Source organism: Typopeltis vanoorti, chromosome 9, assembly GCF_054136105.1.
Source record: "Typopeltis vanoorti isolate ZY-2024b chromosome 9, IOZ_Tvanoo_1.0, whole genome shotgun sequence".
NCBI lineage: Eukaryota > Metazoa > Arthropoda > Arachnida > Uropygi > Thelyphonidae > Typopeltis > Typopeltis vanoorti.
The window spans coordinates 142,517,018-143,093,733 of NC_143557.1; the positions used below are offsets into that span (position 1 = coordinate 142,517,018).

At 37.5% G+C, this 576,716-nt stretch overlaps 3 protein-coding genes across 3 annotated transcripts; 1 reads left to right on the plus strand and 2 right to left on the minus strand.

Moving 5' to 3' along the window:
- The first annotated feature begins 5,109 nt into the window (after positions 1-5,109).
- LOC150103642 (forkhead box protein F1-like) lies at positions 5,110-112,498 on the plus strand. The gene is made up of 3 exons (XM_090397714.1): positions 5,110-5,577; positions 37,031-38,315; positions 112,105-112,498. Exons 2-3 carry the CDS (start codon positions 37,238-37,240, stop codon positions 112,287-112,289), a joined length of 1,263 nt encoding a protein of 420 aa, XP_090253840.1. The 5' UTR covers positions 5,110-5,577; positions 37,031-37,237; the 3' UTR covers positions 112,290-112,498.
- A 31,370-nt stretch (positions 112,499-143,868) lies between these two features.
- Positions 143,869-394,581, minus strand: LOC150103643 (uncharacterized). Its single transcript, XM_090398357.1, has 4 exons — positions 394,512-394,581; positions 273,012-273,176; positions 201,530-201,782; positions 143,869-151,577 (listed from the first exon to the last, which is right to left on the minus strand). Exons 1-4 carry the CDS (start codon positions 394,512-394,514, stop codon positions 150,463-150,465), a joined length of 1,536 nt encoding a protein of 511 aa, XP_090254483.1. The 5' UTR covers positions 394,515-394,581; the 3' UTR covers positions 143,869-150,462.
- A 33,555-nt stretch (positions 394,582-428,136) lies between these two features.
- Gmd (GDP-mannose 4,6 dehydratase) lies at positions 428,137-561,637 on the minus strand. The gene is made up of 10 exons (XM_090397715.1): positions 561,442-561,637; positions 559,298-559,430; positions 547,281-547,390; positions 516,591-516,783; positions 511,896-512,000; positions 506,307-506,434; positions 499,195-499,313; positions 463,933-464,029; positions 446,511-446,579; positions 428,137-428,902 (listed from the first exon to the last, which is right to left on the minus strand). The coding sequence occupies exons 1-10, from the start codon at positions 561,508-561,510 to the stop codon at positions 428,840-428,842; spliced, it is 1,086 nt and encodes a 361-aa protein (XP_090253841.1). The 5' UTR covers positions 561,511-561,637; the 3' UTR covers positions 428,137-428,839.
- Positions 561,638-576,716: the final 15,079 nt, after the last annotated feature.

Here is a 576,716-nt window from a genome sequence, read left to right on the forward strand (position 1 = left end):
GGGGCTAAATCGTGACGATATGAGAGCATTGTAAGCATGGAATCAAGGCCTAGTCTTTAGCAATCTCTTGGATTGCCCGAGGGAACACAGTGAATTTTTTTAACCAGTTTTACGCTAAGTTTTATGTCTCGCTCGCATGACGATAGATGGCACCACAATACAAGCATGTTTGAAGTTTCACTTACTATGGTATTTTGCGTGTGTTTTCGTTACTGTTTACATTCCAATAAGAAGGAAACATGTCAATAAACAGACACAAATAAATAGCGCACAAGAGACCAGGTGACCTTCGTCATGTCGTGTGGTTCAAGAAAAACAAAGAAATATGAATGACTACAGGAAAGATTAAAAAAAAAAAAAAAAGAACACGAAGATGGGAACGGAAACTCACTAACATTGAGGTACATCAGGCAGAGAGAGAGAAAATAGTAAAAATTGCATGTTACACTGCTCTAACAGGACTGACATTTTAGTTTCTTTTTTATTTAATACGTTTCTGTTTATTTATTTTTACTCATTTATTTTTAAATGTTATTAAACTGAAACATTATGATACAGTTTTATTTTCGCAATTTCCTTCACAATATTTTCCCACTCAGATTTTTTGGGATTGTCCCGTCACCCCTTTAACGATTTTTTATTGAACTCAAAACTTCATTATGGAAACACACGCACTTAAGAATGCCCGAAATGCCGTTTGCATTAAAAAAAAAAAATCAGTTTAAAATAAGTAAAATTTGGAAAGGTCTTATGGATTTTCGGTTTCTATTTCCATCAGTCATTCATAACGCGCCCACTACTTAAATACGATTGGCATATTCGTGACGTAAGTGGGTACGTAACCACTGAGCTACAGATGGTTGGACTATTTCGTTTCTGGCGATGAAGCTTACTGGTGCCATGGGAACATTATGTCGCAATCCTCCTGAAACAGTAGCGAATTCTAAATTTTTTAATATATTATATTTTTTATTTTTATTAGTTATTATAAGGAGATCATCTAAACGTTGCGTAATTTTATGTCAACAGATGACGTCCTTTGTGAGCGCCATCTGTTGACATAAAATTAGGTCGAAAATCGGGTCGTCTAAGTGATGTCATTTACTGGAATCAATTCTTGCAACGCTCATCTGACGGAGGAGTGGCATCGCTTAGTGTCCGGTATTTCTTGGGAGTGTCGGAAGCTGCATTGCTCAACGTGCTCACAGAATTTCATGTTCTTAAAACTGCCCCCAGTTTTCTGTTAGCACCCAATGAATCATTTCTGGCTTTCTGATCGCTTCGTGGAATTCCGCAGCGGACAAGTCTTCTCAGAAACTCTTTCTGCTAAGGGCCCTGCCCTCATCTCCTGCTTCGTCCACCCGTCAGTATATCCTCATTGAGAAATGTTCTCTCCGATTCCTCCCCACCATCTTCCCGTAATATTCCCTGTAAGTCTACATTCCCGGGATGCTCGTCGTAGACTGGGACCACGTAAATGCAGTAGCGAAGAAAGAAAGCTAGCCGAGCTTTTTTTTTTTTTTTTATCCCACCAGAATGTGACACCGGAGAGATGCTAATCGATAATTAGTGCTAATCATCGAAGAAAATTGTTTCCATGTGTTTACTTGACGAATGGCCAGCGAGACATCACTTCTGGTAAAAGCAAACTGAATGGGATTTAGGCGTGGACAAATCTCTCTCTCTCTCTCTCTCTCTCTCTCTCTCTCTCTCTCTCTCTCTCTCTCTCTCTCTCTGAGGTTCTTGGTATTAGCTACTAGTAAAAGGCTGGAGGTATTAAATGAAGAGGATTCTCTCGTAACCAAAAAGATATGCAGTTTGTTTCCTTTCGAAACACACGCAGGCTGATGAGTAGAAATGGTTTGAATTTCCTCAATTCATTCCATCATTTCAATTCAAGTGATGTCGTGAAACGTGCAGTGGGCTTGCTTCGGTCTTGATAGCGAACGTACCACCCGCCGCAGATGTATTAATTCTGAACTTTAACCTGAATGGAGACGAGTGCGGCCTCATCAGCGAGGGGCTTTGACGTTTCCGTTTCGTGGAAGTACCGCCGTGTTTTGCCACAAATTCATCAGCGGCAGCATTTCTTTATCAACACCGAACCACAAACATCAAGTGAAGACCTTGGGAGTCTTTTTTTTTTTTTTTTTTGGAGGATTTCTCAAGTACGAGGATAAAGCTGCAGTAATTAAGACCACCGCAACGAAAAGGCTTTCTTCTCTGCCCTCGTAAGTCCGATTCACGGGGTTTGCAGCAAATACACATTCGGATTAGCCTTCATTTTGCAAGTTGACCCTTTCGTTGGTTGATCCGGTACATCTCGACAAGTGACGACAGCTCCGCTGTCTGGTTTACTTCTGTGGCTTGATGAATGGACAAATCTTTGACCACGTCCGTCATCCGTCACGTTTGCGAAGTCAAAACGAGATTCAGACTTGGAAAGATAGGCGGAGGTCAAGGGTTATCGGAGAGACACATGAAGACGCGTATCGTTTGGCTCTGCGGGTTCATTTCGTTTTGTCAGAAAGTGGAATTAACTGAAAACGAGGGAGGATAGGGGGGGGGTCTTCTTTTAACGATGTTCGCTCGTCATTCCACTGTAGCCAAAAGAGATTAAATGACCTGGCCTGCCGTTCGTCTTTCAGTCTACGGTGACTGAGGATAATTGGCGCAAGGGTATCGGAGAGGGGATGGTTAATCCTGTTTCAGGGAATTAAAGGGAACACGAATGGATTTAGATGCCGATCCGACCTCCCCCGAACATAAAAAACGATGGTCGGGTCTTTCGTACAATGACCAAGTAGATGGCGGTTTCTTCTTAAATTGTTTCGAAAGCTCTTAATCCGCATCAAAAAGACAATACAGCTTGAAAATATGGAGGAGGCACTGCAATTCTTACGTCGTCCTCAATACGTTTTTTTTTTTAATTGTCCATACACGCTGCGATTTTTCAGCGAAATAAGAAGAGTACATACGGGAATCTAAAGTTCCCTGTTTTCGGTGGGGATGACATTCGAGTAGCGAACAGCTGAATTTTAATCGACGACTGTGCACGAGATGTTGCTCGGGTTCAGTGGCTGGAGTTTCTGGTTTACCGTGGCGTGTCTTACATAAAAACTCTAAATGATAGCTTCGGCAATGAAAAGAAATGCTGTCGTCTCTGCTTTCCTTGTGCCTAGTAGATACCAGTGGTCTTCGTGGCTGTGCGGCAGCGGCGTAGCTAGAGCTTTTGCCGCCCGGGGCGATCCCTGAGTTTGCCACCCCTCTCAATACACACCAAAAATACTACGGAAAAAAGGCAAAACGACGTATAGGGAAATAAATTAAAACACCATGTTTATTTTTGAAGTAAAACTTTAATTTCAACATTCTAAAATGTTATTTTTCTTGCTTTTCTGTTAGCAAAATCGTCGGTGACATTGGCGAAGTCTATTTCATGATAGCGTAGGTAATTCTTAATCAAATTTTATTTAGGAAAACTCCTCTCACAACTAGCAACACTCACAGCAATTGTGAGGAAAATTCGCAGTAGGATTACAATATTTGGAACTGAGTTCTCGAGACTATTTTAGAATGAACTGCAAAAGTTCAAAAAGGTTCAAAGTGCCGCCCGGGGTGGATCGCCCCCTCCGTACCCCCCTAGCTACGCCATTGCTGTGCGGGTGGTGCGAGATGCTATAGGAAGTGTTCCATGCATATGTGATTACCCTTATTATTATTATTATTCTTGTTGTTATTATTAACGCTGGCCTGGTGGGTTGCGTATCCGTTCTCCAACGAAGAGGTTGCGGATTCGAATACCACTAGGGGCAAAAGGGTGTTTGCGGTTGTCTTACTAACTCTTTGTGAGAAGCCATCTGCGACCCCACCACTTCCTCTAGCAGATGGCTTCACTCCCAAAATGCAATGAGGTACGGGAGTGACCGTATGGCATCGAAATGACGTCACAAGTGAACAACTGACCTTTATTGACAGGGCAGGTCGGGAACGTGTGCTTCGAGATACCTGAAGCGTTACAGAACAGACACAGATCCGACGCTCTAACCTGTAATTCGTGGAGTTTAGTTGGGGTGGGAAGGATGTTGTGCCACAACTTCCACTGCATCTAGCCTGGAACACTTGTTCCCGTAGGGAAGATCTCACCGAACGCCGACTGTCGTTTGCAGGTATGCAGATGAGCTTGAGGATTGAGATGTTGATGCAGGTGCAAAGGACAAAGGTGAAATTAGTAGGGAGAAGCAAAAGTGAGATTTCAGAAGGCAAGATTTGAAAGGTGGGCTCTTGTTGTGATTCCTTGAAGTGTATTTGGAAATGCTATTCACACATAAGTGCACTTCAAGGAATCAGCAAGACTGAAGCCATCCTCAGAAGGTTCATTGCGTTGGACAGAGAGAGAGAAAGAAAGAGAAAAGAAGAAGAAGAAAGGTCATATGAAAATGAAACACTGCTCAAAGACACGATTGATGTTTTTATAAACAACAAACGCACGCAACTACATCGACTGGAAGGAGAAAGACTATTTAAAGATGGCAAGCACAAAACCAAACAAAAAAGCCAAGATGGGTTGCTTAAGACGGAAACAGGCGATTGTGACGATTTCTTCTTCCTTCGTTCTTTTTTTACTTTTTTTTATTCATTAAAAAAACTTTAAAAAATCACTTTGTTTGCTTTTCAAGGTCCCTGAATACAATGGTTCCTTTCTTTGCTTTAAAAAAAGTCCAAGGAAGATCAACGCAGGTTGGTGATGGCATTTGTTGTCGGTGACCCTTCTCCGAGGTCACCACTTGTCGAAGCATTTCGTGAAGATCGCAAGACGGCTTCATGACGTCACTTTTCACTCTTGAGATCTCTCTTGTCCTTTTTGATGCAAAGAAAGTTTCGCCCTTCCCGCCTGGGTCCGTACCCAGTTGCACGCATCTCTGCATGCAACCTCTCCGTTTCCATGACAACCGCAGCAAACAGAGCTCGGCGGGACGATCCTAGTAATTAGTATGCCGGGGTCGCGCTGTCATCGGTGTTGTTCCCAAAAAGTCCCGATCGTGTGTCGCTCGCCGCACCGTCGAAGACAGTCGGTGCTTACACAGTGACGCAACCCACCTCCGCCAGGCCCGAAAGAGTGTTGACGGGCGAAAAGCACTCCACTGCTGGACCGGGCAGGGAAGCCCTGTCAGTGCTCAGATGGATGCCTGCACACGCTGGTTCGCGTGTGGTCTCTAATCCCCCCGGTCAACAGCGTCGAGGGTATTTGGCCCGATTGCGCGCGTTACTAAACTAGCTCCCTCTCCTCACTCACACATTAAATCTCTTTTTTTTTTTTTCTCGTTCGTGCAGTGGATGAAAGTGTTTCTGTCATTTTTTTTTTCTTTTTTCCATTCCACCCACCCACCCACCTCGGTTGCGATGATAGGAGCTAACCCAGTCCGGAGGTGGCAACCGACTTGTGATTTATGTGTCCGTACAGCACGCCAACACAGCGCGGAAATAAGTTTTGCAAACTCCTGCGTCTAGCGGGACGGTTTGGGAAGTAGCCGAGGATTAAGCTCTCGAGAGACGAAGAACCTCCCAGAATTTGAGGTAAGAAAGAATCTTTGATTTCTTAATGACACTAAAAGCTCCCTGCGTTGCGTTTAATGCTGTAGCTGCGTGATGCTGTGCAGATTGAGCATGATGACCATTCTTGCAAATCCCCTCTCTCTCTCTCTCTCTCTCTCTCTCTCTCTCTCTCTCTCTCTCTCTATCTATCTATCTATCTATCCTGTCTTTTGTGCACCAGAAACAAACAGAACATTCATCAGCGTAAAGAGTTTCTTTAATCATCGATGGACATCAAAATTAAACGAATAATTTTGATATTTGACCACCAAATATTTTGAAGTACAAGCTACGAGGTCATTTTTGGAAGTCAGTTAAAAAAAAACTGACCCCACACGGAGATGGATTTCTTTAACAGGGGTGGGAAAGGCGAACTACTTTCTCTGATAATAGTTTCCCGCAGAAAATATGTCACAATGGCATTCTGCGACGTCATTTGAGCTATTCGATGAAGTTCTTCCCGATTTTTAATACAAAATTTCTAAATTGAAACGAACTGTCTTTTTTTGTCAATTATTGGAAGGAGTTCTTGACTCTTCGTAATCAGGTTTACGGTCCTAATTAGGTTTATGGAAGGAAACAAAATCAACCTCGATCAAATCTGGTAACAATACCATCTAATACAAGAGCAGAAACCAAAGCGATATATTTCGAACGGCATAAAAAAGATCCCCAAATGGAACTCAGTGCATCTCACACTCAAGTGTTGAGTGTTTAGCATAAAGTGAATTCGTTTCATTGATGAAACTCGTCACACACGCTACCATCCATCGAAGATAATTAGAATATGAAACAGCACGCGCCTCATTCACTTTGAGCACGCATTTGCCGTTTTCTAAAACGTCGAGCGCGGTGTTTCGCCCCAGATCTCACCCACTCGCAAAATGCATTTTATTTTAAACTGTTGCCACGTCGCTACAATCCAGAAAAGTGTTTTCCTCTTAAATCCACCCACGAACTGCGGTCCCGGGGGAGGGGGAAGGGGTGACAGGAAGAGTTATCAAATGCATCCATTCTGTTAGTCACAGATCTCTCTGAACTACTTGCTCTTCCGTGTGAAGTAGCGAGTTAAAAATAACTTTCTTGACCTAGCACGAGCTCCTCTTGTCTCCCTGATGTGGCAGAAGCGAAGAATCGCAGTAAAAGGAAATTTGCGCCGATGTTAAAAACGAGGCAGGCACAGCCTTCCGATTCAGCGGGCTCTTATCGCTGTAAGACCTTATCCGTTCCGATACGCATTTCACCACGCGAAAGTACTTTGACCTTTCGCGTCATTTAGCGAGCCCAAATCCACCGGGACTAAAATATTTTAAATTATTCTTTGAATTCTTTTGACTCGTAAAATACTCAGAAGTTGATTATGGATCGCTAGTGATAAGCGTTTTTCTAGGAGGGGGGGGAGCAGATTTTGATTCGCACCCTCCTGTTCAAACTCCAACAGATTCAAGAGGTCGCAAGTAGCGAACAATTTTCCATGCAGAACAGGATTGGAATCACACGATGCAGAATGCCGTCAGATTGTGTGTGTTATTATTTTCCATTCTAGGTCATCTGCTGTTCGCAAACTGCCACCGTATAATCAAGCGAAGTAACACCCGAGTCGATCCCTCCTTCCCTTTTTGAAAGATAACATTAGCAGAAACATTTCACCACATCGGTGGTGAAATGTTTCTGCTGACATTTAGCTGAAACGAGTCTTACGGTAGCATATTTTCCAGGTCGAATTCCAGGTTCAATTTCGTTGAATGCTCGACTCTACTCAGGAAGTGCAGTCAAACTATAACCCAGATAGTTAAGCAGTCGATTTGTTCAGGAACTGCGTGTGCAAACGTATTTTACTTGGGAATGTTTCCTCTCCTTGAAAGGTCAGGTTTTGGTTTTCAAAGTTGATTTTCCGTATTTAATTTTTCAGAAACAAGTTTTACAAATGAGCAAAATACTACAATTCATGTTCATTATTTTGTATGAGCATTTGCATATAACAGTGGTCAAAGTGAAAAATCACATTGATTTTCCGTTTTCTCTCTCTTGTTTCTTGATTCAAGGTATTTAAATTGTGACTTATTGGACCGACTTTGTTAATCTTTCTCTAAACTAAATATGAAATTATTCCAGTATTCTCTGTGTCTTTTCCACACTTCTCTTTTAGCGATGCCTTTCTTTCTATTATATTCATTACTATCTTCTATTGATCTTGTTGATAACTATTTCATGAAAGCGGCCATCTTCTAATCCTAGAAATATCGTCATCCCATTATCTACGAGCTCTTTCTAGATGTTTCCCCCCCCCCCCCTTAAGCTTTCAAATGTTTTAATATTTCACAAATGTTTCACCATTCTTATTCAACTGATTCGCATATTTCTAAATCTTCTGTGTTTTTTTTTTAATTATCTGTAGAAAAAGGTACCTTAAAATGGATTCTTTGAAGCTATTTTATTCTCAACCATCTCGGAGGAAGTCGAATTGGGGAAGCGCTAACAGGAAGTAGTCAATCTCCAATCCCTCGTGTCAATAAAAAATTGTTCATTTGTTATTATCCTGATCCTGTGACCTCCTATTTTTGAGAGGGTTGCAGCTGATTTACAATATCAGGGAGATATGAAGCAAGGTGGTTTCCCATTGCCTTCTTTGCCGTAATGACTATAGCCGTGTGTGTTCACGGGACCGGTTTGCCTGTTTTGAGGGGTGAAAAACTTAAACCCGAGTTACCGGGAGAAAATCCTCCACCTCCGGATGAGACCGGCTACCTCACCTTTAGTCGAAAGAGACCAGATAATAAAGGTTCCTCACGTCATGGACACGGGAATCGAACCCAGGTCTTTCCGACCAAAGGGCTTCGTATATATACTGACTGAGCCACGAAGGCTATAGTTTTTATTCTGTGGGCTGTTATTGATCTGTGTACTCTTGTTATCTATGTGTATTTATGACAACTTTGCGTGGAAAGAATGTGTTTGCAACCTTAAAATTATTATAAACTGCATACTCGATTAGCCTTCTTCCATTTCGATTATTTAAGCATTTTAGCATTCATCTCCCATCAGCACTAGACATTCAGACTTCTTTGCTATGTTCGTTCTTTCATCGCCTTCCACAAATGCATGTACTCCAGTCACATTCTGATACCCTCCTTGAAATTTAATACTGATTTGTATTGTTCGTTCATTCCAATGAATATCATTAACTACTTCCATTTTTTTCTTTTTTCTTTCTTTAATGGATCTTTAATATCCACAATTTCTATATAAATTACATCACCGAAATGAAGACGTGTGGCCCTTCCTTTATTAATATATTCTTTTTGAGCCTTTCTTGATATTACTGCAATTTTTTGTCCTTTTTTACTTAACAATTTATTGTGATCTTTTTCGTTGTACATTCCAGCCACCAATGCTAATTAGATTCTTATGTTCCCATTTCATGTTCTTATCCTTATTCGCATTAAAAAAAAAGGTGGGGGGGAATGGTCACTACAAAACCGTAAACCGTGCATTGATCAAAAGGATACACTGCGTTACACACACGCACGCACGCACACACTACCTGTCTACGACTTCATTTATAACCGAAGGAAATAATATACTTCTTTGCATTAAATGAAGTGAGAAATCCAGAGCAATAGAGATGCCCATTAGGCATGCTTTGAGTCGCAAGAGTGGTTCTTTTTTATCCTTTATTAAATCCACTCGTAGAGTCTATTTTTGCTAAAATAATTTATCCTCCAATCTGAAATATAGTTGAAAAGAAATACTAATTGGCGATATGAGCCAAATTCTTTATTAATATGCACTTAATTCCAAATTATGCGTCCTCCTCCTTCGCGATCCACGTACTGGACCAACAGTACAAATAATCCCTTTCTCGTGTTTCCATTTTTCTAAGAAACAGCTAATTCTTCGACAACTATCATCACTGCAGTTAGAGTGGACAAAAAAGGATTTTAACTTACAACCAAATGTACGATTGCTTAGTTAACAAATCATTTTTATATATTGTCACATTAAGTGACGCATCTTTTCTAGTCTACGACAACATGGCTAAATGTAAATAACTTAAAAACAACTTCGGTATTACTTAAGCTGGATTTTAAAAAAGACTGTATTAAAATCCATATTCCTATTGAGTTGTAATTCTCTTGCAATGTTTGTTAAGAGTTACTGGGCTAAGCATCGCATCATTCGTTCATTTTTTACCTAACTAATATTTAACTGATTTCTATTCCCGTCATCTTAACTTATAGTACACCGTTATTGTTATGATCTTCGTGTCTTAATTTTTATAGACTTTTGCGGGTACAGTGATTATCTGAAGAAAAAAGTTTACTTGTTTAACATTTCATGTAAGCCCTGCATTTGTCCTCTTTCAGCACTTTCGTGGATCCAAAAATCGGAACACGATATGAAAAGATGGCCCACTTTCCAAATTCTAGTTATGAACCTAACTCGCACTCCGTTGGTCTGTACTCGAGAATCCTAACATACTTTCTAAGCATCTTTTGTGGGGAAAAAAAGCATACAAATACACTTTTTTGTATTGACAACCCCCCCAAGTAAAAGTGACGCTTCTTTTCCATGGACGAGAAAGGAGCGAGCTGCCCACTTGATTCACGTGACTCAGTCTAACACTTACATCGCTTCGATTACAAACAAAGCGTTCTTTAATCTGCTCTCTGTTCAGCTTTCATAAATAGTAAGTAGATTTTAGTTAAATTTATCGCTTTAAAGTAGGTTTGAACATTTTAAAGTAGATTTTTTTCTACTTGCCTTTTGTAGATTTTTTCTGCTTTTTATGGGAGGAACAGCGAGCAGTCTTGCATTATCTGCGTAACTGGACTTTTAACGATGTCAGAGATAGACAAACCGACTCTTGATGTCATTTTCTAACATGCTGAGAAACTACTGAAAACCAGGCATCTTTCTCCTGTGTAGTCTGCAATATTTGCTTTATACTCTGCACTGGCTGGAAAAATACAGAAAACTTCTTACACTGTGGAGTCACACAAGCATTAAACACAAATGGATGTAGAAAACAGTTTCGCAAACATAAATGCTAGCTAACCGGTGAAATATATATATATATATATATACAGTATATATATATATATATTTTTTTTTTAATTAAGGAAAGCTGTAAATCTGTGTAGCTATTATTAACATCCGAAGAAAATACATATGAAAAAGAACTAGGAGGGTTAAAAAGAGTATGAATAAGAAAATGAAAAGAGAAGGCAGAGTAGACCTGAAAACAGGATATTGGATGGATAATGAGACCGGAACAGACCAAGATGGTCTACAACCGTAATTAGCGTTATGATGATGAATAAGAAAACGTAAAGCATGTTGATGTATTACTCTAATACACATTAATCGGAGGGATCGATTCTAGGGCTGTGCATGTCCTTATGCTACTTTTCCGTTCACTTTCAAATACGATCCACATTTTTGCTAATGATAGCAACTCCGCTCGTCTTACTCTTTTCACAAACCTTGCACTGCACAAATAAACAAAATTCAAGAATATTTATCACCGTCCCACTTAAATACGTCTCTCTCTCCGTACCATTCTCCAGTGGAAGAAGATGACCCAGTTAACTTTAATGCCACCAAAAACTCCGTCCTATCTTATTACTCGGAAAAAAGTAAAGAATTATATTCACACTTGTGCGTGCGTACGTGCGTGCGTGCGTGCGTGTGTGTGTGTGTACTTTGATAATTCCCAGATCTCTGAATACGATAATATTTCCCTTAGATTTAAATAACTTCAGCCTTTTGTATCAATGGCATATACTTAAGAGTATATGCCATTGAGTCTTAAGTATAATGTTTAATTTACCAGATATTTCGGTCTGAATATTATAGACCATCTTCAGTGGCTACATAGGAATAGTTTTAAAAAACAAAGTGGAATACGAACAATTGATCAGTCATACATAGAACGTGCCGCGTGATGTCATATGAATCGCTAAGTATTAAAAGAGTAAACATTTTAAAGTCATAATTAAAGATATTCAGAAATTCATGTAATAATCTTAAATAACATTAGACTAATATAGGAAATTTCTAAAAAGAAATTAATGTGTTATCCTGATTAAACTTTCCCAAATTTTTGATATAGATATACAGTCATTACGATTCAAGTTAGGACATTGAAGTAAGGCCTCCACACTTTCTTTAAATAAACGTTCAAGTGACATCTGTGTAGGAGGAGAGTCTTGGATCAAAGGATGTTGTGGCTTGTTTCTAATCCACGCTGAGCTAATCCAGATTTCTCGGGTTTGTTGTGTTGAATTGATGATTGATGCTCTTGAATTCTTTTTTCTATAGAACGTCCAGTTTGTAGGAAAGATTACAATTACAAGGAACTTGATACACACCAGGTAGAGACATGGTTAAGCGTTTATCTTTAGATGAAGGAAAATGGGTGAATAATTTGTTAATAGGTGTATAAGTGGCTGTTAAATCATATTTCTTCAGAATTCTTGAAATTGGTTCTGAAATCCCGAGAGCATCAATCATCAATCCATCATTCAAGAGCATCAATCATCAATTCAACACAACAAACCCGAGAAATCTGGATTAGCTCAGCGTGGATTAGAAACAAGCCACAACATCCTTTGGTCCAAGACTCTCCTCCTACACAGATGTCGCTTGAACGTTTATTTAAAGAAAGTGTGGAGGCCTTACTTCAACGTCCTACTTGAATCGTAATGACTGTATATCTGTAACAAAAATTTGGGAAAGTTTAATCAGGATAACACATTAATTTTTTTTCTTGTAAATTTCCTATATTAGTCTAATTTTATTTAAGATTATTACATGAATTTCTGAATATCTTTAATTATGACTTTAAAATGTTTACTCTTCTAATACTTAGCGATATGACATCACACGACGCGTTCTATGTATGAATGATCAATTGTTCGTATTCCACTTTTTTTTTTTTCTTTTTTTGTTTTTTTTAAACTATCCCTATGTAGCCACTGAAGATGGTCTGTAATATTCAGACCGAAATATTTGGCAAATTAAACATTATTCTTGTTTCTAACGTGTATATATTTCTAATCATTATGTCACAAGTATCGTTAAAAAAATCAAATCCTTAATTTTAATCAGTTAAAAATATACATTTCGAGTTGGTTCGGGGAAATATTAACCTGATTTTATTACCAAGACTGTATGTGATAGAAACACTTTTCTGGTATAACAAACACGAAAGTGCGTATGTTTACGAGGCGCCAATAAAACGTCAGAGTGATTCTTAGTTTATTATTGTCTAGGACACAAAACAGTGTTTGTCTTGATTTTCTTCTTTAAAAGCAATGAAAAATTCAATGGAAACAGCAAATTCAGCCTTTCTTGGTTTTTTTTTTTTTTTTTTTTTTTTTTTTGCGTATAAGGAGTGTGTTTTCAACTACACGGATTTTGAAATTGAGTCAGCTTCTAACCATTCCCTCTTCCCCATATCTGTCTTCATGACATTACTTTTCATCAAAATTTATTTTTTATATTTTTTGAATCTTCACGTGCAGGATAAGTTGATTTTTTGGTCGCCTAATCAATGCAATTATAATGAAAGTTTGCGAATGCACTGATTAGGCTTAGAATATATTTTATGTGTGATTCCCGCCCACGAAAACTTATAATAAACCTATAGTACATTTTGTATACCGAGGGTGGACTAAGTTTTTTTTTCTAATTTTTTGTATCAATTTTATATATTTTTTGAAATTTTTATTATTTATTTTTATTAGTCCGGAAATCCTGCTCTAGAAACCAAACATGGAACTTTTTCAAGCGACTTCAAGCTTCCACTAAGACGGGAGGTGATCTCACACCGGGCAATGAAATTTATCTTCCACCTAAAGACAAATGATCCCATGCCCACGGCGAGATTCGAATCTGAGACTTCTTGATTGGAGAGAACCGGTATGGCCGGCTGCTATATAATATTGCATATATACACACCCATGGAATTGGAGGAATACGATGCTCCCAAGTCTCAGTGCAACTGTGTCCGGGTGAAATGCATGCAAGAAGGGAACCGATGGACTTGGAAAGAGGCATTGTGATAGGATGCCATGTTGCAGGCGGGTCATTTGGGCAAATTATTAACAAACTGAGCCATCCTAGGCCAACAATCCGTGATACGATACTGAGATGGAAGTGCGGAGTCAACTGTAGGTGCTACCCGCAATGAACGACTCACCCAACGTGACCGCAGGGTGCTAGGAAGGAAAATACGTAAAAACTGCCATTCGTCGGCCGACACGTTCCATGCGGAGTTCCAGATATCGACTGGAACATGAATCTGCACAAAAACATTCAGAATCGAGGGATCACAAGATGGGTTTCCGTGGTGGGACCGTAATATGCAAGCCTTACATTACTCACACCAACATGCAGCGTCGTCTTCAGTGGTGCAAAGAGCTCGTGTACAGTGGGACGTGGAAACTTGGAAAGCTGTGTTATGAAGCGACGAATCACGTTAAACCCTCTACCGAGCAGGAGTGTGGTTGTGGTGGATGGTCAGCGAACCAGAGTGCGTAAGACCAACTATGAAATTCGGAGGTGTGACGGTGTGGTCCTGTTTTACCTGGCTTGGCCTCGGACCTCTGCGGTGTCACGAATATTGAAATCCGAGAGATATCCGAACATTCTGTGGAAAATGCAATGCTTCCTACTGTGAGCGCTGCTCTTTCAGCAAGACAATGCAGCGTGTCACAAGGCTGCTGCTGTTAACTGAGTGGTTTGTGGCCTTGAACGTCACCACATTTAACTCGCCTCAACAGAGCCTTGATCTCATCTGTGGGATGAAGCAGAGCGTCGGGTGAGGTCAAGGAACGTCCGCCACTACAACAATTCAGGACCTCATTACATACCTACAGTAAGAATGGTCCAAAATTCTAATTGATCGCTATCGCATGTGGAAAGTATGCCCGTAGGATTTTTGCAGTCATCGCAGCGAAAGGCAGTCCTACACCTTATGAAGGTGAGCGTTATGGCTGTCTGTTCCTCACATTATGATGTCCGTTATCTTCTTTCCAACTAGTATATATACCTCGATTAACGAAAAGGTTGCATCATCATCATCATCATGCCTATCAAGGATTTAGACCTAGCGTGACTTGTTCCGTCCTTAGAAGTCATCGTTGAATCGTTTAAGAGGACATCCTGGTTTTCTTTTTCCTAATATATTTAAGGCTTGTTTTGGTAATCTTTCTGTTTTCATTCTTTGAACGTGTTCCATCCATTCATGTTTATATTTTTTTGATTTTTTCTATTACTGATTCCTGGTTTCATTCTTTCATAATTTCTTCGTTTCGTTTGTGATTAAATCCAGTGGTGGCGAGCCTTTTTATGTGTGCGTGCCAAAAATTTACCAATCGAGTTGCTGACGTGCCAAGCAGTTTTAAATAGGGGAAAAATTAAGTGAAAATTAATCTAACTTAATTAATTTATTTATTTATAAATTTATAATATATCTATTTATTTATAATATTTTATAAATAATTATTTAGAATTTTATAAATATTTTATTTTGTTTATAATATATAAATTTATAAATAATATTATAAATTTATTTATATATAAATTTATAATATTATTCAGTATAAAATTGATTATTGTATTATTAAATTGATTTTAATTCGAAAGAAAAATGGTAGTGAGAAAAATATTTATGCATTGTAACTCACCACAGAAGTCAGTGGAGCAGGGGAAGCAGCAGAAGGATGTCAACTGTCAGCGAAACGCTTACCGTATTTACTCGAATATAACTTGCCTTCGCTTATAACTGGCACCCCTGATTTTACTTTACGAAAAAAGACATTAAAAAGTTTTGCATATACCTCGCACACGAAAAATGTTTGAACATATTCACTTCGAGGCAATAGTAACTCGCTCCCCGCGGTTAACAACACGCCCTCCCCAACAGCCATTATATACTGCAGATGCAAGAAAACAAGTAGTTTTATTGTATCCCTGAATAAGGTACAGAGCCTTTTGCAATCTGTGTAATATATTTCTCAACAAATAGTTCAATTACAGACAGCTGTAATAAAAACGGAGCTAACTAATGAATGACATGTCCTCCTCTCACAGAAACTATGCTGTATAGACTCAAGCAAAGCCATATGTTGCACTGGAAACACAGTATCTAACTAAAAACTATCGTCCAATTTTTCAATTACATGAAATAAGTGTTTGTTTTATTGCATTTGAAATTGTCGATGTCATTATGACGGATCACAAAGCTAACTTCAAATAAAATTTTACCACCCATTGAAATATGCCATATAATGGGTGTGTGAGTTAGTCTGCCACTATAAACAAGCAGCAATAAAATTCGACCCAAGGGTTGAAACTTTGCGTGAGTTGAGCCGGCCGGTAGTGAGAAGTTCTGTCGGAATGACCCCCCCCCCCCCTTGGTGAATGTCTTAAAAGTAAGGAATATATAGTGAATATTGTTATGACAGTTTCAGATGTTATGGAATTCGGTTGAAGAGAATTAGCATTTCAACTCAAGAATTGTCGGTTTACCTTTGTCTTTAGGTAGCACGATCTTTTGTTAATACCGCTCCAATCATATGCACATCTTCATAGTTGCTCTCTGGTGTAAAACAAAATTTTACTTGTACGTATTGTAACAATTGAAAAAAAAGGTGAATAATTTATAAGCGTATAAATGGATATCACCTGTAAATCGTTGACGTGCCAGCAAAATTCTCGGGCGTGCCACCTCTGGCAAGCGTGCCATAGGTTCGCCATCTAGGAAATAGAGTATACTTTGCAGTTTTTCTCATAAACTTCATTTCTGCTATTATTAATCTATGTTTGTCTTTTTGTTTTACTGTCCAGATTTTACTTCCATACATTAGGACTGGTAGGGCTAATGTGTTGTATACTTTTAGTCTGGTGTGTTTTTGAACTAGGTTTGGTTTAAATATAAAGTTAATTACACCTGTTATTTTTAAATATTTCGCAATTTTTAGGTTTGGATTTTTTTCATTTTCATAAGTGATCAGTTTTTGATTTTTCTGTTGATATTATTATTTCATAATCTTTGGCTATCTCATTTAGATCTAAAATAGCTTTCTGTAAGTTATCTTCAGAATTTGTAATTATTATTTGGTCGTCGGCAAAAAGGAGTGTTTAAGTTCAAAGTGGGAGAAAGTTTAATTCCTTGATGGAAATTTTTATTCCCTTTTATTATTATTTCATTTAGGTAAATGTTAAAAAGTGTTGTTGAGAGGGGGACATCCTTGTCGAACCCCTTGGTTTATCTCTCTCGTATATGATAGCTCATGACGAAGAGGATGCGTTCCACGAAATTACTTTGTTAAGCGAAACTTCCTCCTCAGAGGTAAAAATACTATGGCCATAATAAGGATACGTTCGTACGTAAAGAAAATGAAAGACCTTTTTGAAAAAAGAAAAGCTTTATTAAATAAAAAGTCAATATTACTTCCTTTTGTTTTTCTGGAAACTTATTCGCATCTTCAACATCTTCACTTGCAGCTTCTCCTGATAATTTTACACAATGAATTCTGGCCCGTTTTTTAAATTTCTCAAACCAACCACGATAAGTCGCAAAAATTTCCTCAATTTCTTCAGTTTGTTTAGATTTCAGGCGATTAAACAAAAATAATGCTTTTTCTCGAATCATCATTTGAGTTAAAGGCATATGACGTTGTGACATGTCATCTATCCATAACATTTTCTCCATTTTTTCTAAAATTGGAATCCTTAAGCGAGTTAATTTTGCTGCTGTAACATCTGTACAATTCTGAGCAGACTGTTTTATTTTTTCTGGTTGACTAAATATGGGTGTTAAAGTTGACTGCGCTAATCCTGCGGAATGTGCCACATCGGATTTTCTTTCAACACGGATTGTACGATATTTAATTTAGTTTCTAAAGAAATTGATTTGCTTTTCCTTGATTCTGACATTTTAACTAAATATTAATATTTACATAAGCTACAATAATGCTATCAGAGAACATTCGTCATTTATTGCAATGTACCACTGAAACACACACCGTACGAAGTGTAAGCAACGACTAAATTACGCGGATGACGCGCGAAATTGTTAAAACAGACACAGCTTGGGAGTACGTGAAGAGTCCGCCGTCGTTCGCCAATCGGATCATTGCCGGGCGTTGACCTCAAAATTTTAATATTTTTACGTAAAATGGGGCTTGAAATTTCGTTATATCGAGGCTTCGTTACCAGAGGTAATGTTAACCGAGGTATGGCTGTATACTACTGGAATTCTTCTGATCCGTTTACTGGAATGGATTTCTCTTCCTCGCACACGAGCCATGCGTTGGGCTCAATATCCGCTTGTAACCAATATACAGGGTGTTTCAAAAAGAATGTCCCGATTCGAAAATTGTATATCTCATCTCTGCAACCACGAACCACAAATGAATGCGACTTGTACCACGTGAACGGCCCAGAGTCTGATATGACGACCGCTAGTCTTTAGGCCTTACTTCATGCTTGGTAATTTATTTTGTAACTGTACCACATTTTCATTATTTGAAATCGGGTCATTCTCTTCGAAACACCCCCGTATATATTAAAATAAAGATGGTGTTCGTGCATCAAGCTGTGTTTAATATTCTCCAATAAACTGCAGCGCATATTAAATTACAGAGTAATTAAATCGCAAGTGTCTCGAAGGGAGGGAGGGAGGGAGGGATTAATACACATCTGCAAGCGTCGTTTGAATTTCCACTCGAATTCTTCTGAACCGCTTACTGAAATGGATTTCTCTTCCTTACACACGAGCCATGTGTTGGGCTCAATATTCACTTGTAACCGATATAGCTAAGTTACTGTCCCATTGCGATGAATTGATAAACACAAGTGGTTTCCTTTAAACGATGTATGGAATTCAATTTTATTCATACCAAATTTTTTATGCATTTTTTGCTATATTTTCGTATTGCTTTGACTGATCTCCCTTTCCTGTTTCACTCTTTTCACTTTTTTTTTTTTTTTTAAATTTTGTAACAGTATAATGTGAAGAAATATGTAACGCCAGAATGGGTGTTGTCTCGAGAAATCACATTATTGAAATTTATATAATTAACTAAAACTGTTTTGAAATATGAGAAAGATTTCGTTTATAAAATACTTGCTTAGTTGTTTTATGTGGTACCTGCTCAGTACTAAAAAAAAAAAAAAAAAAAAATCACAAAAGTGACAACAGTGGCGGCTCGTGGCTTGAAATCGTGGGGGTGCTGCAACTTTCGAAATATACATGCACACTGTAAGTACAGTGCATACGTGTTTGGATAAAATATCAAAATTTTGGTAAAAATTAAACAGGAAAATATATTGTTTATTATCGATAAAATTATACAGTTTGGTATAATTAAAAATTACTTTCAAAGTAAAATCCATTATCATAACCCCAGTAATGTTCTAAAATAAAAACTATAACAAATGTTATGTCTCTAATTGTAATGTCCAAATATTTAAAGAGACGGAGTAAACACGATAAGCACTACGAACACTCTACTACTGGCGCAAATTGCATTTAAACAACAGTGGAACTGTGCGACGGACAGTGCCGCATTACGCTAATAGCTCGCATCTCACTATGACGTGCATATGCTTGCGCGCGTAGCAATATGACACTGTGGTAAACCCAGTGCCGCTAGCGTCATTCGCCCTCCTGAGTGCTACAAGATGGATTTTTATTATTTTTTATACAAAATAAGAGAATTGTATAGGATTGGGGATGATAAAATTAAATATTACAAGCAAATTAATTGATAAATATATTTATTAATTAATAAATATATTTATATATCGAGAAAAATTGGGGGTGCTGCATTTCCGCTGTTCCTATGCACGAGCCTCCCCTGTTCCTTAACTTACTTCCAAGATTTAACACAACCTCCCCGTATAAAATACCGAAATGCAGCAGTGGAGAAGACTATTCTAAAAGAATTATCGGTCTGTTATGAGATTACAAATCCTCATGAAGAACTCACGATACCAAAGTGCACCCCGGATAGAGGCTCGGATGAGCCCAGAGGAATCTTGCCGTAGAAAACACGGACACTTTTTCAAGCCCCTTCAACAAGTAGGGTGGTCCTTTCATGCTGATAAACATAATCGACCACCCAAAAGACATTCATACACATCCAGGCGACAGCCGGATTAGAACCCACGACATCTGAGTTAGAGCGCAATGCCTCTACCATGCCAGCTAACTAGACCTGGCTTTTTTTTTTTTTTTTTTTTTTTTTGACTGCTACTCGACAGTGATATTTTAATTTTTTTTTTTTATATAATCCGAAAATTCTCCTCAAATATGAACATTTTTAAGCCACTTCAGGCCTCCAAATAAGCCGGAAGGAAATGAAACTCATCTCCTACCTAAAAGCATTTCCAAACAGTCAACGCTGCAAGATTTGACCCCCGCAGCAGGTCGGTTGGAGAGAAAGTACGCTAACCACTCGGCCGTATTTTTTTATTAAATGTAACCCTAGCTACTGAAAGGAAACAAATATAGAAATTATACAGAAGAAAAAAAAAACTTGCAGAAAAGGGTGAAAGGTGAAAAATGAATTTAACAAGAGGTGAGTCATTCACGGTTAGGTTAAAAAAGCAAAATAAACCGACTGTTCAACTTCGTGCTCTGCACCGAGACTATTATTTAACTGCCTCCGAGAGATTGATAACGAGCATGTTTTTATTGGAGTTTTGGCGATGTGGCGTTATGTGTAATTATTGAATTATATTATGTGTATGGCGATGTCGCACTTCGGTGTTGTGTGTAATTATTGAACTTACCAACAGCTATCTTCGCTGACATAACATTTTAATAAAAGTAGTCTGCCTACTTCGAACCCTCAGAGCGAAGGGAGTGCTGCCAACAATGAACAGCTGTACTGTATTTACTGCATCATGCCGACGTGAATTTGAATTTTTCGACCAGCTTTGAAACTTCATCAGATATCTATAGAAGCGTATTTGAAGGGAATTCGGTAATATAATTAGGGTGTCATGCTGGCTCACCCTAAATGTCTCGTTTTTTTTTTAAGACTTCGCTCAGAGCACTTTGTTTGTGTTGACTACATCATCTCGATCTGTTTGCTGCATTTATTTTTTATTTATTTATTTTTTTAATCACTGCGAGTACTTTTTTGAACTCTGACCTTTGTCGAGGAAACCTCAACTGGGCGGTCTACGTCTCTGTAAGTTTTATCTTTGATATCTTCCGAAAGTGGGTCATCTGACTCGTCCTGTCCGTGTAGGCCGTGAGAAGAGCTCGAAAATATGACGATGAAGAAATCACACCATGAAATGGGTTGGTCTAACCGCGCCGAAAGCAGCGTTTAAAACATCGGCATAAGCGTACAATTCACTTCAGATTGGGAAGAGAATTAAGAAGCAATCCCTTCCTAATGAAGACAACATTTTCTAGTCTCCAAATTTAAGCTCGATTCATTGTTAGGTTGTCTCTTATTCCAGTTTCTTCCTTAGGAAAACTGCATTGCATCCCTTTATTAATTCATTCAGTTTGTTTTGCGTTTTCGAAAGCAAAGACAAACGACAAAGGCGAGACGATGAAAGTGTAAAAGCAAAATGCTTATCTAAAGATAACGACGATCGTACGGATGAAGAGGACTGCTGAGGGGAGGCGATATGAGAAGACGCGAACCGTCCCACTGACTCAGAAAGGGTCACGCACAATCTGGAACGGAGGCAGCGGAAAAGATAAACAGAATGCTACACTTTCATAAACAATGGGAAGGAAACAAACACAGCAAACCAGATGGCTGAGGTTCTTTGGGGGACTGACGTCTTTGCAAGGGGTGAAACCATCTTCCCCGAAATCAGTCGGTTTGAATTTTGTCTTAAAAATAAACTGCCTCTTTCTTGATTGATCCACAATTGGATAAGCGATGGCGTGAGAACAAATATATTGCTTGGCATGGGGGATTCGTGACATTTCTCGGAAGAGATGTCTTTTGTGAAACTGGTCAAGTTCGGAAGGACGTTTTAATGATTTTAAGTGCTGAATCTGTATATGAGTAGAGATTTTTCTTCCATTGAGCAGTCTCTGACACAAAAAAAGCGTGTTGGATAATTAAATATTCAGTCACATTATTTCATAATCTCAGTGTGAAAATTTGCGTTGCAGTTAATTTTCAATCAGGATTCTGATATGATGTTCAAGATTTCAGTAAAAAGATTTTTCTGAAAGATCCGCAATCTCACTAGTTACAGAATCAGACTTGAACATTTCTTCCGTTTGTGAGGCAATAAATTTCTCTCTCTCTCTCTCTCTCTCTCTCTCTCTCTCTTTCTCCCTCCCTCTCTCTCTCTCTCTCTCTCTCTCTCTGAATCAGAACGAGGAAATTGACGCAAGATATCCGAAGCCATGTTTTCAGGAAATCAAAAGAAGATCCTACGTGGAATGAATGCACAGCTTCGAGGCGGCAAGTTGTTAATTCCGTAATGGGAATGCAATTTTATTTGCAGAGCCAAACCTTGTATATGTTGTCCAATCCAATTAAAATAAGTTGCGAATTTAAGAGTGTCATCACTTTTAAATCGCCACATATTTGTCGCCTTTTATGTTTGTGGCTTGCATTCATCCGAGAAGAAACGCATCCTATTACTTTCTTGCACTTATTCCATATAAACAGATGCCCTCCGGATGGATATTTCCAATGTGTGGAACTGGTTTGAGAATTAATTGGGGACAATCAATGCATAGTTTCCGGGAGAGCAGCGTGCGCAAGAAAGGAAGGGAGTTGCCGTATATGAATTACTGCCGAAGTAATGCCGGTTGTGAGATAATGTGCGCCAACTTCATGTGTTCTTCTATCCGGTTCGTCTGTTTTACTGATGAAAAGACTTAGTTTTCGGAAGGCAAAGACATCCACCTCTTTGAAACCAGCTAACTCACCATCAGATGAAAAATAAATAAACAAATAAAATTTTCTTCCCATCCCAGAAATAAGAATTTAAAAATTAATTTAAAATTCCTATCGGAATTTAAAATTAATTTTTAAACTTTTTAATTAATGTGCAAGTTACGTAAACGATTAACAGCAAACCCACCGATTTTTTCAATTATTGAAACTGTTTAAGGTTCAAACGCAACACTTTTAACTTATTTCGTTTAAATCAGCACTGCTCAAACCATGAAGATAAATCCCTAATCAGCTTGAGTAGAGCATTCGTTTTCCTTGCTGTAACATCCAGAACCATCACCTTTCACCGCTACGGTGATTGGGTAATATCTTAAAGTGTTATTTGTGTTTTTCCGTACTCTTGAATAATTCTGGTGGCGCCTGGGCGCTACGTTATTGTCTGATTATGATGTATGCAGATTCACGTGATAAATGAAAAGAGTTCTGTGGTATCCGAACTCCTTTTAAGGTCATCTACAGAGCCTCCTGAAAGAGTGGACTGGAATCTGAGGGTAATCGATCTCAATACCCCCTTCAAATAAGAGTAATGACGAACGGGGTTACACCAGAATGACGATTTGTCGTTACGTTTTGAAAAATGTCGTCGCAGTATTGAAATTTTAACTACACTTTGATGAGCAGATGTTAGCAGCTAAATGTAAGAAAGTTGAACCTTTGGAAATCGTATTTGTGCTGTTTGTGCTGTTTATACTTGTGGCGCAGACTAAGCCAAAGACCGAGTGTGACAGATGCGTGGCATCCCGCTCCTATAATTGGGGACGGAAATAAAGTTCAAAGCTAGAAGTTATTAAAATATACTAATATATACTAATATTTAATGTTTTAATATAATTAATGTAATAATACATTTAGTGCTCCTAAAAGTAGGATTCCTAATATTTAGGGATTCACAAATTTTAAAATGAGCCATTGATAATGATTAATCTAAAGAAGTTCGCACTTTAAAATTAAAAAAAAAAAAAAACAGTTATCCCATAAATCAGTAGTATTCCATGGTATTAATACTGGAATATGAAAGATATTTTCAAAAAGTAAGTTGAAACGAAATGTTATTTTATTCAAAAATTATAAATTACATCTCTGGTGCGCAGGAGTGTGGTTTTGATTATTTTGTCAAATACTTTTTCCAAGTAATCACCAATTTCCTGAAATCAAATGAAGATATTCCATGTAAGACATTTGTATCATGAATGGATGCAAATGTCTTGTGAATCGTTGTGAGAAAAGGGAAGAAAAGAGAAAAGAAGAATTCAGCAAGAAACTTACGTGGAGTGAGAATGCAAATCTAAAGCAGAAATCGGAGACGAAAATATCTGTGCTCAGTTCTGGTTATTAAGGACAAATTTTAAGATTTAGGATATTAATGGGATATTTATCTTGTCTTTAATCTTAAATTATCCTAAATATGATCTTAAATATAACCATATTATTTCATATTCCATATTATTATAGGGGATTTTTTCATATTTTCCGCCAATAAAAAATGAAATATAACTAAATGGTAGTAGAGTTATTCCCTTTTTATTTGGCAACTAATTTCAGGTAAGATTTCAGAAGAGGCCAAGAAAAAGTCGAGAAGGAAAAACTACACAACGTGGGTTCAGACGAAACAGACGTTCTGAGGATGAGATTTCCATTTTAAGACAGATAGTTGAAAAATCCCGTATTTAAGTTTTGTAGATCTAGTAAAAGCATACAACGTAGTGCCAAGAGAAAAGCTATTCAGAATGCTACAGTTATATAGTGTAAATGGGGCATCGTAGAAAGCAATACGTTTTGTCTCTATTTGAACTATAAGTCAGCAGTTAGAACTCTCCCTCCTCTTTTTTCATCACTTATGCGAACCATATGATGAAAGAGGGTAGCATTAAACCTATATCAGAATCGATTATATCTAAAAGCTCTTTGCTTTGTGCACATGATGTTGTATCCCTAAATACATCCCGTGCTCCTAAATACTCCACGATTATTATAACAGCTGTATCAAGTGTGTCATGAAAATTAGCGTTAACAATAAAAAAAAAAACCTATGATAATAAGCAGGAACATGGACAACTGCATCCTCAACAGAAAATCTCTAGAAAAAAGTGAAATATGTTTGTGATGATCGCAAATTAAATTTGGAGACAGACAATAGAATAAGCAAAACTAGTATGGTGGAGAGCCAAGTTGAATAAGTTTATTTGATATAAGAGAGCAATTAGCCAAAATACTAAACTAGCAATATATACTTTTTTTCCATTTAGTTACATAGTAAATTATAGAGTACTTGCCAAGAATTTATATTCTTATTTAATCTTTTACCAAGTGTAAGCAAACAAAGTATACCCGTGAGGTATCGTAACGATTCGGTTACTTGTATACAGAGGTTGTCGACGTCATATCAAATGTCTTAGTATCCCATAATGCAAAGCACACACCCCCGTTAGGACCTGTATATTGCTATGAAGAAACTACTACTGTAGTGAAGATACTTCACGCACAAACATTTTTGCTTACACTAGGGTAAAGGATTAACAAAAATATAATTGCTTGGCAAGTTTAATTTAGCAGCATGCAGGAAAGTGCAAGTCGAAACCAATTTTAACTTATCAACCTAAGCGTTGAGTTTGGTAGAATCACATTAAAAATGAATATTAGGAAAGAACTTGACATTGGTAGCATTTAAGAATGTGTGAACAGAGCTAATCTAAAATGGTATGGCTATTTAAATAGAATAGGTGAAGAAAGATTAGCAAAACAGGTATTTGCTGCTAAGATGGCAGGAAAGAGACCGACCCAGAGGAAGACCAAGGTCTAGGTAGACTGATTCAGTCAGAACTGCTTAGAAAGTAAGGAACATAAGATCTGCCAATACCGGATAGCTGACAAGTAATAGATTAATTTGGAGGAAAATTGTTCATAGGAGATTAATTGTAAGATAAACCTAATCATGTAGTGCTGTTCTAGCGTCCTGTACACCCCTTGTGGATATAATCAGGAAATTGGTGATGAGGATAAAATAATCAATTTTTAAAATAGAGTACCGACAATATATTTCATATTTCGAATTCTTGGTCACCTATGGGTCATGTATCTTGGGGCTGCAACCTTTAATTTACCAATATAATTAAAATAACGAATAGTTCCACTCATAAGGAAAAAAAAACTGGACACCTTTATGAAAGAAATTAATTATTTGTTCTTAAATAAACTTCATCCTTGAAATTTATGTACTTGATCATCGAATTCAGTTTGGTTAACTAAACGAATGGTTTAGCTTTCGGAAAACATTGTGAAGCCCTCAAGGGCTTCCCAATCTGACTTAAAACAAATCTGCCTTACATTCCAATATTCTTCATTGGAATTCAATCATTCCAATGAGGAATATAAAAAGATCATTGTTCAATATTACCGTTCTCAGACTATGGAGAGAGAGAGACACACACAAACATACATTATACGATCGAAATGGCAATGGGTAGGTCATATTGCAAGCAGTAACACTCAAAAATGGACAAAGTTGATATCAGAATGTATCCCAGGACGGAAAAAGAGCTACAGGAAGACCAAAGAGACAGAATGACAGATAGAACTCAAGATAGGACTGAATGAAGGAGTTTTGGGAGGTTTTCGTCCAGCAGTGAACAGAAAATGGCTGCTCCTGATGATGAACTAAACAAAAATTTTATTCCGAAAATTCGAATCTTCCGATCTTTTTATATTCCCATGATTTCTCAAATGCAGTATTTGTCTTAGAGTATGATTCTAACAACCACTATATAGCAAGAATCAAGTTTAATCTTCTCGAAGTTTTTTTTCTAGAATTTTTCTTAGCGGCTTCTCAGCTGTGCTTGCATAAATCTAATCTGAAACTCCGCAGGAAAATATTTTTGGAATTTTCCCATTTAATTTTATTTCCAGATGATTGGAATAGAGCTCTATAAGCTCTGTTTTCTCTCTCTCTCTCTCTCTCTCTCTAACACTGCTTCCCCATGACAAAGTCCAGGCGAACACTACTGTGCGGAATCACAGCAGCATCACTGTGATGACTTCGGACCCTATACCTGGCTGTTTTGTTGATTTATTTTATTGTTTGTTGATTTATTTTTGTTTCTCATGATGGCAATACGGCTCAAAAGGATTTGACTGTTTCAGAAGCCCTTATTGAATCTTAGACTATTGTGAACGTTCCCGGGCGCAAACAGACTTCCAGTAATGTTTTCAGCAAGGACGGAAGCAATAGAGTGTATTATAATCACCAGAGAACTACTTCAAAGAGAACAATAATAACTTTTAATTAAGTTAACTTTTTTTTGTTCTTCATGCAGTCAGAGAACTTTTGACTCGAGAACATTTCGTAAGCATATTTCAAGTCACATGACACCAACAAATTAAATCCGCATTGTTATTCCTCAACCCTAATGTCGTTAAGAAAATTATAAGGCAATTCACCTTTTAAGTATTATTTTAACGGATTTATTTTCATAGCAAATTAAAGAGTTTCGCAATCAACAGTACATAAGCCTTTTTTTTTTTTTTTGAAATTTTGTGTTGTTATAAATCTCTCCACAGAGCATCTATAAGATTCCCTGTGGGGAGACTTATATTAGACTTAATATATTGTTGTCCTCCTGGCGTTAGTTGCTTCTTCGGCCTTAATTTCAACCAACAGGACTTGACATTTGTCTGCTGGTTGTTGGAAATGGCTGTGTTTTCGAATTCCATGAGTGGTGCTAGGAACCATAGTATGGACTTTTCACCAGAAGGTGAGTTTAGCCAGTCTTATATGTAAATAACAGGATTTTGCTACTGGAAGTTTTTTTCCCTTGGCACTAGCCTCAACGCCTTTATTGCTTCAGCCACAATTAAAACTAAAAGTACATACACTGAGTTAGTTTTGCATTATGAACACCCCTCCCCACCCACGATTTACACATTTGACGCGATAACGAAATACCACGTGATATCAACGTCCATGCGGCTACTATAAATGGGCACACCAATCCTCTGTACTTAATCAGTAAACGCTTGCCAGTAATGCGGAAACGTGGCAACGTAAGCCAATTTGACTGCGGGCAGATAGTTGAGGCCTAGACGGTAGGTGCCAGCATTTCGGAGACAGCCGCACTTGTTGGTTGCTACTGTACCAGGGGTGTACTTAACCATGACCAGACATCCAGCAAAAGGGGTCACATTGGTCAGCCCCGCGTGGTTGATCCTAGAGGCGAACATCAGGTGTCACGACTGGTATCTCAGCAACGACGTGCAACAGTCACACAGCTCACCCACCAGTACAACAGCGGGGGAAGGGGGGGGATTGACCCATTTCACACGTACCATGTGCCGTACCTTGCTTTGACGGTGGCTCCACAGCCGAAGACCAACAAGGGTATCCATGATGACGGCCAGGCATTGCAATCAACACCAAACAGGGCCAAGGAACGTCGGTCATGAGCCCTCGACAGATGGAAGACGGTCCTCTGGGGGTGATGAATCCCATTTCCTGCTGCACCATGTTGATCGCTGGGTTCGCATTTGGCATAAACAGCATTGAGCCCTATGCCCTGGTTGCACAGTTGGGGTTCAACAGGCTCACGGAGGTGGTGTTATGGTCTGGGGAGCTTTTTCGTGGCACGCACTAAGTGTGTTGGTTATTATCTCACAAACACTGAATGGTGAACGCTACAGGTATATGTTAGCGGACCATCTCCATCCATATCTGCAGGAGGTCTACCCCGACCACACTGCTATCTTTGAACAGGACGCACCTTATCATCTGGCTCGTGCAACTACTGAGTGGTTGGAGGAACACGACAACGAATTCTCCACATTGCCTTGGTTCCCAAACTCCTCTGACTCTAACCCAATTGAACATGTGTAGGATATGCTTCAATGGGGTGTGAGAACTGCTGATCATCCACGGTATGTGTGAACTGACGGAGTTGCTTGCAGCTGACATAGGTCGAGTTATTGCTCATGGAGGATGTTCAACACCTTGTGGAATCTGTTCCTCGGCGTCTGCGAACGGTGATTGCACAGAGGTGGACTAATGCGTTTTTAGGTGGGTGCTCCTAATACAAAGCGAACTCAGTGTATAAAAACGTACAAATAAATAAATAAAAATAAATAACATAAAATAAGAACATGTAAGAGAGAAATTTGGCTTAGAGGTGACGCAAGGATTGGAGATAACTGTCAATCAAAAAAGTATAAAGAAACGTTTTGCAGGTTGAATTAAGGAGATTGAACAGAAAGGACTACATACAGTAAATGACGGAATAGACGAAGGATTTGGAGAAGAATTGAAGTTCAGAGGAACAAAATACAGCTGCTGGAATAATGACAAGGACGCATGCACGCCGCGACAAAGACATGGTTTATAGAATATGCGAATTTGGTCCTTGGGTAGCAGGAACATTCAAGGGAAACAAATTAGCGTAATATTAGGTGTGTGGAATGTTCATTGTGACTAGGACAGACTGACAGAATGTAAATGGAAGAAAATTGATATTACTGGGATAGAATCCAGTGGAAGGAGAATACAAGTAACAGATAGCTGCAATGGAGATTTTTCGCAGAGCCACAAACCTGTGATTCAATGGAGAATTGAAAAATGATAATAAGAATGATTAATTTCTTAAAATTAGATTGAAAACATCAGATAATCGCCACACCTCAATCCTCCCCAAAATAATAGAGAATATTATCAACAGTCAACTTCTCCACTACTTGTGGCCTACAAATTAATCAGCTACCACAATATGAATTCTGCCAATCTAAATCCACGGCTAGTTTCTTAGCCTACATTACTCACTACTGGACACGTGCCATGAAAAGGTTGGGAGAAACATACGCCCTAGCCAGTGACAATTCTAGGGATTTCGATAGTCTTTGACATCGAGGCCTAGTTAGCAAACTACCTTCCTTCGGTTTACCACCATCCTTTGTAATTAGATAGCTTTCTCTCTGGTCGTTCAATGCTTGTCATGGTGGACGGAGCTTTTCCACCTATACATAAATTACCGACTGTCATCATCAATATCTCTATTCACAGCCCCGCCGACCATGCCATACACAATTCTGCTTCTCTTTCGACCACCCAGGTCATTCCAAATAACCTGGTCACCTTCAATACCACTATAACGCACTCCTTACCATTAGTAATACATAAATCCCCAGACAGAATCAGATTTTTCTCTGCTTGGACTAATATTTACCTCCAGCCTCTGCAGGCATGAAGACATTGATTGTTTCCTCAGCAAAAAACAGGTTTTCTTTTCCGGTCAAAATGCTATTTCACACCCACACAGCTGCTTACCCTATACATATCCCAAATCCACCCATACTGCTCACACATTTGTGATGGTGCACCTGAAACCTTCGTAAATATTCGATCCTGTTCAGAGAGAGAGCAATTCGGTTCATTGATGATCTTTCCTTCACAGATTTACTTCATCCTCTATCTCACGGACGCTATTTTAGCTTAATTCTGATTTTCAAACCATTCACTAGAGTTCTAATAAGTCTCTTTTACAAATACTTCAACAGCCAGTGAGCCAGCAAACATCATTCCTCCTCTTTCTGTTTGGTCTGTTAAAACAGCAGCTGCCAGCATTCCTTTTCAATATAGCTGCAACAGATCGAATCAGCTTCTCTTCCTCATTTATTCCACCTACATTGTATTCTGGAACCGCCTTCCTCGTAATGCGTTTCGCAACAACTACAACTTCCAGCTCTTTGAGAAAAATGTCAATAGAAATTTTCTTTCTCAGTCTTTATCTGCATCACACACACGGTGCTGATGTGCTGTAGGTTCCTGTAGCTCTCGTGTGTGGGATAAACATAAAAGAATACGGACGTTGAATTAACTTATTGGTATGCAAACATTTATTCTCCATTCCACTTTAAATTCTCTTATGCCACATATCTAAGCCTTGGTTCTTTAAGAAGTATGCCAAGGCTGTAGAAGGGAAGAACCGAGCATATTGCAATTGGCTTTCATCAAAATCTCAATCTTCCTTTTCTGTTTATATGACAGCCCGAAATAGCTGCATGGAAACTATCAGTGCATCCAAAACTGATTTTGAAAGTGGCTAAAAGCAGTAAACCTGCATCATGTCCAAATTGCAGCCATACTTTCTGGTCTCTTGCCAAAGCTATTGGCCTTAACTTTTGTGTAAATGTGTTTCCACCTCTTTTGCACTTTGATAGTTCCAGTTGTCGTCCATAGAAAAAAATAATCTCCTGACTTCTTAGTTTTTGTGCACGGACCATCTTGCTAAATGTCCTCTCAATGCTCCATTTGATCGTTCTTGTTCGAAATGAATATCAAACCGTCTCTTGGTTCTGATGACATTTCTCCGATTATAATGAAGGTTCGTGATCCAAAGCTGACTCCCTCGTCATGTGTCTTCTTCTTTTATTTTCTCCTATTTCAGTGTTATCCAAACTGCCGCCTGAAAATTAGCGTACAAGAATGGTGACAAATATTTCCAATCTAACTAACACATGATCCACATTATAGATTCTTAGAAAAATGTTATGCAAAAGTTTTATGAAACTCAAGCGATTTCCCTTGATATCTCTAAGGCATTGACTGGGTTTGGCACCAAGGCCTGTTAAGTAAGCGCCCATCATACTTCTGACTTATTCAACTAGGATGCCAGCTTTTCTGTCTGGAGGCACATTACGCGTGATGGCAGACAGATCGTTTTCTTCAAAGTATGCAGATAATGCTGATGTTCTATGAACTTTATTCTTTGACCTATTCTCTTCATTCTGAGTATCAACGATAGTCTTTTGCTTTTGCCTGCAAATTCAATAAACAGTTATGCTAATAACAATAAACTGCACTCCAATGTCTCATTTGTAGCCTTGTACTACACAAAACACCAAAACTTCTGCAATCCTTAATTCTAATTTCCAAACCATTCACCAGAGTTCTGATAAGTCTATTAATTTCAATGCTAGTCTTGTTTCATTTCTTGCAAAAAAAAAAAAAAATCATTTTCTTAATTCTTACTTTCTAGAACAACACCCAAATCTCCAAACAAGAGAGCTTTTCTCTTCTTGGGATTATTCTAACCTCAGATATCGCTCCTAGTTAAAGATGTCACTCACTCGTAATCCAAATTAGGATTTCCGTTTCGTTCATACTACTGAATAACTCAGTATGAATATATGGGGCGGTGCTCGTAATTTAAAAATGCCCGAAATGACCCATCTCTCACTAATTCACTCTCCGCTGTTTTAATAAGACATTTAGCTTTTGCTGTTTGAATTTTCTACCAATATTTCCATGGACATCAGAATTGGCATCGATAAGTCCTCCACTATTTTCTAAATCTGTTAAAACGAGTACAGCAGTTATTCCACACAACAGGAACATTTTTTTCTTCATCTTTATTTATTCCTTCTCGTTCTGTCTTTTGGAACAGTTTCCCATTTTATATATTCCGTAAAGAGTACAATCTGCAGGTCTTCAAATCCAATGTTAACCAGTATCTTCTACCTCGCTCATTCACGGTGCTAACGATAGATTGAACAAGCTCTGTTGAATGGGTTTACCATTATAAGAAATCTAAACACGAAAATTAATTTTATGAATGCGAAACGTTTCTTATCGACGATACGAAACTCAGTTGACTATTTCACGGTAAATTGGCAGAATTCTCTAAAAGGAAGTGTTCAAAGGATGTGTCTGAATCTCTAACAAGTAACAATGCCGATATGCGAAGAAATCATAAAGGAAAGCATGCATTATTTTGTGGTTTTCACAAGGAGCGGAATTTTAGGATCCACAGTAAAAATATTTTTTTCTGAACATCATAAGCTAAAATATGAATTTTTTTAATGGAGTTACCGAATTTTTAAAACTTATCACCCACAGTGCACTACTTGTGTGTGAGCGATTTATCATAAAAGGAACTGCTTTGTAATTTTTTCCCCTCCAGACTTTGAGAAGTATTTTTTTAAATCTCTTCTCTAAATACGATGTGCACCATCTCGAGACCTTAAAGTTATTCTCTAAATACGATGTGCACCATCTCGAGACTTAAAGTTATTCTCTAAATACGATGTGCACCATCTCGAGACCTTAAAGGCGATGTCATGAAGACATCATAGATTTGAGTAATCCTTTGATGTGCGCTATTTGGGACATTCCATAAAGACGTTCTGTTTCGTGCTTGCAGTTTCATCTCGATTCCAAATGAAAACGGGTAAAAGGAACGAAGATGATAATAATATAGCAGTCCTCTGCCACTTTTTGAGATTTATAAAATACCACACGGATCTTTTCTTAGGTGAAAACTGAATTTTCAAAAACCATACTAAAATATTTTTGAAATTTAAAGTTATTCTCACATTTTTTATTATTTGATATTAGAAATAATATTTTAAACCACGAAGATATATTTTTTTCACTACACACAACTTCCTATTTATGTTGTTTTTTGTTGTTGTTGGACGTATTAAGCTGGCGTATTCGCTTTCATCGTTCCAACGCTTTCATTTCTTTTTGTTGTCAATCCAGCACACACACGAAAGTTTACAGCAATTTTTCAGTAATGTGGGGGGGGGGGGTGAGCTGAAGATTAAATAATCCACGAACCAAGCCGTAGAGACAAAATATGCTAAGTTTTACTCCTAAACTTCAGAAATGTCCAGAGTTCCACCAATAAATTAGATGTTAACGTAATTTCGTACGACATATCGTATAAGAGAAGAGGTGGGAATCACAAGACCCTTTGGACAGGATCTTGTAATTAATTGGGAGTGAGAATTAACATACTTTTCCATAACAACCTCTCGCTCTTTCTCCAATGATCAGTCTGATATGAGGAATATTTGAAGTAGAAATCCTCATTTTTCTGTCGTGTGTTTTATCGTCTTTCTCTATAAGTTACTTAGACACCTCAAAGATGAAAAATGTTCAGTAAAAATAAAATAACTAAACATCGCTAGGTTTATTTACTGATAGTCTCATATGCGAAACGTCCTGTGGGTCAACTGAAGAAAGTAAAGTACACGTAATGCATCCTCTTTATACGGTTTCATCAACATAAGCAATATTTTACAAAGATGATAAGCCAAACGGCTATTTTACCGGCTAATTTGTTTTACATCTCCCTCTTAATAAAGCAATATTTTAGTTGCTTTTTGTAGCTTGATATTAAATATCCAGCTAAAAGCCTCTATATTCTGAAAACATTTTCCATCTTCACTAGAAATTAACGAGAATGTTTCTCTAAGCTCACTGTTTAGAATGCATTTGATATTCTCTGTCTCTTTTCATGGTTTCCGTCTTTTAATTAACAGTTATTTAATTTGGTTAAAGAGCTTCAAACAACTTAGAGGATTTATTTTGTTTCTTTCTGGTCTCTCTTAATAATAATAATAATAACATGATTGAGACTTACAAACTGAAAGGGTCATACAGGATTTCAGTAGATGGAATTGTTCATTTTATGAAGGGTGGAGAAAGGACGTTGTGAATGAATGCTGTCAAGAAGGGGGGGGGGGGAGGGCGAGATTTTTTTTTCTCTCATAGAGTGGTGCGTGATTGGAATGTATTGCCATTGGGAGTTGTGTGTGCAATTGGTGTGACTGAATTCAAGAACAGATATGACAACTGGCGCGCATAGTTTAGCCTCCCTCGATGAGTTTCTGACTCCCTGGAGGTCTCTTAATAATAATAATAATAATAATAATAATAATAATAATAATAATAATAATAATCAACGGAAAAATCAAAAACTATGGCCTTTAAAGGAGAAGATCCAGCAAGAACTAAAATAGTAATAGATAACAAGATCTTAGAACAGGTGAATTCATTTAACTACCTAGGATGTATGATCACATATGAAAATGAAAAAGATATAAACATAAAAATTGCAAAATATTTAAAAATAACAGGTGTAATTAACTCTATATTTAAACCAAACCTAGTTCAAAAACAAACCAGGCTAAAAGTATACAATACATTAGCCCTACCGGTCTTAATGTATGGAAGCGAAATCTGGACAATAAAACAAAAAGACAAACAAAGATTAATAACAGCTGAAATGAAGTTTATGAGTAAAACTGCAAAGTATACCCTATTTGATCACAAAAGAAACGAAGATATTATGAAAGAATTAAACCAAGAACCAGTAATAGAAAAAATTAAAAAATATAAACATAAATGGATGGAACACGTTCAAAGAATGAAAACAGAAAGATTACCAAACAAGCCTTAAAGTACAAGCCATTAGGAAAAAGAAAACCAGGACGCCCTCTTAAACGATTCAACGATGACTTCTAACAGGCCATGCTAGGCCTAAATCCTTGATACGTATGATGATGATGATGATAATAATAATAATAATTTCAGAGGATGAAATCATTTGCAGATAGTGAATAATTCAATTTAATATCCCCTAAATCGACATTCAGCTTAACTTAACATCATTATCAGCTCTTTACAGGCCTCCTTCCTCTCTTCTCTTCACTTCCTAATGACGTCCTTGTAACAAGAAAGAAACACGTAGGAGCTAATAAATTCTATTATTCGTTACACCTATCAACTCCTATTAACTACATAATACGTTTTAATTAGTGTTAACCTTTCTTTTAGTCTCTTCTCAAATGCGGTTGCAAACATCTCGTCTGGGATTCAATCTTCTGATCGAGCATTATGAGTGCAGCCACTTTTCTATCTTCATATTTAAGCATTTCAAGTCGAATGGATTCAGTAGTATTTCCAAAATTCAGGTCTTCGATGCCTTTTTTTTTGCTAAAATATACTTATGACTGCATCCTTCTGTATTTTCTACCACTTTTTACAACTCTGTCGTGGTGATCCTCAGCAAACTCGTTTCACCAAGCAAGTGCGGTTACGAGGCAAACGTCTCCTTTGTAGTTGCTCGTGTGTGTTCTTCAGCCGGTTTGTCTGTTTGCCTTTGGTATGAGTGAGTTCAGCCGTTGCCACCAGTAATCACTCTGGACATCTTTATCTTTTGCGCGACTCTTTCCTCCATTTTTACTACCTGTTGTTCCTTTCGTAACATTTTTCTTCCGTATTCCATCCCAAACTCCCTTTTGTTTATTTATTTTCACAAATAACTTTCTTAGATGCTTTTCTATTCTACTGAAATACTAGCTTGGACATTCAATATTATTTATTCTTGTCTTGACTGCTTCTTCAATACCCCCAAAACCACCACTTTCCTGTCATTGTCGATCCATCTTTTTATCAGTATTTTCTTCAGATTTTAACACTAATTTTCAGAATCTTGTTTCTTATTTTCAAACCTTTCGCTAATAACAGCTGTACAATTAAGTCTTTACGATCCTGCAAGTCAGCGTTTATTTTTCTTCTTCTTCTATCGATATTTATCCTGTTCAGACTAACGGTGATCGATACACTTTTTGCTGCCGTTTAAAAGTCTGAGTTTTATTTCCTAATATAACATTTAACTTTTTAAAAAGATCCACCTCTCCCTTGTTTTTTAATGCCAGTTTTGTGTTTTAAAATCATAAAAGAAACTCCATCTCTTCGTTTTCGACCTTAAATGAGAAGATTGCGACGCAAGTAAGCTAAAATCCAATTGCTTAATGCAGTCAGCAAAATACGATTTGTTCCTTCGGATGTGCAATAAATGGCTGCAATGAAGTGATTTGATAAGTTGGGCTTCGTATAATAATGACTGAATTTCAGCCACGTCCGTTATGTTATAAGGCAACTTATTTCGTGACCCAACTGTTTATCGAAGACCTGAAATGATCTTCAATAAAACAATTCCATAAGCAGATTTGGTCTCCAGTTCACAAAATATGCAAACCACCACCCACAGTGCTAACGTGGGTTTACAAGCTGAATCTGGGTGACTTTGAAGCAACTGCTAATAGCTTCTTCTTCTTCTTCTCTCTCTCTCTCTCTCTCTCTCTCTCTCTTCTGATAAAACTTTATTTTTACTTTGCCAAAACCACGATTCTTTCAAAACTTCCTTCTGATAGCTCCTTTAGCGGCACCAAAGGATGTTTTGATGACTAAAATTCTAATTTGATTTGATACGTCAAAAGGGAGTTTTTTCTTCTTTTCAACGAGAAAGCTTGTCAAGACCGCCAATCACGCGCGGATAGTTGATATAGGCGGAGGGAGGGAAGAATGTTCGAGTTTCATTCTTCGACACGTTTCACGAAGATGGAGATGAAACGACTCTGAACATCAGAAACTAAATAGTTTGAAAGTCCCCCACATACACACTGGCACTCATCCGGGCACTTGGGACAGAATTTCGTCCTATTTTTAAATGAAATTAAGAGATTCTACAGGGACTATTTAGAAGCAAGTGAGTCCCATCTATAAATAAGGCGAGTCTTCCCACGTCAGATGTGCTTCGTTTCCCTCCAGTCTAATAGCTCATTCGACCCCTTAAGTAGTAATTGGGGGTGCACATCATTTAACCATCGTACATTTCTGCTAATGTTTCTCTCTTTCTTTGCAGTGACCTGATCAGTCTCTCCGCCTCCGCATCACCTCCTGCAACCGGGGTGGTCGTAGCCCATCCGGACAAGTACTTGCGAGTGCAACATGAGAGACGGTAGCGTGTCGGCACCTGGCCACTAGCCAACCTTCTCCGGTGAAGACGAGGGTCTTCTTTCGAGAACGTTCGCACCACATCGAAGAGAATCCATTGTGGGCGGACACAAACATGAAAATCGAGCCGCTGGGGTTTCCGTCAACAGAGGACGAAAAGACCGAAGTTGCACATGCAGAAACGTCGGCTATCGCATTCGCCGCACCATCCGACACCGGAGACCGCGTGAAGCCATCCCACGACACTAGCGTGAAGAGTGACGGGACAAAGAAATGGGGCAGCCGTCGGCAGGAGAAGCCTCCGTACTCATACATCTCGCTCATCTTCATGGCGATCCAAAGCTCTCCCGTGAAGCGGCTGACCCTGAACGAGATCTACCAGTTCCTGCAGACCCAGTTCCCTTTCTTCAGGGGCCCGTATCAAGGGTGGAAGAACTCAGTCCGCCACAATCTGTCCCTTAACGAGTGCTTCATCAAACTGCCCAAAGGACTCGGCCGACCTGGCAAAGGCCACTACTGGACTGTCGACCCAGCGTGCGAAGTGATGTTTAATGAAGGTTCTTTCCGACGTCGACCTCGGGGATTTCGGAGGAAGTACCAAATGCCGAAGCCTTACGCCTCTTATTATGGGACTTCCCTCGTAGGTCCGCATTACGACATGGTCCCTCAGCAGAGTCCGAACGTCACCTGCGGCACCGACGTTATTCCGTCCATCCCACCGTCCGGCGCCAGTCCTGTCGCCAGTGTGCCGCCATTCTTACCTGACTCTTCAGTTCTGTTGACCTCATCCGAGCCGCCTTCGTCGGTCTCGCGTTGGAGCTATAGTTACGGCGGCCAGGTCGGGTGTGGCGATACGACCATGGCGACAGCAGGTGTGAGCAACGGACATCCCTACATCTCCGACTGTACTCCGTGCGAAGGACGTTTCGCTGCGTCACACAATGCTAACGACTACGGAGGATTTGCCTGCAATCAAGCTGCACCGCTCTACTCTCCGCCTACCTCGGCGGGAGCCAACAGCATCGACACTTCCTCGTCTGTTCAAGGATGGGCGAACTTTTGCAGTAATCAGTACTATCGTCAGCAGTCGGTCAGTCCGGCCAGCAGTCCCGGCTCCGTACCCAGCCTTTCGCCTTCCACTGGGGAAATTGGTGCGTCCTTGATCGTAAACCACCTTGACCCAACCCTGACAGGTAAGCATTTTTTTTTCTTCTATTTTTGTGTACATTCCCACTGCAATTTGATCACTTCCCTTATTGCTTTCATACCGAATTGTTGGAGGCTTCCTTCTTCTGGTAGTGGGAGTCGAACTCGCTTTCCAAATAAATTTCAGCCCCCCCCCCCCGTCCCAGGACTAGAGCAAAGGAGATCATCTCATGTCAACGAAGCCTTTAAAGAAATGCGAATACTTTTAACGGCTGTCTTCCGTAAATTTAGATTGCAAGGAATAATAACGAAGTGCTAGCAACAGAACAATAACAGCATTAACTACCAATAAGCAAAAAATGCGATGAAATAGCAAGATGGCGTATGTTATAGCAAGATGAAACCAGCAAATGATAGCAAGATAAAAGCAGTAAAAGCAACATGACGAGGTCGGAAAGCGACTTGTGGCATTCCTTAGAAAGACCGAACTCATACATTTTTCTCACTTCCAGTTGACACAGAGTACTCCTTTCCCTTAGTACTTTCAGTATTACAAGTATTTGGCTTCCTGACTATCCCCCTCATTTACTGATGCTACTAGTTTTATTAGCAAGTCATCACGCACATTTTTCCTCCTGCAACATGATCCTCGAGTGTTCAAACCAGACGCCAGCAGCCTATCTGTGACGTAAGTTCTTGATATTTTAAAATCATTGCCTGAATTTTATGAAAATCGCATCCAATTCATTCGCTAAAATTTTGTGAATTTGTAGTATTTATCAGTATAGCGGGTTAACTAAGGCTTCAAAAGACATTTCAGGCTTCTGAACTGGTGATAATAAAATTCATCTACCGCCTACAGATTTTGACAAACAATCGTGTTATAAGGGGAAGAAGGGTGAACCTCGTAACATGTGGGCGGATGAGAAGCGCCACAGGGACAGCGAAAGATAATAATGCATCAATATTGCTAACTGTAAGAATTAGAACTAAAAGTGAGCGGAAGAACGATTTGCAAGGAGTTAGCGACCCCTTCAGCGTCGATTAACAAGCGCACGTCCGAATAAGCCCGAAATGAAACTGTTCGAAAACCAGCGATCCGCAAAGCCTTCAACTCCGAAAAGCGAAAGAATGTTACTCGTTCAATGTTGGACCGACATACACAATCCGTTTGTTTCATGGAGGGTCATCTGCACGCATTTCATCTTCAATGGAAACTCCCACTAATATAAATTACTTTGATGAACTCCTGCGCGTAAAATCAAATTTTCTCGTGAAATACTCGACGCAACTCGCATTTCCGATAAAACTGTAATGTAAAAATAGAATGCGAGGGAGAACACCCAGTGGCTCCAGTGGTCCCCCCGCAAGCATGCGTGTACGTTGCCCACAACTCTCGAAGCGAATATTAACATCAAAGTGCTAAGTAAACATTAAAACAGATACTTTGGATTTGCAAATTTATTCTTTTCTGTTTCGTTAAGTAGCTTCTTCTATCATTACGACAATGAACGAAAAAGGTTCAATTATTTTTACCACTCAACAGCGCAGAATTGGAAACTTCTCATAATAGGACCTAAAATAATAGTATTCGTCATATTGCTAACTGTTTGGCTAATTCAGGCCAGGTCTGGTAAAATTGCAAAGTACCTGCAAACTTCCACTTGTTCCACGTTATAGCCACCACTGGAAATTTAGTTTTGTTCGAAAAATAGTTTTGTTTACAAAAAAATAAAATAAAATGGTCGAACTCACTAAGACGGATGTGAAGTAATGTTGTTTCCATGGCAACAGTAGGTTCTGCTTACTTGTACCAGGTTGGACGTGGGTCAGCCAACCTACCATATATTTCATCCGTAAATCAGCTGTTTTCAAAGACTCCGCATTACAGCCCCACTCGAGTCAACAAAAATGTGAATCGAGAGCTCCACCTTAGGGCAGGTGAGGGAATGACTCGACGGAGAATATAAAAGGAAACGACCTGAAATCTTGTGAATTTTCAATCCTTTGGAACTGTAAAAAATAAAATAAAACATGGAGCGTATATATGGTAAGTGTGACAAAGCTCTATCATTACAACGCAAATGAACACGAAAAAAAAAAAAATCAGCAATCTTACAGTCCACTGGCTACGAAAATGTGTGAAAACTGTTGTGGTCCATTCCGGAAACCTCTGCACACAATCTAACGCGAGCAATTGTCTCGACACACACACGCACACCACTCAGCACCTCTTCGGTGGTACACATTTCTTTCTTTTTTAGTCTTTTCTTTTATAAAAGATAGCAATATTTTTTTCTCCAAAGTGGCTCTAATTTCATTACAGTAAATATCATTTATTAAAATAGAGTTGACTTGACAGAATTGCTCTACTTAGCAAATTATCAAAGAAATGGACCTCTAGTTCGAGTTCGACTTTATTTAACATATTGCCCACATGCCAAATGAGACGAATTTTATTAACCATTCGGAACCGACGATGCGATTTGGGTGGAAAAATCTGGACTAAAATCTCATCTGAGGCGAGAACTTTTAAGGCTTTTTTTTTCAGCTTAAAGTGAATTATTCCGGATTCATACGAAGGTCGATCCCCTCCTGGAAACTGATTCTTCATCCTAAAAAAAAAAAACCACAGACAAGACAACACACCCATTCAACAGAGACATTAGACTTGCCTCATAAGCATGCTTTGACCATAATTCCAAACAAACAAATCAATTTAAGACAAATAATGTATGACAGCTATCTTACAGTAGTCCTATTAGGGGGCCAGTAAAGACTCTTACAATAAAACATTTCGTTTTCTGAAATTGAATTTCATGTAATATTCAACTAAGCTTTGTCACTACGGTCTTATAAAATGACGGAGAGAAACAAAGTCAAAATTATGGAAGAAGACCTAAGGCTATGAGAGGAGCGTATTATGTCTGGTAATTGCGCGTGTGTTCTTCTGGCCTGTTGGTCTTTCTTGCGGGATTTTCCATAATTATATGAGACCTACTAACTTACCTTCGATTGGGAAGGTAAGTTAAAATTCTAACTAATTCTTCGTGTCCTTCTTGTCGGCATGATCTTTTCAACCAAATCTTTGTGACTCCGGTAACGAAATTGTAGTATTCCGATAATATATATATATATATTAAGGATACCAAGTAATTTTATAAACTTGGGTTTTTTTTACTCCTTCTCCCAAGTAAGCAAAACAGTTAAGTTTGCGCCTGAACGTAGTTCAAGTCTAAAGGTAGTGCAAGCAACTCGTTGTAAAGGAGGTAAAGCTCTGATCACTATTCTTAGTATTTCCCATAATGTAAAACACATCTCACTAAGAGATGTATACATTATGGGTGTGGGGGTTCACTACCCAGACCGGTTTCAACCTTTTTTGAGGTCTCCTCAGTGAGTAGCTAAGAATAGTGATCAGATCTTTACCCACCTTTACAACGAGTTGCCCTGGTGTTGCACTACCTTTAGACTTGAACTTTGTTTCAGGCGCAAACTTAATTGTTTGCATACTTGGTATTAGGAGTAAAAATAACCAAGCTTATAAAATTACTTGGTTATCCTAATATATATATTATATATATATATATATATATAAATGAGTACAAAGTAGAAATCATCTGAAATGGTTATATGTTATCGGTGAGGTACCGAAATTACTTGGTATCCTTAATATATATTATCCCCAAGGTAAAAAACTTTTCACATATATATATATATATATATATATATATGATTAGTACTATTTTTATTTTTTTTATTTTTATATGATTTTTATTTAATAAGGTCAAAGCACCTTATGGAAACTTGTTTCGGTAAAATACTTATAAGCTCTGTATTACTTAAATCTTGGTATTCCTAAGCCTGGCTCCCACTGATGAGACCTCAATAAAGGTTGAAACCGGTCTGGGTAGTGGCCCCTTGCCTTTAATGCATAGCATCATACATCTCCTCAAGGAGATTGGCTTTGGATTAAGGGTAAATATTAAGACTAGTGATCAGCGCTTATTCTACCTTTACCACGAGTTGCCTTGGCTTGCACTACTTTGCGGGTCAGCTAGACTTGCAATACGTGCAGGCGCAAACTTGACTTGTTTGTCTGTTTGCTTACTTGGGAAATATATATATATATATATATATATATATATATGTTAAAGATGCCAAGCTATTTAAACCTGGTATTACTTCATATATATATATATATATATGTGTGTGTGTGTGTGTGTGTGTGTGTGTGTGTGTGTGTGTGTGTGTGTGTGTGTGTGTGAAATTTTTTTACCTTGGGGATAACATATATATATATATATATATATATATATATATATATATATATATATATATATATATATATATATATAGCAATTTGTAGTATTAACTCGGTACTGCGATATGTTCATATTTATATATACTGACTATAACCGAGACTAGAATAACAATTAAATTTATTCAAAACGCAACATGTTTCATCGGATTGTCCAACTTCTTCAGCCGTGGGAACATAGAAAGCAAGTAAAGTAAACACTATGAGAAACATCGTATCACTATAAAACGACTATTATAAACTGGACAACAACCTCAAACCTTCATATATGCCGTGACTAGGTGGAGCGACGCATAGTCGAGTCTAAGGAAATTGTTATGGACCCTTATCACAAAAATAATAACCTCAGCTATAATCTACCGGACTCTTTCAGCTCTGCTATCCGATATTGGCACACGCGTGAAATCAGACGCACGCAGCTACTTAACAATAGAACTTCAACACGGACTGCAGCTACAGTTCAAAGCTAACTGATTTTATAATAGTTGTTTTATAGTGATACGATGTTTCTCATAGTGTTTACTTGCTTTCTATGTTCCCACGCCTGAAGAAGTCGGACAATCCGATGAAACATGTTGCGTTTTGAATAAATTTAATTGTTATTCTAGTCTCGGTTATAGTCAGTATATATAAATATGAATATATATAAATGAGTACAAAGTAGAAATCATCTGAAATGGTTATATGTTATTGGTGAGGTACCGAAATATACTTACGTATGCAAAAGCCAAGCTCCACTATCCGATATGGGAGAAATATGTGGTGCCGGTTCACTTAGCCCACAGTCGCGCAGTGCAAGAACTAACGTAAACTGCTTTGAAAACGGTCACCTCTTCTATCTATCAGTCTGCACACAATCACTTTCGCTGTGCAAATTTTAATCAAGTTTGATATTTAAGATTTTGACTGTTTAGTTTCAGCATTTTTAGTTTATGGTTTCAATTAGATAAATTAATCAGGATTTAAATTAAACAAGCAGGATTTTTTTTAAACAACCCAAAGAAGGTTGTAAACCTTCAGCCAATTTGTTTGCCCATGAGTAAACTCACGGGCAAACGAATTCCACGCGTTTTTACAGTTTGTGGTGAATGAACTACGTTATATCATTTTCATGAAAATGAATATACTAAAACCTGGTAAAATGTAGGCTCGTATTAAAATTTTAGTTTTTTTTTTTTTCTTGTCTCACAATTGTATAGTTTCAGACAATTTTTGATCTCTTTTTCAGTGTTTGCGGATTCATTCTTTTCCTTGAGAGTACTTGTTGAGTTAGGATACTGTAAAATGATAATCTACTTTGCCCGCGATATTTCCTTTTAAAGTTCGGTGAGGATGGTGGAATTGCTTGGACTACACGAAAATAAATTTGACTTTGCAATGTCTGAATTTTGTGGGTTCTAAAGCATATCTGCAGTTTACTCGCAAATCAGTTCGATTTTATACCGAACTATTGAGTACTCTGAAATAGCTGACGGTTTCAAAGTGCGGTGTGTACTTGCACAGCAATTAACTATTCTCAAGTCCATAGTTGGCGCTGGGCTGAAGAAGTGAACCCAAGTGGGCCTGAAATACCGATTGACAGGAGTGATACTCCCTGAGAAGACTGGTTTTCGCACGTTTGCCCTCAAAATCGATGTTTGAAGACGCAGGCAGCTACAAGTAATCCGATAATCGGTTCGACAACATGTAAAGAGAGAGAAATGCAGCTCACAATCCTTTATTGACAACAGCGAATGCCCAAGTGGTCAATTGATGTGAGCGCCGAGGCACGCAGATCTTCAGATCTTTGTGAGCAATGGCAATTGCTCCTGTAGAGCGAAGATACTCCAGCCGGATGAACGTGTATGGGTATGAGGGAATGCCTGGAAAATGCGCCTTACGTGAGTGCCTTTTCTCAACAATGATGAACGGCAGTGGCAATGATGCTTGGTTACTTCTTGTAGTGTTCATTGAGTACCCGGGTCGTAGTTCATGAAATCCCGATTCTATCGATGTTCTGAACAATGTGTATGTGTTCTTCATGAGGCAGTTTTATGGTGTCGATCTTCGCATCTTCCAATACTATAACTTTCTATTTCACAAAACGGGGATCATAAACAACTCGAAAATTAGAGCACACCCGCCTCTTCGTTAGTAGGCCTTACTCAACGCATTAAAAGAGGAATGGAGAAAAATATCACCAATTTTCTCCCACGCGGAAATGAGCAGAAAGTCTTCCACGATGCAAGGAAGCAGGTATTTACAAACGAAAAAATTGCTATGGGACATTTTCAGCTGAACTTTGAATATGTATATAGCATGATGTAAGTCAGAAAGCTCAAAATTCGTTTTCTAGTTTTGTGAATGTCTCCAGAAATGCAGAAAAGAGATCGTCTATCATAAGCGACTAGTACTGGATCTACTTCTGCTTTCTAGTTACTTACGAGTTGCTCAACTTCGGAAGAGTACTACAGTAGTGCATGAGGTTACCATTCTTGAGGATGCGATGTACTTCTTTTGAAGAGGGCCTTAAACATGACCTTATCAGTTCGTGTGCTTTTTTGAAATGAACAGCTGAATGGTTTATTCTGTGAAGATAAACCCTTCCATTTCCAACTTCAGCCACTGGACAATTATAGCCAGTGGCTATGGCCAATTATATGCTGACGCGAAACTTAAAACGACGCATTTCAATCTAAAGCTATCGGGAACTTGGCAGTTTAGACTTAATGCTGAGATGTTACGAGGAATTTGCATTCAATCATCACCTGACCTAAGAAATGAACGCGAATGCATTCTGGTAGCGTTTCAGCAATAGAAACAAAGAAACATCCATCCCACTCCATTCCAGTTTGGCTTAACTTAATTATTAAAAAAAATAAAATAAGTAAATAAAAATGAATCCTCTAAAGTTCTAAGAGGGAGTAGGTGGAGTTCTTTTAGTCCTAACTATTTTGGAAGTTCAGTAGCAATACCGATCCCCACCCTTTATTGTCACCGATGGCCGAGCCCAAGGTTATCAATGATTTCGTAAGCATCAGGAGAGACGGTACGATAGCCAGCTGCCTCCACCTCGTAGAGATAGAAGATCAAAGAATGTAAAATATTAAAGCTTACGGTGAATTACATTTTTTTTTTTTTTTTTAAATTTCATCTTCAACTTTTAACGAAATGAAATTCATGTTTCAATTTCCAGATCCAGTTGCATGGTATTAAAGTCCGGGTTACAAGAAGCTAATTTATGAGACTGGCTCCTCTTCCTTCTAGCCGTAAATATCAGACAGGTATTCTAAACGAATCACTTGGCTGCTCTGAAACCCTCCTGTGAGGTGAATGTGTTCCTGTCTATAGGTTGACTAGATTCGGTCAATTAGAGCTTGTTGCGAACAATTTATTTGTTGTACAGTCATTTCCGAAGATCGCACAATAAGTTGCTGCTACTATCGTTTATGCTACTAATTTTACGGTGTTTCCTTCCACGGCGGGGAAAGAATGAGTTCTACAGTGCCGGCAATTATTAAATTGCTGGCACTTATTACCACCTCATTATTAAATGCTTCTCTCATCTAAAGATGGTGTTCAACAACGCACTGGAATAAATTTATGCGAGTCACTCGAGGGATTTCTAATAAAAAAACATAAAAAAATAGATGTGTGTGTTCTTATCCCTTGTTATAACCTGACCTCACACGTTGCAAACGGACCACAGCCACGTGATTTAGTCACCAATCATTCCTCCCCACCCAAGATGACTGCACTGGTCTAGAGGTATGTTTCGTCTGGTGTCCATTCATTTATTCCGGCAAAATATCTTAATTCGTCGGCCTCCCATGTAGGACAGGTGTTGGCAGCCCCGAAGAATGAGGCGGGCTAGAAATACGCCAGTTTTGCATATTTCTGTTTTGGCATTGCTGCGGAATACCTGGCATAAGTTCGCACTCTAGAATTAGCCTCCTGTTCGTGCTTTTAGCAGAGCTCCATTGCTGCATGCAAAAGTTATAAAATGCTTACATCGCCTTCTTTGATATGAGGAGGGGGGGGGGACAAAAGAGACCGAACTGTGAAAGTAATCGGGCACCATTTCTTTGGTGTTACACTGAAAAGTAATAAGTAGCTATTTGACTTCACTTGCAACAATTCAGCCTTCTTTAAATGCAGGTAGCATGCATAGATCAATTAAAGCTCTTCCTCTCTCTCTCTCTCTTTCGCTCTCTCTTCCTGACCATATTGCTATAAACGATTTGCGTGTGGGATGTCAAGTTCGGCATCTCTAGCACAGTTTTGTCTACCCTATGCGCAGTGTGTGTGTGTGTGTGTGTGTGTGGAAGCCAACAGAGTGAATAACGTAGTTCAGTTCTTTTGCTTTACGGAGAATGTTTCTTGCCAAGGTTTATTTAGCAAAATGCAAGATTTTTAACCCCTTGGGGAACGTTAAGAAATTCGGGTAAAAAGCCAAGCAGAACGCACTTTATTTATTATGATGTGGCAGCAGGGAGGACACCCTAATTTTAAAGCTTTACACAACACGGAAACAAATCACACACACACACACACACACACACACACACACACACACACACACACACACACACACACACACACACACACACTTTTGCTATTTCTGCACGTCTAAAGTATTACTGGAGTTGTTTAATTAGTGTCTACGTTTGGTTTTACTGCAATTCTTACAAAGGGAAATTCTTATACACACATTTTGTATGTGTGTGGTTAGAAGCGGAAATTTTAGAGTTAGTACGGAGAAACAGAAAGGAAACAGTAGATTGTATGCGGTGAAAATATGTCGCAAGAAAAACTTGGTTTAATTCTTTAGTTGAGTGGGAACAGCAGAAATAATTGTAGTAAGAAAAAAATACAATCTCCTGCAGCAGCACAGTGATGTCAGAAACAGATTTTGAACTACTGATCGACGACAGGAGGTTAAATAGAATCCCAATTTCTGTCAATGCACAATTCTTGAAGGCAAGAGTTTGCGGACTGAAACAAAGTCTGAATCCAGAATGCGCATTATGTTTTAAGATTGATTTAAGGTACCGGTTGTGGTTGCGTGTTATGGTCTACTGCAAAGCAATGTGAGGTAGTGCCGCTTGATTTTCCTGTGATCTTGTGTTGATTGACCGAGATTCCTGGCGTACTATGTACATTCATTAATGGGAACGTTACTGCACAAGTGAGGAAGTCATTCAACATTACAATTTGGCTCGATGGAAAGAGAGAAGGATCAAGAATGATTAGGAGAGCACGAGAGTGAGATGTCTGCACAGCACGTCCTCTACTCAAAGAGCGTATCACGAAACAGTCCTGGAGAAGCTTATAAGACAGTAAGAGCAACTTTAATCGTTCGTGTGAGAGTTATAGCTGATAGTCCAGAGGCTCCATGCGCCGTTTAAACTCAGCTTTAAAGGGTAGAATCAGTAGAGCTCGTTATTGATGCCATTCACCGAATAATGTATGCGAAAATAACAATAATAACATTACTGTTAAAAGTGGTTAACCTCGCTGATTCTTATTATTCACATTACGCCCTGTTGTGACACGAAAGCATTAATGAAGAATAGCCCCGCCTTTCGTCGGATGTTTCAAACGCGTTGTAAATGCGTTCAAGACAACAATATGCATACATTTAAAGCACTGAAGAGTATTTTGAAGTAATAACATTTAATCAAAAATACTGTGAATGAAAAATAAAATAAATGCGTTGTGCAAAAATCAAAGCAAAAACAAAATAGAATTTCCAACACTCGAGTGATGTGAAGTAATAGGTTGCAGTTACCAGCATGCTATGAATTGGAAAATTTACGTTAATCAACACCCCATTAATCATTGGTTAGTTCAGATGAGCTGTCTGGGAATTAAACTGTTTATATTTTTGCAATAATTTCCTGATTTACAATTACAGTTCAGACAGAAAGCTCATGAGGAGAGTATATGTATGTTAATTGTGCTTGTTTTAAGACTATTTTTTTCTGTTTTTAGAAATTAAAACCCCTGCGACTTCGTATGATGACGACCGACCAACTTCCCTCAAGTCGAGAGGTTCTCGCAAATGTACGAGTCCTGCTCCGAATTCTTCCTTGCAGGTTTTTCCAACCTCATTTTCTGTACCACACGGCGTCACGTTAATAGTAAGAAGCGTGCTACCCGCAGTGTATATACATTTGTGCATTCTCAATAGGATGTGTTTTTTTTAAACACAGCCCAACCCACGAAGGGGGGGGGGGTATCATTAAATATCATTGGCGTAACATAAGACAATTCCTCCACTCAAGAGACCAAGCACTGGACGTTTTCAAGACATTAAGCAAGTTGGTGGTCTCTCAGTGTGCAACGAAACTGATCTACGACTTACAGACTCTCACAAGCATCTTCCGTCAATGCCATGCTCATGGCGGGATTCCAGCCATCGGCCTGTTGATTAGATGGTCAACCTACTCATCTCTTATATTTAACGTATTGCAGCACCAAAATAATAAATCATAAAAAGAGAGATATTTATGAACTGGCTTATGTTCGCTTGTTTTCAAATCGGCATCTTCAGTGCACAACTGCCTCTTGCAATATATGAGCGATATTGACCACACGCAAGGATTTAAATTGTAATGGACAAAAATACGCAAGTCCTAATTTGGCATCTGGTAATGTCGTATAAATGGAGGTTTCTTACGGTTGTTGGGATTAAAGTTAATCTTCAGGTGACTGTTTCCAAACTTTTTCGCAAATTATTGCACAAGTACTTATTGAAGTCTTTGCTTTAGTTGCACACTGAAAATATCTTCTCCAACGTGTGACGACTTCCACAAAACGAACTAGTTTTCCTTCCATCTTATCCTGGGTGAAGGATCCATGTACGAAGCATGGCCTGTCACTTTTGACTTGCCATCACGATTTCAGCAAATGCATTTCTTTCTTTCTCATCAGATGCGGATATTATGTTAACATAAAATCGCCGTTTCAAATCTTCAGTAAAAAAAATAGCATCCTTAAAAATTCCAACATCATGGTTAGGTTTGATATTACATCTTCATTTACTACTAAAAAGACTTTTTATTGAACAAAATTCCGAACATTTTGTTTTTTTATTCAAATTTACTGTGTTTAATTTACTGTCTTTTTCCCTTAATAGAAAGCCAACACAAACTAGAAAATACTTGCAGAAAAAATGCCCAACGGTATGGAATTCTCAAATTGCTAACGCATAGCTAGGGCTATTTGTCTAGTAATGCATCCCTTGCTACAGAATTCAACTATCTTGCCACACTTTTTTGGTCAGTGCTATAGCGCCTACAAAATAGATAAAATGCTACAACCCCTCCCCTATCTCCCACCTCTCCAAACACACAAAAAGCAAAGCAAGCATTCCATATATCCAGATAAATCTGTGAAAACACTGCCAAAGTACTAATAAAATATAACCTTCACATTCAAACCACGGATCAAATTAGCAAGTCTGATCCGCTCTCCTAAAGACAAACTCCAACCTCTCTCGATCACATCCTGGAGTATATGAAGTGTCCTGTGATTGTAACGTGGCCTGCTGTGGACAGACAGATCGGTTAACATCCGATTTGGAGAAAGTAAGAAATATATTCGCTACCATCTGGCAAGCCGTGCTTTGAACACCCTTCACACAGAAGGATACGAATATGCTGTATAGAAGTGGTTACAAGTAGGAGAGACTATTTTTAGAATATGAAAGAAACACTCGCCTAACATCAAGAAGGATGGTTGCATTCATCTGCCAAAAAAGTCGGAAGACACTCATCTTAAGATCAACGTCAATCCAATAATTGAAAAAAAAATGTCCATTAAAAATTCCTACATAATAGGACACCAAATTAGGACTTAGATGTTCTTTCAATTACAATTTGAATTTCCTTTACCCATCGTCGTTTTTGCATTGTAATAAAAACGACGATGTCATGTAAAAATGCTTTGCTGGTTTGACATCCAACGATAAATATCTTTTCTATAATGATTGTTTTGGTGTTGGAATATCGTAAAAAACAAAAGATGAATAACATTCAACACCTAAGCCTGTTCACAAGGCTGACTGACTCAACCGAATAAATGTGCGGATATGTCATTTTTTTATGCACTTCTTTCAAAAGATACAAAAAACATCCTACAGTTGACCAACGTTTGCACTATTTTTTTGGGGGATTTCACAGTATGCTAAAATACTACAATTATGAGTATAGTTTTGTGTTAGCTGATGTCATTAGTTTATTCTTACACATAAAGTGGCCTAATCATTATTCCTATAAAAACCATGTCACTTCATTTCATTTATTTCGTCTTGCTTAGTGAGTTAGCCCATTTCCTAAGGCTCAATGATTCTTCGAGATGATCCCACATCTTAACGATTCTTTGAGATGTCGGGCAGTTGGACGACTTGAAGCCAGACAAGTGCAGGCGAAGGTGGCATGTCGGCTTAACGTGGTGCCATAAACATATGCCTTGGGGCCTAGACAAACGAGGTACAGTTCTGACCTCTGTTGAGTCCCTTTTTTTCCTATAATCGCACTCAACGATGCTTGATAATGAGAAAACGAAGAATGCGGCATCATCTCTCCAACATCAGAGAAAGGGGCAGTTATGGTAAAAAAAAGTTTTATTGCTGAATAATGACCAGCGACCGCATCCCTATTCATATTGGTGATAGGGATACCGTAAGTGCCCGGAGAACAGTACCAAGAACAGATCCCAGAACCCTATACGACTTGTTAGGAAGGCGGTTTGTCAAGCTCAGATTTCGTTTTCATGCATGACAACGCCACTGCTCATAGTGCTCCAGTAGATGAGAAATAGCTTGAAACAAGATATCCAACGATTGCAGCGGCCAGCACGACCACCAGACTTTAATCCGGTGATCAACACGATCTTCACAGCCTCGGTCACTTTGTGAGTCTGCGCTGGTGGAAAAATGGAATTTGTGTTGCCACAGTATCTTATTGACATCTTTATATCGAACACGGTCCACCGCTTTCAGGTCTAATTATCTGTTGGGGGTCATACTCGACACTGATGTTATGTGACCCTGTTTTTGAGCATATTGTGTGGAGTCTGTAAAATTTATATATATTTTTTGGTAATTTTTATACATCCTTGTAATGTCCCATATACCTATCTGCCGATATTTCTCGGTGTCGTCTTGTTTCATTGTTATTTTATTATACACCATCATCATCATCAGTGGCTCTAACAGGCAATTAAGCGCTAACGACCTTCTAAGTATCCTCGGATTTCATAACCATAACTCCAGGTTAAGGTGGTTAGCCATATGCCTATAACTATTCTTCCACTCTAAATTGCGTGGGTTCTACTGGCCAGTTCGGGATGAAAATTCCGAGTTTTGAGAAGGAAAACATTGCCATCCCCATATGAGACTGGATAACTCACCTTCAATTGAAAAGTCCCGAAGAAAAGATTCTTCGCGTCCTAGGCGGAATGCGAATCCAAATCTTTTCAACCAAAGGGCTTCGTCTATACCGTGTTACGGAGGTTCACTCTATTAGACACTACCATACCAAATTTTTTCCTGCTTCATCGCAAACTGCACGATTTACGCCACATTTTCTAAGCGTACATCTTTGGTACATCTTTCGTACCAAATTCGGCATACTGGTCATAATGAAGCTTTACCGATTTCAGTACCGTGGTATATAGTGAATCATTGGAAGTCTTCTAGGCGTCTTCAGCTTTGTTGCCATTGCATGTGCACAATATTTCCCTCGTATATAACCATTCCACTCCCATCCTCTAAACATCTGAAAAAGGATGCTGAATTAGTCGCCTCTACTCAGCAATAACACGGTACTTATAGAAACTTCAAACTTTGGAGATTTCATATTTCTTGGCTAACGAATTATTATTTGGCTCTATGAAGCGCATCAGTGGGAAGGTTGTTGGAATGTGTCTGCTGCAAACTGTTGTTAACCTTTTACAAAATCAAGTGTTTTTTTTTTTTTAATAAAAATCATTTTATCATGAGTTTTAAGCTAATATATATAAAGAGATGTATCTCTGTATTGATCATACTTCAAAGTAATTAGTATAATTACTTTAAGGGAGAGAAGAAGCAGTGGAAAGTTTGTAAGTCGATTACAGCCAGCTAGAATATTCCTCCTCTATAAATTCAGTTTTGCATTACTTCGTTTTTTTCGCACAGTAGTTGCTTAGTAATTTACTTGGTAATTTGATGCTAAGTTCTAGCTAATTATTTCAAAATTAAAAATCCCTAAGTCTTCCCTAATATATATATATATATATATATATATATATATAAGTAAATTAGTACTCGATCTTCTACAACCCGTCCATCCCTTAGGACAGGTATTAGGGTTAGGGCGAATTAATACGACCCACATGCTTCTCCTCTACTGCATCACAAAGAGAAAGTATTCACAGGGCCAGTTTGCCTGTTTCAACACGAAACCCTCCACTTACGTGTGGGACCGGCTAATCACCATTTGACTGTAAAGACCTGATAAAGATTCCTCACATCACAGACGGGATTGGAATCGAACCCGGGTGTTTCCCAAGGGCTCGTCTATACCAACTGAGCTACGGAGACTTTAAATCAGTACCTGTAGTAACAGAGAATTTACTTTAGCTCAAAGAAGCTCAATCCATAAAGAGTTCGTATTTAAAAAAAAAAAAAAATTTAATTCATTTAGGATAATAGGTGAAATTATTTATTAAATTTTCAGATAGCTAAAATTTTTATCTTACCTATTTTTTCCTTCGTATGTTATGCTGTCATTCTAAATATTGTGCTGTATTGTGAAACATAGCTGAGCGCTTGCATCGAGTCGTGGGAACTTCATGATGTCGGGTCTATAAAAAAATATAAAAAGATTTAGAGATTAGGTTATACTCGGCGATTAAAGGAACTTTAAAATCTTTACGCAGCCAAGTTCAGACTCTCTATCTTTGGGAACTGATAAATGGAAGGTCGTCTCACCGGAAGAAATTCTGATTTCTTTTGGCATTTAGCAAAATTCCACAGCTCAGCAACATCAAGTGCAGAATACACACGAGTATACAAATAAGCATACAAATAAATACTAATTAGAATACGGCACCGCCTTTCTTTTAACATTCCGCAGCAATGAATGCAGTGATCTGCGACTATGACGAAAGAAGACCAGCTGTTGCCGGTTTTCAAAAAGTTTAGGTTAGAAAAAAAATAGTAAAACTCTACTCCTTTTGCAAAATGTAAAGGCTGAGATATACTTATTATTTAATTGTATGACTAAATTTTATGCTACATTTTAATACTTTTAATAATAATAATATATAAAATTTATAATTCTATATGACTTAGGTCCAGAAAACCATATTTTAGTTCGAACTATATATGTAAATTATGGCTCAAGGTACAATCTTGAAAGCTAACGACCTTTGTAATCCCGCAAAGATACTAACTTGCTCATTATTTCCAAACTAGAATGAATTTTCAGCCCCCGAAAATTCATTTGCAGTTTCTTTCATTTCAAATATATTAGCTATCATTATATGACAGTTACATGTATATATTAACTTGCTCATATTACGTTATAACGTAATTCCAGTTTTCGTTACTGTTGCGATGTGATAATATTAATAACCAATTCCTAATTCCTAAATGTTGAATTAATACCTTTTCTCTGATTAATGCGCATAAAAAATTCGTAGTTACTCGAGAATGTATTAAAATATTTAGAATATCTCAAATATATATATATATTTTAAATATCTAGCACTATTAAATGGACTAAATTCACTTTATTTAAATTACTTAAATAAAGAGCTAATAGGCTTCACTTCGGCGATGTAACACATACCTTTCGTCTGCTTGAACGTTGGCTGCCATACAGCGCCATCTAACTCTTACGTCTGTATTGCGATTTCTTGATTAAAAATATTACAATTTAGTTGTGTATTACAATAATTAGATTACTATAATTAGACAAAAATAAATAACATACTTCTATAGAAAATATGACTAATCCTTAATAGTTAACAACTGAAGTAATTGCATTTCCATTTACAATGTAAAAATTTAAAAAGCAATTATTTTCTGCTAAATATCTATAAACTTAACTTTTAGATATATAGCGTGCTTACATAAATATATTAAAAGAACCTTTAAAGTACATTGTTATGAAAATTCATATTTGGTAGGCAGTATATTTTGTAAACACCCTCCAGACGGATTATCTAATCAACATTAATTTCACAGGCAGTAAAATCAACTTTCTCTTTTTTTTTTCTACTACTGAAGAAGTAATTCGATACCAAGAAACGAAAGCTGTTGCTAATATAGTTTGCAGATGGCCCAAACAGACAGCCGATGAGATAACTGCCTGGTGTTTCTTACCGAGAAAATTGTACATAATGAGGACAGCCGTGATGTTTGCAAGACAGTTCGACTGCGGGAATTTAGAGTGAGCATGTCGTCCTAATTCACTTTCGCCACTTTAATCCACTATCAAATTGAGTCAGGAGTTTGTGAGGATTCGGTAATGATAGATACATCGACATGATCGAGACAGGAATAGCCTAGATCTGATCGCTGCTAATCTCACTAATTTTTCTTAATCCCTCTCTACTCTTCAGGTTGTCTTTCCTTATTCCTTATCTTTAATTCTTCGAATCCTTCCAGTTTATTCTCTCTCTCTCTTTCTCTGGCCAAACAATTTCATGACTCCTCTGAGAGCTGTAGTTTTACAAGTTTGGATTTGTGTTCTCATTCTACCTCGTTCGATATTTCTTATCAGGTTCCAACCAAGTAATTTGACTTTTTATAACACGAAATTCGATAACGATTTGGCCAGTTAATTCCATGTCTATAGTTTGCTATATCTGTCAATGTCGAGTGGTCGCTGGTATATTTTTTGTTGTTGTTTAGCAGAATTAAAAAGTCAGTGTTTCCTCGAATTGATATCCCTCTGTGTCCATACGAGGCGACTAACTGATGTTCAGTTGCAGGTTTTTTTTTCGATCCTGTTATATCAAAATAATTGCTCTACCTATTTCCAGAAAACAAGAAGCATTAGAAAGTAATGCGGCATGGAGACAGAGAGAGAGAGAGAGAGAGAGAGAGAGAGGATTTAGATGAAATTGTCTTTAGATTAAAAAAGCAACTGAAATTATGACGTGTTCATGCTCGACCGTTTGCATATTTTGGGGATGAGTCCCCCCTACCCCAACACACACACACAGACACGCGACCTCCGTATGCGACCGGCTAACTCATCTTCCGAAAATGACAGGGTCGAATTCTCCATGCTTGCTATGCTGGCTGCGAAAGCTCATTAATTGAGAAAGAAGTAATATTTATTTGTTAATAAATGCATGCATTTATAAGCATTCCATTCAGGCTTTTATTTTTGTAGACAGAAGACGTCTTGAGCTTGCGCGGCAATAATTGAACTTTGCGTTGTGTATCGAAGGCCGATGCTTGCTCGTCTAGTCAAAGCTACCTTGGCTTGCTCGGTTGTGTGAGCTTCCAGGTCCTCGCAGCAGCACTGTGATTTAATTCGCGTGCATAACCATTTCCGCTCCCTTCACGTCGTCTTAAACACAGACCATACGCAGTCAAAATAGCTCTAGCCAGTGAGCGTCAGCCTTTAGAAGTGTGCGTGCTGCTTGGGAAAATTAAGTTACAACCAACTTTTTATTACGATATTATTGACCAGTTCATAAAGAAGAACCGTAGAGTAGAATTTGTATTCAAATAGCTAAATTGAAAGGGACAGAATATCATTTGTAAAATAAATGTTGTATTTGTATGATTAAATATACATAAATGTCTAAATACAGTACGTAGTTTTAAATTGTCAGTAATTCATTATTCCGCTAATCAGACCTCAATCACACCTCTCACTCTCTGAATGATAACAAGAGCAAGCGTGAATTTCAAGACCAGCATTCGCCCCTGGAAATGACATTAGGCTATAAGGATTCTCCAAATCTGAGAAGATGACATCCGACTAAACATGGTGGGATGTAATCTTCTGAGAATTCAGTTTTCTCAACTCATACTCGTGGTTCCGTTCTGGAGCGATAGAGGTAACTGATAGATAAGTTAGACCGCACTGAGATATACGAATGTGCGTTGCATCAACCAGCTTGGTTGCATAATCGGAAACTGCATCTGTTGATAATATTATCAATAGACAAAGGAAAAAACGTGATAAAGGGACGGCAGAGTGGTAATATTCGCACTATCGCCTCCTGCATAAGTTGAAAGTCCAGATATCTCCTGGACGGACTGGAGACACCTCGCACAAACACCAAAGACAAAAAAAAAAAAAAGTGCGCCCTTATGAATCGAAGAGAGCTTCAATCTTGACTTAGCCTACGCGATACTCCAATTCCTATTATGGGCTGGTTATGTAATGAGCTCAAACAATAAGTCAGAAGCTACCAATAGAAGTATTTTGAGCTGTTGAAAAAAAGTCGGACAAAATCTTAGTTCCTTTATTTAATCATTTGCTAGCAAGAAATAGCTTCTCATCACGGTTGAACTTCAAAGATGTCCAAAGCTTATCAAAAATTTACTTTTTTACAGACTTCTCAACTTTCTGGAAAACAGGATGCGACACTCTGACACTGCCTCGTTAGTGGTTTGCAATGTTTCTTTCTTGCGGTCCCAAATAAACAAAAAATTATTTTGCGCAAAATGATTAGATATTTGTCTTGCGATGGCAATGTAAGACTTTGTATAAACTAAGGAAATGATTAGCCAGAATTTCTAAAACGGTGTGCCTGCCTCGATAGAACCCGAGGAGTGCCGTCAAATTTTGATATTAAAAAATATTCTAGTCCAAATGGCAGTGCAATTTTGTCTATTTATACAAGTATATTTGTATAAAAAGCTTTCGTCAGCCTAATATTTATGCAACGTTGTTTTATTTTATTGCAAATGCTAAACTAAAGAGCCACGAATATTCCTCTATGAATAAGGAAAATCTGTGCCTCTAAGCAAGCTCACATTTCAGATTGAAAAGAAAGTATTTGCATAATCTCTCTCAAACGTTTCATTTTTTTTTCATGTCTTACTATAAAAATATGTATTGTAATAGAACTTGAATATAGTCAATGTAGTGTAAACTGTAAAACACTATAAATTCACGAGAGTCTAAAATTAAAGACGTAGGTGTGCGGCGACAGAAAAATGCATTACCAAGAGTACCACAGTCGGAAAAAGTTTGAAACCACTAGATTAGACGATCATCAAAAAAGTACACTTCTTAATCGCATTTGTGTATAGCAATGTCTTCATTATCACAATAGTCCTATGCAAAGCACCCTTTGGCATTTGTACTTTAGACATAATCTTGTTTTCCCCCCGAAAATTTGACATCAAGCGGCCCAATTGAAATGTCAGTTTTAGTGGTTATTTTGAATAACAAATTTCAAGTTCCATCAGTTTGAAAGAATTATTATTATCATTTAGAAAACAGAATCTTGAATTTAAGTCTGGTTTATCAACAAAAATTACCGAAAATATGGCCAAATAAATATCAATCCGGGTTAGAAGCTTCTTACAATTGTCTAAGAACAAATAAATTTCCATTTTTTTGGAGGTTCTGTTCTTTTCGTTTAAAAAGAAATAACTGTTGCGATGTCTGTAACAAATTTGTGTTATTCAGAGACTCACCTGTTTGTGCATTGCTTGCGAGATATTTCGTGTTTGCCACAAGAATGTTTTCGATTGAAAACTAAATTAAAAAGATTTGGAGAATTTCAATCGTGATCATCCTAAATCAAATTTCAGTGCATTGGCTATTTAATGAAGGCCTTGCGACTGGAAGGAGGATATGACACTGCCATTGCATTGGGGTGTTGGGAGAATGGAGGTATCAAATTATAACACACATAACGCATGCTGGTCGTATTTGTTACTTCTGTGGTTAAGGAATTAGAAAAATTGGTAAGAGACCGCAAAGGGGTGTTCTTGTTTCAGCAATCTCGTTAATTTTATATAAAGTAACAAGAGTAGTTGATGAGGAAAATGCATAAACTATTATTTTATTTTTTTAGATTTTGCAAAGGCATTTGATGGATACAGTTGATGATGAGGAAAATGCATAAACTATTATTTTTTTTTTTTATTATTATTATTATTTTTTTTTTTAGATTTTGCAAAGGCATTTGATGGATACGGGGTGCTTAAGGGTCAAAGCTGTATAACTGAGAGGAGACCTCCACATAGCCTTTAAAGGAATGCGGAGAACCGACCAGGGCTTCTGACCTAATGTCCAATCCTCACCTTCTCGTGGTGCACCCTGTTGGGTATCTACTTGGATACTGAACGGACGAGGATGGACTGGCAATTTGGGATTTAGCCGACCAAATTGTATTCTTATTGGTTAAACCAAAATATAGAATGATGGTACAACATGGCAAAATTTCATGCCGGCTGGGGCGTCGCCCGGTTAAACAAGGCCCCCGTTGTTTTCGCCAGGGAACCACGGCCAACAGCGAAAAGTCAGCTACTGGAACAAATCTGAAAATAAATCCCAACTCAACATCACCAGAGTTAAAGATCGGTACTATCAACGTAAGAAGCCTGAATGGCAAAGAAATGGAACTAGCTGAGGAATTAGATAAGTACCAGATCGACATAATAGGGGTAAATGAAACAAAAAAGAACAAAACTGGCGAGATCTTTCTGAGCAATAATTACAAAATGTCATATTCAGGCAATGACAATCAAGGAAAAGAAGGAGCAGCCATAGTGTTCAACACAAAATACAAGGGTAATCTTTTTGAATGGCAGTTAGTCTCAAGTAGAGTAATGTGGGCAAATATGAGAATGGGGAACTGGACAATGAGACTTATTTGTGCCTATGGTCCCACAGAAGGTTCTACTAAGGTAGAAGTGGAGGAATTTTTTGACGCTTTAGAAAAAGCAACTGACACAATGAAAAAGGAAAAGTTGGTCCTTGTTGGGGATCTAAATAGCAGAGTAGGAAATGATTGTGAGACATACAAAAATATTTTGGGAAAATTTGGAGAAAAGAGCAAAGCTAATAATAATGGCAAATATCTGTTGGATTTCTGCTCAGGACATGGACTGATTATTACTAACACCATGTTCCAACATAAAAATGTGCACAAATTCACATGGAGAGAAGAGGCTAGGAATAAGAAAAGTCTCGTTGACTATGTTATTGTTGATAGTGATGTTTTCTCCCTGGTGCAGGACACCAGAGTGTACAGAGGATTTGAAATTGGAAGTGATCACTATTTAGTCTTCAGCAGGATAAAATTGAATTTCATATCGAAAAGAATAACATGTAAGAAATTTTAAAGCGAATAAAAGTTGAGCAGCTCTCAGATGTGAACTGTAGGCTAAAATACACAAAGATTATTGAAGAAAAAATGAAAGAGTTTGAGAACAGGAATCAAACCTTGGAGATTCAGTGGCAAACTCTGAAGAAAACATTGATTGATACTGCCAGAGAGGTATGTGGTGAGGTTATCTGTAAGGATAAAAAAATCAGAACTCCCTGGTGGACACAGGAAGTTAAAGAGGCAGTGAAGGAAAAGAAGAAAGCATATCAAAAGTTCCTGTCAAATAAGTCAGCTTGTGCTCTTAGAGAATATAGAAACAAATGCAAGAATGCTAAACACTGTGTAAAACTAGCTAAACAAAAGTCATGGGAGGACTTTGGCAAGAATATAGAAAATAAATATCAAGAAGGTGGCAAAATATTCTGGAGGTTGTTGAAGAAGCTTAGGAATGGAGGAAAGAGTGCTGTAAAAAGAGTTAGACATGATAAAGGTGATATTAAAACAGGAGAAAAAGATATACTTCAAGTATTGAGTATGTACTTCGAAAAATTGCTAAATGAAACAAGCAGTGATGACAGCACAGTGGTAAAAAACATTGACCAGGCATGCAGTCAGGAATACATATCCATACTTGAAGTAGAAAAAGCCATCAAAGGCTTGAAATGTGGAAAGGCAGCAGGAGTAGATGATATTCGACCAGAAATGCTGAAGTATGGTGGTATAAGAGTCTTACAGTGGCTGCACTGCATAGTTCAGAAAGCCTGGACAGAGGGACGAATTCCCGATGATTGGAGTAGAGCTCTCATAGTACCCATATATAAAAAGGGAAATAAAACTGCATGTGAGAATTACAGAGGTATTTCCCTACTGAGTGTTCCTGGCAAGATCTATGCAAGTATACTTGAGAAACGGTTGAGAAGAATTGTAGAAGAAAAGCTTGGTGAAGAACAAGCTGGATTCAGGCCAAATAGAGGCTGTCAGGATCAGATCTTCACTTTACGACAAATAGTCGAGAAAGCATGGGAATATAACAAAGATCTGTATTTAAGTTTTGTCGATCTGGAAAAGGCATATGACAAGGTGCCAAGAGAGACGCTATTCAATACGCTTCAGTTATATGGTGTCAATGGAGCATTATATCAAGCAATACTTAGTCTTTATTTGAGTTGTAAGTCAGCAGTTAGAATTGAAGGAAGTACAGGAAGATGGTTTAATGTTAAATCTGGTGTGAGACAAGGATGTACATTATCCCCTCTGTTATTCATTATCTATATGGATCACATTATGAAGGAATGTGGTATTAAACATGATATCAAAATTGGAGATGTTAATGTCAGCTCTTTGCTTTATGCGGATGATGTTATACTTCTAAATAAATCTGCTACAAGTCTGCAAGATTCTCTGACTAAATTGAATAGCTGTTGTAATAGATATGGTATGAAGGTCAGCAATACAAAGACAAAGACAATGAAAATAGGCAGAATCATTGAAAATGTCAACTGTGTTGTGAATGGAGAACCTGTGGAACAAGTAAAACATTTCAGCTATTTAGGCACGATTTTTACTGAAGATGGTAAATTAAATATAGAAATAGACAACAGAATCAGCAAAGCTGGTATGGTGGGAAGTCAATTGAATAAATTCATATGGAATTAGAGAGAAATCAGTCGGAACACTAAATTAGCTGTGTACAAGACAGCGTTCAAACCAGTTTTAACTTATGGATCTGAGAGCTAGGTCAGAAGTAAAACACTTGACCAAAGACTAGAGACCACAGATATGAGAGTCCTGAGAAAGATTATAGGCATGAACAGATGGCATCAATGGCAATATCATATTAAAAACGAGGATATTAGGAAAGAACTTGACATTGTCAGCATCCAGGAATGCGTTAGCAGAGCTAATCTTAGGTGGTATGGTCAGTTAAACAGAATGGGCGAGGAAAGATTAGCAAAACAAGTGTTCTCTGCCAGGTTGGCAGCAAAACGACCCAGAGGAAGACCAAGATATAGGTGGATTGATACGGTACAAAATGCTTTAGACGATAGAAATATAAGATCTGATAATGGTGGAGTCTTGACAAGTAACAGACTGATTTGGAGGAAAATTGTAGATAGGAAATTAATAATGATGTAATTTTTTTCATGTAGTACTATCATATCCTGTACACCCCTTGAGGGTACATGGCAGGAATTTGATGATGATGATGATGATGATGATGATTTGATGGATAGTACATGATAAACAGATATTTAAGCTGCAACGTATGGGTTTAGATATTAAGTTGGGGGTGGACTGGCAATTGGTTGTTGATAGATGTCAATGGGTTGTTTTTGATTGGGGCAATATCAGGGAAAAGGAAAGTTACCAATGGCGTTCCACATGGCTCTACGCTGGGACCACTCCTTTTCAACCTTTATATCAATGATATTGTCGCTGGAGTTTATAGAAATATTCAGTTATTAGGATGATAGGGAAGGTAATTGAGGGTAATGCTGATGTAGTGGCTCTTCAGGAGGATCTGAATAAGCTGGAAACGTGGGTAGATAAATGGGGATAACAGTTTAATGTTGCAAAATGTAAGGTTTGACTTTTGGGAACTGCATATTCTGTGTGAAGTATACTGGAGGACGGAAAAAGTACGGGATCTTAGTATTATGGTGGATCGAAATTTTAAATTTAAGGGACTTGCTGCAAAAGTAATAAAGTCATCTTAGTAGATTTCCCCAAGAGAAAGAAGAACGTTAAGAAAATTAAGATGACATTAATTCAGAAGTTTAAGAAGAACCTTAATCTGTAGACATAAAATAATTCCATCGTATTAAGTCCTCATCAGGCCACATGTGAACCAGATTTGAGCACAGGTGTAGTCCAGATGGGCCTGATGAGGACTTAATGCAAAGGAATCACTATCATTTTATGTCTGCTGATTAATGGGAGGGGATGAAGACACTTTAGAGAAAGTGCGGAGACGATTGATAAAACTGATTTGACGACTGGAGTGTTGAAGTTCGATTGAAGTCATGCAATCCACAGAGTCTGATGGATAGAAGGCGAAGGAGGATAAAGCTGAAACGTTAAACTACTGAGAGGTATTTATCGGATGGATACTAGAAAATTTTCAGACAGTGGAACAAAAGGAAGGGGTAAGAACTTGAAGCCATCTTAGAAATGGCTCAAGGGAATTGTGAATAAGAAGGAGAGAGTTTATTCTGTGGAGAGTGGTGGATGAATGGAATGCATTGCGTGATGGTACGAATGAATTTTAAGCTTCTCCATGAGAGTTATGTTGCAAGAAGGAGAAGAGAGTTTGTGGGAAAAGTGTGGACTTTTGTGTTCTACGAATATATGTAATTTTTTGTATTATATGTAATTATTATCTCTCCCTCGATGAGTCTTTGACTCCAGGAGAGTTACCGTAATAATAATAATAATAATAATAATAATAATAATAATAATAATTTCATTAAATTTGAACAGAAATTGGGAATTGAAAATCAGTTTGAATCGTTTTGTCAAATTTGGCGAATAAAAACGATCTGAAACCGAAAATAAATCTCGTGATCACCATCTTGCAACTCCCAAATTTTATTTTTCCCTAATCCAGACTGAAACTAAATCATTTTCGGCCCGTTTTCCCCCCTTTGTACCCTGAAAATGCGAATAACCCCCAAGGGGTTTCGATCTTTTTAATTTCCCGAACGAGAAGAAATTCTCCGCCAATCCTTCCTGAACGGAAGCAAATTCCGAAGCGAAACCCGCAGAATAAAACAAACGCGTTCCCATTAAAATAAAACCACGTCATTGTGGGGTATTTATAATTTCGGGTTCGCGTTTGTGCGCGCGCCAAATAATTGACGGCATCATCGTCGTCTCAGAATGACCCTTATCTCGCAGTCTTATCGCCGCCCTCTCAAGGAGATCGCGCGCATTTGCGAGCAGTCAGACAATAGTCGACATTCCCTCCCGTCATTATTTCTTTCTCCGATTGCTTGCCCGTCGGATCCGTGGAATAACTCCGACGCGCCGTTTTCAGAGACACCCTAAACCAGCCGCCCGCTGACTCTTCCGTCACACGGCTCCCTATAAAAACCGCTAATGGATCCCGAGATATATGAACCGCCGACATCAAAGGACACAACGACCGTAGATATTAATAGCAAGACACAGCCGAGGATGCCTTCTTTATGCATCGCTCCCTTCCACCCACCCGCCCCGTGTCCGATCCGACGATTTCGGAACGAACAAGAAATTATTTGCCCACGGAGGTCACATACATGCAAGAGGTCAGATTACCTTTCTGCCGGGAGACGGAAAGGGTATCACCTGTATGTCCCCTTGATGAATGACAGAAAATGTGAGGTATGCAGTAGGAGGGTCGGAAAGAGAGAAAGACGCAGCATATTTTGCCGATTCCTTTTAGTCCTCGGCGATTTGGAAAAATTAAATGTCCAGAAATAAAAATACGCAGAAGACAGATATTACTGAATAGCGCAATGACGTCATTTCCTGTTCTTATTAAGGAAGCGCCAGTGGCGGAAGGATTATATACTTCGAATGGAAATGGAACCGAAACCTGTGGTTCCGTTTACTTGAATCTCCCGATTCAAGTAAATGAACTTTCAAAATCAAACCTTTACACACACACACACACACACACACGCAAAAGAAAGGTTGACAATTTTTATACTTCCTAGTATTTGGAGTAATAAACTGAAAGGTGCTTTATAATTCGATGCCATAGATCTGTTGAGATTATTATTTCATTGGATATCGAGTATTTTCTCTAATAGTCATTCTTGTCCGAAATGTTTTTATTGTTCCCATAAATAATAAATAAATAGCGCTTAGTTTATCCGATTTTTAATTATAAGATTGGAGAGATTGGAGATGTGCAAAAGTTGCTATCGGAAGTCAGAAGTGCAAAAGAAAAACAAAACAAAACAAAATTCGGTGTTGAGGGTTATAGCGAAGAGAAGTACAGTTATTCAACTCAAAATAAGTGTTAGAATTGAAGAATGTGCAGAAGGTTAAAAGTTTTTAATCCGGGATTCGAATGCAGATTAAAGAGAATCCTTAAGAATATCGACCTTAGAAGCAGTTTCACGTAATTTCATGTGATAGATATTTTAGACTAGAATTTACCGACTGCGTAAATTCTACCCTTATTCTTGGTAAGCATACGGGATTTTAGTTGTCTTGTTTAAGGGCAGTTTCAAAATTGAACATCGCTGATTCCTTAAAATACACCGCGCCATCAATCTTTGAAGCCCTCAGAGTCGAACTCCTTTCTCCACGCATTACCATCGTAGTTATTATTTTGAAATCGAAAAGATATTTGTCAAGACTGGAGAAGGAGTTCAAATGAATAACATAATACATCAGAGATGCAACACGTGTTACAGCAATACAAGGGATAATAACAGCTAGTAAAAAGTAATACTACATAGATTACAAATATAATATTGTACAGTTACTTTTCAAGTGATAACAGAGACTAATAGGTTTAACAAAAACACTCAGGAACAAAGAACGCAAAAAGGAAATAGCTAAAATGTTTAATGTGTGTAACTAAGGGCCATAGTGGTTACTATGAAAATATAAATGCAGGCGATCCAGTCACTACAAATCAAATGACTGTATCTATGAGGGCTCACGTAACATACTGTACCTAGTCATAATATATTAGAATCCTAATTAGACATAATATATAACATTATATAAATCAAGTGGATATTAAATCCAGTATTATTTCAAAGCCGAATGCAGAAACTATGAAAATTTCGTACGAAATTTGACCTGAGAATTAAGCTTACCGGAATACACTCGCAGGCACGTACGAGTTGCTTAGCGCGGACTTTATAGGAGACATGATCGCTAGCTCAAGCGTCCATATATTCGCCTCCTATTGGTCCATTTTGATAAGGTTTCACTGCCCGGACAGCTGTTTCGAACTGGTTGGTTCTCCTCAGAGACCAGGCAGAAACTTTAAGAAGGCAAAAACTCTCGTTCAGTACTAAGGAACTCGAAGTGTTTGGAGAGGTGTGTTTTTCGTCAGCGAACTCTCGGTCGGCGCGTCAAGTATTTACTAAAATAAAGAGCCAAAAATGGCTTCATTTCGGCGATGCAAAATTATACAAATCGAGTGGACATTAAATCCAGCATTAATATCTACTTGATTTATACAATTTTGCATCGCCGAAATGAAGCCACTTTGATTCCCCCCCCCCCCTTGGGGACTACCAGCAAGTTCCTGCCTTTAATAACTCAAGTAACAATGTTATTAATGCTGTTGTTATTCTTGTATCACTGATTACGACATTCAAAATATTTATTCCGGAATTGTCATTTAACAGAAAGTTTGGGATTCAAACTTTTAGTGGTTTGTCGACCCCAGCTAGCCTTTGTCAGGGTATGATGCCTACTCCCCCACCCACCCCAAGTGATGGCATGGCAAGCCCGAAAAAGTTTTCTGTAAGCGACATTGTAGAATGAAGCAGCAAAGTCTGTGAAGCCTATTTATACGTAGCAGGAGTGCTAACACGTGTAAATATTGACATATCCGCAACTGTGTACGGACTGAAATAAATGAGAGGGTGGTGGGGGATGGAATGGCGTAGATAACCATGGTAACAATGTTTACATCACGCTACGCCGACACACGTAAACTTTTTTCTTCCTTCGAGCACGAGGTCCGTCCATCCAGTTTAGTTAGCTGCTCGAGTCGTCGTGACGCGTGCAAAGCGCCCTGACTTTTATTTATTCGCGGCCGCCCCCGCTCGGTTTCGAGCCTTTTCAAGCGTAGAGATGTTATTTATCCGCAGCACACTTTGTCAGCACTAAGTGGGTCACGTGGTGCGTTGAAGGATTATTACAGGCAGACGCACATTTTCTTCATCAACGAGGACTTCTCATTAACGACCGAATCGTGAGGGGAAACGAATTCGCAGGGGGAGCATTTCTCTGTTTTCACACCCACGACGAAACAAACATACATTACTTCCAATGAAATCCAAAGCCAGAGAGAGAGAGAATGAGATAATACGCATATCCTCTAATTGTCTCCTTCGTCTCTCCAAAACATTACGAAAAAAAGCAAATATTTCAGTTGAGTGTCTAACCATGAGCCGATATTATCATTTGCCTGCGCTTGTAATTGTCATAGCAACGCTGTTAGGTTTATTACACGCGAAATTGATCATATTAAAGGCTATATTTGTTCTAATGACAACAAAGCGTGTGTAATCATTATCAACCTGAATAGCCTTTTAATGAAAATCACGTACATTGACTAAAGTGTTTTAATGCACTTTCCTGTCTCCTTTTCTCCAGTTAAAAAACTACCTCATTTCACTGACACGTGTGTCTACAGCACGGCTCCATGCTTCAGCTGCAGCATTATGGTCAGACTGGCCATTCTGCTGAAGTTAGGTGCGAAGAACACCTAACCTCATCGCCTTAACACCAGATTAAATGCATCGTATTATAATCATTATAATCCTTTTACTCGCAGTCCTTATAAAGTAACAAAATTATTTGAAGAATCTTGTGAGGACTTGTGGAATTAATGATTTACTGATTTTGTTGTTTTGGCCTAAACAAGATTGTTTTATGATTGGAAAAATGCTACGTTAATAGCTTACCACGTCCAATATAGCGCTCATGATGCTGTCTCATCGGTTAAATTAATTCAGTATGGATTCAATTTAATTTGATTCAATAAGGATTAGTTTAATAGCTCTTTTCAACACTAAATTTAGGTAAAACTTCCTTCTTTCAACATTGCGCAGTCTCCTAATTGAATCTTTTGTTTTCATAAGGGAACTCTCTGCTGGTGCATAAGCTTCGAAGAAAATTGTCAAAAAGGATTCAACTGATATCGAAAAAAAAAATGTAAGCGAAATCCTTAATCATTAGACGAATGTCTTATACTAAACGCTCCCAGAGAGAGTCCGCGTCTTTTAAGTAGTGCAATATCAAGCAACTCCTATTGAGGATAATCTCGTGTGCTCTCTCTCAACGCCCCCTTTGTAAGTGTGTAATTACAAGATGCTTTTTGGAACAAAAACTCAATTCATGCTATAACATGAAAGGAACATCTAAAAGGATTTACATCTGAAGACCACTTAACCGGTCTCGTTCGGGAGCCATTTTTCATTAATTTATTGTCTGATTTTTATATATACACCCTCTGTCCAAAAAGAAACCGAACTTTTCCAAAATAGAAGAAACTAGTGGGGACACTTGTTCTTTCTTTTTGTTGTGGAAAGCGGCAACCTTCATTAGTGTTATGTCAACTGTTTATGATATTTGTTTCATTAGAAGCCGAGTTATAGTGCCAAGAGTGACAGTGTGTTTTGACGAACGGTCGGAAAATGAGTTTCAAACAGAGCTGCGATTGACGTTTTTGTTAAAATTAGTAAAAGTTTTACCGAAACACATCAAATGCTTCAAAAAGCATACGGTGATGAATGGTTATCCCGTACTCAAGTTTACGAGTGGTTTAAGCGATTTCAAAGGGGTCGAGAGACGCATGAGGACGACGAAAAGCCCAAAAACTGGACTGGGCGAAATTAACATCTAAAAAGTGCCTGATTTCATCAAAGAAAACCCGAAATCGTCCGTGAGATTGATTGAAGATGAATTGGGGATTCCAAAATCAACTGTGCACAACATTTTGACCGAGAGTTTGGGCCTTCGTAAATTGAATTCGCGATTTGTTTCCCGTAAGTTGACCGACGACCAAAAAATGTATGAAATGGAACACTGCAAACGATCTCATTAAAATCGCTCATAAGGACTCAAATTTCCTTGAAACGATCGTTACTGGTGACGAAACGTGGTGTTTTGAGTATGAGCCCGAAACAGAGTGCTGAGTGGAGACCACCAGAAGAGGGGCATCCGAAAAAAAGTCGCTTGGAGAAGTCAAAAGTAAAGACAATGCTGATTTGTTTCTACGATTCCAAGGGCATTATCCACAAAGAATTCGTTCCGCCTGGCCAAACGGTCAATGGTGAGTCTTATCTAGAGGTTTTGAAGCGATTGATAGCGAGAATTCGTAGCGTACGGCATGAATATCGTGACGACCGACAGTTCGTCAAAACACACTCTCACTATAATTCGAATTGTAATGAAACAAATGTCATAAACAGTTGACACAACGCTAATGAAGGGTGACGCTTTCGACAACAAAAAGGTACAACAGGTAGCGCCACTAGTTTCTTCTATTTTCGAAAAGTTCGGTTTCTTTTTGGACAGAGAGTGTATCCTTATCATGAAAAAAACTAAAAGGTGTATTACAGTCATTTTTATTATTTACGAATAAAAAAGGAAATTCTTAAATTTCTAATAAACGTGAATAATTTATTTTGATAAACAGAAATAAATATTTCAATTTTCCTTTATTTAATCTCATTTATTTTCGGTTATTCGTAAAATCTGCGGGAACTTTCAATACATTTTTCAGTACTATTACTGCTAAAAAAATTATTGAAAAGTAAAGCTTTTCCTTCCGAGTAAACCCAAAAGACTTAAAATCTCCCACAAACTAAACTATTGAAATAGATCTACAGAACAGTAATATTATTAATGACGTCACTGCTACACGTGAGTGGCAATAGAAGATTATAGTAAATGGGTGCGGCAAGCTGACGCATATTGGTAACAAAGTGATATTTATTGAAATTGTTTTTATAGTTGGTCTGGAGCATTTATGTTGAAGAATTTCAGGTGACATTGTGAAGGTATAATCGGTTCTTATGCCGAACGAAAGGGCGCTTTTTTTTGTGTCTCAAAGAATAATTGTTTTCTAGCAATCAAACACTTCTAAAATGTGGTTTCACAGACAGCAAGTGAAAAATCACAATCCTATCTCTGACTGCCTTACGATTAATCAGCTAAGTGGTTTGTAACAACGTTTCGCAGTTCTAGAGTGCTTAAGAAATGGCCCTTGAATTCCATAAATTATCTGAGGCGTTCAAACATGCATGAAAACTCTACACCATATTAACTGGCCCTGTAAAATTAAGGTCACTGTGTCACGTTGGTTCGGGTAAGATCGTGTTTCAGATCGCGATGCGCCATGTAAACTAGATACCGGCCGAATATGCAACACTGCACAAATAACAAAAACAAAAATAGAGGGCGCCTACATAGAAATGAAACAAATTTGACACCGCAATAACTCTTTTAAATTGACGAATGAAAAAAATAAAAGAATACCCACACAGATCTTAGTGGGTATGCTTGAGTTTCGTAACATCCGAGTGTATATTAGGGCAACAGTGTGGGGTTGGTAATGGTTCAACACTACAGACGGTGCACTTTGTTTAGCACTGATGTGATCTCTCATTTAAATGGACATCGTCCTGTAGTTCTGTGAAGTACGCGTTGCCTTTCGCACAATTCCACAGTATGAAAAGCAAGGTAAGAACAGGAGGTTCTCTGTGGGATAGAGAATCCATCCACACTCTGGCACTGTAAGCAAAAGGAAAGAAGACATCGCGAGATGAGAAGAATCCCTACTCTTGTTGGGATGTGAGGGTAGGTTTGGTAGTCCCCTAACTGCAGTACCACAAACAGCCGAGTCAGGTCAGTCACGCATGAAATGACAAATCGCAGATTTTTCCATAGAAGAATGGCCTGAAGTTATTCATAAGGTCATATCAGTCGTTAACCTTTGGACTATCTTTCGACCTCGTGAGAGATGTGAATTCTCCTTCCCCCAGATGCGAAAATCCTCTTTATTGACTTCGCCCACACAAACAGCATGACCCTGTTCATGTATTCTACTGGATTGTGGTTCACACCGTTCAGCAGCTGCATCGTATGCTTTCCCCCTTTTGTTTATGATCGTCAGATGTTATCTGCTGCGCTGGTTGAAGCTTAATATGCACAGCGCTGTGTGGATACTTGCACGGGAATTCGCAGTTCTTACTGGCATAAATCTCATTTGGGAAGCCGCTCGTGTGCATTTATTATCTTCGTTTCCACCGTTTCAAGGCCTTTGTTATTTCAGTCAAAACACAGAGCTAATTTCTTCAAATTTCTTCATCGACGCATGCTGTAAGTCTCTCTAGATTTGCGGAGTTGGTGCCTTGTCACACGTTGTAAGGAATTGTCGTTAGAGTAGATTTGGTGACTTCAAGTGAGCCATCCACATCATTTGTTGCAATATTAAACCATCCTGTATTATTATTATTACGTGACACCTCCAGGGAGTCCAAAGACTCATCGAGGGAGGGCACCTACTCTACATCTGTTTCCACCACTCAATCCATCACCAACTACAACGAACCGCAACTGCACCAACGCCATCTACCGCCGCTACTAGTTATTTCGCAGACAATCACAAAAATCCATGCGCACTGCGGGATTCGAACTCGCAGCCTTTTCGCTGGAGAGCGGATACGCTAACTAATCGGCCAATCAGGCTAGCATTTGATAATGTATACTATTCTATACTAGTCTTCCTACATTCCTAGTCGCGGTATTCATTATATTTTATTTCTATATTCCTTTTCTGTTTTCATTCTAGGGTTATTTTCAGAGTCTGACCGAATGTTCATCTTTAGTGACTTAAAAGGAAGGTAAAATTCTCCACTCCGAGTTACAGTCTGGCAATGGGCATCTCAAAGCCACTGGATTTGCATTACTGTGTGTGTGTGTGTGTGTGTGTGTGTGTGTGTTAAGATTTTGCCGGTTCATGAGTGTATGACAAAGAGTTTATAAGGTAGAGCACCGGAATAAGATGATAACATACATTCGTACATGTATTCAGTGTGATCAAAATTAAAGTATCCCTGTTTAAAGCCGTGTACAGAGCCATCCGGTGATGCACGTGCTGCGAAACTTTGCAGGAATATATCGTGCGACATCTGAGAAGATAACTACTTTTTTCCCTCAAAATTCACCACCAGGGGCGTTGTAAACACCAAATGCATTGAATTTGCATATCACGCAATTAGGCAGGTGCCAGGAGGGTTAAAAAGATGAGGACATTGGATTTTTTCCTTCGTTCTAGTTGTTAATACCGTCCACAGTGATGGCACTCGCCTTGCCTAAGCGTGCTTTGCTCGTGAAACTGTACTACCTAAATAATTGCAATGCTGTTGCTGCACTCCGCAAATTTCGTCGCCTGGACAAATGCGGACGAAGTCCACTATCTCCATGTGCTCTGCGACGAATGGATCATTGGAATAACAACACTGTTATTCATGGCCTGCCATTGTGGAGCAGGTCGTGAATAACAGTTTTGGTTCCTGCAGTGCACGTGCTGTATCAAGACACACGGATGCCTTACGCAACTGTCTGAAAATTTATACAAAAGATTCTACATTTCCACCCATTCAAGATAACCCTGACACAGGAGTTGCGCTCGCAAGACTTAGAAAGTCGACGGACATTCGCTTTAACATTCCTTGCTCGAGTGGAGTTCGATGCTGCGCGGCCGTGGATGATTTTGTGGGGCGTGAGGCTCACTCTCACCTGAACGAAGCTACGAATACCCACATTTGCCGGATATGGGCTACGCAAAACCCGCATGCAATCCAACCAAATTTCTTTGCATTCAACCAAAGTGACTGTCTTGTGCGGATTTATAAGCTTCGTTTATCATTGAACCATTCTTCTTCTTTGAGGACATTCGCCAATCGGGTCCTGTGACCTGCTCGGTTACTGCCGATATGATAAACAATATTGGCTTCTGAAGACTGCGTGGTTGGCGATAGAAAGTTAGCTGAACTATTCACCCGACTGAAACTGCGATTCTTGGGTAGACTTGAAACTTGGGTACTCACCAGCAAACAGAGCGAATCGAATCACTTTCTTTTGCCATGCACATTTCCAAAGAGAGTGAGGCTGTGGAATTCATTACACAATATTTTGGTGCACATTTTGCAGATGATAAGATGGAAACTCTTAGTGAATGACTGCAAATTCGCCGATGTACGATAGGAGGAGCTTGGAACCCTTTTCAGCCTCCTCGCTACCTCGGGTTAATCCGTTTTCCTCACTGTTTTTGAAGCTGATTTCAATGATAGCATTTCTAGCATAGGAAAGTCGGTTGAACTCTAAACTGTGTCTAATTTTCATGATTATAGACAACTGCAGTCATTTATTGTACTTCTATTTTTTTATTATTATTTTTACATATCGTTAGTGCCTTTGACGGGTTAAGGGTAACGTAATCCGGAAATTCCACTACAGACACCAAACATGGATATTTTTTTCATTCCATTTCGGATCTCCAGTAAACGAAGGGAGATCCGAACATCGGCGGATTCGAACCCGCGCCAGTTCGTTGGAGAGGTGATACGAATATAATTTGTGCGCAGTACTGCAGAAGAAGAAGAAACAATTTTAGCAACACACGCATCGTTATTAACGTGGGAAAAAAAATTCCCACGAATTTAAATTTCAGAAACAAGTCAAGTGCCTGCTTATGCTGAGTCGATGTTGCTCATCCAGTGGTGTTTCGTGAGAATACACCTTCTGTCCAAAAAAGAAACCGAACTTTTCTAAAATAGAAGAAACTATTGGCGTCACTTGTTGTATCTTTTTGTTATCGAAAGCGGCAACCTTCATTAGTGTTGAGTCAACTGTTTATGACATTTGTTTCATTAGAAGCCGAATTATAGTGCCAAGAGTGACAGTGTGTTTTGACGAACGGTCGGTCGTTACGATATTCAAGCCGTACGCGATGAATTCTCGCTATCAATCGCTTCAAAACTTCGAGATAAAACTCACCATTGACCGTTTGGCCAGGCGGAACGAATTCTTTGTGGATAATGCTCTTGGAATCATAGAAACAAATCAGCAATTTCTTTACTTTTGACTTCTCCAAGCGACTTTTTTTCGGATGCCCCTCTTCTGGTGGTCTCCACTCAGCTCTGGCGCTTTGTTTCGGGCTCATACTGAACACACCAAGTTTTGCCACCAGGAACGTTCGTTTCAAGGAAGTTTGAGTCCTTACGAGCGGTTTTAATGAGGTCCTTGTAGTGTTCAATTCGATACATTTTTGATCGTTGGTCAACTTATGGGAAACAAATCGCGAATTCAATTTACGGAGGCACAAACTCTAGGTCAAAATGTTGTGCACAGTTGATTTTGGAATTCCCAATTCATCTTCAATCAATCTCACGGACTATTTTTGGTTTTCTTTGATGAAATCAGGCACTTTTTAGATGTTAACTTCTCTCAGTCCAGTTTTTGGACGGCCTGACTTTTCGTCGTCCTCAAGCGTCTCACGACCACTTTGAAATCGCTCAAACCACTCGTAAACTTGAGTACGGGGATAAGCATTCATCATCGTATGCTTTTTGAAGCATTTGATGTGTTTCGGTAAAACCTTTACGAATTTTAACAAAAAGTCAATCGCAGCTCTGTTTGAAACTCATGTTCCGACCGTTCGTCAAAACACACTGTCATCTTGGCACTATAACTCGGCTTCTAATGAAACAAATGTCATAAACAGTTGACACAGCACTAGTGAAGGTTGACGCTTTCGACAACAAAAAGATACAACAGGTGGCGTCAGTAGTTTCTTCTATTTTCCAAAAGTTCGGTTTTCTTTTTTGGACAGAGGGCGTATATTAAAATATGGCTCAGCATCTCATCTTTCCTTTCGTGTTAGGCGCAATGGGCTACGAGGGCCATGTAATTGGACTTCATAGAAACTTAATTAATATTACGATAAGGACGGATCTGCATCGTCTGTACATTGCATGTATGGCAGTTTTGTTTTTTGACTTGGGAAATGAAAAACACACCCGAGTTTCAGACAAGATAAATCCTGACAATCTTCGTACGACACTGGCTAACTTTTGCGTGAAAATCACTTCATAATGATTTCTTGCATATTGGACAAGATTCGAACCCATATCTATTCAAATAAAGGGTATTGTTGTTTATTACCAGCAGAGTCTCCGAGACTTATCTCGGAAGTTCTGTGGCTTAGTATAATAATTAAATCTTAATGGGTTTTATTTTTTTAAATATTTTTATGTTTTTTTTTACTAAAATAAATAAAGTGCGAAAAGGCTTCAGTTCGGCGATTCAAACTTATATAAGCAGTGTCGAGATTAGATCCGGCATTATTTCAAAGCCGAAAGTAGAAACTATGAAAGAGAGTTTACGGGAATACACTCACCGGCATTCACGAGTTGCCTTAGTGTGAACTACTTAAAAGACATAGGCGCCGCCCAAGCGTCTACATAGTTTCTACATCGGGCTTTGAAATAATGCTGGATTTAATATCCACTTTTCTTAAAGGTTTTTTTTTTTTTTCTTATCTAAAATGTTACCTAGCCGTGAAGAAATAAAGGCATTTTTATTAGCATTTTAGATTTCCAAAGAGTGCACAAAATGCTTTTTTTTGGGGGGAGGGGGGGAGTTATATAATGTACTTCTGGATGTTCTCTGAAACATCAGGTGTTTTATATTTTTATACAAAATTGTAACGTAATTAAGTTATATTAAGCTTAGGAATAAAATATAAATTAAATTTTTAAAAAAATCATTCTAATAAAATAAAATATCCAAATTTTAAGTTCAGTGTTAATTAGTGCGACGATGCCTCTACGTAAAAGTGAAACAAGTGAACTCGTCTATCACTTTCTGTAAATAAAAAAATGGTGTGGCTTAATTCAAATTGCTTTGGATTTCGTTAACAACAATCTTCATTTAATAATAACATTCACGTAACAATTTTTATTCGCTTACAACAAATTATCTATTGTTTTTAAAGCATTTTTATACTTAAAGCGATATTTATGAACAGTTTTGAGCCAATTTATGAACTAATGAACGGGATACATTATTGTACGCTTCCTCAAATTATACAAAAAAAAAAAAAAAAAAAAAAAAAAAAACCATTAACTTAAAGTAAGGAATAATATCAGATAAATTTTGGTGTTTAACAAAAATTACTTTAAAAATTACTTTTAACTAAATTTTATTAAAAAGATCCCAAATAAAATTACACATTAAAATTGAAAATTAAAAATGACACGCTAAAATAGGATTAATTTTCGATATTACGCGTATGATGCTGTAAAATCCAATTTTTATTCATCTCTGTTCAGTGCGTTACTTTTGAACAATTTTGAGTAATAGCGTTTGTCTGAACGTCGCTGGCCATTCTTATTAAAACACGTGAAAATTGTATTTCCCACAAGATCCAAAGAAGCCATATTTATATAATTATGGCTTCTTTGCTCACAGAACTCCTTTATGCGCCTTGCTGGCTATTGGATCGTCACGTTTCCAAAATCATTTAAGATATAAAATGTTTTGCCATCGACCGCAATACCAGATTTCGTCCCAAAATATTCAGGCAGAGGGGTGCTAAGGAAACAGGCTTTCTGTTGCTTTTCTTCTTATTATTATTGTTCAGACACCCTCTGGAAATTTCGGCGGGTCACGAAGAGATTTCTGCGGATTTTAAATGAAAAAAATAAATAAATCCTCCTTGGCTCAGTTGGTTTAGACGAGTCCTGCGATTGGAAAGATTCAGGTTGAGATCCCCCATCTGTGACATGGGAACCTTTATCGGGTGTTTTCAATCAAAATGGTGAATTAACATGTCTCATACGGAGGTGGAGGAATTTTCTCTCAGGATTTTGGTCCCTCAAGCAGTCAGAAGAACACACGCAATATACAGCGATGATAAGGATTAACTACCCTGTTCCATCGGATTTGGTTTCTAATGCCTGTATGGTGAAGTGTGGATCTACGCGTGAGCGTAAATCAGGAGGAGAAGGAACATCCGGGACACTAAAAAACTACGAGGCCAGTGCATTATGCCTGTTAATTGCGAGTGTCCTTCTGGTTGGTTTGCGGGATAAAAATTCGCGTTCCCTGCCATCTCCATGAAGAGTCTTCTCGTCTGTAAGTCTGCGGAAGGAAGCAAGCCCATTAGAGATTTCATTTTGTAGTCACAGAATACGGAACTTTTTGTGGACTGTTTTTTAAGAAATAGACGGAGCTGGTCAGAGGTATTTGACCTGCTCTGTTTATTTATATGTGTATATATAAACAAAAAAAAAAGGGGGGGGAAAGAATCTCGGACTTAAAGACAATTCTGCGTACTCACTTTTGGGAATGAAAACGCAGATTTTTTTTTTCTTTTTCTTAAAATTAATTATATAACGTGAAGAGCAAAAAATTCACTTCGGGAATTTTTCTCTCCCATCAACTTAGACCAAAAAAAAAAAAAAGGATCAGAACAGAGCCTCTAAGTGCTGATGCGCGTGGCACGAAAAAATCACCTGTCTCGGTTGAAACACTCGCTACCGAGTTCAGAAATGCCACAACCATTCGTCCAGAGCTGAAGAACGTGGGTTTCCGTGGCCACCCAGCCTCACATCAGCAAGGGCAACGCCAAGCATTTGTTGGAGTGGTGTAAAGCTCGCCGCTAATGGTTTCTGGAGTAATTTTTAGAGTACTGAATCACGCTTCACTATTTGGCAGTCTGACGGTCGAGTCTGGGTTTGGTGGATGCCAATTACCCGAATGTGCTGTACCGACTGTGAACTTTGGTGGAGGAGGCATCATTGTCTGGGGATGTGTTCGTGGTTCGGGCCATTCCCTCTAGTTCTAGTGATAAAAAATCTTAAGCTGCTGCGTATGTTGACATTCCAGACAATTCTTTGTTTCCAACTTCACGACAACATTTCGGTGAAGGCCTTTTCCTGTCGCACAATTCTCCCATCCACAAAGCGTGCTCAGGAATGGTTTGACGAAATGGATCATGAAGAACTTGACTTGGCCCTGTCGAACACCTGTGGAATGAGCCGTCCCACATTAGGGACAACCTCAGTAATACGCTTCTGGAAAAATGGAATTCAATTCCCGCAGCAACGCACAAGAATGTATTGGAAAACCTTCCAAGAAGACTGAAGACTGTTATAGAGTGGACCAAGTCCATATTAATGCCTTTACACTAGAGTGAGGGTTGGGATCAGCAGGCGTCCGGACATTTTTGATCAGAGAGCGTAGTACAAGAATCATTATTACCGAATTTCGATCTGCTGTGACTTCGCTTCTAAGATAAATATCATCGACGTGTTTTTTATTCAACATCCATTAGGACATCACACGCTACGTTTGAAGGATTATATCCAAATAACGAAAGAAATAAAGTAAAGCATTCCCTTTCCACAAAAAAAACCATTTTAGGGTGTCCTTCCAACTGGTAACGGCTATTGGGGGCTTCAATTTTCCGTTTTGAACAAAGTTATTTGGCTGGGGATGTTGCTGGACGAATTTCATTGAAATCAATCTGGTATTTATCATCACTACATAAATAGTTATTAACTATCCAGGGTGACCACCTAGCAAAGATATTTAGTACCAACTTATGCAGGAAAGAGGTACTAGATCAGAAAGAAAAAATACTAAATTTGAATTTACTTTCGTTTCACTCTATTTAACGGGGGCTGGTCACATAGCCAGACTCAGGGATAACAGATGGACATATAGAATACTCAACTGGCAACCAAGAATAAAGAGAAAACCAGGAAGACCACCTACAAGATGGGAAGATCCACTAGTGAAATCTATGGGTATAACGTTGGAGGCATCTTTGTGACCTGCACTCATGGAGAAATCCTGAGTGAAACACGGGTCCATCAAGGTAATCAAGGTAATTCACTCTATTTAGGGCATTTTACGATATTAGTGCCTCATTATCGTAGATGAACTCAATGTAAAACCGCTAAATTAATACTTGTGCGACAAGCATGAAAAGAAAAAGTCAAACTCACCTCACTGTAGTCATCTATGAGTCCAAGAGCTGCAGTTGTCAATCTTCATAACAGAAGTCCCAATTGGAACTCTCGCACTTCACATGTGTATTCATTTATCATTTAATTTTTGTCTCATTTTGGTGTTTAAAATAATGTAACATCATTTTACATTAGTTACAGGGGTTTCAACTCACAAGAAAAACACTGGAAGTATTTATTCATTATTTTTAACAGATTTTGCTAAATTAATTAACTCGTCAGAAATAGTAAAGTCTGCAGCTGAAAAATGTTTCAGTTTTTCTTTTTGTCAAACGGAGTTCATTCCTCAAGGGAGTTTGCACTTCATTTCTTATTTTATTCTTATTTATTGTCACTGCTGAAAATATTCTTTCAGTTGCTGCTGATGAATGAGGGAGGCACAGCAGAGCTTTATATTATTAAATAAATATTAAACTCATACTTCTAACTCTCATGTCGTTGTCGTTATTATTATCCGGAAGGAAGAAAGTACTAGATCAGTTGGTGAACGTACTAGAACACTAAAAATTTATAAAAAGTACTAAATCTAGTACGAAAGTACTAATGGTGATCACACTGTAACTATCTTTAAAGAAGTTAGAATTCGATGCCGATATCCCCGTTCGTCACAATGCGAATTCAGAGATCTGCCGTTGCCCTTCGTGTCAGATAAAACTTTCCTTAATTCAGTAAACTCAGAAACACAATGGGGATATGAGACATTGAAATAAACAATGTTCAAAAACCAGTCCTTCGCCCCTTTAAGGACTAGCTTAAATCTTCCCCGTTATCTGTAGAGGACAGTGTAGGGATAAGGTGTTATTGAGCTATTAAAGCTCTGATCATGGCAAGAGGGTAACAGCAATAGTCGAGCCTCAGTTAGAACTTCATTGACTACAGCATTGCCATCCATTACCCTCCAAGGTCAAAAATCAGATTGAATGCACCACCCCATGAAGTAATTATCAATTTAAATTGTTTTATGTATTTTTATTTAAGGTAGGCTTTTAAAAAAATATTTTTTTTTAAAAAATTAATTTAAATATTAGGTATAAGTTTCTAAAATAAAGAATATTTCAAGGATACATATTATTATTATATATTTCTAAGTGTCTACACATACTAACATTTACCATATTCTCACTAGAGAGGACTTGAACTTCAGACAGACCATTCATTCATTGTATACAGAAAATGTTATGTACTGCGATAGTTGTTAGACAAGTCGCTTTTCAACCAGCTGCTATTAAAAAAATAAATAAGAGACAAAGAAAAAATATTACATTACATAATAACGGATCGTTTACAATCATTGTGCACAAAAAACTTTCCCTGCTGTAAGTTGACAATTTTGTAGAAGTACAGAAGTTTCATTTTCGGCCCAAACAATGTGCGAGAGCAGACGAAATGTCCTCTAGGAGAAGCGAAAATAAAATAAAAATATGACTCAAAGAAGTCTTAATTTCCTAGAGGTGGCGCGCTGATCATTTGATCTTAAAACTCCGAATTAAAGATATTAACTGCTGTCAGTAAGCCAAGTAAATTACGAGTGGCCAGTCGGGTTCTTTGTGAAGAAAAAAGGATTGAACCGCAATTAAATGAGTTTCCATTTACATAACGCAACGTATATTACTGCACTTTTTTATTTCATAGTAATAAAAAATATATGAAATAGCTATTATTTTATAATTCAAAAGAAGAATAAGTCCAATGAATGAAGAGAAAAATATTTCAATTAATTTCAACAAACAGATCATAACATTGAGGGTTAAAAAGTTTCACAGAATATGGATTCTCATTATGCACCCAAATAGGATAATATGCTGGCATTTACTAGTCTCCAACAAAGGTGAAAATATTGTCCAATCTGAAAATCGGCGCACGTATCTTCTTCTTCTTCTGCAGCTTTTCCCACTTAAGTAGGGTCTCTGTTTGTGGTGAGTCTCCTCCACAACTTCCTGTCTTGGGCTGTAGCGACATCCAAGTTCTTCATCCTCAAGTCCTCCTCCACCATCTCTCTCCATCTCTTCTTTGGCCGTCCGCACTTCCTCTTGCCCTGCACATCCATCGGCATGACCTTTCTTTCCACATACTCTTCCTCCCTCCTCATCACATGACCAAACCATCTCAACCTTGCCTCCTGTATCTTTGCTCCCAAGTTCGTAACTTTCACCGTTCCCCTCACATAGTCATTTCTCAGATGATCCTTTCTGGTCACACCGCACATCCACCTAAGTATTCTAATCTCCGCTACCTCCATCCTGCTGATGTTATTTTTCCACAGTTTCCAAAGCATACGTCATAGCTGGTCTCACTACTGTCCTGTAGATTTTGCCTTTTAGTTTGATCAGCACCCTCTTATCGCATAGCACTCCAGCTATCTGTCTCCAGTTCCTCCATCCTGCTTATATCCAGCATCCCACTTCCTTCTCAGCCTCACCATCTCCCTTCATTGTTGAACCTAAGTATCTAAAGTCACTAACCTTCCTGATGACATTCCTTCCAGCTCCAGATTTGTCTCCTGGCTGCCATCCACTTTGCAACACATGTACTCGGTCTTACTTCTGCACGGTCCCATACCTCTCTCCATCACAATATTAAACAGGAACGGACTTAATGCTGACCCTTGATGCAAGCCAACTGTCACTGGAAAACTTTCTGTCTCTCCCAGGCAGGTTTGAACTTTTGTCTTCACATTTCTGTACATCTCCTGCACCAACCTGATATATTTCTCCGGTACCTTCTTCTCCCTCAGACACCTCCAGACTTCTTGCCTTGGCACTCTATCATACGCTTTCTCCAGATCAATAAATACCAGATGTAGCTCCCGTTGCTTCTCTCGAAACTTTTCCATTATCTGTCGTACCCCAAAGATAGCATCTGTCGTCGATCGACCAGGCATGAAGCCAAATTGCTCTTTAGTCAATCCAAATTACTCTACCTCCTTCCTCAGTCTTCCATCAAGAATCCTCTCTAGTATTTTCATTGTGTGGGACATCAACTTTATTCCTCTGTAATTTTTACAGTCTTGTGCATCCCCTTTACTCTTGTAGATGGGAACAAGAGTACTTTTCCTCCATTCCTCGGGTATATTTTCCTGTTGGCAAACTTTTATTATCAGGTCCCACAGCAGGTCAACTCCCTCTTCCCCCAGTGCCTTCCATGCCTCCACTGGGATCCTGTCAGGGCCTGCCGATTTTCTATTCCTCATCTTCTTTACGGTTTCCTTCACTTCCACTCTACTAATGTTCTGTAGCACCCCTCATTAGGCTCCCATCTTCTCTGTGAGTCCTTGCATTTTCTTCATTCAAAAGTCCTGCAAAGTATATTCTCCATCTGTTTCTTATATCCACGTCCCTCCTTAATACCTTTCCTCCAGAGTCTTTGATCTTCCTCACATGTACGATGTCCTTCGGTGCCTTATTTCTACATTTTGCGAATCGATAAATCTTTCTCTGTCCTTCCTTTGTTTCTAATTGATCATAAAGGTCTTGATACGCCATGGCCTTCGCCTGTGCAACAACTCTTTTGGCTTCTCCCTTTTTCTTTCTGTCCTCTTCCACTCTTGACTCATCCCACTTCCACTTTGCCTTCCTCTTAGCCGTCACTGCATCTTGTACATTATTATTCCACCACCAACCCTCCTTCTGCTCTGTAATCTTTCCGGATGTTTCACCAAGCACCTCAATTGCACAGCTTAGAATTACTTTTGAATTATGTCTCCACCAGTCTTGTACACTTTCCAGTCCATCCGAAATCCTCTCTAACCCCTTCTCCCTAAAACGGTTCCTCACACTCTTCTTTTAAGTATCGAAAATCGGCGCACGTATAGAAAGTGCAATTTGAGCTTGATATGTTATAGCATGTGACGTTTGGCATAACGTCACTTGACGTCACGTCTTTACAAACAAATAGTTCGTGTTAATGTTTTTTCTTTTTCTTTATTTTATTTAATTTTCTTTATTTCTTTTTTTTCCCATGATTTTTTTACAAATGCAACTGTACAATTTTTCAACTACTATTTTACAACAAACTACTACATTCGGTTACAGCTAATTCGATTATACTCGTACAAAAAATAACAGAAGTGTGTTTGTTATAACAATCGTAGTATTAATAAAGAATAAATTACTGATTCTGAACGATTTCTTTAGCGGGCGTGATGGTCCACTTTTCGCTCTCCAAACTACGCAGTAGTTTGGAGAGCGAAATTCCAGCCAACAGTAGTGTTGGCTGGAATTTCACATTGATCACGGATGTTTTGCGACTGTCTTTAGATGCGAGATGAATTTTTACCTCCCGGTGTGAGACCACTACAACTTGCTTATTGGAGGCCAGAAGTGGCGTGAAAACGTTTCGTGTTTCGCTTCCAGTGTAGACTTATGCAAACCCAGAGTAATAATTCTAATATTCGAATTCACATAAAAATATTAAAAATACCGAAGAATGTTTTCTTATTTTTAATTTTGCCACATTTAAAACTGCATATTTTAAATCACTTTTAATAATAGTTCCTCGTCTAATCCAGATATTTGTCATTCAATGCCACGATGAAGTCATCTAAAACCAGTCGCACCCAACCAATAGAAATCAAGCGCGTGCCAAAATATTCAAACCCCTCCCAAAAGGACCTTCAGTAACAAAGTCAGTCTCATAATTGATCATCGACTTTTCGCCAACGTGATCTTGTTTTTCATACATACACAACTTAACTACACTGCTTGAAAAAAGTCAACGAACAAATAATCGTGGTGTCGATCTTATAAGCTGCAGGACCTCCTTTCGCTGCGATGACTGCAGCAATCCTATGGGACATACTTTTCACAAGAGCACGATAGCGATCAATGGGAATTTTGGATCATTCTTCCTCTATGCATGTAATGAGGTCCTGGACTGTTGTGGGGTGGACGTCCCTTGACCTGATCCGACGAGCCAGTTCACCCTACAGATGTTCAATAGGGATGAGATCAGGGTTCTGTGGAGGCTAGTCAACTGTGGTGACGTTCACATCCGCAAACCACGCAGTTGCAGAAGCAGCCTTATGGTGCATTGTCTTCCTGAAAGCGACAAAGGTCAGTTCCGTAGAAACGCCACAAAGTAGGAAGCACTGCATTGTCCAGAATGTTCAGAAACCTCTTGGAGTTATGTTCGTGGCACGACAAACAGAGGTCCAAAGCAGGTAAAACAGGACCATGCCATCATACCGCCACCTCCGAATTTCATAGTTGAGGTTACGCGCTCTGGTAAGCAGAGGCGGCTCGTGGCTTGAAATCGTGGGGGTGCCGCAACTTTCGAAATATACACACACACTGTAAGTACAGTGTATACGTGTTTGGATAAAATATCAAAATTATGGTAAAAATTAAACATGAAAAAATATTGTTTATTATCGATAAAATTATACAGTTTGGTAGAATTCAAAATTATTTAAAATAAAATCCATTATCATAACCCCAATAATGTTCTAAAATAAAAACTATAACAAAAGTTATGTCTTTAATTGTAATGTCCAAATATTTAAAGAGACGGAGTAAATACTACGAACACTCTACCACTGACACAAACTGCATATAAACAACAGTGGAACTGCGCAACAGACAGTGCCGCGTTACGCTAACAGCTCGCATCTCTGCGTGCTTGCGCGCGTAGCAATATGACACTGTGGTAAACACAGTGCTGCTAGCGCCCTCCTAAGTGCTACAAGATGGATTTCTATTATTTTTATACGAAATTGTAGAGGATTGTTGATAATAAAATTAAATATTACAAGCAAATATAAATAAATCAATAAATATATTTGTATATCGAAAAAAACTGGGGGTGCTGCAGTTCCGTGTATGGTATTACTCATTGTTGACCTGGGATGGCCCAATTTGTCACCAATTTGCCGAGCAGATCGGCCTTCAAAAATGGATCCTCTGACGTCTGTTCTTCCTCTGTCGCAGCCATGTCACCCGGACACAGTTGAACTAACTTGGGGAGCATCCCATTCCTCAAATTTATATCTGCTACGAACACGTGACTCGTTACATGACAGGATGATCTTTACCCATGGGAGGTGTCCCTTGATTTTTTTCAAGCAGTGTATTTATAAATATATAACCTAATAATAATATATCTGTAAAATTTTTTATTTTTATTCATTTTTAAATTACGTTTACTCTTTTGCATGTTTTTTACTGCACCCCTTGTTTCGCTCATTTCGTTTCTGTAAAGTTCCGCTGCGAATACTTCGCATCGTTTTTCCGTACATTTTCCGGTTCGTGGGACGGAATTCGCGCTGCAGCCGAATAAAACGCGAGCACCCTGTCAGCCTTTATATTATGGGTTGCTCACATTGTGTTAATGAGAACTTGGCGCGACCACTTCATTTTTGAAATGATTCCAATTTCCTCCTTCTTATGATCGGCTAATTCTAAGTCATCTTCTGTTTTAGACCAGCTCTGCGTTGCTTCTCCATTTAGCAACCAATCGAAGCTTTCACCATATAAGCGAGTCGAAGAAATATTTTGGTTCTATGAAACGGTGCCTCTGTTGCCTTTGGATGCAGGTCGTTGCTCAACAATGGAAAGAGCCCTCGAGTTGATCACGTGGGTATGAATCGTCTTCGTTGTTACTTGTTTCCATAAACACTTTTTTTTTTTACCATTTAAGAAATGAAAAGAAGCAAAGGATTGTGTACTTGGCTTGCAGTAGACGAACTGGTAAGTAGCCGTAAAGTGATTTGGAATAAAAATATCTCTTAAATCAGGCCACTGCAGACAACAAATAGCACGTGTATAGGATTTTTAATTTTTTTTAAAAATCTAGAAATGCGATCTTGCAAACAATGCATTTTGGGAAATTTCAAAGCGCAATTTAATCTTCTTTCTATTACCGAGTATCTTATTTAATCTTTTATTATTTTTTTAAGTCGCTCAATACCAAGCACACTCATTCCAAAAGCTCCCGTAATTCCAACTTTAGCTTGCGAGTTTGTCGTATGAAACATTTTATTCAATCTCTAATAATATTTTATTTTTACTAAGCATGGCAATAATTCAAGAGACAGAAAATTTAGTGCCGCGATGTTATTTCGCGACTTAGTAAGTTATAGCAATTGGTATTTGAATTTGTCACTTGGGTATGAATTTGTTTATTTGTTGCCCGCCTGGGGGGGGGGGGTCCAACCGCTAACGTGCTCGCTCTTCAACTAACCGTTTCGGGTTTAAGATAGATGCTCGACATCTGTCTGAACTTCAAGAATGGAGGCATTCAAGACGTTGGAGAAAAGCAACGACTACACTCCTCTCATGATCCTAATCCCTAAATGCTATTATTGTCTGTGTGTCAATTTCTCTGAGAGGCGGAGTTAGAAACCCGTATTTCTAAGAGAGAGAAAAAATCCATTTGCAGTTTTAGAAATTGATCAACACTCTAATTGAAAAGGGGAAAAAGCTCACATCAACTGGTAGCCTCAATAACGCTGTCCACTCCACTATCCAAACTATCTTCATGTATAAGAAGGGGCTGTGCGTATGCAGTTGTGAAATCTCGGGAAATTGATTTTCCACGCTGTGTAGAGTTTACTTAATACTTAATTGACCCTATTGAATATATATATATATATATATATAACTATCATTAAGATACTCGTCTGCGCGGTTAGCCTAGTGGCTTTCGATTCCCGTCGCCGACGCGATGTGAGGAGCTTAAGGATCTTTTTCAGCCACAGTCAAGGTCTTGGGCTGGACAGCAGGGTTTTCCTCCAGTTTATCTGGGGGTTTTCGTCCCGCAAGCAGGCAAACCCTGCTGTCCAGCCCCTTCTTATACATGAAGATAGTTTGGATAGTGGAGTGGACAGCGTTATTGAGGCTACCAGTTGATGTGAGCTTTTTCCCCTTTTCAATTAGAGTGTTGATCAATTTCTAAAACGGCAAATGGATTTTTTTTTCTCTCAGAAACACGGGTTTCTAACTCCGCCTCTCAGAGAACTTGGCACGCTCTTTCAGCCAGGAATAGAGAGATGACCATCCTATTCTCGTATTTCGGATTACGAAATCGAAGCATGCTTGGAAGGTTGTGGGCCTTAAAGGCGTGTTAAAGGCATTGGGATAGGGGATTAAGATACTCGCGATACTTTTCTACGCGTGTAGTCATTACTTCAAGAGTGTTAAGATACCCTAATTATAAAAGAGCACATCTTTCAATCAATTATACACATTTATATGCGTAATAGATTGAAAAGGTGTATTGTGCTACTTTATTTTTTTAAATTAGAGATATTTTAAATTCTAAAATCTTTTTATACACTTCATTATTATTAAATATTGTTTCTTTTACCATATATAGGTTTATTCTCATCCTATTGTTATTTAGATAAAAATTATAGTTTATCATCCGCAAAACAGCTGATAATCATGCTTAAGTGTGTTTCAAAATCCTCCTCTTGCAAAACAAATATAAAAAATAATGAATAGTAACATGAATTTAACAAAATGAACAATATTATTATTATTATTATTATTATTATTATTATTATTATTATTATTTAATTATTATTTTCCATAAAAAGGAAATACATTGCATTCAAGTTGTAGTTTAATATAATGAATAGTAACATGAATTTAACAAAATGAACAATATTATTATTATTATTATTATTTATTTATATTATTATTATTTCCGGTGCATTTAAGTTATTTATCTAATTATTGATATAAAAAAACGATCATCCATTTTTATCGGAACGCGCGCACAGTTTTCGCTCCTAAGGCAGAAGATAGATCTGCCATTGACACCCAACTATTTTTGATAGATCGAATTTGCCAGCACTCAAATTCTCACAACGTATGAGCCTCACAAGTCCTTATAATCCTTATAAGGACTGGCTTAAAGGGGCGAAGCAAGAATGCTTTTCATCTTCCCCGTTATCTGTAGAGGATGGATAAGATGTTATTGAGCTATTAAAGCTCTGGTCATGGCACGAGGGTAACAGCAATAGCCGAACCTCAGTTAGAACTTCAATGGCTACAGCATTGCCATCCATTACCCTCCAAGGGTATTAATCACCGCATCTCACGGTCGATTAACTCTGTCTGAGCCTCACAAGAGAATCAGTCTCGCTACTTTATACATGCAGCTCGTATAGCGTAGCAGTGGTGTAGAATCTAAATAACAATAAAAACCTAAAGTTTGATAAAAGAAAAAAAAATCATTTTATTGTATTTAAATAGCTGCCCGTTGGATTTTCATTCAACGTATATTCAAGAAACCGCCGCCAGCCCAAAATTGAACTGGTCGATTGGAAACCGCTTATTCGTGCGTCGTGTGAATTGTGTGGTTGGTAATAATCGTAGGCGAAATAAGAAGAATTAACCCGACCCATAGTTAATGAATTAACTATGGATTATTAATGAATTGTTTATTATTATTATTATTATTATTATTATTATTATTATTATTATTATTATTATTATTATTATTATTATTATTAACACCGAATAAGTAGTATAAATGAAAATATAAACAATCCAAGTGATAATAATAAATTAGCAAATTAATACTCCATATGTTATAAAAAATCGTACAGTTTTTTCCCCAAGTGGTAATACAGAGATTGATAGTAAAAGAAAAGACGAAGGAATAAAGAACAGAAAATGGAAATAGATTAGAGAGAACCGTACAATGTGTGTAACCAAAGGCCGCAGTCATACTGGTTACTATAAAAATACAAATGAAGACGATCCAGTCACCAAAAATTAAACGGCTGCATCAATGAGGGCACGCGAGTACATGCAGCTCGTATACATTTAGAGTAATTTTTATAACATGCGTTTAAAATCAACTTTATTTAGTCCCATGAAGTAGTCTCTCAATCTTTTTCTGAAAGTGTAGCCTGATGTTACAGACTATTTCATTAGCCTGTTTTCTGATGGCTGCTCGTTACTCAAACGATTTGTGAAATTTTTCTTTGTTTGCCTTGGAAACTACCAGCAAGTCCGGCCACAATGTAAACGTAGTTACGAAAAACTTACAACGTTTTTTCTTGCATACAATATACAACCACAGAGATGTAATTTCTGTAATGGCAAAATGTTACGAAGGCAAACAGGCCGCTAGTTGAATATGCGAAGAAATTAGAAGTGGCTATAGCGCTGATGATTATGTTTGGGATTATTATCAAGGGAAGGAGATTGTTGTAGTAATCTCCCCCCCCCCAAAAAAAAACAAAAAACAGGTGATACCATATTGCAGTGAGTAATTTACCCAGGAATAGTACAAGCATCTTAAGAATGTAGCATTTACAAATTTTTTAGCATAAAATATTCTGTTAATTACGAACCTCAACTTATTTGATAAAAATGCGATGTGGGAGTTCCATTTCAGATTGCTATCGATGGGGAGGCCCAAATGCTTGACTGATTTTGATTTTATTAAATTACAATTGCAATTTTGAATGTCAGCACAATCGTTTCAAGCCATTTTTAGTTATATCGCGATCTAGCTTATCTGTTAAGGTGAAATAATTGTGTTTAGTTTTTTATCGGTATAAATTTTAAGGCCCTTACATATCAGTGTTAATCCGGTTTTTCTAAATCCTCAAGAGTCGTATCGGTGTATTTTAATGTCATATCATCAGCTGACGATATCATTTTGCCAAAAAAAAAAAAAAAAGACTCGCACAGATCCTTTACATGTATTAAATATAGGATGGGTCCTAGCACCGAATCCTGTGGTATTTTATTTTTTTTTTGTGTGCTATTGAGGTCCCATTAACTGTAGGGAAGGCAAATTAACTACGATGTAATAATTTTTAATCACTGCTAGATATAAAAAAACTTTTTGTTAGCCCCCCCCCCCCTCTTCTCCCACTTCTAAAAAAATTTGCTGATAATGTCCAAACTCATCAGAGGAATTACTAAAGACTGGTTCAGATCCTATCTGAATAATAGAAAACAACATACCAGCTACGGCACATTCCATAGCGCAACAAACATAATAAAATACGGAGTTCCGCAAGGATCTGTACTAGGACCCATCCTATTTTTAATATATGTTAATGATTTATGTAAATACAAACTTTTTGGCAAAATGATATCCTTCGCGACGACACGACATTAATATACACCGAAACAACCCTTGAGGATCTAAAAATCGGATTAATAGTGATATGTTAAAAATAAATAAGTGGGTTAGCAATAATGGACTTAACAAGGATAAAACGAGATACTTCACGTTAACAGATAAGCTAGACCACGTTACGATATAACCATAAAATGGCACGAAAAGAAATGCAGCGATATCCACAATCGCAACTGTAGCTTAGTCCAAAAAAAAAAAAAAAAAAAAAAAAAATCAGTCAAGCATTTGGGCATCCATATCGATAGCAATATGAAGTGGAACTCCCACAGCACTTTCTTAACAAATAAGTTTAGGTTTATAATTAATAGAATGTATTATGTTAAAAAATTTGTAAATGCAGCATTCTTAAGACGCTCGTACTATTCCTGGGTAAATTCCTCACTGCAATATGGCATCACCTGTTGGGGTGGAGATTATTACAATGTTGGGGTGGAGATTATTACAACAATCTGCTTCCATTAATAAGAATACAAAACAGAATAATTAGGGCCAGAACCACTACTAACTTCGCACATTCAACCAACGATCTGTTTGTCATGCATAATATTCTGCCGCTACAAAATAATAATCGTATGATGATACACGGCCGTGCATCCCCTTTACGGGGAGGTACGCACCATCTCAGTCTCCCCAAATTTTATTCGGGCTCAGGAACAGCTGAAGAACCAGACCTATGGCTGGGTCAGTATTCCTGACTTTAATCCGTGTGTGTTCACTGGACCGGTTTGCGGGATGAAAAACCCCAGATAAACTGGCGGAAAAAACCCTGCTGTCCACGCCCAAGACCGGCTAACTTGGCTATGGCTGAGGAAAATCCTTAAGCTCCTCGCGTCGTCGACGGGAATCGAACCTAGGACACTCCTTCCCCAGGCATGTGGTTGCGAAGCGCACAGCCACTAGGAAAACCGCGCGGACTTGTTATTACAGAAACTCTGTCTCTATGGTTGTCTATTACTGTATATATGTGAAAAGCAACGCTGAAAGTTTCTTGGTATATAATGTAGACTACGGATTACGCTGCGGCCGGAACACGCTGGTAGTTCCCAAGGCAAACGAAGAAAATTTTTCATAAATCCTTCGAACGCCTAGCGACAAGCAGCTACAATAAACTCCCAAATGAAATCAAATCTCTAACCTCGGCTTATGCATTCAGAAAAAGATGGAGAGACTACGTCATGGGACTAAACAATGTTGACAGTTACTTTAAACGTATAGTACATAAGAGATCATTATAACTCGCATATCACGTCCGATTAAGGCACTAATATACTAACAAGTTCATTCACTTAAGAGACTAATAGATTAACATGGACATGAAATCAAACCGTGTAAGGTGAGCCCTCATAGATGCGGTCACTGGACTCGCAGTGACTGTTTCGAACTAATTAATTCCCTGGTAACCAGTATGGCTACGGCCCTTGGTTACACATAAATACACAACTAACTTACTTTATCATTAAAACCAGTAACTTATTATAAACTACGAAAACTCTCCGAAATGCATTCTACTCTATTTGTATATAAAAGGAAACATTTATCAACTGTAACAAAATAAATAGCCAAAAATAAGTGTAATATTACCAACAGGAAATGATAGCAATACTTGAATTGCGTTGTATAATATATTGTACACTGAATTGCATAATATAAATATCTTGTATACGTGATGCGAATGATAAACTGTTAATAAAATGGACAGATCCCGGAGGTGATAAGAGCGTTTTAACCACGGTGTTTTCTGATCGAAGATCGGGCCAGAGGATCGGCTGCTAAGTGGGAGGATGAAACCTTCTCCTTTGGGGAAGCGAGAAAGAATGCGATGTTTTGCCATAAATTCGAGAGCGACAAATGCGCTTCACAAAATTGACGTCGGCAACGCGTACTTGTGGCGTTGTCGCCGACATGTCACCGTCTGACAGGGTTTTTTGTGCGCTCGTGTCAGCCGGCTAAGGTTTCGGAAGCGGCCCTCTTCCTTCCTCTCCTTCCCCCGGAGCTAATTACCGGGCGGTGATATAGGAAGATTTTAATGAGGGCTTATGAAGAGCAAACCGAGGAAATTAAGGCCAAAAATACACCTCCGCGTCCTTTTGCCTAACATGGACTCATTGCTATGCATCCGGTCCGAGGTCAATTTACACACCCCCTTCTGCAAAACCAATGAACACTTTGTAAGGGCACGTACTTCACACACCTCACAAAAAGCCGACGGAGCGTTTGACCTTACAGACACACAGGTGACATCCAGGCAGGGTTCACAAAAAAGTTTATTGTTATTAATGAAAGTTTAGGTCGATTAGGGAATGGCGATGGGAGATCACTTTGGCCCAACAAGTGCTTATTCCCCTCCCTCCAAACTGACTTAAAGTACTGCAACTTAAAGAACCGGGGGGGGGGGGGATAATGATGAATTACCAAAATTGTTGATGAAACACACGAATCAATCCGTGAAGCTTAAGAAAAATACACGGAAGCTTGGAATAGGTTTCCGCAGCTCACAAAGTGCTCCAACAGAATACCGTGCAACGAGAGCGCACGAAAAGTCTAGAAACATTGAAAAAATGTCTTTTTTAAGCGATGTGTTAGCTACATTTTTAAATAAGACTTCAATTCTTTTGAAAGGGAAGAGTTTCTTCTGCCCAAATCAGAAACTCTGAAGCAAGTGCAAGATCGAAGGACTCCCTTGTATCGACGTTAATCTTCATACGCTCCGTCAAATACGAAGAAACAAAATATTTCATCTGCGAACGGATCTTGAGATCAAAGAAAGCACACTGCGTGCGCCTATTATTTGAAATCGCGACTAACACATTATTTTAAAAGAAATTTTCCCCGTGTTTGGAGGCTTTTCGGGACACCTTGTGATTCCCCAAAGTGTTCAAGAAGTTCCGAAAGTGTGCTTTTACTTTCATAGGAATCCGGTTTTCTATGAAATCGTGATTACTATTAAAAAACTGCAGACGGGCTTACTGAGCTTAAAAATGAAGATGAAGATCAAAGTATGCTGACGAAGATTTAAAAGTACCGATTTTACTCAAAAAGTACTAGTTCACCTCAAAATATTACCGATGAAGCTTAGAAAGTACAATTGAGCTCCAGACATTAACGATGTTCCAAAAGTACAGCTTAGGAAATACAGATAAGGCTCATAAAGTTCCGTTAATTCGATGCCACTGCATTGATTCTCGGAAAGTATCAATGCAGTAGTATCAAAGTATCAAAGAGCGTCCTTATAGTCCTTATAAGGACTGGCTTAAAGGGGCGAAGCAAGAATGCTTTTCATCTTCTCCGTTATCTGTAGAGGACAGTGTAGGGATAAGGTGTTATTGAGCTATTAATTAAAGCTCTGATCATGGCAGGAGGGTAACAGCAATAGCCGAGCCTCAGTTAGAACTTCATTGACTACAGCATTGCCATCCATTACCCTCCAAGAGTATTGGATTGAATGAATCAATCACCACATCTCAAGGTCCATCAAAGAGCGTATGAAGTATTAAAGAGTGTATAGAAGAAAGTACTATGCTACTCACGGGTGGCTCGTGCATAGGCACTGCGGAACTGCAGCACCCCCAGTTTTTCTCGATATATTTATTTATATTTGCTTGTAATATTTAATTTTATTATCAACAATCCCATACAATTCTCTTATTTTATATAAAAAATAATAAAAATCCATCTTGTAGCACTCAGGAGGGCGAACGACGTTAGCAGCACTGTGTTTACCACAGTGTCATATTGCTACGCGCGCAAGCATATGCACGTCATAGTGAGATGCGAGCTATTAGCGTAATGCGGCACTGTCTGTCGCGCAGTTCCACTGTTGTTTAAATGCAGTTTGCGCCAGGTAGTAGAGTGTTCGTAGTGCTTATCGTGTTTACTCCGTCTCTTTAAATATTTGGACATTACAATTAAAGACATAACATTTGTTATAGTTTTTATTTTAGAACATTATTGGGGTTATGATAATGGGTTTTATTTTTAAGTAATTTTGAATTATACCAAACTGTATAATTTTATCGATAATAAACAATATTTTTTCATATTTAATTTTTTTAATTTTTTACCAAAATTTTGATATTTTATCCAAACACGTATACACTGTACTTACAGTGTGTATGTATATTTCGAAAGTTGAAGCACCCCCCACGATTTCAAGCCACGAGCCGTCACTGATGCTACTCTTTGGTATGGTACTTCTGGGATAGAAATACTAATGAAGCTCAGTATATATATCAAGTATTTATTGAATTTAAAAGTATTTCTTAAACTGTAAAAGTACTGAATCAGTGCTAGAAGTGATTCACCATTTTTATCCAAAAATCTAGAACTGATTCAGTGCTAAAGTATGAAGCACTTTAAGATTTGTGGATTCAGGTTCACTGCTAATCAGGATCCACTTCCTCCAGTACACACACACACACACACACACAAATCCCACTTGATTTACAGTAATAAATTATAATGAATATTTGTACTTTCCGGATGCTTTTAAATCGCGGACTTACGGCCGTATCTCATCGGCTGATGAAACACGACGGGTCTAAAAGTAATAAAAATTAGGCAGCAGCTAAACAGCGCTGATGTATTTTGAAAAGCGGTGACGGATCGAAGGTTTTGACATTCAGATTCTCATAAGTAAATATTGCAGTCGTGAAAAATCCGATGTTTCCACTGATTCTCCATCTCCCTCGAGCACAGCATCCTCCCTCAGGTATTATCTGCGATCTTTCTTGCATCGCCCTTACTGTCGGTGCCCTGAGTCACATCGCATTTATTTTCTTCCCTCTGCCGGAAGTCTGACAACCGGAAGCATGGCCTAGTGTCTTTGGCCTATTTTTGGCAAGAGACCCGCAAGGTTTTTTTGGACGTAGTCAGTGTTACGAGGGGTGGCGAGTTGCTGATATCACATTTAGCTTACACGCAGATAACATCAACAGAACACCAAGCTACTTTAACGGCGAATCCTAAAAGCCATCCCAGTCCACTCCCCCTTACACACGCGATTAATGTTGGTAAGTAGTTGAGAGTTTATGCAGTCGCTTAATCTGGGGGTTTTGGTTAAGTAATCCGCAGAATTTTTGGTAAGTAATTGGCTGATAAAAGAGATGAGTTTGATGAAGGGATTCGTTGCTGGAAGGAGATATGAGAAGCAGGACAGTTGTTCATGAGCGGAGATTGACAGCCGGGTCTCAAGAAGAATAAGATGGAATTTAAAAAAAGTGCCAAATTGTTGGCGCTTCGTCTCCTAAAGTGAGATTCACCTGCGGCCAGCAAACTCAACACAATTTCTGATGGAAAGTGAAAATATGGAAATAAACGGGAGAGGGCGCTAGTTGAACACAAGAACGAAGTAACAACCATCTCTAAGTAGCGAGAGTTTACCAGTTGAAGGTGGCGGTTCATAAAAATCAAAACTCCTTTTTGCGTCAATAAATTGTCCTCACCACGTGGTTGGATTAGTGTGTCAAAATGACCTTTTTAGGATAGACGCGATTAACACGGTGAACCAACATTGTTCCTGCCGTAAATCACATTACCGGGATAAAAGTACACTCCGAAATAGGAGGAAGCTGACCCTTGGCAGAAATCCATTCCGGGAGTATCATTAAAAAAAAAAAAAAAGAAGTATACAAAGGCGCCGCCTAGCGGTAACATTACGATGAAAGTTCCTTACCCTTTGTGTCCAAAAGCAAACTGAACGATGCAAATATAAACATTACGATGTCTGTTTGTGTGCTTTTTTTCTTTTTTTGGCAGACGTCATAGCGAGAGGGGGGGGGATCATTTCTTTGGCTTACGAAGTCCCACAAAACATCTTACATTGCTCGCATGCCCTGCGTCTGCTTTTCTTTGCTTAATGTCTTCGAAACCGAGCTCGCATTGAAAAAGTGCGGGTTGATGTGAGTGGCATCTGTGTTATCCGTACCGGAAGGCCCGTCAAGACGCGCGTGGTATGTTAGCGTGCGATAGCGAGAGGGTGCATCAACTGTGACGAATCTCTTGCTGCAACTGTGGCGGGCGAAGAAATCTCACTCGATTTCCCCTCGGATAAATCAGCGTCTGATGATGGATTCCCCGTGGGAAGGTGGACACTCCCTCGCGGAATATTTGCGTGTGTTGTCTGGTGGCGGATTGTCACTTTTGGCACGAGCTGGCGTTTGAGCAAGAGAGAGAGAGAGAGAGAGAGAGAAGAGTCTTCGCTGCATGTGGCTGAAAGTGATACAGGGAGCGAAAAAACCTGCGGCCTGGATGGCGGCAAGGTAACGGAGCGAAGAACCGTTTCGCCATCACGAACCTCCCTGTTCTCCGCCCCTCCATTTAGCCACATGGCAGCGCTAATTTGCATTTCTCCCCCCCTCCCCACTCTTTCGGAGCAAACGCACTTTTTGCGCGCTTCCTGTAATGCAACCCCCTCCCTCTCTACCCACACGCACCGCAAAAAGAACGAAAATGCCAGCGGAGAAAGACGGAAGAGCAGCCTGTTGGCGGCACTTTCACGAATTCACAAAACGATGAAGGAATATCAAACTCTTTGCGCCACCCCCCCTTATGTTTATTTCTTTTCTTCCCTTTTCTTTCCTTTATATGTTTTTCCGTCTCTCACTCTTTCATGACTTTTCTTTTATTTTTCATGTTTCTTGATGTGTACATTTTCTTCTTTCTCCACTTTTCCTCCCTCTTCTCTCATCTCCTTAGTCTCCCCGCCCTCCTCTGTAGGTACGTGTGCAGCTCAGTTAGAACAAACTTTGGTTATAAAGACCGAAAATGATTTCAACTTTCCACACATCAATGACTTCTGCAATGTTAAACTAAACAGTAAAATAAATACTTTTGCAGATGATGCAGTACTCATGTTCTCTATGGACACAGCCGAACAAATGAAAACCATCGTGAATGCTGATCTTTTAAAAGTAACAAATTGGTTCCAGTCAAACAAACTCAGTCTGAATATCTCAAAAACTAAATACGAAACATTTTAACTTGCGAAATACAACTGGAAAAATGAACTTCACTCACAATTAAATTTGCACGATTGGAATTGCAGGACAAATTCAAATTGCAACTGCGAGAAAATAGAAAAAGTCAGCGTAATAACTTACTTGGGATTAAAAATTCTCAGTAATTTAAGCTGGAAACCGCATATCACCGATGATGTAAATAAAGTAAGGATTTTGTTAAACAGACTTTACTACCTAAAAAACGATTCTTAAATTTAAATACGCTAAAAATATTATAATCTGCCTGGATTCAAAGCGCATTACAATCTGGTATATTAAGTGGGGGGGGGGGGATCTATCGCACTACACTGAAACCTTTAGTTCATTACTTAATTCTGAGTCGAATTACTTTATTCGACTCAGAATAAAGTAATTAAAATCTTAACTAGAAACAAATACAAGGATGCCGCAATGTGTAATAAATACACCACACTAAACATGCGGCCCCTTAGATATTTATACGCGTATAGGGTACTATTATTCATCAAAAACGACAACGAATACGTAAATATCAAACGAGATACTTTCCACAGTAGACATAAGGGCCTAAAATATTTAGTTCCGAAAGCAAATAAAGAAGCAACACGCAAACATTATACTTATTTAGCGCCAAAGGTATTCAACACGATACCTTTAACAATAAGAAATGAAACAAACAAATACAAAACTCTAATCAAAGAGTATTTATTTTCCCACAGAAATGAGGAAGGTCTGTTCAAAATAATTGTATAAACGATTGGTTTTTAGCATATTTGTATTCAAAGATCCAGTCTCATGTGTAAAACGTAAACTTTAAATGCCTTTTAACTGCTTTGTTTTATTTTGTTCCTAATTAATTGTTATGCAACTTTTTCTGTATGATGAAATTTTATTTTATTTGCGATTTTATTATATAATTATATTATAATAATATGTATATTATATGAATGTACATATGTGTATTAATGATGATGTATTACTTAAATTTTCGTGACTTTATGCATATCGTAACCCGAATGAGCTGTTGCTCGTAGGTTACACATACGATTGTTCAACATTTTGTACTATTATAGAAAGCTTACAAATAAGTTTTACTAGTGTGTTAGTGTGTTAACTCGGATTCGATTCCCATCGTAGTAAGAAACACGTTTTAAAAGCCTTAACTTAAGGCGAATTGCCAGATCTTAAATGAAGGTGGAGGGCGAATTGTTATGCAACTTTTTCTGTATGATGAAATTTTATTTTATTTGCGATTTTATTATATAATTATATTATAATAATATGTATATTATATGAATGTACATATGTGTATTAATGATGATGTATTACTTAAATTTTCGTGACTTTATGCATATCGTAACCCGAATGAGCTGTTGCTCGTAGGTTACACATACGATTGTTCAACATTTTGTACTATTATAGAAAGCTTACAAATAAGTTTTACTAGTGTGTTAGTGTGTTAACTCGGATTCGATTCCCATCGTAGTAAGAAACACGTTTTAAAAGCCTTAACTTAAGGCGAATTGCCAGATCTTAAATGAAGGTGGAGGGCGAATTTTCTTTGATGATAATTCCACCTACAAAAGTTGCTTAACCCGCATTAGGGTGCAGCATTTCGACAAAAATTTCAGCCCTTTTAAGAAAGTTGTGGAACCGTACGAGATCCTCAAAACTGTACAATTTCGGAAACACAGAAGGAAGCTCGATCCAGAAGACAGCAATACAAGCAAACACAATCATTCACGACCCTTTGACTATTGATACGGTTTCAACTCCGTTAAGAGCTCAACCAAGAAGCTGAACATCGTCTATCAGACGCCGTCATAAACTCTGGACTGTTTCCAGTGATGTGCCGTTTGTTTGCCAATGTTTTTTGTATTTAAATTTTCGATGTTTAATTCTGCTACATAATTTGATAAATTCTTTGAACTACGCAACTACACGTATTTCTACACACTTCTGTTAAGTCACATCCGCCGATTTCGATTGACAAATCTCCATATTTAGTAAAATTCTTTGCTGTGATTATTATTACTAGTAGTAGTATTTATTCAGGAGCCATAAAAGGATGCTAACAGCGAGACCTTCTCCAATTAACCAAATTAACATTTATTTTTGAATATAAATGTATTTTATTCTTTTATTTATTGATGTTTTCATTACAACTGCTTCAGGCTGAGCTGTTGAGAGCACCGCTATGTTTTAAAGATTTTTTTAAAACATGAATGCCATACACGAAATGTTGTGAACATGCCATTCGTTAGCAGCAGCCTGAGCAGACTAAAGTTAAACCATCGAGAAACCCAAACCTGCAAATTTTAAGTGAGTTCAACCCTCGATTAAGCGGTGTGCTGGTCTTCCAACACACTGCTTATTCGAGTCAATTCAGAGACAATTCAAGTGAACAACATTTGAATTGCCGTAGTGTTCTTTAAGTCTTACATTCTTTCGTTTTGCTATTTTCGTTTCTAAAATTAATTTTCTAGATTTAATGAGGAGCGTATTTGTAGCTTATTATTGAGGCTTTCTGTCCATCAATATTTTGAAAACAATTCTTCAAAAATAGACCACACACGCACAGCGAAAAGTGCACGAAACCAATTCTAACGGGTTCCGAGTATTTGCAAAGTTATTTGCAGGTGTTGCGAAGATAAGCTAACATCAGATTTTTCTTCTTCTTCTTCTTCTGGAAGGATCAATTCATCCTAGATGGATCAACTTACCTTTCTGAGATGGCCAATCTTAGGCGAAGCTGGTGCTTATTTCTTTCTGCTGGTGACTCGCCGATGTCTTTTGTACCACCAATTGCAATCCATCCAACGAGACTCGTCACTCCTAACGTAAACTTAACCTCAACAACTGCCTTCTGTCACAGCTCTCGAAACTACACCCTAAAGGAGTCTTCGGCCATAACAGTGGCGGAAGAAACCTTTCATTGAATGTCATTTCTACCGCGCGTGCATCAGAACTGGTATTCCATGTCGAAGAATGCCAAACCTTGAATTCCCATCCCGTTTGTTCTACTTTGGTTCAAAATTTCCTTGCCAGACCACGTTGCATTCATTGGCTGTTTCTGCTACTCTCTAAACCCTAATCCACTCAGTCTGGCGCCTCTCTAACTATCTATCTATCTCTGAAGTTTCATTTTCTGTACGTCAAATACCAAACACTGAGAATAAATCCAGTAAAGCTTTCGACGTTCAGAACTCAAGTGGCTTCTCCAATTCCGCTGATTCAGCTGATAGGGAAGCCGAGGTGTTTGTCATCAGCAATGGCCTAACACAGACAATCCATCTACAAACCAGAATCCTCTCACAGTACCATTTACTTAGCCAGTTCTTCGAGTATACTCCAGATGTTGAATTCTGGGTTTCGCGTCCTTTAGTTATCATCGCCGTGTCAGATGAGATGACCTTTCTTCTCTTCCCCTTCTTGGGATGATCACTGTTTTTGTTCTTCTGACCCAGATACTTGCTGAAGAAATAATTTTTACTGAATTAAAGCTTTCAGACTCCATTCCAACCAAGCGCTCAAATCTTTTTCCAATAAGTGAGTCAAGGCAGTCTAAGGGGGAAAAATCAACATATCACAAGTGACCCAAGACCATAACTTCAACCTTTGTATCCAATCTACACTGCAGTTCACAACAGCTGTAAAAGATCCAACTTAAACTGCAGAAAACTTGCATCCTACTCAATGGAATCGAGTTGTTGGACTGCAAGTCTTCGGACTCCTTGGAGGTGTCACGAATAACATTAATAAGCATCTGCTGGTTGACATCCACATGCAATTTGTTCTTCTTCTTCTTCTTCGTCTGCACTACAGTCCCACGTAGGGCCTTGGCCTCCCATTTTTGGGTTTCATAACTCACAACGAGGCGGGGTCGTTACCCCCACGCTCAACCATGTGTAACTGTCTGCGAAGCGTGGTGTTCTTAAGACCGGTTTGCGGGAGGAAAAACCTCAGCTAAACTTAAACTGGAGAAAAAAAACCTGCATCCACGTCCAAGACCGGTTAACTTGGCTGTCTGAGAAAGATCCTTAGCTCTCACGTCAGCGACGAGAATCGACCGCAGGACACTCCTTTCCTAAGCCATTTAGCTTTGCATAAAAACTGAACTAATTTCTCAGCACCCTTTTTCATTCCATCGACTTCTGTTTTGTACACGAACCTACTTCCTTGCGCTATTCCCTCTAAAGACTACACCGTCCAGCTGTTTTCAAGAAATATATGAACAGATTTCTTCTTTAATACTTGTTCTACACAATATCCTCGTGTTTTGTGGTTGCTGGCTTGTGTGTGTGTGTGTGTGTGTGTGTGTGAGTGTCAAAAGTTACAACATGTGTAAACATGTTGTAACTTTTGACACTCGTTTTTTTTTTTTTATTACCAAACCCACATAAGCTATTCGATAGAGTTTTTTAAATAGCATAACTTTGTTGTGATATTTTTCGTTTTTCAAGTAGAGTCGTCGCAGTTTTTTTTTTTTTTTTTGCTTCGTGTTATAACTCTATTGCTGTTGGAAAAACGATTTCAAAAGTTGCAGTGTGATATCGTACGGAAAATGAAACTTTAAACACCTAATTAAAAATGATAAAATTATATAGAACAGAAAGGCAAATTATGTTAAAAATATTAACTATTTAAAACTATTGCTAATACTTTATAATTTTGAATAATATAAAAAGTTTTAAAAGTAAACCTTTTTATAAAATTAATATTATTTATATAAAATAATTGAATTATATAAATGACTGTATAGATATTAACCCCGTGTGGTGGCCGGGATAAGAATAGTCCGATGTAGCTCATGCATGTCGTAAGAGGCTACTAAAATGGGTATCCAGGGAGGTTAATGGATGGCAACGCTGTAGCTAATGAAGTTCTAACTGAGGCTCGGCTATTGCCGTTACCCACTTGCCATAATCAGAGCTTTATATAGCTCAATAACATCTTATCCCTACACTGTTCTCTACAGATAACGGAGAATATGAAAAGCATTCTTGCTTCGCCCCTTTAAGTCAGTCCTTTTAAGGACTTTAAGATGACTGCATAGCAGTGTTTCCCATGGTGCGCATACAACAGTCCTAAGGAGAGATCATACAGAAAATCGGAGCTACAGAAAAACTGTTATGAATCCAAAACGAAATGATTGTAATTAATACGAGGAATTGAGATCAGAAACCAGGGAAGGGATATCGGGTTCAATATTCGAAAGTTTAATACGAAGATTCATTGGCACGGAGGAGTCTAAACTCGCACTACGATGTTAAGAATGCAATACAGATACAACGCAAATAGATACTTTCTTTGAATGCTATTTCCCACAGAGCTTGAATTGCAGAATTAATGCTCGACCGGAACGATGCTAGTGTGGGTGTTCGTATGCGGTTTTCGGGAATTCATCGGAAGTCAACTCCACGAATGTTTCTTGCTCTGAATCTTCTTCTTCCCTCGCATCTGCTGTCCGGCACAGGAAAGTATTGACAAACCCCATTTTGTAAGCTTTTCCAGGTGTTCTTTCGTATTTTGCAACCAACTGATTTTAAGAACTTTTAAGGACGAGTAGAGTTGAAGCCCTGAAGGGATCAGAAGTAACCAAATTCACACACTGCTGTTCCAGGCGTTTAATAATCGCTCCTGTTTTATCTCCACAAGGAAAGGGGAAATAAATTCACCTTTCAAGGATAGACAGCGGTTGTTCAGATGATGAAGCCACTTCAGCACCAGAGCAAGAGCGAAGCTGTGAATATTTGTTTGGGAGTTAAGAACTTCCTCAACTCTCCACACTTAAAATACTCATCAATAATATTTTATTTAAAATACTTATGATTTAGGTTTTCTAGAAAAAGCAAGTAAGACTTATGGCTAAGATTTACGCTTTCATTTTGCCACCCTTAATTCTTGAAGTGTGTGTCAAAAGTGTCATTTAGGACGTGCAGAATCACCCCTACACTTGGTTACTTTGTTCTTCAATAGAGCAACGCAATAAGTTTTTATATAACGAAACTTGTGGTGAATTCATCACTGAAAAACACACGTACTAACCACAGTAATGACTTTTTAATTCGTAAATGTTTCACCCCAAGTATCTTGGGACATCATCAGTACAGGAGTTCAAACAATACCAGGAATAACATAAATGCTCCTGCAAATTGTCTTACTTTGGACAGACAGGTAGGTCTGTTCAGAAACACATCTCGGAACATCAAGACCACATTCGTCTTTTCAAACCACAGAAATCTTGTCTCTCCCAACACTGAGTTGAAAACCCAAACCATAGGATTCATTGGAGAAGTCGAAACTTTTACACAGATCTTTATATAAAGATAAACGTAATTTTTTTTTCAGTTATATTTAATTTACTTCTATAACACGTTACTGCACACGCATATTGAGATTCCATTGTAATCATGCGCCCTAACTGTATGTTATTCCAATTATTGTTTGAATTAACTGTACTGATGATGTCCTTTGATACTTGGGATGAAATATTTACGAATGAAATAATCATTACTGTGGTTAGTACGCGTGTTTTTTAGTGATAAAAGCAATGTGTTGTACGTTCGGTATTCTCGGAGAAGTGGCTCTTGGCATTTCCTTCCATTGCCGATTCGGTCGCAAAATTTCGCTGACGAGGTTTACGCGAAAGCCGGACTTCGAACCGGAGAACGTGCTGAGTTTCAGACACCTCGGGGGTGTTTATCTGCACCATTTCAAGGAATAACCGAGGTGTCTCTTTCATGGTCATCCATCACGACGTTCATCGCATGATAGAGTCACGTGATCTTCCCACTTTAGCGCAGAATTTGTCTTATCTCATTCCTTTCCCTTTCCGGCCCCTCCGTCTTCCCTCGCGAGCGGCGACGGGATGCATTATGGAGCAGGACAGTGTTTATCGCCATCTGTCGGGCAAAAGTAAACCGTCAAATACGGGACCACCCACAAAACCTTTACCTCGGCCCGCAGACAGAGGTGCCCATTGTGCGCGATGTAAACTACGATGTAGTGACCACCTCCCTCCGGCGTGGGGGAGGGGGGGGGTTGGGCATTAAAGTCGATCGTAACTCATGCCGTCAGGTCTGGAGATCGCCTGTCGACACTAAGAGAGATGACGGGAGGATGGATCCCGTTTGGATCGGTGGCTTCCGTCGGTCTAAGGTCAAATTGTTTAGCTACATTCGGTAGCTTGCGCGTGAGAGAGTGTGCCTCGTGACGGCTCGAGAAAGTGGGGAAATGCACGCGAATAAAAGCGGATTTATTTAGTATCGTGGCGCTCCAACCCCCCCCCCCCCCTGAGATTAATTCTCCGGGTGCACTGTGAAGATAAGAATACTCTTTGGTCAGTCATCATCTTAGATATTTCTGTAATGTTGTGGTATTGGGGAGGATGTTGCATCGTGCAAAAAACAAGCATGCTGAGGTAGAATCGTCAAAAACATTCCTCATACGAATTTAAGAGCAAAGAGGCTCAAAAAACTTTCACCAAAGTCAAATTTGTGAGCCACACAGCTTGTCAGCGACAATAATTTTTGGATGTATTGGAAGCAAAGGACCTTTCCGAACATTTTTTGTGGTAAAGCCATTTTCATCACCGTAGTAATGAAAATTTTCCGAAGACTTGCTTGCAGCTGCCTTTGATGCCTTTTTCGCACTTCTAGCAATCTCCCCATTAGTGGGCGAATCATAACGCGAATTAAGTATTTTGATCATTCTTATTTACGTCCGCATAACCACCAGTCCATGTTGCTCGGAGGTACCAATCAGACTAGCTTCTAATATTTACATTTCGTCACCAAGATGGACTATTGGGTGGTTGACATTGGGATCGACTTGATAGACAAAGTGACCTTTGAGTTCCAGTGGTCGATCTTCTTTTCCGTAGAAACCGAAATTGTGCCGTAGTGTCCTGATGCCCACCTAAACACTGATGGAATCTTTGAACTGGAGATTGATCACTTCCATATTGAACTACCCAGAATTCCGTTCGTCTTTGATCCCTTGGTGTCTTCCAATGCATTCTTCCTGGCGCCCTCATATTTCGGTCAAATGATGACAATGTTGATTGGGGGGGGGGGGGGCGAATGTCCTTTATGAAAATTAGTCCTTTACGAATTCACGAATGGATAAAGCACTCGTGTGGCGGCACAGGATGACCTCACCTACCTATCGAAATCCAACCGTTCTTCTCCGCTAACCATGGCAATGAACAGCTGCGCAGCTGACTCTCGGAGTATGCGTTCGCCTTGTCTATCAATCACGTGTGACGTTAGGAATATACGAGCTATGTTTCATTCGTATAAAAATTGGACTGCAAAATATGTCGTCAATCTAAATGCTCAGAATGGAGGGGATATCAACATTAAATCCTTATTCAGTGTTTTGGTGCGGAAAGGGAATGAAGTCCTCGGGATCGCATTTAAAATTCATGACGCACTTGAGAAAGAGCTCACTTGTCAAAGAGTTGGGACTTTCACAGCAACACGTTTCGCTCAAATTACCGCAAGAGATTCTTCATACCGGAAACAAAATCTGCATCTTTGGGACAATGAAAGAAAGCGCGGATACACTCCTGTTAGTGCACACTTTTTTATTCAGAATTCTCATATCTGATCCCGATCACTCTTCGTAACGAATCTATTAATTATCGTTGACTCGATCTTTTACAGGTTTAAGAGCTTCATATTAATGTCGCAGCAAAGAAACGAAAGCCATTGTCCACTGCATTATGGAGACGCCCCACTCCAAGGATGAGGACAGCCAGGATCATCGCATTTGGTGCACATATATGGATTTATTTTTCTTTAATCAGTTTAATTATTTTATTAATGAAGATTTCTTTTTTACTTAATTGTAACAAATATTTCCCATTTATTTATTATTATTATTTTTTTAAAATGAAGTTATTTTGCAAGTAATACTACGATGCCGGCCTGGTCGGCCGAGTGGTGAGCATATCCTACCAAGTTCGCGTCCCGAGTAAGCATGGGGTGTTTGTGATTATTTTTCATACACACAAACACACATTCGAGTTGAACAGAATCACTATGGTAGAATTAGATCCAACCGTCCCGCATCGAGACGAGTCCTTTGCCCATCAGTAGGATCACCATCATCACTTTTACAATTTCAACTCCTTATTGAAATGCGAAAAACTGCATAATAACATTAGCGAACGGTTTCAGGCTAAAGAGATAGGGAATAGTGATCTCGAATACTATGTATAACAGGGTCGAATTCTCCATGCTTGCTGCGCAAGCTCATTACTTGAGAAAGAAGTAATATTTATTTGTTAATAAATGCATGCATTTATAAGCATTCCATTTAGGCTTTTATTTTGTACACAGAAGACATCTTAAACTTGCACGGTAATAATTGAGCTTTGCGTTGTGTATCGAAAGCCGATGCTTGCTCCTCTACTCAATGCTAGTGTTGCCAATTTAGCTCTTTTGGAGCTAGATCTAGCTCTTTTTTTCTTCCCTAGCTCCAAAAGTTTTAATCTAGCACCTAGCTCCTTCAGAACTAGTTTCAGCTCTTTTTAGTTGTTTTTATAACTTACCGTTAAAGAAATTGTTTTAAAAATTTTCCAGATGTTCGCTTTTGATAAGAAATTGTATTATACGTTTGGTACGAGCATCGTACACGTTTCAAATGCATGATGACGTCAGTCAGTCACGTGGCCCAACAGTCACAGTCTGCCATTTTGTCGTTTTAAAATTGATAGCACCGCTTTAAGTTAGTCTTTGCACAGTGTTCTGGTTAGTAGTTACGATAGCGAGTGGGAAGGTTTCAAAGATTGATCGTAATTCGTTGCCGTAAAGAGTTGTATACCCTTCTTTAAGAATGAGCAAAGAGATAAAGCTTACAAGCAAAAATTTAGGAGGGAGTGGTTGCAAATGGGAATTTTTAGTAAGTGGTTGTGTGAAGTTTCTGGTGACGCTACAGAAGGCCACTGCAAGTTTTGCAGCTGTGATCTAGCTGCTAAATATTGTCAGCTTGTAAAGCATAGCGAAACTAAGAAACATCTTGCTGCAGTTCCATACAAGGCTGTTCCTATTACAAATATGCTTGTGAAAAAGTCTGATGAGACCGTGAGCTTTGAAGGTAGGTTAGCATTATTTCTTTGTTGTCACTTATCATTCATTCAACACTTGAGATCATCTAGTAGATCTTTGCAAAAATATCATCCCAGACAGTTAGATTATGCCAAAGATAAAAATGCACCGAACTAAGTGCTCTGCAATTGTAAAGAATATTCTAAGTGAGCATTTCGAAGAAGATCTAATTGCGGTCATTGGAGATGAAAATTTCAGCTTGCCAATAGACGAATCGAATGATATCACAGTGAATAAGATTTTAGGAATGGCCATCATTTATTATAGCAGGAAATTCAACAAAATTATGCATACATTTCTGAACATGGTGGTTCTAGAAAAGTGTGTGACGCTAGTGGTATTGTGGCTGCGCTGAAAAAAGAGCTCTTGACCAAGAAACTGGACATTAAAAATCTCATTGCCATCGGTACAGACAATGCCAGTGTTATGGTTGGTGTCAATAATGGCGTTTATGAACAACTGAAGACATATATTCCCTCCTTAATTTTAATTAGATGTGTATGCCATTCATTACAACTGGCAATGTCTCACACTTCTGCAGAATCTCTCCCAAGAAAATTAGAATTTTTAGTTGCCGAAACATAAGTGGTTTTCATATTCTTCAAGACAAGCAGCATACAAAGAGCTGTATCAAACTATCAACGAAAATGATGCTCCTCTGAAAATTGTAAGCAATTGTGCAACAAGGTGGCTCTCCATTGAGCCTGCAGTAGACAGAATTCTCATCCAGTGGTTGGAATTAAAAACTCACTTCGAAGTCGTGAGTGTGACTGAGAAATGTTACAAAGCTCAAATTTTGTGGGAGATGTACAGATATGAAAGGAATCTATTGTATCTTTTATTTTTGCATCCTGTTCTAGTTCAAGTTCAGGAAGTTAACAAAATTTTCACATCTAACAGTGCAGATAAGATGAGATTATTTGAAGACCTTTCTCGTTTGATTCGCTCTATTGTTAATATGTTAGTGCTACCATCATCCACAGTCGACCCTCCAGAGTCAGAGATTGATGACTATTTGGATCCCGGTCCAAATCTTGATTACAGATTTGAAAGAAAAATTTCAGTTGATGATACAAAAGAAACTAACGCAAAATGAACGAAATCTTAGAAATAGAGCAAGACAGTTTCTTTTTGGTCTCTTCAAACAGCTTAAGCAAAGGTTGCCTGAAAACTTGAATATTTTAAGAATGATGTTTTGTTTTTTTTGTTGACAATACCCTAAAACATATAAAAGAACCTGTTACTTCCATCTTAGAAATAATGCTGAAAACGGAAAAAGATGTTGCTGCTGCTGAATACCAGTACAATACTATCCACTTAAATAAATGGACAAATATAGAAAACACCGAGCTATTCTGGACTGAAGTACAAGAATATAAAGATGCATCTGAAATGAATCCATTTAAAGAAATTGCTTAGCGCGCAATAAATTTATTAATACTGCCAAATTCTAATGTGGAAATTGGACGAATCTTTAGTTCCATGAATGTAGTTAAAACTAAATTAAGAAACAAGATGGAACTGCCAATGCTGACAGCTATTTTGTCAGTCAAGTATGGCATCAGGCGTAACAGCAAGTGCTGTACAGACTATCATTTACCAGCATCTTCACTGAGTAATATTGGAACGATGGCCACGTATAATAAAGCTGAAAATCTAAGTGAAAACGTGGGTGAATTAAGCACAGAAGACCACATGGAAGATGTATTTAGCCACTTATATGCAAGTATCACTTCAACTTGAATAGAGTAAGTAACTTAAAAGTATCAGCTACTACTTTTAAAATTTTAGCTTCAAATTTTTATTTTTAACTCCTTTTTAGCTCTTTTTTTTTTAAGATTTAGCTGTTTTTAGTCATTTTCATTTGGCAACACTAGTCAAAGCTACCTTGGCTTGCTCGGTTGTACGAGCTTCCAGGTCCTCGCTGCAACCCTGTGATTTCATGCACGCGCATAGCCATTTCACATCATCTCACCCTGTTGCTTAAACACGGGCCATACGCAGTCAAAGTAGCTCTAGCCAGTGAGCTTCAGCCAGCCTTCACAAGTGTGCGTGTTGCTTGGGAAAATTAAGTTACGACCAACTTTTGATGACGATGTTATTGACTAGTTCATAAAGAAGAACCGGAAAGTAGAATTTGTATTCAAGTAGCTAAATTGAAAAAGATAGAATATCATTTGTAAAATAAATGATGTATTTGTATGATTAAATGTACATAAATTTCTAAATGTATAGTTTTAAATGGTCAGTAATTCATTATTCCGCTAATCGGACTTCAACCACACCTCTCACTCTCTGAATGATAACAAGAGCATTTCAAGACCAGCATTCGCCCCTGATGTATAAACAACTTCGGATTAAGACAGCACTCTTCTTGTCTTCGCAAAGTGGCTTAAGAAGTAACATCCCCAGTTTTGCAACAGGAATTCTAATAATATTCTGGGAAAATATTATCTGATTTGTGTCTTTCAGGGGCACGCGCAGATGTAACAATCAAAGCTGTGTGTGAAAAATATATGTATTAAGAGATCTCTTCTTCCGTCACTCGACAGTTTATATGTATTGGCTCATCCCACGCTGTGTAATGATTTTAAAAATCCTGACGTAAAAATATCTTTCTCCTTTAAAATTATTTTTTTTTTAAAGAATTATTAAATGTTTAGCCTCTAGAGCAGGGTTTCCAGATGACCTAAGCATTAACTCATCCACGGTGATCAACGCACTGCAGTTTTCAATCACATAAAAGGTTAATAAATCACAAACATCTACTCCGATGACGTTCAGAGGAAGCGCGGAAGGCAATTCGAACGTTGGACTAGGAAGTCACATACGCGTTCCTCACCGGAAGTAGCAAAAACGAGAAGAACGACGGAAATGGAACTCTTTAAATTTTGTGTTTTGTTTTCACGAGTTGGTCGGTCTCATACAGAGGGGAGAAGGTTTCAAGTTCGAAACAAACAAAGAATTTAACCCCAGAATTAAGTCGAATCAGAACACCGAGTGGAAGTTTGAAATGTCCCACTTGGAAGAAGACGCAAACAAATAGTAGAACAGGAGCCAAAAGTGATTCCGACAGCGCAACTGAGGACAACAGACTTTGAATGTGGTTTCATTGGTGGGAGATATTTTAATGCTCAGTTTTGCTGACTGTTGTATGGACGAAGGCAAATACAGAACGACTTTATTTATTTATTTTTCTTAAATTACACAAAACGCTTTGGCAGCAACTAATCGTTTCGAAAATATACTTAATACGTGTATTAATCAGTAAATAAGTCTATTTTATCCATTTTAATATCACTTAATCCATGTTAAAAGCATAGGTGTGTGAGAGACAGAGAGACGAGTAATCATGGAGATAACAATCTTAATTTCCTAGTCTGATGATTAACATGTTGAAGAGCATATTTGACAACCCTTTTTTGTTGTTTAACTGGAATTGCTAACGCAAACGTACATTAAAAGTTTTTCCCTGAGATTTTAATTAACTTTTATGATCATTGAAAAACGAAGATCGTTTTTTGATGTCCCTAATTATATCAAAGAATTCTTAAGGCGTTTTTTTACTAAGTGGCATTGTGAAAAAACCTCGCGGAAAACCTATGAAGATGCTCAAGTACTTATTTAGTCTTCCTTGCTTGGAGAAAAATAACATCTTCTTAAATCCCCTTAATTTGCATAAAAAAAAGTAGGCGCCCACGACAGTTGGATCCACAATAGGTGAACAAACTTTTTTTTTTTTTTTTTTAATGTTGGGTCCATATTCGAGAGGTTGGCTAGTCAACCTATAGTACTTTAGTACCGTGTATGGGTAGTGGGATGGGAAAGGAGGAACTTGTTGACATTCGATTTAAAAACATGTATATTCCTTGGGAAATACATCAGGGGGGAAGACTGCTCCACAGTACAGCAGTAGCAGGGATGAAGGAGGAGGAAAAGAAACTTGTTCTGTGGGTTTTGAGGTGTACTGTGAAGGGAGGTGGCCGTACGTGTTCCAATGGGTTTAGTACAGAGTGGGAGAATTATTGGTGCTGTTTCTGATGAGCATTTTCCATGAAAATATTAGTAGAATATACAAATTGCAGAGACTAAACGTCTATGTGAAAGTGGGGGAGTGAGTGGGTAAGAGGTGGATCATTTATCAGTCTAATTGCTCTCCTCTGTATTGAGTCAAGCATTTTGAGGCAGCTTTTAGGAGCCCCACTCCAAATGTGAGAACAGTATTCAATAGCTGGGCGGTTCTGCGATTTGTATAAGGTTAACAGCTGTTTAGAGGTGAAGTAACGTCTTGAGCGAAAGAGAGAGCCTAGATTTTTGGAAGCTGAGGATGCAACAGTTGTGATGTGTTTAATGCCAGGAGAGACCTGATGTCAAGGTAATTCCGAGAAGAGGCATTTCGTGTTGTCCGTGAATTTGAGTGTTATCAAAAACAATGGTGAAGGGATGTGAGAAATAAGACAGAACTAGGTGTTACTAGCGTTGAAGAAGTTGACGAGGTTATCTGAGCCCGTCGGAGGATGTCTTGGAGGTCCGAATTAAGGGAAGTTGTGGTTGATGTTCTGTGGGTTGAAGTGAGTTGTGTAGGGAACCTGCATGTTATGATCTAAAGTAGCACTTGCGATAAATTTAGAACTATGCCTGCATATCGTCTTTGCTACATTTCCTTAATCTTTACTCATCTAGTAAGGATTAAAGAAGAAGGAACTTATTGATATTTTCTTTGAACAGCTGAAAGTTGTTCATGAGAAAGAAGCTGTTCCATAGAATGGAAGAGAAGGTTCGGTCGGTCTGACCATCGATTGTAAAAGGATGTTAAGCAGCCGCTGCTTGTGTTGCAGCACAGTTAGTGGCAAGTGAAGGAATGATGGAAAACCAGTTTTTGTAGAGTAACGCCCACCTGTAGAAGAGATTGAAACAGAGTCCGTGAAACACTGGTCGAAGAGCGAGTCGGTGAGGTATCAGCTGACGCGATGCTTGACATTTTGAGCCGGAAAAGACTAGAAGTGAATGTCAGCCTGAGGACAGAGAGAGAGAGAGAGAATTTTTTTTTCGTAAAAGAGAAAGTGTAATAAGCCTTTTTTTCTAATGTTGTATTGGTTTAATTACAATTTTCAGTTTTATCGCACCAACAACAATTTGACTTTCAAGCTTTCAGACACCAATAACAGCTCGTGTTTCATCCTTCCTTCTAATTTTTAAGTTTCACTGCCATCTTAACACAGCATATGATCTCTTTTTTTTATTTGTTTCAGGGTCAACCACTTCATCGACCTGGACAGGAATGCGATATCAACCACCAAATTACGACCGCAAAACTTACCACAGTGTTCCTCCCAGCCGAAACTCCAATTTGGCTCCTTCCAACCCCGTGGACACCGGGATGAACTCCGTTTCTCAGTTCCTGCCTTCCTACCACGACACCAAATACATACTTTGATGTTGTTAAGTACAAGGCCATCAGAGGGCGCTGACAGTAGATGACTTTCCTTCTCCAAGTCCGATGTGATAATAACTCAAAATGAAAAGAAAAGAAATTCGAATGATAATTTCTTCAAAGTTCTTCCCAGATGCGAACAATCTTTGGTGAGCATCCCCAGAAGAAAAATTGTAAGAATTAAGTCAAATAAAACCTCTCTTCCTTTGTGATTGTTACTGATGTAGCTACACCGAGTCACTCGCTTTGATAACACAAAGACGTTTTTATTGGTGAGCGAGCATTTGGGATTCAAACATTTCACACAAAGATGAAAAAATATCAAAAAGTCGCAGGGGATGCAGCTATTTAGCCCCCGAGATTGACTTTTCACTTTCTTATATATATATTAGGATAGACGCTTTAGTTCGTTTGTTGTCAGACTTGATGTAGTTCCTCAATGTGCCGTCGACATCATCATTGAGATATTTAATGTCTCAGGTCGAGACCTCACCAGTAGCGGAGTCGTATTTCGGTCCACCTGCTGCTAGTAATCACGATGCGATAGCGAAACCCAACACTCCCATCCGAGGAATGTTCCTTCTCCCCCCCCCCCACTCTGAATATGTCATTTCGAGCAAGACTTCCCCTTCGTTCTGTTCTTGATTGCGCAGACTGGCGTAATTAATTGCTAACTAGACGGCGCAGTGTGTCCACATCACTCGTAATGGGATATTAAATGACGGCGCCGGGACGCGCGAGTTGCGCGTTCGTGTGGGCGGGGAGAGACTGGACGTTCGTCTTACCTCCCGGGAGAGCACAAAAGAACCACTATCGCTCGAAGGAGCTGTGAAAGACTTTTGTCTTCCTGTCTCGAGCAAAGCGTGACATTTTGCAAGCTTTAAAGGGTTCGGTGAAGGCACTTAAAGTGTTGCCTTCGTTATTAGCGAACTCTGGAGTGTTAGAACTATAATGGACGACCCCCTTTCCTCCCCCTCTCAGACGCACTCCTTGTTGTCTCCAGCTGGGCTGTGATTTTTTGCAGTCTTCTTCTTAGACAAACAGTGACTCAGAGCAAGGACAATGCGCGCGCACGCACACATACACACGTCTGCAGCCGCCAAAGGATTGTGTGTCAAGACACACACACACAGTCATTGTTTTTACTCGTAGCTAGAGGCAACGCTCACTTTGTTTCCATGGTAACCTAACAAAGAATGCGTGGAGGAGATCTTCGCTATGCTCCCTGTTCCTCTTCATCATCTCAACTACATTCTACAATCTAAAAAAAAAAAAAATCCGCTGCGTTGTCCCAGAGAATATATAGAGAAGAATGTAGCATTTATAATAGTGATCCTATCCCTTATGTTCCCCCCCCCCCGGTGACATTTCAGATCCTTGTTTTAAAACATCGTAAATTGAACTCTTTATCTTCCTAACCTTAAGTCGTTTGGAATTGCAACTGCTTGTAGAAAACGGTTACATTCTATATTTAGATACAGACTTAGTTTTAGATTGACAAAAACTTGTTGGAATTATTAATGTGTTCTATTTCATTAATGTATTCTACTCCGACGTCATCATTAATAAAATCCAACCTAATTTTTAATAGACAGAAATTAAAAAACAAAAACAAAAAAACACGTATTTTGTTGATTGCTATGCGTGGGCGTCCGCAGAGTGGAGCAAACGGGAAACCCCCCCCCCCGCCGGGATCTACCTGTTTAAAAAAAACCAAAAAAAAATAATTAAATAAAAATTTATTGATGTAATTATTTGTCTCCAAGCTTCCCCCCCCCTCGGAAAATATTCTGCGAGCGCTCATGTTGCTATGTCTCTTTTTCATTACAACTTCATTCTGATTTTTTCCTGGGGGGGGGAAGAAGAAGAGGACGCTGTTAAGATCTTCTCTGCATCCCCCACAACTTTACGACAAAAGCGTAATATTAAAAGCGAATTAGTTGTCTTAATATGCCCGTAAATACGGAATCGGTAAAGTTTTACAAGCTTCTATTTCTTCACTGCGACAGTTAAATTTCAACTCTCGCAAAAGATCCTCAAGGGTGAAAAAAAAAAAAAAAAGCTAACGCGTGCCTGTTTACAACTGGAGGTCTCGAACACTCTCGCCTTTTCATCTAATCTCGACCCAAGAATGAAGTTTTCACTCGGATCTTAATTGTCGTTTCTTCGTATATGTTCCAAATGACCATCTATTTTGGTTGACCTTATCCGAAGCTTTATTCAGCGTTCAAGATTCCCCCCCCCCTTAAAAAACAACATTTTGTTGTCTCTGAAGTTTACTTTTCGTTTCTCATATTGTAGCACCAGATTGATAAAAGGTAGGCCAAGCCTACACTAGATTAGAACTAGAACCGCTAGGATTAGTTGACATCACTGTCCAGATTATTATATAGAGGCAATTGGGCTCTAGAAGGGAAGTTCATACGCAAAAGATCACCCTAACAAACCTCCCTAAATGATCGCCCCTTAACAATCTGTCAATGAATGTGTTATGCAGACCTCAAATTGCTTTATTTTTCCATGTGGTTAAATTTCGACATCCTGACATTTTATTAGCCTCCAGGGATTGTTCTCTTACTGCATGCTTCTTTATATTTTCACTGTTTTCAATTATTATCGGGTATTTAACTTGCATTATTTGTTCTGGTATTTTCCCAGTTGGTTGTAATTCACATTTGATCAGTTCTTTTGCAATTACCGCTGTTTTCGATTTCTCTGTCGATATTTGCGCCTTAAACTGCTGCACATCTCTTGGAGTTTGAGTAAATGCTTTATTCAAATAAAGCATTTATTCAAAAAATTAAATAAATAAAACAATTAATTAAATAAAACAATTAAATAAAATAAAACAATTAAATAAATGCTTCGTGTAGCAGAAAGCTACACAAAGCGTCGGATTCCACTCCTTGATGATTTCGGTTCCTTTCTTTGCGATGATATTTGGGAGGAGCCCGCTTTGTAGTTTCCGGTGTAGGTCCACATGAGGTTGTGCTCCGGTGATTGATGGGTGCTATCTCTTTTGTGTTTAAGTAGAAGACGATGGCCTTGACGCAAATGAAATTGCACATTCTGTGTATCTTCTCCATTGCTTCAGATGGCAGAATCTGAGAGACATAATCGTTTTTTTTCCCATCTTCTTTCAGAGCGGGGTCAGATAATATGTGTTTCAAGGCACCTGCAAAAATAAAGAGACCACGATCCGATTCTTTAAGTTGGGATTGTGGAGCTTACTAGGAGCAGACTAGATATTGTGTCATGGTCTCCACTATTTGTCTCTATTTGGTCTTCGTTTCGTATGAGAGATCCTCTTGAAAAACGAGTCGCACGTGTAGGTTCATAGAGCAGGAAGAGGAAAATGAGATTGAACATACACGGGTGACGTTTGAACACTCCAACATACGGAAGTGGTATATCTTTAGGAAATTAAAGGTCTTGAGGCTTCAGATGACCCAAGTTGAAAGGCGGTTTGGAAGTTTCAAGAACTAATTCGGATTCGGATTCCATTGTAGATTCTGGTGAGGAGGCCTCCTCTGACTCTGTTCAGTTCCATGTTGGACAGGGAGGTATTGGCCAGCTATGGGACTCGTTATGTGTCTGTTTGAGAAAAATGCTTCTGTAAGCACTTCTGATTCTGTTGGTGTTGTAGGTGTGCGATGCACTTGGAAACTAAAAAGAAAGATGAGCGAATCAAATGCGTTTCTGCTAACGAGAACAAGGAATGGAATAGTTTATCTTCTGTGTTGGTGAGGGGCGGGGAATCAGTTCAGGGTTCAATCCTCCCTGTCGTGTGCGGACAGGTTTCAGTGCACAATCCGAAGCCGCAAAATTCTACGATTATTCGGTAACCTCATCTGCCAACTTCCGGGTCACTACGAAACGTTCTCGGTTCCAGTAGCACGTGCCTTGTATCTTCCCACAGCGACGGTAAATTAGGCGTGTCTTGCCTCCGCGTCGGCTGTGACACGAGATGTCACATTCCTTTCTAATGGTAGCGACATCTGCCGTCGTTAAGGTTAATTAATCAGCGGATGTACACAGCAGTGCTGGAGGCGAGTGATGCGGTTCCTTCCTCCCTCTCGATCACGCTTGATTTAAAGGGCACCACGCGAAGATTAAGGGGTTATAATTAGCTAGAGGGGAACGACGAACAGATGCTTTCTGTGAGGGTAAACAATGCAGGTCTGTTCCCCCACCCCCGCTAGTTCTGCGTTTCGAAAATCTTTTAAAATTGTCGTTCCGCGATACGTTTGAGAGCTTCCGTCTTCTTATTCGAGTTGCCACACCGGAAGCAACGTCACGCTGTACGCAATGACGTCGCCATCTTTCACAGTGCTAATTAGTTGTGGTACTGTAAACTGGCGTTTAAAAGAACAGACTCATTACCAATATCATTCATTTCGAAGCATTTCACCTTGACATCATAAGATGGCAGCACTGTACACTACCATGGCCAATGTTTGCAAAGTAAATTTTGTTTTGCCGAGAACAAGGCCAGAGTGAAACTTGATGAATTCAATGTTGGGTTTTCTGCCAAGAAGATGGATCGAAGTTATATTAGGGTTGCAAGCTTTGGATTTTGTCATTCCCGGACAGAGACCAGCGTAATAAGAGTTAAATTTCGTTAGCAATCCCTTAACAGACACCAAGGCCACACAAAGGGGCGGGAAAAGGAGGAGGCTGTTCTTTCTCTTTATAATAAATATGTAAACGTATTCTAACATCAGGCATTAAGGGAGATCAACATCGAAGAAGAGAGAGAAAACTGGATATAGGTAACTACGCAGACAAGAGAAGGGAACTTTTAATTGTGGCCAAGCCTTCGGAATGAGAATGACATTAAAATGAAGGATATTTGGGTCCATCAATGCTTTATATCCATATACGAGGGTGGTCTGAAAAGTTCTCGGCCTAACAATGAAAAAACGACTTTATAATTTCAAAATTAGGTTTATTATTTTTCAACATAATCTCCCTTAAGACTAATACATTTATTCCAGCGATGCTCCACTGCCATTATCCCGTCCCTGTAGTGGTCCTCAGTAAGATCTGCAAAATATCCCTCTACAGCTGCAATCAATCACCTCTTGATTCGAAGATAAACTCTGACCAGCGAGGAAGAGTTTTAGTTTTGGAAAGAGATAGAAGTCAGAAGGAGCCAAATCTGGGGAATAGGGTGGATGTTCCAACAATTCATAGTGCAGATCCCTTAATTTTCCCATCGCAAAACACCTTTATGAGCAGGTGCATTGTCCTGACGAAAGATGATTTTTTTCTTCTGCAAACCGGCTCTTTTCTCACAAATTTTTTCGTTAAGTCTGGTTAAAAGATCGGAATAATATTCCGCGCTTATTATTTTACCCTTTTCAAGATGATTAATAAATAAAGCCTTTAGCATCCAAAACACCGATGCCATGACCTTTCCTGCTGATGGAACCGACTTTGTCTTCTTTGGCGCTGAGGCAACCGGTTTCTGTCCACTGTTTTGACTGTTGTTTGGATTCTGGTGTGTGATGGTGAATCCAAGTCTCATCCATAGTAATAAATCGATGCACAAAATCAGTTTTATTCTTGTTAAAATGCTTCAAGTACTGTTCAGAGATGTTCATGCGAGTGCGTTTTTGATCTGCTGTGAGCAAGCGTGGCAACCGTCTTGCGCACAGCTTTTATATTTTGCATAAAGAATTGCAAATGAAAAAAGGTTTGCGTTCTTTTGAAATGCCTTATAGTCTCAGCAATTTCACACTTTGACTGCAGGTCATCCAATACCATATCATGCACTCAATCAATGATTTCTGGTGTTGTTACACTTTTTTGGACGTCCTTCACGTGGATCATCTCCAAGGCTGGTACGGCCAAGTTTAAAATAGACAGTCCATTTCTTAATTGTCGAAAACGAAGGAGAAGAGTGCCCGTAAACTTTTATGAACTTCGAATGAATTTCTTTTGGCGTTAAACCTTCCTTTACAAAGAATTTTATAACCGCACGATGCTCACTTTTATCCATTTCAAGGGACACAGACAACACTTTTGCTTCAGACGGCTGTATAAAACAAACTACTTGATAGAATGACTTGCAATTTCACATGGATGTTTATGACAGATGTACCAATTTCGAAAAAAAAAAACTTGCTGATAGTGCTGCCATCTGTGGTCGAGATCGAGAATGTTTCAGACCACCCTCGTATATAGATCGGATATATGAGGGAAAATTATATAAACGATTGGACACCTTTATTGAGAAAAAGTGTTACGTAAGAAACTTGCACTATTCGATACAGCAACTTCGTTTTTATTATTATTATTATTATTATTATTATTATTATTATTATTATTATTATTATTATTATTATTATTATTATTATTATTATTATTATTATTATTATTATTATTTTAAAGTAGTTTTTTAACTTTAAACGTAGTTTTAAAGTTAGGCCACGCAATTGACATCCCCCTAGAGCATAATGATATTCAAACCATAAATCGGTTTCCCAGGAAGAACAGAAAACAAGGCTCGCCACGACCCGCACCAGTCATAGTTCGTCTGACAAGCAAGGCTACAAGAGACAATCTCATAAAAGCCAGCAGACTGAAAAAACCAGTAGTCAAGGATTTAAATGCATCGCAAGACAATATGCCAATCTTTCTATCTGAGTATTTAACACCTTTCAATCAGAATCTTTTGTACCAAGCAAGAAAAGAAAAAACAGAAAAAAAGTATCAATTTTTATGGATCAAACACGGCAAAATATTCTTGAGAAAGTCACAGACTTCAAAGTCTATACAAATAAAAAGCTCGGAAGATATAGACAGGTTGCCAGAGTGAAACAAAAGACTCCAACTTAGTTCAATAAGAAGATCTCAACACAACAAAAATGAATGTGAACCATGAGATAGATGTAATTACACCAGAATACATTAGTCATTGTACTTTCGAATCTCTTGATGCATGGAAACAAAACACAGTACAAGCGAAATGTCTCTCTCAATCTTGCATATTAACATCAGAAGCATCCGAAAACATTGGTTATTATTACAGTCTTGTGTGAGGAATTACACTGATATTACTGATATATTGATTCTTACAGAAGTATCCATAACTAATGACGAAGCGACTGCTTTCCAAATTCCAGGCTTCCAACAACATAGATCATGCCGCCAAACAAAAAGAGGGGGTGGAATATTAATATTTATCAAACAAAAATTAATAGCAAAAGAAAAGGCCTATCAGTTTGAACATGCTGAAACCCTTTGCCTCGAAATCACTAATACCACTAACACACAGCATCCCATAATACTAAATGCTATTTACAGGCCACCAAACCAAAACATGATAAAATTCTTGAACGAACTCAATTGCTGGCTTTCAAGCCAAGAAATATGCTCAACCGAACACCCAATGATAATTGGCGACATAAATATAAATATTGCAAACGAAAACCAGAACAACACTGTACAATACCTAGACACACTATCAATGTATAATCTAATACCAACAATAACATCGTGTACTAGAGAAGAAATATTCGGAAATACTATCACTGCCTGCTGTCTAGATCATATAAACGTCCGAGCACCACCAAATAGTTACACTGCATCAGTCAAAAAGTGCAAAGTAGCAGACCATTACTTCACCGCTATAAACCTGCACACCAAGACAATATCCATGCAATGTCCCACAGAAGAAAAGTGACAGAAAACAATAATAGACGAAGAAATAGTCAACCACGAAATAAGAAAAACAAACTGGGAACACTTGACATCAGATTCAGCAGATATCTTATACAACAACATTCAACTCACACTGGAGGAAATATATAAGAAAGCTACAAAGAAAATCTGAATTCGTTCAAAAGCAACACAAAATCCTTGGATAACACAAAACTTAATCCTAGAAATACACAGAAAGGACACTTTATGGAAAGAATTAAAGCGATATCCAAATAACATAGCTTTAAAAACTGAATATAAGATAACAAGGAATCGCCTTACAACACAAATCAGAAATGCAAAAAGAAGCTACTACAGAGACAAACTAACCTCTGCACAAAACAACATGAAACAAACCTGGCATCTGATCAATGAGATGCTAGAGTTTGTTCCCAACCCCACTGCCTCCGAAACCATAAAACACAGCTTCATGAAAGACGCAAAACCTATCCAACAACTAGCAAATGACTTTAACCAATACTTTGCAGACTCCATCCTAGAACTACACAGAAATATTCCCCCAATCACAAAACGAGACCCTCCACTTGGACCACAATCAAAACAGGCATTATGGTTCCCAACCATAAAAAAAGCAGAACTTCTGTCTGCAATAAATCAAATCAAACCAAACAAAGGCCCAGGAATAGATGGTATAAGACCTAAAGATATAAAGCAACATGCGACTAGTTTAAGTCCTATCCTACTAAAACTAATAAATAAAATATTTAAAACAGGACAGATACCAAGTATGCTAAAGACAGCCATAATCACACCCATATACAAACATGGAAAAAGAAATTTAATCAGCAATTACAGATCCATAGCAACATTTCCAATTATCAATCAAATTATGGAGCGGATCATACTGAAGAAACTCACAGCATACACTGAGATCTTTCATATTATCCCCAAAACACAATATGGTTTTCAGAAAAATAAGGGAACAACATCTCTCTTGGAAGACTTTACAGACGTAATTAATACCGCCTTACACAAAAACAAAATTGCCATGGTAGTCTTTATTGATCTAACTAAAGCATTCGATACACTTACACATCAAACCTTGTTAGAAAAGCTGAGGCATGTTGGAATAGACGGGCCTCATCACAGGTGGTTTACAAACTACCTTCAAAATAGAAAGCATATGACACGTATTGGGTCAAACCGAAGCAGAGAGCTACCAGTAACTTGTGGAGTACCACAGGGAGCTGTATTCTCCCCAACTCTATTCAACATTCAACATTACACGCACGATATTAATCAGTTACCACTCAAAGGTAAGATATTCCAATACGCAGACGATACAGCAATAATATCCATCCATAATAACGCAAGCATAGCCCAAACAAATATGCAACATGACATAAATCTGATCATAGACTGGTTCTCAAAATACTCCATACACCTAAACTCAGAAAAGACAAAATTCATGATATTCAGAAATCCACTGACTCGACCAGTTGATAACAAATATATAACCATCTAACATCCACTTTCCAACATAAAAAAACACACAGAACAGCAAAATTACTAAAATCACTCAGGTTGAAACAATACGATACCTTGGAATTTACTTCGATGCAGATATGAACTGGAATAGCCATATAAACCATCTACATAACAAACTCCGAACAATAAGTGGCAAACTCTACAGGTTAAAAGATATAGTTCCCATACGCCTAAAAACACTAATATACAAAGCACTATGCCAAAATATACTAAGATACGCTATAACAACGTATGCTTTCTGTGCACCCTACAAATTAAATAGATTAATGTCGCTACAGTACAAAATGACAAAACTGATCTTTTGGGAAAAAAGAGAAAATCACGACCTTATAAACATTGCAATGTCAGAACACAAAATACTGACAGCAAAACATTTATGTCACTATGCAGCCTTGCTGAAACATTATTTCGATGCCAACTACAGGACAGTTAGAAATACATACCGTATAAAAAGACCTCAGACTACTAATTATATCACATATAAATACAATAATCACTACGGAAAGGCCACGCGAAACTTCTACATCCCAGACATGATAAACAAATTACCTTTTGAATACAGAAACCTTACAAACTACAATAGCCTGAAAAGAGCTCTAAGGACATACTACGAACAAGAAACACGCACCCAAAATACCATACAAACTCAATGAAACACAATTTATTCGGTCAGGCTTCCAGTTCAGCGATGCATCAATGCATTCCAAGTTATTGTGCGTGCATGCGTGTGTGTATGTGTGAGTGCGCGCGCGGGAATTTCTCAATCACAGATTTCGCAGCTACCCAACACAGCAAAAAAAAAAAAAAAAAAAATACATAATAACCAACTGGTGTCATCCTCAGATAAGCTTACATTTAAGCTTCGAGGATGAAAGGGAAAAAATAATTAGTTCTCATCCAAGATGTATTATATGTAACCAAACGCATGTAAAGTACGTATCACATGAAAACCAATGTATGTATTATATGTAAACCAATGTACATAATGTAAGTAACACATGTAAACAAATGTAAGTAATGTATCATATGTAATTAAATGTATGTAATGTATATAATAACTGTAGCAAATGTATGCAATGTAATAAAAAAAAATTCTTTTAAATGTAAAAAAAAAAAAAAGAAATTAATTCCCAACACAGCAAAAAAAAATGTGTAATGTATATAATAACTGTAACAAATGCATGCCATGCAATAAAAAAAAAAAAATTATTATTCCTTTGAAAGATCACTGCGCGTTCTCCGTGTATCGCCCTACACATGCCAAGACGATCCAGCATTGCTTTTCAAGAGATAATAATATTTGGTGCTGAATCTTTGAAGCCCTTCTTGTGCGATTCTTCAGGTCATCCACGTTTTGTGGTAATTCGTGCACCGTGTCATTCACGTAACCCTAGAGGAAAGATTTAAGGGGGAAGATTCAACAACTAGGCAAGCAAAGATATAAACTCGGTTTGTTTCAAACAAGGATTGAAAAAAGCATGTGAAGTGTGGGTTGCAACATGATAAAGCTACGGTTATTTCCACAGCTTCTGCTGTTGGAAGACAGCCAACCAGTGATATCTTCAGAGGAATGTTGCGCCCTCCTCCGTCATCCCAATCATACGCATGCAAAATGTTTATCGGCCCGCTGTGTTGCTTGGTGTCATGGCCTGTAGGAATAAACAGTCGGCTGAAGTGTCTTTCGCAGAATTTGACATACAGTTTTACAGAACATTCTACTCATGGTTAAAGTGTCACATCGACTTCGCATAAACGAATGTCAAACCCAATCAATTCGTTCCTCACATCGCACATGGTCAACCGGGATTCTTCCGTTCACAGATGCGATCCCAGTCTGCTGAAATTTATGATCCGCTTTAATATGCTGTTACAGGATTCTTTCCACTCTTCTTCCCAATGCTCGCCGAACACAAACAGCAGAATGTGTGGAACAAAACTTGAAGAACACAAGAGCACAATTCCTGTTCTCTCGCCATATTTCTTTGCAAAAAATCGACAGTGCAGTACAATGAGCAGAAACCGTTCTACTTCTTGCATATGCGCACAATAAAACTGTTTGAGTTCCCATTTCAAATTACGCACGTTTTATTTTCCTGCTGCTAATTGTTTTCTATCAAATAATTTATGAAGATTATACACTCTCTGTCCAAAAAGAAACCGAACTTTTAGAAAATAGAAGAAACTAGTGGCGCCACCTGTTGTATCTTTTTGTTGTCGAAAGCGGTAACCTTCATTAGTGTTGTGTCCACTTTATGACATTTGTTTCATTAGAAACCGAGTTATAGTGCCAGGAGTGACAGCGTGTTTCGACGAACGGTCGGAAAATGAGTTTCAAACAGAGAGCTGCGATTGACTTTTGTATTAAACTTGGTAAACGTTTTACGGAACCGCATCAAATGCTTCAAAAAGCATAAGGTGATGAATGCTTATCCCGTACTCAAGTTTACGAGTGGTTTAAGCGATTTCAAAGTAGTCGTGAGACGCTTGAGGACGACAAAAAGCCGAGTCGTCCAAAAACTGTACTGAGCGAAGTTAACGTCCAAAAAGTGCGTGATTTCATCAAAGAAAACCCGAAATCGTCCGTGAGATTGATTGAAGACGAATTGGGGATTCCAAAATCAACTATGCACGACATTTTGACAGAGAGTTTGGGCCTTCGTAAATTAAATTCGCGATTTGCTCCCCACAAGTTGACCGACGACCAAAAAAAATTAATGAGGTCCTTGCAGTGTTCGAATTGAACACTGCAAGGACCTCATTAAAACCGCTCGTAAGAACTCAAACTACCTTGAAACGATCGTTACTAGTGACGAAACGTAGTGTTTTCAGTATGAGCCCGAAACAAAGCGCCAGAGTGCTGAGTGGAGACCACCAGAAGAGGGGCATCCGAAAAAAAGTCGCTTGGAGAAGTCAAAAGTAAAGAAAATGCTGATTTGTTTCTACGATTCCAAGGGCATTATCCACAAAGAATTCGTTCCTCCTGGCCAAACAGTCAATGATGAGTTTTATCTCGAAGTTTTGAAGCAAGAATTCATCGCGTACGGCTTGAATATCGTCAAACAAGTAACATTGTGTCAAAACACAGTTACTTTTGGCCCTTCAGTTCGGCTTCTAATGAAACAAATGTCATAAACAGTTGACACAACACTAATGAAGTTGCCGCTTTCGACAACAAAAAGATGCAACAGGTGGCGCCACTAGCTTCTTCTATTTTCTAAAAGTTCGGTTTCTTTTTGGAAAGAGGGTGTATATATTATTATTATTATTATTTTCGTTACACCTCCAAGGAGTCCGAAGACTCATCGCGGGAGGACACCCACTGCACCACTCTCTAAGTTTCACTTTATAACTTTCTTTAAGGAGTAATTGTATCCTACTATTCAAAATTCAAAATAGATGTTCTCTCAAAAGTACTTCGTGACAGAGAAGTCACAAAATTCATATCATTTTACAATCATCTCCGAAATATTATTTTTTTTATTCATCTAATTAAAACATTGAGAACCTTTACATAATGTTCTGATATTAAATTGTATATTTCTAAAAAAACTGCCTAAAATATCTTGCGATGGAAGAAATTTGTAAAACACGGGATTTGCAAATTCAACGGTTTTTTTTTATTAATAAAGATTTTAACACAAGTGCGTTGTTAAAAGAATTTTAATAGAGAATATCCATTTTAATAGGGAATTTTTAGCAGTGGGATAAAATTACTTCTTCTCAGTTATAAACTGATTTAATTATTTTTTTTTTCTCTTCTCCCCCCCCCCCCCCCCTTCAGCTTTCTTGTTTGTATTTGATGCACCCATGCGATTCTGCAGGCAATGATGCTGTAAATTCGTTTTGCAATTCCCTAAAAAGTGTTCCGATCATCTGCAAGGATGCATGGTATTCATCGGGAAGTTTTGGTCTATTTTTTATTCTATTTCTATTTATCTATTTTAAGAAAAAAAAAGGAATAAAACAGACCATGACAAAAATCAGCCTAGAAAATTTGAAGCGATTTAATTAAAATAATGTTTGCCAATCCAGCCTTCATCCATGTTGGCAATACTGTATCACCAAGACAGACTTCACTTCCGAAGTACGTCACATGCAAGAGTACAACTTGTACTTCTTTGTGTAATTCAGTTATTTAAGTAAATATAAGAACTGCCATCGCCTTTTTCCTTATTCCCAAAAGGACTCTTTTACTAATAACTTTTCGTAAATTGGAAGAAAGCAATTATTCATCTCCTCCCATCATCTGCATTGAATGCATCATCTTGCCGAGATAGAAAGATGATATTCCCACCTCCTCCTCCTCCTACCACTGTAATTGTTATTTATTTATAGAAGTAAATATCGAAACGTAAGTGGATGACATAATGATAAAATCGTTATATAGTAATGTAATAACAATTCTGTTACTCCATAATAATTCTGTAATCATACTATTTATTTATCTTGTGGTTATCTGTGGGGCCCACGGACTATTTTTGGATTTGCAAAATGAAACATCCAATTTTTTTTTTTTTTTTCATGGAGGCAAACCTTACTTAACTGTACCAAAAACGAAACAATGGAATAGACGTGGGAGGGAGAGAGAGAAGGATCCATAAAAAAATCCCCCTAATTGAAATGGAATCGCACCAATAATTGTCTTCGTTCTACAGACCTGCCACGCCTTGATTCGTCTCCCTTAGGATTTCAAATCTGCAGTTTCTTTTGTTGAAATTCATGGATATAAAGCCAAGACTTATCACAATGTGTACGATAAAAACTACGCATTGTGATAACTACACACTTATCATAATGTGCAGTTCTTATAGTACAAAAAGTACTCGTATTTCCATCTCCATTGCATTTTAATAATTTCTACAACTTCATTTCTTTCATTCTTATCTCTGGTGATGTAGTTGAAATTGTAGAATGCATTTTGAAAAATTATGGAGACAACTACCGTGTTAGAGTAAAACTTTAGTTTAATATAAATCCCCCAAAATCAACACTCGACGTTTCAACCTTCATATCAAGGTCATCATCTGGAGCATACACAATATATACAGAGAAACAAGCTGCACTACAATCTACATGGTTTGCTAAACCGTTACTACGATTATTGGCCTGACCTAGTAAAGTTGATGTAGTAAAGTTTTTTTTCACCAGAGGTCAGGCCAATAATTGTAGTAACGATTGGTCAATGACTTTAGCAAACCATGTAGATTGTAGTGCAGCTTGTTTCTCTGTATCTATTGTGTAGGCTCCAGAAGATGACCTTTATATGAAGGTTGAAACGTCGAGTGTTGATTTTGATTTATATTAAATTAAAGTTTTACTCTAACACGGTGGTTGTCTCCATAATTTTTCAAAACGTATTCTACTTCAACTACATCACCAGAGATAAGCCGAAAATGTATGATACTTCGCCACTTCATCTGTAGATGGCGCTAGGATCTTGCTCACAACTAATTTCTTTTTCTATGTACAGTAATAAGCAGGACGATCGATGAAATTCATCTTGAACCTAAAAATATACAGAATGTGTTTAATCTTTAGGGTGCGCTTTATTCCCTTCTCCTATAAGCTGATTGCACCAAGGAAACTTTGGAAGACCATGGCCAAGGCAAATAACCCGAGGATTCTGCTCTGGAGAAAACTAAACATGGCTTTATTCCGCTTCGGGATGACACGATGCTGATAACGTCACACTGAACAATAGAAATCATCGAGCTTCGATTTCGTTCCCTCCCCCTCCCAAGTTTGTCGATTTAAGTATTATTTCAGCAAGTGACGAACTGGCGTTGGTTCTTTAGCAAATGATTCGGTTCTTGAGTTGCTGTTTTCCATTTTATTTTTAAATTTTAAATTCGTGAAGAACTTCAGATAATAAAGGAAGAGACAAAAGCTAAATTGAAGAAATGTTAAATAGTTCTTTAGTTGCAAAACACGAAAGGAGATCTTCAAAATATCCGAAGTAGTTCAATTTTTTCTTTTTTATTCTTAGTGAACAGTTCAAAAATTTCATACGTCTAGCGTGAAGAAAATTAATGTATTTAATACATATATACATATTAAATACCAAGGAATTAACCGAGGAATTAGTTTACACATGTGTTAGAGAAAGTCACTAAATCCTCAGCCTGGATACTTGACACATCAACACAAGCATAAATAAACTGTTACTGTTTGGATACTAATATTTTTTGAATTCATGTTCGATACTTAAAAAGGTTCCACTTGGTGTCAAATTCATTCCTGAAGTGTTCGCCTGTGATAAGGGTGTTGTTCTGTCTAGTGGAGTTAACAAGTGATTTAACAGCTTTAGTACAAGCTCCCCCCCCTCATCGCGAAATTTAATCGCTACCCTTGTTAAATATATAATGACCTCATTGCCAAAAAGCGTTACTAAAGATACCAGATGGCGCCACCAGTCTGGAGCACTTTAAAATCCAACAGTACAGTTATTAAATACTCTCAAACCAGTATCACTCATAAAGAAAATGGAATAACGTTTAGAAATAAATAGGGAAACAACATCCAAATAAGAATGCGATGGAACAGAATTGGTGGATCTGCCAGAAGCAGACTTTGTCGCATTCCTTTCTATGTCGCATTCCTTTCTTATTAAACAGTTTAATATTTACATATTATTGCATATCGTACAGTGTAGAGTGCTTCCCCCTGTGAGTCCTTGAACTCCATGGAAGTGTCGCGTAAAAATAATAACATCAATAAATGAATTATAATAGTAATATTGAGATTATTTGACGATATTGTGTTAAGAGAGAGAGAGCAGCCCAGTCGTGAAGCTACTTCACGTGCAAACTTTGTTTGCTTACACTTGGATAAAGAACTTAAATCTGAATATAATTTCTTGATAACTTTAGTAATAAGTTTTTTTTTTTTTTTTTATTTCTGCGTTACTTTAAAATTGGCTATCTTTTCTGGGTCTGATAACACACCCACTAAAAACTTAATGTTCGTCTTTGGTTGATTTGTTTGCTTCCCAGTGCGTAGGGCAGTTCTGCTCTGCGGTGGTTTTTTTTTTTTTTTTTTTTTGTCACCGAGTGGAGCGATGGCTCCACTCGGTGACAAAAAAAAAAAAAAATGACAAAAATAGCGATTCAGTCACCGAGTGGAGCCATCGCTCCACTCGGTGACTGAATCGCTACAGGACTTTCTGTCCTGTAGCGATTCAGGTCAAGAGTGACGAGTTCACTGTTGACTCTTTTATGGTCACCGAGTGATATTTAGTAATCAACAAAGTCACTTCGAGTTCTTGGAGAGGCAAACTCCGCATTTTAACTGTTTGAGAATAAGTTCCAGGGGCCCTATACAAAATAATCAATTGTATAACCTTTGAATGCTATCCGGAGAAGCTCCAAATCCCCCAATCCCTTTCATCACGCGTTCGTAATCAGGCTACTGTTGATATTGACTTTATATACACATTCAAAACTGTAAACAATTGTCGAATAATAACACAATAATGTAGGCATAATTACCGTAAAGGGAGAAAAGTCACAAAACAGAAAAATGTTCCTACAAACTAACCAATTGTATTTACCTTTGAATGTGATCCACTGGTCGAGTGTCCAGCAAGTCAGCAAACTTTCCTTTCGTTCAGCGTATTAATAGTATCGCATTGCAACTGATGGGAATTCTGTGTTTCTGTGGATTCGTTACAGACCTCTTTCTCTTCAGAAACTACACATTACAAACTGTCCTTACAAACTCGTTTTGTATTATCACTGTCATCCGAGCTATTTTTCCATTTAAAGAAGGTACTAATGTACTTATCCATAGTTGAAATACCATACTTACTTGCATCCCTGATTTTACTTTTCAAAAAAAAAAAAAAAAAAGTAAAATCAGGTAAAAGTAAAAGTTTCACATATACCTCATACATGAAAAAAAGCTTAAACATGTAGAGGCGATAGTAACTGCTCCCTTGGTAAACAACACACCCTCCCTAACAGCCACTATACTGCAGAGGCAAGAAAAACAAGTACTTTTATTATGTCAAAGAAGGTACCAGCAGTCTGTGTAATATATTTCTCAACAAATAGTGCAATTAGAGACAACTGGGATAAAAATGACACTAATTAATGAATCACATGTCCCCCTCATACAGAAACTATACCATATAGACTCAAGCAAAACCATATATTGCATCAGCAAACACAGTATCTAACTAAAAACTATTATTATTATGTGTGAGTTCACCTGCCAGAAGGCAGCAATAAAATTCAATCGAAGGTGTTAAAATTCGTAAACATGTTAAAACTAAGAAATATATATATATATATATATATATATATATATATATATATATATATATATATATATATATATATATATATATATATATATATATATATATATATATATATATATATATATATATTTCTTAGTTTTAACATGTTTTCTTAGGGCACGGAGAAAAATCACAAAACAGAAAAATGTTCCGGGGTTGGGAGTCAGTGAATAAAAAAGTTCCATGGCCGTGCCCCAGAGAGTCTGGATGAATTTAACCACTGAATGGAAGAGACTTCATGAGCAAACTGTTTGTTTACTGGATTAAACCAAGAATATAATTTCTAAGAAAGTTTAATTTTATTGTTTATATTATTTTTAAAAAGTTTAACTGATTTATAACATATATATCGCATAAGTAAGGACACTCAAAAGTCCTTTCTGGTAAAATTCTTGGCCACGCTTTACGGTTTTTGTTTCTCCAAAAGAACTCAGAATTATTAAGTACTTAAAAAGTAGCAAAAATCAAAAATCCCACTAGGACTTTTAGGTTGGGACAAATCTTCAGATCTCTCAATGAATTTTTAATAATCAGAAAAGACTCACTATTTTTTTATTATTATTCTAAATAGGGTACAGAATTATTCTTAATTTAGTTACAATGTGGAACAACCAAGCATTCCTGAAGGACCTAACACAACGGTTCGAATCTCAAATCTCAGGATTTTATCATCATAATCGAAATTGGGAATCAATTTAAGGTTCCCGTTCACACGTGTTTTGTATGATATGAAATGGATCTGGTTTCTGTTGATCATTGCGGGAGAATTCTGGAGAATTTTTGGGAAATGGGAATTGCTGAATATTTAATTATACTTGTAAGAAAAGTACAATAATTATCACATTTCACCATCAGTGACAGCCGGTCTTAGTTACAGAAACTCGGGGTTATTGTCTCTCGCAAAACAAGCAAATCGGCCCAAAGAATACACGTAGTTAACAGACATCTCCACACCAACCTTAATTACATTGTGATTCCGAACAAATTTAAACCAAAGATAACCTAACTAATCATCAGTGAAGATTCTCTAGCATCAAAGTTGACAGAAGTGAGTGTGCAAGAGCGGTATTTATTATTATTATTATTACTATTATTATTCAAGGGCACTCCATGGAGTCCGAAGACCCATCGCGGGAGGCCAGCATTAACCATCATATGCTATGGCCATCATATCTGTCCTTAAAGTCATTCACCAGCAAAGCACTCACAGACAACTCAGGCAATCCGTTCCACTAATTCGCTACTCTCCAATTAAAAAAAAAATCTTGTTAACCACACTTACAAAACCTCTTGTATTTCAAATTTATAAGTCTTTAAACAGTTTATATCTTTCTCTTCTGTTCCTATTGGCCAAATAGTTGGCTAGAGTAATTTTGACCTTTATTAAGTGAGTCTCCAGCGACGAATCCTGAATGTTATATTTAATTCTCATCATACATACCGTAAAATTATATTCGAATATAACGTAGACAAGGATGTAATTCGCAGTCCAGTATTTGAAAGAGTTATTTAGCCACCTTGCTGAGGGTTTATTTGCCCCTTTCCAAGGAGAGTATGAAAAATAGGAATAATAAAATATAAAATAATTAAATTAAATTAAAAAATAAATAAAATAAATAAACCCACTAACTCTTTTCATTCTCCTACAGGTAGTAAACGAAGCTGTTTTAGTTTTATCGAACTTTTTGGAGACTGAGTGGGCAGTTGAATCTTCACCCCTGTAATCAATTAGAGATAGCTGGCACAAGCCTGTCTCTCATTGTAAACGGTGAAGACATGACTGACAAGTGATGCCATCTCATGATCTCTTAATCCTAACATGATATATTATTTGCCTGCAATAGTATGAGTTCTACGATAGATTTTATTGAGTTTATGGGATGAAAATCCCAAGTTTTCTAGAGGGAAAATCCACTTTTCAGTACCAGCCAAATATTTTGCACACAGAAAACACGATTTTGTCATACTTTCGTTAATTTTTTCGGTCGGTCTTTATTATCCTTTCGGATCACCTGCTTTGGTTTTTCAGCCCTGCTTAACTTTTGCCACTTCTGCAGTTTTTCAATTTGGCGCTTTGTCCTATGAAGGATCAAACGCGTTGTTTTCGCGTTTTTACGCAAAAATGCTATACATTGAAGCACGTTGTGTGTATTTAAGTAATTTTCCTTACGTATAGAAATTTAACTTAGCGATTGATAGAGAACACAGCAATACATAGAATACGTGAATTTAAAGTTGTAACGACCATTATGCCGTTAGAGGGCGCTGAAATCGCAAAAATCTTGCAATTTTTTATTTTTCATATCATCCGATTAACTTCTTAATTGCACAGTTTGAATATTAGCACTGCTATAGAGTTACAGAAAAATCAACGTAAGTCATACAAGCAATTCCTCGCGAATAACACTCTGTAAACGGATGCTGTGCCATTGTAATCATATGCTGTTATTTTATGTATCTTTACTATTTTACACGTTTTTTCTATATATTTTCCTTTCTTACTCTGCCTATATTAGTAATATCTTTATATGCCGTTATTCTAATTTATTGTGCGCGCTTTCTCTCTCTGAATCTTTCTTCCTTACATTATTACGTACCATGTTTATCAACCCTTTTCACTACGAGTCTTATGCCTAAGATACTAGAAAATTAATTTAATTTAGACTGCGCCACTAATATCATTTAATTAGCATAAAACTCAATAATACGGCTGGCATATTTCTCTCTCTAATACAAATTCCTTCAATAAAACTTTACGCAAACAGTCGTGGTCGGCTATCTCACTTTTCTCGCTCACAAGTCTGTTTTTTATTTAGGAACAGTGCAGGTGTAAAAATAAACAATCAGGCAGCACTCCTTTAACAAAGAAAATCAAAACACATTTTATTTACATTACTATGAAATATACATGAATTAAACAACAGGGAGATTGCTTTCTCTTTTCATCTATAAAAATTCTTTAGCACAAATTAGAACCTTTTTACTTCAACATTAATTAATCTCTTTAACTCAAAAACGTATTTACTATCTGTTTACAATTTCAACTTATTAAACTGCTAGTTTACTTGCAAAGAGGTTATTTTTACAAATTTGATATCAATTTCCAACACACCAATTGCCTCCCTTAAGGACACTTCTTATCACTATTAAACAAAAATCTCAAACGTCCTTAAATAACAACTATAAGAGGGAATAATCAAAAGTGTTTAACTTACAATGGCTCTGTATTGCACATTCAGTCAAAAGTCTTTCACTAAAACTTCTATGGCAATTCTTTCATCTCAGATCTCGAGCTCCCTTCACAAAATTTAGCTTCAGCGGTATCACTTCGGGATGTTAGCGGGTTTTTGAACTGCGATCTGCGATACTCGAATAGCACTTACAAGAGGTTTCAGCATACGAGCAAATTCTCCTCCGGATCCTTACTTTGGGAACTTCTGCTACTAATCACCGATGACTGCAACTGCCACCGACTGGCTCTTCTCGGTAACAGCGCTTCACCTTTGCTCTTTAGGCACTTGGATCTCTGCTCTCCTCTTTGTAACTGGGGCCTTGCCTCTTCTCGTTATTTGCCGCCACTGCTCTGGTTCGGACTCCGCTTATAGTCTCAGCTCGCTTCCGCTCTGGTTCCAACTGCCTCTAGTTTCGACTTCTGATGACTCTCTCTTGACGTCTGGAAGAGGGAGCTCTGTCTGTGGCCTCTGGAAACCCTCTCTCTGGCCTAGAAGTCCTCTCTCTAGCGACATCTCGAACCGGGACGCTCTCTATGCTTGGCTCTCCCTTTTTATTAGGCCTCCTCTGAGACCTCGCAAGAAGTTTGTAACCCCCGTAGAATTCGGCATGCTTCCTTCATCTTAAGTTTCAAGTTCGGCCTGCTCTTTGTTCTCTTCTGTGCCTTTCCTTGATTGTAAGTTGCCGGCCATCGGAAAGTTGTTTGAACCTTTCTGACTGACTTCGGAGGTGTTTACGTGCAAAGCTTGTAAGCCTTTCACATACACACGAAATTTCATAAACAACCTTTCTTATGCCGCCAAGTAGACCTATTACATACATACAGCTCCGGTGGCAAAACATTACATTTGTTTTTAACACTCTAAAATATTCTTATTAAAGGAGTATATACAGTTAACTTCCAAAGAGTTATTTACAAATACAGGGTGTTCGGGATAAATTTGACAGTTTCGTAAGGAAAAAGAAAATCTTCTTTGTATCTATTAAATTTAATGAATTGACAAAAAAACATTACAGGCAGAGTTAATTACAATACTATCAACAAGATTTACTCAAAATAACCACCATTAGCATCGATCACAGCTTCAATTCTGCTTCGGAACCTCGAACAAGCTGATGCTACAGTCTCCCTGGGAAGGGCCGCAAAAACTGTTTTAATTTTATCCATTAACTGGGCTTTTGTATTACTGGAAGTGCGATTGGTGTCTTTTTCAACTGCGCCCCATACAAAATAATCCATGGGGTTAAGGTCTGGGAGTTTGGAGGCCAAACATTTGGACTGGTGAAGTCGTAGAAATTTTCAGACAACCATTTTTGACTTTTCCCAGAGGTGTGGCAAGGGGCCGAATCCTGCTGCCATACATACGGCCTACCATTGGCTACCCTTGTTATCCAGGGCTTGACTACAGTTAGCAACTCCACGAACAAAGCCCGAATTCCAATGCCAGGGTTCTTCAACACCTGTTCCTGCAGATTTGCGAGGAATTCTGCTGTACGAACGCAATCAGATCGTCTGCTAGGGATCTTTCTTCTTGCTACATCCTCGTAGTCACCATTGCAAGTCTCTAGTTCATGCCTGATTGTTTTTACTGTATTCAGGGAGCATTGGGCAGCAGTCGTAATATCCTTATTTTGATGGCGGGCACGAATCATCATGATACAAGTTATTCTCTTCCATGATTCAGGTGGGTTCCAGCTATCCATCCTTTCTGACATCTTGTATATGAATGAAGAAGGGTCCAAACTTTTAAATGAAGAGAAGTGTGTGTTAATACATGTAACTTACGGAAAAATATAATTAATTATAAATATGTCAAATTTACCCCGAACACCCTGTATATCTAATATCTAATACAAAATATACAGAGACGAACAAGTTATTTTTACATTCTCATGGGACTTGACCTCTGTAAAAAATCGATGTAAAGCGCTTTGGTATTTTTAAGCTACATCGAGATTTTACAGTAATAATAATATATGGGTACACCGGTCTGGCAATTCGTTAGTAGGGTACATGTAAGTTCGGTTCACTTAAACCTTGGTATTCCAGGTCGACCTACTCACTAATGAGACCTCAATAAAGGTAGAAACCGGTCTGGGTAGTGACCTCTTCTCATAATGTAAAACACTAATACATCTCCTAGGAGCTGCGTTTTACATTATGAAAAAATATTAAGGAGAGGGACGGAGCTTGCTCCACCTTTGCAACGAGTTTCCCTAGTGTTGTACCACCCAGGTGTTGACTTACGCTTGGAGTGGCCGACAGCTCTTCGGCATGAAACTCTTAGATTTCGATCTCCGAGTTTCGTATCCGGCTTTAAAATCCGGCTTTATTATCTTATCCCCTTAACCTGATATCCATTATGTTCTCTATTTCCACGGCCGCATGTTCACCATTAACCACAGTTTCCATCTTATCGTCGGTATTTGTTGCGTTCTCGTCACCTAACAGACCCTCATTTTTAAAACACTTAATACATATTATAATCTCTCCAATTTTAATTTCGTTCTACATATTCCTTAATTTTCTCGACGCATACACGGCACTGAATAATGTCCCGCAAATTAAAATCACCGGACAAAGTAGTCTTTGCCGTCATTGTTCGTCGCGTTGGTGAGATGCCGACAATCTGTATAGTGGAACTGTCACCTTATCCTTATATGTTATTATTACCTAGAGGGCATTCAACATTCACAGCATACACTGTTTCGAGAAGTCAACGGACACCCCATAAGCAAGGCACACCATGCCATGCAACAAGTCATGCATTTGTAGCCAGTATAGATTGTACTCCCAAAGTCTGTAGCTCAGTCGGTATAGACGAGGTGTTTCTGACCAAAGGGTCAGAAACACCTCGGCTCGATTCCCATCCATAAGGAACCTTTATCTGATCTCTTTCAACTAAAGGTGAGTTAGCTGGTCTCATATAGAAGTAGAGTTTTCACCAGGAAAAGTTGAGTTTTCACCAGGAAACTCGGGTTTTTCGTCTCCCACAGGACAGGCAAACCGGTTCCGTGAACACACACGCGGATTTACAGCAATGAATACTTACGATATTTGAATTTGAAAGAGATAGGGTCCTCAGTACATGTCGTTACGCCTGTAGTTAACCATGAGTCACATCATGGTATTCAACTTCCTAGATAGGAGATGGCACTTGAATGGGATACTCCCAAGTCAGTACAAGGCACGTGTCCGTATCATATGGCTACGAGAAGGAAACGGCAGGTGTTCGGCAGAGTCGTTGTTATAGGATGCAATGTGGCAGGCCTATCTTTTTGGCAAATTGTACCATCCGGGTCAACAATCAGTGATACGATACTGAAATGAAAGCGCAGGGAATCAACTGCAAGCGCAACCCGTAGTTGCACTTGACTCCCACACTCACAAAACCTGACCATAGAGTGCTAATATAAGAATAATTGGAGATTGGTGTCGAGGCTAGCTGGTGAACGGACGTGCTATCGGAGAGCTCCTGAGAGATTTGTGTTTTTGTTGATTTATTGGTGTTTTGGATTCAATTTAATGGACTTAAGTGTTTAATTTTGGTATATTATTGGAGCTTTATTAGCGTGGTTAGTGTACTAAAGTGTTTTATAACATAACCTAAGTCGGGAAGTCGCCGCTAGATGAATTCGTAATGTGTAGTGTTCGTGCAAGCTCCAGATAAGATAAGTATCATTTTCAGTTATCAATACAAATTACTTAATATTGTGTAGTTTTGTTTTGTTTGCCTTGCGTATTTTAGTGCGTCTATTTTTGGTGTGTTATAACGTATAATTTGACAAAACACGTTACAGATAAATATGGCACCTGTGCGAAGGAAAATGGCGGCCAGTAATGAAGGTTCGCCATCGTTATCAAAGAACGGTAGCATAAAAGAAATGAGTCAGTGTACTAGCTGTGAAATGTACGCTTTGCGGAGTGCGGTCGGAGTGTGGTTAGATGATAATAAAGGATTGAATGTGTGTAGAAAATGCGGAATTGAAGTGTATTTCGGATCGTCAGTGTGATATTTTTGTCAACCTTCAGAATGAAGGAAATAGGGATATGACAAGAAACGGCAAGGTTATACATGAAAATTGTGAGAGTGTGAATGTAGAAAGTGTGAATGATAGTAAAAATGGTTTCTCAGAGAACAAAAAAGATGAGATAGATGCATTGAGTGAGATTGCGTTGTTGAATAGTGCGATAGAAAGAGCAAAACAGCAGCTAGAGTGCATGAACAAAAGTAGACTGAATGAACCAACCAATAATAAAAGGTATGACAGGAAAAATAGACGTATGAATGTGAACATGAACAAAATGAAGGATAGAGTGCTGTATGGAGACTCGTTAGTACGAGGTGTGTTAGTAGAGGATTTGACAAAATCGTACCAACCTGGTGCGACCATAAAGGACGTAACTGCATCTATTAGAGAGCAAAAGGAAAGGGTGAAAGAAATGATTGTTGTGGCAGGTACGAATGATTTGAAAGGAGATAAAATGGAAATGATAGAAGACCTGAATGAATTGTTTGAGGTAGCAAAAGAAAAGAGTGAGAGAGTTGGAATGATTAGTCTTTTGCCACGGTATGACAGTGAAATGTTTAAAATGTTTAAAAGGAGGGCGATAATTGCAAATGACTTTATGCGTGGGTTATGTATGACAAGTGGTGTGGAATTTGTGGATGTGTGGAGTGAGTTTGATGGGCGAAAGGATCTATATAAGATGGATGGCTTGCATTTGAATGGTTATGGTGTAAGAAGACTTGAGAAAGTGTTGCTGAATGTAGTGGATGTGCAAATTCAAGGAAACTAGATTTGTTAGGGGGGGGGAGTAGAGATACAGTCCTTATGGAGGCAGTTGAATGTAAGAATGAATATAATATGCCAGAGCAAATAAGGACAACAAATCTGAGTGGGATAGTTAATATAAGGCATCAAGGTAGGGTTGGGGATAATGGGGGTCTTAAATTCATGTACACTAATACTAGGAGTATTAGGAACAAGAAGGAAGAGTTTTTGGCCATGGTTGGCACTTCCAGACCACAGGTTATAGGTATTAGTGAAACATGGCTGACTGTAGATGATATAACTAGTGGAATTGAATGTGATGGGTATAGTGTGTTCAGGAATGACAGAGAGAATAAAATGGGGGGAGGAGTATTGTTGATGATAGCTGATGAACTCCAGCCAAGGAGAATAGAAGTTGAATTGCAGGATAGAGAAAAGAGCACATTTGAGGCCATTTGGTGTGAGATTGTGGCTAGCAGAATTAAATATACAATTGGGTGCTGCTATAGACCAGGTGATGGAAAAGATGGTGGTGACAGTATGCACAAGCAAATAGAAGAAATGGGTGGAAGGAGGGTGATTATTATGGGAGATTTCAACTATGGTCGCATTGATTGGAGTGAGGAGAGGACACACGGGAGGAAGGAACTGGATTTTATGCAGTTATTAAGGGATAACTATCTGCGACAGCATGTAATGGAAAATACTAGGGGTCAGAGAGTGCTTGACCTAGTAATTACACCTGAGGATTTGGCTGTAACAAATATGACCACATTGCCACCAATCGGTGAGAGTGATCATAGGGTCTTAACTTGGGAGGTGGCTAAAGGTGTAGAATTTTCAATTAAGACAGGGTACATGTGGAACTATCGGGCTGGAAAGTATGACAAGCTTAGGAGTTTGATTGGTTCAGTGCCATGGCATGTACAACTGCAAGGACTAGAAGTTGATAGTGCATGGGAGGTAGTTAAGAAGTGCTTGCATGAAGCAATGGCTGACTGTATACCTAGAGTCCGAATAATAAATCAAGTAGGGGTTAAATGGATGAATAACACCATTAAGCTTGAACTGCAAAAAAAGAAACAATTGTGGAGGGAATTTAAGGAGAAAGGTGACCAGCAGGTGCAGGAACAGTATAAAGCTCAGGCCAGTAAGGTAACAAGGGTGGTAAGAAAAGAAAAAAAGGATTACGAAAGAACATTGGCCATGCAGGCTAAAGAGAATCCTAAACAGTTTTTTAGATATGTAGCAAGTAAAAGGAAAAATGTACATGGCAGATTGATTTTAAAGAATGCTGATGGTAGGGAGGTAACTGAATCAGTTGAGATAGTTGAGTTACTGAGTGAGCACTTTGCAAAAGTATATCATCCAGGTGGTGACATTGCAGAAACGAATAAACCAGTAGATTATACGGGAATTGAGGTTAATGAAGTGGAGGTGAGTAGTCTATTGCATAACCTCAATGTCAATACATCTGTAGGATTGGATGGTATACCAGCTCGTGTTGTACGAGAAGCAGCTAAAGAATTGTCAGTACCCTTGACCATTTTGTTTAATTTGAGTCTCGGGTCTGGGTTAGTCCCGAGCGGGTGGAAAGAGGGGAAAATAGTTCCACTGCATAAAGGTGGTTCCAGGACTGCTGTTGTGAATTACCGACCGATTAGCATATCAGGAATCATTGTCAAGGTCTTAGAGAAAATAGTCAAGAGGAAAATACAAGATTGGATAGAAGAAAATGGGATACTGTATCGGGGACAGCATGGTTTTGTGAAGGGTAGGTCATGCCTCAGTAACTTGCTCACGTATTATAACACAGTGACGGCTGAACTGGATAAGGGTAATGGGTTTACGGTGATTCTACTGGACCTTGCCAAGGCCTTTGACAGGATTCCACATGGAATTCTAATCAGTAAATTGCGGCATATGGGAATGGACATAGGGTTGGTGAGATGGATAGGAGGGTGGTTGACGGAGAGATATCAGAGAGTGGTTTACTCGGGAGTAGAGTCCACAAGACGGCCTGTGACTAGTGGTGTGCCACAAGGATCTGTTCTTGGACCACTGCTGTTTAATTTGTTCATAAATGATAAATTGCGGCATATGGGAATGGACATAGGGTTGGTGAGATGGATAGGAGGGTGGTTGACGGAGAGATATCAGAGAGTGGTTTACTCGGGAGTAGATCAGAGAGTGGTTTACTCGGGAGTAGAGTCCACAAGACGGCCTGTGACTAGTGGTGTGCCACAAGGATCTGTTCTTGGACCACTGCTGTTTAATTTGTTCATAAATGATATAGGAAATGATCTGAGAGGAACAGTTCATTTGTTTGCGGATGATGCGAAGTTGGGTAGGGCAATAGTGAATGCAGATGACGTCAAAATTTTGCAGGATGATTTGGTTAGATTGGAGGTCTGGGCTAAGGAGAATGGATGTCAGTTTAATGTGGCAAAATGTAAGGTTATGCATTTTGGGGTGAAAAGATTAGCGGCAGTTTACTGCATTGGTGGAACTGTGCTCCAGGAAATTGATGAGGCACGAGATTTAGGAGTGTTGGTAGATAAGGAATTGAAATTTAGGGGACACATTGCAAAAGTGACCAAAACAGCTCATCAAATCACTTGGTTGCTGAAGAATACGTTGACAAGCAGGTTATTGTTCCTCTGTATCGGGCCTTGATAAGACCCCATCTAGACTACTGTGCTCAGATTTGGTCACCTAGGTTTCTTCTTGATGGGGAGGAGGTGGAGAGGATCCAGAGGCGAGTGACCAAGATGATAGCAGGTCTGTGGAATGAACCGTATGAGAACAGGTTGAGGATTTGTGGGTTGCAAAAATTGGTTGATAGGCGGAGGAGGGGAGATATGATTGAGACATTCAAATTATTGGTTGATAGGCGGAGGAGGGGAGATATGATTGAGACATTCAAATTACTGAAGGGTTTCTATAAAATTAATTCAGAAGATATTTTTGAGAACAGGCTGGTTGTGGGAGGACTAGGGGACATCCATGGAAACTGGGCAAAAGTGTGGTTAGTAAAGGTGAGCTGGGTTCTTTACTTTTAGAGTAGTGAATGAGTGGAATGCGCTCCCTGAGTCTGTGGTGGATGCTGTGACAGTGAATGAGTTTAAGGCGAGGTATGATAGATACTGTATGAATGTCAAATAGTTGTGATGAATATGATTTGGGGCCTCCCTCGATGAGTCTAATGACTCCCTGGAGTTGCCCGTAATAATAGTAATAATAAAATGTAAAAACCATCATTCTCTGGCCACACGTTGCATTCAGAGTTCCGGCCATCTACTGGAACACAGATCTACACAAAAATATTCAGAACTGAGGCTCACAACACAGATTTCCATGGTAGGGCTGCAATATGTATGCAAGCTTCACTTTACCCGAACCGATATGCAGTGTCTTCAGTGGTGCAAAGAGCATGTACAGTAGGACATGAAAGCTTGGAAAGCTGTGTTAAAACGAGTAATGCTATATCCTCTACCGAGCAGATGGACAGGTGTGGAAGATGCCTGGCGAACGTCATATACAGACTACAGACAACTTATAAGATCAAAGCTAATTGCTCAGTGGGAGTTAACATGGCAAGAAGCACCAACAAACAAATTATATAACATTAAATTAAACACTGGCATTCTAGTCAATGTACAAAGAGAAGGTTGTCCTTGCTAGGCTCTGCATAGGTCACAGTCACCTTACGCATTCTCATTTACTGAGAGCTGATGACCCTCCCATATGTGAAAAATGCAACACACATCTCACTATTCATCATATTCTGGTAGATTGTCCAAACTTTACACGAGAGGGGAACGAAATTTTCACCTATCTACACTCATACATACACTCGGGGAAATGCTAGCAGACTCAGGCAAATTGTATGTTTTTAATTTTAGAAAGAATTAATTTGTACAAACACATTTGATCATAAATTTGTTTATATGTAAATACTTTTTTTTTTGCTTAACTTTTATACATACATATTATTCATTAGGTTAAATCTGACCAATAATGTATTACCGTACAGGCCTTGATCTTGTATCATCCCGCTGTAATTTTGTTAATATGTAAATACCATAATGCTAAACTTAAATTTTATGCATCAATTCTGTATAATAATTCCTTTCTGACTCTTTAAGTATTAGTATAATAATGTTTGTGTAATCTGTGGAAAGGGTACAAAGACGGATGACAAAAATGGTTTCAGGACTGTACAATTTTGGTTATGAGGATCAGCTGAGGGAATGTGGACTGCAGAGTTTGGTGGATAGAAGAAGGAGAGGTGATATGATTGAGACTTTTAAACTGTTGAGAGGTGGTTACAGGGTCGACACTGGGGAGTTCTTTCGCTTGGTTGAACAGTGGGAAGGAGTGATGACAAGAGGCCATCCCTGGAAGTTACGAAAGGAAACTGTGAGCAAGAGGGTGAGGAGTGGTTTCTTTGCATGGAGGGTGGTTGAACTGTGGAATGCATTGCCTGATGGAGTGGTGAGAGCGAGAACGGTCAATGAGTTTAAGGAGTGGTATGATAGACTTTGTGTTTCTTAGGGGGGGGGGGACCTCCCTTCGATGAGTCTTTCGACTCCATGGAGGCCTGAATAATAATAATAATAATCTTACTAGATGTAGACACTGCTTTCCTTGACTTGTTTTGTATATACATATGCTAGCCTATAGTTATCTATTTACATGTTAACCTAGTTATCTATTTATGTACTGCTGAAAACTCTGCAGTAATTTTGTTTATATGTAGATACTGCATCACTTAACATACATTTTGTGTATGCATCTTACCTATTTGTGTACTTTCTAGTAATTCTGTTTCTACTGCATTGCTAAATTTAATTTTCATCCATGCATATTGTATAATAATCCCTTTTCGCCTATTTTTGTATTGCCATAAAGGCATCTATTATAATTTTACATATATGTAGATACTGCATTCCTGGGTTAATGTTTCGTATTTTATGTATTAATTTATATTGTTAACTATTTTTGCACTACTGCGATAACCTCTGACCTTGTGTGTTGCTGTGCCCTCTGCAGCAGTTCTGTTTACCTAGAGGTGCTGCTTTGTGAAATTAGATTCTTGTAAACATATTGTTTACAATTTTCTGTAAATGCTAATGTTGTAACCTTTAGTATGGCACAGTATAACCTTTGTAGTTTTTGTGCCAAATAAACTATAAACCAACCAACTGTGCAACTGAAAATTGTTATCAATAATTTGTCCATCCTCTAAGTCCAATGAAACGTGTAGCAGCTATTCAACACTTAACCCCGAACCCATAGAAAAAATATCCTTCTCTGATTCATTCATATCTTCTATTGATAGGAGGGATTTCCAGAAGGAAACCTCTCCCATCTTGTTTCTGAAGTAACACAATCCATAGTACTTGAAATCAAATGTGAACATGTTCCTTTTTGTTCATTCATGTTATTAACATAATACAGGTTGACCAAACTGGAGTACTGACTCATCATTAAAAAAAAAAAAAAATCTCCATCCTTCTAGGTTCAAATGCTATGTATTTCTTACATACAGCTTTTTTTCTATCACGTTTTTTTTCTAGAACCCTCTTTTGACTCAATCTTGCTATTCTAATCACTGGTGCTGCTGCTCTTGTCAACTCCTATCCAGGCAAAATACACACTTCTGCTCAATCTCTCAGATAATCCTTACAAAACATCCTTATGATCTCCACATTTTCATCTTAATTTATAGCCACACTGTGTATATTGCCCATTTAGGAGCACTTCTTCTTTAGCATTCTATTCTTCAAATAGCTCATTAAATCTACATCTCTCTCTCTTCCTCGCTCTCACACACATTAGCTTTCCTTGCTCTCTTTTCAGCCTTCCCCTCATCTCTTTGTTTCTTACTACATTGCTTAAACCCTCTAATCTCTCCCTTCATCCTCTTCAACTGTCTTCATGCTTTCTGCTTCTTTTTCAGTGCTTTATTTCTCTCTTCACTCAATATTCAAATTAAATTAAACTGCCGAAATGATAAAAAGGCAACTAAAACTTCAAAAAATAATTTCACACATAAAATGAGGATATAATTTTATTATTTTCAACAGAGATTTTTACATTCCTCTATTTTATTCAATTACACTGATAAAGTTAACATTCAATGCTGACAATGAAACTGAACAATATTAGTAAGTTATCATAATAAACTATTGTTGATAACAAAAGCATGTCGTTATAAACTATTAGTGTATAATTTACTTTTTAATAGCTCAATATCTGCCATCTGACTCATCCCAAAACCATTCATCTGAGTGGTCATTTGATGATGAGCTTGCAGAGAGGCATGGATGAATTGAGCAATTAGCAGAGAGGAAGTGCTTGTGGTACATTCTGCATATTGAGTGGCTAGGTAAATAAGTGAACACAATTCATTTGTGAGTATTCATTTCCTTGGTAAAGCAATCTTAAAAAACAGTGCAATCAAAATCTTAATATGCTTATATCATATCACAATTTAAAATTGTGTTATAAGAGATTTTGGCAACATTAATCTTTTGTTGCATTGGATAAAAATAATTCCACATTAAAAAAAATTTAATGAATAATTCCTGTAATGCTTTTTTTCAAAGGAGTGGGCAAATTTTCTAGCCTGTGTCCGCTAAGAATTCAGTCTACTGTTGAGGAATAAAAGGCTTACAGGATTTATTTAATTAATTTTTTTTTTTTTTATTTACCTTCAATTTTTTACATAACTGGCAGATTTTTTTTTAACAGCTGGGATAAACACTTATTAACAACCCTGCCTGTGTTGCCTTCTTTGCTTTACCTTTCAGTGATATTTTAGAGATATTTATATTTATTAAGAATATGCAGATGTAAATAATATACTAAGTACACAAAAAACATCACTTAGGAGCAAATATTTTTCATAAAAATATCTGCAAATTTTAGTGAAAGTCAATATTTATCTGCTTGAACCATTTAGAGGATTTTTTTTTTTTTTGTTTACCTTCAATGTGTCACAAAAATTGGCAGATTTTTATTTATTTATTTTTTTTTTTTTTTTGTTGTTGGGACAAATACAAACTTATTAACTATGAGTACTTCAGATATTCAGAGTAAAAAAAAAAAAAAAAAAAAACAGTGCAAAAGTATTATTTTTGTATTTTAATATGATTAGCATCAAATCTGACTGCTACCAGATTTTATTATTATCATATCACACCTCCAGGGAGTCCAAAGACTCACCGAGGGAGGGCATCAACTCTACACCTCCTCGTCTCACTACTCCAGCAACCTTCATCATCTAACACCAACGCCATCTACCACCACCACCACCACCACTAGTGCTTTCACAGACAATCACAAAAATCCAGCCAAGGGCGGGATTCGAACCCTCAGCCAATCAGGCCAGAAAACATTTCTCTGAAAAATGCCCACTCACTTGCAAAGTGGAACAACAACAACATACTCTGTTTTTAAAATCATTACATTCAGAGTAGGAAAGAAATACATTGTGAGAGTATTCTCTTTTTTCCCTCTAACATGTTCATTCTAACATTAACATGTCAGAAGATGCTAATTAATAATATTAATATGCTGATTAGCACTGAATTTGAGTTATCAGAGATTTCTCTGAAAATATTTCCACCCACTTGACAAGTGGAACAACAACAACAACCTACTCTGTTTTTAAAATCATTACATTCAGAGTAGGAAAGAAATACATTGTGAGAGTATTCTCTTTTTTCCCCTCTAACATTAACATGTCAGAAGATGCTAATTAATAATCATTCAGCTAATTACTAATTCAGTGCTGATTAGCACTGAATTTGACTTATCAGAGATTTCTCGGAAAATATTTCCGCCCACTTGACAAGTGGAACAACAACAACAACCTACTCTGTTTTTAAAATTATTACATTCAGAGTAGGAAAGAAATACATTGTGAGAGTATTCTCTTTTTTCCCTCTAACATGTTCATTCTAACATTAACATGTCAGAAGATGCTAATTAATAATATTAATATGCTGATTAGCACTGAATTTGACTTATCAGAGATTTCTCTGAAAATCACCCACTTGCAATATGGAAAAACAACCTACTCTGTTTTTAAATCATAACATTCAGAGGAGGAAAGAATACATTGTGAGAGTATTCTTTTTTCCCTAACATGGCTAATATTTCTGATATTAGCCATGTTCTTACATCAGTAATATTCTAACACTTAATTAAATCGAACCACTTACAAATATTTCTCTGAAAATGTAATTATCCACGTGCAACTGGACAGAATATTCGCATTGTAGGTTTAATTAGCAATATGTATACAGGATAATAATTATTCATTAATAATTTAACATAAGATGTTCCCAAAAGGGTATTATGTCACTTTCTGAGAGAGTGACATAATATGGGGATATGCAGTTTGAAGAAAGATTTAACATCAGGTCATCCCAAAAGTAATGTTGTTTTTTATACTGTACTTGTTCAAATGTGGCTCAGTTCGCTTTATAAGTACTATTAAGTTGAGGTAGCTTCATTCTAAGGAATTTCACCTTGCAAGAACATCATACATAATATTATTATTATTCAGGCCTCCATAGAGTCAAGAGACTCAGACTTTCCTAGGCAGGACTAGGAAGTCTTTCCTAGGAAACACAAAATCTATCATACCACTCCTTGAACTTACTGACCATTCTTGCTCTAATCATTCTACAAGGCAATGCATTCCATGGATCAACCACCCTCCATGCAAAGAAACCACTCCTCACCCTTTTGCTCACAGCTTCCTTCATAACTTCCAGCATGGCAACTTATCATTGCTCCTTCCCTATGTTCCACAAAGTGAAAGAACTCTTCAGTGTCAACCCTGTAACTACCTCTCAACAGTTTAACATTCTCGATCATATCACCTCTCCTTCCATTCAGCAAACTCTGCGGTCCACATTCCCTCAGCCGATCCTCATAACTAACATTGTACAGTCCTGAAACCAATCCACCTCTGTACCTTTCCACAGTTAATTCATCTCCTTCAAATCCTGTGGACAAAATTTGAAAACAATAGTCTAAGTATGGTCTGATCAGGGTCTTATACAACAGAACGCTAACTCTTTTATCTCTGCAGGTCAGTGTCCTCAGTATTGCAGACATCCTCTGGGATACCTTCACCACCTTTGCAATATGTCCCCTAAATTTCAGGTTTTTATCAATCATCATCCTCAGATCTCTTGTCTCCCCTACTTTCTCCAGTACAGCTCCTCCAATCGAATATGCATCCTCCCATCGATGTATCCCAAACTTCAAGACTTTACATTTTGCTGCATTAAACTAACACCCATTCATTTTCTCATCTGTCTAGTCTAGTATATTGAAATCCTTTTGTAGGGATGCCACATCTGCACTATTATTAATAACCCTTCCTAGCTTCACATCAGCTGCAAACAATTGAATATCCCCTTCCAATCCATTGATCATTGATATAAAGGTTACACGAACAGGTCCCAGTACAGAGCCCTGTGGAACCCCACTTGTAACCTTCTGCCTCCTTGATATTGCCCCAGGATTAGCTGTCTGATAGGTATCAGACAGCCAATCCTGAATCCAGTTGACAAACCTGACATCTAAACTCACGTGCTGTAACTTATGTATCAACTTATCATGTTTCACCTTGTCAAATGCCTTTACAAAAGCCAAAATAATGACTTATATGCCTTTTCCTCAACTGCTCTTGTCACTTTATTATAAAAGGCAATCATATTACTAAAGCAAGAGCACCCCTTAACAAATCCATGTTCACTCCCACAGATAACATTACTCTCATCTGTCCAATGCTATATAAGGTTCCTCACTAATTTCTCCAAGATCTTAACAATCACTGATGAAACACAAACTGGCCTATAATTAGACACTTCCGGTCTGCTATCACCCTTATGCAATAGCACTATCTTACCTTCCTTCCTTTCCTTGGGTACCTTTCGCATAGCCAGACTTTCACTGAAAAGTCAGGTCAACAGAGCTCTCAGTTCTTTAACACATTCTCTCAAAACCCGTGGTGAAATATCATCCAGTGTACTCGTATTTGAAATACACTCTCCTCCTGTACTTCTAAACGTCGAACCTGCCCCATCCCTCCAGTATTAAAACCAATTTCTCCAGGATGAAATACTCCAATAAAGTGTTCATTGAACAACTCCACCATGTCCTCTGCATCAGCCACTCAAAGTTATTATTTAAATAATCCTTTATTATTATGGAGGTCACTGAAGAGCACATTAAGCACATCATAATTTATGAGTTCAAAAAAGATAATAATGCCACTAACACTAAAAAATGTGCAAGAAGTGTATGGCAATAAGAGTGAAAATGCCAGTGATGATGATTCCAAAAATTTCGACAAAGGGACTTTAGCTTGAAAACTCCCCTCGATGTGGGCACCCTTTCTAGAGAGACAGGGTGCCCACACCCAATAATGATATGTTGGAAGCCGCTATTGCAAGAAATGCCAATGCAACTGTTGAAGATTTAGCAAAAAATCTTAATTCATCATCATTGACGTTTTCAAGAACTTGGCAGAGTATCTAAGCTCGGCAAGTGGGTTTCTCACAAACTGACATAATTGAAGAGAGCATCAACTTCTGCACTTCTCTTCATTCTTGAGAGATTCAATCTCCATTTTTGAGTGGTGCAGTCACCAGTGATGAAAGTGGATCCTTTACAAGAATGTTAAGCACCAAAAGCAATTGGTGCATTCAGGGGATCAGGCTTAACCTAAACCATAACAAGACCTTCACTCTCAGAGGGTTTTGTTAAGCATTTTTGGGATATGGCTGGTATTATACACTTGGAACTCTTGCCACAAAACCAAACAATCACAGCTGAAGTATACTGTGAAGACCTCGATCAACTGAATGAAAAACTGAAAGAGGTATTCACTGGCCAATCGGAAGGGTGTTGTTTTTCACTGTGATAATGCAAGCTCATATAGCAAGAATTATCTCTACCAAGATTGAAAAACTCAGCTGGGAAACGCGTCCACTTCCTCCATATTCTCTTTATCTTGCACCTTGAGATTACCACTTACTTAAAAGTTTGCAACATTCCATTAATGAAAAACAATACGATACATTAGAGGCACATTGAAATTGAGCCTATGCGACTTCCTTGCCTCCAAACCTCATGAATTCCATAGAAATTGTATTACGAAGAAGCTTTCACAACATTGGAAGAGCATTATTAATTAAAATTAAGAATATATACTTGATTAAATTAGCAAGTGATTTATCTTTTATATCCTTTCAAATCTAAATGTTAAAAATGAGGAGGGGTCCTCTAGTAGGATGGAGGAGATTGAGACTTTTGTCTCGTCGATGGAGCGCCCTACGACAGGGTGCTCCATCGACGTCAAGGTGGCGATGAGCCTATAGCATAAGGCGAGCAATATAAAGCAGTGACGAAAGAATAATGAAATAATAATCAACCAACCTTGGTTGGTCGATTGGTGGAGCCTCTGCTATTAATGGCTCACGAAAAAAAGTTAAGCAAGTTTGAGCGCGGTTAGTAGTTGAAAGAGGTTCAATCGTTCAATGCTGTTGGCACACACTCTCCTTTGATGAGACTTTGGACTCCCTGGAGGTGTCACATAATAATAATAATAATAATGCCAGCCTGGTTGGCCGAATGGTTAGCATATCTGCTCTCCAGCCAAAAGGCTGCGGGTTCAAATCCTGCCATGGGAATGGATGTTCGTGATTGTCTGTGAAAATACTAGTGGTGGTGGTGGATAATAGATAGCATTGGTGTAGATGATGTGGTTGGTGGATGAGATTGAGTGGTGGAGGAGAGTTGTAGAGTGGGTGCCCTCCCTCGATGAGTCCTGGACTCCCTGGAGATGTCAAGTAATAATAATAATAAAAATGACCATTACTTTTTGGATGATTTGATATCATAATTCTGTATTAGTTAAATGAAAAAAAAAATTATACCTGTTACTTTCTTTAAAGTGACTGTAGCCATACCAATGTTTTCAAGTTAAACTGCATCCAGAAGTGACACTGCTGTATAAAAACAATGAATATATATATATAAAGCCTTAATAAATAATTATTTATCCTCAAAAGATGGCAGTTATAGTAATTATAAACCCTACAATATGAATGTTGCACAACATCAAAACTTAGCAGACATACCAGCCTAGCTGACGAGTGGTTAGCGTATCCGCTCCCCAGCCAAAAGGCTGCGGGTGTGAATCCTGCCGTGGGCATGGATGTTTGTGATTGTCTGGAAAAACTAGTGGTGGTGGTCGGCGGTAGATGCCGTTGGTGTAGTTGCAGTTGGTGGAGAGAGCTGTAGAGCAGTGCCCTCCCTCGATGAGTCTATGGACTCCCTGGAGGAATAATAATAATATACTATTTTCACTGGGAATTTGAGGTACTCAGCATAATCTGAGTACTTTCAGTATTATCACCAAGTTCATAAAGTTTGTCATTATATATGAGATGTATATTTTCACTTAAATTATTCGATGCAAGCAACCTGCCTCTAGCATTATCTGATGTGTGTGTGTGAACTGTATGTGATGCATCAGTACCGGTGTTACCAAATATATCCAAATCTGGATTATTAAAAAAGTAAACTAGTTTCTTGTAATTCACCATTATCACCTACATTTCATTGCATTTCTGTTTCATAAGCCTTCAGGGAAACTGAATTACCATTGCTACTACTGCAACCTAGAGATACGCTATCCAATGCATCTAAATTGGAATCCAACATATGAAAATCAGTTTCTTCTAATTCAATATCCAATGCATCTAAATTGGAATCCAACATATGAAAATCAGTTTCTTCTAATTCAATATCCAATGCATCTAAATTGAAATCAAACACATTAAAATCAGTTTCTTCTAATTCAATATCATCCATATTTGACGGCACTTGCTCTTCATCAGTAATCTGGAGTACAGAATTATCATTGTTACTACTGCAACCTAGAAATACGCTATCCAGTGCATCTAAATTGGGATCCGACATATCAAAATCAGTTTCTTCTAATTCACTGCCACCCACAATGGATGGCATTTGTGCTTCACAAGTAATCTGGGGTGAATTAGAAGTGCTCGTAGAGCAACCTGGAGATACATTGTTATCTAATTCATTGTTATCATCTATGTTAGATGGCATTTGGGTTACTGAATTATCGGAACTTCTAGTACTACCTAGAGATGTATTACCAAATGTATGGAAATCACGGTCACCAGATATAAGTAAACTGATGTCACCAAATGTATCTAAATTAGTTACAGCAAATTCATTACCATCACCAACATTTGATGGCATTCTAGTACTTCTAGTACTACCTAGAGATGTATTACCAAATGTATGTAAATCACGGTCACCAGATATAAGTAAACTGATGTCACCAAATGTATCTAAATTAGTTACAGCAAATTCATTACCATCACCTACATTTGATGACATTTGGGTTTCACAAGTAATTTGGGGTGCTGAATTATCAATGTTCCTAGAGCAAACTTGCGATACTATACCAGATATATCTAAATCGATGTTTGTTTCATCTGAACTTGAGTGGTTATCTGATTGAAAACATCCTAATTTCATGTCAGTTGTATTAGGATTATTGGCATTTGCTGTTTTATCCCTGTTTGAATGACGTGAATCATCACTGTCTGGATCACAAACAAAGCTGTCGAGGAGCCACAGTTGACTATCTTGCAGGCTAATATCGCTTCTCTCTCTCTCTCGCCTTTCTGTCACATTTAGTTCTGAAACAAAATAACACTATTTTACATATTTTGATATTTTTTTTATTATTAATAAAATACCAATCAATCTAACCTGTTCAGTTTTTAAACTGAACAGGTCAGATAGATTGGTAATGTAGATTATCTTGGAAATTAACAATAATAAATAAAATCTAAATTTTATGGCCACAGAATCACAAAACTCATCAGGAGCAGTCCATAACTATCATTATTTGTACTTTGCCAAATATTTCAATTTCCATTGTTGTTTAATTTGTATATAAATGATATAGGAAATGGCTTAAAGGGAGATATTCAGTTGTTTGCTGATGATGCAAAGTTGGGTAGTGCAATAAAAAATCAAGGCTGATATTGAAAGTTTGCAGGAGGATTTAAATAAGCTGGTAAAATGGGCAAAAGATAATGGATGTCAGTTCAATGTGGAAAAGTGTAAAGTCATGCATTTTGGGATTAAAAGATTACCAGCTGTGTACTACATTGATGGAAAGGTACTCAAAGAGATTGATGAGGGTAGGGACTTAGGGGTGTTGGTAGATAGGGAGATGAAGTTCAGAGGACACATTGCTAAGGTGTCCAAGATTGCACATAGGATTACTTGGTTGTTGAGGAACACACTGACATCCAGAGATAAAGAGGTTATTATTCCCCTTTATAAAGCGTTGATACTTCCACATTTGGATTACTGTGCTCAGGTCTGGTCACCTGGATTCCTTGGAGATGAGGAGGCTATGGAGAGGGTTCAGAGAAGAGTGACCAAGTTGGTGAGTGATGTAAAAAATGCCTCCCTACATTGATAGATTGAGAGCTTGTGGATTGCAGAGATTGGTTGATAGGCGAAGAAGAGGGGATATGATAGAAACATTTAAATTACTGAAAGGTTTTTATAGGATTGATGCAGGGGAAATGTTTCAGCTGTGTGATAATGATGGAAGAACAAGAGGTCATCCCTGGAAATTAAAGAAGAGAGTGGTTAACAAAGGTGTCAGAACAAGGTTTTTTGCCTGGAGGGTGGTGAATGAGTGGAATTCATTGCCTGGCTTAGTTGTGAGCTCTTCGTCTGTAAATGAATTCAAGAAGAGATATGACAGATATTGTTTTGCTAGTTTGGGTCTCCCGCGATAAGTCTACCGACTCCATGGAGATACCCGTAATAATAATAATAATAATAATAATATTTCATTTCATTTAACCAACAGTCTCAAAAAAAAACAAAAAAAAAACATATTTTTAAATGACATTTACATGTAATACCTTACCCCCCCCCCTCTTTATGAATATTCTCCTTTTTATTCACCCATTATCATTTCTCTACCGATCATGACTACAATTCCATATATATATATAACTTAAATGACTAAAAGCAGAGATAACAAAGGGACATTACAAGAGAATTGCTATAAATTAAGTTACAAAGGAAATGATGACATTTGAAGGCATTCTGGATACCGCAGTATTATTGAGGGCATGTTTATGTGGGTATATTGCATATGCCAAAGTGGGATGGCAGCTGAGGAGTAAAAATCAGAGAGGTTATACCTTGGTTAGTTATTAAGGGGAAACGGATTGAGGACAATTTCTATCAATTCAACAATTCTTCTCTTATGCCCATCATAGGATCTAAAAATGTTTTCTGATTTTTTCCACATCACTGGATGAGTGATAGACCCTTCTTCATTACGTTTAGCAAAAATAAGAAACTAACCAATTTAGAATAATCGTTTAAGAACCTAATTAAATCAGTATGCCTAAAGATAATTGGTATAAGTAAAACTTGGTTGTCTGAGGAGGATGTGATGTCGGAAATAGAAATGGAAGGATATAAAATTTTCCAGAAGGATAGAAAGGTGAAAAGAGGAGCGGAATGATTATTAATGATTACAGAGGAATTGTGCTTACAAAGTGTGGAAGTTGAAATTAACAGGCTAGTGTATCTGACAAGATGCTATTATAGGCCAGGGAATGTAGAGAATACTGATTGTGAAATGTTTAGGCAAATTGGTTGGGCATGTAAAAAGATGATGATGATCCTAATGGGAGACTGGAAGGAAAAGAGAGTGTATGGGAACAAGGAGAGTGAGTTTAAATTTATGAGAGATAAATATCTTAAGCAGCATGTGACCGAAGCAACTAGATGTTTTAATGTTTTGGATTAAAGCATCTAGTTCATAAGTTCCCAAAGTGGGCGGTACCGCCCCCCAGTGGGCGCCGAAGCCTTCTAGGGGAGCTATAGTGGGATCAGAAGCATTTGGGGGCATTCAGGCGGTTTAGGGGTCGGTGGCTCTTTATAGAAGAAATTAATAATATATATTTAAAAATTAATTATTTTCGTGATTTTGCGATTAGATAATCATTTAAAATTTAAATATTGCATTTTAATTTATCTTATGCCCGTCTTACATGATCATTTTTTTAAATCAATTTTCTATTTCAATTATTTAATCATTTGAAAATTTACCATGTCAGATAGAAATAGATGTCAATTTTCTGTGTCAATGAGAAAATAGAGCATGTATATATGTGTGTATAATAGGTTATGCTTACAGTAGCAAATTTATTTGTTATATTTCATTTCAAAATATATATAAAATATATAAAACCACTTTTCTGATTGATTTGTACAAAAATAAACCCAATTTTATATAATTTAATATTATGAGTAAAAATAATAATGGCAAGAAAGAAATAAAATCGTAATTTTAGTTAGCCTAGTTAGTACTAATTTATATTGCTAATTAGAGGGAAAAAAACAAAGCAAATATTATTCGAAACTCATTATACTGTTTTCTGTGGTTATGTTTTGTAGGTTTGTTGTTTATATCTTGTGTAATTATTTTATTTATTAATTATTATTTATAATTATTCGGACAATGTCGTGGTCGAACGAACAAAATGCGCTTGCATGCAAAATAAAAAATTGAACATGTCATACAGGATATTTTAACTGCTATTTTTTATATACTTAAAAAATTTATTCATTTTTTGCTATTGTAAAAATTGATCATGTCATACAGGCTTTAGTCTATTCACGCAGCAGACGTGTAGTATGTCGGTCAACTATTACGTAGGTAATTCACTCAATTCAGTATATTTTGAGGAATACGGGTGCTTGCAGTGACTTGTTCAAAGCACGAGTATGATGGTATTGCAAACAAGTCAATGCATGCAAGTCGATTCAGGCTAGATTTCAAATCTATAAATACCAGTGGTTTAGGAATAAGTTTCATTATTTTTTGTGTGCTTTGCCAACAATCATCAGTCGAAAGTGTGATAGATAAGTGGAGTCATACAAAGTGTAAATTAAATCTTTTATTTTGTGAATATTTTTGCAAATTTTATTACTTCATTATGTCTGAATATAAGAAGAAATGTCGACAGTACAGTATTGAGTATTTGAAATATGGTTTTATTCAGTCTCCTACGAACCAATTATTACCCATGTGCTTGATTTGACAAAAAGTGTTTTCAAATGAAGCAATGAAGCCTTCTAGGATTACAAGCTTCTTATAATATTTCATTATTAATCGCAAAAGCGGGACAACCACACACAATTGGTGAGGAATTAATCTTGCCGGCAGTAAAAGAAGTAATAAATACTGTGCTTCATAAGCCAGCATCAGATATCATCAGGAAAATTCCTTTGAGCAATAATTCAGTGCAAAGAAGAATCAATGAAATGGCTGAAGACGTTGAAAAATCATTGTGCGATTATTTGAAGACATGCCAATTTTCCAATCAACTCAATGAATCAACTCTCACAAATAATGAACCACTACTCATATCATACGTACGATTCATAAAAGAAGAAAAATTTTGTCAAGAATCATTATTTGCTAAAAACTTGGAAGTGGATACAAAGGGAGAATCTATGTTTAATATCATGAATAAGTTTTTTCAAGAGAAAGACATTCCCATTCGTAATATTTTGTCTGCTGCTACTGATGGTGCTCCAGCAATGACAGGGCGCCACAAGGGTTTCATAGCACATTTGAAACAAGCAGTACCAAATGTACTCGCTATACATTGTGTTCTTCATCGTCAACATTTGGTTGCGAAAAATTTAAGTGAACGCCTGCACACACCGCTCCATTACGTTATTAGAGTAGTCAACAAAATTAGAAGCAATTCATTGAGTGACAGATTGTTTAGCCAACTTTGTAGTGAAAACGATGAAGATTTCAATCATTTGCTGCTTCACACAGAAGTTTGCTGGCTTTCAAAAGGTATTTGTCAGAATCGATTTTACAATTTGTTTGATTCAGTACTAGAGTTCCTAGAAAACAGAGACGACGGATTGCAGGCCAACCTTACTACATCCAAAAATGACATCGCTTATTTGACAGACTTCTATAAAATATTTAATGAAGTCAATCTACAACTACAAGGTGATGAGTTGAATTTAATTAAAACAAAAAACGTTACTGCTGCTTTTAGGGAAACTTCTTCTGTTCGAGCAGAATATGGGCCGAGGGGCATATAGCTACTTTTCAAATTTATCAGCATTGTCTCTCAAAAAGGAAGATTTACTTACATACTGCCAACACTTGGAGGTTCTCCATGCTGATTTCAATGAGTGATTCAAGGATATTCTAAACATGAATATACCAAATTGGGTTCTAGATCCTTTCTCACATGTAAGCACAGCAGGATCATCAAATTTAGAAGTGGAACTCATAGAACTCGCAACAAATGAAGAACTAAAAATAAAATTCAAAATTGGATACCAAGAGTTCTGGCTTCAAAAATCAATACCGACACTGTACCCTGGATTATGGGAAATGGTGCAGAAATTTTTAATTGCATTTCCATCTTCTTATTTGGCTGAGCGTGGGCTTAGTGCTGTAGCGAATTTACTATCTAAGAAAAGGAACCGATTGCATATAATTGAGCGTGTCGATTTACGACTGTTTTTAACGAAAGTTGAACCCAATATTAACAAACTTTTAAAAATGCACCAGGCTCATCCTTCACATTAATTTGTTATTTTTTCTTTGTATTTTTACTTTGTAAATTCAAAATAAACCATCTAATACATTTGATGGTGTTTTAATTATTATAATAAGATTCTTACTAATGTAATGCAATTTCTTAATAGGTATTCCGAATTTTCATATTTAAACCATTGTATGAAACTTCACATTAATTTGTTATTTTTTCTTTGTATTTTTACTTTATAAGTTAGAAACAAACAACTTTGTAATATATTTAATGGTGTTTTAATTATTACAATAAGATTCTTACTAATGCAATGCAATCTCTTAATTGTATTCCACATTTTCATATTTAAACCATTGTATGAAACTGTGCATAATGTTATTTGAGCATACATTTTACAATCTTTACATATGGGCTACGTTTCACCAAAATAGGTATAGCAATAACTGTGTTCAAGATGAAGCACATATTGGCTACTTCTTTTTAAAAATTTAACGGCATAAGCAGTAATGTATCATCAGTTGCTATTAATGATACATTAATTGCGTCAAAAATATCACACGGCTTGAATGCAGAAAACTGTTATAATGGGGCATTACAAAATTTATGTCTTGCAAAGTGGGCAGTGGCCCAAAAAAGTTTGGGAACCTATGATCTAGTTGCATCAGTGCTTGCTTTAATGCTTCGGATTGCGCTTTGCAACCATATGCCTGGGGAAGGAGTGTCCTAAGTTCAATTCCCGTAGCTGATGTGAGGAGCTTAAGGATCTTCCTCAGCCATAACTAAGTTAGCCGGTCTTGGGTGTGGACAACAGGGGTTTTCCCCCAGTTTATCTGGGGTTTTTCATCCCGCAAGCAGGCAAATCGGCCCCGTGAACACAGATGGATCTACAGCCATAAATACTTACCCCCCCATGAGGGTTTCAACTCGCCCCAATAGGTACGGGGGAGAAAAAGGGAGGAAACTCCATACGAATAAATAAATAAATGTTTTGGATTTGCCAATCACTTCACAAGATGTAGTTGTTAATTAAGCGGGTTGGTGAGAGTGATCATGGAGTACTTGTTTGGGAAGTGGCAAAATAAGAAAAGGTTACTGCCAGAAGTTACTCCCATTGTGGTGAAAATACCAGTGGTGGTGGTGTTGGGTAGTAGATGGCATTAGTGTAGATGATGATAGTAGTAGTAATTGGTGGAGATAGAGAGTTGAAGTAGGTACCCGCCCTCGATGAGTCTTTGGACTCCAGATGTGTAATAATAGTAAAAATGGATATATGCAGAAGTACAAGGCGGACGATTAAGGGAAGCTCTGTAGTTAATTAGCATCAATACATTGGAATAGATGAACTGTGCAGAAAAGATAATGACAATGCATGAAAAATCATAAGGTAGTATCTGACACAAGGAATGTATAACTGCATTTCAAGGGTTAAGCAAGTAAATAGAGTAAGAGTGAAATGGATGAACAGAAATAAAGTGAGCTGTGTTAGAAAAGATTTGATCCCCAGTTATAAATTATTATTATTTGCCAATCACTAAGACATGGTTGACAGCAGAGGATATAATAACAGAAAAAGAAGTAACTGGGTACAGCATTTTTCGGCAGGATAGGAAGGGAAAGCATGATGGTGGAGTACTGCTTATGATAAGTGATGACCTATGTCCTCTAAGAGTGGAGACTTTGGATGGCAGTGACACTAATGATTTTGAAAGCATATGGTGTGAGGTAGAGGTGGGCATGACAGGATATTTAGTGGAGTGTTGCTACAGACCCAGGAGTACAGAGGGTGAGGATCAGGAAATGTTTAGACACTTGAGTTTGGCAAGTGCAAGAAGAATGATGGTTATGGGAGATTTTAACTACAGTAGTATAAATTGGGGAGAGGAAGATGTATGTAGCAATAAGGGAATGGAATTTCCAGAATTATTGAGTGACAACTATCTTAAGCAACATGTTACAGATGGAACAAGAGGCTCAAGAGTTTTGGATTTGGTTATAGCATCAGAAGAGTTGATAATAACCGAGATGACATCTCTCCCACCAGTTGGAGAGAGTGACCTTATGGTTTTGACTTGGAAAATGAATAGACATGCAGGAGTATCAAAGAGAAGGGAACGTATGTGGAATTATAAGGCAGGTGATTATAATAGTCTAAGACGTCAACTTGGGGAAGTTTCATGGAGGGAGGAATTGGAAAGTCGGGACATTAGTGCGTGGGAAATTATGAAAGAATATTTGTTAGCAGCAGTGGTAAATTGTATACCACGAATGAACAAGAGGACACAATTTGGAGTAAAGTGGATGACAAACAATATTAAACAGGAACTGCATGCGAAAAAGAGGCTGTGGAAGAGATATCAGGAGACAGGAGAAGAGAAGATGCATGAAGAGTATAAGACACAGGTCAGAAGAGTGACTAGTATTGTAAGGAAGACGAAACTGGAATATGAGAGGAGATTAGCCCTAAGATCCAAAGAAAATCCTAGGGAATTTTTTAGATATGCCCAGTAGGAGGAGAAATGACTGTAGAAGAATGATATTGTGGGATAAAAATGGGAAGAGAGTGACTGATGCAGCGGACATAGTAGAATTGTTCAATGAACACTTCATTGGAGTATTTCATCCTGGAGGAGTCAGTTTTAATGCTAGAGGGATAGGGCAGGTTCAAGGTTTAGAGGTACAGGAGGAGAGTGTGTTTCAAATACTGAGTGCTCTGGATGTCAGTAAAGCTGTGGGACTGTATGGTATTTCATCACGAGTTTTGAGAGAATGTGCTAGGGAACTGACAGTGCCATTGCATAAGGGCGGTAGCAGACTGGAAGTATCTAATTATAGACCAGTTTGTGTGTCATCAGTAGTTAGTAAGATCTTGGAGAAAGTAGTGAAGGACTGTATACAGCATTGGGCAGATGAGGGTAATGTTATCTGTGAAAGTCAACATGGATTTGTGAAAGGGCGCTCTTGTTTTAGCAATATTGAAGACTTTTATGATAAAGTTACAAGAGCATTAGATGAGGGAAAGGCATATACTGCCATTTTCTTAGACTTAGCAAAGGCATTTGACAGGGTGCCACATGATAAGCTGATATTTAAGTTGCAGCACATGGGTGTGGATGTCAGATTGGTCAACTGGATTCAGGATTGGCTGTCCGATAGGTATCAGAGAGTTGTGCATGGTGGGGCAGTTTCAAGGAAGCAGAGGATTACAAGTGGGGTCCCACAGGGCTCAGTACCGGGATCTTTATTGTTTAACCTTTATATCAATGACATTGCCAGTGGATTGCAAGGGGATATTCAGTTGTTTGCAGATGATGCAAAGCTGGGAAAAGATTATTAGTAATAGTGCAGATGTGGTAGCCTAGTAATGAGGATTTGAATAAGCTAGATAGATGGGCAAATGAATGGGGTCTTGGTTTAATGCAGCAAAATGTAAGGTCTTGAGGTTTGGGAACCATCGATGGGACACTTCATACTCTATGGGAGGAGTTATACCGGAGGAAGTAGGGAAGACAAGAGACCTGGGGTTGATGATTGATAGAAACCTGAAATTTAGGGGACATATTGCAAAGGTGGCGAAGGTAACACAGAAGATTGCTGCAATAATGAGAAGGACATGGACCTCCAGAGATAAAACAGTTATCATTCCGTTGTATAAGCTCCGGATCAGACCACATTTGGACTATTGTTCTCAGATTTGGTCCCCAGGATTTGAAGGGGATAAATTAACTGTGGAAAGGGTATAAAGGCGGATAACAAAGATGGTTTCAGGACTATACAATGATAGTTATGAGGATCGGCTGAGGGAATGTGGACTGCAAAGTTTGGTGGATAGAAGAAGGAGAGGTGATATGGTTGAGACTTTTAAACAGGGTTGATTTAAACTGGGGAGTTCTTTCGCTTGGGTGAACAGCAGGAAGGAGTGATGACAACAGGCCATCCGTGGAAGTTATGAAGGAAACTGTGAGCAAGAGGGCGAGGAGTGGTTTCTTTGCATGGAGGGTGGTTGAACCATGGAAGGCATTGCCTGATGGAGTGGTGAGAGCGAGAACGGTCAATGAGTTCAAGGAGTGGTATGATAGACTTTGTGTTTCTTAGGGGGGGGGGGACCTTCCCTCGATGAGTCTTGATAGACCTTGTGTTTCTTAGGAAGGACCTCCCACGATGAGTCTTTTGACTCCATGGAGGCCTGAATAATAATAATAATTATTATTACCCAAGAGACCCTATGGAGTCAAAGACTGATCTAGAAAGATGCCAAGAAATTATATTCTTGGTTTCATCCTATATCTAAGTGTAAGAACATAAGTTTTCAACATCTATCTCTAATCCAGTATTTTAGCAATAAGGTGTGACACCTTTTGAGTACTCGTATATGGAAATATACGAGTACTCAAAACTTCAACCTTGGTATCATTTCTGGGTCTGGCTCCTGTGATAAATCTCAATGTAGATTGAAACCAGTGTGGGTATTGGTCCTTCTCATAATGCATAGCATCATACATGTTAAGGATATGTGCATTGCATTATGGGATACTAAGGCAATTGATGTGATGTCATTAGCCTGTAATACAATTAGCCAGTTGTGAAGTTACTTCACACGCGAACTTTGTTTGCTTACATTTGGATAAAGAATGCAACCAAGAATATAATTTCCTGCCATCTTTAATTTATAGTATAACCAAGAGAAAAAACTTTCAATGATCACCAGTTAGTTGGTGATCAGATCCATGAAGAGTATAAAGTGAAGGCCAGGAAGGTAATGAGCATAGTAAATAAAAAAAAAACATTCAGTATGAGAGATTAGATGGTCAGGCCAAGTGAAAATTCAAGGGAATTTTCTGCTTATATGGCAAGCAAGAGAAAGAATAATTATGGCAGGTTGACACTGGTGAATAGTCATGACAACAGAGTGACCATTGCAAAGGATATAGTGGAATCATTGAGCGAGCAATGTATCATTGTACATCATACTGGTATAAATTATGCCATGCAAAATACAGGAGAAATGGAATATTAAGAGAATGGAAGTTAAAAATCAGAGATGTGTCAGGTGTTGATTGGGTTAGATGTTAATGAGACTGTGGAAATGGACGACATATCACCATGTATTCTTATGGAATGTGCACAACAGTTAGCTATGACCTTAACCTAGTTGTTCAATCTATCCTAATAGGACACATTCTACAGGACACTCACCTCTGAATCCTCTTCACTGCTTCCACATCCCCAAGAAAGTTCAGCACAGCAATCTAGATGTGGGCATATCAAGGCCTTATAAAGAGGAATAATAACTTTCTTATCTCTACTTGTTAATGTGTTCTTTAATAGCCAAGTAATCTTATGGGCTACGCTAGCAATATGTCCTCTAACTTCAACTCTCTGTCTACCACAACTCCTAAATCTCTAGTGTCATCTATATCCTGGAATATACAGTGCCATCAATGTGATAAATGGCTTGTAATCTATTTATCCTAGAGTGCATAACTTTACATTTCTCAACATTTAACTGAACCCATTAACTTTTGCCCGTACTGAAAGCCTATTTAAATCGTCCTGCAAGCTTTCCACATTGCCTTGATTAACTATTACTTGACCTAATTTTGCAATCATCAGCATCAGCAAACAACTGAAATAACCTTTCAGGTTATTTCCTATATCATTTATGTACAAATTAAACAGCAACAGTCCCAGCACTGAACCTTGTGTGGAACACCACTTGTCACTGGCTTTTGCATCGATTCTACCCCTCCATATACCACTTTTTGATATCTGTCCAGCAGGCACTCTCTTATCCACTTAACCAGTGTCATATCTATCCCCCATTTGTTCTAATTTTTGTAATAGTGTTCCATGTGGCATTCTGTTAAAAAGGCTTTACAAAATCATTGTGTAGCCATTTCCTTTATCCAACTTGGCTGTTACTCTATTATAAAAAAGTTAGTAAATTACTAATTCATGACTAACTCTTCACAAAACCATGTTGACCCTGATATGTATTATATTTTTATATACACATTCTTGCATTCTCTTTTTTACCAATTTTTCTAGTACTTTTACCACCATGCCTGAGATACTGATTGGTCTATAATTTGCTACTGTAGTCTTAGAACCTCCCTTATGCAAAGGATTAATTTTGAACTCTTTCCACTCCCTTGGAACTCTACCATAGCTGACACTTAAATCAAACAGTTTAGTCAAAGATGCTGCCACTTCTCTAGCTTCTTAGAACCTCCCTTATGCAAAGGATTAATTTTGACCTCCTTCCACTCCCTTGGAACTTTACCATAGCTGACACTTAAATTAAACAGTTTAGTCAAAGGCCTTGCCAGTTCTCTTGCACATTGCTGCAAAAACCTTGCTGATATCCCATCTAATCCCACAGCTCTATTTACATCGAAATTCTGCACTATTGTAAGGAAGGACGTCCAATTCATCCACCTCTGTTCCCATATTAGTGTCTGTCATGTAGGTTAAAGTAGTAACCTCACTAGGAAGATATATGTATGCTTGCAAAGTGGTCACTCAGTAAATCAACTATTTTATCCACTTTCGTCTCCTCGTGACCATCGTTACTCATTAAAGTTAATTTTCCATAGTCATGCTTCCTCTTACTTGCCACATAATGAAATAACTCTTTGGGATTTCCTTTGGCCTAACTTCTACCCGATTAACCCTCCTTACCTGAGGTATACAATTTAATACTGCTTCCTCTAGATGACCCTTAACTCTATCTCATTAATGGATGAAAGTGGTAGAATGGTAACTGCTGCAGAAGACATTGTTGAGGTATTCAGTAATCAATTTATAAGGATGTTTCATCCTGATCAGAGTGGAATCATGAGGAAATTAAGTGTAGAGGACATAGGAGGGGATGGCTTAATTCTGCGTGAGCAGAATGTATTTAAGGAAATAAATAATCTTCATATCAATAAGGTGATAGGATTTTATGACATATTACCATGCATCTTAAGAGAATGTTCCAGGGAATTGACATGCCTGTTTAATAAAAGTTTTACAACTGCACAGGTTCCAAGGGAGTGGAAGGAAGGTAAAATTGTTCCACTGCATAAAGTGGTGATAAGTCTGTGGCTTCAAATTATAGGCCGGTCTATATATCGTGAGTTGTGGTGAAGGTATTGGAGAAATTAGTGAGAAGTAGAATGCAGAAATGGGTTGATAAAAGCAGTATCCTCTGTGGTTATCAGCATTGGTTTGTAAAGGGGAGAGCATGTTTCACTAACTTACTTAAGTACCATAACAAGGTGACAAATGCCTTGGACATGGGAGATGCATTTCCAGTGGTATACTTAGATTTTGCAAAGGCTTTTGATAGACTGCCACATGACCAGCTCTTAAATAAATTGAAACAGATGGGATCGGATAACTGTATTCTGAGTTGGATCATTGACTAGCTGTCAGATAGGTATCAGAAAGTGGTATATGGGGATGTGGTATCCTGAAAGAGAAAGGTCAATAGTGGTGTGTCGCAGGGATCAGTTTTGGGGTAAATGTTGTTTAATTTGTATGTTAATGATATTGGGATGGGTTTAACTAGTGATATGCAGATGTTATGGCCTTACAACAGGACTTGAATAGATTACATGAATGGGCAGGTAAGTGGAACTATCAGTTCAATGTTGAAAAGTGTAATGTTTTGAGATTTGGTAAGCAGAGATGGGATGTAACGTTAAAGTTTCCCCACCAAGTATACACTTGGTGGGGAAACTTTAACGTTAGTAGAGGAGATGAGAGATCCAGGAGTGATGGTGGACAAGGACCTGAAATTCAGGGGCCACATTGCACAAGTTGTGAAGACATCATATCGGATAATGGCAATGATGTGGAGGCCCATGTCATGTGAAATAGAGAGGTTATGATGCCATTGTATAAGGCCTTGGCAGGCATCATATGGATTATTGTGCATAGATTTGGTCGCCGAGTTTTCAAGGTGACACAGATATGTTAGAAAGGGCCCAGAGAAGATTCACAAAGGTGGTCAGTGATCTTTAGAATGGGGAGTACGAGGACAGATTGAGAGAATGTAAGTTGTAGAGTCTCATGAATAGGAAGAAGAGGGGAGGGGGAATATGATTGAGATATAAGCTAATCAGAGGTTGTTATCGGGTTGACATGGAAGAGATTTCTCATACAATGGGAGAAGTGAGTAGAAAAAGAGGCCATTGCTGGAAACTGTATAAAGAGGATGTGAGCAGAGGAGCGAGGAGTAGGTTCTTTGCATAGAGAATGGTTGGGTGAGTGGCATGCATTGTCTGAGTGTGTTGTTGGTAGACACACTGAATCAGTTTAAAGCACGGCTGGATGAGCATTGTGTGCAGTAGTGTATACCTCCCACAATGAAGCTCTGACTCCATGGAGGTGAAATGTTAATAATAGTAATAATAATAATAATAAATAAAAACTTGATCCAGCAGGTGATATGGACCTTTATTACAGTATTACACCTCCACGTGGTACACTGGATGCATGAAGTAGTGAAGGCGATGTTCATTCTCCAGTGCATGGGTTTTATTTTGTTCTTCCCCCTCCCTTGTCTTCTCCGTGCACTGTGAGTGAGTGACAACCTTAAAGGGCATGTAAAACATTCATCGATCAAACCCTGCTCCATTTCAAGAACACAGTAGTAAACAGTACCGCAGGCTGGTTGCCTGCAGCAGATATATTATTATTATTATTATCTAACACCTCCAGGGAGTCCAAAGACTCATCGAGGGAGGGCATCTACTCTACGAGTTTCCGTCTGCACTAACCGCAACTACCTTCATCATCTACACCAGTGGTCGCCAAAGTGGTCGATATAACATTGTTAAGGGTCGATAGAAAAATATGACATCATCGTATGGGTAATATTTAATTCGGTTAACTTAGATTACCTCCATGCTGAATGACAATGCAATTAAGAGTGAATCGTGTGAACAGTGACATGAATAGGACCTGTAAGATGGAGCAATATCATGAAAATAGTTACGGAGGCCAATCAAGTAGGCCAAAATGACGTATTTACCAATAAATGGATGTCGGTGGTTCCCACCTGGTCGGCGCGTACATGGTTGAAGCTAGTTTCAGTCATGTTAATTCCATGGCGATTTAAGGCTGAAACTTACTAATTTTGAACTCAACATTTCTAATCTTGTCAAGAGTCACGAAGCACACCCTTCACATTGACAACGTTAGTAAATTGTATACTAAGTTAATAAAAGTCTTATTTTCATTATTTAAATGAAGGGGATATTAAATCACACATTATTTCAAAGCCGAATAAGAAACTCAGAGATCGGAATCAAATAGTTTCATGCCGAATGTGGGATTTAATATCCCCTTCATTTAAATAATGTTACATTGCCAAAGTGAAGCCCATTGGCTCTTTTATTTAAGTCTTATTTTCATATATATAAGGAAGATTGTATTATTGTTATTTTGTTATCTAAATTAAATTTTATATTTTACATATTATTTATCGCTCCTATCAAATATGTAATGTTAAGAAGGACGTCAAAAACAAAAACGTATCCGTTTGACGTTAAGCCAATATAATAATGTATACTATATTATACATACAATAAACACTGTAACTATAAAGTAAACAATCTAAAAACTCACATAAGCGTCTTTTTTGCTTGTCCTATTATAATTACATAATAGTAAAATAGAGGGGGGGGATCGATAAAAAGTCAAGAAACTCTTGAAGGGGGTCGATGGTCAAAGAAGTTTGGCGACCCCTGATCTACACCCCCAGACCACCATCACTAGTATTTTCACAGACAATCACAAACATCCATGCCCATGGCGGGATTCGAACCTGAGGCCTTTTGGATGGAGAGCGGATATCCTAACCTCTCGGCCAACCAGGCCGGCTATAAAGTACACAAACAAAAGCCTGTCGGTAATGAGTTAGGAAGCTTCCCAGTCAACTGGTGCATAATCCCACTGTCACTTCCTCTGCTAGGTTTTGTCTAACGAAGAATCTCAGACACTGCTGATACCACATTATAGCAAGTAAACTGATCACTCTGTATGGGTGTCATGTCCAAAATTCTCTTCTCACTGCATGTCCCTGCTCCATTTTTCATTTGTTTCCAAATCAAAACTGAAACTTCCAACAAACAATGATAATATCAATGTGATTAAAATACACCTTTCTCAAAAACTAATTCCAACAAAAATGAAATATTAAACAAAATATACAAAATCTCTACATCCACTTTACCAAAACTGTGACATAAATGTGTCATCTAGACAGAACGCAAACTTCAGCTACATTAACCACAATCCATCTGCACTATTCAAATTACACTATGCATGAATTATTGAAATTTTTGGAGGAAATTGTGATGATGTTCATTCCCCTTTTCTTCCAAATTTCAAGTCCACTTTCCAAAACTTGGTTTAACAAAATGTTTATTAAAGTAGCTGAAAAAAAAAAAGCATACTGTAGGAGGCCTGTAACAAGAACCCCAGATTCATGACATGTATTAACATATTATTATTAACATCTAACATACATGGAGTCAAAGAACTCATTGCAGGATGTCCATACTCTCTCATGCAAAAAGATAATCAAACATTGCCTTAAACGTGTGGACAGACTTATGTGTTCGTCGAACATGTTGTTTATTATTTTAACGGTATAATAGAACACAGAAACTAAGTAAATAATTAATTTATTGACTTGATGCTGATATTTCGCTGGTATTATAACCAGCATCTTCAGAGCACAAAAACACTGTTTGACACAATACGCGAGACTAAAACAACATGGTGTACTTAACCAAAATTGTAGCAGAAACACAAAGACTAGAGTCCTGATTTTGGCGCCCTCTATCTGAAAAAAAAAAAAAAAAAAAACCTAGCATGGCCTAGCAGACCATGCTCTGGATACCCCTGCACACAGGATCAACTGGAAAAACACAAAAGTACTACACAGAAACCCATATAAATCAGAGAGATTGTTCTTAGAGGCGACAGAAGCCCTAAAACACACTCCAAATCTCAACAAATATGGCTGTATTAACTTGCCGAAGATCTGGGAGACAGTCATATTAAGAAAAAACTCGCACTTTTCTAGGACTCTAGTAATATATGATAGCGTTTTTTTTTTTTTTTTTTTTTTTTTCAGATAGAGGGCGCCAAAATCAGGACTCTAGTCTTTGTGTTGCTGCTACAATTTTGGTTAAGTACACCATGTTGTTTTAGTCTCGCGTATTGTGACAAACAGTGTTTTTGTGCTCTGAAGATGCTGGTTATAATACCAGCGAAATATCAGCATCAAGTCAATAAATTAATTATTTACTTAGTTTCTGTGTTCTATTATACCGTTAAAATAATAAACAACATTGCCTTAAACATTCACAGTTTCCACACCCACCGCACTCTAAGGCAGTGCATTCCACTTCCCAATCACTCTCTGTGCAAATAACCTGCTTCTAGCTTACCTGCTCACATACCCTCCTTATACAGCTTCCAGGGATGGCCTCTTGTTCTATCCTTGTCTTTCTCTACTCTAAGAAAAATCTCCTCCACATTAATCTAGTAACAATCTCTCACCAAATTATGTCTCAATCATATACTCTCTTTTTCTTTTACTCACAAGGCTCTGCAACTTACATTCCCTCAATATTTTCTCATATCTGACATCCATCTGATATGGACACAGTAAACCTTCTCTGGACCCTCTCTAATACATTCTCATTCCCATGAACACCAGGCAACCAAATCTGCACACAGCAGTCCATATTATTATTATTATTATTATTATTTGTGACACCTCCAAGGAGTCCGAAGACTCATCGTGGGAGGACAACTACAACTGTCTCAACTACTACACCAAACCTCTACTACGAATCATCTCCATCAATGCCATCTACCGCCCACCTCCACCACTACCACAACTAGTATTTTTTGTCTGTAAATTGCGTGTGTTCTGAATTCTGACTAAATCCTTATACGAGGGAACCATAACTTCTTTGCTTATGTGAATGTCTTCCTCATTATTGCCATAACCATTGCTATGTTCTACAATCATAGCAATGTGACCCTTAAATTTCAAGTCTCTGTCCACCATCACTCCTAGGTCTCTTATCTCTTTAACCTCCTTCAAAATTTATTATTATTATTTCCCAAGACCTCATGGAGTCAAAGACTCATCTGGGAGGTCCTTTTATCTCTCTCTCTCTCTCTCTCTCTCTCTCTCACTCACACACACACACACACACACACACACACACACACACACACACACACACACACACACACACACACACCTCATCATACCGTGTCTTAAACACTCAAACTCCTTGCAGACACCACACTCTCAGGCAAGGCATTCCAATCATTCACAACTCTGCACGAAAAAAACCTGCCTCTCACTCTCCTACTCACACCCTCTTTATACAGTTTTCTGGGATGACCTCTGGTTCTACCCTGATCTCCCACTATTCTCTGTAGAACTTCTCCACCATTGATCTTATAACAACCCCTTACCAACTTGTAGGTCTCTATCATATCTCCCCTCTTCCTTCTCTCCACCAGACTCTGCAAATTACACCTTCTCAATCTTTCCTCATACTCAACATTTCAGAAACTACCTTAGTCAGTCACCTTTGGACCCTTTCCAACATCTCTTCATCCTTCTGAAAACCCGGTGACCAAATCTGGGCACAATAGTCAATGTGTGGCCTAATCAAAGCCTTATACAATGGAACAAGAATCTCCCTACTTCTACACGTCAGTGTCCTCCGCATCATTCCCAGAAGTCTTTGTGTTGTCTTTACAATTTTGGCGATGTGTCCCCTAAATTTTAGATCCTTATCCACTATCACCCCCAAATCTCTTATTTCCTCTACCTCCAACAATAATTTCCCTATTAATTGTATACTCTGAATCCCAACCTCATCTAACATATTTCAAGACCTCGCACTTTGCAACATTAAACTGATAACTTCTTTCACTTGTCCACAACATCTGCTCTACCTCTCATACTTATTCCGAACTTTGAATCACTGGCACACATCCCTAAATGTTTGCCAAAGATGTCCTCCATACGCAATCTACTGATACCCTGTGACCAATCAGCTATCCAACTCACTAGTCTGTTATCTAATCCCATGTGTTTTAATTTAGCAATCTGCTTGTCATGTGGTAGTCTATCAACTGCCTTAGAAAAAATTGAAGTATACAACTATATTGCATCCCTTTTATCCACTGAATTTGTCAACTTGTTATAATACGTAAGCAGATTGCTAAAGTATGATCCCCCCCCCTCTCCTACTAACAAACCCATGCTGACCATCAAAAAGAATGCTACTATTTTCAACCCATTTCTGAATCCTAGTCCTCATCAACTTCTGTAGCACGACAACAACTCCAGACACATGGATTGGCCTATAGTTTGTAGTCTCATTCTTATCCCTTCTCCTCACCCTTTGTGAAGTGGAACAATTTTTCCTGCCTTCCATTCCTTTGGAACATGCCTCATTGCAAGACTCATGTTAAACAGATGCAGTTAATTCCTGAAGTACTCCTTGAAGACACATGGAGATCTATTGTCAAGTCCTATTGCCTTGTTAACATCAAGTTTATTTAATTCAGCATATAAATTAAAGATGTGAGGAAATTATATTCTTGGTTGCATGTGAAGTAACTTCACATCAATTGCCTTAATATCATATAATGCAAAGCACATATCCTAACAAGCATGTATAATGCCATGCATTATACATGCTTGTTAGGATATGTGCTTTGCATTATATCCTAACAAAGGGCCACTATCCAGACCGGTTTTAACCTTTATTGAGGTCCATCAGTGGCAGCCAGACCCAGAAGTGATACCAAGGTTGAAGTAATGCAGAAGCCATATTTCCATATACAGGAGTCAGAAGGTGTCATAACTTATTACTAAAATACTCTGGATTAGAGATAGATGTTAAAAGTTTTTTTAAGAATATAATTTCTTGGCATCTTTAATTTATAGAATAAGCAAGTGAAAACACTTTTAACATCTATCTCTAATCCAGAGTATTTTAGTAATAAGGTGTGACACTTTCTGACTACTTGTATATGGAAATATGACTTCTGCATTACTTCAACCTTGGTATCACTTCTGGGTCTGGCTCCCACTGATGCGCTTTAGCAGGGAAGTGGCCGCTGCTGAGATATGAGCGGCTTTGCTCAGTGGCAGGTTTTTGTCTGTCTCTGAGTGGAGCCACCACTGAGGGCTCCTCTCTGTGGCAAGGTGGTCCTGTCACTGAGTGGAACCACTGTTAAGTAAAATGAGCCTTCTGGTTGCTCACCTGTGTTTTTGGAGACTTCCCTTCACTTATATAGCGAAATGGTCTGGGTAGTGGCCCATCCCATGATACATAGCATTATACATACCTGTGAGGATATGTGCTTTGCATTATGGGATACCAAGGCAGGTGATGAGAAGTCATTAGCCTCTATATACAAGTAGCCCAGTTGTGAAGTTACTTCACATGCAAACTTTGTCTGCTTACACTTGGATAAAGGATTAAACCAAGTATATAATTTCTTCTTCGTCTATGATCTCTTATGCTTTTAAGATTTTGCCAAAGAGATTTCCATGCCATCCTGTCCAAAGCTTGTTCTTTTACTTCTTTCCAGTTAATTCCCTTCTTTTCCAATTTTTCTTTAATTTCCTTTTGCCAACCTTTCCTGGGCCTGCCTATGTTTCTTTTCCCTATTTTCTGGCTTTCATATACAGTTTTTACTATTCTTCCTTCTTCCAGTCAATTAAGATGTCCGAACCACCTCATCACTTTGGACTTGTGTTATGAGTTGGTTCAGAGGTGCAACTTGAGGTGCTATCTCTTATAGTTTGATTTCTTATTCGGTCTAGTCCTGTTTTTTGTGCCACTTTCCTAAGATATTTCATTTCAATTGTTTGTAGTTTATTTGTGTTTCCTGTTGTTAAACACAAAGACTTGCCACTGCATGTTAATGTTGGTACAAACACTGAATGATACACTGCCATTTTGGTATTCTGGGTAACTTCTTTCTTATCTAGGAGTGGGCCTTTCATTGTTTTAGTTCTATAACTAAAGCAATGAAGGTATGTTAAGGAAAAAAAAAAAAAAAAAAAAAAGAATAGCTTTGTTCCCTGTTGTTAATTTCTGTGTCTAGTCTAGCATCTTCCTGTATATATGATCCCAAGTATTTATCATCATCAAATTCCTGACATGTACCCTCAAGGGGTGTACAGGATATGATAGTACAACATGAAAAATTTACATCATTACTAACTTCCTATCTACAATTTTCCTCCAAATTAGCCTGTTACTTGTCAAGGCTCCAACATTATCAGATCTTATATTTCTATCATCTAAGGTACCGTATCAATCCACCTATATCTTGGTCTTCCTCTGGGCCATTTTTCCTGCCAACCTGAGAGAGAACAATTGTTTTACTAATCTTTCCTCGCCCATTCTGTGTAAGTGACCATACCACTTGAGATTAGCTCTGCTAACGCATTCCTGGATGTTGACAGTGTCAAGATCTTTTCTAATATCCTTGCTTTTAATGTGATATTCCCATTGATGCCATCTGTTCATGCCCCTAATCTTTCTCAGGACTCTCATATCTGCGGACTTTAGTCTTTGATCAAGTGTTTTACTTCTGATCCAGCTCTCAGATCCATAAGTTAAAACTGGTTTGAACACTGTCTTGTATACAGCTAATCTAGTGTTCTGACTAATTTCTCTCTTATTCCATATGAATTTATTCAATTGACTTCCTACCATACCAGCTTTGTTGATTCTGTTGTCTATTTCCATACTTAATTTACCATCTTCACTAAAAATCGTGCATAAGTAGCTGAAATGTTTTACTTGTTCCACAGGTTCCCGTTCACAACACAGTTGACATTTTCAACAATTCAACAATTGTCTTCTTAATGCTGACCTTCATACCATACCTATTACAACAGTTATTCAATTTAGTCAGGGAATCTTGCAAACATGTAGCGGATTTATTTAGAAGTATAACATCGTCCGCATAAAGCAAAGAGCCAACATTAACATCTCCAATTCTGAAATTATGTTTAATACAACTTTCCTTCATAATGTGATCCATATAGATAATGAATAACAGAGGGGATAATGTACATCCTTGTCTCACACCAGATTTAACATTAAACCATCTTCCTGTACTTCCTTCAATTCTAACTGCTGACTTGCAACGCAAATAAAGACCAAGTATTGCTTGATATAATGCTCCATTGACACCATATAGAAGATGTAATTTGCAGAGTCTGGTGGAGAGGAGGAAGAGGGGAGATATGAGAGAGACCTACAAATTGGTAAGGGATTGTTATAAGATCAGTGGTGGAGAAGTTCTAGAGAGAATAGTGGGAGATCAGGCAAGAACCAGAAGTCATCCCTGGAAACTGTTTAAAGAGGGTGTGAGTAGGGGAGTGAGAGGCAGGTTTTTTTCGTGCAGAGTTGTGAATGATTAGAATACCTTGCCTGAGAGTGTGGTGTCTGCAAGGAGTTTGGAGTGTGTTTAAGACACGGTATGATGAGATGTGTGTGTGTGTGATAAAAGGACCTCCCAGATGAGTCTTTGATTCCATGAGGTCTTGGGGTAATAATAAAATAATAATAATAATAATATAACTGTAGCGTATTGAACAGCTTCTCTCTCGGCACCTTGCATATGCCTTTCCAGATCGGCAAAACTTAAATACAGATCTTTGTTATATTCCCATGCTTTCTCGACTAATTGTCGTAAAGTGAAGATCTGATCCTGACAGCCTCTATTTGGCCTGAATCCAGCTTGTTCTTCACCAAGATTTTCTTCCACAATTCTTGTCAACCGTTTCTCAAGTATACATGCATAGATCTTGCCAGGAACACTCAGTAGGGAAATACCTTTATATATGGGCACTATTTGAGCTCTACTCCAATCATCAGAAATTCATCCCTCTGTCCAGGCTTTCTGAACTATGTAGTGCAGCCACTTCAAGACTTTTATACCGCCATATTTCAGCATTTCCAGTCGAATATCATCTACTCCTGTTGCCTTTCCACATTTCAAGCCTTTGATGGCTTTTTCTACTTCAAGTATGGATATATATTCCTGACTGTATGCTGGTTGAGTGTTTTTTACCACTGTGCTATCTCTGCTTGTTTCATTTAGCAATTTTTCGAAGTAATTACTCCATACTTGAAGGATATCTTGTTCTCCTGTTTTCATATCACCTTTATTATGTGTAACTCCTTTTACAGCACTCTTTCCTCCATTTCTGAGCTTCTTCAACAACCTCCAGAATATCTTATGACCTTCTTGATATTTATTTTCTACGTTCTTGCCAAAGTCCTCCCATGAGTTTTGTTTAGCTAGTTTTACACAATGTTTCGCTTTCTTACATTTGTCTCTGTATTCTCTAAGAGCACAAGCTGACTTATTTGACAGGAACTTTTGGAATGCTTTCTTCTTCTCCTTCACTGCCTCTTTAACTTCCTGTGTCCACCATGGAGTTCTGATTTTTCTATCTTTGCAGACAACTTCACCACATGCCTCTCTGGCTGAATCAATCAGGGTTTTCTTCAAGGCTTGCCACTGAATCTCCAAGGTTTGTTTCCTGTTCTCAAACTCTTTCATTTTTTCTTCAATAATCTTTGTGTATTTTAATCTACAGTTCGCATCTGAGACTGCTCAACTTTCATTCGCTTTAAAACTTTCTTACATGTTATTCTTTTCAATATGAAATTCAATTTTATCCTGCTCAAGACTAAACAGTGATCACTTCCAATTTCAAATCCTCTTGTACACTCTGGTGTCCTGCACCAAGGAGAAAACATCACTATCAACAATAACATAGTCAATGAGACTTCTTATTCCTTGCTTCTTCTCTCCATGTGAATTTGTGCACAATTTTATGTTTGAACATGGTATTAGTAATAATCAGTCCATTTCCTGAGCAGAAATCCAACAGGTATTTGCCAATATTATTAGCTTTGCTCTTTTCTCCAAATTTTCCCAAAATATTTTTGTATGCCTGACAATCATTTCCTGCTCTACTATTTAGATCCCCCAACAAGGACCAACTTTTCCTTTTTCATTCTGTCAGTTGTTTTTTCTAAAGCATCAAAAAATTCCTCCACTTCTACCTTAGTAGAACCTTCTGTGGGACCGTAGGCACAAATAAGTCTCATTGTCCAATTCCCCATTGTGATATATGCCCACATCACTCTACTTGAGACTGCCTGCCATTCATGAAGATTAGCCTCATATTTTGTGTTGAATACTATAGTACTCCTTCTTTTCCTTGATTGTCATTTCCTGAATATAACATTTTGTATTTATTGCTCAGAAAGATCTCACCAGTTTTTGTCTTTTCAGTTTCAGTCACCCCTATTATGTCGATCTGGTACTTATCTAATGCCTCAGCTAGCTCCATTTCTTTGTCAATGAGGCTTTCTATGTTGATAGTACCGATCTTTAACTCTGATAATGTTGAGTTGGGATGTGCTTTCAGATTTGTTCCAATAGCTGACTTTTCGATGTTCGCCTTGGTTTCCTGGCAAAAACAACGGGGGCCTTGTTTAACTTGTTTAGATGGCATGAAATTTTGTCATATTGTACCATCATTTTGTATATTGGTTTATTTAAAGGAGTGAAATTGTTCCAGCTGATGGTTTTCTATTTTTATTGTTTTGATTGATTTCTAGATATGATCACTGTTTTAGCTTTATTTATATTTATGGTAATATTTCTTTTCTTGTCAGCATGGTTATCCTAGTGGCTGTGCGCTTCGCAACCATATGCCTGGGGAAGGAGTGTCCTAGGTTTGATTCCCGTTGGTGAAGTGAGGAGCTGAAGGATCAACCTCAGCCACAGCCAAGTTAGCTGGTCTTGGGAATGTAGGTAGGGTTTTTTCCCCAGTTTATCCTGGGGTTTGTCCTTCTGCAAAGCAGGCAAACCAGCCTTGAGAACTCAACACTACAGACAGAGATTTGAGGTTTGACATAGGTTGTGAACGGTTTGAGGTCCAATGATTAACAAACCCTCGACACCGCAAGGTAAAAGAGGGAACGGAAGATGAAATTTCTTTTTTTTGTTTCTTCATACCCAATCTTAATGTTGTACTGCAAATCTTCAGCTGTATTTGCTAGAATCATTACATCATCTGCAAAAGCCATGTGTGAAGAAATCCTGGTTTCTTTCAGTTTCCTGTATCTTAGATGGAACTTTTTTTGTTTTTGTTTGGCATGCCTTTAAAATTTCACTATCATCCATTACTATAATGAAAAGAAGAAGACTGATGATACAGCCTTGCCTCACTCCTACATTTGTTTCGAATTCTTTTGATCTATTATTACAGGTTCTTTCATAATTTCTATTACTTTTGTAGAGGCGTTGTTTGTATTGCTGCTATTAAGTTATCTCGTTTTTCTTCAATATTTGCCATATTAAGTGTCTGGGAACTTGGACAAAGGCCTTTTCGAAATCTATAAAACATGCATGTAGTTCTTTTCCATATGCCAATGTTTTTTCTGATATTTGTCTAGGACTGAAGATAAGATCATGTGTGCTTCTATTTTTTTGAAAGCCATACTACATTTCGTCTAATGTATCCTCTATTTCAGCGCTTCCAAAACTGTGGGCTGTGCCCCCCCCCCCCCCCCCTGGAGGATGTTAGTCTTGTTCGGGGGGGGGGAGGTGAAATAATGAAACCGAATTTAAAATTTTTAAGACTAAGTGTGCCATTATAAATGTTGTATGTAAGATGCTAGAAATGAAATATTTGCATTTGATTTTTGCAATATTTGGTGTATATGTTTTGTATTGAATATAAATATAACAAATATTATAATAATAATATTATTATTATTTCCCAAGACCTCATGGAGTCAAAGACTCATCTGGGAGGTCCTTTTATCACACACACACATCTCATCATACTGTGTCTTAAACACACTCCAAACTCCTTGCAGACACCACACTCTCAGGTAAGGCATTCTAATCATTCGCAACTCTGCCCGAAAAAACCCTGCCTCTCACTCCCCTACTCACACCCTGTTTACACAGTTTCCAGGGATAACCTCTGGTTCTCCCCTGATCTCCCACTATTCTCTGTAGAAATTCTCCACCACTGATCTTATAACAACCCCTTACCAACTTGTAGGTCTCTATAATATATGTCTGCAATACAAATTTTATTTTTCGATGGGGCCGTGAAATATTTTAATTTTTTCAAGGGGGCCTTTACACCCGAAAGGTTGGGAAGCATTGCTCTATTTGGTTCCTAAAATACAGGCATGCAATTTTCCTGGAACGTTTAAAAACGAAATCCCTCTATGGTTTTCACATTTACGATTAATCCTTTCTTAAATATACGGATTATTATTGCTACTTCCCAGTCTAGGGGAAAAATTTTCTTTTTCTATACAACATTGAATAGATGTCAAAAATTTTATGGCTTTTGTTCCTAAATTCTTTATCATTTCTAGTGTTATTTGGTCATGGCCTGCTCATTTGCCCAGTTTTATTTTATTTACTGCTGCTAAGAGTTCATTTGAATGAATTTCCTCACTTTCTTCTTCTATATTGCTTGCATATCTTGCTCTAACGGTTCTATTTTTTCCGTGTCCTGCATCTTCCAATAATTCTTGGAAGTGCTGTTTCCACCTTTCCATGATGTTTTCAGATTTTGTGAGTATCTTTCCATCCTTATTTTTGATAACTTTTATGGGGTATTCTTTCTCTGACCTCATTCATTATTATTATTATTATTATTATTCAGGCTTCCATGGAGTCAAAAGCCTCATCACGGGAGGTCCATTCTAAGAACCACAAGTCTATTAAGACTCATCGAATGAGGTCCCTCTTAGGAAACACAAAATCTATCATACCACTCCTTAAATGCATTGACTCTTCTCCCTCTCACCACCCTATCAGGCAATGCATTCTACGGATCAACCACCCTCCATGCAAAGAAACCACTCCTCACCCTTTTTCTCACAGTTTCCTTTCGTAACTTCCAGGGATGGCCGTTTGTCATGACTCCTTCCCACTGTTCAACCAAGCGAAAGAACTCTCTCGGTGTCAACCCTGTAACCACTCTCAACAGTTTAAAAGCCTCAATCACATCATCTCTCCTCCTTCTATCCACCAAACTTCCTCAGCCGATCCTCATAACATTGTACAGTCCTGACACCATCTTTGTTATCTGCCTTTGTACCCTTTCCACAGTTAATTTAACCCCTTCAAATCTTGGGGACCAGATCTGAGAACAATAGTCTAAGTGTGGTCTGATCAGAGTCTTATACAACGGAATGATAATCCTTTTATCTCTGAAGGTCAGTGTCCTTCTCATTATTGCAGCAATATTCAGTGTTACCTTCACTACTTTTGCAATATGTCCCCTAAATATCAGGTTTTTTTATCAATCATCATTCCCAGATCTCTTGTCTACCCTACTTCCTCCAGTTTATCGATGTATCCCAAACTTCAAGACCTTACATTTTGCTGCATTAAACCAACACCTATTCAAACAAAGTATTCATTTGCCAATCTATCTAGCTTATTCAAATTCTCTTGCAGGGCTACCACATCTGCACTATTACTAATAATCCTTCCCAGCTTCGCATCATCCGCAAACAACTGAATATCCCCTTGCAAGGTCATTGATATAAAGGTAAGACAATATAGGTCCCAGTACTGGGCCCTGTGGAACTCCACTTGTAACCTTCTGCCTGTTTGATATTGCTCCACCATACACAACTCTCTGATACCTATCGGACAGCCAATCCTCAATCCAGACCCATGAGCTACAACTTGAATATCAGCTTATCATATGGCACCCTGTCAAATGCCTTTGGTAAGTCTAGGTAAATGGTAGTATATGCCTTTCCATCATCTAATGTTCTTGTAACTTTATTATAAAAGGCTAGCATATTGCTAAAACAAGAGCACCCCTTCACAAATGCATGTTGACTCTCACAGATAACATTAGCCTCATCTGCCCAATGCTGTATATGGTCCCTCACTACTTTCTCCAAGATCTTAACAACTACTCATGAAACACAAACTGGCCTATAATTAAACACTTCCAGCCTGCCTACCACCCTTATGCAATGCACTATCTTTTCCTTCCATTCCACTGGGCACCTTTCCCGTAGCCAGGCTTTCATGGAAAAGCCAGGTCAAAGGCACTGTCAGTTCCCTAGCACAGCTTTACTGACACCCAGAGTACTCAGTATTTGGTACACACACTCTCCTCCTGCACTTCTAAACCTCGAACCTGCCCTATCCTTCTAGTATTCAAATTGACTCCTCCAGGATGAAATATTCCAATAAAGTGTTCATTGAACAATTCCACTATGTCTTCTGCATCAGTCACTCTATTCCCACTTTTATCCCACAATGTTATTCTTCCACAGTCATTTCTCCTCCTACTGGCCACACTGCTAAAAAATTCCCTTGGATCTAAGGGCCAATCTTTTCTCATATTCCAGTTTCGCCTTCCTACCATACTAGTCACTCTCCTGGCCTGTGTCTTATATTCTTCATACCTCTTCTCTTGACCTCTCTCCTTATCCCTTCCATAGCCTCTTTTTCGTATCTAGTTCCTGTTTAATATTGTTTGTCATACACTTTACTCCAAATTGTGTTCTCTTCTTCATTCGTGGTATACAATTTACCACTTCTGCTAACAAATATTCTTTCATAATTTCCCACGCACTAATGTCCCGACTTTCCAATTCCTCCCTCCATGAAACTTCCCCAAGTTGACGTCTTAGACTATTATAATCACCTGCCTTATAATTCCACATACGTTCCCTTCTCTTTGATACTCCTGCATGTCTATTCATTTTCCAAGTCAAAACCATAAGGTCACTCTCTCCAACTGGTGGGAGAGATGTCATCTCGGTTATTATCAACTCTTCTGATGCTATAACCAAATCCAAAACTCTTGAGCCTCTTGTTCCATCTGTAACATGTTGCTTAAGATATTTGTCACTCAATAATTCTGGAAATTCCATTCCCTTATTGCTACATGCATCTTCCTCTCCCCAATTTATACTACTGTAGTTAAAATCTCACATAACAGTCTAAACATTTCCTGATCCCCACCCTCTGTACTCCTGGGTCTGTAGCAACACCCCACTAAATATTCTGTCTTGCCCACCCCCACCTCACACCATATGCTTTCAAAATCATTAGTGTCACAGCCTTCCAAAGCCTCCACTCTTAGAAGACATAGGTCGTCACTTATCATAAGCAGTACTCCACCATCATCTTTTCCCTTTCCTATCCTGCCGAAAAATGCTGTACTCAGCAACTTCAATTCCTGTTATTAAATCCTCTTCTGTCAACCACATCTCGGTGATACCAATAATTTTTGGCAAGGCTGATGCTATTAGTGCCATCAATTCCACTCCCTTATTCTGAATACTTGTGGCATTAGTATAAAGCATAAAAATGCCATTGTTTCTATACTCAGCATTATACCCTCTAGACTCCACTTGGATCAACATTACCTGATGTCGTTTCTCCCTTCTCTCAAGTACCCATTCCCACAAGAGGCCATCCCTGCTACCATCCACACTGACTTGTTCAGAACAGTAATTTCTCCAGATGCCTACATCCTTCCTCATTCAAATGCAAGTGGTCTCTTGCATACAATTCCTTTCTGTTCTCAAATGCGCCCCAAGCATCCACATTTGCCAATTCTCTCTTCTGACACATTCTCGCTATTATGCCATTCAAAATCACCATTCTTCTGCTCAGCTCGTCACTATCATACCTAGGCAACACACACACTATACACTGTGTCTTCTTTCATACACCCTCAAGCAAGAATCTCATATCTCTCGCTACCCTACTTACATTACCACTCAAGTCATTTTTTCCTACCATCACAATCATCTCATTCATCCCCTTCACCTCTCTTAATTGCCATAGCCACATTCTCTATTGTTACTCCAGGCAAACAGTCCTCACGCATCCTATCTTGCACACCATGGATCATTGAGTCATCATACATTACACCTCTGACCATTCCCTCTCTCCTACTGTCTCCTCCTTCATGCCCATAACTCACTTCCACTTATCCTATTCTCTCCTCTTGTGTTATTCCCATAACTCTCTCTCATTCCCTCTCTTCTGCTATTCCCATTCTCTCCTCTTCTATCATTTCCATACATCTCTCTCATTCCATCTCCTCTACTGCTCTTATTCTCTCCTCTTCTAGCATTCTTTCTCTCCTATTGTTTCCATTCTCTCTTCTTCTAGCATTCTCATACCTCTCTCTCATTCCCTCTCTCCTACTGTTTCTATTCTCTCCTCTTCTATCATTCCCCAAATGCTCTCATCCCCTATCCTTCCCAAAACTCTCACTCTCTCCTACTCTGATTTGCCTTGCATTTATCTCTTCCATTCTCCTCATCTCATTCACAAGACATTCCACCTCCTCTTTCAGGCCATTTATCTCCCTCCGCAAGTCAGTCATTCTAAATTGAAATTCACTCTCCCAAACAAAACCATATCTGAAACTTTCACAGTCATTCCAGCCTTCCACACTGTCGACTATTATTTTTTCATCCATATTTTTTTCTTCATTCTCTCCTACACACTACTCGTCTTCTGATATTCATTTCCCATTCCTGGAGCAACTAGGTCAGTTATTGATATGTCTATTTCATTTATTTCCTCCCATTGCCTGCATTTCGTGCACACACACACTCCCTCCTCTCTCACTAGCCACATATCCAACTCCTAAGACGCATACTTGCCACAAGTACTCCATGCCACAAAGTCCTTTATTATATTACTTATAATGGAGTTCTTATATGGTGGAGGACTTGGTGACACACCATTTGCGACTGCAGCTGAATCTGCCATCATTTCTTACTGCCGAGGAACTACTAAAGTAACGGTTTTTTTTTTAAGTTTAAGATTGCTTTCTTTTCAGAAGGCGTAATATTACGTTTCAGTGGTTTTGCAGTAGAGAGGATGATTCTACATTTAAATCTTATGTCATTTGCTACTGTCTCTGAAAATGAAGAAAGACCCTTTTCAATATTACTTATAAAATCTATTTTTGGGATGTGATTAGGAGCTATTGAGAAGTTGAAACATTTTTTTAAATCTCTGATTCTTGTTTGGAAAGACTGTAGTCCGAAAGGTTGAAAATAACCTTATCATCTGGGAGACATTGTCATCATCATCATCATCATCAAAATCATATCCTATACCCCTCAAGGGGTGTATAGGATATGATAGTACTACATGAAAAATTTACATCATTAATAACTTCCTATCTACAATTTTCCTCAAAATCAGTCTATTACTTGTCAAGACTCCAATATTATCATTATTAGATCTTATATTTCTATCGTCTAAGGCACATTGTACTGTATCAATCCACCTATATCTTGGTTTTCCTCTGGGTCATTTTCCTGCAAACCTGGCAGAGAATCCTTGTTTTGCTGATCTGGCAGAGAATCCTTGTTTTGCTGATCTTTCCTTGCCCATTCTGTTTAAGTGACCATACCACCTGAGATTAGCACTGCTAATGCACTCCTGGATGCCGACAATGTCAAGTTCTTTCCTAATATCCCCATTTTTAATATGATATTGCCATTGATGCCATTTGTACATGCCTCTAATCTTTCTCAGGACTCTCATATCTGCTGTCTCTAGTCTTTGGTCAAGTGTTTTACTTCTGACCAAGCTCTCAGATCCATAAGTTAAAACTGGTTTAAACACTGTCTTGTATACAGCTAATCTAGTGTTCTGACTAATTTCTCTCTTATTTCATATGAATTTATTCAATTGACTTCCTACCATACCAGCTTTGTTGATTCTGTTGTCTATTTCCATATTTAATTTACCATTTTCACTAAAAATCGTGCCTAAGTAGCTGAAATGTTTTACTTGTTCCACAGGTTCCCCGGTCACAACACAGTTGACATTTTCAACAATTCTACCTATTTTCATTGTCTTTGTTTTTTTAATGCTGACCTTTATACCATATCTATTACAACAGTTATTCAATTTAGTCAGGGAATCTTGCAAACTTGTAGCGGATTTATTCAGAAGTATAACATCGTCCGCTTAAAGCAAAGAGCTGACATTAACATCTCCAATTCCACTTTCCTTCATAATGTGATCCATATAGATAATGAATAACAGAGGGAATAATATACATCCCTCTCTCACACCAGATTTAACATTAAACCATCTTCCTGTACATCCGTTAATTCTAACTGCCGACTTACAACTCAAATACAGACTAAGTATTGCCTGATATAATGCCCAATTGACACCATATAACTGTAGCATATTGAATAGCTTTTCTTTCTCTCTCTTGGCACCTTGTCATATGCCTTTTCCAGATTGAGAAAACTTAAATACAGATCTTAGTTATATTCCCATGCTTTCTCGACTATTTCTCGAAAAGTGAAGATCTGATCCTGACAACCTCTATTTGGCCTAAATCCAGCTTGTTCTTCACCAAGCTTTTCATCCACAATTCTTCTCAATAATTTCTCAAATATACTTGCATAGATCTTGCCAGGAACACTCAGTAGGGAAATACCTCTGTAATTCTATCATTCAGTTTTATTTCCCTTTTTATATATGGGCACTATTAGAGCTCTAATCCAATCATCGGGAATTCATCCCTCTGTCCAGGTTTTCTGAACTACGCAGTGCAGCAACTGTAAGACTTTTATACCACCATATTTCAGCATTTCTGGTCGAATATCATCTACTCCTACTGCCTTTCCACATTTCAAGCCTTTGATGGCTTTTACTACTTCAAGTATGGATATGTATTCCTGACTGCATGCCTGTTGAGTGTTTTTTACCACTTTGTTTCATTTAGCAATTTTTCGAAGTACATACTCAATAATTGAAGGATATCTTTTTCTCCTGTTTTAATATCACCTTTATCATGTCTAACTCTTTTTACAGCACTCTCTCCTCCATTCCTAAGCTTCTTCAACAACCTCCAGAATATTTTGCCACCTTCATGATATTTATTTTCTATATTCTTGCCAAAGTCCTCCCATGACTTTTGTTTAGCTAGTTTTACACAGTGTTTAGCATTCTTGCATTTGTCTCTATATTCTCTAAGAGCACAAGCTGACTTATTTGACAGGAACTTTTGGAATGCTTTCTTCTTTTCCTTCACTGCCTCTTTAACTTCCTGTGTCCACAATGGAGTCATGAGTTTTCTATCCTTGCTGACAACTTCACCACATGCCTCTCTGGCTGAATCAATCAGGGTTTTCTTCAAGGCTTGCCACTGAATCTCCAAGGTTTGTTTCCTGTTCTCAAACTCTTTCATTTTTTCTTCAATAATCTTTGTGTATGTTAGTCTACAGTTCACATCTGAGAGCTGCTCAACTTTTATTCGCTTTAAAACTTTCTTACATGTTATTCTTTTCAATATGAAATTCCATTTTATCCTGCTCAAGACTAAATAGTGATTGCTTCCAATTTCAAATCCTCTGTACACTCTGGTGTCCTGCACCAGGGAGAAAACATCACTATCAACAATAACATAGTCAATGAGACTTTTCTTATTCCATGCCTCTTCTCTCCATGTGAATGTGCACATTTTTATGTTGGAACATGGTGTTAGTAATAACCACGTCATGTCCTGAGCAGAAATTCAACAGGTATTTGCCATTATTCTTAGCTTTGCTCTTTTCTCCAAATTTTCCCAAAATATTTTTGTATGTCTCACAATCATTTCCCACTCTACTATTTAGATCCCCAACAAGGACCAACTTTTCATTTTTCATTGTGTCAGTTGCTTTTTCTAAAGCCTCAAAAAATTCCTCCACTTCTACCTTAGTAGAACCTTCTGTGGGACCATAGGCACAAATAAGTCTCATTGTCCAGTTCCCCATTCTCATATTTGCCCACATTACTCTACTTGAGACTGACTGCCATTCAAGAAGATTAGCCTCGTATTTTGTGTTGAATACTATGGCTACTCCTTCTTTTCCTTGATTGTCATTGCCTGAATATAACATTTTGTATTTATTGCTCAGAAAGATCTCACCAGTTTTGGTCTTTTTTGTTTCAGTCACCCCTATTATGTCGATCTGGTACTTATCTAATTCCTCAGCTAGCTCCATTTCTTTGCCATTCAGGCTTCTTACGTTGATAGTACCGATCTTTAACTCTGGTGATGTTGAGTTGGGGTTTGTTTTCAGATTTGTTCCAGTAGCTGACTTTTCGCTGTTCGTCCTGGTTCCCTGGTTAAAACAACGGGGGCCTTGTTTAACCGGGCGACGCCCCAGCCGGCATGAAATTTTGTGATGTTGTACCATAATTTTTTTTTTTGGTTTAACCAATAAGAATACAATTTGGTCAGCTAAATCCCAAACTGCCAGCCCATCCTCGTTCGTTCAATATCCAGGTAGATACTCAACAGGGTGCACCACGAAAAGGTGAAGATTGTGTAGCTATTGTGTATCATATGGTCAATTATATTCCAAGTAGTATTCTATGCTATTAGAAATATCATTGAAAAGGTGTAGGTATTGAAGGTGTATTTTGTTCAGTACGTATCTGACATATTGGATCCTTTCCTGAAGTAAGGCTAAGGAAGTTTTGTAGTAAATCCGTTTTGCTATTTTAGATTTTATGTGCTCTTTAACGATTAAGAACTTTGGAATGATAGAAAACACCTCAGGATTAGCCCATCATTTCTCAATTTTGAACCACTCCATTGATTGGGACAACAGCTCCATGCCATACATTATTATTATTTCGGGTATCTCCATGGAGTCAGTAGACTCATCGCAGGAGACCGAAACTAGCAAAATAATATCTGTCATATCTCTTCTTGAATTCACTTACAGACGAAGAACACACAACTAAGTCAGGCAATGAATTCCACTCATTCACCACCCTCCAGGCAAAAAACCTTGTTCTGACACCCTTGTTAACCACACTCTTCTTTAAAATACAGGAATGACCTCTTGTTCTTCCATCACTATCACACAGCTGAAACGTTTCCCCTGCATCAATCCTATAAAAACCTTTCAGTAATTTAAATGTTTCTATCATATTCCCTCTTCTCCACCTATCAACCAAACTCTGCAATCCACAAGCTCTCAATCTATCAATGTAGGGAGCATTTTTTACATCACTCACAAACTTGGTCACCCTTCTCTGAACCCTCTCCACAGCCTCCTCATCTCCAAGGAATCCAGGTGACCAGACTTGTGCATAGTAATCCAAATGTGGAAGTATCAACGCTTTATAAAGGGGAATAATAACTTCTTTATTTCTGGATGTCAGTGTGTTCCTCAACAACCAAGTAATCCTATGGGCAATCTTGGACACCTTAGCAATGTGTCCTCTGAACTTCATCTTCCTATCTACCAACACCCCTAAGTCCCTACCCTCATCAATCTCTTTGAGTACCTTTCCATCAATGTAGTACACAGCTGGTAATCTTTTAATCCCAAAATGCATGACTTTCCACTTTTCCACATTGAACTGACATCCATTATCTTTTGCCCATTCCACCAGCTTATTTAAATCATCCTGCAAACTTTCAACATCGGCTTGATTTTTTATTGTGCTACCCAACTTTGCATCATCAGCAAACAACTGAATAACTCCCTGTAAGCCATTGCATATATCATTTATATACAAATTAAACAACAATGACCCAAGCACAGAGCCCTGAGGCACACCACTGGTCACCTGCCTCAATCTGGATTTGGCTCCTCCAAACACCACCTTCTGGAATCGCTCCCTGAGCCATTCTCCTATCCATATCACCAATTTAGTATCCATTCCCATCTGCTCCAATTTGTGTAACAGTGTTCCATGGGGGTATCCTGTCAAAGGCCTTAGCAAAATCCAGAAGTACCACTGTGTAGCCAGTTCTTTTGTCCAACTCAGATGTCATTCTATTATGAAAAGTTAATAGATTGCTAAGGCAGGATCTACCTTTAACAAAACCATGTTGGCCTCTATAGAGTATCATATTCTGATCCACCCATTCTTGAATTTTGTCTTTAACCAACTTTTCCAATACTTTTACCAGTACTCCTGAGATGGTGATTGGTCTGTAATTAACTATCGCAATTTTAGAGCCACCGTTATGCAAAGGAACCACTTTGCCTAACTTCCACTCCCTAGGGACCATACGAGAGTTCAAACTTAAATTAAATATCCAAGTAAGAGGAGTTGACAATTTATTTGCACATTCATGCAACACCCGAGCTGATATTCCATCTAAGCCTACAGCAGTGTTTGCATTTAAATTTTGCAATATATTAAATACCTCTGATTTCTTAGCTTCAATTCTCACATTAGTTATTGCTAATGTGAGGTACAGAGATATCCTCACTTGGGTGATAGACTTTTGAAAAGTGATCACTCAGTAACTCGACTATTACATCTGATTTTGTCACCTCAATACCATCAGCACCCACTAAAGTTATCCTTCCGAAGTCATTCTTCCTTTTATTTGCCCCATAGCAGAAGAACTCTTTGGGATTACTCTTGATCTCTTTGGCTAATTCTCTTTCTCATATTCTGATTTAGCTTTTCTTAGTATGCTGGTAACCTTCATAGCTTGAACCTTGCACTGCTCATGGGTGTACTGATCACCTTTCTCCTTGTAAATTCTCCATGACATTTTCTTTTTTTGCAGATCAAGCTTGATACTACTGCACATCCATCTAATGTCTGCCTTGTTTGACTTCCTGACCATGGGGACACAATCTGATATTGCTTTCCTCAGATACCCTCTGATTTTATCCCATGCACTGCTAACATCTTTCCCCTGCAATATGTTCTGCCATGGGATGGCTGCAAGCTCACTCCGAAGCTTGTTATAATTGCTTAACCTGTAATTCTGTATATACCCCTTCTTAACAGATTTTGCAACCTCCCAAGTTAATACCACATGATCGCTTTCACCAATTGGAGGTAACGAGGACACCTTACTTATGCATATAACATCTGAAGCAATAACCAGGTCCAACATTCTCACATGTCCCTTTAGTTATGTGCTGTTTCAAGTAGTTATCTCGTAGAACATGTATGAATTCCATTTCCTTTTTGCTACGTGATATTTCCTCCTTCCAATTGATATCACCATGATTAAAATCCCCCATAATAATCACTTACCCTGCACTCATTGCACTAATTTGCTGATGCATGAATTCAATATCTCCCCCCCTGTACTCCCTGGCCTATAGCAGCATACAACTGCATATTTGGTTGCATTGTTCACTATTTTGCACCACACCGCCTCAAATGAAGTCTGATTCACATGTCTATCATCTTGATATACTACTTTCTTTGACTGCAACACATCAGCTATCATCAACAGTACTCCTCCCCCTGTTCTATTTTCTCTATCCTCCCTGAAAATACTGTACCCATCACATTCAATTCCAGTGACCACATCTTCTACTGACAGCCAAGTTTCAAAACCTACAACTTTTGGTGAGATTGCACTGACTAATGCCAAAAATTCTTCTCTCTTATTTAGAATGCTTCTTGCATTGGTATACAAAAACTGCAGATTCCCTCTAGATCTTGTACCAGCTTTATAACTGATACATGTCACTAATTTCAGTAGTCCCATGCCTATTTTTTCCCCTCTTTTCTGTAATTTATTCTGCAAATAAGTATACAATCAGTGCTAAAGTTTCTCTCTCTTACACTCAACCTTTTCAATATTAGTTTCCCTGCTCAATTACTTCGACTTGTTCAGAAAACAGTAACGTCTTCAATCGCTTATGTCCTTCCATGTTCAGATGCAGTCCATCTCTAGCATACAACTGTCTTTTTCCTTCAAACACACTCCAAACATTAACAAATTCCAGACCTCTTTTTTAGCACATTCTTGCAATCATATCATTCATTATCATCGCTCGTCTACTTAACTCGTAATTGTCAAAACGAGGCAGCACACACACTATCTTCCCATTGAAAATTTTCCTCTTTACAATATCTAGCAATGTTCTTAAATCTTTTCCTACCCAATTTATACCACCACTCAGGTCATTTGTACCTACCATAACTATTATCTTGTCTGCTTCATGCCCTCTCTTTATTGGTAAAGTCTGCCTCTTTCTATTGTCCCACAGCCAAGCACTCCTCATGCATATCACTCTCCATATCCTTAATTATAGAATCACCATATAACTTACCACTCTTAACTTCATTCAAGTCCACACAAGTGTCACTCATGGACTCATTTTCTACGTTATTCAGCACGACTAATTACACTTCCTTCTAGCAGTAGCCTTTCCAGGTGACTCACTCCAAAACCATTCCGATGCAGTCCATCACTCTTCTACAGTTCCATTTATCCTTCACACAGGGCTGGTTTTATCATTAGGTGATCCTAGGCAATCGCCTAGGCATGCTAAGCTCTACGATGGCTCAGGAACGCCTCACTGGTCTAGCAATAATATCTATAGAGCATGAAATTGCATCAACAATCAATATAGATGAATTAATTCAAAAATTTGCCAAAGCAAAAGCCCAAAAGATTAATTTTTCATAATTTTTGTATTTAAGATGTAATAATTTTCTTGCTATCCAGATATTAGGAGTAATCATATATGTATACAAATGTACTAGTTTGGATTAATAATTTTTTTAATGTTCATAATGATATTATTTTTATAAATATCCACATGTGTAGGTGTATGTGTGCTTGTGTGAGTATGACAAAATATATAGAGAGAGAAATTTGTATAGGGGATGCCTAAATTTTCTTTGCCTAGGGGCATCAGATACTCTCTGACCAGCCCTGCTCACACTTGTAAACTGCACTTCTTTCTCTTTGCACGTTTCTGGTAGCATTCCATTCAAGATCTTTGCTCTCCAATACAGCTCATCATTCTCATACTTGGACAACACACAAACCACTCTTCCTATCACATTGCCATGTTTCCCTCGACTCAATAATCTCCTGATATCCACTCTCATGTTCTCCCTATAATTCATTCCAACCACAACCACTAACTCCCTTATGTGCTCATATCCAGTGCCTCAACCACCCTGTTCATCCTCCTTACTGGAAAGAAGACCTTGTGAGCACTCTCCTCCAACCACACTTTTTATAATAGAATCTCCATATAATGCTATTCTAAAGTCATTTGCTACTTATTTTCCTCTGATATCTTTCATTTTATTCTTTCACACTCTTCCATTCATATTTATAATATGTCTAATCTAATTATGTGCATGTCTCATCTCATTTCTCATCTTAGTCATTTCATTATTCAATTCTTACATTCCAACAATTGTTCCTGCTATTACTCATCAGTCAAGCTGCAGTCGTGCCAAGTCGTACACCATCAGTTAGGCTCACTTCCAATTCCATATTTACTCTCACTTATCCTTTTCAATCATTTCAATATTCATTAGCACATTAATTTCTTGCACACTCCTATTCTTATGCTCATTCTTCTGGCTATCGTTCTCAATCTTGCACCCATCACTGCCTTTCTGGTATTCTTAATATTCTGTTAAAGACTTTCATTCAAATCACCACAGTCCATTAATATATTGCACTTTCTGCAAACCCTCACTTCTTTTTTTTTGATGTTTCTGGCTGGTATCTCCACTTGGGCCTGGCTCCCACTGAAGAGACCTCAATAAAGGTCGAAACTAGTCTGGGTAGTGGCCCTTCCCTTAATGCATAACATTAGACATATCCGCAAGGAGATGTGTTTTGCATTATGGGAGATACTGAGATAGGAGTGTTGGTAGCTTGCTCCACCTTTGCAAGGAGTCGCCCTGGTGTTGTACCACCTTACCCCAGTCCTGAAGATACTTTCGGGCGCAAACTTTGTTTGCTCACACTTGGATAAAGGATTAAACTAAATTTATTATAAAACCTCACTTCTTTTGTTTAATCTCTCAACAAACACATCTGCCACATTCATCCATGCATACCTGACAATGAACCATCTTAGTAAAATCTACACTACTCAACACAAGGATTTCCTTGCCATGAATCTGGTTGTTCTTACTGTTGTTTTTGCCTTCATTTGCTAACTAAATACATTTTCAAAGCAACCATCAGCAAATTGAAATAGGACTTCATAAAGGTCAACAGCAGAAATCTAACCTCCTGTTCAAATGAAAGTTTTGTCTTTGGTCACTTGGAAAGGTCATCAGATGCAACTTCTGCTAACCTGACCCTCCCCCCCTGCACCTCATTCACATGGTATCAATTGTTATTACATCACCTCAAGATAAAGTTGATCTGAAGATAAAGAATTCTTGCAATCTTTGTTAAGTAAGAATTTTTTATTAAGAATTCTTAATAAACATGAACTACCCTCCACATTCAGACCATGTGGCAAATTAGCAACCCTTATCCGCTCACCCAAGGATAGCATTCCCCCTCTATCACATCCAGGAGTCTACGAAGTACCCTGCTCATGTAATCAAGCCTACTACGGTCAAACAGGAAAAACTGTGAACATCCGCATCAGCGAACACAAAAGATACGTACGGCATTATCATTATGGCAAGTTGAGCCTAGCAGACCATGCTCTGGATACCCCTGCATACAGGATCAACTGGAAGAACACAAAAAGTACTGCAGAGAAGCTCTTACAAGTCGGAGAGATTGTTCTTAGAGGCAACAGAAGCCCTGAAACACACTCCAAATCTCAACAAATATGGCTGTATAAATTTGCCTAAAATCTGGGAGACACTCATCTTAAGAAAAAACTAGTACCGTTTTTTTTCTCTATTTAGGACTATAGTCTTATGTGATAGCTGCATTTTTTCCCCCCCAGATAGAGGGTGCCAAAATCAGGACTCATAGTCTTTGTGTTGCTGCTACAATTTTGTTTAACTAGTCCATTGATTACACCATGTTGTTATAGTTTCGCATATTCTGACAAACTGTGTTTTGTGCTCTGAAGATGCTGGTTATATCACCAGCGAAATATCAGCAATAAGTTAATAAATTAATTATTTACTTATTTTTCTGTGTTCTAATATATACAGTTAAGATATAAACAACATGTAGGACGAACACATAAGTCTGTCCACTCATCTTAAAGGTCCTTCTAATTCACACTATAAGAGGAATTATATAAAAGTATGTAACTTACAAAGGCTCTGTATTGCACATTCAGTCAAAAGTCTTTCACTAAAAGTTCTATGGCAATTCTTTCATCTCAGATTTCGAGCTTCTTCAAGAAATCTGGCATCAGCAGTGTCTCATCGGGAACATAGCGAGCTGTGGACTCGATGTTTGTAACCTCATCGGCAAAAGGTTATTCTCCCATGGCAAAAAGAAAAACTTCAGAGCAAAGGTACCTCAGGTAATTTGTCTCACGTTTTCTCCTCTGCTTGGGCTCGCCAAAAATGCCTGGATGACTACCTCCTTTTCCTGCCACCTCCACTAACTCGAACTGCTGCCTCTAAGAAACTGAAATTGTCAATCAGGATCCCTCTCTTTGGCGTTTGGAAACCTTCGCTTCTAAGGCATTTGGGACTTCTCCTTTCGGATTCTGAGCCCTCTCTCTGGCCTGGAAGCTCTGTCTCTGCAACTGCTGGAGGTCCTTTCTCTCTGATGGCAACTGGAACTGGGGCATCCTGTGCTTGGCTCTTTCTCTTTTATTATGACTTCTCTGAGACCTCACACAAAGTTTGTAACCACCAAAGAACTCGGCATGACTCTTTCATCTTCATTCAAGTTCGGCCTGCTTTCTGTTCTTCTCTGCTTTCTTTTGATTGTAAGTTGCCGGCCATCGGAAAGTTGTTCGACCCCATCTGACAGACTTTGGAGGTGTTTACGTGCAGAGCTTGTAAGTCTTTCTCATACACACAAAAAAAAGCACAAACAACCTTTCTTATGCCGTCATGTAGAGCTATTACATACAGTTCTGGCAGCAAAACATTGCCTTGTTTTTTAACACTCTGAAATATTCTTATTAAAGGAGTATATACAGTTAACTTCCAAATGGTTATTTACAAAAATATCTAGTACAAAATATACAGAGACATACAAGTTATTTTTACAACTTTCTCATGGCACTTGACGTATGTAAAACTTGATGTAAACCGATTTGTAACCTTCTGCCTCCTGACAACTGCTTAACCATACACAACTCTCTGATACCTATCGGACAGCCAATCCTGAATCCAGTTGATCAACCTGACATCCAGACACATGTGCTGCATCTTGAATATCAGCTTATCATGTGGAACCCTGTCAAATGCCTTTACTAAGTCTAGGAAAATGGCAGTATATGCCTTTCCTTCATCTAATGCTCTTGTAATTTATCATAAAAGACTAGCATATTGCTAAAACAAGAACGCCCCTTCACAAATCCATGTTGACTTTCACAGATAACATTACCCTCATCTGCCCAATGCTGTATATGGTCCTTCACTACTTTCTCCAAGATCTTACTAACTACTGATGACACACAAACTGGTCTATAATTAGATACTTCCAGTCTGCTACTACCCTTATGCAATGGCACCATCTTACCTTCCTTCCATTTCATGGGCACCTTTCCAGCAGCCAGACTTTCATTGAAAAGCCAGGTTAAAGGCACTGTCAGTTCCCTAGCACATTCTCTCAAAACTCATGGTGAAATACCATCCAGTCCCACAGCTTTACTGACATACAGAGTACTCAGTATTTGAAACACACTCTCCTCCTGTACCTCTAAACCTTGAACCTGCCCTATCCCTCTAGCATTAAAATTGACTCCTCCAGGATGAAATACTCCAATGAAGTGTTCATTGAACAATTCTACTATGTCCGCTGCATCAGTCACTCTCTTCCCATTTTTATTCCACAATATCATTCTTCCACAGTCATTTCTCCTCCTACTGGGCACATATCTAAAAAATTCCCTAGAATTTTCTTTGGATCTTAGGGCTAATCTCCTCACATATTAGAGTGTCGTCTTCCTTACCATACTAGTCACTCTTCTGCCTGTGTCTTATACTCTTCATGCATCTTCTCTTCCCCTGTATCCTTATATCTTTTCCACAGCCTCTTTTTCGCATGCAATTCCTGTTTAATATTGTTGTCATCCACTTTACTCCAAATTGTGTCCTCTTGTTCACTCGTTGTATACAACTTACCATTGCTGCTAATAAATATTCTTTCATAATTTCCCACGCACTAATGATATCCCAGCCTTCCAATTCCTCCCTCCATGAAGCTTCCCCAAGTTGACGTCTTAGACTATTATAATCACCTGCCTTATAATTCCACATACATTCCGTCGCTTTGATACTCCTGCATGTCTATTCATTTTCCAAGTCAAAACCATATGGTCACTCTCTCCAACTGGTGGGAGAGATGTCATCTCAGTTAATATCAACTCTTCTGATGCTATAACCAAATCCAAAATTCTTGAACCTATCTTATCTTCCTTCCATTCAATGGAAACCTTTCCCGCAGCCAGACTTTCATCGAAAAGCCAGGTCAAGGGCATTGTCATTTCCCTAGCACATTCTCTCAAAACTCGTGGTGAAATACCATTCCAGTCCCACAGCTTTACTGACATCCAGAGTACTCAGTATTTGGAACACACCCTCCTTCTGCACCTCTAAACCTCGAACCTGTCTTATCCCACCTAGATAGGACTTTAGTTTCACTCACTATTGTATTATATTTGTGTGTGTGTGTGTGTGTGTGTGTGTTGTTACAAAAAGTTTCCATTTCCATTCAATGGAAACCTTTCCCGCAGCCAAACTTTCATTGAAAAGCCAGGTCAAGGGCACTGTCATTTCCCTAGCACACTCTCTCAAAACTCGTGGTGAAATACCATTCCAGTCTCACAGCTTTACTGACATCCAGAGTACTCAGTATTTGGAACACACCCTCCTCCTGCACCTCTAAACCTCGAACCTACCCTATCCCACCTAGATAGGACTTTAGTTTCACTCACTATTGTATTATATTTGTGTGTGTGTTGTTACAAAAAGTTTTTTTGTAATCCCCGAAGATGTCTCTGTGACGGAGATGAAATATTGGAAGTGTTAAGATTGGTTTTAATCCTTTCTCGGTGCTAATAATATTCTATTAAACCTCCAACATAACCTCATGGAATTGTTTATTACCAATTTTCTTATGCTGGCTACATAATGTTTTTTTTTTTTATCTGTATCGCATGCTTAATTATCTTCAGTGATCCATTTTATATCTACCTTATTTAACCTTCTGACCCTTGGAATACATTTAGACATTGCTTATATTAGATAGTTCTTGAATATCCCCCAAGCTGCACTAATCTTTTTCCCAACTAACTCCTCATTACATACTACACCTGCAATCTGTCTCCTGAGATTCTCATAATTACCAGCCTTGTAGTTCCACATATACCCTTATCTCACAGAGGTCATCACACTGCTGGCAACCACCCATGTAATCACTTCATGGTCACTCTCACTTCAATTCTCGCATGCACTTTGTTACATACTGTCTGAGGTAGTTGTCCCTCAAAAACTCAAGAAACTCATTTTTTATTATTATTATTTGACACCTCCAGGGAGTTCAAAGACTCATCCAGGGAGGGCATCTGCTCCACAACTCTGTCTCCACCACTCAATTCACTAACTGACTGCAACTACACCAACCACCACCACTACTATTTCCACAGACAATCACAAACATCCATGCCCATAACAGGATTCGAACCTGCAGTCCTTTGGCTGGAGAGCAGATACACTAGCCACTCGGCCAACGAGGCTGGCAAAAAGTAGGACCCGTCCGGGATTTTTTTTTTACTTTCAGTGACTATCTCATCATCCCAGTGTAATCTAATCCTGTGGCCTCCTCTTTAAGAGGTTTGTGGCTGATGAACAGTCCGCTTCCATGCCTCTCTATCTCTTGCTTCTGTAAGATTCTTGCCCATCCAATCTTTGATGTTGTCTTTCCATTGCAGTCGGGGTCTTCCTCTTCCTCTCTTTCCCTCCACCATCCCCTGCAATACTATTCTGGGAAGCTCTCTCCAGAAGAACCCTCATCAAATGTCCTGCAAATGCTATTTTTCTTCTTTGGATACTAGCCCAATAGTCTCTTTTCATTTTGAATCTTAAGAACTTCTTCATTGCTCACTCTTTCAGTCCTGCTGATACGATCCATTTTTCTGAAGTACCACATTTCAAATGCATTCAATCAGTCACTCATCTCCTTATTGATCGTCCAGGACTCACATCCATATGTCCCTACGCTACAGATCATTGTCTTGAGGATTCTTACTTTCAACTGTTTGTTAAGAGTTCTGTTTCCTATCATCATCATCAAATTCCTGCTATGTACCCTCAAGGGGTGTACAGGATATGACAGTACTACATGAAAAAATTACATCATTACTAACTTCCTATCTACAATTTTCCTCCAAATCAGTCTGTTACTTGTCAAGACTCCAACATTATCAGATCTTATATTTCTATCATCTAAGGCACTTTGTACCGTATCAATCCACCTATATCTTGGTCTTCCTCTGGGTCGTTTTCCTGCCAACCTGGTAGAGAACACTTGTTTTGCTAATCTTTCCTCTCCCATTCTATTTAAGTGACCATACCACCTGAGATTAGCTCTGCTAACGCATTCCTGGATGCTGACAATGTCAAGTTCTTTCCTAATATCCTCATTTTTAATATGATATTGCCATTGATGCCATCTGTTCATGCATCTAATCTTTCTCAGGCCTCTCATATCTGCGGTCTCTAGTCTTCGGTCAAGTGTTTTACTTCTGACCCAGCTCTCAGATCCATAAGTTAAAACTGGTTTGAACACTATCTTGTATACAGCTAATTTAGTGTTCCGACTAATTTCTTTCTTATTCCATATGAATTTATTCAATTGACTTCCCACCATAACAGCTTTGCTGATTCTGTTGTCTATTTTTATATTTAATTTACCATCTTCAGTAAAAATTGTGCCTAAGTAGCTGAAATGTTTTACTTGTTCCACAGGTTCTCCATTCACAACACAGTTGACATTTTCAATGATTCTGCCTATTTTCATTGTCTTTGTCTTTTTATTGCTGACCTTCATACCATATCTATTACAACAGCAATTCAATTTAGTCAGAGAATCTTGCAGACTTGTAGCGGATTTATTTAGAAGTATAACATCATCCGCATAAAGCAAAGAGCTGACATTAACATCTCCAATTTTGATATCAGGTTTAATACCACTTTCCTTCATAATGTGATCCATATAGATAATGAATAACAGAGAAGATAATGTACATCCTTGTCTCACACCAGATTTAACATTAAACCATCTTCCTGTACTTCCTTCAATTCTAACGGCTGATTTACAACTCAAATAAAGACTAAGTATTGCTTGATATAATGCCCCATTGACACCATATAACTGTAGTATATTGAATAGCTTCTCTCTTGGCACCTTGTCATATGCCTTTTCCAAATCGACAAAACTTAAATACAGATCTTTGTTATATTCCCATGCTTTCTCGACTATTTGTCGTAAAGTGAAGAGCTGATCCTGATAGCCTCTATTTGGCCTGAATCCAGCTTGTTCTTCACCAAGCTTTTCTTCCACAATTCTTCTCAACCGTTTCTCAAGTATACTTGCATAGATCTTACCAGGAAGACTCAGTAGGGAAATACATCTGTAATTCTCACATTCAGTTTTATTTCCCTTTTTATATTTGGGTACTATTAGAGCTCTACTCTAATCATCGGGAATTCGTCCCTCTGTCCAGGCTTTCTGAACTATGCAGTGCAGCCACTGTAAGACTTTTATACCACCATACTTCAGCATTTCTGGTCGAATATCATCTACTCCTGCTGCCTTTCCACATTTCAAGCCTTTGATGGCTTTTTCTACTTCAAGTATGGATATGTATTCCTGACTGCATGCCTGGTCAGTGTTTTTTATCACTGTGCTGTCATCACTGCTTGTTTCATTTAGTAGTTTTTCAAAGTAATTACTCCATACTTCAAGGATATCTTTTTCTCCTGTTTTCATGTCACCTTTATCATCTCTAACTCCTTTTACAGCACTCTTTCCTCCATTCCTAAGCTTCTTCAACAACCTCCAGAATATTTTGCCACCTTCTTGATATTTATTTTCTATATTCTTGCCAAAGTCCTCCCATCCTAATATGTGGTATATTAGGAAAAATGCTGCTTTTGCTTTTTTAATTCTGTTCTTAATTTCATAATTAGATCTACTGTCTTCTGTTATCCAACTCCCAAGGTATTCAAAACTTTTTTACATTTTCTATCCTTCGTCCGTTCAAAGTGATTTCCATCCCATCATTTCCTTTCCTTGAAATCTTCATCACTTTGGTCTTCTGAATGTTTATTTTCATTTTATATCTCTCATTTCCAACCCTGTTCAGTCTGTTCAAAATTCTTTGCACGCCTTCCTCTGTTTCGCTCATAAGTCCAATGTCATCTGCATATCTTATATTAATTATCAGATGTCCGTTTATCTTTATTCCATCCTTCAGGTCTTCCAAGGCCTCCCTTATAGACATTATAGACATTAAAAAGCAGTGGAGACATCCCACACCCTTTCTTATGGAGATCCATTCAGTATCCTCTCCTGCAAATCTGACCCTGGCTTCTTGAGTTTTGTATATTTTGAACAAAATTCTCATAATATTTTTATCTATTCCTATTTTATGCAAAATATCAAATAAAACAGAGTGATTAACATTATCGAAAGCTTTTTCATAGTCCACAAAGCATAGATATAAATCTTTATTGCACTCGATCATTCTTTCCCCCAATATCTATAGGGTTGTGATAGCTTCCCTGGTTCCCCTGAAACCAAAGTGTGCTTCATTTAATTCCCTCTCTATCATTGGCTAATCAAGCTGATAGTTCTGTACTTGTTGCAATCCATTGTTCCTGTAGTCTTGGGAAAAGGAATAAAAATAGATCTTACGAAGTCTTTAGGTATTATATCCTCCTCCAGACTTCTATTAAAGATGATGGATAGAAGTTTTATTCCTTCCTTTCCCAATGCCTTCAGTAACTCTCCTTGAATATTATCCACTCCTGGAACTTTCCTATCCTTTATTCTTTTAATGGCTGCTTTGGTTTCCCATTCCTTAATTTCTGGGGCATCATCATTTTCTATCTGATCACATTCCAGATTATCTTTATCTCCATCAAGTTATGTAACATACTTCTTCCATCTTATCAGTTTTTCATTTTTTTTCCCAACAAAATCTTTCCTCTTTCACCCTTCAAAGCACTGCTTTTTATCCTTCTCTTCTTCTTCCCTGAAATCAAGCCTTCTTAGACCTTTCTCATATCCTTTGCTGTATCATTTTCCCCTATTTCCTTGCAGACCTGATTGAGCTAGTCTTCCTTTGCCTTTTTAGCCAGAAATTTTACTTTCTTATTGATCTCTTTATACCTGACTTGGGCTTCATCCCACTCTATATGGTCATAATTAAAATCTCGCATAATGATTACTCTTTTCTTATGTGCTGGGCTAATTTGGTTATTCATTTCACAGTCACTGCCATCCACATTACCAGGTCTATAACATCCAAACAAGTATTTCATTCTATTCACCTCTATCTCATGCCATACCGCCTCAAAACCACTGGCACTATTTCCCTCTCGCATCTCTACTTTTTATTGACATAACCCTTTCTCTATAATCAACAGCGCTTTCCTCCCCCTTTTACTCTTTCTATCCTCACAAAACACATCATACCCTTCCATCTCCATTCCTGTCAATATGTTGTCCTCATCCAATCATGTCTCACTTATTCCAACAATTTTTGGGTGAATAGACTCAATTAGTGTAACCATTTCATTTTTCTCGTTTCTTATACTTCTAGTATTTGTATACAAACACAGCAGCTTATTTCTGGATCTAAAGCTAGTTCCACTGATATCACTTATTTGATGTGGCTTCTCCATGCTTAACTCGAACCATTTCTTTTTCACCTTATTCAAACCTTCTTCACATCCAACTGTTTTCCCTTGATCCCAGGTTATCTTCCCTTTTTGTCTACATATGCATTCACATCCTCTTGGAGCATCTACCTTTCTCAAGCTGTGTTCCTCTGTCCACCCTGAGCCTCCCCCTTTCCCTGTCTGTCTTGCACACCTGTTCTCTCATTCTCTATACTCATGTCACTCACTTCTTCATTCATAACCATGTCTTCAATCTCTCCTGTCTTACTCTCTTGTTCTTCCACATGATCAGATTCATTCTCTGCACTCACTTCTCTTCTTTCCAACAGCAGTCTCTCCAAGAGACTCACACCGAACCTCAAATACAGTCCATTGCTCCTATACAGTTCACTTTGTCCTTCCAAACTCATTCTATACATTAACAAACTGCATTCCTTTCTTCTCACATTTCCGCTAACATATCATTCATAATCCTCGTCTCATCTCGCCACTGTCATATCTGGGCAACATGCATACTACCTTTCCTATCACACTATTCTCTTTTATCTGTCTGAACAATCTCCTATTATCCAATCTGATGTGTTTTTTTGTTTGCAGTTAAGTCATTTGTACCTATCACAACTACAAACTCTTTTGCTCTCTAACTTCTCATATCTAATGCTTAAATCACTCTATTCATTCTACCTCCAGTAAAACATACTTTGTACATCCTCTCATACAACATACCTTTAATAGTTGAATCACCAATACCAATACAATACCACTCATGGGTCTTTCATTACCTCTTTTATACCAACATTATTTGTTTTCACCATTTTCACTCTTCCATACATATCTCGAATTCTCTTAACTTCATTCTGCATCCATTTCATCTCTTGCCTGATCTTAACCAACTCAACTTTTGAATCTTGCGTCACATTTTTCCTCTCATTCATTCTCTTAATTTTGTTGTCAGCTATACACGCTAGGTTGCAGTCAACGCTGCTCACCACCTTATCTTTAACTGCACTTTGTTTTTTAACTTCCGCCACATTCTCATCACTTTCGTCTTTCTTACCATCGATTGTTAAGTTTTTCAGATCGCTTGTTCTCTTTTTCAAAACTTTTTTAACATTTTTTCATTGCTCTTATACACTGTCCTTTTCTATTGGATGAGCACTCATCCTCCTCACAGCATTCTCGCTACTAACACTTTCAGTTATCAACATACTAGCACTCATCAAATCTTCATTCAGCTCACACCTTGCACACACACATCCTCCTTCCATCCACCTTAAATATCCACAATTTATTTATCTATAATCAAACTAGTACATATAACACACCTCACATTTCACGAAATGACTGAAATTGAAGTTGAATTCCTTCATGGACAAAGCCGCCGCCATCTTTCCTTCGGTGGTTACTGTACTAAGCTCTAATTTCAAAGAATTCATAATCATAAGCAAAAAATCCCATACACTAATTACACTACAAGTGCATAACCTTCACAGCAACTCTTACTCATGAACACACACTTATATATTATTAATTATTTCAAAACACTTATCTGAAACAGGAGCCATCTTTACAGACCGCTTCTTCTCCCGCGGCAGTTATATTGCATTCTTCCAATTGCGCAACACCTCCATAGCGCAACTGGAAGAACGATGGTACATTGCACCCTTCGACTGGAATAGGCCTAAGTTTGATTCTCGTCGTGATGGGAGGAATTTTTATGTGGACTTTTTCAATCAAAGGTGAGTTAGCCGATCTCATATGGAGATAGCAAGGTTTTCCTCCCAGAAACTCAGGTTTTTCATCCCACATACAGACAAATAGGCCCTTCAGAACATATGCAATTTACAGACAAAAAATACTAGTTGTGGTGGTGAGAGTAGATGGTGTTGAATGGAGTAATTGGTAGTAGAGGTTCAGTGTAGTGATGGAGACAGTTGTATAGTAGGTGTCCTCCTGCGATGAGTGTTCGGACTCCTTGGAGGTGTTACGAATAATAATATTACATGATATTGTTATATTACACATATGGTCACATCTAAAAGCTTCTACTATGCCATTCAGAAATTCACATAAAGGAAGTGTTAAATTATCTTGCTTTATTCTACTCTTCAATAACAGAAACTTACTTGGCAAAGCAATAAGCTGGAATCGTCTGATATCATAATTTTCTGACTTGGACTTAATTTTTCTTGTTGGCAATTCTTTAGTAAATCTGCTATATTGTTTGATATCACAATTTTCTGACTTGGACTTAATTTTTCTTGTTGGCAATTTTTTAATAAATCTGCTCTTCTTTAATGCCATAAGAAATCTTTGCTTCAGGTGTGTGACTGAATTGTTATCTCTGCTATTCTGATGTCCGGAAAAGCGTTTCCAATCCTGAAAAAATAGCAACTGATGAAAGATGCTTCAACCAACAACATGGATCCTATTATAAATGTAAACACATGTAAATAAACCTGGAATTAAATAATGATCAAAACACACTGAGGCCTTTGTTTCTCTGCCAGCCAGAGTATGCATTAATCATTTAGCAAAAATGAATCATGTATTTGAAAGTTTATAATGTATTTATTCCTATTTCACTTAAATGAAAAGCATAGTAAAGTTGTAAACGATTATTTCAATCAAAAGTTAAATATATGGTTTAAATTGCTACTAATAAAAAAAAAATGTGATAACTTTTCCTTTCATTGAATCAGTAATAAAAATAAATAAATCCTGATGAACTATGCAAAGTCATATTGCAGGATAGATACTGCACAGTATCTACTGAACAAATAGAAATGAATATGAAGTCATGGGCAAGAGAATGGCAGGCAGACACCCTCTTGTTAGTGCCATTTATGAGGTAGAGAGAGATTGAGTAGTATATTGATGGCATCAGAGAGTAGTATATGATGGAATTATTATTATTATTATTCAGGCCTCCATGGAGTCAAAAGACTCATCGTGGGAGGTCCTTCCTAAGAACATAAAGTCTGTCAAGACTCATCGAGGGGAGGTTCCCCCCTAAGAAACACAAAGTCTATCATACCACTCCTTAAACTCAATGACCGTTCTCGCCCTCACCACTCTATCAGGTAATGCATTCCACGGCTCAACTACCCTCCATGAAAAGAAACCACTCCTCACCCTCTTGCTCACAGTTTCCTTTTGTAACTTCCAGGGATGGCCTTTTGTCATCACTCCTTCCTGCCGTTCAACCAAGTGAAAGAACTCCCCAGTGTCGACCCTGTAACTACCTCTCAACAGTTTAAAAGTCTCAATCATATCACCTCTCCTTCTTCTATCCGCCAAACTCTGCAGTCCACATTCCCTCAGCTGATTCTCATAACTATCCTTGTACATTCCTGAGACCATCTTTGTCATCTGTCTTTGTATCTTTTCCACAGTTAATTTATCCCCTTCAAATCCTGGGGACGAAATCTGAGAACAATAATCCAAGTGTGGTCTGATCAGAGACTTATACAACGGAATGATAACCCTCTTATCTCTGCAGGTTAGCGTCCTTCTCATAATTGCAGCAATCCTCTGTGTTACCTTCACCACCTTTGCAATATGTCCCCTAAACTTCAGGTTTCTATCAATTATCAACCCCAGATCTCTTGTCTCCGCAACTTCCTCCAGTATAACTCCTCCCATAGAGTATGCAGCATCCCATCGATGTTTCCCAAATCTCAAGACCTTACATTTTGCTGCATTAAACCGAGACCCCCATTCATTTGCCCATCTATCTAGCTTATTCAAATCCTCCTGCAGGGCTACCACATATGCACTATTACTAATAATCCTTCCCAGCTTCGCATCATCTGCAAACAACTGAATATCCCCTAGCAATCCACTGGCAATGTCATTGATATAAGGTTAAACGATATAGGTCCTAGTACTGAGCCCTGTGGGACCCCACTTGTTACCTTCTGTCCCCTTGAAACTGCTCCACCATACACAACTCTCTAATACCTATCGGAACAGCCAATCCTGAATCCAATTGACCAATCTGACATCCAGACCCACGTGTTGCAACTTAAATATCAGCTTATCATGTGGCACCCTGTCAAATACCTTTGCTAAGTCTAAGAAAATTGCAGTATATGCCTTTCCCCCAGCTAATGTTCTTGTAACTTTATTATAAAAGGCTAACATATTGCTAAAACAAGAGCGCCCTTTCACAAATCCATGTTGACTCTCACAGATAACATTACCCTCATCTGCCCAGTGCTGTATACAGTCCCTCACTACTTTCTCCAAGATCTTAACAACTACTGATGACACACAGACTGGTCTATAATTAGACACTTCCAGTCTGTTAACACCCTTATGCAATGGCACTATCTTACCTTCCTTCCATTCCCTGGGCACCTTTGCCGAAGCCAGACTTTCATTGAAAACCCAGGTTAAAGGCACTGTCAGTTCCCTAGCACATTCTCTCAAAACTCGTGGTGAAATACCATCCAGTCCAAAAGCTTTATTGACATCCAGAGTTCTCAGTATCTGAAACACACTCTCCTCGTGTACCTCTAAACCTTGAACCTGCCCTATCCCTATAGCATTAAAACTGACTCCTCCAGGATGAAATACTCGAATAAAGTGGTCATTGAACAATTCCACTATGTCCTCTGCATCAGTCACTCTATTCCCATTTTTATCCCACAATATCATTCTTCCACAGTCATTTCTCCTCCTACTGGCCACATAGCTAAAAAATTCCCTGGGATTTTCTTTGAATCTTAGGGCCAATCTCCTCTCATATTCCAGTTTTGCTTTCCTTACCACACTAGTCACTCTTATGGCCTGTGTCTTATATTCTTCACGCATCCTCTCTTCACCTGTCTCCTTATATCTCTTCCATAGCCTCTTTTTCACATGCAATTCCTGTTTAATATTGTTTGTCATCCACTTTACTCCAAATTGTGTCCTCTTCTTCACTCGTGTTATACAACTTACCATTGCTGCTAACAAATATTCTTTCACAATTTCCCATGCACTAACGATATCCCGGCCTTCCAATTCCTCCCTCCATGAAACTTCTCGAAGTTGACGTCTAAGACTATTATAATCACCTGCATTATAATTCCACATAAGTTCCCGTCTCTTTGATTGAACCCAAGAAAATGCAGCTGACCAGTGGAGTATCATACAGCTTGTGCTAGGCCTGTTGTTGTTTAATTTGTACATTAATGTTATTGGGAATGAATAATCGGGGGGTGGGGATATCCAGTTTTTATTCTATTTAATTTTTTTTATGTGGTTCTCTCACACAAATGGTTATTAGTAAAACCGATGTCTTTAGACTTCACAGAAATGCCTGTATAATAATAATATTAATGCACCTGCAATGCCTTTTTAGTCCTAACTTTTAGATATTGGGGGAATCATCTTACCCACACTAAAAATTGGACCCACAGTCACTGATGATTTTAGTGGCAAGAGTAGCTACCATATCATGATCCTAAACAGTAAAAACAGTCAGCTGACTGCATGTCAAGCCCTATAGTCAATTTTTCTAAGATGTGGGGTCTAAAATCTGAGCCCCAAGAGTAAAACCCTACTTGTCTGTAACCAGAATTCTACTGATTTTTGGAACCAGCTGAGGAATGGAAAAAAAACTTAGAAGTTCCTGTAGTCAGTGACAAGAATCTAAACTGCCAGCCTGGTTGGCCAAGTGGTTAGCATATCAGGTCTCCAACCAAAAGGCTACGGATTTGAATCCCACTGTGGGCATGGATGTTTGTGATTGTCTGTGGAAATACTAGTAGTGGTGGTGGGCGATAGATGATGTTGGTGTAGTTGCAGTTAGAATGAGCTGTAGAGTAGACAGAGTTGTAGAGTAGGTGCACTCCCTCAATGTGAGTCTTTGGACTCCCTGGAGGTGTCATAAAATAATAATAATAAACTTACAACACTGATCTCCTGGAAGTCTAGCATTATGGTTTAGAAATAGTGCCACAAGGCTAATTGGGCATTTTTGTTTGAAAAAAAAAAATGATAAAGACTGGTTAAATCACTGGAAAATGTTTATGTAAATTAGAAGCATGATGAAGGTAGATGTAAGAAAAACACAAGGGGGTGTTTTTCCTACAGCTATAAGGGGAAAAAATACAAGGTGCTAATTCAGAAGGTATGATTAAAAATTAATGGCAATCATTCCTGGAGTCATATAATGCAATGCACATATCCTTATGGACATGCATAATGCTCTGCATTATGGGAAGGGTCACTACCAAGATATTTATTGAGATCCCGTCAATGGGAACCAAACCCAGAAGTGATACCAAGGTTGAAGTAATGCAGAAGTCATATTTCCATATACAAATAGTCAAAAGGTGTCATACCTTATTACTAAAATACTCTGCATTACTTAAACCTTGGTATCACTTGGAAGGACCACTATGGGTAGTGGGTCCTTCCCATAATGCAAAGCCTTATGCATGTCGTAAAGATATGTGCATTGCATTAAGGGATACTAAGGCAACTGATGTGAAGTCATTAGCTTCTATATACAAATAGCCCGGTTGTGAAGTGACTTCACGCACAAACTTTGTTTGCTTACGCTTGGATAAAGGATTAAACCAAGAATATTCTTGGTTTAATCCTTTTAAACTTCTTGGCATCTTTAATTTATAGAATAACCAAGTGGAAAAACTTTCAACATCTATCTCTAATCCAGTTGTATACCACCAGTTAAACTTATCTCAATATCATTAATATACAAATTAACTTGCACAACTTACAGATATCTATCTGAAAGCCATTCACCTATCCAACTCATTAGTCTATCATCCAATCCCATCTGCTTCAGTGTAGTGAACCAACACTTGTGGTATGGCAATCTATCAAAAGCAACCTATATAACACTGTATACAGATTTTGCAAATAAGTATACCACTGTATGTGCATCTCCCTTGTCCAATGCATTCATCAACAAGTTATAATACATAAGCAAGTTTGTAATATAAAACCCCTCTCTTTAACAAACCCATGCTGACAAGCACAAATGATACTACTGTTATCAACCCACTTTTGTATCCTCTCACCAACCTCTTCAATACCTTAACTACAAATCCAGATATATGGATCAGCCTATAATTTGTTGCCTTAGTCTTATCACCACCTATGTGAAATCGAACAATTTTACCTTCCTCCCACTTCTTTGGGATTTGTGCTGTTTCAAGACTCCTTTGTTAAATAGGTAGACAAGGCTGATGGAACAGTCCTTTACAACACATAGTGATACGTCAACATCCTATTGCCTTATTGATATCTAGCTTATTTATCTCCTCATATACCCCTTGCTTGGTCACCATTAAGTCTTCTCTTATTTCATTTCCTACACTTGAGCTTCTGATTTCACATCGAGAATGAAACACTCTGATGAATGAGCTTCTCACTGAACACCTCGACTATGTCATCTGCAGCAGTCACTAATCTCCCACTTTCATCCCTTACAGCATTGTACCATAATCATTCTTCTTTCTACTTGCCACATATTGAAAAAACTCATGAGGGTTCATTTGGTAATTTCTGCTATATTGCACTTTTGCAGTCTTTATCAACTGAGTCACTCTCCTGGCCTGCTCTTAATACTCTTTGTGCAAGCGACTATTACTATTATTCATCTTGTGATATCTCCATCTTCTGCTTCCAGATTTCATGGTTAATTCCCTCATCCATTCATTTTACATCTACCTTTTTTTCAGCCTTTTGACCTTCAGAATACATTCACATATTGATGCCATTATATATTTCTTTGTCAGTTTCCAAGCAGCATTTATTTCCTTACTGCTCAACTCCTCATTCCATGCTATAGCTCCAAGCTGTCCCCTAAGCTTGTCATAATCACCAGCCTTGTAATTCCACATATATCCTTTCCTCATAAAAGTCTGCATATGGCTAGCCACAACCCAGGTGATCACTTCCTGTTTACTCTAACCAACTGAAGGAAGTGTGAAACCCTACACACAATTGCATCCTCTGATGAAATGATCAGATCTAAAACTCTCAATCCTCGTGTTTGCTCCTTTACGTGCCGCCTGCCCTTCCTATGTTCACTAACCCAAGTTGCTTATACATTTCTTCATCACCACCCTCCACATTACCTGACCTATAGCAATATCCAACTAAATCTGTCTTCCTATCAACCTCCACCTCAAATCCATTGCCAATATTTTCTACTTTCATGTTTACCTTCTTCTTAAGTAGCTTCTCCAATTTGGAGGTTTGCAATCATGGTACACCACAGTGTCTGTTCCTCTGCCATTCTTTTGATCTCATAATAGCTCTTGTTATCCATTCATTTCTTTACATCATCATCATCAACCCAAGAAGTTCTTGGTTCACCAGGAGATCTTCACTATATTTTTCTCTTCATTATTACCAGAGATGTTTTCTCTGCTGATCCTTTTAATATGTGTCCTGCCACATCGTACTTTCTATTTATAAGGACTTCCATGAGTGCTCTTTTGGTTTCCATTAACTTCAATATACCTCTCTGTTAGTTTTTTCCTCATTCCAAGAAATCTTCAGTGTTATCCTATAGTTCCACATCTCAAAGGCCTGCAATTTCCTGATTATTATTATTATTATGGTAGAAGAAGAGAGAATAGGAACAGTATAAGAGAAGGAATGAGGGAGAGTTATATGAATGACAGAAGAGGTGAGAATAGGATAAGTGAAAGAGAGGGAATGAGTGTCAGATATAGGAATGATAGAAGAGGAAAGAATAGAAACAGCATTCCCTCTGTTTCTGGAGAGATTGCTGTTCTGAACGAGTCAGTATGTCCCACTGGGGATGGTAGCAGGGGTGGCCTCTTGTGGGAATGGGTACTTGGGAGAAGGGGGACAACATCAGGTAATGCTGAGCCCAGTGGAGTCTAGAGGGGATAATGCTGGGTATAGAAACAATGGTATTTTTAGGCTTTATACTAATGCCACGAGTATTTGGAATAAGGGAGAGGGATTGGTGGCACTGATAGCATCAGCCTGGACAAAGATTATTGGGATCACCTAGATGTGGTTGATAGAAGAGGATATAATAACAGGAATAGAAGTTGCTGGGTACAGCATTTTTCGGCAGGATAGGAAGGGAAAGCGTGATGGTGGAGTACTGCTTATGATAAGTGACGATCTATGTCCTCTAAGAGTGGAGACTTTGGAAGGCTGTGAAACTAATGATTTTGAAAGCATATGGTGGGAGGTGGAGGTGGGCAAGACAGAATATTTAGTGGGGTGTTGCTACAGACCAAGGAGCACGGAGGTTGGGAACCAGCAGATGTTGAGACAGTTGAGCGTGGCAAATGCAAGAAGAATGATTGTTATGGGAAATTTTAACTACAGCAGTATAAATTGGGGAGAGGAAGATGCATGTAGCAATAAGGGAATGGAATTTCCAGAATTATTGAGGAACAAATGTCTTAGGCAACATGTAACAGAGGGAACAAGAGGTTCAAGAGTTTTGGATTTGGTAATAGCATCAGAAGAGTTGATAATAGCTGAGATGACATCTCTCCAACCAGTTGGAGAGAGTGACCATATGGTTTTGACTTGGAAAATGAATAGACATGCAGAAGTATCAAAGAGATGGGAACGTATGTGGAATTATAAAGCAGGTGATTATAATAGTCTTAGACTATTATAATCACCTGTCTTTAAGACTATTATAATCACTTCTGCAAGACTCTTGGAGAAGTTTTGTGGCGGGAGGAATTGGAAGGCCCAGATATCATTAGTGCCTGGGAAATTGTGAAGGAACCACGCTCTGCTAAGATTTTTTAAGGTCACTGAATCAGTCGATATAATGGAATTACTGACTGAGCACTTTGCAAGAGTATATTATCTGAAGGAATGAAGGAACCATGAGTTTATATGGGAATTGTGGTGAATGAAGTGGAGGTGAATAGTCTATTACAGAACCTTAATGTGAATATATCTGTGGGATTGGATGGTATACCAGCACGGGTCTTACGTGAAGCGGCTAAAGAACTGTCAGCGCCCTTGACCATATTGTTTAATCTGAGTCTCGGGTCTGGTTTAGTCCCAAAGGGGTGGAAAGAGGGGAAAATAGTTCCACTGCATATAGGAGGATCCAAGACTACTGTTGCAAATTATCGACCGATCAGCATATCAGGAGTCGTTGTCAAGGTCTTGGAGAAAGTAGTCAAGGGAAAAATACAGGAGTGGATTGATGAAAATGAGATATTGTATGGGGGACAGCATAGTTTTGTGAAGGGCAACCCATGCCTCAGTAACTTGCTCAGGTTTTATAACACAGTGATGGCTGAACTGGATAGGGTTAATGGGTTTGCAGTGATACTGCTGGACCTGGCTAAGGCCTTTCACAGGATACCACATAGAATTCTAATCCGTAAACTGCAACATATGGGAATGGATATAGGGTTGTTGAGATGGATAGGAGGGTGGTTGATGGAGAGATACCAGAGAGTAGTTTACTCAGGAGTAGGGTCCAAAAGATGGCCTGTGACTAGTGGTGTGCTGCAGGGTTCTGTTCTTGGACCACTGCTGTTTAATTTGTTCATTAACGATACAGGGAAGGAACTGAGAGGAATGGTTCATTTGTTCGCTGATGATGAAAAGTTGGGTAGGGCAATAGTGAATGCAGAAGATGTCAAAATTTTGCAGGATGATTTGGATAGATTGGATGTCTGGACTAAGGAGAATGGATGTCAATTTAATGTGGCAAAATGTAAGGTTATGCATTTTGGGGTGAAAAGATTAGCAGCAGTATATCAGATTGGTAGAACTGTACTCCAGGAAATTGATGAGGCAAGGGACTTGGGAGTGTTTGTGGATAGGGAGTCGAAGTTTAGGGGACACATTGCAAAAGTGGCTAAATCAGCTCATCAAATCACTTGGATGCTGAAGAATACTTTGACAAGCAGAGATAAGCAAGTTATTGTTCCTCTGTATTGAGCCTTGATAAGACCCCACTCAACTACTGTGTCCAGATCTGGTCACCTAGGTTTCTTCTTGATGGGGAGGAGGTTGAGAGGATCCAGAGGCGAGTGACCAAGATGATAGCAGGTCTATGGAATGAACCTTATGAAAACAGGTTGAAGATTGCTGGGTTGCAGAAATCGGTCAAATTGCTGAAAGGTTTCTATTGGATTAATTCAGAGGATATTTTTGAGAACAGGACTGGTGGTGGGAGGACTAGGGGACATTCATGGAAGCTGGGCAAGAGTGTGGTTAGTAAGCGTATTAGAGCTGGGTTTTTAATTTTAGAGTGATGAATGAGTGGAATAAGCTGTCAGAGTCTGGTGTGGGTGCTATGACAGTAAATGAGTTCAAGGCAAAGTATGATGGATACTGTGTGAATTGTCGAATAGTTGTGATGGACATGATGTTTAGGGCCTCCCTCAATGAGTCTAAGGACTCCTTGGAGTCGCCCGTGATAATAATAATAGTATTTGTTAGCAGCAATGGAAAGCAGTATTCTACGAGTGAAGAAGAGGACACAATTTGGAGTAAGTGGATGACAAATAAACAGGAACTGCACGTGAAAAAGAGGCTATGGAAGAGATATAAGGAGACAGGTGAAGTGAAGATGCATGAAGAATATAAGAAACATGCCAGGAGAGCGACTAGGAAGGCGAAACTGGAATATGAGAGGAGATTAGCCCTAAAATCTAAAGAAAATCCTAGGGAATTGTTTAGCTATGTGGCCAGTAGGAGGAGAAATGACTGTGGAAGAATGACATTGTGGGATAAAAATGGGAATAGAGTGACTGATGTAGAGGACATAGTGAAATTGTTCAATGAACACTTTATTGGAGTACTGGGGTGGGCTCTACCTCCCTGATGCCTACAGCGTCCCCCCCCCCCAGAGTTTCACACTGTCAGGGCGGGTCTCCTTGAATTCTGATGACTCGAAAGGGTCCCCCCCCCCCAAGTTCCGGACTGATATGCCGGTTCTCCTTGTATTCTGATGACTTTAATTTTGAAGACTGGAAAGGGGGTTCCACCCCGCTGGTGCCCAACCCCAACCCCCGAGTTCTGTACCGGTAGGCCGGTTCTTGAATCCTGATGACTCGAATTTTGAAGACTCGAAAGGGGGTTCCACCCACCCGGAGCCTACGGTACCCAACCCCCCGAGTTCCAAACTGGTAGGTCTGTTCTCCTTGAATTCTGATGACTCGGCACTCAGGGTAGCTGAGTTTCAAAACATTTCAAATAATAATGTGACAAAAACGTTACAAAAAAAGCTTATCATTTTATATTATAGAGTAGACTTCATCCTGGAGGAGTCAATTTGAATACTAGAGGGATAGGGCAGTTCCAGGTTTAAGAGGTGTAGGAGGAGAGTGTGTTACAAATACCGAGTACGCTGGAATGTCAGTAAAGCTGTGGGACTGGAATGGTATTTCACCACGAATTTTGAGAGACTGTGCTAAAGAACTGACCAGTGCCTTTGACCTGGCTTTTCGATGAAAGTCTGGCTGTGGGAAAGGTGCCCACTAAATGGAAGGAAGGTAAGATAGTGTCATTGCATAAGGGCAGTAGCAGACTGGAAGTGTTTAATTATAGGCCAGTTTGTGTGTCATCAGTAGTTAGTAAGATCTTGGAGACTGTATACAGCATTGGGCAGATGAGGGTAATGTTATCTGTGAGAGTCAACATGGATTTGTGAAGGGGTGCTCTTGTTTTAGCAATTTGCTAGCCTTTTATAATATAATAAAGTTACAAGAGCATTATTTGAGCATATACTGCCATTTTCCTAGACTTAGCAAAGACATTTGATGGAGTGCCACATGATAAGATGATATTCAAGTTGCAGCAGCTGTCCGTTAGGTATCAGAGAGTTGTGTATGGTGGAATATCAAAGAAGCAGAAGGTTACAAGTGGGGTTCCACAGGGCTCAGTACTTCGACCAATATTGTTTAACCTTTACATAATGGATTGCAAGGGGATATTCAGTTGTTTGCAGATGATGCGAAGCTGGGAAGGATTATTAGTAATAGTGCAGATGTGGTAGCCCTGCAAGAGGATTTGAATAAGCTAGATAGATGGTCAAATGAATGGGGTGTCGGTTTAATGCAGCAAAATGTAAGGTCTTGAGGTTTGGGACCCATTGATGGGATGCTGCATACTCTATGGGAGGAGTTAAACTAGAAGAAGTAAGGGAGACAGGAGATCTAGGGGTTGATGATTGATAGAAACCTGAAATTTAGGGGACATATTGCAAATGTAGTGAAGGTAACACAGAGGATTGCTGCAATAATGAGAGGGACACTTACCTGCAGAGATAAAAGGGTTATCATTCCATTGTAGAAGATCAGAACACACTTAGACTATTGTTCTCAGATCTGGTCCCTAGGATTTGAAGGGGATAAATTAACTGTGGAAAGGGTACAGAGGTGGATAACAAAGATGGTTTCAGGACTGAACAATGTTAGTTATGAGGATTGGCTGAGGGAGTGCGGACTGCAGAGTTTGGTGGATAGAAGAAGAAGAGGTGATGTGATTGAGACTTTTAAACTGTTGAGAGGTGGTTACAGGGTTGACACTGGGAGTTCTTTCGCTTGGTTGAACAGTGGGAAGGAGTCGTGACAAGGGACCATCCCTGGAAGTTATGAAAGGAAACTGAGAAAGAGGGTGAAGAGTGGTTTCTTTGAATGGAGGGTGGTTGAACCATGGAATGGATTGCCTGATGGAGTGGTGGGAGTGAGAACAGTCAATGCGTTTAAGGAGTGGTATGATAGACTTTGTGTTTCCTAGGGGGACCTTCCTCGATGAGTCTTGATAGACTTATGTTTCTTGGAAAGGACCTCTCATGATGAGTCTTTTGACTCCATGGAGGCCTGAATAATAATAATAATAATTACGTGACACCTCCAGGTAGTCCAAAGACTCATCGAGGGAGGGAACCTACTCTATAACTCTCTGCCGCCACCAACTACAACGAACCGCAACTACCATCATCTACCGCCCACCACCACCACCACCTCTACTAGTATTTTCACAGAAAATCACAAACATCCATACCCATGGTGGGATTCGAACCCACAGACTTTTGGCTGGAGAGTAGATACGCTAATCACTCAGCCAACCTGACTTGTTATGGATTTTGTATGTACACGTCCCACATCCATAATTCAATGTGAATCATAGATAAGATTTTATTATTCTTATTTGAGTCTGTTATTTATTTCAGAGGTTATTTGTAATTTATTATTCCAAAAAGTTTTGTTTGCCTTAGCTATTCTTGATTTTATTTCCATAATTGTTTTTCCATCTTCTGTGATCATTACTCTTAAATAATTATAAGCATTTACATTTTTAATGAATCCTGTTGATACTCTTAAATTTGTTATAATAATAATACTAATAATAAGCTAATGCCTTTTATTTCCTTATAGGGAATAGGCAAGGCCTTTTAACCCAATCTAGCTTTTGGAGTCTGAGTGAGCAGTTCAATCTCCACCAATAGCCAATCACAGATGACTATCAGTAATTATAGTCAGCCACCAATGAATAGGGTTAGTATATGCCAACATTTATGCAGACATGTCCGCATTTTGATAATGAAAATAATGTAAAGATGGCTCAGTTTCTGTTTGCAATTCCAGGTCACAATGCCAGTGTTGAAAGGCTCTTTTCATTAATACAAGCTCAGTGGACCAAGGAAAGAAATAGACTTACCATAGAATCTGTGAAAGAACTTGCTATAGTGAAATTTAATTACAGACATATTACATGTAAAAATATGTTCGACTATTTGTGTCAAAACAAAGAACTGCTAAAGAAAATTAGGTCTAGTGAAAAGTATGCATAGGCCGGAAAGAAATGTATGTAGTGTTTTGTATGTAGTGGCTAATTCTTTTTCATACTCGTTTCATAAGACTTATGATGACACTTAAAATCTCATATTTTTGTGTTCTAATAAGCATACTCATCACATCTAATTAATGAAAAGCTTACAAAGGCAAAGATTTCAAACATATGTATTTATTTTTGTGTTAGAAGTTTGTGTCCAGAACGAGTTGGTCAGGCGATGGGGTGTTAGCAATTTGGTATTTTAGAATATGGTAACCCTATGAAGAGACTGGCAAACAAGTGCTGCCATGTCTTGGTAACTAACCCTAACAAGATGTGTTACTGTCGGAAATAATGTGGGTTCTACAGTTGATTTTGTTGAGTTTAACCGGACGAAAAACCCAAGTTTCCAGGAGAAAAAATCCACTTGCTCATGCCAAAGATCGACTAACTCAGGAACCGGTCGAAGAAAAACTTAGAAAAAGTTCCTCCAGTGGGCAATGAGACTTGAACTATGAGTCTATCTTCGGGCAGCCTAGTGCAGAGGATGCAAGCACCACTTCCACTGAGCTACACAGGCCTTTTTTATGTTTATTTTTTGTCTTAAATTTGTCTTGCTGCTGTTTTTTGCTTATTACCATATACTTGGTTTTAGCTGTATTTAATACTAAGCCATAATTCTGACACTTTTTGATTAGTATTTCAACCATATTTTGCAATTATCTTCGATTTCGCTTTGAACACCAAATTATTATTATTATTATTGTTCAGGCCTCCATTGAGTCAAAAGACTCATCGTGGGAGGTCCTTCCTAAGAAACACAAAGTCCATCAAGACTCATCGAGGGGAGATCCCCTCCTAAGAAACACAATGTCTATCATAACCACTCCTTAGAACTCATTGACTGTTAAAATCATTATCAAATCTATTTTTTTTTTATTTTATTTAGATTATTATTATTATTATTAAAACAAGACCTCATGGAGTCAAAGACTCATCTAGGAGGCCCTTTTATCTCACACACATCTCATCATACCGGGTCTTAAACACATTCAAACTCCTTGCAGACACCACACTCTCAGGCAAGGCATTCCAATCATTCACAACTTTGCATGAAAAAAACCTGCCTCTCACTCCCCTACTCACACCCTCTTTATACAGTTTCCAGGTATGACCTCTGGTTCTCCCCTGATCTCCCACTATTCTCTGTAGAACTTCTCCACCATTGATCCTATAACAACCCCTTACCAACTTGTAGGTCTCTATCATATCTCCCCTCTTCCTTCTCTCCACTAGACTCTGCAAATTACATCTTTTCAATCTTTCCTCATACTCGACATTCCAGAGGTCAGAAACTACCTTAGTCAGTCGCCTTTGCACCCTTTCCAACATCTCTTCATCCTTCTGAAAACCAGGTGACCAAATCTGGGCACAATAGTCCATGTGTGGCCTAATCAAAGCCTTATACAATGGAACAAGAATCTCCCTACTTCTACATGTCAGTGTCTTCCTCATCATTCCCAGAAGTCTTTGTGTTGTCTTCACAATTTTGGAGATGTGTCCCCTAAATTTTAGATCCTTATCCACTATCACTCCCAGATCTCTTATTTCCTCTACTTCCAACAATATATTCTCACCAAGCATAAATTCTGCATCCCATCTTTGTTTTCCAAATTTTAAAACCTTACATTTTGCAACATTGAACTCGCATCCCCATTTGCTTGTCCAATCACTCAATTTATTCAAGTCTTCTTGCAAGGCCACAACATCTTCACTACTCTTTATGGTTCGTCCCAACTTTGCATCATCTGCAAACAACTGAATATCTCCATCCAAATCTTCGCCAATATCATTAATATACAAATTAAATAGTAATGGCCCTAAAACAGATCCCTGAGGCACTCCACTGTATGAGTATTTCTAAATGTGAACTTTATAACAACCCAGAAAAGATGCTGTATAAAATACATGAATTTGACCTCTGTGATCTCGTGTCATAATGTTTCCCTCGATGAGTCTTTTGACTCCATGGAGACACTGTTATAATAATAATAATTATTATTATTATCCTATGGTATTGTTATTATTATTATTCAGGCCTCCAAGGAGTCAAAAGACTCATCGAGGGAAAGATTATGAAACGAGATCACAGAGGTCAAATTCATGTATTTTATACAGCATCTTTTCTGGGTTGTTATAAAGTTCACATTTAGAAATACTCATACAATTTAGTAAATGCATTGGTGATGCTTCCTCGATGTTACAGATTTTGCAGATGGGGAAGACAACTTTTATGCCATTGCTAAACTTACAGTTGATGGTAGCTCCTGGTTTTTCTGCTGAATACCATTGGTGAGTCATATCCTGGAGAATCATTCTTTTTAAGTTTTCTTTTTGAGTAGTTTTAAAAAAGATCAATATCTGTGGTATCACTTGATATTGCAGCCATTTTTGCTACTTCATCTGCAGTTTCATTTCCCTTTAATCTCACATGGGATGGAATCCATTGGAAAATTATTTTGGAATCCTTATGTAGTTTTCAGATTTATGAATTTAGGGACACAAAACATACGTGTTGAAAAGATTATTTTACTGATTAATAATAAAATAATAACTTGACTTTTGACCCCTGTATTGAGGTCATCATCAGAAGGATACATGTGTATAAAAACCAAGCTACATGCTGTTGCACTCTATATAGGTATATTACATCTACGTTGTTAACTAATCTTTTTTCTTAGCCTGCCCTCTAGTGATAAAAAATAAAATAAAAGTAAAAAATGACTACAATGAACTCTGCCAAAGTCCTCACATACTAGGATTCTTCTGGAATTATACAGTTTATATTGTTATATTACGATTATCTGGATTTGAACAGTACAGGTAGCTATTGAATGTTCAGGGAAAAAAAAAAAAAAAAACTTCACCAAGTCTTCTTGTATTGAGATATTACTTGGTGGTTGCTGTGAAGGTTGCAGATGGGTCCTCCACATTCTTGGAATATTTAGACCATCATTTTTATTCAGATTCGGATCATGTTTGAGCATTTCACATGCTTCCTTGAATTTCTGCTCGAACCAGGTTTTGGTGCAGTGTAGGGACTTGGTACGTTTCCAATCAATTCTGTGGTATGTTTGGAGTGCGTGGTCAGAAAGGCCGATTTTTCCAAAATGGAGGTATTTTATGTGTCGTTTGTGTTCATCCTTCCTGATTGGGATGGTTCGCCATGTTTTCCCTATGTATGGTATGTTACATGTGCAATGTATTTTGTAAACCCCTGGGTGGGCTAGGTGTGGCAGGGGATCCTTGGAAGAACTGAGTAGGTGTCTTAATTTTGTCGAGGGTTTAAAGGTGGTTTTGATGTTGTATTTGTGTAGTGTTCTATCTATTTTTTCTGAAATGCCTCTAACATATGGTATAGCAATAGCATTCTTGAAATCGTTTTTGTTATTAGTGGTGAATGGTTTTTATACTGCATCCATTTTTTATAAAGGTATGTTTGATGGTCTCATATTCATGATTAAGAGCTTGTTCATTTGAACAAATAGTTTGAGCTCTGTGTTTAAGGGTGCTTATGACCCTAATGTTTTTGTGTTGGGTGGTGTTAAGGTTTTGTGTATGTACTGGCCTGTGTGTGTAGGTTTGCGGTAAACTGCGAAGGAGAGACAGCCTGAAGGAAGATGTGTGACAAGTGTGTCTAGGAACGGAAGAGAGTTGTTTTTTTCTATTTCAATGGTGAATTAGATGCGTTTGTGTTGTTTGTTCAGGTAGCTAAGGAATGTATCTAGTGCTCTGTGGCGTGGGGGCCAAATGGCGAAAATATCATCAATGTATCTGAGCTAAATTTTGGGATTTAGGCAACTATTCAAATATTCTTGTTCAAATGAACAAGCTCTTAACCATGAATATGAGACCATCAAACATACCTTTATAAAAAACGGATACAGTATAAAAACCATTCACAAGATCCTCCACAAAGATACCACTAATAACAAAAAAAGATTTCAAGAATGCTATTGCTATACCATATGTTAGAGGCATTTCAGAAAAAATAGACAGAACGCAACACAAATACAACATCAAACCACCTTTAAACCCCCGACAAAATTAAGATACCTACTCAGTTCTTCCAAGGATCCCCTGTCACACCTAGCTCACACAGGGGCTTACAAAATACATTGCACCTGTATCATACATAGGGGAAACAGGGCGAACCATCCCAATCAGGAAGGACGAACATAAACGACACATAAAATACCTCCATTTTGGAAAAAAACGGCCTTTCTGACCACACACTAAAAACATACCAAGTCCCTATACCGCACTAAAACCGGGTTCGAGCAGAAATTCAAGGAAGCATGTGAAATGTTCAAACATCAACTGAATCTGAATAAAAATAATGGTCTAACCATTCCAAGAATGTGGAGGACCCATCTGCAACCTTCACAGCAACCACCAAGTAATATCTCAATACAAGAAGACTTGGTGAAGTTTTTTTTTTTTTTTTCCTGAACATTCAATAGCTACCTGTACTGTTCAAATCCAGATAATCGTAATATAACAATATAAACTGTATAATTCCAAATCCTAGTATGTGAGGACTTTAGCAGAGTATATTGTAGTTTTTATTGGAAATTTTTTATTTTTATTTTTTTTTATCACTAGAGGGTAGGCTAAGAAAAAAGATTAGTTAACACCGTAGATGTAATTTACCTGTATAGAGTGCAACAGCATGTAGCTTGGTTCTTATACACATGTATCCTTCTGATGATGACCTCAATACAGGGTCGAAACATCAAGTTATTATTTTATTATTAATCAGTAAAATAATCTTTTCAGCATGTGTGTTTTGTGTCCCTAAATTCATAAATATGAATGCTGATCACCGTGTAACCTTAAAAGAAAGAGTCATCATAATCCATGGAGATATGACCCACAAGCAGTGCAGCCTCTACGGTAAGCTAAAGATATGTAGTTCCATGTTAATTAATCGACTAGCCTTTTTGAAATGATGTAGAGACGCAACTTAATACCCAACTGCATTAAACTAAAGAAGAAATTTACATCAGCTAAAGCGCTCCATATCTATCCCAGGCTAGAAAAAGCGTTGTTAAGAGAACAGATCCACGAGACACGAAAGAACTTAGCATCTACCCAAGCCAAAGTGTTACAACTGAAATTTGAGCTATCCAGTTATGTTAATCCAGAAATTTGGGATATTCTAGACAAGATCACAGACGACTCGGCCAAGCACCTATTACACAAAAACAAAGAACAATTAATAACAAAGTTCAAGCATTAAAACTACAGGAAAGCACAAGAAAATTACGACGCCTTAACGAAAGGAGCAGCCAATCACCCACAAACGTAGTTAGGAGCAACCAACCATCTGGTTATCAACCAATCGGATTACAACCTCACCCAAGGTGAACTCTCGCTACTGGAGAAAGGTTTAAATTATGCCATTGCTCCAAAGTCATTAAATAAACTAGATATAATATATCATATCGAGAGAGGTTTAAGATCCTTCCCTGCCAATTCAGCTGACAAGATATTGATGGAAACGGCCTGTTTACTAAATTCAACCAAAAAATTAAGCAGCAACCTAAACAAAGCAGAAAAATTGGCCCTCGAATCCCTAAAAAATAACGTAACATTATTATCGCAAAAGCAGATAAAGGGAATGCCACTGTTGTTCTAAATCGGACAACCTACATATAAAAAATGAACCACTTGGTATCGGACCACAACACCTACCAAATGGTAAATTACAACCCCACGCAATGCAACAAAAAGAAAACCACTGAACTACTTAAATCAGTTAACAAGTGACCAGAAGAAACAATTAAAAAATTAATACCGCAGTATGCCTGTGCGCCCAGAATTTATGGCCTGCCAAAAGTACACAAAACAGACACACCATTACATCCAATTATGGAAAGAATCGACAGCCCGAATTACTACTTAGCCAAAAAATTAGCGGCCACACTCAAGGAATTGGTTGGTCATTCTCCTTCCTACATAAAAAATACACAATTCATAAACAAAATTAAAAACATCACACTCAACGTCCAAGATCTATTAGTCAGCTTTGACATAACTTCTTTTTTACTAATGTCCCAATCAATGATACTATCTTGCTCCTACAGAACATATTTCCACGCCATTTCGGCCTTCTTTGCCCACGTACTCCACTCCGGATATTTCGCGTGGCAAAACAATTTTTACCTTCAAAAAGAGGGTACAGCCATGGGCTCACTACTCCCCCCCCAATAGCGAATTTTTATATGGAAGACTTTGAGCAACGAGCTCTAGAGTCGGCATGCCTAAAGCCCAAAATATGGCTCAGATACGTCGACGATATTTTCCCCGTTTGGCCCCACGGCCATGAAGCAGTAGATAGATTCCTTAGCCACCTGAACACAAACGCATCCAATTCACCATTGAAATAGAAAAAAAAAGAACTCTCTTCCATTCCTAGACACACGTCTTCCTTCAGGCTGTCTCTCCTTCTCAGTTTACCACAAACATATACACACAGGCCAGTACATACACAAAACTTCTTAACACCATCCAACACAAAAATTAGGAGTCATAACACCCTTAAGCACAGAGTTCAAACTATTTGTTCAAATGAACAAGCTCTTAACCATGAATATGAGACTATCAAACATACCTTTATAAAAAATGGATACAGTATAAAGACCATTCACAAGATCCTCCACAAAGATACCACTAATAACAAAAAAGATTTCAAGAATGCTATTGCTATACCATATGTTAGAGGCATTTCAGAAAAAATAGACAGAACACTACACAAATACAACATCAAAACAACCTTTAAACCCTCGACAAAATTAAGACACCTACTCAGTTCTTCCAAGGATCCCCTGCCACACCTAGCCTACCCAGGGGTTTACAAAATACATTGCACATGTAACATACCTTACATAGGGAAAACATGGCGAACTATCCCAATCAGGAAGGATGAACACAAACGACACATAAAATACCTCCATTTTGGAAAACCGGCCTTTCTAACCACGCACTCCAAACATACCACAGAATTGATTGGAAACGTACCAAGTCCCTACACTGCACCAAAACCTGGTTCTAGCAGAAATTCAAGGAAGCATGTGAAATGCTCAAATATGATCCGAATCTGAATAAAAATGATGGTCTAACCATTCCAAGACTGTGGATCCATCTGCAACCTTCATAGCAACCATAAAGAAATATCTGAACACAAGAAGACTTTGTGAAGTTTTTTTTTTCCCCTGAACATTCAATAGCAACCTGTACTGTACAAATCCAGAAGATAATCGTAATATAACAATATAAACTGTATAATTCCAGAAGAATCCCAGTACGTGAGGACTTTAGCAGAGTTTGTTGTAGTTTTTATTGGAAAATTTTTATTTTTTTTTTCACTAGAGGGTAGGATAAGAAAAAAGATTAGTTAACACCGTAGATGTAATTTACCTATATAGAGTGCAACAGCATGTAGCTTGGTTCTTATACACATGTATCCTTCTGATGATGACCTCAATACAGGGGTCGAAACGTCAAGTTATTATTTTATTATTAATCAGTAAAATATTTTTTTCAACACGTGTGTTTTGTGTCCCTAAATTCATAAATATGAATGCTGATCACTGTGTAACCTTAAAAGAAAGATCACTTATGTACTTTGTTTATGTTTTTTGCTGTCTTTAAGTATTTCTTGATGGCTAGTATAGCAGTTCTCAATAGCTTGAAGAGTTTCTAAGGAATCTGTTAAAAATATAACAATTCCTTTGGGTTTTGTTTAGCCGAATGTTGTAGTGCTGTGTTGATGGTTATTAATTCTGCATGGTATGAGTTCCATCCTGTACTGTTGGTTGTTTTTAGTTCTATATTTTGAGACCAATAGATGAGCATGCCACTCCTAGAATTACCATTTGGATTTTTGGAGCCATTTGTGTAGATTTTTATTCAGTCAGGTTCACATTCCATTATTTTGGAATGTGGACCTGACTGAATGATCTAAGTTTTAGTTTTCTAGGATTTTTTCTCATGATTTCCTATTTCAAAATTAATAACTATATTTTTCCTGTCTTGATTTGGAGGAAATGCTGGTTAGTTGGCTATTTTATTTTGACAATCCAAGGAAATTTTATTTTCCATGATTTCATGAATTATTGATTTTTTTCTTTATTGTGTTTGTTGGTTGCCATTTTTTAAAAAGTTCACTTGTTCTATGATGTGATGCACAAAGTTAACTCTTTTTTCTACAAATCTAGAAGAAACGAGATGTTGTGAGAGCAGGGGTAAATAATAGAGCATTGAGTAATGAAACTGGGAGAGTCATGCTGAATAGCATAGAAAATGAGCCCATGAGTGACACTTGTGTGGACTTGAATGAAGTTAAGAGTGGTAAGATATATGGTGATTCTATGATTAAGGGTATGGAGAGTGGTATACATGAGGAGTGCTTGGCTGGTGGGACAATAGAAAGAGTGGCTTTACCAATAAAGAGAGGGCATGAAGTAGACAAGATGATAGTTATGGTGGGTACAAATGACCTGAGTGATGGTATAAATCGGGTAGGAAAAGATTCAAGAACATTGTTAGATATTGTTGGATCTGGTTATTGGTTCAGAGGTTATATGCATAAGTAAGATGTCCTCGTTACCTCCAGTTGGTGAAAGCGATTATGTGGTATTGACTTGGGAGGTTGCAAAATCTGTGGATTTTTCTATTAAGAAGGGGTATGTATGGAACTACAGGTTAGGCAATTATAACAAGCTTCGGAGTGAGCTTGCAGCCATCCCATGGCTGAACATATTGCAAGGGAAAGATGTTAGCAGTGCTTGGGATAAAATCAGCGGGTATCTGAGGAAAGCAATATCAGATTGTGTCCCCATGGTTAGGAGGTCAAACAAGGCAGGCATTAGATGGATGAGCAGTAGTATCAAGCTTGAACTGCAAAAAAAGAAAATGTTATGGAGAATTTACAAGGAGAAAGGCGATCAGGACACCCATGAGCAGTACAAGGCTCAAGCTAGGAAGGTTACCAGCATACTAAGAAAAGCTAAATCAGATTATGAGAAGACCTTAGCCAAAGAGATCAAGGGTAATCCCAAAGAGTTCTTCCGCTATGTGGCAAGTAAGAGGAAGAATGACTTCGGAAGGATAACCTTAGTGGGTGCTGATGGTATTGAGGTGACAAAATCAGATGTAATAGTCGAGTTACTGAGTGATCACTTTTCAAAAGTCTATCACCCAAGTGAGGATATCTCTATACCTACAGCAATACCTAATGTGAGAATTGAAGCTAAAGAATCAGAGGTATTAAATATATTGCAAAACTTAAATGCAAACACTGCGGTAGGCTTAGATGGAATATCAGCTCGGGTGTTGCGTGCATGTGCAAATGAATTGTCAACCCCTCTCACCTGGATATTTAACTTAAGTTTGAACTCTGGTATGGTCCCTAGGGAGTGGAAGTTAGGCAAAGTGGTTCCTTTGCATAAGGGTGGCTCTAAAACTGCGGTATTGAATTACAGACCAATCACCATCTCAGGAAAGTGGTAAAAGTATTGGAAAAGTTGGTTAAAGACAAAATTCAAGAATGGGTGGAACAGGATATGATACTCTATAGAGGCCAACATGGTTTTGTTAAAGGTAGATCCTGCCTTAGCAATCTATTAACTATTCATAATAGAATAACATCTGAGTTGGACAAAGGAACTGGCAACACAGTGGTACTTCTGGATTTTGCTAAGGCTTTTGACAGGATACCCCATGGAACACTGTTACGCAAATTGGAGCAGATGGGAATGGATATTAAATTGGTGATATGGATAGGAGAATGGCTCAGGGAGAGATACCATAAGGTGGTGTATGGAGCAGCCAAATCCAGGGTGAGGCAAGTGACCAGTGGTGTGCCTCAGGGTTCTGTGCTTGGGCCAATGTTGTTTAATTTGTATATAAATGGTATAGGAAACGGCTTAAAGGGAGATATTCAGTTGTTTGCTGATGATGTAAAGTTGTGTAGTGCAATAAAAAATCAAGCTGATGTTGAAAGTTTGCAGGAGGATTTAAATAAGCTGGTAAATTGGGCAAAAGAAAATGGATGTCAGTTCAATGTGGAAAAGTCTAAAGTGATGCATTTTGGGATTAAAAGATTACCAGCTGTGTACTACATCGATGGAAAGGTACTCCAAGAGATTGATGAGGCTAGGGACTTAGGGGTATTGGTAGATAGGGAGATGAAGTTCAGAGGACACATTGCTAAGGTGTCCAAGATTGCACATAGGATTACTTGGTTGTTGAGGAACACACTGACATCCAGAGATAAAGAGGTTATTCCCCTTTATAAAGCGTTGATACTTCCACATTTGGATTACTGTGCTCAGGTCTGGTCACCTGGATTCCTTGCAGATGAGGAGGCTGTGGAGAGGGTTCAGAGAAGAGTGACCAAGTTGGTGAGTGATGTAAAAAATGCTCCCTACATTGATAGATTGAGAGCTTGTGGATTGCAGAGATTGGTTGATAGGCGAAGAAGAGGGGATATGATAGAAACATTCAAATTACTAAAAGGTTTTTATAGGATTGATGGAGGGGAAATGTTTCAGCTGTGTGATAGTGATGGAAGAACAAGAGGTCATCTCTGGAAATTAAAGAAGAGTGTGGTTAACAAAGGTGTCAGAACAAGGTTTTTTGCCTGGAGGGTGGTGAATGAGTGGAATTCATTGCCTGACTTAGTTGTGAGCTCTTCGTCTGTAAATGAATTCAAGAAGAGATATGACAGATATTGTTTTGCTAGTTTGGGTCTCCCGCGATGAGTCTACTGACTCCATGGAGATACTCGTAATAATAATAATAATAATAATTGTAAAGAGGAAAATTTTCAATGGGAAGATAGTGTGTGAGCTGCCTCGTGTTGACAATTACGAGTTAAGTAGACGAGCGATGATAATGAATGATATGATTGCAAGAATGTGCTAAAAAAGAGGTCTGGAATTTGTTGATGTTTGGAGTGTGTTTGAAGGAAAAAGACAGTTGTATGTTAGAGATGGACTGCATCTGAACATGGAAGGACATAAGCGATTGCAGAAGTTACTGTTTTCTGAACAAGTCGAAGTAATTGGGCAGTGAAACTAATATTGAAAAGGTTGAGTGTAAGAGAGAGAAACTTTAGCACAGATTGTATACTTATTTGCAGAATAAATTGCAGAAGAGAGGGGATAAAAATCAGCATGGGACTACTGAAATTAGTGACATATATCGATTATAAAGCCGGTACAAAATCTAGAGGGAATCTGCAATTTTTGTATACTAATGCAAGAAGCATTCTAAATAAGAGAGAAGAATTTTTGGCATTAGTCAGCGCAATCTCACCAAAAGTTGTAGGCATTAGTGAAGCTTGGCTGTCAGTAGAAGATGTGGTCACTGGAATTGAATGTGATGGGTACAGTATTTTCAGAGAGGATAGAGAAGATAGAAAAGGGGGAGGAGTACTGTTGATGATAGCTGATGTGTTGCAGCTAAAGAAAGTAGTATATCAAGATGATAGATATGTGAATGAGAGTTCATTTGAGGCAGTCTGGTGAGAAATAGCGACCAATGCAACCAAATATACAGTTGTATGCTGCTATAGGCCAGGGAGTACAGGGGGAGATATTGAATTCATGCATCAGCAAATTAGTGCAATGAGTGCAGGGTTAGTGATTATTATGGGGGATTTTAATTATGGTGATATCAATTGGAAGGAGGAAATATCATGTAGCAAAAAGGAAATGGAGTTCATACATCTTCTACGAGATAATTACTTGAAACAGTGCATAACTGAAGGGACATGTGGTGTGAGAATGTTGGACCTGGTTATTGGTTCAGAGGTTATATGCATAAGTAAGGTGTCCTCGTTACCTCCAATTGGTGAAAGCGATCATGTGGTATTGACTTCGGAGGTTGCAAAATGTGTGGATTTTTCTGTTAAGAAGGGGTATATACGGATTAGGCAATTATAACAAGCTTCGGAGTGAGCTTGCAGCCATCCCATAGCAGAACATATTTCAGGGGAAATATGTTAGCAGTGCATGGGATAAAATCAGAGGGTATCTGAGGAAAGCAATATCAGATTGTGTCCCCATGGTCAGGAAGTCAAACAAGGCAGACATTAGATGGATGAGCAGTAGTATCAGTCTTGATCTGCAAAAAAAGAAAATGCTATGGAGAATTTACAAGGAGAAAGGTGATCAGTACACCCATGAACAGTACAAGGTTCAAGCTAGGAAGGTTACCAGCATACTAAGAAAAGCTAAATCAGATTATGAGAAAGAGAATTAGCCAAAGAGATCAAGAGTAATCCCAAAGAGTACTTCTGCTATGGGGCAAGTAAAAGGAAGAATGACTTCGGAAGGATAACTTTAGTGGGTGCTGATGGTATTGAGGTGACAAAATCAGATGTAATAGTCGAGTTACTGAGTGATCACTTTTCAAAAGTCTATCACCCAAGTGAGGATATCTCTGTACCTCACATTAGCAATAACTAATGTAAGAATTGAAGCTAAGAAATCAGAGGTATTTAATATATTGCAAAATTTAAATGCAAACACTGCTGTAGGCTTAGATGGAATATCAGCTCGGGTGTTGCGTGAATGTGCAAATGAATTGTCAACCCCTCTTACTTGGATGTTTAATTTAAGTCTGAACTCTGGTATGGTCCCTAGGGAGTGGAAGTTAGGCAAAGTGGTAAAAGTATTGGAAAAGCTGGTTAAAGACAAAATTCAAGAATGGGTGAATCAGGATATGATACTCTATAGAGGACAACATGGTTTTGTTAAAGTAGATCCTGTCTTAGCAATCTATTAACTTTTCATAATAGAATGACATCTGAGTTGAAAAAAGGAACTGGCTACATAGTGGTACTTCTGGATTTTGCTAAGGCTTTTGACAGGATACCCCATGGAACACTGTTACGCAAATTGGAGCAGATGGGAATGGATACTAAATTGGTGATATGGATAGGAGAATGGCTCAGGGAGAGATACCAGATGGTGGTGTATGGAGGAGCCAAATCCAGGGTGAGGCAAGTGACCAGTGGTGTGCCTCAGGGCTCTCTGCTTGGTCCATTGTTGTTTAATTTGTATATAAATGATATAGGAAATGGCTTACAGGGAGTTATTCAGTTGTTTGCTGATGATGCAAAGTTGGGTAGCGCAATAAAAAATCAAGCCGATGTTGAAAGTTTGCAGAATGATTTAAATAAGCTGGTGGAATGGGCAAAAGATAATGGATGTCAGTTCACTGTGGAATAGTGTAAAGTCATGCATTTTGGGATTAAAAGATTACCAGCTGTGTACTACATTGATGGAACAGTACTCCAAGAGATTGATGAGGGTAGGGACTTAGGGGTGTTGGTAGATAGGGAGATGAAGTACAGAGGACACATTGTTAAGGTGTCCAAGATTGCACATAGGATTACTTGGTTGTTGAGGAACACACTGACATCCAGAGATAAAGCGGTTATTATTCTCCTTTATAAAGCATTGATACTTCCACATTTGGATTACTGTGCTCAGGTCTGGTCACCTGGATTCCTTGGAGATGAGGAGGCTGTGGAGAGGGTTCAGAGAAGGGTGACCAAGTTTGTGAGTGATGTAAAAAATGCTCCCTACATTGATAGATTGAGAGCTTGTGGATTGCAGAGTTTGGTTGATAGGTGGAGAAGAGGGAATATGATAGAAACATTTAAATTACTGAAAGGTTTTTATAGGATTGATGCAGGGGAAATGTTTCAGCTGTGTGATAGTGCTGGAAGAACAAGAGGTCATTCCTGTATTTTAAAGAAGAGTGTGGTTAACAAGGGTGTCAGAACAAGGTTTTTCCCTGTAGGGTGGTGAATGAGTGGAATTCATTGCCTGGCTTAGTTGTGAGCTCTTCGTCTGTAAATGAATTCAAGAAGAGATATGACAGATATTGTTTTGCTAGTTTGGGTGTCCTGCGATGAGTCTACTGACTCCATGGAGATACCTGTAATAATAATAATAATAATAATTTAGTAAGATCTTGTAACCTAATTTTTAAAGGAACAAGTTTGAATTTAAATTCTGCTATTTTTCCAAGAGTTATATTCCTTAGTCCACATATGATTCTAGCTGCATTTTTCTGAATTTTTATAACAGTATTGGCTCCCCACTCTTTACATGAGATACTTTTCATGATATTTAGTCTTCTTTTTGCTCTGACTGCAACACTGTTGATATGTTTGTTGAAGCTTGGTGATGGATAATCCACGCGGTTAGCCAAGTGGCTATGCGCTTTGCAACCATATGCCTGGGAAAGGAGTGTCCTAGGTTCAATTCCAGTCACCGAAGTGAGGAGTTTAAGGATCTTTCTGAGCCATATCTGGTCTTTGACGTAGACTGCAGGGTTTTTCGCCACAGTTTATCTGGGGTTTTTCCTCCCACAAGCAAGCATGCAAACCAGACCCCTGAATATGGAGTTATCTTATGCCTCTACAGACATAAGATAACTCCAAGAATAAGGAGTAATCAACCTATTCCGTTCTGAATGTCTACACAGTAAAAAGTGCAGGCCTACTCGTGAGTGAAAATTAGGATAGTGATGGATCCAAGTAACTCCAAGGTATGTGGATTTTTCATTAAATGTAATTAGTTGACTGGTTAGCTTAATCTTTGGTCTCCACTTTTTGAGGTGGTTATTAATGGTAAATACACAAATTTCTGATTTAGAAGGGTTAATTTTGATTGTTTGGTTTGCACAGTATGTAGATAAACTTTCAATGGCTTTGTTTAAGTGACCTTCTGCTGTTTCTAAGGTGAGAATAGGACCAAATCATCAATAAACACAGTTATCTTTGTTTCTTTATTTATATTTTTATCTAAGTCGTTTAAGTAAATGAAAAAGGAGTGGGCTAAAAATGCTGCCTTGAGGGAGTCCCTATCTTATTTTTATTTTCTTGGGAAAGCTATTATTTATTCTAACTTGAATTGTTCTATTTCTTAGAGAGTCATAAATCCAGTTTAGAACTTTCCCTTCTATTCGAATATGACAAAGTTTGGAAAAGAGTTTCTGCCTACACATCTTTGTGGAGACAGAAATTTTGCAAAAATACATATGCACAATTCATGAAATGTGGTCTTCCCTAGACATTCCATGAATTGTGTAAGAGGCTGTGCACAATTCATGAAATGGGCAAGAAACTCATGATTTGTGCATAACATATATACTGAAAAGTAGAGGGGATATTATACACCCTTGTCAAAGGCACTGCTAAAATCTATAAAAGCTGCAATGGTGGATTTGGCAGGTTTGGTCTGGACGTTATCTTGAATTGACTGGATTAAGTAGAAAAGTTGATCAGTTGTTGAGATTTCTTCTAAAGGCAGCCTGAAGATGTGGGAGTATGCTATTTTTGTTTAGATAGTAATTCAAATATTAGATAGCAAATCTAATATTGTTAATTCTAATATTTCTTTTTATTCCCATTTCAATTTCTTCAAATTCTTTCAATATCATTTTGCTGCATATGTTACATGCAGATCATGTAATTACACGATTCATGAAACACAACTTTTTTGTACATTCTGTGATTTATACAATACCCTTGTACAGTTCATAAAATATGTAGCATTTTGGACAATTCATGAAATGCGCAACACTTTTGTACATTCTGTGAATTATACTGTAAACTTCGATGCAGCGTAAATTTCCTTTTTTATTGCATCGACTTTTAAAAGGGGTCACATCAAAAAGAATTCAGAAAAAGTAAACTTGTAAAATTTTTATGTAAATAATACTAACAGCCCATATATTGAAACTCACAGGAATTAACATGCAAAATTGTATAAATAGAAGATGTATGAATATGTTAAGTTCACGGTACTGTAATTTTCTATGTAAGTAATACCTAAAGCCCATGAATAAAAACCCAGAGGAATTAACATGCTAAATAGAGTAAACAGAAGATGTCTTAAAATAGGAGTTCAAGGGCAATACTTTGGAATTCAGAAATGTATTGGATGTTAGTATTTTGTATAGAGGAAACCTATTGTATTCAAAGCCAGTCCGATACTGTCTTCAAGGTCAATAGCAAAAGAGAGCGGTATATATCAGAAGCGTCTCCACTATGCTGTAAAAGGATTAAACGTACTCTTCAGGGAGAGCTAGAAGTCTGTGCTTTCAAGAAGGTTAAGATTTGTGCATGAAAGTACAGGGGTCGCAGACCTTAGTTCAAGGTTTGCGCGGGAATATTTCGGGGTCCCAAACCTTTGCCCAGGGTCCTGCAGAGAACCAAATATAAGGATTATAGAAAAGAGATTGAGATCGACATTTGAGCATCGGCAGAGTTGACGCCAGCAGAAAAAGAGGAGGGAGTCGATCCATGGACTACGTCAAATCTGGATGAGGTCATGGAGGGAAAACCAGAGGCGAAAACTTACAGAGCGAATAGCAGCCCAGGACCAGGATGACTAAGCCTTTTATCGTCAGACTGCCACTACAGAGGAGAACACGGTATCCATGAAACCTCTAAAGTGAAAGCCCAAGCCCTGACATAGATAGTAATCCAGAATCTGTGAAGGAAGTACGAACAAGTGCACTATACTGATGAAGGAGTCATGTGAGTTCATTTTCGTTGTAAATTTTCTTATGTTGTGAAGGACTGTTTTGAGGGACTGATAATTTTATAGAATTACTATACATAGTAGAATGAAAATTTGTTTGCATAGAGAGAAGTTGTTTTAAAGTAACTCTGTCTATTGTAAGAGACTGTTTTAGAAGAAATGACAAGATTATAGAATTACTATATATAGTGTTATAAGAAGTAGTTTGCATAAAGAGAATTATATATATATTGAGTGAAGACTGGAATTTATGGTTATAGTTAATCAAGGTATGATAATTCCTAAATTGTGAATGGGCTGATAGTTATTTAATTTAATTGCTTAATTATTTGTGTCACTGGTATTTTGTTGCATGCTTAAGAAAATGCCCTAAAGAAAGTTTCCTCTAAGGTGTTTAACTTAGAGAGGAGTAACAAATAGCATTTCATTAGTATACAATTTGTATGATGTTTCTGCATAAATAAACATGTTTGTTTAATTTGCAAAGTGTGCCGCTTGATCTTTTATGCAATGCGCTGTTCTAAATAAACACGATCCTGTGAGCGGGGAGTTTATAAAATTAGGTACAAATTAAAGTTAAGAGTTAGCCACGACTGTGAATAAATATTGAGAATGGCCTTAGTATAGAAAGCGAACTTTACAGGAAGTATTGATATTTCTTATCCCGAAGAGACCTGTTGTGGCGCAGTCTTTAATCTAAATCTAGAGATCTCTGCTATAAGGAAGGAATACTGAAGGTAGAGCAAAAGAGATGAAAGTTAACAGAGTCTATGAAAGGAAAAGATAAAGTTAAAAGGATGATTAAATAAGTTTAATGAAAGAATAGAGATATAGAAGTAAGGTATAATAATATTAATATATATATAGAGAATAATAACCTAATATTAGAACAAATGCCAAAATAATAAAAAAAAAAATTAAAAAAAGTTTACAATGCTGCAGTCGACAGGATAAAATCCACAATAATTGAGATAAATAAGTGGATTGGAATAGTTTTACAAAAAGATCAGGCCAACAAAAGTGTATAATAAGTGCATAGATATTTAAAAAAATTTTGTAAAGCATGAATGTGGATAGCATGAATTCGGAAGCCATAAGTAGCAACACGATGGGTGATAGTTTTTCAGGACAATTAATCCTCACCTCATCATCCCACAATTCTCTGAAGAAGACCACGATGATGTGTTGCCTTCTTCAAGTTTGCTGAAGAATTAAGAAACATTGCCGATTGGTCGGACTTCCAACTTCTGATCATACTGCAAAATAAATTAGTTGGAAGGGCCAAGTTCTTGTATTCCTCTCCTACATTGCAAGATACCTTGGAATACAATAAATTCAAGGATACCCTGATATCCCAATTTTCCAAAGTTAGAAGTGCAGGTCCGAACCTGTGGAGATTACAGAAATTATTATTATAATTCAGGCCTCCATGGAGTCAAAAGACTCATCGTGGGAGGTCCTTCCTAAGAACATAGTCTGTCAAGACTCATCGAGGAGAAGCCCCCCCACCCAAGAAACAAAAAGTCTATCATACTACTCCTTAAACTCATTGACCGTTCTCGCTCTCACCACTCCATCAGGCAATGCATTCCACGGTTCAACCACTCCTTACCCTCTTGCTCACAGTTTCTTTTCGTAACTTCCAGGGATGGCCTCTTGTCATCACTCCTTCCCGCTGTTCAACCAAGCAAAAGAACTCCCTAGTGTCAACCCTGTAACCACCTTTCAACAGTTTAAAAGTCTCAATCATATCGCCTCTCCTTCTTGCAGCCACCAAACTCTGCAGTCCACATTCCCTCAGCCAATCCTCATAACTAAAATTGTACAGTCCTGAAACATCTTTGTCATCTGTCTTTGTACCCTTTCCACAGTTAAATTATCCCTTTCAAATCCTGGGTACTAAATCTGAGAACAATAGTCTAAGTGTGGTCTGATCAGAGACTTATACAACGGAATGATAACCCTTTTATCTCTGCAGGTCAGTGTCCTTCTCATAATTGCAGCAATCCTCTGTGTTACCTTCACCACCTTTGCAATATGTCCCTTAAATTTCAGGTTTCTATCAATCATCAACCCCAGATCTCTTGTCTCTCCTGCTTCCTCCAGTATAACTCCTCCCATAGAGTATGCAGCATCCCATCGATGTTTCCCAAATCTCAAGACCTTACATTTTGCTGCATTAAACGGACATCCCCATTCATTTGTCCTTCTATCTAGCTTATTCAAATCCTCTTGCAGGGCTACCACATCTGCACTATTAATAATAATCCTTCCCAGCTTCACATCATCTGCAAACAACTGAATATCCCCTTGCAATCCACTGGCAATGTCATTGATATAAAGGTTAAACAATATAGGTCCTAGTACTGAGCCCTGTGGGACCTCACTTCTAACCCTCTGCCTCCTTGAAACTGCTCCACCATACACAACTCTCTGATACCTATCAGACAGCCAATCCTGAATCCAGTTGACCAACCTGACATCCAGACCCATGTGCTGCAACTTAAATATCAGCTTATCATGTGGTACTCTGTCAAATGCCTTCGCTAAATCTAAGAAAATTGCAGTATATGCCATTCCCTCATCTAATGTTCTTGTAACTTTATTATAAAAGGCTAGCATATTGCTAAAACAAGAGTGCCCTTTCACAAATGCACTCAGGAAAGAAAGGAATCTATAACCGATTTTTAGAACAGACTGTTAACCTTAGCAAATAGCCTAAGCGTCTCAAATGATGACAGGAGCCAACTGGAACTGGGCGATTTTTCCCCAATTCAGATTAAGGATAAGGGAAGAATTCTGGGAAACATCATATAAAAATAAAATTAATAATTTAGACGAGTGCTACCTAGCAGTGAAAGAAAAAGGGGAAAGGCTAGGCGACCTTCATCACACATCTAGTGCCAGCCAGATACACACCATCACAAGAGAATCTGATTCAAAGAAAGATACAAAACGAGAAATGAATCCAGAGAATTCAAAGGGGAGGGCGAGGGAGCAACAGATAGAGAAATGAAGACAAAAGTAAAGTAATCACAGTGAACAAGATTGAAAATGACAGAGAGACCACATCAAGTATTGCAGGCTCCTTCAACAAGGAAGAGATACACTCTATAATCAGAAAAGAGGTAGAGAGGTTATACCAATCTGTGATGGATAAACTTGACTCTGTTTTCAAGCAATGGAAAGAAACCAGAGCAAAACCATCCATGGAAATCTCGAGTCACAATCGAATGAGTAACGAGGGAGCAAGCAGAGGGGAAGCACCCCAATGCTATAACTGCAACAAGTTTGGGCAAATTGTGAGGTATTGTTTCTGGAATAAAAGAAATTTTTATAGAAGTAAACATTTTGAATCAAATATGCTGGTTACTCGCCACCATCCCACAAGCAGATCTAGGAAAATAAGAGAATTTAAGGAACAACACACTAAACCCATGACTGTCATTCAAGGAAGAATAAGGCAGATACAGTGTGATGTTTTGTTAGATACTGGATCCCAAGCTTCGGTAATAACCAGATCACTATTCAAAAGATTAAGATCCAGAGTATCTAACTGTGTTACAAGGCTAAGGAGACCTGTTAAGCTAAGTGGAATCACAAATCCCACTATTTATGTGCCAAGAAAATTAAAGGTAAACCTGTGGTTGCCTGGTTTCGGGTTGAAAGTCTCACCTGAGCTGCTAATTCTCCTAGAGACCTCTCGACGTGGGGCTCGAATAATACTGGGAACCAACTTCTTAAAAAGACATGGGTTCTCATGTAATTTCAGCACCCAGGAAGTCTCCCTGATGGGGGTGAAGCAGGCTACTCGAAGGGAGGGTACTCAGAGATTTCGAACTGACAGAGCTAGTGAGGGTAGAATGATAAACAACCACAACTATAGAGGAAATAAACAAGCTGAGGTGAGTGGAAATGTAAATGGAAAGGAAGAAAATTATTCCTCAGTAGTTAGAGACATCCAACAAGATGATGCAGGAAAAACCTTTCACATCTCAAGTGTGAAGGTGGCAGTAAGTCAAGAGGAAGACAAGGAGCTTACAGGAAGTAAAGGTAAAGGCACAATTGAAATAAACTTTATAGAGAAGAAAAAGGGGAGCAATGACAGACGTCCTACACGTCCAGATCACATGCAGTTACGTACCCTAGCTTAACTGCAGAGAATTCAAAAGGCGAAAGAAGGTAATAGAAATGAGTACAATAATTTTGAAGGAAACAGAAAGGAAGAATGGTATAAAGTGAAAAATAAATGTCCAAGGAGTAAGTTAAGCACCAACTCGGACAAATGTGGGTCCCAACACATATTGCAACAGAAAGAGCCCACGTATCAGATTGAGTGCTTTCATAACTCACAAAAGGTTAATAAAACTGAGTATTTCCACTCCAGAGAGTAAGTAACACACAGCATACAGATAATGTAAAGAAAAAATTTATCATCCACATTCATAGCTGAGAAATATTTTGTGAAGGGGTGGGCTTTTGTAAAATTCGATGCAGCATAAATTTCCTTTTACGCTATACAAGTAGATACAGTAGAGGTTACAAAGGCACAAAGTATAATAATATTAATATATAGAGAACAATAACCTAATATTACAACAAGCGCCAAAATAAAAAAAAAATAAATAAAACAAACGTTTACAATACAATATCCTTTTAAAGTTCATAAAATGTGTAGCATTTTGGACAATTCATGAAATATGCACAATGATTTCTGCTTATTTCATGAATTTTGCTTATTTTTTTGGAACAAGGTGTTACGTCGCCGCTTCGTCACTTTTTAACTTTTATTCTTATGTTATATTATTCTATATGTATCATTTATCTCTCATGCATATCAGTTATTTCATTGCCGACAAATTTATATTTTTGTTTAGAACAACTGCGCCAGCCGGCAACTAAATTCTGATACTCAAATAAATAACGTTAAACAACAAAGGGATCACGTGATGTGCAGTCGTGGCTCCCCCCTTTTCTTTCTTACATAAATTGCTTCCCCCTTCACTCATACAGCTCCGAAAGTTTTATAAGTGGTAATTCAATCTCAGAGACAACAGACTCATGAACTTTGATATAAAGAAATACATTTATTATAAACACTTCCATAGATACACTTTAAGTAATAATTTCAATGCTAGAGAGTCTGAACTCCCCCTCCCCTCTTTAGGTTAAGATATCCAAAATTTCAATTCTTATGTTTAAATGAAACAATCCTATATCTCTGTTATATTATTATGTTCAGACTCGATTATTCCATACAGGGTTACTTAGTGCTCATTTTCTAAGCACAATTTTATATATAACTTTATACAAAGTATGTCAGACGCATTCTGTCTTGTATTTTAACATGAAAAAATATTCTAATTCGTGCTCAAGCTCTATCCCCCCACAACTTAATTAAAATTCAGGCTAATATCTAACATAATATCATATAGCTTCTTCCTGACAAACAGTTCAAAGGTTAGGTTCCTTTCTCAGCACAAGCTTAGAGTGGCACCAGCTTAATTGACACAGACAGATCAGTCCAAGCAGTCTTTTAGCCACTATGGGTAAGTTAATGTGTGGACCCCTTAAACCCTTGGCTCCTATTCCTTTTACGATTACAATTCTATAATGAGTATGAAACCATCTTGTTCTTTTCATGGGGTTTCCGTCACTTCCCTCCACGCTCTCACTTCTGGTATGCAAGATTTCCGTATTTTCTCACCACGTGTTTCTGTGGCATCAGCAACTTACTTCCACTATCTTCGAAGGTTGCCCTTCGCTGACTTCACGTTGGCATAGCTTACCAACTGCTCTTTACTGGAATTCTGACCTCATTCTTTGGTGGCTTTATTCGACTCGGTACAACAGCAACCTGGAGATTGTTGCTAGGCACCGGCGACAAGCTTCCGTAGCTATCCAGGATTGGATGGGAACACAGGAACAGAAAACGAGAGAGCGTTCGAGTCTCGCACCGCGCCTTATATTACAAATGTGAGCGCCCTCTCTCGGTGACTACGTCATACTCTTAGCCACGGCCAATTGGTCAAAGCAACTCCGAACTGTTTTGACATATATCTCTTAAGCACATTTAATAATAACAATTTTGGTCCTGAGACACAATTTCCCTTTGCTTATTTTACACAGACATTATCAATTCTAAATACAGATTTCCTAATGTCATTATGTTGAATTTTTTCTTGACAATTATTCATAAGACTATTACACTTTTTTTATATAATCTTTGTCAAGTAGCTTTATTTTATGACAAGACATTTCAGGCCTTTCCATGCCACTTTGCCTCTACTAACCATCACATTGAGTGGGATAAGAGCCTTATGCCATACATAGAAGATAACTACCATTCAAGAACCTTTAAAGAAGCAGCTACAGTCACCCATAAAACTGAAAACCTAAACAAGAATCAAGGTCTAATTTTACCAGAAATTTGGAAAACTTTTATCAGATCATTAAACATCAAAGAAATGAACTTTCATAACAATTACGTCATGAGCCATAATGAATAAATCACGTTAACGAGACAAGCACATTGTCATGCACAATACCAATTTTTTGTATGAATTAGAACCATCAGTTATAACCTAGTCTGTAGCCTTCATTTTAGCTTACTAGTTTGTATTCCCTGAGGATGTCAATAGAAAAATTGGCAAAACATGTAGGAGGATAAAATAAAGCTACTTGACAAAGATCATATAAAAAAAGTGTAATAGTCTTACAGATTTCCTAAGTTTACTTAATATTAACAATCTCAGTCGGTTTGATACACTTTTGAGTGAACATATATACAACATTCTCTTAGCTCTGTCTCTGGAGGCATAAGCATGTCCTTATCCTTAGGTCTAATCGTCACTGTGTATTGGGTTGGAAACAAGTTGGCTTACAAATAGTGAGTCAGCTCTTTTTCCGACACAACAAAGGGAATAATTCTAGAGGTAAACCCCTCCCACATGACATTTGAAGATAAAATCAAAAACAATATATAATGAATACTTCAAAATAAGATGTTTGGAAAATGATTATTATTATACAAATAAATATAATAAAAAAAGTTACTAGTTATCTGCATCGGGGAGGGAACCAGCAATTTCGAATTTAGAGAGGTGTGTGCACCATCTATGTCACTAATAAAGTATTATTGGAATCTAAATTTACTGATATCATTATGCGTAACTAACCTCTGTAATCTAGAAGATGTTCTAAAATATTCATTATTTGGAGTTTACGTCTTCATTTGGAAAATACATTAGTTATTCCTAAATGAAGCACAAACGAAACAAACCATACCAATAAGACTTCCTTTCCTAAGTATTATTTAATATCATCATTGATATTTAGATATCATTCTGTGATGTTTCGACTATATGTGAAAACATTCCTATCTCTAGTAATGACATTATTATAACAACACTGAGCTAATACTTACTATGTGACAGTAGGAACTTGGTAACGAAAATGTTATATACTGCAAGGAGAGTTGATGTTCTTATTCTGACCAGAAGATAGTGGCGATGTGTTGTATAACGATGCACAATTTTAAACCAGGAAAATTGTGGCGATGTGTTGTATACCAATGTGCAATTCATGAAATGTGTTCTTCCCTAGATATTTCATCAATTGTGTAAGAGGGATGCACAATTCATTAAATGGACAAGAAACTACACATTTCATGATTTGTGCATAACATATATAGTGAAAAGTAGAGGGGATATTACACACCGTTGCCTCACTCCTCTTCGGATATCTATTGTTTAATTATTAATTTTGTTTATAATTTGTGTATTCTGATTCTGGTATAATTCTATTATTATTCTGCGGTGTTTTGTATGATTATGAATGCCTATTAATATTTCTATTAACTTTTCATGGCAATGTCAAATGATTTTTGAAAGTCTATAAAACATAGATATATGTTATTATTATTATTTGGCCTCCATAGAGTCAAGAGATCAGTCGTGGGAGGTGCTTCCTAGGAATACAAAGCCTATCATACCACTCATTGATCGTTCTTGCTCTCACCACTCTATCAGGCAACGCATTCCATGGTTCAACCACCCTCAACAAACAAAAACCACTCCTCACAGCTTCGTTTTGTAACTTCCAGGGATGGTCCCTTGTTATCATTCCTTCTCACTGTTCCATCAAGCGAAAGAACTCCCCAGTGTCAACCCTATAACTACCTCCTAACAGTTTAAAAGTCTCAATCTTATCACCTCTCCTTCTTCTATCTAATAAATAAAACAGGGCAGGTTAGAGGTGCAGGAGGAGAGCATGTCTCAAATACAGAGTACTCTGGATGCAAGTAAAGCTGTGGGACTCGATGGTATTTCACCACGAGTTTTGAGAGAATGTGCTAAAGAACTGACAGCTCCTTTGCTTGGCTTTTCAATGAAAGTCTGGCTATGGGAAAGGTGCAAGGGAATGGAAGGAAGGTAAGATAGCGCCAATGCATAAGGGAGTAGCAGACTGGAAGTGTCTAATTATAGGCCAGTTTGTGTGTCATCAGTAGTTGTTAAGATCTTGGATAAATTAGTTAGCAGATGTGGGTAATGTTATCAGTCAGAGTCAACATGGATTCGTGAAGGTGGTGATCTTGTTTTAGTAATATGCTAGCCTTTTATAATAAAGTTACAAGAGCAGTACATGAAGGAAAGGCATATACTGCCATTTTCTTGGATTTACTGAAGGCATTTCACAGAGTGCCACATGATAAGCTGATCACATGGGTTTGGATGTCAGATTGGCCAACTGGATTCAGGATTGGCTGTCCGATAGGTATTAGAGAGTTGTGTATGGTGGAGCAGTTTCAAGGGGACAGAAGGTAACAAGTGGGGTCCCACAGGGCTCAGTACTAGGACCTATATTGTTTAACCTTTATATCAATGACATTGTCAGTGGATTGCAGGGGGATATTCAGTTGTTTCCCGATGATGCGAAGCTGGAAAGGGTCATTAGTAATAGTGTGCAGATGAGGTAGCCCTGTAAGAGGATTCGAATAAGCTAAACAGATGGGAAAATGAATGAAGGTGCAGCAAAATGTAAGATCTTGAGGTTTGGGACATATAGATGGGATGCTGCATACTGTATTGGAGGAGATATACTGGAGGAAGTATGGGAGACAACAGATCTGGGTTTGATGATTGGTAGAAACCTGAAATTCAGTGGCATATTGCAAAGGTGGTAAAAGTTACACAGAGGACTGCTGCAATAATGAGAAGGACGCTGACCTGCAGACATGAAAGAGTTATCATTCCGTTGTATAAGATCCTGATCATATCACACTTAGTTCTCAGATTTGGTCCCCAGGATTTGAAGGGGATAAATTAACTGTGTAAAAGGTACAAAGGCAGATAAAAACGAGTTTTTTCAGGATTGTACAATGTTAGTTATGAGGATCGGTTGAGGGAATGTGGATTGCAGAGTTTGGTGGACAGAAGAAGGAGAGGTGATATGATTGAGACTTTTAAACTGTTGAGAGGTGGTTACAGGGTTGACACTGGGGAGTTCATTCGCTTCGTTGAACAGCAGGAAGGAGTGTGACAAGGAGCCATCCTTGGAAGTTACGAAAGGAAACTGTGAGCAAGAGGGTGAGGAGTGGTTTCTTTGCATGGAGGGAGGATGAACCGTGAACTGCATTGCCTGATAGGGTGGTGAGAGCGAGAACGGGCAATGAGTTTTAGGAGTGGTATGATAGACTTTGTGTTTCCTAGGAGGGACCTCCCATGATGAGTCTCTATAGACTTGTGTTTCCCAGGAAGGCCTCCTGCGATGAGTCTTTTGACTCCTTGAAGGCCTAAATAATAATAATCTCATCTCATCTTCCTTTCCCTCTTTTTCCTTGTGGTGTTGAGAGTTCATTAATCATTGGACCTCAAACCGTTCATAGGATAAGGTGGTCAGCCGTACGCTCCAGTGTATCCTATGTCCATAGTGTTGAGTTCTCAAGGCCAGTTTGCTTGCTTTGTGGGATGAAAAACACCAGGATAAACTGGGGGAAAAACCCTACTGTCCATGCCCAAGACCGACTAACTTGGCTATGGCTGAAGAAGATCCTTCAGCTCCTCACGCCACAGAAGGGAATCGAACCTAGGACACTCCTTCCCCAGGCATATGGTTGTGAAGTGCACAGCCACTAGGTTAACCAAGCAGACAATAATAATAATAATAATAAATTCTGCAGTCCACATTCCCTCAGCTGATCCTCATAACCAACATAGAATAGTCCTGAAACCATCTTTGTTATCTGCTTCTGTACCCGTTCCACAGTTAATTTATCCTCTTTAAATCCTGGGGATGAAATCTGAAAACAGTAGTCCGAGTGAGGCCTGATCAGGGCTTTATACAATAGAATGACAACTCTTTTATCTCTGCAGGTTAGTGTCCTTCTATCAATTTTCAATCGTCACCCCCAGATATCTTGTCTCCCAAACTTCTTCCAGTACAGTTTCTTCAGTCGTGTATGCTGCCTCTCATCGATGCATCCCAAACTTCAAGACTTGATATTTTGCTGCATTAAACTGAAATCCCCATTTATTTGCCCATCGGTATAGTTAATTCAAATCCTCTTGCAGGGCTACCACATCTGCACTATTACTAATAACCCTTCCCAGCTTCACATCATTGGGAAACAACTGAATATCCCCTGCAATCCATTGACAATGTCATTGATATAAAGGTTAAACAATACAGGTCCCAGTACTGAGCCCTGCAGGACCCCAATTGTAACTTTGTGCTTCCTTGATTGTCCCACAATACACAACTCTCTGATAACTTTCAGGTAGCCAATCTTGAATCCAGATGATTAATATGACATCTGAGCTCCATGTCCTGCAACTTAAATACTCAAATATCAGCTTATCATGTAGCACCCTGTGAAACAACTTTGCAAAATATAAAAAAATGGAGTACATGTCGTTCCCTCATCAATTGCTAATGTCACGTTATTATTATTACTGTATAAAAGACAATCACGTTATAAAAGCAAAAGCGCACATTAACAAATCCATGGTGACTCTCACAGATAACATTACCCTCATCTGCCCAATGCTGTATATGGTCCATCACTAATTTCTCCAAGATCTTAACAACTACCGATGAAACACAAATTAGCCTATAATTAGACAATTATAGTCTGCTACTGCCCTTATGCAATGACACTATCTTACCTTCCTTCCATTCCTCAGATACCTTTCCCATACCCAGACTTTCAATGAAAATCGAGGTCAAAAGAGCTGTCAGTTCTTTAGAACATTCTCTCAAAACCCATGCTGAAATACCATCCAGTCCCACAGCTTTACTGGCATCCAAAGTACTCAGTATTTGGAACACAATCTCCTCTTGCACCCCAAACCAGCACTATCCCTCTAGTATTAAAACTTACTTCTCCAGGATGAAATACTCCAATAAAGTGCTCATTGAGCAACTCCACTATATCCTCTGCATCAGTTTCTATTCCCATTTTTATCCCACAATGTCATTCTTCCACAATCATATCTCCTCCTACTCCCATATAGCTAAAAAATTCCCTAGGATTTTCTTTGGATCTTATTGCTAACCTCTTATCATATTCCAGTTTTGTCTTCCTCACTATACTAGTCACTCTCCTGGCCTGAGTTTCATGGTTAGTGTATCCGTTCTCCAATCAAGAGACTGCGGGTTCAAATCCTGCCTTGGGCATGGATGTTTGTGATTGTCTGTGGAAATGCTAATGGTGGTGGTAGGCGGTAGATGGTGTTGGTGTAGTTGCAGTCAGTTGGTGGATTGTGAGTGGTGGAAGCAGAGTTGTAGAATGGATGCCCTCCCTCAATGAGTCTTTGGACTCCCTGGAGGTCACAAATAATAATCTGATCTCCATCTCTCTCATTATATCTCTTCCATAACATCTTTTTCACCTGCAGTTTCTGTTTGATGTTGTTTCTTATCCAGTTTACACCAAATTCTGTCCTCTTCTTCACTCGTGGAATACATCTTAATTTTGCTGCTAACAAATATTCCTTCACAATTTCCCAAGCACTAACGATATCCTGAATTTCAAATTCCATCCTCCATGGAATTGCAACTAATTGACATCTAAGACTCTTATAATCACCTGCCTTATAATTCCACATATGTTCCCTTTTCTATGATACTCCTGCATGTCTATTTGTCTTCCAAGTCTTGTTCCCTCTATTACATGTTGCCTAATACATATGTCCCTTAAGAATTCTAGAAATTCCATACCCTTATTACTATATGCATTTCCTCTTCCCAATTTCTGCTGCTGTAGTTAAAATCTCCCATAACAATCATTCTTCTTGCACTTACTGAGCAAAACTGTAAAAACATCTCCTCCTCACCCTATGCTCCTTGGCTTGTAGCAAAACCCCATTAAATATCCGGTCTTTCACATCTCTACCTAACATCATATGCTTTCAAAACCATCAGTGTCACTGCCTTCCAAAGTCTCCATTCTAGGAGGGCAAAAGTCACCACTTATCATAAGCAGTACTCCACCACCATGTTTTCCCTTCCTATCCTGCCAAAAAATGCTGTACCCTGCTACTTCTATTCCTGTTATTATATCATCTTCTGTCAGCCACGTCTCACAGATCCCAATAATCTTTGGTCAGGCTGATGCTAACAGTGCCACCAATTCATCTCCTTTATAGCAGATACTCCTGGCATTAGTATAAAGAATTGAAATGTCACTGCTTCTATACCTATCATTATTCCCCTCCAGATTCCAGTGGACTTAGTTTTACTTGATGTTATCCTCCTTCCCCCAAGCACCCATTCCCAACAGGAGGCGATCCCTGCCGCCATCCACCTTGGTAATTCTAGTTTCCCCTGCATTGACAGACTGACTCGTTCAGAAAACAGCAATCTCTCCAAATGCCTATGTTCTTCCTCATTCAAATGCAAGCAGTCTCTCTTTATGTTGGAGGTTTAATGGATTTTTTACAACACTCAAAAAGAATTAAAATAGAATTTAATACTTCCTATATTTCGTCCTAGTCACTAGGACATCTACGGGGATTACAAAAACAATTAATGTAACATGCACACAAAAACTTACAATACTAAGCACAACCACATGGGTGACACTAAAGTCCTATCTAGGTGGAGCGCCCTCTAAGGGCGGTAGTAGGTGGCCTGGAATGTAAGGTGGGACCTCTGGTGATGAGTGTTTCCCAAATCTTCGGAAGCTTAATGCAACCGTATTTGTTAAGATTTGGTTGGTTTCTGAGAGCTGCTGCTGCTTCTAAGAAAAGTCTCTCTTTCTTGAATTTGCTGTGGTGGAGCATGGTGGTTTTCTTCCAAGATACTCTGTGGGTGGTGTCCAAAACATGGTCAGCCAAGCCTGAATGGCCATAGTTGTGTTTAACGATGTACGACTTGTGTTCCTCCAGGCGGATGGATGCTGATCTGCCTGTCTGTCCAAAGTACGCCAGCTTACAGGAACAGGGTACTTTGTAAACTCCATTCGTAGAACGGATAAGGATAGCAAGTTTGCAGTAGGGCTTATATGCTGTGTGTAGGTTATACTTTTTTAGTATCTTGGCTATTTTTTCCGAAGTGCCACAGATGTAGGGTATGGTAATGGCATTTTTAAAATCTTGTTGACGAGAGGGACGGGGAATGGGGGAGGAATAGATTATTTTTTTGATACTGTGTTCGCTGTAGCCATTGGAGAGGAAAGTTCTGTGTATGTGGTTAAGCTCATTAGTGAGGGTGGTTCCACTGGAACAAAGATTGTGGGCTCTCTTGGTAAGGGTTTTAATGATGCCATATTGTTGTGAGGGGTGGTGGTGGGAGAGTTTGTGAATGTATCTGCCTGTGTGTGTGTGTGTGGGTTTTCTGTATACAGTGAAGGCAAGTGTATCATTAGGCAGGCGCGTGACTAAGGTGTCTAGGAAGGGTAAACAATTGTTCTTTTCCTTTTCCATAGTAAACTGGAATCTTGGATGTAGGCTATTGAGATGACCGAGGAAGGAGTCTAACGTGTCTGAGCCATGAGGCCAAATAGAGAACACATCATCTACATATCTTAGCCAGATAGAAGGTTTGAGTGGGGCTGAGTCTATGGCTCGTTTTTCGAAATCTTCCATATAGAAATTGGCAAGGGGGATGAGAGGGGGGGAACCCATGGCGGCTCCCTCTATCTGCTTGTAGATTTTTTTATTCCAAGAGAAATACCCAGAGTTGATGGCAAAGGAAAAGAGATCTAAGATGTCAGAGGGGGAAAACGTTTTCTAAGAGAGATAAAGTGTCAGTTAAGGGAATATTGGTAAACAAAGAGGAGATATCAAAGCTTACTAATATGTCTGTATTATTCAAGGTTAAATTTTCTGTGAGGGCTTTAAAGTGGGTCGAGTTTTTTATATAGGAAGCTGAATTTCCGGTGAGGGGGGGGACAGAGAGTTGGCCAGCTGTTTAGACAGTCTGTAACAAGGTGCATTGGTGGCATCTACTATAGGTCTGAGTGGGGAATTGGGTTTGTGGATTTTTGGTAAACCGTATATTCGGGGGGGGGGGGGGAACGGGAGCGGAAAGGTTTAAGTTTTTTCGTGACGTCAGGGGGCCAGGAGGTTACTTTTTTAAGTAATATTTTTAATTTCTTAACTTGTGTTTTTGTGGGGTTGTGTTCTAGCAGGATGTAGGTAGCGTGATCGCGGAGGATAATGTTCATTTTACAATTGTATTCGCTGGTATTAAGAACAACTGTGGCATTACCCTTATCCGCTCTGGTGATGACAAAACTTTTTTCTTTGCGTAGTTTCTGCTGAGCCATGCATTGGGCATAAGATAAGTTACTTTTTGGAGGCGAAGAATGAGTGAGGATGTTGGCTACGTCGAGTCTGATGTTGTTGGCTACCTCTGACGGTAAGCGACTGATCCCCCCATTCGAAGTTAACCATTACATCGAGAACGGGAGCGGAAAGGTTTAAGTTTTTTCGTGACGTCAGGGGGCCAGGAGGTTACTTTTTTAAGTAATATTTTTAATTTCTTAACTTGTGTTTTTGTGGGGTTGTGTTCTAGCAGGATGTAGGTAGCGTGATCGCGGAGGATAATGTTCATTTTACAATTGTATTCGCTGGTATTAAGAACAACTGTGGCATTACCCTTATCCGCTCTGGTGATGACAAAACTTTTTTCTTTGCGTAGTTTCTGCTGAGCCATGCATTGGGCATAAGATAAGTTACTTTTTGGAGGCGAAGAATGAGTGAGGATGTTGGCTACGTCGAGTCTGATGTTGTTGGCTACCTCTGACGGTAAGCGACTGATCCCCCCATTCGAAGTTAACCATTACATCGAGCACCGGCACTTCTTTCGGGGCGACGGCAAAATTACGGCCGAGGCAAAGGGCGCTGACGGCATCCTCGTTGAACCTTTTGGAAGAGAGGTTTATTACTGTCTGGAGCGGATGAATTTGTGGTTGTGGTTTGTCTTTAACCAGGTTGCTGTATTTCTTGACGTGTTTGTTTTTTATTTTTTATTATTTTTTTATTTTTTTGAAATTCTCTCTGTGCGGAAGTTTCCGAAATGTCAGAGAGAATCGACCAAAGTTCAGGGTTAAGAACGGTGGAGAGCTCTGAATGTAAGGAGCCAATGGCGCCGTTCATCACTGCGAGGGCGGCACGAGTAGAAGCGAATTGCTCGCGTAGTAATGCTAGGCTAGCACATTTATATATACGGAGTGCTTTTTTGGAATGGAAATTGGTCTTCATTTTAATACATTTCGGTATCACTCTTGTATCCCGACATCTTTTTAAAAAGGCCAGCCTATTTAGTTGTCTAGATAGTCGTAGTTTTGACTCACCTTATTGCTTGGACAAGCAGTCTCTCGCATACAGTTCCTTTCTGTCTTCAAATGTCCTCAAAGCATCCACATATTCCAATCATTTCCTCTGACACAATCTGGCTATTATGCTATTCATTATTACTGCTCTTCTGCTCAACTCGTCCTTATCATACTTGCTCTCTGTGTTTTCTTTTGTACAACTTCAAGCATGAATCTCAGATCTCTCGCTACCCAATTTGCACTACCTCTCAAGTCATTTGTGCCAACCATCACAAACATCTCATCCACCCTTTCACCCTGCTTAATTGCCATAGGCACACTTTCTATATATTATCATTTCTATTGATCTTTCAATAACGGTTTTTAATTCATATATTGCGTTAATTGCACTTTTTCCTGGTATGAAACTCTTTTGTTGATTACTTATGCAGCATTTAATTCTAGAAAACATTCTATTTTTATTATTTTCAATAGTATTTTTGAAGCATGGGATACGATATTAATTGTTCTAAATTCTTTACATTCGGTTGCATTATTCTTCTTTGGTATCAGAATGCAAATACATTTTATGAAATCTTCTAGTAGTATGCCTGTATCATATATATTCTGTATTATTTCTCTTAAAAAATCTCTTCCTTTCTCCAGCTCTTTCATTAATTCAGGTCATATTCCATCTCCTGTCATTTTGCCATTATGTAGTACTTTATTATTATTACTAACATTTGACCTCCATGGAGTCGGAGACTCATCGTGGGAGGTACACACTATTACACACAATACTCATCCAAACGTGCCTTAAACTTATTCAATGTGTCAACATTCACAACACACTCGGACAATGCATTACACTCACAAAGCACTCTCTATGCAAAGAACCTGCACCTCACTCCTCTGTTCACACCCTCCTTATATAGTTTCCATGGATTGCCTCTTGTTCTATCTCCCTCTCCCAATCTATGAAAATTCTTTTCCATGTGAACCTGATAACAACCTCTGACTAGCTTATATGTCTCAATCATATCCCCCCCCTTCCTCCTATTCATGAGGCTCTGCAACTTACATTCTCTTAATCTGTTCTCGTACTCCACATTTCAGAGACCACTGACCACCTTTGTGAATCTTCTCTGGACCATTTCCAACATATCCTCATCACAATGAAAACCCAATGACCAAATCTGTGCACAATAATCCATATGAGGCCTAATCATATGGATTATTATACAATAGCTTATACAAAAGCATGATAACCTTTCTATTTCTGCATATCAGGGTCCTCATCATTACCATTATCCAATGTGTTGTATTCACAACTTGTGTAATGTGAAACATGAATTTCAGGTCCTTGTCCACCATAGCTCCTAGATCTCTCATCTCCTCTACTTTCCTAATGTTTCCCTACTGAGTGTATACTTCGCATCCCATCTTTGCTTACCAAATCTTAAAACTTTACATTTTTTAACATTAAACTAATAGTTCCACTTACCTGCCCATTCATGCAATCTATTCAAGTCCTCCTGTAAGGCCATAACACCCACTTGACTCTGTATTGCTCTACCCAGTTTTGCATTATCTCCATATCACTAGTTAAACCCATCCCAATATCATTAACATACAAATTGAACAACAATGGTTTCAAAATTGACCCCTGCGACACACCACCAGTGATTTTTCTCTTTCAGGATACCACACCCCCATATACAACTTTCTGATACCTATCTGACAGCCAGTCTCTGATCCAACTCAGAAGTCTGTTATCCAATCCCATCTGTTTCAATTTATTTACTAGCTTGTCATGTGGCAGTTTATCAAAATCAAAATTTTGCAAAATCCAAGTACACCACTGGAAATGCATCTCCCATGTATTCCTGTAACCACCCTGTAACCACCTCTTATAGACATATAACCACCTCTTATATGTCTATAAGAGGTGGTTACAGGGTTGACACTGGCGAGTTCTTTCGCTTGGTTGAACAGTGGGAAGGAGTGATGACAAGGGGCCATCCCTGGAAGTTACGAAAGGAAACTGTGAGCAAGAGGGTGATCACTGGTGGTGTGTCGCAGGGGTCAATTTTGAAACCATTGTTGTTCACAGTTTCCTTTCGTAACTTCCAGGGATGGCCCCTTGTCATCACTCCTTCCCACTGTTCAACCAAGTGAAAGAACTCGCCAGTGTCAACCCTGTAACCACCTCTTATAGACACAGGTTCACCCATATAGACCTGAACCTGTGTTATTGCAAGACTTTTATTAAACAGGCATGACAATTCCCTGGAACATTCTCTTAAGATGCATGGTGATATATAATCAAATCCTATCACCTTCTTGACATCAAGTTTATTTATTTCTTCAAATGCCTCCTGCTCACTCACAATTAAGCTATCCTCTCCTATGTCCTCTACATTTAAGTTCCTCATGCATCCATCCTCATCAGGATGAAACACCTTTATAAATTGATCACTGAATACCTCAACAATGTCTTCTGCAGCAGCTACCACTTTCATCTATTAACATCATCTTATCATGATCATTCTTCCTTCTACTTGTCATGTATCTATTAAATCTCTACAGTTTTCTTCACCTGATTTGCCAATTTCTGCTCATACTGAACTTTTGTTTTCCTTACTAACTTAGTCACTCTCCTTGCTTGTTCTTTATTCTCTTCGTGAAATTGATTTGGCAGTACAAGATGAATAATGTTACCATTATTCATCTTGTACTGCCTCAAAAGTACCTTCTTCTTAAAGATTTCTTGTTTAAGACCCTCATTCATCCATTTTACACCTATTTTATTCAGCCTTTTGTCCCTCGGAATACATTCACACTTTGATGCTGTTATGTATTTCTTTGTCAGTTTCCAAGCAGCATTTATTTTCTTATGGCTCAACTCCTCGTTCCACACTATAGCTCCAAGTTGTCTCCTAAGCTTGTCATAATCACCAGCCTTATAATTCCACATATATCCTTTACTCACAAAAGCCTACATACTTTCACCAACTGGAAAGTGTGTTACCCTCTCACAATTACATCCTTTGATGAAATGATGAGATCTAGAACTCTTGATCCTCGCATCTCCTCACTTTATGTGCTGACTTGAGAGATAGTTATCTCTCAAGAACTCTAGAAATTCGTTTCACTTATTTGCAAATGCTATCTCTTCATTTCAATCTATACTGCCATAATTAAAATCATCCATAATAATTACCCTTCCTTTGTTCACTAATGGGGTGTTGAAGACCTCCAAATAGCCTTTAAAGGAATGTTGAGAACCAGGCAGGGCTTCTGACCTAATGTCCAATCCTCACCTTCTCGTGGTGCACCCTGTTAGGTATCTACCTGGATACTGAACAAACAAGGATAGGCTGGCAATTTGGGATTTAGACGGTCAAATTTAATTCTTATTGGCTTAAACCAAAATATAGAATAATGGCACAACACGACAGAATTTCATGCCTGCTGGGGCGTCGCCCGGTTCACCAAGGTCCCAGTTGGTTTGCCAGGGAACTAGGGCAAACAGCGAAAAGTCAGCTACTGGAACAAATTCTAAAATCAACCCAACTCAACATCACCAAAGTTCAAGATCAGTACTATCAGCAAAGAAGCCTGAATGGCAAAGAAATGGAGATAGCTGAGGAATTGGATAAGTACCAGATAGACATAATAGGAGTGACTGAAACAAAAAAGGCAAAAACTGATGAGATCTTTCTGACTTGTTCCAGTAGCTGACTGAGCAATAAATACAAAATGCTATATTCAGGCAATGAAAATTAAGGAAAAGGAGTAGCAATAGTATTCAACAGTAAAAATGAGGCTAATCTTCTTGAATGGCAGGCAGTCTCAAGTAGAGTGATGTGGGAAAAATGAGAATGGGAAACTGGACAATGAGACTTATTTATGCTATAGTCCCATAGAGGTTCTATTAAGGTAGAAGTGGAGGAATTTTTTAATGCTTTAGAAAAAGCAACTGACACAATGAAAAAGGAAAAGTTGGTCCTTGTTGGGGATCTAAATAGCAGAGTAGGAAATGACAGTCAGACATACAAAATTATTTTGGTAAAATTTGGAGAAAAGAGCAAAGCTAATAATAATGGCAAATACCTGTTGGATTTCTGCTCAGGACATGAACTGGTTATTACTAACACCATGTTCCAACATAAAAATGTGCACGAATTCACATGGAGAGAACAGGCAAGGAATAAGAAAAGTCTCACTGACCTTGTTATTGTTGATAGTGATGTTTTCTCCCTGGTGCAGGACACCAAAGTGTACAGAGGATTTGAAACTGGAAGTGATCACCATTTAGTCTTGAGCAGGATAAAATTGAATTTTATATTATTATTATGATTATTATTTAGGCCTCCAAGGAGTCAAAAGACTCATCAGGGGAAGTCCCTGCTAAGAAACATAAAGTCTATCATACCCACTTCTTAAACCCATTGACCATTCTCGCTCTCATCACTCTATCAGGCAATGCATTCCATGGATCAACCACCCTCCACGCAAAGAAACCACTTCTCACCCTCTTGCTCACAGTTTCCTTTCGTAACTTCCAGGGATGGTGGCACCTTGTCATCACTCCTTCCCACTGTTCAACCAAGCGAAAGAACTCGCCAGTGTCAACCCTGTAACCCCCTCTTAACAGTTTAAAAGTCTCAATCATATCACCTCTCCTTCTTCTATCCATCAAACTCTGCAGTCTACATTCCTTCAGACAATCCTCATAACTAACATTGCACAATCCTGAGACCATATATGTTATCTGGCTCTGTACCCTTTCCATAGTTAATTTATCCGCTTCAAATCCTGGGTACGAAATCTGAGAACAACAGTCTAAGTGTGGTCTGATCAGAGTTTTATACAAAGGGATATTGACTCTTTCATCTTTGTAGGTCAGCGTCCTTCTCAACATTGCAGCAATTCTTTGGGATACCTTCACCACCTTTGCAATATGTCCCCTGAATTTCAGGTTTCTATCAATCATCAACCCCAAATCTCTTGTCTCCCCTACTTCCTCCAGTATAGCTCCTCCGATAGAGTATGCAGCATCCCATACTATCTGTCCCAAACCTCAAGACCTTACATTTTGCTGCATTAATTCAACATTCCCATTCATTTGCCCATCTATCCAGCTTATTCAAATCCACCTGCAGGACTACCACATCTGCACCATTACTCATAACCCTTTCCTGGCTTCTCATCATCTGCAAACAACTGAACATCCCCCTGCAATCCACTGATAATGTCATTGATATAAAGGTTAAACTATAGGCCCAACTATTGAGCCCTGTAAAACCCCTCTTGTAACTCTCTGCCTCCTTGAAACTGCCCCAACATACACAACTCTCTAATACTTGGTGGGATGTTGTTATAGACCAGGTAATGTGGATGGTGGTGATAGTGAAATGTATAGTCAAATCAGCCATGCAAATAAGAAAATGGTGATCATTATGGATGATTTTAATTGTGGCAATATAGACTGGAATGATGAGATAGCAATTGGAAGTAAAAAAAATGAGTTTTTGAGGGATAACTACCTCAGACAGTATGTAACAGAGGGCACACGAGGATTAAGGGTCTTGGAATTGGTCATCTCATCAGAGGATGTAATTATAAATGAGGTGTCAAATCATCCACCAATTGGTGAGAGTGACCATGAGGTGATAACCTGGGTGGTTGCCAGCAGTGCGAGGACCTCTGTGAGAAAAGGGTATATGTGGAACTACAAGGGGGTGATTATGAAGAGCTCAGGAGACAGCTTGCGGGTGTAACGTGGAATGAGGAGTTAGCTGGAAAAGAGATCAATGCAGCTTGAGGGATTTTCAAAAACTATCTAGTAGATGCAATGTCTAAATGTATTCCAAGGGTGAGAAGTTTAAATAAGGTAGGTGTGAGATGGATGAATAAAGAGATAAAGCATGCGATACACAGAAAAAGGGCATTGTGGGGGCAACATAATAGAAGTGGAAATAACCAATTTCATGAGCTCTACAAAGACTAGGCAAGGAGAGTGACTTGGTTGGTGCGAGTAGCTATGTCGATTGAGTGCTCTTAGAGCAGGCATGTCAAACTCGTTTACCTCCAAGGGCCAAATTAAGAATTATACATCAAGCTGTGAGCCACAACAGAAAAAAAATATCGAAATAAAGAGAAAACAGATTTTTTAATATTAACGTTAGAGTATATGAGTGCAAAACACAACTATGTTACAAAAATACATATAAAATATGTATTTTTTTTTTCATTAACGAAATCTTCAATATTTGGTTGAATTTGTTGAGCTGTAGAAATCTTCTTTCAAATTCATTTTCTTATAATTTAATTCGATTGGCATTTTCTGAAAATCTGATTTCAGTGATTTTTGTAATATTGATTGATCATCATCATCATCATCATGTGTATCAAAGATTTAGGCCTAACATGGCCTGTTCCAGTCTTAGAAGTCATCGTTGAATCGTTTAAGAGGACGTCCTGGTTTTCTTTTTCCTATTGCCTATTCCCTTTTGAATATTATCAATCATTATTGATAACATTCAAAATGGGATAAATTTTCTTTTTGAATTTGTATTTGCCAAAGTAATAATTTCTGTTTGAAAATATTAATATTGTCAAATAACATGGTAACTACTTAATGTTTGCTTTGTAGCTTAAAATTAAGTTGACTAAGGTGACTTGTATTGTCAAAAGAAAAAGCCAGGTCCTTTATCCATTGATCTTTTGTAGTATTTCACATTCATAATTTTTTGATTCTAAAAAAATGGCAATTTCGTCCAGCAATTTGAAGTATAGCTTAAAAACTTTATGACTGGAAAGCCATCTAATTTCTTTACAATAAGGTAGATTGCTATATTCACTTTCTATATCTTCTAGAAAGTTACTAAACTGGCGATACGTGCATGAATATAATTTACAATTTTACTGACATTTTTCAGGACATGTCCAATTAAAACTTTACAGAATAGTGTTTGCTGATGAATAATGCAATGAAAATGCTGAAAATTATTATTACTTTATTCTTTGCATTTTTCTTTTAAATTTGTAACAACTCCTTTAACAACACTTGGCAGGAGCACCATCAGTTGCAAGACAAACTAGCTTTTTTTAATGCTAAATTGTATTCATTCAAAACTTCCATAAGGGTGTCAAAAATATCAACTCCAGTGGTTGTATCATGCATAGGAATAATTTCTACAAGTTCTTCATTTACTTTTAAGTTCATATCACATCCAAGAATAAAAATAGCCAGCTGAGCGATATCCCGTACATCTGTACTTTCGTCAATTGCAAGGGAATAGGTCTGAAATGTTGGAATTATTGATTTTAGTTGATTCCTTAAGTTCCCATAATTCTGCTAACAATGGTATTTTGAGATAAGCTTATATTTTTGAATTTTTTTAATTGATCAGGACACAACACTTCAACTGCTTTAATAATACATTTGCGAATAAAATCCCCTTCCATGAATGGTTCCGACTTGCTTGCAATTAAATGTGATAACAAATAACTGATTTTTACCGTAGCTCTATTATCTTCAATAGGCTTGGTAAATACACTTGGTTGATTTTGAAGTGAAACTTTAATTCTGACAATTTATCTTCAAAAAGTTTCGGAACATATTTGTCATAGTTTTCTTTATGATTAAGACTCTGATCAGACCACACTTGGACTATTGTTCTCAGATTTGGTCCCCACGATTTGAAGGGGATAAATTAACTGTGGAAAGGGTACAAAGGCAGATAACAAAGATGGTTTCAGGACTGTACAATGTTAGTTATGAGGATCGGCTGAGGGAATGTGGACTGCAGAATTTGGTGGATACAAGAAGGAGAGGTGATATGATTGAGTTTTAAACTGTTGAGAGGTGGTTACAGGGTTGACACTGGGGAGTTCTTTCACTTGGTTGAACAGCGGGAAGGAGTGATGACAAAAGGCCACCCCTGAAAGTTACAAAAGGAAACTGTGAGCAAGAAGGTGAGGAGTGGTTTCTTTGCATGGAGGGTGGTTGAACCATGGAATGCATTGCCTGATTGGAGTGGTGAGTGTGAGAACGGTCAATGAGTTTAAGGAGTAGTATGATAGACTTTGTGTTTCTTGGGAGGGGGACCTCCCCCTCAATGAATCTCGATAGACTTTGTGTGTTTCTTAGGAAGGGCCTCCCATGATGAGCCTTTTGACTACATGGAGGCCTGAATAATAATAATAATAATAATAATTTGTATCACAATGCCTTTTAATATTATATTCTTTGCAAACTGCAAGAGAGTTTCTACTTATCAAGCATAATTTTTTTTTCCCCTTGAATACAAAAATATTGTAACTCCCATTTTTCTTGAAAACTATGATGTTCTTCTTCAATTCATCATTTTTACTCATACTGGTTAAATGTTTCGATATTATTTTTATATAAATTCTTTATTAATTATAAAGAAAACACTACACTTTCTTATGACTTGAAAACTGCTAACGGCTAGCCTCTGATTGCTGTGGTCAGAGGATGTAGCTGCATACGTAAACTTGTTCGTTAAAATTCGATATTAATGCAGTGGTGTAACAAGATTTCTTAAAATGACAAATAGAACATTATTTCGTTTAGAAATTGCAGAGTAGTTGGCACATAAAATAATCTTAAGTGGAAATGTTAATATTTTAAATATGTTTATTTAATTCATGTTGTCAAAAGTTAAATAACCATATTGGTTACAAAGTTTGGTGGGCCGCATGCTACTTGTCGGCAGGCCTCATGTTTGACATGCCTGTCTTGGAGAATACAGAAACAATGTAAGAAAGCTAAACACTGTGTAAAACTAGCAAAGCAAAAGTCATGGGAGGACTTTGGTAAGAACATAGAAAATAAATATCAAGAAGGTGGCAAGATATTCTGGAGGTTGTTGAAGAAGCTCAAAAATGGAGGAGAGAGTGCTTTAAAAAGAATTAAAGATGATAAAGGTGACATGAAAACAGAAGAAAACTTATGGAGTAATTACTTCGAAAAATTGCTAAATGAAACAAAACAGTGATGACAGCACAGTGGTAAAAAACACTCAAAAGGCATGCAGTCAGGAATACATATGCATACTTGAAGTAGAAAAAGCCATTAAAAGCCTGAAATGTGAAAAGGCAGCAAGAGTAGATGATATTCGACTAGAAATACTCAAGTATGGAGGTTAAAAGTCGCACGGTGACTGCACTGCCAGGTTCATTCAGAAGGCGTGGACAGAGGGAGAAATTCCCGATGATTGGAGTAGAGCTTTCACAGTACCCATTTATAAAAAGGGAAATAAAACTGAATGTGAGAATTACAGAGGTATTTCTCTACTGAGTGTTCATGGTAAGAAATATGCAAGTATACTTGAGAAACGGTTGAGAAGGATTGTGGAAAAAAAGCTTGGAGAAGAACAAGCTGGATTCAGGCGAAATAAAGTCTGTCAGGATCAGATTTTCACTTTACGACAGATAGTTGAGAAATCATGAGAATATGACAAAGATCTATGTTTTAGTTTTCATCTGGAAAAGGCATATGACAAGGTGACAAGAGAGAGAAGCTGTTTAAAACGCTACAGTTATATGGTGTCAATGGGACATTATATCAATACATACTTAGTCTTTATTTAAGTAGTAAGTCAGCAGTTAGAATTGAAAGAAGTACAGGAAGGTGGTTTAATGTTAAATATGGTGTCAGACAAGGATGTACATTATCCCGTCTGTTATTTATTATCTATATGGATCACATTATGAAGGAAAGTGGTATTAAATCTGATATCAAAAATTAGAGATGTTAATCTCTGCTCTTTGCTTTATGCAGATGATGTTATACTTCTATATAAATCTGCAACAAGTCTGCAAGATTCCCTGACTAAAGTGAATAACTGTTCTAATAGATATGGTATGAAGGTCAGCATTAAAAAGACAAAGACAATGAAAACAGGCAGAAACATTGAAAATAACAAGTGCATTGTGAATATATTATTATTATTATTTAGGCCTCCATGGAGTCAAAAGACTCATCGTGGGAGGTCCTTCCTAAGAACATAAAGTCATTCGTGATCTGGCCGCACGGGCGACAAATGCTAAACACATTCCTCAGCCACCTGAACAAACAACACGAATGCATACAATTTACCATCGAAATCGAAAACCAAAATTCACTCCCGTTCCTAGACACACTAGTCACACGTCTTCCTTCAGGCAGTCTATCCTTCACGGTCTACCGAAAACCGACACACACTGGCCAATACATACATGCTAATTCATACCACCACCCATCACAAAAATATGGAGTCATTAACATCCTTAAAAACAGAGTCACAACTATTTGCTCTAACCAGCAAGCCCTGAAACAAGAACTAAAAATCATTAGTGACACATTCGTAAATAATGGCTATAACAAAAATACTGTTAATAAAATACTCTATAAAACTACAACAAAAACGAATCTAGATTACAGTAAAAGTAAAGATTGGATAGATGAAAATGGGATATTGTATGGGGGACAACATGGTTTTGTGAAGGGTAGATCATGCCTCAGTAACTTGCTCACGTTCTATAACACAGTGACGGCTGAACTGGATAGGGGGTAATTTACAGTGATACTACTGGACCTTGCCAAGGCCTTTGACAGGATACCACATGGAACCCTAATCAGTAAACTGGAGCAGATGGGTATAGATATAGAGTTGGTGAGATGGATAGGATGGTGGTTGATGGAGAGATACCAGAGAGTGGTTTATTCAGGAGTTGAGTCCAAAAGACGGCTTGTGACTAGTGGTGTGGCGCAGAGCTCTGTTCTTGGACCACTACTTTTCAATTTGTTCATCAATGATATAGGAAAGGATCTGATAGGAAGTGTTCACTTGTTTGCTGGTGATGCAAAGTTGGGTAGAGCAATTGTGAGTGCACAGGATGTCAAAATGATACAGGATGATTTGGATAGTTTGGAGGACTGGGCTAGGAAAAATGGATGTCAATTTATTGTGGCAAAGTGTAAGGTTATGTAATTTGGGGTGAAAAGAATAGCAGCAGTATATCGCATTGGTGGAACCGTACTCCAGGAGATTGATGAGGCCAGGGATTTGGGAGTGTTAGTGGATAGAGAGTTGAAGTTTAGGGGCCACATTGCAAAAGTGACTAAATCAGCTCATCAAATCACTTGGCTTCTGAAAAATACTTTAACATGCAGAGACAAACAAGTTGTTGTTCCTATGTATCGAGCCTTGATAAGACCCCATCTGGACTACTGTGCCCATGTTATGGGCACCAGGGTTTCTTCGTGATGGGGAGGAAGTGGAGAGGATCCAGAGACGAGTGACCAAGATGATAGAAGATCTGTGGAATGAACCTTATGAAAAGAGGTAGAAGATTTGTGGGTTGCAGAGATTGGACGATAGGCGAAGGAGGGGTGATATGATTGAGACATTCAAATTACTGAAGGGTTTCTACAAGATTGATCCAGAAGATATTTTTGAAAATATGACTGGTGGTGGAAGGACTAGGGGCAATGCATGGAAGCTGGGCAAGAGCATGGTTGACAAGGGTGTTAGAGCTAGGTTTTTTACTTGGAGAGTGGTGAATGAGTGGAATAAGCTTCCAGAGTCTGTTGTGGGTGCTACAACCATGAATGAGTTCAAGGCAAGGTATGATAGATACTGTATCAATGTCGAATAGTTGTTCTTGACATGATGTTAGGGCCTCCCTCGATGAGTCTGTCGACTCCTTGGAGTTGCCCGGAACAACAATAATAATAAAAACAAACCATAGCCATCCCATACATTAAAGGGTTATCAGAAAAAAATCAACAGAATCCTACAACATTATAACCTCATTGCCACCTTTAAACCACCCACTAAACTTAAAACCATATTCAACTCCTCTAAGGATCCTCTCCTCCCATTAGCACATCCTGGAGTCTATTGCATCCGCTGCACCTGTAACTTACCGTACATTGGTGAAATAGGGCGGACAATCCCTATATGCAAGAAAGAACACATTAGACACATTAAATATAACCATTATGGTGAAGCAGGCCTCTCAGACCACGCACTCAACACCTTACACCAGATCAACTGGAAAAGCACTTGCTCCTTACACCGCACAAAAACCTGGTACAAAAGGAAATTTAAGGAATCCTGTGAAATCCTGATAAACCACCCAAATATCAATAACAAAGATGGCATGAAAATTCCAAGGAACTGGATGGCACACATTCAGCCTACCTAATATGAAAGATCCAGCACAAGTCAGGACTCTAGCCAATCCTTAGCTAGTATTAGAAACCATTCCATACCAAATGGCTGGAATAATGTTAATATAAGTATATAGAAGACAACACTAATAATAGGACTCTAGCGTTGATGTGTAATTTTTTTTTTCCCTCACCAGAGGTCAGGCCAACAATTGCTATAGCGGTTGGTCAGTGTCTTTAACAAACCAGTTTGATTGTAGTCTAGCTTGTTTCCTGTGTATAGTTGTATGCTCCAGAAGATGACCTTGACATAAAGGTCGAAACATCGAATGTAGATTTTAGTTATATTAAACTAAAGTTTTTATTCAAACACAGTAGTTGTCTCCATAATTTTCAAAAGAGAAATTAGCCATAACACCAAATGAGCTGTATAAAAAAAAATATTCAAGTCAATTTTAACTTATGAATCTAAGAGCGGGGTCAGAAGTAAAAACACTTGACCAAAGACTAGAGACTGCAGATATGACAGTTGTGAGAAAGATTAGAGGCATGAATAGATGGTAACAATGGCAATATCGTATTAAAAACGAGGATATTAGGAAAGAACTTGACATTGTCAGCATTCAGGAATGTGTTAGCAGAGCCAATATCAGGTGGTATGGTCACTTAAACAGAATGGGAGAGGAAAGAATAACAAAAAAAGTGTTCTCTGCCAGGTTGGCAGGAAAAAGACATCCAGAGGAAGACAAAGATATAGATGGATTGATACAGTAAAAAGTGCCTTAAAAGATAGAAATATAAGATCTGATAATGTTAGTCTTGATGGGCAACAGACTGATTTGGAGGAAAATTGTAGATAGGAAGTTAGTAATGATGTAATTGCTCATGTAGTACTGTCACATCCTATACATCCCTTGAGGGTAGTATATATCAGGAATATGATGATGATGATTGTTCACTAAACAGTAGGAGAGACTGAATGAGAAAGGGGTATGGGAGTGCAAGAAGAGGAGAAAACGGAAACAGTAAGAGAGAGGGAATGAGAGAATGGTCTGGGAATGAAAGAAGAAAATTGAAACAATAGGAGAGAGGGAATGGTAAGAGGTATAATGTATGGGGACTCAATGATCCATGGTGTTCAAGATAGGATGCGTGAGAAGTGTTTCAGTGAGTTCCAGGAGGAATGACAGAAAGTGTGGCTTTCACAGTTAAGAGAGGTGAAAGGGTGGATGAGATGATTGAGATGGTGCGAAAAAATTACTTGAGTAGTGGTGTAAATAAGGCAGCGAGAGATATGAGCTTCTTGCTTGAGGTGGTATGAAAGAAGACACAGAGAGGAAAGAGTGTGTGTGTTGCCTAGGTATGATAATGACGAGCTGAGCAGAAGAGCAGTAATATTGAATGACATAATATCTAGAATGTGTGACAAGAGAGGACTGGAATATGTGGATGCTTGGAGTGCTTTTGAGGACAGAGAGGAATTGTATGCGAGAGACCGTTTACATTTGAATGAGGAAGACGTAGGCATCTGGAGAGATTGCTGTTCTGAAAAAGTCAGTGTGTCCCAGGAAGGATGGCAGCAGGAATGGCCTCTTGTGGGAATGGGTACTTGGGAGAAGGGGGACGACATCAGCTAACACTGAGCCTGGTGGAATCTCGAGGGGATAATGTGGGCATAAAAACAATGGCATTTATATGCTTTATACTAATGCCAGGAGTATCCGGAATAAAGGAGAGGAATTGGTGGCGCAGATAGCATGAGACTGGACAAAAATTATTGGGATCACTAAGTCGTGGTGGATAGAAGAGGATATAACGACAGGAATAGAAGTCGCTGGGTACAGTATTTTTCGGCAGGATAGGAAGGGAAAGCGTGGTGGTGGAGTACTGCTTATGATAAGTGACAACCTATGTCCTCTAAGAGTGGAGACTTTGGAAGGCAGTGGCACTAAGGATTTTGAAAGCATATCATGTAAGGTAGATGTGGGCAAGACAGGATATTTAGTGGGGTGTTGTTACAGAACCAGGAGTACAGAGGGTGGGGACCAGGAACTATTTAGACAGTTGAGTTTGGCAAGTGCAAGAAGAATGATTGTTATGGGAGATTTTAACTACAGTAGTATAAACCGGGGACAGGAAGATTCATGTAGCAATAATGGAATGGAATTTCTAGAATTCTTGAGGGACAAATGTCTTAGGCAACATGTAACAGAGGGAACAAGAGGATCAAGAGTTTTGGATTTGGTTATAGCATCAGAAGAGTTGATAATAACTCAGATGACATCTCTCCCACCAGTTGGAGAGAGTGACTATATGGTTTTGACTTGGAAAATGAATAGACATGTAGGAGTATCAAAGAGAAGGGAACGTATGTGGAATAATAAGGCAGGTGATTATAATAGTCTAAGACGTCAACTTGGGGGAAGTTTCATGGAGGGAGGAATTGGAAGGCTGGGATATCATTAGTGTGTGGGAAACTATGAAAGAATATTTGTTAGCAGCAATGGTAAGTTGTATACCACGAGTGAACAAAACAACACAATTTGGAGTAAAGTGGATGACAAACAATATTAAACAGGAATTGCATGCGAAAAAGAGGCTATGGAAGAGATATAAGGAGACAGGTGAAGTGAAGATGCATGAAGAGTATAAGACACAGGCCAGAAGAGTGACTAGTATGGTAAGGAAGACGAAACTAGAATATGAGAGGAGATTGGCCCTAAGATCCTAGAAAGAAAATCCTAGGGAATTTTTTAGATATGTGGCCAGTAGGAGGAGAAATGACTGTGGAAGAATGATACTGTGGGATAAAAATGGGAATAGAGTGAGTATGCAGAAAACATACTGGAATTGTTCAATGGACACTTTATTGGAGTATTTCATCCAGGGAGTCAGTTTTAATGCTATAGGCATTGGGCAGGTTCGAAGTTTAGAGGTACAGGAGGAGAGCGTGTTTCAAATACTGAGTACTCTGGATGTCAGTAAAGCTGTGGGACTGGATGGTATTTCACCAAGCATTTTGAGACAATGTGCTAGGGAACTGACAGTGCCTTTGACCTGGCTTTTCAATGAAAGTCTGAGTGCGGGAAAGGAGCCCATGGAATGGAAAGATAAGATAGTGCCATTGCATATGGGTGGTAGCAGACTTGAAGTGTGTAATTATAAGCCAGTTTGTGTGTCATCAGTAATTAGTAAGATCTTGGAGAAAGTAGTGAAGGACCGTATACAGCATTGGGCAGATGAGGGTAATGTTATCTGTGAAAGTCAACATGGATTTGTGAAGGGGCGTTCTTGTTTTAGCAATATGCTAGTCTTTTATGATAAATTACAAGAGCATTAGATGAGGGAAAGGCATATACTGTCATTTTCTTAGACTTAGCAAAGGCATTTGACAAGGTGCCACATGATAAGCTGATATTCAAGTTGCAGCACATGGGTCTAGATGTCAGATTGGTTATCTGGATTCAGGATTGGCTGTCCGATAGGTATCAGAGAGTTGTGTATGGTGGGGCAATTTCAAGGAAGCAGAGGGTTACAAGTGGGGTCCCACAGGGCTCAGTACTGGGACCTATATTGTTGATCCTTTATATCAATGACATTGTCAGTGGATTGCAAGGGGATATTCAGTTGTTTGCGGATGATACGAAGCTGGGAAGGATTATTAGTAATAGTGCAGATGCGGCAGCCCTGCAAGAGGATTTGATAAGCTAGATAGATGGGCAAATGAATGGGGGTCTCGGTTTAATGCAGGAAAATGTAAGGTCTTGAGGTTTGGGAACCATCGATGGGACACTGCATACTCTATGGGAGGAGTTATACTGGAGGAAGTAGGGGAGGCCAGAGATCTGGGGTTGATGATTGATAGAAACCTGTAATTTAGGGGACATGTTGCAAAGGTGGTGAGGGTAACACAGAGGATTGCTGCAATCATGTGGAGGACACTGACCTGCAGAGATAAAACAGTTATCATTCCGTTGTATGAGATCCTGATCAGACCACACTTGGACTATGCTTCTCAGATTTGGTCTCCAGGATTTGAAGGGTATAAATTAACTGTGGAAAGGGTACAAAGGCAGATAACAAAGATGGTTTCAGGACTGTACAATGATAGTTATGAGGATCGGCTGAGGGAATGTGGACTGCAAAGTTTGGTGGATAGAAGGAGGAGAGATGATATGATTGAGACTTTTAAACTGTTGATAGGCGGTTACAGGGATGACACTGGGGAGTTCTTTTGCTTGGTTGAACAGTGGGAAGGAGTGATGATAAGAGGCCATCCCTGGAAGATACGAAAGGAATCTGTGAGCAAGAGGGTGAGGAGTGGTTTCTTTGCATGGAGGGTGGTTGAACCATGAAATGCATTGCCTGATGGAGTGGTGAGAGCGAGAACGGTCAATGAGTTTAAGGAGTGGTATGATAGACTTTGTGTTTCTAAGGGCGAGGGGCTTCCCCTCGATGAGTCTTGATAGACTTTGTGTTTCTTAGAAAGGACCTGCCACGATTGACTCCATGGAGGCCTACATAATAATAATAATAATATACATTTCTTCATCACCACGCTCCACATTCCCAGGCCAACAGCAACATCCAACTAAATATGTCTTCCTCTTGACCTCCACATTACATCACACCGCCTTATAACCATTGCCACTATTTCCTGCTTTCATGTCTACCTTATTTAAAAGCCAGGTGAATGGGGTCATCAGTTTTCTGTCTTAGAACACATTCACAGTACTTGGTATTTGAAATAAATTCTCTGAATGTACTTCTAAATATTGAACACACATCCCTATAGTAAAAGCCTACTTTTCCACAGTGCTGGATTACCAGCATTGTGGAAAAGTAGGAATAGGAAAAGTGTGGGAAAGTGTGGAATAGGCAGATTAGGCATTGGACCCATGCTGTTTAGGGGCTCTGCAACAACGGATCAAAATAATATTGATTTGATCTTGGAAGAAAATTACAATGAAGCTTTCGTATGTTTCCAAAAGATAGAAAAAATGAATCAATTCAAAGAAACAAAACCTTTACATTAATGTTATCCCACTAGAGCACGAGCACGAGAAACTTCCAGAAATGAAGTTGTTTGTTTATAAAATTAAAAATTCCTTACTTTTTGTTTATTAATATTGTATAATATTGTTTAATAACATTAATAATTGTTAATGTTGTTTCGTGTAATAAAATTGGTTTATTAAAATTGTTGGTTGGTAAAATTAAAAACATATTAGGAGATAATTTGCGAGGGGGAGTCCTGAGATTTCTTCTGCCTTGGGCCTCCACAGGGTTTCACCCAACACTGATTTTCCAGGATCAAATACATTAATAAAACAATCAATAAAAAATAAATAACTTCATTATGTCATCTGAAATGGTCACCTGACTCCTATTTTCATCTAACCTCATACTTAAGAAATCACTTCTCTTGCACATAATGGAAGATGTCTTTCAGGAGCTTCCATTAATCCAATTTTGTCTTCCTCACTATGCTAGTCAATTTCCTGGCCTGAGACTTATATTCCTCATGCAACTGCCCTCCACCACTCTGAGCTTTATACTTATTCCATAACCTCTTTTTCATCTCAATTCCTGTTTGATTTCATCACTCATCCACTTTACACCATCTTTTCATCTAAGTCTGGTCTGGGTAGTGACCCTACCCTTAATATATAGCAGTATACATGTCTGCAAGGAGATGTGCTTTGCATTATGGAAGATACTGAGACAAGGAGTGATAAGAGCTTGGTCCACCTTAGCTTGGAGTAGCCTGGTGTTGCACCACCTTACCTCAGTCCTGAAGATATTTTCAGACGCAAACTTGGTTTGCTTACACTTGGATAAAGGATTAAACTAAATTTATTATAGTCTAACCAAGTGCAAAATAAACTTCCTACACCACAATGCATCTTTTCCACTTGAAGTATACAACTTGTCATTGTTGCCAATTTCTTCACTATCTCTAGAAGATCAGTGCTTCCCAAAGAAGATATTCTCCTCTTTAACACAAAAATTCAGTGGAAAACAGAGATCAAGTACCTTGGTGTAGTAATGGACAGTAAACTGACTTTCAACTCCCATATCAAGACTCTCTGTGCAAACACATCCAAAACCATAGCCCAGCTCTATCCGCTAATAAACAGAAACAGCAAACTGAGCACCAGAATCAAACTTCTCATATACGAACTGATGGTTCGTCCAATACTCACTTATGCCTCACCGGCCTGGAGCCATACTTCAAACTCAAATATCATTAAATTACAACGCATTCAGAACAAGTGTCTTAGAATGATCCTGGGCGCTCCATGGTTCATCCGAACTGTCCAACTGCACCGCGACACGGAGGTCCCCTATATTTACACCTTCATGCGGACTATAGCAACCAAATTCTTTTCAAAGGAAAGTGTGCATCCTAACAGACTGATCAAACTGGCCGCTGACTATGATGCAACGGACTATTCTAAGCAAAAAAGACCTAAAGCCATCCTAAACCCCCTCACTGAGGATTAATCTCCTAGCCCAATCAGGGCGAGCAATATAGCTCATAAACTCTTTCCACTCACAGTCTCTGTTAAGATAGCCGGGAATATGAAAAGCTTTTGCTTCACCCGTTAAGCCAGTAATGTTACTTGTTACTAATTTCTTCACTAGTTCAAATGCAATGGTGATATTTTTCTTTTACAGTTCTTCCATTCATGTAAATACCCAAAGCTAATTTCTAAGATTATTATAGTCACCTGCTTTGTAATTTTATATATAAATTCCTTTTTTCTTGATGGTTCTACATGTCTTTTCATTCACCAAGTCAAGAGCACATGGTCACTCTTGCCAAGTGGGGAGACAAGTATGACATCTAAGTCACAATCAGATCCCCTAATGCTTGGGTCAATTCCAAAACTTTTGAACATTGTGTTCCCTCTACTGCATATTGCCGAGGACAATGTGATCTCCATGAATTCCAGATATTTTGTTCCCTTGTGTTGTTTCCACTACTTAATTTATACTGCTGATTTAAATCTCCCATAAAGATCTCTCAATTTGCACATGCCAAACTTAACTACCTAAACATCTCTGCTCTTTGACTTCAGTTTTACTGGCCTATAGCAACATCCCACTAAACATCCAAGTTACTTGGTATCAATGTTACCAAGTGTGAGGTTCTAAAATTTGGTAGGGAATAACGGGATGTAAAGTATACACTTGGCAGGGAAATTGTTGAAAGTTTATTTTGCACTTGGTTAGACTATAATAAATTTAGTTTAATCCTTTATCCAAGTGTGAGCAAACAAAGTTTGCACCTGAAAATATCTTCAGGACTGAGGAAAGGTAGTACAACACCAAACACATCTCCTTGTGGATATGTGTAATGTTATGCATTAAAGGAAGGGCCACTACCCAGACCCAGAGGTGGAGTTACCAAGGCAGAAGGCAATAGAGAAGTGATCTTTACCTATAAGAGTTGCCAAAAGGTGTGCCACCTTATTATTAAATTACTCTGGATTTAGAGAAAGATGTTGAAAGTTTATTTTGCACTTGGTTAGACTATAATAAATTTAGTTTAATCCTTTATCCAAGTGTGAGCAAACAAAGTTTGCACCTGAAAATATCTTCAGGAGTGAGGAAAGGTAGTGCAACACCAGGCAACTCGGAGCAAAAGTGGACCAAGCTATCATCACTCCTATCTCAGTATCTCCCATAATGCAAAACAGATCTGCTTGCGAATATGTATAATGTTATGCATTAAAGGAAGGGCCACTACCCAGACCGGTTTGATCTTTATTGAGGTCTCGTCAGTGGGAGGGCAAAGATGTGGAGATACCAAGACAGAAGCAGTGGAGAGGTCATTTTTACCTATATCTTTCTCTAAATCCAGAGTAATTTAATAATGAGGAGGCACACCTTTTGGCAACTTCTATAGGTAAAGATGACCTCTCCATTGCTCTTGCCTTGGTATCTCCACCTCTGGGACTGTCTCCCACTGATGAGACCTCAATAAAGGACGAAACCAGTCTGGGTAGTGGCCCTTCCCTTAATGCATAACATTATACATATCCACAAGGAGATGTGTGTTACATTATGGGAGATACTGAGATAGGAGTGATGATAACTTGGTCCACCTTTGCTCCAAGTTGCCTGGTGTTGCACTACCTTTCCTCAGTCCTGAAGATATTTTCAGGTGCAAACTTTGTTTGCTCACACTTGGATAAAGGATTAAAGTAAATTTATTATATTCATGACTTATTTTTCACGGTATTAACAACACCACACAATTTTATCAAAGAGATGTTTTATTAACTGCTTATATTTTGCTGATTTTCAAGTCAGTATCATAAGAGCACAACACACTTGTACATGCGACAGTAAGCGAGTGAAACAATATAATTGCAAAAGACAAAAGATCTAAAGTCCTATTTTTGGCACCCTCTAACAAAAAAAAAAAAAAAAAAAAAAAAAAAAAGCTGTGCAGGAGTTTCTCTTAGGATAACTGTCTCCCAAATTTTTGACAAATGAATGCAACCATATTTGTTAAGGTTGGAAGAATTCTTCAAAGCCATTGCTGACTCAAAAAAAGAATCTTTCAGATCTATAACGACTCCTAAATAGCATATTCGTTTTCCTCCATCTAATCCTGTGTGAAGGAGTGTCCAAAGCGTGGTCTGCCAGTCCCGACTTACATTAGTAATAGTAGCAGATGCATCTTTCATGTTCTTCCAGGAAGATGTTAACTGATCTTCCTGTTTGCCCATAATAGGCCAAGTCACAGTCACAAGGAACTTCATACACTCCTGATTGTGCTAAAGGGTCAAGTTTATCCTTAGGCGAGCAGATCAGAGTTGTAAGCCTGACATGAGGTTTGAAAGTGGTGCGAAGGCCATGTTTCATCAATACTTTGGCTATCTTTTCTGATGTACCTCTGATATAGGAAAGAGAAATGGGCATGTTTTATTCTTGTGTATTAGGAGAGGGCAGAGAAATGGGTCTATGTAGTATTTTTTCTATTTTGTAGGGATTATAGCCGTTGGCTAAGAACGTATGGCGCAGATATTGGAGTTCTGTGGTCAGAGCTATATCGTTAGAACAAATGGCTCTGTGTGTAAGTGTTTTTAAAATGCCATACTTTTGGACTGGATGATGATGTGATTGTTCATGTGGAGGAAAAATTCTACAAACAGATTAATGGTACTTATATGCCCCCCCCCCCCAGCAAATTTTTACATGGAACACTTTGAAAACAAAGTACTTACCACAGCTACATACAAGCCACAAGTGTGGTTACACTATGTAGATGATGTGTTTGCCTTTCAGATGGACCACTATCTTTTTCTATTTACAGAAAGCCTACACACACACACACAGGAAGATACATCATCATCATCCAGTCCAACAGTATGGCATTTTAAAAACACTTACACACAGAGCCAGAGCCATTTGTTCTAACGATACAGCTCTGACCACAGAACTCCAATATCTGCGCCATATGTTCTTAGCCAACGGCTATAATCCCTACAAAATACAAAAAATACTACATAGGCCCATTATTCTGCCCTCTCCTAATACATAAGAATACAATGTGACCATTTCTATTCCCTATTGTAAAAATTCGATGTAGCTTAAAAATATCAAAGAACATTACATCGATTTTTTTACTTAGGTCACTAAGTAAAAAAATCGATGTAATTTTTTATTCTTTTATTTTCTGTTTAATGTTGTAAAAATGAGAATGTTGTAAAAATAACTTGCTTGTCTCTGTATATTTTGTACTAGATATTTTTTGTAAATAACTCTTTAGAAATTAACCGTATATACTCCTTTAATAAGAATATGTTAGAGTGTTAAAAATAAGGCAATGTTTTGCTGCCAGAGCTGTATGTAATAGATCTACATGGCGGCATAAGAAAGATTGTTTATGAAATTTTGTATGTATGTGAAAAGCTTATAAGCTCTGCACATAAACACCTCCGAAGTCAGTCAGAAAGGTTCAAACAACTTTCCGATGGCCGGCAACTTACAATCAACAGAAAGCGAAGGAGAACAGAAAGTGGGCCGAATTTGAAACTTAAGAAGAAAGAATCATGCCGATTTCTTCGGGGGTTACAAACTTCATGCGAGGTCTCAGAGAAGGATAATAAAAAGGAACAGAACCAAGTATAGAGAGTTTCCCAGATATAGAAGTAGCTAGAGAGAGTAGGCTGCCCAGTTCCAGTCACCAGAGAACTTCCGGTCGTCCAAGTATTTCGGCAATCCCAAGCCAGAGGAGAAAAGCCAATGTAAATTCCCGAAGCACAGAGTTGGTGGCAGTTTCAGTTCTTGGAAGAACTTCCAATCGCCAAGAAGAGAAAGGGATCCCATTTGAGAGTCAAAAGAGACCGTTGGCGGCAATTACAGTCATTGAAGGCAGCTGTTCAAGCTATTGGAAACGGCAGTTGTCCAGGCATTTTTGGCGAGCCAAAGCAGAGGAGAAAAGGCGATGTAAATCACCCGAAGCAACTTCGTTTGGAAGATTTTCTTTTTCGCTGTGGGAGCACAACCTTTTGCCGGTCACAGTCCACTATTTTCCCATTGAGATATATTACTGAAGCCAGACATTCCTGAGGAAGCTCAAGATCTGAGAATGAAAGAGATGCCATAAGACTATAGTGAAAGACTTTTAACTGAATGTGCGATACAGATCCCTTTTAAGTTATACACCTTTGTATTTATTCCCTCTTATAGTTGTTATAGAAGGACGTCTAAGATTTTTATTTAATAGTGATAAGAAGTGTCCTTAAGAGAATCAATTGGCATGTTGGAAGTTGATATCTAATTTGTAAAAAATAGCTCTGACGTCTTGTGAGTAAATTAAGAGTTTAATAAGTTGAATTTGTAAGCAGAGAGTTAATCAATTTTTGAGTTAAAGATATTAATTAATGTTGAAGTAAAAAAGTTCTAATTTGCTAAAGAATTTCTATAGATGTAAGCAGAGAGTTAATAAGTTTTGAGTTAAAGAGATTATTTAATGTTAAAGTAAAAAGGTTTTAATTTATGCTAAAGATTTTATAAATGGATAGAGAAAGCAATCTCCCTAATGTTTAAATTCATGTTTATTTCATAGTAATATAAATAAATTGTTTTGTTCTTTTTGTTAAAAGAGTGCTGCCTTTTTGTTTGTTTATTTTTACAACTGCACTGTTCCTAAATAAATCGGACTTGTGAGTGGGAAACTAAGTGAGATAGCCGAAGCGTAAAGTTAAGTAAAAGAATAGACCACGACTGTTTGTGTAAAGTTTTATTGAAGGAATTTGTGTTAGAGAGAGAAATCTGCCAGCCGTGTTATCGAGTTTTATGCTAATTAAATTATATTAGTGGCGCAGTCTAAATTAAATAAATTTTCTAGTATCTCAGGCATAAGACTTATAGTGCGAAAGGTAGATAAACATAGTACATAATAATATAAGCAAGAAAGATTCAGAGAGAGAAGGCACACACAGCTAAATTAGAATAATGGCATATAAAGGTATAGAGAAAAAATAAAGACAAATTAATAATAACAAGAAACAGCATATGATTACAATGCCGCAGCATTCATTTACACTATATCAGAGGTACATCAGAAAAGATAGCCAAAGTATTGATGAAACATAGCCTTCGCACCACTTTCAAACCTCATGTCAAGCTGGCAACTCTGATCTGCTCGGCTAAGGATAAACTTCATCCTTTAGTACACCCAAGAGTGTATGAAGTTCCTTGTGACTGTGAGTTGGCCTATTATGGGCAAACAGGAAGATTATTATTATTTTTTTATTATTATTTGACACCTCCAGGGAGTCCAAGGACTCATCGAGGGAGGGCACCTGCTCTACAGCTCTATCTCCACTATTCAACCCACCTACTGACCGGGTATTATAAATAATGCCCATATTAATCATTTAGTCCATAACATATATTCTCCCAACTCCCAAGTAAAAAAGCCATCACTGCCATTATCCTCTCTAGAAACTCTAGGTTCCCTGCTCTAACACTTCAGAAATTGAGATGAATGGAATCCTGAGACTGCATGTGCTACTACACTCCATCTATGACAGTTCTTATAATGTGCATCTAAAGGATTGTGGTCCAACAACAGACCACATCCTATTCCAGCTTCTCTTTTATATTAGGCTCAATGGCGTGTCATGGCTATTTCCTATTCCATCTTCCCTTTAGCATTAGTGACTTGCTTTCTTACAAACCTGATCATGCTTATTCTTGGCAAGAAATTATATTCTTGTTGAAAGTTTGTTCGGTTGGTTAAATTAAAGATGCCCAGAAATTATATTCTATGTTTAATACTTTATCCAATCAATAACTTCACATAAATTGCCGTAATATCCCATAATGCAGAGGTGTACTGTGAAGTCATTAGTCTCTACATACAAGTAGCTCAATCATGAAGATATTTCAAGCACATGCTTAGTTTTCTTACACTTGGATAAAGAATTAAACCAAAATTATGTCTTGGCATCTTTAATTTAGAGTATAACAAAGTGAAAAAACTTTCATCTAACTCTGATCCAGAGTATTCTAATAATAAGGGGCTACACCTTTTTTACTACTTGTATATGGGAAACATATGATTCTGCATTACTTCACTCTTGGAATCTCTTGTGGGTCGGGCTCCCACTGATGTCATTTTGCATGAATGTGGGCATTCTGTTTATATAGCTTTTATTGGAGCTGATTTGGTAGATGCTCTTCTCTGAGATATGAATGGCTCTGCTTGGTGGTAGGTAAGTCTGGTATCAGACAGGATACAAACCTAAGTCTTTTCAACCAAACAGCATTGTTGATAACCAAATGAACCATAGAGGCTCAGAAAGAGACAGAGTAACAGTTAGAGAGAGCGTCCAGCAAGTTATGATTCCATGGAAGTTTGTAATAATAATAATAATAATAATAAAATTTCATGAAGTCAGATGAGTCATACAATCTATATCTTAGCTCATTGCCCTATCATCCAAATCAAATTTCCAGATTCGAATAATAAGACATCAGTAGGAAGAATATGGGAAGAGTGATATCACTTCTCAAGAGAAGCTAAAATGAGAATGCGCTTCACTCTTATTTTAATCCTATTTGAAAGCTGATTAATACCGAAGGGAATGGAATGTGAATACATAAACTATTATTCATTAACTAAGATTACTTGGATGTAACTTTTGTGCCTGTATAGTGCAACTGGAAGAATTATGGAATGTGCACCTTTTGAACGAAAAAAAAAAAAAAAAAAAAAAAAAAAAAAAAAAAAAAAAAACTTGGGTTCCATTTTCATCACAAGCAATTAATTTTTATGAGATTTTTCAATTGAGTTAGCTGATCTCATGCAAAGGCAGCAGGATTTTTTTTTTTTTGTCAAGGAAACCCATGTTTCTGCTTCTGTGCAGCTTATACTAATAATAATTGTGAAGACAACACAAAGACTTCTGGGAAGGATGCGGAGGACATTGACATGTAGAAGTAGAGAGATTCTTGTTCCGTTGTATAAGGCTTTGATTAGGCCACACATGGACTATTGTGCCAAGATTTGGTCACCGGGTTTTCAGAAGGATGAAGAGATGTTGGAAAGGGTCCAAAGGCGACTGACTAAGGTAGTTTCTGACCTCTGGAATGTTGAGTATGAGGAAAGATTGAGAAGATGTAATTTGCAGAGTCTGGTGGAGAGGAGGAAGAGGGGAGATATGAGAGAGACCTACATATTGGTAAGGGGTTGTTATAAGATCAATGGTGGAGAAATTCTATAGAGAATAGTGGGAGATCAGAGGTCATCCCTGGAAACTGTATAAAGAGGGTGTGAGTAGGGGAGTGAGAGGCAGGTTTTTTTTGTGCAGAGTTGTGAATGATTGGAATGCCTTGCCTGAGAGTGTGGTGTCTGCAAGGAGCTTCAGTGTGTTTAAGACACAGTATGATGAGATGTGTGTGTGTGATAAATGGACCTCCCAGATGAGTCTTTGACTTGGGAAATAATAATAATAATAATAATAAATAATAAATATGTAATGCAAAAGGTAGACTGTTGTGTAGACAGTGGATAATGTAGTACTGTGCACAATAGAGTGGCCTCTACTGGTCTTGACATCTTTATGGAGGTGTCTTAGTAAAATAATAATAATTATATTTCTTGAAGAATGTAAGTAGAGCTAAATAAAAAGTATTTGTGAAGTAGTCAGTATTTTAACATTTTGATATTCTAAAAAGTAGTAAGAAATAAATGTGTTCAGACACCTCATTTCACTTACCACAAAAATTTTACAAAGACTTTGATTCCAGTTTCTGTTCCGTTTATTCATAACTTTCAAGTTGAAAACCATACATTTAGTATTTTCCAGGTACAGTATTCCAGGATAGCTCTTCTCAGACAGATGCCACAGTAAAAATTCCACCAGCTTGGATAGTTGGCCCATCTAAACAAAATGTACATGGTATAAGCACAATAAACAGTACCGATGATGATAAAAATGAAACATTTCAGATAAGATGTGGTGGCATTAGTAGAGCAAAAAGCAACTGTATCCAGTAAGAAATTTCAAAACAGAAATTCAACAATATTTCTATATTATAATTTGGGATTATAGAATTAATAATGGAATGGAATGGAATTTTTGAACAAGCACTTTATCAGCATATATCGTACTGGATATAAATTATCCAGTACAATATATAGAAGAGAGGCAAGTATTAGGAGAATTGGAAGTGAAAGAAACAGAGATGTATCAGTTGTTGGTTGGGTTAGATGTGAATGGATGACATATCACCACATATTATTATTATTATTATTATTATTATTAAACAAGACCTCATGGAGCCAAAGACTCATCTAGGAGGTCCTTTTATCTCGCACACATCTCATCATATCGCGTCTTAAACACATTCAAACTCCTTGCAGACACCACACTCTCAGGCAAGGCATTCCAATCACTCACAATTCTGCACGAAAAAAACCTGCCTCTCACTCCCCTACTCACACCCTCTTTATACAGTTTCCAGGGATGACCTCTGGTTCTCCCCTGATCTCCCACTATTCTCTGTAGAACTTCTCCACCATTGATCCTATAACAACCCCTTACCAACTTGTAGGTCTCTATCATATCTTCCCTCATCCTTCTCTCCACTAGATGCTGCAAATTACATCTTCTCAATCTGTCCTCATACTCAACATTCCAGAGGTCAGAAATTACCTTGGTCAGTCGCCTTTGGATCCTTTCCAACATCTCTTCATTTCTGAAAACCAGGTGACCAAATCTGGGCACAATAGTCCATGTGTGGCCTAATCAAAGCCTTATACAATGGAACAAGAATCTCCCTACTTCTACACATCAGTGTCCTCCACATCATTCCAAGAAGCCTTTGTGTTTTCTTCACAATTTTGGCAATGTGTGCCCTAAATTTTAGATCCTTATCCACTATCACCCCCAGATCTCTTATTTCCTCTACTTCCAACAATATATTCTCACCAAGCATAAATTCTGCATCCCATCTTTGTTTTCCAAATTTTAAAACCTTACATTTTGCAACATTGAACTCACATCCCCATTTGCTTGCCCAATCACTCAATTTATTCAAGTCTTCTTGCAAGGCCACTACTTCATCTTCACTACTCTTTATGGTTCTTCCCAAATTTGCATCATCTGCAAACAACTGAATATCTACATCCAAATCTTCGCCAATATCATTAATATACAAGTTAAATAGTAATGGCCCTAAAACAGATCCCTGAGGCACTCCACTAGTGACTTTCCTTTTCCTGGATATTGCACCCCCATACACAACTTGTTGATACCTATCAGATAGCCAGTCTCCAATCCAATGCACTAATCTAATATCCAACCCCATCTGCTCTAGTTTGACTGTCAACTTATCATGAGGTACTCTATCAAAAGCTTTTGCGAAATCCAAGTATATTACTGTGTATCCTTCTCCTCTGTCCAAGGAAGCAGTCACTTTATTGTAATAAGTAAGTAGATTACTAAAACATGACCTCCCTTTAGCAAATCCATGCTGTCCATCAAAGATTATACCACTGTTGTCAACCCAACTCTGGATCCTAGTTCTCACAAGCCTCTCCAACAACTTAACCACAACACCTGACACACAGATAGGCCTATAGTTTGATGCTTGAGTTCGATCACATCCTTTATGAAGTGGCACAATCTTGCCCTCCTTCCACTCTTTAGGGACTTGACCAAGTGCAAGACTCGTATTAAAAAAATATGTCAAGGCAGGTGTCAACTCTCTGGCAAATTCCTTCAGAATACGCGGTGATATATTATCAAGTCCCACAGCCTTATTTACATCTAGTTTACTCAACTCCCCAAACACCTCTTGCTCACTTACAGTCAGTTTCTCCTCCCCATCATCAACTGCTCTTAATCTCTCCATGAAGTCACATTCACAAGATTGAAAGATCTTTATGAACTGCTCATTAAGTATCTCCACCACACATTCTGCAACAGCTGTCTTTATACCATTTCCTCCAATCAATGTCATCCTTCCATAATCATTCTTTCTTTTGTTGGCTACATATCGAAAGAACTCCCTAGGATTTTTTTTGGCTTCATTAGCTAACTGCTGTTCATACCTCTCTTTAGCTACTCTCACCAACCAAGTCACCCTCCTTGCCTGGTCTTTGTAGACCTCATGAAATTGGTTACTTCCACTTCTCTTATGCTGCCTCCACAATGCCCTTTTTCTCTGTATTGCATGCTTAATCTCTTTATTCATCCATCTCACACCTACCTTATTTAACCTTCTCACCCATGGTATACATTTAGACGTTGCATCTACTAAATATTTTTTGAAAATCCCCCAAGCTGCATTGATCTCTTTTCCAGCTAATTCCTCATTCCATGCTACACCTGCAAGCTGTCTCCTGAGCTCTTCATAATCCTCCCCCCTTGTAGTTCCACATATACCCTTTTTTCACAGGGGTCCTTGCACTGCTGGCAACCACCCAAGTAATCACCTCATGGTCACTTTCACCAATTGGTGGATGATTTGATACCTCATTGATAATTACATCCTCCGATGAGATGACCAAATCCAAGACCTTTAATCCTCGTGTGCCCTCTGTTACATACTGTCTGAGGTAGTTATCCCTCAAAAACTCAAGAAACTCATTTTCTTTACTTCCAGTTGCTATCTCTTCATTCCAGTCTATATTGCCATAATTAAAATCACCCATAATGATCACCCTTTTCTTATTTGCTTGGCTTATTTGACTATACATTTCACTATCACCACCATCCACATTACCAGGTCTATAACAACATCCCACCAAGTATTTGATTCTATTCACCTCTATCTCACACCATACTGCCTCAAAACCACTGGCCCCATTTCCCTCTTGCATCTCTACCTTGTATGGACATAACTCTTTCTCTATCATCAATAGCACTCCCCCTCCCTTTTTACCCCTTCTATCCTCACGAAACACATCATACCTTTCCATCTCTATTCCTGTCAGGATGTCATCCTCATCTAACCATGTCTCACTTATTCCGACAATCTCTGGGTGCACAGACGCAATTATTGCAACCATTTCATCCTGATTAAGGAATGTGCACCACAGTTGGTTATGCCCTTGAACTGGTTATTTAATGAGTCTTGCAGTGGGTCGGGTTCTTAAGGAGTGGAAAGAGGACAAAATAGTACCACTCCACAAGCATGGTTCTAAGACAGAAGTCTCCAACTATACGCCAGTATGTATAACTGCAGTTGTGGTCAAGGTGTTGGAGAGATTGGTAAGGAATAGGATACAGAATTGAGTTGATGGACATGGCATTCTTTATGAAGGGCAGCATGGATTCGTAAAGGGTAGGTCCTGTTTCAGTAATTTACTTGCATTTTATGATAAGGTGACAAGTATGTTAGATAAGGGAGAATCATATACAGTGATATTCTTAGACTTTACAAAAGCGTTTGATAGATTACCACATGATAAGTTGGTGTACAAGCTGCAGTGGATGGGAATAGACAGATCAGAGATTGGCTCTCTGAATTATTATTATTATTATTCTGGGCAACTCCAAGGAGTCGACAGACTCATCGAGGGAGGCCCTAACATCATGTCAAGAACAACTATTCGACATTCACACAGTATCTATCATACCTCGCCTTGAATTCATTCACAGTCATAGCACCCACAACAGACTTTGGCAGCTTATTCTACTCATTCACCACTCTCCAAGTAAAAAACCTAGCTCTAACACTCCCTGCTAACCACATTCTTGCTCAGCTTCCATGTATGGCCCCTAGTCCTCCCACAACCAGTCCTATTCTCAAAAATATCTTCTGGATTATTAGGGATGGAAGGGGTGGTGAAGCGCAATACATAGCCTCTCCCACTCAAATGTCAACCTCACCTTCCCATGGTCCATCCTGTTCTAAAAGTACAAACAAGGCACTGCCGACCGAGTATGGGCGGTATAACCTTAACACCCTAACAGAGTAAATGCTGTTAGATCTGCCTGTCCAGAGGCGTTAGGTAGCAGCCCTACCACTGGACTTACCCAGCAACAGGTTAGTAACCTGCCCTGGGGAAATTCAAAATACTTTCAAGTTTCATGCAAAGAAAAGCCGGACGGACTGTCAGGGAAAAGACCACAACCCCGGAAACGGTAAACGAAATTGGAAAAAGGAACACATAATGAAGATTGCGACATGGAATGTGAGCAGCATTGCACACAAAGAAGAAGAACTTGATAAACAACTAAACCAAGCTAACATAAAGATATGTATAGTAACAGAAACAAAGAAAAAACAAAAAGGTACAAAAGAAACAAACAACTATATACAAATCTACAGTGGGGTAAAAAAAGAAGAAAGAGCAAAAGCAGGTATAATGATTATGGTACATAAATCCATAAAGAATAATATTGTATATTACAACTATTTGAATGAAAGACTAATAGAAATTAGACTCAAGACATTAAGAGGCCACATAATAATTGGTGCATATGCACCAGAAGAAGGAAAAGAAGAAGACAGTAATATATTTTATAAAGAATTACAGAATGCTATAGATAAAACAAACAAAACTGACTATTTACTACTAGCAGGAGATTTAAATGCCAGAATAGGAAACAAAAAATACAAAACAAACATAGGTAAATTTGGTGAAGATACATATAATCAAAATGGTTGCAGATTGCGCAATTTTGTCATTTATAATAATATGAGAATAATGAATTCAATGTTTAAACACAAGGAAATACATAAATATACTTGGTCAGCCAGAGGATACAAATCAGTAATTGACTACGTTATCACAAATTTTAAATTAGCAGAGTTAATTTTAGATGTAAGAGCATATCGAGGCTTTGTATTAAACTCTGATCATTATATGGTATCAGCAAAAATTCGTTTTAAACCAAAGTGGCTAAAAACACATAGAATTGAAAATTCTTACCAGCCAAGCTACAAAATTTCTTCATTATAGGATCCTCAAGTTAGACTACAATATCAAAAATGCACAAACTTAAAAACAGAAACCACACATGAATCAAGTGACATAGAAGATGAATGAGAAAATTTGAAACAAATTCTCACAAAAGCAGCAACAGAAACCTTAGGAAAGCACAAATGGATTAGAAAAAGAGGACAACGAGACTGGAACAAAGAAATAGAAAATACAGGGTGTTCAGGATAAATTTGACAGTTTCGTAAGGAAAAAGAAAATCTTCTTTGTATCTATTAAATTTAATGAATTGACAAAAAAACATTACAGGCAGAGTTAATTACAATACTATCAACAGGATTTACTCAAAATAACCACCATTAGCATCGATCACAGCTTCAATTCTGCTTCGGAACCTCGAACAAGCTGATGCTACAGTCTCCCTGGGAAGGGCCGCAAAAACTGTTTTAATTTTATCCATTAACTGGGCTTTTGTATTACTGGAAGTGCGATTGGTGTCTTTTTCAACTGCGCCCCATACAAAATAATCCATGGGGTTAAGGTCTGGGGAGTTTGGAGGCCAAACATTTGGACTGGTGAAGTCGTAGAAATTTTCAGACAACCATTTTTGACTTTTCCCAGAGGTGTGGCAAGGGGCCGAATCCTGCTGCCATACATACGGCCTACCATTGGCTACCCTTGTTATCCAGGGCTTGACTACAGTTAGCAACTCCACGAACAAAGCCCGAATTCCAATGCCAGGGTTCTTCAACACCTGTTCCTGCAGATTTGCGAGGAATTCTGCTGTACGAACGCAATCAGATCGTCTGCTAGGGATCTTTCTTCTTGCTACATCCTCGTAGTCACCATTGCAAGTCTCTAGTTCATGCCTGATTGTTTTTACTGTATTCAGGGAGCATTGGGCAGCAGTCGTAATATCCTTATTTTGATGGCGGGCACGAATCATCATGATACAAGTTATTCTCTTCCATGATTCAGGTGGGTTCCAGCTATCCATCCTTTCTGACATCTTGTATATGAATGAAGAAGGGTCCAAACTTTTAAATGAAGAGAAGTGTGTGTTAATACATGTAACTTACGGAAAAATATAATTAATTATAAATATGTCAAATTTATCCCGAACACCCTGTATAATAAAAACCAAAAAGGACAGGTACCAGAAATGGCTAAATTCCAAAACAATAGAAGCAGAAATAGAGTATAAAAGAAATAGTGCAATTGCAAAACGAGAAGGAAAAAACATAGAGAAAGATGGAACAATTTCGTAACAGAACTAGAAAAGGATTTATTTAAGCCACAACCCAAAACCTATAAAGTAATAAAATACATGAATAAAGAAATAAAAGAAAAGATAAAAATACAAACAATAGATTTAGAAAAATGGGTAACCTATTTCCAAAATCTCTGGACAGATGAGAACAATGAATTAAAATTTTATAAGACAAAGAATGACCTAATAGAAAATATCACAATATTAGAACTGAAAAATATAATAAAGAAGATGAAAAATAGGAAAACGCCAGGAGAAGACAATATAAATATACAAAAATGCAGGTGAAAAATTTAATGAAAGACTTTTGAAATTTTTTAATATGGTTTGGATGTCCGGAAAAACCCCTAATTCTTGAAAAAAGCACTGGTCATCCCAATCTATAAAGAAGGAAATAAAGACAATTGCAATAATTATAGGGGAATTAGCCTGCTGAATACAGGATATAAAATATATGCAGGAATATTAAAAGAGAAATTAAGCAGCATTGAAGAAAACAAATTACTAGAAGAACAAAATGGCTTCCGAAAAGGCTGATCCTGCATAGATCCAATTTTTACTTTAAAATTATTAATAGAAAAGAGAAGAGAATTTCAAAAAAAAAACACATGTGGCATTTATTGATTATGAAAAAGCATTTGACAAAATTAGTAAACAAAAATTGTTTAAAATATTAACCAATTTCAACATACCAAACCAACTTTTACGATCTATTCAAGAAATATATACAGGAAATAAAATAGCAGTTAAATTAGAACACACCTCAGAATGGAAAGATATATCAAGAGGAGTACGACAAGGATGTACCCTCTCAGACTCTGCTTTTCAATATATATATAAATGAAATATTAACAATCTGGAAACAGCATAACCCATTTGGTATACAAATGACCCCACAAATGAAGATTTGTGGGGTCATTTGTATACTGTCACATGTCACTACTATTTGCAGATGATCAAATAGTATTAGCTACATCAGAAAATGACTTACAAAGATCATTAAACTCATTAAATGATATCTCAAAGCAATATAATATGACAATATCCAAAGAAAAAACAAAAACAATGGCATTCAAAGGAGAAAACCCAATAAGAAGTAAAATAGTGATAGATAAAATAGTGATGATAAGTTGACAGTCAAACTAGAGCAGATGGGGTTGGATATTAGATTAGTGCATTGGATTGGAGACTGGCTATCTGATAGGTATCAACAAGTTGTGTATGGGGGTGCAATATCCAGGAAAAGGAAAGTCACTAGTGGAGTGCCTCAGGGATCTGTTTTAGGGCCATTACTATTTAACTTATATATTAATGATATTGGCGAAGATTTGGATGGAGATATTCAGTTGTTTGCAGATGATGCAAAGTTGGGACGAACCATAAAGAGTAGTGAAGATGTTGTGGCCTTGCAAGAAGACTTGAATAAATTGAGTGATTGGGCAAGCAAATGGGGATGTGAGTTCAATGTTGCAAAATGTAAGGTTTTAAAATTTGGAAAACAAAGATGGGATGCAGAATTTATGCTTGGTGAGAATATATTGTTGGAAGTAGAGGAAATAAGAGATCTAGGAGTGATAGTGGATAAGGATCTAAAATTTAGGGGACACATCGCCAAAATTGTGAAGACAACACAAAGACTTCTGGGAATGATGAGGAGGACATTGACGTGTAGAAGTAGGGAGATTCTTGTTCCATTGTATAAGGCTTTGATTAGGCCACACATGGACTATTGTGCCCAGATTTGGTCACCTGGTTTTCAAAAGGATGAAGAGATGTTGGAAAGGGTCCAAAGGCGACTGACTAAGGTAGTTTCTGACCTCTGGAATGTCGAGTATGAGGAAAGATTGAAAAGATGTAATTTGCAGAGTCTAGTGGAGAGAAGGAAGAGGGGAGATATGATAGAGACCTACAAGTTGGTAAGGGGTTGTTATAGGATCAATGGTGGAGAAGTTCTACAGAGAATAGTGGGAGATCAGGGGAGAACCAGAGGTCATCCCTGGAAACTGTATAAAGAGGGTGTGAGTAGGGGAGTGAGAGGCAGTTTTTTTTCGTGCAGAGTTGTGAATGATTGGAATGCCTTGCCTGAGAGTGTGGTGTCTGCAGGGCGTTTGAATGTGTTTAAGACCCAGTATGATGAGATGTGTGTGAGATAAAAGGACCTCCTAGATGAGTCTTTGACTCCATGAGGTCTTGTTTAATAATAATAATAATAATAATAATAATAAAATACTAGAACAAGTAAACACTTTCAGATACTTGGGATGTGATCTATCATATGAAGAAGAAAAAGACATAGACTAAAATATCAAAACAAACTTTGTCAAAGTAAATGGCATAATAAATAATATATTTAAGCCATCCCTAGTACAAAAACACACTAGAATCAGAATACATAATGTCTTGTCAAAACTAACTCTACTATACGGAAGCGAAACATGGACCATGAAAAGGAAAGATGAAAAACGAATTCAAACAGCAGAAATGAAGTTCCTCAGAAAAACAGCTGGATATACCAAGTGGGACCATAAAACAAATGAAGAAATCTTACAATCCCTAAAAATAAAACCAATTAATTACTACATAAGACAGTATAAACAAAAATGGCTAGAACATTTAAATCGAATGGACTACCAAAAATATTATACAGATACAAAATAAGTGGAAAAAGAAGAATCGAAAGACCAAGAAAGAGATGGCATGAGAACGGAACAGGCCACATGGCCTATATTCGATGTTAGGAAGAAGAAGAAAAAGATCTTCTGGATTAATCTTATAGAAACCATTCAGTAATTTGAATGTCTCAATCATATCACCCCTTTTCTGCCTATCGACCAATTTTTGCAACCCACAAATCTTCAACCTGTTCTCATAAAGTTCATTCCACAGATCTGTTATCATCTTGGTCACACGTCTTTGGATCCTCTCCACCTCCTCCCCATCAAGAAGAAACCCTGGCGCCCATATCTAGGCACAGTAGTCTAGATGGAGTCTTATCAAGGCTCGATACAGAGGAACAACAACTTGTTTGTCTCAGCATGTTAAAGTATTTTTCAGAAGACAAGTGATTTGATGAGCTGATTTAGTCACTTTTGCAATGTGCCCCCTAAACTTCAACTCTCTATCCACCAACACTCCCAAATCCCTGGCCTCATCAATCTCCTGGAGTACGGTTCCACCAATGCGATATACTGCTGCTATTCTTTTCACCCCTAAGTGCATAACCTTACACTTTGCCACAATAAATTGACATGCATATTTCCTAGCCCAGTCCTCCAAACTATCCAAATCATCCTGTATCATTTTGACATCCTGTGCACTCACAATTGCTCTACCCAACTTTGCATCATCAGCAAACAAGTGAACACTTCCTATCCGATCCTTTCCTATATAATTGATGAACAAATTGAAAAGTAGTGGTCCAAGAACAGAGCCCTGCGGCACACCACTAGTCACAAGCCGTCTTTTGGACTCAACTCCTGAATAAACCACTCTCTGGTATCTCTCCATCAACCACCCTCCTATCCATCTCACGAACCCTATATCCATCCCCATCTGCTCCAGTTTACTGATTAGAGTTCCATGTGGTATCCAGTTACATTCTAATGGACCATGCCAAGGTCCAGTAGAATCACTGTAAACCAATTACCCTTATCCAGTTCAGCCATCACTGTGTTATAAAACGTGAACAAGTTACTGAGGCATGATCTACCCTTCACAAAACCATGTTGTTCCCCATACGATATCCCATTTTCATCTATCCAATCCTGTATACTATCCTTGACTAATTTCTCCAAGACCTTGACACCGATTCCTGATATGCTAATCAGTCGGTAATTTACAACAGCAGTCTTGGAACCTCCTTTATGCAGTGAAACTATTTTCCCCTCTTTCCACCCCCTCGGGACTAACCCAGACCCGAGACTCAAATTAAACAAAATGGTCAAGGATACTGACAATTCTTTAGCCGCTTCACGTACAACACGAGCTGGTATACCATCCAATCCCACAAATGTATTGATATTGAGGTTATGCAATAGACTACTCACCTCCACTTCATTCACCGCAATTCTCGTATAATCTATTGGTTCATTCATTTCTGCAATGTCACCACCTAAATGATATATTCTTGCAAAGTGCTCACTCAGTAACTCAACTTTATCAACTGATTCAGTTACCTCTCTACCATCAGCATTCTTTAAAATCATTCTGCTATATACATTTTTTCTTTTACTTGCAACATATTGAAAAAAACTGTCTGGGATTCTCTTTAGCCTGCATGAACAATTTTCTTTCATAATCCGCTTTTGCTTTTCTTACCACCCTTGTTACCTTACTGGCCTGAGCTTTATACTGTTCCTGCACCTGCTTTTTTCTTTTTTTTTCTTTTTTCTTGTTTCTTTTTTTGCAGTTCAAGCTTAATGGTGTTATTCATCCATTTAACTCCTACTTGATTTATTATTCGGGCTCTAGGTATACAGTCAACCATTGCTTCATGCAAACACTTCTTAACTGCCTTCCATACACTATCAACTTCTAGCCCTTGCAGTTGTACAGGCCATGGCACTGAACCAATCAAACTCCTAAGCTTGTCATACTTACCAGCCCAGTAATTCCACATGTACCCTGTCTTAATTGTAAATTCCACACCTGTAGCCACCTTCCAAGTCAAGACCCTATGATCACTTTCACCAATTGGTGGCAATGTGGTCATATTTGTTACAGCCAAATCCTCAGATGCAATTACTAGGTCAAGCACTCTCTGACCCCTAGTATTTTCCATTACATGCTGTCGCAGACAGTTATCCCTTAATAACTGCATAAAATCAAATTCCTTCCTCCCGTGTGTCCTCTCCTCACTGCAATCAATGCGACCATAGTTGAAATCTCCCATAATAATTATCTTCTTTCCACTCATTTCTTCTAATTGCTTGTGCATACTATCTCCACCATCTTTTCCATTACCTTGTCTATAGCAGCACCCAATTGTATATTTTGTTCTGCTAGCCACAATCTCACACCAAATGGCCTCAAATGTGCTCATTTCTCTATTCTGCAATTCAACTTCTATTCTCCTTGGCTGCAGCTCATCAGCTATCATCAACAATACTCCCCCCCGCCCCATTTTATTCTCCCTGTCATTCCTGAACACACACACTATACCTATACCCACATGCAATCCCACTGGCTATATTATCTACAGTCAGTCATGTTTCACTAATGCCAATAACCTGTGGTCTGGAAGTGCCAACCATGGCCAAAAATTCTTCCTTCTTGTTCCTAATACTCCTAGCATTAGTGTACATGAATTTCGGACCCCCCATTAGCCCTATCCCTACCTTGATGCCTTATACTAACTATCCCATTCTGATTTGTTGTTCTTATTTGCTCGGGCATATTATACTCATTCATACACTCAAATGCCTCCCTAAGGTTTGCATATCTACCCCCCTCCCCTTAATAAATCTAGTTTCCCTGATCCACTTCATTCAACAACACTTTTTCAAGTCTCCTTATACCGAATCCATTCAAATGCAAGCCATCCATCTTATATAGATCCTTTCACCCATTGAACTCACTCCACACCACTCGTCATACATATGCATAAAGTCATTTGCAATTATGGCCTTCCTTTTAAACGCTTCACTGTCATACTGCGGCAAAAGACTAATCATCCTAACTCTCTCACTCTTTTCTTTTGCTACCTCAAACAATTCATTCAGGTCCTCTATCATTTCCATTTTATCTCCTTTCAAATCATTCGTACCTGCCACAACAATCATTTCTTTCACCCTTTCCTTTTGTTCTCTAATAGACTCAGTTACGTCCTTGATGGTCGCACCAGGTTGGTACGATTTTGTCAAATCCTCTACTAACACACCTCGTACTAACGAATCTCCATACAGCACTCTCCTTCATTTTGTTTACGTTCACACTCATACTCTTATTTTTCCTATCATACTTTTTATTATTGGCTGGTACACTCAGTAGACTTTTGTTCATACGCTCTAGCTGCCGCTTTGCTCTTTGTATCGCTCTGCTCAACAATGCGATCTCACTCATTGCATCTATCTGAATGATACCAGCAGGTTGTGTATGATGGAGCAATGTCTCAAAAAAGAAGGGTAACCGGTGGCATGCCCTAGGATTCTGTTCTTGGACCCTGCTGTTTAACTTGTTTGTAAATGATATATCATGTGACTGAGGATCTTCAGTTATTTAATGATGATGCAAAGTTGGAAAGAATTATAAGTAGTACTGCTGATGCTGGATCCCTTTAGGAAGATTTAAATACTTTTTACTTGGACAAAAGAGTGTGGTTGTAGTTTTAATATCAATACGTGCAAGGTGTTGCACTTTGGAGTGCAGAAATATCAGGCTGTATACTATATCGATGGTGCCACACTGCAGGAAGTGGATGAGATTAGAAATTTTGGAGTGATGGTTGACAATAGACTGAAGTTTAGAGGGCATATTCCTAGGGTTGCACATCGTAGTGCTGCTATGATAAGCACTCTAGCATGCAAGGATAAGGAAGTGGTTGTGCCATTGTATAAGGCACTGGTCAGACCACACTTGGACTACTGTGCTCAAATCTGGTCACCTGGTTTTCAATGTGAAGTGGAGACATTGGAGAGAGTTCAGACGAGTGACTAAGACCAAATCAGGAGTTTGGAATACTGGCTATGGAGAGAGGCTGAAGAGATGTGGATTTCAGAATTTGGTGGATAGGAGGAAGAGGGGTGATATGATAGAGACGTTTAAGATAATAAATAATAAAAAAAGAGTAGAAGGTGAGAGGGGAAGAACCAGAGGTCATTTCTGGAAGTTATGTAAAAAGTGTGGTGAAGAAGAGTGTGGGGAGTAGATTTTTTACATGGAAAATTGTCAGTGAATGGAATGCTTTACCAGAATGTGTTGTTAGTGCAAGGAGTGTTAAGGACTTTAAGATTCTATATGATAAATATGTTGTCAGTTGAATGAACAACCTCCCACGATGAGTCTTTTGACTCCTGGAGGGTGTAATAATAATAATAACAATTATTATAATTATTGATTAAGACCTCCATGGAGTCATGAAGCTGATCATAGGTAGGCTACACAATGTTTATCAAATCATTCAAGCTCATTTACTGTTTACTCTCTCACAAGCCTCTCAGATCAAAATACATAAATACATTCCAAGCACTTAACTCCCCCCCCCCCAACACACACATATATTGTAAAATAGAGTTGAATGACTTAAACCGAGAGTTAGGTAAAAAAGGAGGTTTAATAGCAAAACAAGACTAGTTTCGGCTTATAACAACCTTCATTAGGTGACATTATAAAAGAAAAGAAAAAACACTAAACACTGAAGGTTAAAAAACTATGAACAACATAGATAGTCTCTATTCATAATTAGCATGAAAACATTGTAGTTGTATTTAAAGCAGTTCTTTCGTTTGTTGCATTGTTGGAAGAGTGTGCTTGCAGCATCATGTGAACGCCAGTACATGATTACAGCTGAATGACCATCTGGGAGGTTGGAGCTCAAGTTCTTATTTAGATGTTCAGGGTTGAGAGTGATTTCTCTAGCTTCTACGAGAATCACACCTCTTAATAACGAATCTTGTACGGAGATTCGTTATTAAGAGGTGTGACAGTTGAGAGTTTGACGAAATTGTACCAACCAGGTGCTAACATAAAGGACATCAGCGAATCTATTCATGTGCAAAAACAGAGGGTGAAAGAAATGACAGGCGTGGCAGGAACAAATGATTTGAAAGAAGACAAAATGGAAATGATAAAGGATGTGAGGGAATTACTTGAGATAGCAAGAGAGAAGAGTGAGAGAGTTAGGATGGTGAGTATTTTACCGCGGTATGACAGTGAAGTGTTTAGAAGCAGGGCCATAATTGCCAATGACTTTATGCATGGGTTATGCATGGAGAGTGGTGTGGAATTTGTGGATATGTGGAGTGAGTTTGATGGGCGAAAAGATTTATATAAGATGGATGGGTTACGTTTGAATGGATTTGGTGTACGGAGGCTTGAAAAAGTGTTGATGAATGAAGTGGAAGTGGATGTACAGACTCAGGGAAACTAGATTTATTAAGGGGTGGGAGCAGATATACAGACTTTAGGGGAGGCAATTGAGTCTATGAATGAGTATAATATGCTCGAGCGAGTATGAAGGATAACAAATCAGAATGTAATAGTTAGTATAAGGCATCAAAGTAGGCTAATTCATGTACACTAATGCCAGGAGTATTAGGAATTATGTTGGTATTAGTGAAACATGGCTGACAGAAGATGATAAAGCTAGTGGGATTGAATGTGATGGGTATGGTGTGTTCAGGAGTGACAGGGAGAATAAAAAGGGAGGAGGAGTGTTATTGATGATAGCTGATGAGTTGCAGCCAAGGAGTATAGAAGTTGAACTGCAGGATAGAGAAAAGAGCATATTTGAGGCTATTTGGTGTGAGATAGAGTCTAGCAAAACAAAATATACAATTGGTTGCTGCTGTAGACCAGGTGATGGAATAGATGGTGGGGATAGTATGCATAGGTAAATAGAAGAAATGAGTGTAAGGAGGGTAATTACAATTATGGAAGGAGGAGAGGGCACATGGGAGGTAGGAATTGGATTTTATGCGGTTATTAAGGGACAACTATCTGCGACAGCATGTAGTTGAAAATACTAGGAGGCAGAGAGTGCTTCACCAAGTAATTGCATCTGAGAATGTGGCTGTAACGAATATGACCATGTTGCCACCAATCAGTGAGAGTGATCATAAGGTCATGACTTGGGAGGTGGCTAAAGGAGTGGAATTTACAATTAAGACAGGGTACATGTGGAATTACTGGGCTGGTAAGTATGACAAGCTTAGGAGTGTGCTTGGCTAAGTGCCATGGCATGTAAAACTGCAAGGGCTGGATGTTGATAGTGCATGGGAGGTGGTTAAGAAGTGTTTGCAGGAGGCAATGGTTGACTGTATAGTCCGAATAATAAATCAAGGAGGGGTTAAATGGATGAATAACACTATTAAGCTTGAGCTGCAAAAAAAGAAACAATTGTGGAGGGAATTTAAGGAGAAAGGTGACCACAGGTGCAGGAACAGTATAAAGCTCAGGCCAGTAAGGTAACAAGGGTGGTAAGAAAAGCAAAAGTGGATTATGAAAGAATATTGGCCATGCAGGCTAAAGAGAACCCCAAACAGTTTTTTCAATATGTTGCTGGTAAAAGGAAATGTTCATGGCAGAATGATTTTAAAAAATGCGGAGGGCAGGGAGGTAATCAAATCAGTCGATATAGTGGAATTACTGAGCGAGCACTTTTGCAAGAGGGAGTGATGTGGAAGAGCAGGAGAGTAAGACAGGAGAGATTGAAGGAGTGGAAATGAATGTGGAAGTGAGTGGTATGAGTATAGAAAATGAGAGAATGGGTGTGCAAGAGGAGCAGGGAAACGGCGAGGCTCAGGGTGGACAGGGATACACAGCGTGAGAAAGTTGGATGCTCCAAGAGGAGGTGAGAGAATGTGTAGGCAGGAAAGTAATGGGATGATCAGGGATCAAAAGGAAACAGATGGAATTGCAAAGGGTTCTAAAATGAAGAAGCAGAAAGGGAATTGGCCCCAGTCCAGCATGGAGAGATCACATCGAGTGAGTGGTATCAGTGGAACTAGCTGTAGATCCAGAAATGAGTTGTTGTGTTTGTATACCAATGCTAGAAGTATAAGAAACAAGGCGGATGAAATGGTTGCACTAATTGCGTCTGTGCACCCAGAGATTGTCGGAATAAGTGAGACATGGTTAGATGAGGATGACATCCTGACAGGAATAGAGATGGAAAGGTATGATGTGTTTCGTGAGGATAGAAGGGGTAAAAAGGGAGGGGGAGTGCTATTGATGATAGAGAAAGAGTTATGTCCATACAAGGTAGAGATGCAAGAGGGAAATGGGGCCAGTGGTTTTGAGGCAGTATGGTGTGAGATAGAGGTGAATAGAATCAAATACTTGGTGGGATGTTGTTATAGACCTGGTAATGTGGATGGTGGTGATAGTGAAATGTATAGTCAAATAAGCCAAGCAAATAAGAAAAGGGTGATCATTATGGGTGATTTTAATTATGGCAATATAGACTGGAATGAAGAGATAGCAACTGGAAGTAAAGAAAATGAGTTTCTTGAGTTTTTGAGGGATAACTACCTCAGACAGTATGTAACAGAGGGCACAAGAGGATTAAGGGTCTTGGATTTGGTCATCTCATCGGAGGATGTAATTATCAATGAGGTATCAAATCATCCACCAATTGGTGAAAGTGACCATGAGGTGATTACTTGGGTGGTTGCCAGCAGTGCAAGGACCCCTGTGAAAAAAGGGTATATGTGGAACTACAAGGGGGGTGATTATGAAGAGCTCAGGAGACAGCTTGCGGGTGTAGCATGAAATGAGGAGTTAGCTGGAAAAGAGATCAATGCAGCTTGGGGGATTTTCAAAAAATATTTAGTGGATGCAATGTCTAAATGTATACCACGGGTGAGAAGGTTAAATAAGTTAGGTGTGAGATGGATGAATAAAGAGATTAAGCATGCAATACAGAGAAAAAGGACATTGTGGAGGCAGCATAAGAGAAGTGGAAGTAACCAATTTCATGAGTTCTACAAAGACCATGCAAGGAGAGTGACTTGGTTGGTGAGAGTAGCTAAAGAGAGGTATGAACAGCAGTTAGCTAATGAAGCTAAAAAGAATCCTAGGGAGTTCTTTCGATATGTAGCCAGCAAAAGAAAGAATGATTATGGAAGGATGACATTGATTGGAGGAAATGGTATAAAGACAGCTGTTGCAGAATGTGTGGTGGAGATACTTAATGAGCAGTTCATAAAGATCTTTCAATCTTGTGAATGTGACTTCATGGAGAGATTAAGAGCAGTTGATGATGGGGAGGAGAGACTGACTGTAAGTGAGCAAGAGGTGTTTGGGGAGTTGAGTAAACTAGATGTAAATAAGGCTGTGGGACTTGATAATATATCACCGCGTATTCTGAAGGAATGTGCCAGAGTGTTGACACCTGCCTTGACATATTTTTTTAATACGAGTCTTGCACTTGGTCAAGTCCCTAAAGAGTGGAAGGAGGGCAAGATTGTGCCACTTCATAAAGGAGGTGATCGAACTCAAGCATCAAACTATAGGCCTATCTGTGTAAGGTGTTGTGGTTAAGTTGTTGGAGAAGCTTGTGAGAACTAGGATCCAGAGTTGGGTTGACAACAATGGTATAATCTTTGATGGACAGCATGGATTTGCTAAAGGGAGGTCGTGTTTTAGTAATCTACTTACTTATTACAATAAAGTGACTGCTTCCTTGGACAGAGGAGAAGGATACACAGTAATATACTTGGATTTTGCAAAAGCTTTTGATAGAGTACCTCATGATAAGTTGACAGTCAAACTAGAGCAGATGGGGTTGGATATTAGATTAGTGCATTGGATTGGAGACTGGCTATCTGATAGGTATCAACAAGTTGTGTATGGGGGTGCAATATCCAGGAAAAGGAAAGTCACTAGTGGAGTGCCTCAGGGATCTGTTTTAGGGCCATTACTATTTAACTTGTATATTAATGATATTGGCGAAAATTTGGATGGAGATATTCAGTTGTTTGCAGATGATGCAAAGTTGGGACGAACCATAAAGAGTAGTGAAGATGTTGTGGCCTTGCAAGAAGACTTGAATAAATTGAGTGATTGGGCAAGCAAAAGGGGATGCGAGTTCAATGTTGCAAAATGTAAGGTTTTAAAATTTGGAAAACAAAGATGGGATGCAGAATTTATGCTTGGTGAGAATATATTGTTGGAAGTAGAGGAAATAAGAGATCTGGGAGTGATAGTGGATAAGGATCTAAAATTTAGGGAACACATCGCCAAAATTGTGAAGACAACACAAAGACTTCTGGGAATGATGAGGAAGACACTGACGTGTAGAAGTAGGGAGATTCTTGTTCCATTGTATAAGGCTTTGATTAGGCCACACATGGACTATTGTGCCCAGATTTGGTCACCTGGTTTTCAGAAGGATGAAGAGATGTTGGAAAGGGTGCAAAGGCGACTGACTAAGGTAGTTTCTGACCTCTGGAATGTCAAGTATGAGGAAAGATTGAAAAGATGTAATTTGCAGAGTCTAGTGGAGAGAAGGAAGAGGGGAGATATGATAGAGACCTACAAGTTGATCAGGGGTTGTTATAGGATCAATGGTGGAGAAGTTCTACATAGAATAGTGGGAGATCAGGGGAGAACCAGAGGTCATACCTGGAAACTGTATAAAGAGGGTGTGAGTAGGGGAGTGAAAGGCAGGTTTTTTTCATGCAGAGTTGTGAATGATTGGCATGCCTTGCCTGAGAGTGTGGTGTCTGCAAGGAGTTTGAATGTGTTTAAGACCCGGTATGATGAGATGTGTGTGAGATAAAATTACCTCCTAGATGAGTCTTTGACTCCATGAGGTCTTGTTTTAATAATAATAATAATAATAATAATAATAATATATCATCCAGGTGGTGGCATTGCAGGAATGGAAGAACCAACAGCTTATACTGGAAATGTGATGAACGAAGTGGAGGTAAATAGTCTATATTACAGAACCTCAATGTCAATACATCTGTGGGATTGGATGGTATACCAGCTCGTGTCATACGTCAAGCGGCTGAAGAATTGTCAGTGACCTTGACCATTTTGTTTAATTTGAGCCTCGGGTCTGGGTCTGTCTCAAGGGGGTGGAAAGAGGGGAAAATAGTTCCGCTGCATAAAGGTGGTTCCAAGGCTGCTGTTGAAAATTACCGGCCAATCAGCATAACAGGAATCATTATCAATGTCTTGGAGAAAATAGTCATGAGGAAAATACAAGATTGGATAGATGAAAATGGGATACTGTATCGGGGACAGCATGGTTTTGTGAAGGGTAGGTCATGCCTCAGTAACTTGCTCACGTTTTATAATACAGTGACGGCTGAACTAGATAAGGGTAATGGGTTTACAGTGATTCTACTGCACCTTGCAAAGGCCTTTGACAGGATAACACATGGAATTCTAATCAGTAAAATGAGCATATGGGGATGGATAGGAGGGTGGTTGACGGAGAGATATCAGGGAGTGGTTTATTCAGGAGTAGAGTCCACAAGATGGCCCATGACTAGTGGTGTGCCACAAGTATCTGTTCTTGGACCACTGTTGTTTAATTTGTTCATTAATGATATAAGAAAGGATCTGAGAAGAACAGTTCATTTTTTGCGGATGATGCAAAGTTGGGTAGGGCAATAGTGAATGCAGATGATGTCAAAATTTTGCAGGATGATTTGGATAGATTGGTGGTCTGGGCTAAGGAGAATGGATGTCAATTTAATGTGGCAAAATGTAAGGTTACACATTTTTGGTGAAAAGATTAGCAGCAGTTTACTACATTGGTGGAACTGTACTCCAGGAAATTGATGAGGCACGAGATTTAGGAGTGTTGGTGGATAAGGAGTTGAAGTTTAGGGGGTACATTGCAAAAGTGGCCAAATCAGCTCATCAAATCACTTGGTTGCTGAAGAATACGTTGACAAGCATGTAATTGTTCTTCTGTATCGAGCCTTGATAAGACCCCATCTCGACCACTGTGCCAAGATTTGGTCACCTAGTTTTCTTCTTGATGGGGAGGAGGTTGAAATGATCCAGAGGCGAGTTACAAAGATGATAGCAGGTCTGTGGAATGAACCTTATGAGAACAAGTTGAGTATTTGTGGGTTGCAAAAATTGATTGATAGGTGGAGGGGAGATATGATTGAGACATTCAAATTACTGAAGGGTTTCTATAAAATTAATTCAGAAGATATTTTTGAGAACAGGGCTGGTTGTGAGAGGACTAGGGGACATCCATGGAAGCTGGGAAAAAGTGTGGTTAATAAGGGTGTTAGAGCTGGTGAATGAGTGGAATGGGCTGCCAGAGTCTGTGGTGGATGCTGTGACAGTGAATGAGTTTAAGACGAGGTATGATTGATACTGTATGAATGTCGAATAGTTGTGATGAACATGATTTGGGGCCTCCCATGATGAGAGTTGCAAGTAATAATAATAATAATAATAATAATAATAATAATAATAATAATATATATATTTTAAAAAAACTACTTCTCACTCTCTTATACTCCCTTGGGTAACTGAAGGATATAGTCCTTTCTTTTATCAAATGAAAAATCTTTTCAATCATCCATAAATACTCCTAAACAGCTTAAATGTCCCAAATGTATCATCCATTCATGTTCTATCCATGAACACTGCAGATTACATATTCAATTTATCCTCATAATCATTATTCCACACTCTTAATATCAATTTTGTTATCAGCATTTATACCACTCTTCAAAAGTTTTTCATGCCATTCAAATCTTGATGACCAAATCTAAGCACAGTAATCCGGATGTGGTCTAATCAGGACCTTATGCAATAGAACAACCCATTGTAATCTCTCCTGATCAATGTTCTTCTCAGCATTAACACGATCATAGGCAGGATTGTTGCAATACTGATTAGTCTTCACCTTTGTTGCATGTTCCCTGAACTTCGGATGTGCATCCATCCACCATGACCACAAGATATATATTTCTTGGTATATCTAATCCACATATAAAAGGCCACAAGACTCTTCTATTCCTCCTGTGGGCAAACAAGAGGAATAGAAAAATTACACTAAGTTCTTTGGCGATGCAGAAACTATAGTCGAAATGTGGTTATGCCAGGAAAGATCAAAGGCACAGCTAAGTCCAAGTAGAGAGATCTGATCGTGTTTTTGGATATCTCAGTATTACTGAAGGTAAGGGGGGTGAGCGCTTTTTTTTTTTTTTTTGTGAGAGATCAGACAGGACTGATATTGGTGGCATTGAAGTTTACAAGGTTGTTCTTGTCCATTTCTAACTCCTAACTCTATGAGTCTTCTAACTCCATGGAGATGTCTGTATAATAATAATGATAACAATTATTAGCTTCTTGTGGATATCATGAACACACATGCCAAATGTCTGTTCATTATTACATAAGTCATTCTGTTCATGCAATACATATTTGCACATCTTCCCTTGCAGATCAGTGATTAACAGGTAGTTGAAACATCAGATTCCACTTAGATGCATCTTATACATGAAAAGTAAGAGAATTAGCAATAAAGGAATTACAGTAAGGAACAAATTAATTCAAACACTCACATTTTAAAGAAAAATTTTAATTTCTCAAGAAAGTAAGTACAAAAATTAAATTCCAACTTGACCTAATAATTTATGTGCTCCTCTGTTGCTAATAAGTTCGTTAATTCACTTAGGCATGGACTCTACCAATGTAGAACACATTTTTCTTATTTCTGCATCTCAAAATCAAACTTTTATAATGGATTGCACAGTACAAAGCTATTATTTGTATTACAATTTAATCTTCCAAGTCTCTTTTTCACTATGGCAAATTTTCTATTGAGTCGTGGCATAGAGTGAGATCCTGTTGGAAGTTGAGTTGTTTTTTATCTATCTGGAATAGCGGGACCATTCTTTTGTCTAAAATTTTTATGTATTGTCACTTTTCATCATACCGTCAACAGGCACAAGTGATCCTGGATTGTCATGTGTAAAACAACCCCAGAACATCTTTTTAGCTGGGTGTTCAGGAACTTGTTGAAGGTGGGTGGAAGACATCTTCTCAGCAGCAGATTTGCAAACATAGTATCCTTGCTCTCCTTGGACAAAGAAATGGCTCTCATCTGAGAATATGACCTTCTTTCACTTCTCAATAGCCCAATCTTTGTACACTTTTCCACACTGAAGTCTATTTTACCACATAGCCTTCATCAACAGTTGTTTCTTTTTTGGTCTGTAAGCAGTCCTCCCTGATTCCAATAATCTTTGCTGGACTGTTATATCAGAAACATTAATCGCACTAACTGCCAAGTTCTCTATTTAAGTCCTTTTAAAAGAGGGAATGAGAGAGGGATGGAAATGGTAGAAGAGGAGAGAATAGGAACAGTAGAAGAGAGGGAATGAGAGAGAGTTATGAGAATGATAGAAGAGGAGAGAATAAGAACAGTAGAAGCGAGGGAATGAGAGAGTTATGAGAACGTATATGCGCAAAATGCAGGCAATGGGAGAAACTTGGTGAGTTAGAGGGACTATAACTGACCTCGTTGGGTCAGAGGGAGGAGATTCTCCATGTAGAGAGATGAGTAGTATGATAGAGGGTGAGAATAGTGAGAGAAATATGAATGAAAATGAGAGGGAGTGTGGAAAGGATGAATGATTGTGAAGTTTTCGGACAGTCTCAATTGGGAGGATGAATGGCAAACAAGAGTGGTTGACTTGCAGAGAGAGACAGATGAGCTGAAAGAGCAGGTGGAATGTCTAGGGAATAAGATGAGAAGTGTGGAAGATGAGATTAGGTGATTCAGAGTAGGAATGAGAGAGAGTAATGGGAATAATAGAAGAGGAGAGAATAGGAACAGTAGAAGAGAGGGAATGAGACTGAGTTATAGGAATGATAGAAGAGGAGAGAATAGGATTAGTGGAAGAGAGGAAATGAGAGAGAGAGAGAGAGAGAGTTATGGGAATGATAGAAGAGGAGAGAATGGAAACAGTAGGAGAGAGGGAAGGAGAATAATGCAAGGGAGCACTGGAACCAGGGATAGAGTGATGTCAGGAAGGCAGGTAAGTAGTGGAACACAGAGAGAAAGTGTTAGAAGAGAGAGTGAGGAATGAATGGGTGCAATCGAGGAACATGGTGGTAAGAGATGTAATGTATGGGGACTCAATGATCCGTGGTGTGCAAAATGGGATGCGTGAGGACTGTTTGACTGGAGGAAAGATAGAAAGTGTGGCTATGGCAATTAAGAGGGGTGAAAGGGTGAATGAGATGATTGTGATGGTAGGAATGAATGACTTGAGAGGCAATGTAAATTGGGTGGTGAGAGATATGAGATTCTTGCTTGAGGTGGTACAAAGGAAATGCAAAGAGGAAAGATAGTATGCATGTTGCCTAGGTATGATAGTGACGAGCTGAGCAGAAGAGCAGTAATATTGAATAACATAATAGCTAGAATGTGTCAGAAGAGAGGATTGAAATATGTGGATGCATTTGAATGAGGAAGGACTTAGGTATCTTTTTTTTTTTATGTTGGGCCCATATATGGGTAGTGGGATGGGAAAGGAGGAACTTGTTAACATTCAATTTAAAAGCCTGTATATTGCTTAAATATAAAGAGCCAACAGGCTTCATTTCGGTGATATAAACATTAATTAAATTAAGGGGATATTAGAGCCCACATTGTTTTAAAACCGAATAAGAACTCAAAGATTGGAATCAGAGAGTTTCATGCCGAATATAGTATAAAAAACTATAAAAGTATTGGCAAATACTAGTGTGAGCTAAATGCAAGTAGTCCTAGAACGTAGTACAAACACGGGCAACTCATTGCAAAGGTGGGGAAAGTTTTGATCGCTATTCTTGGTATTTTCCATAATGTAAAAACACATTTCCTAGGAAATGTATGCTGTTATTACATTTTATGGTAGGAGGTCACTACCCAGACCGGTTTCAGCCTTTATTGAGGCTTCATCAGTGAGTAGCTAGACCAAATTAATACCAAAGGGTATAGCGAAAAGAACTTATATACTCTGCTATACGAGTTGTCCAAAAGGTGCACCCATTAAGTTACTTAAATATAAAGAGCTAACAGGCTTCATTTCGGCGATATAAACATTAATTAAATTAAGGGGATATTAGATCCCACATTGTTTTAAAACCGAATAAGAACTCAAAGATTGGAATCAGAGAGTTTCAGCAACGAGTTGCCCGTGTTTGTACTACGTTCTAGGACTACTTGCATTTAGCTCACACTAGTATTCGCCGATACTTTTATAGTTTTTTATACTATATTCGGCATGAAGCTCTCTGATTCCAATCTTTGAGTTCTTATTCGGTTTTAAAACAATGTGGGCTCTAATATCCCCTTAATTTAATTAATGTTTATATCACCGAAATGAAGCCCGTTGGCTCTTTATATTTAAGCAATATACAGGCTTTTAAATTGAATGTTAACAAGTTCCTCCTTTCCCATCCCACTACCCAAATTAATACCCTTTGGTATTAATTTATTAATTTGGTCTAGCTACCCACTGATGAAGCCTCAATAAAGGCTGAAACCGGTCTGGGTAGTGACCTCCTACCATAATGTAATAACAGCATACATTTTCTAGGAAATGTGTTTTTACATTATGGAAAATACCAAGAATAGTGATCAGAACTTTCCCTACCTTTGCAACGAGTTGCCCACGTTTATACTACGTTCTAGAACTATTTGCATTTAGCTCATGCTAGTATTCGCCGATACTTTTATAGTTTTTTATACTATATTCGGCATGAAACTCTCTGATTCCAATCTTTGTGTCCTTATTTGGTTTTAAAACAATGTGGGATCTAATATCCCCTTAATTTAGCCTGTATATTGTATTCCTTGGGAAATACATCAGGGGGAAGACTGTTCCACAGTACAGCAGTAGCAGGGATGAAGGAGGAGGAAAAGAAACTTGTTCTGTGAGTTTCAAGGGTACTGTGAAGTGATGTTGGGAGGTGAATGTACGTGTTCCAATGGGTTTAGTACAAAGTGGGAGAATTATTGATGTTGTTTCAGATGAGCATTTTCCAAAAATATTTGTAGAATATACAAATTGCAAAGACTAAACGTCTATGTGAAAGTGGGGGGGAACGAGTTGGTAAGAGATGGATCATTTATCAGTCTAATTGCTCTCCTCTGTATTGAGTCAATCATTTTGAGGGAGATTTTAGGAGCCCCACTCCAAATGTGAGAACAATATTCGATAGCTGGGTGGATTTGCGATTTATATAAGGTTAACAGCTGTTTTGAAGTGAATGTCTTGAGAGAAAGAGAAAGCCTAGTTTTTTGGAAGCTGAGGATGCAATGGTTGTGATGTGTTTATGCCAGGAGAGGCCTGATGTCATGGTAATTCCAAGAAGAGAAATTTCATCTAGTCTGGGAATTTGAGTGTTATCAAAAATAATACTGGGAGAAAACGGTTCTTTTTTTGTGGGAAATAAGACAGAACTGGGTTTTACTAGCGTTAAAGTTAATGAGGTTATCAGGGCCCCATCGGAGGATGTTTTGGAGGTCTGAGTTAAGGGAAGTTGTGGTTGATGTTCTGTGGGTTGAAGTGAGTTGTGTAGGGTAAGGTTTATCAAATGAAAGAGAGGAGTGCAATGTGCTGTCATCTGCAAAACTGTATATTGGATTGGAGGTCAACTGATGTAGGTCATTAATGTACAGACGGAAGAGGGTCGGTGAGAGAAGTGTGCTTTGTGGGACCCCAGCATTAGTTGGATAGTGGGAGGATAGGGAGCCATCTACCATTACACATAGTGTGCGTCCAGACAGGAAGCTGGCAATCCATCTGCAGAAGTCCTGAGACAGTCCAAATGATGGAAGTTTGCTTAGTAAGCCTTTGTGCCAGACCCAGTCAAAGGCTTTAGAGATATCAAGTGCAACTACTTGGGATTCACCAAATTTTTCCATGCCATATATCCAGAGATGGGTGATATATGAGAGCAGATCACCTGTTGATTGGCATCGACGGAATCTGTACTGGTGGTCGCTTAATAGCTGGGTACCTTGAAGGTAGAGTAGGAGTTGAGCATTGATGGTTTTCTCCATCACTTTAGATAGGATTGAGGTAAGTTAGATAGGACGGTAGCTAGATTTGTCACTTTTTTGGGAATGGGTTGAATATAGGCCAATTTCCAGGCTTTGGGATATATAGTGGAGTAAGAGAGTGTGTACAGATGGCATAGGATAGGAGTCAGTTCAGTTGCACAGACCTTCAGGACAACTGGAGGAATGCCATCAGGGCCAGGGGCTTTTTTTGTGTCTAATTTTGACAGCAGGTTTATGATCTCTTTCTGGCAAAAGGATACAGGGGGCATTTGCCATTGTCAGTTATGCATGCATTGGAGGCAAATGGAGATTAGCTTTTTCTGTGGGTGATGTTGCAATTGAGCGATCTGGGTATGATAGTGGTGGGAGTAGTGTAAGGCAAAAGTTGCGACCAATTGCTTTGGCAAGAGACCAAAAGGCATGGCTGCCACTAGGACAGGCTGCAAGTTTCCTGCATTTTGCCCGTTCAAATTCTGTTTTGGAATCATTGATAATTTTTTTGCATCTGTTTTGGGCTTCAATAAAGGAGGACAGAGTTCTTAATTTGAGCCAGTTGTGGTATGCCTGAATTTTTATTTGTACAGCCTTGGCACATCTTTTGGAGAACCAGGGTTTGGATAGGGGACGGCAGTTCAGAGTGGTGTGGGGAATGTATGTTATCATGCCAGTGAGGATTACTTCGGTGATGTGTTCGGTGCATATGTTTGGATTGGAAGACTGCAAACAATAGTCCAACCATGGGAAGGAAGCATAGTAGTCTCGGAGGCTGTCCCATTTGGCACAGTTATAATGCCAAACTACTCTTGTGCAGGTGTGGCTGTGTAAGCGTTGTTGCATGGGGCAAGAGATGAGCACTAGGTTGTGGTCAATAGCTGGATACCTTCAAGGTAGAGTAGTGAGCCCAGGGGGCTCACTACATTCACTGTATATTTAGAAGGGTCATTGGTAAGGAAGAGTTCTAGGGTATTTGGATTATCTGGTCGGATTGTGAACAATTTGTGTAAGGTCATTGGTGATGGCAAATATTTCAGCGTCTCTGCCTGCAGGATCTGTACAACTGGAAGAGGAAAACCAGTTGGTGTTATGGACATTAAAATCACCTAGGAGGATGATTTCGCTATTAGGATAGTGGGACTGGAGGAAATCAACTTTTGAGGAGAAGAAACTAAAGAGCTCGGAGTGGTCGGTGGCATTGGGAGAGCGATAGAGACAGCAGATGAATTTGACTGAATGGGAGAGGGATATTTTTAGCCAAAGAAGGTCAAAGTTGGTCGATTCTAGGTTAGGTGCTCTCTGGCAAGGTATGTCAGAGTGGATATATGCACACACACCACCATTAGGTCGAAAGGAGTTAAATAGTGAATAGTTTGGATGGTTGAGATGGATGGTGCCGGGGGAAGATGAAATTTGAGTTTCTGTTAAGAAGAGTAGGTGGGGTTTGGTTGACTACAGATGATAGTGAATGCTATTAAGGTTGAGTTGAGACCACGAATGTTGGTGTAGTGGATATGCAAGGGTCTGTGGAGCATGGGTTGGACAGCGAGGGTCTTGCACGTTTCCTATGTGGCACCTGCATACTGGTCTCCTTGGTGGCTACTAGTAGTGTCACTTGATTTTTGCACTAGTTTGGTTTGTTTGTAGTCTATGGTCCAGCTGTTGTCTCCATTTTAGTGTTTTTCTTCTAGCTGTCTTCTAAGTTGGCGTCTTTGTTCCCTTTGTACAAAGGTTAAGTCAGGCTGAGCACATACATATGATTGGGGGCAACTGTCTTTAGCTTGCTATTTATCGCCGTTATTAATTTGGAACTGTTTGTCGGTGTATCACAGATCACTTTCACGAGACGTGGAAAGTTCGCTCCATCCTTTCTTTTGTTTATGGGACTGAAATGATGACATTTGATGATATTCCTGGGATCAAAGTTGCATTCACCTGCTAGTTTGCTAACTTCTTCTTTCAGAGATTTACCATTTTCCTCCGGAAAGTTCAGATAACGACATTGAGTCTCCTGTTTTTGGCCTCAAGCGACGCATGTACCGGTGATGTGATTAAATCCCGGAGTTTGTTAACGGGTATCGAGTGCTGGTCTTCGAGTATCTTGAGCTATGTTTCCAACTTTCGGATTTTGGATGAGAAAGTAGTGATCGTGTTATTAAGATGTTGTTCGAGATTTTCAACTCGTTTGCGTAAGTTCAGCAGCTGTTTAACAGAAGGAAGGCACATCGAACAGAAAAAAGGCTGGTTCAGTTCGATAAAAAGCTTGTGCGGCAATTCATCTATCTTCACGCAGGAATGTAGCCAGTTGCAACAGAAATTGCACGACATACCTTTTTTTCTTTCGGTAACTCCGGTTTCACAACTGCAGCACTTCGTATTGTCTTTTGGTTTGTTGGCTACCATCTGCGCTATGCTGACAGGACTTGGAAGTAATCTTTCGTTGTTGGCCTTTGTTGCAGCCATCTTTACTTCGGATGGTAGGCATATCGGGCGCTTTCACGTGGCTGTTTTTTAAATTGAAAATAGCTGGTATGAAAGACTATGGGTACTTAAAAGTTGTGCAGAAGTAACTGGCTCTTTAGTGCCCTCTGTATCCATTTAATGGCTATTTTGCACAAAAAAGATACTTGCAATTACGATAAAATTCGGGAGCACAAGTTTAACGAAACTTATTCACAGGCACTGCCATAAACTTTCCATCTGGAGAGATCGCTGTTCAGAAGGAGTCAGTGTGTCAATGCAGGGAAACTAAAATACCCAGGATAGATGGCCTCTTGTGGGAATGGGTACTTTGGAGAAGAGGGACAACATTGTAACGCTGAGCCCAATGGAGTCTAGAGGGGGATAATGCTAGATTTTAAAACAGTGGCATTTTTATACTTTATACTAATGCCAGGAGTAACCGGAAAAGGAGAAGAATTGGTGGCACTGATAGCATCAGCATGGCCAAAGATTATTGGGATCACAGAGATGTGGTTGACAGAAGAGGATAGCAGGGTACAGCATTTTTCGGTAGGATAGGAAGAGAAAGCATGGTGGTGGAGTACTGCTTATGATTATTATTATTACCAACCCAAGACCTCATGGAGTCAAAGACTCATCTGGGAGGTCCTTTTATCACACACACACAGCTCTTCATACCGTGTTTTAAACACATTCAAACACTTTGCAGATACCATATTCTCAAGGCATTCCAATCATGCATAGTTGTGAATGATTGGAATTTAAAAAAAACCTGCCTCTCACTCCCCTACACACATCCTCTTTATACAGTTTCCAGGGATGACCTCTGGTTCTCCCCTGATCTCCCACTATTCTCTGTAAAACTTCTCCAGCATTGATCCTATAACAACCCCTTACCAACTTGTAGGTCTATCATATCCCCCCTCTTCCTCCTGTCCACCAGCTTCTCAATCTTTCCTCATATTCGACATTCCAGATTTCAGAAACTACCGTAGTCAGTCTCCTTTGGACCCTTTCCAAGATCTCTTCATCCTTCTGAAAACCCGGTGACCAAATTTGGGCACAATAGTCCATGTGTGGCCTAATGAAAGCCTTATACAATGGAACAAGAATCTCCCTACTTCTACACGTCAGCATCTATTTGATTTCTTGCCTCATCTAATCCTATTCAACTTCAGAATTTCGCAACACATTCTCTCTATCATTCAATCTTTCTAACTCTCGACCCTGTCTACTCACTTTCACTCTCATTCATCCTTCTTTGTTTCAGTACTTTCGGTCCAAGATGCGTCCAACTTTCGCTATCATTCTTCCCATTTTCACCCTCATTCATCTTTCTTTGTTCCTGTTCTTTCAGTCCAACATGTGTCGAACTTTCGCTATCATCCATTCTTTCGATTTTTTTCACTTTTGATTTCTGTGTCACGCCATTTCTAGTTTCATCCGTTCTCTCAATTTCATTTCCTTCCGCCACTCTCACCACACTTTCGTCCCTTTTAACCATTATGGTTTTCAAATCACTCTTTTTCTTTTTTTACTGATTTTTTAACATTTTTTCGCCTCTCTTTCTCACCATCCCTCTCTTTCAAATGTGCATTCATTTTCCCCACGACAATCTCGCTACTAACACTGTCTGTCATCAATTTCATATTTGCATTCATTAATTCCTCATTCAGGTCACACTTGGCACACATCCTCCTTCCATCCTCACCAAATATCCACAAATCATTTATGTAAACAAAAGAATACATATAACAGACCTCACACTTAACGAAACGACTGAAATCTAAATTAAAGTCATGGAATGACAATGTCGCCGCCCTTTTTTGCAGGTCACGAAGTCTAATAATAATGATTTTGTAATTAAGTTTTGGCAAAAAAAAAGCCCCACACTAATAAAACCAGTAGCGCACCATGTTTACAACCTCTCTTACTCAAACAATTACGCATATATATTTAATTATTCCTAGAAAACTTATCCCAATCAGGAGCTCTTCTTATACATGTCACTGCACTTGACTCACGAACGCCCCAACTGACGACTTATGTCCTCTAAGAGTGGAGACTTCAGAAGGCAGTGACAGTAATGATTTTGAAATCATATGCTGAAGTAGAGATAGGCAAGAAGGGATATTTAGTGGGGTGCTGCTACAAACTAAGGAGCACAGAGGGTGGGGACCAGGAGATGTTTAGATAGTTCAGCTTGGCAAGTGCAAGAAGAATGATTGTTATGGGAGATTTTAACTATAGCAGAATAAATTTGGAGAGGAAGATGCATGGGGCAATCAGGGAATGGAATTACTAGAATTCTTGAGGGACAAATGTCTCAGGCAACATGCAACAGAGGGAACAAGGGGGTTCAAGAGTTTTGGATTTGGTCATAGAATCAGAAGAGTTGATAATAACTGAGATGACATCTCTCCCATCAGTTGGAGAGAGTAACCATGTAGTTTTTACTTTGCAAGTGCAAGAAGAATAGTCTTAGACATCAATTTGGGGAAGTTTCATGGAGGGAGGAATTGGAAGGCTGGGATATCATTAGTGTTTGCTAAATTGTAAAGGAATATTTGTTAGCAGCAATAGTAAGCTGTATTCCACAAGTGAGGAAGAGGACACAATTTGGTGTAAAGTGGATGACAAACAATATTAAACAGGAACTGCATGTGAAAAGGAGGTAATGGAAGAGATATAAGGAGACAGGTGAAGAGCAGATGCATGAAGAATATAAGACACTTGCCAGGAGAATAACTAGTATGGGAAGGAAGGCGAAACTGGAATACGAGAAGAGATTGGCCCTAAGATCCAAAGAAAATCCTAGGGAATTTTTTAGCTATGTGGCCAGTAGGAGGAGAAATGATTATGGAAGAATAACATTGTGGGATAGAAATGGTTATTATATTGACTTATGCAGAGGACATATTGGAATTGTTCAATGAACACTTTATTGGAGTATTTCAACCTGGAGGAGTAAATTTGAATACTAGAGGGATAGGGCAGGATCGAGGTTTAGAGGTGCAGGAGGAGAGTGTGTTCCAAATACTTATTACTCTGGATGTCAGTAAAGCTGTGGGATCAGATGGTATTTCATCACGAGTTTTGAGAGAATGTGCTAAAGAACTGACAGCTCCTTTGACCTGGCTTTTTGATGAAAGTCTGGCTACGGGAAAGGTGCCTTACCTTCCTTCCATTCCAAAGAATGGAAGTAAGATAAGATAGTGCCATTGAAAAAGGGCAGAAGCAGACTGGAAGTGTCTAATTATAGGCCAATTTGTGTGTCATCAGTAGTTCTTAAGATCTTGGAGAAATTAGTGAGGAACCGTATACAGTATTAGGCAGATGAGGGTAATATTATCTGTGAGAGTTGACATGAATTTGGTAAGGGACGCTCGTGTTTTAGTAATATGCTAGCCTTTTATAATAAAGTTACAAGAGCAGTAGATGAGGGAAAGGCATATACTGCCATTTTCTTAGACTTAGCGAAGGCATTTGACAGGGTATCACATGATAAGGTGATATTTAAATTGCAGCACATAGGTTTGAATGTCAGGTTGGTCAACTGGATTCAGGATTGGCGGTCCGATAGGTATCAGAGAGTTGTGTATGGTGGGGCAGTTTCAAGGAAGCAGAGGATTACAAGTGGGGTCCCACAAGGCTCAGTACTGGGATCTTTATTGTTTAACCTTTATATCAATGACATTGTCAGTGGATTACAGGGGAGGGATATTCAGTTGTTTGCGGATGATGTAAAGCTGAGAAGGGTTATTAGTAATAGTGCAGATGCGGCAGCCCTGCAAGAGGATTTGAATAAGCTAGATAGATGGGCAAATGAATGGGGGTCTCGGTTTAATGCAGGAAAATGTAAGGTCTTGAGGTTTGGGAACCATCGATGGGACACTGCATACTCTATGGGAGGAGTTATACTGGAGGAAGTAGGGTAAGCAAAAGATCTGGGGTTGATGATTGATAGAAACCTGAAATTTAGGGGACATATTGCAAAGGTGGTGAAGGTAACACAGAGGATTGCTGCAATGCTGAGAAGGACACTGACCTGCAGAGATAAAAGAGTTATCATTCCATTGTATAAGACTCTGATCAGACCACACTTAAGACTATTGTTCTCAGATTTGGTACCCAGGATTTGAAGGGGATAAATTAACTGTGGAAAGGGTATAGAGTCAGATTACAAAGATGGTTACAGGATTGTAAAATGTTAGTTATGAGGATCGATTGAGGGAATGTGGACGCAGAGTTTGGTAGATAGAAGAAGGAGAGGTGATATGATTGAGACTTTTAAACTGTTGAGAGGTGGTTACAGGGTTGACACAGGGGAGTTCTTTTGCTTGGTTGAGCAGCAGGAAGAAGTGATTACTAGGGGCCATCCCTGTAAGTTATGAAACGAAGCTGTGAGCAAGAGGGTGAGGAGTGGTTTCTTTGCATGGAGGGTGGTTGAACCATGGAATGCATTGCCATATAGAGTGGTGAGAGCGGGAATGGTCACTGAGTTTAAGGAGTGCTATGATAGACTTTGTGTTTCCTAGGAGGGCCCTCCCGTGATGCTTCTTGATAAACTTTGTGTTTTCTAGAAAGGACCTCCCGCGATGAGTGCTTTGAATCCATGGAGGCTTAAATAATAATAATAATAAAAGTCTATAGCAGACAATATTGGATTCATTTCGCTTTTCCTAACTAATAAACGATCTTGAGTAAGTGTTTTTTTTTTTTCCCCCACATTTTCACTTTCTGTCAGGAGAAAAGGTACCTGTCTCTCTAACTTTTTAAAATTGCATTAACAGTTCACAAACCAACAACACTCATTGGCAATTGTCTTTGAGTCATGGAGGTGTGCCGAGAAAGAGTACATATTTGTGAATGCAGATGTCAAAATTTTGCAGGATGATTTGGATAGATTGGAGGTCTGGGCTAAGGAGAATGGATGTCAGTTTAATGTGGCAAAATGTAAGGTTATGCATTTTGGGTGAAAAGATTGGCGGCAGTTTACTGCATTGGTGGAACCGTGCTCCAGGAAATTGATGAGGCACGAGATTTAGGAGTGTTGGTAGATAAGGAATTGAAATTTAGGGGACACATTGCAAAAGTGACCAAAACAGCTCATCAAATCACTTGGTTGCTGAAGAATACGTTGACAAGCAGAGACAAGCAGGTTATTGTTCCTCTCTATCGAGCCTTGATAAGACCCCATCTAGACTACTGTGCTCAGATTTGGTCACCTAGGTTTCTTCTTGATGGGGAGGAGGTGGAGAGGATCCAGAGGCGAGTGACCAAGATGATAGCAGGTCTGTGGAATGAACCGTATGAGAACAGGTTGAGGATTTGTGGGTTGCAAAAATTGGTTGATAGGCGGAGGAGGGGAGATATGATTGAGACATTCAAATTACTGAAGGGTTTCTATAAAATTAATTCAGAAGATATTTTTGAGAACAGGGTTGGTTGTGGGAGGACTAGGGGACATCCATGGAAACTGGGCAAAAGTGTGGTTAGTAAAGGTGTTAGAGTTGGGTTCTTTACTTTTAGAGTAGTGAATGAGTGGAATGCGCTCCCTGAGTCTGTGGTGGATGCTGTGACAGTGAATGAGTTTAAGGCGAGGTATGATAGATACTGTCTGAATGTCAAATAGTTGTGATCAATATGATTTGGGGCCTCCCTCGATGAGTCTAATGACTCCCTGGAGTTGCCCGTAATAATAATACTAATATTTTTGAACGTTTTCTTGGAAATGTATCCATTTTATAGCTACACAAAATGAATAAAACACTACAAATGTCAACTTCTGTACACTATTAAAAATGCACAATACTATTAATAAACATACAGTGACAGTTAAAACATGCAACACTCAACCAAAATAGTGAACTAAAACCAAAGCTTAAAATAGTAAACCGAAACCAAAATTATTCTGAACTGAAACAAAAACCAAACCGTAGCCAAAAACCTGATGAAAATTTGGCTTGTTCGGATTAATTTGTTCATTACCGGAAGTATTCTGAATGTAATGAAGTGACATTCTTCACAGCATTTAACTGTGTAATCATTTAACTATGTGGCATAGAACATTCAGTTGAAAATTTATTTCCAGTATTTTTATGTGAAACCAAACAAATTTCTGAATCTCTACATTTATGTAGCAAAGCAGATTAATTTAATATTAGTGAAATTATCTTTTATGCAGTTTTCTAATATATGTGGTAAAATTTCATTATATCTTCTTGCAAATACACTAAGTTACAAAAGTAAAGGTATCAATATGTATATCAATATCAATATGAAAAGATGTAATTTGCAGAGTCTCGTGGAGAGAAGGAAGAGGGGAGATATGATAGATTCCTACAAGTTGGTAAGGGGTTGTTATAGGATCAATGGTGGAGAAGTTCTACAGAGAATAGTGGGAGATCAGGGGAGAACCAGAGGTCATCCCTGGAAACTGTATAAGGAGGGTGTGAGTAAGGGAGTGAGAGGCAGGTTTTTTTCCTGCAGAGTTGTGAGTGATTGGAATGCCTTGCCTGAGAGCGTGGTGTCTGCAAATAGTTTGAATGTGTTTAAGACACGGTATGATGAGATGTGTATGTAAGATAAAGGACCTCCTAGATGAGTCTTTGACTCCATGAGGTCTTGTTTAATAATAATAATAATAATAATAATAATAATAATAATAATATATTGCATAATTAACCACTTACAGAAAATATTTTAGTAAAAGTGAATTGCCATTCATTGAGAGATAATTAATAACCATGCATTAAAAAAAAAGCTCCATCAACAGCTTCACGATAACTATATTAATGTGGTTGCAAATGATTCTTTAGTTAATGTTTATCATTATATCAAGCGATAGTACTATCCTCTTAATTGAGCAATAACATATATTATGAAAATTATGATAACAATTACCATGTTGGAGTAAAACTTTAATTTAATATAAACCAAAATAAACACTTGATGTTTCGACCTTCACATTAAGGTCATAATCTGGAGTATACACTGTTGTGTCGGAAATAACTGGCCCACTCTGTGGCCGCCATTTGTTTCAGCCACAACATGAGAAATTACTCACTTAAGATAAAGACATGCTTGAGCTCTCAAGAGCAAAGGCATAGAAGCAATGAATAAAGTGTAATTTGAGACTGTAACAATTTAACCAATAATATTATTGTAATGTAATCCAAAAGCTATGTTATAAATCATGCCCAATACAGGAAAAGTTATGTTAAGTGACTTCAGAGTTGTTAACCAATCAGCGGAGGGTCTCATCATTACGTATCAGTCCATGACACAGCAAAAAAAATCCAAGACGTCATCCAGTAAACTTGGCAGTAAGAGATCCATCAAGAAGGCCGCTGAGGAAAGAACGTGACCCTATGAGACCAATCAAAGACGGCCATATGAGCATGACGTAGTCAGAGAGAGAGGGCACTCGCTGCAATGATATAAGCGCGGTGTACTCTTCAAACTCTCTCTTGTTTCCTGCATTTTTCCTGTGTGCTAGTGAGAATGCCATGAAGGCTGAGGATGCTTGACGCCGGTTTCCAGCAGCCCTCCACGTTGCAGTGGGTTCCGTCACGTACAAGTCTTCCAACTGTACAACAAGAAATCAGCAAACAGGGCCACTGGTGAGTTACCGCCAATGCAACTACTTTGTAGGATTCAACGAAAGACAGCGGAGACGACAAGGAAGTCCTGTCGTATCCGAGGAAAGAATAGCCATAAAACCAGGGAAACTAATCGGTAAGCCAAACAATTCTTACCTATATACTTAAGAAGTGCTGTAAGGGAAAGGAAAAGAAAACCTTAGGCATAGCCGTACTAGACTCGACTCGTAGATCCTTTTGGACTGAACGTCTAGGTGTTACCTTCCTGCTGTGACTTATAAAATATGTACACGTGAACTTTTAATAAGACAGTTTAAGAAACGAAATGTTAAATGAAGTGCACTAATTGAAAATACAGCTTTGTGCATTGGACCTATGAATTGCGTAAATCTAATAGCAAGGAGATTGTTTCTCTTGAGATTTGTAATAAATAAGATTAAGCGAAATATCATGTATGAATTTTGAATAACTTAGTATTGCCAGAGCTAACATAATAACAGGAGCATCACTCAATCCTAGTGCAACCCAATGGAATAACGATGATTGAATAATGCTTCTGAGCTATAATTATATAACCTTGTATTATAAGAAGTACGTAAGAGATTGAATGAGCTCAGTGCATGTGTGCAGATATGCATTTATTGTATATTAATACCTTTGCTTGATTTCATGTATACTCTAATTTTTAGTATTAAAGTGCATTATTTTATATCAAACTTTTGTGTGTTCTGTTAACTGAGACTGACCTACCACTTGTTAAAATTACGAACCTGTGTAAGGGGGGAAACATTTGTATAAGAAAAATGGGGAGAGCCATGACTGCATACCACGTGTTCCCATTACTAGTATTATTATAGTGATAGTCGTTGAAGTAGACCTAAGGATCAGGAATGAATCACAGGCTGGCGCAGTCATTTAAAATTAAATAAATTTGACGGAAATAACTCCTGGTACAAGAAAAAAATAAAAAACAGAATAAGGAATAAAGAGAATATAAACTTTAAAGCAAATACAAAGACATAACAATGGTGCAGCCGACAGGATGTGCTTGAACAAAATGAAAACCATTAAAGCAAGCACAATAATTTTTCACAAAAAGTGAAAATTTATAAAGAGAAAAATATCCCATAACCAAGGTAACGTGAAAGAGCAAGTATGTCTTTACTGACATCCCCTGAATTAAGTGATCCTGAGTTTCTTAAGAGTATAAACCGATATCAAATTTTCCCTCAGTTCTCAGGTGAAGATACCGAAAATGAGAGCTTTCTTCGATTATGTAGAGGAACTTAGAAAGATAGGGCGATGGAGTGACTTCCAGTTACTCATACTGCTTCGCAGCAGTAAACTGGTTGGAAAAGCAAAGAGCTTTTTCTACTCCTCACCCTTATTGAAGGAAACTTTGGACTACTAGAGGTTTAGACAAATCCTAACCTCCCAGTTTTCTAAGACAAAAAACGTAGGGCCTAACCTATGGAAGCTCCAGAGAATAACCCAAAAGGAAAAGGAAAATGTCTCTGACTTTCACAACAGGCTGCTCACCTTTAAACACATTAAGTGTGCCTGATGAAGAAAAACGACATCTGGAATGGGCTATATTCCAGCATTTTAGAGTTGGTTTGAGGAAACTTTGGACTACTAAGGGAGACTGCATTTGGGAAGGAAATATCCAATTTAAAGGAAAGCTATGATGCTGCACTTTAAAGAGAACAATTGTTGGGAGACATTTATCCCGGAACCTCTGTCAGTCCTATTAATGTTATTAGAGAGAACAAAGACATTGACAGGAATCCAAACCTTGTGAGGGACGAAATAGAAAGGAAAGAGAAACAAAAAAGGGTAATGAAAGACTCTGAAGAAAGCAACTCTGAGTCAGTCTACAGTGTCGCAACAGGTGCTTCTAATTTTAATGAAGTTCGATCCATAGTCAAGCAAGAGGTAGAGAAGCTACAAAAACCACTCGTGGAACATCTTGATGCCGTGATCAACCAGCTAACAATTGATCCAGCCAAAAATCAAATGCTCACCTCTTTGCAAGAAGAGAAAATAAAGAAAATTGTCAGCGACGAAGTTGAAAGACTACAGCAACCTATGCTAGAGAGAAAGGATCACATGATGAGGAGGCTGCAAGCTGTAGAACTGAAACCCTTTTGTCCTCAGAGAGAGAGAGTGGGAAAAATCTACCGCTGAGAAATTCCCAGGTGCTTCAACTGTAGCAAGTTAGGGCATACTGCTTGTGATTGCTTTATAGCACCAAAAGACGTTAGAACCAGATACCGACCAGAGATAACATCGCTGACGTGTGCCAGATTACCTAGTAAAAAGGGGGGACAGGGCAATGTAAAATTCCCTGGAATGGTGGTCAGAGGAAAAATCTTCAGAAGAAATTTTGAAGCACTAATTGACACTGGTTCCCAAGCCTCTATAATATCTGAAAACCACATCAATGAACTTGGACTTTGTGTAAGGAGTGGAGTCAAACATTTGAGGAAATCAATTGGGATCTTAGGGATATCCCCCCTCCCCAACACATGCCACTAAAGTAGTGAGACTGAAGGTAGGGCTACCTGAGTTTGGATTGTATGCATGGCAAAATTTTTTGATTCCACCTAAGAGCTCCCTCTCCCACATAGGGCTAATCTTAGGGGAGGATTTTCTGAGGAAGAATGGATTCTCGTGCGACTATCCAAAAAGAGAGATTAAGTTTCTTCGAACAGAGAATCCTAAAATTGCCAATCAGAACACTGAAGATCGAAAAGGGAGGGACAACCCTTTGCACGACAATCCCCAGTGCACAGAAAATGGTGAGTGTACAAGCAAAAGGAAAGACGTCTTGTTGCACAAAAATAGAGAACCGAATACAAGAGACATTCTTAGGATCGAGGAGATACATGGTGATCTTGTCACAGGTAAAAAGCTGACCAGTACCTGTAAAAAGGCAGCAAATGAAGACCAAACTAGTGATAAATGCACAATTCTAGGTAAACAGTATGGAGAGTAAAGCCACTCACATGTGTTAAGCAACTAATGAAAACTGATGAAAAAGAAAAAAAGGGGGAGCAGATAAAATGTACAAATATTTTCTGTAATTTCATTAAAGTAAAATTTTAGAAAAGGGGGGGGGCTTTGTTGTGTCGGAAATAACTGGCTCACTCTGTGACCGCTATTTGTTTCAGCCACAACACGAGAAATTACTCACTTAAGAAAAAGACATGCTTGAGCTCTCATGAGCAAAGGCATAGAAGCAATGAATAAAGTGTAATTTGAGACTGTAACAATTTAATCAATAATATTACTGTAATGTAATCCAAAAGCTATGTTATAAATCATGCCCAATACAGAAAAAGTTATGTTAAGTGACTTCAGAGTTGTTAACCAATCAGCGGAGGGTCTCATCATTACGTATCAGTCCATGACACAGCAAAAAAAACCCGAGACGTCATCCAGTAAACTTGGCAGTAAGAGTTCCATCAAGAAGGCCGCCAAGGAAAGAACGTGACCCTATGAGACCAATCAAAGAAGGCCATATGAGCATGACGTAGTCAGAGAGAGAGGATGCTCGCTGCCATATATAGGTGGGTGTGCAAGAGGAGCAGGGAAACGGGGAGGCTCAGGGTGGACAGGGATACACAGCGTGAGAAAGGTGGATGCTCCAAGAGGAGGTGAGAGAATGTGTAGGCAGGAAAGTAATGGGATGATCAGGGATCAAAAGGAAACAGATGGAATTGCAAAGGGTTCTAAAATGAAGAAGCAGAAAGGGAAATGGCCCCAGTCCAGCATGGAGAGATCACATCGAGTGAGTGGTATCAGTGGAACTAGCTGTAGATCCAGAAATGAGTTGTTGTGTTTGTATACCAATGCTAGAAGTATAAGAAACAAGGCGGATGAAATGGTTGCACTAATTGCGTCTGTGCACGCAGAGATTGTCGGAATAAGTGAGACATGGTTAGATGAGGATGACATCCTGACAGGAATAGAGATGGAAAGGTATGATGTGTTTCGTGAGGATAGAAGGGGTAAAAAGGGAGGGGGAGTGCTATTGATGATAGAGAAAGAGTTATGTCCATACAAGGTAGAGATGCAAGGGGGAAATGGGGCCAGTGGTTTTGAGGCAGTATGGTGTGAGATAGAGGTGAATAGAATCAAATACTTGGTGGGATGTTGTTATAGACCTGGTAATGTGGATGGTGGTGATAGTGAAATGTATAGTCAAATAAGCCAAGCAAATAAGAAAAGGGTGATCATTATGGGTGATTTTAATTATGGCAATATAGACTGGAATGAAGAGATAGCAACTGGAAGTAAAGAAAATGAGTTTCTTGAGTTTTTGAGGGATAACTACCTCAGACAGTATGTAACAGAGGGCACAAGAGGATTAAGGGCCTTGGATTTGGTCATCTCATCGGAGGATGTAATTATCAATGAGGTATCAAATCATCCACCAATTGGTGAAAGTGACCATGAGGTGATTACTTGGGTGGTTGCCAGCAGTGCAAGGACCCCTGTGAAAAAAGGGTATATGTGGAACTACAAGGGGGGTGATTATGAAGAGCTCAGGAGACAGCTTGCAGGTGTAGCATGGAATGAGGAGTTAGCTGGAAAAGAGATCAATGCAGCTTGGGGGATTTTCAAAAAATATTTAGTGGATGCAATGTCTAAATGTATACCACGGGTGAGAAGGTTAAATAAGTTAGGTGTGAGATGGATGAATAAAGAGATTAAGCATGCAATACAGAGAAAAAGGGCATTGTGGAGGCAGCATAAGAGAAGTGGAAGTAACCAATTTCATGAGTTCTACAAAGACCAGGCAAGGAGAGTGACTTGGTTGGTGAGAGTAGCTAAAGAGAGGTATGAACAGCAGTTAGCTAATGAAGCTAAAAAGAATCCTAGGGAGTTCTTTCGATATGTAGCCAGCAAAAGAAAGAATGATTATGGAAGGATGACATTGATTGGAGGAAATGGTATAAAGACAGCTGTTGCAGAATGTGTGGTGGAGATACTTAATGAGCAGTTCATAAAGATCTTTCAATCTTGTGAATGTGACTTCATGGAGAGATTAAGAGCAGTTGATGATGGGGAGGAGAGACTGACTGTAAGTGAGCAAGAGGTGTTTGGGGAGTTGAGTAAACTAGATGTAAATAAGGCTGTGGGACTTGATAATATATCACCACGTATTCTGAAGGAATGTGCCAGAGAGTTGACACCTGCCTTGACATATTTTTTTAATACGAGTCTTGCACTTGGTCAAGTCTCTAAAGAGTGGAAGGAGGGCAAGATTGTGCCACTTCATAAAGGAGGTGATCGAACTCAAGCATCAAACTATAGGCCTATCTGTGTGTCGGGTGTTGTGGTTAAGTTGTTGGAGAAGCTTGTGAGAGCTAGAATCCAGAGTTGGGTTGACAACAATGGTATAATCTTTGATGGACAGCATGGATTTGCTAAAGGGAGGTCGTGTTTTAGTAATCTACTTACTTATTACAATAAAGTAACTGCTTCCTTGGACAGAGGAGAAGGATACACAGTAATATACTTGGATTTCGCAAAAGCTTTTGATAGAGTGCCTCATGATAAGTTGACAGTCAAACTAGAGCAGATGGGGTTGGATATTAGATTAGTGCATTGGATTGGAGACTGGCTATCTGATAGGTATCAACAAGTTGTGTATGGGGGTGCAATATCCAGGAAAAGGAAAGTCACTAGTGGAGTGCCTCAGGGATCTGTTTTAGGGCCATTACTATTTAACTTGTATATTAATGATATTGGCGAAGATTTGGATGGAGATATTCAGTTGTTTGCAGATGATGCAAAGTTGGGAAGAACCATAAAGAGTAGTGAAGATGTTGTGGCCTTGCAAGAAGACTTGAATAAATTGAGTGATTGGGCAAGCAAATGGGGGTGTGAGTTCAATGTTGCAAAATGTAAGGTTTTAAAATTTGGAAAACAAAGATGGGATGCAGAATTTATGCTTGGTAAGAATATATTGTTGGAAGTAGAGGAAATAAGAGATCTGGGAGTGATAGTGGATAAGGATCTAAAATTTAGGGGTCACATCGCCAAAATTGTGAAGACAACACAAAGACTTCTGGGAATGATGAGGAGGACACTGACGTGTAGAAGTAGGGAGATTCTTGTTCCATTGTATAAGGCTTTGATTAGGCCACACATGGACTATTGTGCCCAGATTTGGTCACCTGGTTTTCAGAAGGATGAGGAGATGTTGGAAAGGGTCCAAAGGCGACTGACTAAGGTAGTTTCTGACCTCTGGAATGTCGAGTATGAGGAAAGATTGAAAAGATGTAATTTGCAGAGACTAGTGGAGAGAAGGAAGAGGGGAGATATGATAGAGACCTACAAGTTGGTAAGGGGTTGCTATAGGATCAATGGTGGAGAAGTTCTACAGCGAATAGTGGGAGATCAGGGGAGAACCAGAGGTCATCCCTGGAAACTGTATAAAGAGGGTGTGAGTAGGGGAGTGAGAGGCAGGTTTTTTTCGTGCAGAGTTGTGAATGATTGGAATGCCTTGCCTGAGAGTGTGGTGTCTGCAAGGAGTTTGAATGTGTTTAAGACCCGGTATGATGAGATGTGTGTGAGATAAAAGGACCTCCTAGATGAGTCTTTGACTACATGAGGTCTTGTTTAATAATAATAATAATAATAAAATAATAATAATAATAAGCACGGTGTACTCTTCAAATGCTCTCTTGTTTCCTGCATTTTTCCTGTGTGCTAGTGAGAATGCCATGAAGGCTGAGGATGCTTGACGCCGGTTTCCAGCAGCCCTCCACATTGCAGTGGGTTCCGTCATGTACAAGTCTTCCAACTGTACAACAAGAAATCAGCAGACAGGGCCACTGGTGAGTTACTGCCAATGTAACTACTTCGTAGGATTCAACGAAAGACAGCGGAGACGACAAGGAAGTCCTGTCGTATCCGAGGAAAGAATAGCTATAAAACCAGGGAAACTAATCGGTAAGCCAAACAATTCTTACCTATATGCTTAAGAAGTGCTGTAAGGGAAAGGAAAAGAAAACCTTAGGCATAGCCGTACTAGACTCGACTCGTAGATCCTTTTGGACTGAACGTCTAGGTGTTACCTTCCTGCTGTGACTTATAAAATATGTACACATGAACTTTTAATAAGACAGTTTAAGAAACGAAATGTTAAATGAAGTGCATTAATTGAAAATACAGCTTTGTGCATTGGACCTATGAATTGCGTAAATCTAATAGCAAGGAGATTGTTTCTCTTGAGATTTGTAATAAATAAGATTAAGCGAAATATCATGTATGAATTTTGAATAACTTAGTATTGCCAGAGCTAACATAATAACAGGAGCATCACTCAATCCTAGTGCAACCCAATGGAATAACGATGATTGAATAATGCTTCTGAGCTATAATTATATAACCTTGTATTATAAGAAGTACGTAAGAGATTGAATGAGCTCAGTGCATGTGTGCAGATATGCATTTATTGTATATTAATACCTTTGTTTGATTTCATGTATACTCTAATTTTTAGTATTAAAGTGCATTATTTTATATCAAACTTTTGTGTGTTCTGTTAACTGAGACTGACCTACCACTTGTTAAAATTACGAACCTGTGTAAGTGAAGGGGGAAACATTTGTGTAAGAAAAAGGGGAAGAGCCATGACTGCATACCACGTGTTCCCGTTACTAGTATTATTATAGTGATAGTCGTTGAAGTAGACCTAAGGATCAGGAATGAATCACAGGCTGGCGCAGTCATTTAAAATTAAATAAATTTGATGGAAATAACTCCTGGTACAAGAAAAAATAAAAAACAGAATAAGGAATAAAGAGAATATAAACTTTAAAGCAAATACAAAGACATAACAACACATATATACAAAGAAACAACACTACAATATACATGGTATGCTAAAGTTACTGACCAACCGTTACAACTATTGGCCTGACCTCTGGTGAAAAAAAAAAAACTTCCTACATCAAAGTAAGTCGTTTGGGCTTGGGCCATTGTTGTTTAATTTGTATATAAATGATATAGGAAATGGCTTACAGGGAGATATTCAGTTGTTTGCTGATGATGCAAAGTTGGGTACTGCAATAAAAAATCAAGCTGATGTTGAAAGTTTGCAGGATGATTTAAATAAGCTGGTAAAATGGGCAAAAGATAATGGATATCAGTTCAATGTGGAAAAGTGTAAAGTCGTGCATTTTGGGATTAAAAGATTACCAGCTGTGTACTACATTGATGGAAAGGTACTCGAAGAGATTGGTGAGGCTAGGGACTTAGGGGTATTGGTAGATAAGGAGATGAAGTTCAGAGGACACATTGCTAAGGTGTCCAAGATTGCACATAGGATTACTTGGTTGTTGAGGAACACACTGACATCCAGAGATAAAGAGGTTACTATTCCCCTTTATAAAGTGTTGATACTTCCACATTTGGATTACTGTGCTCAGGTCTGGTCACCTGGATTCTTTGGAGATGAGGAGGCTGTGAGTGGGTTCAGAGAAGAGTGACCAATAGTTGGTGAGTGATGTAAAAAATGCTCCCTACATTGATAGATTGAGAGCTTGTGGATTGCAGAGATTGGTTGATAGGCGAAGAAGAGGGGATATGATAGAAACATTTAAATTACTGAAAGGTTTTTATAGGATTGATGCAGGGGAAATGTTTCAGCTGTGTGATAGTGATGGAAGAACAAGAGGTCATCCCTGGAAATTAAAGAAGAGTGTAGTTAACAAAGGTGTCAGAACAAGGTTTTTTGCCTGGAGGGTGGTGAATGAGTGGAATTCATTGCCTGACTTAGTTGTGAACTCTTCGTCTGTAAATGAATTCAAGAAGAGATATGACAGATATTGTTTTGCTAGTTTGGGTCTCCCGCGATGACTCTACTGACTCCATGGAGATACCCGTAATAAGAATAATAAAAGTAGAGTTTGATTATTATTATTATCATCCTCTATTAGGTTACAAAATTAAATTAGGCTGGAGAGCAACATATTTACAAAAAAGGAAAAAAATTAATAAATAAAAATAAAAAAGTATACATATAAGTTACAACCAACTGGTATGGATAGTGCTCAATAAATGCTGAAAATTAGCTTAGATCCTAAAGTCAGGGTTTGCTGGAAACTAAGTGGGCTGAATGTGTGCAACCCAAATTTTTGGAATTTTTATGCCACCATTATTGTTAAGATTAGGGTGGTTCATCAAAATTTCACAAGCTTCTTTAAATTTCCGTTCATATCAGGTTTTTATATGATGTAACGAGTAGGTACTTTTTCAATCAATTTGGTGTAGGGTGTTAAGGGCATGATCAGAGAGACCTGCTTCACCAAAATTGTTAAATTTAATGTGTCGTTTGTGCTCTTTTTTATGGATAGGGATTGTACGTCCAGTTTCCCCAATACAAAGTAAGTTGCAGGTGCAATAGATGCAATAAACTCCAGGACGTGCCAATGGGATAGGAGGCTGATAATTTGGCTAAACATATTCTGGAAAGCAATAAAGAAAAACTTAAGTCCAAATTTCATACTTTAAAACAATGATGAAGTTTGAATGCTAATCATACAAATCTAACCAATCAGGATCTCTCTTCCCCAGCAAATAACTCCAAGAATGAATAACAAACAAGTGAGACAAGGAGCGACCAACCACATGCAAGCAATAGTGATCAACCTATCTAGCCACACCTTAAATAACGGTCAACATGCATTACTTGAGAATGGCCTAAACTTTGCGGTATTACCTAGAACTGTTAATAAACTGGATGTTACATACCACATAGAAAGAGGCATTAAGTATCTTCCAAATAATATAGCTGATAAAATTCGTTTACAAACCAGCAATGTTTTGAACAAAAAGAAAACCATATGTAGTAATCTTACAAAAACAGAACTAGCAGCAGTCAAATCATTAAAATCTAATCAAAATATAATTATAACAAAATCGGACAAAGCTAATGCAATGGTCATCCTTGACAGATCAACTTACATCCATCAGATGAATCAACTAGTCTCCGATAACAACACCTAACAGTTTGTGAACTGTAACTCGACGAACAGGATAAAGAACAAAACTGAAATTAATTCAGTCTGTCACTTCGTGGCTGTCAGACACTGTTAAAAAACTGATACCCCATTACACCCATTCTCCCAGAATATATGGTGTTTCCAATGTACACAAACATAATGTCCCACTTTGGCCGATAGTTGAGGGAACAGACAGCCCTAATTATCACCCAGCCAAGAAATTAGATTCAACACTCAAGGAGTTGTTAGAACATTTCCTCTCCTATATAAAGAATACACAACACTTCATAAACAAAATTAAAAACATGACACTTGGCAAAGATGATTTATTAGTCAGTTTTGACATTTCCGCCCTTTTCACAAATGTCTCAACCAGTGACACAATTCTTCTCCTGCAGAAAATTTTCCTTCCGACATTACGACTCTCTTTGTCACCATACTACATTCCGGTTACTTTGTATAGCAAAATAAATTTTTACCTACAAAAAGAAGGTACGCCCCCCCCCCAATTGCTAACTTTAATATGGAAGCTTTTGAGCAATGTGCTCTTGATTCCTTTACTCTAAAACGTACAGTTTGGGTTAGATACACTGACGTTGTTTTTGTTATCTGGCCACGGTCACCAAATGCTAAACAAACAACATGAGCGCATAAAATTTACTACTGAAATTGAAAATCAAAACTCGCTCCATTTCCTGGATACACAAGTCACATGTCTCTCCTCAGGTGGTCTATCCTTCACTGTTTACTGCAAACCTACACATACCGGCCAATAATACATGCTAACTCTTATCACCACCCTTCGCAAAAACTTGGAGTCATTAACACCCTCAAAAACAATTTTCTCTAATGAGTAAGCTCTTAAACAAGAATTAAAAATGATTAGCAATACATATATAAATAATGGCAATAACAAAAATACTATTAATAAAGTTCTTCATAAAACTTCAAAAAAAAATATAAATTACAGTAAAACCATAGCTATCCCATACATTAAAGGTTATCAGAAAAAATTAATAGAATCCTACACCATTATAATCTTAATGCCACTTTTAAACTACCTTTAAAATTAAAAAGCATATTCAACTCCTCTAAGGATCCTCTTTCCCCAACGGCACATCCTGGAGTTTATTGCATCTGCAACTTGCCTTATATTGGGGAAACTGGACGTACAATCACTATCCATATAAAAGAGCACAAACGCACATTAAATTTAACAATTTTGTTAAGCAGGCCTCTCTGATCATGCCCTTAACACCCTACACCAAATTGACTGGAAAAGTACCTGCTCATTATATCATATAAAAACCTGGTATGAAAGGAAATTTAAAAATGCCGGTGAAATTTTGATGAACCACCCTAATCTTAACAATAATGGTGGCATAAAAATTACAAAAATTTGGATGGCACACATTCAGCCCACTCAGTTTCCAGCAAACCCTAACTTCAGAGTCCTAATTTTCAGCTTTTATTGGGCACTATCCATACCAGTTGGTTGTAGCTTACATGTATACTTATACAAGAGTGGTGTGAAAAGTTCTTGGCCTCGACCATAGATGGCAACACTATCGGCAAGATTTTTTTTTTTTCTAAGTTGGTACATCTGTCATAAGCAACTATTTGAAATTGCAAGTAATTCTATCAAGTAGTTTGTTTTATACAGCTGTCTGAAGCAAGAGTGTTGTCTGTATCCCTTGAAATGGATAAAATTGAGTATCACGCAGTTAAGAAATTCTTTGTAAAAGGAGGTTTAATGCCAAACGAAATTCATTCGAAGTTCATAAACATTTATGGGCACCTTCTCCTTCATTATCAACAATTAAGAAATGGGCTGCAGAGTTTAAACGTGGCCGTACCAGCCTTGAAGATGATCCACGTGAAGGACGTCCAAAATGTGTCACAACACCAGAAATCATTGATCAAGTGCACGGTATGGTATTGGGTGACTGGCAAGTCGAAGTGAGTGAAATTGCTGAGACTATAGGCATTTCAAAAGAACATGTAGGTTATATTTTGCATGAAGAATTGTAAATGAAAAAGCTTTGCACAAGATGGATGCCGTGCTTGCTCACTGCAGATCAAAATCACACTCGCACCTAAATCTGTGAACAGTGCTTGGAGTGTTTTAACAAGAATAAAACTGATTTTGGGCATCAATTTATTACTATGGATGAGACTTTGATTCACCATTACACACCAGAATCCAAACAGCAGTCAAAACAGTGGATAGAAGCCAGTTGTTCAGCACCAAAGAAGACAAAGACAGTTCCATCAGCAGGAAAGGTCATGGCATTGGTGGTTTGGGATGCTAAAGGTATTTTGTTTATTAATCATCTTGAAAAGGGTAAAACAAAGAGTGGGGAATATTATTTCGATCTCTTCACCAGACTATATGAAAAAATTCATTAGAAAAGACCAGGTTGCAGCAGAAAAAAAATCATATTTCATCAGGACAAGGCACCTGCCCACAAAAGTGTTTTGGCAATGGAAAAATTAAGGGAACTCAACTATGAATTGTTGGAACATCCACCCTATTCCATAAATTTGGTTCCCTCTGACTTCTATCTCTTCCCAAAACTAAAACTCTTCCTCGTTGGTCAGCGTTTTTCTTCGAATAAAGAGGTGATTGCAATTCTGGAGGGGTATTTTTCAGATCATTTTATAACCACTAACGGATGGGATAATGGCACAGGAATAAATGGATTAGTCTTAAGGGAGATTATGTTTAAAAATAAAAATAATTTTGAAATTATAAATTTGTTTTTTCATTGTTAGGCGAAGACCAGCCTCGTATAAGTAATTTTTTTATTATTTTATAATTTTATTGGTGGTTGGTCAGTAACTTTCTCAGTAACATCAGTAAGTGTGACCTGAATGAGAATTGATGAATGCAAATATGAAATTGATGACAGAAAGCGTTAGTAGCAAGATTGTCACAGGGAAAATGAATGTACATTTGAAAGGATGGTGAGAAAGAGAGGCGAAAAAATGTTAAAAAACAGTAAAAAAGAAAAAGAGCGATTTGAAAACTGTAACGGATATTAAAAGGGATGAAAGTGAGGCGCGGCGGAAGGAAACGAAATTGAGAGGACGAATCAAACTAGAAATGGCATTACGCAGAAATCGAAAGTGAAAAAAATTAAAAGAATGGATGACAGCGAAAGTTCAACGTATGTTGGACTGAAAGTACAGAAACAAAGAAAGATGAACGAGTGTGAAAATGGGAAGAATGATAGCGAAAGTTGGACCAAAAGTACAGAAACAAAGAAGAATGAATGAGAGTGAAAGTGAGAAGAGGGGGTTGAGAGTTAGAAAGATTGAATGATAGAGAGAATGTGTCGCAAGATTCGGAAGTTGAATTGGATTGGATGAGGCAAGAAATTAAATGGATGTGGAATGAAATTAAGAAAATTCGGTAAAAACTATTAAAATAAATAAAGATGGCATGAAAGAGTTAACGAAGGATGAACGAGTGGCGTTGTATGGCAACTCCATTATTAAAGGTGTGCTGGAGGATAGAAGGCACGAGGCATGTTTTCAAAGGCGCTAAAATGAGTAGAGTGATTGAGGCATTGGATATGAGACAGGAGCGAGCAAAAGACTTAATAGTATTAATAGGTACGAATGATTTGTGAGAGGACAAAGAGTGTGTGTGTCAGAATGGATATTAGGAGGCTGCTTAGAAGGATAAAAGAGAATAGTATGACAGGAAGGTAGTTAGCGTGTTGCCTAGGTATGACTGTGGTGAAATGAGTCGGAGAGCAAGGATTATGAATGATATGCTGGCTGAAATGTGTGAGGAGATGGGAGTACAGTTTGTTAATGTGTGGAATGAGTTTGAGGGATGAAGTGAGCTGTATGGGAGCGATGGACTGCATTTGAGTGGTTATGGTGTGAGTTGCTTGGAGAGATTGCTGCTGGAAGGTAGAAAAGTGAACAGAGAGAATGAATCAGATCGAGTGGGAAGTGATGTGGAAGAGCAAGAGAGTAAGACAGGAGAGATTGAAGAGGTGGTTATGAATGGGGAAGTGAGTGGTATGAGTATAGAAAATGAGAAAATGGGTGTGCAAGAGGAGCAGGGAAACGGGAAGGCTCAGGGCAGACAGGGGTACACAGCATGAGAAAGGTGAATGCTCCAAGAGGAGGTGAGCACGTGCAAGCAGGAAAGGAATGGAATGACCAGGGATCAAGAGGAAACAGTTGGAATTGAATAGGATTTTAAAATGAAGATGCAGAAAGGGAAATGGCCCCAGTCCAGCATGGAGAGATCACATCGAGTGAGTGGTATCAGTGGAACCAGCTGTAGATCCAGAAACGAGCTGTTGTGTTTGTATACAAATGCTAGAAGTATAAGAAACAAGGCAGATGAAATGGTTGCACTAATTGCATCTGTTCACCCAAAGATTGTTGGAATAAGTGAGACATGGTTGGAAGAGGATGACATCCTGACAGGAATAGAGATGGAAAGGTACGATGTGTTTCGTGAGGATAGAAGGGGTAAAAAGGGAGGGGGAGTGCTATTGATGATAGAGAAAGAGTTATGTCCATACAAGGTAGAGATGCAAGAGGGAAATGGGGCCAGTGGTTTTGAGGCAGTATGGTGTGAGATAGAGGTGAATAGAATCAAATACTTGGTGGGATGTTGTTATAGACCTGGTAATGTGGATGGTGGTGATAGTGAAATGTATAGTCAAATAAGCCAAGCAAATAAGAAAAGGGTGATCATTATGGGTGATTTTAATTATGGCAATATAGACTGGAATGAAGAGATAGCAACTGGAAGTAAAGAAAATGAGTTTCTTGAGTTTTTGAGGGATAACTACCTCAGACAGTATGTAACAGAGGGCACACGGGGATTGAGGGTCTTGGATTTGGTCATCTCATCAGAGGATGTAATTATAAATGAGGTGTCAAATCATCCACCAATTGGTGAGAGACACAATGAGGTGATTACCTGGGTGGTTGCCAGAAGTGCGAGGACCTCTGTGAGAAAAAGGTATATGTGGAACTACAGGGGGGGGGGTGATTATGAAGAGCTCAGGAGACATCTTGCAGGTGTAGCGTGGAATGAGGAGTTAGATGGAAAAGAGATCAATGCAGCTTGGGGGATTTTCAAAAAATATTTAGTAGATGCAATGTCTAAATGTACTCCAAGGGTGAGAAGGTTAAATAAGGTGGGTGTGAGATGGATGAATAAAGAGATTAAGCATGCCATACAGAGAAAAAGGGCATTGTGGAGGCAGCTTAAGAGAAGAGGAAATAACCAATTCCATGAGGTCTACAAAGACCAGGCAAGGAGGGTGACTTGGTTGGTGAGAGTAGCTAAAGAGAGGTATGAACAGCAGTTAGCTAATGAAGCTAAAAAGAATCCTAGGGAGTTCTTTCGATATGTAGCCAGCAAAAGAAAGAATGATTATGGAAGGATGACATTGATTGGAGAAAATCGAATAAAGACTGCTGATGCAGAATGTGTAGTGGAGATACTTAATGAGCAGTTCATAAAGATCTTTCAATCTTGTGAATGTGACTTCATGCAGGGATTGAGAGCAGTTGTTGATGGGGAGGAGAGACTGCCCGTAGGTGAGCAAGAGGTGTATGGGGAGTTGAGTAAACTAGATGTTAATAAGGCTGTGGGACTTGATAATATACTACCACGTATTCTGAAAGAATGTGCCAGGAAGTTGACTTTTTTTAACAAGATTCCTGTTTCGTTGTATAAGGCTTTGATTAGGCCAAACATGGACTATTGTGCCCAGATTTGGTCACTGGGTTTTCAGAAGGATGAAGAGATGTTGGAAAGGGTCCAAAGGAGACTCACTAAGGTAGTTTCTGACCTCTGGAATGTTGAGTATGAGGAAAGATTGAGAAGATGTAATTTGCAGAGTCTGGTGGATAGGAGAGATATGATAGAGACCTACAAGTTCGTAAGGGTTTGTTATGGGATCAATGATGGAGAAGTTCTACAGAGAGTAGTCGGAGATCTGGGGAGAACCAGAGGTCATCCCTGGAAACTGTATAAAGAAGGTCTGAGTAGGGGAGTGAGAGGCAGTTTTTTTTCATGCCAAGTTGTGAATGATTGGAATGCCTTGCCTGAGAGTGTGGTGTCTGGAAGGAGTTTGAGTGTGTTTAAGACATGGTATGATGAGATGTGTGTGTAATAAAAGGATCTCCCAGATGAATCTTTGACTCCATGAGGTCTTGGGGTGGTAGTAATAATAATAATAATAACTTTAGCATGCCATGTAGATTGTAGTGCAGCTTGTTTCTTTGTATATATGTGTATACTCCAGATGATGACCTTAATGTGAAGATCAAGACGTCGAGTGTTTATTTTGGTTTATATTAAACTAAAGTTTTACTCCAACACGGTAGTTGTTTCCATAATTTTCATAATGTATCCTCATCCTTTCCTTCATGTAAGCATGAAGGAAAGGATGAGCAAAAACATGCTTATTATCTGCCCTGGTTAATTCTTAATTAGCTTTTCTACTTATTATTTATTTGTGTGAAACATATTTCCATGTACAAATTTCATAAAAATTACAGCTTGTTTGATATATATATATATATATATATATATACACACACACACACAACATAAGTACAATATATATACACACAATACATATACACACACAACATAAGTACAATAATAACTCAATTATGATACAATTATAGACCAGTACGTATAATTGCTGTTGTAGTCAAGGTGTTGGAGAGATTGTTAGAAATAGAAGAGTGCCTTGATGGACCTAGCATTCTTTATGATGGTCAGCATGAATTTGTGAAGGGTAGGTCTTATTTTAGTAATTTTCTTGCATTTTATGATAAGGTGACGAGTGTGTTAGATAAGGGAGAATCATATACAGTGAAATTATTGGACTTTGAAAAAGTGTTTGATAGATTACCATATGATAACAGTATACTGGTTAGATGGATTGGAGATTGGCTCTCTAAATGATGGTAGCAAGCTATGTATGATAGAGCAAATGTCTCAAAAAAAGGAGGTAACTAGTGGCATTCCCCAGGGTCATGTTCTTGGGCCCCTTGCTGCGTAACTTGTTTGTAAATAATATATCATGTGACCGGGGATCTTCGGTTATTTGCTGATGATGCAAAGTTGGAAAGAATTATAAATAGCTGATGCTGAATCCCTTTAGGAAGATTTGAATAGACTTTTTACTTGGACAAAAGAGTGTTGTTGTTGCAGTTTTAATATCAATAAGTGCAAGGTGTTGCGTTTTGAAGTGCAGAAATATAAGGCTGTGTCTTATATTGATGGTGCTGTACTGCAGGAAATAGACGAGTTTCGAGATTTGGAAGTGATGGTTTACAGTAGACTGAAGTTTACAGGGCATATTGCAAAGGCTGCACATTGTAGTGCTGCTATGATAAGAAGTACTTTAACGTGTAGGATAAGGGAGTGGTTGTGCCACTGTATTAAAGCACTGGTCAGACCACACTTCAACTTCTTTGCTCAAATTTGATCACCTGTGATGTGGAATCATTGGAGAGGGTCCAGAGGTGAGTGATTAAAACAATATCAAGACTTTGGAATGCTGCTTATGGGAAGAGATTGGAGAAATGTGGAGTGCAGAGTTTGGTGGATAGAAGGAAAAGAGGTAATGATAGATGCATTTAAGTTAGTAAGCAGATTTTATCAGATTAATCCTGATGGGATTATAACAAAGAGTAGTAGGGCGAGACGGGAAAAACTAGAGGCTATCCCTGGAAGTTCTGTAAGAGTGTGATGAAGAGGAGTGTGAGGAGTAGATTTTTTACATGGAGAAATGTCAGTGAATCGAACACATCACCAGAATGTGTTATTAAAACAAGGAGTGTAAAGGATTTTAAGATTCAGTATGATAAATATGCTGTCATAACTAAATACTTAAGGAATTGATAGCGTACACTAGAAATATAAATTAAATCAACTTTAATATATACTTTCTGATATTTCGGCAAAGTCAGATTGCCATCTTCATGGGAACTTAAGATAAAGACACGTGCATACAAGTACTACATAAAGCAATTAAATGAGAAACGAAGTGAGGAAGCTAGCTACCGTTTTCCTAAAGTCCTGATGGTGCCCCCTGGTGGGCTATATTAGGTGTTCTTGACCTTTGGGCTGAAGTTCTTCTGATATATGTTTCCCAAATTTGGGTCAGTCTCATTGCATCCATTTTATTAAGGTTTGGCATGTTCCTAAGGGCTGAGGCTGATTCCATGAATAGTCTTTCATATTTGAACTTGCTGCGGTGTATTACTGTGGCTTTCTTCCACCTTATTCTGTGGCGAGTATCCAGAGCATGGTCTGCAAGACCAGAGTGGCTGTACTGGTGAAACTGGATGTAGTCCATGTATTCTGAAATTCTGATACTCGCTGTCCTGCCTCTTTGGCCGAAGTAAGACAACTTACAGCTGCAAGGGACCTGGTATACACCAGGTAGGTCTAGGGGAAGTGGTTGGTCTTTAGTGGAGCTGATAAGGGATGCCAATTTTCTATATGGTCTGTAACAAGAGGTCAAGTCATGTTTTTTTAGAATTTTGTTGAATTTTTCTGAGGTGCCTCGGATATAGGGAATGGTGATGGATTTAGAGTAATCTTTTCTGTGAAGGGCAGGAGGTGGGTTGTGGATAACTAGTTTTAGTATTTGGCGGGGGGGTAGCCATTGGCTGAGAAAGTGTTAATCTTATTACCGGCTGAGGTGGATGAAATATCCAGCCCACCATAGTTTTGATCCATAGCATCCTGCATGGATCAAAACCTCATCGGCGTTGTACCTTTCATCATGCCATTACCTCCCTCTGCCATTAATCCCTTTACGGCTATTTAAAGCCATTCGTGGATTAACTGTTAGTGCCTGACTAACAGTTTATGTCACCTGTCTTTACACACACTGTTTTACTTGGAATTTTCTTTACTGTCCTAAAATATTTAACTTTTTTGCCTCTAAAATGATTTATTGTGTTACTTCCCAAAAATTGAAAAGAATTTCACATGTGCGAAAATAATCAATCCTGAAATGACCATCGATCAGCCTTTGCAATGAATCTGTTTAGTAGTAGCAAATCTGCTGTATTATAAATTTATTCTTCAAATCACAGCAACGGAACAGTTGCACTGGTTGTTCCAATATAGAAACAACTTTTTTCGTGATTTTTCAGATGTTTGCACTGAACATATTATGTCCCATATTTATATTTTTAAATAATATTTATTGAAATAAATATGACCTTTTGCTTTCTTTCCTAGCAAAATACCGTTATATGGATTATCACATTTCAGTTCTAGAAACAAACTTTTTTTTTTTTTTTTGTTTTATGAACAACAAACGATGTTATATTGCATAACTCAGTTTCCAATTGTGAATCTTTTTAGTATCGAAAATTTATATCCAATGATGTTTTAGCAGGGATTCTTCGCCTTTTCTTTTTCTTTTTGTAGGATGCATATTACTATAATATCCAGTGCGTAACCACCGTAGATATGCTGAAAATATAACATGAAGGCATCATATACAGAATAATTCAAAATTTATGCTCATTTTGAAGATTTGCTAATGCTTACCCCCCCCCCCATCCTTATCCTCTCCTGGAATTCAATTACATAACCACTATAAATTTTTACAGGTTCGAAAACATTTCCAGACAGTATTCAAAATCTATTACTTCATTTTACCGTTTCGACAAAAGAAATAAGACAATAATATTGTTGTACCCTGAAGCTTCTAATTCTGTACTAGCAAATTTCTTTGCAATCTAAAACCAGCTGTTCTACTGTCTGCTGAAATGATTTGAAATTTTAGAAATACTATGCTATATTTTCACCACATAAAATTGTTTATATGCATACCACACAAAAAAAAGTTCAGTAGTATTATTTTAGTTTCTTTTTCTTAAAATAATCTAAATATTTTTACTTCTACTTATGCTTCTGGTTGCAATTTCTGAAGTAATCTACGTCTTAGAAATACTTGTAGTAATCCTCTTAGCTGGAGGGAAAGGTAAAGGCTTAGATTACTCTCAGTGCTACTGACACTAAAGTGCCTCAAACTATAGTGTGAGATACATCAAAAATGTCGTGTTTCGTTTTCAATTGTTGATTAGTAGACATCCTAACATAGAAAAGAATACAAACATTTCTTTTACAGGCTGATGCAGTATTTATGCTGAAATAAGTTCTTAATTTATAATGATCCATTTCATTTTTATTATCAAAAAATTATAAATTATTTCATAAAAGAAAAGGAGCATATACTTCACATAATCTTATTTTTTGGGAAGGGCAGGAAGGTTATACTGAAGACTTTCAATTTGCAGATATTTCAGAGAATTTATTTTATAAATCGTTCGCAAGACTTTAGTGTAAATAGTAGCAAAGGTTTAGCTACTTCAATAATGCCACGTATCGAAACTAGAAGAAAATGTCGTTATATCTGCTGATGTTAGAACTCTTACACGAATAATTTTTCTGCCATGAATTCTCTATCAGCTATAATGTAATCAATCTACAGATTTTTGCCTTCTTGTATTCTACCATCTTATGCACAGTGATTTCTTCTTTGTACTACAAGAAAAAAATCAGATAACACAAGAAAAATATGGAGTATTTTATTTTTCATTGGGTGAATTTACAATGTTCTCTTTTTGTGTTTAAAAGAAAGTACAAATGATTTTTTTTCTTACTATTTTTGCCATTATAACATCTGATACAATTACAAGAGTGGCATTTTACTGTTTTTATTATTATTATTACATCACACCTCCAGGGAGTCCAAAGACTCATCGAGGGAGGGCATCTACTCTACAACTCTTCGTCTCACTACTCCACCAACCTTCATCACCTAACACCAACGCCATCTACTGTCGACTACCACCACTAATACTTTCACAGACAATCACAAATATCCATGCCCATGGCAGGATTCGAACTTGCACTGTTGGCTAGAGAGCAGATACTCTAACTATTCGGCCAACCAGTCTGGCAGTAAGATTCAAATAAGCGGTAAAAGAAAAGAAAGAAGAAAAATGTTTTTGAGGATCCTACACAAACTGAACATTAAAAAAGATTATGACTTGAAATGAAGATTAATTAATTAAATTTGAATGCAGATATAACAAGCTGATCTGTCAGAAAATAATGACATTACCCCAAAACCTTTTGAAATACTCTCTTGAAATAGCTGGCACCACAAAGGAGAAGCTAGAGAAATTTCTGAGAAAATGAGTTTTATGAATGAAGAGAAATTAAACAAACTAGAAATCTTGAATAAAACTGAACATACTGAAGTATGCAAACAGAACCAGAAAACAATATCAAGGAAGAAATACAAAAATTCAATTGTAAACTCATGCAATAAACAAATGAAGATAATCATACTCAAAAAAACCTAAACACTGCACTGATGATCAGCAAAAAAAACAAACAAAAGGTTGTAGTCAAAAGATGGGAGCATAACCAGAAACGAATAAAAAAAAATTAAAAAAAAAAAAAACTGAAGAATTTTACTCAATATTATATCAGGATGGCTAAACAAATAAAAAGGCAACTGTGAAAAATTGAAGTGCCAGAAATTCTACCAAAAGAAGTTATGTAAAGCATCCAAAACAAGATGGAACAGCTGCAGGAGAGAACTGGAGTCATAGCTGAACAGTAAGTAAGGAAATGTACAAAATCTTGGCCAAACCATTTTTACCCTATCTCTAAAGAAAAATGATATGCCATAAAGAAAGGAAAAGGGCTATTCTGAAGCACAAAAAAAGATGCAATGGAAGACTTGAATTATCAACTTGGACTACCATTACAGTCTAACATAGGAGACACTGACCTAACACTTTCACTTTATTTATGAAAGTATTAGATCATAGGCTTTAGCAACTCTAAATGACCTTGGACAGGCAAAAGAACAGGTAGGACTAAAGAAGTGGCTGCAGCACAATGGACCATATTCAAGTTGCACAAATTATTGAACAGTGCAATGTATATCAACACCCATTGTGTCTTGGTTTTACTGATTATGAGAAAGCGTTTGATTCAGTAAAAAGTTGTGCAATACTTGAGGCTCTGTGAAATCAACTAGTGAAGAAGCCATATGTAAGGACCAGCATATCATCCTACACCAATGCAACAAATATAATTCATTTTAACGGAAGTATCTATGGAAATAGAAGCATAAGGTAAAAATATCCCCAAAACTATTCACAGTATGTTTATAATAAATTCAAACTTCTTGAGTGGGAAGAAAAGGCCTAAATACGAACAAGAGACCTTTAAGACATTTACACTTTACAGATATTCAGTTATCTTTACTTCTAGTTCAGATGAACTACAGACTCTTATCCAATGTTCACACTATGTTGCTCATAGTACAAATTCTTACAATTCATGTAAATGTCAATCTTTTGTGACTCAAATGTAAATTACCACTCAGTAAGGAAAATATTATTATTATTATTATTATTCAGGCCTCCATGGAGTCAAAAGACTCATCATGGGAGGTCCTTCCTAAGAACATAAAGTCTGTCAAGACTCATCGAGGGGAGGTTCCCCCTTAAGAAACACAAAGTCTATCATACCACTCCTTAAACTCACTGACTGTTCTCGCCCTCACCATTCTATCAGGTAATGCATTCCACGGCTCAACCACCCTCCATGCAAAGAAACCACTCCTCACCCTCTTGCTCACAGTTTCCTTTCGTAACTTCCAGGGATGGCCTCTTGTCATCACTCCTTCCCGCTGTTCAATCAAGTGAAAGAACTCCCCAGTGTCGACCCTGTAACCACCTCTCAACAGTTAAACTGAGTTAAAATTATTAATGGCAATATGAAATAAACAATCTATGCTGCTTTATCAGGGTAATTTTGTTTTCCATATGATTAATAATGGATCATAAAGAAGCATTCTTTATAGCTTTTTTTTTTATCCTAACTACTGTAAATTCTTATTATAACAGATTCCTACCATAGTTAATATCACTGAAAAACATTTTTATCAACTACTGATCCATCTTAAAAGCAAACTTTCAATTTCAAAACTGATCATACATGTAGTAAAAGCAGCACATAAAGAAGCATTCTTTATAGCTTTCTTTTTTATCCTAACTACTGTAAATTCTCGTTATAACAGATTCCTACCGTAGTTAATATCACTGAAAAACATTTTTATCAACTACTGATCCATCTTAAAAGCAAACTTTCAATTTCAAAACTGATCACACATGTAGTAAAAGCAGCACTGTGCCATCAGCAGATATTAAAATGTTGATTAATGAAGAGTTTTAAACACATTACACTGACTGATTAGGCACAAATTTGTATCAAATGACACAAATCTGTACATATAAACTTTTAAAATCATAGTTCTAAAAGAAAGTGGAAAGATTTCAATTAACTGCTAAGATAAGGTTAACATCTATAAATATCTATAAATAATTGAAAATATCAAGAAAAGTGAAAAATGAATACATTACCAAATCCCTGAAATCTAATAGCATATATCAGATATTTATGTTTATTTATTTATTTGACAGATACTACTGTGCAAGGCAAATCATTATAATAGATAAATGAACGTCCAGTCTTAAGTGGTCACAAAAAAAAATATATATGATAAGCTGATATTTAAGTTGCAGCAGATGGGTCTGGATGTCAGATTGGTCAATTGGATTCAGGATTGGCTGTCTGATAGGTATCAGAGAGAGATGTGTATGGTGGAGCAGTTTCAAGGAGGCAGAGGGTTACAAGTGGGGTCCCACAGGGCTCAGTACTAGGACCTATATTGTTTAACCTTTATATCAATGACATTGCCAGTGGATTGCAAAGGGATATTCAGTTGTTTGCAGATGATGTGAAGCTAGGAAGGATTAATAGTAATAGTGCAGATGTGGTAGCCCTGCAAGAGGATTTAAATAAGCTAGATAGATGGGCAAATTAATGGGGGTCTCGGTTTAATGCAGCAAAATGTAAGGTCTTGAGGTTTGGGAAACATCGATGGGATGCTGCATACTCTATGGGAGGAGTTATACTGGAAGAAGTAGGAGAGACAAGAGATCTGGAGTTGATGATTGATAGAAACCTGAAGTTTAGGGGACATATTGCAAAGGTGGTGAAGGTAACACAGAGGATTGCTGCAATTATGAGAAGGACACTGACCTGCAGAGATAAGAGGGTTATCATTCCGTTGTATAAGTCTCTGATCAGACCACACTTGGACTATTGTTCTCAGATTTGGTCCCCTGGATTTGAAGGGGATAAATTAACTGTGGAAAGGATACAAAGACGGTTTCAGGACTGTACAAGCATAGTTATGAGGATCGGCTGAGGGAATGTGGACTGCAGAGTTTGGTGGATAGAAGAAGGAGAGGTGATATGATTGAGACTTAAACTGTTGAGAGGTGGTTACAGGATTGACACTGGGGAGTTCTTTCGCTTGGTTGAACAGCGGGAAGGAGTGATGACAAGAGGCCATCCCTGGAAGTTACGAAAGGAAACTGTGAGCAAGAGGTGAGGAGTGGTTTCTTTGCATGGAGGGTGGTTGAGCCGTGGAATGCATTGCATGATAGAGTGGTGAGGGCGAGAATGATCAATGAGTGTAGGGAGTGGTATGATAGACTTTGTGTTTCTTAGGGGGAACCTCCCCTCGATGAGTCTCAACAGACTTTATGTTCTTAGGAAGGACCTCCCACGATGAGCCTTTTGACTTCATGGAGGCCTGAATAATAATAATAATAATAATAATAATAATAATACTTACAAAATGTCTTTTAAAATTCCATTTCATCATATGATGCTTAGAATGATTACACAAATCACAAAATACAATGCATATTTTTATGAGTATTTATCAAAGCTGATAAGTAAAACATGAAAATGACTGAAGGTATTTTAAGATTAAATTTACTCAGGGTTAAAGAAAAGGTATTCTTGTCATGCTTACTACAGAAAGTATTGAAACTTATTTTATTTTATTTAAACAAAATTAGTGTGCTACAAACACTACATACTGAAACAGTTATTTTATCACACATTATAATTAGAATAACAAATTCTCTCTTTCTGTGTATACATATATATATATATTATATATATATATTTATACACAGAAAGAGAGAATTTGTTATTCTATATATATATATATATTAATTGTGTTATTTGTTTCCAAATGAAGCAATCTTCTGCCATGCATCTAAGTCATAAATTTTTACATTAATGAAGTGCATCAGTTTCCATTCAAAAGAAAACTACAAAGCAATATTTTTATCTACAATTGTAACATCCACCATGAAAATTATCTGCCTTCAGTTATTATTCAATAACTAAAAACAAATACGGCTTTAGTTCTGATATTTTTATCTACAATTGTAACATCGACCATGAAAATTATATGCCTTTAGTTATTATTCAATAACTAAAAACAAATACGGCTTTAGTTCTGAGAGTTCAAAACTGTACACATATCAAACAGAAAATAATTCTCATCAGGAGCAAAAAATATTGAGGAGCATTTACATTTTTCTCCTATTTTTCTTTTGTTACATTTACAACAGTTATTCCTGTCAAGCATTTATGAATTAGCCCACCCACTCCCATCCCATTCTAAATCATATTCTACAGTTATTATTATTATTATTATTATTATTCAGGCCTCCAAGGAGTCAAAAGACTCATCGAGGGAGGTCCTTCCTAAGACATAAAGTCTGTCAAGACTCATCGAGGGGAGGTCCCCCCCCCCGAGAAACACAAAGTCTATCATACCACTCTTTAAACTCACTGACCGTTCTCGCCCTCACCATTCTATCAGGTAATGCATTCCACGGCTCAACCACCCTCCATGCAAAGAAACCACTCCTCACCCTCTTGCTCACAGTTTCCTTTCGTAACTTCCAGGGATGGCCTCTTGTCATCACTCCTTCCCGCTGTTCAACCAAGCGAAAGATCTACCATTTAGAAGTTATCTTCTAAATTGAGAAATAAATTCTTGAGAATATTTGGCGATCAAATACATAAATACCGCTAAGTGTTGTGATTAAGATTTTTAATCTCTTATAGAGAGCTAATCATATCTATTTATATTTATTCCAAATGATGTCAGCAGATTTACAGAAGGACAACATTGTAGTTTGTTCTAATGTATAATGATTAAAATAATTTTATACAAATAAGTTTACACACAGAATTCATCACAAATATACAGTTAACATGAGAAAAAGAAATATGACAATAATATTGTTGATTCTGTCGAACTTTTGTAGTGGAAATTTTTAATAGAAAACTTTGTAATTTAAATATATATATATATATATATATATATATATAATTAAGCAAAAGTATTGCTTATTATAAAATTGGAGCATAATATCTGAACCAGCAGAAAATATATACATATCAATTTAAATCATAACCGTTAATTTTATTTTGTAATGACCAATTATAAAGGGAAACCAAGAAGGTGAAAATGCAAAGAAAAGTAGATTACAATATAAAGAAAAAATATTTAGTGATATGTTTAAAGAATTTCATTATTCTCTATAAAGCAAAGTCGCTCAAGCAGGCCCTTCAGGAAATTATTATTATATTATTATTATTATTATTATTATTATTATTCAGGCCTCCAAGGAGTCAAAAGACTCATCGAGGGAGGTCCTTCCTAAGACATAAAGTCTGTCAAGACTCATCGAAGGGAGGTCCCGCCCCGAGAAACACAAAGTCTATCATACCACTCTTTAAACTCACTGACCGTTCTCGCTCCCACCACTCCATTCCACGGCTCAACCACCCTCCACACAAAGAAACCACTCCTTACCCTCTTGCTCACAGTTTCCTTTTGTAACTTCCGTAACGTAATCTGTGAAGTATTCTTTGAATCATGATTTTGAACAAAAATGTAACATAATCTCGAACGTCGGCAGCCGGTTTTTTAAAATAATATTTCAAATAATCATCATGAATTAATTTCTTTGAGAACAAAGAAAATGTTTTGTGGAGTAAGGGATTAGAAAAAATTAGCAAAAAAATAAATAATTAAATTGGTTCTGAAAAGTAATGCAATATTTAAGTGATGAAATTAGGCAAGGATCTTTATTTTGTCCAGGCATTAACATTGTATTGTACAATAAAAAGAGAAAATAAAAATAATTTCTATTACTTAAATTAAGGGGATATTGAATCCCACATAGTTTTAAAACCGAATAAGAAACTCAAAGATTGGAATCAGAGAGTTTCTTGCCGAATATAGTAAACTATAAAGTATCGGCGGACACTAGCGTTAGCCAATGCAAGTGATCCTAGTACATAGTACATTACTGGGCAACTCTATTCCAATCTTTGAGTTTCTTATTCGGTTTTAAAACTATGTGGGATTCAATATCCCCTTAATTTAAGTAATGTTTTCATTGCCGAAATGAAGCTTATTAGCTCTTTATACTTTAATAATTTCTATATTTTTAGTTTATCCAATATAACTAGAATTCAGTTACCCAGCATAGATCAAGGAACTGCATTTCTTGTTATAGGTAACTGAGTCACAGCTATGAGCCTGAGATAATCTGATTAAGGTGCTCTCTTCAGCGTGAAGGATTATCACACCTTCTAATGGACATGCTGGCCGAATTGCACTTCTTATCCATGTTCTTTCAAGAGATTAGCATGCATCGTATCCAGATTTAGCTGGACGTCTATAGATGTCCTGGCCGGTTGGAAGGTTAAGGATGTGATTTTGTTCAATAGTTAGGGCTTGGTCATTTGAACAATTAGTTTTGCCCTGTTGAATAGTGTCTTAATAACTCCATATTGTTGTGAGGGGGGAGGGAATTGTTGGTGAATGTATCTGCCTGTATGGGTGAGTTTTCTATAAACTGAGAAAACCAAGGTTCCATCAGTTTGGTGGGTGACTAGAGTGTCTAGGAAGGGGAGGTTATTGTTTTTCTCTTTTTCCAGGGTGAACTTGATTCTAGGGTGTTGGTTGTTTAAGTGTGTTAAGAAGGAGAGGAGTGTATCCGGGCCATGTGGCCAAATAGCGAACATATCATCAACGTAGCAAAGCCATATGGTAGGTTTTTGCCCCACAAAGCCATATGGTAGGTTTTTGTGGGACAAAAACCTACCATATGGCTTTAAGGCTTACCATATTGAGTTTAAGGCTTTCTCTTCAAGTCTTCATAAAGAAGTTGGCCAAGGGTGGGGAAAGTGGTGAACCAATGGCTGTCCCCTCTATCTGTTTGTAGAATTGTCCTACTTTGGCCAAACGGGCAGGACAGCAAATATCAGAATCTCAGAACACAAGGACTACATCCGATTTCACCAGTACAGCCACTCTGGGCTTGCAGACCACGCTTTGGATACTCGCCACAGAATAAGGTGGAAGAAAGTCACAGTAATACACCACAGCAAGTTCAAATATGAAAGACTATTCATGAAATCAGCCTCAGCCCTTAGGAACATGCCAAACCTTAACAAATTTGGATGCGCGAGACTACCCCAAATTTGGGAAACATATACCAGAAGAACTTCAGCCCAAAGGTCAAGAACACCTAATATAGCCCATCAGGGGGAACAATCAGGACTTTAGGAAAACGGTAGCTTCCTAGCTTCGTTTCTCATTTGCTGTTATGTAGTACTTGCATTCACATCTTTATCTTAAGTTCCCATGAAGATGGCAACGTGACGTTGCCGAAATATCGGAAAGTATATATTAAAGTTGATTTAATTTATATTTCTACTGCATGCTGTCAATTCCTTAAGTATTTAGTTATCATGTTTAACCAGCGTATAAGCCTTTCTACAAGAAATATGCTGTCAGTTAAATGAACCTGACACGATGAGTCTGCCAACTCCATGGAGGGTGCAATAATAATAATAGACTTCCAGTGAGACCCTGAATCACTTGAGATCTAATAATCGTACAATGGTAACAATAATGGTACAACAACTGACTACTGGAGAATGCCTGTGGTCACCTTACATCTGGCAGATACTCAACCACTCTATATATCTTTTTGACAGCTGTCAATCAGTCACCCACTTATCCAAGCTAATATTCACAACTCTGCATACAAAAAACCTGCTTCTCACTCCCTTGCTCACATCCTCCTTATACATTTTCCAAGGATGTCCTCTGGTTCTCCCAATCCCATTTTTTCTAGTTCATGCAACAGCCTTTTATGTGGTATTCCATCAAATGCCATAGAAGGTTCAAAAGTATAACAATAGTGTATTCATTCCCTTTGCTAACTATGCAGTAACATTATTATAAAATAGTTTAAATATTACATCCCTTTAGTAAACCCATACATCTTGAAATGTATATTATTTGTGTCTGCCCATTTCTGAATGTGAGTTGTTATCAAATTCTCTAAAATTATTATTATTATCCCAAGATCCCCATGGAGTCAAAGACTCATTTAGGAAGTCCTTTTGTCATACACGCAGGTCATCATACCGTGCCTTAAACACACTAAAATTCTCTGCAGACACCACACTCTCAGGCAAGACATTCCAATCACTTACAACTCTGCATGCAAAAAACTAGATTCTCACTCCCTTCTTCACACCTTATACAGCTTCCAGGGATATCCTCTGATTCTTCCATGGTCTCCCACTTTTTGCTGTAACTCTCTAACTTGTAGGTCTCTATATCACCCCTCTTCCTCCTATCCACTAGACTCTGTAAACTGCATCTTTTCAACCTTTCATCATATTGATATTCCAGAGATCAGAAACTACCTTAGTAAGTTGTCTCTGTATCCTTTCCAAAATCTCTTCATCCTTGTGAAAACCAGGTGACCAAATCTGTGCACAGTAGTCCACGTGTGGCTTAATCAAAGCCTTATACAATGGAACAAGTATTTCCTTACTTCTACAAGTCAGTGGCCATGCATTATTCCTAGAATTCTTTGTGTTTTCCTCACAATTTTGGCAATGTGTCTCCTAAATTTCAGATCCTTATCCACTATCACCCCCAAGATCTCTTATTTCCTCCAACAATATATCCCCACCAAGCATAAATTCTACATCCCATCTTTGTTTCCCAAATTTTAAAACCTTACATTTTGCAACATTGAATTCGCATCCCTATTCTCATGCCCATTCACTCAATTTATTCAATTCTTTTTGTAATACAACAACATCTTCTCTACTCTTCATAGTTCAAATCAACTTTGCATCATCTGCAAACAACTGAATGTCTCCATCCAAATCTTTGCCAATATCATTAATATACAAGTTAAACAGTAATGGACCTCAAACAGACCCCTGAGGCACTCCACTAGTTACTTTCCTTTTCCTGGATATCACCCCCCCCCCATACACAACTTGTTGATACCTATCAGATAGCCAGTCTACAATCCAATGCAATAATGTAATATCCAACCCCATCTTCTCTAGTTTGACTATCAACTTATCATGCAGTAATTTATCAAAAGCATTTGCAAAATCAAAATACACTACTGTGTATCACTCTCCTCTGTCTAAGGAAGCCGTCACCTTACTGTAATAAGTAAGTAGATTACTAAACATGACCTCCCTTTAGCAAATGCATGCTGTCCATGAAAGATAATACCATTGTTGCCAACCCAATTCTGGATCCTAGTTCTCACAAGCTTCTCCAATATGAGTCTGTGGTGATATATTATCAAGTCCCAAAGCCTTATTAACATCAAGTTTGCTCAATTCCCATACACCTCTTGCTCACTTACAGTCAGACTCTCCTCCCCATCATCAACTGCTCTCAATCTCTCCATGATGCCATATTCACAAGAATGAAAGACCTTTATGAACTGCTCATTAATATCTCCACTATATCTTGAGCAGCAGTTGTCCTTAGATCATTTTTTTCAATTAATGTCATCTTTCCATAATCTTTTTTTTTCCTGGCTACATATCAAAAGAACTCCATAAGATTCTTTTTGGCTTCATTAGCTAACTGTTGCTCGTACTTCAATTCTACTACTCTTACCAACCAAGTCAGCCTCCTTGCCTGATCTTTGCAATCCTCATAAAATTATTTATTACCACTTTTCTCATGCTGCCTCCATAATAACGCTTTTTTTTTTTCCTCTGTATCACATGCTTAATCACTTCATTCAACCATTTCATATCTACCTTATTTAACCTTCTGACCCTTGGAATACATTTAGACATTGCTTCTACTAGATAGTTCTTGAATATCCCACCAAGCTGCATTGATCTCTTTCCACTAACTTCATGCTACATCCGCAATCTGTCTCCTGAGATTCTCATAATCACCAGCCTTGTAGTTCCACATTCACCTTCATCTCACTGAGGTCATCACACTGCTGGCAACCACCCAGGTAATCACCTCATGGTCACTCTCACCAACTGAAGGGTGATCTGACACCTCATTTATAATTACATCCTCTGATGAGGTGATCAAATCCAAGAACTTCATTCCCCATGTGCTCTCTGTTAAATACTGTCTGACGTAGTTGTCCCTCAAAAACTCAAGAAACTCATTTTCTTTACTTCCAGTTGCTATTTCATCATCCCAGTCTATATTGCCATAATTAAAATCTCTCATAATGATCACTTTTTTCTTATTTGCTTGGCTAATTTGGTTACACATTTCATAGTCACTACCAGGTGTATAACAACATCCAACTAAGTATTTCATTCTTTCACTCACACCCACTGGCACTATTTCTCTCTTGCATCTCTACTTTGCATGGACATAACTCTTTCTCTATCATCAATAGCACTCCCCTTACCTTTTTATCCTTTCTATCCTCATGAAACACATCGTACCCTTCCATCTGTATTCCTGTCAGGATGCCATCCTCTTCTAACCATGTCTCACTTATTCCGACAATCTTTGGGTAAACAGACACAAGTAGTGCAACCATTTCATCTGCCTTGTTTTTTATACTTCTAGCATTAATATACAAACACAACAGCTCATTTCTGGATCAACAGCTGGTTCCACTGATACCACTAACTCAATGTGATCTCTCCATGCTAGACTGGGGCCCTTTCTGCTTCTTCTTTTTAAATCCTTTCCAATTCCAACTGTTTCCTCTTGATCCCTGGTCATCCCATTTCTTTCCTGCCTACACATGCTCTCGCCTCCTCTTGGAGCATTCACCTTTCTCACGTTGTGTACCCCTGTCCACCCTGAGCATCCCCGTTTCCCCGCTCCTCTTGCACACCCATTCTCTATACTCATACCACTCACTTCCCCATTCATATGCACTTCTGCAATCTCTCCTGCTCTTCCACATCACTCACCTCTCGATCTGATTCATTCTCTCTATTTACTTCTCTACCTTTCTACCATCTTTAATAATTGAATCACCATACAACACCACTCATGGATCTTTCATTACCTCTTTTATACCAGCATTATTTGTTTTCATCATTTTCACTCTTCCATACAAATCTCGCATTCATACAAATCTACAAATTTCATTCCACATCCATTTCACCTCTTGCCTCATCTTACCCAACTGATCTTTTGAATCCTGTGTCACATTTTCACTGTCATTCATTCTTTCAAATTTTTTAACTTTCAAACCTTGCATCACACTTTTGCTCTCATTCATTCTTTTGAATATTGCATAATACATGCTTGTTGACAGTCAAAATCTTTACAATTACTCCAGAGATACTGATAGATCAAAGTTAACACATCATTGTTTGCACCATCCTTCTGCAAATTTATTATGTATTCTTTCCATGTGCAGCCAATTTCTTTTCATACTCCTACTTAACTTTTCATACAATACTTGTAACTTTTTTAACCTGAGCCTTATATATTTCATAATTCTTCTTGCTCTTATTTTCACAACATTCCTTTTATTATTATTATTATTATAACATGACACCTCCAGAAAGTCCAAAGACTCATCGAGGGAAGGCACCAACTCCACAACTCTCCGTCTCCACCACTCAATCCACCAACAGCAACTTTTGTATCATTTTATTCTTATGGATCTCTTGCTTAATGAGGTGCACATCCATTTAACTCCAATTCCATTTGTTCTTCAACTTCTAAGGACACATTCAGATATTGCATCATTTAAGTGTCTTTTCAGAGCTTCCCATGTACTGCAGATATCCTTCCAATTCAACAACTGATACCATGGACAATTTCAAAGATAGTATTCTCCTGAGTTGGTTGTAATTTCCAGATTCTTAGTTCAGCATAAAACCTGTCCTGATTGGAACAAGCATATAGTGGCTAGCTCTCAGCTCAGTACAGTATGATCACTGTCACCAACTGATGGCAAAACACCATACCTTAACTGAGACACTTTCTGATGCTATGATCAAATCTCTGTGTCCTCAAGTTGCTTTTTTCACATGTTGCTTGAGAAACTGTCATGCAACAGCTCAATAAATTCTCCTTCATTCTTATGGCAGGGCTTTTTCTCTCAAAAACTCAGGTTTTTAATTCAGCATACAGGCAAATCGGCCTTGAGAACATACGCAATTCACAGACAAAAAAAATATTAGTGGTGGTGGCCAGTAGGCATTGTGTGTAGATGATAATAGTGGTTCTGTGTTGTTGGTGGATTAAATGGTGGTGACAGAGAATTATAGAGTAGAGTGCTCTAACTCGATGAGTCCTTGGACTCCTTGGAGGTGACATGTAATAATAATAACAACAATAACAATAATAATAGTCCCCCGAAGGAACACGGCCTTGTCGTGGCGGTGGGGCTTACGTGCTTCAGTGATGATGAGAACTATTCTGGCGGTTGCATAGCTGGCAGCAGGGTCAGCCTTGTCAGACAGGTCTCAACTGAGAAGCCAGACTAACAGTGTTCCATCCCCCATCTTAATGGTGAAAAGGAAGAAGAGATCCTAACCAGATCAGTCGACGCCTGGGTCATCAAGGACTGCATCAGATGTTGGGGATCCTGGGCATCAGGCAACAAGTGGGCTACAGGACCCAGCTCTCCTTGCTGGGCAATCAGGGCAGGAAGATGAAAAGCAACTGGAAGAAACCAAACATAAAAAATGGACTGTAGAAGAAATCAGAGAAATTATGAAATGTTTTTACAGATCAACACCAGAAAAACAAGGTTTCAGAAAGCGTATACATTCAATTTGGAAACAAAAATTGCCAGAATCTGCAGTAACAGAACAAAGACTTATGGACCAAAAGAATTTCATTTTCCATAACAAAATATTTAACTTGAGCTGCAAGAGTTACGTAATAAACCAACAATTCCAGTAACAGAAAATCATCAGGAGGTAGCTACATCAAACTTTGAAATTCAACTCAGTAAACATCAAGCTGACGACATACCTCAGAATGTTTTGACAGAAGGGCAGTGTAAAATGAAGTCAAGGATATTGGAACATATGAACTCCATAAATGACCGTATAAGACTACCACCATTAAAAGCTTTACAATCTAAGCTAAAACAGCTCCTCTTAGACACAAATGCTGTAATTGAAACCATCACAACCAACAGTATAAAGGAAACAAATCAGCTCCTATACAGCACAGCCTATATCATTTCAGTGATGCTTGGTTGCAAATCAAAAGAGCAAAAGCTGAGCATGAAACAATCTGCATCATGGAAAATATGGTTAGAACGAAGGTCAACAGGCTTCGAGCTGATCTAAGCAACTTAAAGATAAAGTTGAAAAATAATAACATCAAAAACAAACTGATTAACACATATAATTTGGCCAACAAAACAACTGCTGAAGTTACCGAAGAGCTAAAGCAAAGAATTATAGCGACTGCAAAGAAAATTAAAAGATATGAAGCAAGAATAAACCAATATGTACAAAATATGCAATTTCGACAGAACCAACGTCGGTTCTTTCAGTCTCTCCAGAGAAATACAAATGCAAACCATCATTCACCTGGAAAAGAAGAAACACTCAAATTTTGGAAGTCAATCTGGGATAATCCTATTGAACACAATAAAGATGCTTCATGGATTAAGGAAATAGAATCAGAAATGAAACAAAAACAAATGCAAAATGTCATGATCACTAAAGAAATGGTCAGTGCTCACGCTAGAAAATTAAAAAAACTGGAGTGCACCTGGCAAAGACGAACTACATGGATTTTGGTTAAAACATCTAACCAGTCTACATGATCGAATAGCAGAACAATTTAATTATTTGTTACAGTCAGGCTCCGTGGAAGACTGGACGATATCTGAGCACACTTTTCTCTTCATGAAAGATAAGGATAAGGGTGCAGACCCAAGTAATTATCGTCCAATAACATGCCTACTAACTATGCTTAAGCTGTTCACTGCAATCATAGCAAATTCCATATACCACTACTTATCAGATAATCAGATTTATCCGATTGAACAAAAAGGCAATTTGCAAAAATCTAGAGGAACAAAAGACTAGATCCTTATTAATAAAATGTTTCTCAGAAACTCAAAAATACGAAAAACTAATTTAAACATGGCATGGATAGACTACAACAAAGCATTCGATTCCCTCCCACACTCCTGGATCCCAAAATCACTAAAAATATTTGGAATTAGCAAAAACATATGTTCGTTTCTGGCTACTGCTATGAAATCATGGAAAACAACATTAATAATGAATAATGAACGATTTGGAGATATCAGTATTAAATGTGGAATTTTCCAAGGTGATTCCTTGTCACCATTGCTCTTCAACATTTCTTTGATAGCTTTGTCTATGGTTGTGAAGAAAACAAAACTTGGATATGAAATTCCTAAATGTAATATTAAAATTTCCCATCTGTTGTATATGGATGACTTGACGCTATATCGAAAATTGGCCTAGCAAATAGATTCTTTATTGAACACAGTTCATATTTTCAGTCAGGACATCAAAATGGAATTTGTTTTAGATAAATGCGCAATTTTAATTTTGATCAAGAGAAATATATAAAAGCAATTTCAGCTGACGAACACTATAAATACCTAGGAATATTAGAAGCAAAGAATGATATTCTCCACTCGAAAATTAAACAACAGGCAGCATCAGAATACATTAAAAGTTAGAAATATTCTGAAAACAAAACTAAATGGATTAAACACAATTAGAGCAATGAATTCTTTGGCTATACCAGTGATCCAATACACAGCTGGCATAATAAATTGGACAAACTAGACCGCAAAACTAGAAAACTAATGACTATGCATCATGCATTACATCCACGAAGTGATATATAATAAATTTAGTTTAATCCTGTATCCAAGTGTGAGCAAACAAAGTCTGCACCTGAAATCTTCAGGACTGGGGTAGGGTGGTACAACACTGGGAAACTCGTTGCAAAGGTGGAGGATACTAAAGATACTTTCAGGCGCAAACTTTGTTTGTTCACATTTGGATAAAGGATTAAACTAAATTTATTATAGTCTAACCAAGTGAAAAATAAACTTTCAACATCTTTCTTTAAATCCAGAGTAATTTAATAAAAATGTGGCACACCGTTTGGCAACTCCTATAGGTAGATATGATCTTGCTAATGCTTCTGCCTGGTATCTCCAATTCGACCTGGCTCCCACTGAAGAGACCTCAATGAAGGTCGAAACTAGTCTGGGTAGTGGCCCTTCTCTTAATGCATAACATTATACATATCCACAAGGAGATGTGTTTTGCATTATGGGAGATACTGAGATAGGAGTGATGTTAGCTTGCTCCACCTTTGCAATGAGTTGCATGGTGTTGTACCACCTTACCCCAGTCCTGAAGATACTTTTAGGTGCAAACTTTGTTTGGATAAAGGATTAAACTAAGTTTATTATAGTCAAACCAAGTGAAAAATAAACTTTCCACAAAGAGATATGTTGACTGGTTGTACCTACCGAGGAGAATAGGTGGATGGGGTCTGCTGCAAGTGAGACAGACTGTGGAAGAAGAAGAAATTGGTTTAAGAAATTATTTAAGAAATTACATCAACAATAGCCCTGAACCAATCCTTCAAGCAATTACACAAGAGGGCCTTCTAAAAGCAACAGGAAACAAATCCAATTACAAAAAGGAACAACAAAATATCCGATATGTGCGCTGGAAAAATAAACCCTTGCATGACCAATTTCTTTGAGATACTGAGGACAAAATTGACGTGAACAAGACATGGCAATGGCTTCAACACGGATACATTAAAAAAGAAACAGAAGGATTTATTCTAGAAGCTCAAGAACAGTCAAACTAATGCAATCAAAGCAAAAATTTTCAACGTCAACAATAACAGCAAATGCAGATTATGCGATCAGAAAGATGAGACTGTAGAACATCTAATCAGTGCCTGCAGCAAAACAACTCAAACTGACTATAAATACCGCATTGATCAAGTGGCCAAAATAGTTCATTGGCATGTATGCAAAAAATATGGCTTTCCTACTTCTAACTGGTGGCAGCATAAAATAGAGACTGTACTGAAAAACGAAACAGCAAAAATTCTCTGGGACTTTAGAATACAAACTGATCCGCATTTGGAACACAATAGACCTGACATCACAATTATCGAACATCGACAGGTTTGGATTTTCGATATTGCAGTACCCAGTGATAACAACATTAACAATAAAGAACTGGAAAAAATGACTAAATATCGAGATCTGGCAATCGAAGTTGGCCGACTGTGGCTTAAAGACACCAAAATCATCCCAATAGTTATTGGTGCACTTGGTGCAACTTCAAAGAAGCTGTCCAACTATTTACAGCAATTAAAAATCAATGAAGTGACCCCATATGACCTACAAAAAACAGCATTACTTGGAACAGTCCATATTTTACGACGCTACCTGATGCACTATTCTTAGATTTTTGGGTAGAATCTGAATTGTTCTGAATCACCAGTCATATTTTTATTTATATGATATCTTGTTTTGACTGTGTATCAATTATAATAATAATATTACTATTCACTTCCATGAGTGGAATAAGCAGAACAGCAATTAAACAATATCAATCCTCATACTGAATTCTCAGGTCAAAGTTTATTAGCCATTCCATTCCACTTTCAACAAAAGAGAGAATTTAACTGAAAAAAAAAAAAAGATTTATCCACCAGATGATGACATAACAGTAAGATATATTACAAAGTGGCAGTGAAAAAAAAAGTTTTAATTATAATTTATTAGAGTTTTTGCTTTAAATTTATAGGGAGTCTAATCCAGATAGAACATATAGTTTGTGGACAGTTAATACTTGTCAAATTTGAACTTTAATGAAATATTTTAGTACATTTTGTCAGGGTTCGTTGTGCAGTATTTGAATAAGTGGCTGCCACAATTCAGTTTGCTGATACACTATCACCCAGCACACCACCATTTAAGGACTACACTTTACACAGCATACTAAGGAATATGTAGTGTTAGCAGCATGTTCACTTCCTGGCAGTTAGAAATGTGACAGATAAGAGACCGGGAATGAATGTCTGCTTAAAGTGTAAAAAATGAAAAGAATATCAAAGCATAACAGACGGTGGCAGCATTATGTCAGAAAGGAGTGAATGAAAAGACTGAGAGAGAGAGAGAGAGAGATGAGTAGCATAATTGAGAGTGAGGAAGATGAATGCCATGTGAATTCTATTCTATTCTATTCCCTCAGCCATACAGTTGGTGGGGGTAGCTATATGCTACCATACTAGGGAGATGATGATGAGCAAGGTGGTTTCCCGTTGCCTTCCTTGCCGTAGTATACTTCATGACTATAGCCGTGTGTTCACAGGACCAGTTTGCCTGTTTTCAGGGATGAAAAACCCTCCAACTCCAGATGAGACTGGTTAACTCACCTTTAGTTGAAAGAGAAAAAACAGATAAAGGTTCCTCACATCACTGACGGGAATTGAACCTAGGTCTTTCTGACCAAAGGGCTTCATCTATACTGACTGAGCTACAGAGGCTTCGCTGTGTGAATAAGGATATAAAATTAGGGAGTGTAGGAGGTTTGGAAGATGGTGTTGTTGGGGTTGACTGGGAGGGCGAATAATAATAATAATTATTATTATTATTACGACACCTCCAGGGAGTCCAAAGATTCATCGAGGGAGGGCACCTACTCCACAATTCTCCATCTCTACCACCAGCTACTTTTGTCATCTACACCAATGCCATCTACTGCCGACCATAACCACTAGTATTTTCATAGAAAATTACCAACATCCATGCCCACAGCAGGATTTGAACCCGCAACTTTTTGGCTGGAGAGCGGATACACTAACTGCTCATTATGCCAGCCAGGCTGGCATAATGAGCAAGAGTATGTTGCTCGGAGAGAGAGATGCACTGAGAGAAGTAGAATGTATGAGGAATGAGTTAAGAAGCATGAAAGAGATGAAGAAAGACTGGAAAGAACAGGTGTGAATTAAATAAGAGTAGGGAGGGAGAGAGAAAGAGAGAGAAAAATGGGAATTATAGAAGGGAAAGAACAGAAGAACCAGGAAAAGAGAAAAAGGTGAAAAAGAGCAGGAGCCAGCACTAGAGAGACGACAGGAAGACACTTAAGTGGAACAGCAAGAAAAGAACAGAGTAGCATGAGATGCGATGTATGGAGATTAGATGATCTGTGGAGTGCAAAATAAAATGCCACAATAGCGATTGCCTAGAGAAACAACAGACAGTGTGATTATGGTAATTAAGGGAGGATGAGATGATTGTGATGATGGGTATGAATGGCTTGAGAAGAAGTGTGAATCAGGTGGCGAGAGATCTGATGTTCATGTTTGAAGTTCTACAGTGAAAGACTAAGGGAGAGAGAGAGAAGATAGTGAGTGTGTTACCCAGGTATGATAATGCAGAACTGAGGAGGAGAGCATCAATAACGGCAGTAACGAATGATGGAGGATTCAGCAGCAGTTGAAAATGCGTGTTGCCAAGTCCTCCCCCATTTAGGCACTCTATTACAATAAATATAATAAAGGAGTTTGTGGCATGAAGTATTTGCGCCATGTATGCGTCTCGGGATTCGATATCTGGTTGTGAGAGAGGATAGGGTGCATGTATGTTTAAAGTGCAGGCAGTGGGAGGAAATAAATGCAGCAGATATCTCAATAACCAACCTTCTTGCTCCAGGAACGGGAAATGAATACAGGAAGACGAGTAGTGTGATAGGAGAGAATGAAGAAAAAAACATGAATGAGAAAATAATAGTGTAGAAGGCGTGAGTGAATGTGAAAGTTTAGATGGTTTTGTTTGGGAGAGTGAATTTCGATTTAGAGTAACTAACCTGCAGAGGGAGATAGAGGAGCTGAAAGAGGAGGTGGAATGTCTTGGGAGAAGTATGATAAGTATGAAAGATGAGATTAGAAGAATGGAAGAGATAAATGCAAGGCAAATCGGAGTAGGGGAGAGAGAGAGAGAGAGAGAGTTTTGAGAATGATAGGAGAGTAGAGATATTTGTGAATGATAAAAGAGGGGAGAATGGAATTGGATATGGAAATGGAGAGAATGGAAACAAGAGAGAGAGAAGTATGGGAATGCCAGAAGAGGAGAGAATGGAATCAGTAGGAGAGATGGAATGAGAGAGAGGCAGGGGAGTGCTAGAGGAGGAGAGAATGGAAACAGTAGGAGAGATGGAATGAGAGAGAGGCAGTGGAGTGCTAGAAGAGGAGAGAATGGAACGAGAGAGAGAGGTATGGGAGTGCTAGAAGAGGTGAAAATGGAAACAGTAGGAGAGAGGAAATGAGAGAGAGATATGGGAATGCTAGAATAGGAAAGAATGGAAACAGTAGGAGAGACAGAATGAGAGAGAGGTATGGGCATGTTAGAAGAGGAGAAAATGGAAACAGTAGGAGAGAGAGGTATGGGAATGAAAGAAGAGGAGAAAATGGAAACAATAGAAGAGTGGGAATGGCAAGAGGTATAATGTATGAGGACTCATTGATCTGTGGTGTTCAAGATAGGATGTGTGAGGAGTGTTTGCCAGAGGAACGATAGAAAGGGTGGCTTTGGCAGTTAAGAGAGGTGAAAGGGTGGATGAGATGATTGTGATGGGGTGAACAAACGACTTGAGTGGCGGTATAAATAGAGCAGCAAGAGATATGAGATTCTTCCATGAGGTGGTACAAAAGAAGACACAGAGAGGAAAGATTGTGTGTGTGTTGCCTAGGTATGGTAATGACGAACGGAGCAGAAGAGCAGTAATATTGAATGACATAATAGCTAGAATGTGTGACAAGAAAGGACTGGAATATGTGGATGCTTGGAGTGCATTTGAGGACAGAGAGGAATTGTATGCGAGAGACCGTTTACATTTGAATTAGGAAGGACGTAGGCATCTGGAGAGATTGCTGTTCTGACAAAGTCAGTGTGTCCCAGGGAGGCATCTGGAGGTAGCAGGGGTGGCCTCTTGTGGGAATGGGTACTTGGAAGAAGGGGGATGACATCAGCTAACACTGAGCCCAGTGGAGTCTCGAGGGGATAATGCTGGGCATAGAAACAACGGCATTTATATGCCCAGCATTATCCCTTGAGACTCCACTGGGCTCAGCGTTAGCTGATGTCATCCCCCTTCTTCCAAGAATTTTCTAGAATTTCAAGAATTCTAGAAATTCCATTCACTTATTGCTACATGCATCTTCCTCTCCCCAGTTTATACTGCTGTAGTTAAAATCTCACATAACAATCATTCTTCTTGCATTTGCCAAACTCAACCGTCTAAACATTTCCTGGTCCCCACCCTCTGTACTGCTGGGTCTGTAGCAACACCCCACTAAATATCCTGTCTTATCCACCTCTACCTTACACCATACGCTTTCAAAATCATTGGTGTCACTGCCTTCCAAAGCTCCACTCTTAGAGGACATAGGTCGTCACTTATCATAAGCAGTACTCCACCACCACGCTTTCCCTTCCTATCCTGCCGAAAAATTCTGTACCCAGCAACTTCTATTCCTGTTATTTTATCCTTTTCTGTCAACCACATCTCAGTGATCCCAATAATTTTTGGCTAGTCTCATGCTATCTGTGCCACCAATTCCTCTCCTTTATTCCGGATACTCCTGGCATTAGGGAGAGGAATTGGTGGCACAGATAGCATGAGACTTGCCAAAAATTATTGGGATCACTGAGATGTGGTTGATAGAAGAGGATATAATAACAGGAATAGAAGTTGATAGGTACAGAATTTTTCGGCAGGATAGGAAGGGAAAGCTTGGTGATGGAGAGTACTGTTTATGATAAGTGACGACCTATGTCCTCTAAGAGTGGGGCTTTGGAAGGCAGTGACACCAATGATTTTGAAAGCATATGGTGTAAGGTAGAGGTGGATAAGACAGGATATTTAGTGTGGGGTGTTGCTACAGACCCAGAAGAACAGAGGGTGGGGACCAGGAAATGTTTAGACGGTTGAGTTTGGCAAATGCAAGAAGAATGATTGTTATGTGAGATTTTAACTACAGCAGTATAAACTGGGGAGAGGAAGATGCATGTAGCGATAAGTGAATGGAATTTCTAGAATTCTTGAGGGATAAATGTCTTAGGCAACATGTAATAGAGAGAACAAGAGGTTCAAGAGTTCTGGATTTGGTCATAGTATCAGAAGAGTTGATAACAACTGAGATGACATCTCTCCCACCAGTTGGAGAGAGTGGCCATATAGTTTTGACTTTGAAAATGAAGGGACATGCAGGAGTATCAAAGAGACGGAAACGTATGTGGAATTATAAGGAACGTGATTATAATAGTCTCAGACATCAACTCGGGGAAGTTTCATGGTGGGAGGAATTGGAAGGCTGGGATATCATTAGTGCGTGGGAAATTATGAAAGAATATTTGTAAGCAGCAATGGTAAGTTGTATACCACAACAGAACAAGAGGACACATTTTGGAGTAAAGTGGATGACAAACAATATTAAACCGGAATTGCATGCGAAAAAGAGGCTGTGGAAGAGATATAAGGAGACAGGAAAAGAGAAGATGCATGAAGAGTGACTAGTATCGTAAGGTAGACGAAACTAGAATATGAGAGATTAGCCCTAAGATCCAAAGAAAATCCTTAGGAATTTATTAGATATGTGGCCTGTAGAAGGAGAAATGACTGTGGAAGAATGATATTGTGGGATAAAAATGGGAATAGAGTGGCTGATGCAGAGGACATAGTAGAATTGTTCAATGAACACTTTATTGAAATATTTCATCCTGGAGGAGTCAGTTTTAATGCTAGAGGGATAGGGCAGGTTCAAGGTTTAGAGGTACAGGAGGAGAGTGTGTTTCAAATACTGAGTACTATGGATGTCAGTAAAGCTGTGAGACTGGATGGTATTTCGCCACGAGTTTTGAGAGAATGTTCTAGAGAACTGACAGTGCCTTTGACCTGGCTTTTCAATGAAAGTCTGGCTTTGGCAAAGGTGCCCAGGGAATGGAAGGAAGGTAAGATAGTGCCATTGCATAAAGGTGGTAACAGACTGGAAGTGTCTAATTATAGGCCAGTCTGTGTGTCATCAGTTGTTGTTAAGATCTTGGAGAAAGTAGTGAGGGACTGTATACAGCATTGGGCAGATGAGGGTAATGTTATCTGTGAGAGTCAACATGAATTTGTGAAAGGGCGCTCTTGTTTTAGCAATATGCTAGCCTTTTATAATAAAGTTACATGAACATTAGATGAGGGAAAGGCATATACTGCAATTTTCTTAGACTTAGCGAAGGCATTTGACAGAGTGCCACATGATAAGCTGATATTTAAGTTGCAGCACATGGGTCTGGATGTTAGATTGGTCAACTGGATTCAGAATTGGCTGTCCGATAGGTATCAGAGAGTTGTGTATGGTGGGGCAGTTTCAAGGAGGCAGAGGGTTACAAGTGGCGTCCCACAGGGCTCAGTACTGGGACCTATATTGTTTAACCTTTATATCAATGACATTGTCAGTGGATTGCAAGGTGATATTCAGTTGTTTGAAGATGATGCGAAGCTGGGAAGGATTATTAGTAATAGTGCAGATGTGATGTGGTAGCCAAGCAATGAGAATTTAAATAAGCTAGATAGATGGGCAAATGAATGGGGGTCTCGGTTTAATGCAGCAAAATGTAAGGTCTTGAGGTTTGGGAACCATCGATGGGACACTGCATACTCTATGGGAGGAGTTATACTGGAGGAAGTAGGGGAAGCAAGAGATCTGGCATTGATGATTGATAGAAACCTGAAATTTAGGGGACATATTGCAAAGGTGGTGAAGGTAACACAGAGGATTGCTGCAATCATGAGGAGGACACTGACCTGCAGAGATAAAACAGTTATCATTCCGTTGTATAAGACCCTGATCAGACCACACTTGGACTATGGTTCTCAGATTTGGTCCCCAGGATTTGAAAGGTATAAATTAACTGTGGAAAGGGTACAAAGGCAGATAACAAAGATGGTTTCAGGACTGTACAATGATAGTTATGAGGATCGGTTTAGGGAATGTAGACTGCAAAGTTTGGTGGATAGAAGAAGGAGAGATGATATGATTGAGACTTTTAAACTGTTGAGAGGTAGTTACAGGGTCGACACTGGGGAGTTCTTTCGCTTGGTTGAACAGCGGGAAGAAGTGCTGACAAGAGGCCATCCCGGGAAGTTACGAAAAGAATCTGTGAGCATGAGGGTGATGAGTGGTTTCTTTGCATGGAGGGTGGTTGAACCATGGAATGCATTGCCTGATGGAGTGGTGAGAGCGAGAACGGTCAATGAGTTTCAGGAGTGGTATGATAGACTTTGTGTTTCTAAGGGGGGAATTCCCCTTGATGAGTCTTGATAGGCGTTGTGTTTCTTAGGAAGGACCTCCCACGATGAGTCTTTTGACTCCATGGAGGCCTGAATAATAATAATAACGAATGATATGAAACCAAAATGTTTTGAAAGAGAGATATAGATTTAGATGCCTGGAGTGCATTTGAATACAAAAAAGAACTGTATGTTCTTTTCTGTACTCTTTTCTGTAGAGAGAAAGCCTGCATTTGAACGAGGAAAGACTTAGACATCTGGAGAATATGTTCTCTGAACTAGTGAGAGCGCTGGTGCAGGAAAATAGCATTATTGGGATGTATGGTAGCCTTTGTGAGAACAGTCACTTGAGGGAAAGTGTAATTATTATAAATTATTATTATTATTAACATTTGATCTCCATACAGTCAGAGACATATTGCGGGTGGTAAACACTATTGCACTCTGGGTTACCGAGAAGGCGAGGTCACAGTCGGCAGCATTTGAGGGGAAAGAGAAAATAAGTTTTCGCTATCTGGTATACTTGAATATATTTATATACATATGTTTATATTTAGGGTTTATTTATATATACATCTGTGATACAGTGTTGATATATACTTGTAGCGATTAGTTTAGTAGTTACATGGCAGTAAGGAATGATGGCGGATGCAGCTGCAATCAAAAATGGCATGTCGCCAAGTCCTCAGGATTTAAGAACTCTATTATATGTAACATAATAAAGGACTTTGTGGCATGCAGTGTTTGCAGCATGTATGCTTCCCATGAATTGGATATGTGGCAGGTGAGAAAACGGGGAGTGAGTATATGTGCAAAATGCAGACAGCAAGAGGAAATCAATGAATTAGATATTTCGATAACCGACCTAGCTGCTTCAGAGATGGGAAATGAATGTTGGAAGATGAATAGTGTGATAGGAGAGAATGACGAGCAAAGTATGAATGAGAAAATAAGAGTCAGGAGTATGGAAGGCTTGAATGACTGTGAAGTTTATGAAGATGGTTTAGATTGGGTAAATGAATGGCAAGCAAGAGTGACTAACTTGCAGAGAGGGATAGAGCTGAAAGAGGAGGTGGAATGTTTTGTGAATGAGATGAGAAATATGAAAGATGAGATTGGGAGAATGGAAGAGAAGCATGCAAGGCAAATTAGAGTAGGAGTGAGAGAAAGTTTTGGGAATAATGGAAGAGGAGAGAATAGAAGCAGTAGGAGAGGGGGAATGATACAAGAGTAGAGTACAGAAAAAGTGGGAGAGAGGGAATGATAGAAGAGGAGAGTACAGAAACAGTAGAAGAGAGGGAATGAGAGAGAATAATGGGAATGATAGAATAGGAGAGAATAGGATAAGTGGAAGAGAGGGAATGAGAGAGATATGGGAATGAAAGAAGAGGAGAGAATAGGAACAGTGGAAGAGAGGGAATGAGAAAGAATTATGGGAATGATAGAAAATAACAGAATGGAAACAGTAGGAGAGAAGGAATGAGAAGAATGCCATGGAGCACTGGAACCAGGGATAGAGTGATGTCAGGAAGGCAGGTAAGTAGGAGAACACAGAGAGGAAGTGTTAGAGGAGAGAGTGAGGGATGAATGGGTGAAATTGAGGAAACATGGTGGTAAGTGGTGTAATGTATGGGGACTCAATGATCAGTGGTGTGCAAGGTAGGATGCGTGAGGAGTGTTTACTTGGAGGAACGATAGAAAGTGAGGCTATAGCAATTACAAGGGATGAAAGGGAGGATTCTTGCTTGCGGTAGTACAAAAGAACACACAGAGAGGAAAGATAGTGCGTGATGTCTAGGTATGATAGTGACGACCTGAGCAGAAGAGCAGTAATACTGAATAACATAATAGCTAGAATGTGTCAGAACAGAGAATTGGAATATGTGGATGCATAGAGGGCATTTGAGAACAGAGAGGAATTGTATGGAAGAGACCGCTTGCATTTGAATGAGGAAGGACGTAGGCATCTGGAGAGATTGCTGTCCTGAATGAGTGAGTGGGTCAATGCAGGGAAACTAGAATGACCAAGGTGGATGGTAGCAGGAGTGGCCTCCTGTGGGAAAGGGAACTTGGGAGAAGGGGGACAACATCAGGTAATGCTGAGCCTAGTGGAGTCTGGAGTGGATAATGCTGGATATGGAAATAGTGGCATTTTTATGCTTTATACTAATGCCAGGAGTATCTGGAATAAAAGAGAGGAATTGGTGATGCTGATAGCATTAGCCTGGCCAAAGATTATTGGGATCACTGAGCCACAGTTGACAGAAGAGGTTATAATAACAGGAATAGAAGTAGCAGGGTAAAGCATTTTTCGGTAGGATAGGAAGGGAAAGCATGGGGGTGGAGTACTGCTTATGATAAGTGACGACTTATGTCCTCTAAGAGTGGAGGCTTTGGAAGGCAATGACACTAATGATTTTGAAAGCATATGGTGTGAGGTAGAGATAGGGAAGAAGGGATATTTAGTGGAGTGTTTCTGCAAAGCAAGGAGTACAGAGGGTGGGGACCAGGAGATGCTTAGATAGTTGAGCTTGGCAAGTGTAAGAAGAATGATTGTTATGGGAGATTTTAACTACAGCAGTATAAATTGGAGAGAGAAAGATGCATGTAGCAATAAGGGAATGGAATTTCTAGAATTCTTCAGGGACAAATGTCTTAGGCAACATATAATAGAGGGAACAAGAGGTCCAAGAATTTTGGATTTGGTCATAGCATCAGAAGAGTTGATAATAACTGAGATCACATCTCTTCCACCATTTGGAGAGAGTGACCATGTGGTTTTGACTAGGAAGATGAACAGACATGCAGGAGTATCAAAGAGACGGGAACATATGTGGAATTATAAGGCAGGTGATTATAATAGTCTTAGACATCAACTTGGAGAAGTTTTATGAAGGGAGGAACTGGAAGGCCGGGATATCATTAGTGCTTGGGAAATTGTGAAGGAATATTTGTTGGCAGCAATAGTAAGCTGTATTCAACAAGTGAAGAAGGTGTAAAGTGGATGACAAACAATATTACACAGGAACTGCATGTGAAAAAGAGACTATGGAAGAGATATAAGGAGACAGGTGAAGGGCAGAATGCATGAAGACTATAAGACAAAGGCCAGGAGAGTGACTAGTATGGTAAGGAAGGTGAAACCAGAATAAATATGAGAAGAGATTGGCCCTAAGATCCAAAGAAATCCCAGGGAATTTTTTAGCTATGTAGCCAGTAGGAGGAGAAGTGATTGTGAAAGAATGACATTGTGGGACAAAAATGGGAATAGAGTGACTGATGTAGAGGACATAGTGGAATTGTTCAATTAATACTTTATTGGTATATTTCATTCTGGAGGAGTAAATTTTAATACTGGAGAGATAAAGTAGGTTCGAGGTTTAGAGGTGCAGGAGGAGAGTGTGTTTCAAATACTGAGTACTCTGGATGTCAGTAAAGCAGTGGGACTGGATGGTATTTCACCACGAGTTTTGAGAGAATGTGCTAAAGAACTGACAGTGCCTTTGACCTGGCTTTTCAATGAAAATCTGGCTACGGGAAGGGAGGAAGGAATTAAGGTAAGATAGTGCATTGCATAAGGGCGGTCAGACTGGAAGTGTCTAATTATAAGCCATTTTGTGTGTCATCAGTAGTTGTTAAGATCTTGGAGAAATTAGTTAGTGACCGTATACAACATTGGGCAGATGGGGGTAATGTTATCTGTGAGAGTCAACAAAGATTTGTGAAGAGGCACTCTTGTTTTAGTAATATGCTAGCCTTTCTTAATAAAGTGACAAGAGCAGTAGATAAGGGGAAAGGCATATACTGCCATTTTCTTGGATTTAGTGAAGGCATTTGACAGGGTTCCATTAGCTGGTATTTAAGTTGCAGAGATGGGTTTGGATGTCAGGTTGGTCAACTGGATTCAGGATTGGCTGTCTGATAGGTATCAGAGAGTTGTGTATGGTGAGGCAGTTTCAAGGATTCAGTCTGTTACAAGTGGGGTCCCACAGGTCTCAGTACTGGGACCTATATTGTTTAAGCTTTATATCAATGACATTGTCAGTGGATTTCAGGGGGGGTGTTCAGTTGTTTGCAGATGATGAGAAATGGGTTAGAAGTAATAGTGCATATGTGGTAGTCCTGCAGGAGGATTTGAATAAGCTGTACAGATGGGCAAATGAATGGGGATGTTGGATTAATGCAGCAAAATATAAGGTCTTCAGGTTTGGGACAGATAGATGGGATGCTGCATACTCTATCGGAGGAGCTATAGTGGAGGAAGTAGGGGAGATAAGAGATCTTAAGTTGATGATCGATAGAAACCTGAAATTTAGGGGACATATTGCAAAGGTAGTGAAGGTAACAGAGGATTGCTGCAATACTGAGAAGGATGCCGCCAACCTCCAGAGATAAAACAGTTATCATTCCATAAGACCATGATCAGACCACACTTCGACTATTGTTCTCAGATTTGGTCGCCAGGATTTGAATGGGATAAATTAACTGTGGAAAGGGTACAAAGTGGATAACAAAGACAGCTTCATGACTGTACAAAGTTAGTTAAGAGTATCAGCTGAGGGAATGTGGACTGCAGAGTTTGGTGGATAGAAGAAGGAGAGGTGATATGATTGAGACTTTTAAATTGTTGAGAGGTGGTTACAGAGTTGACATTGGGGAGTTCTTTTGCTTGGTTGAACAGTGGAAGGGAGTGATGACAAGGGCCATCCCTGGAAGTTATAAAAGGAACCTGTGAGCAAGAGGGTGAGGAATGGTTTCTTTGTGTGGAGGGTGATTGAACCGTGGAATGCATTGCCTGATAGAGTGGTGAGAGTGAGAACAGTCAATGAGTTTAAGGAGTGGTATGATAGACTTTGTGTTTCCTAGGAGGGAACTCCCACGATGAGTCTGGGTAGACGTGTTTCCTAGAAAGGACCTCCGGCGAAGAGTCTTTTGACTCCTTGGAGGCCTAAATAATAATAATATGTCCAACTGTGCCTTAAACTGATTCAATGTGTCTATACACCCACAACACATTCGAGAAATGCGTTCCACTCACCAACCACTCTGCATGAAAGAACCTACTCCTCATTACTCTGCTCACACCTTCCTTATACAGTTTCCAGTGACCACTTGTCCTATCCCCCCCCATTCTATGAAAAATCTCCATTGACATGATAACAACCTCTAACTAGCTTATACGTCTCAATCCTATCCTCATACTCCACATTCCAAATAACTGACTACCTTCTCTGGACCCTTTCGAAAATATCCTCATCACCATAAAAACCAGGCGACCAAATCTGTGCAGACTATACCATTGTATAAGACCTTGATTAGGCCTCATAGGGATTATTGGGCACAGATTTGGTAGCCTGATTTTCATGGCGATGAGGATATGTTGGGAAGGGTCCAGAGAAAATTCACAAAGTTGGTCAGTGGTCTTTGGAATGTGGAAAGGGTTCTCAGTATCATTGTCATTTTCCAATGTGATGTCTTCACAACTTGTGCAATGTGACCCCTGAATTTAAATTTCAGGTTCTTGTCCACCTATCTATCCTGGATCTCTCATCTACTGTAATTCCATTAACTGTCCCCACCAAGTGCATACTTTGCATTCCATCGTTGTTTACCAAATCTCAAAACCTTACACTTTGCAACATTGAACTGATAGTTCCACTTACCTGCCCATCCATGTAATCTATTCAAGTCCTCTTGTAAGGCAATAACATCCTCTTGACTGCTCTCCCTAGTTTTGCATCATTCAGAAACAGCTGCATATCACTAGTTAAACCAATCCCAATATCATTAACATACATATTGAGCAACAACAGTCTCAAAACTGACCCCTGCGGCATACCACTAGTGACCTCTTTTGGGATACCCCCCCTCATATACAACTTTCTGATACCTATCCGACAGCCAGTCACTGATCCCATCCAATCCCATCGGAGAGGTGTATTTTTCATAAGTGAACTCTTGGTCGGTGCATAAAGTAATTACTAAATAAAGAGCCAAAAGGCTTCATTTTGGCAATGCAAAATTATACTAATCAAGTGAATATTAGATCCAGGTTATTTCAAAGCTCAATGCAGAAACTATAAACTTTACGCACCAATCGAGAGTTCGCTTACGAGAAATATATCTCTCTGACGCTTCGAGTGTCTTAGTATTGAAAAAAAAAGTTTTTGCTCTCTTAAGGTTTCTGCCTGGTCTCTGAGGAGAACCAACCAATTCAAAACAGCTGTCAGGCCAGTGAAATCTTATCAAAATGGACCAATAGAAGGCGAATATATGGACGCTTGGGCAAACAATCATGTCTCCAATAAGGTCCGCACTAGGGCAACTCGTAAATGCCATCCGGCTTTCAAATAATGCTGGATTTAATATCCACTTGATTTGTATAAATAATAATTTTTTTATTGCAAATATTTCAACGTGAAATGTCATAATCACAAGATGTAGACAAAACAAAGAACGTTAATCCTATTTATAGAGAGATGAGCCATGTGCTGAATTCCACCATATGATGGTTACAAAATAAAATGAGATTACAATTAAAGCTAGAACTAAAATTAATATGATTTGAAATACAAAAATTAACTAAATGTAGATACATAATTGAATGACAGAATTATACTGAAAAAAATTAAATTGAAAATCTGAAATAACCAAAACCTCCCAACAGATTAGTTTATTGAAGGAATGAAGAATGTGCTGAAGGAATGTGCCAGGGAGTTGACATATCTTTTTAATGTGAGTCTTGCACTGGTTCAAGTTCCAAAGGAGTGGCAGAAGGGCAAGATTGTGACGCTTCATAAGGGAGGTGATAGAACTGAAGCATCAAATTATAGGCCTATCTGTCTTAGGTGTTGTGTTTAAGTTGCTGGAGAAACTGGTGAAACTAAGATCCAGAAGTGGGTTGACAACAATGGTATTACCTTTGATGGACAGCATCTTTGTATTAATATTAATGGTATTATCTTTGATGGATTTGCTAAAGGGAGGTCATGGTTTAGTAATTTAGTTGCCGGCCTGGTTGGCCGAGTGGTTAGCGTATCCGCTTTCCAGCCAAAAGATTGTGGGTTCGAATCCCGTCCTGGGCATGTGTAGTTGTGATTGTCTATGAAAATACTAGTAGTGGTAGTAGGAAGTAGATGGCATTGGTGTAGTGGTGGAGACAGATTTGTAGAGCAAGTGCCCTCCCTTGATGAGTCTTTGAACTCCCTGGAGATGTCAAGTAATAATAAAAATAATAATTATTCCAGATGCTTTATCTGATAGATTAAAATCCAGAAGACATGCCATTAGGACTGCCTGATGGCATGTCTTCTGATTTTCTTAGTCAGAATGTCAGCTTGATGAATAAGTGGGATGCACTGTGGACTCAAGCAGTATCAGCTTAAGTCCATAGCTACATAAATATTCTTCAAAAACCAACTGGATTTGACCTGCCCAGGAATATATGTAAAACTACTAATATGATCCCTACAGGTCACAGTGTATGTGGAGACTTATTGTCAAAGTGGGGGAAGTTACAGAATCCCCACTGCCCTTGTGGAGCCAAGACCCAATCATATAGTTCATGAATATGAGTTAACGGCATATTCAGGTGAACTAAAGGACATTTTTGACCTATCCCCCAGAGGCGATCAATTGGATTAAAAATTTAAATGCAAAAATATGACTAAATATTTGTTTGAAGCTTGTCATATATTTAATGCCTGTATTTTACTTGATTGTCTATGCTTTACTTTATATTTATAATTTATATATTTGTATCTTATCCATATCCATATTCATATGTATTTTATTTTATTCCCTTTAACCATGTGTATATGCCATATGATACATAAATATTGAAAAAAAAAAAAAAAAGAGGGGGGGGGGGAACACTATTGCTAGCCTGCAATTTATTTAGATGAGATTCTTTCAAATCTTGTCAATGGATAGCTGTCATTCCAGATTAAGTTTGGGTAGTGTAGAGCATCCTCTTTAAATAACTGCTCAAACCTAAACTTGCACTGATGTAAAAGGTGAGTACTGAACTAGATGATATTGTTGTCCGTGTCCACTCCATACTAAGCAATGCAAGATTTTTTCAGGTTTATTGCTTTTGTTGATATAAGATAGTGTAGTTGCTTTTCGAGGAAATATTCAATTTATCCAAAGAACCAGTGCAGGCATTCCAACCACCTGGTAAACACCATGGAGGGTTACTGTCTATCTTTTGTAAATAGGATTAATACTTATTGTTATTATTATTATAGGGTGTCTCCATAGAGCTAAAGACTTATCATGGGATACCCAAACTAACTATTATACATACAAAGCCTATCATACCTCTCATTAAATATTATAATAATAATCATAATAATAATTATTATTATTATTACTACCCTAAAACCTCATGGAGTGAAAGACTCATCTGGGAAGTCCTTTTGTCACACATACAGCTCTTCATACCGTGTATTAAACACATTAAAACTCTTTACAGACACCACATTCTCAGGAAAGGCATTCCAATTATTCATAACTCTGCACGAAAAAAATCTATCTCCCACTCCCCTACTCACACCCTCTTTATACAGTTTCCAGGAATGACCTCTAGTTCTCCCACGATCTCCCACTATTTTCTGTAGAACTTCTCCAGCATTGAACCTAGAACAACCCCTTACTAACCTATAGGTCTCTATCATATCTCACCTCTTCCTCCTGTCCACCAGACTCAGCAAGTTGCATCTTCTCAATCTTTCCTCATACTTGACATTCCAGAGGTCAGAAACTACCTTGGTCAGTCTGCTTTGGACCCTTTCCAACATCTCTTCATTCTTCTGAAAACCTGGTGACCAAATCTGGGCACAATAGTCCATGTGTGGCCTAATGAAAGTCTTATACAACGGAACAAGAATCTCCCTACTTCTACACGTCAGTGTCCTCCACATCATTTCCAGAAGTCATTGTGTTGTCTTCACAATTTTGGCGATGTGTCCCCTAAATTTTAGATCCTTATCAACTATCACCCCCAGATCTCTTATTTCCTCTACCTCCAACAATATATTCTCACCAAGCATAAATTCTGCATCCGATCTTTGTTTCCCAAATTTTAAAACCTTACATTTTGTAACACTGAACTCACATCCCCATTTCCATGCCCAATCACTCAATCTATTCAAGTCTTCCTGTAAGGCCACAACATCTTCACTACACTTCATGGTTCGTCCCAACTTTGCATCATCTGCAAACCACTGAATATCTCCATCCAAATCTTCACCTCTATCATTAATACACAAGTTAAACAGCAATGGACCTAAAACAGGCCCCTGAGGCACTCCACTAGTAACTTTCCCTCTCCTGGATATCGTTTCCCCATACACAACTTGTTGATAACTATCAGATAGCCAGTCTCCAATCCAATGTATCAATCTAATATCCAACCCCATCTGCTCTAGTTTGATTGTCAACCTATCATGAGGTACTCTATCAAAAGCCTTTGCAAAATCCGAGTATATAACTGTGTATCCTTTTCCTCTGTCCAAGGAAGCAGTCACTTTATTGTAATAAGTAAGTAGATTACTAAAACACGACCTTCCTTTAGCAAATCCATGCTGTCCATCAAAGATAATACCATTGTTGTCAACCCAACTCTGGATCCCAGTTCTCACAAGCTTCTCCAACAACTTAACCACAACACCTGACACACAGATAGGCCTATAGTTTGATGCTTGAATTCGATCACCTCCTTTATGAAGTGGCACAATCTTGCCCTCCTTCCACTCCTTAGGAACTTGACCAAGTGCAAGACTCGTATTAAAAAAATATGTCAAGGCAGATGTCAACTCCCTAGCACATTCTTTCAGAATACATTGGTGATATATTATAAAGTCCTACAGCCTTTATAATATATCACCATCTCCCTGACATTCTTCTCTTCCTTGACAAGTTTCTCAAGCCATGGGACTGCTTCAAGATGACTGCTAACTCTCATAATCACCAGCTTTAGAGTTCAACATAAAATCTTTCTTGACAGAGAATTTCACATTTGGCAACTTTCCAGAACAAGAATGCATGGTCACTGTCCCCAACTGAAGGCTCAGAGTCTAACTTGTTTACAGATATATCTTCTGATGCTATTATTCGATTCAACACTCTGAAACCAATGTCCCTTCTATAACATGTTGTTTCATGTAATTGTTCTTTAGAAACTGTATAAATTTCACTTCCACCAAGAGGTGCATGGGAAGCTAAGTAAACTAGATGTTAATAAGGCTGTGGGACTTGATAATATATCACCACGTATTCTGAAAGAATGTGCCAGGGAGTTGACACCTGCCTTGACATATTTTTTTGATATGAGTCTTGCACTCGGTCAAGTTCCTAAGGAGTGGAAGGAGGACAAGATTGAGCCACTTCGTAAAGGAGGTGATCGTACTCAAGAATCAAACTATAGGCCTATCTGTGTGTGTGTCAGGTGTTGTGGTTAAGTTGTTGGAGAATCTTGTGAGAACTAGGATCCAGAGTTGGGTTGATAACAATGGTATTATCTTTGATGGACAGCATGGATTTGCTAATGGGAGGTCATGTGTTAGTAATCTACTTACTAATTACAATAAAGTGACTGCTTCCTTGGACAGAGGAGAAGGATACACAGTAATATACTTGGATTTCACAAAGGCTTTTGATAGAGTACCTCATGATAAGTTGACAGTCAAACTAGAGCAGATGGGGTTGGATATTAGATTAGTGCGTTGGATTGGAGACTGGCTATCTGATAGGTATCAACACGTTGTGTATGGGAGAGCGATATCCAGGAAAAGGAAAGTCACTAGTAAAGTGCCTCAGGGGTCTGTTTTAGGTCCATTGCTGTTTAACTTATATATTAATGATATAGGTGAAGATTTGGATGGAGATATTCAGATTTGCAGATGATGCAAAGTTGGGATGAACCATGAAGTGTAGTGAAGATGCTGTGGCCTTAGAGGAAGACTTGAATAGATTGACTGGGCACGGAAATGGGGATGTGAGTTTAATGTTGCAAAATGTAAGGTTTTAAAATTTGGAAAACAAAGATGGGATGCAGAATTTATGCTTGGTGAGAATATATTGTTGGAGGCAAAGGAAATAAGAGATATGAGGGTGATAGTGGATAAGGATCTAAAATTTAGTAGACACATCGCCAAAATTGTGAAGACAACACAAAGGCTTCTGGGAATGATGCGGAGGACACTGACGTGTAGAAATAGGGAGATTCTTGTTCTGTTGTATAAGGCTTTGATTAGGCCACACATGGCCTATTGTGACCAGATTTGTTCACCAGGTTTTCAAAAGGATGAAGAGATGTTGGAAAGGGTCCAAAGCAGACTGACCAAGGTAGTTTCTGACCTCTGGAATGTCAAGTATGAGGAAAGATTGAGAAGATGTAATCTGCAGAGTCTGGTGGACAGGAGGAAGAGGGGAGATATGATAGAGACCTACAAGTTGGTAAGGGGTTGTTATAGGATCAATGTTGGAGAAGTTTTACAGAGAATAGTGGGAGATCAGGGGAGAACCAGAGGTCATCCCTGGAAACTGTATAAAGAGGGTGTGAGTAGAGGAGTGAGAGGCAGATTTTTTTCGTGCAGAGTTGTGAATGATTGGAATGCCTTGCCTGAGAATGTGGTGTCTATAAAGAGTTTGAATGTGTTTAAAACACGGTATGATGAGCTGTGTGTGTGATAAAAGGCCCTCCCAGATGTGTCTTTGACTCCATGAGGTCTTGGGGTGGTAATAATAATAATAATAATTTTGCCATGCTCCATTTCTTCCATCCAATCTAGTCTCACATAATAAGTGTTCAGCCTTCACACATAGTGCTAATCTGCCAATACATGGCATCTAGATCTTTCTGTGGACTGCATGGTCTATGGCAGAACTCAACAATATAATTTTGTCCTATTGGCCTCTATCTCACACCAGACAGCCTTAAATGAACTACCTCCCCCAGACCTAAAATTCTCTTTAACTTCTAAATTTGTTGGTTGTAAGTTTTCAGCTATCATCAGTAACACCACATCTTCTGTCCCATTTCCTCTATCCTCCCTGAAAATACAATACCATTTACATTCTATCCCTGTGACAATATAATTTTCTGTTAACCATGTCTCACTGATGCCAATAATTTGAGGCCAAGTCGAGCTGAATAATGCTAGAAACTCCTCTCCCATAATCCTGATACTTCTTGCATATGTGCACATGCATTTCAACATCCCCTTGTAACCACAATTACACATGTGCAATGTCATTACCAACCCACTCAAATCTTTTGAAATTATTCTTTGAGATGTATTTGCAATTTTTGTTATATGATCCTTGAACTTCAACTCCATGTCTACTAAAACTCCAAGATCCCTAGCCTCATCAGTTTCTTTAAGCCTAATTCCAACAGCATGATAAGACCTAATCACAAAAGTGAATGACTTTACATTCATTAACATTGAAATGATAGCCATTTTCACATGCCTACAATTCCAGCCTATTTAAATCATTCTGCAAGTACTGCACATCATCAGCACTCCTGATTATCTTTGCATCACCAGCAAATGGCTATATGTTGCTAATGTCATTAATGTACAGATTGAATAACAGTGGACCAGGCACTGATCCTTGGGGCACACCACCAGTTACTTTAAATCTTGCAGACTCACATCCCCCCCCGTACCACTTTTTGATATCTGTGAGTCAACCATCCTCTTATCAAGATCCTTAGCAAAATCCAAAAGTATCATGGTGTATTCATCCCCTTGTCTAGTTCAACAGCAACACTGTTATAGAATGTGAGCAAGCTGCTGAAACATGATCTTCCCTTAGTAAACCAATGCTGTTCATAGCAAAGTAGAGATTCTCGGCCAACATATTTTTGAATATACGAGCCCTGACCAACTGTTCCAAAATCTTTACCACCACTCCAGAGATATTAACTGGTCAAGAGTTTGAAACATCAGTCTTTGCAAAACACTTGTACAATGGGACTGCCATATTCTTTTTATTCTTGTGGAATCTTTCCTGTTCTAAGACTCAAATTATATAGCCTAGTGAAAGGAACGGTCAGTTCAGCTGAGCACTCTTTTAGCATTTGTGCTGATATTTCATTATTTCCTATAACAATTGACACATGCCGATGCTTTTATAGGCATTGTACCTCCACGTGGATAGCCTAGTGGCTATACACTTCGCAACCATATGCCTCAGGAAGGAGTATCCTATGTTCGATTCCAGTCGACGACAGGAGGAGCTTAAGGATCTTTCTCAGCTATAGCCAAGTTAGCCGGTCTTGGGCATGTACAGCAGCATTTTTCTCCCCAGTTTATCGGGAGATTTTCATCCCGCAAGCAGGCAAACTGGCCCCCGTGAACACACAGAGGCTACAGTCATAGGGTATAGTACTTAAATCTCTCATTAGGAAGGCTCAACCAGTGCTAAGAGACCGTTGAGGAAGGGGGGGGGAAACCCAACACAAATGAATGAATTATTCCCTATATCTGAATTCTTATTCTCATTTGTGCAACAACTCTAATACCTTCTCCTCATACACTTGAGTTTCTTCATTCATTGATGAGGTAGCAGTGAGCTCAATGTTGAATAAACCAAGCTGATGGCTTATAGGAAAATGGGTACTCATTTCTTGAACCTCTTCTATTTCTCTGCATTGAGTATAGTTATTCTTTCATATTCATTCTTTCTTTTACTTGCAGCAAAACGATAGAATTCTTTAGGGTGGGCTTTAGCTTGCAAAGCCAGTTTCTTTTCATACTCAGACTTATCTTTCCATAGAACAGTTATGTCTCTTCTGGCCTGCTGTTTATAATTTTTATAACTGATATTATTATTATTATTATTAACATCTGACCGCTATGAAGCCAGAGACTCATCATGGGAGGTACACATTATTGCACACAATGTTCATCCAATCATGCTTTAAACTGATTCAATAATCTCCAGCCAAAAGGCTGTGGGTTCAAATCCTGCAGTGGGCATGGATGTTTGTGATTGTCTGTGAAAATACTAGTGGTGGTGGTGGGCTGTAGATGGCATTGGTGTAAGTAAATGATGTGGTTTTACTATGGTTGTGGACTGAGTGGTGGAAACAGAGAGTTGTTGAGTAGATGCCCTCTCTCGATGAGTCTTTGGACTCCTTGAAGGTGTCACATAATAATAATAATATTGTGTGTACATTCACAACACACTCAGGCAAAGCATTCCACTCACCAACCACTCTCTGTGCAAAGAACCAGCTCCTCACTCCTCTGCTTACACCCTCCTTATACAGTTTCCAGCGATGGCCTCTTGTTCTACCACCCCATCTCCCATTTTATGAAAAATCTCTTCCATGTCAACCTTTGTGAATCTTCTGTAGATTCTTTCCAACAAATCCTCATCATCATGAAAACCTGGTAACCCAATCTGTGCACAATAATTCATATGAGGTCTGATCAAGGCCTTATACAATGGCATCATAACCTCTCTATTTCTGCATATCAGGGTCTTCTGCATCATTGCCATTATCTGATGTTACGTCTTCACAATCTGTGTAATGTGGCCCCTGAAAATATCAACCTTTACTTACAAATTTCTTGCTTGGTGAGATTAGACATCCATTTCACTCCTACTCTATATATTCTTTAAACTCCACAGACACATTTTGATATTACATCATTTAAGTATTTTTTGAACACTTTCCCATGCACTATTGATATCTTTCCCATCCAACAACTGATACCATAGCACAGAATTCAGCATACTCCTTAGTAGATCATAATCTCCTAATTTGTGGTTCAGCATGTAACATTTTTCTGAATGGAATATTCATAAATTTAGCTACTTCCCAAGTGAATACCATATGGACACTGTCACCAACTGGTGGCATAATAGTCACATCTTGAAATGAAATCCCCTCTGCTACTATAATGAAATTTAACATTCTTTTACCTCAAATTCCTTCTGTCACATTACAATTGAGGAAGTTGTCTTGCAACAGCTAAATAAATTCAGTTTCATTCTTCTCGTGAGATTTTACTGCTACCCAATCAATGTTGGGATAATTATAGTTCTCCCCCCCCACAAAGGTTAGTGGATTGGTAGAGCCTTTGTTACTAATGGCTCATGCAAAAAGTTAAGCAAGTTTGAGTGCGGTTAGTAGTTGGAAGGGATCAATCGTTCGATGCTGTCACATAATAATAATAATGATTACTCTTTTTCCACCTATCATCTTTATTTGGTGATGCATTCCTTTGTGACTAGCAACCGATCCTCTAGGTCTGTAACAACACCCCACTATGTATTTAATCTTATTAATCGCTACCTCACACCAGGTGGCTTCAGACTCACTGCAGATGAAAATATGTGACTAGTATTACAGTCATAGGCCTCAAACACTAACTGGATTCAAGCTATCCTATATCATTAGCAGTACACCCACTACTCTCCTATTCTATCTATCCTTCCTAAAAATACTATATCTTTTACACTTAATACCAGTAAGTAGGTCTGTTTCTGATAGCCAGGTCTCACTAATGCCTACAATCTGAAGAACCAACATATTAACCAATACAACAAATTCTACTCCTTTGTTTCTGATACTCATAGCATTTGTGTCATACATAATACGCTTCCTGCATGTTTTTTTTGTATACCCTCGTCTGTAGTCAGTATGATACAGTTGGATAACTTGCAGATCTCTGTTCTTATCTAGTGTCTTATTTATGCAGATATCTTTGCACGTGCTTGATGGATACAAATTGGACGAACATAAAATAGAAATCGTTCTCTCCTCATAATCATTTCTGTTCCCATTATTAAGATAGTTAGATGACATTGTTGCACTTACACACACAGATTCTAACCATTCCTTCCATTATAATTTACTTTCCCTGACTCTCTGTATTAGGACACAGCAGGTCAGGAGTTAGGTCTCATACTAATTATTAGTTTTTAAAGCCTATGGATACAAAATGCATTCAAGTGTAGGCTATCCCTCTTTTACAAATCTAATCCTCCTTCAAAATCACTCCACACATCAAAAAACTCACATCAATTCCTTCTACACAGCCTATGCATTGAACTGTTTACCATCATAGTCCTTAATTCCTTTTTATCATATCCATGTAACATACTTACGAATTTCACTTTCCCACTCTTCAGTCATGCTTCTTCCAACAAGGCTTTCATATCCTGTCCAGATTGGAATAGAGCTCTCATAGTACCCATATATAAAAAGAGAAATAAAACTGAATGTGAGAATTACAGAAGTATTTCCCTACTGAGTGTTCCTGGTAAGATTTATTCAAGTATACTTCAGAAATGGTTGAGAAAGACTGTGGAAGGAAAGCTTGGTGAAGAACAAGCTGGATTCACGCAAAATAGAGGATCACATTTTCACGTTACAACAAGTAGTTGAGAAATTGTGGGAATATAACAAAGATCTTTATTTCAGTTTTGTAGATCTGGAAAAGGCATATGACAGGGTGCCAAGAGACAAGCTGTTCAAAGTGCTACAGTTGTATAGTGTCAATGGAGCATTATATCAAGCAATACTTAGCCTTTATTTATTATTATTATTATTACTCGTGACACCTCCAAGGAGTGTGAAGACTCATCACGGGAGGACACCTACAGTACAACTCTCCATCTCCACCACCACACCGAACCTCTACTACCAATCATCCATATTAACGCCATCTACCGCCCACCACAACAACTAGTATTTCTTTTTGCCTGGAAATTGTCTGTGTTCTGAAGGTCCGATTTGTTTGTATGCAGGATGAAAAACCTGAGTTTCCAGGAGAAAAAACCCTGCTACCTCTATATGAGATCGGCTAACTCACCTTCGATTAAAAAACTCGATATAAAGATTCCTCCCGTCACGACGAGAATCGAACTTAGGCCTTTTCAAATCAAAGGGTGCAATATACCGTTGTTCTTCCAATTGTGCTACGGAGGCAAACTAAATTTGAGTTGTAAGTCAGCAGTTAAAATTGAAGGTAGTATAGGAAGATGGTTTTATGTTAAATCTGGTGTCAGACAAGGATGTTATTCATTATCTATATGGATCACATTATGAAGGAAAGTGGGATTAAATCTGATATCAGAATTGGAGGTCTTAATCTCAGCTCTTTGCTTTATGCAAATGATGTTATACTTCAATATAAATCCCAGAAGTCTGCAACATTCCCTGACTAAACTGCATAACTGTTGTAATATATATGGTATGAAGGTCAGCAATAACAAGACAAATACAATGAAAATAGGCAGAAACATTGAAAATATCAACTGCATTGTGAATGGAGAACCTATAGAACAAGTAAAACATTTCAGCTACTTAAGTACAATTTTATAATTATTATTATTATTTAGGCCTCCAAGGAGTCAAAAGACTCATCCAGGGAAGTCCTTACTAGGAAACACAATTCTATCAAGACTCATCGTGGGAGGTCCCTCCTAGGAAACAAAATATCTACCATACCGCTCCTTAAACTCATTGACCATTCTCACTCTCCCCACTCTATCAGGCAAATGCATTCCACGGTTCAACCACCCTCCATGCAAAGAAACCACTCCTCACCCTCTTGCTCACATTTTCCTTTTGTAACTTCCATGGATGGCCCCTTGTCATCACTCCTTCCAGCTGTTAAACCAAGCAAAAGAACTCCCCAGTGTCAACCCTGTAACCACCTCTCAACAGTTTAAAAGTCTCAATCATATCACCTCTCATTCTTCTATCCACCAAACTCTGCAGTCCACATTCTTTCAGCTGATCCTCATAACTAACATTGTACAGTCCTGAAACTGTCTTTGTCATCTACCTTTGTACCCTTTCCACAGTTAATTTATCCCTTCAAATCCTGGGGACCAAGCCTGAGAACAATAGTCTAAGTGTGGTCTGATCAGGGTCTTATAGAATAAAATAATAATACTTTTATTTCTGTAGGTCAGCATCGCTCATGCAGCAATCGTGTGTGTGTGTCACCTTAACCATCTTTGCAATATGAATTTCAGGTTTCTATTAATCATCATCAATCCCAGATCTCTTGTCTCCCAGACTTCCTCTAGTATAGCTTCTCCAATAGGGTATGCAGCGTCCAATTGATGTGTCCCAAACCTCAAGACCTTACATTTTGCTGCATTAAATTGACACCCTCATTCATTTGCCCATATGACTAACTTATTCAAATCCTCTTGCAGGACTACCACATCTGCACTATTACTAATAACCCTACCCATCTTCACATCATCCGTAAACAACTGAATTCCTGCAATTCACTGACAATGTCATTGATATAAAGGTTAAACAATATAGGTCCCAGTACTGAGCCCTGTGGAAACCCACTTGTAACCCTCTGCCTCCTTGAAACTCCCACCATACACAACTCTCTGATACCTATCGAACAGCCAATCTTGAATCCAGTTGACCAACCTGACATCCAAACCCATGTGCTGTAACTTAAATATCAGCCTTTCATGTGGCACTCTGTCAAATACCTTCACCAAAACCAAGAAAATGGTAGTATATGCCTTTCCCTCATCTACTGCTCTTTATTATAAAAGGTTAGCATATTACTAAAACAAGAGCACCTCTTCACAAATTCATGTTGACTCTCACAGATAACATTACCCTCATATGCCCAATGTCGTATACGGTCCCTAACTAATTTCTCCAAGATCTTACTAACTACAGATGACACACAAACTGGCCTATAATTAGACACTTCCAGTCTGCTACCACCCTTATGCAATGGCACTATCTTACTTTCCTTCCATTTCCTGGGCACATTTCCCATAGCCAGACTTTCATTGAAAAGCCAGGTCAAAGGAGTTGTCAGTTCTTTAGCACATTCTCTCAAAACTCGTGATGAAATACCATCCAGTCCCACAGCTTTACTGACATCCATAGTACTCAGTATTTGGAACACACTCTCCTCCTGCCTAAATCTCAAACGTTCCCTATCCCTCTAGTATTAAAATTTACTCCTCCAGGTTAACAAATACTCCAATAAAGCGTTCACTGAACAAATCCACTATGTCTTCTGCATCAGTCACTCTGTTCCCATTTCTATCCTACAATGTCATTCTTCCACAATCATTTCTCCTCCTACTGGCCACATAGCTAAACAAATTCCCTACAATTTTCTTTGGATCTTAGGGCCAATCTCTTCTCATATTCCAGTTTTGCCTTCCTTACCATACTAGTCACTCTCCTGGAATGTGTCTTATATTCTTCAAGCATCTGCTCTTCACCTGTCTCTTTATATCTCTTCAATAGCCTCTTTTTCACATGCAAGTCCTGTTTAATATTGTTTGTCATCCACTTTACACCAAATTGTGTCCTCTTCTTCACTTGTGGAATACAGCTTACTATTGCTGCTAACAAATATTCTTTCACAATTTCCCAAGCATTAGTGATATCCCGGCCTTCCAATTCCTCCCTCAAGAAACTTCCCCAAGTTGATGTCTAAGACTATTATAATCACCTGCCTTATAATTCCACATATGTTCCCGTCTCTTTGATACTCCTGCATGCCTATTCATCTTCCATGGTCACTCTCTTCAACTGGTGGGAGAGAAGTCATTTCAGTTATCATCAACTCTTCTGATGTTATGACCAAATCCAAAACTCTTGAACCCCTTGTTCCATCTGTAACATGTTGCTTAAGATATTTGTCCCTCAATAATTCTATAGATTCCATTGTCTTATTGCTACATGCATCTTCCCCTCCCCAATTTATATTGTTGTAGTTAAAAATCACCCATAACAATCATTCTTTTTGCACTTGCCAAGCTCAACTGTCTAAACATCTCCTTGTCCCCACCCTCTGTGCTCCTTGGTTTGTAGTAACAACCACTAAATGTCTTGCCTATCTCTACCTCACACCATATGCTTTCAAAATCATTAGTGTCACTGCCTTCTAAAGCCTCCACTCTTAGAGGACCTTAGTCATCTCTTTTCATAAGCAGTATGCCACCACCACGATTTCCCTTCCTTTCCTGCTGAAAAATACTGTACCCTGATACTTCTATTACTGTTATTATATCCTCTTCTGTCAACTACATCTCAGTGATCCCAATAATCTTTGGCCAGGCTGATACTATCAGTGCCATCAATTCCTCTCCTTAATTCCAGATACTCCTGCATTAGTATAAAGCATAAAAATGCCACTATTTCTATACCCAGCAATCTCTCCGGATGTCTAAGTCCTATCACAATCAAATGAAAGCAGTCTCTCACATACAATTCCTCTGTTCTTTTTAGTGAAGATGGTAAATTGACTGTAAATAAATGATGGTAAATAAAATGACTGTAAATGAGCAAGAGATAAATGGGGAGTTGAGCAAACTAGATGTTAATAAGATTGTTGGACCTGATAATATATCACCACATATTCTGAAGGAATGTGCCAGGGAGTTGACACCTGCCTTGACATATTTTTTTTAATAAGAGTCTTGCACTCGGTCAAGTTCCTAAGGAGTGGAAGGAGACCAAGATTGTGCCACTTCATAAAGGAGGTGATCGAACTCAAGCACCAAACTATAGGCCTATCTGTGTGTCAGGTGTTGTGGTTAAGTTGTTGGAGAAGCTTGTGAGAACTAGGATCCATAATTGGGTTGGCAACAATGGTATTATCTCTGATGGATAGCATGGATTTGCTAAAGGGAAGTCATGTTTTAGTAATCTACTTACGTATTACAATAAAGTGACTGCTTCCTTGTACAGAGGAGAAGTATACACAGTAACATACCTGGAATTCGCAAAGGGTTTTGAAAGATTACTATAAGACACTGATCAGACCACACTTAGACCATTGTTCTCAGATTTGGTCCCCACGATCTGAAAGGGATAAATTAACTGTGGAAAGGGTACAGAGGTGGATAATAAAGACATTTTTAGGACTGTAAAATGTTAGATATGAGGATCGGCTGAGGGAATGTGGACAGCAGAGTTTGGTGGGCAGAAGGAGAGGTGATATGATTGAGACTTTTAAACTGTTGAGAGGTGATTACAGGGTTGACAATGGGGAATTCTTTCGCTTGGTTAAATAGTGGGAAGGAGTGATGACAAGGGGGGGGGGCCCCATCCCTGGAAGTTACGAAAGGAAGCTGTGAGCAAGAGGGTGAGGAGGGTTTCTTTGCATGGAGGGTAGTTGAACCGTGGAATGCATTGTCTGATAGGGTGGTGAGAGCAAGAATGGTCAATGAGTTTAAGGAGTGGTATGATGGACTTTGTATTTCCTAGGAGGGACCCCCCCCACGATGAGTCTTGATAGACTTGTGTTTCCTAAGAAGGACCTCCCACGATGAGTCTTGATAGACTTGTGTTTCCTAAGAAGGACCTCCCACGATGAGTCTTTTGACACCTTGGAGGCCTAAATAATAATAATAATAATAATTACCTCATGATAAGATGACAGTCAAACTAGAGCAGATGGGGTTGGATATTAGATTAGTGCATTGGATTGGAGAGTGGCTACCTGATAGGTAACAACAAGTTGTGTATGGGGTAGTGATATCCAGGAAAAGGAAAGTCACTAGTGGAGTGCCTCAGGGGTCTGTTTTATGGTCATTACTGTTTAACTTGTATATTAATGTTATTGGTGAAGATTTGGAAGATATTCAGTTGTTTGCAGATGATGCAAAGTTGGGACGAACCATGAAGAGTAGTGAAGATGTTTGGCCCTACAAGAAGACTTGAATAAATTGTGTGATTGGGCACTGAAATGGGGATACGAGTTCAATTTTGCAAAATGTAAGGTTTTAAAATTTGGAAAACAAGGATGGGATGCAGAATTTATGCTTGGTGAAAATATATTTTTGGAGGTGGAGGAAATAAGAGATTTGGGGGTGATAACGGATAAGTATCTAAAATTTAGGGGACACATTGCCAGAAGACAACACAAAGGCTTGTGTAAATGATGCAGAGGACACTGACTTGCAGAAGTAGGGAGATTCTTGTTCCATTGTATAAGGCTTTGATTAGGCCACACATGGACTATTGTGCCCATATTTGGTTACCTGGTTTTCAGAAGGATGAAGAGATGTTGGAAAGGGTCCAAAGATGACTGACTAAGGCAGTTTCTAACCTCTCGAATCTCGAGTATGAGGAAAGATTGAGAAGATGTAATTTGTAGAGTCTGATGGACAGGAGGAAGAGGGGGGGGGGGAGATATGATAGAGACCTATAAGTTAATAAGGGGTTCTTCTAGGATCAATGCTGGAGAAGTTCTACAGAAAATAGAGGGAGAACCAGAGGTCATCCCTGGAAACTGTATAAAGAAGGTGTGAGTAGGGGAGTGAGAAGAAGTTTTTTTCATGCAAAGTTGTAAATGATTGGAATTCCTTGCCTGAGTGTGTGGTGTGTGCAAGGAGTTCACGTGTGTTTATGACACGGTATGATGAGCTGTGTGTGTGTGGGATAAAAGGACCTCCCAGATGAGTCTTTGACTCCATGAAGTCTTGGGGTAATAATAATAATAATAATTAAATATGGAAATAGACAATAGAATTAATAAAGCTGGTATGGTAGGAAGTCAATTGAATAAATTTATATGGAATAAGAGAGAAATTAGTCAAAACACTAAATTAGCTATATACAAGACAGTGTTGAAACTAATTTTAACTTATGGATCTAAGAGCTGGGTTAGAAATAAAACACCTGACCAAAGACTGCAGATATAAGTCTGCATTATTAAGTCCTATTGCATTATTAACATCAAGTTTACTTATTTCCTCATATACTTCCTGCTCATTCACCACCAGCCTCCTCCACCATATCCTCTACACTCCAGCTAATCCCAATGTTTCCTTCATAAAATGAAATATACTGATAAACAGATCATTAAATATTTCAACTATATCCTCCATACTGGTTACCAATCTTCCAGTGTCATCAACTAGCATCATCCTCCCATAGTAATTTTTCTTCTACTTGACACATATCAAAAGAACTCACTAGGATTTTTCTTAGCTTGATTCCCTAATTTCTTCTCATACTCCATTTTTTTCTGTTCTTACCAAATAAGTCACCTTCCTGGCCTACTCCTTGTACTATTAATTACCAACATTCATCTTGTGTTGTCTCCACGGTGCCTTCTTCCAGATTTCATATTTAATTTCTTCATTCTTCCATTTTACTCCTACCTTGTTTAGCCTTTTCACCTTTGGAATATACTTAGACATTGTTGCTATTAAATAGCTCCTGATCAATGCCCACGCAGCATCTATATTCTTCCCACTGAACTCCTCTTTCCATACTATAGCCCTCAGTTGCCTGTTAGCTTTCCATAATCACCAACCTTATAGTTCTGCATATATCCTTGCTTTGTAGAAGTTCTCATGTGATTAGCTGCAACCAAGGTGATCACTTCATCAACTGGGGGGAGATTAGACACTCCAATCACATCCTCTGATGATATAACGAGATCTAAGGCTCTTAACCCTCATGTGCCCTCCATTACATATTGTCTGAGACTGTTGTCCCTTAAGAAATTCATTCTCCTTATTTCCTGATGCAATCTCTTCATTCCAATCAATATTACAAATTAATATATCAGTTGGAGAAAAAATACTATACTACTGACAAATTATTGAAGATATTAGAGAACTCTGATAGTGATTTGGACTTTGTGCCAGATTCTGAGTAGATGGATAGGAAAACAGTCACTCGAAGATGAATTTTAAAATGTTGAATGAAAATGACAAAGAAGACATTGAAATACCAACTACAAAGAAAATGTAGTCAACTCATGATCCCATTTACTAAAAATGAAAGTCTGCTAATAAAACCAAATGGTAACAGACCAACAGACCACTTTCAACTTCTATTGTCAGATGAATTTCTACAGGAATTTGTGAACCAAACCAATTATAATGCTACTCAAATATTTTTGTCTAAAGAAACCAAAGAGCCATCCCAAATTTGTCTACTGAAAAACATAACTGTAGAAGAGTTATTAGTATTTTGGAGTGTGTTTTTGCACATGGGCAATGCAAAAATAAAGACACTACAAGATTAATTATACCTGTTAAAATACATATGTAATATATTTTAATATATTCTACAGTAATATATATGTAATATATTACTAGAACTACTAAAAATTCTATGAGGTCTTCCTCTTAATTAACAGTGCCAACTCTGTGCTGTGTTTTTTTGGTTGTACCTCAGCAAGTAATAGGGCCTGGTTACTTGAATTATGTTCACTCTTCTCCTGAAGATTAATATTGTGTTATATTCTTGGTTTTATATCGTCTGTGTGACTATGTGACTGCCTTATTGTTATATCTCTAACTGTCTTTACTTTAGCTTTACAGTTAACATTAAATTTTTTGTATCACTTAATATCAGATATTCGCTTGCCAACAAATTTGTATTGATTAAAGACTGTACCAGCCGGCAACTAAACTCTGATACATTATCCAAGAATACTTAAAGAAAATGTAGGGATCATGAAGCATGCAGTCGTGGTCCCGATTCTTATACCACTATTGGTTTCCCCCTTAATGCACAGTACGTAAGTTTTCAAATGGTAGCTCAATCCGCAGAAAGGATGGCAAACTTATTTGATTGTATATAAAGAAACACATTTATTATGGCACAAAGACAAGTATACATGTTAATCAAATCCTTAATCTTAAAAGAGTCTGGGTTCCCTTTACTTAATTAATCACATCCAAAACTTCTATGTAATAGTCCTTTACTTGACATAAATTTCTCACTTCTATACGTACATCTATTCTCAGACTCTTATAACTAAGTTACCTAATATTATCACACATGTAATATTGCATATATACACAAGACAACTCAATAATTCTGACATGAACTTCTCTAAGGTAATACTTCTTATTCTTACTTAATCCTCCCTCCAAAATATTTAGCTAACATTTAATTACGTTCTGAGCATATAATATTACTGTTCCTAAATCACACAAACAGTTCGGGCCTCGGCCTCCTGTTCGCCTGGAGCCTAATATGCTTTCCTCTCAACTGCAGACAAAAGTGTCTAAATCACAGACTGTTCTTATAGCACCACACGGAAATAGCATGTTTCCTTAACTTCTGCTTCCTTACCCCACGGTTACTTTAATCGAACATTTAACATAAGAAAATCTTACGCTTACTGTTCTTGCCTTGAACTGGATATTCTGGTCTGCTTACAGTGTCTTCACTGATGGCAGCCTTGTTATTCCTTTGTTTCCATATGAGCCGAAAACACTCATACACAGATTTGAACACTGACGTTGATCTCATCAGTGGCTCTTTCTTCTTATGGATCTGAATACATTGTAGTTGCAGCCTTGGCCCACGTAGCATACATAGCAAGGGGGGATTCTTGCTACACGTGGCGGCAAGCTCTACACAGCTCTCCGACAGGAACTAGGTGCTGACGAAACCCGGAGACAAGAGAGCGATTCGAATCCCCGTCGAAACCTTTATACTTCAAAACAGCTCCCTCACTCGGCGGTGTCGTCACGCATACGGCGACTGCCGATTGGATGCCGTGGCCATGGACTGTTTTTACATGGCTTAAAACATGCTCTAGCTTATACATATTTACTTGGCAATTTATACATGATTTTATATTCTAATTCATTTACAACTATTCTCTATTAAATAACTCATGGGTTATTTTAACACTGTTCAGAGCTTACACACTTGAATATTTGCATGTTCTTGGGATATTAGTCGGTACATTTCCCATCCAAGGCATAAGCATGTCCTTATCCACTCCTTATGAGATAACTTAATGTTGGGTGGGAAAAAAAAGGCGACTCATCATTTTTTTTCCGACACAACAATTGGAAGTATCCTAATGTACAACATCTATACAGATCTGAACATTCGGCACTAAGTAGAATGTTCTGCGAAATGCTCACTTCCCCCTTGTACATAAAATCTATTATCATTTTAAATCTGTGTATTTTATATCTTTGAGAATAAGAACTGGATGTTTACACGAGTTTTCAAGAAATATGCCATAAAAGGTGTGGATGAATTTTGATGATGTCTGACTTATGACATGATGTCATCATGTATCCACAATGAGTCTCTGACACCATGGAGGTCAGATGTTAATAATAATAATAATAAAAAGAAAGAACTGCAGATAGACAGAGGTACAGGAAAATCTTGCTTAGCGTAAATTCAATATGAGTGATAATAAGTTAGCACGAATGAGTTGAATGATACTATTTCTTGCTTTCAGCGAGTGATTAATCAGTTAACGCAAATGTTTACGTTATGCGAAATTTTAATAATGCTTAATTGGCAACAAAAAATTTACGCTAAATTTTTTGTTGCCAATCTGCAGCAAGCAGAAAAGCTGGAAGTCATTAAGAGACATGAAAGTGGCGCTAGTAATACAATGATTGTGCGAGATCTGGGATACAGCAAGTTTACAGTATATTAAAGAGCAAAGAATACAAAGAACAAGGAAAATTTGCTACTGCTTCTTTAAGAATGCAGATCACCTGAAATAGAAGCCATTTAATGATCAAGATGGAACACCTTCTATCACACTGAATTGAGGATTGTAATCAAAAAAGAATACCTCTCAGTACAGGGAATATTCAGGCAAGAGCTCTCAATACTTTTACCTCATTGAAAGAGACCAAATTTCAAGAGAAAGCTTTACTGAGAGTTTAGGATGGTTTGACCGTTTTTAAAATCGAACTGGACTGAATAGCATAAGAGTAACTGAGGAATCTGCTAGTGCTGATGAAGATTCTGCAGCCAAGTTTCCTGAAGAATTGCAAAGGATAATTCAGGAGGGTGATTATAATGATCGTTAAATATTCAACGTTGATGAAATTGGTTTTTTTTTGGAAGCATATGTCAACAAAAACATTCCTAGCTAAAACTGAAGCATCTCAACCAGGATACAAAGTATCTAAAGATCGTCTTATGCTTTTATTAGGAGGCAATACAGAAGGCAACTTTAAACTCAAGCCTATGTTAGTTTATCCTGTGCAAAATCCAAGATCTAACATTATTGAAGAAATTATCACAACTGGAACAGAACTTGAATTTAATGAATTGGATAATGAAGATGTGAGAAACTTGCTTAATTCCTATTCAGAACATTTATGCAAGAATATTGATACTGATTGATATTGTGATCATGGGGGAGGGCACTAGAGTCGCTGAAGAATGTGGCAGGGGATTTGAGCTGTGCTGAAAAAAGTGCTTTTTTAATCAGTGAATAGTGTGACTTCTGTCGAAATTTGTGCTATGTTGTTTTTCTGTAATACAAGTGGTTGTTGTCTCTATATTGTGTATTTTTGAGAAGCTGGGATCAGAATCGGATGCATAGCAGTGAAAGAGAAGAAGATGACATAAGTTATCATTATTTAGATATTTAGTATACTTAAATATGTTTTATACTTAGTTAACTTATACCTATAGTTATACTCACTTATACTTATTTAGCATTTAGTTGTAATAGTTCCTCAACACTATTTTGAATAATGGAGACAGAAGCAGCTAAAATTGCAAACGGCAGGCATATCACCAAGTCCTCCCCCATTTAAGGAGTCCGTTTTGCGTAATATAATAAGGGATTTTGTGGCATGCAGACTTGTGGAATGTATGCGTCCCAGAAGTTGTATATGTAGCAGGAGAGAGAAAGGGAAATACATATATGCGCAAAATGCAGGCAATGGGAGGAACTTGGTGAGTTAGAGACGACTATAACTGGCCTCGTTGAGTCAGAGGTGGGAGAGTCTCCACGCAGAGAGATGAGTGGTATGATAGAGGGCAAGAACAGCGAGAGAAATGTGAATGAAAAAATGAGAGTGGGGAATGTGGAACGGTTGAATGATTGTTGTGAAGTTATTGGAGATGGTCTCAATTGAGAGGATGAATGGCAAACAAGAGTGGCTGACTTGCAGACACAAAAGAGAGAGAGAGAGAGAGAGATGAGCTGAAAGAGCAGGTGGAATGTCTAGGGAATGAGATGAGAAGTGTGAAAGGCGAATGGAAGGGATTAATGCAAGGTGAATCAGAGTAGGAGTGAGAGAGAGTTATGGGAATGATAGAAGAGGAGAGAATAAGAACAGTACAGGGTGTTCGGGATAAATTTGACAGTTTCGTAAGGAAAAAGAAAATCTTCTTTGTATCTATTAAATTTAATGAATTGACAAAAAAACATTACAGGCAGAGTTAATTACAATACTATCAACAAGATTTACTCAAAATAACCACCATTAGCATCGATCACAGCTTCAATTCTGCTTCGGAACCTCGAACAAGCTGATGCTACAGTCTCCCTGGGAAGGGCCGCAAAAACTGTTTTAATTTTATCCATTAACTGGGCTTTTGTATTACTGGAAGTGCGATTGGTGTCTTTTTCAACTGCGCCCCATACAAAATAATCCATGGGGTTAAGGTCTGGGGAGTTTGGAGGCCAAACATTTGGACTGGTGAAGTCGTAGAAATTTTCAGACAACCATTTTTGACTTTTCCCAGAGGTGTGGCAAGGGGCCGAATCCTGCTGCCATACATACGGCCTACCATTGGCTACCCTTGTTATCCAGGGCTTGACTACAGTTAGCAACTCCAAGAACAAAGCCCGAATTCCAATGCCAGGGTTCTTCAACACCTGTTCCTGCAGATTTGCGAGGAATTCTGCTGTACGAACGCAATCAGATCGTCTGCTAGGGATCTTTCTTCTTGCTACATCCTCGTAGTCACCATTGCAAGTCTCTAGTTCATGCCTGATTGTTTTTACTGTATTCAGGGAGCATTGGGCAGCAGTCGTAATATCCTTATTTTGATGGCGGGCACGAATCATCATGATACAAGTTATTCTCTTCCATGATTCAGGTGGGTTCCAGCTATCCATCCTTTCTGACATCTTGCATATGAATGAAGAAGGGTCCAAACTTTTAAATGAAGAGAAGTGTGTGTTAATACATGTAACTTACGGAAAAATATAATTAATTATAAATATGTCAAATTTATCCCGAACACCCTGTAGAAGAGGAGAGAATAAAAACAGTAGAAAAGAGGGAATGAGAGAGTTATGGGAATGATAGAAGAGGAGAGAATTAGAACAGTAGAAGAGAGGGAATGAGAGAGTTATGGGAATTATAGAAGAGGAGAGAATAGGAACAGTGGAAGAGAGGGAATGAGAGAGAGAGAGAGAGAGAGTTATGGGAATGATAGAAGAGGAAACAGTAGGAAAGAGGGAATGAGAAGAATGCGAGGGAGCACTGGAAATCAGAGATAGAGTGAAGTTAGGAAGGCAGTTAAGTAGGGGAACACAGGGAAGAAGTGTTAGAGGTGAGCAATCGAGGAACAGGGTAGTAAGAGGTGTACCATATGGGGACTCAATGATTAGTGGTGTGCAAGATAGGATGCGTGAGGAGTGTTTGCCTGGAGGAACGATAGAAAGTGTAGATATATCAATTAAGAGGGGTGAAAGAGTGGATGAGATGACTGCGATGGTAGGAATGAATGACTTGAGAGGCAACGTAAATTGGGCGGTGAGAGATATAAGATTCTTGCTTCAGGTGGTACAAAGGAAAATGCAAAGAGGAAAGATAGTGTGCATGTTGCCTACGTATGATAGTGATGAGCTGAGCAGAACAGCAGTAATATTGAATAACATAATAGCCTTTTCAGCTCCCTCCCCCCCTTTTCTTGCTGGGAATGGTTGTTTTCTGTGTTGACCTGATCATTAATTTTGCTAGTGCAACGCCTTTGACTACCTCTCATCCAGACACCCTGATTGGATCCCGATATAAAGATCTCCCCTTTTGAGAAATCACATGTGAACTTGTGTTTCTCTAGGAAATCAATCCCAAGTACTACCTTTGCAGTGGTATGAGAGGATTCCGGGAGAATCAATAACTCTGGAGAAACATTCATTTTAAAGTCTGGCATCCACATGTTTACTTTTAGTGTCTTTGATGCATAGACAGTGGGGTCTGTTATTCCTTTTAACATGACGGGTGGTTTAAGTTTAGCGATGCCTTCAGATAATCGGGATTGCAACTTCCTGAATAGAGATCCAGTCATCACTGAAACTTGTGAACCAGTGTCCAGCAAAACTCTGCATTTTACCCCTCTTATTTTCCCCCTTACTACCATCATGGAATTTTCCTGCTGACTATTAGTTTTTCTTGGCCATCTCTTAGTTCTCTGTGTGGGATGATGGTGAGTCATTACCATATTGGCCTCAAATCTTCTATTTCTATCATCATAGTTCCCTCTGTTATAAAAACAGTTTCTGGCAATGTGCCCAAATTTGTTGCACCTGTAACACTGGGGTGGTTCTCTCCTATTTTCTTTTTCACTGCGTGTTTGCTCAGAGTCTAAATTCCCCCAATGAGGGTTTTGCCTTGAGCTCTCCTAATTGATTGAGAATTGAATTAAGCTTCTCCATCAAGGGTTGCTGTAGCTTTTCTACCTCATTTTTAATGAAAGCTTGTAGTTCTTCCCTGTTAACAGGATCAGAGGCTGTCAGTCTGTTGTAGTCTACACTGTTTATTTCTTCGATCCTATATCCCCCTCTTTCTACCTTCTGTTTATTCATTCCCTTTTCTTTATGATTATCATTCTTCTCTTTTTTAGTCTCATTCTTGTGTTCAGACACCTCTGTAATGTTAAATATTTGACTGGCTCTAGATGATGGATGTAGATCACCTAATCTTTCTTCCCTTTCCTTTAATGCCTGATAGCAGTCTTCTAAATTACTTATCTTCCTCTTATATGCTGTTTCTTTATATTCCTCTCTCATTCCTAGTCTGAACTGGTTAAAGACCGCCCAATCTAAATGGCTCTTTTCTTCATCTGGCACACTCAAGCTATTTGCTAAGGTGAGCAGCCTATTGTGATAGACTCTTTATTTTCCTGCTTGCACTTTTGCAGCCTCCACAGGTTCGGACCCACGCTTCTAGTCTTAAAAAGCTGAGATATCAAGGTATTTTTGAACTGATTGTACTCAAAAGTGTCTCTCAGTATGGGAGAGGAGTACAAAAAGTTCTTTGCCTTGCCAATCAGTTTGTTTCTTAATATGACTAGAAGTTGAAAATCCGACCAGCTTCCAACGTTCCTTAGTTCTTCTATGAACCTAAAGAAAGATAAGACATTGTCGTTGTCTTCACCAGAGAATTGAGGGATTAAAAGGTGAGGATTCACTGTTCTGAAGAATTCTCTATCCCCCATTCTTTCAGTACTAGTAACTCCTGAATCAGTATTATTCACATTCATGGTTAAAATGATTTTCTTTTACACTGTATAAATACACTCTCTCTACAATTTTAGTTATACACTTTCTTGTTTAATTGCCTGATTTTAATTTTTGAAACTGTTCCAATCCACTTGTATCTAATTTAATTACTGTAGTGGATTTTATCCTGTCGACGCTGTGCCATTGTAAATTTGAGTGTGTGTTTTTATCCAGTCGTTCCTTATTGATTGTAATTTCTTAGGGTTTTTCTATATATTTTACTTTATCTTATTTCTTTATATCTCTCTTCTATATTATATATCTTATCATTATTCCCAAATCTTTAACTTGTCGCTTTTCCTTATACAACTCTATTAACTTTAAACTTATATCCTCCTGTTCCTTATTTTTACCTCCAGTATTCCTATTTTTATTATACCAAGGATCTCTAGATATTTATTTGAATTAGTGACTGCACCTCAGGAAAAAATCCTTTTATGGCATTAAATATTACTACTTTCGGTAGATATCATTCCTTACTCTTATATACAGTCGTGGCTATCCCTTTATCTAATTCTCGTATTAATTATCTATCTTCCCCCGCTCACAAGCTCAGTTGGTTTTTTTTTTTAGAACAGTGCATCAAAGAACTAAAATATCAGGCAACACTATTAATATTTAAACAACAAAATTTTAATTCACATAAGACAAATTTTACACTGCATTTTCAATAATAAAAAGAAACATCACAATTCAAATCTGCATAAATAGACTAGTTAAGTTCCTGCATTTTCTCACACAAATCATATCACATATTTAACTAATTTTCTTAATATCACATAAATCAGTTATACTGAGCAATGGTACTTATTACTTAAATGTTAACGCTTACTCATCGAACACATAAACAATATCTTTTACACACAATTGCTCTTTCCTTTCTATGCTGGGAATATTCTATAGGCAAATTTCACCAATTCAGCAAACAGTTATACTATGATTTAATTCAAACTACAAATTCCTGATACTTAATTATTTTATAATCTTTAACTGTTAGATATGCCTATTTAGATCAGCCTCTACTTACAGTCCATTAATAAGTGTTCTCTTAAAAGCTCAAGGAAATTTAACAAACGGGTCAACTCACTTTATAGCTGCTACCCTCTGTGTACTTGGCTTCGAACTGGACTTCCGTTCTGTGTCAGGTTTTTCAATCCCTCTTTACGCCGGCAATAGGTCTACTGATGTTTCTAGGATACTCTGTCCTGCCACACTTTGGGCGAAGATTATCGGCTTGTGTATGCGCGTTGGATTAACGGAGCAATTTCTTCCCTCTGACAACAGCTCCCGGCGAAGACTCGTCAATTCATCATCAACTATCGTCATCTTTCTTTCAGATCACTGGCATGATTTCTCCGGACGTCGTGTCCTCGATGGCTTACATCGGCCAGACAACCGTTGGCAACTTCCCGATCACGACCTCTGGATCACTGATGAAAATTTCTGAACCGATTATGTGATCTTTTCGCTTACGCCTTTTATTCGGTCACTTCCGAATCCTTGTGCGGAGATATGTGAACCCCAAACATTTCGGCGAAATCCCTTGATCCTTTTCTCTGACTGACCCTTCCTTTGTTTTTCTCCTGCACTCCCTAAATCCCATTCGTTCTGGCAGCGGACATTCATTTGAAGCTTTTGTCGGTCCACCTAGCACTGACCTTGAGCTTCCCATGTAGAACACGCACAAAGTTTGACGTCTTTACAAAGCTCTAAAATTATACTGTTTGCTAATGGCAAGGTATTGCCTTAATACTACACTACACCTTCTAGAATATTCCCTTATTTGGCATAGAGCAATATACAAGTTCCCATTGGGATTATTTACATATAACATACATCTATTTACAAGTCACAATTCTTACTGGGCTTGACCTTGGTAAACTTTATGTAAAAATATTTAGACTTCTTATAGCTTCATAAATATTTTTACAATTAGTTGTTAGGAAATGGTTAAGGAATATTTGTTACCAACAACAGGCATTCCACAAGTGACGAAGAGGTCACAATTTGGTGCAAAGTGGATGACAAACAATATTAAACAGGACTTGCATGTGAAAAAGAGGCTATTGAAGAGATATAAAGAGACAGGTGAAGAGCAGATGCTTGAAGAATATAAGACACATTCCAGGAGAGTGACTAGTATGGTAAGGAAGGCAAAACTGGAATATGAGAAGAGATTGGCCCTAAGATCCAAAGAAAATTGTAGGGAATTTGTTTAGCTATGTGGCCAGTAGGAGGAGAAATGATTGTGGAAGAATGACATTGTAGGATAGAAATGGGAACAGAGTGACTGATGCAGAAGACATAGTGGATTTGTTCAGTGAACACTTTATTGGAGTATTTGTTAACCTGGAGGAGTAAATTTTAATACTAGAGGGATAGGGAACGTTTGAGATTTAGGCAGGAGGAGAGTGTGTTCCAAATACTGAGTACTATGGATGTCAGTAAAGCTGTGGGACTGGATGGTATTTCATCACGAGTTTTGAGAGAATGTGCTAAAGAACTGACAACTCCTTTGACCTGGCTTTTCAATGAAAGTCTGGCTATGGGAAATGTGCCCAGGAAATGGAAGGAAAGTAAGATAGTGCCATTGCATAAGGGTGGTAGCAGACTGGAAGTGTCTAATTATAGGCCAGTTTGTGTGTCATCTGTAGTTAGTAAGATCTTGGAGAAATTAGTTAGGGACCGTATACGACATTGGGCATATGAGGGTAATGTTATCTGTGAGAGTCAACATGAATTTGTGAAGAGGTGCTCTTGTTTTAGTAATATGCTAACCTTTTATAATAAAGAGCAGTAGATGAGGGAAAGGCATATACTACCATTTTCTTGGTTTTGGTGAAGGTATTTGACAGAGTGCCACATGAAAGGCTGATATTTAAGTTACAGCACATGGGTTTGGATGTCAGGTTGGTCAACTGGATTCAAGATTGGCTGTTCGATAGGTATCAGAGAGTTGTGTATGGTGGGAGTTTCAAGGAGGCAGAGGGTTACAAGTGGGTTTCCACAGGGCTCAGTACTGGGACCTATATTGTTTAACCTTTATATCAATGACATTGTCAGTGAATTGCAGGAATTCAGTTGTTTACGGATGATGTGAAGATGGGTAGGGTTATTAGTAATAGTGCAGATGTGGTAGTCCTGCAAGAGGATTTGAATAAGTTAGTCATATGGGCAAATGAATGAGGGTGTCAATTTAATGCAGCAAAATGTAAGGTCTTGAGGTTTGGGACACATCAATTGGACGCTGCATACCCTATTGGAGAAGCTATACTAGAGGAAGTCTGGGAGACAAGAGATCTGGGATTGATGATGATTAATAGAAACCTGAAATTCATATTGCAAAGATGGTTAAGGTGACACACACACACGATTGCTGCATGAGCGATGCTGACCTACAGAAATAAAAGTATTATTATTTTATTCTATAAGACCCTGATCAGACCACACTTAGACTATTATTCTCAGGCTTGGTCCCCAGGATTTGAAGGGATAAATTAACTGTGGAAAGGGTACAAAGGTAGATGACAAAGACAGTTTCAGGACTGTACAATGTTAGTTATGAGGATCAGCTGAAAGAATGTGGACTGCAGAGTTTGGTGGATAGAAGAATGAGAGGTGATATGATTGAGACTTTTAAACTGTTGAGAGGTGGTTACAGGGTTGACACTGGGGAGTTCTTTTGCTTGGTTTAACAGCTGGAAGGAGTGATGACAAGGGGCCATCCATGGAAGTTACAAAAGGAAAATGTGAGCAAGAGGGTGAGGAGTGGTTTCTTTGCATGGAGGGTGGTTGAACCGTGGAATGCATTTGCCTGATAGAGTGGGGAGAGTGAGAATGGTCAATGAGTTTAAGGAGCGGTATGGTAGATATTTTGTTTCCTAGGAGGGACCTCCCACGATGAGTCTTGATAGAATTGTGTTTCCTAGTAAGGACTTCCCTGGATGAGTCTTTTGACTCCTTGGAGGCCTAAATAATAATAATAATTATAAAATTGTACTTAAGTAGCTGAAATGTTTTACTTGTTCTATAGGTTCTCCATTCACAATGCAGTTGATATTTTCAATGTTTCTGCCTATTTTCATTGTATTTGTCTTGTTATTGCTGACCTTCATACCATATATATTACAACAGTTATGCAGTTTAGTCAGGGAATGTTGCAGACTTCTGGGATTTATATTGAAGTATAACATCATTTGCATAAAGCAAAGAGCTGAGATTAAGACCTCCAATGCTGATATCAGATTTAATACCACTTTCCTTCATAATGTGATCCATATAGATAATGAATAACATCCTTGTCTGACACCAGATTTAACATAAAACCATCTTCCTATACTACCTTCAATTTTAACTGCTGACTTACAACTCAAATTTAGTTTGCCTCCGTAGCACAATTGGAAGAACAACGGTATATTGCACCCTTTGATTTGAAAAGGCCTAAGTTCGATTCTCGTCGTGACGGGAGGAATCTTTATATCGAGTTTTTTAATCGAAGGTGAGTTAGCCGATCTCATATAGAGGTAGCAGGGTTTTTTCTCCTGGAAACTCAGGTTTTTCATCCTGCATACAAACAAATCGGACCTTCAGAACACAGACAATTTCCAGGCAAAAAGAAATACTAGTTGTTGTGGTGGGCGGTAGATGGCGTTAATATGGATGATTGGTAGTAGAGGTTCGGTGTGGTGGTGGAGATGGAGAGTTGTACTGTAGGTGTCCTCCCGTGATGAGTCTTCACACTCCTTGGAGGTGTCACGAGTAATAATAATAATAATAAATAAAGGCTAAGTATTGCTTGATATAATGCTCCATTGACACTATACAACTGTAGCACTTTGAATAGCTTGTCTCTTGGCACCCTGTCATATGCCTTTTCCAGATCTACAAAACTGAAATAAAGATCTTTGTTATATTCCCACAATTTCTCAACTACTTGTTGTAACGTGAAAATGTGATCCTCTATTTTGCGTGAATCCAGCTTGTTCTTCACCAAGCTTTCCTTCCACAGTCTTTCTCAACCATTTCTGAAGTATACTTGAATAAATCTTACCAGGAACACTCAGTAGGGAAATACTTCTGTAATTCTCACATTCAGTTTTATTTCTCTTTTTATATATGGGTACTATGAGAGCTCTATTCCAATCTGGACAGGATATGAAAGCCTTGTTGGAAGAAGCATGACTGAAGAGTGGGAAAGTGAAATTCGTAAGTATGTTACATGGATATGATAAAAAGGAATTAAGGACTATGAATATTTGTTACCAACAACAGGCATTCCACAAGTGACGAAGAGGACACAATTTGGTGTAAAGTGGATGACAAACAATATTAAACAGGAACTGCATGTGAAAAAGAGGCTATGGAAGAGATATAAGGAGACAGGTGACGAGCAGATGCATGAAGAATATAAGACACAGGCCAGGAGAATAACTAGTATGGTAAGGAAGGAGAAACTGGAATATGAAAGGATATTGGCTCTAAGATCCAAAGAAAATCCTAGGGAATTTTTTAGCTATGTGATCAGTAGAAGGAGAAATGATTGTGGAAGAATGACACTGTGGGATAGAAATGGGAATAGAGTGACTAATGCAGAGGACATAGTGGAATTGTTCAATGAGCACTTTATTGGAGTATTTCATCCTGAGGGGGTCAGTTTTAATACTAGAGGGATAGGACAGGATCGTGGTTTAGAAGTGCAGGAGGAGTGTGTTTCAAATACTGAGTACTCTGGATGTCAGTAAAACTGTGGGTCTGGATGGTATTTCATCATGAGTTTTGAGAGAATGTGTTAAAGAACCGACAGCTCCTTTGACCTGTCTTTTCAATGAAAGTCTGGCTGCGGGAAATGTGCCCAGGGAATGGAAGGAAGGTAAGATACTGCCATTGCATAAGGGTGGCAGCAGACTGGAAATGTCGAATTATAGGCCAGTTTGCGTGTTATCAGTAGTAGTTAAGATCTTGGAGAAATTAGTGAGGGACCCATATGCAGCACTGGGCAGATGAGGATAATGTTATCTGTGAAAGTCAACATGAATTTGTTAAGGTGCTCTTGTTTTAGTAATATGATTGCCTTTTATAATAAAGTTACAAGAGTAGTTGATGAGGGAAAGGCATATACTGCCATTATCTTGGATTTAGCAAAGGCATCTGACAGGGTGCCACATGATAAGCTGATATTTAAATTGCAGCACATGGCTTTGGATGTCAGGTTGGTCAACTGGATTCAGGATTGGCTGTCTGATAAGTATCAGAGAGTTGTGTATGGTGGTGCAGTTTCAAGGAGGCAGAAGGTTGCAAGTGGGGTCCCACAGGCTCAGTACTGGGACCTATATCAATGATATTGTCAGTGGATACCCACAGTTAGAATACTGATCTCAGATTTGGTTCCTAGGATTTGAAGGGGATAAATTAACTATGGAAAGAGCACAGAGGAGGATAACAAAAATGGTTTCAGGACTGTACAATGTTAGTTATGAGGATCGGCTGAGGGAATATGGAATGCTGAGTTTGGTGAATAGAAGAAGTAGAGGTGATATGACTGAGACTTTTAAAATGTTGAGAAGTGGTTACAGTTTTGACACTGGGGAGTTCTTTCGCTTGGTTGAACAGCAGGAAGGTGTGATGACAAGGGGCCATCCCTGGAAGTTACGAAAGGAAGCTGTGAGAAAAAGGGTGAGGAGTGGTTTCTTTGCATGGAGGGTGGTTGAACCATGGAATGCATTGCCTGATAGAATGGTGAGAGTGAGAACGATCAATGAGTTTAAGGAGTGGTATGATAGACTGTTTCCTAGGAAGGACTTCCCGCGATGAGTCTTTTGACTCCATGGAGGCTTGAATAATAATAATAATGATCTCCTTCTACTAGAAGAACAGAGTAAGGAGTGCGAACAAGAAGAGAATGTTATGACTAAGAAGCTAACTGCAAAAGAACTTGAGCTATTTTTCAATCACATTGAGCATGCTAAGGAAATTTTGTTTAAGGCTCTAATATGAAACGAAGCTTCATATTAGAAGTCCAGAGAAATCTTGATAAAGTAATTGCCAGCTATCGCAAATTGTATGATAAGATGAAAAATTTGAGCATGATTCAAACATCTTTCTTAATTTTTTTTGTAAAAAAGTAGCCCAAATTTACGCTAACTGATGTATGAATTATAATTATTCCTATTGTTTATTGTATTCACTTAACGCAATTTCGCTTAGAGCGCATTAATCGAAGGATTAATTAATCACGTTAAATGAAGTTTTCCTGGATTTTGTGTGCCTTGAGTCATTATCCCAACATACCAAAGTACATCCAAAAGTTTCAATAGAAAGTAATTCATTAAACACAATTAATACATTGATATGGTGATTATTTCTTTTTAAACAGATTTGCTGAGCTTCCAATTTATAATTTAGTAACGATTTTTTTAAAAGTTAATCAATACCAAGTAGTCAAAATACAACTAACTCCTAGATCGACATGTCTTTATTATTCCTATCCTATCCTTCTCATTGGTCTAGGACAGGTAGAGTCCCCTCCTAATGAGGGGTTATTGGCATATTAATGCAGCTGGTTTGCCACTCCTCTGCTGCATCCCCTAAGGGCAATCTGTAAACCATGTTCACAGGGTTTACAGATTAATCAGGGATGAATCAGCTTGAGGGATGAAAACCCCCAGCTAAACTCGTGGGGGGGGGGGGGGGGGGCTGTGATGCCCAAGACCGGCTAACTTGGCTATGGCTGAGGGAGATCCTTAAGTTCCTCATGTTGTCGACAGGAATCGAACCTAGGACACACCTTCCCCAGGCATATGGTTGTGAAGTGCATAGCCACTAGGCTAACTGCACAGATTTATTATTATATACAAACACCTCCTGGAATCAAGACTCATCAAGGGTGGCAATAGTAAGACAACATTCATACTACCAGAGATGTTTGTCATACCTCATCTTAAACAAGTTCAATGTTTGCATACTCACCACCTCATCTGCAATAAATTGTACTCACTAACCACTCTCCATGCAAGGAAGGAAAATAAAAAAGTCATGCCACGCTCTCTTATGCACCACACCTCAATACAACTTCCAAGAATGACCTCTTGTGTCAATCCCCTTCCCTCCTTCAATCCTTTGAAAAATATCCTGGGTATCTATTTGATAAGCACCCCTTAACAATCTATATGTCTCAATCATATCGCCAATCTTATTGACTAGAGTGTAATTTACATTGTCTCAATCTGTCTTCATAGTCAGTATCGGGGCGGCCGGTGGGGGTGCTGCATATACAAAATAAGAAAAATAATTAATCAGTCACCAATTTATTAATAAGTAAATTTACATATTTGAGAATATGTAACTTTACACATTTCGAGACTCACCGATATTCGTTTGCACGTAACTTGCACGCGCGCAAGCATACAATTTATCTGTAGCGACATTGCTCAACGAGCAGTATCGGATTCATTTGTTACGTGCAGCGACAAATGCAAATCAATATCGGCGAGTCTAGCCGTAACTGACGTGATAATTCCGACACTGCGTTAGATCGCAGTGCATTTGTTTCGTAATCTAAAGCGTTGATCGAATAATTCCAATTATTAACTATTCAATCAATGCGAAACATAAGCTGTAACCTTTAACATGTTGTATTGCATTGTTGTAACACAACACTGTTGTATTACAACAATGTTGTAAGCATTGTTATAATTTATAAACACAAACAAAACTTCATTTTTTCGTTTTTTTTTTTTTCCTTGGGGTGCTGCAGTGCTTACGTACAAGCCGCCAGTGGTCAGTATTCTACAATCCAGATACTGCTTTTGTTATTCGCCTCTGAACGTTTCCAGAGATTGCTTACTACCTAGGAACGCAGGTGACCAAATCGATCCGCAGTCCTGATGTGGTCAAATCAAAGCCTTGTCCAGCGTAATGACCACATCCTTATCTACACTTGTCAGTGTTCTTAGTATACTGGCATTTCTTTGAGCTGTTTTTATCACCTTTGCAAAGAGCTTCACCAGCAATACAAGGCTAATTGTCATACACATGTACATTACGTGTGTGTGTGTGTGTGTGTATATATATATATATATATATATATATATATATATATATATATATATATATATATATATATATATAAAACATATATTACATATATTATTACATATATTTTTACATATATTATATATTATTACATATATTTTTAAAAAATATATGTAATAATATATATATGATATGTATGCATCGGCGAATAATAATAATAACGGCAGTTGTACGTCAGAAATAATGAAACCATTATCGGGCCTTTTTGAAGATTTGCTCAGAGATTGGAAATAAATCCTTCGCGTTTATGTTTCTCAGTTATTCCCAATATACAAATGTCTAGCGAATTGTTGGAAAAATTCAAAAACAATGTAAAACTTCTTACCATTCCGCAATTTACGAAGCAGCGAAATTAAAATTCTTTAGCGCCTGAAGCCACTCACAACAACAACCCTGCTAGCGCATTCAAAGCGATAACGTAATGCTTTACTTTCGGTTTCATCTTAGTTGACACGTGATATACACCTGTACATGAGGCGGATGACGTTACTGGATCGAGCGCCCTCTTAATATATTAATGAATGTTAATTATGATCAGTTAATAATTAATAATCATGGCGTATGTAGCCATGTGGAAGCAAGGTTTGCATCTAGAGCTGCGCTTTCCAAACTGTGGGCCGCGGTCCCCTTGGGGGCCGTAAGTTTTGTTGAGGGGGTAGAGAAATAATGAAAACAAATTTAAAATGTTTTAAGACTAAGTAGATTTTTTTAAATCTTAAAAGAAACGTATTTCATTTCTGTTATTTACAGGGGTGCACCGGCAATGTGTGCGACGCACACAGGCGCCAGGATATTAAGGGCGCCAAAGATTTCAGGCGAGGAGGAAATACTTTAAAAAATATTATTCATCAATTACATCAAAATAAATTACATTTTTGTTTAAATTTTAATTATATTTTATAGATTTGTCTTAAACAAATTATTTATAATCGCTTATTTGTTATTATTCCTTAAGATCTTATTTTATTCTGATCTTAGTTCTAACAAGTAGTTCAGCGTAAACAAGTAAAAACTTGAACTTGCGTGAGTTTACTGTTTACAGGATGACGCACGTTTGAATTTGTTTAATCTTGTTCACACTCGCATTTGCTCTAAACATATATAAGAAAATCCGCTGCAGTTTTTAACTTATCGTATATTCTGCTGTAATCAGCAGAATATAGGCAACATCTTGCAATGTACCTGAATCGTCATGAGAAAAATTTAAATCATTTGAACAATTACAAAAAATGGACAGAATTAATTACATCCTTAAAAAATAAAACTTGAATTGATTATTTGCAGCAAACAGTTTTAGATAATGAAAGGAAACGTTGGTATGAAGTTATAAATAAAAAGAATAATTTTTGTAGTACAGTTTTTAGGCAAACAAAATCTAGCTCTTCGTGGTAAAAGTAATAAACTTTACGATCGCAACAATGGCAATTTTTTAAAATGCACTGAGATGTTATAAAAGTTTGATCCTTTTATATCGGAACACACGCGACGTGTAGCAAATGATCCTCCTGACTTTAAAAATATGCCCTCCTAATTAGGAGATAAAATTCAAAATGAAATACTTTATTGGCATCAAATATTAAAAATAACGTTTTTATAAAGTGGTTTTTTATTGGGATGGGAGTATAGGGGCGCCAACTAAAGTTTTGCACACAGGTGCGGCGCGCCCCTGAATATTTATTATTTCTTTTTTGTTATTTTTTATATTTTAATGGAAAAAATCACACATTGGTGTTGGTTCACAAATTTTGCTTCCTGCGCATTTCGGGTCTTAATAAAAATTAGTAAATATAAGTTTCATTTCAAAGGTATTGATAAGAAGCACAAAAAAGCTTACAAAAGCAAAGTCTTGAATATAAATACAATAAATATTATAATAATATATGTCTGTATTACGATTTTTTTTCGATGGGGATCCGTGAAATATTTTAATTTTTCCAAAGGCCTTTACATCCATGAGTTTGGGAAGCACTGATCTTGAGCGCTAGTCGTCGATTCCCGCTTCTTGTGTCCCTCCAGAAGAGCCTTAAAACAGCGTGTTTTAAGCTGTCCATCTTCAATCCACTGTCAAAAGAGTCACATCCGTTTTATTCCCCAAAACGTCACTTCTGGTCGAGAACGGAGACCAGTGCATCGATTCGGATGCGTTCGCGAGTCTCCGTCCACATACTTCAATTTTAACGGACCATTGGAAAGAGTCTGATTTTCAAAGTCGATTTTTCTTAAACTATTTTGATAGGAATTTTTTTTATTTGTGTCTAATTGTGCAAAATTGCTTCTTGTGATTTTTCTTGTTAATGAATGATGATACGGTGATACGGTGAAAACTAGACGACAATAACACCTAGTGCCTGGGTTAAGGAGTCCATGAAATGGCGACAGTTTGCCTTACTCTTTTAAATGCCAATTTAAAAGCATTTATAGCCTCGGAGCAGCTATCTATACTACCTAAGGATGGATCAGACAATCCCAAAGTGTTCAGTAATAATTAAGGCTGAACGGCTTCGCCTACTCCGTTTGCGGAATGTAAAGCAGTGTCGGTTAATTAATTATAAAAAATGAACTAACGCCTTTATTCCCTTAAAGAAAGCAGGCGAGGTCTTCAAACCCTACCTAGTTTTTGAAGACTGAGTAGACAGTTCAATCTCCACTGACAGCCAATCAGAGATAGCTTGCCCCTGGCTCATATCACTAACTGTATCACTAAACAAGTGCTGCCATCTCTAGGTGCCTAACCCTAACAGGATATGTTACTCTTCGAATTAAACATATTTGGTCGTTTGAAAGTTAAGCAGAAAAAAACTATTGTTTAATACTGACCATATACAAATATTTTAACATTCTTTGCCTACCAGTTTCGCTAGCAAACTGTCTAGCTTTTTCAAGGCGTTGACGGAAAAGCATAAAAAATACTAGTAAACGCAAATTGAAAGAACATAAAAACGTTGTAAACACTCTAGTAGCTAAGGTTGCACGTTCGCGTGACAGAGACAGAGTGGACTTATTGTTCTTAATCATTATCACGCATGCGTGTTTGTTGTAAACGCATAATGTGATTACTAGCTAGCTGTAGTTCAGATGGATTTAGAGAGAGGATGAGGTTTTTCCATGAACTGTTAAGATTAGTACCCTGGTTTCTGTTGGGGTTTCCTTGAATAAACGATGTTTATAATCGTCGTCTAAATATGGCATGGAGCTATTTTGCCACTCTATCGTGTGGTTAGACGTACAGAAATGATGTGCTAAGCCGCTTCTTGTGATTTTCTTGTTAATTTTCCCATAAATGACTAGACGACAATAATACCCAGTGCTTCGGTTAGGCACTACTGTACCGGCCTGGTTGGCCGACAAAACTTAAAGTGATTAACGTATCCGCTCTCCAGCCAAAACGCGGCGGGTTCGAATCCTGCCATTGGCATGGATGTTTGTGATTGTCTGTGAAAATACTCGTGACCGGAAAATTTGCCGCAACATTTTCACCGTAAGATATTTTGCATTAATTTTTGTAAATAATCAATGGATCATAAAGGTATTATAAATTCATTAAAAAGGCAAATCTTTATTCAGGTGAATGTCAGTGATACATAACATAATGAAATCATTTAAAAATTGTGCAAATTAAAAGAGATGCTGCGTAAATGATTCACTTTTTGCTGCGGATCGTGAATTCAACAAATCCATCAGTAACATCGCTCATTGAAAAAAATGCTAATGCTGTCAAGCATTTAATTTTCGTGTGGAATTCAGCATCTGTTTGATAGCGTAACTTCAAACCAATGGCAACAATCTTGCGATAAACATTTTGTGTCATATGAAATAAACAACCTGTTATAGTCGTTGATGTGAATATGTTAGAAAAAGCGTTGATAGTTCCTTTCTCGAAGTCAACCATTAATGTTTCGGGATCTAATGATGAACGTAAGCCCTTTAAGGCACTGAATAATCTGCTGTAAGTTAATTCTGATTTGCCAGGAAGCAGAGCAAAAAGCTGCTTTTCCAATCAAACTTGTTTTGATGCATAAATATATTTAGATTGTTATATTATGTTTATATTTATATTCCTACTTCTGTTGTATGTTCTGTCAAGGGTTGGCAAAATATAAGGTCGTCATAAAGTTTTTGATTTTTTTGTACCTAACGAACACTAGAAGGTTTACAAAATTTGTAATGTCGGTGGATTCATTGACCTGCAACGCATAATAACGACTGTGCCATCTCTTGGTACCTAACTCTAACAGGATATGGTACTGTCTGAAATAATGTGGGTTCGACAGTCGATTTTCTTGAGTTTACGGGAGAAAAATCCCGCTTGCCCGTGCCAGAAATCGACTAACTCGGGGACCGGTCGAAGAAAGGCTTAGGAAAAGTTCCTCCAATCGGTGACTGGAGGAACTTTAAGAGACTCAAACTATAAGTCTATCTTCGTGCGACTTAGCGCGATGTGCCACTTCCACTCGTTATTTAAAAAAATCATCTAACACCTTTTTATTCCTGTAGGTAGTAGGTGAAGCCGTTTTAACCCTATCCTTTTGGAGACTGAGTGGGCTAGCCAATCAGAGATAGTTGGCCCATGTCTATAATTCTTTTTAATTTGCGATTTTAAAAAAATCAAAAAAAAAAAACCCGGAAAGAAACTGAATGTGAAATTTCTTTTATTAGGTTTTTTTTTTTTTAAACTCAAGAACTTGGCCTGAAGTGTGGAATTAAGACATTTCTCTCGAGATAGCCAACGAGAGAGACTGCAAGATTTAGGACTAAGTTCAGGTCTGACAACCACAATGTGGAGTACCCTCTTTCGTAAAAGTCGACCAAAGGAACATATATTTATTATACAACGTTAGTAGCGTTAAGAGACAATTTCAACCAGTTTTAAGAAAGCAACGATTAAAAAAATTATGTATAAAAATACAGACTGAAAAACTACAATTTTGGAATCAGTTTTTTAATCTACTTATTATAATATGATTGTGGCCATTTAGCGATTGCTTTGTATAACAATTACTTCATAACAACGGTATTCCCCCCCCCCCATTTTTTGGCTGATCGTAACATGCATTCACTGCTACGTTTGTAGATGTGAATGCATGTCATGTTCAGTGAATAAGTTACGGATTCGGGGGGTGGGTGATAGGCATTGTATGAATGATATTTTTTTTTTAATATACCCCCCCCCCCAACACACGCGAGTGACCGCAAGAGCATATCAGTGCTGTGGAAGGGAAAGTGGTCAAGAAGAAGAAAGAAATGTACTTTCATGGAATTAGGGAAAAACTGTTGGAGAAGGGCACTTCCAAGCACGGAATGAAAATGACGAAGTTGATTCGGCGTTTCAAACTGTACATCGTTACAGATTTAGAAAGCAGAGAAATGGTGGCAGTCCGTTCAGAAGAAAAGTGCCCAAAAATACCTATAGAAGGGGCACAAGACCGAAACAAAACATTCATGACGAAGTCTTTGGAATGAATCCGTGTGAGACAGGAATCATCCACTCTTCTGGATTTTAGGGAATTTTTTTTTTTTTAATTATTTCAAGTGTGAGAAGAGCATTCTAAGGGATTTGGATGAAGATTTGGGATTTATATACTGTTAGGAGTTGTATCGGTAAGAAATAGTATTCAGCGGAATAATGCACAAAGGATTTTTGGAAGGTCTGGATTGATGTGATTATGCTAGGAAAACGAGAGATTAGTTCGGCCTCCTATAGGGAGACTTGGGACTCCTTGGATATGTCAGGTAGGATAATAATAATAGAAAAGTGATCAGAAATTAAACGAATACATTAACCACCGATAAACATAACTTCAACAACACACGCCCAATAGCCAACTACTCCACCCGCATGCACAGAATAATGTTTAGCTCGGAAGTGGTCTGACTTCACATTCTCTGTATGACCTGTGCAGGGTCGTCGCCAGATTAGATCGCCCCTGAGGCAAACAATTGAATATCGCCCCTGATGGATTATAAGACAAAAAATATCAGAAAATCTCCAATTGCTATTTTGTTTTTATTACAGGAGAAACATTAATGCAAAACGATTACATAATAATAATAATATTAATTAAATGTTTATTCTACTGGGATATCGCACAATAAAACTGTTTATAAGCTCTTCTAAATTTAAATTATAACCTATCTCTATCGATATAGTTGCTAAAAAAATCAATCTTTCTTGGGTCATTGCTGTTCGCGAATCATTTTTAACCAGTTTAAGCTTGGAAAAACTACTTTCTGCACTTGCTACGCTAGCATAGCGGCTGCGCCTACCACAATATGGCTAAATGAGCACCTTTAAGCCCCGCCGTGAGGAAGGCTGCCCCCTATGCTACACTCTGTAGACTGGACCTGTGACTTACAATAAGATTGCTGTGAGCCTTTTTATGACTGTAGAGAGTCCCCTTGTATTTTTTTTTAATTTTTAATTATTTATTTTTGCGAATTAATGACTCTGATCCTTTCATATCCTGCATTGCGGAATTTCTTGACAGTTCATAATACTATATTTGTTTTATAGTATGCATTTAAAGCATAAGACGTGATCATATGTTTGCTGTTACGCCCATTAAATCGAAACCCGAACATACAAATACAAAGTGGTACTTTGTACCGACTGCAAGATTAGGCACTCCCATGCGATCCGGTCACAGTAGTGTACTGTTGTCAAAAATCAACGATATCTTGGGGGGGGGGGGGTGACAATAGTGTGCATGCAGCGAGATGACGTTTTCTTTCATTTTATCTTCTGCTACTTGATTGGTATTAAGATTGAGTTGAATTACTGCTGAAGCAACAAAAAGGTCATTATCATTCTAATATGCCTGTTAATTGGGTGTTGAAATTGTCTTATTAGGGAAATACCTAATAAGACAACTTCAACTAAAAACACAATTAGATTCTGCGTAGTAGAAAGTTTTCTCAGTCCGTTACAAATAAAATTAAACGTGCCAAGAATTTATATCTTGTTTAATCCTTTTCGAAATGTATAAGAAAACAAATTTTGTGCGTGAGGTATCTTCACAATTAGTCTACTTGTACGAGGGTTTTCCGAAAAGTAAGTTAACACTTTTTTTTTTTCTCGAGGATGTTTGACAATAAGAAGTTGAAATTATACACGAAGAAATAAGTGAACATACTTCTCCACAAAGTCTCCAAATTTATTAATACAGTGGTCCAAACGATAGATCAATCTATTAATATCAGTACTGAAGAAGTCTGCGCTCACACCGAGTAACCAACATCTACCATCAGGTAAACTTCCACATCCGTAGTGAAATGCCTTCCGGAAAGGTGTTTCTTGAGGGGGAAGTGAACAAATGGAAGTGTCAAGGCACTAAGTCTGGGTTGTAGAGGGATGTAGAAGACTTTCCCAACCATTATAGCAGAACCAGTCGCGAGTGGCGTGTGTGGAGTAGTGTTGTACACCAAAATCACGCCACTTGTCAGGAGTCATGGTCGTTTGAGTCGAATGTTGGCTTTCAGTTTGTCCAGCGTTGCACAGTAAATCTCTGCACTAATTGTTCCTCCCTTCAGCAAGAAGTCCACCAACAAAAATCTTGGCGATCCCAGAACAGTGTAGTCTAATTTTCGGACAGTGAGAGCAGTTGAAATTTTTGCGCGCAGATTGTGGGCGTTTCAGATGATAGAGTCTTGTTAGCTCTCCAGGGTAAAGTGATGAACCCACGTTTCATTTTCTGTGATTAGGCGAGCGAGAAAATCTTCGCATTTGTCAATATATCGTAAGCGATTCTCTTGACATATCCCCATGCGTGTTGCTTTAAAATTGTCAAGTCAACAGGAGTCCACCTTTCGAAAGCCAAGGACATCGTGAACAGTTTCGTAAGCAATGGACTTACTCAAGTTCACCACTTGTGCAAAATCACTCGCGTCTCCAAGAACGATGCCTTTAATTCGCTAAATGCCTTCTGTCTTGTTCAATAAAAGCTTGCCCGCCTGATGTCGATCTTCAATGTCACCACAGTCTCCTTTAAATTCATCGCACCAAAACACACCTGCTTCTCTGACATCACATTTGCGCCATATGCAGCAACCAATCCATAGGAATGTCACTCGGTGAAATCCCTTTTGCTTGCAAATAAACCATTATTAAGAAAAATAAAAAGTGTTACTCCTTACTTTTCGGAGACTCCTCGTATATAGAAGGTGATTTCACATCGTCTTATTATTACGCTGACCATATTTCCTTAAGACAAAAACGGTCATTGGGATGGCAAAAAAAACGGGACGGGGGTTAAGTAATATTTTGTATTCATGAAAATGTAAGACGATAAAAAAAATACATAAAAATATTGAGCTTACTATTATTCTTCAGTGACAGAACTCATACAAAAATTTAGGTAGACGTAGAGGGGACTGTACTTCAGGTAAGGAAATAAACTCCATAATTTTGTATGGAATTTGGCAAAAAGTACCGCACAACGATTGGAAAATGTTTGATGTCGTTTTTGTTCGATGCATCTAGACTGACTATAATGCTTTTTGTTTTATTCAAATCCTATATTACTTCACCCAATATGTATGATAAAACGTTGGTAATTATTGCTTCTGATTTGGCACGTGCTGAAGAAATTTTCGCACATAAAGTTTATTTATCAACGTCGACAAGCAGTCACATGCGCGGAAATTTTCCCCTAACGCACAGTATGATAAGCAACAAGGGCTTCACTTGCTGCAGTTTTGTCGCTTTCACTATTACCACGCCTCACCATAAACGTGCTGATGTTTTTAACTGAAACCAGATTCTTTTCAGCATCCTTATGTTTCTGGCTACGTAGATGTTGTGTGATGTCGCTTCTGCCTCCATGAGCAACGGGAAAATGGACAATACGATGTTGGCATACCACTTTTGTTCCATCGCTACACAGCTTGTCCAGTTTAATAAATTTGAATTCTTTCTGGAGATAATCATTAAAACCGCAGTTTGCCTCTTTGACATTGCAAGGATAGACTTAAAGCTTTAAAAAAAAATGAAATTTCAACCACCGGCGTTGAATAGCAAAGCCACCGGTTAGCATACAGACAAAACAAAAACTAATGCTGCAGCAGAGCAGAGGCCGCGTCTGAGACGAGCAATGGTTGCCAACATGTATTTCTTATTTTCTCTGAATAAATCACTGCAGATATCGATATTTAATACTCAGAACAATGCGGTTCCATGGTTATAGAAATTACTGTTATCCATGATATTGATATACGATTATAGGTTATGAATAATAATTTATGATTGAATAAGGTATATTTATAGTTTTTATTAAAAAGGGGACAAAATAACGGCGGGACGGCCGGGATATATGGGGAAAAAAAAAGAAAAAAAACGGTACTGTCCCGTTCAAAACGGTACGTATGGTCAGCCTACTTAGTATTCCATAATACACACACATTCTTTCGGACGTGTATAAGGCTACGGGCGGGCCATTACACAGATCGGTTAACTTTGAGATCCTGTTAAAGTGCAAGTTCCTCTCCAGAAACTCTAAGTGATCTACAAGATCACTCTATACGTATCTCACATATTGACCTGAAATGACCACTAATGAACTGATCACTCCTGACCTGATTCAAACCAGGACAGGACACTCGGCGACAATCGAAATACCTACTACCGAGCAGAACCGCTCTACCCCAATGAAGCAAGACCAAAGACAAACATTATTAATGTGTCATCAGTGGGAGCCAGACCCAGAAGAAATACAAAGATTGAAGTAATATAGAAATCGCATGCGATACTCCTTCGCTTTATATGGTTAATGTATCCCGTGTAAACGCCGTGCTAAGCGAAAACGTGTTAATCGAATACAAGAAGCAGTGAAAAAAAAAAAAAAAAACTCATCCACGGACTTTAAAAATTTCTAATCCTTTTTTATGAATAGACGGCAGTATCATATTAAAAATAAAATTATTGGGAAAAAAGTTGAAAGAAGCCAATCTCAGGTGGTACAGTAACTTAAAACAGCAAGGAGAGGAATGGTAACCCAAACAAATGTTCTTTGCCAGGCTGGCAGTAAAATGACCGGAAGAAGATCAAGATCTGGGTGGATTGATACAGTAAAAAGTGACTTAGAAATGTCATTCTACTAATACTGAAGTCCTGACAGATAACAGGTTGATTCGGAGGAAAATTGTCGATCAAAAGTTAGTAATGATGCACTTTTTTCATGCAGTACTATCATAATATCCCCTGAGGGTACCTAGCAGGAATTTAAATGATGTTTTCATTGCCAACATAACTCTAAAAGGTAAAATGTTTGAACCAACTGAAGGTTTATTAAACACTGCATAATATGTATTCATAATAAGAAAATTATGAGAAATAGTTGAACATTAGTTCACGAGTACTTCGAGTTTCGCTTCAAGAGGGAATTCGCTTGACTGATGTCATCTCTCTTCCGTGTACATTTTTAGGTTTTCAATGTACAGTACATGGTATGCTAGTTTGAATGGTTTTGGGTTAAATTTTATTGGTACTCGTAACATTCTTGTTTATGAACTCTCTTAATTTCTTAAGCGCTTCCGTTTCGTAACTGGAAGAGCAACGCGCTCCCTTCTATTAGAAAAGACCCGAGTCCGATTCTCGTATTGACGAGAGGAATCTTTATGTGAGCTCTTACGGAGATAGCTTGGTTTTTTCCTCATTCGGCAAATTGGCCAAGAAAACATGCTCAATTTACAGATATAAATAGTATAGGTGGCGGTGTGCGCATTGTGTGTGTGTGTGTGTGTGTGTGTGTGTGTGTGTGTGTGTGTGTGTGTGTGTGTGTACTGATAGTGCTAGTGTTGTGTGTAGCTAGAGGGTTAAATAGCGAAGACGGCGAATAGAGTGACCTCCCGCGATGAGTCAATCTGTAATACAATTCTGATTACAAGTCTATAAATTTTTATTTGCTTTATGCAAATCTTTTGGTTTGTGCCCCAAGTGACTGGATTATAAACAGCTCTTACTGCAACCAAAAATTTGAAAGTTGTTAGAACAATGTATTTAGTTACTCTTTTTAATAGTACAATAAAACTTTTGATTGCCAGCATGCAGTGTAGTTATTGTCTGTGGGAGGGAATGTTTTTCGTTATGTAGATTAATTTTCATTCTAGTTGTCTTAGTTATCAGTTAACGCCTTTTATTCCCGTATAGAGTGGGCAAGACCGTTTAGACTTATCTAACTTTTTATAAACTGAGGGGGAAGTTCAATTTCCACCAGTAGCTGGCCTAAGACTATCACTAATTATACATTGGAATCCAGTGAAGAGAGGCGGTTAAGAAGTGCCGTCATCTCGTGGGCCCTAATCCTAGCCCCATGTTTATTGCCTAAAAATAGCGTGCTTACTGCGGTCGATTTTCTTGAGTTCACGGGACGAAAACCCCACCTGCCCATTTCAGATATCGACTAACTTGTGAACCAGTCGAAAAAAGGCTTATAAAAGTTCTTACGAGAATAGAACTTACGACGCTCTTTCTTCGGGCGTGCGATGGACGGCACACGCCACTTCTACTGAGCTACACAGGCCCTCCAGTTGTCTCTAATTACACTACTTGCTAAATATGTTGCATAGACTAATTGTCTTTGTACTGTACTGTATTTAGTGATAATAAAACTATGTCCTACCTCAAAGCCAGGGAGAGTCCGAGAAGTTTCATTGATATACTGTAAGTGTGAACGGAATGTGCCAAGTGAATTTTTTAACCTGTGTTAAATAATTGTGGTAGCAATTTATTAACCATGTTAATTTCAGAGGCGTGTTATTCAAAAACCCCTCTAAAGTGAGAGATTTCCCATATGCAAATAGTAAAAAGATGTATCACCTTATTAAAAATACTCTGGATCAGAGATAGCTTTTTCAAATTGTCTACAAATAAAATTAAACTTGCCAAGAAATTATCTTCATCAGCCATTTTGTATCCACTGCTGGACAAAGGCCTCCCCGTCTTCGATTCAGTCCTATTTAGGGCTTTCCTATGCCACTGAGTTTCAGCCATTCTTTAATCTCATTTTCCCAACGTCTCTTTGGTCTTACCCGGTATTGAGCTATCTAGAATAATAAAGAGTTACCAAAAAAGAAAGAAAAAAAAGTAGACTAAGAATGTATAATATTTTATCAAAACCAACATTATATGTCAGTAAGCAAATAAACATGAACAATAAGAGGAGGTAAGAAAAGTATCATTGCAACAAAAATGAAATGACAATACGCTATTTTATACATTGCATAGCTCAATATTGATGTTTTTTAAAGTTTAAGATTTCCATCTATTTTAGACAATACTTTAAACATACTGCAATGTAATACTTACTTCCTTCTTTGATTTCATTTTAATTTAGGATTCAATTTTTTCCTTTATATTTTAATTCCCTTCTTAAGCAAAGTTAACATCTGCATTTTCACATATTATGTCTGTTTTGCCAAGAGTACAAGTGTGCTTTTGCTTGATATTGTTGTTCCTGTTAAATCTTGAATGGTGCAGTTCTGTTCTTGATAGAACCATCATTCCAGATCTAACAGCAGAGCAGGTTCAATGGAGAGCCACCTTGTTGCACAATTGCTTACAATTTTCAGAGGAGCATCATTTTCGTTGATAGTTTGATACAGCTCTTTGTATGCTACTTGTCTTGAAGAATGTGAAAACCACTTATGTTTCGGCAGCTAAAAATTCTAATTTTCTCGGGAGAGATTCTGCACAGGTGTGAGACATTGCCAGTTGTAATGAATGACATACACATCTAATTAAAATTAAGGAGGGAATATATGCCTTCAGTTGTTCATAAACGCCATTATTGACACCAACCATAACAATGGCATTGTCTGTACCGATGGCAATGAGATTTGTAATGTCCAGTTTCTTGGTCAAGAGCTCTTTTTTCAGTGCAGCCACAATACCACTAGCGTCACACTTTTCTAGAACCACCATGTTCAGAAATGTATGCATAATTTTGTTGAATTTCCTTCTATAATAAATGATGGCCACTCCTAAAATCTTATTCACTGTGATATCATTCGATTCGTCTATTAGCAAGCTATGTCCACAATTAGATCTTCTTCAAAATGCTCACTTAGAATATTCTTTACAATTGCAGAGCACTTAGTTCGGTGCATTTTTATCTTTGGCATAATATAACTGTCTGGGATGATATTTTTGCAAAGATCTACTAGATGATCGCAACTGTTGAATGAATGATGAATGACAACAAAGAAATAATGCTAACCTACCTTCAAAGTTTGCAGTCTCATCAGACTTTTTCACAAGCATATTTGTAATAGGAACAGCCTTATATGGAACTGCAGCAAGTTGTTTCTTAGTTTCGCTATGCTTTTACAAGCTGACAATATTTAGCAGCTAGATCACATCTGCAAAACTTACAGTGGCCTTTTGTAGCATCACCAGGAACTTCACACAACCATTTACTCAGATCCGTATTCATGGGTGTGCGAACTGTGCGGTGGCACAGGGCCCCGCAAAGCGCAAAAAACTGAAAAAAGAAAATCAATTAATCTTTTTAATTATTATATAAATTAATATTGTAATTATTATATAAAAATATTATTATATAGAAAAATATATGTATATAATTTTACAACCAACTATTGTTGTTATAGTAAGCGAAATAAGATCGTAGCGCTAGAGCGGTAGTATTTGAAACTACTCCAAGATATATAAAAATATCGTACAACATAGTGTTAAATAGGGAAAAGTGCATTTTAAAACAGGTGTTTTTAATCATTTTAAGGAATTTTTTTATTTTAGTTCATGATTTTATGAACAAATAAGTATATACACATACTGTCATGGCAATTTTTTTTATGTGACATTACTTGCAAAACTTCTTTAAAAAATATATTTTGTAAACTAGTTTTAGGTTACCCGACATCAGAATTTTTCTTCAATAGCAGTTTTCAATCTATATTAGATTTATTTATTTTCTAATATTATTTTTAGATATATTTTATTTATCAAGTAAGTAATTTTGTTTTAATTTATTAACTTATTTTATAATTAAATCTATCTAGAGTATGACTAGTCGTGAGAGAGATTATTATGGAAGAAAATACCCAAGTGGGCATGAAAAACGAAAGCAAAAACAAGAAAAAGAAGCGGCTGAGGAACTGTTTAAATTTATGAAGTTGAACTCATATTTGTTCAGATATATCAGTTGATAACGGGAGTTCTGAAATAATTGCAAACAGTTCTTCGGCATCAACATTAATTAATAATGAGAGTTCTGAAATACTCAAAGGAAGCGGAGAACATGACGCGTTCGATCAAACGATGAATATTGACTATTTACTATTGATGATCCAGCAACATGGCCCAAAGGTTTGAACAACACAACACTAACACAAATTGTACAACGTGGTCCAGCGTCTCCTCCGACTGAAAATGATTTTCCAAAAGATGACAACAAGAGGCGTTTTTCCACAGCTCACTATGTTAGGGCAATTGCAAACGGAGAGAAGCAAAACAGAAGATGGATTGTATATTCAAACTCTTCCAACTCTATTTTTTGTTTTTGTTGCAATTTATTTTCTTCTGATGATAATTTTTTTTTTTTTTTAATCTAATAATGGCTTTTCTGACTGGCGACATGTAAGTGAAAGATTAAAATCGCACGAACCAGGACCGGCTCTACCGACAGTGCAACGCATACATTTGTACGGGGAGACACTTTTTTTTTGGGGCGGCCAAAATGAAAGTGAATAAAATGAAGATGTGGAATAAATAATAATAATAATATTGCGTAAGATCGCAGTTTTTATAATAAGTTGACCAGTGACTTATTATACCCATGATGCTGTTTCTATTTCCGACAATCCGTCGACCAATGATACTCGCGTAATCGAAGCTATGTGAGTCATTCTTCGCTTACTCTCTTTCCCTCTCGCCTCTCCTCTCTATTCTTTGCATATCCAATAATGGAGTCTGCAATAAAACTGCATTTATAAGTTCATTATGCGATATTATAATTCCATCTTGTGCTTGTTAACTTACTATGAACCGAATTTCCCACAGTTAGCTGGTGTTAAATTCTGAATGAGAAGAATTATAATATAATAGTATCTCATTCAGAGTTTAACATAATCTGTCATTCCCAAGGCCAATTTTGTTCATCAAAATTGGCCTTGGGAATGGCCAATATATGTTAAAATATTACCTGCTGTTGTGTGCCACTATTTTGTATAATATATATTGTAACATATTTGTAAAAACTTGTACTTGTTACTTGTATTAATCATGCTAATTCTTAGTATTGGATATGCATTGTGAACTAAACACGGGAACTTGGAACTTAATCCGATTATATGAATTACTGCCTAAGGCTGACACGTGTACTAGAAAACGAGTCATATACGAAGTAATTATGAAGAGCTTAGGAGACAGCTTGCGAGTGTAGCATGGAATGAGGAGTTAGCTGGAAAAGAAATCAATGCAGCTTGGGGGATTTTCAAAAACTATCTACTAGATGCAATGTCTAAATGTATTCCAAAGGTGAGAAGGATGAATAAAAAGATTAAGCATGCGATACAGAGAAAAAAGGCATTGTAGAGGCAGCATAAGAGAAGTGGAAGTAACCAATTTCATGAGGTCTACAAAGACCAGGCAAAGAGGGTGACTTGGTTGGTGAGGGTAGCTAAAGAGAGGTATGAACAGCAGTTAGCTAATGAAGCCAAAAAGAATCCTAGGGAGTTCTTTCGACATGTAGCCAGCAAAAGAAAGAATGATTATGGAAGGATGACATTGATTGGAGGAAATGGTATAAAGACAGTTGTTGCAGAATGCGTGTGGTGGAGATACTTAATGAGCAGTTCATAAAGATCTTTCAATCTTGTGAGTGTGACTTCATGGAGAGATTGAGAGCAGTTGATGATGGGGAGGAAAGACTGCTGTAAGCGAGCAAGAGGTGTTTGGGGAGATGAGTAAACTAGATGTAAATAAGGCTGTGGGATTTGATTATGTGTCACTGCATATTCTGAAGGAATGTGCCAGGGAGTTGACACCTGCCTTGACACATTTTTTTAATACAAGTCTTGCACATGGTCAAGTTCCTAAAGAGTGGAAGGAGGGCAAGATTGTGCCACTTCATAAAGGAGGTGATCGAACTCAAGCATCAAACTATAGGCCTATCTCTGTGTCAAATGTTGTGGTTAAGTTGTTGGAGAAGCTTGTGAGAACTAGGATCCAGAGTTGGGTTGATAACCATGGTATAATCTTTGATGGACAGCATGGATTTGCTAAAGGGAGGTCATGTTTTAGTAATCTACTTACTTATTACAATAAAATGACTGCTTCCTTGGACAGAGGAAAATGATACACAGTAATATACTTGGATTTTGCAAAGGCTTTTGATAGAGTAACTCATGATAAGTTGGCAGTCAAACTAAAGCAGATGGGGTTGGATATTAGATTAGTGCATTGGATTGGAGACTGGCTATCTGATAGTTATCAACAAGTTGTGTATGGGGGAACGATATCCAGGAAAAGGAAAATTACTAGTGGAGTACCTCAGGGGTCTGTTTTAGGTTCGCTGCTGTTTAACTTTTATATTAATGATATAGGTGAAGATTTGGATGGAGATATTCAGTTGTTTGCAGATGATGCAAAGTTGGGACGAACCATAAAGAGTAGTGAAGATGTTGTGGCCTTGCAAGAAGACTTGAATAAATTGAATGATTGGGCAAGCAAATGGGGATGTGAGTTCAATGTTGCAAAGTGTAAGGTTTTAAAATTTGGAAAACAAAGATGGGATGCAGAATTTATGCTTGGTGAGAATATATTGTTGGAGGTAGAGGAAATAAGATATCTGGGGGTGATAGTGGATAAGGATCTAAAATTTAGGGGATACATCGCCAAAATTGTGAAGACAACACAAAGACTTCTGGGAATGATGTGAAGGACACTGACGTGTAGAAGTAGGGAGATTCTTGTTTCATTGTATAAGGCTTTGATTAGGCCACACTTGGATTATTGTGCCCAGATTTGGTCACCGGGTTTTCAGAAGGATGAAGAGATGTTGGAAAGGGTCCAAAGGCGACTGACTAAGATAGTTTCTGGCCTCTGGAATAGTATGAGGAAAGATTGAGAAGATGTAATTTGCAGAGTCTGGTGGAGAGAAGGAAGAGGGGCGATATGATTGAGATCTACAAGTTGGTAAGTGGTTGTTATAAGATCAATAGTAGAGAAGTTGTACAGAGAATAGTGGGAGAACCAGATGTCATCCCTGGAAACTATATAAAGAGGGTGTGAGTAGGGGAGTGAGAAGAAGGTTTTTTTTCGTGCAAAGTTGAAAATGATTAGAATTCCTTGCCTCCGAGGGTGGTGTGTGCAAGGAGTTTGAGTGTGTTTAAGACACAGTATGATGAGCTGTGTGTGAGATAAAAGGACCTCTCAGATGAGTCTTTGACTCCATGAGGTCTTGGAAAATAATAATAATAATTGAAATTTTCACTAGAGTGCTCCTCTTAGAGTAATGGCCATAGATACTATAATCTCCAGAACATTTCACTTGTTTTTGAACGTGTATTAAGGAAAGTTGATTTAGCTCATTGTTAGTGACTGTTACAGTGATAAGATTTTTTTAAGTTTTATGTAAATTAGTAGTTAGTACAGTGTTTCAACCTCCATTAATTACTAAATAATAACCATACTAATAATAATATTTTATTGTAGGGTTTAAAACAATTTTGATATTCAAATAGATTACAATGTCCGATAAAAGAAAAAAAAACTATCAGATGCAGAATATCGCAAACGGAAACTGGAAAAAGAACGTGATATTCAAAAACATAGCGGGAATTTACTTAAATATCTAAAAACTGAATCAGCTGATGTAGGGCAGGAGGAAATAAGTAAATGTACCGAAACCAATGATTCTGAGTTCATGGCGAGTACTTCTAACGCGGATCCCAGTAACATAGACATGCAAGGAATCTCGAAAATGAGACTGTTATGACAATTTCCGAATCTAGAGATTTAAGTGATGAACTTGATAGGTACACTGATCCAGCTAGATGGAATCCTTCTTTAAGCCGAAAGACTGGAAATCGTAAAAAAGGGCCCCCCAGAGAAACCAAACAGTGATTTCATTTTTCCGGCCAACTTTAATGGTAGGAAATTTTCTTTAAATTTTTACACCAAGGAACTAAGCAATGGAGAACATATTAATCGATCATGGTTAGTGTATTCAAAAGAAAAAGATTCTGTATTTTTTTTCTGCTGTAAGTTGTTTTCCTGTAATATAATGTCATTCACTACTGATGGGTATAATGATTGGGGTCATTTGTGTATGTTAATGAACACGAGAAATTCAAAAACCATTTGGAGTCCCATAAAAAGTGGATTGAATTATCGTCCAGGCTTAAATTAGAGCAGACAATTGATTCAATGCAGCAAAAGTTATTAAATTCAGAAATTCGGCACTGGAGGAGCATAATAGAACGCCTAATTGCTGCTGTCTGGGTCAACAATGCTTACCATTTCGTGGAACATCTGATAATTTATATGACCCTAATAATGGAAATTTTTTACAGCTTATTGAAATGATTGCCAGATTTGACAGTGCTATGTCTGAACATTTAATGAGAGTAGCTTGTGGTTCGGCCCAATATTATCTTGGGAAAAATATTCAAAATGAATTGATTGCTCTCCTCTCTGGAACCATAAAAAAATAATGATTTCTATGGTTGAGAAAGCTAAATATTACAGCATAGTTGCAGACTGTACTCCCGATGTAAGCCATGTTGAATAATTAACATTAATTGTAAGATTTGTTAATACGGATCCAACTGATATCAACATTCATGAACATTTTCTTGGTTTCATTCCTGTAGAAGCCACTACAGGCTCAGGGTTAACCGAATGTATCGTAAGAAAACTATCAGACATGAATATTCCAATCGCAAACATGCGTGGCCATGGTTATGACAATGGACTGAACATGAAAGGAAAGCATTCAGGAGTTCAACAACGCATTAGGGACTTGAACCCAAGAGTTTTTTATATCCCTTGCTGTTCTCATTCTCTCAATTTGGTGGTCAATAATGGTGCAATGTCATCTAGAGAAGGGATTTCATTTTTTTAAACGGTTCAGAAATTGTATGTGTTTTTGTCAGCGTCAACGCTGCATTGGGGAATCCTTAAGACACATATTACAACCCTAACGCCCAAGTCATTAAGTACAACTCGCTGGGAATCTAGAATCGATGCTATTCGTCCTTAAAGATACTATATTGAGTTTTATTATGCGCTGATAGAAATTGCTGATGAGGCAGTAGACAAAATGGCGAGACACGAAGCTGAAACCCTTGCTCTAAAACTTAGGGACTAAATTTTTATGTTGTCTGGCACTATGTTTTAAATGAAATTAATGTTGCAAGTAAACTGTTGCAAAGCATAAAGATGGAATTGTCTAGTGCCATAATAACACTGGGTAATGTTCTCAAAAGTCTTAAGTATCTCGGAAATGATAAATCATTTCAAAATTTTCTTGTCGATGCTACAACATTCGCTGAGAAAGTCGAAGTCGATGTTGATTTGAAACCAACATTCGAAAGTACCAGATTGCGTCAGCAGAAAAAGCAGCATGATTATGAAGCAAGAGATGAGCCTATTTTAGATCCCAAAACAAAATTCAAAGTTGAGTTTTTCTTTTTTATTATTGATGTTGCAACTAATTCTATTGAAGAAAGGTTCGAGCAATTGGAACATCACAGTTCACATTTTTCATTTTTATATAACATCTCTGAATTAAAATCTGAGACGACAAATGAGCTCTTAGACAATTGTAAAAACCTAGAAGCCGTTTTAACACATGAAGAAAATAGAGACATCGATGCAATTGAGCCATGTGATGAACTGAAAGTAGTGTCCAAATTAGTACCAGAAAATACGCTGCCAATTGAAGTTTTTCGTTTTATTGTTGAAAATAACTTTGCTCCGAATGTCGCTGTCGCTCTAAGAATATTACTGACATTGCCTGTGACGGTTGCAAGTGGTGAGCGTAGTTTCTCAAAACTGAATCTTATTAAAACTTACTTACGCTCAATAATGGCCGAAACTAGATTGGAAGGTCTTGCCATGATTTCAATTGAACATGAAATCGGTCAAAATTAGACTATGCAGACCTAATTTCTGATTTTGCAAATATGAAAGCAAGAAAAATGTATTTTTAATCAGTAGATACTAAAAACAATACAGATTCTAATTAAAATAATGTGAAAATAGTGCTAAAACTATAACGTGTACATTCTATAGTTAAGTGTATTCAACAGCTCACCATTGTATAAGTGAAGATCTTTCCATATATGTAAGTAATAAATTATTACTACATTTCATTTAATTGTCAATTGATGAAGTCGATGGCTTATTTTATGAATATGCAGCATTTTAATCACTTTATCGGTGCATTATTATTAATTGTACTATATTTAAAATTAATGGTCATGAAGCTAATGTTGAACATAATGGTTTTCAAAATTCCAAAAGTTAATTTGAGGTTGGTACTGGGGCAGAAAGTAATGGATTGCATGGGGCGACAAAAATTTTAGAGTCGGCCCTGGCACGAAAGAAATCCAGTGCACATTGTGACATGGACACAAATGGAATGTAATTTAAAAAATCACAATACAATTGATCAGGCAAATCAAAATATCATAAAATTTGAAGCAGAACGGTTAAGAAATGTTTTAAGACGAATAGTAGCAGCAATTCTTTATTTATCCGAACATAATTTAGCTTTTAGAGGTAATTTTGATAATTTGTACACAGCCCATAATGGTAATTTGTTTGGAATCATAGAATTAATTGCAGAATTTGATCCACTTTTAAAAGATCATTCAATGCAATGTTCTGGGAAAAAAAGTATATAAGTAAGAAACAAAATTCGTATCTATCACCCATTGTGCAAAATGAATTAATTGTTGATATGGGAAGAATCAAAATATTGTAAATATGATACAACATGCAAAGTACTATTCCATAATTCTCGATTGCACTCCTGATGTTAGTCATCAGGACCAAATTTCAGTAATTTTTACATATATTTGAAGCAGATATTGAAATTCGTGAACACTTTTTGACGTTTTTAACAACTAATGACACTACTGGTAAAGGTATATATGAAAATATAAAATCACTTTTGAATAAATTAAATTTTAAATTGTCAGATTGTAGAGGGCAATGGTATGATAACGGAGCGAATATGAAAGGAGTATATAAGGGAGTCCGTACTTACATTTTAAATGAAAACGAAAAGGCATTTTATACTCCTTGCGCCTGTCATAATTTAAATTTGATTTTAGGGGATGTCGCAAAATCATCAATTATAACAATACATTTTTTTAATGTTATGCAAAAAATATAAACATTATTTGCTGCCTCAACTTCACGTTGGGACATATTAAAGAAATTTGTTAAACAATTAACTCCAAAACCGTTATGTGATACAAGAAGGATGTAGAATAGAATCAGTTAATCAATGCACTAAAAGAATTATTTATAACTGCATCAGGTAATACTATCAAAGTAGAAGTGGTTTCAATATATGAACAAATAGATTCATTGGAATTTATATTAAGCATTGTGATTTGGTATGAGCTTTTGTCAAAATTAATTTAGTAAGTCAAGTATTACAAAATGCAAAAATTTCCATAGACGTAGCAACTAAACATATTAAAGAGTTAGTGCAGCACTTTGAAGAGCAGAGAATATCAGGATTTGATAGCTATTTCGAGATTGCTAAAGAACTCTCAAATCTATTAGAAACAGAATTAAATTTAAAGAAATTCGAGTACGTCGAAGAAAAGTATTTTTTGATTATGAAACGCCTGATGAATCACAGATAGGTGATAAAGATAATTTTAGAATAAATTTCTTTTTTGTAATTTTAGATACTGCTCTACAATCTGTCAAAAAAAGATTTGAATTGTATGAAATTCACGAAAAATCATTTGTATTTCTTTATGATATGAAATTAATAAGAAAAATGACAGAAAATGAATTAAACTTTTGCTGCAAACAGTTGTATCAAAAATTAAATACAGATATTGATGAATCAGAATTTTACAACGAATTAATTATTTTTAGAAATAGTTCCATAAAATTCATAATTGCAAATCATTTGTCGGATATTTATCCAAATATATTACTATGACATTTAAAATATTATTGACCAGTCCAGTTACGGTCGCATCAGCAGAGAGATCATTTTCCATGTTATACATATATTTCATTCTTTATAGTAAAAATGGATATTTTTTTCATATTTTTATATTATTATTAAATAAATCATTGTTCTGGCGTATTTATATGATGTGTACTTACATACAAACATTTATATTTTAACTAATTTTTTCCCTTTACTTAAATTGATGCTAAAGAGCATACTTGTTTATGTGCATAAATATTTTTCATATTTGATTTAATTAACAAGATATTCTTCTATTTAAAATTTCCACAAATGTTACTAACTTTCAGGGGCCCCGCTTTTCCATTTCGCACAGGACCCCGCAAAATGTAGAAACGGGCCTGCATTTACTAAACATTCCCATTTGCAGCCACTCCCTCCTAAATTTTTGCTTGAAAGCTTTATTTTTCTCTTTGCTCATTTTTGAAGAAGGGTATACAACTCTTTACTGCAATGAATTACGATCAGTCTTTGAAAGCCTCCCACTCGCTATTGCAACTACTAACCAGAACACTGTGCAAAGACTAACTTATAGCGGTGCTATCAACTTTAAAACGAACAAAATGGCAGACTGTTGGGCCACGTGACTGACTGACGTCATCATGCATTTGAAACGTGTACGATGCTCGTGCCAAACGCACAATACAATCCTTATCAAATGCGAACATCTGGAAAACTTTTAAAACAATTTTTTTTTAACAGTAAACAACTAAAATGAGCTGAAACTAGTTCTGAAGGAGCTAGGTGCTAGATTAAAATTTTTGGAGCTAGGGAAGAAAAAAAAAGTTAGATCTAGCTCCAAAAGAGCTAAATTGGCAACACTAGGTGAAGCATAGTAGTTTTCAATTGATTCTGAGAAAAGTATCCAAGGCATGGTCAGCTAGACTGGACTGATCATACTTATGGTGGAAGATCCCCTAGTTCATCCATATGATAATGAATATTTCATCATTCTTTGAAACATCATTAGGATGAGGTGCTTAAAACTTTTGCAATGATTTCAATCTTCACATGATAATGAACACATCAGCTGCATATCTTTTGACTTAAACTATGTGAAGTACACTGGAATATTACATGGCATCATCTTTGATGAAAACAAAATCATTTGAAATAGTGCTATTAGTAAAAGAGCCTAATAAAAGACACTAATAAAATACTAACATATGGTGTCCTTTCTTTCCATCTTTCGAAGGCAAGGGCTTGTTCCTTGAAAAGCAATGGATATTTTACTCTTCTAAATACAACTCTCAACATTGTTAAATACACTCATTATAGAAATTAGCAAAAAGTCCCACAGTTTGAGAAGATATTACAGAGATGGGAGGAATATGTAGGTAAACTGTATGAAGACAGAGGAGAAAATCAAATGAAAGAGTATAGTGGGCAGAGGCTATACATCATGAGGGAGGAATTATCTGACACCTCCAGGGAGTCCAGACTCATCGAGGGAGAGTGTGCCAACAGTATCGAACGATTGATCCCCTTCCAACTACTAATCGCGCTTAACTTTTGCGAGCCATTAGTAGCAGAGGCTCTACCAATCGACCAACCTTTGCTGGCAAAATTCAAAAGATGAAAGAAGGAAAATCACTCAGAATAGTTGGATGTTGCTATAGGCAACATCCAACTAAATGTAGAGGATGGTGATGAAGAAATGTAAAAACAACTTAAATTAGTGAACAAAGGAAGGGTAATTATGGGCAATTTTAATTATGGTGGTATAGATTGGAATGAAGAGATAGCATTTGGGAATAAGGAAAATGTATTTCTCGAGTTCTTGAGACTTAACTATCTCAAGCAGCATGTAAAGGAGGGAGAGGATTGAGAGTTTTAGATGTGATAATTTCATCAGAGAATGTAACTGTGAGTGGAGTTTCATACTTTCAAGTTGGTGAGAGTGATCATGAAGCGATTACCTAGGTTGTGGCTAGCCACATGTGGACTTCATTGAGGAAAGGATATGTAGAATTATAAGGCTGATGATTATGACAAGCCTAGAGCTATAGCATCGAACAAGGAGTTGAATGATAAGGAAATAAATGCTCTTGGGAACTGACAAAACTACATAACACATCAATGTGTGAATGTATTCTGAAGGCCAAAAAGCAGAATAAGGTAGGTGTAAAATGGATGAATGACGAGCTTAAGCATAAAACCTGGAAGGTACTTTGGAGGCAGTACAAGATGAATAATGGTCAAATCAATTAAATGAAGAGTATAAAGAACAAGCCAGGAGAGTGATCAGTAAAGAAAACAAAAGTGCAGTATAAGCAGAAATTAGCATATCAGGAAAAGAAAAATCCCAGATTGTTTTTTAGATATATGACAAGGAGAACAAAGAATGATCTCGGTAAGATGTTAATGAACAAAAATGATAGAATGGTAACTGCTGCAGAAGACACTGTTGAGGTATTCAGTGATCAATTTATAAGGGTGTTTCATCCTGATTAGGATGGAATCATGAGTAACTGAAGTGTAGAGAATATAAGAGGATGGCTTAATTGTGAGTGAGCAAGAGGTATTTGAAGAAATAAACTTCATGTCAATAAGGCAATAGGATTTGATGACATATCACCATGCATCTTAAGGGAATGTTCCAGGGGAATTGGCAGTAGCATTGGCATGCCTGTTTAATGTCTTAGAACAGTGCAGGTACCAAGGGAACGGAAGAGTAAAATTGTTCCACTGCATCAAGGTGGCAACAAGGTTGTAGTTACAAATTATAGGCCAATCTGTATATCTAGAGTTGTGAAGGTACTGGAGAGAAGTTGGATACAGAAATGGGTTGATAACCGCAGTATTCTCTGTCGTTATCAGCATGGGTTTGTTAAGGGACAATCATTTGTCACCAACTTACTTACATACTATAACAAGGTGGTAAATACATTGGATAGGTGAGATGCACATAAAGCGGTGTACTTGGATTTTGCAACATCTTTTGATAGACTGCCACAAGAAAGAAGCTGGTAAATAAATTGAAACAGATGGAATTGGATAACAGACTCCTGAGTTGGATCAGTGACTGGCTGTCAGATAGGTATCAGAAAGTTGTATATTGGGGTGCAGTATCCCGAAAGAGGAAAGTTACTAGTGGTGTACTGAAGGGGTCAGTTTTGGGACCATCATTGTTCAATTTGTATGTTAATGATACTGGGATGGGTATAACTTGTGATTTGCAGATGATGCAAAATTGGGAAGAGCAATGCAGTGTTGAGTGGATGTTATGGCCTTGCAGGAGGACTTGAATAGATGGTATGAATGAGCAGATAATTGAAACTGTCAGTTCAATGTTGAAAAGTGTAAGGTTTTGAGATTTGGTAAGCAACAATCGGATGCAAAATATACACTTGGTGAGGGAACTTTAAAGTAGAAGAGATGAGAGAGATCAAGTAGTGATGGTGGAGGACCTGAAAATCAGGGGCCACATTGCACAAGTTGTGAATACGTTGCATCGAATAATGTTAATGATGAGGAGGACCCTAACATGCAGAAATAGAAAAATTATGCCATTGTATAAAGCCTTGATCAGGCCTCATGGATTATGTGCACAGATTTGGTTGCCTGCCTGGTTTTCATGATGACGAGGATATGTTGGTGAGGATCAAGAGAAGATTCACAAAGGTGGTCAGTGGTCTTTGGCATGTGGGGTATGGGGGACAGATTGAGAGAATGTAAATTGCAAAGCCTCATGAATAGAAGGAAGGGGGAGGGATATGATTGAGACATAACTAGTCAGATGGTTGTTATCAGGTTGACATGGAAGAGAGTTTTCATAGAATGGGAGTAGTGAGTAGAACAAGAGACCATTGCTATAAACTTTATAAGGAGAGTGTGAGCAGAGTGAGTAGCTGGTTCTTTACATGGAGTGGAATGCATTGCCTGAGTGTGTTGTGAATATAACAAATAATATAATAATAATGAAAGATCAATTTTAACAGCATAAAAAAACACTTTATTTTTTCCGAAAAAAGACAAATCACATTTTGCTTATAAAATGCAAGAAAGCATATTTTAACCATTTTATCAAACATGGAAGACTAGAATTCTAATACTCAGTAACAAAAATATTATATTCATCCAGTGAAGGTGTGTGCTTTTAACATAAGCTGAAGTACAGAAAAATTAACAAAAACTGAATAACTGTTCTGAGATTGTCTAATTCCATAACAGTTTTTTTTTCAGTAAAAATCAAATAATTTAAATAGTACAAACTATTTTTTGGATGTAATATCTTTTCTAAATATCATCTGGTCACATGCTTTGCCACTACTTCACATATATATATATAATGCTTTTGGAAAAAGTTTAATGAAAAAAGAATGAGAGCATAAGTATTATGCAGATATAGTCTAGCAGATGTCAATTTATAATTGACATCTGCTGGAATATATCTGCATAATACTGATTTTTAAATATCTGCATAATATTGATTTTTAAAAGAAATAAATGAGCATGAGTCATTTAACCGTTCTTGGAAAGTTTATATTACAAAAGACAGGAAAGAATATGACACAAAATGTTACAGCTAAGAATGCAAAGATTTCTGTTGTTTATTACTCTGACCATAAGGAGCACAGTGAGTTTTCAATGGAGCATTTTTTTAAAAATCATTATTAGAAATCAATATATTTAAATGAAAAAACATGAAAATTATTACTGATCAAATCTATTAGGGTCTTAAATTCAACTATCTGATGCTTTAAAAAATAAAATGAAACAAGGATCCATCTAAAACTTATTTGTAGTGCAGAGAGCATGTTGGTTAACCTCCCTACCAGTTAAGTGGATGAAATAGTGAGACCAAATTGCACTTCTTATCTATGTTATTCAATGGGTATTACAGAATCGTATCCAAATTTAGATGGATGTCTATAGACGTCATGGCTGGTTGGGATGTTAATGGTAATTTAACATTGTGACAATTCTTGCTTCTAGAAAACATTCTGTGATGCAAGAACTAAGTCATGTCATAAATGAAATGCTCAAGGGGTTATGAACTCCTGGTTTCTCTGTAAAACTGCAAATATTTTTTATGATGAAACTTTGGAATTCACTGTTCTATTTCGTCATTGGAATTTTCAATTTGAGACTTTAGTTAAGTGGTTCCATTATATACCATTTATCTGAGAAAGAGAGACAGATTCAAATCCCATTTGTCATGGGGGAATCATTATGCTTTTAGGGCATAACTAATTTAAACAGAAAATGTAAGGTTTATTCTCCTGGAAACTGATTCTTCCTCCCACTAAATAGGCAGAGTGGCTTGTAAATATATACATTTGAGAGCTCATTCCTAATTAGAGTTTCACTTAAAGATGGGGAAACTTAGGAAATATAATATGAAAATAAATTTCCCATCTTCAAGTGACATGCTTATCTTTCTTTTTCTTGTACAATCGAAAACTGTTAACCTGAACATATTAACTGTTCCCATATAAAATAGTGTGTCCACAAATTAATATAGCATACATATAGCAAAATTCAATCTACACCATGAATGTAGCTTGTAAAACATCTAGAGCTGTTTTATTTCCCATCACATTTACTGTAATTGTTATCACAGCAACTTTTAAGTACTGGTTCTCATCAGCCTTGAACTTTAATGTTTATTACCCCAACTGAATTTATCATAAATTCAGTTGGGGTAATATCAGTGAGGCCAGCATATAGGATTCCTCTTCCAATCTGTGGTTCAAAAACTATTCATGCAACAAATATGTAATTTTTCACACTGAATTGGCAATTCCCTAACTTTAATGGAAAAAAAACAAACAAAAAAAACTAACATGATTTTTGCTTTGGAGAACTACAATTGTTGTAATAATTAATTTCTCTTATGAAAACTAAGAAATGATCCAATAACTTCATGAAAAAGAATGCAGTTATTTCATAAATTTAACAAATAAAACCAGTCCTGAAAGTTCATTAAAAAAAACTTTTCTACCTTATGTTCCTCTATTGTAATATTGGCACTGTCAAAGCAAAAGAGACATGGTATACAATATACAAATTCGAATCTATTAAATAACAATTTGAATTATCCAGATGTGAGAGGCTGACATAGAATCAGCTTTACTGAGATTTAGTCAATGTAAAAAAAATCTTCACAAGATTCTTTGAATAATCTTGCAAATTTTAAAGTACTATGACGAAAAAGTGTCCTGCCATTTAATACATTGACCTGTATTAATGATACAGTCACATGATCCATATATACTAAGTTGATGGAAATGAATAATTCATGTTCTTCACATTTAACCTGAGCTGAATGCCAAGTCTGACCATAACAATTGAGGTCATGTGTGTAAGGCATGCAGATACACACTAAAAAAAGAGACCAAGCATGTACTCCATCTCTTTTTGATGTAGGAAAAATGGAAGAGTTTTGAAATGGAGATGTGGTGGTAGATAACTGAAATTTTCTTAAAAATGAGTGGCTTTTTCCGAAATATATTTAATGTATACAACAATTATTCTATTAAGATTTACATCATGTTGGAGGCTTAATGGATTTTTTACAACACTCAAAAAGAATTAAAATAGAATTTAATACTTCCTATATTTCGTCCTAGTCACTAGGACATCTACGGGGATTACAAAAACAATTAATGTAACATATACACAAATAACAAACAATACTAAGCCCAATCACGTGGGTGACACTAAAGTCATCACATAAAGCCATTAACTCTGGGTATTTCTCTTGGAACAACAAAATCTACAAGCAGATAGAGGGAACTGCCATGGGTTCCCCCCTCTCACCCCCCTTGCCAATTTCTATATGGAAGATTTCGAAAAATGAGCCATAGACTCAGCCCCACTCAAACCTCCTATCTGTCTAAGATATGTAGACGATGTGTTCTCTATTTGGCCTCATGGCCCAGACACGTTAGACTCCTTCCTCAGTCATCTCAATAGTCTACTTCCAAGAATCCAGTTCACTATGGAAAAGGAAAAGAACAATTGTTTACCCTTCCTAGACACCTTAGTCACACACCTGCCTAATGATACACTTACCTTCACTATATACAGAAAACCCACACACACACACACAGGCAGATACATTCACAAACTTTCCCACCACCATCCCTCTTAACAATATGGCATTATTAAAACTCTTACCAAGAGAGCCCACAATCTTTGTTCCAGTGGAACTGCCCTCACCACTGAGCTTAACCACATACACAGCACTTTCCTCTCCAATGGCTACAGCGATCACAGTATCAAAAAAATCAACTCCTGCCACATTCCCCGTCCTTCTCGTCAACAAGATTTTAAAAATGCCATCACCATACCCTACATCCGTGGCACATCCGAAAAAATAGCCAAGATACTAAAACAGTACAACCTACACACAGCATATAAGCCCCACCGCAAACTTGCTACCCTTATCCATTCTACGAAAGATCAGCTCCCTCCTCTCTCTCTCTGCCTGGAGTTTACAAAGTACCCTGTTCCTGTAAGCTGGCGTACTTTGGACAGACAGGCAGATCAGCATCCATCTGTCTAGAGGAACACAAGTCTTACATCTTCAAACACAACTATGGCCATTCAGGCTTGGCTGACCATGTTTTGGACATCACCCACAGGGTATCATGGAAGAAAACCACCATGCTCCACCACGGCAAATTCAAGAAAGAGAGACTTTTCTTAGAAGCAGCAGCAGCTCTCAAAAACCAACCAAATCTCAATAAATATGGATGCATTAAGCTTCCGAAGATTTGGGAAACACTCATCACCAGAGTTCCCACCTTACATTCCAGGCCACCTACTACTGCCCTTAGAGGGCGCTCTACCTAGATAGGACTTTAGTGTCACCCACGTGGTTGGGCTTAGTATTGTTTGTTAGTTGTGTATATGTTACATAAATTGTTTTTGTAATCCCCGTAGATGTCCTAGTGACTAGGACGAAATATAGGAAGTATTAAATTCTATTTTAATTCTTTTTGAGTGTTGTAAAAAATCCATTAAGCCTCCAACATGATGTCCTCACAGCACTTAAGCCTCTACACACGTAAGATTTACATCGGATGGCAATTTAGGTGGAAAATTTGGTATCTAATTAAGAGAAGATATTTAAAACATCTCCTAGATATCTATTATTAATCTACTATTAATCAAATACTACACAACTGTCTACTTAAACAAAGATTTGATAAAAATCATAACAGAATAATTATTTGATATGTTAAAAATCTTTCTGAAAAAACGAGTTGCTCATTTTTAAGAACATTCCAATTATCAGCCGCCTCCTCTCCATTTCAAAAACTCTACTCTTTTTTTTTCCACTACTTCAAAAGAGATAAAAGTACATCTTTGGTTTCTTTCTGGTGTATACTACATTCCTTGATCATATAGTCTCAACTATTATAGTCAAGCTAAGTGTTCAACTGAGGTTAGATATGAAAAACATGCACATTCTATCCACTTTTATCAAATTAGTATGTTTAGATTTGTGTCATAATATGGTGATAGTATGGCATTAACATATATAAGTACGAGGGTAGTCTGAAAAGGTCTCGGCCTAACAATGAAAAAAACGAATTTATAATTTCAAAATTATTTTTATTTTTCAACATAATTTCCTTTAAGACTAATACATTTATTCTAGTGATGCTCCAGCGCCATTATCCCATCCCTGTAGTGGTTCTCAGAAGATCTGCAAAATACCCCTCTACAGCTGTAATCACTTCTTGATTCGAAGAAAAATGCTGACCAGCAAGGAAGAGTTTTAGTTTGGGGACGAGATAGAAGTCAGAGGGAGCCAAATCTGGGGAATAGGGTGGATGTTCCAACAATTCATAATGCAGATCCCTTAATTTTCTCATTGCCAAAACACACATTTGTAGGAAGGCGATGAAAGATGATTTCTTTCTTCTGCAAACCGGGTCTTTTCTCACAAATTTTTTTCGTCTAGTCTGGTTAAAAGATCGGAATAATATTTCCTGGTTATTGTTTTACCCTTTTCAAGATAATTAATAAACAAAATGCCTTTAGCATCCTAAAATATTGATGCCATGACCTTTCTTGCTGATGGAACTGACTTTATCTTCTTTGCCACTGAACAACTGACTTCTGTCCACTGTTTTGATTCTGGTATGTAATGGTGAATCCATGTCTCATCCATAGTAATAAATCGACATATACAATCAGTTTTATTCTTGTTAAAATCCAAGCACTGTTCAGAGATTTTCATGCGAGTGTATTTTTGATCTGCTGTGAGAAAGTGCAGCACCCATCTTACACAAAGCTTCTTCATTTGCAATTCTTCATGCAAAATATATCCTTCATGTTCTTTTGAAATGCCTATAGTCATAGCAATTTCATGCACTTTGACTTGCCGGTCATCCAATACCATATATCGTGCACTTGCTCAATGATTTCTGGTGTTTACACTTTTTGGATGTACTTCACGTGGATCATCTTCAAGCTAGTACGGCCATGTTTAAACATGGCAGCCCATTTCTTAATTGTCGAAAATGAAGGAGAAGAGCATCCATAAACTTTTATGAACTTCGAATGAATTTTTTTTGCCATTAAACCTACTTTTACAATGAATTTTATAACTGCACGATATTCAATTTTATTCCATTTCAAGGGATACAGACAACACTTTTGCTTCAGACAGCTGTGTAAAACAAACTACTTGATAGAATGACTTGCAATTTCACATGGATACTTATGACAGATGTACCAACTTAGAAAAAAATCTTGTCAATAGTGTTACTATCTATGGTTGAGGTCGAGAACTTTTCAGACCATCCTTGTATGTTAAAAAAATTTCTTTTAAATTTGCAATATTATTCAAATAATCACAAAAGCTGATTCTTTAAGTGATTCAAATTTATTACATTAATTGTTTACCTTGTAGTCTCTTTTGTTCTGGCAACACTAGTGATACACTAGAGAAATACAATCTGTAAAGTTTTTTGTTCAATGAACTTTAAATTCTTTTCCCTCAATGTGTTTTTTTATCCTTAAATTTATGTAATAACATTATCAGGATGTATAAACTGAAATCAAGAGGAATAGTAGTTCCAATCAAACACTTTACATATTACATACAGATCACAAATGAAATGACACGATAAAAAAAAAAATTAACAAAAATTTCAATGAATGACTACAATTTTGATGTATATTTAATAATTCCATCATTTATAGAGACTGAATTTAAATGATTATTGTCTGAATATTATGCACATTTGTACTTGTTATGTAGGATGTTAACTGCAGTTGATTTACAGAATAAAAAAAACTTTCTCCTTTACCACCTAACTCATCCAGAGCTAAAAAGCTCTTATAAAGGTTCTTCATAAATAACATCCACATAATTTTAAAATTTTATATGAAAACAGGATCTTAAATTTTGTTACAAAGGTATACAACTGACTTGTTATTAAAGATGGTTATAAGAAATTGTATGGTGCTGGGGTAGGGGAGAAACAATTAGAGAGTTAAGTATAAATTGTAAAAAACTATTTTGAAATATTTGAAAAATACTATACTTATAAGTGGGTACTGGATTTTTCAAAAATTTGAAATAGTAATTCAATTTTTTTTTTTTTTTTTAAATTAACAGACAGTGTAAGTAGGCAAAAAAATGGTATTCTTTTCCTACTTACACTATTAGACTGACAATATAGGGATATACACATAATGAATGAATTACTAGCACTAACACAAAGCTATATATATATTAGCCATTCAATAACAAAAAAAAAAAAAGAAAAAACAATCTGTTATGTATTTTGTTGTAACAGATAAAATAGGCAAAAAAAATTTATAAATTTAGGGCTACAAAACTAAATAAATAACTTTATGAATATCAATTAAAAAAAAATCATAATGAAAGTAATATCAGTGAAAACAAAATCTTGCTCGCATATTATAAGGCATACAAATAAGAGGCTAAGTTAAATGACTAATATAATTTTATTTATCTTAAAAAGTATTAAAAAGACATTCCTGGTTGTATACTTTTAGAAGGTAAAGATGACAAAATATTTGGAGTGAAACTCAATTGAGCCAAAAACATATGGTAAGAGTGTGTTGAAAATGAAGTTCAATTATGTGAACTTGCATCTTGCAACTATGCATCTTTAATAATCAAAAAATGAAAAAAAACAGTAAACAAACAAAAAATGATGAATCAAATAGACTATAGATTTTGAAAAATTAAGAATTATAAAAACTAAAGAATTTTAAAAAATTTAAAATTTCAAGAGCAAAAAGGAACAAAAACTAGTAAAGTGCATATAAAACCAACAACATGATGGTTGTGCTGGCCATTTTGAAATGGTCAGCACAACCTTTTGGGTGTTATTTTTAGTTTTCATAATTTAATTCATTATCTTCTTTGTTTACTGGTTTTATTTTCATCTATTGAAGATGTATATATTTAAGTTCACTTAGTTGAGCTCATCTGCAATGCCTTTTTCTTACCGTATGTTTCTGGCTCAACAAGCCCAATTCCAAATATTTTGTCATTCCTACTGTCTAAAAGTATATGACCAGGTATATCTTTTTTAATTACTCTTTTAATATAAATCTTTTTCTCTTCAAGGATTAGGCATTTGACTATTCCAGCTTCACTGATCTCTTCATCTTGCAGCTAGTCTCCCCCCCCCCCCCCTTTGGTCTATATTTATCTACCCCTTTTGGTAGCCGATCTATTTCCATCTCTCTCTCTCTCTCTATATATATATATATTTTTTAATATAAATTAAAAATTTTATATTAGTTATTTCATCTGCTAGATATCGTAGCCTCTGGTTGGTGAAGTAGAGTGGCTCTACATACAAATCAGACATTACAATTATGTTTTAACTTTAAAGAAAGAACAAAAAAGATTAAGTAAAATGTTATTTCATTTCAATATTTACAATAGCATCAATTTGATATCTGGATATCAGAATTCACTGAATGTAATAAAAGTTCATGATGAAAACTGAAAATATTTTAAAAATACTACAATAAAATAGAAAAATTACAATAAAAAATAGCTCTGAAATATTCATTTTAACTTCATTTAAAATAAAAATTTAAATGAAGTCTGACAGCATGAACATAATTTACTGTTTTAAAATAACATTCTGGATAACCCTGGCAAATTTGACATTAAGAAAATATTAAAAGCACTAACAGAGTAGCAATTAACTAATATTTCCAAAACACATTACAAATATAATTAACAAACTCCCACTCACATAATATTAAAAAATATATATAAAATCTATTAGAAGTCTAATTCGTTTGCAATGCAAAACGCCATAAATATACTGATATTGTTCCCCGAATTCTACTTCCATACCAACATGGAAAGTGATAAATCATGTCCAGAAGGCACATTTTCCCTTGTTCTTTCAAGAATACTCCTGAAGTCAACTGGTATAATATTTCTCTTTTAATTTTAACATGGAATGACAAGAAAGTCTTATTTTTATTTATATTTATTTTTTTTTGCAATGACCTATGCTGCAGGATTTTTCTGCATCAGAGCAATATCTGCATCAACCATTCTCTTTACCAATTGCTAGAAAACAAAAGAATGAATAATGAAACAAACAAAAAAATCCATTATTATATATTCATATCATGGTCATGTCAATATTATTTATACATTAAACAGTTCAAAGATTTAAAAAAACTCAATTGCTTAAAGAATGTCAATAATGGACATGATCGACCACCAAAATGGTTATCATCAGGGTTTGACAAATTATACAAAATCCTACTGGCCATGATAAAAATGCATTCACCAAAGACCCCCCCCCCCCCTTGCCTCGACTATTTTTGTTAATGATATATCCAAATAAGTCAGGAGTACTGTAAAGTGATCAGTGGTGCAATATTTGCATGAGAACCATTACAAGAAGAAGTCAATAAATAATAAGAATAAAGGTGCTTCAGGGAATTGGCATGCCTGTTTAATGAACGTCCTAAAACAGCACAGTTTCCAAGGGAGTGGAAAGAAATTAAATTTGTTCTTCCACTGCATAAAGGTGGTGATAATCCTGTGACAATCTGTATATCTGAAGTTGTGGTGAAGGTACTAGAGAGATTGGTGAGAAGTAGGATACGAAAATGATTTGATAACAGCAGTATTCTCTGTGGTTATCAGCATGGGTTTGTTAAAGGGATATCATGTTTTACCAACTTACTCACGTATCTAATAAGCTAACAAATATCTTGGACAGGAGAAATGCATATATAGTGGTATACTAAAATTTTACAAAAGTTTTTGACAGACTGAACACGACAAGCTCTTAAATAAATTGAAACAGATGGGATTGGATAACAGAGTTCAGAGTTGGATCAGTGATTAGCTGTCAGATACGTATCCGAAAATTGTATATGGGGTTGCAGTATCCCAAAAGAGGAAGGTCACTAGTGGTGTGCACAGGGGCCAGTTTTGGGACCATTGTTGTTCAATTTGCATATTAATGATATTGGATGGTTTAACTGGTGATATGTAGCTGTTTACAGATGATGCAAAACTGGTGAGAGCAATGCAGAGTCAAGTAGATGTTATGGCCTTAGAGGAGGATACAATAATATTGTATTATCATACAATATTATTGTATGCAATGCAATATTACAATGCATTTGTGGACTGTTGTTCTCTTATTGAGAACTTGTGATTAAACATTTAAGCATTATTTCAATATTTGCAAAATACATTCAAAAGTAACATAAACGTTCCATATGCAATTTATTTGAGCATTTATTATGTGACACCTCCAGGCAGTCCAAAGACTCATCGAGGGAGGGCACCTACTCTACAACTCTGTCTCCACCACTCAATCCACCAACAGCATCTACTGCACACCACTAGAATTTCCACAGACAATCACAACATCAATGCCCACAGTGGGATTCAAACCCACAGCCTTTTGGCTGGAGAGCAGATACGCTATCACTCTGCCAACCATTCTACTGTAATGAGAATCAAAACAGGTGAATTCTATGATTTTCAGGTGTCAAGAAATCTCCCCCCCCCGGCCCCAAATGCCACAGTTCTCTGTTAGATGTGATTAAACATATGCTTGGCTAAATACTACTCTAATTAACCAAAAAATTATTTAAATAAAAGATTAATAAAAAATATCATCATACTGGATTTATTTATTAGTAGAACATCATCTGCATAAAGTAAAGAATGGAGATTTTTTTTGGTTGTTGTCAGCCTGTAGAATCCCACTGCTGGGCAAAGGACTTTCTCGTGTTACTCCATTCAACATGATTTTGGGCTCTTCTCGACCTAGTTGGTCCTGCTGTTAGAGTAAGTTTGTCTCTCCAACTGGTCTTCTGTCTATCTCTACTTCTCTTTCCCTCTCCAGGTATCCAGTAAGTGGGGAATTTATCCCAGAGTGGAGCTTAACATCTCCAATTTTAAATAATAAAGCAACACGTAAAAACTCAGTGATATCTTTAATTTGTAAAAGGACAGATATTTCGTACTAAAATTAATAGTACATCTTCAGTATTTGTAACAGTAATAAGAATGGAATACAAGCAAAACGTTCGGTGGATCACCTATTAAAATAAAATTGTTACCGCGTGTTAGGAAATAATAGAAATAACAAATTTAATCTATCAAGATAAATGGTTTTTTACATAAGATAAAAGTCTCCCAGATCTTTGAGAGAGAGACATACAGTCATTTCTATTTAAATTTGGTCGGTGTAAGATAGTTTCACATCTTTCAATGAATAAGCGCTCATATCTGAATCTGCATCTATGGAGGAGAACTGCTTTATCCCACTGGACACTATGAGTAGAGTCAATACTGCTGTGCTGTGCCAGACCATCAATATTATAATCAATATAATATTGATGTTCTTTTATTCTTTTTTCCAAAGAATGGTCAGTTTGTCCAAAATAAGAGACAGTGCATTCGCAAGGTATTTGGTAAACGCCAGCCAAAGACAGAGAAGACAGTTTATCCTTTGTAGAAGGTAATAAAGAAGAAATTTTGTTGATAGGAATATATGTTGGAATCAATTGATACTTTTTCAGAATTCTATCTGTAGGTTCTGAGATTCCTGGAATGTATGGAATAGGAAATCTGCAGACTGTTGAAGAAACTGTAGGTGTTGGAATATAAGAATCAAGTATCTGTTGCGTTTGATTGGAGTTGTAATCATTTGATTCCATTAACTTTTAATGATGTAAAGTTCTTGTTGTAAGATTATTGGGGATGAGCAAACTTTAAGTGCTCTATGAATTAGAGATTTAAGAATGCAAAATTTTTGAGACATGTGGTGTGCAGACTTTTTTTCAATTCTATATCAGTTCTCGAAGAAGACATTTCAGCTGTTCTTAATGAAGAATTATTGGATAATGTTCTTTGCTTATCAAAACAATCATTATCCCAGACTTATGAGAGAAATTTTCAAAATCTTATGCAAAAATACAACTCTTTATATAACAAGCAAAAGAAAAACCTTACATCTGATAGTACGTCTACAAATAAATGGATTGTAAACATTTCCGATCGCCCATTATCCACCGCTGAAACTAGTGCTTTAGCAAAGGGCCTTACATAATATAGAATATAGAATTTCTTACATAATATAGAATGCAATCTATAAGGACTTCCTAGCGAAGATTCCAACAAACTACGTTTTGAAGTTGCGACTTCTTTATTCAAAAGCAAATTACCTCCATGCAATTTATCAAATGCTGAAATGAAAGGTCTAAGTTCTTTAAGAAAAGATAATACAATATCCATTTCTAAGGTCGATAAAGGAAAAGCTATTGTAATCACGAAATAAGACTGACTATGAGACAAAAGTATCCAGCCTATTAGAAGACACCACGATCTACCAAGAGATCACACGTAATCCTACTAATTCACAAATTAAACAACTAAATAAATTCCTTGATGAGGTTATAAGTTGGGATCCTAACTACGTGGATAAAATACACACCTACTTTGGAAGAACTCCTCGTCTTTATGGACTCTCAAAAATCCATAAAGAAGGCTGCCCTGTACAACTATTGTAAATTGTATTGATTCTCCAACTTATCGGATTGCAAAAGTATTATCACGTTCCTTAAGTGCTCTCACTGGTCATTCCAGATCCTATATAAAAAACTCAACAGATTTTCTTGAAAAAATCAAGGATGTTAAAATTACAGATTCTGAAATATTAGTCAGTTTTGACATCATTTTTCTGTTCACCAATATCCCATTAACCGACACAGTCAATTCTTTATATGAAGATTACCCTCGAGATATCGCAAGGATATTCGAATAGGTCATCCACTCAGGTTATTTCAGTTGGAAAAACAAAATCTACAAACAAATTGAAGGTACTGCCATGGGTAGCCCTCTGTCTCCACCTTTTGCAAACTGCTATTTGAAACAATTCGAAGATACTATGTTCTCATCCATTCATCCTCAACCATCTCTTTGGTACTGTTACGTCGATGATGTTTCTGCTGTTTGGCCACACACTGAAGATGAACTTTCCACTTTTCTACAACAGATAAATAAACTTCACTCACGCATCCAATTCACTATGGAAAAAGAAAACCCTGGTACTTTACCATTTTTGGACATCCTCCTTACTAGAACGTCTTCTGGTACCTTATCTGCAAGCATCTTTCGAAAATCCACATTTACTGGTAGATACATTCACAAAAAGTCTGCGCACCACATGTCTCAAAAATTTGGCATTCTTAAATCTCTAATTCATAGAGCACATAAAGTTTGCTCTCCCCAAATAATCTTACAACAAGAACTTTCCATCATTAAAAAGTTAATAGAATCGAATGATTACAACTCCAATCAAATCCAACAGATACTTGACTCTTATGTTCCAACATCTACAGTTTCTTCAACAGTCCACAGAGTTCCTATTCCATACATTCCAGGATTTCAGAACCTATAGGTAGAATTCTGAAAAAGTATTAATTGATTCCAACATATATTCTTATCAACAAAATTTCTTCTTTATTACTGTCTACAAATGATAAACTGTCTTCTCTATCTTTGGCTGGCATTTACCAAATACTTTACAAATGCGATGTCTCTTATTTTGGACAAACTAGCCATTCTTTGGAAAAAAGAATAAAAGAACATCAATATTACATTGATTATAACAAACCTCTGAAGTCTGGTCTGGCATAGCCAGTATTGACTCTACTCAGTGTCTAGTGGGATAAAGCAGTTCTCCTCCATAGATTCAGATTCAAATATGAACTCTTATTCAAAGAAAGTTGCGAAATGATCTTACACCGACCAAATTTAAATAGAAATGACTGTATGTCTCTCTCTCAAAGATCTGGGAGACTTTTATCTTATGTAAAAAACCATTTATCTTGATAGATTAAATTTGTTATTTCTATTATTTCCTAGCACGCGGTAACAATTTTATTTTAATAGGTGATCCACCGAACGTTTTGCTTGTATTCCATTCCTATTACTGTTACAGACACTGAAGATGTACTATTAATTTTAGTACAAAATATCTGTCTTTTACTAACTAAAGATATCACTGTGGTTTTTCCGTGTTGTTTAATTATTTAATTACTATGCCACAGGTTCTACTAAAAATCAGAATCTCCAATTTTGATATCAGGCCTAATGTAACTTCCTTCCTTAATGCGATCAAAATAGATGATGAATAACATTTGAAACATGTACACTTGTCTCATACTTGATTTATCATTAAACCATCTTGATGTACCTCTTTCAATTCTAACCACTGCCGTACAACTTAAATGCAGACAATGTAACTTTTAATATAATCAGGGCCAGCGGAAGCGGGCATTAAGAGCATGTGCGGGCGCTGCCACCGGGGTACACACACACACACACACGCCCGGATCATTACAGGGTGCTTAGATAGAAATTGCATGTGGGCAGCAAAGACCCTAGCGCCACCACTGAATATAATGTTCTGTTTACACCATACAATATTTTGAACAGTTTCACTCTTAGCATCTTGTCATATGCCTTTCCTATATTCTCAAGCCTTAATCATGAAAGGTTGTGTATTTAGAGAACTGCAGAAAGATAAGTAATTTTTTAAAATTACAATTAAAAATATTAAGTTAATGTATTGGCAAAGCAATAGTTTTTTTTTTTTTTTTTGAATTTTTCATAGATTGAGTTGTTAGATTTTAAGAAAAACTAATATATTTAATATTGAATTACATCATTGTCAGTAACGTGAAAATGTGTTTGGTGCAGTATGTTTAAGATGTGTTAATTGCAAAAGCTGAAAGATTTGCAGAAATCCAGACTGGTGAGAAAATATTCATGAAGTTTTTTTTTTTTTTTTTAAGAGTGAGTGCCATCTGTATGAAGAGAGTAAAATGTGATAATGGAGTAGAGAATACTGAGAAAAGTATGCAAACTAATAGAGGATGTCAGGATCAGATTTTCACTTAAGGACAAATTGTAAAGAAATCATGGGAATATAACAAAGATCTGTATTTATGTTTTGTAGATCTGGAAAAGGCATATGACAAGATGCCACAATAGAATCTATTCAAAACACTACAGTTGTATGAGGTCAGTGGGGCATTATATCAAGCAATACTTAGTCTTTATTTGAGTTGCAAGTCAGAAGTTAGAACTGAAGGAAGTACAGGAAGATGGTTTAATGTTAACTCTGTCAGACAAGGATATACTTACTTTATCCCCTCTGTTATTCATTATCTATATGGATCACATTATGAAGGAAAGTGATATTAAACCTGAATCAAAACTGGGGAGATGTTAATGTCAGCTCTTTGCTTTATGCAGAAGATATACTTCTAAATAAATCCAACAAGTTGGTAAGATTCCCTGACTAATAACTGTTGTAATAGATATGGTATGAAGGTCAGCAATAACAAGACAAAGACAACGAAAATAGGCAGATGCACTGAAAATATCAACTACATTGTGAATGGAGAACCTATAGAACAAGTAAAACATTTCAGCTACTTGGGCACAATTTTTTGCTGAAGATGGTAAATTAAATAGGAGTGCTTAAGGATCAAAGCTGTATAACTGAGAGGAGACCTCCACATAGCCTTTAAAGGAATACGGAAAACCGACCAGGGCTTCTGACCTAATGTCCAATCCTCACCTTCTTGTGGTGCACCCTGTTGGGTATCTACCTGGATACTGAACGAACGAGGATGGGCTGCCAATTTGGGATTTAGCTGACCAAATTGTATTCTTATTTGCATAAAACCCAAATACAAAATGATGGTATAACATGACAAAATTTCATGCCAGGTGGGGAGTCGCCCAGTTAAACAAGGCCCCCATTGTTTTTGCAAGGGAACCAGGGAGAACAGCGAAAAGTCAGCTACTGGAACAAATCTGAAAACATACCCCAATTCAACATCACCACAGTTAAAGATTGGTACTATCAACATAAGAATCCTGAATGGCAAAGAAATGGAGCAAGCTGAGGAATTAGATAAGTACCAGATTGACATAATAAGGAAACAAAAAAGACAAAATCTGGTGAGACCTTTCTGAGCAATAAATACAAACTTATATTCAGGTAACGACAATCGAGGAAAAGAACGGGTAGCCATAGTATTCAACACTAAATACGAGGCTAATTTTCCTGAATGGCAGGCAGTCTCAAGTAGAGTAATGTGGGCAAATATCAGAATGGGGAACTGGACAATGAGACTTATTTGTGCCTATGGTCTTACAGAAGGTTCTATTAAGGTAGAAGTGGAGGAGTTTTTTTGAGGCTTTAGAAAAAGCAACTGACACAATAAAAAAGGAAAAGTTGGTCCTTGTTGGGGATCTAAATAGCAGGGTAGGAAATGATCACAGACATGCAAAAATATTTTGGGAAAATTTGGAGAAAAGAACAAAGCTAATAATAATGGCAAATACCTGTTGGATTTCTGCTCAGGACATGGACTGGTTATTACTAACACCATGTTTGAACATAAAAATGTTCACAAATTGACATGGAGAGAAGAGGCAAGGAATAAGAAAAGTCTCGTTGGCTATGTTATTGTTGATAGTGATGTTTTCTCCATGGCGCAGGACACTAGGGTGTACAGAGGATTTGAAATTGGAAGTCATCACTATCTAATCTTGAGCAGGATAATATTGAATTTCATACTGAAAAGAATAATATGTAAGAAAGTTTTAAAGCAAATAAAAGTTGAGCAGCTCTCAGATGTGAACTGTAGATTAAAATACACAAAGATTAGTGAAGAAAAAATGAAAGAGTTTGAGAACAGGAAACAAACCTTGGATATTCACTGGCAAGCCTTCAAGAAAACCCTGATTGATTCAGCCAGAGAGGCATGTGGTGAGGTTGTCTGCAAGGATAGAAAAATCAGAACTCCATGGTGGACAGGAAGTTAAAGAGGCAGTGAAGGAGAAGAAGAAAGCATATCAAAAGTTTCTGGCAAATAAGTCAGCTTTTGCTCTTAGAGAATACAGAGACAAACGTAAGAAAGCGAAATATTGTGTAAAACTAGCTAAACAAAAGTCATGGGAGGACTTTGGCAAGAACATAGAAAATAAATATCAAGAAGGTGATAAAATATTCTGGAGGTTGTTGAAGAATCTTAGAAATGGATGAAAGATTGCTGTAAAAGGAGTTGGAGATGATAAAGGTGACATGAAAACAGAAAAAAAAAGATATTCTTGAAGTATGGAGAATTACTTTGTGATGGCTTGAAATGTGGAAAGGCAGCAGGAGTAGATGATATTCGACCAGAAATGCTGAAGTATGGTGGTATAAAAGTCTTACAGAGTCTGCACTGCATAGTTCAGAAAGCCTGGACAGAGGGACGAATTCCGGATGATTGGAGTAGAGCTTTCATAGTACCCATATATAAAAAGGGAAATAAAACTGAATGTGAGAATTACAGAGGTATTCCCCTACTGAGTGTTCCTGGAAAGATTTATGCAAGTATACTTGAGAAACGGTTGAGAAGAATTGAGGAAGAAAAGCTTGGTGAAGAACAAGCTGGATTCAAGCCAAATAGAGGCTGTCAGGATGAGATCTTCACTTTACGACAACTAGTCGAGAAATCATGAGAATATAACAAAGATCTGTATTTAAGTTTTGGTTATCTGGAAAAGGCATATGACAAGGTACCAAGAGAGAAGCTATTCAATACTCTACAGTTATATGGTGTCAATGGTGCATTATATCAAGCAATACTTAGTCTCTATTTGAGTTGTAAGTCAGCAGTTAGAATTAAAGGAAGTACAGGAAGGTGGTTTAATGTTAAATCTGGTGTGACACAAGAATGTACATTATCCCCTCTGTTATTCATTATCTATATGGATCACATTATGAAGGAGAGTGGTATTAAACATGATATCAAAATTGGAGATGTTAATGTCAGCTCTTTGATTTATGCTGACGATGTAATACTTCTAAATAAATCTGCTACAAGTCTGCAAGATTCCCTGACTAAATTGAATAACTGTTGTAATAGATATGGTATGAAGGTCAGCAATAAAAAGACAAAGACAATTAAAATAGGCAGAATCGCTGAAAATGTCAACTGCGTTGTGAACGGAGAACCTGTGGAACAAGTAAAACATTTCAGCTACTTAGGCATGATTTTTAGTGAAGATGATAAATTAAATATGGAAGTAGACAACAGAATCAACAAGCTGGTATGGTAGGAAGTCCATTGAATAAATTCATATGGAATAAAAGAGAAATTAGATAGAGAACACTAAATTAGCTGTATACAAAACAGTGTTGAAAACCAGTTTTAACTTATGGATCTGAGAGCTGGGTCAGAAGTAAAACACTTCACCAAAGACTAGAGATCACAGATATGAGAGTCCTAAGAAAGATTAGAGGCATGAACAGATGTCATCAATGACAATACCATATTAAAAACGAGAATATTAGGAAAGAACTTGACATTGTCAGCATTCAGGAATGCGTTAGCAGGGCTAATCTCAGGTGGTATGGTCACTTAAAACAGAATGGGCGAGGAAAGATTAGCAAAACAAGTGTTCTCTGCAAGGTTGGCAGGAAAACAACCCAGAGGAAGACCATGACATAGGTCAGGGGTGTTCAACCCATTGATCGTGATCAACTGGTCCATCATGGAGCAATTTTTGGTTGATCTCTTGTGTATTCTCCTTACAAATTTAATTAAAACTGAAAACATAATATTTTATTTATCATTATTTTGTATTATTTTTAATTCGTTTTAAGTGTATTGCTACTGTTTATTTATTTTTCGTTAAAATTATCATATCAGTAATTTTCTTATAAGTCCAGGTAAATGAATTAATTTGGATCAGTGGAAGTCAAACCGAACCGAGTGAATACGATTATAAGCAAACGTGTAAAAACTCGATTGTAGCTTAAATATTAAATATTCCAAAGCACATTACATCGATTTTTTACTTAGGTTTAGTCCCATGTGAATATTGTAAAAAAATAAACTTTGTCTCGATATAGTTTGTATTAGATGTTTTTGTAAATAACTCCTTTGAAGCTAACTGTATATACTGCTTTAATAAGAATATGTTAGAGTGTTAAAAACAAAGGCAATGTTTTTGTCGTCGAAGCTGTACATGGTGGCATTATAAAGATTGTTATTGAAACTGGTATGTATGAGAAATGCTTGCAGGCTCTAAGTGTAAACATCTCCGAAGTCAGTCAGAAAGAGTTCAAACAACTTTCCGATGGCCAGCAACTTACAATCAAAAGAAAGCGGAGGAGAACCAAAGGTGTGCTGAACTTGAAACTTAAGATGAAAGACTCATACCGATTTTTTGGGGTTTGCCAAACTTCATGCAAGGTCTCAGAGGGGGTTATCTGGTTATCTGGAAAAGGCATATAACAAGGTGCCAAGAGAGGAGCTATTCAATACGTTACAGTTATATGGTGTCAATGGGGCATTATTTCAAGCAATACTTAGTCTGTATTTGAGTTGTAAGTCAGCAGTTTGAATTGAAGGATGTACAGGAAGATGGTTTAATGTTAAATCTGGTGTGAGACAAGGATGTACATTATCCCCTGTTATTCATTATCTATATGGATCATATTATGAAGAAAGTGGTATTAAACATGATATCAGAATTGGAGATGTTAATGTCAGCTCTTTGTTTTATGCAGACGATGTTATACTTCTGAATAAATCCACTACAAGTCTGCAAGATTCCCTGACTAAATTGAATAATTGTTGTAATAGATATTGTATGAAGGTCAGCATTAAAAATACAAAGACAATGAAAATAGGTAGAATTGTTGAAAATGTCAACAGTGTTGTGAACGGGGAACCTGTGGAACAAGTAAAACATTTCAGCTACTTAGGTATGATTTTTAGTGAAGATGGTAAATTAAATATGGAAATATACAACAGAATCAACAAAGCCGGTATTGTAGGAAGTCAACTGAATAAATTCATATGGAATAAAAGAGAAATTAGTTGGAACACTAACTTAGCTGTATACAAGACAGTGTTCAAACCAATTTTAACTTATGGATCTGACAGCTGGGTCAGAAGTAAAACATTTGACCAAAGACTAGAGACTGCAGATATTAGAGTCCCGAGAAAGATTAGAGGCGTGAACAGATGGCATCAATGGCAATATCAGATTAAAAACGAGGATATTAGGAAAGAACTTGACACTGTCGGCATCCAGGAATGCATTAGCAGAGCTAATCTCAGGTGGTATGGTCACTTAAACAGAATGGGCAACGAAAGATTAGCAAAACAAGTGTTCTCTGCCAGGTTGGCAGGAAAACGAGCTAGAGGAAGACCAAGATATAGGTGGATTGATACGGTACAATGTGCCTTAGACGAGAGAAATATAAGATCTGATAATGATAATATTGGAGTCTTGACAAGTAACAGACTGATTTGGAGAAAAATTGTAGATAGGAAGTTAGTAATGATGTAAATTTTTCATGTAGTACTATCATATCCTGTACACCCCTTGAGGGTACATGTCAGGAATTTGATTATGATGATGATGAATTAGAAATCAGCCTGAAAGAAGCAAGAAATGGAAAATCACCTAGAGAAGATAAGTTAGGTTCAGAATTACATAAATATACAGGAATAAAGTTCAAAGAAAGACATTTTTAAATAAAATCTCTTCAACAAATAACCCACCAACAGAATGGAAAAAAGCAATAGGGATCCCTATCTTTAAAAAAAGGTAGTAAGAGATGACCTAAAAATTATAGAGTATTCTAAAGAAATGAAATTATGAAAGAATTAAGCCAGGAATCAGTAATAGAAAAAAATTAAAAATATAAACATAAATGAATGGAACATATTGAAAGAATGAAAACAGAAGGATTACGAAAACAAGCCATAAATTACAAACAGTTAGGAAAAAGAAAATCAGGACATCCTCTAAAGAGATTCAATGAAACTCGATGACTTCTAAGGCCATAACAGGCTACTCTAGGCCTAAATCCTTGAAAAGCATGATAATGATCTGGAGTATACACATATATGCAAAGAAACAAGCTTCACTACAATTTACATGGTATGCTAAAGTTACATTGATTTGGCCAGCTGTTAAATCTATTGGGCTGACCTCTGGTGCAAAAAACTTACTACATCAAAGCTAGAGTCCTGTTATTAACTATTAGGTTACAAAAATAAATTAAGCTAGAGAGCAACATGTTCACGCAAAAATTACTCATACAAGTATAGATATAAATTAAAACAAAACAGTATGAATGGTGGCCAATAAAACCTGAAAAAATTGCTTAGAGTCCTAAAGTCAGGGTTTGCTGGAAAACTTGAAGAACAAAGTGGGCTGAATGTGCACCATCCAAATTCTTGGGATTTTTATGTCACCATTACTGTTAAGATTAGGATGATTAATCAAAATTTCACAGGCTTCTTTAAATTTCTATTCATACCAGGTTTTAGGGTGTTAAAAGCATGATCTGAGAGGTCTGCATCATCAAAGTTGTTAAATTTAATGTCCTTCGTTTTTTGTTTTTTTCCGGATAGGGATTGTCTGTCCAGTTTCACCAATGTAAAGTAAGTTACAGGTGCAATAGATACAATAAACTCCAGGGTAAGTCAATGGGGGGAGAGGATCCTTAGAGGAGTTGAATCTCATCTTCTTGGAGTTTTACCTTGCGGTGTCGAGAGTTTATTAATCATCGGATCTCAAACCGTTCACAGGATAAGGGGGTCAGCCCTACACCCCAGTGTATCCTATGTCCTGTAGGGTTGAGTTCTCAAGGACAGTTTGCCTGCTTTGCAGGATGAAAAACTCCCAGGATAAACTGGGGGGACCCTACTGTCCATGCCCAAGACTGACTAACTAGACTATGGCTGAGGAAGATCCTTCAGCTCCTTGTGTCACCATCAAACCTAGGACACTCCTTCCCCATGCATATGGTTGCAAAGTGCACAGCCACTAGGCTAACCACGCGGACTTAAATAACCGCGAGAAGTTGAATATGTTTTTTTAAATTTTATAGATGGTTTAAAAGCAACATTAAGATTATAATGGTGTAGAATTGTATAAATTTTTTCTGATAACCCTTTAATGAAAAACCCTTCAGTAACAAATAGAATACACAATTATAAATCTTAATGCCACTTTTAAACCGCCTAAGTGCAACTCCAGATGATAACCTTAATGTGAAGGTCGAAATGTCAAGTGATTATTTTGGTTTATATTAAACTGAAGTTTTACTCTAAGATGGTAGTTGTTTCATATTTTTATGATGAAGGTAAGAATGTAGTTTTTTTTTTTTTTTTTTTTTTTTTAAATCTTAATGGAATCTTGCAATGTAAGAAGCTGTCAGGTAAGTGCAAAATTTGTGGTTTTGTTATATGGTAAGCATAGCACAAATTAAACATTTTGAAAATAGATTTTGGGAGTCATCTTATACACTCAATCACTTTATATGATAGAATATATGATACCTTTTCTTCCTCCACTATCAATGAAAGACTACATAATTCCAACCATTTTGTGGATCATAAAAATCTCTCCCCATGTGGGGACACCTGTAACCTCCATCAGGCGCGTCCCGTGGTGGCAGATCGGGGAATGCTCATCATAGGTTACTATGAAGGGTAGGAGGGAAATAAAATACCTCCCGCAGACCAAGAGGATAGCACTTCCCTCATAGGCTGGTCTGGGGGCCTCGAAGGCGGCAGCCCCATCACCAGACTCAGGTGCTGAAGGCTAATCCCCTGCACACCTTAAAATTTCACTCATTAAAAGAAATAACAAAGAGATAGCCGAAATGCCTAAATGGTTAACGACAAAGCGAGGAAAAAGGTACATGAGATATGGAACATGGAACATTAAAAGTCTACATGGAAAAGAAAACGAATTAATTGACGAATTTAAAAAATGAAGATTGGATTTGCTAGCAGTCACAGAAACAAAAAAGAAAGGTCAAGGTTGCCAGAAAATGAAAGATGGGTATATACTTTTCTATTCAGGGGTAAACCCAAGAGAATGGGGAAAACAAGGGGTAGCTTGCATAATTAAACCAGATCTCAAAGAATATATTACTAAATGGCAACTAATAAACGAAAGGTTATTGACAATCACTATAGATTTTAAATCAGACAACCAAGTATTCACTGTAATTGTTGCATATGGCCCAAACGATAATGCCAATAAAGAAATTAAAGATGAATTCTTCGAACTCTTACAAAAAACAATTGAAGAAGTTCAAGGGCATATCATACTACTAGGAGACCTTAATGGCCGGGTAGGGAATCAAGTAGATGAAGACACGAAACAGGTGTTCGGATCACAAGGAGAAATAACCCGGAATAATAATGGAGAAAGAATAATAAATCTTTGCCTTACAAATAATTTAGTGATAGCGAATACTATGTTGAAGCATAAAGAAATCCATAAGTTTACCAGGGAAGAGCCCAATAGAAACGAAAAATCTATAATTGACTACGCCATCATAAGCAGATCATACTGGAAGTATACAAAAAATGCAAGAGTCTACAGAGGTCCTGAAATAGGCAATGACCACTACTTATTAGTATTGGAAACAATCCATAAAATAAAAGTTGAAAAATGTAGAAAAAGTAGCAAGGAAATAAATGTTAAGATAAAGAACTACAAACTAAAGAAAGAAGAAACAGCCATTGAGTATAAAAGTAATATAGAAGAGAAGATGAAAGAAGTAGAAAAAGAGATATGAAGACCAAGATGTAGAAAACCTATGGTACAGGTTCAAAACACTTCTTCTAGAAACAAGCAAAGAAATTTGTAGTGTATCATTAAATAATAAACAGAAGAAACATAAAACACCCTGGTGGACTGAAGAACTAAAAGAAGAAATTAAAAAGAAAAAGCAATTATGGAAGAGATATATAACATCAAAGCTGCAGGTTGATAGAGAACTATACAGCAACCAAAGAAATAAAGTTAAAACCTTAGTGAAAGCAGAGAAAAGAAAATGCTGGGAAGACTTCGGACATACTTTAGAACAAAATTTTAAAGGAAACCAAAAACTCTTCTATAATGTTTTAAGAAGAATGAGGTCAGAAAAAGAATGCCCCATAAAGTTTATCAAAAATAAGGATGGAAAGTTACTCACAAATTTCGAAGACATCATGGAAAGATGGAAACAGTACTTTCAAGAATTATTGGAAGATGCAGGACATGGAAAAAATAGAACCCTAAGAGCAAGACACACAAGCAAAATAGAAGATAAGAGTGAAGAAATTCATGCAAATGAACTGTTAGCAGCAATAAATAAAATAAAACTGGGCAAATCAGCAGGCCATGACCAAATAACACCAGAAATGGTAAAGAATTTAGGAACGAAAGCCATAAAATTTCTTTTACACCTATTCAATGTTGTATGGAAAAAGAAAATTATTCCCAAAGACTGGGAAGTAGCTATAATAATCCCCATATTTAAGAAAGGAGATACTGCAAATGTGAAAACCATAGAGGAATTTCGCTTTTAAGTGTTCCAGGAAAATTATATACCCGCATTTTAGAAGCGAGGCTTAGGAATCAAATAGAGGACACGCTGGATGGAATGCAATATGGCTTTCGAAAAAATAGAAGCACACAGGATCTTATCTTCAGTCTTAGACAAATATCAGAGAAAACATTGGAATATGGAAAAGAACTACATTCATGTTTTATAGATTTTGAAAAGGCCTTTGACCGAGTTCCCAGACACTTAATATGGCAAACATTAAAGAAAAACAAGATACAAGATAACTTAATAGCAGCCATACAAAGCCTCTACAAAAGTAATAGAAATTATGTAAGAACCTGTAATAAAAGAATTTGAAACAAATGTAGGAGTGAGGCAAGGCTATATCCTCAGCCCTCTTCTCTTCATCATAGTAATGGATGAAATTTTAAAGGCATGCCAAACAAAAACAAAAAAGTTCCACTTAGGATACAGGAAACTGAAAGAAACTAGGATTTCACATATGGCTTTTGCAGATGATGTAGTGATTCTAGCAAATACAGCTGAAGATCTGCAGTACAATATCAACATTTGGCATGAAGAAACAAAGAAAAGGAATATGACCATAAATATAAATAAAACTAAAACAATGATCATATCTAGAAATCAACAAAAACACACAATAAAAATAGAGAATCACCAACTGGAACAAGTCCACTTCTTTAAATACTTGGGATCATATATACAAGAAGATGGTAGACTAGACACAGAAATTAACAACAGGATAAGAGGGGGAACAAAGCTATTCTATGCAATGAAAGGCCCACTCCTAGATAAGAAAGAAGTCACCCAAAATAACAAAATGGCAGTGTACCGTTCAGTGTTTCTACCAACATTAACATACAGTTGTGAGTCTTGGTGTTTAACAACAGGAAACACAAATAAACTACAAAAAATTGAAATGAAATATCTCAGGAACGTGGCAAAAAAACAAGACTAGATCGAATAAGAAATCAAACCATAAGAGACAGCCTTCAAGTTGCACCTCTGAATCAATTCATAACACAAGCCCAAATGAGATGGTTTGGACATCTCAATCAAATGGAAGAAGGAAGAATAGCAAAAACTGTATACGAAAGCCAGAAAGTAGGAAAAAGAAACATAGGCAGACCCAGGAAAGGTTGGCAAAAGTAAATTAAAGAAAAATTGGAAAAGAAGCAAAACAACAAACCTTGGACAGGACGGCATGGAAATCTCTTTGGCAAAATCTCGATGCTTAAAAGCATAAGAGATCATAGACGAAGAAGAAGAAGACTCACAAAAAAAATTCCAATCATTGGCATCTGTGGCTTTAATAAGGAATACACAATGCATTCAATCATTTGAACCCAACCTGTTAATTCTAACAGAACCTCAATCGCTCAACTGTTATCAGCAAATACTATCCTACTTCAACTGTTCAAACTAGGCTGTACATGATCTCTTCTCTACAAAGAGCTGTACTAGGTAAACCAAAGCTAAACCCTTCTTTTCAATCTGTTCTAATCCAAAAGTTACCTTACTGCACTTCACAGCAGTTGTATTTTGCCTCTTTTCCACCAGTTGAAAAGACAGTTGTAACTGTTGATAAAATATTAACAATGAAATCTTGGATTACCCTCTACACCATCTTGAAGATACATTCTAAGAATTGACAAGTTTTTTCAAGATCTCAACAAATTCTTTTTCTTTTGGTTTCCCTTGTTATTTATGCCCCCTGCACTCCCCCTCCATTAACAATAGTTAACCTCCAAAACATCTCAAAATCCACTCAACTATAAAATACTACTCCAATATCTAAGGTAATATATTAAGAAAATAAAAATCCTCAATTTTGTTCAAAAGAGGGCAAATGGAGATAATCAATGTTCTCTTAGATGGCAATCAATTTGTTCCATTTCTTATTACCCACACATGTGCATTCAAAGGACATTAATTCAGTATGCCCTTTTCTAAGAATATTTCCATCATTGTTAATCTGACCTGATATTAGTAACTCCATTTTCCATTTCCACACACACACATGCATTATAATATAATATAATATTATAACCAGCCATCATTCATTAATAGTTATATCTGTTATTATATATCAAGCAACCTTCTGTGTTTGGGATTACCAATAAGCAAATAGCCATATATAAGGTTAATGCAACATTCTCATATATCTACAAATATCACATTTAGTTTTAGGAAAGATTTCTTTTCTGCAATTATTAATATAATTTTTGTTCTCTCACCTACCTCAAATGAAATTTTAGGACTCCATCCCAATTTTCTCTTTGCTTTAGTTGCATCTCCCAACAAAAAATCCTACAAAAATCAGGAACCAAGTTTAGTAAATACACCTTTAACTACATAGAAAATCATAAAAGTTATTATACAGTAAACTGACTCGATAACATAATTCTTAAGCTTTTAATGAACAGAAGCGTTAATAAATTCACTCATGTATAACCACTGAAGCTCTTCTTTCAATAGATGCAGTTCTTAAAACATCAAACATAGCTTAAATGGCAGTAACTGATTCACTGTACATTTACTTGTTTGAATCTTTGTCATCACTGTCTTCAAAACGAACATTTCGTAGATGTTCTTTATTTCTTAGTGATGGGACCTCGTCATCACTTGAAATCTCTTGGACACCATTTGTATAATTCTCTTTGCATACTTCAGCTGGTTTAGTTATCAAGAAGTTAGTAATAGGACCTTGCTTGCCACTATGCTGCAATTTTTTTATTAAGCTCATAATATGGAGCTAAACAAATATACAATTGTCTAATGAATTTTCAGGAGCACTCCATTGAGGGATCATTATCCATAAAATAACTTCCTAACTTTCTTGCCAAATGCAATCCTTCTGCTAATTTCTTTAAGCTGAATTCTTTAACGGATTCATCACACGTACATGAATACTAAAGTGTATTTCCCCTAATGTAACTTCGATACTTATAAATACATGCGCGATACAAGCAAACTCAAATTTAACGAATATAAATTTTGATTTTTAAGTCAGAGGTGAAAAATACATGAAAAGAAAGAGTTTCTACAATTTGTAGACCGCGTTATATCGAAACCGCATTATATGAGGGTTACCTGTATTTTATTTGGACTCCGTAGTTCAGTTGGTATAGATGAAGCCCTTTGGTTGGGAAGACCTGGGTTCGATTCTCATCCATGATGTGAGTAAACCGGTCTCATACATAGGTAGAAGTTTTGGAATGACTTTTAATGGGATTATATTGATCATGTGCATATAATAAACAACTAGGTTATACCAACTAGTTTCATGGCACCTTCAGGGTACATAACTGATGTAAGGCACTAAAAAGTAAAAACTGTTACAAACTATAATCAACCGATTCCGATTATATTAAACAAAGAACAGAGTGTGTACAATACATGCATAGAGCGTGCATGATCTCACTTGTTGTTATTTAGGAACGTATTAAGTTGGCACCGTAATTCAGTACTGCTGAGTTGAGAGATCTAATAAGGGTCTTCCAGATCACGGGTAAGATTAGTCTTTGGTTCCTGTTAAGGTTTTATGTACAGCGGTCAACTGTTGTGGCCTACCGAATTTTTTAAAAATTCTGGAGTGGAAGTCATCCTCTATGTGTAAGGAATTGTGCTTCTATCCCATTCTATGGTATGGTTCGTTCTAGAGAAATGAAAAGCTAACCCCAATTTTTCTTCTCTGTTATTATTGACGTCACTATGTGTTTTTTTTTGCCTAATTTCAAGGCTCCTTGAAGTATGGCCGATGTAATTCAAGCAGCACGAGCAGGGTATGTTATAAACTCCAGTATATTTGGATGGCTATCTTTTGGAGATCTTAAGAATTGTCTAATCGTTTCTGTAGGTTTAAAGGTCACTCTTATTTTATGTGGTCTAAGGAGTCTTGCAATCTTTTTGGAAACTGTCCCTAAGTATGGGATGACGATAGTAGAAATATAACGTATATCATCTCGTTGTCTTTGTCAGGGTTCAGAGAAAAGTATCTTGTGGACGAGTCTTCGAGGAAATCCATTATGTTGAAGGCTTAATGGAATGTATACAGCACTCAGAAAGGATTAACATAGGTTCAATACTTCCTATATTTCGTCCAAGTCACTAGGACATCTTTGGGGATTACTAAAACAACTAATGTAACATGAACACAAATATCATACAATACTAAGCCCAATCACGTGGGTGACACTAAAGTCCTATCTAGGTAGAGCGCCCTCTAACGGCGGTTGTAGGTGGCCTGGAATGTAAGGTGGGAACTCTGGTGATGAGTGTTTCCCAAATCTTCGGAAGCTTAATGAAACTGTATTTATTAAGATTTGGTTGATTTTTGAGAGCTGCTGCTGCTTCTAAGAATACTTTTTTCTTTCCATAATTTCAGGAGGCGAAGAATGAGTGAGGATGTTGGCTATGTCAAGTCTAATGTCGTTGGCTATCTCCGACGGTAAGCGACCGATCCCACGTTCGATGTAAAATATTACATCAAGCAACGGCACTTCCTCCGGAGCGACGCCGAAATTACGGCTGAGGCATAGGGCGCCGATGGCATCGTCGTTGAGCCTTTTGGAAGAAAGGTTTACAACTGCCTGGAGCAGTTGATTTTGCGGTTGTGGTTTATCTTTAACCAGGTTGTTATATTTCTTGACATGTTTATTTTTTATTTTTTGAAATTCTTTCTGTGCGGAAGTTTCCAAAATGCCAGAGAGAATAAAGTTCAGGGTTAAGAACGGTGGAGAGCTCTGAATGTAAGGATCCAATGGCGCTGTTCATCACTGTGAGGGTGGCATGAGTAGAGGCGATTTGCTCGCGTAGTAATGCCAGGCTGGCACGGTTATATATGTGGAGAGCTTTTTTGGAATGGAAATTGGCTTTTAGTTTAATGCAGTTAGGTATCACTCTTGTATCCCGACATCTTTTGAAAAAGGCTAGCGTATTCAGTTGCCTAGATAGTCGTAGTTCTGACTTACCATATTGATTGGATTTGCGTGCAATATCTTCTCCATGAATGATTAGAATTCGTGTGTAGAGGCTTAAGTGCTTTGAGGACATCATGTTGGAGGCTTAATAGAATGTATACAGTACTCAGAAAGGATTAACATAGGTTTAATACTTCCTATATTTCGTCCTAGTCACTGGGACATCTTCAGGGATTACAAAAACAACTAATGGAACATGAACTCAAATACCATACAATACTAAGCCCAACCATGTGGATGACACTAAAGTGCTATATAGGTGGAGCGCCCTCTAAGGGCAGTTGTAGGTGGCCTGGAATGTAAGGTGGAACCTCTGGTGATGAGTGTTTCCCAAATCTTCGGAAGCTTAATGCAACCGTATTTATTAAGATTTGGTTGATTTTTGAGAGCTGCTGCTTCTAAGAATACTTTTTTCTTTGTGTAATTTCAGGAGAGCCATGCGTTGGGCATACGATAAATTACTTCTTGGAAATTTGTGTTCATGTTACATTAGTTGTTTTTGTAATCCCTGAAGATGTCCTAGTGACTAGGACGAAATATAGGAAGTATTAAACCCATGTTAATCCTTTCTGAGTGGTGTATACATTCCATTAAGCCTCCAACATGATACAAGCCATGCGTTGGGCATACGATAAATTACTTCTTGGAAATTTGTGTTCATGTTACATTAGTTGTTTTTGTAATCCCTGAAGATGTCCTAGTGACTAGGACGAAATATAGGAAGTATTAAACCCATGTTAATCCTTTCTGAGTGGTGTATACATTCCATTAAGCCTCCAACATGATATCCTCACAGCACTTAAGCCTCTACACACGAATTCTAATCATTCATGGAGAAGATATAGCACGCAAATCCAAGTAATATGGTAAGTCAAAACTACGACTATCTAGGCAACTAAATACGCTGGCCTTTTTAAAAAGATGTCGGAATACAAGAGTGATACCGAACTGCGTTAAACTAAAGGCCAATTTCCATTCCAAAGAAGCCCTCCGCATATATAACCGTGCCAGCCTGGCATTACTACGCGAGCAAATTGCCTCTACTCGTGCCACCACTGGCTCCTTACATTCAGAGCTCTCCACCATTCTTAACCCTGAACTTTATTCTCTCTGGCATTTCGGAAACTTCCACACAGAAAGAATTTCAAAAAATAAAAATAAACACGTCAAGAAATATAACAACCTGGTTAAAGACAAACCACAACCACAAAATCAACCACCCCAGACAGTAGTAAACCTTTCTTCCAAAAGGGCTCAACGACGATGCCGTCAGTGCCCTATGCCTCGGCCGTAATTTCGCCGTTGCTTGATGTAATGTTTAACATCGAACGTGGGATCAGTCGCTTACCATCGTAGATAGCCAACAACATCAGACTTGATATAGCCAACATCCCCGCTCATTCTTTGCTTCCAAAAAATAATTTATCTTATGCCCAACGCCCAGCTCTCCTGAAATTATGGAAAGAAAAAGGTATTCTCAGCAGCAGCAGCAGTTCTCAAAAATCAACCAAATCTTAATAAATATGTATATATAATAAATAACGGAAAAACTCACGTAGAAATATTATTTAATGGTATAATTTTCGCCCGTGTGTCACAGGCATCTTCAGTACAATTAGGCACAAAAATCAAACATTAACTGACAATTCCAAAAAGCGCCACCTAAGTAGCTGGTGTAAGATAACTAAAAAGGTCAATAACTTTCCTAAAAAAAAAAAAAATAAAAAAAAAAAAAAAAAAAAAAAATACAATAAAAAGTTAGGAAAGATTAGCTGATTTGTAAAGTACTATCTCCCATAAATCTTGTGGATTATGTTATTTTGGACAAACGGGAAGATCTGCCTCCATTCGGCTAGAAGAACACCAATCTTATATTGAATACTTTAAACCTGAAAAGTCTGGACTTGCAGAACATGCCATCTTCACTAGACACAGAGTTCATTGGAAAAAGACAAGAGTTCTTCACAAAAGTCAGTTTCTCATGGAACGCCTTTATAAAGAAGCATGTGAAACTCTACTTCATTCTCCTAACTTAAACAGATCCGACGGCTTACGTCTATCCCCTTTATGGGAGATAGTACTTTACAAATCAGCTAATCTTTCCTAACTTTTTATTGTATTAAATATTTTTTTTTTAGGAAAGTTATTGACCTTTTTAGTTATCTTACACCAGCTACTTAGGTAGCGCTTTTTGGAATTGTCAGTTAATGTTTGATTTTTGTGCCTAATTGTACTGAAGATGCCTGTGACACACGGGCGAAAATTATACCATTAAATAATATTTCTACGTGAGTTTTTCCGTTATTTATTATATACAGTTATGTCTACTCACGGTTTACCTCTTTTAAAACTTATTAATAAATATGGCTGCATTAAGCTTCCGAAGATTTGGGAAACACTCATCACCAGAGGTCCAACCTTACATTCCAGGCCAGCTACAACTGCCCTTAGAGGCCCTCCACCTAGATTGGACTTTAGTGTCACCCACGTGGTTGGGCTTAGTATTGTATGATATTTGTGTTCATGTTACATTAGTTGTTTTTGTAATCCCCGAAGATGTCCTAGCGACTAGGACGAAATATACGAAGTATTAAACCTATGTTAATCCTTTCTGAGTGCTGTATACATTCCATTTAGCCTCCAACATGATGTTCTCACAGCACTTAAGTCTCTACACATGGAAGGAAATCCATTCATGGTAAGGTTGGTAGATATCAGGGATAGTTCTTCCTGGAGTTCTTGTTGATCTGTTGTAAGGAGAGAGGCATGGTTCTTCAGCATGTGTACAATACTAAGTTTCTGAGAAATATGGTGGCAGGAAGTGAAATGTAAATAACATCTTGTATTGGTAGGTTTGCAGTAAACCGAGAGGTTGATACCACCATTCGGAAACTTCTTAATTAAAGTGTCCAGAAATGATAATTGATTATCTTTTTCAAGTTCTAGAGTGAATTTGATTGTGTGGAGTAGAGAGTTGATTTTGTTAAGAAAGTCAAACAGGTCCTTTTTTGTGTGGTTTCAAACTATAAAGATATCATCCACGTATCTCCACCACACTGTGGGTTTAGGGTCTGTTTGAGATAAGATTTTACTTTCAAAATCCTCCATAAAGAGATTAGCACAAGATGGAGAGAGGGGCTACCCATTGCAAGGCCAGTCAATTGCTGATATATGGTTTTATTCCATAAGAAAAAGTTTCATGTTAAACAATGACGGAACAGATGTCTTGTGGGAGCAAACTTCCTAAAATGTTGATGAATTCCTCCATAGGTTTGCTCCCACAAGACATTACTTCTCTATTCCGTTACTGTTTAACATCAAACTTTTTCTTATGGAATAAAACCATATATCTGCAATTGACTGGCCTTGCAATGGGTAGCCCCCTCTCTCCATCTTGTGCTGATCTCTTTATGGAGGATTTTGAAAGTAAAATCTTATCTAAAACAGACCCTAAACCCACTGTATGGTGGAAATACATGGACGATATCTTTATTGTTTGGAACCACACAAAAAAGGACCTGTTTGACTTTCTTAACAAAATCAACTCTTTACACCACACAATCAAATTCACTCTAGAACTTGTAAAAGATAACCAATTATCATTTCTCGACACTTTAATTAAGAAGCTTCCGAATGGTGGTATCAACCTCTCAGTTTACCGCAAACTTACCAATACAGGACGTTATTTACATTTCACTTCCTGCCACCACATTTCTCAGAAACTTAGTATTGTACACATGCTGAAGAACTGTGCCTCTCTCCTTACAACAGATCAACAAGACCTCCAGGAAGAACTATCCCTGATATCTACCAACCTTACCATGAATGGATTTCCTTGAAGATTCGTCCACAAGATACTTTTCTCTGAACCCTGGCAAAGACAACGAGATGATATACGTTATATTTCTACCATCGTCATCCCATACTTATCGACAGTTTCCAAAAAGATTGCAAGACTCCTTAGACCACATAAAATAAGAGTGGCCTTTAAAACTACAGAAACGATTAGACAATTCTTAAGATCTCCAAAAGATAGCCATCCTTTGTCCAAATATGCTGGAGTTTATAACATACCCTGCTTGTGCGTCTTGAATTATATCGGCCAAACTTCAAGAAGCCTTGAAATTAGGCAAAAAAAAAAACACATAGTGACGTCAATAATTACAGAGAAGAAAAATTGGGGTTAGCTTTTCATTTCTCTAGAACGAACCATACCATAGAATGGGATAGCAGCACAATTCCTTACATAGAGGACTTCCGCTCCCCAATTTTTAAAGAGGCCACAACAGTTGCTCACTCTACACAAAACCTTAACAGGAACCAAGGACTAATCTTATCCATGATCTGGAAGACCCTTATTAGATCTCTCAACTTGCCGGAACTGAATTACAGTGCCAACTATAGTACGTTCCTAAATAACAATGAGTGAGATCATGCACGCTCTATGCATGTATTGTGCACGCTCTGTTCTTTGTTCAATAAAATCGGAATCGGTTGATTATAGTTTGTAACAGTTTTTTACTTTTTAGTGCCTTACATCAGTTATGTACCCTGAAGATGCCAACAGCCTTAGTTGGTGAAACTAGTTGGTATAACCTAGTTGTTTATTATATGCACTTGATCAATATAATCCCATTAAAAGTCATTCCAGAGCTTTTTGGTCAAGAAAATTAAACGTTTTTTAACAGGTAGAAGTTTTTTTTTCATCCAGAAACTTGGGATTTTTGTTCCTCAAAACAGGCAAACTGGCTTCATGAACACACAAGGATTTACAGTCATAAAATGCAGGGTATTCCATAATTCTTAGTGCAGTTTTGATCTTTAACTGATTCAAAAGTACTACAATTACAGAGTTACAATAAATATCATTTGAAAGTATAACTATTAGAATTTTTGATGCATAAATATTATTTTTTTCATTACATTTTTCTTCTTTTTTTTAGACTGGTGTGATTGATGATGGCAAATGTTGAAGAAAAAGTCAATTGCTTCCTGTGACTTGCTGAACTCAAGTCCATAACAGCAGTAAGAAGAAAATTCTCGGCCTATTATAAAAAGAGGCTCCCAATAGAAATTTAATTAATGACTGGATGAAAAAATTCAAAGAAACTGCAATTCATGACAAACCCAGATAAGGAAGGTGTTCATCAAGGGAAGCGAATATGGTCAAAATCGAAAAGGCATTTGATAAGAGTCCAAAGAATTCACTGTGACATGCTGCTGCTGAGTTAAATGTACCAAAAACCACAGTGCACAGAATTCTAATCAAACAACTCCATAAACATGCTTACAAAATTATGACTGTTCAAATGCTACAGGAAGAGGATTACCATGCCAGGTTGAATTTCTGTCAACTGATGAAGACACAAATGGAAAATGATACACATGTTATTGACAAGTTGACTTTTTCAGATGAAGCAACATTCCACATAAGTGGAAAAGTTAACCATCACAATTGCCACATTTGGGTACAGAGAAGCCTAAGGAAATGAGGCAACACGAAATAAACTCCCAAAAGGTGTGTGGGTATGCAGTTAGGGAGTGTTGCATTACTGGGCCATTCTTTTTCGATGAGCCCACTGTCAGGGACAAATCTTATTTAGCAATCATTCATTTTATTCAAATCTTATTTAGAAATTCTTCAGAATTTTTTTATTCCTGAATTAAAGAGATTAAATCTTATCAATAAAACCATTTTCCAACATGATGGGGCAACCCATCACTAGGCGACACAGGTACGAAAGTTTCTGGATGACATTTCTGCAGACAGACGGATAGGTAGAGGAGGTGGTCTTGCATGGTCATCTTGGTCACATGACCTGACTCCATCAGACTTTTTCTTATAGGGTCATATTAAAATAGTCATGTATGCTTCAAAACTTGCTTCTCTTAATGATCTTAAGACTAAAATTATAAATGCAATCAATGCAGTCACTGCTCAGCAACTTGCTAAACGTTTTCCGGAACTTTGAAAATTGCCTAGTTACATGCATCGCACAAGTGCTCATGTTGAGCACTAATAAAAAAAAAATCATTGTAGATAAAACTTAATTACATACTCTTTAAGCTATTATAGACTATAAATCTGCAACTTTTATAATGCTGGATCTATTAAAGTTTAAAACTGCACTAAGAATTATGGAATGCCCTGTACATGCTTAATCCCTCATTAGGAAGACACCCATCCTAAGGGAAGGGAAAAAGAAAGGGGGGGAACCCCATATGAAAAAAAAAAAAAAATTCGGAAGCTTAATGAAAATGAAGTTCTATTTGTCAAATCAATTCAATGACAATATAGAATTTCATTCTATTCCATTTTTATTATTGCATTTTAAACACGTACATATATTTTACTTTCAAGTACAAGGGTGATGTGAAAAGTTCTTGGCCTCGACCATAGATGGCAACACTATTGACAAGTATTTTTTTTTTCTAAGTTGGTACATCTGTCATAAGCATCCATGTGAAATCAAACCCAGGTCAAGTAGTTTGTTTTATAAAGCTCTTTGAAGCAAAAGTGTTGCCTGTATCCCTTGAAATGGATAAAATTGAGTATCGTGCTGTTATAAAATTTCTTTGTAAGAGAAGGTTTAATGCCAAAAGAAATTCATTTGAAGTTCATAAAAGTTTATGGGCATTCTCCTTCATTTTTGGCAATTAAGAAATGGGCTGCTGAGTTTAAATGTGGTCATACCAGTCCTGAAGATGATCCACGTGAAGGACGTCCAAAAAAGTGTAACATCAGAAATCACTGATCAAGTGCACGATATGCTATTGGATGACCAGCAAGTCAAAGTGAGTGAAATTGCTGAGACTCTAGGCATTTCAAAAGAACATGTAGGATATATTTTGCATGAAGAATTGCAAATGAGAAAACTTTGTGCAAAATGGATGCAGCGCTTGCTCACAGCAGATCAACAACGCACTTTCATAAAAATCTCTGAACAGTGCTTAGAGTGTTTTAACAAGAATAAAACTGATTTTGTGCATCGATTTATTACTATGGATGAGACTTGGATTCACCATTACACACCGGAATCCAAACAGCAGACAGAAGCTGGTTGTTCAGCAACAAAGAAGACAAAGTCGGTTCAATCAGCAAGAGAGGTCATGGCATCGGTGTTTTGGGATGCTAAAAAACTTTGTTTATTAATTATCTTGAAAAGGGTAAAACAATAACCATGGAATATTATTCTGATCTTTTAACTAGACTAGATGAAAAAATTCATGAGAAAAGACCTGATTTGCAGAAGAAAAAAAAATCATCTTTCATCAGGACAATGCACCTGCCCACAAAGGTGTTTTGGCAATGGGAAAATTAAGGTATCTGCACCATGCATTGTTGGAACATTCACCCTATTCCCCAGATTTAGCTCCCCGTGACTTCTATATCTTCTCAAAACTAAAACTCTTTCTTGCTAGTCAGCATTTTTCTTCGAATCACGAGGTGATTGCTGCTGTAGAGGGGTATTTTGCAGATCTTACTAAGAACCACTATAGAGACGGGATAACGGTGCTGGAGAATTAAGGGAGATTATGTTGAAAAATAATTTTCAAATTATAAATTCGTTTTTTCATTGTTAGGCCGAGAACTTTTCAGACCACCCTTGTATATCACGGTAGAAATTACTGTATTATAATTTTATTTAAAAAAAAAATAAAAATTTAATTTTAATGAGTATTTTTTCCCCACTGTGCTATCACTGCTTGATTCATTTAGCAATTTTTTTTATTATTTTGAAAAATTGCTAAATGAATCAAGCAGTGATAGCACAGTGGTAAAAAATACTCAACAGGCAAACAGTCAGGAATACATATCTATACTTGAAGTAGAAAAAGCCATCAAAGGCTTGCAATGTGGAAAGGCAGCAGGAGTAGATGATATTCAACCAGAAATGCTGAAGTATGGTGGTATAAAAGTCTTACAGTGGCTGCACTGCATAGTTCAGAAGGCGTGGACAGAGGGATGAATTCCTGATGATTGGAGTAGAGCTCTCATAGTACCCACATATAAAAAGGGAAATAAAACTGAATGTGAGAATTACAGAGGTATTTCTCTACTGAGTGTTCATACCTGGTAAGATTTATGCTAGTATACTTGAAGTATACTAGCATAAATAGTTTCATCCTGATCAGCGGAAGTTCACCATAAGTGACAATGGTGTAAAGGATACTGTGGTAGGCGGATAATCATGAGGAATGAGAAACAGTTAGCACAATGAGCCTCTCTAGAAGGCTATTGCTGGACAAGGAAGGCAAGGGGATACCACCTTGTTCTATTTTTCCCTAGTAAGATAGCAGTATGGATGGACATTCTAAAAGATAGTAAAGCGCACAATGGCTCAACTTGTGCACGGCAGGGGAAGAAGCAAGGCTTCCCAGGTCGTAAACCAGCGAAATCCTTGTACGTTCATTGGGACGTGGAATGTGAGAACCCTCCTACAAATTGGAAAATTTGAAGAGAGAAATGGATAGATTAAAAAGAGCCATATTGGGAATTAGTGAAATGAAATGGACTGGAACTGGAGACTTTTGGAGTGGTGATTACAGAATCATTTATTCAGGTGATGAGAAAGCAAAAAATGGAGTCACGGTGGTTCTCAATGAGGAATGGGGAAGAAGAGTAATCAACTCAGTAAAATGTAGTAGCAGATTGATAATGGTAAAACTAGAAGCAAAACAAACAAATATTATAATAATAATACAAGCAAACATGCCTACTAGCGACCACAGTGATGATGAAATTGAGAGAGTATAAGTAGATATTGAGAATCTAATCAAACTGACCAAGAAGGAAGATAACCTTATTGTCATGGGGGGATTGGAATGCAGTCATTGGTGAAGGCAAAGATGGTAGAGAGGTGAGAAAGTATGGACTTGGATGGCGAAATGAAAGAGGAGATAGACTTTTGGAGTTCTGCCACCAATTCAATCTGATCATTACTAATACCTGGTATGAGGTACCAAAAAGAAGAAGGTATACTTGGAAAATGCCAGGGGATATAGGAAGGTACCAAATAGATTATATTATGACAAGAAATAGATTTAAAAATCAAGTAAAATCATGCAAAAGTTACCTGGGAGCTGATGTTGATAGTGACCACAATTTGGTTTTATTGAAATGTAATCTGAAATTTAAAAAGTTGTCACAACCAAGGAAAAAGCCCAAATGGAACATAAGTAACCTGAGAACACAGGAAAACCATAGAAACTATAAAGCAAACTGATGAAAGCATTAAAACTGGAGAGGGAAAAGAAACACATAGAGGAAAAATGGACTCATTTGAAGGATACAATCATCAAGGCTGCCAACGACTGCATAGGATTAAGGAAGAAGCAAATAAAAAAACCATGGATCACCTAAGACATTCTAGATCTAATAGATGAAAGAAGAAAATACAAAACCTCCCTAAAGGAAGAAAGCAAAGACAAATAGAAACATATAAAAAATATGATAAATAGAAAGTGTAAAGAAGCAAAAGAACAATGGTATACAGAGAAATGTAAAGAAATAGAAGATCTAACAAAGACTGGAAGAATCGATAAAGCTTATAACATTATAAAAGGAATAAGCCAGCAAAACAAGACAAGAAGTACAATTATCAAAAATAAACAGGGGAACATACTTATAGATAAGGAAGAAATTTCGGAAAGATGGAAGGAGTATTTAGAAGATCTATATAGTGGAAGTCCACGCGGTTAGCCTAGTGGCTTTCTGCTTCGCAACCATATGCCTGGGGAAGGAGTGTCCTAGGTTCGATTCCCGTCTACGACGTGAGGAGCTTAAGGATCTTCCTCAGCCATAGCCAAGTTAGCCGGTCTTGGGTGTAGACAGTAGGGTTTTTCCGCCAGTTTATCTGGGGTTTTTCATCCTGCAAGCAAGCAAACTGGCCCCGTGAACACACACAGGTTACAGTCATAAATACTTACGGCAAGGAAGGCAATGGGAAACCACCTTGCTCATAATCATCTCCCTAGTATGGTAGCATATAGCTACCCCCCCCCCCCCCTGGCCGTATGGCAGAAGGGAATAGATAGATAGAGTGGAAAAGATCTAGATGCCAAGGCTATAGAAGATGAAACAAGACTTGATATGGAGAGAGTATATGTAGATATCGAGAATCTAATCAAACTGACCAAGAAGGAAGATAACCTTTGGAAGAAATTGGTCCAACTATATTAAAAGATGAATTTGAATGGGCACTGAATGAATTGTCAGCTAACAAGGCACCAGGTACTGATAACATCCCTTCAGAATTAATAAAATACTCAGGAAACATAACTAAGTCGTACCTTTTCAAGATCATAAAAGATATTTATGAAACAGGGATCATCCCCAAAGATTTTACACAATGCTCTTTCATACCCATTCCTAAAGTAAATAATGCAAACAAGTGTGAAAATCATCGAACAATAAGCTTAATATCACATGCTTCGAAAATACTACTCAAAATTATACAAAAAAGACTAACAAAGAAGGTTGAAGAATATGTTGGCAATGACCAGTTTGGATTCAGCAGGGGACAAGAGAAGCAATCCTAGCTCTAAGAACAGTTATTGAAAGAAGATTGGAGAAGAATTAAAATACTCTGATAGTCTTTCTTGACTTGGAGAAAGCCTTCGATATTATTGACTGGAATCAAATGTTTCACCTCCTAAAAACAATAAAGGTAGATTGGAGAGATAGAAGGCTCATATTTAATCTTTACAAGCATCAAGAAGCCCTAATAGAAGTAGCCTGAAATACAACAAAAACTGCAATAGCAAAAATACGTAGAGGTGTAAGACAGGGGTGCTCTCTTTCACCCATATTGTTTAATCTGTACATTGAAGATGCAATAAATAAACTGAAAGAACTAATAGAAACTGGAATTAAGATAAATGGAATTGATATTAACTGACTACGGTTTGCGGATGATATAGCAGTTTTAGCTGATAATGAAAACAAACTGAAAGTCACCCTAACAAAGATGGAAGAAATCTTCACACAGTACAGCCTAAAAATTAATTATAAGAAAACAAAATTATTAATTACAAGTAAAGCAAATCCAATGAAAATAAACTTGGAAATAAATAATAACCTACTACAACAGGTATCCTCTTTTAAATATCTTGGAAGTCTTATCAAAGAAGATGAAAGAAACCAATCAGATATTAAAGCACGAATAATCCCAGCCAAAAAAGCATTCTATAACAGAAGAAACATTTTTACCAGTAAAGGACTTAGCAGCTAGCTCATAAAAAGGCTTGTGAAAACATACATATTGAGCATTGCATTATATGGTTGTGAGGCATGGACTCTAACAAAACAAGACATGAAAAAGTTGGAGGCATTTGAACTTTGATGCTGGAGAAAGATGATGAAAATTAGTTGGAAAGAAAAGAAAAGTAATGAAGTTCTGAATATAGTTCATGAAGAGCAGTCATTAATGAAACACATCAATAAGGGAAGAAAAAGCCTAATTGGACACCATTTGAGGCATGGGGGACTGATTATAGAAATAATGGAGGGGACTGTAGAAGGAAAGAGGCCACGAGGCAGACCAAGAATTTCATATATAAATAACAATGATGCTAACTGGTGCTAAGAGTTATGAAGAGATAAAAAGGAAGTCACAAGACAGGATGTTGTAATGTGCTGCTATATTTACCAATTTTTGGATTGATGCACCAAAGAAGAAGAGACTTGAGAAACGGTTGAGAAGAATTGTGGAAGAAAAGCTTGGTGAAGAACAAGCTGGATTCAGGCCAAATAAAAAAGACAAAGACAATGAAAATAGGCAGAGTCATTGAAAATGTCAACTGCGTTGTGAATGGAGAACCTATAGAACAAGTAAAACATTTCAGCTACTTAGGAACAATTTTTACTGAAGATGGTAAATTAAATATGGAAATAGACAACAGAATCAATAAAGCTGGTATGGTAGGAAGTCAATTGAATAAATTCATATGGAATAAGAGAGAAATTAGTCAGAACACTAAATTAGCTGTATACAAGACCGTGTTCAAACCAGTTTTAATGTATGGATCTGAGAGCTGGGTCAGAAGTAAAACACTTGACCAAAGACTAGAGACCACAGATGTGAGAGTCCTGAGAAAGATTATAGGCATGAACAGAATGACATCAATGGCAATACCATATTAAAAACAAGGATATTAGGAAAGAACTTGACATTGTCTGCATCCAGGAATGCGTTAGAAGAGCTAATCTCAGGTGATATGGTCACTTAAACAGAATGGGCAATGAAAGATTAGCAAAACAAGTGTTCTCTGCCAGGCTGGCAGGAAAACGACTCAGAGGAAGACCAAGATATAGGTGGATTGATACGGTACAAAGTGCCTTAGACGATAGAAAGATAAGATCTGATAATGTTGGAATTTTGACAAGTAACAGACTGATTTGGAGGAAAATTAGTCAGTAATGATGTAAATTTTTCATGTAGTACTATCATATCCTGTACACCCCTTGAGGGTACATGGCAGGAATTTGATGATGACGATTTATTTTACTAGGATAAAATAAACCTTCGAAGTCTAAAATGCTGATGGAATTATCATTTAGAGCACCAAGATCTGGTTGTATCCTCTCTTCAGTGAGTTCCAGTTGGCTATAGTAAAATAAATCCTTCCTCTACATCTTCAAAATAAATTGTCCAGTCAATAGGCCAACTCACTTGGACAAACCAGGTCATACTCATTCTTCAACTAAAATCCATCAGGTGCATGGATGTTTGTGAATTTATGTTTAGTCTCTAGAACATGATCACCAGATTACCTAAACCCTTAGCCCATCCAGAGTACTAATAGTAATGTAAGGGAGATTTATTACCTTTCACGGGTAGGATTTTTCTTAACCACCACCCAAGTATACTTACATAAATATTTCCCAAGCTCGGTTAGGACATTCCATTTATTTTCATATCCAGTTTTAATTCCCTTTTATTGCAACAATGAGACCCTTAATCCAATAACCCACATTCAACCTGATAACCAAGTTAAGTTCTCTGTCTGTATCTGAGTTTTTAAGATCAAATACATTCTTTCTCAGGTGACTTATGCTTTGTCCCCTAATTGATTGTTTACTTTTGCTGGCTTAGTTGGCCAAGTGGATAGCATCTTTGCCTTTCAACCAACAGGAGCTGTGAATTCAAATTCTACCAATACATGGATGTTTGACTTTTCACACATGATTTCATTTTCACGGACGTTTTAGCACTATTGTGATACTGACACTGAGATGAGACAATATTACATGTATACACAAGGATAATGAAAGTGGTGAGTGCAGAACGTGTAAACCAATTTAGAGAATACCTTTGATGAGCACTGCAACTGACAATGGAGACCATGACAACTTAATTCAACAGAAGTCTAATTTGATGATGATAATAGCATACTGCAAGATCTGATTACAGATTTTCATCAAGTAATATATTAAACTTCGATTCCTATTCAGGAATCCATGAAAGCATAACTTTTATCAGATCCCCCCCCAAGTAAGGCACAAGGGCAGAACCAATCTGTAGCCAAATAACTATGGATTTTTATGCATGCGAAGTCAGACTAGATCTTGTCTGTTGTATGTGATGCTGCTGCAGTATTTTCCTTCTCTAATTTTATAACTTTGGCAAGCTTATCATGTGTAGTTTGCAGATTTTGTAAACATGCAGTTATTTTTGAAAATATCACCCTTAAAGTTTTTGCACTTGTTTACAGGTAATCAATCTTGAGCCTTGTAGCAGAGGAGCAATGCACTTAAACAAAAAAAAAAAAACCTGAATATTGCAGGGATATCACACCCATGAATCATTTCTAAATTTGAATATAATGGTTTTCTCTATATATTTAATAATTTCTGGGTAGCTATTTTTGACAAACTGTATAAGGATGCTAAGTTTTTTTTTTTTTTTTTAAATCCAAAATGCTTACTTAAAAAGTTGTTTATAAGTTATTAAAACAAAATAATCACTACATGTAATTTTTTTGTGTGTCATAGAGGCATGCTATTTCTAAACTAACTCAGTCATTAAAGATACCTAAAAAAACAATATAAAAACTTTTAAAACTTCAAAGTTTAATCATTTTCAAAAATATCTATTAGCTACAAAGTCTGCTGTATGCAGTCAACCATATACAAAAGGCAAGAAAATCGGTTTGTTGTCTTGAAAGAAAACCACACCATGGAATGCAACTACAACTGTTGGCTTACTCGGAAGACAATTTCTTTCTCGTCTTTTCAAAGAATCAAATCATTTCATGGCACAATCAACAGCAATCAAAATTTAATACTGTGTGATGTCTGAAAATATTTAGTCGGATCTTGTGTTATATCTGAACTTAAATTGCTCAAGCAATAAACTAGTGGTACTGAAAAACAATCAACAGTGTATGTATCAAACAAGATGCATGGGTAAGACTAATTTCATGCTTGATAATTTTATGTTTGGTGACTTTTAAAAACATTAAGAATGAGAACGAAACATGCTTATTTGAAGTATTTATGTTTTGTTTTTCTGATACTGCAAATTTAATTAGTGCAAAATATGTTAGATCTGTATATTAAACATTGTGAAATGGACGAAAATTGTATTATTTATGGATATCTAAGTAATCATATTTCTGAAAAAAGTGCATGTGTTTGTATCTGAAAGGAGAAATAACGTGCAACTAATATTACTCACTACATCAGCTGGACGAAAGTATCTTGGATTCACTTTAACACGTACTAGTCCGGTAGCTTTCTCTTTGCCCACTTCTTCCAGACCTGAACCTTCCCATCTTGAAAGCAAAAAAAAAAAAAATAAATAAATAAAATAAAATAAAAAAAATAATAAATCGGTTTCAATAAGAATTGCAATGACTGAGCAGTTTAAGATAATCTTAATTAAGTAAAAATAGTCAACTAATATTTTATCTAGGAGTCGCTTAAAGGTCAAAGCTAGATAATCAGGTACAGACTTTCATATAGCAAGAAATGTCCTGAATCAACCAGAGCTTCTGACCTAATATCCAATTATCGCCATCTTGGCACACTATTAGTGATATCTACTTGGAGTAGCAATTTGGGATTTAGCTGAGTAGACTGTATTGCTATTAATCAATAGCAATATCTTCACACTGGTTCAGATCACAAGAATACAAGAAACTTGAAACAGGAAGTGATCATTTAGTTTTGAGAAAAAAAAGTCATAGGAAGACTTTAAAGCAAGAACACAGAAGATTAGCAGAAATTTTGCAAAATGTTGAAGGGCATTGAAAAAGCTTAGAAATAGTACTGTATGAAAGGAATCAGTGATGATTCCTTTCATGCCAACATGAAAATTGAAGATATTCAATATTGTAGCTGTCTGAAGTAATTACTGTGAAAGACAATTAAATTAAACAAGCAGTGATAGAAAAGGCTATCAAAAACCTGAAATGCAAAAAACGGCATGATATTCAACCAGTAGTGCTCAAATATAGAGACAATTATATGCATATTTTATACTGAGCCCATATACGAGAGGCTGGTTAATCAACCTATGGTACATTAGTACTGTGTACGGGTAGTGGGCTGGGAAAGGAGAAACTTGTTTACATTTGATTTAAAAGCCTGCATATTGTCTTCCTTGGGAAACATCAGGGGGAAGACCATTCCACAATACAGCAATAGTAGGGATGGAGAAGGAAAAGAAACTTTTTCTGTGGTTTCAATGTGTACTGTGAAGAGATGTTGGGAGGCAGCTGCACATGTTTCAATGGACTTAGTACTAAGTGGGGGAATTATTGATATTATTTCAGATGAACATTTCCCATGGAAATATTTATAGAATACACATATTGCAGAAGCCAAATGGCTGTGCAGAGGAGTGAGTTAGTAAGAGATGGGTTATTAATCAATCTAATTGCCCTCCTCTGTATTTCGAAGGACAGAGCTCCTTCAAACATTTTGAAGGAGCTCTGTCCCTCAAAATGCTTGAATTTTGTCCCTGCTCCAAATGTGAGAGCAGCATTCAATAGCTGGATGGATTTGTATAAGATTAACAGCTGTTCAGAGATGAATGAAAGCATCTTGAGTGAAAGAGAAATCCTAGTTTTTTAGAAGCTGAGGATGCAATGGTTGTGATGTGTTTATGCCAAGAGAGGTTTGATGTCAGGGTGATTCCAAGAATCTTATCTTCTCTGAAAATTTGAGTGTTGTCAAAAATAATACTGGGAGAAGATGTTTCTTTTTTTGTGAGAAATAGGACAGAACTAGGTTTTACTAGCATTGAAATCGACGAGGTTATCTGAATCCCATTGGAAGATGGCTTGGAGATCAGACTTGAGGGCAGTGGTGGTTGATGTTCTGTAGGTTGAGGTGAGTTGTGTAGAGTAAAGTTTATCAAATGAAAGGGAGGAGTACAATGTGCTGTCATCTGCAAAACTGTGTATTGGGTTGGAGGTCAACTGGAGTAGGTCAGTGATATATAAAAGGAAGAAGGTTGGTGAGAGAACAGAACCTTGTAGAACTCCAACATTAGTTGAATGGTGAGAGAATAAGGAACCATCCACCATCACACACTGTGCATCCAGACAGAATAATGGGAGTTTGCTTAGTAAGCTTTTGAGATTCACCAAACTCCTCCATGGCATTTGTCCAGAGATGGGTGATATATGTAAGTAGTTCTCCTGTTGATCAGCAGTGACAGAATCCGCATTGGTGATCATTTATTAGCAGGGTGCCTTCAAGGTAGTGTCGGAGTTGGGAATTGATGGTTCTATTATTATTATTATTATTATTATTATGATGATGATGTGACACCTCCAGGGAGTCCAAAGACTCATCGAGGGAGTGTGCCAACAGCATCAAACTATTGGTCCCCTTCCAACTACTAACCGTGCTCAAACTAGCTTAAATTTTTGCAAGCCATTAGTAGCAGAGGCTCTACCAATCGACCAACCTTTGCTGGCATAACAATTACTATCAATTACTTTAGATAGGACTGAGGTGAGTGATTTGTTGCCCTTCTTGGGAATGGGATAGATACTAGTGGAGTAAGAGAGTATATACAGGTGACAATAGGACTCAGTTCTGATGCACAAACCTTCAGGACAACTGGAGGAATACCATCAGGGCTAGGAGAATTTTTTGTATCTAATTTGGACAATATTTTTCTGATCTCTTTCTAGCAACAAGGATGTAGAGATATTTATCACTATCAGTTATGCGTGCATTAGAGACAAAGTGTGAAGCCAGGAGATTGCCTTTTTCTGTGGATGATGATGCAATAAAGCCATCTGGGTATGATAGGGGTGTGAATAGTGTTGGGCAAAAGTTAAAACCAATTGGTTTGGCAAGATCAAAAGGCTTGGCTGCCGTTTGGGCAGGCTGCAAGTTTCTTGCTTTATGCTCTTTCAAACTCTGTTTTGGAAGCACTGATAATTTTCTTGCTGCTATTTTGGACTTGGGTATAAGTACTAAAAGAGAATGGAGTTCTTGATGTAGCCATTTCTGGTATGCTTGATTTTTTATTTGTACAGTCTTGGCACATCTTTTGGAGAACCAGAGTTAACTGTATAACTGGTAGGAGACTTCCACATAGCCTATTAAGGAATGTAAAGAACCGACTTCTGACCTAATGTTCAATCCTCACCACCTTGTGATGTACTCTTTTAGGTATTTATCCAGATACTGAGCAAATGAGGGCTAGAATTTGAGATTTAGCCAACCATATTGCATTCTTACTGGTTTAAACCTCAATGCAAAAATGATAGTATAACATGACAGAATTTCATGCCAGCTTGAGCATTGCCAGGTTAAACAAGGCCCCCATCATTTTTGTCAGGAACCCAGGGTGAACATTGCAAAGTCAGTTACTGATTCAAATCCCAGAACACATCCCAACTCAACATCAGAAGAGTTCAAGATTGGTACTATCAACATTAGAAGCATCAATGGAACTAGGAGAACTGGATAAGTACCAGATCGACATAATAAGTGTGACTGAAATGAAGATAAAAACAGGTGAGATCTTTCTAACAAATACAAAATGATATATCTGGGGAGTAACAATCATTGAAAAGAGGGAGTAGCTACATTCACCATCAGCCAGTATCAATCCATTGCTAGATGAAGGCTATTCCAAGATTACTCCCAAACTGTCTGTCATGGCAATCCTTTCCCACGTCACTCCTGCAAATCTGATGATATCATCAATCCACCATGATTTAGGTCAGTGGCATGGTTCGTTTTACTCTTGTGGAATCCAATCCAATCCAATCATTGCTGATCTTGTCTTCGAGCAATATACCAAGCCCACTGCCACTTCAGATGTTTCAACTCTTCCTATGATGTCAGAGACTTTGGTTAGATTTCTTATCCACATATTCCTTTTGTGATCCAGTCTGTGATACCAAGCATACTTCTTTCCATACTAAATTGTGTTGTTCTTAATTTTTGAATTCCTTTGCATTTAGTGTCCATCTTTCACAGCCGTGTCAATAGAGGAAGAATACATTGGTTAAAAACTTTTCTCTTCAAGGCATAATGGTAGTTGGCTCTTGAATACTGACTAATTTTCAAAATGCTTTCCACCCGAGAATCCTGCATATTTTAATTTTGTCCATGATATTTTGTTCCATTGATATATCTGTCGTCACTAAGTATATGAAATGATCTACTTGTTTAATTTAATCATTATAGATTTTTATTTTTCTGGTTGGACATAGCTATTGAATATAACTTGGGTCTTCTTTAGGTTTACCATTAGGTCAGCTGTTTTGCTAGCAATTTTGGAGTTCATGGATACATACGTAATTTGTGCACAGTTGAAGCAAAGATAACTATGTCATCTGTACAGCGTAAATGGCTTAAATAACTTCCATTTATCTTCAGATCTTTTTCTTCTCAATTTAAGAAGTCTGAATATTTCTTCTAGGCATTATGTGAATAATTTTGGAGACACTGTTTCACCCTGTCATAAACTTTTCTGTATTTTCACAGTAAAGATATTTCCACTGAAATGAATTGATGCTGTTGCATTGGTGTATGCTGATTTGAAGATACTGATGTATGGCTCCTCCACTTGTTGGTTTCGTAAAGCTTTAAGTATAGCACAAGTATTTACTGAATCAAAGGCTTTCTCATAATCATTAAAACCAAGACATAATGGTAACTGATATTCATTACACTGGATAATCTTCTTGAAGTGCAGGCAATATCAAGTAGAGATGTGGGCTACTATCAGAATGGTTAAATTGACAGTGAGACTTTTTTGTATAGTCCCACAGAAGGTTCTAATAAGGAAGAAGTGGCAGAATTTTTTGAGGCATTAGAGAAGGCAGCTGACACAACAAAATAGGAAAAGTTGGTCCTTGTTGAGATCTAAATAGCAGAGTAGGAAATGATTACCAGACATATAAGAATGTTTTGGGAAAATTTGGAGAAAAAGAGCAAAGCTAATAATAATGACAAGTACCTGCTGGATTTCTGCTCAGGACATGGACTAATTATTACTAACACCATATTTCAACATAAAAATGTGCCCAAATTCACATGAAGAGAAAATGCAAGGAACAAAAAGAATCTTACTATGTTATTGTGGGACAGTGATGTTTTTGTACTGGTTCACAACATAAGAGTATACAGAGGATTTGAAATAGGAAGTGATCACCATTTAGTGTGAAAGAAAGTTTTGAAACAAATCAAAAATATTATAGAGGCTATTGAAAAGGCTTAGAAATGGAGGGAAGAACACTGTAAAAGGAATTGGAGATAATAAAGGTGACATGAAAACTGAAAATAAAGATGTTCTAGACATCTGGAGTTATTCCTTTGAAAGATGGCTAAATGAAACAAATAGTGTCAGCTCAGTAGTAGAAAATGCTCAACAGGAATGCAGTCAAGAATACCTATCCATCCTTGAAGCAGAAAAGCCATGAAAAACATGAAGTGGCAGCTGGAGTACATGAAATTTGACCAGATATGCTCAAATAAGGAGATATAAAAATTTGACAATGGCTTTGCTGCATAATTCAGAAGGCCTGGTCAGAGGGTCAAATCCTAAGTGACTGGAGTAGAGCTCTAATAGTATCTATCTATAAAAAAGGGAAAATTATAGAACTATAGAGGTATTTCCTTACTGAAAAGCATACAATTGTGGTAAGATTTATGCAAGTATTCTTGAGAAATTCCTAAAAAAAATTGTAGGAGAGACTTGGAGAACAAGCTGGGTTCATGTCAAACAGAGTTTGTCAGAATCAGATTTTCACTTTAAGACAAATAGTTGAGAAATCATGGAAATATAACAAGGATCTACATTTAAGTTTTGTTGATCTGGAAAAGGCATATCTGTACCACTTTGAACAGCTTTCCTCAAGGTGTCAAGAGGAAAGCTGTTCAAAGTGGTACAGTTATATAGCATAAATTGGACATTATATCGAGCAATACATAGTCTCTGAGATATAAGTCAGCAGCTAGAATTAAAGGATGTATAGGAAGATGGCTTGATGTAAAATCAGGTGTGCAGTAAGGGAAAACATTATCTCCATTGTTGTTCATTATCCATATGGATTACATTATGAAGGAAAGTGGTATTAAAATCTGATATCAAAATTGGTGATATTAATCTCAGCTCTCTACTTTATGCAGATGATGTTATATTTCTAAACAAATAAAGTACAAGTCTACATGATTCACTGACTAAACTGAATGACTGCTGTAATAAATTTGGTATGAAAATCAGATCAGAAATAAAAAGAAAAGACAATGAAATTAGTTAAAAACATTGAAAACATTAACTGTATCCTGAATGAAGAACCTATAGAACAAGTAAAACATTTCAGCTATGTGGGTACAATTTTTAGTGAAGTGGCAATTAAATATGGAAATTGACAACAGAATTAGTAAAGCTGGTATGGTAAGAAGTACCATCCATCTGTTCATTAGACATCAACAGATGGCATATAGTCACTTAGATGTTTGATGATGTGCCACACCAGTCCTCACCATGTGGTTCGGTTGTATGCTTTTCTGAAAGCTTCAACTGTAAAGATCAATCACTCCAGACCAATGTTCCCTCAAATTTTTTGTGGTGAGTGTGCGAAGAAATTTGCATGTGCAAAATTTGCCTTCTTTTGAAAAGTATGTGTGCACCCATACGAGTCACCATACTGATCATTTAAACAAAAAAGTTAAAAGATTTTAGTTCACTCTTTACCTTCTGGTGTCAATGGGATGTCAGCCAGGTCACCCCAACTCCCCACCGTGTTCCCACACACAGCAGTAGCATCCCCAGTAAACAGTCAGAAATCACAATTTGCAGGCCTTGGGCAGGACTCGATCCGGAGACTTTGCGCATGCGAGGCCAACACGATACCGACTGTACTAGATAGGATTCTAAGTGTGTGTGTATTATTACCATCACCAAGTAAGTTGTGTGACATCAATCACAGAGCTAACATAAATATTTCATATGTATTTAATATTGATCTGATTAGAAGTAAGAAATAAAATAAAAAAAAAAAGATAACACTAGTGACTGATTGCCTTTAATTAAATTTTCTAACTTTGCAAATAACTCTAAACATACATAATAAAATATTCCCATTAGTAATTCTCACCTTGTTAAACATTCATAATAAGTCCGTTACTAATTCTCATCTTGTTTAGTTCTAGCTCCTATCTCTTTATTTTTTCTCTCTTCTTACTTTGGCATTCACCCACTCCTTATACACACTATCTAAATTAATTGAATTTCCATATAATTGGTAGCTTTTCACTCTCATTAGCATATCCAAATGACATTCTCCTAAACGGTTTCTAAGTTGTTTTTTTATTTGATTCATTAGACTAAAACCTCGCTCACAGTCTGCACTAGATGCAAGGAAGGTTCCTCCAATATCCATCAACTTTGCCAAATCACAAAACTGCTCATTTTGAAGAGCAAATACAACCATTTATGTAAAATTTGATATCATTTTGCATTTAATTTTTTCTTGTACAGAAAATTTGAAATCATTAAACTGACTAATTATTTCTGTAGTATCATCCAGAAAATCGTGATATTTAAGAGGGCATTAACATGTTCACTACCAAATGAGAAATCACGATGCTAAATAGAGGAGATATCAAACACTGACTATTCTTGTATCTCATTCTCAGGGAATCTGTCCTCTAAATGTGCACATAAACAATTTATAAAATTTAACAGGGGCCTAGTATCTACTGGTTCAGTCTCTTCTTGTTTAAGTAAAGCATTTACTCTGTCACTCCAGCAAGCGTCGCCTTCTAAATACTGATTCCTGATTTTGTTAATCTTCCCTCTGGCAAAATGATGACTGTCTAGTGGTGTAAGGTTACTCCTTTGCAAGATTTTGCACAGGGAAGCCATTAGCAAAATCCTCAGCAACCTTTGTCACTGGTTGCTGGGGATTTTGCTATTGTGGTGTTTGTATTTATTGTTACGACAATAAATACAAACACCACCAATTGTAGCATCATACATAAATATTTCATGCAGCTGAATGTTTATCAACTCAATGAGCTTTTGGCATAGCAGTTTTCACTATTTCATCCAGCCATTCACTTTTAAAGCAGCTAGCAGTTCGTTTTTGCTTCACACCTTTTGCTTCCTTTGAATTTGACATTGTGCATCAGTTTTTTGCAATTTTGTTATTTGAAGAATGTTTTTTTTATTGTTTTTATAAATTTACAAATGTACACTATTCACTGAAACTTGGCAAGGCAAAAGCTGAACCAACACTAAACTGTGCCTAGGGCAACACAAGAGCTAAAAGATATGCCTAGAGGCTAGATTTAATTAACTTGGTTGTATCTCGACGTGTGTACATGAATGCTATTATTTAGTCTACTATTTTAAAATTCCTTTTAAAAATTAGAGAATTTTGAAATGTTACAATATTTTTAATAGTACTCTAATTTAAGTTTTTAAGTATTTAATTATTTTTATTAAAATTATGAAACCATTGTTTTAATTCATCATGATCTTGAACTAATTTGATCAGCCAATCACGTTTGGGAATTTGCCACGAGTCAGGCCTGAGATGTAAACAAATCGCGAGGCATTCTATATGCTACTTAAAAATTACACATTTTCACACACCCTTTCACTTTGGCATCAAATCCCTAGCCTCAAATAGGATTACTGTTAATAATTTATAAGTTTTGTGCAACCACTTCAAGAATGTAATAAAAAGTGCAAGGTTATAGTAACTTGAGCATTGCCAAGTTACCACATTTTTTAAAGAATTTATAGGTTAATGTTTAGGTGGAACTTCTTTAATTAATAAATTTTAATTTCATCTTGAAAATCTAGTGTGCGCATATTTTTTGCTTTGTGCGCTAGTTATAAAACATGTGTACATGCACATGCGCACAGCTTAGAGGGAACATTGCTCCAGACACACCAACTATTTAACCATCTCATTGATGGTTTACCCGTTCCTCTTTATCCAGGAATTTTGCCTGCTATTACTGTTTTGAGAAGTCATCCTTTCATCCTTCTAACGTGTTCAAAGTATTTCAACTTTCTTCTTCTTCTGTCAATATCCTTAAGGAGTCTTAAAGTTCTGCTGATCTTTTCTAGCATCTATTTGTTTGTCTACCTTTCAGTATATAATATACTCACTGGTCTTCTGTAACCCTACATCTCAAAAGCAACTATCCTTTTCCTATCTTGCTTCTTCAAGTTCCAAGTCTCACATTCATAAATTGCTGTTGGAAAGACACTGCATGCAAAATCAGCTTTGTTCCTGTAGAGATTGATCCATCATTCCAGATTTTGAACAAATCTCTGATTGTTGTTTTAACCATTCCTAATTTTCTGATGTCTTCTGAACAGCAATTTTCCACATTAACATGGATCCCAAGTACTCAAATTGCTGACTTCCTCAATTCTTTCTCCATTAAGAAATACATGTTTCTCAGCAGCTTCATGGTCTGTATTTTCTTTGAGAACTTTAAGCTTTGTCTTGCTAGGATTGAGCTGAAGTTCTCTGTTCTTACTGATCTCATTAACATTGAGAAGAATTTGTCCTAGTTTTCCTTGTCATTACAAAGAAATATGTTATCAGCATACCTCAGATTACTGATCAATTTACCACCTATCCTAATTCCTGTCATAAGCTCAATCAATGCTACACATATGATGTCCTCAGCATAGATACTAAACAGGGGAGGAAAGAGTAGGCATCCTTGTATAAATCTCTTTCCAATTTGAAGCCAATAAATTAATCCAACACCAGTTCTTATATAATGTGGCTTCTTGCTCATTGGACAAGTTAGCTATCAACCTTTATAGTGTGTCAAGAAAAACCATTCTTTTCATTACTTCCCACAGTTTCACATGCTGAACACAGTCAAAAACTTGAGAGTAGTCTATGAAACACATTACCATAATGAGTCTAAATTCCTTATATTTTTCTATGATTTGTCTAAGGTAAAGGATCTCAGGTACCCTTCGTCGTCGTCGTTGTCCGGTAGCATCCTCTAGCAATAGGGTTGCAGCAGATGAGCAGCTCTTCTCCATTTCTCTCTATCTGTTGCCTCCATCATTTTAAACCACTCCATTCCACAATGCTATTCAACCACTTAATCACAAGTAGGTAAATATACCTGAATAAGTAGAATTTTCTTGGTTTTGCTTTCATCTTTACCACCAAAACTCTGAAATTTGCCAGTAGCCTTCCACACATTCTGCCACTCGTTTATTCAATATTATAACACCTGCTTGATGTTGCTCTTCTCCTGAATAAATTATTCTCAGGTACCCTTACCTTTCCTAAAACCTGCTTGTTCTTCAGACATCTCTGTCTCAACTTTGGCCTCAATCCTATTTAGAATGATCTTTAATAAAATCTTGCTTGCATGAGAGATTAAACTAATAGTTCTATAGTTCTTGCAATCTTTAATATCTCCCTTCTTATGTAGTGGTATAAAAACTAACTGCTTCCAGTCTCTGGGGCATGATCCTGTTTCCCATATCCATGTAATCAATCTATGAAACACTCTTATCTCTCCATTCCCTGTGGCTTTAACTAACTCTGCTGGGATTCCATCTGCACCCAGGAGCCTGATTGCTATTAAGCTGTTTAACTGCTCTTTCAACTTCATGCCTAAGTGGAAAAGGTTCCAAATAGAAATTTTCCTGGTGAGAGGGCTCCTACAAATTTTCCTTATCCTCTCTGCTGTACAGTTCATCACAGTATTCTTTCCATCTGTTTTTTGATTTTCAGTTCCTCTGTTAGTACTGCTCCATTCCAGTTTTTGATGACATTCAATTTAGGCTTAAACTTGTGCTTAAGGTTACGAACTAAACAAAATACCTTTTATAATTGTGCCTCATTATCTGGAACTCTATCTCTTCACATTTGTTAGTATAAATATTTTCCTTGTCCTGCCTGATGGCTCTTCTGACTTCTCTATGTAATCTCTTATATTCTTCAGTCCCTGTGTCTCTTTGTTTCTCCAACTGCCTTCTTCTGATTAGATTCCATGTTGAATCTGATATCCATGGAATTCTTGGCCTTCTAATTGGGCCGAGATACTTCCTTCTGGGCTACATCCTATAACCTTGACTCCTTCCCAAAGCATTTCCGGTGAGTTCTCCTTACTAGTTTCCAAAAGATCAACTAAGTTGATGCTTCTTCTGTGAACCCACTAGGAATTACTCAGACATCCAGTCTAGCGGGACATGCCCGACTTTTAATGTTTTGGAGTCTTAGTCTTACTTTGGCTCTTACTAGCTGATGGTCTGTGCCACAGTCTTGCTTCAGAACAGGTCCACATCAAAGATTATTTTCCACTGTTGGAGAGCCAGGATGTAATCAATCTGTTGCCTGACCTATCTGTTCTTTCTTTTAAGTTACACACACACAGTGGTCAGCATTTATAGTGAAGAATTAATTTATAGAGACAACACATGTGTTTGAATAATTACTTATAATTAAACAAATAATATTCAATGTTTTGACCTCTGCACTGAGGTCATCATCAGGAAGACATACAAATGTACAGGACACAAGCTACGTTCATCTTACTTACACAAAAGCAAGATGAATCTAAATGCTTTGTTAATCATTTACCCTGGCCTGACCTCTATTGAAAAAAAAAAAAATATATATATATATATATACACAGGGGTGCTTAAGGGTCAAAGCTGTATAACTGAGAGGAGACCTCCACATAGCCTTTAAAGGAATGCGGAGAACCGACCAGGGCTTCTGACCTAATGTCCAATCCTCACCTTCTCGTGGTGCACCCTGTTGGGTATCTACTTTGATACTGAACGAACGAGGATGGGCTGGCAATTTGGGATTTAGCCGACCAAATTGTATTCTTATTGGTTAAACCAAAATAAAAAATGATGGTACAACATGACAAAATTTCATGCCGGCTGGGGCGTCGCCCGGTTAAACAAGGCCCCCGTTGTTTTTGCCAGGGAACCAGGGCGAACAGCGAAAAGTCAGCTACTGGAACAAATCTGAAAACAAACCCCAACTCAACATCACCAGAGTTAAAGATCGGTACTATCAATGTAAGAAGCCTGAATGGCAAAGAAATGGAGCTAGCTGAGGAATTAGATAAGTACCAGATCGACATAATAGGGGTGACTGAAACAAAAAAGACCAAAACTGGTGAGATCTTTCTGAGCAATAAATACAAAATGTTATATTCAGGCAATGACAATCAAGGAAAAGAAGGAGTAGCCATAGTATTCAACACAAAATACGAGGCTAATCTTCTTGAATGGTAGTCAGTCTCAAGTAGAGTAATGTGGGCAAATATGAGAATGGGGAACTGGACAATGAGACTTATTTGTGCCTATGGTCCCACAGAAGGTTCTACTAAGGTAGAAGTGGAGGAATTTTTTGAGGCTTTAGAAAAAGCAACTGACACAATGAAAAAGGAAAAGTTGGTCCTTGTTGGGGATCTAAATAGTAGAGTAGGAAATGATTGTGAGACATACAAAAATATTTTGGGAAAATTTGGAGAAAAGAGCAAAGCTAATAATAATGGCAAATATCTGTTGGATTTCTGCTCAGGACATGGACTGGTTATTACTAACACCATGTTCCAACATAAAAATGTGCACAAATTCACATGGAGAGAAGAGGCTAGGAATAAGAAAAGTCTCATTGACTATGTTATTGTTGATAGTGATGTTTTCTCCCTGGTGCAGGACACCAGAGTATACAGAGGATTTGAAATTGGAAGTGATCACTATTTAGTCTTGAGCAGGATAAAATTAAATTTCATATTGAAAAGAATAACATGTAAGAAAGTTTTAAAGCAAATAAAAGTTGAGCAGCTCTCAGATGTGAACTGTAGACTAAAATACAGAAATATTATTGAAAAGAAAATGAAAGAGTTTGAGAACAGGAATCAAACCTTGGAGATTCAGTGGCAAACTCTGAAGGAAACATTGATTGATTCTGCCAGAGAGGCATGTGGTGAGGTTGTGTGCAAGGATAAAAAAATCAGAACTCCCTGGTGGACACAGGAAGTTAAAGAGGCAGTGAAGGAAAAGAAGAAAGCATATCAAAAGTTCCTGGCAAATAAGTCAGCTTTTACTCTTACAGAATACAGAGACAAATGTAAGAAAGCTAAACAGTGTGTAAAACTAGCTAAACAAAAGTCATGGGAAGACTTTGGCAAGAATATAGAAAATAAATATCAAGAAGGTGGCAAAATATTCTGGAGGTTGTTGAAGAAGCTAAGGAATGGAGGAAAGAGTGCTGTAAAAGGAATTAGAGATGATAAAGGTGAAATGAAAACAGGAGAAAAAGATATCCTTGAAGTATGGAGTAATTACTTTGAAAAACTGCTAAATGAAACAAGCAGTGATGACAGCATAGTGATAAAAAACACTGACCAGGCATGCAGTCAAGAATACATAACCATACTTGAAGTAGAAAAAGCCATCAAAGGCTTGAAATGTGGAAAGGCAGCAGGAGTAGATGATATTCGACCAGAAATGCTGAAGTATGGTGGTATAAGAGTCTTACAGTGGCTGCACTGCATAGTTCAGAAAGCCTGGACAGAGGGACGAATTCCCGATGATTGGAGTAGAGCTCTCATAGTACCCATATATAAAAAGGGAAATAAAACTGAATGTGAGAATTACAGAGGTATTTCCCTACTGAGTGTTCCTGGCAAGATCTATGCAAGTATACTTGAGAAACGGTTGAGAAGAATTGTGGAAGAAAAGCTTGGTGAAGAACAAGCTGGATTCAGGCCAAATAGAGGCTGTCAGGATCAGATCTTCACTTTACGACAAATAGTCGAGAAAGCATGGGAATATAACAAAGATCTGTATTTAAGTTTTGTCGATTTGGAAAAGGCATATGACAAGGTGCCAAGAGAGAAGCTATTCAATATGCTGCAGTTATATGGTGTCAATGGGGCATTATATCAAGCAATACTTAGTCTTTATTTGAGTTGTGAGTCAGCAGTTAGAATTGAAGGAAGTACAGGAAGATGGTTTAATGTTAAATCTGGTGTGAGACAAGGATGTACATTATCCCCTCTGTTATTCATTATCTATATGGATCACATTATGAAGGAATGTGGTATTAAACCTGATATCAAAATTGGAGATGTTAATGTCAGCTCTATGCTTTATGCGGATGATGTTATACTTCTAAATAAATCCGCTACAAGTCTGCAAGATTCTCTGACTAAATTGAATAGCTGTTGTAATAGATATGGTATGAAGGTCAGCAATAAAAAGACAAAGACAATGAAAATAGGCAGAATCATTGAAAATGTCAACTGTGTTGTGAATGGAGAACCTGTGGAACAAGTAAAACATTTCAGCTACTTAGGCAATTTTTACTGAAGATGGTAAACTAAATATAAAAATAGACAACAGAATCAGCAAAGCTGGTTTCATGGGAAGTCAATTGACTAAATTCATATGGAATAAGAAAGAAATTAGTCGGAACACTAAATTAGCTGTATACAAGACTGTGTTCAAACCAATTTTAACTTATGGATCTGAGAGCTGGGTCAGAAGTAAAACACTTGACCAAAGACTAGAGACCGCAGATATGAGAGTCCTGAGAAAGATTAGAGGCGTGAACAGATGGCATCAATGGCAATATCATATTAAAAATGAGGATATTAGGAAAGAACTTGACATTGTCAGCATCCAAGAATGCATTAGCAGAGCTAATCTCAGATGGTATGGTCACTTAAATAGAATGGGAGAGGAAAGATTAGCAAAACAAGTGTTCTCTGCGAGGTTGGCAGGAAAACGACCCAGAGGAAGACCAAGATATAGGTGGATTGATACAGTACAAAGTGCCTTAGATGATAGAAATATAAGATCTGATAATGTTGGAGTCTTGACAAGTAACAGACTGATTTGGAGGAAAATTGTAGATAGGAAGTTAGTAATGATGTAATTTTTTCATGTAGTACTGTCATATCCTGTACACCCCTTGAGGGTACATGGCAGGAATTTGATGATGATGATGATGATATATATACACAAAATTAAAAATAAATTCATACATATCAGTATAATAATAGTGAAGAATTAATTATCTGGGATTTTTCATCCCACAAGTAGGCAAACCAGCCTTGTACACACACAGGCTACAGTCATAGGATATATTATGGCAAGGAAGGCAATGGGAAATCACCTTACTCATAATCATTTCCCTAATATAGTAGCATATAGCTATCCCCACCAGCCATACGGCTGAGGGAATAGAATAATAATATACAGATGATAAAAAATAACATAAAAAGTTAAATAAATTACAAAAATAAAAAAATTAAATTAATTTTTTAATAGCAGAACTACATTAAACACTTTCAAAAAGTTCTCTCATATTAAGGTTTTCTTCTGTTTGGAGTTGTTCTGGATGCTATATGGGTTTAAGATGGGTCCTCCAAATTTTTGGAAAATTATTAATCCATCATTCTTGTTTTATTTCATATTCTTTGTTCAGAGCCTGCTCATTGTTGCACATTGTTAGGTCTCTGTGTTTGAGGGTGCTGATGATTCCCTAGTTTTAGTGTTCGATGGGTGGTATGAATTTTGCTACATGAAATACCCGGAGCGAAGTATGTGGGCAAAGAGGGCTGTGATATCTGGTGGAAATATGTTCTGTATGAGTAGAATAGTATCCCTGATCAGAACATGAGTGCGGCTGCTAGTTTCTTGGCTAAGTGATAATTGGGGCTGTTGATTCCATCAACTATCGGCTGTAGTGGTGTGTTTGCTTTGTGTATTTTTATGCAAAATGACATTTATACAAAACAATTTTACATGAACACACTACTATGACTGATAATTGAATATTGGAAAATTGTTGATCAGAAGTTAGTAATGATGTAACTTTTTTATGAAGTACTATCCTATATATCCTATCTAATATCCTATACATCCCTTGAGGGTACATATCAGGAATTTGATGATGAAATAAGAGTGAAATTATTCAAGACACTAAACTAACTATATACAAGATAATGTTCAAACAAACATTAACATAGGATCTGAAAGTTGGGGTAGAAATAAAACAGTTGATCAAAGACTGAAGACCATGGATATGATGGTTCTGAGAAAAATTAGGAAAGTGAACAGATGGCATCAATGGCAGAATCAATTAAAAAGGAAGATATTAGAAAGGAACTTGATACTGTTAGCACTGAGAAATATGTGAGTCTACTAATCTCTACTATATGGGCACTTAAAGAGAATGTCAAAGTAAGGGTTAGTAAAACAGGGGATGTTTTTCAGGATAGCCGGAAAAAGACCCAGAGGAAGACCAAGATCTTGGTGGAAAGTTGCAGTTAGAAGTGCCTTAAAAGACTACAGTATAAGATCTGACAACACTGGTGTTCTGACCGACTAATTTAGGGAAAAACTGTTGACAGGATGCAAGAATGTAAAATTTTCACATAGTACATCAATATCAGAACACTATATAAACCTGGCAAATTAAAACTGATAGAGAGATAGCTCGAACTCTTTAAATGGGAAATAATGGGAGTTGCAGAGACTCACTGGACAGGCAAGGGGAAAATTTACATTAAAAATGCAAGCATATTCTACTCAGGAAGGAAAGATAATATCATAGAGAAGGTGTAGTACAAATCATCAAAAATGGCTCCTAAACTCAATAGCTGATATAAGATCAGTTTCCTCTAGAATTATCCCTGTAAGATTTAAAACAAAAAGAATATATATAAATTAGATAAGTTTTCATTATTTAGTATAGTTAAAAATAGTTTATGCATGTAGTATTGCATAAGTAAATTAGCTTACAGTAGAGCGTATAACACAGTATTTAGTTGTAGTATTTAGCATTTAGTTGTAGTAGTTCCTCGGCACTAAGTTAATGATGGCAGCAGCCGCAGCTCCAATTACAAATGGCATATCACCAAGTCCTCCCCCATTCAAGGACTATTTTGCGTAACATAATACAGGATTCTGTAGCATGCGGGGCTTCATCCTATCATATCCTATACACCCCTTGTGGGTACATATCAGGAATTTGATGATGATGATGAAGTAGTGAACAGAAATCCAGCATGTACTTATCATTACTAGCAATGCCCTTTTCTCTAAATTTTCCCAAAACATTTATATATACCAGGATTTGTTTCCTATCCTATTGTATTATACTGTATGTATGTATATATATATATATATATATATATTTTTTTTTTTTTTTGATTACTTGAAATAACACTTTTATAATGAAAATATATATCATTGAGGAAGTTCAAAAAGTTTTCCATTAAAATTCTAAAAAACTGAAACTGGAATTCCACAAATCAAAGAATTTGTAAAAATGACCCTATCCAGTGCAGAAAGAATGCAATATATATTCACATCCGATGTGAATGTGATAAATATCTTCATGACTAGTTGCCTTGTATGTTGAAGTTGATGACTTCACATCAATTACCTTTCCTTTACTAAATATATATGCCTTAATGAGAAATATATAATTTCTGCATTAAGTCAACCTTGGTTATCTTCTTAGACTGATTCCCACTGATAAACCTCAATAAAAATCAACACAAGTAGGGATAGTCACCCCTCCCCCCATTTAATGCTTAGAATTGTATACAAGTAAGTGTGTTTTGTGTTATGGAATACTAAAACAAATGATGTGAAGTCATCAGCTTCTATATATAAGTCACCCAGTCATGATGATACATTACACACAAACTATTTGCTTACACTTGGGATAAAAGAATTAAACAAAAAAAAATATAATTTCTTGGTAAGTATAATTTAGGATGCCAGTTTGGTGGAGCAGTGTACTTGAGGAAAAGGCAGAGAGCTGAGACAGACTGCCTATGAAATAGTGGTTCCAGTAAGTAAGTAATTGAAAGAGAGATGGGGGGGGGGTCATCTATCAGCTGAAATGCTCTCCTCTAGACAGCATTAAGCATTTTCAGGGAGGTTTTCAGTACACCACCACCACAAACATCTGAGCAGTATTATAATGGAGAAGAGAAAGGAGCTGATCCTGTTTGGTGACTTGTGTATTACTGACAATATCATTATTGAAACCATTAAGAGACAAAGCACTGACATCTGACTCAGGCAACTCATTCCATTCATTCATTCACTCTCCAAGTGAAAAATCTAGTCCTCACATTCTTGTTAACAATGCTCTTACCCAACTTGTACGAATGACCTCTTATTCTGCCCTTTCCTCCTAACCAAGTGCTGAAGCATTTCCCCTGCATTAATCCTATAAAAGCCTTTAAGTAATTTAAATGTTTCTATGGGGGGAATTGAGACAGCCTTCCTGTGCCCCACCCTCCAACGCCCTTTTCTCAGAAATTGCCAAAGCTGTGGGGATAAGCCAAAATAATTGTTGTGCCAAAACCAGGGAAAGATCCAAATGATGTGAAAAAACCTACGACCTATCTCCTTGCTTTGCACCACCTTTAAGCTCTTTGAAAGAATTCTCCTTAAAAGAATTTCACCACTCATCGAACAAGCTGGCTTCAGAACAGGAAGAAGTTGCTGTGATGACCAGGTCCTGGCCCTGACAACTAAAATTGAAGCTGGCTTCCAGAAGAAACTTAAATCTGGAGCCATTTTCATTGACCTAACATCAGCTTATGATACTGTCTGGCTCAGAGGCCTGCTCATAAAACTAGGGAAGATTGTAAAGTGCAAAAAAACTTGACAACTTTTTGAATCTATTTTCTCCAACAGAAAGATCTGGGTCCATATTGGCAGAAAAAAGAGTAGGTCCAGATTCCTTCACAATGGTCTTCCTCAGAGCTCTGTGTTATCCCCTTTACTTTTTAATATCTACGTGTATGATCTACCTCATACCAGATCAAGCAAGTATATGTATGCCGATGACCTAGCGATCTTACATCAATCCACCTCCTTTGCCAACCTAGAATCAACCTTGAATATAGACCTGAACACCCTGGAAGAGTACTTCAAGCAGTGGTACTTGAAGTCAAATCCAATAAAAAAGTGTCCTCAGTATTTCACCTGTGTAGAGGCGAATCGACAACTCAACCTCTCTTTCTATGGAAAAATGGTGTAACACGAGCCTCACCCAAAATACCTTGGAGTGAGCCTAGACAGAAGCCTAACCTATAAAAGGCACATCATCAACCTCTCCAATAAAATTAAAACCAGAAACAGTATCATTTCAAGGCTTGCTAGAACAACCTGGGGTTGTGGTGCACAAGTCCTAAGATCATCTTCACTAGACTAGCCCTCGCATTCTCTGCAGCAGAATATTGTGCCCATGTCTGAGAAAGAAGTGCACACACTAATATTATAGACAACCAGCTAAACTCTACTATGCACACAATTAGTGGGACAGTAAGAAGCACCCCCTCTCTCCTGGCTGCCTGTACTATCTAACATAAGGAATTTAATAAAGCAATGAGCAATTCACTCCTTCCCCTGCACCAGATTCTCATAAATCCACCTAGTCTTCGCCTCAAATCTAGAAAGCCTCTCCGGTCCATGGATGAACTCTCTTCAGCTGCGCTACAATCAGTATCTGACATATGGAGAGAACACTGGTCTAACAATCTCCAAACAAACGGCTTCCTGGTAAAAGATCCCTGTGCTCTATAGCCTGGTTTTGCTCTTCCTAGGAAGATTTGGTCATCAATAAATAGGATCAGAACTAATCAGGGCAGATGTGGCTACCTTCTACATAAATGGGGGCTGTCAGATCACCCTTGTTGTGATTGTTCGCCCATGGCTCAGACGATTGCTCATATTGTGTATGACTGCCCAAGGTGCCAATTTCAAGGTGGTGGCCTACAGGACACCCACAAGGTGACGGATGAGGTCTTGGATTGGCTTTTCAGACTTTACCTTGACTCTTGTAGTTGGTATGGTCATGGCGGTGGTTATGGAGCAAACAGAAAATCACGGTCCTGTCTCACCATGAAGACGTTATTCTCATAGCCCTCGTCATAGTATCAGCAGAGCTCCTCCTCATGTTAGAAGATGATAATGCAATGTGAAATGGGCCTCCTCTAATGGATCAAGTTTCTCGTACAAGATACAACTGCTCTCTAATTAAACCTCAGATACAGCGACATTTATGTTGTGAAGTGTTGTGAGAACATGCAGCCTTGTCATACTTGGTGCAGCAATACGATAATTGCTCCTGGCTTGATTCTGACAAGTTACTTTTGCTTTATTTTAATCAAATAAGAAAGTTAGAAAACAGGTTGTGCCTTTTATGTAATTAACTTTCATATGTTAAGATTTTCATCATTTGTTTCTGGAAATTGTCATTGTACTTTTCACTTTCCAGTTTCATGTAGCCATAAACATAAATGTTTCTACCCCCCCCTCTTTTTTAAATATTCACCAATTTTTGCAACCCAAAACCCTTAATCTATGCTCATAGGGAGTATTTCTCATCACCAGATGTGAAAACAGTAATCCACATGTGGTCATATCAAGACTTTATAAAGAGGAACGATAACTCCCTTATCTATGCTTGTTAGTGTTTTCTTCAGTAATCAAGTAATCTTGTGAGCCCACCCTGGCCACTTTAGCAATATGCCCTCTGAACTTTGCTCTGTCTACTACTATCCTCAAATTTCTTGCTTCATCAATTTCCTGGAGTACAGTTCCTTCAATGTGGTACACAGGTTGTAATCTTTGTATCCCAAAATGAATTACTTTTTGTCAAATATCATACTACCTGGATGTATCCTATGGATGACATGTTCCTAGATGCTAACAATGTCAAGTTCTTTCCTAATATCCTTGTTTTTAATATGATACTACCATTAATGCCATCTTCAGTTCCCTAATCTTTCTCAGGACTCTCAGATCTGAACTCCAGTTTTTGGTCAAGAGTTTTATATTTAACCTAGCTCTCAGATCCATAAGTTAAAACTGGGTTGAACACTGTCTTGTATACAGCCAGTTTAACGTTTTGGCTAATCTCTCTCTCTCTCTTACTCCATAAAAATTTATGGAGTAAGATTCAGCTGACTTCCTAAATACCAGCTTCGCTAATTCTGCCATCTATTTCCAAATTTAATTTGCCATCTTCACTAAAAATTGTGCCTAAATAACTGAAATATTTTACTTATTCTATAGGTTCACCATTCAGGATACAGTTGATGTTTTCAGTGTTTCTGCCTATTTTCATTGTTTTTGTTTCTTTAATGCAGATTTTCACACCAAATTTATTACAGCAGCTATTCAATTTAGTCAGGGAATCCTACAGACTTGTCCAGGATTTATTTAGGAGTATGACATCACTGCATAAAATAAAGAGCTGACATTAACATCTAAAATTCTGATATTAAGTTTAATACTGCTTTCCTCCATAATGTGATCCATATAGAAGATGAATAGCAGTGAAGATAATGTACACCCTCATCGCACACCTGACTTAACATCAAACTATCTTCCTGTACCTTCTCCAATTCTAACTACTAATTTAAAACTTAAATAGAGACTATGTATTGCTTGATGTAATGTCCCATTTACACCATATAACTGAAGCATTTTGAACAGCTTTCCTCTCGGCACCTTGTCATATGCCTTTTGTAGGTCTACTAAACTTAAATACAGATCCTTGTTATATTCCTATGATTTCTCAACAATTTGTTTTAAAATGAAAGTCTGATCCTAACAACCTCTGTTTGGCATGAACCCAGCATGTTCTCCAAGCTTCTCTTCCACAATTTTTCTTAGCTGTTTCTCAACAAGAATACTTGCATATATCTTACCAAGAACACTTTGAGAAATTTCTCTGTAATTCTCACATTCAGCTTTCTTCTTCTTCTTTTTTTTTAATAGATGGGTACTATGAGCATTTTATTCCAATCATTTGGAATTTGACCCTCTGACAGGGTCTTCTGAATTATGAAGTGAAACCACTGTAAAACTTTTATACCTCCATATTTTAGCATTTCTGGTCAAATATTATCTATGCCAACTGCCTTTCCACATTTCAGGTTTGCGATAGCTTTTTCTATTTCAAGTACAGATATATATTCCAGATGGCATTCCTTTCGAGTGTTTTCTACCACATGCTATCACTGCTTGTTTCATTTAGCAATCTTTCAAAGTAATTATTCAATACATCAAGAATATCTTTATACTCAGTTTACATGTCCCCTTTATCATCTTTACTTCCTTTCACAGTACTCTTTCCCCCATTTCTGAGCGTTTTCAATAGCCTACAGAATATTTCACCACCTTTCTGATATTTATTTTCAATATTCTTACCAAAATCTTTAAATAACTTTTGTTTAGCTCTTTTTACACAATGCTATGCTGTCTTACATTTTCTCTATATTCCCTAAGAGCATTAGCTGACTTACTTGCACTTTCAATATGCTTTCTTCTTTTTCTTGACTGTCCCTTTAACTTCCTTCGTCCAACATGGAGTTCTAATTGTACACACATGCCTCTCTGGCTGAATCAATCAAAATTTCTTTAAGGTAAGCGACTGAATCTCCAAAGTTCAGTTCTTGTTTTCAAACACTTTCAGTTTTTCACATCTGATAGCTGTTCAACTTTGATTTGTTTCAAACTTTCTCACACACCCTTCTTTTCATGAAGCTCAATTTTATTCTGCTCAACACTAAATGATAATCACTTCCTATTTCAAATCCTCTGTATACTCTTGTGTCCTGAGCCATTGGTAAAACATCATTATTGAAAATAACACAGTCAATGAGATTTTTTTTCTTATTCCTTGCATCTTCTCTCCATGTGAAACTGTGAAATTTTTATGTTGGAACATGGTGTTAGTAATAATTAGTCCATGTCCTGAGCAGAAATCTAGCAGGTGCTTACCATTATTATTAGCTTTGTGCTTATCTCCAAATTTTCCCAAAACATTCTTATATGTCTGGTAATCATTTCCTACTCTACTGTACAGATCTCAACAAGAACTGACTTTTCTTTTTTTGTTGTGTCAGCTTCCTTATCTAATGTTTCAAAAAATTCCTTCACTTCTTCCTTATTAGAATCTTCTGTGGGACCCATTCCTTATCAGAATCTTCTGTGCTTACCACAAATAAGTCTCACTGTCCATTTTCCCATTCTGATAGTAGCCCACATCACTCTACTTGATATTGCATACCTTTCAAGAAGATTATCCTCATATTTAGTGTTTATTATTATACTACTACTCCTTTTCCCTGATTGTTATTTCCCGAATATACTATCTTGTATTTGTTTCTTAGAAAGATCTCACCTGTTTTTTGTCTTCTTTGTTTTGGTAACACCTATTATGTACATCTGTTACTTATCCAATTCTTCTGCTAGTTTCATTTCTTTTCCATTCATATGATGATGGTGCTAAATCTTGATTGATCTCTGTTGATGATGAGTTGAAGTTTGTTCCAGTAGCTGGCTTTTTTGCTGTAGTTCCCAGGCAAAAACAACAGGGATCTTGTCTAACTGGGCAATACCCCAGCTGGCATGAAACTCCATCATGTTGTACCATTATTTTGAGTTCCTATATCATTTATGTACAAATTAAATGGCAGTGGTCTGAGCACAGAGTCCTGTGGCATACCACTAGTAACCTGCCTTCTACTGGATTCTGTTTCTCCATATACTACTGTTTAGTATCTGTCCCCCAGCCATCCTTTAAGATATCACCAGTTTCCTATCCACTCCCATTTGCTGCCGTCTGTGTTACAGTTCCATGAGGTATCCTGTCAAATGTCTTTGCAAAATCACTGTGTAATTACATAAATTATGTAAATAATAACCATTTCCTTTGTCCAACTCAGCTGTTACTCTATTATAAAAAGTTAGTAGATTCTGTAGGTATTTTCCGGTATTGAGACCACACATTAATATAAAGAGTTAATTAAAAATAAATAATTAAAAAACCTGACAAGTTTCGTTCATCTTAAGACTTACATCATCAGGGATAATAGTATATAAAAGTTTAACACAACAAAAGCTTATTGACAATTAATTACATATTAGATGTTTTTTTTATAACTTCACAACTGTCAAATAATTGAGAAACCGTAATACAAATGATAAATTTGTTACTATATGCATGTTGGAACATTGCTAGTTGTTGTCACGTTTTGTGGCTCACGCGTGTTATGTCCGAGGCAGTTGGATTTTTGAAGAAGGTAGACCACACTTGATGTAAAATCAAGCCTTGATTTTTATTGCACTGTGGAACGGTCCTAAGCATTAGTTTGTCTGTTGCCAGAGTACTTGATGGCCAGTAGCTTTCAACGGTGTGGAATGCTAAGCCTGATTTGTGCCCCCTTCTTTTTTCCATGTCTTTTACGTGCTGAGACATGCGGATCTCTCCTGACCTTCCCATCTGGCCTATGTAACAAATGCCACAAGAGCAATGAATTTCATATATGCCTGGTTTTTTTTCCATGGGGTGGTGTGGCAGTTTTGGTGGATGTAGGAGTCTTGATATTTTTTGAAAAGGTAGAAAAGCCACTTTTATGTTGTACATGCAGAGCAACATAGCCAATTTATCTGTGATATTTCTGATGTATGGCAGTGTGACTGCATTCTTAAAATCTTGTTTAAGTAAGGGAGTTGCAGGAGCTGTATTAAGAATTTTGTTATCGTCTTGGATTCAAAACCATTAAGTGTGAAATTCTGTGCCAGGTAGTGTAATTCTTCATTTCTTTTCATCGGTGTGCTAGATTATTGTATGCTCTGTCTCTCAAAGTTTTAATTATGCACATTTTTTGCGATGGATGATGGTGTGAAGCAGCATTTAAAAATCCTCCCGTTGTGGTGGGCTTCTGTAAACAGAGAAGGATAATCGTTTTTCTTCTTTGTTTGCTTCAATAAGGATATCAAGGAAATGTGATTTTTTGTGCTGTTCTAGTTCAATAGTGAATTTTATATTTGGATGGAAATTGTTCAGATAATCTTTAAAAGCAATCAGCTCATCTACCGTTCCCATCCAAATAACGAAAATATCATTGACATAACGTAGCCACGTAACGGTCTTTTCTGATAGGTTTTTAATGCATCTGTTTCAAAATTTTCCATAATAAGGTTGGCCAGAGCTGGAAAAAAAAAAGGGGAGGGGGGGGGGCAACTGATTGCAAGTCCTTCTTTTTGTTCCCAATATTTGTTTGTCTTGATAAATGTAAAATCAAGGCTTGTTTTATATCAAGTGTGGTCGGCCTTCACCAAAAATCTAACTGCTTTGGACCTCGGACATAACATGCGTGAGCCACAGAACGTGACAACAACTAGCAATGTTCCAACATGCATACAGTGACGAATTTATCATTTGTATTATGGTTTCTCAATTCTTTGACAGTTGTGAAGTTAAAAACATCTAATGTGTAATTAATTGTCAATAAGCTTTTGTTGTGTTAAACCTTTATATCCATTACCCCTGATGATGTAAGTCTTAAGACGAACGAAACGTGTTGGGTTTTTTTCAATTGTTTATTTTTAATAAACTCTTTATATTAATATGTGGTCTCAATACTGGAAAATACCTACAGAACTGCTTAACCACAGAAACCTACGTGCACAAGTTAGTAGATTACTAAGACATGATGACCTTCACAAAGTCATGCTGTCCCTCATGGAATATCATATTCTTATTGACTCATTCTCGAATTCTCTTTTTGAGCAATATTTCTAGTACTTTTACCACTGCTCCTGAGATACTAATTGGTCTATAATTTGCTACCACAGATTTAGATCCTCTTTTGTGCAAAGGAATTATTGTGCCCTCCTTCCACTTTCTTGTGACTTTGCTAGAGCTGAGACAAACAATCTAGTCAAAGGAATCACCTTTATCTTCTCCTATACATTCTCGCAAAATGCAAGCCAATATATATTCAATCCGACAGCAGTATTTGCATTCAGATTCTGCAATATACTAAGTACCTCCAATTCTTCGACCTCTGTTCTCACATTGGTCCTTGTCACCTCTGTCTCAGTAGCTCAACAATTTCATCTCTTTACCATCTGCACTCATTAAAGTTAACCTTCCATAGTCATTCTTCCTCCATAATGAAAACTCTTTGGAATTTTCTTTCATCTGCTGAACTAATTTCTTCTCATAATTGCCTTCCTTACCATCCTTTCACCTTTCTTCTTATATATCCTCCACAACATTGTCTTTGTTTGCAGCTGATGCTTAATGATATTATTAATCCATCTAATTCCTACCCGATTTACCATCCTGATCTTAGGTATACAGTGGATATTACTTCCTCCAGATACCCCTTGACAATCTAACATGCACTGTGAACATCCTTCCCTTGCAATCTTTATGCTATGATACTGCTTCAAGCTGCCTCCTAAGTGTATGATAAGCATTTGCCTTGTAGTTCCACATATACTCTTTCTTAACTGGAATTTCCAAGTTTTGCTACAAAGCAAGTCAAGACCACATGATCAATTCCCCATTCAGAGGCAATTTAGCCAGCCACCTTAGTTATGGACAGGTTTTCTGATTCTATAACAAGATCCAACACTCTTGTAGTCCCCTCCATCACCTTCTGCTTCAAGTAATTATCTCTCAGTAAGTGTATAAATTCCATTTCCTTCCTGCCATGTGATATTTCCTTCTTCCAATCTATGTCTCTGAAGTTGAAGTCCCTCATAATAATTATTTGAATTACACTCATTGTACTAGTCTGCTGATACGTGTCTTCCACATCATCCCTGCACCCCCTGGCCTATAGCAGCAACCAATTTTGTATTTTGTCCTATTGGTCTCAATTTCATAACAGATTGACTGCAGTCTGCACGAAAGACTGCTACTCTTGTTGGCTGCAATTCATCTATTATCACCAGCAATGACTCGTCTACTTCTGTCTTACTCTAACCTCTGTGAAAATACTAAATCAATCACATTCTATCCCTCTAATTACATCATCTGCTGTTAGCCAAGTCTCACTAATGCCTATAACTTTTGGAAAGGAGGCTAACTGCACTCCTTCTCACTTCACCTCTATCATAGCATGGCAACAGACATGCAAACTTCACCCTCTCACTGTTTTTTTTTTTTTGCTTCTTCCAATAACTTTTTCACATCTTCCCTCATACAATACTTCTCACCTCTGAAGTTATTGGTTCTAGTCAAAACAATACTTTTCTTTTCACCTTCTCTTTCTGCATTCTGACAGAACTGCTAATATTATTAATTTTTGCACCACAGAAGCAAGATTTTGTAGCACTTTTGTGAAGCACTTCTAATCATAGAATTGCAATAAAAAATTATCTACTTACGCTCCTTTTCCCATTTATTCTTACAGTTTTCTTTTTGGCTTTAGACCTCTTGCATTTTCTGTTCTCAGATTAATCTGTTGCTATTTCTGCAGCTTTTTAATCACATGCTTTGTCCTGTGAAGGATTACATGCAGATGAGCTATTTCTTTATTCAGCATTCCAAAAAAATAAACTCATCATGATGTTCTTGCTCAAGAATAAGAGAAGCTGAGATCTTTTTTGGAAGAAAAAGAAACACCATTTTGGTAGCCCTAATGAAGTATGGTATGGAGATCAGTGTTTGAAGCACTAGTTGCAGATTTTGATGCTCAGGATGTTTGTGCACTGCAGTTTGTCAAATGAGTGTGTTGGGGAGGGGGGGGGATATCCACAGCAAAAGAAAAGGTCATTTATCTTTAAGAGAAACAGACCAGGTGAGAGAACGGGGCTCTGAGGCACTTTTGCATTAATAGAGGAGCTTGAAAAGAGAAAATGAACCATCATGACATAGAGCAAATGACCTGAGAGAGAGAGAGAATTTTGAATACTCATTTACAGAAGGTAGACCAAATTATGGCAATTTATTGGGCAGACACGATGTAATGATCCAAATATCTCAAAAGCATATTTCTGATGGTGGGCAATATAGGTTAAGAGGATGCCATGGATCTAGAGTGGCATAATCCATACTGGCTAAACAACAAATTAAAGATCAGATCCATACTAGTTATCAACTTGTGGGTCTTGAGATAGTGAAGGAATCAGCTGTTGATGACCTTCTCCATCATGTTGGAGAGGCAGAGGTGAGGGTGGTAGCAGACTTTTTTTATTAACTTCCCCCCCTTTTTATCTCTGGAATGGGGCGGATATACAAACATCAATATATTGGTGGGATAAGTGCCAGCTGAGATCATGTAGGATAAATATTAGCTCTAAAGTACAACTTTTAAGTATAATTAGAGAGACACATTAGGACCAAAAGACTTTTTGGTATCTAGGATTTAAGATTTTAATGATGTATTTTTGACAAAAGATCACAGAAAAACATGATATGCTGCCTGTGTACAGTAGGAGGCGATTTCCATTGATCATCTATGGAGGAGTTAGAGAAAAAGAACGATTCCAGGAGGTCAGCTTTATCTTTAGGTGCTCTAATGGTGATGCCACCTAAAGGAGATGAAACAAGAGCGGGAGATGAAACACAGGCAAGCAGAAGTCGCAGTCAGAATACACAACTGCCATTTAGAGAAGAGGTGTTCTGCTGTTATCCCTTTTCAAAGCAGATCTGGATTTCTTAATGGTTGTTCTGCATTTATCACAAGCTGCAGCACAGGTTTGCTATTGCATGTATTTAAGTGTGTGTGAGTGGAGTGTATACACTATGTTGCCAAAAGTGTACAGACAGCAACTGTTTGTATTTCCCATTGCTACAGCATTGCAGTCAATACGAGGTCAGGCTTTCTTTCTTTCTCTGTTATTACGGCCATTACCCTTTTGGGGTGGACTCTCTTCTAAGTTCTGCTAAACTGCTATAATTCATTTCCATTCCTCCTGTAGTATGGCAAACAGCTGACGAGTAGGTTTGGCATGTGACTTTTATTCCAGCTTATCCCAAAGATGTTCATTAAGGTTGAGGTCAGGGATTTGGGCAGGCCAGTTTAGTTCTTCCACCTCCATGTCTTCAAACCACGCAGCTAGGGTCCTTGCTTTGTCAGTAGGTGTGTTATCATGCTGATACAGGAAAGAGCCTATTACAAACTGTTGCGACAGTGTGGAAAGAACAGAATTATCCAAAATGTCATGGTAAGCATTAGCATTTAAAGATCTGGACACAAACAATGGGCCCAGTGTCCAAACCAGAAAAAACAGCCCTAGACCATTATGCTACTGACTCCAAATTTCATGGTCAATACAAAACATTCCCATTACGTATAGTTCACAAGGCATCCGCCAGGTCCAGACATGTCCATTAGATAGCCAGATCATGTACCATGATTCAGTGCTCCACCGAATCCTCTTCCAGTAACCCACAGCCCAATGAGTGTTGTTTGCACCATTCCAGATGGTGGCATGCATTGGCAGGTGTAATCAAGGGTTTATGAGTCACAGCATGACCATGAAACCCAAGGACAAACACTTTCCGACAAATAGATCAGTCACTAGCATCCATTCCAAAGCTTATGTGGAAGTGTTTGTGATGACTGTTAAGACTGACTGACGATTTACTGTGACACCATTCTTGAGAGTTCACTGGTCCCAATTTGTGAATTTCTACGGCCTACCAGTTCGGGGGAGTAGGCTTGGTGGTTCCATCACATTTTCATGACATGATAACCTTGCTGACAGCAGACTGGGGCATGCACAATGTTCATGACATGATAACCTTGCTGACAGCAGACTGGGGCATGCACAATGTGGCAGAAATCCCTCAGCCCGAATGACTGAACTTGTGGGTTCTAATAATCATACCATGTTCGGACAGACTCAATTATTTTATTAGACTCATCCTGATGGCAAAAATGTCTACACTGCTAATGCCCATGTATGTGCCTATACTTACATAGCATTGTGGATGTGTATCTGTGCATTACAGGCAAGGCAATGTAGAACTATTGGAGTGTCCAGACACTTTTGGTAACATATTGTACACACACACACATATTTTTTAATATATTCAAAATAATATATACACATACATATATTTTTAAAACCATTCAAAATAATATATCATCATCATCATCAAATTCCTGCCATGTACCCTCAAGGGGTGTACAGGATATGATAGTACTACATGAAAAATTTACATCATTACTAACTTTCTATCTACAATTTTCCTCTAAAATCAGTCTGTTACTTGTCAAGACTCCAACATTATCAGATCTTATATTTCTATTGTCTAAGGCACTTTGTACAGTATCAATCCACCTATATCTTGGTCTTCCTCTGGGTCGTTTTCCTGCCAACCTGGCAGAGAACACTTGTTTTGCTAATCTTTCCTCGTCCATTCTGTTTAAGTGACCATATCACCTGAGATTAGCTCTGCTAATGCATTCCTGGATGCAGACAATGTCAAGTTCTTTCCTAATATCCTTGTTTTTAATATGGTATTGCCAGTGATGTCATTCTGTTCATGCCTATAATCTTTCTCAGGACTCTCACATCTGTGGTCTCTAGTCTTTGGTCAAGTGTTTTACTTCTGACCCAGCTCTCAGAAAGTGTTCAAACCAGTTAAAACTGGTTTGAACACTTTCTTGCATACAGCTAATTTAGTGCTCAGACTAATTTCCCTCTTATTTCACATGAATTTATTCAATTGACTTCCTACCATACCAGCTTTGTTGATTCTGTTATCTATTTCCATATTAAATTTACCATCTTCATTAAAAATCGTGCCTAAGTAGCTGAAATGTTTTACTTGTTCCGCAAGTTCTCCGTTCACAACACAGTTGACATTTTCAATGATTCTACCTATTTTCATCATCTTTGTCTTTTTATTGCTGACTTTCATACCATATCTATTACAACAGCTATTCAATTTAGTCAGGGAATCTTGCAGACTTGTAGCGGATTTATTTACAAGTTCAACATCGTCCGCATAAAGCAAAGAGCTGACATTAACATCTCCAATTTTGATATCATGTTTAATACCACTCTATTTCATAATGTGATCCATATAGATAATGAATAACAGAGGGGATAATGTACATTCTTGTCTCACACCAGATTTAACATTAAACCACCTTCTTATACTTCCTTCAATTCTAACTGCTGACTTACAACTCAAATAGAGACTAAGTATTGCTTGATATAATGCACCATTGACACCATATAACTGTAGAGCAGGGGTTCCCAACCCAATGCCTGCAGGCACCATGGCGCCCGTCGACCAATTTGTGCCCGCCGCTGTTCAACCGTGTGGCGTATAGTTTGAAATAATCACGCAACAATTCATGGTATGCTATATGATGCATGCGTTAATGACACATGACGAGTATTAAACGCATACAATATAAAGTAGACGCGCATTCGAAGTTGTTCATTCCAGTTTAAGAACTGGAATATCATCATATTCTCCTAATTATGAAGCACTGGCTAATGAAATGCAATGCCAAAGTTCACACTAGCTTACATATATATATTTACATTTTTATATAATGTAAACTTTTAAGTAATAAAACATTTGATTATAATATAAACTTTGTATGTATTCATTTAACAAACGAATTCAAAAAATTTGCTTGAAAAAATAGATGGTGCCCGTCGCCCTATCGGTATTTTAGAATGTGCTCTAGGAAACAAAAAGTTGGGAACCCTTGCTGTAGAGTACTGAGTAGCTTCTCTCTTGGTACCTTGTTGTTAAATTGTGAATGAAACTATGTTGGTTAATTTAATTTTTTTCATTCACATTTAACATTGCTTATTATGTATTAATAATGATTTGTATAAAAATTATTTATTATTCCTTAATTTAGGATTATTATTTAAATATTTATTCTAAACTTAACCTACTATTAATTTGTTAAGCAATAATATGTGCAGAATTTATAATAACTAAAATATATATATGATGTAATGAAAAGTATTATTATAATTAATTCTATACGTAATGAAAAAGCTGATTAAGTAGCTCAAATATTCTGTTTATTCTTATTTGTGAAAATGTAACGTTATGTAATCACTCATGTAGTAGTAGAGCATTGTATTACATTAGCGAAATGTTTGCGTTTATTTGTTGTCATGGAGACGGATGAAATAAACAAGCACGAGTCGAATAGAGCGTGACCTTCGGACTGAAAGGAGAGGAAAGATATTAGATATATATAGAGAAGATTTTGAATTAGAGGAGAGAGGAAGTTTTTGCGGAGTGGGAAGGAAGCTAGGATACAAGCAAAAGAAGTGGAAGAAAATTATAAGTTCTCTAGGGCAGAAATTCATGAGAATAGTGTTTAGAAGCGAGCCAAAACATAGTGAATCATATACTTAGCTGCAAGTGAAGTCAGCTGTGTTGTAAAGGAAAATTAATGCCGTATCCGGATAAATAAAGAACTGGACATTCAATGGAAAATTCTGATTAGTTCCAGTTAGTCTAGGATCACGTCTTAATTCTATGTTGCCCTGAGAAGAATTATATTGAGATTAACTAGTTTGAGAAAAGTAAACAAAGAAAGATATCAGTGCCTTATTGATGTGTTTTTTTTTTTTTTGAGTAGTGAAGCGCAATTAACAGTAGTTCAGTTAAATCGTTGGAGAAATTTTATTAATGTGTTCCGCTAACGTAAATAAGTTAATTCATAAGTGTGCTCGCAATTAATAGATGTATTGAAGATTGTATCTGGTAAGAGTAATCATATTTGTTTGTTTATTCTAACATTAACATATCTTGGAAGTTCAAAGTCCGAAATAAGATTGCTTGGAATATTGTCTACCTTGATTAGTGCTTCCTGTGAATTTAAACATTAAGTACAGCTGATAGATATGTGGAGACTGATTAAATAAGAAGTTTCGTTTTATTAACTTGAGTTAAGAAAGCTTGTGATTTTGAAGCTGTGAATTGTATGTGAAAGTTTAGAACATTGAATTGGCATGAGTGACTTAGCAAGATGTATTAAGTTGATTGTATTGTTTCATTTTAAAGCAGAATTCTTGTATTTGTTATATATATCATATATTAAATGTTTTATTTTGTTAAACTAAATATTGTGTTTGCCTGAATTCCCTTTTATTGCACCGTTCATAAATATTCGAATCTTGCAGGAACCCCAAGTGGAATAGTAAATAATTTGGCCTAAATAAATGAGGAGACTGCTAACTTAATTAAGAATTGATCCTACTATTTTATATAGACTAATCTAAAAATAGGGTGGCGCAGTATAATTATAAATTTCTCTACTTTTGGATCGGTGATCAATTCGCAATTAGTTATTATATTGATAAGAGTGACTTGAACCAAGATGGCGGATTTAGAACATAACATGAAAATAGAACGTCACGACATTGTCATATGCCTTTTCCAGATCTACAAAACTTAAATACAGATCTTTGTTATATTCCCATGATTTCTCGACTAATTTTCGTAAAGTGAAGTTCTGATCCTGACAGCCTATATTTGGCCTGAATTCAGCTTGTTCTTCACCAAGCTTTTCTTCCACAATTCTTCTCAACCGTTTCTCAAGTATATACTTGCATAAATCTTTCCAGGAACACTCAGTAGGAGAATACCTCTGTAATTCTCACATTCAGTTTTATTTCCCTTTTTATATATGGGTACTATGAAAGCTCTACTCCAATCATCAGGAATTCATCCCTCTGTCCAGGCTTTCTGAACTATGCAGTGCAGACTCTGTAAGACTTTTATACCACCATACTTCAGCATTTCTGGTCGAATATCATCTACTACTGCTGCCTTTCCACATTTCAAGCCTTCGATGGCTTTTTCTACTTCACGTATGGTGATGTATTCCTGACTGCATGCCTGTTGAGTGTTTTTTTTTTAAAACTGTGCTATCACTTCTTGTTTCATTTAGCAATTTTTCGAAGTACATACTCAATACTTGAAGGATATCTTTTTCCCCTGTTTTAATATCACCTTTATCATGTCTAACTCTTTTTACAGCACTCTTTCCTCCATTTCTAAGCTTCTTCAACAACCTGCAAAATATTTTGCCACTGTCTTGATATTTATTTTCTATGTTCTTGCCAAAATCCTCCCTTGACTTTTGTTTAGCTAGTTTTACACAGTCTTTAGCTTTCTTACATTTGTCTCTGTATTCTCTAAGAGCACAAGCTGACTTATTTGCCAGGAACTTTTGATATGCTTTCTTCTTTTACTTCACTGCCTCTTTAACTTCCTGTGTCCACAATGGAGTTCTGATTTTTCTAGCCTTGCAGATAACCTCAACACATGCCTATCTGGCTGAATCAATCAGGGTTTTCTTCAAGGCTTGCCACCGAATCTCCAAGGTTTGGTTCCAGTTCTCAAACTCTTTCATTTTTTCTTCAATAATCTTTGTGAATTTTAGTCTACAGTTCAGATCTCAGAGCTGCTCAACTTTTATTCACTTTAAAACTTTCTTACATGTTATTCTTTTCGATATGAAATTCAATTTTATCCTGAAGACTAAATAGTGATCACTTCCAATTTCAAATCCTCTGTACACTCTGGTGTCCTGCACCAGGGAGAAAACATCACTATCAACAATAACATAATGAATGAGATTTTTCTTATTCCTTGCCTCTTCTCTCCATGTCAATTTGTGCACATTTTTATGTTGGAACATGGGGTTAGTAATAACCAGTCCATGTACTGAGCAGAAATCCAACAGGTATTTGCTATTATTATTAGCTTTGGTCTTTTCTCCAAATTTTCACAAAATATTTTTTTATGTCTAACAATCATTTCCTACTCTGCTATTTAGATCTCCAACAAGGACCAACTTTTCCTTTTTCATTGTGTCAGTTGCTTTCTCTAAAGCCTCAAAAAATTCATCCACTTCTACCTTAATAGACACAAATAAATCTCATTGTCCAGTTCCCCATTCTCATATTTGCCCATATCACTATACTTAAGACTGCCTGCCATTCAATTAGATAAGCCTCGTATTTAGTGTTGAATACTATGGCTACTCCTTCTTTTCCTTGATTGTCATTGCCTGAATATAACATTTTGTATTTATTGCTCAGAAAGATCTCATCAGTTTTTGTCTTTTTTGTTTCAGTCACCCCTATTATGTCAATCTGGTACTTATCTAATTCCTCAGCTAGCTCCATTTCTTAGCCATTCAGGCTTTTTATGTTGATAGTACCGATCTTTAACTCTGGTGATGATGAGTTGGGGTGTGTTTTCAGATTTGTTCCAGTAGCTGACTTTTCATTGTTCGCCCTTGTTTCCTGGTGAAAACAATGGGGGCCTTGTATAACCGGGTGACGCACCAGCAGACATGACATTTTGTCAAATTGTACCATCATTTTGTATTTTGGTTTAAGCAAATAAGGATACAATTTGGTCAGCTAAATCCCAAATTGGCAGCATCCTCGTTCATTCAGTATCCAGGTAGATACCCAACAGGGTGCACCATGAGAAGGTGAGGATTGGACATTAGATCAGAAGCCTCGGTTCTCTGCATTCCTTTAAAGGCTATGTGGAGATCTCCTCTCAGTTATACAGCTTTGACCCTTAAGCACCCCAAAAATAATTCATATAAATATTTTTTCTGGGGGTGCTTAAGGGTCAAAATAATATATATACATACATGTATTTTTTATTACATTCAAAATAAAACATACATAATCTCTTGTCCTATGTGAAGAAAAGCAGCCTCAACAAATTCTCGAACACTATGGGACTCTCCAGTTGCTATAACTAAATCTTCAGGTTCTTCTTGCTGAAGCATCATCCACATAGCCTATAATGTAAATAACTACTTATTATATTTAAGATTAAATTATTACAATTAAATCAAATTACATATCAGTAACTTAGTTAATGTGTCAGAAATAGCTTTTCTGATGCAAGTAAACAGAGTAGATCAAATTTGAAGTCAAGGGATCAAAAATTATTAGCTTTAAATTAAAGAAATTTGATTATATGAACATTTCCTTAAAAGTTTGCTTACATCTAATTTATTCTCCTTTCAAGATCTATTGAAATTTTTTTGTAAAATCTGAAAAGCTGATTGGAAAAAGAAATTTCCAAAACTGGAATCTACAAAAAAAAGGCCATGTGATCTGATTAGTTTTTACCCAAATTAGGGTTTGTTTAAAATGTTGCCTTGCAAGATTATCCTACCCTTCATGCCTAACAATAATAAATAAGTAAATAAAACTTGTGCCTGTTAAATGATGGCGACCTCAGTGCATCTGTAGTAAATCACAGGTTTACCACTACTGCTCCCAATATATTATTGAAAACAGCCTCGCTTATCAGTATTACCTGAAGTACTAACTACACATTTATAGTTACCAATAACAAAAGGTATGACAGGAAAAATAGACGTATGAATGTGAACATGAACAAAATGAAGGATAGAGTGCTGTATGGAGACTCGTTAGTACGAGGTGTGTTAGTAGAGGATTTGACAAAATCATACCAACCTGGTGCGACCATAAAGGACGTAACTGCGTCTATTAGAGAGCAAAAGGAAAGGGTGAAAGAAATGATTGTTGTGGCAGGTACGAATGATTTGAAAGGAGATAAAATGGAAATGATAGAAGACCTGAATGAATTGTTTGAGGTAGCAAAAGAAAAGAGTGAGAGAGTTAGAATGATTAGTCTTTTGCCACGGTATGACAGTGAAATGTTTAAAAGGAGGGCTATAATTGCAAATGACTTTATGCGTTGGTTATGTATGACGAGTGGTGTGGAATTTGTGGATGTGTGGAGTGAGTTTGATGGGCGAAAGGATCTATATAAGACGGATGGCTTGCATTTGAATGGTTACGGTGTAAGAAGACTTGAGAAAGTGTTGCTGAATGTAGTGGATGTGCAAATTCAGGGAAACTAGATTTGTTGGGGGGGGGGGGAGTAGAGATACAGTCCTTATGGAGGCAGTTGAATGTAAGAATGAATATAATATGCCAGAGCAAATAAGGACAACAAACCAGAGTGGGATAGTTAATATAAGGCATCAAGGTAGGGTTGGGGCTAATGGGGGTCTTAAATTCATGTACACTAATACTAGGAGTATTAGGAACAAGAAGGAAGAGTTTTTGGCCATGGTTGGCACTTCCAGACCACAGGTTATAGGTATTAGAGAAACATGGCTGACTGTAGATGATATAACTAGTGGGATTGAATGTGATGGGTATAGTGTGTTCAGGAATGACAGAGAGAATAAAATGGGGGGAGGAGTATTGTTGATGATAGCTGACGAGCTCCAGCCAAGGAGAATAGAAGTTGAATTGCAGGATAGAGAAAAGAGCACATTTGAGGCCATTTGGTGTGAGATTGTGGCTAGCAGAACTAAATATACAATTGGGTGCTGCTATAGACCAGGTGATGGAAAAGATGGTGGTGACAGTATGCACAAGCAAATAGAAGAAATGGGTGGAAGGAGGGTGATTATTATGGGAGATTTCAACTATGGTCGCATTGATTGGAGTGAGGAGAGGACACACGGGAGGAAGGAACTGGATTTTATGCGGTTATTAAGTGATAACTATCTGCGACAGCATGTAATGGAAAATACTAGGGGTCAGAGAGTACTTGACCTAGTAATTACATTGGAGGATTTGGCTGTAACAAATATGACCACATTGCCACCAATCGGTGAGAGTGATCATAGGGTGTTAACTTGGGAGGTGGCTAAAGGTGTAGAATTTTCAATTAAGACAGGGTACATGTGGAATTATCGGGCTGCAAAGTATGACAAGCTTAGGAGTTTGATTGGTTCAGTGCCATGGCATGTACAACTGCAAGGACTAGAAGTTGATAGTGCATGGGAGGTAGTTAAGAAGTGCTTGCAAGAAGCAATGGCTGACTGTATACCTAGAGTCCGAATAATAAATCAAGTAGGGGTTAAATGGATGAATAACACCATTAAGCTTGAGTTGCAAAAAAAGAAACAACTATGGAGGGAATTTAAGGAGAAGGGTGACCGGCAGGCACATGAACGGTATAAAGCGCAGACCAGAAGGGTGACGAGTGTGGTAAGAAAAGCAAAAAAGAATTACAAATGTACATTGGCCATGCAGGCTAAAGAGAATCCTAAACAGTTTTTTAGATATGTAGCAAGTAAAAGGAAAAATGTACATGGCAGATTGATTTTAAAGAATGCCGATGGTAGGGAGGTAACTGAATCAGTTGAGATAGTTGAGTTACTGAGTGAGCACTTTGCAAAAGTATATCATCCAGGTGGTGACATTGCAGAAACGAATAAACCAGTAGATTATACGGGAATTGTGGTTAATGAAGTGGAGGTGAGTAGTCTATTGCATAACCTCAATGTCAATACATCTGTGGGATTGGATGGTATACCAGCTCGTGTTGTACGAGAAGCAGCTAAAGAATTGTCAGTACCCTTGACCATTTTGTTTAATTTGAGTCTCGGGTCTGGGTTAGTCCCGAGCGGGTGGAAAGAGGGGAAAATAGTTCCACTGCATAAAGGTGGTTCCAAGACTGCTGTAGTAAATTACCGACCGATTAGCATATCAGGAATCATTGTCAAGGTCTTAGAGAAAATAGTCAAGAGGAAAATACAAGATTGGATAGAAGAAAATGGGATACTGTATCGGGGACAGCATGGTTTTGTGAAGGGTAGGTCATGCCTCAGTAACTTGCTCACGTATTATAACACAGTGACGGCTGAACTGGATAAGGGTAATGGGTTTACGGTGATTCTACTGGACCTTGCCAAGGCTTTTGACAGGATTCCACATGGAATTCTAATCAGTAATTTGCAGCATATGGGAATGGACATAGGGTTGGTGAGATGGGTAGGAGGGTGGTTGACGGAGAGATATCAGAGAGTGGTTTACTCGGGAGTAGAGTCCACAAGACGGCCTGTGACTAGTGGTGTGCCACAAGGATCTGTTCTTGGACCACTGCTGTTTAATTTGTTCATAAATGATATAGGAAATGATCTGAGAGGAACAGTTCATTTGTTTGCGGATGATGCGAAGTTGGGTAGGGCAATAGTGAATGCAGATGACGTCAAAATTTTGCAGGATGATTTGGATAGATTGGAGGTCTGGGCTAAGGAGAATGGATGTCAGTTTAATGTGGCAAAATGTAAGGTTATGCATTTTGGGGTGAAAAGATTGGCGGCAGTTTACTGCATTGGTGGAACCGTGCTCCAGGAAATTGATGAGGCACGAGATTTAGGAGTGTTGGTAGATAAGGAATTGAAATTTAGGGGACACATTGCAAAAGTGACCAAAACAGCTCAACAAAGCACTTGGTTGCTGAAGAATACGATGACAAGCAGGTTATTGTTCCTCTGTATCGAGCCTTGTTAAGACCCCATCTAGACTACTGTGCTCAGATTTGGTCACCTAGGTTTCTTCTTGATGGGGAGGAGGTGGAGAGGATCCAGAGGCGAGTGACCAAGATGATAGCAGGTCTGTGGAATGAACCGTATGAGAACAGGTTGAGGATTTGTGGGTTGCAAAAATTGGTTGATAGGCGGAGGAGGGGAGATATGATTGAGACATTCAAATTACTGAAGGGTTTCTATAAAATTGATTCAGAAGATATTTTTGAGAACAGGGCTGGTTGTGGGAGGACTAGGGGACATCCATGGAAACTGGGCAAAAGTGTGGTTAGTAAAGGTGTTAGAGCTGGGTTCTTTACTTTTAGAGTAGTGAATGAGTGGAATGCGCTCCCTGAGTCTGTGGTGGATGCTGTGACAGTGAATGAGTTTAAGGCGAGGTATGATAGATACTGTATGAATGTCAAATAGTTGTGATGAATATGATTTGGGGCCTCCCTCGATGAGTCCAATGACTCCCTGGAGTTGCCCGTAATAATAGTAATAGTAATAATAGTTGTAACTTTAATTCAACAGTTTGCTTTTTCAGAGAGAAAACAGCATACATTATGCCTGTTGGGATACAATGTCCAGAATTATGGCAGAATGGAAAAAAGCTATGAAACCAGCGTGTATTAAGAGTGTTAATTGTGCATGCTCTTCTAGCCAGTTTGCCTGTTTTATAGGATGACCCTTCTCGTTTCCCAAAAACACATATGCAAATGAGGTTGCTAAATTTATAGCAGATCATCAATGCCACATGCTAGCAATTTGTTCGTGGGGAAAAAAAAACAAAAAACTGTTGATATGTTTTTAAACATCATGCGGAGAAGATTGTTCCAGGTCTCAGAGATAGAAGGTATGAATGAGAAGTTCATTTGGTGTGTTTAGAGTTGCACAGTGAATGGATGTTGACCAACAGATACTCATGTGTTTATTGATTTGAGGGAAAGTAGAAGAGCAACAGAAAAGTACTATAGTAGAGGCCCAAAGCAAAAACAGTATTTCTAAGAGATAGTGATCACCACTTAACTGGATCACTCACTCACTCTCTCTCCTGAATTAATGATGAATATTTTGAGAGAAGTTTTTGGTGCACCATCCTATAGCACCAGATGTTGCTGTTGCTCAAGACTTCTTATTGCCTGAAGAGAACTTTGTGAGTCTGAATATGAGGTCCAACACAAAAGAGATTAACCCTATAGCTTGGGAACAGAGAGTGGGATAGGAGAGTCAAAGAGATGGTTATAGAGCATGTTCTAACCTGTCACCATGAGACAAGGGTCAACTCCATCGCTTTACTCAGTAATAGTGGACGCATGTTCAAATACAGATGTTTTCTTACCCTTGGTTGGAAAATGTTGGAGTGCAAGAGTGAACAGCGAGTTAACATCAAGTTTCTTGTGAAACTGAAGAAATCCGTGACGGAAACTTTTCAGTTATTGACCGAGGCTTATGGTGAAGAGTGCATGTCTCGTGCACGTGTTTTTGAATGGCACCAATGATTTTTGATAGGCAAAAAGAAGCATGAAAGATGATAATCGCCCAGGCCACCCATGCACAACAGTTACCGATGCCAACATTAAAAAAGTATGAGATGTGATTCGAAAAGACAGAAGGTTGGGTGTTTGAGCTGTAGCTGAGAAAATTCGTTTGGACAGGGAAGTGTTCAATGCATTTTAACGGAAGAATTGAACATGAAAAAGGTTTATGCAAAAATGTTGTCAGATGAACAAAAAAAAAATGTCGCAAAGAACTGTGTTTGGACCTTTTGCAATGCATTAAGGATAAACCAGATTTGCAGAATTCGATAATTACTTGTGATGAAACTTGGATATTTACATATGATCCAAACACCAAGCAAAATCAATGCAGTGGAAGTCAGCAACATCTCCAAGACCAAAAAAAGCAAGCATGAGTCGTTCAAAGTTCAAGGCCATGTTGATTGTTTTCTTCGATATCCAGAGTATTGTAATGGCAGAGTGGATTCCCAGCGGCCAGATGGTAAATCAGCAGTATTACCTTGAAGTCTTGATGAAACTATGTGAATGCATGAGAAGAAAATGACTAGAATTGTGGAGAAACAGTTGGATTTTGCACAAAGACAATACAACAGCACACAACGCTTTGTCTGTGAAGCAGTTTTTTTAGCTAATCACAACATCATTGTGCTTGAGCACCCACCGTACTCACCAGACCTGGCTCCCTGTGACTTCCACCTCTTCCCAAAGATCAAGTCGGTGCTCAAAAGAACCCATGTTTTGTTTGTAGAAGATGTGAAAGTAAATATGATAGAGATCCTCAAGAGCCTTTCAGAAAATGATCCGCAGAATTGCTTTGAACATTGGCAGTATCGTATGCAGCTGTGTGTCAACTCAGAAGGGAACTATTTTGAAGGAGATCGTAGTTGATTTTCTCAATTTGTTAAATAAAAAGAGATACAGGCACAGTCCTGTTTTTTTCTGTGCCAGACCTCATATATAAATGCACCTTCAGTAACAGTAGAATCAGATATATTTTTCTGTAAAGTTGTTACACTCTATTGGGATTTGTGCAAATATAATGCTATCTAGAAAAATAGCAGGATTCCACTAGGTCCTTCTACTTTGGACTGTGAGTAGACAAGTGCAAAATCAGCTTATATATGCTGACATGTATGACTGCCAGTGAGTTTGGTGGCATCTTAACTATGTTGTCTATTGCTATTTTTAGAGCTTACAGGAGACCTTTTTTATCTGCAAACTAAAGGATTTTATTGTAGTATGTTCGGTGTTGTAGAGATTTTCCCACTGTGGTTGAAAGATAGTTAAATATATGGGATACTCTGGCAGGGATTTTATTTTAGTTACACATAATAAAGACAGCTGTTGGCACTGAAGCTACAAAAGTGATTAGTTTGCTTTGACTTACTGACTAAGAATAGATGATGTGCAATTGCTAAAGTTGCAATTCTGAGGGTTTGATGGTGAATAGTCTAGCCATTGCAGCATAATCTCCCTGGCAGAAGAAAGACTTGGGACCTATAATCAAGGTTTGATCTTATCAATACCCTGCAGAAACAAAGCAAAGAACATTTGTCAGTACCCTAGCAGGTGGAAAATAGGGTGCATAGAATGTTCGTTGCTTTACAGTGCTTGTCTCATAACTGATATATGTGAGGAAGGAAACTGAGTTGACTGTCAAATATCAGTTCCAAGAACTTGGCTACCAATGCAGGATGAAGATCTTGTGGCTCTATGTATGATCAAATGAAAACTGAGATGGCATAACAAATATTTCTGAGGTTCAAAATTTAAATGTTTCATTAAAATCCTGTGATCTAGTGTCCTGGAATAACTTGTAAGGACAGAGATAGACAAAATAATTCTAATAGTGCTTATAAATGCATGTAAAATAAAAAAGGAATAAACAAAACTTCCTAATACACCCTACCTCCACATAATCTTTTGCATGTCCCCAATCTCTTTGGGAATCGAGGTTTCCAAGTTCAAAAAACTCTAGTTCACCAAGATGAATTTTGGCAACAGAACGAGTAATCTTCCTAGTAACAAAAGTCTCTCCTAAAATTAAAATGCCAGCATATTTAATTTCAGTAATTATAAAAGCATACATTTGATTCACAGTCAATAATTAGATTGTGGAGAAACAACATTTTTATGTACTTTCTAATATGAATATAGTAAATATCCACTTAATGTATCATATGTGTTATCGTTTTCATTTAAAATGCCAAAGAGTTAATAAGCAAAAGATGTTAAACAGACTGTGCACTCTATTTTTTCAGGTTCACCAAATTTTTAATCAACTTTTTTTGTGTATTTTTTATGAGACTCCACCCATGACAGGTTGTACAGCATAATACATTAGTGGCATGGATAGGCTAAGGATTTTTTATTTTGATTTTTTACATAATCTGCCAGCCCCACTGTAGAGACCAAGCAAAAAAAAAAAAAACTCTTTCAAGCCACTTCAGGTCTCCAGCAACCTGGAGGTGTAACACCAGGCAATGAAATTCATATCCCACTTAAGGATAATTACAAACATTTATGTCAAGATTCAAACCTGTAACCTGCTGGTATGCAACCCAATTGGCCAACTATGCCTTCTTATCTTATATGAGATAGCAAGACATATCCTGTGTTAAGCAGCTAAGTGAAAAAGAGATGCAAGAAAACATTGCATGATCATGCATCACATGATTTCACAGTAAACACTATATTCTCATAGTATATACAGACATGTATACTTTTGCTTGCTTTGGGATTTTAAACATTTGAACAATTTTTATTATTAAAAAAGAATCTCGTAGACAGGCTTATACGTTGGTTATGCATTTCTAAATTACTTAGGGAATTGAACAACGTAGATCCGAATATAAATTAAATTATACTTTAATAAATATCTCCGATATTTCGGCAACGTCACGTTGCAATTTTCAAAAGGAACTTACAAAAAAGGCACGTGCATGCAGGCACTACAACACAGTAACTGAGAATGAAGATATGAAGCTATCGTTCTCCTAGAAGTCCTGATGGTGCCCTCTGGCAGGCTAAGTAGGTGTTCTTGGCTGTTGGGCTGAAGGTCTGCTGATGTATGCCTCCCAAATATGGGGCAGTCGCATACAACCAAATTTGTCGAGGTTTGGGGAGTTTCTTAGGGCTGAGAAACATTTTGCCAATCAATAAAACTTTCTCAGTCCTTCCTTTGTTTCTAATTGATCATAAAGGTCTTGATATGCCATGGCCTTTGCCTGTGTAACAACTCTCTTGGCTTCTCCCTTTTTCTCTCTGTATTCCTCTCTGGCTGTTTAAAGTTTGTGCCCCAAGCATATTACCTTCGGACCAATGAATTGCAATTGAAAGCAATGTTGCTATTGGACAATGCACCAGGACACCCAAAAGACCTTGAAGATAATTTGCTGGAAAACTTTCCCTGGCTGACAGTTCAGTTTCTGCCTCCAAATACCACTTCATTGATTCAGCCAATCAATCAGGAGGTTATTGCAGGTTTCAAGAAATTGTACACTCAAGCGCTGTTTCATCGGTGTTTTGAAGCATGGCAGTTCAAGGAGACGGAGATGATGTCCCTGAAATTATGGATGAAATTGTGACAACTACTAGAGATCTGGAATTGGAGGTGAGTGAAGATGACATTGAAGAGCTCATAATGGAACATGAAAATAATCTGACGACAGAAGAACTCTTGAATGAAGAACACCAAGAAACTCAGCGAGATGTGTTTTCTTCTGAAAAAGAGGAAGACGAAAGAGGATGCCGACATCTGCTATTAAACATCTTTTGAAGAAGTGGGAGGATGTCAGAACAATGGTCTTAGAATGGCACCCAAACCAGGTTGAGGTCAATAGGCTTGGGGATCTCTACAATGACAATGCTATTAATCACTTCCGAAAAATCCTGAAGAAGAGAGAAAAGCAATTGACATTGGACAGATTCTTTAACGCCCCACAAACAGGAAAAAAAAAACAAGACTGATGAAAATGCAAGACTGTGTATGTATGTATTATTGTTTTTATAAATAAACGTACTAAGAAATTATATAATTTATTTTTTTTTGGGTCTCCAGAACGAATTAATCATTCCCATAAAAATCTATGGTAAATCGATGATCGGTTAACGAACAAATCAGGTAGCGAACATCGTCTCTGAACGGATTATGTTCATTAACCGATCATCCTCTGTACTTTGTTGGCCATTGATTACAAAGATGTTTTTTTGGATTTCAATTAATCATAATAAGTGGGACACACATTGTAGTCAAAGCCAACTGCCAAAAGCCAAATGCCTTGAACCATGCACTGAAGGAACATTATTTTCCAATAAACTGTGCTTATTGTTGTCCTAAGTCTGCAAATTAATTGGAATTTTCTGTTTTCTTTCATTAAATCTTGACTTTTTTTTTGATCTTCAGTAATAATTATCAAATTGCTGATAATATGTACTTTCAAGGGAGTGTAAAAGACAGAATACTATGAGAGTACTACATGATTTAGTTGGCATTATTACTTGCTTCTTATTAACAATTTTTTTCCAAATTATAATGTTATTTGTCAGAATTTTAATACAGTCAGATCTTATGTTTTGGACTTATAAATCTTGATCACAGTCTTCCTTTAGGCTTTTACTGCTGTCACAAACATCTGTTTTGCTAAACTTTCTCTCTCTGTCCCATTCTGTTTAGGTGACCAAACTGTTTCAGATAAGCTATGTTCTACACATTCTTGAATGCTGACAATGTCAAGTCTCTTCCTAATATCTCCGTTTTTCATGATTCTAACAATGATGCTATCTGTTCACTCACCTAATTTCCTCAAAACTCTCATATCAGTGGTCTCTATTTCTTGATTACCTGTTTGAGCTAATTTTTTGGATCGAACAGGTAATCAATTTGAGTGTTTTGGCTAATTTTTCTCTTATTGCATTTAAATTTTTTAACTATCTTCTCATCCAGCTTTGGATATTCTGTTACCCACTTCCAATTGAGTTTGACATTACTAAAAACTGCACCTGAACAGCTGAAATATTTTACTTGTTCTTATTTAAAGTCTTGAAGACATGTACTGGATTTATTTAAGAGTATAAATAACATCATTTGTATAAAATAAAGGGTTGAGTCGACTAATTCCAATTTTAATAGCAGGTTTAATGCTGCTTTCCTTCATAATGTGATCCATACAGATGAATAAGCAGATAGTGTATATCCTTGTTTTGCACCTGATTTTACATCAAACCATCCTACTATAGGACAAATAAAATATTTTATTTTAGACACAATTTTTAGTCAAGATGGCAAATAAAATCTGCACATAAATAACAGAATATACAAAGTTGATATAGTGTGGAGTCAGCTGAACAAATTCATTTGGAGGATAAGCTAATGTAACTTATTCTCAGATAAGTTACATTAGCTTATCCTCAGATCTTCAGCCCAATGGCCAAGACCACCAGATCTAGCCCACTAGAGGGTGCCATTTAGGAACTCTAGGCCTGACTGTCTTCAGCCTCATTTGCCCAGTGTTAGTGCCTGCATGCACATATCATTGTTTTTGTGACCCTGATGATGACAATGTAACATTGCCAAATTATAGGAAACTAGAAATGAGAGATTAATTTGGAAGAAAATTGTTTTTAGAAAGCTAGTAATAATGTAAATTAATTATGTAGTACTAACACAATTAACCTGTACACTCCTTGAGGCTATATATACTTTATATAGCCTCAAGCTATATATTTGATCATCATTTATAAATTTATATGTAATAGCTCAACAAACAGAAACTTTAACATTGTGAATCATCTTAGCTATATATATATATATATATATATATATATATATATCAAAAAAGGGTTAAAAAGGTAGTTTATTATATTGGTGTTTTTCATCATAGCTGCCCTAAAAATCCCATGTTTCTTCATTTGTTAACCTTGACTAGTTTCTCTCCCTCTCTCCTAATTCCCATTATCCTTTCATGTTAGGCTTAATGGCCTCTAATGGTCAAGTAACTTAGCATCCCAGATGCCCAATTACTGATTGTGACAGAGAAATTAATGTTATCTGTATTGCTTTCCATGAATTGTGTGAATTTTTCTAATTTAAACACTTAAGTGAAAAATTTTATTCCAAAAATTTTATTTCGGTTTTCAGTACAACTACATGTAATGTTCTTAAAACTTTTATATGGAAGAAGAGGCATTAATGTCATATAACTGAAATTAATTCCCTTAATTAGTAAGAATTAGTATATTACATAGGTTTGTCTGTTTTGCAAGATGAAACACCCAAGTTTCCATGGGGGAAAAAACCTGCACATCTGCATGAAACCAGCTAACTCACCTTCAATTAAAATACCCTCATAAAGATTCTTTACATTCTAGACTGAATTCACATCAACATCTTTTCAAAGGGCAGTTTCTCTGCCCTTTGTCTGGAAAAGTGCCTCTCCATAACCAAATGGGTTATGGAGAGGGACTTTTTTCCTGATTATATTCATTTATTTAATTCTACATAATACAAACATGTCTTTCAATGCTTGCCTATCTCATGTTACAAAAATTTAAACACTCACAATTCATGAATTTAAGATTTGTCAGTGATTTATTTTCAAGATCTATATGATGAAAAAGAGAACTATATATGGTAAAAATCTTAGTATCAACCCACAGTTTATCTTGTACTAATTCAGTGAATATGTTGCTACAAAATATGGTAATTACAAATTCATACTGTAAATTAATATATATATATATATATATATATATATAATATTCTGCTGGATTTCCAACCATCATCTTCAAAACACATCATAAATGTGGTGAATGTGCAGCACTTAATTCCCTCTGTGGAGACAACCATTTTATGGAAACTTTTTTTTGGCACTATAACATATGCAAATGAAGTTACGGGGGATAGTAAATCCCGTATTATTTTACAGCCGGGTACGAAACTCGGAGATCAAAATCTATCGAAATCTAAGAGTTTCATGCCGAAGAACTATTGGAGAGTCCAAGCGTAAGTCATCGACGTAAATTAAGTTAAGGGGGATAGTAAATCCCGTATTATTTTACAGCCGGGTATGAAACTCGGAGATCAAAATCTAAGAATTTCGATGGATTTCGCTTAGATTCGCTGATAGTTCTTCGACATGAAACTCTTAGTTTCGTACCCAGCTGTAAAATAATACGGGATTTACTATCCCCCTTAACTTAATTTATGTCGCCGGAAAAATAGCCTATCTTTATCATAGTAATAATATATGCAAATGACTTTAAATTAACTTTTGAAATTCCTGTTGAAGCAGGCAGGAAAGATAAAATGGTGATGGCAGTTTCTTATTACCTCATTTTTGAGCTTTAAAACAATTTTCTCTTGCATGTTAAGGGGTGTATCATGGTCAAGTAACTTGGTCTCATTTAAACCTGATTAATGCTCTGAGGACAGTTAATCCTATCTGCATATAACAACTTTTTTGTAACAAAAATAACAGAAAGCAAGTATATTATTTACCTCTTCTTTCACTTTCATGGTTAAAGAGGATTCCATTGACAGCATACATATTATATGCTTCTCTATAATTCACAACTATCCAATATCCATACAACTTGGCTACTCCTGAAGGAAAGGAAAAAAAAATTATATGTAATAGCTCAACAAACAGAAACTTTAACATTGTGAAAACATAAGCTTAAAATAAATTAATTTAAATTATTTTAGAAAATTTCCTCAATTCATGAATTTAAGATTTGTCAGTGATTTATTTTCTGTTTCAGATCCTACCCGTGATCTGAAACAGAAAGTGGCAAGTGAAAAAAAAAGAAAAAAAAAAAAAGAAAAAAAAACCTCACTACACCAGACATGTAGGGACCAAAGCAAAATTAAGTTACAGTGGGAGGTAGAGGTTATTATAGTGAAATTTGCTTTAGTTTAATACTAATGCTTGGGATCACTAGGTAAGACTTTTTGACATTATTATATTCTACATTTACTTACCATAACTAATAGTAAGTGAAAAATTTTATTTCAGTTTTAAGTACAAATATTTCTAATGTTCTTAAATGCAAGAGAAGGAGATTCATACAAGATGATCGAAGATGTTTCATCATTTCATAATGGGTGTCATCAGGACCTACTGCACTAGGGTGAAACAGTAAAAGAGTTCTTTTTTAGTTCCTTCTTAACAAATGGCTGATTGTACAGCTCAAGACCACTGGTAGAAAAATTTAGCTGCTTTCTCTTATTGCTTTCAATATTAAAAATTCAACAGGATATGATGTTGCTGCTGAGATTCAGGCAAAAAAAAAACAACACATCTAAGGTATACATTTTTGGTCGTTTTTTTATGAAATTTCCAACAACGTAGAATACACCATATGGAATCAACTATACCAAATGATACAACGCAATTACGAAAAAACTTTCAAACTTTATAAGGATAAACAAATTAGAAAATTCAGCGAACTTTACAAGAAAAAATATCGGACACAAAACAACCTCCCGGATGACAAAGTGATTTTCAATTTGTCAAATCATAACCTCACAAGAAATGAATCTGATATTCTAAAAAAAGGTTTTAATTTTGCGATTACACCCAAAAACATTCCTAAAATGGATTTTATGTGTGGAATTGAAAAAGGCCTATATCCACTACCAAAAAACGTTGCAGACACTATTAGATTCAAAAGTACAATAATCCTAGCCAAAGCAAAACAACCTGTTCTCAACATGTCTCCTTATGAAAGAAAGGCAATTCTCAACTTGAAGAAAAATAAAGATATCATTATTACAAAAGCTGATAAAGGAAATTCTACAGTTATCCTCAACTCTAAAGATTATTATGATAAGTTAAACGTATTACTATCAGACACCTCAACTTATAAAATCCTAGACAGAGACCCCACAATTAAAAATCATAATGAAACAAACCAACTAATCAGAAATTGTAACAATTGGCCAGAAGAAGTGAAGAGAACACTAAAATCCTCACATCCTATCACCCCAAGACTATATGGAACACCTAAAATACATAAACAGGATATACCTCTCCGTCCAATAGTTGATGGAAGATCATCACCAACCTACTTTTTGGCAAAACATCTTGCAAACTTATTAAATAATAAAATACGATCATCAGAATCCTATATCAAGAATAGTCAACATTTTGTAAATAAACTCCAAGCCATTACGATTGCACCAACTGACATGCTAGCCAGCCTAGATGTTGTATCCCTTTTCACCAATGTTCCAGAAGAAGAGGTAATAAACATCATCCAAGACCTCTATCCTCTAGACATCACACAGATGTTTAGACACTGCCTTCAATCTAATTTCTTCAAAGTTAACAACACCATATACCAACAATTAGAAGGCCTAGCAATGGGAAGCCCACTATCACCATCTTGTGCAGACCTTTTCATGGAAAAACTTGAAAAAGAAATTCTCTCTGCAATCTCTCCGAAACCATCTACATGGTGGAGATATGTGGATGATATATTCATCATATGGCAAGACAGCTTAGACAACCTTAAATCGTTTGTGGATAAAATCAACTCAATACATAGCAAGATAAAATTCACTCTGGAAGTAGAAAACAACAACCAACTGCATTTTTTAGATATTTTGATAAAAAAACAACCTAACAGTGTCAAATTATCCATTTACAGAAAGCCCACAGATACTGGAAGATATCTTCACTATACTTCAAACCATCACAAGTCACACAAACTGAGTATTATCCACATGTTGAAACATAGAGCCAAAAAGTTTATATCAGAAGAGGAGGATACACAGAATGAACTCTCACTAATAGCCAACACATTATCACAAAATGGATACCCTCAAAACATCATCAAAAAATATCTATACAATGACAACCCCAGACAAGAAGAATCCCACCGTCAGCACGTTTCTACTGTAGTGATACCTTTCATCAAGTCAATTTCTTATCAAATAGCAAGAATACTAAGAGCCAACAACATCAGAGTGGTCTTCAAACCAACCACCAACATCAGACAAGTTTTAGGATCTCCAAAAGATAAAGTTCCGTTCTACAAATATCCAGGAGTATATTACATTCCCTGCTCCTGTGGTCTTGCCTACATTGGACAAACTTCACAAAGTTTAGAAATTAGACAAAAAGAACATGTTGGTGATGTAAACCACAACAGAAGCATTTCTTCCGGCTTAGCACATCATTTCTGCACGTCTAACCACACGATAGATTGGCAAAACAGCTCCATGGCATATCTCGATGACGACTACAGGCATCGTGTATTTAAGGAAGCCACAATAGTACTAATAACCGGCGGAAACCTCAACAGAAATCAGGGTATAATTCTCAACAGTTCGTGGAAAAACTTGATCCTCTCTCTCAATCAATCTGAACTACAGCTAGCCAGTAATCACATTACAAGTCTACAACAAACACGCATGCGTGATAATGAATAAGAACAATAAGCCATCTTTGTCACACGAAACGTGTAACCATAGATACTAGTTTGGTTTACAACGTTTTTTATGTTCCTTTTAATTTGCATTTACTTTCATATCTCCGTAATACCTTGAAAAAGCCAGACAGTTTGCTGGCGAAACTCGTAGGTTTTAATAAATGTTTATTTGTAAAATACTGGTTTGTATTAATAAAAGTGTATTTCTAAACAACACATCTATTATAGTCTAAGGTAGACAAATGTGTTCTGTATCAACCTTTCATTTTCTGGATTTTACCCATAGAATGTTTGCACTGGTTGTTTGATTAATTGATGAGGTAAATTGGATTCAAGATTGTTTTTGACTCCGATGTCTCACATAACATGCTATGGCCTGAGCATGCTTAAAAGCTATTAGGTATGATGAGCATGATTCACGTGAAGACTTTGTGCAAATTACTGGAAAATGATACTCCATGCTCCTTGTTGATCTTTTTTGGCTGCCTGGCACTCTGAGTTCCACCAAGGCTTTGGACAGAGTTGAAATTTTTGGAATTAAGGCTGTTGCTGCCTGGACAATACAATCTGTGATATACTGTATGCCCACAAATGCAAGATCCTTCGACACGTGTGTGCATATCAGAAGAAGGAGAATCCATTCCAATAATAGGGTAATCAATCCTTCTTGGGGGATGGGTTATTTATTATTACATGTCAGAAAATTAACTTTTCTTTTATGAACATTGTAGTTTTTAAAGTGGTATCTATTTTGCTTCTATAACAGTTGGAAAATTTTACATAAAAAGCACTTGATTTCACTTGTTGGTGACCAATTAGTATATCTTTTATTTCTTTCTTCCCTTCAGCATGAGTTGACTATTCTTGGCAATCTGCCAAACCGGGTTCTATGAACTGTGGGCATACAATACTTGGCTGCTTCACTGATTTTATGTATCAGCATTAAATTTTGCAAGATGGGAAAAAGTATTCCAGTTGGCCTGGTCCATTTTCAATATGGAAATACGTGTAGGAGGCCATGGTTCATGTGAAGACTTTGTGCACATAACAGGAAAATCATTGCTTCCGTAGATGTTGTCTTCAGCATCCCACGAGCACTGGAAAAATGGCAGGGAAGCGGACTGTAAGATCAATTGCAAAATACAAGCAAATAGGCATATAGAAAAAAGGTATTGATTGTAATATTAAGAATGGAGAAGTCATGATTCTCAAGCATTCACTCAATGAAACAACCTCATCCATTTGTGATGGTCATCACACTACCCCCACAGAGGTGTCCATTAGAGTCACACATAAGAAATATGGGCTCAGGTAAGGTATCAAGATCGATTTCATTTAACTCAGTACCTGGTGGTACATAAATTGAACATACTGTAATAAGAAATCCCATGAATAGGTAAACTGCTACTACTTCCAGAGCAGTATTAAGGTTGAATATGTTGGAAAGAAGTATGACTGCACACCAGGATAGTTACTTTACCATGAGCAGAACCACCTTCAGCTCTGTCTTTAAGTACAACAGTGAAATTCCTTCAGGTAGGGTCCTAAATGGGTTTTAAATATGTTTCCTGCAAACAAAAACAGAAAGGGTTTGCATGAAAGGTTTCTGGTAAAACCCACAACAGTTCCATTGTAAAAATTATACTATTGTTTTGACTTACAGCAAACCTGAAGTCTATATCTGTTTATAAACAAATGTGTATTAACTACAGTTTAGATTTAAATATAGCAAGGTACAATTTCCTTTAATATATATTACCATAAGGAGATCGAGGATAGAAAGGAGTTGTTTCTTTTTGAGGTATTTCTTGAACTTTTCCAAATAACTCACTTGTAGAAGCTTGATAAAATCTCACAGTTTTATCTAACCTGCATGTGCGTATGGCATCTAAAACCCGCAGAGTGCCAAGGGCATCAACATTAGCTGTATATTCACTGAGGTCAAAGGAAACCTATAAAAAATGCAATATATTTAAATCAGAAAATATAATTTCAAGGAAGTAATGAAAGCGCAACAGTACCTCTTGGTTGTACATATAAAATATAATAACAAACATAAGCCACCTTTTAAAATAACTATTTCAGTTATGCTAAAATGTGGCATAATCAACGAAAATTATGTAAATTTTAATGTTCCAAAAATTAAATAAGTTGAACTTTATTTAGATCCCTTCATTCATCTAGTAAGAGGATGTCATCTCAATTTCCCAATTCTGTCAGTTATGTGATCATACAAACTCAAAGATAATTTATTTACCAATATATGGTGTATTTTCCCGGTTTTTATACTTCATTTAAACTACTTGATTTTGCACTTTGAGTTACTTGGAACTCATTCTTTAAAAATTAAATATTTTCTAAGTTGTTAGAGAAACTCAATAAAGTTATTGCCTACCACAGCAAACCTGTGAAGTGCAAAGAAATCTGTTATAGCACAAAGCTTACTAAAATGAAATTATGGGAAAAGTACTGTGCGTCCACAGATGCAAAAACCCTCAACACTTCTGCACATGTCAGAAGAAGGTGAATCCATTCCAATAATAGGGTAATCAATGCGTTTTGTGAATGAGTGTTTATTATTATAAGTTGGAAAATTAGCTTTTCTTTCATGAAAATTCTAATTCTCGTAGGAAGGCTTAGACGTTGGTTACAGATGCTTACTAAATAACTTAAGGAAATTACAACATACAATAGAATATACATTAAATTAAACTTTAATATATTTCCAATATTTCGGCAACATCACGTTGCCATCTTCAAAGGAACTTAGAGTAAAGATACGTGCACGCAGGCACGAAACAGTAAATGAAGCTATGGTTTTCCTAAACGTCCTGATGGTGCCCCCCATTCCCCCCCCCCCCCCCCCCAATGGGCAATGTAGGTATTTTTGGCCGTTGGGCTGAAGGTCTCCTGATGTAAGCCCCCCAAATTTGGGGCAGTCTCATGCAACCATATTTGTTGGGGTTTGCCATGTTTCTTAGGGCTGAGGCTGATTCCATGAATAGTCTTTCAAATTTGAACTTGCCACAGTGTATTATTGTGGCTTTCTTCCACTGTATTCTGTGGCATGTATCCAGAGCATGGTCAGCAAGACCAGAGTGGCTATACTGGTGAAACCGGATGTAGTTCTTGTGTACTGAAATTCTGATATTCGCTGTCCTGCCTGTTCAGCCAAAGTAGGACAACTCACAGCTGCAATGCAAGGGACCTGGTATACACAAGATAAGTCTAGGGGGAGTGGTTGGTTTTTAGTGGAGCGGATAAGGGAATGCCAATTTTCTATATGGTCTGTAACAAGAGGTTAAGTCATGTTTTTTTAAGATGTTTGTAATTTTTTCCGAGGTGCCTCGGATGTAGGGAACGGTGATGGATTTAGAGTAATCCTTGTTGTGAGGGGACAGGTTGTGGTATACTGGTTTTTCAATATTTTTTCGATTTTTTTGGGAGGGTAGCCATTGGCTGAGAGTGTTGAGGATGTGATTTAGTTCATTGGTTAGGGCATTGTTGTTTGAACAGATTAGTTTAGCACTGTTTTATAGTGTCTTAACAACTCCATATTGTTGTGAGGGGGGGAATAGTGAGATTGTTGGTGAATGTATCTGCCTGTATGGGTGGATTTTCTATAAACTGAGAAAACCAAGGTTCCATTAGGCTGGCAGGTGACTAGTGTGTCTAGGAAAGGGAGGCTTCCGGGGTGAACTTAATTCTGGGGTGTTGGTTGTTTAAGTGTGTTAAGGAGAGAAAGGTATCAGAGCCATGTGGCCAAATAGTGAACACATCATTAAAGCAGTGAAGCCATATGGTTGGTTTTTTGGGGGCTGAGTTTAAGGTTTTCTCTTCAAAGGTCTCCATAAAGAAATCGGCCAAGGGTGGGGAGAGTGGTGAACCCATGGCTGTCCCCTCTATCTGTCTGTAGAATTTTCCCTGCCAAACAAAATAGTCTGAGTTCATTGTGAACTGAAATAGGACCGAGATATCGGGAGGAAATTTAGCTTGGAATGGGCTCTAAGGTTTCCCTGAGTGGGACATTTGTGAATAAGGAGGAGACGTCAAAACTGACTGTTATGTCAGTCTGTTGGAGTGTCAGGTTTTCTACGCTGGCTTTGAAGTGGGCTGAGTTTTTTATGTGTGATGGTGTGTTGCCAGTATAGTATGTGAGCGCTTTGGCCAAATGTTTAGCTAATTTGTATCAGTGCCATCCAGGACGTAATGGTACATTTTCTTTATGTATTTTTGGGAGTCCATATATACAGGGGGGGGGGGTATAGAATTATATGTTTTTAATTTGTTAGTAACTTCTAAAGGCCAATTAGTGACCTTCTTAAGGAGCCTGTGGAGTTTTCTAATTTGTGAGTTGGTGGGATTGTATTTAATGGGGAGGTAAGTAGCCTGATCTAATAATAGAGCATTAAGCTTGCCTGTGTAGTCCGTTTGGTTGAGTACTATGGTGGCATTTCCTTTATCTGCTTTGGTGATTATTATTTCTTTGTTTTTTCTCATTTCCTGTAGCACTTTATATTCTTTCTTGGATATGTTGGTTTTTGGTGATCTTGCTTTGGAGAGAACACAAGCTATATCCAGTCTGATATTGTTGGCAATGCGGTTTGGAATTTACTGCCAATATAGTAAAATGAAGCTAAAGCAATCAAGACAACTGAATCGTCTGACATTCCTAAAACGTGCCAGGATAATCAGGTAATCCCAAATTTTGTTAAATTCAAGCACCGTTTCTTTACACAAAAGGCTCTCCAAATTTATAACCATGCGAGCTAGGCTCTGCTACGAGAACAAATTTCCACCACATGCATTCTCCTAGCTGACGCTTACACAGCTATTCAGGTGCTGGAACGAGAGCTTTCTAGCATGTTAAATCACGAGCTTTGGTCAATTTTACATGACGTCTCGTGCACAATGGCGGATAAAGAATTCGAGAAAATAAGGGGTCGACATATCAAAAAATTTGAGAAATTAAAAAAGAACTCGACCTCCGAACCAAAACCTCCAACCAACACAGTAATCAACCTTTCTTCAGTTACTCTGAAGCCTGAAGCACTCAACACGCTTTCACATGGCGACAACTTCACCACTGCTCCCCGGAAAATACCGGTCGAGGACATTATGATCCAAATTGAACGACGGGATCCGCCACCTTCAAAACCACATCGCCAACAATATCAGACTGGATGTAGCTTATGTTGTTCTCTCCAAAGTAAGACCACCAAAAACCAACATATCCAAGAAAGAATATAAAGCGCTACAGGAAATGAGAAAAAACAAAGAAATAATAATCACCAAAGTGGATAAAGGAAATGCCACCATAGTACTCGAACAAACGGACTACACAGGCAAGCTTAATGCTCTATTATCAGAACGGGCTACTCACCACCCCAGTGAATATATGGACTCCCAAAAATGCATAAAGAAAATGTGCCATTACATCCAATAGTGGATGGCACAGATTCCCCCACATACAAATTAGCTAAACATTTGGCCAATGTGCTCACACACTATACTGGCAACACACCATCACACATAAAAATCTCAGCCCACTTCAAAGCCAGCATAGAAAACCTGATACTCCAACAGACAGACATAATGGTCAGTTTTGACGTCTCCTCCTTATTCACAAATGTACCACTCAAGAAAACCTTAGAACTAATTCAAGCTAAATTTCCTCCCGATATCTCAGCCCTATTTCAGTTCACAATGAACTCAGGCTATTTTGTTTGGCAGAGAAAATTCTACAAACAAATAGAGGGGACAGCCATGGATTCACTACTCTCCCCACTCTTGGCTAATTTCTTTATGGAGACCTTTGAAGAAAAAACCTTAAACTCTGCCACACAAAAACCAACCATATGGCTTCGCTGCATTGATGATGTGTTTGCTATTTGGCCACATGGCTCTGATACACTTCTCTCCTTCTTAACACTTAAACAACCAACACCCCAGAATTAAGTTCATCCTGGAAAAAGAGGAAAACAGCAGCCTCTCTTTCCTAGACACACTAGTCATAAGCCAGCCTAATCGAACCTTGGTTTTCTCAGTTTACTCAGTTTATAGAAAACCCACCCATATAGGCAGATACATTCACCAACAATCCCACCATCCCTCCCCCCCCCCTCACAACAATATGGAGTTGTTAAGACACTATACAACAGGGCTAAATTAATCTGTTCAAATGACAATGTCCTAACCAATGAACTAAATCACATCCTCAACACTTTCTCAGCCAATGGCTACCCTCCCCAAAAAATCGAAAAAATATTGAAACCAGTAAACCACAACCTGTCCCCCTCACAACAAAGATTACTCTAAATCCATCGCCATTCCTTACATTGAGGCACCTCGGAAAAAATTACAAAAATCTTAAAAAAACATGACTTAATCTCTTGTTACAGACCATATAGAAAATTGGCATCCCTTATCTGCTCCACTAAAGACCAACCACTCCCCCTAGACCTACCTGGTGTATACCAGGTCCCTTGCAGCTGTAAGTTGTCTTACTTTGACCAAACAAGCAGGACAGCAAATATCAGAACACAAGGACTACATCCAGTTTCACCAGTACAGCCACTCTGGTCTTGCAGACCATGCTCTGGATACACACCACAGAATACAGTGGAAGAAAGCCACAATAATACACTGCAGCAAGTTCTAATTTGAAAGACTATTCATGGAATCAGCCTCAGCCCTAAGAAACATGCCAAACCTCAACAAATTTGGTTGCATGAGACTGTCCCAAATTTGGGAGGCTTACATCAGGAGACCTTCAGCCCAACAGCCAAGAATACCTACATAGCCCACTTGGGGGGGTACACCATCAGGACTTTTAGGGAAACCATAGCTTCTCAACTTCATTTCTCATTTACTGTGTTTAGTGCCTGCGTGCCACGCGCCTTTACTGTAAGTTCCTTTGATAATGGCAACGTGACGTTGCCAAAATATTGGAAATATATTAAAGTTTAATTTAATGTATATTCTATCGTATGTTGTAACTTCCTTAAGTTATTTAGTAAGCATATGAAAATTCAAGTTTTTAAAGTGGTAACTATTTTGCTTGTACTACAGTTGGAAACTTTTACGTAATTATGTGAAAATATAAAAATTGGTAACGAATTTGTACATAGCCTTATTCCTTTCTCTCCTTCAACATGAATTAACTCTTCTTAGCACATTGTCAGCCGAGGGTCTCGGATCTGTAGTCGGACAGTATCTCCTGAGAAGTTCAATGGAATAAGAACTTTCAAAAGTATCAGCAACTTTTTGGCTCTCTCATAATAAGCTTTTCCCATCAAAAGCACTTAAAATGATCCTACAAGCTCATGGTGTGGAACCACACTGAGGAAAAAATTACAGAATTGTAGTTAACATGACTGTTGGCATTTGCACACATCTGTTTCTTTCATGTATTGTTTCAGTAAAAATAATTAAAATTTGACTATTAACAACAACATTTCATTTAATTATTAGTTTTAAATGATCCCATGCAAAATAAAGCTGTAGCAATTAAAATAAAGACTTGATAAACGAGTTATGCACTTATAAAAATTTAATGTCGAAGCATTAACTGTGAACCCAATATTCTAGACATTATTTAAATAATGTTACATGCTAAGATCAGTTAAATATTTAATTGACTACGATTATAGTACAAATATGTCAGTATCATGAACTATCCTCAGTATAGCATATTTGTACTGAAATATTTCTATACTATAATTAACCCCAGGCATTAAATATTTAACTGTGCTTACTTAATGTGCAACTTTATTTAGATGAATAGCACAGAGTTATCCCTTCATCAACAAATTAGTAATTACATGCTAATGATACATTTGCATGGTGAACAAGTCATTATTTTAATAATATAGATAGATGATCACAAAACTTATATATTTATTATTCATTTTTTTTAATGTGGTTACCACTCACAAAAAGTTATTACTACACCTATAGTCAATTTGATTATCAGAACTTGCTTATGATAATTGAAGGTTGAATAAATGGTCAATTTACTGTACTGATGTTTTTTTCTTTTTTAGATATTTATTAAAACAAATTGCAAGATGAACCCACCACTACTACTACTGTAAATTCTTGCTATCCAATGAATATAACAGTAAATGAATTAGAAAGCTCTACTTAATGATAAAGATAATTTCACTTCTAAAAGGAATAATAAATGTGTTATCTTTTAAGTCTGATATTATAACTGTGCCAGGAAGCAGAAAACTATATAAAAAAAAAAAAAATCTATATTTTATAGACTCCAAAATATTACATTCTATAAATAACTGACCAACTGAAGATGATCGCACATATATATTTTTTTATTATTATTATTTTGGTAACCTCCATGTAATCAATACTCATCATGGGAGGCCAACTCAACCAGCAACATGTCTATCATAACGAACTTTGAAGTTATTTACAATCTCTGCACTCACAATGCATTTCACTCACCAACAACTCTCCACACGAAAAGTCTACTATTCACATCTGAATGAAAATGAGAAAGAATGAGAGGCCATCCCTGGAAGTTGTATAAAATTTCCAGGCCTCTCTCATTCTTCCCATTTTAACATCCACTCTTTTTATAATTACTTCTGTATTAATCTGATGGAATCCCTTAACTAACCTGAAGGTTTCTATCATATTATTATTATTATTAAGAGAGACCTCCAGGGAGTCAGGAACTCATTGAGGGAGACCATACTATTTGCACTAGTATGGTCTGAATTCATGTATGAGAATATGAGTATGAGAATGAATTCATACCATTTTTGAATTCATTCTCACTACTTGCACACATAACATCCAATGAAAATGTATTCCAATCAAGCACCACTCTATGAGAGAAATATAACCCCCCGCTTACAGTATTCATTCTCAACTGCCATGGATGCCCTCGCATCCTTTTCCAATCCTCCATAAAATGAAAAATTCCATCTACTGAAATTCTGTAAGGCTCTATCATATCATCTCTCTTTCTCCTGTTTGCGTCTGTAGCCTACGAATTCTCAATCTGCATCATAATCAGTATTCCACAATAATGTGATCATTTTTGACACACTCCTTTGTACTCTCTCCACTGTATCCAAATCACAACAGAAACCAGGAGACCAGACCTGCACACAATAGTTCAAGTGAGGTAAGAGGCAAAATGACTTCCATATCTTTACATTAAATCTTAGAAAGCTTATAGTCAAAATCCCAAAGAATAACATGTTGCATTTATTAATATTAAAACTGCAACCTCACTCATTTGTCCAAGTTGAAAGTGTATTAAAATCTTCTGTAGAGAATTAACATCAGCACTACTGATAATTGTACCTAACTTTGCATCATCAACAAACATTTGAAGATCCCCATGAAATTAATTATCAAATAAGTTAAACAGTAGGGACCCAAGGGTGACAAATCAAAATAATATAAAAAAATACAAATGTAGAACAGAATCCTGAGGCATGCCACTTGTCACCTTCCTTTTCTGAGACATCACACAGAAGTTGTTGGTATCTTTCAAAAAGCCAATCTTCAATCCATTCTGTCAATTCCATATTCTGCAGTCTATACATCAATCTGTCATATGGTTGTAAAATCTCGCACAATAAGTTAATTTAGTTAACTAGTTTATAAGTGTGACAAATCAAAATAATATAAAAAATACAATATAATGTATAAATGTTCTTTGAATGTAAATTAACTACTTTGTGAAATGTATTAGATATTACCTGTGTAACTATAGTGTTTAAAAATAGAGGAAAGAGATTATGCCTTATTAATATAGTGAGTATTAATATTAATTCAGGGGCCTCCTCCTAAAACCAGGAAATATTATAAAGTGTAAAAAAACTCTACAATATTTTGAATCTATTTGAATCTATGAATCCAACAGAAAGATCCTGGTTCATATTGGCAGAAAAAAGAGCAGGGCCAGATTACTCACAACGGTCTTCCTCAGGGCTCTGTGTTCTCCCCTATTCTTTTTAACATGTATGTGTATGATCTACCTCACACCAGATCAAGCACGTATATGTACGCCGATGACTTAGCAATCTTACATCAATCCACCTTCTTTACCAACCTAGAATCACCCTTGAATACAGACCTGAGCACCCTGGAAGAGTACTTCAAGCAGTGGTACTTGAAGCCAAATCCAACGAAAATAGCGTCCTTGGTATTTCACCTGTACAATGCACAGGCGAATCGACAACTCAACCCTTCCTTCTGTGGAAAAATGGTAGAACATGAGCCTCACCCAAAATACCTTGGAGTGAGCCTGGACAGAAACCTAACCTATAAAAGGCATATCATCAACCTCTCCAATAAAATTAAAACTAGAAATAACATAATTTCAAGGCTTGCTGGAACAACCTGGGATTGTGGTGCAGAAGTCCTAAGGTCGTCTGAATTAGCCCTCACATTCTCTGCAGCAGAATACTGTGCCCCTGTCTGGGAAAGAAGTACACACACTAACATTATAAACACCCAGCTGAACTCTACCATGTGCACAATTAGTGGGACAGTGATAAGCACCCCTCTCTCCTGGCTGCCTGTTCTATCCAACATTGCTCCACCACACATACGGAGAAGACAAGCCTCGATTAAGAAATTTAATAAAGCAATGAGCAACCCACGCCTACCCCTACACCAGACTCTTATAAATCCACCTAGTCTTTGCCTCAAATCTAGAAAGCCTCTCGGGTCCATGGACAAACTCTCTTCAGCTGCACTGCCATCAATATCTGACATATGGAGAGAATAGGCCCAACAATCTCCCAACAAATGGCTTCCTGGTAGAAGATCCCTGTGCTCTGCAGTCTAGTTTTGATCTTCCTAGGAAGATTTCGTCATCCATAAACAGGATCAGAACTAGTCAGGGCAGATGTGGCTATCTTCTACATAAATGGTGCTGTCAGATCACCCTTGTTGTGATTGTTCGCCTATGGCTCAGACGATTACTCATATGTTGTGTATGACTGCCCAAGGCACCAATTTCAAGGTGGTGGCCTACAAGATACCCACAAAGTGACAGATGAGGCCTTGGATTGGCTTTCCAAATTTACCTTGACCTGTAGTTGGTATGGTCGTGGCGGTGGTTATGGAGGAAACAGAAGATCACGGTCCCGTCTCACCACAAAGACATTATTCTAGTAGTTACTCTCATAGTCCTCATCATAGTATCAGCAGAACTCCTCCTCATGTTAGAAGATGATGATACAGTGTGAAATGGGCCTCTTCTAATGGATCAAGTTTTCTCACACAAGACACAACTGCTCTCTACTTAAACCTCGAATACAGCTACTTTTATGTTGTGAAGTGTTGTGAGAACATGCATCCTTGTCATACTTGGTGCAGCAGGACGATAATTATCCCTGGCTTAATTATGACAAGTTACTTTTGCTTTATATATTTTTTTTAAAAAAAAAAAGGAAAGACTCAGAAAGCAGGTTGTGCCTTTTATGTAATGAACTTTTATATGTTAAGATTTTCATCATTTGTTTCTGGAAATCGTGATTGTACTTTTCATTTACACCAGGAAATATTTTATGTGTAAATGAAATGAAATGAAATTTTGTGGGGAGCAAATGTGCTCCCCACAAAATCAAGAACAGTTGTTCTTGATTTTGTGGGGAGCACATTTGCCACACTGTGGGATACATCAGCATAAATAAATAAATATAGTGAGTCAGCAAGAAATATAAAAGAAAGGTTTGCAACAACTTGCGAACAAATTAAGCACCAAAAACAAAGCCTTTCGGCAAGAGAGAACCAGAGTGACGTCATCATATAGTTTATCATCGGAGCTTTGTCGATGGTAAATCTCCCTGAAGTTCTCTGGGTGGTTTCCAAGGCATATCATGTCTGCTGATGTATCCCACAGTGTGGCAAATGTGCTCCCCACAAAATCAAGAACAACTGTTCGGGATCCTATGGATAAACATCGAAGGCAAAATCAGAGCTTCTCCATATGCCTACTAGTGTAATCAACAGGCAGCCCACCAGCTGTAGAAGAAAGATTGTTTGCTACTCAGGCCAAAACAACTGCGACGGTATACAGAGTACAGAAACATCCAAGTTAAAGAAGGAAGTATCCAGATCAAGGCAAAGATTCAAGATGTCCCGATGAAAACTTTGTTCATGGTAAAGGACTGTTTATAAAGAAAAAGAACTATGAGTAAGCACATCATATCAATGTTTCCTGGATTGTAGATATGTAAAAATTGTATATAAATATGTTAAGCAAGTGTCTATGCTAAAGTTTGTAAAATACTGAGTAGAGTGTCAGAGTGACATAAGTGTATATGTTCTATTTGTACAAGGTAAATTTCTGAAGTTAGCTATGCTGGGAGAAACAGTTCTTCCTCAATATTTGTCCAGTATGTATTGTATAATACTAAGCAGTGTGTTAGGGTTGCACGAACGCAGAACGTGTATGTTTTAATTGTATAATGTATTTTTTGGAATTAGCTATGCTGGGAGAAACAGTTATCCCCCACCATTTGTCTAGTTTGTAATCACAATTTTTTTTAGTTAGAATAAAATGCTTTGTTTGAACAACAATTTGATTCGATCAATGCCAATGCACTATCTTAAAAAAAAAAATAAATTACAGACCTGTGTGTGTTAATTAGATATTGCCACGACTTGCTGTATGGTTGAGAAAATTTTGACTAGATTTTGCCTTTATTCCAATTCCTTACTCTGCCTGACTTGCGCAGTCATAAATCAAATAAATTTGTCAGGCTGAAGATTGTGAGAAATTGAATAGACCGCAATCGTATAGCCGATGATAGCTAAAATTAGAGTCTGCTTTACTTGAAGAACAAAGAGCAAGGGCAGGAAGAAAAAGGAAACAAAATTTAAGATGGAGAAGCTTCGTGAACTAAACATATTGTAAACAAACTTTTCTTTAAATTGGCATAGTGAATGGAATGATAATATAAGGAAATGCAAGAATAACAAAGGCTTAAATAAATTAAATACTACAAATAAAGTTAATAATTGAAGAACAAATAAAGAATTTACAATGGTGCAGCCTTAGAGGTAATAACAACTTGATAAATAAATAGAAAAATCGTTCGATTTTACATGGTGATCTATCAAATGCCTTTGCAAAATGCAAGGAAATCACTGTATCTGAATCTTCTTTATCCAACACACTTGTCATCTTATCATGAAACATAAGCAGACTGCTAAAACAAGAATATAGAGAATTGTATGTCCATCAATTCAATCCTGTATTCTATTTCTAACCTATTATTACACGACATCTCCAGGGATTCCAACGACATATCGAGGGAGGGCACCTGCTCTACAAGTCTGTCTCCACAACTGACAGCAACTACACCAACCGCCACTAGTATTTCCACAGACAATCACAAACATTCATGCCCACGGCAGGATTCGAACCCGCAGAATTTTGGCTGGAGAGCGGATATGCTAACCACTTGGCCAGCCTGGCTGGCCAAGTGGTTGGTGTATCCGCTCTCCACTTTTATCCACACTTTGATCACAGCTGTACAGACCAGTCTATGACTGATAAAAATAAAATAAAGATACCAAGAAATTATATACTTGGTTTAATCCTTTATCCAAGTGTAAACAGAGTTTGCACCTGAAGTATTTTCAGGACTGGGGCAACTCATATACAGAGGCTGATGACTACACATCATATCACTTGCCTTAGTATCCCATAATGCAAATCACACATCCTTATGGGTATGTATAATGCTAGGCATTACGGGAAGGGTCACTACCCAGACTAATTTCAACTTTCATTGAGGTCTCATCAGTGGGAGCCAGATTCAGAGGTGATACTAAGGTTGAAGTGATGCCAAAGTCATAATTTCTTATACAAGTAGCCAAAAGGTATCACACCTTTTTATTAAAATACTCTCGATTATAGAGAGTTGTTGGAAGTTTTTCCAACTTGGTTATACTATATTTTAAAGATGCCACGAAATCATATACTTGGCTTAATCCTTTATCCAAGTGTAAGCAAACAGAGTTTGCACCTGAAGTATTTTCAGGGGTGGGGCAACTGGGAAAATGAGTTTCCCCAGTCCTGAAAACACTTCAGTTCCATATATAGACCTTTTTGATAACCTTTTTCCTGTTTGACTACCTTCCAAACTAATACTTCATGATCACTTTCACCAACCGGTGGCAATGTTGTTACCTCATTCACAACTACATCCTGTGAGGATATCACCAAATCTAACGCCAATAAACCTCGTGTTGCTTCCATCACATGCTGCTTTAGATAGTAATCCCACAGAAACTCAACAAATTTGCTCTCTTTGTTACCATACACTATCTCTTCTTTTCAATTCACATTCTCATAATTAAAATCTCATATTAGGATCAACTTTCTTTTACTTACACAACTAATTTGTCTAAATATTTCATAATCAGTGCTTTCCACATTCTCTGGCCTATAACAACATCGCATTAGATATACCAATGATTTTCAACCGGTGTGCTGTGAAAGGTTCACAGGTGTGCTGGAAGAGTTTGATATAAAGGAATAAAAATTGATGTTAAAGAAGTTTTTTGCAGATTTTACCTACAAAGTATATGAGGAGTCATGTTTATATTGCATCAAACAGAATTGTTAAGAGTGAAAAAATTAATGATTATATTGGTATAACATAGATTTATTATACCTGTTATTATACAGATTTATTATACCTGTAAACACATACAACCATATGAATGGTTGTATGTATTTACAGGTTCCTCCAGTAGTGTGACAATTATAGCATATGCTATGCTTACACTGTAGCGTCGTCACTGTATAAAGATGAGACAGGTTTAATCAGTTAACAACTGACATCTTTGAGCATTTTTCTTGCTAACACAGCTGAATCAGTTTCAATTCTGTAAGATCTGTTTCGTTGTGTTTCACCAGTGCTGAATTTTAGTGAAAATTTTGACTGTTTCACTTTTAAAATGTTAGAAGACCAGTAATTTCAAGTGATACCCGCATTTTCTTTTAACTAGTAAGAGTTAATTTATTAATTTTTTTATTCGACTTGGTTAATTTTTTTATAAGGATCCATTCAAGAGAGACAAGTTTCTAATTAAAAAAACGAAAATTAGATGACAGTAAAGTAGTAAGTGATATTAATACAGCAATCCCTTAATTAATGCATCTCTTAGTAGTGCGATTTCAATTAGTTTCTATATCCAAATACAATTCATGCGCTTCTAAAATTTGATCTGTGTGCCTATATACATCTTAAAAATAAATGTTACAAATTTTTTAAATTTCTATACTTTTTTATGGTTAACTAATTTAAAAAAATCACTCACCAGGATGAAATAACTTAGTTAACAATTTAAAACATTTTACAAAGTTATTTTTTGGGATGCTTAAGGGTCAAAGCTGTATAACTGAGAGGAGACCTCCACATAGACTTTAAAGGAATGCTGAGAACCGACCAGGGCTTCTGACCTAATGTCCAGTCCTCACCTTCTCGTGGTGCACCCTGTTGGGTATCTACCTGGACATACCAGGCAATATACTAAAAGCAAATCCAAAACTTTTAGCAGAGATATTATATCCCTTACTAAATGAGATATGGCAGAAAGAAGAGTGACCTAAGGCAGCGCTTCCCAAACTGTGGGCTGCAGCCCCCAAAGGGGCCACAGCCCACAGTTTGGGAAGAGCTGTGGTGCAATAAGGTTGCATTCCTTGCTGATTTTTTTCAAGCTCCGAAGACTCTTAATAAAAGTATGCAAGGAAAGTATGAAAAGCATTGACTACTTGTATATGGAAATATGACGTCTGCATTACTTCAAACTTGGCTCCCACTGATGAGACTTCAACAAAGGTCAAAACTGGTCTGGGTAGTGGCCCTTCCCATAATGCTTAGCATGATACATGTCTGTAAGGATATGTGCTTTGCATTATGGGATACTAAGGCAACTGATGTGAAGTCATTAGCCTCTATATACAAGTAGCACAGTTGTGAAGTGACTTCACGTGCAAATTTTATTTCTTTACTTTTGGATACAGGATGTAACCAAGAATATAATTTCTTGCCATCTTAAATTTATGTTTATTACAGGGTTACATGTGGAAGATGAATGATGGTAGTGGAAGGTTCAAAAGTAGTGTTGTCTGGGAAACTGCAAGATGTAATTTTAATGATTCTTATAATAAGAGTAATCAGTGATTCACCACAGAACTTGGCTTAAGAGTCGCTGTCACTTCACAAATTTGCTCGTGATAACTGGATACATTATCAACTACCTTGTTATTTCTGCTGATACTCAATACTGAGAATCAATGTTATCAAATGCTGCTTATGTGCACAACTAATAGATTTCGATTTTGTACCGCATACACTTTTCCCAAGTAATTGCATTAGGAATTGTATTAATTTGTCTTATGTTAATCATGTCTCCCAGTTAACAATTCTTAATTCTGCTTTTTGGCAGAATTATGCTTAATTTCAACAATTCTTGAAATTATGCTTTTGGCATATTTCAATTTTTTTGAAATTTGACCACAGTTACTTTCTTATTATCATTTTCCTAGATGAATTTTCTTAGTCTTAATTCCCTTCCCAAAGTGAAATGATCAGCGTCACATATGGATTCTATGTAATTAATACAAACTACTAATTTCTCTGATGTTATGAAATCTCAAATTGTATTAATTCTCACGTATGTTGCTTTTTCGTTTCTATAGTAAATTTTTATAAACTTAGCAATAATAATATATTACTTTTCCTTATCACTTCAAGTAATTGATTCCTAATATTAGCACTACTTCTTCCATTATAGTTACAAATTCAAATCCTCAACTGTATAGCCATAATTATTCTACACCAGTGTCTGAAATTCCTGTCACCAACAGGAATTGAATATATCACACATTTCATAGTCTAAGCCTTTCCAGATAAGCAAAACCACTACCTCATTCTCTTATCTATTGGATTTATAATTATGAGTATGCACTTCAATATTATGACCAACATTGTTAAGCTGACTCAGAAATTCCCAAAATATCCATCAGATTTCTACAAGTTAGTAATTTAAATATGATCTTATTATTTAAGCATTGTGTGTGTATATAAGAATGTAATGCCAATCGAGGTATAGCTTAATATCAATTTCCCTCTACTGTTAATATAAATACCCTTATTATATCAAATTGTATCTCAGGAGCAGTGGTGAAGATTGGGAAAAGTTGATTAGGGATCATATTCAGAAATGGGTTGACAGAGAATTTCTACTTTGCAATGAACAGCATGGGTTTATTAAGGGAAGGTCATGTTTTAGCAACTTGCTCACATTCTATAATAATGTTATCACTGAGTTATACAAAGGGAATGGATACACCATGATACTTTTGCATAAATTGAAGAATATGGGATTGGATTATAAACTATTGGCATGGATAAGAGGATGGCTGACTGACAGATATAAAAAAAAAAAAAGAAGTGGTATATGGGAGGGGGGAGAGGACTGACAGATATAAAAAAAAAGAAGAAGTGGTATATGGGAGGGGAGAGAGGACTTGCAAACTAAACCCTGTTGTAAATTTGTAAGATTCAAAGTAAGCAAAGGTATGCCTCAAGGATCAGTCCTTGGTCTGCTGTTATTCAATCTGTACATTAATGACATTGGGAAGGATTTGACATGTGACATATAGTCATTTGCTGATGATGCAAAGATAGATAGGGTAATCAAGAGTGCTGCTGATATCCGGTACTTGCAGAATGATTTGAATAGACTGGAATTGTGAGCATGTGAAAATGGCTGTCCTTTGAATGTTAATAAATGGCATGCACTTTGGTGTGATTAGATATCCAATATCATATTATATTGGTGGGATCATGCTTAAAGAAACTGATGAGGCTAGGGATCTTGAAGTTTCAGTAGACAGGAAGTTGAAGTTCAAAGGTCACACAGTAAAAGTTTATCTTTAAGTGTTAAGATTTTTCATTTAACAATACAGTCATACCCCGAAGTTACGCAGTAGGTTAGACCAACAAAAAGCGCGTAAGTCGAATTCGCGTACCTCGGGTATAATTTTGCATACAAACATGCAAAATATTAGTTAATTGGGACCAAAGGTTTACAAAAACATCTATTTTTTTAAGACAATCATAATTGTAGTTTTTCGTACATAAAAAAAAAAAAAATTACTTCGATGTCAATGGTTTCACAAAATCTAATAGATTCGTCTGACAGCATAATGTCTTTTTCTTGTCACGCAAAATTTCTTCATAGCAAGCTAATGATTTTTTTATTCCTTACCTTGTGGCTACAATTCGTTCCTCGTTAGAATCTATGTTCTCCAAAATCTGTAAACCTTTCTTTTATGATTGTTCTTACTGTGGATTCCTGTAGATCAAACTTCTTTGCTAGCTCACAAATTTTCATTCCGCCTTCAAAATCCTTAATAATGTTAATTTTTTTTTTCCAAAGTCAATGTTTTTCTTTTGTTGCTAGCTGTAGAAGAATCGGACTTGCTTCCTTTGGACAACATTATTATTCTTTATGTGATAAAATTTTTATCAAGAACATAACATTATACAATCGCAAGGTTTGTAGACTATAAAAATCGCATATGAATGGAGACCACGCAAAACACGTCAGTGCTTGTTCACAGCATGTGCGACACTGGCGAATGTGGCCAGCGCCAGAAAGATATGACTAGTGGTGAGGCATGAAGTGGGACAGGAATACGTACATATATGAAACCACGTAACTCCGAATTTGTGTAAGTCGGGGTATGACTGTATTTCCAAGTAATAATTACTCCAGACAACCAAAATATCTTTATCTAAGTTTTTATGTCATCTTTACCATTTCTGATTCCTTTTACAGTATTCTTTCCTTAATCTGCAAGCTTTATTAAAAACCTCGTTTTAAAACCATCATATTTATTTTCTGATTTTAAGTGGAACCTGTGGCATAGTAATTAAATAATAAAGTAACACGTAAAAACCACAGTGAAATCTTTAATTAGTAAAAAGACAGATATTTCATACTAAAATTAATAGTACATCTTCAGTGTCTGTAACAGTAATAGGAATGGAATACAGGCAAATGTTTGGTGGATCACCTATTAAAATACAATTGTTACCACGTGCTAGGAAATAATAGAAATGACAAATTTAATCTATTAAGATAAATGGTTTTTTACATAAGATAAAAGTCTCCCAGATCTTTGAGAGAGACATGAAGTCATTTCTATTTAAATTCGGTCAGTGTAAGATAGTTTCACAACTTTCTTTGAATAAGCATTCATATTTGAATCTGCATCTATGAAGGAGAACTGCTTTATCCCACTGGACACTATGAGTAGAGTCAATACTGTGCTGCACCAGACCAGACTTCAGAGGTTTGTTATAATCAATATAATATTGATGTTCTTTTATTCTTTTTTCCAAAGAACGACCAGTTTGTCCAAAATAAGAGACATCGCATTTGCAAGGTATTTGGTAAATACCAGCCAAAGATAGAGAAGACAATTTATCCTTTGTAGAAGGTAATAAAGAAGAAATTTTGTTGATAGGAATATTTGTTGGAATCAGTTGATACTTTTTCAGAATTCTACCTATAGGTTCTGAGATTCCTGGAATGTACAGAATAGGAACTCTATTCCGTACATGTACAGGAGAAAGAGAATAGGTGATACGACACAGCCTTGAGTCATACAAAAGGCTTGGGTCTAGGCCATACAAAGCATCCTGAACACCAAAAAATTCATTGTATGATAAGTGTCATTTATGTTGCCAAAGGATGATGGTTGCACAAGCCTTTGGCAACATAAATGACATAACATATCTCCATTGCAGTTGTCATTTATTCAAGTACAAGAACAAAGGAAGGCTCATACACAATTGAGATGTGTGCAATTTAGATTTTTTTCTGAAATAATTTTTTTTTTCAGTGCTTATATCAACATAGCATGTTTTTCTCCATGGTATAATGTTTGATATGAAAGTAGGACATTAACAATATCAATGATTTACAATGATTTGCGAGTAATCATGGATCCTAAAGATTCTTCAGTGAATGAGATGAAATACTAATAATTAAAGTTACTTTTAACTGCTGTGAAAGTACAAAGAGTTTCTTTGTACTTTCAGATCAGATGCTGTACACAAAACAAAACATGCTATTCTGATATAAGCAGCATTCCAGAACTGTATTTCAAAAATCTAAATTGTACACATCTCAGTAGCATGCAGGCCTTCCCTGATCAAACTTTCTGTATCTGTATTCATGCTCTACACCAGTTTGAGATAATCAGCCAAGTATTTTCATCTATTCTTCCTTCAACATGACCAACAGTCCATGCACTGCTGTTGGATGCATGACCAAAGCCTAATCTTCCAGTTACTCCCAAAAAATGTTCCACTGAGTTAGCTAAAGGCTTTGTGTATGGCAGTCATATTTTTCCACGTCACATTCCCCAAACCAGCCAACAGTAACTGCAGTATGACATGATGCATCATCATATATTACATGACCACATGACTAACAGATATTACAGAACCTTGATGTGAATACAGCTATGAGATTTGGTGCTATATCAGTTTGCATATTATAAGGATATGCTAAGGAATTAACAGTGCCCTTGACAAGACTGCTGACGTCTAAAGTCTCAGCTCTGGGTGGGTTCCAAGGGAGTGGAAAGAGGAGAAAATAGTTCATAAAGGAGACACCAGGACTGAGGTAGCAAATTATCAATTGATCAGCATCTCAGGAGTAATGATCAAGGTTATAAAAGTCAGTTAAGGGCAAGATTCAGGAAAGGATGGATAGGAATGAGATATATATAATGAGGGCAAGCATGGTTTCATACAGGGATGGGTATGCCTCAGTAATCTACTCTCTTTTTCTGTAATAAAGTGAATTGCTGAGTTAGAGAAAGGGAATGGCAATACAATAATGCTGCTGAACTTTGCAAAGGCATTTGACAGGAGGGGGGGATATGAAGCTGGTAATGTGAATAAGAAGGTGGATGATAAATAAGCATCAGAAAATAGTTTATAGAGGAGCACTGGGAGATGGTGTGCCACAGGTCATTTGTTATATCATTAATGTACACATTTAATTTATACATTAATGATATAGGAAATGATCTGAAAAATATATTCAGTTGTTTGCTGATAATGCAAACCAGGTGGAGCACCAGTGAATAATAAAGATGATGTAGAAATCTTGTAAGGTAATTTAAATAGAATGACAGTATGCACAGAGGAGAATGGCCATCAGTTTAATGTTGCAGAATTAAACTGAAGCAGCCTGAAATCTTTTCATCTGAGATGAAAAGATTTCAGGCTGCATACTACGTTGATGGAACTAGGCTGAGAAAATGATGACGCTAGGGATTTGAGAGTGTCGATGGACTAACATTTCAAGTTCAGATGGCTTATTGCAAAAAGGGCTAAGAAAGCTCATAGGGTTATCTAGTTATTGAAGACCATACTGATAAGCAGAGATAAGGAGGTTATTATACCTCTATAAGGACTTGATATAGTTCCACCTGGACTACTGTGCACAGATCTAGTAACCTGAGTTTCTTGGAATGAGGAAGAGGATATAGGTAGTAGTGAGCCTATGGAATGCTCCTTATGATGACAGATTAAAGATTTAGGTTACAGAAATCATAAAATTGAGACAGGGAATTTTTCAACACTTAATGGGAAAACTTAAGGGAGGGGGGTGGTCATACTTGGAAATTATGCAAGAATGTAGTTAACAAGGGTATAAATGACTTTTTTTTTCTTTTCTATTTTTTTTTTTTTGCCTGCAGAGTGGTGAATGAATGGAAAGGATTGCCAGTCGGTTGTACATGTTTTGTCAGTGAATGAGTTAAGAGCAAAGCATGACAAGTACTATGTAAATCCTGGTTAGTGCCTAATGAAATGTTATGTTTAATGCCTTTCTCGATAAATCTGTGGACTGCAGAGATGCCTGCTGTGCAGTAATAGTAATAATAATACATAGGTTTGTTCCATAAAACTGCCACAACATTCAGGATGTGTTGCATATCCAATGGTGCTCATCTTTCCAGGCAGCACTAAAACCAAGGTGCTGAACCTCGTCATTGTCTGAACAATTTAGGTATAGGCTTTTATGTCTTGTTCCTGCTCTGAAGACAAGGTTGATCTTTCCATCTTAATCTTGGACATCTAAGATCTCTTCTTCCTGTAGGTTTATATTCTAGTGCTAATTTAGGAATAATATTTGTAATTCATTATTTCTATGTGTTGTAGTCAATTATGCTGGTATTCTTCTATTTCTTGTATGATGGTTTTTGTATCAAATTGTTCTCTTATTTCTGTGTTTTTCTTTTTATCTAACCTAAGAGTCCCAGGAGAGGTCTTAGAAACTTCATCTATGCTACTTCCAATCTCTGTCTGTTTCATTGTTCTAAAATCCAAGTTCACTTCCAAATTTGAAAGATGGTTTAGAGGTCATATTATGTAATCTTAATAGAGTTTCTTTGGTCCATTGTTTTCCAAAATTTCTTTTAATTATGCCATTCATTCTATTGTAAATTTGTAGTCTTGCTTCCAATAGTGAATCGGTACTGAATTGCGAGGCTATATTTCCTAAGTATTGGGTTGGCAAATAAGTTCGTTCGGTTTTTCAGAGTGGAATGAAACACATTTTATTTAATCTATATAATAAGTACTAGTCAGTTATATATTAACCCTCTTTATAAATGACCTCTTGCCATTTGTCCACCAACTTCATTATACCACGTTCATAAAACTCCTGAGGTTTACTAGCGAAAAACTGATCCAAGTGTCTTTTGACAGCTTCCTCATTAGCAAACGTTTTCCTGTTCATAGAATTCTGCAATGATCGGAATAAGTGATAATCGGAAGGTGCCAGGTCCGGTGAATATGGAGGCTGCAACAAAATATCCCAGCCACTACTTAACAATTTACTCCTGGTTATTAACGATGTGTGGGGTCTGGCGTTGTCGTGGTGAAAGACAACACCTTTCTGATTTGCCAATTCAGGACGTTTTGTGCTAATTGCACAGGCCAGTCGCATTAACTGTGAGCAATAGACAGTTGAATCAATTGTTCTGCCTGACAGTAACACCTCATAGTGGACAACACCTTTATAATTCCAATACACAGAGAACATGATCTTCTTTGGGTGCAATCCCACTTTCGAGGTTGTTTGTGGCAGCTCACTCTTGTGCCCCCCCCCATGATCTTTTACGTACCACGTTATAGTACATGACCAATTTTTCATCTCCCGTAATCATCCGCTTCAAAAATGGGTCGTTTTCTTGGCGACGTCACAGAGAATCACAGATAGATATGCAAGCAGTCATAGTGCCTCAGTCAATTCATGCGGCACCCACACATTGAGTTTTGAAACATATTCCAGTTTGTGAGAATGGTTTTCAATGCTTGTATGGGATATGTTCAGTACTGCAGCAATCTTCTGCACTGTTTGTAATGGATTTTTGTCGATGATATCCTTCACAATACTTTGAATCAACCTCGGTCGGGGCGACCGGCAAAGTGCATCACTGACGTTGAAATCTCCAGAACGGAATTTGGCAAACCGCTTTTGGCATACACATTCTGTTAAGGCACCATCCCCATATACGCTGCATATTTTTTTATGGGCCTCCGCAGCTCGTTTACCTTTTTTCAAATAAAAAAGCAAAATGTGCCGGTAATGTACATTATTTCCTTCCATTTCTAAAAATATGTCACACACACGAAACTGACATAGGCCGAATGAAAATTCACTGAAAGGTTATGTAAAATGACGCCTTTCAACTGCGCAATAGGGTTGCACAAAAGTGCAACAATAGCGACAGACAAAGCGGTGTAAACTTGTACTAACGCATAAACCAAACAAACTTATTTGCCAACCCAATATTTGAATTCAGACATACAAAAATATATTGAGAAAATCTGGAGAAAAGAGCAAAGCTAATAATAATGGCAAATACCTGTTGGATTTCTGCTCAGAACATGGACTGGTTATTACTAACACAATGTTCGAACATAAAAATGTGCATAAATTCACATGGAGAGAAGAGGTAAGGAATAAGAAAAGTCTCATTGACTATGTTATTGTTGATAATGATGTTTTCTCCCTGGTGCAAGACATCAGAGTGTATAGAGGATTTGAAATTGGAAGTGATCACCATTTAGTCTTGAACAGGATAAAATTGAATTTTATATTGAAAAGAATAACATGTAAGAAAGTTTCAAAGTGAATAAAAGTTGAGCAGCTCTCAGATGTGAACTGAAAACTAAAATGCACAAACATGATTGAAGAACAAATGAAAGAGTTTGAGAACAGGAACCAAACCTTGGAGATTCAGTGGCAAGCCCTCAAGAAAACACTGATTGATTCAGCCAGAGAAAAGCAGAACTCCATGGTGGACACAGGAAGTTAAAGACTCAGTAAAAGAAAAGAAGAAAGCATATCAAAAGTTCCTGGCAAATAAGTCAGCTTGTGCTCTGAGAGAATACAGAGACAAATGTAAGAAAGCTAAATATCGAGTAAAAACTAGCTAAACAAAAGTCATGGGAGGACTTTGGTAAGAACATAGAAATTAAATATCAAGAAGGTGGCAAGATATTCTGGAGGGTGTTGAAGAAGCTCAGAAATGGAAGAAAGAGTGCTTTAAAAGGAATTAGAGATGATAAAGGTGACATGAAAACAGGAGAAAAAGATATCCTTGAAGTATGGAATAATTACTTCGAAAAATTGCTAAATGAAACAAGCAGTGATGATAGCATAGTGGTAAAAAAACATTGACCAGGCATGCAGTCAGGAATACATATCCATACTTGAAGTAGAAACAAAAAAAGCCATCAAAAGCCTGAAATGTGGAAAGCAGCAGAAGTAGATGATATTCGACTAGAAATGCTCAAGTATTGAGGTATAAAAGTCTTACAGTGGCTGCATGGCATAGTTCAGAAGGCCCGGACAGAGGGAAGAATTCAAGATGATTGGAGTAGAGCTCTCATAGTACCCATATATAAAAAAGGGAAATAAAACTGAATATGAGAATTACAGAGGTATTTCTCTACTGAGTGTTCCTGGTAAGATATATGTAAATATACTTGAGAAATTCATATTTCCAAATTTAGGGACATAAAACAAGTGTTGAAATGATTATTTTACTCATTATTAATAAAATAACACTTGATGTTTCGACCCCTGTATTGAGGTCATCATCAGAAGGATACATATGTATAGAAAACCAAGCTACATGCTCTTGCACTCTATAAGGTATATTAAATCTATGCTGTTAATGAATCTTTTCCATAGCCTGACCTCTAGTGATAAAAAAAAAAAAAATAAATAAAAAACTACAATAAACTCTACAATAAAAACTACAATAAACAAATCCAGAAGAATCTTACTAAGATTCTTCTGGACTTGTACAGTTCAAGTTGCTATTGAATATTAAGGGAAAAAAAAAAGATTAATTAATAGCATAGATTTAATTTACCTCATATTATTATTATTATTATAAAAACCTCCATGGAGTCGAAGACTCATCATGGGAGGTCCACTGTTATACACACAATTTATCATACTGTGCCTTAAATATATTCACTGTCTCTGCACTCACCACACTCTCGGGCAATGCATTCCAATCATTCACCACTCTCCATGCAAAAAACTTGCTCCTCACTCCCTAGCTCACACCCTCCTTATACAGCTTCCAGGGATGACCTCTTGTTCTCTTGCTATCCTCACTCATTCTGTGCAAAACCTTCCAGACATTAATCTGGTAATAACCTCTTAATAGCTTATATGTCTCAATCATATCCCCCCCTCCTCTTCCTCCTATCCACCAATTTCAGCAAATTGCATTTTGTCAATCTGTCTTCATACTCTACATTCCAGAGACCAGAAACACCTTAGTCAATCACCTCTGAGCTTTTTCTAATGCATTTTCATCTTTTTGAAAAAAAAGGTGACCAGATCTATGCACAGTAATCCATATGTGGCCTGATCAAAGCCTTATACAAAGGAACCATAACATACATACTTCTACAAGTCAATGACCTCCGCATCATTCCCGTTATCCACTGTGTTGTCTTCACTAGTTTAGTAACATGTCCCCGAAATTTTAGGTCCTTGTCTACAATCACACCCAGATCTCTCATCTCCTCTACCTCTTTCAAGATATTTCCACCGATTGTGTACTTTACATCCCATCTCAGCTTCCCAAATTTCAAAACCTTACACTTTGAAAGATTGAATTGTCATCCCCCACTCATTTACTCATTCAGCCAGTGTATTCAAGTCCTCTTGCAAAGCTATGGCATCCACACTTCTCCTGTTAGCTCTCCCCAACTTTGCATCATCAGCAAACAACAACTGCATATTATAGATTGCAAGAGCATGCAGCTTGGTTTCCTATACACATGTATCCTTCTGATGATGAACTCAATACAGGGGTCAAAACGCCAAGTGTGTTATTTTATTAATAATTATGTAAAATAATCATTTCAGCACGTGTGTCCCTAAATTCGGAAATATGAATGCTGATCACTGTGTAACCTTAAAAGAAAAATACTTGAGAAATGGCTGAGAAGGATTGTGGAAGAGAAGCTTGGTGAAGAACAAGCTTGATTCAGGCCAAATAGAGGCTGTCAGGATCATGTTTTCACTATACGACAGTTAGCTGAGAAATCACGGGAATATAACAAACATATGTATTTAAGTTTTGTAGAATCTGGAAAAGACATATGACAAGGAGCCAAAAGAGAAGCTATTTGAAACGCTACAGTTATATGGTGTCAATGGGGCATTATATCAAGCAATACTTAGTCTTTATTTGAGTTGTAAGTCAGCAGTTAGAATTGAAGGAAGTATAGGAAGGTGGTTTAATGTTAAATCTGGTGTGAGACAAGGATGTACATTATCCCCTCTGTTATTCATTATCTATATGGATCACATTATGAAGAAAAGTGGTATTAAACATGATATCAAAATTGGAGATGTTAATGCTCTTTGCTTTATGTGGATGATGTTATACTTCTAAATAAATCTGCTACACTTCTGCAAAGATTCCCTGACTAAAGTGAATAACTGTTGTAATAGATATGGTATGAAGGTCAGCATTAAAAGACAAAGAGAATGAAAATAGGCAGAAACATTGAAAATATCAACTGCATTGTGAATGAGAACCTATAGAACAAGTGAAACATTTCAACTACTTAGGCATGATTTTTAGTGAAGATGGCAAATTAAATATGGAATTAGACAACAGAATCAACAAAGCTGGTATGGTAGGAAGTCAAATGAATAAATTCATATGGAATAAGAGAAATTAGTTGGAACACTAAATTAGCTGTATACAAGACAGCATTCAAGCCAATTTTAACTTAGGGATCTGAGAGTTGGGTCAGAAGTAAAACACTTGACCACAGATATGAGAGTCCTGAGAAAGATTAGGGGCATGAACAGATAGCATCAATGGCAATATCATATTAAAAATGAGGACATTAGGAGGGAACTTGACATTGTCAGCATCCAAGAATGCATTAGCAGAGCTAATCTCAGGTGGTATGGTCACTTAAACAGAATGGGAGAGGAAAGATTAGCAAAACAAGTGTTCTCTGTCAGGTTAGTAAGAAAAAGACCCAGAGAAAGACCAAGATATAGGTGGATTGAAACAGTAAAAAGTTCCTTAGAAGATAGAAATATAAGATCTGATAATGTTTGAGTCTTGACAGGTAACAGACTGATTTGGAGGAAAATTGTAGATAGGAAGTTAGTAATGATGTAACGTTTCATGTAGTACTATCATATCCTGTACACCTCTTGAGGGTATATATCAGGAATGTGATGATGATGATGAAGTATTTGAATTCATAACTTATTATATTATTTTATTGTTAAGCATAATTTTGACTCTTTGAATGGTGTTTCTACACAATGTCATAGCTTTTGTTTTTGTTTCAGAGATTTTCATTTTAAATCTTTTTGCTATTTCATTTAAATAGTTAATTGCAATTTGGAGTTTATCTCCTGAATTTGAAATTAGTACTTGATCATCTGCATAAAGTATTGTATTTAACTATATTTTATTTGTTAGTTTAATTCCATCTTAGCAGTTATTTTCCATTCTTTTAGGATTATGTTCATATATATATATGTTGAGTAGAATCGGGGATAAGCCACAACCTTGTGTCACTCCTTTATTTATAGTTATAGGTTCTGATAATGTTCCATCTGCAAATTTGATGTAAACATTCCTTGGTTGTGATTTTATTGCTTTAATTAATTGAAGAGGTATTTTATCATCTTGTAATATTTTCTAGAGTAGATTTCTGTTCAAGTTATAATAAATTTAGTTTAATCCTTTATCCAAGTGTGAGCAAACAAAGTTTGCACCTGAAAGTATCTTCAGGACTGGGGTAAGGTGGTACAACACCTTACCCCAGTCCTGAAGATAGGAGAGATAGGAGTGATGTTAGCTTGCTCCACCTTTGCAACGAGTTTCCCAGTGTTGTACCACCTTACCCCAGTCCAGAAGATACTTTCAGGCGCAAACTTTGTTTGCTCACACTTAGATAAAGGATTAAACTAAATTTATTATAGTCTAACCAAGTGAAAAATAAACTTTCAACTTCTGTTCAAGTTATCATGAGCTTTTTCATAGTCAACAAAGAGAAGGAAAGTAGGCAGGTTAAATTCTTTTCTTTTTTCTATGACATTGTGAAAGAGGCATCTATGCATCCTCTTCTAAACTTCTCCCTGTTCTTCTAAATAATTTTCTGTGTATTTCATTAGTCTGTTCTTTAAGATATTTACATATAATTTATATGCTGTTTGCATATCTAATGGTGCTCATCTTTCCAGGCAGCACTGAAACTAAGGTGATGAACCTATAAATGGTAAACAGGTACAGATCATTACATCAAAAACTTCACAGATGGGTTCATGCACCAGGCATAGAGCATTCGTAAACCATTGTTGCACTTCCTATTCTGATTAGAAAAGGATGTTAGTGATTCAGCTCTCCATAGTCACTCTCCAGTGACTAGTCATGATGTTTTATACACCAGTACATTGTTAATGTTTGGCCTATGTGTTGCTGCCTTTTGTAGAAAGCACAAGCACAATGTTTTTAGTATTCCATTACTAACTCGAATTGCAGATTCTTTGAACTACTTGTTTTCACACTGGACTGATGGGACTGTACTTTTCAAGGCATCCTTCAGTCTCATGGTGTGGGTTCTATGAGCATTCTGTATGTTGCTTGGTTGTGATTTTATCAACATCATGAATGGAGGACAAGTCACTTGATATGGCATCCTATGATAAAATTTCTTTCAGTCTGTAAATTTCCTACATGCCATTTACAGTATACAAAGTAGACAGTCAACATACAGTCGATTCTAGGGGTATATTTAAGAGCCTCGGTAGCACAACTGGAAGAACGACGGTACATTGCACCCTTCGATTGGAAAAGGCCTAAGTTCTATTCTTGTTGTGATTGGAAGAATTTTTATATGGACTTTTACAATAGAAGGTGGTGTTAGCCGATCTCATACGGAGGTAGTAGGGTTTTTTTCTCCTGGAAATTCTGGTTTTTCATCCCACATAAAGACAAATTGGCCCTTCAGAACACACACAATTTACAGACAAAAAATACTAGTTGTGGTGGTGGGCAGTAGAGGTTCGGTGTGGTGGTGGGGATGGAGAGTTGTACAGTAGGTGTCCTCCTGCAATGAGTCTTCAGACTCTGGAGGTGTCACGAATAATAATAATAATAATATTTGTTTCCCTTGCAGAGCAGTATTAGTCAGATGTACCAACAAGAATATACATATCATTGTTTTATTCCAAATCACATGAAGTCACAGTAATTTTACCATAATGCATTCAGCATTATAGGCTCACTATAGCAGACTGATACATGGAAAAATAATCATTCCTATCTAGGAGTCTGTTGACAAGTAGGAATTTCCTTGCTCTTATGGTCTCTCAATATTACGGATCTATGCAGGTATATTAGAAATGCATCAAGATAACATTCGATTCAAGTCTGATAAATAAATCATGTTATTTCTACCAGATGCAATATTCAAAGTAAATCTATGTTATTACAACAAATGACATTTAATGCAAAAATTATATAAAGAAAGATTTAAAAATTTTGTCAATGATATTAGATTGATAGATAGTGACCACAAATCTATGCCTTAACTTGCTTCACCTACACTTGCATAATATGCGAATGAACCACATAACACATAATTCCCAACAAAATATGCAGGACATCCAAACCTGAATACTATTTTTGGACAAGACCTTATACAGCAATAATACTGGTAACCACAATGAGACTTCTAATATTGAGGGAAGTTGGTGAAGATTAGCAAGTTAATAATGTTAATAAGAATTCTACTTATTAACAAGGTTATATTCTGTATATCTTGTTTCACACCAAGACTCCAGATCAGTACAGAAATAAGGTCAATAGAGCTTCGGTCCAATCCAACAGGCTGAGGCCTAAGCCAATCTCATTGAATTTTGGGTGGTTCAAATGAAATAGATTTATACCACTCCAGAACATTCTTGCACCACTAATATAAATACATAGATGTAAGACCATTCATAACATAATCCCTAAGGATTGTTAGGTGCTTTTGTGAAATACATAGAAATAAATTAATTTATTAGTCAATATAATATAGCAAATTTCAGCATATTTTGCATTTTAGAGGAGCAACATGAAAAATTTTCAGAAAGATAGCGTCTAAATGAATTTACTAGTTTTCATTCTTTGAATTAACATGTTTTATATGCATGAAAACTCAACCTATACAAATTCTTATACAGATTTTTCCCACCAATGCAGGAATAACCCCAAGGTTCTGTTCTTTCACCCACTCTCTTCCTCTCGGACTTCCAATCCTATCCATAACTCTACCGATGATCGTACACTCTATTCTTCCTTTTCATTCGACAAACCTTGTAGTGCTCAAGTATTATAATCCTCAAGATCTACCACATGACCAGTGACCTGAACTCAGATTTCCTAGCTATATCCCAATGGGGCAAAGACAACCTTGTAAACTTCAAGGCAATCAAAACTCAGTTCTGTCTCATCTCTCATAAGAAAGAGCTTGCATTCCTCCCTCTTACCTTCAGCAATACCAAGATATCCAAATATGATCAGATTTCTCTTCTTGGAATGACCTACACCTCCGATCTTTCCTGGCACAACCACATTTCAACTATAGCTTCTGCAGCTGCCAAAAAACTTGGTGTACTTTTTCATGCAAGACACCACTTCACACCCTGCCATCTCTATAAAAAGCCCAAATTTGCCCAGCCATGGAATATTGCTACCATATTTGTGGGTAGTGAACCAATCAGGGCAATTTTCTAATTAATGATCCCTCTCTTACATACCCACTCCAATCCCTCTCTCACAATGTTTAGTACTTTGCTGAATTGGCCACTATTATTCCTCCACTCTCCTCTATAATCATTAAAACAAGCTGCTAATCAACACCCTTTTACAGTCCATCTTGAAACTCACCAAATCAACTTCACTGCCTTCTCTTTCATTCCATCTACTTCTGTCCTTTAGAAGTCTCTCCCACTCTGCCTTCCCCAAAGATTACAACTATCAGCTGTTCAAGCAAAATGTGAACAGATTCCTCCTTTCTTCTGTTTCTCTTGTCCATACATGGCATTAATGTGCTATAGTCTCATGGCCTTTTGTGTGTGGATCAGATATTAAAAAAAAATTCAATTTGAGCAATTTTCCTCTTTCTTCAAGGTACATCCAACATCAGTACTAGCTTTCCAAACAATTAGTTATGATTAAAATTAGAAAACCAGACTTTTGTTATATATGCAGTACATGCTAAAATATCTCTTTTTTGTATTTTTTTCCCTCCCATTTCAAAAAATATTTATCGGAAAAGTTGGAATCAAGTTATAGCATACATCTTACCAATGTGCTTCAACACAAAGTTTGTGTTCTTTTTGTCCACAGACAAACTACTTTACCATGAAAGCAAAACATGACTAAGGGCAGATGTTGCCAACAGAACTATTTTATATTATCAACAGACTAAATTGTGGAAGAGGAATTTAGTATATAGTACTAACATAAAGTAAACTGAAATTTGTAAGCACAAAATTATAATCAAGATTAAAACAGATCTCGACAGACATTCACTTAAATACATTGTATGTATATCCAATATTCCATCAACAATGGAAAGGAGAAATTTTAATGAGGTTAACTCTAAATAAACAGCATTATCACACATATAATTACATGTAAAAAGTAATTCTTGGTTTATATCGTTCATAAAGTAACCTGAATTTTTTTTTTTTTTTTTTTTAGGAGCTCTCAATTTCTTACAAATAAGCTTATAATTTTAATTCAAAATAAATACACTGATTATATTAGCATTCTCTTTTTTACCTTAACATGACTTTGAGCCCCAAGGTTATATACTTCAGTAGGCTGAATCTGGCTGATAAGCTTCACAAGGCATGCACTGTCTGTGAGATCACCATAATGTAATTTCATAACTACAAAAGCAAAATTAAATAATGTGATGAATATATTTCGATTATTCTTTAAAAATTCTTTTATGCGTAATGAATGTTATTTAGTTAATTCCTAATGTTTAACTTTAACATACAAAAAAAATTATTATGGGGAATTATATGGGGAATCACTATGGCATCCAAAGACTCATTGCAGGAGGTGCACACTAACTTACCACATCTCTTATTAAACTCATTCATTGAAAAGCACATGTTAATGCTTCTGGCAAACCATTTCACTTATTTACCACTCTCTAAGCAAAGCATTTAGACCTCATACTCAAACTTCCAAGGATAACTCCATGTTATTTCCCATCCTGTCATATATTGAAAATTTTCTTATGCATCTACTGTATAAATTTCCTTTAGTAGCTTATGCTTCTATCATATTACCTGTATTCTACCTATCAACTAAGATTCCCATAATCTTCAACTTACATTCACAAGATCATTCATGCAGATTTGTCACCATCTTGATCACTTGTCTCTGTAACCTTCAACTGCTTCTCATCCAAGAAGCGCAGGCAATGAAATTTATGAGTACATATAAATCAATTTTCTATGCTTGTTTCACAGTATGTGTAGCACATTTAATTTTCTTAAATTTTAATTAACCTATTAAGAAACAACTTTCAAATTGCTGAATAACCAAATATTTTTAATTAACATAATCACACAAATATATACTGCAAAAAACAGAACTGGCCTCAATGATACAATGATCCTCTTGTTCACACCAGAAAACCAACAAAGCTATCAGCCTGATCTATGAGGTGAGGTAGGGTAGAGTTAGCAAAACAGGTGTCTGATGTTTGGGAAAAAAAAAAAAGAAATGGATAGTAGATTCAGTGAAAATGCCTTAAAAGGCTGAAATATAAGATCTGACCATATTAGTCAGACATATTAATTTAGAGAAAAATTGTCAATAGGAAGTTAGTAATAACAAAATTATCATGTAGTACTATCATAGCATCCTGAAAACTCCTTGAGAATATTATTATTATCACATAACAACTCAAGGGAGTTCAAAGACTCATTGAGAGAGGGTACCTACTCCACAACTCTCCATCTCCACCACTCACTCCACCAACTACAACGAACTGCAACTATTTTCGTCATCTGCACCAATGCCATGCTCGCAGCGGGATTCGAACTCACAGCCTTTTGGCTGGAGAGTGGATACACTAACCATTCGGCTAACCAGGTCGGCTCATCATCAAGCTCCTGATGTATATCAGGAGCTTGATGATGATCATCTATGTTAAGGCTGGGATCACAATGAACACAAATATCAATCATCTGCACTATCACTTTCACCAACAAAATTTAATAAACTTGCTCTAAACACAGTTTTATCCTTTATGAGTACATAAACAGGAGTTTTAGTTTCATTCCAGCAGCATTTCCTTTTTTTCAAAATCAAGTATTAAAGTGTAACAATGCTTACCTGTACATTTATATTATATACCTTGTAGAGCTCAAATGATTCATGCTTCAAGATCTTCTATAACCAATATCTTAAACAGTGATCTCCTCACCACTGTTGAGGAGATAAGCATTTAAGATATATTGAAGTAGTAAAGAAAATCCAGTGAATTTCAATACTAACAAAATACAACTCTGTATTATTTTTTTACAAGAATAATACTTGACTCCCACTTACTTTTGATATCACTAAGGTCAATATGCCCTTCACTTTGAAGAGATGATCAATTCTCTGCTGATGATGCAAAGATAGAGAAGGCAATCAGGGATACTAGTGATATTCAGCACTTACAGAATGATTTGAATAGGATGAAAATAATGACTATCAATTTAATGTTAGTGTAAAGTTATGCACTTCGGAGTGTTGAGAATTGATGGAATTATGCGTGGAGAAATTCACGATGTTAGGGATCTTGGAGTTATGTTTGACAGGAATTTGAAGTTCAAAGCTCACATTGCAATAATTTTAAATACAGCTAAGGGCATAACTGCAATGAATATTGGTATAAGGATAAAGAAGTTATTCTGCCTCTTTACACAGCACTAATATGATTACATCTGGGGTACTGTACCCAGATTTGATCCAGAGTTCCAAGGTGAAGAAGCTGTACAAAGAAATCTTGCAGAGTTGGCATGATTAATCAAAACCCTGAAGACAATACAAATGACAGTGGATGAAAGAACCTTCTCTATTTTAAGAGAAGTTGAAGCAGTAGTTAATTTTTTGAAGATAGGAAAATCAGACATAAATGGAATAATTTCAGAACCACTGAAATCAGGGAGAGAAAACCTATCTGCTCAAAATTTGTCAAGATTCATATGGATGGAGCACATGGCCTAAAGATTTCTCTACCTTTTTCCTGATTCCTATTCCTAAAAAAGGGAATAGCAAAAAATGTAGCGATTATAGAACTGTCGGTCATCCATGCAAAATTTTCCTAAAAATGTTACTCTTTTGGATTGAGAGGAAAACAGAAAGTGTACTTTCAGAGAACCAAGCAGGATTCTGTAAAAACAAGAGTACAATATATCACTTATTTACAATACATCTCATTGGATAAAAATGTATTGAACATAATAAAATACTATGTCACAATTTTATTGTGATATAGCATTTTACAGTGTACAGTTTTGGGACCCCTGGGTTAACCTATATATACAACAAGGCTGTGTCCTAGAGTGATCATATCAAAATAGTAACTAAATTACATTATCATTACATTATCATTTATATTTATAAATGATAATGTAATTTATATTTATAAATGATAATGTACCAAAATTTTGGGATACAGAGGCAGTTTTCACAATTTAAATTAGGATAGTCTAACAGGACTTCTGAACTTTCTTATTTAAAACTGCATCCATGGAGAAGGAAATCATCATTCAAGAGAATATTGTGTTTAGTCTCATTACCACATCATGCAAGATCCCCTGACTTGTGAATATAGATAAGGTAATTATTGTACAACCACAGTTCATAGAACTGTGTCTGGCAGATTGTCAAGAAAAATAATTTCATGCTGAAGGGGAGAAAGAAATAAAGGATGTACGAATTGGTCACCAACACGCAAAATCACGTGCTTTATACGTAAAATTTTCCAACTGTTATACAAACAAAATAGATACCACTTTAAAAACTACAATGTTCATAAAAAAAAAAAGTCAATTTTCCGATGTAATAATAAACAAGTCATCCCACAAGACAGATTGATTGCCCTTTTATCGGAATGGATTCTTCTTCTTCTGGCATGCGCAAAAGTGTCGAAGGGTCTCGTATATGTGGGCGTACAGCAGATGGTTGTTAAATCCCCCCCCCCCACATGATGGTCTCTCCCTCTATCCAAAATATGTAGATTATTTACAAAGAATCCGGTAAACATCGGTTAGCGAAAGAGGCAAAAGTTTCTTTCTTAGAGCTAGTAAGAGATCAGAAATTTTGTTGATTGGAAAACATGTGGATATTAGGTGAAATTTCATTTTGCCAATGAGTTCAGAAATGCCTAAAATGTATGGGACTGGAACTAAGCATTTCTACTGCAGTATCCTTGAATGTGATGAGAGTTGTAGCCATTTGATTTCATTAATCATTTGATAGTAAGAAGCATCTGCTATAAGGATGAAAGAGAAGAATACATTATGAAAATTATGGATACAACTATCATGTTAGAGTAAAACTTTAGTTTAATATAAACCAAAATATACACTCGACGTTTCGACCTTCACATTAAGTTCATCTTCTGGAGTATACGTATATATACAAAGAAACAAGCTGCACTACAATCTACATGCATGTTAAAGTTACTGATCAACCGTTAAAACTATTGGGCTGACCTCTGGTAATAAAAAACTTACTACATCAAAGCTAGAGTCCTGTTATTATTATTATCTATTAGGTTACAAAGTTAAATTAAGCTGGAGAGTAACATGTTCATACAGAAAATAATAGATAAATAAATAAACAGAAAATAAAATTACTTATATAAGTATACATAGCAAATGGTGTGGACAGTGGCCAATAAAAAATGAAAAATTGCTTTAAGTCCTAAAGTCAGGGTTTGCTGGAAACTAGTGGGCTGAATGTGTGCCATCCAAATTCTTGGGATTTTAAAGTCCCCATTCTTATTAAGATTAGGGTGGTTAATCAAAATTTCACAGGCTTCTTTAAATTTCTGTTCATTCCAAGTTTTTGTATGATGCAAAGAACAAGTACTTTTCCAATCAATTCGATGCAGGGTGTTAAAAGCATGATCTGAGAGGCCTGTTCACCAAAATTTTTATATTTAATGTGTCGTTTGTGTCCTTTTTTTTTTTTTTTTTTTTTTTTCTTCACGGATAGGGATTGTACATCCAGTTTCTCCAATATAAGGTAAATTACAGGTGCAATAAACTCCAGGGTATGCCAATGAGGGAAGAGGATTCTTAGAGGTGTTGACTATGTTTTTTGATTTTAAAGGTGGTTTAAAAATGACATTAAGATTATAATGATGTAGGATTCTATTAATTTTTTTCTGATAATCCTTTAACCACCTTACTGGCCATTATGGATCAAATACGCATCCTCATACGCTTCATATCCATCATATATTTCAATGTAATATCAATTGTATTACAATTTTAATATGCAATTCACATCTATGATAACTTGGACGTATATATACATCTTGGCTGGTAACATGGTTAATGTATGGGAGTGTTATGGTTTTACTGTAATCTATATTACTTTTTGATGAAGTTTTATGAAGAATTTTATTAATAGTATTTTTGCTATATTTTTACTTTCAAATAATACTTCAGGACTGGGGCAACTCGTGGTAAAGATGGTATGACTTCACATCACTTGCCTTAGTAATATTGCACCCATCCATCAAGCTGATATGTGATGTAGGAGGATTATTGTTTTTTCTAATGAGAATTCAATCCTTGGATGGCAGTTGTTCAGATGGTGTTTGATACATCCAAGTCCATAAGGCCAATGGCAAACACATTGTCTACATTGCACAGCCACTCATTTTGGTTTACTATAAACTCAAGCTATTTTATTTGGCAAGGCAAATTCTACAAAGTACAGTAACGAACTCCCTACTCATCTCCTTCCCAGCCAACTATTAGAAGAGAAGTCTACTCCTCACAGATTTCACTACATGTCTCTACACAGTGTAGTCAAACCTGTGGAGGAAGAGTTTAAATAGTTGGCTGGGAGCAAGATTGAGCCAATTCAAGAATCCAATTCATATTAAAAAAAAGAAAGCAACCATAGCTTGTCCTTCCTAGATACCCCATTGACATGGGGTATGTAAGGAAGGGTAACCTGATATATCCTTGGCAACTATCTACAGAAAACCCAGGTAAATAGTAAATACATACATCAGCAGTTATCCCTCTGTTGCAATTCAGCATTATAAAAATCCTGGTCAATGGGGTAAAACTGATTTGCTCAGATAACAAGACTCTCACTATGTGATCAACCACACACACAACACTTTTAGCTAATGGCTACAACCTCCACTGGATAAAAAAATATATCAATGCTCACTCCCACACACATTTTCCTTTCCACCAAATCAAAAAATTATTAACACTTCCAACACATTTTCCTCTTTCCAAACACAGACTAGAGCAAATCAATTCCTTATATAAACAGCACTTTTGATAAGGTGACTAAGATCCTAAAAAAATATAACTTAGTAACTTCCTTTACATGACAAAAAAAAAAAAAAAAAAAGCATCCCTTATTAGCATCCACTCTCCAAAAGACCATCTACAATCCTTATAAATTAAAGATGCCAAGAAATCACATTCCTGGTTTAATCTTTTCTCAAAGTGTAAGTAAGCAAGTAATGTTTGTGTGTGTATCTTCACATCTATGCTACTTTATATAGAGGCTAATGACTTCACATCAACTGACTTATTAGAAGTCATATATTATCCATATACAACTAGTGAAAGGGAGGAATCAAAACTCTAATCCACAGTATTTTGATAATAAGGTGTGATACCTTTTCGCCTACTTGTATATGGATAATATATGACTTCCGTATTACTTCAACCTTGGTATCTCTTTTGGGTCTGGCTCCCACTGATGAGACCTCAATAAAAGTCAAAACTGGTCTGGGTAGGGTCACTACTACATCAAGATGAAATAGTGACCCTTTCTATAATGTTTAACATTATACATGTCTGAAAGGGAATGTGTGTGTGCTTTGCATTATGGAATTCTAAATCAACTGATGTGAAGTCATTAGCCTCTATATACAAGTATCTCAATCATGAAGACACCTCAGGTAACCAAGAATATAATTTTTTGGCATCTTTAATTTATAGTATATCAAGTGAAAAAAAATTTTCAACATCTACAATTTCTAAATCTGCCAGGTGTCTACCAATTACTTTGCAGTTGCAACTTGATTATATCGCAGTCAAAAGACAAAACAGCTAACATCAAAATCTCACAGCCAAGACTATATTTCTCACCACCACTATGGCCACTCAGAACTTGCAAACCATGCCCTGGAAACCTACCACAGAATCCACTGTAGTAGGCTACCTGACTACATTGAAGCAAATACATATATGAGAGAGACTACAGGTAACCCCCGTATAACGCGGATGTTAGGTTCCACAAAAATGCTGCGTTATATAAATCGCATCATGCGAGACTCAGATGCCATAGAAAAAGTAGGGTTATGTTCTAAAATCGTTTTTTTTTTAAGATTATATAAACAATGACATATCCAACAAAAGAATCTTTTTATTTAATTCAGGAAATTCATATAAGTTAAGAAAACAAATAAACTATGCAACAAATACATAGTATAAAATTATAAAAAAATTATAAATTGTACGTAAACTTCATTGCACATAATACATAAATGTTTTAGGCAAAATAAAATAAAACGCATATATTTTAATTGTCATCACTCCCTTCAAAAACTAACATTTCATAGATGTTCTTTATTTATGAGTCGCCGGATGTCGTCGTCACTTGAAATCTCTTGGACATCATTTGTATAATTCTCATTGCATACTTCGGTTGGTTTAGTTATCAAGAAGTCAGTAATAAGATCTTGCTTACCACTATGCTGCAAATTTTTATTAAGTTCATAATACGGAGATAAACAAATATCCAATTGTTTCGTGAATTTTCCGGAGCGCTCCATTGGGAGATCATCATCAAATTCCAGCCATGAACCCTCAAAGAGGTGTACAGGATATGATAGTACTACATGAAAAATTTACATCATTACTAACTTCCTATCTACAATTTTCCTCCAAATCAGTCTGTTACTTGTCAAGACTCCAACATTACCAGCTCTTATATTTCTATCGTCTAAGGCATTTTGTACCGTATCAATCCACCTATATCTTGGTCTTCCTCTGGGTCGTTTTCCTGCCAACTTGGCAGAGAACACTTGTTTTGCTAATCTTTCCTTGCCCATTCTGTATAAGTAACCATACCACCTGAGATTAGCTCTGCTAACGCATTCCTGGATGCTGATAATGTCAAGTTCTTTCCTAATATCCTTGTTTTTAATATGATATTGCCATTAATGCCATCTGTTCATGCCTCTAATCTTTCTCAGGACTCTCATATCTGCAGTCTCTAGTCGTTGGTCAAGTGTTTTACTTCTGACCCAGCTCTCAGATCCATGAGTTAAAACTGGTTTGAACACTGTCTTGTATACAGCTAATTTAGTGTTCTGACGAATTTCTCTCTTATTCCATATAAATTTATTCAATTGACTTCCTACTCTACCAGCTTTGTTGATTCTGTTGTCTATTTCCATATTTAATTTACCATCTTCACTAAAAATCGTGCCTAAGTAGCTGAAATGTTTTACTTGTTCCACAGGTTCTCCATTCACAACACAGTTGACATTTTCAATGATTCTGCCTATTTTCATTGTCTTTGTCTTTTTATTGCTGACCTTCATACCATATCTATTACAACAGTTATTCAATTTAGTCAGAGAATCTTGCAGACTTGTAGCGGATTTATTTACAAGTTCAACATCATCCGCATAAAGCAAAGAGCTGACATTAACATCTGCAATTTTGATATCATGTTTAATACCACTTTACTTCATAATGTGATCCATACAGATAATGAATAACAGAGGGAATAATGTACATCCTTGTCTCACACCAGATTTAACATTAAACCATCTTCCTGTACTTCCTTCAATTCTAACTGCTGACTTACAACTCAAATAAAGACTAAGTATTGCTTGATATAATGCCCCATTGACACCATATAACTGTAGTGTATTGAATAGTTTCTCTCTTGGCACCTCGTCATATGCCTTTTCCAAATCAACAAAACTTAATATAAATTTAGTTTAATCCTTTATCCAAGTGAGAGCAAACAAAGTTTGTGCCTGAAAATATCTTCAGGACTGAATATGATGTACTATCTTACCTGGGTAAGTAGTACAACACCAGGCAACTAGGAGCAAAGGTGGAGCAAGCTACCAACAATCCTATCCCAGTATCTCCCATAATGCAAAACATATCTCCATGCAGATATGTATAATGTTATGCATTAAGGGACTGGCCACTACCCAGACTAGTTTCGACCTTTATTGAGGTCTCTTCAGTGGGAGCCAGGCCCAGAGTTGGAGATACCAGGCAGAAGAAATAGCAAGGTCATCTTTACCTACAGGAGTTGCCAAAAGGTTTGCCAACTTTTTTTAAATTACTTTGGATTTAGAGAAAGATGTTGAAAGTTTATTTTTCACTTCGTTAGACTATAATACATTTAGTTTAATCTTTTATCCAAGTGAGAGCAAAGTTTGAATCTGAAAATATCTTCAGGACTGAATATGGCATTGTACTATCTTACCTGGGTAAGTAGTACAACACCAGGCAACTCGTAGCAAAGGTGGAGCAAGCTACTAACATTCCTATCCCAGTATCTCCCATAATGCAAAACACATCTCCTTGTGGATATGTATAATCTTATGCATTAAGGGATTGGCCACTACCCAGACTAGTTTCGACCTTTGAGGTCTCGTCAGTGGGAGCCAGGCCCAGAGTTGGAGATACCAGGCAGAAGCAATAGCAAAGTCATCTTTACCTATTGGAGTTGCCAAAAGCTTTGCCACCTTTTTCTGTAAAAAAAGGTGGCAAACCTGATTTTTTTTTAAAAAAAAGATGGCAAACCTTTTGGCAACTCTTATAGGTAAAGATGACCTTGCTATTGCTTCTGCCTGGTATTCCGCCAATAACAAAAATAATGTGTCATAAATCATGATGTGAAACAAACAGCGCAGACAACATCAGAAACTCAGAACCAACATGATATTTCTTAAACACTGTTTTTTTTTTTTTTTTTTTTTTTTTTTTTTTTTTTTTTTGTTGTTGTTGTTGTTGTTAAAAAAATTTATTCCTTAATAGCTCAGATCTGATTTTATTTATTTTGTATGGGGGACCCCTTTCCTCCCAAATTCCTCAGGACGGGTTGAGTATTCCTAATGAGGGATTAAGTATGTATTCTTATGACTAGATCTGCATGTGCGTGTTCATGAGACCGGTTTGCCTGTTCTGAGGGACAAAAAACCCAAGTTTCCAGGAGAAAGAAACCTCTACTTCCATATGAGACCAGCTAACTCACCTTTAGTTGAAAGAGACCAGATAATCCATTGTCAAAAATTATTATTAACTATATGTTTGTACTAAAAGAAATATGATGTGTTAATTGTGCATATTGTACATACTCTATCCTATCCTAATTTACACTTAAGCGTAAACCAACACCTTTTACCGTGAAGGCATTCAGAATCGAAATCCTATGGAGGCTTAATGGATTTTTTACAATAGTCAAAAAGAATTAAAATAGAATTTAATACTTCCTATATTTCGTCCTAGTCACTAGGACATCTACGGGGATTACAAAAACAATTAATGTAACATATACACAAATAACAAACAATACTAAGCCCAACCACGTGGGTGACACTAAAGTCCTATCTAGGTAGAGCGCCCTCTAAGGGCAGTAGTAGGTGGCCTGGAATGTAAGGTGGGAACTCTGGTGATGAGTGTTTCCCAAATCTTCGGAAGCTTAATGCAACCATATTTATTGAGATTTGGTTGGTTTTTGAGAGCTGCTGCTGCTTCTAAGAAAAGTCTCTCTTTCTTGAATTTGCCGTGGTGGAGCATGGTGGTTTTCTTCCATGATACCCTGTGGGTGATGTCCAAAACATGGTCAGCCAAGCCTGAATGGCCATAGTTGTGTTTGAAGATGTAAGACTTGTGTTCCTCTAGACAGATGGATGCTGATCTGCCTGTCTGTCCAAAGTACCCCAGCTTACAGGAACAGGGTACTTTGTAAACTCCAGGCAGAGAGAGAGGAGGGAGCTGATCTTTCGTAGAACGGATAAGGGTAGCCAGTTTGCAGTGGGGCTTATATGCTGTGTGTGTCGATTGTACTGTTTTAGTATCTTGGCTATTTTTTCGGATGTGCCATGGATGTAGGGTATGGTGATGGCATTTTTAAAATCTTGTTGACGAGAAGGACGGGAAGTGGGGGAGGGGTTGATTATTTTTTTGATACTGTGATCGCTGTAGCCATTGGAGAGGAAAGTGCTGTGTATGTGGTTAAGCTCAGTAGTGAGGGTGGTTCCACTGGAACAAAGATTGTGGGCTCTCTTGGTAAGAGTTTTAATAATGCCATATTGTTGAGAGGGGTGGTGGTGGGAGAGTTTGTGAGTGTATCTGCCTGTGTGTGTGGGTTTTCTGTATACGGTGAAGGTAAGTGTATCATTAGGTAGGCGTGTGACTAAGGTGTCTAGGAAGGGTAAACAATTTTTCTTTTCCTTTTCCATAGTGAACTGGATTCTTGGATGTAGACTATTGAGATGACTGAGGAAGGAGTCTAACGTGTCTGGGCCATGAGGCCAAATAGAGAACACATCATCTACATATCTTAGCCAGATAGAAGGTTTGAGTGGGGCTGAGTCTATGGCTCGTTTTTCGAAATCTTCCATATGGAAATTGGCAAGGGGGGTGAGAGGGGGGAACCCATGGCAGTTCCCTCTATCTGCTTGTAGATTTTGTTGTTCCAAGAGAAATTTTTGAGTGTTGTAAAAAATCCATTAAGCCTCCAACATGATGTCCTCACAACACTTAAGCCTCTACACACGAAATCCTATGGAATAGGTTGGTTCCTGGAGGTGTTCTATCTCTGTAGAAGTGTGCGCTCATGGGACCGGTCTGCCTGTTCTGGGGGACGAAAAACCCGAGTTACCGGGAGAAAACCCTCCACCACTGTATGAAACTGGCTAACTCACCTTTAGTCGAAAGAGACCAGATAAAGGTTCCCCACGTCATGGACGGGAATCAAACCAAAGTCTTTCTGACCAAAGGGCTTCATCTATACCAACTGGGCTATGGAGGCTCTCTCACATACATCTACAGTCTATGTATAATGCTAAGATTACAGAACATATAAGTTTCTAGTATTTCATGCCATACAGAAAAATGCTTTTTAATATTATGATATATATATATATAGTGCCCACAGTACCCTGGGTACTTAATTAAGGGTTAACATGGACCAATTATTATTATTATGTGATACCTCCAAGGAGGCCAAAGACTCATTGAGGAAGGGCACCTGCTCTACAACTCTCTGCCTCCACTTAATCCACCAACCACAACTATCATCATCTACCACCCACCACCACCACTAGTATTGAGCCAATCTAATTTCTATATTCCCAATCATGTAACTCTTGTCTGTATTTTATATAAATCTAACTAAAAAAATTTTAAATGAATTTAGTGAAGAATCTATAGAAGCTAATGAAGTTTATATGCTACCAAGTGAATACAACTGCATTAACATTTAAAATTAATCATGAATGAAATTAATCATCATAAAGCCAAAAATTTACATAGACTTACATCCTTCTTTATGAGTCAATGGATCTGTGTATAAATGCTGAATGCGCCCTGTATTAAATGAACTGGAACGACGTATCACCCCATGAACTTCATATCCTTTCTCCAAGAGGAACTCAGCTAAATATGATCCATCCTAAAGGGAATAGGGGGAAAAAAAAGTAAAACAAATATAATTACTTGGTTAATCATATTTGAAGCTACCTTTACTACTAACTATTGCAGGCAGTGAAATGAAATTCTACATTTTCTGCATATGTTGTAGAACATATGCGAAAAAAAAAATTTTTTTTTCGTTAGTAAAAACTGGAAATTATTTGGAGGGCAATCCAATTATTTGCTAATAATGCTAAACTGGGAGGACAACAATAAATAAAAGGTATATAGTGATTATCAATATAATGACTTTCATAAACTCATGCTGTGATAAAGTATAATTAGGGCTCAACAAATACATCCACCCACTTGCCTGTGGCGAGATTTTTCCAGCTGCAGATCAAATGAAATTGAATATTTTTTATTTAAGTTAGGGATATTACATCCCATATTGTTTCTTAACTGAATAAGAAACTCAAAAGTTTCATGCCAAATATAGAAACTATATAAAGTTCGGCAATTCCAAGCGTAAGCAAATACCTAGATAGTGCATGAAACTTTTGAGTTTCTTATTCGGCTAAGAAACAATATGGGATGTAATATTCCTTAACTTAAAAAAGTTCATGTCACTGAATTGAAGCCATTGGCTCTTCATATAATTAGTAATGAATATTTTTTATTTAATAGAAGATAACTTTTAAACAAAATGTTTTTAAGTTTAGAAAAGACGGCTACATCATCAATGATCAGTTTGTGGAGCTCCAACTGACTTATTGAGACATATCATTAAAGAAACAGGGGTCACAGGCAAGTATATTATTTATATAGCAAGTAACATTTTGCATATTTTGTAAAGGCCTCAGTATAATTATTGCCAATTCCATGGGGATAAAAAGATAATATTGCAAAGCTAAGTGTGATATTAATGAGACTGAATTGCTAGAAACAAATAAGCCAAAATATTGGGAATGACAGTGGATGGAGTTAAGTTCAAGACTTATTGCAAAAGTGGGGAAAATAGCAGAACAATTCACTTCAGGGGCGCACTCAGAATTTAATTTTTTTTTGGGGGGGGGGAGTTGAGTAGACAATTTGAGAATACACACTGCATATGACCTATGACTGAGCATCTGCAGTGATCGCCAATACATGATACCTGTGATTTCCTCTGGCCTGGCTCGGTCCACCCAAGCGCTACTTTGTTCACCTTGCATTCACAGCGGCCGTGATCCCTGAGAGCTATAGGGTATTCCCACATTATGTGACTGCTAATTCATAAGTAGTATAGAAATAGAAGACATGACACAACATAAATAAAAAAAATGAATTTTAATTAGGAAAAGATTTTTGGAAAATTCTCTAGTGTTTTCTTCCTTTCTTTTGGGGAAGCCAGGGGCCTTGCTCCCTTCCCCCCTGGGTGCACCACTGATTCACTTAGATATCGAAAAACACCAAAAGACGCAAGAAATTTATTATGTCTTTATAGAGCTTTAATTTGTCGACATCTGCTAATGTACTCAGATTTAGTCACCTGGCTTACATGGGATCAGGAAGTAGTGAGAGGATTCAGAATTGGGTGACCAAGATGGAGGTAGTGTCAGGCAGCATATGGAATGCTTCATATGAAGACAGATAGAAGGGTTGTAGTTTACAAAAATTGTTCATAGATGATGATGAGAAGGAATATGACAGAAGCATATAATTTGCTCAGGTTCTTGAAGAGATACATGATAATTTTTTCAATAAAAGATAGCGAATAGATGTATAGGTTTGTTGTTATTATTATCTTATGAGATTTGTTTCTTGAATAATAGTGAAAGAGAGGTCCGGATTGTTAGAGGTGGCTCTGAATGAAGGGGTTGAAGAAGCATATCTTTAACCTCCCTGATGAGTCTATGGACTCCGTGCAGATGCCCAATTGATAATAACAATAAATTATATATATATATATATATATATATATATATATATATATTGCATATATGTAACAGCATGAGATGAATATCAGTGTATTACTTATAATGCCAAACATACCATTGAGTTAATCTTACCTGTCCCGTAATACCTGTTATAAAAGCTACTTTCCGACTACTGCAGTTATTAACATTTGAGTTAGCCATATCTGAAATGATATACTATCGGGACTGCACACGTTTTGCAACTGATCACTTATTATGATCTTGCGACATGCAGTACACCAATACTGTTAAATACACGTATACAAAACGAAATCCGAACTATGCAACATGATTGATACACCGGCAAACTCAAAAGTTTGTATAGTTATCACGATCACGACGCCACCATACTACGATATATCATTTGATTCAAAATATAGGTCAGTCGCTAAATTTGTAATAAATTGTATTGTACTTGTCAAGAAATTATATTACTGTTTTAATCCTTTACTTAAGCATAGCAAACAAAGTCTAAGCGTGAAGTATTTAGTGACCGTTAACTTCATTTGCCTGAGGACACCATAATGTTTTTGCATTATGGGAAGATCACAACCTACAGGTTTAGATCTTTATTGGGCCCTCGAGCTAGGGGAAAAAAAAAGATCTTATTGATGATCATATATTTTTCATATAAAAGTGGTAAATGGCCTATCACCATATTATTAAATTCTCTGGGTCAGATATAGTTGTTGGAAGTATTCTCAGTTGTAGGTGTGAAATGGATAAAGGTAGAGATTATACGCAAGCAATCTGGATATAAGATGTGTTGTAATGATCCGTTGCATGAGGAGTACAAAGACGGTAACTTGATTGGTAAGAGTATTAAAAGTGGGAAATGAGTAGCATTTAACTAATAAAGTCCAAAAATTCCTTAGGAAATTCTTTTATATGCAGCCAGCAAAAGAAAGAATGATTATGGAAGGATAATACTCGTCGATAAGAATGGAAAAAGAATAGCCACTGCAGAGAATATAATCGTCTCTGCTTCTGCTTCTTCTTCTTCTTCCTAACATGGATTTTAGGCCAGGTGGCCTGTTCCGGTCTCATGCCATCTCTCTCTTGGTCTTCCGATTCTTCTTTTTTTCCCACTTATTTTATATCGGTATAATATTTTCGGTAGTCTGATGTTGTCCATTCCATTTAAATGTTCTATCCATTTTTTTTAATACTGTATTACTATTAGTCACCTGGCTTACTGGTTTTAATTCATAAAACCAATTAATTACTACATAAGAAATTGGTTTTATATTCAGGGATTGTAACATTTCTTCATTTGTTTTATGGTCCCGCTTAATATATCCAGCCTTTTTTCTGAGAAATTTAATTTCTGCTGTTTGAATTCGTTTGAATTCAAATACGATTTGAATTTGTATTTTCTCAGCGAATTCGTTTAAATTCGCTGAGAAAATAAAATCAGCAATTCATGAAGGTATTTCGTCCTGTGACATCATGTAGAGTTTGAGTGCAGTGGAAAATTCGACATAGCCCAGGAGCTATGTCGAAAATTGTGTAAATATTAAGTTAATAAGAATGCGAGACTCCATGATATATCATCGTGTGTTTTGAGGGATGTGCCACAGAGTTGGTATCTGTCTTGAAACTTGTTTAATATGAGACTTATGTTGGGTCATAAAGTAGTGGAAGGAAGGAAAGTTGTACTACTTCATAACAGAGGGTGAGCAGATAGCTAAACTGAAGCTTGACACGATTCAAACTTCAAATTATAGGAGGCAAGTGCGCGAATGTGCGAATGTGTATCAGGTATTGTGGTTAAAGTATTGAAATGAAGTTAGTAAAGAGTGTAATCCAGAATTGATTGACAACATTAGCATTGCTTTTTGATGGACAGCATTGGTTTGCTAAAGAAATAGCATGCTTTCGTAATCTGATTACTTATTAGAGTAACAGGTAACAGGCGCATTGGACAAGGGAGGTGCACACACACACACAGTGGCATATGCATATTGCAAATCGTTTTGATAGACTGTCGTGTGAGAAGTTGATAGTTAAAATTATATATGGCATTGGATGATACTCTGTATTAGAGATTGGTTGTTTGATATGTATCTGGAAATTGTACATTGGGGAACAAAATCCCAGAACAGGAGATTCCTTAGTGAGTGCCTCAGGGGTCTGTTAAAGAACCATTGCTATTTAATCTATAAGATAACAATATTGGGAAAGATTTGAATAGAATATTCCACTGCATATGGTGTAAAGTTGGGATGAACTGTGAGGAGTTGAGCAGACACTGCCACTTATACAAGAGCTCTTGAACAGACTCAGTCAATAGGCATGGAAATGAGGTTACTGGTTGTTACAAAGTAGAATGTATTAAAAATTGGAAAACAAAGATGGGATACAGAGTATATACAGTTGGTGGATTATGTTGGAGAAGGTGGAAGAAATAAGAGATATAGGGATGATGGTGGATAAGCACCTAAAATTTAGAGGACACGTTGTTAAAACTGAGAGGCCAGCACAACGTATTTTGGCAATGATATGGAGAATACTGACTTGAAATCATGAAAAACGACTGAAATGTATAAACAATTTACTTGGAATAAATAAAAGAATAGTGTGATTCCTCGCTGTAATAAATTAATAAATTGGTTAACGATATGGATTTATAATATAGTGACAGATGAGTTGGACAAGGAGAATGGCTACACAGGCCAAACTGCTGGATTGTGCTAAGGCTTTTGGCAGGATACCCCGTGGAATAGTGTTACGCAGACTGGAACAAATGGGGATGGACATTAAACTGATGTGGATATGAGAATGGCTCATGGGCAGATACGAAAAAGTAGTATATGGTGGAGCAGACCCCAGGATAAAGCAGGTAACCAGTGAGGTGCTGCCAGAGGGGGAGGGGTTGGACCATTATTGTTTAATTTGTACATAAATGATATAGGAAATTTGAAGGGAAATATTCAGTTGTTTGCTGATGATGCAAAGTTTGGCAGTGTATTTATTAATCAAGCTGGTGTAGGATGATTTAAATAGGTTAGCAGTATAGGCAAAAGGTAATGAATGTCAGTTCAATGTGTAAAAGTGTAAAGTTAAGTATTTTGAGATACAAATATTACAAACTGTGTACCACACTGAGGACACTGTACTCCAGGAGATTGATAAAGAGGGAGTTGGGGGATGTTGGTGGATAAGGAGCTAAAGTTCAGAGGGTAAATTGCTAAAGTGCACAAGATAGCTCATAGGATTGCTTGGTCATTGATGAACACAATAACATGCAGAGATAAGGAAATTATTCCTCATTAAAAAGCATTGATAGGTTCACATTTGGATTACTGTGCTCAGGTCTGGTCACCTGGAGATGAGGAAGTAGTAAAAAATATTCAGAGGCAAGTGACCAAGTTGGTGAGTGGTGTAAGGAATGCTCCTTACATTGATAGATTGGTATTTGTGAATTTTAGAAGTATATTGATAGGTGGAGAAAAAGGGATATGATAGAAACATTTAAGTTACTTAAAGATTTTCATAAGATTGATATAAGGAAAATATTTCAGAAGTTGGCTAGGGTTGGAATAACAAGAGGTCTTCCATGGACACGAAGTAAATGTTGTTAACAAGGGTGTTAGGAATAAATTTCTCGCTTGGAGAGTGGCGAGAAATTTGTAGTCCCACACTTTATCGCTATTGTAAGTGTTTTTCATTTAAAGTAATCCTTAAAAGAAAATCCTAACAGCAGATTACTAAGAACCGATTACTTCTTCACAGCTTGTAAGTATTTACGCGTATAACGCATTAAGTCGTGCCACCCTGGTTGGCCGATTGGTTAGCGTATCTCCTCTCCAGCCAAAAGGCTGTGGAGAGGAGATACGCTGTGAAAATACTAATGATGGGAAGTAGATGGCGTTGATGCAGATGATGGTTCGTTGGGGTTCGTTTCAGTTGATGGATTGAGTAGTGGAGACGAGAGCCTGTAGAGGAGATGTCTTCCCTCGTGAGTCCTTGGACTCCCTGGAGACATAAAAAAAATCAGCTAACGCCTTTTTATTCCCGTATACGGGGAGTAGGCCAGGCATTTAGCCCTATCTAACTTTTGGAGACTGAGCGGGCAGTTCAATCTCCACTGGTACCAATCAGAGATAGATGGCCCAAGGCTATCACTAATTAAGCGGTACTCAGTGAAGAGAGACGGCTCAAATGTGCCACCATGTCGTGGTCCCTAACCCTAACACAATATATTTAATGTGTGAAATAATGTGGGTTCTACGGTCGATTTTCTTGAGTTTACAGGACGAAAAACCCGAGTTTCCGGGAGGAAAAACCTGCTTGCCCGTGCCAGAGATCGACTAACTCGGGAACCGGTCGAAAAAAGGCTTAGAAAAATTTCCTCTAGTCGCCGACTAGACTCGAAACCAAGTCTTCCTTCGTGCGGCCAAGCGCCTTGGTTGGCAAACGCCACATCCACTGAGCTACACAGGAGACGTCATAATAATAATAATAATAATAATAATAATAATAATTTTTTATTGTTCTTTCAAAAATTTACATATGTACAATGATCATCTTTTCAGTATATTATTTTACAGGTTCAGCACTTTGTGCTAAATATAATGAGATTTAAATAGTAATGATGATAAGTTTTTTTTATATAACAATCATAATAATAATTTATAATTATATTGTTCAGAGTTACATAAGTTGTATAATATTACATGTTGTGGTTTACTATTTTTTTTTCGAGTTTGAAAAGGTGTGATTATACAACAGTATTTACACATATACAATCTAAATATTATGTTTCCTTATTTTCAGAAAGATATGGTGTAAACTCATGATTTACTTTTAAAAGATTTTTTTTTGACATTGCACACATTTGTTACAGTTATTATATACATTTGTTACAATTATTATATACATTACATACATTTGTTTACATATGATACATTACTTACATTTGTTTACATGTGATATTTACATTACATACATTGGTTTACTTTTAATACATACATTGGTTTACTTTTAATACATACATTGGTTTTCATGTGATACGTACATTACATGCATTTGGTTACATATGATACATCTTGGATGAGAACTAATTTCTTTGTTTTCATCCTCGAAGCTTATATGTAAGCTTATCTGAGGATGACACCAGTTGGTTATTATGTATTTTTTTTTTTTGCTGTGTTTTGATGCTACGAAATCTATGATTGAGAAATTCGCTAGCGCGCACTCACGCAAGCACGCACGCGCACACACACACACACACACACACACACACACACACACACACACACACACACACACACACACACACACACACACACACACACACACACACACACACACACACACACACACACACACACACACACACACACACACACACACACACACACACACACACACACACACACACACACACACACACACACACACACACACACACACACACACACACACACACACACACACACACACACACACACACACACACACACACACACACACACACACACACACACACACACACACACACACACACACACACACACACACACACAAAGTTTCGCGTCGCCTTTCCGTAGTGATTATTGTATTTATATGTGATATAATTAGTAGTTTGAGGTCTAGTTATACGGTCTAATAATGAGGTCTAATAATAATAATAACAATAATAATAATAATAATAATAATAATAATAATAATAATAATAATAATAATAATAATAATAATAATAATAAAATTGGCTATATTTCCAGTTAAAAATCAGCCACGTGTAAGCGTCGGCTATGCCTACCGTACGAAGCAAAGATGGCGATGGCGGCAGCAAAAGCTGACGACGAACGAGGACCCCGTCTCTTGCAACCGCAGTGCCGTCGATTGCCAACAAACCCAACGCGCACCAGTTGTAAAATCGATGTCACTGATAAAAAACAAGGATATACTGTGCGAGCTCTGTAGCTACCGGCTACACATTTCAAAAATAGGCGAATTGGAGCACAAGGTATTTATCAACCTCAGCCAGCTCTGTTCGCTCTGCCTCCCTTCTGTAAAACAGCTCCTGAATAGGCAAACGACTCGAAAACCTCGAACAGCACATTAGTGCTATGAACGAAACGTTTGCCTCCAAAATACGATGGCTGGAAGCTAAGCTCAAACTAATTGACGATCAGCGCCACAACGCAAGTTCACCGTGTCCGAAAATGTGCTCCGCATTCTAATTGCATCAACGGTACACGACTCGATTGGAGACCAAAAACAAAAATTCAACACCGTTCTTTTTAACTTTCTGAAGGAAAACGGAAAATCCCTAAAAGAAGACGTCCTGAAATTTGAAGAAGAATGCAACAACGATTCTGAAAATATCTTTAGGTGCCATCGTTTTAGACTCATAAATAAAAGAAAGGAATTTTCAGCGACTCGTAAAAGCAACTTATGACACGCCGACAAGCACATCTAAATTAATAACAGCGATCAACAAGATCAAAGACACTTGCCCTCAATCGCACATGCGTACTCGATCAGACCTATTATTTGCGCACAGGAACAAGGACGCCATCTTGAAAGTTAACTTGAAGAAAACTGTCAAAATTGAGATAACAGTTGGATCATCGACTACAAACAAATTAAATTACTGCAAAAATCATGTGACACCACTAGTAACCACCATAGAGACTAGTATGCAGACATTGTAGAGGAAATGTTCAAGACACTTGAGGTCAAACGTATGCTTTACAGAACTTTGCATATCCACTTCACCGACATCTGTGGTCTAAACTTCAATCTTAATAGTGTCCACTACCATCTTCAGTCTACCAAACATCACCTAATCTTTCTGGCAGAAACTCAAATCTCACCTTCCCCACCACTATTCATTTCAACCTTCCAAACGATACACTCTTAAATTCTTTTTGACCCAAGGGTGGCCTCTGTGCATACATTCGCTGACATACCTTGCTGGAGAGCACTCAACCTAGACGCACCCAACTTTGATCTTCGGTGGTTGAAAATATCCCTTCCCACTCAACAAAATTCATTTCCTGTCTCTATCGCTCCCATAAATCCACCTTCCTCTCTGAGCTGTTTAATTCTACTCCTAGGAGATTTTAATGTCCACAACAGCAACTAGATTTCCTCCTCCACTTGTACAAATCTTGCAGGCAGAGATGCTAAAACATTTGACGTCATAAACGATCTTACACAACTTGTTGAGATGCGAACCAGAATACCAGATAACCCGGAACGCTCCCCAAACATCCTACATCTCTTCCTCGCCAACGACTCTTCCAAGTACACAATGCCTGCAGTGGGCCTCCCAAGGTCTAAATGGAACTTATATACAGTGACGTAACGAGGGTATGAAACGCCTGTGGCAAGTGTCTAACCTGCGCCCCCCAACCCAAAAATGACAAAAATGTTATACGTTCTGCGCCCCAAACTTAGTTGTGCCCGTGGAGGCGCCTCTTTTGTCACGCCCTCGTTACGGCACTGCTTATATGTGCAGTGAGTTGTCTGTTACATACCCTTGGTACAGTTAATAAAAGGTTAATATTGTCATCATTCCCCTTTTACATTTATTCAAACACTCCTCATAATTAAAATTTATGAAGCTGGATAATTAAAAATTTCTTGAACTTCTATTTTAATTATGTCTCAAATAAATTACATACATGTAACGTAAAATTTAAGCAATAACACCACATTTTTCTTTCATGTGTCTTAAGAACAGATTGTAACTAATATCACCCTAATTTCCCTAATGTGCAATTGATATAACAGGGTAATTCATGTACTGTTAGTAATAATAATACCACAATAATAATTTGCTCTTATAGTTACGCAAGGAAATACGATTATGTGTTAACGTTTATATTTTTGTTTATAATGTTTGACAAAATACGATTATACAGAGTATGTGTGAGCCTCCGTAGCTCAGTCAGTATAGACGAAACCCTTTGGTCGGAAAGACCTGGGTTTGATTCCCGTCAGTGATATGAGAAACATTTATCTAGTCTCTTTCGACAAAAGGTGAGTTAGCCGCTTTCATACGGAGGTGGAGGGTTTTCTTCCGGTAACTCGGGTTTTTCTTCCCCCAGAACAGGCAAACCGGTCCCATGAACACACTCTTCTACAGAGATAGATCACCTCCAGGAATAAAGAGGAACAAACCTATTCCGTAGGATTTCGATTCCGAATGCCTGCACGGGAGAAGGTGTTGGTTTACGCTTGAGCGTAAATTAGAATAGGATGGAGTATGTGCAATATACACAATTAACACATCACATTTCTTCTAGTACAAACATATACTGAATAATAATAATAATTATTATTATATAATTATTAATAACAAAATGCAGAGTACATTAAAAAAAAATCAAAAAATCAGCTAATGCCTATTTGTTCCCGTATAGGGAGTAGGCGGGGCCGTTTACCCTATAGGTCGGTCGATTGGTAGAGCTTCTGCTACTAATGGCTCACGCAAAAAGCTAAGCAAGTAACATAATAATAATAATAATAAATATGCATATTTTCACTAGCTAGACATTTATCCATAGTATTCATAATATTTATAATTTGCGCATGAGCACGAAACTGCATACAATGCACTATGCAATACTGTAATAAAACACACAATTCAACAATAATAATAAAACAATAATAATGGAATCATTTTATATAACTGTACATAATTTTTTTCCATTTTGTCATTCGTATTTATATCTCAATAATTTTTTATATTATTATGTATAGCTAGCCCATGTCTATTACTAATTATAGGTGGCACAGATGAAGAGCAGAGAAAACAAGTGCTGCCATCTCTTGATACGTAACCCTAACATGATATGTTACTGTCTAAAATAATGTGGGTTCTAGGACAGATTTTTTTGCGTTTTACGGGAGGAAAAAAAAAACGAGTTTTCCGGAGGAAAAAACCACTTGCCCATCCCAGAGATCGACTAACTTGAGAATGGGTCGAAGACAGGCTTAGATAAAGTCCCTCCAGTAGGCGACTGGACTTGAACAAAATTCTTCGGGCGGGCAAAAATACTTCGACCAAAACTCAATTGTAATCAACGGCACCAATGTTAATGATACATAATCCGAGAATAATGCAACCCACGCCACTATAGCTACACTGTCACACATACCACTGCATTAACAACAAAAAATACACATCGAACAGTCACCTAACAAAATTAGAAACATTACACAGGAAAATCGTGTCAACAGTGATCTAGACACATTACACGCAACAACCAATATCCGACCAGTACGTGGCGATACACAGAATCCTGAGCGTTAAAAATCTGAAACACTACTTAATATTACTAAGGACTTACTTCAACATCACCTATCGAAACAACAGAGAAACATATCGTATAACACGACCTACAACAACTCTCTACATCCCCACACCCTTCAATAACTCATACGGTTCTTTTGTGAGATCACATAAGATACCTGCGCAACTCAATAACCTACCAAGAAAGTTAAAACACGTAGATAACTACAGAACATTAAAAAACGAACTCTGGAAAATATACCCACAAAGTTAAGAAACCATTAACACTAATATACACATCACAAATCACTAGCATCCGATCATTCCATCCATAAAAGTAACAACAGCATAAATAGTGAAGGCTAAATCCCACTCTCTTCATAAAAGCTAACCCAAGCTTCGATGTAGGTGGAATTAACCTGCCTCACTCATCTACAAGTAATCCTTATAAGCAAATGCAGAAATGTGTATGTATAATCATTCTTTCTCAAACTTAAAAAAAAAATAAAATAAAATAAAAATAAAATAAAAAAATATTATTATTGTAAATACATATAAAGGCAAAAAAGTATTATTAAAAAAATTTAATTGCAATCGAATGTAAGCAACACTTAGCGCTGAACTCTGTAAAATTATAAGATGCAATGTCACACAAGATGTTTATTGTATGTATAAATATTTTAGCAATCAATAAAATATATTTTAAAAAATTATTACGGTATACAACAATAAAGTAATAATAAGTAAACAACAAGTAATAAACAACAATAAGTAAAGTATACAACAATAAAGAAGATACTGAAGATACTGATTATTATGTGATAATATCATTAATATAATACTCTTATGTAACATGAAAAAATAATGTAATAAATTATTCTTATAATCAAAAAATTATATAAACAAAAAAAATATTGTACAAAAAATTCTGAATAATCTTCATTGTTAACATTAGAAGAACATGTTGTAAATACATAATATACAAAAAATACTATTAAAAATTTTAGAAAAAAAATCAGTTAACGCCTTTTCATTTCCATAATGCAGCACTTAAAGCTGAATTCTGTAAAATTATAAGGTGCAATGTCACTCAAGATGTCTATTGTATGTGTAAATATTTTAGAAATCAATTAATTACTATTACTATTAAAAATTATTATTATTATTATTCTGTATATTCTATATTCAAAATATTCTATAATATATATTCTATATTTCTGTATAATCTTTATTGTTAATATTAGAAGAACATGTGTTTTAAATACATAATATAGAGGCAAAAAAGTATTATTAAAAATTTTCATAAGTTGCAATGTCACTCAAGATGTTTATTGTATGTGTAAATATTTTAGCAATCAATAAAAAATATTATCATTATAAGAAAAAAATTATTATATTATTATTTATTATCGTTTGTGTGTGCGTGCGTGAATTTCTCAATCATAGAATTCGTAGCTTCCCAACACAGGAAACAAACCAATAAATAATAACCAATCTGGTGTCATCCTCAGATAAGCTTACAAATAAGCTTCAAGGATGAATGCTGAGAAATTACGTCTCATCCAAGACAAAAAAAAAAAATAAATAAATAAAATAATAATAATAAAAAAGTATGTATCATATGTAACCATATTCATTTAAGTACGTATCACATGAAAACCAATGTATGTAATGTATATATTATATGTAAACAAATGTAAGTAATGTTGTATTATATATAATCAAATGTATGTAATAACTGTAACAGATGTATGTAATGTAATAAATAAATAAATAAATAATATATATATATATATATATATATATATATATATTACCATTATCATTATTTGTTGTAAATTTTGAAATATAAATGTAACAGATAAAATGTAGAAAAAAAACTAGTATATATATTTATACAAATTTAATCCATAACCAATATGTCAAAATGAAAGAGATTACTCTTAGCATATTATATTAATCATTGTAAATATGTATGTGAAAAAGCGTAAAATACAGTGTTATTATTAATTTAAAAAAATATTATTAATATTATTTTCAAATTAAAAATAGCATTGTGAAAAAGTGAAATGAATCCATTCAGCATTCCCTGCTGATTTCAAAAAAGAAACTATGAATATCATTTGAGAATTACTTGAACTGCAGATGAAAATAAAATGTAAATAACAAAATGCTGAAAAAAAATTATGTATATTTATCTAAAAAAAATTATTCCACAACCAATAACATTAATATGAAAAATATCTCTCTCTCTTAACACATGAAATGAATAATTATAAATATATATGGGAAAATGGAAAATACATTGTTAGTTATTATTATTTATGTATTTAAATAAGATATTCACTTAACATTAAATACTGAATATTTGTAGTGAACAAAAATTTAATAGTAATACTTCAATTGTATATTTGAAAATATTTTGTATAAATGAAGAGGATAATAAACTTTGTCAAAAAAAATTATTGTATTAGTCATTCATTATACAGAAAATTCTGTACAATCTTCATTGTTAATATTAGAAGAACATGTGTTGTAAATACATAATATACAGGCAAAAATTATTATTAAAATTATTAATTGAAATTAATTGAAATTATTAATAATAAGTGGCAAACAATAATTGAACAATAAGTGGCAAACTCTACAGGTTAAAAGACATAGTTCCCATATGCCTAAAAACACTAATATACAAAGCACTATGCCAAAATATACTAAGATACGCTATAACAACGTATGCTTTCTGTGCACCCTACAAATTAAATAGATTAATGTCGCTACAGTACAAAATGACAAAACTGATCTTTTGGGAACAAAGAGAAAGTAACGACCTTATATACATTGCAATGTCAGAACACAAAATACTGACAGCAAAACATTTATGTCACTATGCAGCCTTGCTAAAACATTATTTCGATGCCAACTACAGGACAGTCAGAAATACATACCGTATAACAAGACCTCAGACAACTAATTATATCACATATAAATACAGTAATCACTACGGAAAGGCCATGCGAACTTCTACATCCCAGACATGATAAACAAATTACCTTTTTAATACAGAAACCTTACAAATTACAATAGCAAAAGAGCTCTAAGGACATACTATAAACAAGAAACACGCACCCAAAATACCATACAAACTTAATGAAACACAATATATTCGCCTCAGGCTTCTAGTTCAGCGACGCATCAATACTATCCAAGTTGTGTGTGTGTGTGTGTGTGTGTGTGTGTGTGTGTGTGTGTGTGTGTGTGTGTGTGTGTGTGTGTGTGTGTGTGTGTGTGTGTGTGTGTGTGTGTGTGTGTGTGTGTGTGCGCGCGTGCGTGCGTGCGTGTGTGTGTGCGTGTGTGCGCGCGTGCGTGCGTGCGTGTGCGTGCGTGAGTGCGTGCGCCCGAATTTCTCAATCATAGATTTCGCAGCTTCCCAACACAGCAAAAAAAAAAAAAAAAACAATACATAATAACCAACTGGTGTCATCCTCAGATAAGCTTACATTTAAGCTTCGAGGATGAAAGCAAAGAAATTAGTTCTCATCCAAGATGTATCATATGTAACCAAATGCATGTAATGTATTTATTATATGTAAACAAATGTATGTAATGTATCATATGTAATTAAATGTATGTAATGACTGTAACAAAAGTATGCAATAGAGTGAATATATCCACTGATATTGTATATATAGAATGTAAAATTGCAAAGAAACATCTGTAATAATCATTATTATGAATATTATAATAATATACGTTGTAAACAATAAAAAAAATGCATCTCCATGGAATCTGAAGACTCATCACGGGAGACCCAATCTATCCACACAAACTATCATATCTCTCCTTGAAACCATTAACAGAGAAAGTAATCACAAATGACTCTGGCCATCCATTCCACTCATTCACAAATCTCCATGCAAAAAATCTAGTCTTCACCCCCTACTAGCCACACCTTTATTCAACTTCCAGGGATGACTCCTTGTTACGGTCCCTGCATTTAATCTGCATCAATCTTATAAAACCCTTTGAGAAACTTAAATATTTCGATCATATCCGTCCCTTTTTCTCCTATCAACCAACTTCTGTAATACAAACACACACCCTCAATCTGTCTTCATAGGGAAAGTTACTCAGCCATTCACCATCTTGTTCACTTGCCTCTGAATCCTTTCCACTGCTTCCTCATCCACAAAAAACCCAGACTTGAGCACAGTAATTCAGATGTGGGCATATCAAGGCTTTATAAAGGGCAATAATTCTTTATCTCTACATGTTAATGTTCTTCAATTGCCAAGTAATCTTATGGTCTACCTTAGCAATATGTCTTCTAAAGTTTAACTTTCTTTCTTCCACCACCACCACCCCTAAATATCTAGCTTCATTAATTACCTGGAAATTAATGAAGTGCCATCAATATGATTTCCCGTCGAAGACGTGAGGAATTTGAGAATCTTCCTCAGCCATAGCCGGTCTTGAGCGCGGGCAGGAGGTTTTTTTCCGCCAGTTTATCTAGTGTTTTTCATCCTGCAAGCAGGCAAAACGGCCACTTGAACACACACGGATCTACATCCATAAATATCTAACTCCCCATGAGGGGGCACAACTCGCCCCATTAGGGACAGGGGGGGGGAAAGGGAGGAAACGCCATACGAATAAATAAATAAATAAAAGTGCCATCAATATGATTACACAGATTTTTCCAAAATGCATAATTTTGCATAAACTGACACATTAACTTTTGCCCATGCTGACAACCTATTGAAATCTTCCTGCAGGCTCTTCACATCGCCTTGCTTAACAAATACTCTACCTACGTGGATGGCCGGAAAAGTTTTCGGCCTATCAATGAAAAAACGAATTTATAATTTTAAAATTATTTATATTTTCAACATAATCTTCCTTGAGTCTAATACATTTATTCCAGCGATGCTCCAGGGCCATTATCCCGTCCCCTGTAGTGGTTCTCAGTAAGATCTGCAAAAGATCCCTCGAAGAAAAACGCTGACCGGCGAGGAAGAGTTTTAGTTTTGAGAAGAGATAGAAGTCAGAGGGAGCCAAATCTGGGGAATAGGGTGGATGGTCCAACAATTCATAGTGCAGATTCCTTGATTTTTCCCTTTTCCAAATCACCTTTGTGGGCAGGTGCATTGTCCTGTGAAATGATTTTTTTTTCTTCTGCAAACCGGGTCTTTTCTTGAATTTTTTCGTTTAGTCTGGATAAAAGATTCCCCGGTTATTGGTTTACTCTTTTCATGATAATTAATAAACAAAATGCCTTTAGCATCCTAAAACACTGATGAGAAAACTTTGTCTTCTTTGGCGCTGAACAACCAGTTTCTGTTCTCTATTTTGACTGCTGTTTGGATTCTGGTGCGTAATAGGGAATCCAAGTCTCATCCATAGTAATAAATCGACGCACTAAATCAGTTTTATTCTTGTTAAAATGCTCCAAGTACTGTTCAGAGATTTTCATGCGAGTGCATTTTTGATCTGCTGTGAGCAAGCTCAGCACCACCCATCTTGCACAAAGCTTTTTCATTTGCAATTCTTCGTGCAAAATATATCCTACACGTTCTTTTGAAATGCCTATAGTCTCAGTAATTTCACTCACTTCGACTTGCCGGTCACCCAATACCATATTGTGCACTTGATCAATGATTTCTGGTGTTGTTACACTTTTTGGACGTCGTTCACGTGGATCATCTTCAAGGCCACGTTTAAACTCGGCAGCCTATTTCTTAATTGTCGAAAACGAAGGGAAGAATGCCCATAGTTTTATGAACTTCGAATGAATTTCTTTTGGCGTGAAACCTTTTTTTACAATGAATTTTATTACCTCACGATACTCAATTTTATCCATTTCAAGGGATGCGTGAACATTTTGGCTTTCGAAAGCTGTTTAAAAAAATTACTTGGTAGAATGGCTTGCAATTTCACATGGATGCTTATAATAGATGTACCAACTGAGTAAAAAAATCTTGCTGACAGCGTTGCCATTGAGGGTCATGACCGAAAACGTTTCAGACCACCCACGTAATTTCGCATCATCGTCTGAGGAAGATAATAGATGGTGCTGATTTCGTGGCTTCTTTCCGTACCCATCGCAAACGATGTG

Coding starts and splice junctions, on each gene's coding strand:
- Gmd (XM_090397715.1), bottom strand. CDS start 561,510: ATGGCTAACTCAAATGTTAATAACTGCAGTAGTCGGAAAGTAGCTTTT. Junction 516,784..547,280: donor GGGCTCAAAGTCATGTTAAG/GTAAAAAAGAGA, acceptor CATTTTTTATAG/GTTTCCTTTGACCTCAGTGA. Junction 499,314..506,306: donor ATGCAAAAGATTATGTGGAG/GTAGGGTGTATT, acceptor TTTACATTATAG/GCTATGTGGATGATGCTTCA.
- LOC150103643 (XM_090398357.1), bottom strand. Junction 201,783..273,011: donor GTCTTTGTAAAATTTTTGTG/GTAAGTGAAATG, acceptor CTATTTTTTCAG/GATTGGAAACGCTTTTCCGG. Junction 151,578..201,529: donor CCAGCTTATTGCTTTGCCAA/GTAAGTTTCTGT, acceptor ATTTTGTTTCAG/AACTAAATGTGACAGAAAGG.
- LOC150103642 (XM_090397714.1), top strand. CDS start 37,238: ATGAAAATCGAGCCGCTGGGGTTTCCGTCAACAGAGGACGAAAAGACC. Junction 38,316..112,104: donor CCTTGACCCAACCCTGACAG/GTAAGCATTTTT, acceptor TATTTGTTTCAG/GGTCAACCACTTCATCGACC.